Below are 562,933 nucleotides of genomic sequence, written 5' to 3' on the forward strand. Positions count from 1 at the left end.
CGTTGTTGAGTAGTTTCAACTGAGATTATATGACCTGCAAAGCCTAAGATATTTACCATCAGGCCCTGTCCAGGAAAAGTGTACCAACCTCTGTTCTCAACTCTTGAATTATAGCATTGAATGTTATTTATTTCCCCTTAAATAATTAATTTTTCTTATGACTCAGGAATATTTATTAGGCATTATTGCTGAATATTGCTTAAAATGACCTTAATTTTATATAGCATTTCAATGCAAGAGAATTCTAAAATCATCAACAAAATTATCTCTCAGTTGAGTTAAGAAACTGTAAATGTTCAGCAGCCAATGGTCACTGTGCATTCTGTTGTGGGCAAGAGATAGCCGAACTGTTAATCAAGGAGGGGAATGTTAACATTTGACCAATTGGTAATCTGGGGCAAGCACCGTGGCCTATGTGTGCTTCAGTTTCTTCATCTATGAAGTGATGCTAAATATTACATTCTCTCTAGCATCACTTCTAGCACTAGTGTTCTATTGCTCACATTCTACCCAAAGAGTAAGTGACCCTCCTTTTTCCACCACCAAAACCAAAAAATGTGAGCTCTTATAGGAATGGAGTTGGTTCCAGTTTTTAAACAACCCTTGAAGGGAGTTTTGAATTCTGGGCTCTTTTGACCTGATCTCAGAGGGATGAAGTCGCGATCATTCTCTGGAACGAAGAGAGCATCAAGTAGTCTCACACTAATTAGGTAAGCTGTGACTGTAAAAATGGGGACTTGTTCTCTTGGAGACAGGAGGAAGCAGATCTAGACACAGGACAAACAAGGTATTAACTTCACTCAAAGATTTTGAAGAGAGACAAATCATTGGTTAAGAGATTTACCTGATGATTTTAAACAGATAACGAAATTTAACTATAAATTAAAGCAAAGACAGCCATGTAAACGAACATGAACCAAAAAAAGCGATGCATTTTCTAAGTCAAATGTAACACTTCAAAGACATTTTGTTCATGAGCAAGGAGTTTTGCAGTTTGGAGCCAGGACACCTCTCTCATCTTATGCCCACGTATGTGCTGTTCACTAGTCTCGGTCCACAGGAGACATCCAGGAAAAGTTAGAGAGGCATTGCCTTGTGGGAAGTGAATTCTAGGGTTCTAATGTGAAAAATATCACTTGCACATTTGAGTCAGTGTACTGGAATTTATAGTTAGACATGGCGGTGTCTCAAAACTTCTTGCTAGCTCCGAGAAGTTTATTCCTCCGATGTGTGTGTAAGTGAATATTCAGAGTGGCCTAGATTTATGAATCCCCAGGAGTGTGTGTGTATCTTGTCCTGATGGTCAATAAATCACCATGGGCAGAATTCAAGCATCGTACATCAACCAAATTATCTCAAAGTTCCTGTCCAAGCAAGGGAGGCAGTAGGAGGAAGTGAAAGATGGACTGGGAAACAAACCAGGGGACTCTGCCGCTAGCTCTCAATGTGACCTGAGTTAAGTACAACAACATTAGACCGTGGTTTCTTTATCTGCGAATGAGAAGTTGGAACGAGAGGCAGCGCTACATGTGCCAAATGAGAGAAGATTCATTATAAGTGCTATGAAAATGTCTCTAGTATTAGCTTTTACTCACTATCCAATGTTTTGCACTTGTAAAATCTTTGTGCCTTCAATATTTCCTACATGGGAGCAAAAATTACATTATTTTATATTTAAAACTAATCTCTTCATTTACTAAAGAGAGTAATAAGCATTGTGAGCAGTGCAGGTATCAGAAAGCTAATTTTGAACACAGCAAGTGAAAAACAAATGAGAGATGAGTGTGCATCCAGCCAGAAGGGCTGCTGTAATGAGACTGAACAACAGCAGGGCTTGAGAAACAAAGATGGGACAGGTTTTGGCTTAGTGGTTAAGACACCAGTTCAGCACATTGGGAACTGGAGTTGGGAATCGAACCCACACACTCCGATGTGGGACATAAACATTGTAACCAGAATCTTAACTGCTAGGTCAGTCATCCACCCTCAAAAGACTTTGAAATTCATGCACACAAGGAGTCTTCAGAAACATCATGGAGAGAGTGGGCATTTAGCATAGCAGTTGAAACACCCATGACCCACGTCAGAATTCCTGGGTTTGATTCCTGGCTATGGCTCCTCGCTCCATTTTCGCACCAGTGCAGATGCTGTGAGGCAGTGGTAATAGCTCAAATAATGGAGTTCTGCCACTTGTATGCAACAATGGATTATAATCCCAGCCCCAGCTCTGTCCCTTCTGTCCCTGGCTCAGCCATTGCAGGCATTTTGGGGAGTCAACCAGTGGATAGGAGTGCTCTCTCTCTTTCTCGCTCTCTCTCTCTCTCTCTGTCTCTTCTTCTTCTCCCTCCACCCCCACCTCTCAAATAAAATAAAAACATTTTAAGTTCATGGAAATGTATATTATAAAAAAATTACACGTGGATTTCAAAAATTTCTGCATCAAAATAAACTTATCTTTTAATTCCATTTCCATGAACTTTTCCAAGTATCCTCATATATACATAGATTTCAATTATGGTAAAACTGATTTCATATACTCACCTCAGCCTTAACCAATCTAAGAATTTATATAATTAATGATCTCAAATCCTTTCCCTCCTTGAACAGAGGGAACCACACTCTCTTGAACTCAGTGTGTTTAAAACTTAACAATGTTTAAGTCAATAAGCAATATAAAGAGTTACTGTGTTTTCTTTAACTTTTTTTTTTTTTTTTTTTTTTTTGACAGGCAGAGTGGACAGTGAGAGAGAGAGACAGAGAGAAAGGTCTTCCTTTGCCGTTGGTTCTCCCTCCAATGACGGCCGCAGCTGGTGCGCTGCGGCCAGCGCACCGCGCTGATCCGAGGGCAGGAGCCAGGTACTTCTCCTGGTCTCCCATGGGGTGCAGGGCCCAAGCACTTGGGCCATCCTCCACTGCACTCCAGGGCCACAGCAGTTAGCTGGCCTGGAAGAGGGGCAACCGGGACAGAATCCGGCGCCCCGACTGGGACTAGAGAACCCTAGAACCCGGTGTGCCGGCGCTGCAAGGCAGAGGATTAGCCTAGTGAGCCACGGCGCCAGCTTTTCTTTAACTTTCTATAATGTGGTACCATACCATATTATAACAGAACTTCTTTTTTCCCTGTCCCAAATGTTTCCTCCAAAAAAGCAACTTACTTTTCTCCTCCAAATTGTATGCTTTAGATTTACCCATGTTGAGAATATAAACTCAATTTCTTCAATGATACTGCTTTATGATATTTGTATGAGTATGGATTTTTGCTGTGTTTTATTATTACAAATATTGCTGTAATGAGCATCCTTGTGCACATGGAAAAGCGTTTTGCTAGAATTGTATTGTTTAATAAAGTAACCCCTAGCTAAATATGACCACTTAAATTAAAGTTCATCAATGTCAGCTACAGTAATTAACTGAAATTAATAAAATTTCATTTTTAATTCCTCAATTACACTGGCTATATTTCAAGAGCTGGGTAGCCACATGTGGCACAGCCATCCTCACAGAAACTTTTGTTAGACAACGCTATTCTAAAGTATATATGCAGCTGAGATGGAGGATACACATATCCTTAATTTTAATAGAGATTGCCAAAGTGCTTTCTGCAGCAGCAAGACTCAATTATAAGCAACAAAAAGCCATTATGGTTCACTTAAATAAGAAAAATAAATTTTCTAAAGGATGTTTGATAGCTGACAGAATCTTAGGGAGGGCTTGAGAACAAACTTGAAGGCAAACCAGCAGTTACTGCACCATGGAGCCAACCTAATGAGGATAATGGTGCGCTGCTTGTTGGCACAGTTCCTGCAGCTTCTGTTTCTGAAACGGCATGTGCTGGGTGCTGGGACGGTGGTTATTGCTTCCTCCAGAAACTGTGTAGGGGCGTCACTGCTGCCACCTTCGCCGCAGGAGTCCTGCCTGGTTCTTACTTTTTAATACCATCTTCAAAGTTTGGAGCTGGTGCATCTGTTTGGCAGACTGGGTTACACACCTGCATGCCATCTTTACAGAAAGCTAGGAAGACAAATGTCTTGCAATTTTTCATTGCTGGGAGAAATGCAAATTTTCAGACTTACTACCTATTGCCAAAGTGGATATAAAAATTTTAAAATTCCTACCACAGCAAAACTGTTTGCATTTCTCTACGTAGTCTTTAGCACATGGTGATATCTAGCATTTTAATGTTTGCCAAACCACTCATTGTACAAAGATATTTCAGTGTGGTTTTAATTTGCATCCTCCTGATTAACAGTAAAGCTGAGCCCCTTTTATGTGCTTCATAATCACTAGGACATCTTGTGCTGTAAACTGCCTATTCCTGTCCTTTGTCCTATCTTTAATTTGGGTTCTTGGGCCTTTTTCTTATTTTTTTAAAGATTTATTTATTTTACTTGAAAGTTAGAGTTATAGAGAGAGGAGAGGCAGAGAGATAGAGAGAAAGAAAGGTCTTCCATCCTCTGGTTCACTCCCCAGTTGGCCGCAACAGCCAGAGCTGCGCCAATCCGAAGCTAGAAGCCAGGAGCTTCCTCTGGGTCCCCCATGTGGGTACAGGGGCCCAAGGACTTGGGACATCTTCTACTGCTTTCCCAGGCCATAGCAGAGAGCTGGACAGGAAGTGGAGCAGCCAGGTCTCGAACCGCCGCCCATATGGGATGCCGGCGCTTCAGGCCAGGGCGTTAACCTGCTGCACCACAACGCCGGCCCCGGGCCTTTTTCTTATTGATGAAAATCATTCTGTTAATTATAGGCATTAGATATATCTTTCCCTAGGAGGTAGATTGTCTTTTCACAAAAAAAAAAAAAAAAAAAAAAAAAAAAAAAACAACTTTTTATGACAGTCTTCCAGTGTATACAAAACTCAGGTGTACCCATTACCCAGCTGATAATGAATTTCCTGTGCACTGCCTCCCCATCTCCTCCACACTAGGTTACCCAGAGGAAATCCCCCAGATATCTATCACTTCCTGTGTAGCTATTTGAGGATTAAAACTCCTTGTAAAGGGCCGGCGCCACAGCTCACTAGGCTAATCCTCCACCTGCGGCGCCGGAACACCGGGTTCTACTCCCGGTCAGGGCGCCGGATTCTGTCCCAGTTGCCCCTCTTCCAGGCCAGCTCTCTGCTGTGGCCTGGGAGTGCAGTGGAGGATGGCCCAAGTGCTTGGGCCCTGCACCCGCATGGGAGACCAGGAGAAGCACCTGGCTCCTGGCTTTGGATCAACAAAGCACGCCGGCCGCAGTGGCCATTGGAGGGTGAACCAACCGAAAAAGGAAGACCTTTCTCTCTGTCTTTCTCACTGCCCACTCTGCCTGTCAAAAAAAAAAAAAAAAAAAAAAAACCTCCTTGTAAAACCAGAACCATAATGCCATCATCATTGTAATAATGTTTAAAAAAAAACGAAATCTTAGCAGCATCACATTACCCAGCCAAGGTTCAAATTTCCCCAATTACTTTTAAAAATATTTTTAGTGTTTGAGTCAATATCCAAATAATCAATCACCATCAATATCCAATAATCAACATCCAATAACCACTAAAATTGGTTATATGTCTTTTTTTAAAGATTTATTTATTTATTTGAAAGGCAGAGTTACAAAGGCAGAGGCAGAAAGAGAGAGAGAGAGAGAAAGAGACAGGTCTTCCATCTGCTGGTTCACTTCCCAAATGGCTGCAACAGCAGGAGCTGAGATGATCTGAAGCCAGGATCCAGGAGCTTCTTCCAGGTCTCCCACATGGGTGCAGGGGCCCAAGGTCTTGGGCCATCTTCCACTGCCTTCCCAGGCCATAGCAGAGAGCTGGATCAGAAGTGGAGCAGCCAGGACTTGAACTGGCATCCATATGGGATACCAGCACTGTAGAGGCGGCTTTACTGGCTACAGCACAGCACCAGCCCCCGTTATACATCTTTTAAGTACTGTTACCCCGTCTCTCTCCTGCTCCCTCTCCTATTTTTTGCGAAAATTTTTGTTATTATTAATAAAGCCAGGTTTATCTTGGTTTGTTAGGTTTGTCTTATAGAATTCCAGAATTTTGCTGTTTAAGTCAGCATGGAATAGCTTAGCAAGTTCCTATATCCCCTGTATTTTCTCCAAATTGGAAGATAAATTGAGACACTTGAATAAATTCAACTTCAACTTTGTTGGCAAGATTACTTCATGGATGGTGTCATGTCATTCTATCGAGGGGTATATAACTTCTAGCTCTCTCTGTTCTTGAGAAATGAGCAGCTATTGATAATCACTTCCTAGGTCAATTAACTGATACAGGGTTGCAAAATGGCAGTATTTTAATGTTATCAGTCTATCTTCACCTGTTAGATGGGACACACCTACCAAAAACAAAAAACACCTTGATGAGCTATTTAGTACCCTGAAATACGATTCATATAGGAAAGCCAAGATATGCTGGCATATTCCCTTTCACATTTTTGATATTGTAAATTGATTCCCTACAATATCACAAAGGGGAGTAGACTACGGGCTGCATATACTGTTTCCCAAAAACTAAGGATACCTGGAGAAATGGCCATCTCCTGATCTGGAACAGGAAATGTATACAATGAGTTGACAAGATCTTAAGTAAGAAAAAGTGAGTAAACTGTGAAGACCATGAGAATTGCCTCAACAATGCCCAAGAATTAACTTGGAGAGATTTCCACTGACCAAATACAGGACAAGTTGAACACATGGAAGAATGATAATTGAGATATTGAAACACAATTTAAATGCCTAAATTCATGAGTTCATAATGACACAAAATACTTCTTTAAATTTGTAATCATGTTTATTTTCCAGATTTTTTTCCCAAAGATTTGGTTATTTCCTTGAAAGGCAGAGTTATATAAAAAGAGGGAGAGACACAGAGGGAAAGAGAGAAGAAGAGGGAGAGGGAGAGGGAGAGGGAGAGAGGGAGAGAGGGGGAGAGGGAGAGAGGGAGAGAGGGAGAGAGAGAGAATGAGAATCTTCCATCCTGTGGATTACTCCAAATGGATGAATGGCCAGGACAGGATCAGAGCAAAGCCAGGAGCCTGGAACTCTATCCAGGTCTCCCAAGTGGCTGGCAGGGACCCAAATACTTGAGCATGTTCCAGGAGCAGTAGTAGGGAGCTGGATTGGAAGTGGAGCAGCCAGGATTCAAACCAGTGCTCATATGGGATGCTGATGTCACCCTATATTTGGTCAGTGTAAACCTCTCCAAGTATGTATGATTCCTATTACATGTGATATCAAGCATAGGCAATCTAAACAGAGACAAAGTAGATTAGTAGCTGCCTAGGGCTGTGGAGGTTAGGAAGAAATAAGTGGTTACTCGTGCTGTGGGACTCCAAATTCCATTAAGTTGGCAGGTACCAATGTCATCTTACTAGTTAAAGTGATCACTTTAAATTCATAACTGATCATAAAAATAGAATTAAATGCCAAAAGGATCACATAAATAAGACCAGTGTCTGCTAATAATAATTGATAGAATTAAAAAGGAGAGAATAACCCAAGATGGGAAGCAGATACACAGCAGACTCATAGAATGGCAAATACCCAAAACAGCATTCTCGCCTCAGAATCAGCCCTTAAGGCATTTGGATCTGGCTAAAAAGCCCATGAGAGTGTCTCAGGCATGGAAAGCCAAGACGCTGAGGCAAAAAATGACCTAACCTAAATGAAAGATATCTGTGAGTGAGATCCCAGCAGAAGGAACGGGTCATCAAAGAAGGAGGTACCTTTCTCTGAAGGGAGGAGAGAACTTCCACTTTGACTATGGCCTTGTCTAAATAAAGTCAGAGTTTGTGAACTCAAGAGGCTTCCATAGCCTTGGCAGTTCATGACAAGAGCCTGGGTGATTACTGATGTCATAAATAAGAGTGTCAATTGTTAAATCAACAACAGGGGTCACTGTGCACTTACTCCCCATGTAGGATCTCTGTCCTTAATGAGGTGTGCTATGAGAATTAATGGTAAAACTAGTATTCAAACAGTACTTTATACTTTGTGTGTCTGTGTGGGTGCAATCTGTTGAAATCTTTACTTGGTATATACTAAGTTGATCTTCTGTATATAAAGGTAATTAAAAATGAATCTTAATGAAGAATGGAATGGGAGAGGGAGTAGGAGATAGGACGGTTTGTGGGTGGGAGGGAGGTTATGGGGGGAAACCGCTATAATCCAAAAGATCTACTTTTGAAATTCATATTTATTAAATAAAAGTTTAAAGAAATCCAAAAGTTGTACTTACGAAATTTATATTTATTAAATAAAAGATTTCTACAAAAAAAGAAGTGGTTATTAATTGGCGTGAAGTTTCTTTTCTAGGGTGTGAAAATATTGGAAAATTGTAGTGATTGCACACCTAATTAATACACCTAAAACCATTGACTTGAACACTGGGAATGAGAAAATTATGTGGTGTGTGAATGCCATCCCAAAAAAGCTATTAAAAATAAATTAAACAGGGGCCAGCATTGTGGCATAGGGGGGTTAAGCCACCACTAGAGACACCAGCATCCCATAGGCACCATGTTCCGGCTGTTCCACTTCCAATCCAGCTCCCTGCTAATGGTCTGGGAAAAGCAGCAGAAGATGGCTCAAGTGTTTGGGCCGCTACCACCCATGTGGGAGACCCAAATAAAACTCCTGGCTCCCGGATTCAAGGTGGCCCAGCCCTGGCCATTGCAGCCATCTGGGGGACTGAACCAGCAGATGAAAGATCTCTCTGTGTCTCCCTGTCTCTCTACAACTCTGAATTCCAAAAATAAATAAATAAATCTTGAAAAAATTAGAGAAAATAAAGATAAAAGAGGTATAAATGAGGGGTGGCTGAAGCCATTGCCATCAAAGCTCTTTCTCAGCTGCCTCTTTTCTCTGTTTTGTTTTGGTTTGGTTTAGTTTTTTTCCACATGTCTGCTGCTGCTCTTTTTGAATGTAGAGGAGATCCATGGCTCATCATGGCTTCCAGACTCCCTGTCCACATAACTCCACAACTAGAAAGCAGTGGGGCTTCTGTTTCTAGAACCAGTTTGAAATATCCCAGCAGAAGCCTCTGTTTGGCCCTGATGAAGTACTATCCCCTATGGTGGCCAAAAGCATAAAGGATTCTGGCTGGTCAAGTTTGGGCAGGTAGAGTAGGATAGGGAAAAGGCTGTTGAAAAAAAGGAAAGTAGAGAACAAAAAGCTGGAGGAAGAGGGAGCTGGAGAGGCAGGGGGATTAAGAAGTTGCCTCCTTGAGGAAGAGCTTACCTATAGCCCCATCCTCCAGTAATTTGTTTTTAAATCACGGCTAAGGATCTTATTCAAAGTCTCCTAATCAAAACCATTTGAGGGACTGGCCTTGTGGTGCAGTGAGAGCCAGCTGGAGTCCAGCTGCTCCACTGCTGATCCAGCTCCCAGCTGGTGTACCTGGGAAGGCAGCAGAGCCTGGTCCAAGTACCCAGACCCCTGCCCCACTATGGGAGACCAGGTGATGCTCAGTGCTCCTGGCTTCACCCTGGACCAGCCCTGGGTGTTGCTGCCAGTAAATGAAAGGTGGCCTCTCTCTCTCTCTCTCTCTCTCTCTCCCTCTCTCCCTCTCTCCCTCTCTCCTTCTCCCTCTCCCTCTCTCTCTCTCCCACTGCCCCTATCACTCTGCCTTTCAAATACCTAAACAAATCTTAAGAAAAAAAACATGAACCTGAGCACTCTATAAATGCCCAACTTTCAATGAGTCTGGTCAGCTACCTCTTACAAGAACCTATTATAACCCTCGTGTCCAAAACGGCACTATTCCTGTTGAGTATTAAAGATACAAAAAGGTTACACATTGCATGATTTTGTCTAACTTCCTGATGACATTTATATGATTGCATCCTGGCAATGACCAAGGCCAGAGTCCATCTGATAAATTAATTTCCTTTTATATCAACCTTCATCATTCTTTCCAGAGGCTCATGTACTTTGGGAATTTATTTGTTTTAATTCGTCTCAATTTAAAAAGTCTTTTTTTTGCCATTAGCCTCACTTCTATTGTGCTTCTTAAAGTCAATTTTATCAGCAGAACTTCTGAAATTGCCAAAGTACAGGGATGAATGTCAGAATGTCAAGGGCTTTAAAATGAATTCTGACAAGACAGAAAAGGGCAAAGCAGATTTCTTCAACGTGTTCAAATGTGGTCCTGATTATCAAGATTTTTACAAGGAGTATTTAGGTTAATCCTCAAAGGACTACACGGTTCTGCGATACTTGATGGATTAAATTTTGACTGGAACGCTTTCCTCTCCAGGACCTCCCACCTTTTGTCTGGCTCATTCTTCCCCATTCTTCTGCTCTTGGTTTAGATGGCATCCCTTCCAAGAACTCCTTCCGGGTCTCCCAAGACAGAGCCAGGTGCTCCTTCTAAAATCATCTCTACAGTCAGTATCTGTTTACTTCAACTATAGCACATACTACCCTGCATTGTCATTAGCTGTTAATTTCCACGTCTCTGCTCCTCTCCACTCTAAGACCAAATTCCTGATGGCAGAGTGGACCTAGACAAGCACGCTAGAGCCTCACATAGGACCTACAAGGTGTATCTGACAGGCACTGGTTAACGTGAGCGACATTCTTCAAAACAATTGCCCTCTACTTCATAAAAGTGTCAAAGTCAAGAAAAACAGAAACTGCCAGACTGAAAGGTGGGAGGAAGTGAACAAGGCATGAGTCTGAGCCTGTGTAGGATTCTGAACCAGAACTGGCAAGCAGGGTTAGTAGATTAATGAATAATATCGTATAAATACTCATTTCCTATTTTGGTCCATGTTCTATGGCTTTCTAAGATGTTACTATTTGGGGAACTGGGTAAAGGACATAGGAGCATGATTTAATTTTTAAAATCTTTTTATGGATTGAAAATTATTTCAAAATGGAAAGTTAAAATTCAAATAGAAACAAATATGCATATGTTGACTGATGGATAAAAAAAGAGAAGAGGGAAGGAGAGAGGGAGGGAGAAATGCAAGCTGAAAGCTAGCTGAACTTTGGAAGGATAGTTAAGGCAGCGATAGAAGATCAATTTGAGAGCGTTCACAGACATGAGTGCCTCCAGCGCCATGCTACTTACTACCGGTGTAATCAGAAAATGATGCTCACGACCACAACCTTATGTAATCCTTTCTGTGCTGTTTACTCTTGAGCTGGGTTCCATTTGTTTTCTAATTATTCCATTCAACACGTACTTACTGAGTGCTTGCCCTGTGCCAGGCACGCTGGCCATGGCGTACCCCAAGGACAGCTGAAAGCTTGCGAGATGTGAGCCTCGTCTTCTGGAGGCACACAAGCAGCAGGGGAGACGGAAGCTGAACACAGCCAGAGTGTCGATGCCGTGAGAAACATGCGACCGTTCATACAACTACCAAATACAGAGGCCACACAGAAAAGTGTTGGCTTTCCTGGGAGGACAGAAGCTTCACAGAACGGGAACGTTCATTTCCCAAATAGCTGCAACAGCCAGGGCATGGCCAGGCCAAAGCAGGGAGCCTGGAGCTCCATCCAGGTCTCCCACGTGGGTAGCAGGGGCTCAAGAACTTGAGCCATTTTCTGCTGCCTTCCCAGGCACATTAGCAGGGAGCTGAATAGGAAGTAGAGCAGCCAGGACTCAAACTGGTGCTCATATAGGATGCCAGTGGTGGCTTAACCCTCTATGCCACATGCCAGCCCAACCCTTTGCTGTTTTTAGACTTGAAATAGTCATCTTTTTATTCTTGAGTTGTGAGAGTTCTTTATGTATTGTAAATCCTTAATGGATACGTGATTTGCAAGTATATTATCCGATTCTTGGAGTTGCCTCTTCACTTTTTGACAGTGCCTTTTGAAACACAAGTTTTGTTTTTTGTTTTTGTTTTTTTTGACAGGCAGAGTGGACAGTGAGAGAGAGACAGTGAGAAAGGTCTTTCTTTACTGTTGGTTCACCCTCCAATGGCCGCTGCGGCCAGCGCACCGCGCTGATCTGAAGCCAGGAGCCAGGTACTTCCTCCTGGTCTCCCATGCGGGTGCAGGGCCCAAGCACTTGGGCCATCCTCCACTGCACTCCCTGGCCACAGCAGAGAGCTGGCCTGGAAGAGGGGCAACTGGGACAGAATTCGGCGCCCCGGCCGGGACTAGAACCCGGTGTGCCGGTGCCACAGGTGGAGGATTAGCCTATTGAGCCATGGCATCAGCCCAAAACACAAGTTTTTAATGTTTATGAAGTCTAATTTATTTTTGTTTTGTTATTTATGCTTTTGATGTCATATCTAAGGAACTGTTGACTAATCCAAGGTCACAAAGATGTACATCTATGTTTTCTTCTAAGAATTGTATAGTTTTATCCATTAACTTTAGGTCTTTGATCTATTTTGAGTTAAATTTTCTATATGGTATGAAATAGAGAGCTGAATTCATTCTTTCTCGTTCGTATGAACAGTCAGTTTCCTAACACCATTTGTTGGAAATAATATTCGTCCCCCACTGGTTTGCCACCCTTGCAAAAAAGTGACCAAAAAGGTAAAGATTTCTATTCTACTGATTTGTATGTTTATCCTTATGTTTGTACTCTACTGTCTTGTTTACTTTAGCTTTCAAATCAGGAAATGTGAAAATTCCAGCTTTACTCCTGTTTTGTTAAATTACTTGAGCTATTCTGAGTCTCTTATGTTTTCATATGCATTTTAGAATCAGATGATCAATTTCTGAAGAAAGTCAACTGGCATTTTTACAGGAATTGTACTGAGTTTAAGATCAACTGGGGAATTATTGCCATATTAACAGTACAAAGTCTTCCAATCCATGTACATGGATGTTTTTCTATACATCTACAATGTCTTTAATTTCTTTTAGCAATATTTTAGGGTTTTCAAATGCACAAGTCAGATACTTCTTTTGTTAAATTAATTTTGAGTATTTTCAGATTGTTTATTATTAATGTGCAAGTATAAAAATACATCAATTTCTGTTTATTGAACTTGTATCTTGCAACTTTCTACCTTCAATTATTATTTCTAATATATTTTAGTGCATTCCTTAGTATTTTGTATATACAAGATTAAGTCACGTACAAATTGAGATACATTTACTTCTTTCCAATCAGGAAGACTTTTATTTCTTAACTAATTGCCTTAGGTAGAACCTCAAGTACTATGCAAAATAGATATGGTGAGAGTAGCTGTCTTTGTCTTGTTCCTGATCATACAGGGAAAGTTTTCAGTCTTTTGCCACTAAGTATGTCATGAGTTGAGTTTTTCATAGATGCTCTTTCAAGCTGGAGAACTGCTTTGTTGTGTGTTTCTGTCATGAAAGGTTGATGGATTTTGTTTAATTTTATTCCTGTGTCTATTGTGATGATCATGTGGTTTTTGTTCTTTATTCTATTAATTCAGTATAATATACTGATTTTTTATGTTAAACCAACCTTGCATTTCTGGGATGAATCTCATATGGTCATGTTATATGATTCTCTTTATTATATTGTTGGATTGAATTTCTAGTTTATTGTTGAGGATTTCTATACCTATATTAATAAAGGAAATTGGTCAGTAGTTTTCTTCTGATGTCTTTTCCTAATTTGGTATGTTGATAATACAGACCCTAAGGAGTGAGTTGGGAAGTGTTCCTTCCTCTTCCATTTCTTTAGTATTTGTGAATGATTGGTGTTAGCTCTTCTTGAAGTGTTTGATAGAATGTATCAGTGAAGTCATCTAGCCCTGGACTATTCTTTATTGGAAGGTTTTGGTTACTGATTTGTTCTCTTTGCTTGTTATAGGTCTATTCAGTTTTTCTATTTCTTCTTGAATCCATTTGTATTATTTTGCCTTCTTAGGAATTTGCCTACTTTAAATAATAATAATTTGGATCAATTTCATTCATAGTATTTCCTTATAATCCTTTCAGTATTTTTTAAATCAGTGGTGATATTTCCTCTTTCATCCCTCATTTTGTTATTTACTTATTTATTTTTATTTGTTTTAAAGGCAGAGAGAGAGAAGTCTCCCATCCGCTGGTTTACTCACCAAATGCTCTCAACAGCTAGGGCTGGAACCAGGAGCCTGGAACACAATCCAGGTGTCTCACATGGATGGCAGGGACACAACTACTTGAGCCATTACCTACTGTCTCCTGGGCATTAGCAGGAAGCTGGAATCAGGAGCAGAGCTGGAATGAGAACCCCAGTCCTATAATATGGGAGATGAGCATCCCAAGCAACATCTTAATTACAACACAAATACCAGCCTGTGATCCTTGATTTTAGTAATCTGAGTCTCTCTCCTCCCTCTCTGTCTCTCCCTCTCTCCCTCTGTTATTTAAGCTAGAGTATAAATTTTGCGTATCATTTCAAATAACTTTCTTTTAAGTGTTTTTTTTTTCCTTTTCTATTCTCTATTCCATTTATTTCTTCTCTGATCTTTATTATTTCTTTCTAATAGCTTTAGGTTTAGCTATTGATTTGAGACCTTCCTTCTTTTTTAGTATAGGCATTTAGAGCTATATATTTCCCACTACGGATTGCTTAGCAGTATCCTATATATACATATATATATATATACACACACACACATATATATATATATGTTATTTGTACTATCATTTCCATTCATGTCAATATTTTCTAATTTTCCATGTAATTTATTGTTTAACTCATTGATTATTTAGGAGTAAGTAATTTAATCCCCACGTATTTGAATTTCCCAAGTTTCCTTCTGTTGCGGATTTTAATTTAATTTCTTTGGAGCTGGAGAACCTGTTTTATATGACTTCCATCATTTTAGATGTATTGGTGGAGAAGCACAGACTTTAAATCCCAGAGGTCATGACGAACTTTTGAAGGACTTTAAGAGGCTGATATATAGGTTATAGAAAGATCACTCTGGGAGAAATGCAAGGAGTGGATGAGATAGCATCCATACAAAAAGGAAGACCAGTTAGGGGTCTATTGAGAACTATTCAAGCAAAAATGATAGGTTCCTGAACTAAGGTTATGGCACAGAGAGGCGTTAGCAGGCCAAAAATATACTCAGGAAGGACTATCACCGGATGGGATTTTGGCTACTTTAGGGGAACTTTAGAACAACTCCTATATTTCGTACTTGCATCACTGAATGAATGCATGCTGGGACCATTGGTTGAGACAAGAAAAATGATAAGAAAAATGTTTTGTATGGGGTGGGTTGTAATAATGGCTCAGTTATGGCCGGCGCAGCGGCTCACTAGGTTAATCCTCCGCCTTGCGGGGCCGGCACACCGGGTTCTAGTCCCGGTCGGGGCACTGGATTCTGTCCCGGTTGCCCCTCTTCCAGTCCAGTTCTCTGCTGTGGCCAGGGAGTGCAGTGGAGGATGGCCCAAGTGCTTGGGCCCTGCACCCCATGGGAGACCAGGAGAAGTACCTGGCTCCTGCCATTGGATCAGCGCAGTGCGCCGGCTGCAGCGCGCCAGCCACAGCGGCCATTGGAGGGTGAACCAACGGCAAAGGAAGACCTTTCTCTCTGTCTCTCTCTCTCTCACTGTCCACTCTGCCTTTCAAAAAATAAAAAAATAATGGCTCAGTTATTAAATCGCATATAGTTCACCAGCTGAGCAAAGAGGTTTGTGCTAAATTGTCTCATTAATATATTGGCATACAAAGGACCAGAGAAGCTGGGTATGGGACTGGGACTCTTGAGAGGGGTGAGTAGAGTGAAAGAGGATAGGGCCACGGAGGGGAAGCAGGGAACATGGATATTAAAACAGAGGACAGGGAGCCAGAGGAGGGCCCTGAGGAAGGGAAGTGGTAGCAGGACCAACCCAGGCCTGTTGTGCAGAAATTCCATTTCAAGAAGGAAGGAGAAGCCAACACCCGAATGCCGAAAAGAAGTCAAATTACCGTACTCCTTGAGGATAACACACAAATGGCTTTCTTCAATCATTTTCTGACAAAGGTTTGATTGGATCAATAAGTTGCAGCTGAGCACCTCTTTAATGTTTCCTGGTAGCTGTAATTGGCAACTAGTATTTATACCTGTCAAACTCCTCACCGACATTCTTTTGAGAACCATAGTTCTGGTGAAACTGTCAAGCACAGTGAGCCCACCCACACCTGCTAATGAGAGAAGGGCAGAGCCTGGGACGCTGATCGGGTCATTGAGTGTCTTGCTTCTTAGAATTTGAATTTGGAGCACTGAAATCCACGGTAGTGAGAGCTGACCCAAGCTTTTGCCGTATTTCACAGAGAATGCACATCGTGTTCTCCTAGTTAGAATCCAGCACTGCCCCAGGTTCTATTCAGCAAAGCCTGGCCCACAGCGAGGGTGGGAGAATCGGGCAAATGGCACTCATCTGGGGAGCAAAATTTAAGGGGCCTACAAAAACTCAGCAATCAGGTTAATATTTTAATGCAATATTCTTAAAAACTTAAATTGTGTAAAAATCCCTAGTGAACAAAATATCAGAGCTCTAAAACAACATCATTGTTACTGATTTTCCCTTTTACCTCAGGCTCTGGAATGGTTTGAAATTGCACTGTAGAGTACTGGTTGTTCATATTTTCCTTTGTTTCCAAGAATCAGTTCCTATCCTTCCAAGAAAGTCATCCGTTCCATAAGTTAATCAGAAAATGTTTCCTTCACTTGCAATCCAATGGAAGTCAGACACTACAAAGTGGTTGCCTGTGCTTCCTCGGCTGCCACGGGTTCCAACTTACAATTCTAACTGAACAGCATTCTACTTGGAGAAATCCCTAAGTTGTCCTCATGCAAACCCAAAATCCACCTCATCTGAAGACTACTTGAAATCAGATAAAAAGTAACCAGTGGAGGATGAATGTTGAAATAATTAAGCTGAATGCAAGAGTTCAGACCTAATGAGTACAATGTATACTGTAGGACCCCATTTATAAAAAATTCAAGAAAATACAAACTATAATGACAGAAAACACATCAATTAGGTGTTGGTAGGGGCTGAGGTATGGAGGTAATCACAAAGGTACATGAGAAAACTTTTGGTGGTGATGGATATATTTACCTTCTAGATCGTGGTGGTGGATTCAGGTGTACATAGGACAAACTGATTAGATCACATACTAAGTATGTGCAATTTTGTGTGTGTTGGTTTTTCCCATCAGTAAAGCCGAGGATTTGGGGTTTTGTTGTTAATTTCTATTTTACTTGAGAGATTTTTCCATCTATTGGTTTGCTTCCCAAATACCCACAGCAATCAGAGCTGAACAAGGCCAAAGCCAGGAACCTGGAACTCCATTCAGGTCCCCCAACAATGGCTGTAGGGTCCCAAGTTCCCCATCCATCACCCACTACCTCTCAGAATGTGCACCATGAGCAAACTGGATCAGAAGTGGGATAGACAGGACTCAATCCAGGCACTCAAATATGGTATGAAGGCAGCCCACGCAGTGACTGCATCATTGCGCCAAATGCCCACCCCTGCTTCCGGGGAGCCACTCATTCACCTTTTGACTTGGCAACTTCAACAACTAATTTCCACCTATTGAAACTTCAGAAGTTTTATTTGAATTACACATTAAATGTTTTAAGTCAATGTTTTACGTGTATAATGTATTTGGCTTTTTCCATTTTTTCCCCTTCTCTAAATGGGGGTAGATGTACTCATATACAGCTGTCCCTCAGTATAGATGAGGAATTGGTTTCCAGTCCCCTCCTCCTCCTGCTCAAGTCCCTTACAGAAAATGGCATAATGTTTGCATATAAGCTATGTGTATCCTTGTACACACATTTTAAAGATTATATTTACTTGAGAGGTAGAGTTACAGAGAGAGAGGGGAGAGACAGAGAAAAAGATCTTCCATCTGCTGGTTCACTCTCCAAATGACTACAATGGCTGTAGGTGGGTCAATCCAAAGCCAGGAGCCAGGAACAACTTCTGGGTCTCCCATGCGGGTGCAGGGGCCCAAGCACTTGGGCCATCTTCCACTGTCTTCATAGGCCATAGAAAAGAGCTGGATCAGCCCCTGGAACAACAGGGACTCAAACCAGCACCCATATGGAATACCAGCACTACAGGCAGAGGCTTAACCCAATATGCCACAGCACCAGCACCACCACCCCCCCATATATTTTAAAAATATCTTTAGGTTGCTTATAATAGCTAATATGATCTAATTGCAGTGTTAAGTAGTTTCTTCTCTGGGAATAATACATAGGGAATAATGACAAGGAGGTTAGGCCTTCCTCTGCAGAGCTGGCATCCCACATGGGTGCTGGTTCAAGACCCAGTAGCTCCACTTCCAATCCAGATCCCTACTGGTGTGCCTGGAAAGGCAGCAGAGAATGGCCCATGTACTTAGGCCCCTGAACCTATGTGGGAGACTCAGAGGAGCCTCCTGACTCTTGGCTTCAGCTCTAGCCATTGCAACAATTTGGGGAGTGAACCAGTGGATGGAAGATTTCTTTTTGTCTGTGTCTCTGCCTCTCTCTGTGTGTAACTTTGCCTTTCAAATAAAATGAATAAATCTTTTAATAAAAAGGAAGAAAGAACCTGTTCCAAGAGAATGTTTCCCTGAGTTGCAATGGAATAATTCAGCCTATGACCTGCATAACATCCCAACTGAGAAGTGTGTGAAAAGTGTACCTAAAGTGCTATTCTTTGTATCTAGTTTCCTACTCATGGAGTCCTTGTAAACAAGTGGTTCTCAATTTTTAAAGAAATTGTCTTCCCAAGATATGCCCATGTCTAGACCGTATGCTCTACTCTTGGGTCATAGTTTCCCCATGGAACAATGTTGTACATGCTAGATGAGCCCTTAGGTGAATTCCCTAAGTCCTGTTTTGTATAGACACAAATCCAACCTTGAAAATAAAAAGGAATAAAAGGCATTCTTGAAAAAAATCACTATTTCTAGTAAAAAAATTTAATTACAAAAAAAAGTATTTAAAATTTAACTGCAAAACTTGCTGTGAGAAATTATTTATATAGAGAAGTTGGAGAGATGTCAATGGAAACATCTGTGGAAATTCTGAAGGAAACTTCTAGATACTGTCAAGGGCTTTGAAAGCTGAAAGTGAATCTTAGCTGATTCTCATTTCCTTTTTTTTTTTTTTTTTTACCTATTTAAAGTATATAAACTTCACCCATTTCATAAACACAAATTTAGGAACATAGTGATTCTTCCACCCTCCCTACCCTCCCACTCACACTCCCACCCTTGTTCCTCCTCCCTCTCCTATTCGCATTCTTATTTTTTACTAAGATCTATTTTTAAATAATTTTATACACATAAAAATTATCCTATACTAAGTAAAGAGTTTATCAAATAGTATGAAAAAAAAGGTTTCTCAACAGTCAAGACCAGGGCTGTTCAAAGTCATCGTATCTCAAAGTGTCAATTTCATTTCTATAGATTACCTTTTAGGTACTCTATTAGTTACCACAGATCACAGAGAAAATATGGTACTTGTGCTTTTGGGACTGCCTTATTTCACTAAGTATAATTTTTTCCAGAGTCATCCATTTTGTTGCAAACAACAGGATTTCAATTTTTTTTTACCACTGTGTAGTAATTCATGGTATACACAACCCGTAATTTCTTTATCCAGTCTTCAATTGACAGACATTTGGGTTGATTCTGTATCTTAGCTATTGTGAATTGGGCTGCAATAAACATTGGGGAACAGATAAATCTTTCACATGCTGATTTCATTTCCTTTGGGTAAATTCCCAGGAGTAGGATGGCTGGGTCATATGGTAGGTCTATATTCAGATTTCTGAGGTATCTCCTTACTATCTTCCACAGTGCCTGCATCAGTTTGCATTCCCACCAACAATGGACCAGGTACTTTTTTCCCACATCCTCTCCAGCATTTGTTGACTGTTGATGTCTGCATGAAAGCCATTCTAAATGAAGTAAAGTGAAATTTTATTGTGGTTTTGATTTGCCTTTCCCTGATGACTAGTGATCCTGAGCATTTTCTCATATGTGTGTTGGCCATTTGGATTTGCTCTTTTAAAAAATGTCTGTTTAAGTCCTTTGCCCATTTCTTAACTGGGTTCTTTTGTTGTTGTTGAGTTTCTTGATAATTTCATATATTCTAGTTATTAACCCTGTATCAGTTGCACAGTATACAAATAATTTCTCCCATTCCGTCAGTTGCCTCTTCACTTTCCTGAGTGTTTCTTTTGCAGTGCAGAAGCTTCTCAATTTGATGTAATCCCATTTATGCTTCTGGGGTCTTTTACAAGAAGCCTTTGCCTATGCCAGTGTCTTGCATGGTTTCTCCAATGTTCTCTAATAATTTGATGGCATCAGGTCATAGATTAGGGTCTTTAATACATTTTGAGTGGATTTTCGTGTATGGTGTGAGGTAGGGGTCTTGCTACACACATCTGCATGCAGAGACCCAATTTTCCCAGCACCATTTGTTGAAGAGACTATCTTTGCTCCAGGGACTATTCATTTTAGCTCCTCTGTCAAAGATAAGTTGGTTGTAGATACATGGATTGATTTCTGGCATTTCTATTCTGTTCCATTGGTCTATCTGTCTGTTTTTGTGCCAGTACCAGGATGTTTTGATTGTAACTGCCCTGTAGTATGTCTTAAAATTAGGTATCGTGGTGCCTCTGGCTTTGTTTTTGTTGTGTAAGATTGCTTTAGCTACTCATAGTCTCCTGTGTTTCCATATGAATTTCAACATTGTTTTTTCTAGATCTGAGAAGGATATCCTTGGCATTTTGATTGGTATTGCTTTGAATCTGTAAATTACTTCCAGTAGTATGGACATTTTGATTATATTGGTTCTTCCAATCCAAGAATATGGAAGATTTCTCCATTTTTTGTATCTTCTATTTCTTTCTTTAATGTTTTGTAATTTTCATCGTAGAGGTTTTTTAAGTCCTTGGTTAAATTTACTCCAGATATTTAATTTTTCTGTACCTATTGTAAATGGGATTGCTCTTGGAAGTTCTTTCTCAGCCGTGGCATTGTCTGTGTATACAAAGGCTATTGATTTGGGTGTTAATGTTATATCCTGCCACTCGACCAAACTCTTTTATGAGTTCCAATAGTCTCTTAGTGGAGTCTTTTGGATCCCCTATATATAGAATCATGTCATCTGCATATAAGGATAGTTTAATTTCCTCCTTTCCAATTTGTATCCCTTTGATTTCTTTTTCTTGTCTAATGGCTCTGGCTAAAACTTCCAGGACTATATTGAATAGCAATGGTGAGAGAGGACATCCTTGTCTGTTTGCAAATCTTGTTGGGAATGCCTCCAACATTTCCCCCATTCAATAGGATGCTGGCTATGCGTTTGTCATAAATTACCTTGATTGTGTTGAGGAATGTTCCTTCTACACCCAATTTGCTTAAAGTTTTCATCATGAAAGTATGTTGTACTTTAGCAAAAGCTTTCTCTGCATCTATTAAGATAATCATATGATTTTTGTTTCAGTTTGTTAATGTGATGTATCACATTGTTTTATTTTTGAATGTTGAACTATCCCTGTATACAGGAGATGAATCTCACTTGGTCTGGGTGAACAATCTTCCTAATATGTTGGATTCGATTGGCTAGAATTTTGCTGAGGATTTCTGCATCTATATTCATCAGGGAAAATTGGTCTGTAGTTCTCTTTCTCTATTGTATCTTTTTCTGGTTTAGGAATTAAGGTGATGCTGGCTTCATAGAAGGAGTTTGGGAAGATTCCCTCCCTTTCAATTGTTTTGAATAACTTGAGAAGAATTGAAGTTAATGCTTCTTTAAATGCCTGGTAGAATTCAGCAGTGAAGCCATGCAGTCCTGGGATTTTTTTGGGGGGAGAGAGAGGGAGGGTCTTTATTACTGATTCCATTTCCATCTTGGTTATTGGTCTGTTTAGGTTTTCTGTGTCTTCATTGGTTTATTTAGGTGGGTTGTATGTGTCCAGGAATCTATCCATTTCTTCTAGGTTTCTCAGTTTGTTGGCATACAGCTCTTGTATTTTTGATGAGCCTTTTTATTTCTGTCTTATCTGTTACAGTTCTTTTTCATCTCTAATTTTATTGATTTGGAGTGTTTGACTACAATGTGTTGTGGTGAAGATCTTTTCTGGATGTGTCTTTTAGGAGTTCTATGTGTACCTGGACATCCCGTTCTTTTTCCAAACTAGGGAAGTTTTCTGTAATTATTTCACTAAAATGGCCTTCTAATCCATTCCCTCTTTCAACTCCTTCAGGAAATCCTAAGATCCATTTGTTTGGTCATTTGGTAGTATCCCGTAAATCTCTAACACTAGTTTTTAGTTTTCTAATTTCTTCTTCTTGTTTTTGGTCTGACTGTAAAATTTCTGGAGATTTGTCTTCTAACTTGCATATTCTTTCTTCTGCCTCACCAAGTCTGTTGTTCAGGCTTTCCACTGCATTTTTTATTTCATTTATTGAATTCATCATTTTCAATATTTCATTTTGATTTCTCTTTAAAATCTCAATTTCATGGAAAAATTTTCTTTCATGTCATGTATGGATTTCATTAGTTCATGAATTTGTTTCTAATTCTTCTAAGTAATCCTATGATCAATTTTTTAAATTCCATTTCTGGCATTTCTTCAATGTCTTCATCTTCACATTCTAGTATTTTTTAATAATGCTTTTCTTTAAGATTTATTTATTTGAAAGGTGGAGTTACAGACCAGAGGCAGGGAGAGAGAGGACTTGTATCCATAGGTTCACTCCCCAAATGGCCACAATGGACAGAACTGGGCCAATCCAAATCCAAGAGCCAGGAGCTCCTTTCAGTTCTCCCATGCAGGTGCAGGGGCCCAAGGAATTGGGCCATCTTCCACTGCTTTCCCATAGCAGAGAGATAGATCAGAAGTGGAGCAGCTGGGATTTGAACTGGTGCCCAAATGGGATGCTGGCAGTGTAGGCGGTGGCTTTACCCACTATGCTACAGCACTAGCCCCCACATTCTAGTATTAAAATGTTGTTGTGTTCATGTGGGGACATCATGTTCATATCCTTGTTTTTTGAATTGCTGCATTTATTTTTAGGCATTTGTAGAGATACTTGTTGGCTGTTTTTTGTTTTTTGTTTTTTGTTTTTCCCCTCTGTGATGGCTTTTATCTTTGGACTTATACCTCTGTGGCTTAGTGAAGTGTCTGCTCTTTCAGTGAATACCCAGAGGCATGTGCTGGGTGTGGCCAAGGAGCTCTGTTCAGTGTTCCAGGTTAAAGGGAGTATCCAAGGTGACACCCAAGTTGGGTGTGGTAAGTCTCCTTTTTTTTTTTTTAATTTTAATCAGAGTGGAGATTTGATCAGCTCTGTTGGCTTAGTCTCATGTCAATTCCTCTTTTCTAAGGAGACTGATGCCAGGGCACTAGCTCCCAGGCATACAATACAATATTATCTGTGATGCCACAAGAACTACAACAAAGGATCCGTGAGTCCTTGGTATGAGCACGGATCCCACAGCAATGACCCTCACCAGGGAAGCAGGGAGCCCCAAGCATGTATAATTGCCCACAGTGACTGCCCAAAGACCCAGCCAGACCCTGTGCCCTCCCACACAGCCACAATGTCTTCACACAAGGCTCCTACAGTCATGAGCACCCAGGCCCCCATCAATTCTCTCAGCTAGACTCAGGCCTCTCCTCTCAGCTAGTTGCTGGGTGCACAGACATAATTATGTTCAAAATGGTGCCCACCCTCTCTCGCTAGTTCCAGGACATTAGTGCTGAGTGGTATACCTCCATTTTACCTCTAGGTTGGCAGGTGCACTGTCCCCCACAGGGCTCCAAGCCAGACTCACACCAGGCTCTTCCCACAGCTTTATCAACAGTGGTTTGAGCTGCTGCATTCTGGTCTCACCTCACTCCCCAAAGCTGGTGCTGAGGTTCTTGGTTGCTGGAGTTCTATGTTGTGTCCATGTTTGTGCTACACATCCACATCCTCCACAGTGTCCCTCTAACTTGCATGGAGTTTCCTCTACAGTTTTTTCCTTAACTTTTCCCTGAGATTGCACTCTCTCCTCTTTTTTAACTTTCTTCCCCTAGACTAGAGCAGTAAGATCCCTCCCTATTCCACCATCTTGGAATCTCTCAATTATCATTTCTAAATCCACTTTTAAGTGTGACTATTCATGCCAATCCAAATGGGAATAATTGATTACAAATAATGTTCATTGGTCACAGTTTATGTTCAGCTTTTTTAGGTGTTACATCCCGGGATCCTTTCTCTGGAATCTAACATACATGATATTTCAAACCTTCAACTTTGCTTTTAATCCTACCAAATTCTATATAGGAGCAGGCATTTGGCACAGAGATTAACACACCACTTAGGATGCCTGTATCCCATATTGGAGTTTGGATCTTGGTTTTGCTTCTGATCCAGTTTGTTGCTGATGCACTCCTCAGGAGGCAGCAGGTGATGGCTCAAGTGCTTGAGTCCCTGCCACCCATAAAGGAGACCTAGATTGAGATCTGGGTTCCTGGCTTCAGCCTGGCCCAGTCCTGGCTGTTGACAGCATTTGGTGAGTAAACCAGCAGATGAAAGATAGCCTGTCTCTCTCTCTCTCTCTCTCTTTCTAATAAATAAATAAAAATAAACTTTAAAAACATTTTTAAAGAATCTAATATGAAATCCAACCAGTTAAGGAAGAGGGCTAGCTCTTCTGGTTTCTCTTTTTGGATTCATTCTTCCTGACCTTATTCATCATGTACAATCCCAGCCTAATCAGTATTCTTTCTTAGAAGAAAAAAATTTTTGCAAGTCTTATAAATCAGTGGGTTTCTTACTTATAAAACGGGGGATTTTTTTGGTGTGTCTTATTTTATTTTAAAGAGCTTAAATAATTTTCAATATAACAATGTTTTAATATTTTTAAGATTTATTTATTCATTTGAAAGTCAGAGTTATACAAAGAGAGAAGGAGAGGCAGAGAGAGAGAGGTCCTCCACCTGCTGGTTCACTCCCCAGCTGGCCGCAATGGCCGGAGCTGGGCATATTCTAAGTCAGGAGCCTAGAGCTTCTCCAGATCTCCCACGCAGGTCCAGGGGTCCAAGGACCTGGGCCATGCTCCACTGCTTTCCCAGGCCATAGCAGAGAGCTGGATCAGAAGGGGAGCAGCTGGTACTCCAACTGGCATCCATATGGGATGTCAGCAAGGCAGGCTGTGGCTTTAACCTGCTACACCACAGTGACAGCCCCTGTTTTAATCTTGAAAAGTACAGGCCCCTGCACCCACGTGGGAGAACCAGAAGAAACTTATGGCTCCTGGCTTAGGATTGGCACAGCTCTAGCTATTGCGGCCATTTGCAGAGTGAACAAGTGGATGGAAGACATCTCTCTCTCTCTCTCTCTCTCTCTCTCTCTCTAACTCTGCCTTTCAAATAAATAAATGAATCTTTAAAAAAAAGGAAAAGAAATAAAAGTACAAGGATCTCCTCATATCCCAAGCTTGATAATGGGCAAAATAAAATTTTATATATATACTTTGATCTATAAGCAAAGTAATTCATTCATAATGTAATTGGAATTCTGTAACATAAATCTCTTCCCCACCAATCTAACTTTATAACAGTATTCTTCTGTATTCTAAAAGTCAAATCAGACTGGTTTCTGATCCAGCATGTGAGAAGCTTGAAAGCTGTCATTATGACAATGAAATGAATGATGTTCCACTCTCTAGATAGCCGCATGAAAAGATGTACCAAATCATATGTCATCAGAAATGCAAATTACGGTAACTGGAATGGCCAAAATCCAGAACACTGAAAACACCAAATACTGACGAGGTTGTGGAGCAACAGGAACTCTAATCTGTTTCTTCTGGGGATGCAAAATGGTACAGCCACGTTGGAAGACAGTTTGAGGATTTCTTAGAAAACTAAACATACTACACACTCCAGGCATCATGCTCCTTGATATTTAACCAGAGAAGTTGAAAGCATTTGTCCATACAAAAACTTGCACATGATGTTTCTGGCAGCTTTATTCACAACTGCCAAAACATGGAAGCAACCAAGATGTCCTTCAGCAGGTAAATGAATAACTGTGGTGCATCCAGACAATTGAGTATCATTTAAGAGCAAAAAAGAAATGAGCGGCCAGCGCTGTGGCTCACTAGGCTAATCCTCCACCTGCAGCGCCGGCACCCCGGGTTCTAGTCCCAGTCGGGGTGCCAGATTCTGTCCCGGTTGCCCCTCTTCCAGTCCAGCTCTCTGCTGTGGCCCGGGAGTGCAGTGGAGGATGGCCTAGGTCCTTGGGCCCTGTACCTGCATGGGAGACCAGGAGAAGCACCTGGCTCCTGTCTTCGGATCAGCGCGGTGTGCCAGCTGCAGTGAGCCAGCCGCGCCGGCAGCAGCGGCCATTGGAGGGTGAACCAACGGTAAAGGAAGACCTTTCTCTCTGTCTCTCTCTCTCAATGTCCACTCTGCCTGTCAAAAAAAAAAAAAAAGAAAAAAGAAATGAGCTATCAAGCCATAAAATATATATGGAAGAAACTTACATGCATACTACTAAAAGAAGTCTGTCTGTAAGGCTATATGTTTCTAACTATATGATATTAGGGAAGAAGCAAAGTTAGGAAGACAGTAAAAATATCAGTGGTTACCAAGGAGTAGAGGGGAGGGAGGGATGAACAGGCAGAACCTGGAGGATTTCTAGGGCAGTGAAAATATTCTGTATGGTACCATAATGGTGGGTGCATGTCATTGTACACTTTCCAAACCCATAGAGATATGTAACACCATAAGTGAACCACAGTCAACTATGGACTTTAAATGATAATGATATGCTGATGTAGATCCACTGATTATAACAAATGTGCCACTCTGGTGGGATGTGAGAAGGGGGAAGGCTATGCATGTGTGGGGGAAGGGACATGTGGGAAATTTCTGTACCTTCTGCTCAGTTTTGCTGAGAGCCTAATACTGCACTTAAAAATGAAATCTATTAAGATATATATATAACCAATTTTTATAAAACTCAATTCAGAGATGAGTTAAAAAGGGGGTGGGGGGAAGATTAGCTAATAAACAGTGAAAGCCTAAATAAAAAAATAAAGCAAAAATGATATCCTCAAAGGAACAAGTGCAGTTTATCCAAATCTTGTAGTTTTAAAGCATTGCATATGTGTAGTCCTTTAGAATGGCTTCCAACTCACTAAAGAGGGAGCCCTTCTCTACATGCCAAATTACAATGCGCAGGCAGATTGAGGCAGAAATATCATCAACCATTTGTTGATTATTTATTTTTTTAATCATGTCCTCGAGCATCTACAGATGTAAGGAGGCATGTGGCCTCAGCCTGGAGCTGTTTGCAGGCAGCAGGATTGCCTGGCCCAGGAAATGGCACTTGCTGTGTGATGAAAGCCATCCCTTGAAAGCTGTGTTTGGTTAGCACCTATGTCCTGCTGCAACTGGCATAGCACATTCTCCGTGGGCATGCTGCCAGCCTAACAGATGGGCCTCGGTGCATCCCTGCCAGAGAATCAGTGTGTGCAATAAGTTCACAACTGTGGCTGGAGTCTTTTCCAAGGATGTTGCAGCGACGTAGGTTGCCCAGCAAAAGTGTGTGACTTTCATGTCTTTAAGGGGCATAAACACATAAACAGTTCTCCAAATCACTGGTTCTTCAAATGTGTTCCCTGAGCATCACCTTGGTGGCTGCCAGAAATGCAGATTCTCAGGTACCACCTCCAATCTACTGAATCAGAAACTCTGGGGCATTGGAGCCTGGCAAATCGTGGCTTAACAAAGCCACCAGGTGATTCTACTACCGCTAACATTGGAGACCACTGTTCTAAACCACATGTTCCCATGCACTTGGGAATCTTTTTAGAATCCAAGTATTGATAGCTGTCTCTGCTCCAGAGATTCTGATTTAATATATGCTCAGGGTATAGCCTGAGCATCAGTTTTCAAATCTCCCCAGGTGGTCCTAATGTGCAGCAAAGTTTGAGAAGCATTGTGTAACTATTCCAAACGCCTAGCATAAGCTTCCAAAAGAAAGGCTTCAGACCTTCGTAACTACAAATCAGTCTCTACTCAAAGATCATACATACAGATCTTCATTTAAGTAATTATTTCCTGGTGGATGACTTGATTGGAAGCCGTTAGGTAAGATAACATTTATTGTAATTTCTGTCTTTTATCCAAGTCCTGTGTTCTCTGTGGATCTCTTACCCTCAAGCTCACCCTTCCTCATGGCACCATGTTTAACTTTGCCTCTGATTTCAGTGGGCTGCTTTCAGCTTAATGAACTGGATACTTTCTGATGTAATATCCCAAACCCCTATTCTACTGGTGTCTAGTCCCTTCCGTGTCTCTCAAACAGACTCTCACCTTCTTCCTAGCCAAGGAGAGATCTGATTAACAACAACAACAACAAAAAAAAAAAACTTATACTCCAAAGTACCCAAACTGAAGTAATAAAAAGCTAAAGAGAGGTTCATTGAGCCACACAGTTTCCCAGCATATTTAGCATTCACAAGTATTTGACTAAGAAGGCAGGAGCAGGAAAACCTGAAATATCAATTCACTTGCTGAACTTTCCCAACCCATTTCACATGCAAGCACACCTAGACATAGCATGTGCACATCTCACTGGAGTGAACAGAAGAGCTGCTGGCCACCTGGCCACGTTGAAGACAAGAGATGGAAAGCTAGCATGTCAAACTCACTGTTGGCAAGGTCTGAACTGATGAAAATTCAGATGCACAGATGAAATCTTAATATAGCAGTATGAAAGATGAAATCTGACAAGTTAATGTTTGTTTCCTTTCAGCTTTTCAGCCACAAATCTATTATGACAATGATGGCCTTTTGTACTGCTATTGACACTCCTGTGATTCAACTTAACACTGATGAGAAATGATGTGAGGTGAAACATGAAGTGGCTTTAGCTTCCTGTAGTGGGAGCCACTATACCACCTACCAGCTATGTAACCTTGGGTAAGTAACTTGATCATGGTGTGCCTCTGTTTCTCTATCTGTAAAGTGGAGAAATGATTGCACCTTTCTCATAGATTTGATGTTGATGTGAATGAGTTAATGCATAAAGGCATGTGGTGAGCCAGAGTTAAGTGGCTCCTATATATAGTGTGTTACATTTCATGATGGTGTTGGGTGGACCACAGCCATGATCCCCTTGTCTCCATCTCCCCTGACCCTCTGACAGATGGATCCACTGCAGGAATAGACATTTAGCAACTCTAGTAGATATGCGGAACAGGGAACTTGGAAGTCGTGGGAAGCTATGAAGCATCCTTCACACTCAACCAGCAAGGCTTTGGTTAGGTTCAGCACCAAGTCCCCAGGCAAAAGGAGGGGTGCCAAGCCAGTGCTTTTTAACTGAAAGTGGCACTGTAGGCTATAGCATGTTTGGGGCCATTTCTGGCAGTACATGGTTACAAAATGCTAGCTGTTACTAACTCTCCTAGAACACACAAGATGACACTAATCTAAATTGCAGAAGCATGTCTATTGAGAATGATGTCAAAACAAGGCCAGGCTCCGTGGTCATGACTGGGGCATAAGGTGGGTCAGCAGAACAGGCACTTGAGAATAAGAACTAGGAATGAGCATCAAACAATAAATTGGCATCAGAGTATGAACTTAGTCCCATGATGGGGACAGTTAATAATGAGTAGACTTGATACAAGCACCTGTGGAAAGAAGGGGACAGAAGGAGGACTGAGCAGAGGGAGCATTCAGGTGGCCTCAGCTGGCCCCATAGGAAGAACTGCAACTAGAATGGCCCATCAAAGTTATCTCAATTTGGCTAGAGACAGCACGGTCTTTATCATTAATCAATCATTAATCCATCATTGCCTATCAGTTGCCCTAGGAGGATCTGACCTCAGGTGAGGCCATTCTCTTCTGATGGAGCTGACAGGCAGAGGCTCTCCACCAACAGCACTCCTGTCAACTGGGTTAGCAAATCCTTCATTAAAGGAGGATCTGGGCTTTGCATCACAGGGAAGTAGAATACCATGAAACCCCAGTAGTCAGCCCTACAACCCTGTCTCCCAGATCAGCCATCAGTGCCCATGCCCGGATCAGAACACAAAAATTCCATGTCCAGAGCATGGCTGTTGTCTCTGATGTAGAGAAAGAAGTTCCATGTTCTCACAGTAAAGCCCACCTAACCTTACTTAGAATCGTCTGAAAAGAGGGATTGGTAAATAAAGCCATGGAAATTTCTCATAACCTACATCAAGATTCTGGTTGCCCCAGTATTTGTTCCCACCTGCCAGAATAGTAGCTCTGTCCCAGCTCTATCCCACCCAACAGATAGGCTAAAAGAAAAACAAACGAACGAACAAGTATGGCTATGTTTTAGGTTCTGCTTCTCTTTCCTTTCATCAACCTGCACAGATTTCAAAACCTTTTTAGGCAAAATATACTTAATTTCATTTTTCCACACACTGAAGTACTCACATAGATTCCATGATACTCCAAAGATTCTTGGAAGGATGTGTACAAAACACAGCTTTCAGGAGTCAAGTCGTTCCAGTAACTCCATTGCAGTCACATAGAGATAATAGAAGGAAACCCATGATTTCCTGGGCTTTCTTTCTTCCCAGGTTCCAGTCTTTTCCCCACTGCTTAGAATCATTCTACTTTGTACATCAAGGAATTGTTTCTTCGGAACACACCAACCCCTCTTCCAGAACATAACAAAAGACTATAGACTTGTGTGGAAAACAAATGAGCATAGACTTGTTGGGGGAAAAAAAGGGCTATAGACCAAAATCCAATTCCCTTGGGACCTCCCATTCAAATCTGCTTTCCTATCTGATGCATATGCCTTCTGCAGCTGACTGTACACAACAAATAGTCGATAGTTTCTAGGCTATGTGGAATAACTCCAGCACCTCCCAAACTCTGAGCAATAACTTTGTCACTTACAGGCTTGCTGTATAAATAAATCTGAACCGTTTAATGTCAATGCTATTCATTCAATACATACTCTTCACAAATTCATATAGCTCAAAACTAGAATAATGATTACCAGGGGCTGGAAGCAAGGAGTTACTTTTGAATAGGAATGAAATTTCAGTATGGAAAGATGAAAAAGTCTGGATGGTGCTAAAGGTTGCACAGCAATGTGAATGCACTCAGGGCCATTGAACTGTAAACTTAGAAATAAAGTGCTTAATTTTGTGGTATGTATAGTTGGCCAGAATTTTTTAATAAAAGATGGCTACGAACAGGAAGCAATACTATTATTCTTTTATGTTAGTCCTATTCTAGTTGTTTCCTTGGGTTGGAAGAGGTAGATAATTCACTCGAGTTTCCAAAAGTAATGGCTGTGTATTATGAGACTTAGGGTGGAAGCTGGAATCTCATGGCAGTCAGTGAGCAGGGCTCAGAGCTGGGACAGAAACTGGGACTGTACCCAAGAAACCACCAGAGCAAGAGCTGTGGATCTTTCTCAAGTGCTCCAGAAGAAGGAGGGCTCGGCCTCTCCCTGTCTCCACTCTTCAGTGTCTTCTTGAGACACCTTCCATTAACGCCTGCATTATTCCTCTCTACCATTTCTCTTTCTCATCATGTCTGCTTATTTGCTGGCTCACGTTCTTCAAAGCTTAGCTTCCTCACAAGCTGGCTTTGCTCTTGGCCTCTGTTTGATACTATACCCCTGTTACACCTCTCTTTGTATCAGTTCCTACTATTACTCACCTCATATTCTGTTTCCTGAATCAAATTCCCTTTTTCTAAATTGAGAAGCAGACACTCACATGCGCGCGCACACGCACACACACACACACACACTCACGGACAGAGCGCTCTCTATCCACTGATTCCTTCCCCAAACGCTCACAACAGCCAGGGCTGAACTGGGCTAAAGCCACAAGTTGGGAACTCAGTCCAGGTCTCCTATTGTTAGGTAGGAAGCTAGACATTAGCCTATGTGTGTGAGAGGGACTGAAGAACAAAAAGGAGAATTTCTTCTGACCCAAAGAGGGAAGAAACAAAGAAGCAAACCTCGGAAACAGACTAGCATTTGCATATCAAAAGTATTGCCCAAATCTGATAACCTTGTTAGGTGGGTCCCAGCCCCTACCCCTGAGAGATGCTATTAGGTCCGGTAACACTATGCTGATAAAACACCTGGGAGGAATGTCACGAATTCCATGCCCAGAAAGCCCTCCAACTAGCAACATCCCAGAAGAGAGAGATGGGAGGAGAAAAAATGGGTTCGTATTCATAAAAACGCCATCCTGAATGTAGACTGGATCCAGGGTCTATGCTGAGATGCCCACTTGGCCTGCCCGGTGTACTCTCTGCATTAAACTTTGCTACCTTGAGTACTGCTCCTCTCTGTTTCATGTCTGAAATTCTTTTCTTGTACCAAGACAAGCACTTCTGATTCAGTTGTCTCCAGCAAACACTATGCAGACGGCAGGGACCCAACCAGTTGAGCTACCATCACTGCTTTCCCATAGTCTATGTTAGCAGGAAAGTTAGCAGGAAGCTGGAGAGTTGAACCCAGGAATCAACCCCAGGCATTCCATTATGGGATGTGGTATCATAACTGCTAGTCTAAATACCCACCTCTCCAATCAGATTTTCATCAGTGAACAAATGATTGGTTCAGCTTGTCCCTCTTTGAGCCTGACCATTCCGTAAACTGCTTTGTAGCCTGCATTTTGGCTCCCTCTAGTCCAATCAGTCATATGAGGGGGAATTTATATGGTACAAAATGTGGCCACCTCTGGCTACATCTGGGTCAGTGGCATTTTGCATGTCAGTATGTTTCAGGAGGTTCTTTACTAGGAGATGGAGCTGAATGGCCAAATGACTGACCTGGAGGTGATGTCAGCAGCCACATTGGCAGAAGCCTTCCTTACTCAACGATCACCAACCCATATCACAGAGCATGCTTCAGGTAAGGGCACAACGCAAGGCCAATGTAAAACACTTAGCTTGATTCTGTAGTACTTATTTTACTCCTACTGGATAATTGCAAGCTTTATGTTACTAATTTTGGCATAGCATAAATCCAAACAATCCTCTGGACAAATGTATCATTTTTAATCAGCAAATTATTTTTAGTTCTTAGTCATTAAATCCTAACAATATATCTAGAACATTTGGCCTATAGCAAATGTACTAATTATTAATGTTTTATACTGCACATAATAGTTTATTGTGTGGGCAACGAACTAAGATATTCCCCAGACTCGGAGATTTGGGGAAGCTATTTCTTGAGACATCAGATCTGGCTGTCTGAGTCCTACAGAGCAGACTGAACTCCGCTGGCTCAACTCCAGCTCTGCAGGGCTTGAAGCTCTGGACAGAACAGGCAGAAAAGCTGCATTGTGGGTGCCCCCAAGTGGGTACATTTTGATGTGCATGCTGAGGATTTTACATTCAGTTCCTCTGGCATTAGCTGCTGTCTGTGGAGCGCTTTTAAAGAGGAGGAAAAGCTAAAAAGTGTGGATGCTCTTCAGCAAACATCTTTTGGCATAATATGATGCCAACTGAAATAATACTTAACGTTTTAGATTATCACAGATCATTAATTTTCTAGCAAATATCTTAACAGGCAACTTTCAGGTTATGTTGCCATATAAAAGCCTACAGTAGAAAAAGGATGGGTTTTGTGTCAGAGAAACTTGACTTTGAAAATTAACTCACTCACTTATTAGTCCACTTAACCTCCCTAATCCAGAGTTGTCTAATTTTAAAAAAAAAATGAATTTAGGAGATGCTGAAAAAGAATTTATCTCATGGAATTATGTATTAGATAAAATAATATATGTAATGTAATAACAATAGTGTCCAGCATATTATAAGTGCTCAATAAATATAATTTGTAATTACTGTTTCTAAATAATACTATTAGATATATATTTTCTTAGATACGCTGACCTAATAAAGTTCTAGGAGCTCCCCTATTTAATAATTTCCTCCTACTTAAATTAGCAGAGGCAATTTCTATTTTTCACAACTGAAACTGAGCAACGTACAGGATTACAGCAGTGAAAAAGAATGAGGTTGGCCTATATTCTTCAAAAATGTCAATGTTGTAAGAAGTAAAGAAAAGCAAAGGGGGCCAGCACCATGGCTCACTTGGCTAATCCTCCTCCTGTGGCACCGGCATCCCATATGGGCACCGGGTTCTGGTCCCGGCTGCTCCTCTTCTAGTCTAGCTCTCTGTTGTGGCCCAAAAGGGCAGTGGAGAATGGCCCAATTCCTTGGGCCCCTGCACCCACATTGGTGACCAGGAAGAAGCACCTGGCTCCTGGCTCCAGATCAGCACAACGTTGGCCATAGCAGCCATTTGGGGGGTGAACCAACGGAAGGAAGACTTTTCTCTCTGTCTCTCTCTCTCACTACCTATATCTCTACCTGTCAAATAAATTAAAAAATTAAAAAAAAAAAAAGAAAAGGAAAGGAAAGGTTCTAAATATCACTTACTAAAGAGACACAAAAACTAAATGTAATATTTGATTTCAGACTGAATCCTGTATTAGTAGAAAAAAAATAAAATCTCCAAAAACCGTATTAGGACAATTGATGAAATTTGAATATGGACTGTAGATAGGGTAAGTTTTACATCAATGTTAAATTTCCTGAATTTGATAAATGTCTGGTGGCTATCCAAGAGAATCTTTTTGTTCTTATGAAACAAGCACAGAAATGTTAAGGGGAGTGATGCATGAAACCTATTTTCAAATGGCTTGAAAAAAATTTTAATATTTAGCCGGCGCCGCGGCTCACTAGGCTAATCCTCCACCTAGCGGCGCTGGCACACCGGGTTCTAGTCCCAGTTGGGGCGCCGGATTCTGTCCCGGTTGCCCCTCTTCCAGGCCAGCCCTCTGCTGTGGCCAGGGAGTGCAGTGGAGGATGGCCCAGGTGCTTGGGCCCTGCACCCCATGGGAGACCAGGAAAAGCACCTGGCTCCTGGCTCCTGCCATCGGATCAACGCGGTGCGCCGGCCGCGGCGGCCATTGGAGGGTGAACCAATGGCAAAGGAAGACCTTTCTCTCTGTCTCTCTCTCTCACTGTCCACTCTGCCTGTCAAAAAAAAAATTTAATATTTATATCTGTGTATATGTGTATAGATGATAGACACATACTCCTAGATGTCCATGTATGTAGACATTACCATATATGTGTGTGCATGTCTGTGTGTGTGTGAGTGTACACAGTGAGAGAGATACTAAAAATTACAAAAAATGGTAAAGACTAGTGAATCAACGTAATGGGTGAATAGGAGTTTTGTGTACTCTTTCAGCTTTGCATTATTTAAAATTTAAAGTTTAAAACTCTTGTGGTTTTCTAATCTAAGTTTAAAAATTTTATATAAAATATTTTAGAAGATATTGCATTAATTCCTGAAAAAATATTGGCATCCAGAACCTTTAGATAAACTTAGAAAATTGTTGCAAATTCTTCAGCAAACAAAGAACATTAAAGGAATAGCTACTGTATAAAGAACATTGAGAATATAAACTAATTCTGTTTGAAAGTTGATATTTAAAGCATACATGTTTCTCATGAGCAACAAAAATTATGGACTGTTGAAAGTTCTTAAGAGATCGAGGTTGCAAATTCTCATCGTAGAGCTCACCCAGTCCAGTTTTCCTTCAAAGACAGAAAATCACCCAGATTCCTTTAAGGATATATTGCTTGCTTTTTACTCTATGAGATAAATCACTCTGTACTCATTTCCTGATGGTTTAAGACTATATAGGACTATGGGGCCAGTGCTGTGGCACAGTGGGTTAAAGCCCCAGCATCTCATATGGGCACCAGTTTGGGTCCCAGCTGCTCCACTTCCAATCCAGCTCTCTGCTATGGCCTCTGAAAGCAGTAGAAGATGGTCAAATTCCTTGGGCCCCTTCCCCTACGTGGGAGACCTAGAAGAAGCTCCTGGTTCCTGGCTTCAGATCAGCTCACCTTTGGCTGTTACAGTCATTTGGGGCGTGAACCATTGGATGGAAGACCTCTCTCTCTGGCTCTACCTCTCTCTGTAACTCTGTCTTTCAAATAAATAAAATAAATCTAAAGAAAAAAAAGTATATTAGGACTTGGCAAGGGAGATTAAGATGGCAGAATAGGAAGGGAGCTTACTGCTCTAGTCTAGGAGAAGATAGTTTTTAAAAAGTGGAGAGGGGGGCCAGCACTGTAGCATAGCATAGCGTAGCAGGTAAAGCCACCGCCTGCAGCGCCGGCATCCCATATGGGCACCAGTTCAAGTCCCAGCTGCTCCACTTCTGACCCAGCTCTCTGCTATGGCCTGGGAAAGCAGTGGAGTGAGTCCTTGGGCCTCTGCACCCCTGTGGGAGACCCAGAGGAAGCTCCTGGCTCCTAGCTTTGGATTGGCACAGCTCTGGCCATTGTGGCCAGTGGGGGAGTGAACCAGCGGATGGAAGACTTCTCTCTCTCTCTCTCTCTCTCTCTCTCTCTCTTTCTCTGCCTCTCCTCTCTCTGTGTAACTCTGACATTCAAATAAATAAATCTTAAAAAAAAAAAAAAAGTGGAGAGGGGCCAGCTCTGTGGCACAGCAGGTTAAAGTCCTGGCCTGAAACACCAGCATCCCATACGGGTGCTGGTTCTAGTCCCAGCTGCACCACTTCCAATCCAGCTCTCTACTATGGCCTGGGAAAGCAGTAGAAAATGGCCCAAGCCCTTGGGCCCCTGCACCCACATGGGAGACCCAGAAGAAGCTCCTGGCTCCTGGCTCCTGGCTTAGGATAGGCACAGCTCCGGCCATTGTGGTCATCTGGGGAGTGAACCAGCGGATAGAAGACCTCACTCTCTGTCTCTACCTCTCTCTATAACTCTGTCTTTCAAATAAATAAAATAAATCTTAAAAAAAAATAAAAAGTGGAGAGAGTGCAGTCTCAAGGGAGAGATAGGGAGAAAATGGCAGAGGAAACGATGCAAATTAGAGGGACACAGTGGACCTACATGGAGGGTGTGGATGCCCACAACTCAGGACCCCAGCAGCTGAGAGCCTCTGCACCACCATTGGAGAATGAGGTGAGACCAGACTACAGAAGCCCAAGCTACTGATGATAAAGCTGCAGGAAGAGCCTAGAGGGAACCCAGCTGAGAGCCCCATGAGGGATAGTGTACCTGCCAAACTAAAAGGGAAAAAAAGGGGGAGGGACACATTTCTCTCTTCCCCGATCACCCTGCAATGGTATCCTAAAACAAGCCAATAGAAAGCGGGTGCCATTTTAGACATAGAAAACAACTGCACCAGCTCATGTCCATGCCCAGCAACAGCCCAGTGGGGGCTCCTGAGTCTTCTAGGGAGAAATGACAGGGGGCTGGTACTTGTGACTATCTGAGGCTTATGTGCTGGGACTGTGAAAAAACAGGCTGAGAGGGCTCACAGTGTGGCTGGGACTTTGGGCAGTCATGGTAGGAGGCTCCATATGCTCAGAGCTCCCTGGTTACCTGGTGAGGGACATTGCTAGGGAATCTGAGCTTACATTGAGAGCTTCACAGATCCTTTGTGTGGTCCTTGGGGCACAGCAGATGAATGTTATACTCACTGGTCTCAGACACTGGTCTGTTTCAGGAGAAGAGCTCAGCTGAGTAGAATAAACCTCCCCTTGGATAAAAAAAAGGATATTTACCATGCCAAAATTGGGTGTGTCACCTTAGACATGCCCTTCACCCTGGAGAACTGAACAGAGCTCCCTGGCCACACTTTACCACATGCTTCTAGGTATTCACTGAGAGCAGACACTCCACCAATCTACAGAGTGTTTGTACAAAGATAAAAGCCACCACAATGAAGAAATGAAGAAGGAACCAACAAGTATCTCCACAAATGCCGAATAACAAACACACCAATTCAAGAAACAAGAATAAAGAAGACAACATGATGCTCCCAAAAGAACACAACACTTCAGTACTAGATTGTGAATATGATGAGACTGAAGAAATGCCAGAAATGGAATTCAAAAAATTGATCATAAGATGACATAGAAGTAATCAGAAGCAAATGCATGAACTAATGAAATCTATACATGACATGAAAGAAAATTTCTCCCATGAAATTGATATCTTAAAGAGAAATCAAAATGAAATCTGGAAATGAAGAATTCAATAGAACAAATAAAAAATGCAATGGAAAGCCTTAACAGAATCAGTGAAGCAGACTTAGAAGACAAAGCACAGGAAATTACACAGTCAGATCAAACACAAGAAGAAGAAATTAGAAAACTAAAAAATACTGTTGGTAATCTACAGGATATTATCAAATGACCCAACATACGGGTTCTAGGAGTTCCTAGAGGTGTGGAAAGAGAGAAAAGATTAGAAGGTCTTTTTAGTGAAATAACAGAAAACTTCCTTAATTTGTAGAAAGAAAGGGACATCCAAGTACAGGAAACATATAAAACTCCTAATAGACATGAACAGAAAAGTTCTTCACCATGACACATTGTAATCAAACTCTCCACAGTAAAACATAAAGAAAAATTCTAAGGCCAGTGCCATGGCTCACTAGGCTAATCCTCCACCTGCGGCACCGGCACCCCAGTTGGAGTGCCAGATTCTGTCCCAGTTGCTCCTCTTCCAGTCCAGCTCTCTGCTGTGGCCTGGGAAGGCAGTGGAGGATGGCCCAAGTGCTTGGGCCTTGCACCCACATGGGAGACCGGGAGGAAGCACCTGGCTCCTGGCTTTGGATCAGCACAGTGTGCCTGCTGTGGTGGCCATTTGTGGGTGAACCAATGGAAGGAAGACCTTTCTCTCTGTCTCTCTCTGCCTGTCAAATAAAAAAAAAGAAAAGAAAAGATTCTATATCAAAAATAACGTTAAGAGGAAAGTTTATAGCAATTGGTGCCTACATCAAGAAAAGGGAAAGGCACCAAATAAATGAGCTATCAATGTATCTCAAGAATCTAGAAAAACAACAGTAAACCAAACCCAAAACTAGTTGGAGAAAGGGAATAATTACAATTAGAGAAGAAATCAACAAAATTGAAACAAACAAACAAAAAAAATACAAAAGATCAGTGAAATGAAGAGCTGGTTTTTTGAAAAAATAAACAAAATTGACACACCATTTGCCCAACTAACCAAAAAAAGGAGGGAGAAGACCCAAATCAATAAAATCAGAGATAAAAAAGGAAATGTAACAAAAGACATCACAGAAATAAAAAAGAATAACCAGAAATTACTACAAAGAGCTGTATGCCAACAAACTGGGAAACTAGAAGAAATGGATAGATTCCTGGATACATACAACCTACCAAAATTGAGCCATGATGACACAGAAAACCTAAATGTACCCATAACCAAGATGGAAAATTAATCAGTAATAAAGACCCTCCCAACAAGAAAAGCCCAGGACTGGATGGCTTTACTGCTTAATTCTACCAGACATTTAAAGAACTAACTCCAATTTTTCTCAAGCTATTCAAAACAACTGAAAGGGAGGGAATCAGAAACAGTTAGGAAAGTGAAGAAGCAACCAACAGAATGAGAGAAATTATTTGCAAACTATGCAACTGATAAAAGACTAATAACCAGAATATATAAAAAGATCAAGAAATTCCACAACAACAAAACAAAGAACCCAGTTAAGAAATGGGCAAAGGAGTTAAACAGACATTTTTCAGAAGAGGAAATCCAAATGGCCAACTAACACATGAAAAAATGTTCAGGATCACTATTAGTCAGGAAAATGCAAATCAAAACAACAATGAGGTTTCACCTCACCCCAGTTAGAAGGGCTTTCGTACAGATCAACAAGCAACTAATGCTGGCAAGGATGTGGGGAAAAATGTACCCTAATATACTGTTCGTGGAAATGCAAACTGGTAAGACAGTATGGAGATACCCCAGAAATTTGAATATAGTCCTACCATATGACCCAGCCATCCCACTCCTGGGAATTTAACCAAGGGAAATTAGATCAGCAAATAAAAGTGTTATCTGTGCCCCCCTGTTTATTGCAGCTCAATTCACAATAGCTAAGACGTGGAGTTAACCTAAATGCTCATCACCCAAAGACTGGATAAAGAAATTATGGGATATGTATACTATGGAATACTACACAGTGGTAAAAAAAAAAATGAAATGTGGTCATTTGCAACAAAATGGATGAATCTGGAAAACATCATACTTAGTGAAATAAGCCAGTCCCAAAGGGACAAATACCATATGGTCTCCGTGATCTGTGATAATAGAGCATCTAAGACGAAATCTGTAGAAGTGAAATTGAGAAGCAATGACTTGAACAGTCCTTGTTTGACTGTAGAAGAACAGGGTTTTTTTTTTTTTTTTTTTTTTTTTTTTTTATTTTTTGACAGGCAGAGTGGACAGTGAGAGAGAGAGACAGAGAGAAAGGTCTTCCTTTGCCGTTGGTTCACCCTCCAATGGCCGCCACGGCCGGCGCGCTGCGGCCGGCGCACCGCGCTGATCCGATGGCAGGAGCCAGGAGCCAGGTGCTTTTCCTGGTCTCCCATGGGGTGCAGGGCCCAAGCACCTGGGCCATCCTCCACTGCACTCCCGGGCCACAGCAGAGGGCTGGCCTGGAAGAGGGGCAACCGGGACAGAATCCGGCGCCCCGACCGGGACTAGAACCCGGTGTGCCGGCGCCGCTAGGCGGAGGATTAGCCTACTGAGCCGCGGCGCTGGCAGGTTTTTTTTTTTCTGTATAGTATTTGTTGAACTCTTAACATAGAGTTAATCTTATGTGTATAAAGTCAATTGAAAATAGATTTCAGTGAAAAATAAGAGTGGGAATAAGAGAGGGAGGAGGAAGTTTGTAACTGTAAAGCTGTATAGTTCTGCATACATTGCTATGGACTTACTTCTAAGGGTACAGTTTAAAAATTTGCCAAGGGAACCCAAATTCCATTAAGCTGGATGGTAAAAATGCCATCTTAAGTATTAAAGTGATCATATAAATAAGATCAAGTGTTTGGTAATAATAATAAATAGAATTAAAAAGGAGAGAATGTTCCAACATGGGAAGCATATCACACAGCAGACTCTTAGAATGACAATCGCTTTAAGTAGCCTTCTGACCTCAGAATCAGTCCTTAAGGCATTCTTATCTGGCTGAAAAGCCCATCAGAGCATTTCAGGCACGGAAAGCCAAGACACTGTGGCAAAAAATTTTCTATGCAAAAGATCTCTGTGAGTGAGACTCCAGTGGAAAGAAGTGGCTAATAAAGAAAGATGTACTTTTCTCTGAAGGGAGAAGAGAACTTTCACTTTGCTCATGGCCTTGTCTAGACACTTACAGAATTTGCGGATTCAAAAGGCTTCCTTAGCCTAGGCAGCTCATGTCAAGAGCCTCAGGTGGTCACTGACATCATATATAAGAGTGTTAATTGGTAAATTAACAACAGGAGTCACTGTGAAATAACTTCCCATACAGGACCTCTGTCCTCAATGAGTTGTATTATGAGAGATAACTGTAAAATTTATTCTCAGTTGTGTGTGTGTGTGTGCAAATTGTTAAAATCTTTACTAGGTATAGAATTGGTTTTCTGTGTATAAAGTTAATTGAAAATGAATCTCAATGGAGTATGGGACTGTCAATGGAAGAGGGAGGAGGAGGAGGGGTGGGAGTATGGGTGGGAGGGCAGGTATGGTGGGAAGAATCACTATATGCCTAAAGTTGTATTTACCAAGTTGCATTCCTTAAATAAAAGGTTTCTTTGGGGAAGAAAAAAAGTATATAGGACTCACTATTCTGAAAACTGCTAAATGAAAGGATCAATTTTTCCTGCTTTTTCTGTACAAGTTAACAAAGATAGTTAATTAGGGAATTTTTGTAGTAAAATAATTCCAGCCAACAAATAAAGAGGAAATAATGGGAAAACAATATGGTTAATTTTCAATTTCAATGAAATAATGAGTCTAAGCAATAATCATCAATATCCATGAAAATTACTAAGTGCAAAGTTTATGGGGAACTTTATAATGAAGAAATTGAGCTGACCTTACTGATGATTTTAACATCATGAAAATGACAGCCAGATGTTACATGCCTCCTGAATCGTGCACATAGGAAGTACCTATGACCACCTGTAACATCTATTTTAAGAAAGTGAAAACCCAAATCTCATGAAATCTATAGACCTAATTAACAATTTTCAAGAAATAAAGGGGGCCGGCGCCGCGGCTCACTAGGCTAATCCTCCGCCTAGCGGCGCCGGCACACCGGGTTCTAGTCCCGGTTGGGGCGCCGGATTCTGTCCCGGTTGCCCCTCTTCCAGGCCAGCCCTCTGCTGTGGCCAGGGAGTGCAGTGGAGGATGGCCCAGGTGCTTGGGCCCTGCACCCCATGGGAGACCAGGAAAAGCACCTGGATCCTGGCTCCTGCCATCGGATCAGCGCGGTACGCCGGCCGCAGCGCGCCGGCCGCGGCGGCCATTGGAGGGTGAACCAACGGCAAAGGAAGACCTTTCTCTCTGTCTCTCTCTCTCACTGTCCACTCTGCCTGTCAAAAAAAAAAAAAAAAGAAAAAGAAATAAAGGGACATGGTAAATGACATCATGAGGATAAAATTAGCAAAATCTAGAATGGGGGAAACTATATGACAGATAATCCTATTTCTTCAGCTAATACATTTGAAAGAAGAGAGAGAATCTATAAATTAAAAGAGACTTAAAAACTTATATTGGATTATAACATGCAGATATGTTCAGATCCTTAATTTCAGCAAACCAACTATTTAAAAAATTATGAGACAATCAGTGATATTTGATGCTACTAAGGAATTATTAGATATTTTTTATGTGATGGTGGTATTGTGGTTATATTTCAGAAAAGAGTTCTTATGAAATCATACTTACACATTTATCATTTAAATATCATGATTTTGAAATTTGTTTCAGAATAATGTGTGGTAGTAAAGAACAGTAATAGATGAGAGGGAGAATAGGTGACACAAGATTGGGGCCAGAGTTGTGATGTAGCAGGTAAAGCCACTATCTGTGACACTGGCATCCCATATGGACGCCAGTTCAAAATGCAGCTGTTCCACTTCTGATCCAGCTCTCTGCTAATGTGCCTGGGAAAGCAGCAGATGGCCCAAGTGCTTGGGCCCCTGCACTCCCCTTCTACTGGGGAGACCCAGTAGAAACTACTGGCTCCTAGCTGCAGCCTGACCTAATCCTGGCCATTGCGGCCATTTGGGGAGTAAACCAGTGTATGGAAAAATCCTTCTCTTACTCTCTTTCTCTCTTTCTCCCCCTGTCTCTTTCCCCCTCTCCCCATAACTCTGCCTTTCAATAAATAAAATAAATAGTTTAAAAAAATACATGATGCAAGATCAATCATGTGTTGATAACAGTTGACACTGTAGGATATGTGGGAATTTGTTATACTATTCACTATGCTTAATATGTTTTAAATTTCTATCATAGAATTATAACATTATTTAAAAGGTTCAGGATGAGTTTACTGAAATTAAAATAGCACTAATACATATTAGTTGAAGGCTGGTGCCGTGGCTCACTTGTCTAATCCTCCACCTGCAGCGCCGGCACTCTGGGTTCTAGTCCCAGTCGGGGCGCCAGATTCTGTCCCGGTTGCCCCTCTTCCAGTCCAGCTCTCTGCTGTGGCCCAGGAAGGCAGTGGAGGATGGCCCAGGTCCTTGGGTTCTGCACCCGCATAGGAGACCAGGAGAAGCACCTGGCTCCTAGCTTCGGATCAGTGCAGTGCGCAGGCCGTGGTGGCCACTGGAGGGTGACCCAACGGTAAAGGAAGACCTTTCTCTCTGTCTCTCTCTCTCTCACTGTCCACTCTGCCTGTCCAAAAATAAAAAATAAAAATACATATTAGTTGAAAACTCATGATATAATTTTTATTTTTTTTTAAGATTTATTTATTTTAAAGGCACAGGTAAAGAGAGAGAAAGAGAGAGATGGATCTTCCAAGACAGGAACCAGGAGCCAGGAGCTTCTTCTAGGTCTCCCATGTTGATGCAGGGGCTCAAGCACTTGGACTATCTTCCACTGCTGTCCCAGGCCATAGCAGAGAACTTGATGGGAAGTGGAGTTGCCAGGACTCAAATGGGCACCCATACGGGATGCAGCCGCCACAGGTCGAGGTTCAACTTATACCACAGCACCAGCCCTGATGTTTTTATTTTTAACAAATATTTATTCGTATGAGAGGCAGAGAGACAGAGTTCCCATGCCCTGGTTCACTTTCCAAATGCCTGTTACAGTGGGGGCTGGGGCTAGGTGAAGGGTGGAGCCAAAACCAGGAGCTGGAAACTTCATCCAGCTCTCCCCTGTGAGTGGCAGGAACCAAATCACTTGAACCATCACTATTGTCTCTCAGAGCCTGCATTAGCAGAAAGCCAGAGTCAGGATACAGGCCAAGGAATTGCATCCAGGTACTCTGATGTAGGAAGCAGATGTTTTTTTTTTTTTTTTTTATTTAATGAATATAAATTTCCAAAGTACGAATAATGGATTACAATGGCTTCCCCCCCATACCGTCCCTCCCACCCACAACCCTCCCCTTTCCCACTCCCTCTCCCCTTCCATTCACATCAAGATTCATTTTCGATTATCTTAATATACAGAAGATCAGCTTAGTATACATTAAGTAAGGATTTCAACAGTTTGCTCCCACACAGAAACATAAAGTGAAAAATAATAGATGATTTTTTTTAATGATGAGGAAATCAGATCAGACCTATTGTCATGTTTAATCCCAGTGAGAGTCAAGTTGGGAGTTGATAGTTTCTTTTCTTTTTTTTTTTTTTTTTACAGAGGATCAGTTTAGTATGCATTAAGTAAAGATTTCAACAGTTTGCACCCCCATAGAAACACAAAGTGAAATATATTGTTTGAGTACTCGTTATAGCATTAAATCTCAATGCACAGCACATTAAGGACAGAGATCCTACATGAGGAGTAAGTGCACAGTGACTCCTGTTGTTGACTTTACCAATTGACACTCCTGTCTATGGCATCAGTAATCTCCCTATGCTCCAGTCATGAGTTTCCAAGGCTATGGAAGCCCTCTGAGTTCTCCGATTCTTATCTTGTTTAGACAAGGTCATAGTCAAAGTGGAGGTTCTCTCCTCCCTTCAGAGAAAGGTACCTCCTTCTTTGAAGACCTGTTCTTTCCACTGAGATCTCACTCACAGAGATCTTTTGCCAGAGTGTCTTGGCTTTCCATGCCTGAAATACTCTCATGGGCTTTTCAGCCAGATCTGAATGCCTTTAGGGCTGATTCTGAGGCCAGAGTGCTATTTAGGACATCTGCCATTCTAGGAGTCTGCTGAGTATCTCACTTCTCATGTTGGATCACTCTCCCCTTTATTTATTCTATCGGTTAGTGTTAGCAGGTACTAGACTTGGAAGCAGATGTTTTAACAGGCATCTCAAATACTAGGCCAAACACTTGCCCCAAGGTATAATTTTTATTATGGAAAACATACAAAACAAAATGTACCATGGAAGCCTTTCTTAAGTGTATGGTTCAGTGGCATTAAATGTATTCATATGTTGTACAACCATTAGCACTATACATTTCCAGAACTTTTACATCATCCCAAACAGAAGCTCTATACCCATTAAACAATAACTCACATTTCTCCATTCTTTCCCAGACCCCAATAACCTCTGTTTTACTTTCTCTATGAATTTCCCTATTCTAAATACATAGTGTAAGTAGAATCACATACTATTTATCCTCTTGTGTCTGGCTTATTTTAATTAGCTTATGTTCAAGGTTCATCCATGCTGTAGCATGCATCAGAATTTTACTCTTTTTTAAGGCTGAATATTATCTTACACGTATAAGCCACATTCTGCTTATCAACTCATCTGTTGATGGATATTTGGGTTGTTTCCACTTTTGGCTATTGTGAATAATGCTTTTATGAACATCGATGTACAAGTATCTGAGTCTCTATTTTCAATTTTTTTTTTGACCTAATGCCTTGAAGTAGAATTGCTGATCAACTGGTAATTCTCTTTGACATTCTGAGGAACCACTATATTATTTCTGAAAGTGGCTATACCATTTTATGTTCCCACCAACAATAAATAAGAGTTCCAATTTCTTCTTATCCTCACCAATACTTATTTTTCATTTTTCTGAAAAGAGCTATCCTAATAGTTATGAGGTGGTACTTCACTGTGGTTTTGATTTGCTCTTCCCTAATGACTAGTGACGTGTGTCTTTTCATGTTCTTTTTGACTATTTGCTTAGCATATTTGAAGTTCTTTACTCATTTTTAAATTTGATTATTCGATTTTTTTGGTTGTTAAGTTGTAGAAATTCTTTACATATACTAGATATTAGTCTGTCTTTAAAAATATAAATATTTCCCCCATTCTGTGGACTTTTTAGTCTCTTGATAGTGTTCTTCGATGACAGAAGTTTTAATTATGCTGAAATCTATTTGTTGTTGCTGCTGTTGCTTGTATTTTTGGTGTTATATCCAAGAAATCAACACCAAATCCAATAGCATGAAAAATTTCCCCTTTGTATTCTTCTGTTTAATAGTTTAGGCCTTACATTTCGGTCTTTCATCCATTTTGAATCAATTACAAATATAAAGTAACATCATTATTGTGCATATGGACATCCAGTTTTCCATAGCACCATTTGTTGAAAAGAAAGTATAAGTTTTTATTTATGAAAATTAAAAACTGAATTCACGGAGGTGGAATGTTAAGCCACCAATTGGGACATCCATATGCCAGATTAGAGTGCGAGTTTGAGTCCCAGCTTCTCTGCTTCTGATCCAGCTTCCTGTTAATGCATCCTGGGAGGTAGTAGATGATAACTCAAGTATCTGAGTCCCTGCCAGCACATGGGAGATGGATTGAGTTCCTGGCTCCTGGCTTCAACAGGCATTTATGAAGTAAATCAGCAGATGGAAATGCTCTCTCTCTCTCTCTCTTTCTCTCTCTCTCTCCCTCTGCATTTCAAATAAATAAACATTTTTAAAACGAAATTCATACATTTCCATATTAAAACACAGTGTAATATCTGGAAAGATACCCCTGCACACTAAACTATGTCATAATTATTTCTGGAAGGAAAACAGTATTGGGGAGTAAGGTGTTCAGGAGCTGGTATTTGCTTTCCATAATTTCATATTATCTATATACTTTACAAACCTATATTCATATATTACTTATATAATTTTTAAAAGTTTGTTTTGCTTTATTTTTAGGAAAAAGTTGGCCAGATGTCACATCACCAGATGAGTAGGTCAAGAGTCAATGTTTTGGGCACTCCTGCCTCAGAATCAACCCTTGGGACATTCGGATCTGACTAAAAGGTCCATGAGAGTCTCGCAGGCATGGAAAGCCATGACACGGTGGCAAAAAACAATCTAAATGAAGGATCCTGGTGAACAACACTCCAGCAGAAGGATCAGGCCATCAAGGAGAGAGGCGCCTTTCTCTGAAGGGAGGAAGGAACCTCCACTGTGATATGGCCTTGGCTAAACAAATTCAGAGTTGGTGAACTCAAGGGGCTTCCATAGCCTAGACAGCTCATAGCAAGAGTCTCGGGTGATTGCTGACGTCATAAATAAGAGTGCCAATTGTTAAATCAACAACAGGAGTCACTGGGTTCATGCTCCCCTCGCAGGATCTCTGTCCTTAATATGTTTATCTATGAAACTCAAAAACAACACTACTAGTCGAACAATACCCTATACCTGGTTCGGTTGTGTGAGCGCAACCTGTTGAAATCCCTGCTTAGTATATACTAAATTGATCTTCGGCATATGAAGGTAACCGAAAATGAAACGTGATGAAGGGGGGAGAGGAAGTGGGTGAGGGGAGGGCCACGGGAGGGAGGGGGAAGCCACAACAATGCAAAAGATGCATTTTATATTCTACTTAAAACTATTGGTTGAGCTCTGTAATTAATACATAATTACTCTTAGGTGTTTAATTAATGCTATAACTAGTACTCAAATAGTATTTTACACTTTATGTTTCTGTGTGGGAGCAAAATGTGGTAATCTTTACTTAACATACGCTAAATTGATCTTCTGTATATAAAGATAATTGAAAATTAATTGTGATGTGAAGGGGAAGGGGAGAGGGAGTGGGAGAGGGGAGCGTTGTGGATGGGAGGGAAGACACGGGGGTGGGGGGAGGAGGCTATTGTGGTCCATAAGCTGTACTTTGGAAATTTATGCTCATTAAATAAATTAAAAAAAAAAAAGAAAAAAAAGAGTCAATGTTTTGGAAGGTTACAGATATAGATTAAATAAAAATTCTGAGGTAAGAGAGTTATAGTCTAACAAGAAATTAACAGATCTCTAGGGTAATGCTATTTGTCTAGATAATCTGGCAACTGTGGTAGCAACTAGAGACCATAAAGAAGACTTTCTGAACTCTTCACCGTCCCCTTACCACCGCCCCTCACCTAGTTTATTTTCTTTTTAATCGTCAGCTTTATTGGAGTAGCATATGTTTTGCTGATACACAGAGTAAGTAACCAAAGACTCTGAGGTTCCTGTGAACTTTACTAGAGCAAAGCAACCAGAGTTGCAATGGTGGCTTGGAGGGTGGGAAGTAGACTGTTTTGGCCAGATCATAGGGTTTTTTTTTTTTAAGATTTATTTATTTTTTACTTGAGAGTCAGAGTTACACAGAGAGAGGAGAGGCAGAGAGAGAGAGAGAGAGAGAGAGAGAGAGAGAGGTCTTCCATCCGATGGTTTACTCCCCAATTGGCCACAACGGCCAGAACTGCACCAATCCGAAGCCAGGAGCCAGGAGCTTCTTCCGGGTCTCCCACGTGAGTGCAGGGGCCCAAGGACTTGGACCATCTTCTATTGCTTTCCCAGGCCACAGCAGAGAGCTGGATTGGAAATGGAGCAGCCGGGACTAGAATCAGTGCCCATATGGGATGCCAGCACTTCAGGCCAGGGCGTTAACCCACTGCGCCACAGTACCGGCCCCAGATCATAGGGTTTTAATAAGAGTCATGGTGGGAGAGAAGAGAGGGAGCAGGCAGAAATAAAAGGAAGTCTTTTAAGTTCGCATTAATTATTACACATTTTATTCTAGGGTTTTCATCAACTATCTTGAGAATGCAATCTAGCAATTTAATATAATAAATGAACAAAATTCTTGTTGAATGACTGAATAAATGACATGTGAATCTAAAGAGGAGATGAAAACGGCCGGCGCCGCAGCTCACTAGGCTAATCCTCCGCCTGTGGCGCCAGCACCCCAGGTTCTAGTCCCGGTCGGGGCGCCAGATTCTGTCCCGGTTGCTCCTCTTCCAGTCCAGCTCTCTGCTGTGGCCAGGGAGTGCAGTGGAGGATGGCCCAAGTGCTTGGGCCCTGCACCCCATGGGAGACCAGGAGAAGCACCTGGCTCCTGGCTTTGGATCAGTGGGGTGTGCTGGCCACAGCGGCCATTGAGGGGTGAACCAACGGCAAAGGAAGACTTTTCTGTCTGTCTCTCTCTCTCACTGTCCACTTTGCCTATCAAAAAAAAAAAATTAAAAAATAAAAAAAGAGGAGATGAAAACAAGTTTATTAAATGAGACAAACACCAGTAAGATAAAGAATGATTCCAGAGAATGAAGGATTGTGTCCAGACCTATATCCCAGTGTCACCTGGAGAAGACCCCTCAATGGTCAAGATGTGGGAATCGGGAAGTCTGTAACTCACACCCTCTAGTAAGTTATCAGTGTAACTGGCCCATCTTAGAGTTGACAGAGCCTCATGTCTCCTGCCCTCTCTCTACTTCCTTTCTAACCAACACTCTATTATTGACTGTCTTCCAGCTGTCTTCCCCCTGCAGAGCTTTCTGCCCCCACAGCAACTTGGAGCCTTGCTGTTAACAGTCAGTGTGGTCCTGAAAGTGTTGTATTTGGGGTTGGGTGTTTGGAACAGCAGCTAAGACACCGCTTTGGGATGCCCACACATCATATTGGAGTGCCTGGGTTCAAGTTCTGGCTCCATTTCCCATTTTGGCTTCCTGTTAATGTGCACCCTGGGAGGTGGCAAGTGATAACTCAAGTGTTTGGATCCCTGCCCACTACATGGGAGACACAGATGGAGCTCCAGGCTCCTGGCTTTGGCCTGGCTCAGCCCTAGCTGTTGTGGGCATTTTGAGAGTGAATCAATCCCCACCCCCACCTCCTCCCTCTGCTTTTCAAATAAGTTAAAATAACTAAAAAAAATGTAAAACGTAAAATAAAATAGAAAGGAATGTTTCTTTATGCACAAAGGCATTTCAACAGCACTACTATATATTGGCTTCCTATCTCTTCCTGCCTGGAAATATCAGCCTTGTCTTCTAGCACACTTTTGCGTGCTGTTTGTTTTCCTAACCTCCCAAATCTTGATTACACAGTAAGAGCCTGGTCCTACAACCCAGCCTGCTGGTTTGTATTCCTGCTGTACTCTTGGAGAACATTCTATCATTTGTTAACTATGCCTCTATTGCTCATATCCCCGGCCCTCTATGAAGCTAAGATTCAAAATGAATGTGTCTCCTGCATAACATGGGGTACTTCAGCCACCTGAATTCCACAATTAAGGCCCCATTCTATGACCTTGATTTGTATTCACAGATTAATGTCTAATGCCTAGAAGCAGGTAAGAGTTTACCTCCCATATTAGTTTCCAACAGCTGCTGTAATAAAGTACCACAATCCTGGTGACCTAACATAAATTGATTAGTTTACCGTGGTGTTTTTTTTTTTGTTTTTTTTTTTTGTTTGTTTGTTTGTTTTTTTGACAGACAGAGTGGACAGTGAGAGAGAGAGACAGAGAGAAAGGTCTTCCTTTGCCGTTGGTTCACCCTCCAATGGCCACCGTGGCCCGTGCGCTGCAGCCAGCGCACTGCGCTGATCCGAAGGCAGGAGCCAGGTGCTTCTCCTGGTCTCCCATGGGGTGCAGGGCCCAAGCACTTGGGCCATCCTCCACTGCACTCCCTGGCCACAGCAGAGAGCCGGCCTGGAAGAGGAGCAACCGGGACAGAATCTGGCGCCCCGACCGGGACTAGAACCCCGTGTGCCGACGCCGCAAGGCGGAGGATTAGCCTAGTGAGCCGCGGCGCTGGCGGTTTACTGTTCTAAAGTCAGAAGTCTCAAATGAGTCTGAGGGAGCTAAACTCAAGGTGTTGGCAGCACTCTGTTCCTTTTGGGGATTTTAAGAGCTAGTCTGTTACCTTTCTTTCCAGATTCTAGAAGCTGCTCACATACCTCGACAGGGGGTCTGCTTCCATACTTTGGAAGTCTGCAGGGGCTAACATTGTCTGCCTCATGCTCCATCACGCCGCCTCTGCCTCCAGCATCACAGCTCCTTCACGGATTCTGCCCTTCCAGCCCCCTTCTTTCACTCATGAGGACCCCTGTGATTACCTGCGGCCCATCCAGATTATACGGGATGGTCTTATCTCCAAGGCCTTACCTTGATTACATCTGCAATCTCTCTTTGGCCATAGGAGGTGCCACATTCACAAGTACTGGGGATTAGTACATGGGAATCTTTGGGAGGGCAAGTACCTTTCTGCCTACCAAAAGTACCCGCCAAAGAATTTACCTGAACAAGCCATAATCTTTCTGTAGATGAAGAAGCTATCATTTCTGTGCTGTATGATCAGATGAGGTTAACAGATGCTGATCAGGTATAAGAATGTGGTATAAAAAACATGAATTAGATGTTTTGAATCTTCCAAGGAAGGCAGTGAGGAAATGGGGGTTGATTTAAAGTTAACTATTGAGAAGTTAAAATCACTAGGATCTTAAGAAAAAGATTTGTATACAATTTAGCCATAGTCCAGTAAGTTTTCAGAAAAGTGGAGTGTCCACCTCTATCTGTATTGTTGTGTATTATGTACACTTGATTAGGCAGAGACCACAGGATGAGCAAATCAGGCAGTTAGCACTGTGGTGCAGCAGGTTAGCTGCTGCTTCAGATGCTGCCATCCATATCAGAATGCAGGCTCCATTCCCAGCTGCTCCACTTCCAATCCGGCTCTCTGCTAGTATACCTGGGAGGGCAGTGAAAGATGTCCCAAACCTGGACCCATACCACCCATGGGGGACCTGGTATGAAGTCTTTTCTGTCTTTCAAGTCTTCAATGAGGCAATTTCTTTTCTTTCTTTCTTTCTTTCTTTCTTTCTTTCTTTCTTTCTTTTCTTTTTTTTTTTTTTTTTTGACAGGCAGAGTGGACAGTGAGAGACAGAGAGAAAGGTCTTCCTTTACCGTTGGTTCACCCCTCAATGGCCACTGCGGCAGGCGCACTGCGGCCAGCACACCGCGCTGATCCGAAGGCAGGAGCCAGGTGCTTCTCCTGGTTTCCCATGCAGGTGCAGGGCCCAAGCACTTGGGCCATCCTCCACTGCACTTCCGGGCCACAGCAGAGAGCTGGACTGGAAGAGGAGCAACCGGGACAGAATCTGGCGCCCCGACCGGGACTAGAACTTGGTGTGCCAGCGCCGCAGGTGGAGGATTAGCCTAGTGAGCCGCGGCGCCAGCCAAAGAGGCAATTTCTGACTAAAATCTCTTAGCTATTTCCATTAGCATACACAAAACTTAGTCCTGGAACACTTACTAGCTTTTTCTCTTATTTTTAAATATACTTCAGTCCAATTTTTTATATACCCCAACTATATTTTAAACTCTTTTTTTTTTTTTTTTTTTTTTTTTTGCTGCACTCTCACTATCTCAAAGAGGGGATGTAGTATTTATTTGGAGCTCACCTCGGTTGAATGATCACATAAAATTAGTGCAAGTTTAGTGATTTAAAAATTTATATATTATTTATTTTAGAGGCAGAGAGATGAGAAAGAGTGCTCCCAACCGTGCTCCCATCCCCCCGGTTCACTATCTAAATGCATACATTGTCTCCACTGGGAACTCAATCCAGGTCTTCCATGTGGGCAGCAGGAACCCAATTACTTCAGTCATCACCTCTGCCTCCCAGAGTGTGCATTAGCAGGAAGCTGGAGCCAGAAGCTGGAGCCAGTATGAACCCAGGTACTCAATTGCCTTCCCCACCCAAGGCTTTATTTTTTTTAAAGATTCTATTTATTTCTTTGAGAAGTAGAGTTAGAGAGAGAGAGGGAGAAAAAGGTCCTCTATCGGCTCTTTCACTTCCCAAATGACTGGAACAACCAGAGCAGGGCTGATGTGAAAACATGAGCCAGGAGCTTCTTCCAGGTCTCCCACAGAGGTGCAGGGACCCAAGCAAATTGGGCCACCTTCTACTGCTTTCCCAGGCTTTAACAGAAAGCTGGATTGGAAGAGGAGCTACTGGGACATGAACCAGTGCCCGACCAGCACCTGTATGGGATGTCAGTGCCACAGGCAGAGCCTCAGCCTACTGAGCTACAGCACTGCCCCAGGGGCTCTTTATTTTTTTAAAGAGAAGTTGATACCAAAATTGAAGTCAATAACATGAAACAAAACTTGTATAAGAAAAAATGAAATGTTATAACAGAGTAAATAACATTTTCAACTTCTATTTCTGACTTCCATTTATCACATGGATGTTTGAAGGATGGTGAAAATGTTTCAGACTATAACAATGAAAATGTTGGGGTCAGGCACAGCATGTGATGCCCACATCCCCTGTCAGAGTCCCTGGTTTGAGTCCCTGCTCTGCCACTTTGGATCCAGCTTCTGGATAATGCACACCCTGGGAGGCAGAAAGTAATGTTTCAAGTACTTGAGACAACCAGACGGAATTCCAGACTCCTGGCTTTGGCATGGCCTGGCCCTGGCTATTTGCAGGCTTTTGGAAAGTGAACTGGCAGATGGAAGATCTTGCTGCTTTTCAAATAAAATGAAAATAAATTTAAAATTTTTTTAAATAAAAACTTTCAAAGGTTTAAAAATCTTCCTGGTAACTAGATTAGAATTACCTTACAAAAGTTCAGCCCAACAACTTTACTCTACCATGGTACTTGAAGGAAAGGGAGTCAGGGAGACACAGGCTTCTATCTGCTTTACTATGGGCTACACTTGGAACTCCAAATTGAAATTCCCAATGTAAAGATACTGCTATCTCCACGTTTCCTGTTTTAGTTTTGTGTTCATAACAATATCACAAAACTTAATAGCTCATCAGTGCCGCAGCTCATTAGGCTAATCCTCCACCTGTGGCGCCGGTACCCCAGGTTCTAGTCCCGGTTGGGGCGCCGGATTCTGTCCCGGTTGCCCCTCTTCCAGTCTAGTTCTCTGCTGTGGCCCGGGAAGGCAGAGGAGGATGGCCCACGTCCTTGGGCCCTGCACCTGCATGGGAGACCAGGAGAAGCACCTGGCTCCTAGCTTCGGATTGGCACAGCGCGCCGGCCGTAGCGGCCATTTGAGGGGTGAACCAACGGAAGGAAGACCTTTCTCTCTCTCTCTCTCTCTCTTTCTCTCTCTCTCTCACTAACTCTGCCTGTCCAAAACAAAAACAAAAACAACAACAAAAAAAACTTAACAGCTCAACAAACCCTTCATTGTTCTTCACTCTGAATCAGGAATTTGGGCCAAGCTCATTGGTGATGGCTCATTTGTATTCCCTGGGCTGCTGAGTGGGAAGCTTTGACTAGAACCAGAGAATGTAGCATGCCTTGGGGGCCTCAGTTATCTTCCATATGCCCTTTTTTCTATCCATATGATTTCTTATCAGTTAGCCATCTGACTCATATTTCTAGAATGGTGACTGGCTTCCACAAACAAAGCTGCAAAATCTCTTAAGATTGGGGCCTCCATCTACAGTGTCGGCATCCCATACGGACACCAGTTCAAGTCCTGACTGCTCCACTTCCAATCCAGCTCCCTGCTAATGTGCTTGGGAAAGCAGTGGAAGATGGTCCAAGTGCTTGGACCCCCATACCCACGTGGGAGACGCAGAAGAAGCTCCTGGCTCCTGGCTTTGATCTGGCTCAGCCCCAGCCATTATGGCAATTTGGGGAATGAACCAGCAGTTGGAAGATTCTCTCTCTCTCTCTCTCCATCTCTTTCTCTATCTCTGCCTTTCAAATAAATATATAAATCAATCTTAAAAAAAAAAAAAACTCTTAAGATCTAGGCCCAGAAATCACACTGTTTCACTTTCACTTTCAAAGCACTCTCTTGGTCAGAGCAAGCAGACTCTCTGGCTTGATGAAAGGGCATACAGGATAAGAGAAATTGATGGGACTACATTTGGTAGTGCGCTTACTTACCTTCACTACCCCATTCCTTCTTCCCCATGCTATCATCACGCAGGCTTGCCATTTATTATTAAATCATGATGTTTCATAACTTACCAGACTGTCCCCCAGGGGCCATGAATACACAGAGATGATTAAATACTTCTTAGGGGGCTCTTGTTAATCTTTCTGACCTTACTTTAGTCATCTTAGAAAGTACCTATTTTTTTTTTTAAGTTCTCTCCATGCAAATATCCACCTCAAAACAATATGGGTCAGTGTCACTCAAAGATCCACTCCCCAGGGCTGGCATTGTAGTGCAGTGGGTGAAGCCACCGTCTGCAACATCAGCATCCCACTTCAGCACCAGTTTGAGTCCGGGATGTTCCACTTCCAATCCAGCTTCCTGCTAACGTGCCTAGGAAAGCAGCAGAAGATGGCACCCATGTGTTAGACCCGGATAGACTTCCAGGCTCCTGGCTTCAGCCTGGCCCAGCCCTGGCAGTTGTGGCCATTTGGGGAATGAACCAGCTGATGGAGGATCTCTTTCTCTCTCTGTAACTCTGCCTTTCAAATAAATAAGTCTTTTTTAAAAAATCCACTCTAACAAAAGCCTTAGGGTACAAAAACAGGCAAAGTCTGAGCAAATGTATTTAGAATAGTACAATGGCATCATGGCCATGGTCAAGGCCCTCAACACAACAGGACAGGCTTGACTTCAGGTCAGACAGGGCTTGACAATCCTGTAACTTCCTTACCATAGGCAACTAGTCTGTATGCCACCTGCAAACAGCCCTGTTAGGGATCCCAGCTTCTCTGTTGCTTCCTCTTCCACAGTTACTGCCACTGATTCAGTGCTGAATAAAGAGGACAGTCACTCAATCTCTGCACACAAACCCACTTGGAATAATTTTTTCCCTAAAAAAATCTAGTGTTGAAGTATAGGGCCTTATTGTTTATTCCACTTAGACACCACAGGACACCACATAACTGCAGTTAGAACTTAGAACTTGAGCTCTCTTATTGAGCTGTTCATGTGAATTTTCTATTTTGTGGGCCAAGGATTGAGCTTGAAATGTTTAGGATTCATGATTTTGAACCATTTGCATTTGAGGTTGGTTGGGTAACAAGGTTTATTCATTTTTAAATTTTTAGTCCTAAGAGCATCTTCCCCAGAGTTGCTGTTAGATCCTTCACCTTTGTGGTAACCAGTCAAGGTTGATCCTCTAGACTGATGTCTCATGCTAGGGCTCTAGGCAGTGTGGGCTGGAGTTTAGTCTCCAGCCATCTCCTAATTGCTTAATCTTTTATGCTGACATATGTTACTGGAAGTAGTAGCCATTTGTCAGAACTACAAAATTAAATTTGTATAATTCAAGGAACTAAGAAGACAAGAAGTTCGTAACAGCCATTTTCTGAGACATTTTAAGAAAATGATCTGTCCAGAATTGCAAAAATAAGTGTTAACATCGAGTAGGTTCTTCTCCGGCATCCTTTTTTGGGCCAAATCTTGTGATGTGTCACGGAAAAACAAATATACAGAAAATTTAAAATCCAAAATTAAAAAGCTGGTTTTGAAAATACTGCAACATGTATTTTAGTTCCAAACTCCACATGAAATACATTACAATCCCTTAATTCTTTTTTTCTTTCTTTCTTTCTTTCTTTCTTTCTTTCTTTTTTTTTTTTTTTTTTACAAATCCTTAATTCTAACAGCCATGGAGCTTGAAGAAAAAATTGAGCACTCTCACTTTACCCAGAAACAATTTTGTGTTCAAAGTCACAAAGCTCTTAGACCCACTGAACTTGTTCATCGCCTCTGACCCAGTACTTCTAGGGCAGGCCATGTCCGCCTGCAGGATTAGCACTTCTGGGACCCTACTGCGGGTTCCTTGATAGAAAACGTCTCTAGGCTCGGGACCCCCTAGCCTCACCCCTACCCCACCCGCCAGTTCTATTTCACAGAGGAAGAGGAGAACCGGGAAGGGGTCCCCTATTCTAAAGAGAAGCAGCAGCTGATTAAAAAGGCCAAGTTTCACAGGTTGTCAAAGTAAGTCAAACGCTTTAGTCTCCCCGTTCAGCGCAGCTCAAAAGCGAAAGGGCTTGCTCAGAATCCTCTCCGCCAGCGCTGGTCTTCAATTTCTTTTCGTCTCCCCCCGCCCCCCCCCCCCGTCCCCCGCCCACCAGCCAACCCAATACCGGACGGCCGTCCTTGTCCTTCCGGGCCGTTTACCAATAAAGTTATTACAAAGTGACCTTGAGCGTCTTCCCCAGTGCACCTCCATACCCCGCCTTCTGCATCCGGGTGCTGGGCCGCGAATAAGAGCCGGTCCGCGCCTGCGCGCCCAGCCCCACTCCTTCGACCTCTGCCGCCGCTGCCGCCGCCGCCGCCTCCACCCGGGAAGGTAAGCGGAGGGCGCGGGAACCCGAGCTGGCCGGGGCCTGGCAGCGCTCAGTAGGGACCCATTCATTCCGCTGGCGCCTTCTGGGCACGGGGCCCAAGGTGACGGCGTGCACGGGAACCCCTGGGGCCTGGGTGGGAAGGACAGGCCCCTGGAGGACACTTGACCTTAAGCCTCTTTGCTTCCGCAGAGGGGAAGCGGGAGAGGATCCCACGTCGCCTGTCACCTAGATCCTCCAGCCGCGCCGCCCCGAAGAGTGTAAGATGTTCGCCTGCGCCAAGCTCGCCTGCACCCCTGCTCTGGTGCGTAGCCCAGGCTGGGCCGGGGGAACCGAGGGCCTGGCCTCCTGCCCGGAGTGTCCACATGTTGAATGGGGCAGCCTGTTGGCGGGCATCTCGCCGTTTCGGGTCCCGCGGTGCCCTAGCCCCTTAACCTGATGCCTTTTCCCTCTTTCCTCCAGATTCTGGGTCGTCTCGGACCGCTCCTGCCCTCCACTAGGGCGGTGCGGAGCAGCCGGGGCCTAGCTAGCTGTCAGGCCTGGCTGGTGTAGGTCAAATCCTCCCGGCCCCTCGCCCGGGGGCGGCTCCTTCGCCCGCCTCCTGCGTCTGCCGTCGGGTTAGGGTCGACGCGAGGGTTGGGGGCTGCCGGGGCTGCCGGGGTCCGGTGAGGCCTAGTTCACTGCAGCTGCGCGCTCCAGTGCCTATCTGTAGGTCAAACTCGCTGCTGCAGGAGGGAGGGCCTTTGCCTCGCCATGTGTGGGCGGAGGAATTGGGGGGAGGGGGAGCCGAAAGTCTGGCTTCCCAGCCGTGGGGTATTTTTTTTTTTCATAACTATTTTGCAGGCTTTCTGATTCTGGAGGATTTGTCTTAGAGAATCGGGTCTTGGTTCAGAGGGAGTTTTCTGTGACCTTACTTCAGTGGACATTCAAGGGCAGAGAAGCCAGATTGGAATATGTCCTTATGGCCAAAGTATTTCTCCGGTTATTCTTAAACTGATGTACAATTGCTTAAACTCCTTTTTTAATTTTATGCTTAATGGATATATATAGGAGTAGCTTGGAAGTGGTGGGAACTCATACTAACTGCCGGGCTATTTTAAATGACAACTGTTATAGTGACACTCTCAGTAATACTTCATTGGTCCTCTTAAGCCTACCAAAGAATTTGGAGTGTTTATTGCCTTTTTTTTTTTTACCTGAATTATAGCAGTACAATAATTGAAATGTTAAAGACAACACTATTTTTTAAGAACTAATTTTGTTCTTAGGATTTTTGTTTGGAGTATTACAAATAAATTATGTAGCAAGCTTTCCAACTTTATTAGCATGCGACTTTATTAGAATTACTTCATGTATTGAAAAATGACCAACAGCCAAGGTAAGAGTCAATACAGAATAGTCTCTGATCCATCTTTGATGCTTGCTGTTTTTGGAACTCATGGGTGGTTCAAGAAAAGTCATGCAATTCTTATCTGTATTTTTAAACTTGGAACCATCTTTTCATTACTAGATCCGAGCTGGATCCAGAGTCGCATACAGACCAATCTCTGCATCAGTGTTGTCCCGACCAGAGGCCAGGACTGGAGAGGTGAGTAGTAACAACAGAAATGAGACCTTGTTACCAGGTCAGCCTATGGTTTTCATGAAATAGTCAGGATTTGTATTTCCATCTATAGTTTGAGTTGTGTATATTTAACATTATAATAGCCATAGTTATTGAAAAACCTCCATTGAAAAGCATATTCATATATACTGTTTGTTAATTTTCAACAACTTTAAAAGGTGTAGTGTTTATACCACAAGATTGGAATTATTGAAAGCTCTTGATTCTTTTTTCTGTTGTACAATTCCACTACCTGTTCACACTCAGCTACAAATAGAAAAATAGTTATCATTTTGACAATACAGTGATTAAATGATTACTGATTGGACCTTTGCCTCTATTTCCTGTTCTCTAGGGCTCTACGGTATTTAATGGGGCCCAGAATGGTGTGTCTCAACTTATCCGAAGGGAGTTTCAGACCAGTGCGATCAGCAGAGACATTGATACTGCTGCCAAATTTATTGGTGCAGGTGCTGCAACAGTAGGAGTGGCTGGTTCTGGTGCTGGTATTGGAACAGTTTTTGGCAGCCTCATCATTGGTTATGCCAGGTAATCATTTCTATCCCTGGATAAGTTAATTTAACAGCATGCTTGAAATAGTTGGAAAAAGCTAGTGAAATAGTAATAGCTACTTTGTAGTAAGTGCTGCTCTGTCTTGCATTACATCTTGCGGGCTTTGTATGCCTTATCTTACTTAATATGAACAACTCCTCCTACCTATGAAGGACCAGAGTTGGAAGGGTTACACTACCTGCCTAGAGTCAAAGCTGGTAAGTGGCAGGAAATGAATTTTAATGGTCCGACTTCAGAATCTGCAATCCTTCATTGTATATTGGGAATGTGATTAATAGAATAAATTCTTTAAAAATACTAATTCCATCTTACCATTTAAGATTTCTAAATAGTCTTAAAAGATATAGAACATACTTTCATAGCAATAAGACTGTCAGAATCCCTCAAAATGAATACACACTAATCATTTATAATGACACGTGGATGCAGTTCCATTCTTTTCTGTCCACTGGGGCAAGAGGAGTGGCAACAGCAGCAGCAAAAGGGATCCAGGCAGATACTCTTCCCGTAGACTTGCCAGTTGACAAAGATCCCCTCGGAAGTCGCCTGATTTTCTAACACTGACCAAACATGTTAAAAGCACTGTGTTTCAGAGTAACAGTCCTGTGTTGTGTCTCTTCTAGAAACCCTTCGCTGAAGCAGCAGCTGTTCTCATATGCTATCCTGGGATTTGCCTTGTCTGAAGCTATGGGTCTCTTTTGTTTGATGGTTGCTTTCTTGATTTTGTTTGCCATGTAACAGAAATTACTGCTTGAAATGTTGGCATTCATATTAATTACGGATGTAATTCTGTGTATCTTAATGTGACTCCGAAAACTGTAGTGTTGGTGTCATGGAAATGTACGTTATTTCCAGAGTCATTTCATTAAAGATGAAAACTTTAATTTTTGCTGTGATTTGTACTTATCTGAATTTAGATCATCACGAAGAACATGCATCCAGGCAGAGGAAGCTATAATAGTTGCCCCCACCAATGAGAAAGACCCTGCAGTAATTTTTATGGGAATTCTTTTATATAGTGTTATTCACATTGTAATTTATAGGGCTTTTGTTTATTCGTGTAAAGGAGAAATAAACTGAATGCTTCAAGTTTCTGTTAAATATGATTAAACCAAGAGAGTTAATTATTCAAGATGATTTTTTTGTTTTTAAGGGCCAAATGAATAAAATACTTGGAAGCTGAATCACTTTCTAAGATTGACTTGGGTGCTCTTAAAAAGCTAGTTCTAGAAATAAATCATTTTGGCTTTTTAGACTCCCCCCAAATCTAAGACTTTTAAGTCCTGTAGCCTTAGACTTGAGTGTGTGGGGGGAGTGTTTCTCAGTAAATCAGGTTAAACAAGTATGTATAATTAATCTTAACTGTGTTCAAAGAAGGGACTCAATTTAGATAGCAGCCAGTTTCATACCTGGACAAGATTCTTACTTACCTGCTATGCCACAGCACTGGCCCCAACAAGATTCTTATCTTAAAAAGAGGAAACTGAATTGGCAGCATTTTTTAAAAGTCAACAGATACCAAAGCAGTACTTAACCATTGATACTTAACATGTACTTAATATGTTTATGGTGGGAGTCTTATCCTATTGAAACAGAAAAAAAAGGTGCTACTATAGAAAGAATTTTTCCTCTAGCAAATATACTCTACCATGATATTATTTGTCCTCTTTAAGTTTCAGGATTTGTTTGAAGGTTAGATCTACAGTTTAGTCCTTTAGTGCCCTCTAATTTGATTTCGACTGGGAAAGAGTTGGTTGTTAGCAGAATTTAAGTGAGGTGGGGAGACACTTAGAATCAGCCAGGGTGCTTGTTTAAACACAAATCCTCAGCATCCGGATCTACTGAGTTAGAATCTTTGGGCATTGGGTTTAGCAGTCTGCATTTTTAAAAAGGCTCCCTAGGTAATTTTTGTGCATTCTCTTTGAAAAAAATCGCTAACTTACATATAACCATGCTACATTTTATAAAGAAATAAGGCTCCCAGAATCTAAAGAGCTAGAACTACTGCCACCTTTTAGTTGCTTAATCTAGTCTAAATTCCTGGAACCAAGACTGTTTTCTTGAACTGTACTACTGTGTGTTTGAATTTAATAATAAAAAGTAGTACTGAATTAGTGACTCAGTAATTCCAGGCCTGCGTATATACCAAAAAGAATTGGAAACAAGTATTTGCAAAAACTTGGATGCAAATATAGCAGCACTATCAATAATAGCCAAAAGGTGAAAACAGCCTAATGCCCATCAACTGATGAGTGGATCAACAATATTTCCATATGGTGGAGTATTATTCAACCATAAAAAGGAATGAAAAAATTTGATAAATGCTAACCACGGGTGAACCTTGGAGTGAACTCTAGGTCAAAGTAGCCAAATACAAATGGCCGTGTATTGTATGTTCCAGTTACATGGATTATTCAAAGTAGGCAAATTTGTAGAAACAACCAAATGGTTACCAGCAACTAATGGAAGGGGAGAATGGCAAGTGACTGTTTAATAGGTATGATGTTTCATTTTGGGGTGATATTTTGAAACTGGATAGTAGTGATTGTACAGTATTGTAAATACAATAATTATCACTGAGTTGTATACTTTAATGTGGTTCAAATGGGAAATTTTACTACAGTTTAAAAGTACCATACTGTATTACAGTACATAGTATAAAATCTCAGCAAATTTTTAAAATAGCCCAGGAATACTTAGGTTAACTAGTCCTCTATTCTAAGTTCATTTTAAGTAAAATCACCTTTGGTAAAGACCTATTTCTGGTGCTGGTTCTGTGGTTGAGAGGCCTGAAACGTTGATTCTGGACCAGGTTTCTTGCAGGAAATACCCAGCAAAGGGAATTCCTGAGAATGAAAAGAAAATACTTAACACTTGAGCCTGTGGTTGCATGGCCTTCAGGTTACTGAGCAAAAAAATAAATAAATAAATAAATCTAGAAAATGGGATAATTCAGAAGTATAACTGTTATAACTGCAAGCTATTTTATCTAGAAGGGGAAAGGAAATAACAGCGTCAGAGGTTCACTACCCTGGAATATATCCTTCTACTATTTTTATTTCTAGTAACAGTTTCTGACTTTGAAAGTACATCACTGGAATACATCAACTCAACAGGAATGTTTATTGTGTACCATTTTTTTAGGAAGTACCATCTCCACTTACGGGCTTTGAAAACAAATTTTGGTGGGAAATGCTTATACTAACTTCTTAATTTCTGCAGGGACTGATAAAAGATGTTACTGACTTATTTAAAAAAATTCTGGCAGACAAGAACACCCTAGAGTGGTGAAGTGCCAGTTAAACCAAATTTGCACAGATGTGGTTCCAAAAGATATCTCAGATTTTCAGGTGCCCTTTTTATTTGGTGATATAGTGTTCCCTTTCCTTAATGCAGGACTGTGTTTTTTGTTGTTTTTATTTAATGCCTTTTGGGACTAACTCAAAATACAGGTTTTAGTATGAAATTAGTCTTTGAACTAAAGAGAAGCTTGTCCTCTAGCCACAAACACTAGACATGTTTGCAAATAAAATTGAAGGTGAAATGATGAATTCCACAAGAGTTGTAAGTGCTGAGATGTTCAGAGCAGGTAGAGACAATTTTCCAGTGAAAAAAGGTAAACCTCGAGGAGCTGGGGTAAGGAGGGCAGGCCAGATGAAGAGGGCTTCTTGCCTCAGGAACAGCATGAGAAGCACGGCAACACAGTGTGAGATAAGGAAGCAGAGGTCGGCTGGGGCCAAATTGGGTAAACTGGGATTTAAGAACAGGAGCTTTATACTTAGGACCACAGGCAGCCATTGAAACTAGAGCTGTTTCAATTAGATTAAAATGAGATCACTGTGGGGGATGGACTTGAGTTTAGCAACGACCAGTGGGTTGCTGCAGTAGCTTTGTTAAAAGTCAAGGATGGTGCAATGCATATATTTATTTTTTTAAATATTTGGGAGGCAGAAAGACAAACAGAAACAGACCAACAGAGAGCTCCCATCTGTCAGTTCATTCACAAATATCTACAATGGATGGGGCAGAAGCTGAGAGCCAGAAATGGCATCACATGGGCAGTGCCCAAATACTTGACCGTCACTACTGTCTTCTAGGGTCTGCATTAGCAGGAAGCTAAAGCCAGGAATTGGAGCCAGAAATCAAACCCAGGCACTTCCCTACTGTAAAGCTAAATACCTGCTCCCTGGCAATGAGTATTTTAAGAAGAGCCTGCAAAACTTACAGCAGTAGAACGTGATTCCTAGATCTTGGGAACCAGTTAGAAGAGAGATGGTGCAATAGCTTTTCTCTGTGCTCCCTGTTTTATAAACAAGAGTACTTTTAAAAAGTTTGTGGTGGGGTTGGCATTGTGGTGTAGCTGGTAAAGCTGCCACCTGCAAGGCCAGCATCCCCTATGGGCTCTGGTTCGTGTCCCTGCTACTCTACTTCTGATCCAGCTTTCTGCTAATGGTCAGGAAAAACAGTAGAAGATGGCCCAAGTTCATCGGCCCCTGTTACCTACATGGGAGACGAAAGCAGTTCCTGGTTCCTGGTTTTGGCTTGGCCCAGCACTGGCCTTTGAGATCATCTAGGGAGTGAACCAGTGGATGGAAGATCTCTAAATCTTTCAAATAAATAAGTTTAAAAAAAAGTGGAAAGAGCATACATTTACCTTGGGGTCAAGATTCGCACCTGGGTTCAATTCCAGACTGCAGCTTCCTGCCGGTGAGTAGCAGCAATAATGACTCAGGTAACTAGGTTGCACCCACCCATGTGGGAAACCTGGATTGCATTCCCAGCTCCTGGTTCAGGCCAGGCACAGGCCATTGTGGACATCCGGGAAGAGAACCAGCAGATGGGAGCATCTGTCTCCCCTCTCTGCCTCTCATAGGATCAGTAGACTAATCCCATGAAAGCCAAACTTAGCTTTTCTCCAAGATTTTGAACTCTGAAATTCTTTAAATTTCTTGTCTCTTGGCTCTTACAAAAATCTATGTTCAATCTGATTGAGAACCCTGGGCCCTTGAGTCTTCTCTTTTATTCCAGTTTCTTGCCCCTATTACCTTCACCTGTTCCTTATCCTGTTTGGTCTACAGTTTAAAATTCCTAGGAAAATGGAATTGAATAATTTTAGGTATAAAATTCTGAAACCCATGCATAGTTTTTTTTCATAAGTCATATTTTCCATAGACTTTGTGAAGACCCTTCATATACAGCCATTTAACCCTTATCATGATCCTGCAAAATTGGGATTTTTTTTTCATTTTCAATATGCAAAGAAAAATAGGCTCGAGAAGAGTTAACTCCCAGAGTCACATGGATACTAAGTGGCCAAGTCATGATTCAAAGCCAGACCTTCTTTTATTCTAAAACCTTTGCTTTGGTTTTTTTATGTGACTGTTGTAGGGATGACAAGGAAAAGGCTAGTTGGGTGAAATGGTGAATTTTTAAAAAAATAGAGGAGGTATAATTTTACATATGGATTCTGGGCTTGGGAAGAGGAAAGGTATGGTGTGTGGTATGGAGATGTGAATAAATGCACTGCAGAGGACCAGTAAGGACCCAACTCCAGGTAGATAATGTGAATTTGTAGTGAAACTCATTGACCTACTTTGTGACTCTCCAGCAGTGTTGGGAAGCTTGTTAATGTGAACTGAGGTGCACAGTGATAGAAATTATTCGGGCTGGGAATTGGCCAGAAGAAATGGAGGAAGGCCGAAGCGGCATACAGGCACCGTGTTCAACAGACTGACCTATGAACTCCAAACAGGATAAGGAACAGGTGAAGGTAATAGGGGTAAGAAATTGGAATAAAAGAGAAGACTCGAGGGCCCAGGGTTCTCAATCAGGTTGAACACCCATTTTTGTAAGAGCCAAGAGACAAGAAATTTAAAGAATTTCAGAGTTCAAAATCTTGGAGAGAAGCTAAGTTTAGCTTTCATGGTATTAGTCTACTGATCTTATGATGTACTTAGGACTCAAACACATGGTCCACCATTAAGGACAACTTTTTTTTTGAGGGGGGGCGCATTTAATACCATCCTCTGCCTCAGCACATATGATAGTTGCATTCTGTCTCTGCCAACAGCAACATGATACCTTGACTTGCTTTGATAGTTTACAGAGGCAAAAACTTATCATGGGTACAGAATTTATTTTTTTAAATACCTTTGTTTTTATAGATTACTTAAAAAGCAGATGGCATGAATTTATTTATACTCCTCTTCCCCCTACCCATATCCATGTCCCTCCCACCCTTATCACTCTAGGTCACATACTTTCAGCCATCAATCTGTTTATAATCTCTAAAAACTGGTCCTGGTTCCCAGCAAGAATTTGTACTTTCTCCTGAATGACGTAAGTAATGTATCTCTGGAATGTTTAGTAACTTAGGTCTTCTTTCTCAAGGGAGCTCAAATATTGAAGAAAGGACTTGGCCTAAGAGGGACTCATAATTGGCCTAAGTCCCAGCAGAGACTCATAAATCCTAGGGCTTTGGTTGTCCCTCCTATTAGCAAGAGCCAGCATCCCACAGCTGATCTTCATAGGGACTGAGGATCAATGGTTGTTGGCAGTGGCTGCTTTTCTACAATAGCTTTTAGTCAGCACTTCCCAGCCACGGGGATTCCAGGATCTCCTGTTATAGTTGAGTCCCAGGGTTTGCCTCCTCAAATAGCTACATAGGTTGACCGAGTCTCAGATGCTGGAAACAGCAGTATTTTCTGGGAACAGCTCACAGAACTGCCCCCCTCACTAGACCTCTCTACAGTATCTGTTACTCTCAAGTTCTCTTTTTGTCAAACAACATAGCTTTCAGTACTCCCTGTTATCATACCCTATTTTCTCCGTGGTACTTAACCACTATTAAATTATCTTTTTGTTGATGTATGTCATGTGCCTCCTCATCCCTCCTCACGCCACAAAGTCTCCTTAAGGGACTTCATCTTATTTATAGTGGCAGCCTCACAGCCAGGAACAGTGCATGGCATGTTCATGCCAATATATACAGATGCTTTATGAGCACAGACACTGAGAAGTCAGTTGACAGTTGACCTAAGAGGCTGTATGCAAGGGAAGAAGGTAATTGGAAAGAACAGGGTGTTAGTTCCAAGGACCCAGGAGGAACCACAGGACCAGACAGACCTGTCTTGGTTTCTGGCATAAGGAATCCATGGCTTTGTCATTATGTAGGCCTCAACTTGACAAATAGACTGGTTACTGGGAGCCACAAAGGGTAGATACTCGGATGCTACACAACTCTACACTAGGGAGGGTTTCACCCACTTTTACTGATACCTTGGAAGTGTGGGGAGAGCAGAATATAATGAAGGTGATCCCTCTTTCTATAGAGTCAGATGAGAGCTAAAGAAAAAGCCATCTTAAATTCTGTTCTCCCTCTCTGGGCTGGTTGCACTGAAGCTGGCATAGCTCATGGGTATGATTTGAAGGTGAGTACAGCTCTCTAATTTTTTTCCCACAGTGACACAATTGACTATACATTTTTCTGATAACCCAAGGATTTGGATTGGACATCTCTGCACTTGAAATGTCCTAAGTAGAAATTTCTAAGTGGACATGTGCTGAGGAGGTAACTTTAACATGGGCCATGTCAGGAATGTTCAGGAAAACCCTGGGCTGTCAAGAGTGGGTCAAGAAAGATCTGCCATGAGATGAAAGCTACGAAACAAATCAACTAAACTGTCTAGGTCCATGCTGCCTCATCTCATCTCAGATTCAGGGGGTTATTTATGCCTTGCTTCCCCCTGCTATTTCACTACACACACACACACACACACACACACACACACCTCTAACTCCCTACCTCTTGATCCCACTAGTAAAATCCCAATTAATCCCTTGTATTAGGCTACATCTTCAGGATACCATGAAAATCCAGAGGTTCTCTCCCTCAGCCACAGATTAGTTAGGCAAGACATAGGAGTTATGCAGACATAGGAGATACCCTAGTGTATAGTATTCTGGGTTATATTTAGCTACAGACAAGCAGGAACTGCTTGCTTTTTAAATTTTTCATTATTTATTTGATAGACTGGTTCACTGCTCAGATGCCTGCAATGCCTGGGGCTGGGCCAGGACCACAGGAAGAGCTGGGAACCCAATCCAGGTCTCCCATGTGCGCTCAGGAACCTGATTTTAAGCCATCACTGTTGTCACTAAGGGTCCATTAGCAGGAAGCAAACCACGTACTCCAATGTGGTATGTAGTTGTCTTATTACTTATGTAAGAGGCAGAGAAACAAAGAAGGGTGCTATTTCCATGTCATACTCTAATTTGGTGTTTTTTGGTCCTCTAGGAAACGTTAATAGGGGGTTGTTGCAGTTTTAAAGGGCTAAAGTCAGCTCTATTAAAATTGATATATTTTTATCTGTAAAAGGAAAAATAATAAAATAGAATACACTTAATATGGAGGCTTTGCTCTTAGAAACAAGTCGTTGCTTAGTTTTTAAATGATGGTGATATACTGGAAATACAGTGTATTTTGGTAAATTACTTCAAACAAAATTACATGCTAATATCCTACACTGTACTAGGTGCTGGGAAAAAGAACTCCGAAAACCCAGTTCCAGTTATAGCTTAGTAAATTCAAAGAAAACTCATCCAAGGTAAAGGCTTTTTCTTTTCGTTTCAGAACCCACTTCTCTTGCTTGATTATCGGCAAACTCCGCCTCTCCCAAATCTCAGCCGAACCGAAGCTCCCCCTCCCAGTCTTCCGGGTAGCTGGGAGGTGGGCTAGAGGCTCCCCTCCCCTCGATTTTCCCACCTCCCTACCGGGGCCAGGAAGTGACAGCAACGGAAATAGGGTGAGATCTCAGAGCTGGGCTCGGAGAACGCGTCCTGCTTTCTTTCCAGCCACTCGCCGTGTCTCACAAGCCAAGCCCGACACCCTCCCGCGCCCTACACAGCCACCTGCTCCGGCGCCCCAGCACCCGCGCCCGCCTCCAGCTGGCTGCCAATCACAGCCTTCCGCAGCTCCAGGGTTACCGAGACGACGCTCCTTGGGTTCTCTGATCCCGCCCCTTCCAGAACTGCTTCCCGCCCTTCAGGCTCCTTCTCCAATCATCTGCGCCCGGGTGTTCTTTTGTTCCCGCCCCCTCCGTCCCCGCCCTCCTGAGGGCCCGCCCATTTCCTTAAGCTTGACGGAATCACCTGACCCGGAGGCGCTCCCTCAGAAGGAAGGCAAGAAGGGGCGTGTGCGTGGCGGGCCGGGACGCGAGAAGAAAGGGGGGATGCTGGGAGTGGGGCGGAGAGAAGGGTTGTCAGTCTGATCTCGCGAGAGAGGACGGAAGCCTGTGGGAGCCCGTGGCCTTTAAAGTGCGGTTCAGCCCTTTCCTCCGGGGTAGTTTGTAAACACGGCTGTCCTCGGGCTCCTGGGCGACCGAAAGGATCATGAGCCAGTGACCTGCAAAGGTGAGTAGTGATGGGGAGAGGGCCGCAGGGCTGGCGACCGTAGGGAAAGAGAAAGAAGGCGCTAACATGGCGACGTCGCTCACCATAGTCCCCATCCCCCGCCTCATCACCCCTGGCGCTCCTGCCGTGGTCCCTAGCCCTGGGGGCGAGCGAGGCTGTGCTGCCATCTCAGCGGCGCGCGCGGCTTCCGCGTCGGGAGCCTGACCGGCCGGGCCGGACCGTTAGGTAACTGGCGTTCGTTGTTCCGGCCCCTCCCTCTCGCGCGCTTTCCTAACGAAGAGGAAAAAGGGATAACGGCTCCCCTTAGACCCCTCCCTCCGATCTTGCCTCCCTTTCCCTGGTCGGTTCCGGGGCCCCCGGGGCGTCGGGCCCGCCGAGTGCGCGGGGCGGGGGGAGACACCCCCGTCTCAGCCCTTGGATTGGGCAGGAGCAGGGCCCACTATGGTCTCTCTCCACGCAGGACTCTTGCGGTTGAGGACCGTGGGTTTGTGATGGTGGCGGGGAGGAGGATCGCGAGGCGAGGCTGAAAATAGGGTCAGGGTCCCTGCCTTCGGCGGAACCTGACGAAATGAATGGTGGCGAGAGCCTGGGAGCCTGGAGTCGCGGCCCTTTCTGTCCTTTCTGCCACCCTCACATTCCCGCCACCCCCCAGTTTTTCCAGGTGGGGCGGGGCCAAGGTGTGGGTGCAGACTGATTCTGGTATTTTCCCTCTTCGTTTGCTTCCCTGGGTGGACTACAGATCTTCTATGGGGATTTTTTTTTTTTTTTAAATCGGTACCCTAGGGTCTAGGACTGAGAGAGGACGAGGTGTATATGTGTGTGTGTGTGTGTGTATGTGTGTGTGTTGTATGCTGGTTCCTAGATCAGAAGCTAGGAGGAGGACTGAGGAGGAGGGGCAGGGGACGACTTGTACTCCCAGGTAGTATAAAATTACCTCGAATACGGTGGAGCAAAATAAATTACCCCTGATGGACCTCAGGGCTATTGACTAATCCTAAATTATAATGTGAAAGTTATGAATTATGGAGGCAGTCACCATGTATATACTTAATGCATATATTTGAAATCAGAACAAAAACTGCTTCTCTGAGCACACTTCTTACTTGAAGAAATTCGTAACCACTGGCATTGCCAGTGTCAGTAATAACCATATTAGGCATAATGTTCAATAGCCAAGTAGCCCAGATCTGTTGTACCGAAATTATGAAGGTAAGACTTTGTTTATAAAGCCTTGTCAAAAGAACTCTGAACTAGAAACACAGTTTGTTTCATTGGTTTAAAGAATCGACTGTAAACACTTTTATCAAAATGATGGGAACTTTCTGTAAAGTATGTTAAAAAAAATACACTACACCCTTCTGCAAGTCAAAAAGACTTAACAAAGCTCATGGATCTTTAAGGTCAATAGTTGAGAATGCTGGTCTTTGTAAAATAATTTGCAAGAATCTTCCACATCTACAGTGATATTTATGCTGCCTTCCTAAGACATGTTTAATCTTGACTTGAGAGGATGTTGCTGCTGTTTTTTTTTTTTAAATTGAAATGTATATGTGTAGTTTAGAACTTAAGTTTTTAAAATTTTAATTGTCTGGAGTTTTCAGGGACTTTTTTTTTTCTGTGTGTTTAAGGTACGTAATGCCTATGTAGATCTGGTAGAATTTCATGTAAACTCTTTTTCAAATACCTTATTAGAATGTTGGTTTTGTATTTGGGGCACTGTACTATCAAAAACATTGCAGAAATTCCTTCATTAACTTTTTTATGTGGGATTTTGGTTTCTTTCATTAAATTTGTTTTGAAGTTTGTTAGAGAGACAGAACTCCCACCTGCTTGTTGTCTCCTCAAATGCCTACAACCTCTGGGACTGGGCCAGGCAGAAGCCAAGAGACAGGAACTCAGTCCAAGTATTCCATGTGGGTAGCAGGGACCCAACTACTTGAGCCATCACTTCTGATTTCTGGGGTTTACATCAATTGGAAACAGAAGCTGGAGCCAGTTATCAAACCTGGGTACTGGGAACCCCTGTATATGGGACAATGGCATCTTAACCAGTAGGTTAGATCTTTATTTTTTATTAATGTTTTAAAAATATCTATTTATTTATTTGACAGAGTTACTCAGAGAAAGGAAGAGACAGAGAGGGAGAGAGATCTTCTATCCACTGGTTCACTCCCCAAATGGCCATAACAGCTCAGTGCTGGGCAAGGCTGAAACCAGGATTCAGGAGCTTCTTCCAAGTCACCCATGTGGGTGCAAGGGCCCAAGCACTTGAGCCATTATTGCATACTTTCCCAGGCATGTTAGCAGGGAGCTGGATTGAAATTAAGCAGCCAGCTCTTGAACCAGCACCCACGTGGGATGTCAGCATTGCAGGCGGCAGCTTGACCCATTATACTGCTGCGCTGGCCCCCATCTTTATTTTTTAACTAAACTGTAGAAATAGTTATTACTGCAACTCCTTCACAAAAAATTGAGGGAGTACTTTTCATTGGTATTCAGGATTTGGAAGTTAAATGAGTATTTTTTTAAAATGATATGCTAGATTGGGCATTTGGCCTGGCAGTTAAGATACCGGTTAGGATGTCCATATCTCACATCACACTACTTGGGTTCCATTGCCTGCTCCAGCTCCAGCTCCATGTTATAGCTTTGTGCAGATGTGGACCTTAGGAGACAGCAGTGAAGGATGAAGTTGTTGGGTCCTGTCACCCAAATGGGAGACCTGTATTGAGTTCCTGGATCCTGGTGTTATTCCTTCCTGACCCTCCCTACCACTGGCCACTGTGGGCATTTGGAGAGTGAACCAGTGGATGGGAGTGTTTTCTGTCTCTTTGACTGTCAAATAAGTAAAAAATTGAAGAGATGTGTTGTCCATCAAACATCTACTATCTTTAATTAGCATTAACTAGAAGAAGTCATCTACGCTTCTACTTAAATTTTTTATTTTGGAGATGGGCATTTAGCCTAGTGTTAAGACACTGCTTAGGACACCCATATCACATATCAGACTGCCTAAGTTCAAGTCCCACTCCACTCCCAACTCCAGCTTTCTGCTAATGAACACCTAGGATAACAATGGATTATTACAAATAGTTGAATTCTGCCACCCATGAGGGAAGACAAGATTCAGATTGAGTTTCTAGCTCCCAACTTTCAGTATGGCCAAGTCCCGGCTATTGCAGGCATTCAGAGAGTGAACCAGAAGATGAGAGCTCTCTTTATGTCTCTGCCTCTCTAAATTTTTGCATTTTGGAAAACTTGATTTTTTTTTAAAGGTATATTTATTTATTTGAAAGTCAGAGTTACACAAGGAGAGGAGAGGCAGAGAGGGAGGTCTTCCATCCGCTGGTTTACTCCCCAATTGGCTGCAACGGCTGGCTGCACTGATCTAGAGCCAGGAGCCAGGAGCTTCTTCCAGGTCTCCCATGTTGGTGCAGGGGTCCAAGGACTAGGGCCATCCCCTACTGCTTTCCCAAGCTGTAGCAGAGAGCTGGAACAGAAGTGGAGCAGCTGGGACTCAAACCAGCACCCATATGGGATGCTGGTGCTTCAGGTCAGGGCGTTAACCTGCTGCGCCACAGCGCCGGCCCTGAAAAACTTCATTTCTAATTATTTATTCTCTGCTGATAAGTTGTGATATCAAACAATTCCACCATACTTGCTAAAGTATTCCACTCATTTTTTCTTTTTTCTTCTTTTTTTTTTTTTTTTTTTTTTGACAGGCAGAGTGGATAGTGAGAGAGAGAGACAGAGAGAAAGGTCTTCTTTTTGCCGTTGGTTCACCCTCCAATGGCCGCCGCGGCCGGCGCACTGCGCTGATCCAATGGCAGGAGCCAGGTACTTCTCCTGGTCTCCCATGGGGTGCAGGGCCCAAGGACTTGGGTCATCCTCCACTGCACTCCCTGGCCACAGCAGAGAGCTGGCCTGGAAGAGGGGCAACCGGGACAGAATCCGGCGTCCCAACCAGGACTAGAATTTGGTGCGCCAGCGCCACAAGGTGGAGGATTAGCCTAGTGAGCTGCGGCGCCGGCCAAAATTAGTATCATTTCATAGAATATCCAGAATTGTTAAAGTCATCAATAATTATGAGTATTTTTCATATTAAATATAAAATATAATTATAAATCTGTATATTTATTTTAGATCTCTTCATTTTTGTTGACCACCTTGAAACTAGTGTATTCATTTTTTAAAAATCTTAGTGATAATTTTTTTCGTCTTAGCATTTTGGCCATGGTAGTATATTGATTTAAACATTTTTACAGTAAGAGGGAATGCAAATAAAATGCTGTGAGATCTTGGCCTATTCACCCATGTCTGTGTTAACATACCTTAAGTCAGATAGTGGGCCTCAAACTTTTTTTTTTTTTTTTTTTTTTTTTTTTTGCCTTAACAACCAAGGAATAGGATATACTATCAATAGTAGTGGTGGCTTATTATCACAGAGATTCTGAACAAGATTGGCAGTGAAAGATAGGGTGGGAATAATTGTATAATTGGCAAAAGACCAAATGGACTTTTGTTATTTTGGTAGTATGTGACCACTTTCATCTATAATCTTAACCTTAAAATTTTTTTTTTATTTGAAAGGTCAGTTTACATAGAGATAGATCTTCTGTCCTCTGGTCCACTTCCCAAATGGCCACAACAGCTGAGGCTGGGCCAGGTCAGAGTCAGGAACCAGGAGCCTCATCTGGGTCTCCCACCTAGGTGCAGAGACCCAAGGACTTGGGCCATCCTTTGTTGCTTTCCCAAACCATTAGCAGAGGCTCAAACTGGCACTCATATGGGTTGCTGGCAATGCAGGCAGCAGCTTCACCAACCATGCCACAATGCAGGCCCCTTTAAATTTATAAATATGTTCCCTAAATTTTTTTTAAAGAATATTGTGTTGTTTTAAAAGACAGAGCTACAGGGAGGGAGAGACAGAGAAACAGAGAGAAATATCTTCCATCTGCTGGTTCACTCCCCAAATGGCTACAACAACCTGGGATGGGCCAATCCAAAGCCAGGAGCCAGGAGCTTCTTCCAGGTCTCCCATGTGGGTGCAGGGGCCCAAGGACTTGGGCCATCTTCTGCTGCTTTCCCAGGCCATAGCAGAGAGCTGGATCTAAAGAGGAACAGCTGGGATTCGAACCGGTGCCTATATGGGATGCCAGCTCTGTAGGCTGGGGCTTTAACCCGCTATGCCACAGCACCGGCCCCCCATTTTTTTTATTTTTATTTTTTTAAGATTTATTTATTTGAAAGAGGAAAAGACAAAGAGATCTTTACTGGTTCACTCCCCAAATGGCTGCAATGGCCTAGGCAGGGTTGATCTAAAGCAAGGAGCCAGTAGCTTCTGGGTCTCTCACAAGCACTTGGGCCATCTTCTACTGCTTTCCCAGCACATTAGCAGGGAACTGGATTGGAACCAGTGCAGCTGTAACTCGAACCTATACCCGTATGGGATGCTGGTGCAGCAGATCTCAACAGCAGCTTTACCTGCTGAGCCACAGTGCTGGCCTTGGTCTTCAAATTTTAAAGCTTTGCTTTTCTTAATTATAGTTTGAGCTAACATGTTTTCTTGTATTGGTTGAATACTTTTTAGAACAGCGTTATTGGAAACTCATTTTGCCATACTAATAAATGACTATTTTTGCATCCTTCTGTTGTACATGTACTGTAGTTGTTACCGAATATATCATAGAAAAGTTTTTACTTTTGTAACATTGTATTTTCCCATGTTCTCTAAGCTTTATAATTGATAGATATATATTAAACTATACTTGATAGTTATATGATAGTTAACAAAATCACTATCAAAGTGCGCTCAGTTTTACATGCCCAACAGGGACATAATTTTGAGGTTTTTGACTACTTGAATATTGATTTGGATGTTTCTGTGCATGTGTCTTTTTCTTTCTTGTTTCCATAGAATACTAATCTCAAGTGGGATTACTGGCCAAGGATTTAAAACTGTTTCTCCAGTTGCCAAATTGCCAACTCTTCAGAGTTGATGAAATTTACACTGTTGACAGGTTATTAATGCACTAGCTTTGTTATAATTTTGCCAACTTTAGAGTTGGCAGTTATTAGTAAGATGTGATTTCTTAACTGGGAATTATTAAGTTGTATTATTTAGCAATTTTATTTTTTAAAACTTTTTATTTATTTGAAAGGCAGAATGACAGGGAGAGGCAGAGAGAGTTCTTTGACCTACTGGTTTATTCCCCAAATGGCTATAATGGCCAAGGCCTAAGCCAGAAGCTTGGAACTCTGTCCAGGTCCCATGTGGGTGGCAGGGTCCAAGTACTTGAGCCATCTTCCACTGTTTTCCCATGCACATTTACAGGGAAGTAAATAGGAAGCAGAGCAGCCAGGACACTAATTGTTGCCTGATTTGTGATGCTGATGTAGGCAGTGGCTTAACCTGCTGTGCCACAATGTTGACCCCCATTTAGCAATTTTTAAATTATTTAGTTAACTATATCATTCTGAAGTTAGTTATCTACAACTGATCTTTTGAAACAAATATTGAGTATTTTGTATTTTCTGTAAATTCACTGACCTTATTTCTCCTAAGCTTTACTGAAACTTTAGACAGCCTAATAACAATAATCCTTAAATTTTGTGCAATTTTACACAGTTTGCACATTGAATGTCTATGCTGGTTGTTTGTTTTAATTTAAATGCTACTTTCTGAAATGTAGATTTGATAGGATTTCTGTATTTGTCATTATGTGTTATTAAGACTTAAAGTGACAAACTATAATTTCCATATCAGTAACCCTTTAAATGAAGAATGTCTATGTTGTAGCCAAATTGGGCTTTTGTTTCCTCAGTACCTTCTTCTGGCACATGGTGAATATGTAATCAATGCTTTAGAGTAGTTATTAGGGGCCAGATTGTCATGAGACCACCACTTAATTATTAGCTCTGTTAAGTAAATTATATAATGTTTCCATGCTTCAGTTTCTTTATCTTTAAGGAGAATAATACTTAGCTTTGTTGTGAACATTCAAATAATGTATATACAGTGCTTTCAGAGTCAGAAACTCAGTGAGTATCCGGTGTAAGGTATACTGATGATTATTGTTGAAATTCATTCAGATATAGTACCAATCATTAGGGCAGCCTGTCCAGGCATGCTGTGTGTGATATGGCTTGAAGGCAGTCCAGCAACCATCTGTTTGGTAGCTTTGGCAACAAAGTTGACTTTTCCCTAAGGATTTTTAATTTGTGGAATTATAAGGTATAAGGAGTTTACCACCTTAACATTTTCATAAATCCATGTGAGAGAATATCTCATGTTTTTTGTTCTATATGCACCTCATTTCCCCAAGTCAGGTTTTTCTGTTCAAATTTATGATGTATAGCATTATCTGTATTTTGTTTTAAATTATTGGCATGATTTCCATAAAGTCCAGTTATTTTTCTTCCATGTCATTCCCACTATAAACATTCTAGGAAGACTTTTGTTTCTTTTTCCCCATAGTGGAAGAGGGTATAGATATTAAAATAATACCTCCATTTTTTAAAAAAAGATTTACATATGTATTTAAAAGGGAGAGGCAGAGAGCTAGACAGACAGACAGAGAGTGCTCCATCCACTGGTTCACTTCCCCAAATGGCCGCAACAGCTAGAGCTGGGCTGATCAGGAGCCAGGAGCTTCTTCTGGTTCTCCCACATGGGTGCAGAGAGGCCCAAGGGCTTGGGCCGTCTTCTGTTGCTTTCCCAGGCTATAGAAGAGAGCTGGATCAGAAGTGGAGCAGTTGGAACTCTAACCAGCACCCATATGAGATGCTGGCACTGCAGGCAGTGGCTTTACCCACTATGCCACAGTACCAGCCCCAGAACACCAGTATTCTAGAGTGGGCGTTGAGCCTAGTGGTTGAAGTGCCCAACTTCCACATCAGCAAGCCTTTGTTCAGTTCCTGGTTCCTGACTTCAGCTTCCTACCAATGCAGACCGTGGAAGGCAGTGGTGATGGCTCAGGGAATTGGGTTCCTGCCACCCATTTAGAAGACCTGGGTTGTATTCCTGGCTCCCAACTTTGGCCTTGGCCCAGTCCCAGCAATCATAGGCATTTGGGGTATGAGCCCACGAATGCGAGCTGATTCTCTATCTTCCTTCCCTTCTCTCTGCCCCATACCCTCCCTCCCCTGTCTCTGCCTTTGAAGTAAATAGAAAGTTGTTTTGTTTTGTTTGTTTGTTTGTTTGTTTGTTTTTTTGACAGGCAGAGTGGACAGTGAAAGAGAGAGACAGAGAGAAAGGTCTTCCTTTTGCTGTTGGTTCACCCTCCAATGGCCGCCGCGGCCGGCGCGCTGCGACCGGCGCACCGCGCTGATCCGATGGCAGGAGCCAGGAGCCAGGTGCTTTTCCTGGTCTCCCATGGGGTGCAGGGCCCAAGCACCTGGGCCATCCTCCACTGCACTCCCTGGCCACAGCAGAGGGCTGGCCTGGAAGAGGGGCAACCGGGACAGAATCCGGCGCCCCGACCGGGACTAGAACCCGGTGTGCCGGTGCTGCTAGGCGGAGGATTAGCCTAGTGAGCCGCGGCGCCGGCCAGTTTTTCTAAAAAAAAAAAAACCCACAATCTAAAGTTTGTTCTTTTGAAGTTTTTACTAATTATTCAACTACTATGACTGCATCAGTTCTCTGTTGAGGGTTATTCCTTTAATTCCTTAAATTTTGAGATACATTGAGGAGAGAAAGAGGTGAATACTAGTGTTGTAATATCTCCTTTTTGTGCCCGCTTTAGAATGTCCTCTTGAAAGTTGTGATAACTATGAATTATTGTAATTCTTGGTGAGCTGTGAATTTCTTTTTACTTTTACAAAAAATAACATTTTAGTGAGGAGGGAAAGCAGTGATGAGTATATTTTGTACATCTACCTTGAACAAAAATAATATGGCTATTATATCACATAATTGATCCAATGCCAAATTTAAAATTATATCATCAGTAAAACTTGCACTAGTACTTCAAATATTCATAGCTATTTATCTGTAAGTTTTTTGTGTTTATGTATTTCTAATGTTATTCTATTGTAACTTCAAACTATAAAACAAGAACTTGCCTATGTTATGTTACTGAAATTACAGATAAGGGAATAAAGACTCACTTTAAAAATAAAGGTTAACTTAAATACCAGACCACCGTTTTTTTAGATTGATTGATTGATTTGAAAGGCAGAGTTATATGGAAGCAGAAGCAAAGGCAGAGAGAGGTCTTTCATCCTCTGGTTCACTCCTCAAATGGCTCTAAGGTCCAGAGCTGGGCTAATCCAAAGCCAGGAGCTTCTTCCGGGTTTCCGACGTGGATGTAGGGGCCCAAGGACTTGGGCCATCTTCTACTGCTTTCCCAGGCACATTAGCAGGTAGCTGGATCGGAAGTGGAGCAGCAGGACTCAATCAACCCAGCACCCCCGTGAGATGCTGCCACTGTAGGTGGAAGCCTTGCCTCCCTGTGCCACAGCACCGGCCCCAGTACTGTTATTTTTATTAAGGGATGTTTTTGAGATACTGACTGATTTCACTGTTCACATAATCACGATGAAGTGCTCAACAGTCTGTGATGCTCTTTATGTTTCCTATCAGCTTTGAGGGATTTTATCGAAACCTTAGCACAGTTTGAAGGAATTGTGATGTGTGAAGGACACCTGTCATGTATATTTTGAGTGAGAGAAAAGCTGCTGCTTTCTTCTTCAAAGATGGGCTTATTTTTTTCTTGTTTATAAGGAGCTTGATTTCCCCACATTGATGGAACTAAATGTTAAGTATTAAATTTGTGGATAACATCAAATCTGTAGATTAAAGATGAATGAAAAAACTTCTAAAAGTTAAACTAAATTTATAGGTCTCAGTCCAGCCTTAAAAATAAAAAAGATAGTAAGGTTAGGTTATTAAGCACTAAAACACTTAAAGTAAAATGCAGTAAAACTTACTATAAACTTAACACTATTTGAGAGCCATCCACTTTACTATGTATTTTACATATGTTCATTTTAACAACCCAGAAATGCATATTGTTTTTTACTTTGTTTCACCATGTAAAACTTTCAATTTTTCGTAATATAGGAACTCAAAGATATTTAACCTTGAAAGGGGAATGAAGTCCTACTAATGCATTGCTACAGATTTTCAAATTTGTGGATTTAGGTTTATCCTGACCATACTGCTGTTTCCATAGGGAGCTTTAAGATCACTTCTTGAACTTTGTGAAACTTGCCCAAAAAATAAGGAAATTAGTGCACAGACAGAATATCAGGTGCTGCTGCTGTTGAGGTCCATCCTAGTACTGTAAAAGTATTTTGCTCACTGTGTTTTCTATTCCTGCCTCACAAATTACCACATGCGTAACATCTAAAAACAACACAAATTTATTATCTCACAGTTTTTATAGGTCAGAAGTGCAGGTGTGCTCAGCAAGTCATCTGCTTCAGGTTTTACAAAGCCACAATCAAGTGTGTTAGTTGAGCTGTGTTCCTTCTTCACATCTCTGGGAAAGAATCCACTTCCAAGTTCATTCAGGTTGTTGGCTAAATTGAGTTCCTTGCATTTCTGGATTCTTCCCTTTCATTTTAGCTTCCTCCAGCCTTGTTACCAGTCCAGGGCTGGTCTTTGTTCCAGGTGAACCACTCTAGTAATGATAGCTTAGTCCCTCTCATGCTTCTAACTTGATTTTTCTTTCTAGCTCAGTCTGACTCTAGATGGGAGAAGTTCTCTCTGCTCTTGAAAGCTCATTTGGTTAGATTAGGTCCACCCAGTTAGCTCAGGACAGTGTCTGTGGTTCTGGATCTTAAATCCTTTCATGTTGGCACATTCCCTTTTCCCATGTAATTTAACCACTGCACAGATTCCAGGATTTAGGGCATTTCGGAATTTTTAGGGGACCATTCTGCCTGACACCCTCATATTCTCCTAAAAAGAAATTTGATAAATTGTGTGCCCTTGCAGATTTCTTTTTTTTTCCTTTTTTTTTTTTTTTTTTTAAGATTTTTTTTTATTTGAAAGGCAGAGTTACAGAGAGGCAGAGAGAGAGAGAAAGAGAGAGGTCTTCCATCTGCTGGTTCACTCCCTGGATGACTGCAACTGTTGGAGCTGCGCCGATCTGAAGCCAGGAGCCAGGAGCTTCTTCCAGATCTCTCACACGGGTACAGGGGCCCAAGGCCTTGGGCCATCTTCTACTGCTTTCCCGGACCATAGCAGAGATCTGGATCGGAAGTGGAGCAGCCGGGACTTTACCAGCACCCATATGGGATGCTGGTACTGTAGGCGGCGGCTTTACCCGTTATGCCACAGCACCGGCCCCACCCTTGTAGATTTCAAACTTTATTCCCAATATTTTTCATCATAAGGTTAAATAGTTGAAAAAAAAATTTTGGCTTTTCTAGATACATCAGTTTTCTAAGTATCATTTTAAAGAAATGATGGTTGTGATTTTTTTTTTTTTATTTGAAAGGTAGAATTAGAGAGAGGCAGAGACAAATATTCCATCTGCTGATTCACTTCCCAAATGGCCTCAACATCAGGAGCTGGACTCATCCAAAGCCAGGAGTCAGGAGATTCTTCTGGGTCTCCCACAAGGGTACAGGGGACCAAGCTCTTGGGCCATCTTCCACTGCCCTCCCAGGCCATAATCAGAGAACTGGGTTGGAAGAGGAGCAAGCAGGACACAAACTAGCACCCATAAAGGATACTGGCTCCACATGCGAAGGCTTAGCCTTCTACAACACAGTGCCGGTCCCAAGAACACCATTCTTTTTTTTAAATGATTTTTTTAAATTTATTTTTAAGATATATTTATTTATTTGAAAGGTAGCATTACAGAGAGACAGAGGCAGAGAGAGAGAGAGATCTTCTGTCCACTGGTTCACTTCCCAAATGGTCACAATACCTGGAGCTGAGCTGATCGGGAGCCAGGAGCTTCTTCCGGGTCTTCCACATGGGTGCAGGGTGCTTTCCCATGCGCAGTAGCAGGGGCCTGGATCAGAAGTGGAGTAGCCAGGACCCGAACCCGCACCCCTAAGGAATGCTGGCGCTATAGGTCGCGACTTTACCTGCTACACCACAGCTATTTACCACTGGGAAAGACAAGCCAGAGGGTTAATGGTGCCTTGATTGCTGTAGGCTTCAAAGACACTCCTATTTTAAATTATTCATTTGTTTAGTTCCATGGAAGTTTTAACAACATAGGGCAATGCATTCTAACATGGTTTGGGAATGGATGTGAGGGATGGGCTTCCTCTCCGGAAAAATAGTCAAATCATTTCTAGGTAAAGAAAAGCAAGTTGAAGATGTGGATGCTCTAATATTCTGTGGAAATCCTTTGTGTACCTTCAGTGATGCATACCCCAGTTTGAACTTTGCCACCTGGAAAGACTATCCCCCTTCTGTCAGCACCTCTCCCACAAGAACAGAAGTCAGCTTATTTCTACCACCCAGGATTGCCCTTGGATGTGTTAAACTTTGAGTTCATGCGCAAGAGATAATTCCTTTCTCATACTGATGCCTACCTTTTGGAGGCGCAGTATTTGGCTCTTACCCGGGTATTTGCAATTAGCAGTTTTTGCACTGCTATATTTGTACCTTTCTGTAGAGATCTCGTACTCTTTAAGTTAATTATATCCAAATTTAAGAAATACATGTACAGTAGGGATAGCTGTGGTATAAAAGATAGGTTCCTTAAATCTGTGCCTTTCAAAGACAAAAAATAACTTAAATATTTTTCAGTGTGGATGATTATCTTAACATTGTATGTGTAAGACATAAGCTATGCAGGCCAGGTGCAAGCTTAATATTGTTCCCTTTTGCTTGAAGTAATAATAATACAAGATACCTGTCTTGCTGTGTTTTAGGGTTATAGTTCCTAATCTTGTGTGAGCAACTGCTAAAATTAAAAAATATGTCACAAATGTCAATATACAAAAAGGAAAACCTAAAGCCATACTTTAAAAAGAAAACATTTCTCTGAAAGAAACAATTTGAGGAAATTTCTCTCTGCCCTGGAAGATGTGAACATTTACATTATCTCAGTCATTTGTCCTTTGAATTGCTTTTCCATTTATAGTCCCTATTTTACATTTGTATAGCTAAATATCCTACTCAAGTTCTTTTCTCTGTAAGGAACAGTCTGTAGTTAAAACAGAATTTTGTTGCCAGCTTTGAAATGAGAGTCTTTCTGGTGTTTACATCAGTTTTAAACATATTAAGGATGTTTCAGCCAACCTTATTGAAGGCAAAGTATAACGAACCCTTCTTTCCGACAGTCTGTGCAATAGGGAACTTAAGTTCATACATGGCTTGATAGTGGGATCTCAGCCCTGAGATAATGGCAAAGCATTCTGCTTTCCCTTTGAACATCATGCTCCCAGTATCATTGTCTTTGCTAATGCAGTGTGTAACCGAGGTTTTCAGTTCTTCAGACTCACCTTGAGCACTCCATTACTTACATAATGATAATGGCTCTATATAATCAGTTCTGAGTTTTGTGGACTGAGTTTATTCTCCCAAACAGTGATTTAGGCTGTTTCTTTGCTCTCATTGTTATTCTCATTTTTAGATTTTTTTTTTTCTTCATCATCTACAGACTGGCATTGCATGTTTAGAGTTCTTACGAAGATTGGTCTTGCTCCATGATTGGCAAGATCTGCTTTTGAAAGCTCCCTTCAGTATACAGCCAAGGCATGTCTATGAGGAATCCAGCCATTTTATACTTTAGAATGAAATGAGTATGATGATAGAGATAATTAATTCTCCATCAATATTCTTTCTCTCTCTCTTTTTTTTCTTCTTATCATTGGACACTGCAGTTCATAGTTAAGCCTGGGGTAAAATGAAGAATTTATTTTCCAGCCTCCCTGTTGGCCTTGGACATGTGACTAAGCTCTGGCCTATGAAATGAAAAGTGAGATTTCTGAAGTGTCCTCAAAGGGATGCTATTTGCTCATTTTCCCTCTGTTCTTGCTGTCTCATCAGCAGATGTGGCAAAAACGTGTTTTGTTTTTAAGATTTTGTTTATTTCTTTGAGAGGTAGAGTTACAGGCAGTGAGAGGTAGAGACAGAGAGGTCTTCCATCCACTGGTTCACTCCCTAATGGGCCGCAACAGCCGGAGCTGCGCTGATCCGAAGCCAGGAGCCAAGAGCTTCCCCTGGGTCTCCCACACAGGTGCAGGAGCCCAAGCACTTGGGCCATCCTCCACTGCTTTCCCAGGCCACAGAAGAGAGCTGGATTGGAAGAGGAGCAACCAGGACTAGAACTGGCGCTCATATTGGATGCCGGTGCCGCAGGTGGAGGATTAACCTACTGCGCCACAGGGTGTTGAGGGTGGTGGAGCATCTGGATCCCAACATTTATTTTTATATTTAAAAAATACAGAGGGGCCAGTGCCGTGGCTCACTTGGTTAATCCTGTGCCTGTGGCGCCGGCATCCCATATGGGCACTGGGTTCTAGTCCCGGTTTCTCTTCTTCCAGTCCAGCTCTCTGCTTTGGCCCGGGAGAGCAGTGGAGGATGGCCGCATGGGAGACCAGGAGAAGCACCTGGCTCCTGGCTTCGGATCGGCACAGCGCTAGCTGTAGTGGCCATTTGGGGAGTGAACCAACGGAAGGAAGACCTTTCTCTCTGTCTCTCTCTCTTTCTCCCTCTCACTGTCTATAACTCTACCTGTCAAATAAAAACAACAACAACAACAAAAATACAGAATGAGGGGCACCTACATGGTGGCAGAGCAGCTAAAGCCATGACACCAGCATTCCATATGGGCGCTAGTTCAAATCTCAGCTGTTCCACTTCTGATGCAGCTCTCTGCTAATGTGCCTGGGAAGCAGCAGAAGATAGGCCAAGTACTTGGGCCACTGCACCCACTTGAGAGAACCAGATGAAGCTCCTGGCTTCATCCTGGCTCAGTTTTGGTCATTGAGGTCATCTGGGGAGTGAATCAGCAGGTGGAAGCTCAGTCTCTCCAACTTTCAAATAAATAAATCTTAAACAAAACAAAACCAGAATGAAGGACAGTTCTGTCACTCATGATGCCAGTTAGAATGTACCTGGATCCAATACCTGACTTCAGCTCCTGATTCCAACTTTTATGCTTATACCGACCTTGGGAAGCAGCGGTGATGGCTCAAGTAATTAGGCTCCTGACTTCCATCTTCAGGCCAGCCCAGTACCAGCCATTGCAGGCATTTGAAGAGTAAACCAGCAGATCAGGAGCACTTGTTAGCTTTCATAATTCTCTTTGTGCCTCTATCAATAAATAATAAAAAAATTTTTTAATGTAGAATGAAAGCAAATTTCACATGCATTTTAAAAATAAAGGAAGCATTTAAAAAATTTCCTTGTGCAAACTGTATGAGGCTATTTCTTTATATCCTGCAGGGTGATGAGTTCTCTCTCTCTGCTTATTGTTTTCCTTAGGAATACTAGATGGAAACCTGAAAAGCACTGCTTACTTGATAAGAGCTGAGAGATTCCTGGCAGCAGAGTGAATAAAGCTCATGGCCCACCAGCTAGAGAGGTAAGAGATTTTTATAATACCTTTTAATATAAAATATTCTTTGTATTTTGTGAGTGTCTGAAACATTTCTGAATTCACCAGATGTTTCCAGACTGTAATTCTCAGCTGCTGACAGCCAGCAAATGTGTAAATGTCCTTTTGGAGGTAGAATGCATATCAGCATATAAAAGCACACTGAACTCTTAGGTTAAAGTGTTTAATTTGGTTTAACTTAGAGGTTTCTAAACTAAAGGGAACTTTCTTTAACAAAGGATTCCCACATAATTGTCCTAATTCTCTTAGGATTTTATAGGAATAGCTACAGGAGTTAATCTGTGAGGTATTTTCCAGATTTCAAAAATATTTTGAGCAAAACGTTTTCCCAGTCCAAGACTGCCAAGCTAACCAAAATGTCAGATTTATTTTCTTTCTAATTGAATTATATCAACTAAGTTTATTACCACGATCATCTCATGCTGATCAGAGACATTAATTGAATGTTTTATAGTTACCTAGCACATTTATGTTCTAACCATATTGTAGTAATGTTAGAAATGGAAAGTACAATGGTCTCAAGCCATTTATAGTTTGAGGATATACCTTCTAAAATTGGAAGGAATATGTCAATTTAATGTGGTCTGGCATTAAAATCTATGAAAATACGGTGTTCTTATTACAGACTTCATTAGCTATATCAAGATGCGCAAGCAGTTTGGGCTCTGCTGTGGCGTCCCATATGGGTACTGGTTCAAGTCCTGACTGCTCTGTTTCTAGTCCAGCCCCCTTCTAATGTGCCTGGGAAATCAGTGGAAGATGGCCTAAGTGCTTGGGCCCCTGTACCCATGTGGAGGACCCAGAGGAAGCTCCTGGCTTCAGAGCTGCCCAGCTCCAGCCATTGTGACCATTTAGGGAGTGAACCAGCAGATAGAAGATCGTTCTCTATTTCTCTCTCTCTCTCTCTCTCTGAATTCTGCCTTTCAAATAAATAAATCTTTTTTTTTTTTTACAAAAATGCACAAGCAAATTGGCATTTGCTGTTGTACCTGAAGATCCAAATCAAAAGAGAAACTATGTATGCATGCACAATTACTCTAATTTTTCTTAAAAATTGGAAAATAATTAAAAGGTTTATATGTTTGAAAGTTAAACTTTTATCTATTTCTTATTTTTAAATTTGAGATTAACATGTAATACCTGCATATTTTTGTACCAGTACATTTAAATCCATAGACACAACATAGACCAACTAAACCAAGAAACAAGCCTTTACATTTCCTTATCTTCTCCTTGTGTTTGGAACCTGCCAGGTCCTGTGTTCCAGTTCTTTGTACCAAATATAATAAATCATCACGAGCTAAAGTTACTCCACTGTACTGCAAAACACCGGAGCCCCTTACCGTCGTCATCTGACCAATTTGGTGCCCATTACCCAGCCTTCCCCATTCCTCTCCCGCACCCTTCAAGGCCTCTAGTAATCACCATTTTAAATTTAGATGATGTATGTCACACACAAATAAGTGAGAACATGTGGGCAGTATTTGTCATGCTTTGTCTGGCTTTGACTTACTATAATGATCACCAGTTTCACCTATTTTGCTGCAATTATCAGCATTTCATTCTTTTTTATGGCAGAATATTATTCCATTGTGTACATGTACATTTTCTTCATCCAGTCATCTATGAATAGACATCTAGGTTGATTGTGTATCTTGGCTTTTTTGAGAAATGTTGCAGTGAACTGGGAGTTCATATCTCTTTGATATGTTTCTTTCATTTTCTTAGGATATATACCCAGAAAAGGGAATGCTGGGTCATATGGTAGATCTGTTCTTAGGTTTTTTGAGGAGCCTCCATACTGTTCTCTAAATGGATGTACTAATTTGCATTCCGACCAATATTGTGTAAAGGTTTCCTTTGTCCACATCCTTGCCAGCATTTGTTTTTGTTGCCCTTTTGTTAATAGCCATTCTGATTGGAGTGAGATGATACCTCATTGTGGTTTTGATTTGCATTTCCCTGACATTTTTTCATGTATTGGCTGGCCTTTTATATTTCTTTTTCTGAGAAAGTTCTATTCACGTTCTTTGCCCATTTCTTGATCGGATTGGTTGTTGTTTTGTTGTTGAATTTTTCAGTTCCTCAGTTATTCTGGGTATTAATCCTTTGACAAATGAATAATTTGCAAATATTTACTCCCATCTTGTTTGTAGAGTTCATTCTTTTGAATGTTTCTTTTGCTATGTAGAAGCAACTTAGTTTGATATAATTCTGTTTATCTATTTTTGCCATTTTTCCTTTGCTTTTGGGTTCTAACCCAAAAAGTTGTTGCCTATACCAATGTCTTGATGTGTTTTCCACTATGTTTTCTTCTGGTTATTTTCATAGTATCAAGTCTTACATTTAGATCTTTGATCCATTTTGAGTTGGTTTTTGTATAGAGGGAGAGGTATGGGTGTGGGAGGGCCTTATTTCAGTCTTTTGTATATGGCTATGTAGTTTTTCCAGCATGAAGAGATTGTCTCTTCTCCAGAATAAGTTTTTAGGCCCTTGTCAAAGACATTGGCTGTAGATGTAAGGATTCACTTTGGAGTTGTCTATCCTGTTCCGTTGACCCATTTGTCTGTTGTTATGCCAGTATCCTGCTATTTTAGTTACAAAAGCTCTATGGTATGTTTTGCTATCTGGTGCCATGATGCCTCCAGGTTTTTGCTTTTGTTTTTAACATTTCATTGGGTTGGATATTTTCTTGTTTTTATTTGAGAGACAGAAATACAAGAGATTTCTGGTTCGCTCCCCAAATGCCCACAATAGCCAGAGTTGGGCCAGGCCAAAACCAAGAGTTGGGACTCAATCCAGGTTTCCCACATGGGTGGCAAGGACCCAATTACTGAAACCAGCACCTGTTGTCTCCAAGTATTGTGGGAAAGTACATAGTTAATGAGAGGAGCCACATTGGAATTTTGCCAGCTAAGGGTAGAGTGAAGGTCTGACAACCCCTTGCCAACTGGCCCAACTGTCAGTGACTGACTGATAAGTACTGCAGAGTTTGACAGCCACACCTGAACTGTGCAATGGTGAGGGTCCATAATTGACACCACAGACCATTGTTGGATGGCTCATCCCACATATGGGAGGTCCTTCATTGACAGCTGCTGTCAGTCATGTTTTCAAAGGCCACAGTCTGCCTGCCCTGACCCCTGTGACATCCTGACTGGGCCCACATGATGGGTCTCCTTCTGTGTACATCCAGGCTCTCTTTCCCTGCTGTGCACAGGCAGGCTTCCCTGTGTGTACACCATGTAGGCCCAGCTCCCATGCACCAGCAAGCCCTGCCCCTCTCCCAGTAGCAGAAACCAAAAGTTCACAATATTGTGAACTTGCCAGCTCCTCAGTGACCTTTAAGTCATAATAAAGCTACCATAAGGGCCACTCCCATTCTCATCATACACCTGACACCATGACACTTCCACTATTTCCTAAAATTGAGAAATGGGCACTGCTGCAGCCCACTGCCCCCTTTTGAATATTAAATTTTAACCCAGGACATCACCCCCAATGCTTCGCGAGGGTCGGAAGGGTAGGCCTAAGCTCGTTGATGGGGTTTTCTTCTTCCTCCCTGCCAAATAATCAAGGCTTTTTCTTTTGTGGGCTTTTTAGCTTTGTCATGTCTTTTTTCTTTCATGGATACTTCTTCATTGTTGGAAGTTTTTCTTTAGAGAAGGGTTTTTCTTTGTTTGGAAGCTTTTGCTTTTTTGTCTGTTTTGTTCATAAATGACTTGGTTCTTGGCTTACACTTTTGCTCCAAATAAATCCTTGTTTCCTGTTCATCTCTGTGCCTTCACCTGGGAATTCTTTTCATTCGTGGAAGGAACGACCTGCAGTAAGCTTAGCCAGGATTCCCCAAGTCCCGCCACACCAGGGTGTCCATCAGCCGGAAGCTGGAATACAAGATAGAGCTGAGACTCAAATCCAGGCACTGTGATAGAGGATGCAAGCATCCCACATTGTATCTTAATCACTATAAAGAGCCTGCCCTGCTTTGTTCTTTTTAAGATTGCTTTGACCGTTCAGATTTTTTGGTGTTTCCTAGGAAATTTTTTTTTTTTTGACAGGCATAGTGGACAGTGAGAGAGAGAGACAGAGAGAAAGGTCTTCCTTTTTTTTGCCGTTGGTTCACCCTCCAATGGCCACCACAGCCGGCGCACCACGCTGATCCGATGGCAGGAACCAGGTGTTTCTCCTGGTCTCCCATGCGGGTGCAGGGCCCAAGCACTTGGGCCATCCTCCACTGCACTCCTTGGCCATAGCAGAGAGCTGGCCTGGAAGAGGGGCAACCGGGACAGAATCCAGCGCCCTGACCGGGACTAGAACCCGGTGTGCCGGCGCCACAAGCGGAGGATTAGCCTATTGAGCCATGGCGCAAGCCCGTTTCCTAGGAATTTTTAAGATTGCTTTCCTGGTTCCGTGAAGAATGTTGTTGGTATTCTGATGGGACTTGCCTTGAATCTCTAAGTCACTCTGAGTGATGTGGACGTTTTAACAATGTTCTAATATGTGAACATGGAAGGCCTTTCCAATTTTTGTGTGTTTTGTTCAATTTCTTTCATAAATGTTTGTAATTTTCCCTGTAGTGATCTCTTACATCTAGTTAAATTTATTCCAAGGTTTTTTTTTGTTTGGTTTTGCTTTTTGGTGGCCATGATAAATGGGATTTTTTGCTTGTTTTTTAAAGATTTTTTTATTTATTTGAAAATCAGGGTAACAGAGACAGAGAAACCGGTATCTTCCATCTGTTGATTCTCTCACCAAATGGCTACTACATCCCAGACTTGGCCAGGCCAAAGCCAGGTGCCAGGAACTCCATATAGGTCTCCCTGTGGATGCAGGGGCCCAAGGACTTGTGCCACCTGCTGCTGCTTTTCCAGGTGCATTAGCTGGAAGCTGGTTTAGAAGCAGAGCAGCCAAGACCTGAACCATACTCTCATAAGGCATTGCAAGCAGTGGCTTAACCTACTGCACCACAAAGCCAGCCACAAATGGGATTGCTTTTATAATTTTGGCAGCTAGTTTGTTTTGGTATATAAAAATATACTGATTTTTGAGAATTTATATTCTGTGACTTTAATGAGTTTGTTAATCTGTTTTATAGTGTTCTCCTTTTGAGATCTTTTGCTTTCTGTTTAAGTAGAATCAAGTCATCTATCAATAGCAATAGTTTGACTTCGTCCTTTCCTATTTATATGCCTTTTATTTCATTCTCATTCCTAATATGGCTAAGACTTGCAGTACTGTTTTGAATAAGAGCAATGAGAATCTTTGTTGAGTTCCAGATCTTAGAGGTAATACTTTCTGTTTTTTCCCATTCAATATGATGTTGTCTGTGGGTTTGTCATATATAGCCTTTATTTTGTTGAGGTACTTTCCATCTATACAGATTTGCTCAAGGTTTTTATTATGAGTAAGTGTTGAATTTTATTGAATGCTTTTTGTGAATCTCTTGGGATGATTACATAATTTTTATTTTTCATTTGGTTGATGTGATGTACTATGTACTGTGTTTGTCAGGTTTCTTGTTCTAGAGTTTCTTTTCCTTGTTGAGTCCTTGTCTGGTTTTGGAATCAAGGTAATGGTGACTTTATAGAATGAGTTTGGAAGGGCTCCCTTCCTTTTGATTTTTTTTTTTAATAGTTTGAGAAGAGTTTGTATTAATTAAAAGTTTGATACAGTTGGAAAGTGAAGTAAGTCATATAATTCTAGGCTTTTCTTTTTGGGAGATTTTGAATACTGACTCAGTTTCATTAGTTGTTACTGATCTGTCCAGATTTTTTGTGTCTTCATGGCTCAGTTTTGGTAGGTTATATATATTGAGAAATTTATCCATCCATTTCTTACAGGTTTTCCAATTTATTAACATACAGTTGTTCCTAATAGTTCCTAATCATCCTTTGTATTTCTCTGGTATTGGTTATAATGTCCTTTTTCATCCCTCAATTTTATTTACTTAAGTCTTCTCTTTTTTCTTACTCTGACTACAAATTTATTTAATTCATCTTCAAGAAATCTACTTTTTATTTCATTTTTTTTTTTCTATTGTTTTCTTAGTTTCTATTTCATTTAGTTTTGCTCTGATTATTTCTTTACTTCTACTGACTTTGAGTATAACTTCTTGTTTATGGTCCATTCTTATTTTTCTAGGTCCTTGGGTATATTGTTAGGTTGTTTGTTCTTAGTTTTTGTTTTGTTTTTATGTGAAAGCTTAGAGCTTATTGCTGTTAACTTTTCCCCTTAGTACTGTTTTTGCTGTATCTCGTAAATTTTGGTTTGTTGTTTCCATTTTCATTAGTTTCAAGGAATTTCTAATCTTACGAGTTTTCTTTAACAACTCATTGTTCACTCAGAAGCATGTTATTCACTCTCCATGAATTTGTCTCATTTCTGGAGTTCCTTGTGTTTGATTTCTGATTTTACTCCATGTGGTCAGGAAAAATACATATTATAATTCAGTTCTTTTGAATCTGATGAGACTTGTTCTGTGGCCTAACATGTGGTCTAGCCTAGAGAATGTCCCATGTGTTGATGAAAAGGACATACATTCTGCAACTATAATTACCTCTTAGTTTTTAGTCTGTAGTACAGTTTGTGGTATTTTTTTTCTTTCTTTTTTTTTTTTTTTAATTTGAAAGGCAGCGTTACAGTGAGAGAGATCATCGCTGGTTCACTTCCCAAGTGGCAGCAAAAGCTAGAGCTGGGCCAAGCCAAAGCCAGGAGGTGGGAGCTTCCTCCAGGTGTCCCATGTGGATGCAGTTTGCCCAAGCACTTGAGCCATGTTCCACTGCTTTCCCAGGTGCGTTAACAGGGAACTGGATCAGAAGTGAAGAGGCAGGGACTCAAACTGACACCCATATGGGATGCCAGCATTACAGGTAGAGGCCTAACCTGCTACACCATAATGCTGCCTCCTGGATCTTATTTTTTAAATCTTTTGAGCCACTTTGTGGCTTTTTAAAACAAATTTATTTATTTATTGAAAGAGTGTGTGTGTGGTGGTTGAGGGGAGAGATATCTTCCATCTGCTGGTTCTCTGTCTAAATGCCTGCAATAGCCAGAAGCCAGGAAGTTCATCCAGGTGTTCCATATGGTAGCAAGAAGCCAGGTACCTCTGCTATCATCTGCTGCCTCCAGGCAGGAAGCTGAGTTACAAGCAGAGACTGTACTTAAACCAGGCACTCTAATATGAGATATGGGCATCCCCAAGTGGCTATTTTACCCTTTGTGCCACAATACCAGAGTTCATTCTGGGTCTTCTATAGGGATGACAAAAGCCTAACTACTTAGATCATCACTTTGTGCCTCCCAGGTTATGTATCAGCCAGAAACTAGTATCAGGAACAGAGCCAGGACTTGAACCAAGTACTTCAGAATGGGATGTGGGCATCCCAAACAGGATCTTAACCACTAGGCCAAAAGCCCACCCATGTTGCTTCTTAAGGAATGGCTTTCCTGGATTGAAGACTTATTATTATGAAGATGTGTCTTCTGGTGTTAGCATGGTGGACTACTATGGTGTTAGTTCCAGTTAGACAGCATAGCATAGTCTCCCTCGCTGTAGCAGCACCTTCACTGTAAGCAGACTGGGTATACGCACAGTCCTGAGCATCATCCCAAAAGCATATACAGTACTGAGAAGTGGTGGGGAGGTTGACCATCTGGGATTACAGAAAACATAACAGATCCTGGTGTGCATAGGTCCCAGTGCCAGTAAGCAATGCTGTGGGTGGGAGTGGGGTAGGGAATTGGAGGTGATGGCACTGTAGTAGTGCTGCATGGGCTAGGATACTAGACTCACCATTGCTCACTAGATCTAATTGGATTCATGAAGCCACAGTTGTTTGTTTTTTTGTTTGTTTGTTTCTTAAGATTTATTTATTTATTTGAAAGGCAGGGTTAGAGAGGCAGAGAGAGAGAGGTCTTCTGTCTGCTGGTTCATTTTCCAAATGGCTGCAATGGCTGGAGCTGGGCCAATCCGAAGCCAGGGGCCAAGAGCTTCTTCCGCGCGAGATCGGACCACCTGCAGGGATAGGTCCGATTTATTTCCGAACACGTGGACAGTGCATGATCCCTATACCTCGCTTCCCCTGCACTGGGGAGTCCCCCAAGCCATTGGGCTAGCGTCTGTATCTCCATTGCTGGTTGGCTTTGCTTCTTTTTCTATGCTGGAATCCCTCCTTAACCTGCTATGTTCCCTTTATTCCCCTACTGAGCTCCTGTCTTTTTCCTCAGGCACTTACCCTGAGATGCAGCTATTGATTTGTTGCTTTGATTCTCTGGAGGAACAGGCAAATAAATGCTGGTCATCTATTCAACCATCTTAGAACTCCCCTGAACAGTAAAAAAATTTGAAATCAAGAATATGAATGAAAGGGTGGTAACACTGTTAAATTTTTTCTTAAACATTGATATACTAAATGATTTTAACTAACTTGACTTTATCTAGCTGTTTAAGTTTACTGATTTGGTAAGATGTGTTCTCCAGACAGTATAAGGACCATGAAGACAGGGACTGTGTCCTGTCATTGTACTTGGCATCTAGCACAGTTCCTTTTCATTACTGGCATTGGCTTAGTAATGTTTAATGAGTGAATGAGTGAATGAGTAAATGAAAGAGAGAGCTGGGTTTCAAGGGGTGGGAATAGTGGATACAAGATCAGAAGTGAGTGGTGTTAACTGGTAAAAGGGGTAGATGAGTAGGATTTGAGAGCATTCTGTGCTGAGGGAAGGAGCTGATTAAAAGCCTGTCGTATACCTGGGGCCAGAGATTAAGAGGTAGCGTAATACTGGGGTGGGAGGCAGCTATTAGTCCGTGCAGGGATCTGTAAAGTGTTAAAGATTTGAGACTTTATTCTAAGAGCATTTTTCTTCTTAACTAGTACTTTTCCCTCATTTTGAGGAGATACTGCTTGAGTTCAGACCATCATTCTCCTGAATTAGCAGGGTCTTGTGCTGTTTTTTTTGATGCATTGTATCACCTTCTTTAATCTATCCTCCACACTTGTGTTAGTGATCTTGCAAAATGCTCATCTGATTATCTAGTTCGCTTACCTAAAATCTTTCAATTTCTTCTAGCAGGATCTGGCAGACTTTTTCTATAAATGGAACCTGATTGTAAATATGAATATTTTAGGATTTGTGAGGACCACATATGGTCTCTGTTGGATTTTTTCTTTGCCTTTCATCCTCACCAGTAATTTTTTAAAACCATGAGAAACTTTCTTAGCTTAGCAGTTTGCCCAGAACCACAGTTTATAATCCTGAGGCTGAGGGAAGAGAGGGTTGGGTGGTGGGAGAGTGAGAGTGGAATCTGGGCCGGCGCCACAGCTCACTAGGCTAATCCTCCGCCTTGCGGTGCCGGCACACCGGGATCTAGTCCCAGTCCGGGTGCCGGATTCTGTCCCGGTTGCCCTTCTTCCAGGCCAGCTCTCTGCTATGGCCAGGGAGTGCAGTGGAGGATGGCCCAAGTGCTTGGGCCCTGCACCCCATGGGAGACCAGGATAAGTACCTGGCTCCTGCCATCGGATCAGCGTGGTGCGCCGGCCGCGGCGGCCATTGGAGGGTGAACCAACGGCAAAAGGAAGACCTTTCTCTCTGTCACTCTCTCTGTCCACTCTGCCTGTCCAAAAAAAAAAAAAAAGAGAGAGAGAGAGTGGAATCTAAACTTTTTGCCCTGGTATGTATGTATGTATTTATTTTGACAGGCAGAGTGGATAGAGAGAGAGAGACAGAGAGAAAGGTCTTCCTTTTGCCGTTGGTTCACCCTCCAATGGCCGCCACAGCCAGCGTGCTGCGGCCGGTGCACCGCGCTGATCCGATGGCAGGAGCCAGGTGCTTCTCCTGGTCTCCCATGGGGTGCAGGGCCCAAGGACTTGGGCCATCCTCCACTGCACTCCCAGGCCACAGCAGAGAGCTGGCCTGGAAGAGGGGCAGCTGGGAAAGTATCCGGCGCCCCGACCGGGACTAGGACTTGGTGTGCCGGCGCTGCTAGGTGGAGGATTAGCCTATTGAACCGCGGTGCCGGCCTGCCCTGGTATTAAAGCCCCTTCAAAATTTGTTTCTCTCTCTTCCCTTATATCCCATGCATCAACCTTCAGAAATTCTTAGGGATCACTCAGTGTACTCTGCTTAATTGTGCCTCACTAGTGGTATCTTCTCTTCCTGAAATGTTATCCTGGAGTGGCAGATTGCTCTTTCTTTGAGAAGAGGTAGCTCAGGCACTATTTCTTCAGTCTCCTTCCCAAGGCCCTCTCCAGGTATTTGGTACTTAGGAAATAACAGCTCATTCAGATAAATTCACGTTTACTTTTTTCTTTTTTTTAAGAGGACCTCATGTAACAATATTGGAGATGTCAGGGGACCCAGTCACAGGGAATATAAATCAAAACCTTCAAATATGCCTTCACTTTCATGGAGCAGTTTCACTTCTAGAAATTCATCCTGTCCCAGTTTTTATAGATACTGCAAGAAGATTGTCCCAGAGATAGTAATTAATAATAAAAGTCTATTAATAAGAGAACTGGTTAAATAAATATCTCATTTCCATATGATAGAATACTAGATAACCAATCAAAAATACTCCCTAGAGACAAGGGTTTGGCATAGCAGTTAAGATACTACTTGGAGCCGGCGCCGTGGCTCAATAGGCTAATCCTCCACCTTGCGGCGCCGGCACACCGGGTTCTAGTCCCGGTTGGGGCGCCGGATTCTGTCCCGGTTGCCCCTCTTCCAGGCCAGCTCTCTGCTATGGCCAGGGAGTGCAGTGGAGGATGGCCCAGGTGCTTGGGCCCTGCACCCCATGGGAGACCAGGAAAAGCACCTGGCTCCTGGCTCCTGCCAGGATCAGCGCGGTGCGCCGGCTGCAGCGGCGGCCATTGGAGGGTGAACCAACGGCAAAGGAAGACCTTTCTCTCTCTGTCTCTCTCTCACTGTCCACTCTGCCTGTCAAAAAAAAAAAAAAAAAAAAGATACTACTTGGGATGTCTGCATCCCACATCACAGTGCCTTTATTAGAGTGGCTTTGGAATCTTTCCCTCCAATTCCTCATATTCTTGTCCCTAGGCAACCCCTGGTTGCCTTTCTATACATTAGCTTTTATTTTCTAGAATTTTGGATAAATGGAATCATATAGTATTTTTTGATTGTCTTCTGATTTTTTGTTTTGCTCACACACCAATAAAGCACTTTAACTTTAGCTTTCCTTGTGGACATTTTGTGTAAATCTTCATTTTACTTTAAATGATTAAATTCAGCAATTTAGCTTAGTGGTAGTATTGGTTAATATCGCACAGTACTAGCTCTGAAGTAAGATTGTCATACTTTAGCTATCCTTATTACAATTTCTCCATCAGTAAATTGGGAATAATAAAGCACACTTCATAGAGCTCTTAAGAGACCAAATATAGATACATAAATCACTTAGAAAAATGTTAATAATGTGTATTCAATATAGAATGATTATTACCTGTAATTGCTATGAAATCTTTTTATTTGAAATTATGTTGTTATAATATTTTCAATACCTAAATTTGGATAAATAACTGTCTTTCTGAATTAGTACTACTCTGGGAAATAAACGCTGCTTAAATATCAGTAATGATTGATCAGTAGCTTGATCAATTTTCCTTGATCATCTAAGCCATCTCTAGTACATATTATTTATGTTTAATTTAATAGAGTTTGTATTTCTATAAGTAAATATGGTATGCTGGTGCTGTGGCATAGTGTGTAGAGCTGCCGCCTGCAGTACCTGCATCCCCTGTGAGCGCCAGTTCAAGTCCCAGCTGCTCCACTTCCGATCCGGCTCTCTGTTATAGCCTGGGAAAGCAGTAGAAGAAGGCCCAAGTCTTAGACCCTTGCACCCGTGTGGGAGACCTGGAAGAAGCTCCTGTCTCCTGGCTTTGGATTGGTGCAGCTCCGGCCGTTGTGGCCAATTGGGGAGTGAACCAGCAGATGGAAGACCTCTCTCTCTGTTTCTCTTTCCCTCTCCTCTCTCTGTGTAATCCTGACTTTCAAACAAATGAAAAAAAAATTTTTTTTTAAAAGAAGTAAATATTGGGGCCAGCATTGTGGCGTAGTGGATAAAGCCATTGCCTATGATGCTGTCATCCTATTTGGGTGCTGATTCAAGTCCCGGCTGCTCCACTTCCAATCCAGCTCCCTACTAATGGCCTAGGAAAAGCAGCGGAGGATGGCCTTAGTGCTAGGGACCCTGCCTCTCATGTGGGAGACCTGGAAAAAGCTCATGACTCCTGGCTTCAGCCTGGCACAGACTTGACTGTTGCAGCCATCTGGGGAGTAAACCAGCAGGTGGAAGATCAATCTCTCTCTCTCTCTCTCTCTCTCTCTCCCTCCCTCCCTCCTTCCCTCTCTCCCTCCCTCCCCCTTCTCTCTGTAACTCTGACTTTGAAACAAATAAAATTTTTTTTTTTTTAGAAAGTAAATATTAGCAGTTGCAGTTCCTTGTCAGTTAATCCAATATTTACTTTGTGCTTGCTCTTAGCAGTAAGATACTTGGAGATATAAGGATGAATAGAATAGCCTTATAATGTTATTGTGCCGAGCAGTCTGCTAGGACTTTACATATACTATTTTTTAAATAATTATCTGTCTCGAAAATTTTTTGATGTATTTTTAAATTTTATTGGAAAGACAGAGACAGATGATGATATCTTCTGCCTACTGATTAATTCCTCAAATGTCTGCAACAGCTGAGTCTAGGGCACGCTAGAGCCAGGAGCCTGGAACTGTATCCCTGCCTTCTATGAGCATGACAGAGACCCAGTACTTGAGCTCTCATCTCCTGCCTTTCAGGCATACATTAACAGGAAGCTGAAATTAAAGCAGAGCTAGGACTCAAACCAAGTACTCAGATGCAAGAATACCAAGTGGGTTCTTTTTTTTTTTTTTTTTTAAGATTTATTTTATTTTATTTGAGATGCAGAGTTACAGAGAGAGAGGGAGAGACAGAGACTAAGAGAGAAATCTTCCATCTACTGGTTCACTCCTCAAATGGCTGCAATGGCCAGGGCTGTGTGGGGAGCAACCCGGACTAGACTGAGTTACTGGAATTAAGACTTATTCTATGCATCTGCTCTCCCACAATATGGCGCTGGGAGAGAAGAAAACAGCTTCTACACAGGTGCCTCCAGTTCAGCCAATAAACTGTAGGACTCGCTCCTGATTGGAGGAGAGCAGCGTACTCGGCGTGTGGGCAGCCGAGTTGGGATTGGCGGAGGACTATAAAGGAGGAGAGAGACGGCACGCACCAGGAACATCTAAGGGGAACATCTGTGCAGCCCCCGAGAGAGCCGGCCGGCGGAGTGCCGCTCCCCTGCGGAAGTGGGGAATGTGGCCAGGGGGAACTGCCCTTCCACGGAGGTGGAAGGGATAGTAGCCAACCCGGGAAGAACCAGCAGCAAACCCGGGGAGGGCCGAGCAGACGAAAGAACAGCGCAGGGTCCTGTGTCGTTCCTCCACAAAGAGGGGGAGCGACATAATGGTGCCGTGACTCGGATATGAAGCCTAGGCAGGGTTTAGTGTCGTTCCCCCATGAAGACGGGGAGCGACAGGGCTGGACTAGACCAAAGTCAGGAGCCATGAGCTTCTTCTGGTCTCCCACTCTCCCACATGGTGGCAGGGACCCAAATACTTGGAGCATCTTCCTGTGCTTCCCCAGGTGCATTAGCAGGGAGCTGGATGGGAAGTGGAGCAGCTGGTACTTGAACTGGCATCTATATGGGATACTGGCTCTGCAGTCAGCGGTTTAACCTGCTGTACCACACACAGCATTGGCCCCACCAAGCAGCTTTTTAAACATGGTGCCAGATACTTGCCCCACACATATACTGCTTTTATTGCTTACAACAACTTTGTGAGGCAGGTGATATTACCCCTATTTTATTGTAGAGGAAACTGAAGCTCAAAGACATTTAGAAACTTGCACAAGACTGCTTATGAGTGTCACAACCAGGCTTCAAGCTAGTTCTGACCCAGAAGCTCATATTCCTCTTGTTGTGTTGTGATTCTTTAAGGAATGGTAGGCAGCATGCTGGGGTGGGAGAAGCACACAGATTATGTAATAGATTGCATTTTTGAAAATAGTAAGAGAACTGTTTGCAAAACATAACACAGAAAGCTTATAGAAGAAATTTTCATTTTGGATTATGAGGAAAGTATCACACAGGAAATGTCATTTGAATTGGGCTGTAACAATATGATATCAGTGAAGACAGCCTCTCATTTGGAAGGTAAATTTCAGACAATGTGAAGAGAATATGCAAATTGAAGGTCATTTTCCGAGAATGATATTGTTAAATGGAGGTAGAACCCAGAAGAAGGCAAGGTTCAAAAGAAAGGGTAATTCAGATTTTTATCTCTTAAGTATGGATATAACCCCTAAAAAGGTTGAATCTGATAAAATTTACTAAATAAATTACCAGATTTGTCCTTCAAGCATTTAGAGATAATTTTATACTTAATTTGGGGTTTTATTCTTAATTTATTACAGGTTAAAGACATCAGAGTTGTATGTTTGACAAGTATAAGCCTATCACTGTTCTGGAAGTCCTGTGAAGGCAGGTATCTGTTTTAATTCATCACTACATCCCCAGCATCAAGCAAAGTGCCAAGCATGGAGTAGATACTCCAGTGTTTGTTGATGGAAGAGAAGGAGGAACTTTGATGGCACCACATCATGAGAGCAAGGAGAGTGAAAGCTGACTCCTTTTAAACTTTACTTAGAACATACCAGAATACTCTTCATGAAAGTGAGTTTTCTACGAGTACAGATTGTTGATGCTTACTAGAACAGTGGTATGAAATGAGAGGGTTTCAAAAAGTTCATAGAAAATAAAATTAAAAGATATTATGAACTTGTCATGAAAATTTTAATGAAATCTCAACAGTTCTTTCTCTGTAATCATTGACTTCCTCAACAATTTATCGTTTAACAAGAAACTCCCTTGCAGGATTCCAATATAAGCATATTTCAAACTTTGCTGTAAAAGGGAGATAAGTCTAGATTGAGAGCTTGAGATTGAATTAGATTGACAGAGATAACATTTAAGCTTCCCAGAGGGATTGGCTTTCACTTACGTCACAGGGTGGTGAAAAGTTAGTAATTACAGTCACCTCAGCTAGATATTAAAATATCAGGCTGATGCTGTGGCGTAGTTGGCTAAGCCTCCACTTGTGGCACTGGAATCCCATTTGGGCACTGGTTTCTAGTCCCAGTTGCTCTTCTTCTGATCCAGCTCTCTGCTATGGCCTGGGAAAGCAGTAGAAGATGACCCAAGTGCTTGGGCCCCTAACCCTACATGGGAGACCCAGAAGAAGCTCCTGGCTCCTGACTTCAGATCACCTCAGCTCCAGCCATTGTGGCCATTTGTAGAGTAAACCAGCAGATGGAAGGCCTTTCTCTCTATCTTTTCCATCTCTCTGTAACTCTGCCTCTCTCTCTGTAACTATACCTATATATATAGGGAAATGGGTACTTCTATTGATTAGCTAGGAAGTAAGCTTTGTGAGAGTAAGGAACTTGTTTTGTTGGGGAGAGGGACAGTTGTAGTAATGATGGTAGAAAAGAAAGATAGATACCAAAGGTTGACTCCCTCAGGAAGCTTTCCTGGAACAATCAGATTGGTCCTTGCACCGCTTTAATACTCCTGATGCTTATATTTCTATATTCTTGCAACATTAATTGAGATCGTATTTCTATATTCTCCTCCTTTGGCTAGACTGAAGATTTCTTGACTGAAGGTACTGTTTATTAGTGTTTCAGGGTTCCTTTCCATCTTTGTTTCTAATATGTTTCTTGAGGGGTGGGTATGGTGGCTCAGCAGGTTAAGCCATCACTGAGAAGCCCACATTCCATATCAGAGTGCCTGAGATCAAGTCCTGCCTCCACTTCTGGATCAGAAGTGGAACAACCAGTACTCGAAGCGGCACTCAAATGGCACTTCAGGTGGAGGCCTAACCTGCTATACCAGAGCACAGGCCTGATATAGTTTTTTAAAAATGGATTATTGGCCTATGTAGTTTTAGTATGCTGTATGCAGATTTATCTTTAAGTTAAATAAGCAAGCTGTAAATTTATGGAAGTGAGAGCTGCCTGTATAGTTCAGCTACATTATGAGAGAAGCACATTTCTGATAAATTAGGCTGAGAACCTGACTGCTGAAGAGAATATTTTTAAAATTTAAAAGCTTTCTGAATGTAAATTATGAAATACTAGAACTCATCTTGCTCATCAGGCTTCAGAAGGATTTTTACTTGTTGAATGACTGTCCTTCAACCAGAACCTTAAAGGTTGAATTAAATGTTTTTTTCTTAAACCTCTTTTGTGGAATTGGATGTATTAGTAACTATACTTCAGGCTCTTCTTTGGGTGTTTATGTTGCAGAAGCAGTACTCACTCTGTAAAAATTCTTAGGGGCTGGTGTTGTGGCATAGTGGATTAAGCTACTGACTGTGATACTGGCATCCATATGAGCACCAGTTTGAGTCCTGGCTGCTCCACTTCCTGTCCAGCTCTCTGCTAATGCACCTGGGAAAGCAACCAAAGCTGGCCCAAGGAGTTGGGGCCCTGCCACGCATGTGGGAAACCCATTGGCGTTCTTGGCTCCTTGGCTTTGGTTTGGCCTAGCTCCAGTCATTAGGGCCATCTTGGAAGTGAACCAGATGGATGATCTCTTTCTGTGTCTCTCCCTCTCTCTCTCTGTAGCTCTGTCTTTCAAATAAATAAATCTTTTTTTTTTTTTTAAGTTCTTCATAGTGACTAGATTTTTGGATGACAGTAATATTACAGAAAATAATTTGAATGTTTTACTTTCTATTGTTTCAAAAAGTGTTTCAAAACTGTTTTTAACAATGTGAAACCACTTCATTTTTCAGTATCCTTGCCATGAAAAACAGGACGTGATAAGCTGCTTAACTTATGAAATTCAAATTACATGTGAATTCTGCCAGGTATGTGTACAATATTTGGTATTAGCAATTTTTCACATTTTCAAAGGTTGTTTCTATTAGATACATATTTCAGTACTTTTTCCCCACAAATAAGAAACCATTTATATGGTAAATAGCTTAGTTTGTACTTCTGTTGCGTTTTTAAATCATCAGATTAAGATAATCAAACTACACTTAACTATGGCAAACATAAATACATTTTAGTTAATTTTTCAAAATTAGTTCTAAATAACACTAATCCCATGAGATGTCCTGTACAAAAGTGTTCAAATAGCAAAAATAACTGTGGCCAAAATGCTGTTTTGGATGCTCTTCTGTTCATTTCACTTGAGAATATTAATATTCTGAAAAGTCCTACATAAAAAGTGTACTTCAACATTTCCCAAATTTATTTGGCTGTGTAACATTTTTCTAATCCCTGCTGAAATATTTTAGGAAACATTGCTGTAAGCTAGTGTTGAAAAAGGAACAATGTTATAGAGCTATTAGTTGAGGCAAATACAGTTTCTATATGTAATCTGCAGAAAAAGCAAACAAAAAAATGAGACCCTATAAGAAAGTTCACAGAAGGAATCATTGGGAACGTTTAAGTCAAAATTAAAATACAGGAAGGTAATCTTGATTCCAAAACGTCTTTCTGTAGTTGTTTTGTTCAAATCAGAATCCACAGATATCCTTATAACATTTGGTATCCTGTTTATTAAAGTTCTTTTCAATTTAAAACAGTTCCCCTCTTTCTCTGCTCTTCCTTTTCCTTCCCATGGCATTTGTTTGTTGAAGAGACCAAGTAATTTGTCGTGTAGATGTTCCTATGTATTGAGTTTTGCTGATTGCTTCCTGGTGATACTGTGATGTTTTTCTATCTCCTGTACTAATATTTTCTTGTAGTTGGAGCTAGAGAGGCTTCATTAGATGCATGTTTCACAGACACACCTAAAAGTAATTCATTGCTTTCTCTTGCATGTCAGAAAGCACCTATGTCCCATGTCCCATGTTTAGTGTTGTTAATTTAACACTGACCTGTAAGTTCAGATACTGTTAGCCTGATCCACCCATCACCTTTTCTCTTAATGGTTTCAAAAAATCAGTTACTGCAAGAAGACTAAGCGTCAGCTGACTAAGATACTGTAATGATCCTCTTCCCCCACAGAGGCAATTGAACAACTGTTCATGCATTATGTCACCCTCAGAACAGGTGAAGAAACCAGGTGAGCAACTTCAGTGCCTGGTTTTAGCATAATAAGAAAAAACACATTGAAGAAAGCAGGAAGGAAAGAATTGCCCATGTCACACCTTCACATCCAACCCCTGGTAAGCAGGGCAGTTTTAGAAACTTTGATGTGTATCACCACACTGTTGGTTAGGCCTGGTATCCATCTCCCTTTCCTCCCAAGACTGCACAGGGTTAAAGATAAAGAGGTTTTTCAAAGCTATGAGAGAAAAGAAACAACCCTATAACAGTGGCCCAACTTGCCTGACTAGACTTCTCAGCAGAAACCTTACAAGTTAGGGGACAGTGGGATGTGACTTTCACAGTAGTGAAGGAAAAAATAAAACTGTCAACTGGAATACTCTTTCCAGGAAAGCTATCCATCAGATATGAAGGAGAGAGAAACATTCCTAGGCAAACATAAGCTAAGAGACTTTATCACTATCAGACTTATAAGATAGGCTAAAAGGAATTCTTCAGATTGAAAGAATGAAATGCTAACAAGTGAACATAGAAAACTCATTGGCCGGCGCCGCGGCTCAATAGGCTAATCCTCCACCTAGCGGTGCCGGCACACCAGGTTCTAGTCCCGGTTGCCCCTCTTCCAGGCCAGCTCTCTGCTGTGGCCCGGGAGTGCAGTGGAGGATGGCCCAAGTGCTTGGGCCCTGCACCCCATGGGAGACCAGGAGAAGCACCTGGCTCCTGGCTTCAGATCAGCGCGGTGCACCGGCTGCAGCACGCCAGCTGTGGCGGCCATTGGAGGGTGAACCAACGGCAAAAGGAAAACCTTTCTCTCTGTCTCTCTCTCTCGCTATCCAACTCTGCCTGTCAAAAAAAAGAAAAAAGAAAAGAAAAAACTCATTGAGGGGTCAGCACTGTGGCATAGTGGGTGGGGCTGCCACCTGCAGTGCCGGCATCCCATATGGGCACTGGTTCTACTCCCGGTTGCTCCACTTCCAATCCAGTTCTCTGCTATGACCTGGGAAGGCAGTGGAGAATGGCCCAAGTCCTTGGGCCCTGCACCCACATGGGAGACCAGGAGGACGCACCTGGCTCCTGGCTTTGGATCAACGCAGTGCGCAGGCCATGGCAGCCATTTGGAGGGTGAACCAACGGAGGGAAGACCTTTCTCTCTGTCTGTCTCTCTCACTGTCTATCTCTATCTGTCCAAAAAAAAAAAAAAAAAAATCACATGAATATATCCCATAAGTGTACCTTTTTACATGTTAGTCAAAAAGCCCAAGAATTATTTTTTAAAAAATAAGTTATTGAGGGGCCAGTGCTGTGGCACAATGGGTCAAGCATCCACTGGTGGTGCTGGAATCTCATTTGGGTACTAGTTCAAGTCCTGGCTGCTTGACTCTGATCCAGCTCCCTGCTAATGGCCTGGGAAAGCAGTGGAGGATGGCCCAAGTGCTTGGGCCCCTGCACCCATGTGGGAGACCCAGAGGAAGCTCCTGGCTCCTGACTTTAGCTCAGCACTGGCCATTGCCACCATTTGGGGGTAAACCAGCAGATGGAGGACCTCTCTTTCTGTCTCTCTCTGTGTAATTCTGTCTCTCAAGTAAATAAAGAAATCTTTAAAAATACATAGATAAACCAGTGGTGACAACCAATAGTTTCTTATAAAAAAGTCATTGATAGTTGCCCAGATCCATTGTTTCCTTGAGATTTAAAGTTGTGATTTTTCTGATTATTTCGTTCTTTCTGCATTTGCTAGTTGAAATGCTATGAAGAACTTTTCCTTTATCAGTTATTCAATTACCTGAAATACAGTTTATGCAGGAAAAGCAGAATAAGTGTTGATCTTTTGCCCTTTCTTTACCAGTTTTCAGTGAAAGCAGAGTTTATTAACTGCTGCATGACATGATGTGCTTGTTTGTTTCCAAAGTAGTCATTTCTGATTGTATGCCATGTTTGCTTTTCTTCCTTCTTTCCTTCCTTTTCTTATTTCTTCCCTTCTTCCCTCCCTCCCTTCATTATCTTTCTTTTGAAAATAATTTATTTTTGAAATTTTGAAATTTTATTTTTGTTGTTGTTGTTTTGGTCTCATAAGAGCCCTGTGTGGGGCAATCATTATATAAAAATGAATAGATTCTTTCATTTTTTTTTCCTGTCTTGTGTAGTATCTGCCTTTCTCAAATCAGAAAGCTTTTTTTTTAAAAAAAAATCCTAGAACAAATTGTATCTGAGTAAAAATCATCTATATAATTTTTGTCTTATTTGTTAGTTTTTGGTTAGATATGCTATTTTGTTTTTACTTTTTTGCTTTTTAATGAGGTATAATTTATACCTCATTAATGCACTACATAGAGTAAAATCTGTTCTGTCTTTTCTTTGGGAAATTACCTGCTGTATCCTGTTTAAGAAACCTTTTCCTACTGCAAAATGATGACGATTGTTTTCTAGATTTTCTGCTGGAAACTTTGCCTTTGCCTTTGACATTTACATATGTGGTCCACTATGACAATTTTATGTATGATATGAGATTGAAGTTGGGTCATTTTCTGAACTTAATTGGATACTTACTTGATGTGCATTAAAGGCTCTGAAAAAGTCCTGCAAAATTAAGCTCATATATTTACTGCTTTCCAAATGTGTTTGGCTCCATAGAACTTTTTCTATAATAGATTCTTACATACTTGTAGAATATGCATTGACAAACTGATATAGAAAGATTGATAAGCCATTGTTGTAAAGGGAATATTAAACAATTATTAATTTAGTAAAATACTATTTCTTTATAAAATTTCTTGAACTAACTATTGAAAGAATCATCCTTTCTCCCACTAACTGCAGTCAAACCTTATTATAAACCAGGTGGCCCTAAAGTTCATTTCAGGATCCCATTCTGTTCCATTGCTTTATCAGTTATCATTAAAGTGATAGCACAGTATCTTAATGTAGTTTTATAGATAAGTCTTTGATAAGTCCTTTAGCTTATAAGTGTTCCTTTTTTTTTTTTTTTTTTTTTTTTTTTTTTTTTTTTTTGACAGGCAGAGTGGACAGTGAGAGAGAGAGACAGAGAAAGGTCTTCCTTTGCTGTTGGTTCACCCTCCAATGGCCGCCGCGGCCGGCGCACCGCGCTGATCCAAAGGCAGGAGCCAGGTGCTTCTCCTGGTCTCCCATGGGGTGCAGGGCCCAAGCACTTGGGCCATCCTCCACTGCACTCCCTGGCCATAGCAGAGAGAGAGCTGGCCTGGAAGAGGGGCAACCGGGACAGAATCCGGTGCCCCGACCAGGACTAGAACCCGGTGTGCCGGTGCCGCTAGGTGGAGGATTTAGCCTATTGAGCCACGGCGCCGGCAGCTTATATCTGTTCTTAAAGATTGCCTTGCTTAATCTGAGTTTTGCATTACCTTAAAATTTGAGAGTCAGTCTATTTTTGTTTAAAAAAGGTTTATTTATTTAATTGAAAGGCAGAATTACAGAGAGGCAGAGGCAGGAGAGAGAGAGAGAGGTCTTCTGTCTGCTGGTTCTCTCCCAAATGGCCACAGTGGCCAGAGCTGCACTCATCCGAAGTCAGGAGCCAGGAACTTCTTCTGAGTCTCCCATGTGGGTGCAGGGGTCCATCTTCTGCTTTCCCAGGACTTGGCAGAGAGCTGGATCAGAAGTGGAGCAGCTGGGACTAGAACTGGCAGTCATGTGGGATGCTGGGACTGCAGGCAGCAGCTTTACCTGCTATGCCACAGCGCCAGCCCCAGACAGTCAGTTTTGTGCATGTAGAAAACCTGCTGGGATTTTGTTTGGGATTGTACTTTATCTCTAATAGATGTATTTGGACAGAATTAGCACATTAATATCTAGTCTTTCCAGTCTGTGAACATATTGCATCTTCTGTTTGTTTAGCCATGTTTAATTACATTATACAAATATTTTGTATAATGTTGAGTTTTTTTAATGTGTGACATACGTTTTTCATTAGATTTATTCCTAGTTATTTGGTTTTGCTGTTTTAAATGGAATTGGGCAACTAGAAAGCAAAAGTACTGTGGAATACATGAGCAGAGAAAAGAAATTTTAAAGCAATAAGATGAGTAATTCCATAGTTAAGACTGATTAAGAAAAATAATTAGCAATACTAGGGATTCTTTTTTTTTTTAAGATATTATTTTTTTGAGAGGTAGAGTTACAGACTGTGAGAGGGAGAGACAGAGAGAAAGGTCTTCCTTCTGTTGGTTTGCTCCCCAAATGGCTGCAACGCCGGAGCTGCACTGATCCAAAGCCAGGAGCCAGGAGCTTCTTCCAGATCTCCCACACGGGTGCAGGGGCCCAAGGACTTGAGCCATCTACTGCTTTCCCAGGCCACAGCAGAGAGCTGGATTGTAAGAGGAGCAGCCAGGACTAGAACTGGCGCCCATATGGGATGCTGGTGCTGCAGGCGGAGGATTAACCTACTGCACCACAGTGCCAGCCCCAGAGATTCTTTTTTTAAAGATTTATTTTATTTATTTGAAAGAGAGTTACAGAGAGAGATCAAGCCAGAGAGAGAGAGAGAGAGATGTCTTCCATCTGCTAGCACACTCCACTGATGACCATAATAGCCAGAGCTGAGCTGATCAGAAACTAGGAGCCAGGAATTTCTTACAGGTCTCCCATGAGGATGCAGGGACCCAAGGACTTGGGCCATCTTCCACTGCTTTCCCAGGCCATAGCAGAGAGTCGAATCGGAAGTAGAGTAACCATGACTTGAACAGATGCCCATATGGGATGCCAGCGCTACAAGTTGGGGCTTTAACCCAGTGTGCCACAGTGCCGGCCCCAATACCAGCGATTTAAAAGGGGACATCATCACAGATCTGGAAGATGAAGGATATGAAAGTGTAAATATAATGAATTTGTGGAGGAAAAAAATGGATACAAGAATTTTAACATCCTTTTTTAAAAAAAAAAAAGATACTGAACTCATAACTTAAAAACCTCTTCACAAAGAAAACTGTATCTCAGCTTCCCTAGAAAATTCTTCCAGCATATAAGATTCTTGCAGAGAATCAAAAGGAATGAATAGGGGCTGGCACTGTGGCATAGTGGGTAAAGCCACCACCTGCAGTGCCGGCAGCCCATATAGGCGCCGGTTCTAAGCAGTAGAAGATAGTCCAAGTCTTTGGGCCCCTGCACCCATGTGGGAGAATAAAAGGAAGCTCCTGGCTCCCGGCTTTGGATTGGCACAGCTCTGGCCATTATGGCCATCTGATGAGGGAACCAGTGGATGTAAGACATCTCTCTCTCTCTCTGCTTCTGCCTCTGCCTCTGCCTCTGCCTCTGCCTTTGCCTTCCTGTAACTCTGCCTTTCAAATAAATAAATAAATCTTTTTAAATAAAAAAAAAGAGTGAACATGTTTCAACTCTTTTTTTATTAGGTCATCATAAACTTGATACCTGGCAAGGTTGTTTCTATGAACATAGATGTGAAAATCCTAAGCAAAATATTAGTGAATACGATTTGGAGAAATATATATTCATATCCAAGGGAATTTGTTCCAGTAATTCTGGTTGGCTTACCAGTTGAAAAGTATTGCGTGTGTGGAAGAGGAAACACTTCAAGATGTTGGTGTAGGCAATGACTTCTTGGATAACACTTCCAAAGTACAGGCAACAAAAACAAAAGTAGACAAATGGGACTATATCAAACTCAGAAACTTGTGTACATAAACGAAACAATCAATAGAGTGAAGAGACAACTGGTAGAATGGTCAAACAATATTTGCAAGCCACTTACCTGAGAAAGGATAAATATCCAGAATATATCAGCAATTCAAAAAACTGAACAATTAAAAAAAATCTAGTGTAAAAATGGGCAAAGGACTTCAATAGACAATTCTCCAAAGAAGAAATACAAATGGTTAAGAAATATAGGAAAAATGCTCAATATCACTAACCATCAAGAAAATGAAAATCAAAACCACAGTGAGGGCCGGCGCCGCGGCTCACTAGGCTAATCCTCCACCTAGCGGTGCCGGCACATCGGGTTCTAATCCCGGTCGGGGCACCAGATTCTTTCCCAGTTGCCCCTCTTCCAGGCCAGCTCTCTGCTGTGACCTGGGAGTGCAGTGGAGGATGGCCCAAGTGCTTGGGCCCTGCACCCCATGGGAGACCAGGAGAAGCACCTGGCTCCTGGCTTCGGATCAGTGCGGTGTGCCGGCCGCAGCGTGCCAGCTGTGGCGGCCATTGGAGGGTGAACCAATGGCAAAAGGAAGACCTTTCTCTCTCTCTCTCTCACTGTCCACTCTGCCTGTCAAAAAAAAAACAAAAAACAAAAAAAAAAAAACAGTGAGATACCACATCATCCCTGTCAGATGGCTATTATCCAAAAGACAGAGAAGGAAATGTTGATGAGAATGTGGAGTAAGAAGAACACTTTTACACTGCTCTTGGGAATGTAAATTAGTACAACCACTGTGGAAAACAGTATGGAGAGTTCGTAAAAAAAAACTACACTTGCCATATAATCCAGCAGTCCCACTCCTGGATATATTCCCAAAAGACATGAACACATTTTATCAAGGAAATACCAACACCACCATGTTTATAGCTACATTGTTCACAATAGCCAAAATATGGAATCAACCAAGGTGTTCTTCATAAGATGAAGGGTTAAAGAAAATATCGTATATATGTATGCAAAGTAATATTATTCAACTATAAAAAAAGAATGGAATCCTACCATTTGAATTAAAATGGATCCAACTGGAACACATTAAGTTGAGTAAAATAAACCAGACACAGAAAGGCAAATACCACATGTTCTTCCTTATATGTAGGAGCTGAAATTTAAAAAGAAAAACAATTTTAAAAAATTATCAGTATTGCTGCAAACATAGTTTTGTCAAATTTGGTTTTATATCTTCGTCAAACAAATGATTATACTATTATAGTTTTTTTTTTTTTTTTTTTTTTTTTTTTTTATTTATTTGAGAGGTAGAGTTACAGACAGATGAGAGAGAGAGAAAGGTCTTCCATCTGCTGGTTCATTCCCCAGATAGCCGCCAACGGCCGGAGCTGAGTCGATCCAAAGCCAGAAGTCTGGAACTTCTTCCTGGTCTCCCATGTGGGTGCAAGGGCCCAAGCACTGGGGCCATCTTCAACTGCTTTCCCAGGCCATAGCGCAGAGCTGGATCTGAAGACGAGCAGCCGGGACTTGAACCAATGCCCCTATGGGATTCTGGCACCACAGGCAGAGACAGCCTACTACGCCACAGTACCAGTCCCAGCTGCTATAGTTTTAATGATCTGTGATGATTTAATATGAGTGAAATTAACATCTTTTCATTTGATCGTTGCTTGTAACTCTTGCCTATATTCCTGTTGAACTGTAATCTTTTTAGTTGAACTCTATTTGGTGGAGCATTAAGCCTCTGATTATAATGTAAGTTTAAAATGTGTTATCTCAAAAATTCAGAAAGAGAAAAAGAGGAAGGAAGCATCATTAGATTCTTGGAATTGTATCTATGAGCTACATTAAATCTGTTTTCTTTATATTAATATCCCAAAAAAATCATTGTGACAACATAATGAAAGAAAAAAATAGTTAATAGATGCAGAAAAAGCATGTGGAAAAGTTTATTTATGATTAAAACTCTCAGTACACTAGAAATAGAAGAAAACTTTGTTAATCTTACAAGAGGTATCTGAAAAACTACAGCACCTGCTTTCCTCCTGAGATTTAGGCTATACCAGCAATTGTCATAATGTAATCCAATGACTCTAAGAGTTCCAGATATCTTTCAGGGGTATGTAAAGTCACAACCATTTTAGTAATAGTACAAAGCTGTTATTTGCCTTTTTTTACTCTTTTTTTTTTTTCTCATGAGCGTACAGTGGACTCATCCAAAGGCTACATGACAGCTGTAGCACAACACATTGAATACAGGAGGCAACTGTGGAAATCCAACTATCTCATTTTATTAAGCCAGAAAGTAACAGAATTGGCATTAGGAAGCAGTGTTGGAAGCATTGTAACTGGGACTCAGTCTTGCACTGCAGTAGAGGATATGAGCTTCTCAAGTGGTAGCTGGACCAGCCGTACCACAATGCCTGCTCATCTCTACTTTTTGATGTGTGGGCCCTCAGATAGGAAAAGTTGAATGTCTGGTCATATCATGATATCTGGATTCTGAAATAGAGTGTCCTTGGAGGTAGATGGCGAGGCAGAGGCTTTGAGACTTCTGACCCTCCCTTGTATCATTTCCACCCTGTTGGTTGAAGTAACTATGCATTCCCAAATTCAAAGCAAGGAGACTGACTCGTCCTCTCAGTGGGGGGAGTTTCAAAGATTCACCAAGATGTTTTTACAGCCATCAGAAGATTGGCACTCTTACCTCATTGAAGTTATACAGAATAATTAAGAATTGTTTACCACTTAAAGCCATAATTGTTGAACAGTCTCAGTTTGATCTGTCAAGATTTCACTTATAATAATCCTTTTATTACTAAAGGGAAAATCTTTTTTGTACTAAGGGAAAAATTAATGACAGTGCTTTACCACCCCCATTTCAAGCCATCTTTGGGGATTTAAAGGTCATAAATATCAGTTACATCATGTGTTTTAGGGTTAGTTCTCCAGAGTGCAAACCTTACAGATTCATGAAGCATTGTTCATTAGAGTCATTTTATATAGCTATTTTTTTCTAAGATGAGTTCTATTATAAATTCTCACAGGTGAATTTTTATTTTGTGAGCAAAAGATACTTACAGAAATACCTCTTAGACCAGTGTTGCTGCTTTTTTTGTTTTTTAATGGCTTGAGGATTTTTTTTGTCTTTGATTTTTCTTCAGTTTGAAAATGATAGATTTAGGTACGGGTTTTATGTGTTTATTCTTTTTGTTTTCTGAGCTTCTAAGATCTATGGTGTGGTATCTTTATTAATTTTGAAACAGTCTTTACTACTTAAAATATTTCTTTGTTCCCTTTCTTTTTTTCTCCTTCTCTCCCATTATACATGTTAAATCTTTTATCACTGTCCTGCAATTCTTAGACATTTTTGTTTGATTTTTCAGTCCTTTTTGTTTGCATTTTAGTTTTAGAAGCTTACTTTGACCTTGGTTCTTTACTCCATTGTAGCCAATATGCTGATCAGTGTACCAGAGGCATTCATTTCTATGACAGTTCTTATTTCTAACATTTTCTTTTTATTCTTCCTGAGAATTTCCTTCTCTTCTTACATCATTCATGTTATCTGCTTTTTCCATTATGATCCATAGCATATTATTCATAGTTACTTTAAATTTCCAGCCCATTAAGTCCCAAATCCCTGCGCTATTTGAATCTAATTCTGTAGCTTTTTATTTTTACTTACCTTTTTTTTTTTTTTTGTCTCTAAACTATGTTTTGCCTTCTTAGTATGCCTTGTAATTTTTTGTTGAAACTGGAGTTAGGCTGTGTTTATTATTTCTTGTAGCTGTGGCTGTCTAAAATACCCTCCAGTAGCCTTGTTTTTATTCCCTGTATTGTCTTTGTGTTTCCCTAGGGAGGTACCTTCTTAAATAAGGTCTGATACAAGCAATCTGACTGATGGGGAGCCTGGGGATAAGGTGTGGGGAGAAAGGAAGCATTCTGTAGTCATTACTTTCAGCTGTTGAGGTGAGCAGGGTTGAGGGGATATTGGAGTTGGTTATTTTTTCCCCAGCTCAGTTAGGCTGTTGTAAAATAATTTGGAGGAATAGTGGTTTGTTAAGGAGAACAGAAATGCTGTATGCTATTTCAAAATGTTTATGTTTTAGCTCCTTTTGCTGGAAGCAAGATTTTTTTTCTCCTGTCTTCATCCTGAGATACTAGTGGCCTGCCTTCTGGGACTGGGCCCCAAGAGTTGTTGTTTTTCTCAAACTAGTCATTACTGAGGCTCTCTCAGTTGGTCTGAATTCAAGTTTAAGTATTCATATTGGTAATGGCTCCGTTGGTAGGCTCCTGCTACTGGTAAATTGTGATTCACAGTGTTTGCCTCTGTTTCCACTTTCTATGACCTCAGTTCTCTGGTGGATCTAAGAAGAGTTGATGTTTTCAATTTGTTTTTTGTTGTTGTTCTGAGATAGGAATCGTAATTTATAGCTCTTATGAATATATAAAGTGTTAATTGTGACTTCCTGGAAACCTTTTGTGTTCTCTTTGATGACTGTGTATTTGTTCAAAACACAAAGCAGTAACTACTATGAACCAGCATAGGTTTCCTAGAAATATCAAAACTCTGACAAAACTTTCAGTATGGTAGGAGGAAACAGTGTAAAAATATTGGCAAAAACTTTGAACTTTGACTCAGAAGATTGGTTTTAATTTTAGCTAGACCACCAACAAAGATTTGGGATTTTAGGATTTAGAAAAAGATTATAGAATTAGAGATTGTGTTAATACAGTCAGGTTTCTGTATCTGTGGGATCCATATCTGGATCCACTCAATTCACATTGAAAACACACTTTAAAAAATGCCATCTGTGCTGAACATGCACAAACTTTTTCTTACTGTTTCTTAGACTATAGGATATAATGTCTATCTACCTGTATGTATAGCATTTATATTTTATTAGTTATTATAAGTAATCTAGAGACAATTTAAAGAACACAAGAGGATTGCATAAGTTATGTTTAGTTACTGTGCCTTTTTTTTTTTTTTTTTTTTTTTTTTTTTTTAGATTTTTATTTGTTTATTTGAAAGGTAGAGCTACAGAGAGAGGGAGAGAAGAGAAGTCTTCCATTTGCTGGTTCACTCCCCAAATGGCCGCAATGGCCAGAGCTGGGCCTATTAGAAGTCAAGAGCCAGGAGCTTCTTCCGTGTCTCCAATGCAGGTGTAGGGGCCGAAGCATTTGGGCCATCTTCCATTGCTTTCCCGGGGCCATAAGCAGAGAGCTGGATCGGAAGAGGAGCAGCCGGGACATGAGCTGGCACCCATATGGGATGCCGGTGTCACAGGCAGAGACTTAGTTTGCCATGCCACAGTGCTGGCCCCTACTGTGTTATTTTGTATAAGAGATTGGACAGCTTTGGATTTGGGTATCCATAAGAGGTCTTGGAACCAATCTTGTAGACTGAGAAGAAAGATCCTCTGAGGCTGGGATCTGTTTCTCTCATTTTTGTTTTCCCTTTGAGTCCTCTACAGTGCCTCAAACATAGGAAAAGGAGTGAAATTAAGAAAGGATGTAAGAATTTATTTTCAGACATGTGACTATTAATGATTTGGTGGGGTATTTAATGGAAATATGTAGCCAATAAGTGAAAATCTTTTACTAGCACTTAAGACAGCATAGAAATTTTGTCTAAGATTTCCTTAATTATACAATATGATCCTTAAAAGATTACATGGGGGCCGGCGCCGCGGGGCTAATCCTCTGCCTGCGGCGCCGGCACACCGAGTTCTAGTCCCGGTCGGGGCGCCAGATTCTGTCCCGGTTGCCCCTCTTCCAGGCCAGCTCTCTGCTATGGCCCGAGAAGGCAGTGGAGGATGGCCCAAGTGCTTGGGCCCTGCACCCCATGGGAGACCAGGAGAAGCACCTGGCTCCTGGCTTCAGATCAGTGCAATGCACTGGCCGCAGCGCACCAGCCACAGCGGCCATTGGAGGGTGAACCAACGGCAAAAGGAAGACCTTTCTCTCTGTCTCTCTCTCTCTCTGTCCACTCTGCCTGTCAAAAAAAAAAAAAAAAAAAAAATTACATGGTGTCTATTCATTTAATTTTTTGAATGAATGAAATTTATTCATTTTACCATGAGTACTTTCACATCATGAATACTTTTTTCACCATAACTATTTTATACTTATACCCTCAGTACTTTTAAGAAGCTGGATAGAGCAGTGTTCATAATCTCATGTACAAAACCTACATGTTACACCTATTTGTCAGTTCACAATAAGAAATTGTAAGATATGGTTAAAATATAATCGATATAAGCAGAAGTACTTTCTCTCATATTCAAATACAAAAATTAATAAACTTAATGAAAATCAAGTCTTGATTTGTATTTAAAAGTATTCTTTGCGGCCGGCGCCGCGGCTCACTAGGCTAATCCTCCGCCTAGCGGCGCCGGCACACCGGGTTCTAGTCCCGGTCGGGGCGCCGGATTCTGTCCCGGTTGCCCCTCTTCCAGGCCAGCCCTCTGCTGTGGCCCGGGAGTGCAGTGGAGGATGGCCCAGGTGCTTGGGCCCTGCACCCCATGGGAGACCAGGAAAAGCACCTGGCTCCTGGCTCCTGCCATCGGATCAGCGCGGTGCGCCGGCCGCAGCGCGCCGGCCGCGGCAGCCATTGGAGGGTGAACCAACGGCAAAGGAAGACCTTTCTCTCTGTCTCTCTCTCTCACTGTCCACTCTGCCTGTAAAAAAAAAAAAAAATAAAATAAAATAAAAAAAATAAAAGTATTCTTTGCTTAAAAATATGTACTGTAACACAAGTATGTAGCCATATATGTTTGTTTTATTATAGGCAATACAAGGACCTGTGGAATATGAGTGATGACAAACCCTTTCTATGCACTGCCCCTGGATGTGGCCAGGTAATATATAAATTACTTTAAATCATGATGTATATTTCCATTTATTGAAATACTATAGTGTTTTCTTTAGTAATAGAATATAGTATCATTATTTTCTTACAATATTTTGTAAAATTTTAGTGGTAGAATGAAAAAAATCTAAAAAATTTTTGAGGAGAAATTCTTCTTTTTCCCCATTAGCACATCTGAGTTTTAGAAAATAGTCTAATATGGGGAGCCAGAGATATTATATCTTGTCATGGAAAGGTGAAGACACTGGATAAAACTCCAGGATGAATACTGACTGAACTCTTTTTTTTTTTTTTTTTTTTTTAAGATTTATTTATTTATTTGAAGGGCAGAGTTACAGAGAGGCAGAAGTAGAGAGAGAAGTCATCCATGTGCTCATCCACTCCTTAAGTGGCTGCAATGGCCCGAACTGCACTGATCTGATGCTATAAACCAGGTGCTTCTTCTGGGTCCCCCATGCAGGTACAAGGGCCCAAGCACTTGGGCCATCTTCCACTGCTTTCCCAGGCCATAGCAGAGAGTTGGTTTGGAAGTGGAACAGCCGGGACTCAACCAGCACCCGTATGGGATGCTAACACAGCAGGCAGCAGTTTTTCTCACTGTGCCACAGCGCCGGCCCCTACTGACTGAACTCTTAAGAAATGAGCTAATATTTGACAGTATCACTAATGTATTCACATTCTTAAATCTAACATATTTAATACAAATGTATGGAAGCAGTTTCAGAAAGCCATATTTCAGTTTTAAGACAGGCCATTAAATTATTAATCTGCCATTATAATTCTATAAAATAGTTAAAATGTCTATAAAATAACTAGACACTAAGGAAGAGTGAAAGAATTTAACATGTAGTGAAATCACTAAGTATTGGTAAGGCAATGAATCATAAGTAAGCATTAAAGTGCTTTGTTGGTTCTTGTTTATTGGTATTTTAATGAAAATATAATTGATTGAGGCCAGTGCTTTGGCATAGTGGGTTGAACCTCCACCTGAGGCTCCAGCATCCCATATGGGTGTGGGTTCGAGTCCTGGCTGCTCTTCTTTCAATCCAGCTCCCTTCTAGTGGCCTGGGAAGACAGCAGAGGATGACCCAGTTGCTTGAGCCCATGTACCCAGGTAAGAGACCTGGAAGAAGCTCCTGACTCCTGGCTTCAGTTAGGTCCAGCTCTGGCCATTGCAGCCATTTCAGGAGTGAACCAGAGGATGGAAGATTCTGTCTCTCACTCTCTTTGTCTGTAACTCTGACTCTCAAACAAATAAATCTTTTTTTTAAAAGATATAATGATATATAATAGACTGCTTATACTTATGGTATACAATTTAATAAGTTTTAATATATGTGTGTGTGTACTCATAAAACCATCACCACAGTCAAGATAGTGAACACATGCATCATCCCAAAAGTTTCCTCATTTTCATTTGTAATTCCTCTTATCCCTTCTACTCCTGGAAATCACTGATCTGCCTTCTGTCGCTGTATATTTCTTTTTGTATTCCAGAATTTTATCTAAGTAGAGTCATACAGTATGTACATATGTGTGTCTTCTTTCATACCATACAATTTCAGATCCCTCCAAGTTATATGATCAGTAGTTAATTCTCCTTGTTGGAGAATAGTATTTCAATTTTCCACATTTGTGTATCCATTCATGTGTTGGTGGACATTTGACTTAGTTCCAGTTTTTGTCAAAGCTGCTGTGAATGTTCATGTACCAGTCTTTGTATGGATGCATGCTTTCATTTCTCTTAGATTAATTCCTAGGAGTATAATGATGGGATTATATACTGGCTATATGTTTAACCTTTTAGGAAGTTATCAAACTGCTTTCCAAAATGGATATACCACTTTACTTTCTACCAACAACTTATGAGAGGTCTTATGCCCATCCTTGTCAGGATTTTTGGCCCTGTCAGCCTGTTAAATTTTAGCCATTTTCATGTGTGTAGACTGGTATTTCATTGTGGTTTTAATTGTGTTTCTTTGATGGTTAATGAAAAGGTAGGTACTTTTTTAATGTGCTAATTGGCCATTTGGTACTTTAATTTTTGTGAGATATTTTTTCAAATATTTGGCCCATTTTTTAAAAATTGAGTTGTCTTTTGAGTTGTAGGAGTTCTTTTATAGCCTGGATACTAGACCATTCTCAAATATTTTTTAAATCTGTGGTTTACATCTTAATTCTCATAAAAATATTTTTGATGAATAGATATTTCTAATTTTAAGAAGTCTAACATTAATTTTTTCCCTTTTTATGATTGCTGCTTTCTGTGACTTAAATTTTTGTCTACCCTTAGGCCACAAAGATATTTCCCTTTAGTTTTCCTAAAAGCTTGCTTTTTCATTAGGTCTCTGTTTCAGTTTGAATTAATTTTTGTTTATAGTATGAGGGAAGGGTTAAAACTGATTTTTTTTCAATATGTTTTTTCAGATTTTCCAACATGCTTTGTTGAAAAGAATTTACTTTCTTCATTAAATTGCTTTGGCAATTTTAATAAATTGCTTTGCAGTTTTCAAATCTGAGACCTATTCATTCACAAATGTTTATTGATTGTCTCCAGTGACAAAGCTACATTTTGAGGTTCTCTAGTACATAAAATGAGTTTTCCTTTTAGATACTTCTAGTGTGGGATAAAAGATTTGTATATTGAGAACTGTAATACAAAATAAAAAGGCAGTAAATAGTATCACTTAACTGGGCAGGTATGTTCATTCTTGAGTTTTGTATTCAGCAGTTTGTCGAAAGCACCACTACTTACTCCTAAATTTTGGAGGATTCACAATGATAAAAGTGATAGGAAAGTAGCACCTGAGTCGGGGAAGGGATTGGATTGTGGTCTGTGGTGCTCAGTAAATGAGAATGAATGAATGAAGAAGTAAGGGGATAGAACAGTCTCCTTTATTGGTAATACAGATGGGTTCTGAAGAAGGATAGTGATGGTCTTTTTTTGGTATGTGAACTAATATAAAGACCTAGTGATAAAAGATAGCCAATGTAAATCAAAGCTTAACTGACCTTACAGAACAGATTGGAGTGGATTCTGTCATCCCCACCGACTCATCTTTAAGAGTCAACCTTTGCCTTTTATGAAGCTCACTCTTTCAGTCAGCATTTATTGAGTATTTAGTGTATGCTAAATTTGGAGGAACACAGTAGGAGCTGGCCTGCTTGAAAGGATAGGCATGAAAATATCAGTAATACTGTGATGGGTGCTGTAACTAAGGTCTTACACAGAGTGTAATAGAGTACAAAAGAGGGAGTTTTAACTTTATAGACTGGAGGTTAGAGTAAAAAAATACTGCATTCTTTTACATTGTTTAAGGTTTCCTAAAAATTATTGTTAATTGCATGAAAGGATGTGGAATAGGAGTCACAAGAGAAGAAACAAATGTTGATAGTTTTGGTGAACAAAGTTCACATATATACATTTTTAATCTTCCCATTGGTAAGATTATAAACTAAAGAATGAGTTTAGATCTCTTAATTTATCATTTTTAAATTATTGCTTTAAGATAAATAAGCACTCTCTATTTTCATTTATAAATATTGCTTAACAAGGAACATCTTCATAAAGGTTGATGTCCAGACATGGGAGATAACAGTTTATGTGTGTTGTAATCATAGATGCCACCTTTGGCATGCAGGACTTACCCAAATTACAGGTAGAAAGAAAACATGTTAGAGGCTGGTGCTGTGGTATACTGGGTTAAGCTGACTTCTGCAACACCAGTTTGAGTCCTTGCTGTTCCACTTCTTAGCCAGCTCCCTGCTAAAGCACTTGGGAGAGCAGTGGAAGATGACCCAAGTGCTTGGGCCCCTTACACCCATATGTAAGAGACCTGAAAGAAGCTCCTGGCTCCTGGCTATTGCAGCCATTTAGAAAATGAACCAGCACTGGAAGATCTACCTCTGTCTCTCCCTCTCTTTCTATAAACCTGCCTTTCAAATAAATAAATAAATCTTCTTTTTTAAAAAAAGGTTAGATAACTTTAAAAATAATTTTACTGACTGAGCTTCTGCCCCTGCCCCTGGCATCCTGTATGAGTGATAGTTCTGGTCCCTGCTACTCCGCTTCCTATTTAGCTTCCTTTAATGCACCTGGGAGGGTAGGAGAAGATGGATGGCCCAAGTGCTTGAGTCCCTGGCTTCTATGTAGGAGACTGGGATAGTGTTCCTGACTCCTGGTTTCAGCCTGTCTCAGTCCTGGATGGTGTGGCCATTTGGGGAATGAACCAGCAAATGGAAGATCATTCCCTGTCTCTCCCTGTCACTCTACCTTGCAAATAAATAAATCTTTTAAAAATAATAGTTTTATTTTCTTAGAACTGTGATAGAAAAGGCACTCAGACTTTAAGTTAAACATTTTATTTTAAAGTGGACTGCTTTATTTTTGGTTGCTATTCCTTTATTGGATTATAACAGAAATTTTAAGAAATTTTTCATTTAGTAATATGGTAAGTAAGCTTAAGTCTAGGTAAATAGAGTACTTAAAATCATTGTACCATGGAGTATCTATTTCTACTATTATATGACAAAAACTTAATAGTGGTCTGTTTTTAATTTTAATTTTAATTTTTTTCATTTTTAACAGGTTCAATATAATTCAGAAATACAATTCTAAGAATATAATGATATTCTTTCTCTCTCCCTCCTCTCACTCCTTTTCCCTTTCTCTCCTTTTCTCTTCACTTTTGAGATAATGTATATTTAATTTACATTACAATCAAGGGCTTAATGCTAGTGGTGTGTTTTTAGTATCCAAATTAAATTTACATAGTTTCTTTGCCTAAGATTTTATTTTTAAATCAGTTATGTGACCTAATCATATTGTGTATTCTTGGGTAATGGGTTTCTCTATGATTATTTGAAGTCTGGTATGTTTATACTAACAATAATAAATTCTTTTATAGTTTAAAAACTGCTATTTCACTGTTAATGGTGGTTTTACATGTTGTGGAAATGAATTTCCTTATCATTTTAATTATTTGATCAAATTGAAAATCTTAACTGTATCTTAAAATTTTTGCCACAGCGTTTTACCAACGAGGATCATTTGGCTGTCCATAAACATAAACATGAGATGACACTGAAATTTGGTCCAGCACGTAATGACAGTGTCATTGTGGCTGGTTAGTATATGCTTTTATTAATAGCTTATATACATATTTCACCTGGAATGTGCACAATTTTTGTGTATTCTCTGTAAATAATATAATCTGGTGATATTCCAATGACTTCATTTACAATAAATGTTGGCAACATGTATTTTACCCATTACATTTCCATGTTTCCTTCTGACCATTCATTTCACATTTTGTGTGATTTTCAAGTAGAGATTTCAATGTCAGTTTCATGGAAGTTAATTAGAACTCTGGGAACATCATTCATACCATTTACAAAATTTACGTTTTTCTTACAATTGAACTAATATATTTAGTCAACGTTTCTTTTAGCTGTCTTGGCACCTGATTTACAAGGCTGTGTGAAGACAGAAAAGGATGAAGCTCCTCCTGTTGGAGAGCAAGACCTAGCAAATTTCCGGATTAGAATTTTTTTTTTTTCCAAACAAAACATTTGTCTTAGTAAAATACTCGTAAGGGGTCCTGAATTCATTAGGTGCTTTTTTTCGTGTGTGTTGACCCTACATACATACAGTATTATGTAAGCAATTATTTTTCATATTATGTGAAAAGAGAAACCCAATTCATGCATTGATTTATTCATTTCATGCTATATTAGCTAGTTATTTCAGTATATATACACACACACATCTGTGTATATACAAAATATGAATAATTTTACTATATGTATTTTATAAGGATTATGATATAAAACATTTAATATAAATTTTAGACACTTTTCTATCACAGTCACATAAATTTGCATTTCAGATACTCAAATTAACTCTAGATTCTTCTTTCTTGCACACCTTAGGTTATACTATTTGTAAGTCTGGAATTATGTCCGAAAACTTAGTAATATTAGTACTTTTAAACAACTAGTATATACATCAAATTATCATATGCAATGTTTTGCATAGGTAACACAGCAAATATTGGTTGATTTTCCTGTACTTTCAGTATCAAAAGGTTGTAATGAAATGGGGAATAACAAAAAGTAGTCAATCTATCAGAGATAATTTATGTAGGAAAGATATAGGGAATTTCAGTAGGTCTTCAGTTCCATAAATGAAAGGAAGTGTAGAAGAATGAATAATGCATTTCTTTAGTCTTCTGTGCATCAGATAATAAGACCTAGAACAACAAAAAAAAAAAATAAAAACAAGCTGAAAAGTTCACTTTCCTAGGCATGAAGATCTTTGTTTCTGTGAAACTTAATGTCTTAAAGCAATCTCTCTAATATTTTAACTCAAAAAGTGTTTTGAAGTTGGTTTCTAGAAATTATTTTCCTGTTTGTATTTAATGGAATAGAAAAATACAACACGTTCAAACACAGCATTTGACCATTTTTTTACTGACATGTTGAACAGTTTATATTGCTTTGTAACACATGATGTGTGTGGTATATATCTGATGATCAGTAGCCATATGCAATCTGCATGTTACACAGTTGTGTCTATGTTGGCTTTACTTAAGTCTAACAGTCCCAGTAGTCATTAATGAAAGTGATCTATGCTTATGCATTTCAAGACTTTTCTCTCCCTGAGTTGTGAGCTTTCTAAAGAGCTTAGATAGGCAAACCTTTTGGGTATGAGAAGAGTTAAATTTATGTTTGACTTATTAATTCAGTCATGAGGGACTTAAGCTGATACATGTACATGAAGCCTTCAATGTAGCATGATTTTGGAGATAAGAGTAGGGTATAGGTTAAAGATTATACTGATAGGCAGTAATTTGATATGATTAATAGTGACCAAGATAGGCCTGCAGTATGTCTAATGTGTATGACAAATGGGTTATTTTGATGTTGAATATATTTATGTGTAGAAAAAATATTAATACACTTTGTGTATGTTAGGGGGAAAGGTAAAATAGTAATTACCATTGTGAAACACAATAGTTAATAAATATTTGAATTTAATTTCATAAAAGAGCTCTTAATAGATTACTTTTATTTAGCTTAGGTGAAATCCTTAAAATAACTTATAAAATTCATGCCCTAAAGTAGATAAAATACTAACAAAGTTTGAATATGCTACCAATTATAATCAACATAAATAAACAGCATTGGGGACAATACAACTAAATGAGCAAAATTTACTATCTTTCATTCAACCTAGACTTTAACTGACATTTGTTCTGTAGATATATATATATATATATATGTAAACAACATAAGCTGCAAATTTAAGTATAGCTAAAATATTTGAAGTTGTAAAAAAAGTAGTTATTTTATTTGCCTAGAAATTAAGCTAGAACGTTAAGACCAAGCTTATAAAATATGCTAAAGTTGAACAATCAGCTTTAGTAGATAGTAATAAGGAGTTTGTTTTGTTTTCAGGACTTTTCACTTTCTTTTTCTTCTTTGTGGTATTTTAATCTACCTACTAAAGATACTGTTTTAATTTAAGCTTGCTTTCAAAATACATTATGAACAGCTAGTGGAAGTGCCAAGTTAAAATAAATATACATGCTCTTATCCTAGTTTTACCCAAAATGCATGTATTGAGATTATAATAATTTTTAGTAATGTAAGTTTTTTTTAAAAGTTCTTATCACTGTGTTAGATAATGATAATAGTTTATCTCTTGCGTAGAAGATGTTCATGCCACTCAAGGGAGAGTGAAGGGGTGGACAAAGGAGCAAAAGACTTCTTTCATCCTTTATGGTTCCCAAAGTTGGAGGAAATACCTGGAAGTGCAACAGAAACTTAACCAGATTTTGTTTGCTTTAAAGGAAGAGGTCTTTCCAAAGAGAGAATTAACAACTGTGACTGAACCAGTCCTTCTAATTTGTTAACTTATTGCTATATTTTAGAATCTTAATATGGTATACAATATTTAAGTCTGTGTGATTACTTCTTGACTTTATTTCAGATCAGACCCCAACTCCAACAAGATTCTTGAAAAACTGTGAAGAAGTGGGTTTGTTTAATGAGTTGGCAAGTCCATTTGAGAATGAATTCAAGAAAGCTTCAGAAGACGACATTAAAAAAGTACGTTGTTAATCGTAAAATTAAGAGAAGAGTACTTTTGATAGAAAAAATATTGCTAGCTTATACTTCATACTTTCTAATGGCCTACATTTGAACTTGTGACATTTTCTTTATTTATTGTTTACATTTTAGATGCCTCTAGATTTATCCCCTCTTGCAACACCCATCATAAGAAGTAAAATTGAGGAGCCTTCTGTTGTAGAAACAACTCACCAGGATAGTCCTTTACCTCACCCAGAGTCTACTACCAGTGATGAAAAGGTTAGAATGTTATATTTGTGATAGCATATAAGCTAAGGAGGAAAAAGTTGGTACCCCAAGTAAAGTTTAATTTTTAATGTGTAAAAGCCTCTGACTAGCCAAATATTTCAGGGAAAGAAGATTCCTTCTTTATTCAGGGCTGGGGAGCATTTTTTTCTGCCAAGGTCCATTTGGCTATTATAACATCATTTGTGGGCCATATAAAATTATCAACTTAAAAATCAGCCTGCTGTAGATTTATTGAATTTTGAGTACCACCTGTGGTTGCCTTGGCAGGGCCAGACCAAATGATTTCACAGGTCTTGTATGGCCCACAGACTGTATGTTTCCCACCCCATTAATACATAATCAACTTAAACACAGAGAAATTATAGGGGAGAATAAGAGTCATTTTAGATAAAACTTACTTTAAGAGGGAAATGTAAATTTACCATTTAATGTGGTTTTTCTGTATTTTGTTGGTTAGTTACCTTTAGATGAGGGCACTTCAGTAAGTTTATGGAAAAAAGTTTATTTTGGTGAAAAAGAACTTTCAAATCCATGCATAGTTTTTTCATAGCATACATTTTCATGAATTTTTTTCTGGTATCCATGGTATCCCAAGAATTTCAGATCAGCAGCTTAATTAAGAAATCTGTACAACTAGTAACTTGTATGAGCAATGATTATTTAGGCTTTCAAAGGATAAAGAACTAGTTATTCTCAGCAGTGGATCTTGGTTAGCAGCAACCATGATGATGATAGCATCTGGAATACCCTGGTAATAACTTGGACCCCCCTGGCCTATGCTTGTGCTACTACTTGATTACTTGTTTGTTCATAAGCACATAGAATGAACACTTACTTATTTGGGAGCACCATGTGGTGCACAGAGGAAGAGATGATGTGACATAAAAAAGAGAATGGCAATATTCTCTTTTACATTATGTTATTCGAAAACTGTAATTTATTGGACCTTACCTACTATATCAGAAGTTACCAATTAGGAAATATAGTCATATGTCAGAGAACAAAATGGACATGTTTTGAGAAATGCATCAGTTGGTAACTTTGTTAGTGTGTGAATATCACAGAGTATACCTGCAGAAGCCTACACGTATAGGCTATGTGGTGGTTTAGCCTACACATATAAGGTATGTAGTACAGCCTGTTGCTTCTAGGATAAAACCCAGATGTATTATAACTAATAGTATAGGCGGTTGTAACACAATGGCAAGTTTTTGTGTATCTAAACATGGAAATGGTACAGTAAAATATGATATAAAAGATTTTTGAAGTGGTACACCTGTTTAGGACACTTACTGTGAGTGGAGTTTGTGGGACTGGAAGTTGCCCTGGTGAGTCAGTGAGTGGTGAGTGAATGTGAAAGCATAGGACATTGCTGTACACTACTGTGTATACTTATGCTACACTAAACTTACAGTTTAAAATCATTTTTGGGGGCCAGCATTGTGGCATAGCAGGTAAAGCTGCTGCCTACAACGCTGGCATCACAAATGGGCACTAGTTCGAGCAGCACTAGGGCTGCTCCACTTCTGATCCAGCTCCCTGCTAATGCACCTGGTAAAACAACAGAACATACCCTAAGACTTGGGCCCCTGCCACCCACGTGGGAGACCAGATACAGCTCCTGTATCCTGGCTTTGGTCTGGCCCCTCCCTGGCCATTGTGGCCAAATTGGTACATGAACCCTGGGGATGGAAGATCTATCTCTCCCCATCTCTTTTCCTTTCTCTGTAACTCTACCTTTCAAATAAAATGAAATTTTTTTTTTCTTTAGTAAATGAACCTTGGCCTACTGTAGTTTTCTACTTTATGAACTTCTTGATTTTTTTTAACTTTTTTACTCTTTTCTAATAACAGCATGAAATACACAGTATATAATTAAATATTTTTATATCCTTATTCTATAAGCTTTATTTTATTATTGTTGTTGTCATGATTACTTTACTTGCTCAACTTTTTTGTTAGAACACACATACATTAGCCTAGGCCTCCACTATATCAGAATCATTAATATCACTCTCTTCCACCTCCACATCTTATCCCTTTAGGCACAGTAACAGAGTTGTCATCTCCTATGATGATAACAGTGTCTTCTGTCTGAAGTAACTTTTCATCTAGGAACAAATGCTTTGATCTTAGTTTTTTTTTTTTTTTCCAGTTCTTTTCATTTTCCTTTTCTGATTTTGAAATTATATCCTCATAAAAACTTGAGGAATGCAGAAAAATGAGCTGGCAGGTTTTGTGACATATCAGGTTAAGCCAGCACTTGGGACTACATTACATATTGGAGAACCTGTTTTGAGTACCAGCTATTCTGCTTCCAAACCATCTTCCTGCTAAAGCATCTACAAGGCAGCAGATGATGACTTAACTATTTGAGTCCCTGCAACCCACATGGAAAACCCAAATGGAGTTTCAAGCCACTAGCATCTGCCTGGACCAACCTCAGCTGTTGCAGGCATTTTTCATAGTTGTACTTTATCTCATCAGTATCTTAATGTATTTCATTATTTTGTTTATTTTGGATATTAAGTTTTTTTCCACATTATTACAGTTATTAAAAATGTTAAATCTTGGAGATCTTCTTAGAAAACATTCCAGTCCCCTCACACTTAGCAATTTCTCACTGTTCATGGCTGCTTCAGCATCTTTTAGATGTATTCCTACTTCCTACATTCTTTAGTCATTGACTCCCTTTGGGTAGGTCATAGCTATACCAAGTTGTAAAAAAAATCAGTTCTTACCCTTCTTGCCCAACCAGACCCAAAACTTAAATACATCTCTATACTGATAACTCTCAAATTTATACCAATTCCATCTTGATGTTTCTATATTTAATAGACTTCTTAAACTTTATACATCTGTGTCAAAGCCCGTGATTCATCCTCAGTTTTCCCCATCTCAGTAGATTTTCTTTACCAATCTAGTTGCTCAAACCAAGAATTTAGGGATCGTCCTAATTCTTCTTTTTTTTTTTCCACACTGAAAACAACAGCAGATCTTACTGGACCTACTTCCAGAATATATCTTAGATTTTGTTTTCTTCTATTTGTGTTCAGTGTCACCATTTTAAGCATCATCTTTTACTTCCTGCTTCCATCGCCTTTGCCATTTTAAAGATAATTCACATGCTTTAGCATCTGCCCTCTTTGATCTGTATTATCTGCCCACACATTCTCACTTCATGCCACTCTGTTGAGTTTTTTTGTTTGTTTGTTTGTTTTGACAGGCAGAGTGGACAGTGAGAGAGAGAAACAGAGAGAAAGGTCTTCCTTTTTCCGTTGGTTCACCCCCTAATGGCCACTGCGGCTGGCGCACCACGCTGAGCCGAAGGCAGGAGCCAGGTGCTTCTCCCGGTCTCCCATGCGGGTGCAGGGCCCAAGGACCTGGGCCATCCTCCACTGCACTCCCGGGCCACAGCAGAGAGCTGGACTGGAAGAGGTACAACCGGGACAGAATCTGGTGCCCCGACCAGGACTAGAACCCGGGGTGCTGGCGCCGCAGGCGGAGGATTAGCCTAGTGAGCTGTGGCGCTGGCCAGCCACTCTGTTGAGTTTATCAAATACTACTATATTTTTCCTGCCTCAAGACATCATATGTAGTATTTTCTTCAGCTTGGAATATGTTACTCCTTATCCTTTTAGTATTGATTTAAATGCCATTTGTGCAAAGAGATGCTCACCTTCCCTCACTGTTTCATCTAATATCGCCAACTCTACCTAATCCTCAGTAATCTTTCACTGTTTTACTGTATTACATTTATTATTCTGTGATACTTAATACTTGTTATAATCTGATATATTCTTGTTTATTTCTTGTTCATTGTCTCTATCTTCCTGAAGCTTGTCCTTCAGGATATAAGTTCTCAAACTTGTTGAATAAATGAAGTCATTAAAGGACTAATTTATCCTTCTGGTATAGCTTAATAAAATTCTAAAATAAGTGACAGCATAAAGGCCAATTCAAAAAGAACACAGTAGGACCCATTTTTTATAGTAACTGGTTAAGGAGTTCTGTATAAGGCACTTAATCTCTATGTTTCCTAACCTGTTAAGCTGAAGTGAGATGGGAAAGATCATCTTTACAGTCCTGGCTGCATCATAAGTTCCAGCTCCCTTTGATTTGGAAAGTTCACTCCAGTAATTATTTTGTATTCAAGGTATCAGTATTACTTGGCCTTTTGTTATTGAAGTTTTTGATATAGGAAAGATGGCCTAAGATTAGTTAATAGTTTAACATTTCCATTGTTGAATTTGTATTAATCATAGCGAAATTTCTCTGGACCTGTTTTCTTTTTGTACAGTAAAATGAGGAAGTAGACTTAGGTGTTCCCTTATAGATTTTAAAGTTTTCTAATTCTTGAGAGTGGATCGTGTTTTTACTTTTTTACTAAAATTCTCTTGGAATTATAGCCAAATTGTCCAACCTGACTTACTTCTGAATTGACATGAAAATAAGTTTTACTGAAAAAAACGCTGAGGTTTTTAAAAATTAATTGAACATTGCCTGTGAACCTTTACAACTACTTCTAAAATTTCTTTTTAGTTCACTTGAGATACTAATTTGAGAGGTTAAGCATTACCCTATGAATGTGTTTGCAAGTGTGTTATGTTCTGTTCACTAAGGTACATGCATTAATTGCATTTTAAATTCTACGCTTTTTGTTATGTCTTTATTAAATAGGAGGTACCATTGGCACAAACTGCACAGCCCACATCAGCTATTGTTCGTCCAGCATCATTACAGGTTCCCAATGTGCTGCTTACAAGTTCTGATTCAAGTGTAATTATTCAGCAGGCAGTACCTTCACCAACCTCAAGTACTGTAATCACCCAGGCACCATCCTCCAATAGGCCAATTGTGTAAGTGATTAAGCCCAGTCATTGAACTGTGTATGAATTAAGTTTTTCTTGTTACGATTTTTCCTAAGATAGCTGATTTAAGATGATTTTTTATATTTTCATGCTCTTTAAGGCAAAACATATAAAATTATTCTATTACCAGATGACACTTCTTTCAGTTCTTAAATGCAGCTAGTTCTCAGGGCCCACCAGCATTGTGATATAGCAGGTTAAACTGCCACTTAGGATGCCAGCATCCCGTATTACAGTTTGAGTCCCAAATACTCCACTTCCCATCCAGCTTTGTTGCCTAGGAAGGCAACAAAAGATGGCCCAAGTGCTTGGGCCCCTGCCACCCATGTGGGAGTATCTGGATGGCATTCCTGACTCCGGCTTTGGCCTAGCCCAGCCCTGGCTGCTGTGGCCATTTGGAGAGTTAGCCGATGGATAATGGTCTGGGGACTGGCATTGTACCCTCGCAGATAAAGCTGCTGCCTGTAGCACCAGCATCCCATATAGGTGCCAGTTAAAGTTCTGGCTGCTTCACTTCCAGTCTAGCTCCCTGCTAATGGCCTGAGAAAGCAGTGGGAAGATGGCCCAAATCCTTGGACCCCTGCACCCATGTGAGAGACCTGGAGGAAGCTTCTGGCTCCTGGATTTGGTCTTGCCCAGCTATGGCTGTTGTGGCCATCTGGGTGGAGAGTAGGCCAGCAGATGGAAAATCTCTGTCTCTCCCTGACTCTCTGCGTAACTCTTTCAAATAAAATAAATCTTTAAAAAACATATTTAAAGATAATTTTATTTCTGAAGTTTACAGTGCTTAAGAAATTTATTAATATTGTAATAATAGAAGTAAAAATACTATTGTATTTTTAAGTGATGGTTTCTTTGAATCTGTTTAATTTCATTTCTTTTGTTCTTCATAGTCCTGTGCCAGGCCCATTTCCTCTTCTATTGCATCTTCCGAATGGACAAACCATGCCTGTTGCTATTCCTGCATCAATTACAAGTTCTAATGTACATGTTCCAGCTGCAGTCCCAGTAAGTTACAAATTTAGACTATAGTAGATCTGGTCTGTATAAAGTAATCAGAAAATAGAGTTGAAGCTGCTGGACTGACTTATGAAAACTGAATTTAAGAAAGTACATAATAGTGGTAAGTAGTGTTTATTCATTGATATTTATGGTAATAACATCTACCATTCAGTGCAAACATAATTAAATAAACTATTTTCCTCTCCCAACAATCTTGTTTTCCTTACTTTTTACACTATGAACTTTATTCCTTATTTACCCCATTTCTATTTGACTGAATTTGTAAAATTCAAATAGTACTAGAACACTTGTCAGGTAACTTTGGTATTTCAGTTAATTTAGAAATTCTTTATAAAAACACAATCTTTGATCTTTGATGGTCAAGTTCAGTTAACAGATTTACTTTGATGGCCCATGCATTCTTAAGAACATTCTGAACATTTGCGGTACAGACGTTTGCAGTGGTTAAGATGCCAGAATGAATGTATTCAGGCCCCACTCCATTTCTAATAGCTTTCTGTTAATGTTCACTCTGAGAGGCAGCAGATGATGGCTCAAGTACTTGGGTCCCTGTCACCCATGTGGAAGACCCAAATAGAGTACTTAGGCTCCTGGCTTTGGTCTGGCCCAGAGCTGGCTGTTGTGTGCATTTGGTGATGAACCATCAAGATGAAAGATCTGTTTCTGTTTTTCTGTCACTCTGCCTTTAAAATAAATAAAACAAATAAATTTTAGCATTCTAAAGTAATAAGTCTCCCATTTTCTTAATGAGAAGATCCAAAAGAAAAGTTTTGTAAGGGCAAGTCAAATATATATAAAATTTGAAAGACATAGACAATTAAATATCTAGTTATTGTATTTTTTTGTTTTTAGATTTTATTTTTTTATTTGAGAGGTAGAGTTACAGTGAGAAGGAGAGACAGAAAGGTCTTTCTTGTGCCAGTTCACTCCCTAAATGGCATCAATGGCCGGAGCTGCATCGATCCGAAGCCAGGAGCCAGGAGCTTCTTCTGAATCTCCCACATGGGTGCAAGGGCCCAAGGATTTGGACCATCTTCCACTGCTATCCCAGGCCATAGCAGAAAACTGGATTGAAAGAGGAACAGCCGGGACTAGAACCAGCACTCATATGGGATGCCTGTGCTGCAGGCAGAAGATTAACCTACTGTGCCACAGTGCCAACCCCTAGTTATAGTACTTAGTAGATTATAAAATATTTAAAAACACATTGTTTAGGACAGGCATTTGGCTTAGTAGTTAAGGTACCACTTGAGATGCCTACATACAGAATCAGAGTAACTAGGTTCAAGTCCCAGCTCTGCTGCCAATTCCAGCTTCCTGATGATGCACATTCTGGGAGGCAGCAGGTGATGGTTCAACTAGTTGGGTCCCTGCAACCCATATGGGAGCCCAGTGGAGTTCCTGGCTCCTGACTTTAGCCTGGCCCAATCTTGGTTATGGCAGGCATTTGAAGAGTGAACCAGAGGATGACAGATCTCTCTGTCTCCTTCCCTCTCTCTCTGACTTCTGCCTTTCAAATAAATAAATAAATAACATTGGTTAGAATAATAAAAATGAGAAATATGCCTTTTTTCCCAACTTTCACATGTGAATTCATGAAAACAGTTTTATTCAAACTTTTCAAAGGTGTCTTTCAGCATTTCAGATTTTCATCTGAGAACCGCTTTTTGACCCATCTAGCACAGTTTTCCAGAACACAGTTTACTTCTTCATCTAAATTATTTATGACATGACAGCTTTTAATCTTTGTATTATTCTCTTCCTGGAAATCTTACTCTAAGCCTTAGGTATTTATTTATGTATGTATGTATTTATTTTAAATATTTATTTTTAATTATTTGAAAGACAGAGTTACAGAGAGATAGATACAGAGAGAGAGGATTTCCATCCGCTGGTTCACTCCCCAGATGGCTGCAATGGCCAGAATTGTGCCAATCCAAATCCAAAGCCAGGAGCCAAGAGCTTCTTCTGTGTCTCCCATGTGGATGCAGGGGCCCAAGGACTTGGACCATCTTCTCCTGCTTTCCCAGGCCAGCTGGATTAGAAGTGGAGCAGCTGGGACTTGAACCAGCATCCATATGGGATGCCAGCGCTTCAGGCCCGGGCTTTAACCCGCTGTGCCACGGTGCTGGCCCCAGCCTTAGATATTTAGATAATACAAAAGTAACTTTTTTTCTTCTTGATACATATCATTGACCAGTGTATGATAATCACCTGTAGTTTTTTGAGATTATTTTTAAAAATCTACTTTAACACTTTTGGTTAGATTTTTGCCCCCAACAATATTTCTAAGAACAAGTGTTCACTTTTTTTTTTTTTTTTTTTTTTTTTTTTGACAGGCAGAGTGGACAGTGAGAGAGACAGAGAGAAAGGTCTTCCTTTACCGTTGGTTCACCCCCCAATGGCCGCTGCGGCCGGCGCGCTGCACTGTCCGAAGCCAGGAGCCAGGTACTTCTCCTGGTCTCCCATGGGGTGCAGGGCTCAAGCACTTGGGTCATCCTCCACTGCACTCCCTGGCCACAGCAGAGAGCTGGCCTGGAAGAGGGGCAACCGGGACAGAATCCGGCACCCCGACTGGGACTAGAACCCGGCCAGCGCTGCAGGCAGAGGATTAGCCTAGTGAGCCGTGGCGCCGGCCAGTGTTCACTTTTTTAAATTTACTAATTCTTCTAAGTGATCTAAATATCCAAAATTAACATTGATTGGGGTAATTTTAGATAATGTACCCTTTTCACATAGAACTTTGTTGTACAAAATACACTATTTCAAAGATTTTTTTAAAGACTTAAAGGGTGTCTGCTGCTTAATTTTTGAGGGAGAGAATGTTATTACCATGTATTTGAGATTGTTTGGTTATCCTTAAGTGCACCTGTGATGAAAGCAACTTGACCTGATATAATTTACTTATAATAACTGTTCTCTCAGTATAAAAAAGGCAAAAACAAAAGTGGCAAATTATTAGACTTTATCTGTGTTCAGTATATTAATATATCAAAGAACTTTATATATTTTACAAAATTTATTTTTGAAAAAGCAGAATTGTGTAATTTTATATATCATTGACACAACTTTTAACATTCTTTCAAATTGCCAGCGCTGTGGCTCACTAGACTAATCCTCCGCCTTGCGGCACCGGCACACCGGGTTCTAGTCCCGGTTGGGGCACCAGATTCTGTCCCGGTTGCCCCTCTTCCAGGCCAGCTTTCTGCTGTGGCCAGGGAGTGCAGTGGAGGATGGCCCAAGTGCTTGGGCCCTGCACCCCATGGGAGACCAGGAGAAGCACCTGGCTCCTGCCTTCGGATCAGCACGGTGCACCGGCCGCAGCGCACCAGCCGTGGCGGCCATTGGAGGGTGAACCAACGGCAAAGGAAGACCTTTCTCTCCGTCTCTCTCTCTCACTATCCACTCTGCCTGTCAAACAAAACAAAACAAAACAAAACAAACATTCTTTCAAATTCAAAATAGAAGTGTGACAAATCTGAGAAATTTCACATTGATCTTTTTGACTATTATGATATTCTAAAAAGGACTATTGAGAAGCAAAATTATGAGAATGAAAGATCGGTTCAGTACATGTCTCAGAGAAATTAACAGCTTTTGAAGGATAAATCAGGATGTAAAGTCAGTAAAAGTGTGACGTAGATATATAATCAGGCAGAAATAAATTTATAATGTTCTGTTATAAAGTCTTCAGTTATTATAACAACCATTGAACAAATGAAGTACAAATCTTATTTTGAAAATATTCTCCAGCAATTCTCTTTTAATTTCCTTTGCATAGCTTGTTCGACCAGTCACCATGGTGCCTAGTGTTCCAGGAATCCCAGGTCCTTCTTCCCCTCAACCAGTGCAGTCAGAAGCAAAAATGGTAAGCAGGATTTTGTTTGTTCTGTTTTGAATGTTTTTTTTTTCATGAACAGCTGCTTAAAACACAGTTTACATTGCATTTTATAAAGTTATGAACTCTTACTATTCTTATTATGCTGTAGAAGAAAGACAAAAATTGGCAAAGGAAAGCTTCCAGTTAGCATAGTTAGTAAGTACCACTTGTTAATGGTTCTTAAATAAATAGGGTGGATTGGGAGTAAAGTTTGCATTCTTGTGGCTTGTGATTTACCTGGTTCGTTACTGTAGCTTTTTACACAAGCTCTTTCTCCTCCTGGTGGAAGCTAGGAGTATTACAGCTGAAGCTAGATTTCATCTTCTGAAAGTAGTACTGAAATAAGTGATTGTATAGTTTTTTTAAAACTTGGAAATAGGACACAAGTTAGCAGGCGTTGTACATGGTACATAAAATGAAAACTATATATTTCTGTTCTTCTTCAAAAACATTAAGAAGTTAGTGTTGCTTGAAGAAATGAGCTATAGTAGGAATGGAGAGACATTTACTTTTTTTTTAAGATTTATTTTTTTATATGAAAGATGGAATTACAGAGAGGCAGAGACAGCAAGAGAGATCTGTCCGCAGGTTCACTACCCAAATGGCCGCAACAGCCAGAGCTGGTCCAATCTAAAGCCAGGAGCTTCTTTTGGGTCTCCCACACAGGTGCAGGGGCCTAAGGACTTAGGTCATCTTCCACTGCTTTCCCAGGCTATAGCAGAGAGCTGGATCAGAAGTGGAGCAACCAAGTCTCAAACCAGCGCCCACATAGGATGCTGGCACTGCAGGCAGTGGCTTTTACCTGGTATGCCACAGCACTAACCCAGACAAGTACTATATGGGTGCAGGTTCCTGTCCCAGCTACTCCTCTTCTGATCTAGCTCTCTGTTATGGCCTGGGAAAGCATTGGAAGATGGCCCAAGTCCTTGGGTCCCTGTACCTGCGTGGGAGATCCGGAAGAAGCTCCTGGCTACTGGCTTTGGATTGGCCCAGCTCGGGCTATTGGAGCCATTTGGGAGTGGACCAGCAGATGGAAGACCTTTCTCTCTGTCTCCCCCTCTCTCTATCTATAACTCTACCTCCGAGATGAAATAAAATCTTAAAAAAAAAAAAAAAAAAGTAGAACAGCTGGGACTCAAACCAGTGCACATATGGGGTGACAGCACTCTAGGCAGCAGCTTCATGCACTACACCACAGCACTAGCCCCAATTTTTGTTTTTTAAGTTTTATTTATTAATGTGAAAATCAGAGTTGCAGAAAGAGAGTAAGAGATGGAGAGAGAGGTCTCCCATTCGTTGGTTCACTACCCAGATGGCACAACAGCCAGGGCAAAGCCAGGAGCCAGGAATTTCTTCAGGTCTCCCACATTGTTTCAGGGAACTAACCACTTGGGCCATCTTCTGCTCCCTTTCCCAAGTGCTTTAGCAGGGAATTGGATCAGAAGAGGAGCAGCCAGGTCTCAAACTGCACCCGTATGAGATGCCAGCATCGCAGGCAGTGGCTTTACCCACTACAGCACAATGTCAGCCCCCGATTGTTGATTATGGTCAGAGAAGGACATTAAAACCCAAGGGGGTAGAGGTGGGCTTCAGGCATTTGGCCTAGCATTTAGGATGCCCACATCCTATATCTGATTGCCTGAGTTCAACATCCAGCTCCGTTTGGCTCCTTACTACAGTGTCCTTTTAATGCGTACTCTGGGAGGTAATGGTGATAACTCAAATGACTTGGTTCCTACCACTCACATGAGAGACCTGAACAGAATTCCTGGCTCCAGTTCTGTCCCAGCCCAAGCCACAGTAAGTATTTGAAGATGAGAGCTCTTCCTCTCGGTCTTTCTCAAATAAATAAATACAGTTTTAAACATTTACTTATTTATTTTCATCTACTTGAAAGGCAGAGTGATAGAATAAGAATTTTAAGAGGATGGGCAGATACAGAGATTGCAGTGCCCTTGGAACATCTGCATCCCATATTAAGAGTGCCTGCCTTCAAGTCCTGGCTTCACTTCCAATTCTAGCTTCCTGCTATTGCACACCCTAGGAGGCAACAGGTGGTGCCTCAAGTGCTTGAGTCCCTGCCACCCACGTGGGAGACTCAAATTGAGTTCCAGGCTCCTGGCTTCAGCTTGGCCCAGCCCCAGTTGTTGTGGGTAGATGAGAAGTGAGCCAACAAATGGAAGATCTGTGTTTCTTTCTCTGTGATTTTATCTCTCTGCCTTTCATATAAGCATATAGATAGAGGTGACAATACAATAAAAAGAAGAAAAAAAGGCCCAGGGGGGAAACTTTTCATATCATTGCACTTTGGGTCAGAGCTTTAGAAAAAATAAGGTGAATCTTCTTTATCTGAAAGCAGACAAACTTTATTGCATTTTTTATTACTTTCTATTAAAACATACTGATTAATGAAAAACGCAATCTGCCATAAAGTGAGAATGGAATAAGCAGAAATATAAAAAGATCCTCTTTTTACATAGTCAGTGGACTTCTTAAAAATTAATTCAAAAGAAACAAATCCAATTTAGGTAATACTTTGGGCTCCAAGAGTAGACTGTACTTCTATAAACCATTAAACTTAACACTAACCAGAATAATTTTTAGGCTACCAGGAAATTCAGTTAAAAAGAATAAGCATGATAGAATATTTGCATATTTAAAATAGTAAAGCAGTAATTTTCATAAGTTTATATATGAAAAACAATCATTGGTTAAAGACCCACAAATAGCATGGAGAGTCACAGATTGCCCCACTTAAATTTAACAATCCAATTACATTTCTTATTAGAATTTTGCCAGTATAAAATAGCTGTATTAAGTGATTGCCTATTTTAATTCATATAATAAATAAGAATGTCCAGTTCTGATTAAATAAAAACTGAAAGTATGCTACCTTTTTTTAAACTTTTCATCACGAAAATTTTCATATATGAAGTAAACAGGATAATAACTCCCATGTACCCATTATCTGGCTACAATTTTTGGCAGTAAACTGGTATCCTTGTTTTATCTATTCAGTCCACTCCCAAACCCTAATTAAGTTATTTTCATAGAACTTTCCTTGTGAAAATTTATATATATTGAAATTAACCACTTATAACTGTGCAGTTTTTAAAAACAACTGAATTCCTATAACATCTACTGCTATTACCTGTAATATTAACATCTACCCAGAAGTTTTCTCTGTCCTTCTCTCCAACCTGCTCTGATATTTGTCTCCACAGATTATTCTAGGGTTTCATATAAATGGGCTCAGAATGTAGTCTTTTGTGTCCAGCTCTGAGATTTACTCATATTGTTAGGTGTATAATAGTTTGCTGCTTTTAATGAGGAGTGGTATTTCATTGTGTGACTATACCACAGTTTATTTATTCTCCTACTGATGAACACTTGAGTGCTTTCCAGTGTTTAGCTGTTGTGAATAAAGCCAGTGTGTACATTCTTCTGCAACTTTGTACATATGCTTTCATTTTGTTGGATAAATACCTAAAGGGTAAGATTGCGGAATCAAGGGGGTGAACAGACGTTTCTTGGCTACTAAAAAAATCCAACAGGATTGATCTTAAATTTTGAGATTTTCTTGTGAATGTTTCTTAGATTCATCAGGGGAATCAGAAAAGAATCTTCTAAGAAGGCCATTGTTGATTGTTTTTCAACACGTACTACAATTAAGATTGTATCATGAGGTGTTTGGTTTCTGGGTTTTTTTTTATAATTCTGTTAATGGTCACTTGTCCACAAAAATAATATTAAAGTTACAAATTCAAGAACTTAGTTCTTCCCTAATTTCTCAGAGCAATTTACAATAATTATATAATGATTACTTTTAAAGTTTAAATTATAGTTAATCTTAAACTTGCTAAGCTATATTTATAAACAATATAGGGGCCAGCGCTGTGGTGTGGCTGGGTAAAGCCCCAGCCTGGAATGCTGGCATCCCATATGGACGCCAGTTCAAGTCCCGGCTGTTCCTCTTCCGATCCAATTCTCTGCTATGGTCTGGGAAAGCAGTAGAAGATGGCCCAAGTCTTTGGGCCCCTGCACCTGCATGGGAGACCTGGAGGAAGCTCCTGGCTCCTGGCTTCAGATCGGCTCAGCTCTGGCTGTTGCGGTCATTTAGGGAGTGAACCAGCGGAATGGAAGGCCTCTCTCTCACTCTCTGCATCTCCTTCTCTGTGTAACTCTGACTTTCAAATAAATTTTTTAAAAAATTTAATATGTATCAGGCCGGCGCCGCGGCTCACTAGGCTAATCCTCCGCCTAGCGGCGCCGGCACACCGGGTTCTAGTCCCGGTCGGGGCGCCGGATTCTGTCCCGGTTGCCCCTCTTCCAGGCCAGCCCTCTGCTGTGGCCAGGGAGTGCAGTGGAGGATGGCCCAGGTGCTTGGGCCCTGCACCCCATGGGAGACCAGGAAAAGCACCTGGCTCCTGGCTCCTGCCATCGGATCAGCGCGGTGCGCCGGCCGCAGCGCGCCGGCCGCGGCGGTCATTGGAGGGTGAACCAACGGCAAAAGGAAGACCTTTCTCTCTGTCTCTCTCTCTCACTGTCCACTCTGCCTGTCAAAAAAAAAAAAAAAAAAAAAATTTAATATGTATCTTATTTTATTATCTATCACTACAGCAGTTATCTAACAGAGTTTCCCAAGTAAATTAATAATTTTTAAAACTTATATAGTAAGGGCCAGCGCCGCGGCCTACTAGACTAATCTTCCGCCTGCAGCGCCAGCACCCCAGGTTCTAGTCCTGGTTGGGGCGCAGGATTCTGTCCGGTTGCTCCTCTTCCAGTCTAGCTCTCTGCTGTGGCCTGGGAGTGCAGTGGAGGATGGCCCAAGTCCTTGGGCCCTGCACCCGCATGGGAGACCAGGAGAAGCACCTGGCTCCTGCCTTCGGATCAGCGTGGTGCACCGGCTGCAGCACACCAACTGCAGTGGCCATTGAGGAGTGAACCAACGGAAAAGGAAGACCTTTCTCTCTGTCTCTCTCTCTCTCACTATCCACTCTGCCTGTCCAAAAAAAAAAAAAAATATATATATATATATATATATATGTATAGTAAGGCTTGATTTTCTTAAATGTTCATGTATTATTTAGAAGCTTAGTTATCTTAGGGCTTACAACTAAAAATTATAAGACTAAAGCGATCTGTTAATTGAATATTTTAAATTGAAACCCAAGGGCAATCCATTACTTAGTGTGGCAAATTATTTTAGGTACTTTTTTTTTTTAAAGATTTTATTTATTTGAGAGGTAGACTAACAGTGAGAGGGGGAGACAGAGAGAAAAGTCTTCTATCAGCTGATTCAGTACCCAAATGGCCCCAATGGCTGGAGCTGTGCCAGTCAGGAGCCAGGAGCATCCTCCGGGTCTCCTACGTGTGTGCAGGGTCCCAAGGACTTGGGCCATCTTCTACTGCTTTCCCAGGCCATAACAGAGCTGGATCAGAAGAAGAGCAGCTGTGACTTGAACCGGCACCCATATGGGATGCTGATGCTGCAAGTGGAGGCTTAGCCCACTATGCCACAGCACAGGCTCCTTAGATACTTTTAGAACAAAAAAGTACCAAATAGGTCAGTTTATTTGTAAGTTTTAAATGAAAATGTCACTGTCATCAATTTATTAAGTTTCAGGGGCCTCAATAGACTTAACAAATGAACAGTTCCATTATCCCAATTGAAGAAAGCCAAGTTTGGTTTATATCCCATGCACAGAGGTTTCTTAATGACCAGGAAAATGATCACAGAATTTGATTATTTCCTCCATCAGAGATAGAATTTCACATCGAAGCTCTCCAAATATGTGCTTCCCAGCTCACATCTTCTATCAGAGGTGGAGAACCCTTTTTCTACCAAGGGCCATTTGAATATTTATAACATCATTCATTGCCCATCAGAAAGTATCAGCCTGGTATAGATTTATTAAATTTCGTGTCCAGCTTGCAGTTGCCTTGGCAGGGCCAGACTAGGTGAATCTACAGACTTTCTACCACCAATGGGCTGGACATTTCCCACCCCTGTCTAGATTCCTGTTAAACATTAAGCAGTTCTGCCTGTTCACCATCTGCAGCTCCCCCACCCCAAGTCTATCATTGCACTTTTACTGTTTCAGTTGGATTTTGCATTGGTGATGGTGGTGGTTTTCAAGTCTTTGAAAATATTTAGCCAGCGCCGTGGCTCACTAGGCTAATCCTCCGCCTTGTGGCGCTGGCACACCGGGTTCTAGTCCCGGTCGGGGTGCCAGATTCTGTCCCGGTTGCCCCTCTTCCAGGCCAGCTCTCTGCTGTGGCAAGGGAGTGCAGTGGAGGATGGCCTAAGTACTTGGGCCCTGAACCCCATGGGAGACCAGGATAAGTACCTGGCTGCTGCCATCGGATCAGCGCAGTGCGCCAGCCACAGCGGCCATTGGAGGGTAAACCAATGGCAAAGGAAGACCTTTCTCTCTGTCTCTCTCTCTCTCACTGTCCACTCTGCCTGTCAAAAAAAAAAAAAAAAAAAATGAATATCATGCTTTTTGAGTTCTTCATCTTTCTCCAGGAACTTATTTAACCTTTGTGGTCACATTCTGTTAATGACGTACTGTGTAGTATAGCTGTGGTGAGTATGCTAAAATGACTTGTGGTTAAAAGATAATGAAGGAGAAATGCCAGGATTAGAATAGCTGAAGAGAAACTTACTTCATATCCTGAGATAACCAGAGGTGCTTTTGGTATTCCTTGATTTTTAGATGCCCAGTGCCTACAGGAAAATATCACATATGCACTGTTGTTTTGGCTACTGTAAATACTGAAATATAAATCCTTTTTCTTTCTACTAAAAAACTTCTTCAGGGTAAGCTTTTTTAAAAATAACACTCTTTTTAATATAGGTCTTTGGAAAAATAAGAATATGATAAATGGGAGTAAGGATCCACAAATGTAAGATTATGCAGTACTTTTTAATACTACAGAACAATCCTATGACCTGCTGTTTTCTACAGAATTGCATCATATCTTGCCCAATTGTTTTAGGGGTTTTGTTTATCACTAAACACATAAACTGTAGATATTTGGTATCTATACTACTCTTCTAATAAGGTTATTCTCTTATATTTGTAATAAAAATAGCTCTTCTGGATGTTAATCATCTAGGAGTTTTGTTTAAGAAAATTTAGTAAAGTAAGAAGTATCCTTCCAGAATCATTCCTGTAAGGCTTATGTGACAGAACAGAAATATCTTCGCACACAGTGGGTAGCCAGTAGGTTTTCTGCAGGGGTACTGAGAGCTGACAGAGGGCATCTTGGCAAATGTTCAGAAACCTACATTAACTTGGTTGGGGCCCTGCATGGAACCTCATGTTCAGCAGAATTCTTCTGACCTGCCTCTGCATGCCAAGCTAATCAGCAAACACCTAATGAGCCCACTCCAAAGAAACAGACCCTCTCCCAACCTACTTCATTTTCATATGTTCTCTGGGGGTAGGGAGACAAGACTTCATGAGGACTGATGATGCTGCAAAGACCACAATAATGATAATTAACTTGCTGAATTTAGAAGATTATGCTGTTAATTAGTTGCAAAATAAAGATAAGTAATAGAGTAGCAGATGGTAGGATAACACCCAGGAGAAGGAGGGTTATTATTCTGATGAGCTTTTGTGGCACATATGAAATATGAATCTGACTTTTTCATAAATTGTTTTTAGAAAAAAAATTTTCTTTGAACTATGATGGAGTAGTTTGTTCTTCCCAAGTTTTGACAGATGTGAAAGAATTTATTTTCAAGGGTACAACATAGAACTTGAATGACAATTTTTAGGAGATCACCTGTTAACATAAATATATCAGATTGGTCACCATAACAACTATTTATCCTTTAATGACTGATACAGTTTATATCTCTAGGAAAGAAAAGTTTTCAATATAGTAATTGATCTTTACATCACTAAACATTAACTGTTAATATTAAAGCAGTAGTCTACATCTTAGAAATGTAATAATACATTTTAGTTTTCTTTAAAACATTGTGTGCCTTTATACATGTTAGAGAGTTTAAACCTTTTAAATCTTATTTATCTATGAACTTACATGAAATTTCTCTATTGAGGAAAAATGTATTAATTTTTTTAGATATCGTTGTTTGGCCTTCTTTAAAATACCCCTAACAGATATACAAGGGTAGTTACTAGGTATCCTTATGTTGTAAGAATATACTATAAAATAATTATATATATTTATAATTATAAAACATGTGAATGATAGTTACTGCTTTTTTCACCTAAATTCATTCTAAAAAATTTTAGCTTACATATATTTTTGTTGTAATTTTAAAAATGATACTTTAGCGCTCTGTTAATTAACCCTTAAAATCCTTTTCTTACATTTAAACCCAGTGGCACACTTTCAGAGTCAGACCTATTGTAATCATTGTAACAGCGTGGAGCAAACATTAGCGCTCCCTCACCGGATGAGTGCTGTATACCCTAGGGCAGTCAGAGGAGGATAATAAATGAAGACTGATGCTGCTTTTAAGTGCTCTGTAAGGTAGTAACTTGCCCTACTAAAGATTATTCAAGAGAGTGATGTTTATGTACTTCAGACTCCCCTATGTGCAGTTACTGTATTTCACTAATTCTAAGAGTTAAGCTCTTCACTGTAAAACTTTAAATGCTCTTCAGTTCTGTGCTTTCTACCTAAGGACTTAAGAATGTTTTACCAACACTTAACTTAGAAAGCCTCACATCTCACCTTCTAATTGTATTTATGAACATTGTTTAGACACAAATGAAAGCTCCATCTTAGGGCTATAGATTGGGTATGATTTAGTGTATTTTGATCTCTGATATTCTGTTTATAAAAGATGTAAATATGCAGACTGACCACTTCCCTGGATGCTCCTCCTTTATTCTGTTTATAAGACCCACACCTGCCAACTCCTGTCTCTGTTTTCAGTTCTTCTTGATCATCTTCCTAAGTATTCTTATCTGATGCTGGTGAGCTAATTCTTTAGGAACTCCTGTAATTGAAGTTTCCATTCATCAACTTCCATAATGTCTAATCAGTTATTGGTGTTCTAATTTCCTGTGTCATAGCTACTAATATAAAGTCTTTAAAAAAGTCCATGGAAAATATGTATTATGAAAATCCTATGACTGAATTTCATTTTTTATACCAAAGTAAACTTACCTTTTAGTTCCATTGTCCACAAACTTCTTGTAGTACCTTTGAATGTTTAAAAAAGAAAGAAGAAAGGAAGGAACTAGGGATCTTGTCTATATTCTGAAAAATACAGTACATGATGTGGTCTTTAACGTATTTTACATACTAAATACATCTACCGCCCAACCAGTACTTAAGATGACCCCATTACATTTTGAAAATACTCAAGTGTAGGAACTCTCCTAATTTCTTGGACATTCCTGCATACACATATGCAAAGAAAATGCAGGCTGGGACTGGCGCTGTGTTGTAGGAGGTTAAGCTGCCACCTGCAGCACCAGCATCCCAAATGGGCACTGGTTCACATCCTAGCTGCTCTACTTCCAATCCAGCCCCCTGCTAATGTGCCTGGGAAAGCAGTGGAAGATGGAACAAGTCCTTGTGCCCCTGCACCTGTGTGGGAGACCCAAAAGAAGGTCCTGGCTTCAGAATGGCCCAGCTCTGGCTGTTGCAGCCATCTGGGGAGTGAACCAGCAAATGGAAGCTCGCTCTCTGTCTCCCTCTCCCCAAACCGCCCAGCTCTACCTTTCAAATAAATAAATCTTTTTTTTTTTTAAAGAGAGAAATAATAACCTGCAAGCAAGTTATTATTACTCTCAGTTTTAATCAGTAAATATACTAAAACTTTAAATTTATGGTAACTTTTGTAATTCCTAAGGAAATAATCTGTCACAAAAGAGGGCCAAAGTGTGCCTGACCAGGTTGCTAAGTGTTGATATGACTTAGCAGTTGCAGTACCAGGCTTGGTATTCTCTCTCTCTCTCTCTCTCTTTTTTTTTTTTTTTTTTTTTAATTTATTTGACAGGTAGAGTTTACAGACTGAGAGAGAGAGAGACAGAGAGAAAGGTCTTCCTTCCGTTGGTTCACTCTCCAAATGGCCACAACAGCTGGAGCTATGCCGATCCAAAGCCAGGAGCCAGGAGTCTCTTCCTGGTCTCCCATGTGGGTGCAGGGGCCCAAGCACTTGGGCCATCCTCCACTGCTATCCCAGGCCACAGCAGAGAGCTGGACTGGAAGAGGAGCAACCCGAACTAGAACCCAGCACCCATATGGGATGCTGGCGCTGCAGGCAGAGGACCAACCAAGTGAGCCACAATGCTGGCCACAGGCTTGGCATTCTTAATTCTTGGTGATTGCCTTCTTTTTTTTAATTAATTAATTAATTTATTTATTTGGACAGTGAGAGAGAGAGAGAGAAAGGTCTTCCTTTGTTGTTGGTTCACCCTCCAATGGTCGCTGCAGCTGGTGCGCTGTGGCTGGCGCACCGCGCTGATCCAATGGCAGGAGCCAGGTACTTATCCTGGTGCAGGGCCCAAGGGCAGGGCATGGGGTGCAGGGCCCAAGGACTTGGGCCATCCTCCACTGCACTCCCTGGCCACAGCAGAGAGCTGGACTGGAAGAGGGGTAACTGGGACAGAATCTGGCGCCCCGACCGGGACTGGAACCCAGTGTGCCTGCGCTGCAAGGCCGAGGATTAGCCTAGTGAGCTGTGGCGCCGGCTAGATGGCCTTCTTTTTTTTAAAAGATTTATTTATTTATTTGAAAGTTATAGTTACAGAGAGAGAGAAGGATAGGCAGAGAGAGAGAGAGAGAGGTCTTCCATCTGCTAGTTCACTCCCCACATGACTGCTACAGCCGGAGCTGAGCTGATCTGAAGCCAGGAGCCAGGAGCTTCTTCCGGGTCTCCCATGTGGGTGCAGGGGCCCAAGGACTTGGGCCATCTTCCACTGCTTTCCCAGACCATAGCAGAGAGCTGGATTGTAAGAGGAGCAGCCAGGACTAGAACTGTCACCCATATGGGATGCTGACGCTGCAGGCGGAGGCTCCACCCGCTCTGCCACAGCACCAGCCCCTGATTAAATAATTCTTTTTAAAAAATAAATAAATCAACAGTAAAACTTCCTTAAATTGTATATGTTTCCATTTTCCTCAAAACCTACTAAAGTCAGTTAGCAAATTTGTATACCTAGATAGCAAATCAACATACCAGCTGCTAACAAGGACCCATAAATATACAGAACAGCTTCTGTTCTTAAACATTTTAGTATCTGATTGAAAGATAAGGTAGTCACATATGACAGATTTTTGCTGATAAAATAAGAAGTTTCATTCTAATTGTACAGTCTGGCGAGCAGCCTCATGACCTAAAGGTGTAACATCGGGTAATTGTCCAAGGAAGTACTACTGGCTCCCAAAAAATCTGGACAAGAAGAGGTTTAGGGGCTGGCACTGTGGCGTAGCAGTTAAAGCCACTGCCTGCAATGCCAACATCCCATGTGGGTGATGGTTCGAGTCCTAGCTGCTCCACTTCAAATCCAGCTTGCTGCTAATGTACCTGAGAAAGCAGCGAAAGATGGCCCAAGTCCTTGGGCCCCTGCACCCATGTAGGAGACCTGGAAGAAGCTCCAGGCTCCTGGGTTTGGATCATCCTAGCTCTGGCCATTGTGGCCATTTGGGGAGTGAAACAACGAATGGAAGACCTCGCTCTCTGTCTCTGCCTCTGCCTCTGCCTTTCTGTAACTGTACCTTTCAAATAAATGAATAAACCTTTTTTTTAAAAAATGGAGGCCGGCGCCGCGCCTCACTAGGCTAATCCTCCACCTAGCAGCACCAGCACACTGGGTTCTAGTCCCGGTCGAAGTGCCGGATTCTGTCCCGGTTGCCCCTCTTCCAGGCCAGCTCTCTGCTGTGGCCAGGGAGTGCAGTGGAGGATGGCCCAAGTACTTGGGCTGTGTACCCCGTGGGAGACCAGAAGAAGCACCTGGCTCTTGCCATCGGATCAGCGCGGTGCGCCAGCCGCAGCGCGCCAGCCCCAGCGGCCATTGGAGGGTGAACCAATGGCAAAGGAAGACCTTTCTCTCTGTCTCTCTCTCTCTCACTGTCCACTCTGCCTGTTAAAAAAAATTTTTTTAATTAAAAAATAAATTAAATAAATAAATAAATAAATAATGGAGAGGTTTAGGTCTTAGAATGTAGACAGAGCATGAGTTCTGGATGTGAGATACAGGAATGGAGTGCAAGAGAAGAGGTGAAAGTAAGCTAATGATTAGCTTGTTGCTTTAGTTCAACAAAGGTAATTATTTTCCATTAACGGTGTTTTTATGTTTTTACTGTTAAAGCTGATTACAAATAGAAAGTAGAAGATTCCTCTGGCAGTACTAGGCATAGTTAACCCAAGACTATGTAGAGAGTTGGATTTGGGTGTGAAGTAAGGAACTTTTTTTTTTTAATGTTTGCATTTCAGAGATTAAAGGCGGCTTTGACCCAGCAGCATCCTCCAGTTACCAATGGTGATACTGTCAAAGGTCATGGTAGCGGATTGGTTAGGACTCAGTCAGAGGAATCTCGACCACAGTCGTTGCAACAGCCAGCCACATCTACAACAGAAACTCCGGTATGTATATTATTTTTTATCACTAAGTACTCTGTCATCCAACTTACATGTCTTCTTTATATACTTTGAAAAAAATTATTTCTGAGACATACTACTCCCAAAGTGTCTCAGGGTCCTAAGGAACGATAGTTAGTAGTTCAGTGTCCAAGTATAGATACAAAAATAAATAATAATAAAAGAGCAATTGTTACTATCCAAGACACCCTGTAAATGTTTCTTTGAGTGTCTGTACATGTTGGTCTGACTTGACACAATATTTTTAAATAAAACAATTTTTTCTGCTAATAATAGAACAGTGAAACTGAATACAACTTTGAGAAACTTACTTAATTCTCCATTTCTTGATTGAGGAAATTTAGATTTGACTTTTCTCTATGGAATGTTTTCTATAACTAGAAAAATCTTTTATTGTCAAAATCTACATACTTTTAATAAAAATAAACTAAACCATTAGCTCTGGATATTTTCCTTGATATAGTTAGTACAAATGGATTTGATTTGAACTGTGCTCCTGTGTAAACAGAGTGTTCAAGCTATAGGAAAATTTAGTGGATTAAGTCCTGTCAATTTGGGGCTAACACTGTAGTGAAGTAGGCAAAGTCTCTGCCTGCGGTACTGGTATCCCATATGGGTACCAGTTTGAGTCCTGGCTGCTCCTTTTCCGATCCGACTCCATGCTAATGTGCCTGGGAAAGCATTGGAAGATGGTCCAAGTCCTTGGACCCTTAGACCCACATGGGAGACCTGGAGGAAACTTCTGCCTCCTGGCTTCAGATTGGCCCAGCTCTTGGCCATTGTGGCCATTTGGGGAGTAAATCAGTGAATGAAAGATCTCACTCTCTGTCTCTCCCTCTGTCTGTAACTGCCTCTCAAATAAATAATCTTTAAAAAAAAAAGTTCTGTAAATGTTATAGACAGTAATAGTTTCTTTCATATTGTTGAGGAATGCAGTATTCTGCAGGAATATATGTCATTTATTTTTCCGGTAACAAAACAGATTTCTAAAGAATCTTTTTGGATCTATATTTTTCAATTATTGATTTGCCTGATTCCTGAAATGCTGTATGTTCATGATTACCTGGCGTATCATATTCTAGTATTTGAAGGACCATTAAATTGTGTAGAGCTATTAACTAATGTTTCACATGTCTGAAAGAAGCAGACCTTTTTCCTTTAGTATATTTGAAAGGCAGAGTTAGAGAGGCAGAGGCAATGAGAGAGAGGCCTTCCATCTGCTGGATCACTCCCCAGATGGCCACAACAGTCAGAGCTGCGCTGATCTGAAGCCAAGAGCCAGGGGCTTCCCCTGTGTCTCCCATGTGGGTGCAGGGGCCCAGGGACTTGAGCCATCTTCTGCTGCTTTCCCAGGCCATGGCAGAGAGCTGGATCAGAAGTGGAGCAGCCAGGACTCGAACTGGCGCCCGTATGGGATGCTGGCACTTGTCAGCGGCAGCTTTACCCACTATGCCACAGCACCAGCCACTTATATAAGTACTCTTACCTTACTTACTTCTAGGTAATAAGAAATCGTTTAGAGAAATGTATTTAGATTCATACACAAGTGCATACATCTGTATGTTGCATTACATAACTGACATAAGTCAAGTGGTGAATTAAAACCTGTGAACCATCACCAACTGAGCAGAGAGACTTTTTATGGCAACTGTGTTACTAGAGACCCTAGTCACGTATCTCTAGTTTGTGACTGCCTAATAGATGCTTTATGTATCTTCAGTATATTTCTAGAGTCAAAGGTTGCCATATTTCTGTTAAATGTTTCAGAACTCTGTGTAGACCTTCTGTGTTCTGTGCTTAAAGAGTATTAGCGTTGGCATTAAAAGACCAAAACTTTGCAATTAATGAAACACCTGTAAACAGTAATTTTTTAAATTGCTGTCTAAGCATAGTTATTTAACCATATTTCATCTTTACTGAACTTAAGATAAAATGGAATGTGATTGTGGTTATCAACTTGACTTAGAGGGAAAGTGAGTGAGAGAGAGAGAGAATGTGTGTGTGTGTGTGTGTGTGTGTGTGTGTTTGTTTTGTTGTAATTCAGGGGAGAGCAAAATGTGGTTCAGAAGCTAAGTGTAGCCCATGGCTGATTCTGTATGGTCTGCAAGCTAAGTATGATTTTTTCATTTTAAATAATTTTTTTATTAGACAGGCAGAGTTAGACAGTGAGAGAGAGAGAGAAAGATCTTCCTTCCGTTGGTTCACCCCCCAAATGGTCACTGCGGCCGGCACGCTGCGCTGATCTGAAGCCAGGAGCCAGGTGTTTTTCCTGGTCTCCCATGCGGGTGCAGGGGCCCAAGCACTTGGGCCATCCTCCACTGCCTTCCCGGGCCACAGCAGAGAGCTGGACTGGAAGAGGAGCAACTGGGACTAGAACCCAACGCCCATATGGGATGCCGGCGCCGCAGGCGGAGGATTAACCAAGTGAGCCATGGCGCCGGCCCCTTAAATAATATTTTTTAAAGATTTATTTATTTGAAAGGCGGGATGACAGACAAGCAGCCAAGGGAAAAAAGAGATATTCCGTCCACTGGTTCACTCCCCAAATGACTGCAATAGCCAGGGCTGGGCCACACTAAAGCTAGCACCCCGGAACACAATTCCAGTCTCCCACATGTATGGCATGGTCCCAAATACTTGAACCATCTTCTGCTGCTTTCCTAGGTGCATTAGCAGGTGAACTGGATTGGAAGCAGAGCAGCCAGGACACCAACCAGTGCTTCAGTAGAGATGCCAGCATCATAGGTGGCTGTTTAACCCTCTCTGCTACATCGGTCCCAGGACTATTTTTTTTTCAACTTTGATTTAATAAATACAAATTTCCAAAGTACAAATTTTGAATTATAGCACCTTTACCCCCATAACCTCCCTCCGACCTGTAACCCTCCCATGTCCCACTCCTTCTCCCATCCCATTTTTCATCAAGATTCATTTTCATTTATCTTTATATTCAGACGATCAATTTAGTATATACTAAGTAAAGATTTCAACAGATTGCACCCACACAAACACACAAAGTATAGAGTACTGTTTGAGTAGTAGTTTTACCCTTAATTTGCATAGTACAACACATTAAGGACAGAGGTCCTACATGGGGAGCTGGTGCACAGTGACTCCAGTTGTTGATTTAACAATTGACACTCTTATTTATGACGTCAGTAATCACCCGAGGCTCTTGTCATGAACTGCCATGGCTATGGAAGCCTCTTGAGTTCACCAACTCCGATCTTACTTATTCAAAGTGGAAGTTCTCTCCTCCCTTCAGAGAAAGGTACCTCCTCCTTTGATGGCCTGGTCTTCCCACTGGGATCTCATTCACAGAGATCGTTGATTTAGGTGTTTTTTGGTGTGTGGGGTTTGTTGTTGTTGTTGTTGTTGTTGTTGTTGTTACAATGTTTTGGCTTTCCATGCCTTTGAAACTCTAATGGGCTTTTTAGCCAGATCGGAATGCCTTAAGGGCTGATTCTGAGGCCAGAGTGCTGTTTAGGGCATTTGCCATTCTATGAGTCTGCTGTGTATCCTGCTTCCCATGTGGGATCATTCTCTCCTTTTTAATTCTATCAATTATTATTAGCAGACACTGGTCTTATTTATATAATCCCTTTGACACTTAATCCTATCTTTTTGATTAATTGTGAACTTAAACTGATCACTTTAACAAGTAAGATGGTATTGGTACATGCCTCCTTGATGAGATTGAATTGAAATTCCCTGGCACGTTTCTATCTCTACCATTAGGGGTAAGTCCCGAGTGAGCATGTGCAGAACTGTATTCTCCTCCCTTTCTTATTCCCACTCTTATATTTAGCAGGAATCACTTTTCAGTTCATTTTAAAGGCCTAAGAATAATTGTATGTTAATTAAAGAGTTCAACCAATGGTATTAAGTAGAACAAAAAAATACTAAAAGGAATCAAATAGTAGGCTGTTCCTTGACAGTCAGGACAAGGGCTGATCAAGACATTGTTTTTCATAGTGTCCATTTCACTTCAACAGGTTTCCTTTTAGGTGCTCATATAGTTGTCACCGATCAGGGAGAACATATGATATTTGTCCCTTTGGGACTGGCTTATTTCACTCAGCATGGTGTTTTCCAGATTCCTCCATTTTGTTGCAAATGACCAGATTTCTTTCTTTCTTTTTTTTTTTTTTTTACTGCTGTATAGTATTCTATAGAGTACATATCCCATAATTTCTTTATCCAGTCTTCTATTGATGGGCATTTAGGTTGATTCCATGTCTTAGTTATTGTGAATTGAGCTGCAATAAACATTAAGGTACAGACAGCTCTTTTATTTGCCAATTTAATATCCTTTGGGTAAATTCCAAGGAATGGGATGGCTGGGTTGTACGGTAGGGCAATATTCAGTTTTCTGAGGAATCTCGAAACTGACTTCCATAATGGCTTTACCAGTTCGCATTCCCACCAACAGTGGATTAGGGTACCTTTTTCCCCACATCCTCACCAGCATTTGTTTTGGTTAATTTCTGTATGAAAGCCTTTCTAACTGGGGTGAAGTGAAACCTCATTGTGGTTTTGATTTGCATTTCCCTAACAGCAAGTGAACCTGAACATTTTTTCATGTGTCTGTTGGCCATTTGGATTTCCTCTTTTGATAAATGTCTGTTTAAATCCTTTGCCCAACTTTTAACTGGGTTGTTTGTTTTGGTGTTGTGGAGTTATCTAGATCTCTTTGTAGATTCTGGTTATTAATCTTTTATCAGTTTAGTAGTTTGCAAATATTTCTCCCATTCTGTTGGTTGCCTCTTCACTTTCTTGACTGTTTCTTTTGCAGTACAGAAGCTTCTCAGTTTGGCCGGCACCGCGGCTCACTAGGCTAATCCTCCGCCTTGTGGAGCCGGCACACCAGGACCTAGTCCTGATTGGGGCACCAGATTCTGTCCCTGTTGCCCCTCTTCCAGGCCAGCTCTCTGCTGTGGCCAGGGAGTGCAGTGGAGGATGGCCCAAGTCCTTGGGCCCTGCACCCGCATGGGAGACCAGGAGAAGTACCTGGCTCCTGCCATTGGATCAGCGCGGTGGGCCAGCCGCAGTGTGCCGGCCGCGGCGGTCATTGGAAGGTGAACCAACGGCAAAGGAAGACCTTTCTCTCTGTCTCTCTCACTGTCTACTCTGCCTGTCAAAAAAAAAAAAAAGCTTCTCAGTTTGAAGCAATCCTAATTGTGAATTTTTGCTTTGACTGCCTGTGCCTCTGGGATCTTTTCCAGGGATATTTTGCCTGTGCCTATATCTTGCAGGGTTTTCCCGATGTTCTCAATTAATTTGATGGTGTCAGGTCATAGATTTATATCCTTAATCCATGTTGAGTGTATTTTTGTGCAAGGTGTAGGGTAGGGGTCTTGCTTCATACTTCTGCATGTGGGAATCCAGTTATCCCAGCACCATTTGTTGAAGAGACTGCCTTTGCTCCAGGTATTGGTTTTAGCTCCTTGGTCAAATATAAATTGGTTGTAGATGTTTGGATTGATTTCTGGGGTTTCTATTCTGTTCCATTGGTCTATCTATCTATTTTTATACCTGTACCAGGTATATGCTTTGATTATAACTTCCTTGTAGTATGTCTTGAAATCTGGTATTGTGATGCCTCCAGCTTTGTTTTTGTTTTATAAGATTGCTTTAGGTATTCAAGGTCTCTTGTGCCTCCATATGAATTTCTGCATCATTTTTTTCCATTTCTGAGAAAAATGTCTTTGGTATTTTTATTAGTATCACATTTAATCTATAAATTGCTTATGGACTAATGGACATTTTTATGAACATGGAAGATTTTTCCATTTTTTTTTTGTATCTGCTTCGAGTTCTTCCTTTAATATTTTATAATTTTCATCATAGAGATCTTTGACATCCTTGGTTAAATTTATCCCAAGGTATTTGATTTTTTTTTTCTTTTTGTAGCTATTGTGAATGGGATTAATCTTAAATGTTTTTCTCAGCCATGGCATTGTCTGTGTATACAAAGGCTGTTGATTTTTGTTTATTGACTTTATATCCTGCTACTTTCCCAAACTCTTATATGAGTTCCAGTAGTCTCTTAGTGGAGTCTTTTGAATCTCCTATATATAGAATCATGTCATCTGCAAATAAGGATAATTTGACTTCCTCCTTCCCAATTTGTATCCCTTTGATTTCTTTTTCTTGCCTAATGGCTCTGGCTAAAACTTTCAGGACTATATTGAATAGCAATGGTGAGAGTGGGCATCCCTGTCTGGTACCGGATCTTGCTGGGAATGCTTCCAACTTTTCCCAATTCAGTATGATACTGGCCATGGGTTTGTCATAAATTGCCTTGATTGTATTGAGGATTGTTCCTTCTAAACCCAATTTGCTTACAGTTTTCATCAGGAAACAGTGTTGTATTTTGTCAGAAGCTTTCTCTGCACCTATTTATAATCACATGGTTTTTGTTCTTCAATTTGTTAATGTGATGTATCACATTGATTTCTGAATGTTGAACAATCCCTGCATACCCGGGATATTTCCCACATGGTCTGGGTGAATGATCTGATGTGTAGTTGGATTTGATTGGCCAGAATTTTATTGAGGATTTTTGCATCTATGTTCATCAGGGCAATTGGTCTGTATTTCTCTTTCCCTGTTGCATATTTTCCGGGTTTCGGAATTAAGGTGATGCTGGCTTCCTAGAAAGAATTTGGGGGGATTCCCTCCTTTTCTGTTGTTTTGAATATTGAGAATTGAAGTTTGTTATTCTTTAAATGTCTGGTAGAATTTAGCAGTGTGTCCATCTGGTCCTGGGCTTTTCTTTGTTGGGAGGGCCTTTATTACTGATTCAATTTCTGTCTTGGTTATGGGTCTGTTTAGGTTTTCTATGTCTTCACTGTCTTTTTAGGTGGTTTGTATGTGTCCAGGAATCTATCCATTTCTTCTAGGTTTCCCAGTATTGGCATACAGCTCTTTGTAGTGGTTTCTGATGATTTTTTTTGTTTGTTTCTGTGATGTCTGTTGTTAACATTTTCTTTTTCAACTCTAGTTTTATTGATTTAGGTCTTCTCTCTTTTTTGGTTATTTGGACCAATGGTGTGTCAGTTTTTTTGTTGTTTTGTTTTGTTTTTGTTTTTTTTTTTTTTTTCAGTAAACCTTCCTCTTAGCATTGCTTTTGCTGTATCCCACAAATTTTGGTATGTTGTATTGTCGTCTTCATTTGTTTCCAGAAATTTTTTAATTTCTCTTTTGATTTCTTCTATGACCCACTCTTCATTCAGAAACATGTTGTTCATTCTCCATGTGTTTGCGTATGATATAAAGATTCTTATTTGTTGATTTCTAGCTTCATTGCATTGTGATCTGAGAAGATGCATGGTATGATTTCAGTTTTTTTTAATTTGCTGAGACTTACTTTATGGCCTAGCATATGGTCAATCCTAGAGAAAGTTGCATGCACTGGAGAAAAAAATGTGAACTCTGTGGCTGTAGGCTCTACATATCTGCTGGGTCTATTTGGTTTATAGTGTCAGTTAACTCTGTTGTTTCCTTGTTGATTCTGTCTGGTGATCTGTCCATTGCTGAAAGGGGTTATTGAAGTCCCCCATTACAATTGATTTTGAGTCTGTATTTCCCTTTAATTCCCTTAACAATTCTTTTAAATAGCCAAGTGCCCTGTAATTAGGTGCATATACATTTATAATAGTCACATCTTCCTGTTGAATTGAACCTTTAAATCATTATATAGTGTCCTTCTTTGTCTCTTTTAATAGTTTTTGTGTTAGTCTATTTTGCTGATATTAGGATGGCTACACCACCTCTTTTTTGGTTTCTGGTAGCATGGATTATCTTTTTCTATCCTTTTTGATCAGTTGAGCCAATAATGTATCAATTTTGGTTTTTTGGTTTTTTGTTTTTTGTTTTTTTTTTAAAAAAACAGCTCTTAATTTCACTGATCTATTGTATTTTTTGTTTCAATTTTGTTTTTTTCTTCTCTAATTTTAATTATTTCTTTGCTCCTAATAATTTTGGATTTGGTTTGTTGTTTTTCTAGGTCTCAAGATTACAACTCTTGAAATCAGCCTTTGAAATATCTTTCTAATACTTTGTAAATAAAATAACCCCCTTAATTTTAATTCTAGTTATTTGGGCAAATGAATTAGGTAACTTTTTATGTACTTTGGGGGGTTTGTAGAATGAAAAATAGTTTGATAGTTTACCTACAGAACTTATCTTTGGCTTATATGTAAAATTTTTACATATTATTTGGATTGGGAGAAAAATTTTATTCATATTATTTTAAAATATAATTAATTATAGGTAAAATATTGTTTTCAAGCTTCTTCTTTGGATCATGTGCCTATACCCACAAAGTGGTGTTACCTCTATGTCATTTCTAAGAGATTATTTCCAGTTCCATATTCAAATGTTTTGGATACAGTTTGGGGGTTTATCAGAGGTTTGGAGATGCTCACTGTTCTATAGTGCTGTGCACTGAACAATATAACTTATGACTGAAGATTTATGACTGACTAATCTGAGATAACCAGGCTCATCTATTGGGAGACAGGGCACCAATTAAAATGAAAATTGAGGCTCCTATAAGATTGCACCTACAAGGAAAATGATCAGTAGTAATTACAAGAAACTTTAGAAAAACACTGATCCTAAATTACAAATGCTAAAGTAAAAGCTAAGTTCAGCAAAGTATATACAGACATTCATTCTTTAATTTTAGAGAAACCACTTTTTGAATAAAATTGAGATTTAATATAAGCTATATTTTATTTCAAATATAGCATAGAAAACTTGGTTTCCTGTCGTGAGTTTAAATAGGAAAATAAAATTTTAAATGTATCAGTTTATAATCAATTTTCAGAGGATTGAATGATACGCTAAAGTCAGTTAGCACATAAGCATTGAGGCCAATTTTTACCTAGCCATTAAGACACATGCATCCCACACCAGAGTGCCTGGGTTCAAAATCTAGCACCAGATCCTTATTCCAGCTTTCCACCAGTACAGACTCCAGGAGGCAACAGTGATAGTTCAAGTGCCAGCCATGTGGGAGACTTACATTGTGGTTCTGGCTCTTGGCCCATCACAGACAATTGGAGAGAGAACCATCAGATGCCAGGTTGCTGTCAGTCTGTCGCTCTGCCTTCAAGTAGATTTCTTTAAAAATTTTTAATACACTTGGAAAAATGATAAATGTATACATAATCATTTGTATTATATTTTCCTTTTTTATGTAAATGAAAATGTTATGCATTTATAAATATATTCACTGTGACATTGTGTCAGTGAGAATTTCATTACAGCATGGTTTATTTATTTCAAGGGAGGAGTTAAACCACAGTGTGATTTTCATGTTGCCCCAGAATACTGATATTCAACAAGACTTAGAAAATAAAGATTTTATCTGTCCCCCTTTAACACTCTTTACTGCTTGTGTTAATTTGCTCACTCAATGCAGATACAAGTATAACAAGCTTCCATCTGTGTTTGTTATAGGCCTCTCCAGCTCATACAACTCCACAGACCCAAAATACAAGCGGTCGTCGAAGAAGAGCAGCTAACGAAGATCCTGATGAGAAAAGGAGAAAGTTTCTAGAGCGAAATAGAGCAGCAGCTTCAAGATGCCGACAAAAAAGGAAAGTCTGGGTTCAGTCTTTAGAGAAGAAAGCGGAAGACTTGAGTTCATTAAATGGTCAGCTGCAGGTATAGTGCATATATGAGAATTTTATTTGTATTTATTTTTTCTTAGTTGTAAACATAGCCTTTTCCCTGTTTTTTCTAATCAGTCGTTCAGGCAATTTAGGATATAACACTGCATATGTATAGAATCTGTAGTAAGTCATAGTTTCATAAGCCTGTTGAAATGCTGAAATGTAATATAAAATTTTCAGCATTGGTATGGTGAAAAAATTTAAAATATTAATTGTTTACCTGTTTGGAACAAAAATACATAAATTTTTTGGCTTGAACTTTATTAAGTTGTGATATAAAATCCAAACAAAGAATTTTAAAATTAAAACACAGCACTGGTGCTTCACTTTTCTTGATATTTTTTGCTTTATATCACGACTGTAAAGTTGCTTCAGCAAGTTTTATTTTTAAGTTTTTTCATTCTTTAAATTATAAATTTTGTTTTGTTTTGTTTTATTCAAAGTGAATATAGTGCCTGTGAAAGGTGCCAGATTGACAGCTTTGGAAACTGAAGGACTCTAATTATCCACAGACCAGGTACAATATGGCCAGTGGCAGTACAATCGTTTCATACTGCCCTGCCAGTGTACCTCAGATACATTTCTTAGAACCTCATGTAGCAGAAAGATTTCAAGGCACCCTCCCTCTCCAGCCTTTGGTTACATTTCCAGTGACAGTATTAGCACCAAATAGATTTCCTTCTTTTCTTCCTTCCTTCCTTTTCTATTATTTTGTGTGTGTGTGTGTGTTTTAACATTGTGAATGTTTTTCAATAAAATCTGTTAAAGGGCTGGTCAATGAACAGCTAGAAAAATTGATGTTAATGAATTGTATTGTTAATATAGGTCAATATTCTGAAGTATTTCTCAATTAAAAATGAGTCTGTATAATCATAATTGATGGTAAGATACCTGCTGTCTTCTTAACTGTATCTGTAAAGATGTCATCAATGTAATTATCTGTTTAAGTGCTTAGGGAGAAGTTTTTCACATCAGTCAGGCAAACTAAGTTTTTCACATCATTTAAACAAACATATATCTTATAATTTAAAATTTTTCTTACAAGAGGCAGATATCCTTTAAAGTCTTTGATAGGCCTTCATATTGCTATGGCAGCATTAAAAGAAAAGATTGCCTTGCAAAACTTTTAATTTAAAAATTAAATGTGACTTAGCATATCACATACACTTCATATATGTACTTGTATACAAGGGTTTTTTTTTTTTGTATTTTTTTTGGTTTTTGTAGTAAGAACACTTAACGTTAAGATCTACCCTCTCAACAAATTTTCAAGTGTATAGTACATTATTGTTAATGACAGGTATGATATTGTATAGCATTTAACTCAAATTTATTTATCTTGCTTAACTGAAAGTTTATAGTCATTAATTAGCAACTCCCATTTTCCCTTCTCCTCAGCTTCTGACAGCTACTATTCCACTCTTTGATTCTGGAAATTAAACTATAATAGATACCTCATACAAGTGGAGTCATACAGTGCTATCTGTCTGTGATAGGCTTACTGCACTTAGCATAATGTCCTCAAGATTTTAATATAGCAAAATTTCTTCTTTTTAAGGCTGAAATTAACATTGTATTTATTTATTACTTTTCCTTTACCCATTTGTCTATTCATGGAGTTTTTCCTTTTCCTTTTTACATTTTTATAAACAATAAGTGAGATATATATGGGCTACAGTGTGATATTTTAATACATTTATATCATGTATACTGATCAAAATAGGGTAATCAGAATTTCCCCTTCTTTGACATTGCTTTGAGATTGGAGTTTGGAGCTTCTTTCTCTGATGTATTCATACAATACAAGCTAAGTGATTATGAACTATAATCTCCTCCACTATGCTAGGTAACACTAGAAACTTTCTCCTTTGGTCTAACTCTGATTTGGTAGCTGTTGTTCCAGATTCCTTCTATCTACCTTCCAGTGTCTAGAAATCATCATTCTGTGTTCAGATTAAGGGGTGTTTTGTTTAGCTCCCCATATGAGGGAGGACATGTTTGTATTTGTCTGTGTCTGGCTTGTTGTACTTAACATGATGTCCTCCAGTTACATCCATGCAAATGACACACTTCCATTCTTTTTTATGGATGGATAACCATTGTGTATGTATTCATCTGATGCTGGGTTCCTTGGTTGATTCCGTATTTTGGCTATTGCGAACAGGACTGCTGTAAACATGGTAGAGCAGATATCTCTGATACAATGAGTTCATGTCTTTTGGATATATAGCCAGTAATGAGATTGCTAGACCCTAAAACAGTTCTATTTCTAGCTCTTTTAAGAAATCTCTCCATTGTTTTTTATGGTAGTGATGCTAATTTATATTCTAACCAACCAGCGTATAAGAGTGCCTCTCTCTCTACATCCTTATCAACATTTGTTACATAGCTGTTCTAACAGGGGTGAGGTATATCTTACTGTGGTTTTCATTTGTATTTCTTTGATAGACAGTGATAATTTGAGCATTTTTTCAACTAATACTCTTTACAGAAATAGGAAAAAGAATCCTAAAATTCACATGGAACCACAAAAGACACAGAATAGCCAAAGCAATCCTGAGCCAAAAACAAATCAAGCCAGAGGTGTCACACGACCTGATTTCAAAGCATACTGCAAAGCTATAGTAATTAAAACAGCATGATACTAGCATAAACACTGACACATAGATTAGTGGAATAGAATAAAGAACACAAATTAATCTACATACACACAACTGATATTTAAAAGTATTTATTTATTTGAAAGGTAAAATGACAGATACACAGATATTTCCATCCACTGGTTCATTCCCCAAATGGCCACAACAGCCAGTGTGGGGCCAGGCTGAAGCCAGGATCCAGGAACTCCATCCAGGACTCCCACATGGGTGGCAGGAGCTCAAGTATTTGGGCCATCATCCTGCTGTCTTCCCAGATACATTAGCAGGAGGCTGGACTGGAAGTGGAGCAGCTGGAACTTGAACTGGTACTCTGCTACAGAATACCAGTGTCAAAAGCGATGGCTTAATCTGCTGCACCACCACACCAGGCCCCAGCCAGCTGATTTTTGATGAATGTATCAAGAATGTACTTTGGAGAAAGGATAGTCATCAATAAATAGTGCTTTAAAAAGCTGGATATACATGTATAAAAGAATAAAATTAGATCCCTACCTTTTACAATATAAAAAACAATCAAATCAAGGTGGATCGAAGGCCTAAATGAAACTATGAAATTGCTAGAGGAAAATATAGGGGACACACTTTAAAACATTGGTGTGTTGGGGCTGGCATTGTGGTACAGCAGGTTAAGCCATGGCCTGCGACACTGGCATCCCATATGCACACCTGGGCCATTCCCTTTCCAGTCCAGCTCTATGCTAGTGCCTGGGAAAGCAAAGGAAGATGGCCCAAGTACTCGGACCCCTCACTCATCTGGTAGACCTGGATGGGAGTCCCAGGCTCCTGAGTACAGCCTGGCCCAGCCCCAGCTGTTGTGGCCGTTTGTGGAGTGAACCAGCAAATGGAAGATGGATCATGCATGTGCTCTCTCTCTCTTATCCTGCCCCATCTTTCCCTCTTTCCTCTCTCTCTATAACTCTGACTTTCAAATAAATAAATCAGTCTTTAAAAAGACAATAGTGTAGGCAGTGATTTTTTTGGATGAGACTCAAAAAACACAGGTAACAAAAGCAAAACTAGACAAGGGATTTTATCAAATTCAGAAACCTCAGCAGAGCAAAAGAAATAATTTATTGGGGTGAAGAGACAGCGGACAGAATGGGAGAAAATATTTACAAAGTAGTTACCTGACAAAGGATTAATATCTAGAATATATCAAGAGCACAAAATAACCACAAATATACTAGGGTTTATTAAGAAATATATATATATAAACATTAGCACCTGATAAATTCTTATTCAGTAACTAGTCTCAAGATTTTTTAGGGGCCAGCATTGTGGCATAGTAGGTAAAGCTGCCACATGCATGTTGGCATCCGGCATAGGTGGTAGTTCCAGTCTCAGCTGCTCCACATCCAATCCTGCTCCCTGCTAATGGCCTGAGAAAAGCAGCAGAGGATGGCTCAAGTACTTGGGCCATTGCTACCCACGTGGGAGACCCAGAAAGAAGCTCCTGGCTTCTGTATAGCCCTGCCCTGGCCATTGCAGCCGTCTGGGGAGTGAACCAGTGGATGGAAGATCTCTCCCACTGTCTTTCCTTTGTAATTTTGAAATTCAAATAAATAAATAACTCTTTTTTTATAAAGATTTTTTAAAGTTTTTCCCTTTTGAAAAAATGAAAGAAATTGTAGGTACTAATTTACTCATACACTACAAATGTAGCTATTCTTTACTAAGTCTATTATATCTTTACTAAGTGTATTATTATGTAAATTTTAAATATTAATATTACAGTAATGAAGTTAGGTATATCTAATTTTTAAATTTTCTGTTCTTAACTAGCAAAATCTTTTAAATAATTTGGCTATTTTATAGCTGTATGACGTGAAACAGTCAATGTCTGTTAGCCTCACTTGTCCGCCCTTTACAATAAAGATAATAATACCTCCTGGTCCTACTCTTCAGGTTTCTGCATAAATAAGTCCCATTAAAATGATTACAAGCATTTTAATACAGAAAAGTTTAATTAGTAAGACAAATTTATCAATCCTTCCCTTTATAATTTGGCTTATTGTGCCTTGTTTAAGAAGTGAAAGCAGGGCCGGCACTGTGTGCAGCTGGTTAAAGCCCTGGTCTGCAGTGCTGGCAGCCCTGATGGGCACTGGGTTGAGTCCCGGCTGCTCCACTTCCAATCCATTTCTCCGCTGTGGCCTGGGAAAGCAGTAGAAGATGGCCCAAGTGCTTGGACCCCTCACCCGCTTGGAAGATCAGGAAGAAGCTCCTTGCTCCTGGCTTCGCATCAGCTGGTGCAGGGCCCCAAGCACTTGGGCCATCCCTCACTGCTTTCCCAGGCCATAGCAGGGAGCTGGGTTGGAAGAGGAACAGCTGGGACTAGAACCAACACTCATATGGGATGCCGACACCGCAGGTGGAGGCTTTACCCACTGCACCACAGCGCTGGGCCCCATATTAATTCTTTTTATTAACAAAATGTTTGCAGCTAGACGGATAAATATATGAGTATGTGAGTCAGTATAGAAATGACTCCCTTGGGGTAGGTGTTGTGGCATAGTAGATTAAACTGCTGCTTAGGACACCTGAATCCCATATTGGAATGCCAGTTCAAGTCCCAGGTGTTCTGCTCCCATCCACCTCCCTAATGCTCCTGGGAAGCAGGTTGGTAACTAAAGTGCTTGATTCCCTGCCAGCCACATTAGAAAACCCAGATTGAGTTTTTAGCTCCTGGCTTTGACCTGGCCCTGTTCTGGCCATTGTAACCTTTTGGGGAATGAACCACTGGGTGGAAGATATCTCTTTCTCTCTCTCTCTCTCTGCCTTTCAAATAAATAAATAAATATTTTTAAAACAAGAATTGACTCCCTTGAGTATAGGTAAAATTTTTGAGTGACTTGTACCAAGGTATAAACAATAGTGAGGAGGGATTGAGAAGCATGGACAGTTTGGGAGAAAGTGTTTTTCAGTGATGACTTCCTATTATTGCTTCAAGTGGAATATATTTTTACTTTTTGTTGTTTTTTTTTGTTATTTGTTAAAATTGACTTTTTAAGAAGTAACATTTTTCAGACTTCAAAGAGTTAACATGCTTATAGTAAATTCAGGGAGCAAAAATTTCTTTCAGTTTGCCAGCAGCAGTTAACTAAAGAACAGAATGACTTGTAAAGAAAATTGCATGTCAAAGATATAATTATACTGTACTTTATGTGAAAACATTCATCAATTCTGTATTTCCTTAATAACCCTTCATGTGACATACAGGCTTAGCTGATCAGTAGTAGTGGGCATGATTACTTAAATGTATAATATAATATAATATAATAACCCATGGTTACTTATATATAATAAAAGGCTTAACACATATTGATATGTGATTATTCATATTACTGAATACATATTCTATAAAGAAAATACTAATTATTCAACCTTATTGGCCCATTCACTGAATTTAATCATGTTTTAACTTTGTAAAATAATTGCTAAATTATTTCATCAAATTATATTGAAATTATTTATGATAATCTAGACCAATAATTGAATTTGTGGTTATAAATTTTATTGGTATATATTTTTTAAAGATTTATTTTATTTATTTTTGAAAGACAGTTACAGAGACAGGTAAAGACAGAGAAAGAGAGAGAGAGAGAGGTCTTCCATCTACTGATTTTACTCCCCAAATGGCTGCAATGACTAGAGCTGAGCTGATCCGAAGCCAGGAGCCAGGAGCTTCCTCCAGGTCTCCCACACGGGTGCAGGGGCCCAAGGATTTGGGCCATCCTCCACTGCTTTCCCAGGTGCATTAGCAAGGGAGCTGGATTGGAGGTGGAGCAGCTGGGACTTGAACCGGTACCCATATTGGATGCGGGCACTGTAGTTCAGGGCTTAAACCTCACTGTTCCACATCACCAGTCCCTATAAATTATTTTTAAAATACTATCTTCTGTTAATTTTGTTTTGTTTTCTTGAAATAACTAATCTGGAGCTGGCGTTGTGGTATAGCAGGTAAACCTATATCATGGACATCCCATATGGGCACCAGTTCTAGTCCCTGCTGCTTCACTTCTGATCCAGCTCCTACTAGTGGACCTAGGAAAGCAGCAGATGGCCCAAGTCCTTGGACCCTTGCACCTACATGGAAGACCTGGATGAAGCTCCTGCCTCCTGGCTTCACTCTGGCCCAGCCCTGGCCATTGCAGCCATTTTAGGAATGAACCAGGCAGGGGATGGAAGATATCCCTTTATCTGTCTCTCCAACTCTCTCTTTCTGTAACTCTGCCTTTCAAATAAATAAAATACATCTTTTTTTAAAAAAAAAACTTACTTAAAAAATGTTTGCAATTTCAGTATATCTCCTTTGTGAACAAAAAGACAAACTCTTTACTAACAGTAGCTGCTTGACCATTATTTTTTGAGTAAATCTTAAGAAAATCGATGTAGAATTTACTTTTGAAATTTACACTACAAAATGTGAACAAAAGCATACTTTTATAGCTACGTCCATGAAAATTTTCGCCTATAAGCTAACTTAATGGTTTGGAAAATACTTTGTTTATGGCTCCATTGACTTACAGGAAATAAAATCAAATCTTTTATTCCTGGTATATAAATAGTATTTCAATATTTATTGCTTGAAATAGGAAGGAATAGCAACAATTGGAAGATGCTATGCAATAACCTGTTTGAATTCCTGAAACAGATATTCTATAACTGTCTTTCCTTTTTATGCCTGAGTTTTTAATTATATTCTAGAAATGGGAGAGGAGTTAATAGTGACTACCGCTACCTCATGAATTTTATCCTGGATTTGAAATCTAGTACTTATTTTTACTCGTCTCTCTCTCTTTTTTTTTTTTTTTTTTTTTTTTTTTTAAGGTTTGTTTATTTGAAAGAGAGTTACAGAGAGAGAGACAGAGACAGAGAGTGAGTGAGATCTTCCATCTGCTGGTTCACTTCCCAGATGGCTACAACAGCCAGAGCTGGACCTATCTGAAGCCAAACAATTTTCCCGCATAGATGCAGGGGTGTAAAGACTTGGAACAACTTCAACTTCCACTGCTTTCCCAGGCACATTGGCAGGGAGCTGGATCAGAAATGGAGCAGCCAGGACTTTAACTGGCACTCATATGGGATGCCAGCACTGCAGGCAGTGGCTTTAACCACAAAACACAGCCCTGACCCCTACTAGTCTACTAAAAATCTTTCTAGGCCTTCTCCATCTGTTGCAATAACAGAATCACTACTACTGTTATAAAAGATCAAATAAGACAGGGTATAGAAAAGTGTGTTGTAACCATACTATACTTGCAAATGCTAGTTATATATTATTCATTCTGTCATTATGCACCCATCTATTATGTGCAAGGCAGATTGTTATGCATATGGGATGTAACAATGAAAAAGACATTGTCTCTTTGCTTGTAGAACTTGTGGACTAACAGAGGAAACAGACCTGAAACAAGTAATTAAAGAATGAGAACAGGAGAGGGGTCATTCTCATTCATTTTGCAAAGTATTTCCAAAATATTTCATAGCTCTAGTTAGATAAAAATTAAAGAGCTAGTTTGTTGTCAAGTATATTTTGCATCCACAGTAACTTTGGAGAACTCTGTGTTGAAACTCTTGATAATCAAATCACTAATTTTTGTAAAGATTAAAAAGTCTTATCTGTAATAACAGGAGGTTCCCCAAAAGAAGAAACTATCCAATATTATTTAATTTGGGGGGTGGTTGCTGAAATAGGAAGTCAAAGATCATAAATTTATGGACATTTTGTTCTCAATCCATGACCAGATGCCAATCTAAAAGTTATGATTGATTAATCGGTTTTCTGTTCTGTCATGATTTCATCAGGCTGATCTGCTTCAGATGAACAATGTAAAAATATTATTTGTTTACTAGTATGTAATTAACTTATGAGTATCCATATTATTAAAGTAGAGCAATGGTACAGATAATGCCAAAATCATTTAACATTAGAGTTCAGACTGTGATAATGATTTTTTTTCAGTATGTGCTCTGCTTTCCCAAATATGTTTTATTTTGACAAAATAATTGCTTACATTTGAGTGGAAGTTTTGCATTTTCAAAATGCTTCTGTGTCACTTGTTTCATTATCAGAATGACCCAGGAAGATAATTAACATTCTGCAAGTATACTAAATCATGAGTAGTCGGTAGTACAACCCAAAGGAATTTGGAAAATTTAATCCAATTAAAGTCTATTCTAAAATAACCCACAAAGGGGCCAGCATGGTAGCATAATGGGTAAAGCCTCAGCCTATAACACCAACATCCAATGTGGCACCATTTGTGTCCCTGCTGCTCCACTTCCAATCAAGCTTCCTGCTAATGGGAAAAGCAACAGATGATGACTCAAATGCTTGGGCCTCTGCCATTATGTAGGAGACCCAGAAGAAGCACCTGGCTTCCGATCTACCCAGCTCCAGCCATTACTGGCATTTGGAGAGTGAACCAGCAGATGGAAGATCTCTCCCTCTCTTTCTCTCTGTAACTCCTTCAAATAAATAAATCTTTTTTAAAAAATAAGATGGCCCACATAATAGGAGAGGTGTAAGTATTTCTTTTTTTAATTTAGTATTATATCTATGTATGGCTTAACATTCCCTTCAGATTTACTTCACCTTAAGCAAACTAGTTTGTGTGTGTGTATGCATGTATGTAAATAACCTCTTTTTTTACATTTTAAGGTCTTTGTATAGAATCTTTTTTTTTTCTTTTTGAAGATTTTATCTGTTTATTTGAGAGGTAGAGTTATAGACAGTGAGAGGGAGAGACAGAGAGAAAGATCTTCCATCCGCTCGTTCACTCCCCAAATGGCCACAACAACTGGAGCTGGGCCGATCTGGAGTTAGGAGCCAGGAGCTTCTTCCAGGTCTCCCTTGTGGGTCTGGGATCCAAGCACTTAGGCCATCTTCTTCTGCTTTCCCAGGCCACAGCAGAGAGCTGGATCAGAAGAAGAGCAGCTGGGACTAAAACCGGCACCCATGTGAGATGCTGGTGCCACAGGCAGAGGATTAACCTACTGCACCACAGTGCTGGCCCCTGTAGAGAATCTTGTAACAGCCCTTATTCTTTCTACTTGCCTTCTGATCTTTCTTCACAGAAAATTTTCAGAATTAACAGTCATGACTTGTGCAACTACTTTAAATATTAATATAGTCATGCCTATTTTCATTTTTAAGAATACTTTTTTATACATACCCAATTCTTGAATGTGTGAGTTTTTTGAATTTTATTATTTTTATCATAAATGACTTAGAAACCACCCAGTTTTGGCCTATTCTAATTCAGTTAAGTAAACTTTACCTGTGTGAGCATCCTGTTTTCAACCTCTGCTTGACCTGGTCTTGACAACTCGTATGTGGAAATTGCTATCCCGTTCATTGGCTTCAAGGCTGCCTATTTAGAGAGAGAATTTGGGTGTATATAATTTTATTTCGAATACATAGGACTATCTTTTTAAAGATATATTTATTTGAAATTCAGAGTGACAGAGAGAGAGCTTCTATTCCCTGGTTCACGTCCCTAAATGGCCAAGATGGCTGGGAGTGGTCTACACAAAAGCCAGGAGCCCGGACCTCCAACTGGTTCTCCTACCTAGTTGGCAGGGACTCAAATTACTTGAGCCATCCTCTGCTGCCTTCCCAGGGAGCTGGATGAGAAGCAGAGCAGCAGGGACCCCAACTGGTGCTCCAGTACTACTGCCAGCATTGCAAGCAGCAGCTTAGCTCACTGCCACGACACCGACCCCAATAAATATTTTAATTTTTACTTCTCAAAATTGTTTAAAGCAGCTATTTTGTATGACTAGATAACAGACTCATAACTGCTTTCAGGTATTTTATCACATGAGCATTTTGTTTCTTGATATGATTTATGGTGAATGTATATTGAAATGAGAGGTAGTTGTGAGTTTTAAAATTCTATAATTGTGTTTCTGTAAAGTATGCCAGTTTCTGTTTCATAACAGAAAATAATGTAACTATGTTGGTCAGGTTATTGTGTAAATAAATTAGATCAAATCAGTTTCATATTGTTTCACTTTCTTTACTAACTGGACGTAGAATTTACCCTGGTCCTCCTTAAAATATGGCTATCACTCAGTCCATGCATGTGGTATACCGTGGAATACCAAGAGAAAAATGATGTCTACCCTCAAGAAGTTTCCAGTGTAATAGAGGTAGCAAACAACTGCACTAGAAGTTAAAATGCAATGTGATGAGTACTGTGTAGATATCCATGTCTAGTGGTAGACACAGTGGGTTAAGCCACTGCTTGGGACACCCAAATCCCATTTCAAAGTGCAAGCTTGAGTCCCAACTCCTCTGCTTCTGATTTATCTTTCTGCTAAGTGCACCTAGGAAGGCATCAGATAATGTCTTAAGTGCTTGGATCCCTGCCACCTATGTGGGATAGTCAGATGGAGTTCTGGGATCCTGACTTCAGCCTGGCCCAGCCCTGGCTCTGGCGGGCTGTTGTGAAGAATGAGCCAGTGGATGGAAAATCTCTGTTTCCTCTGTTTCTTCATGTCTGTCACTCTGTTTTTCAAGAAAGTAAATCTCTTTTTAAGCATATATGTCTTAGATATACACATATGTATGTGACTATGACCCTGGAAACATTCTTTTCTTATGTGTTTTATACTATCCTGAGTTGACTTGACTTTTAAAGGTGAGTGAAATAGTTAGAAAGCTGAAAAAAGAAAAGAAAGGTTTTCTAGATAGAGAGAGCAGTATGTTGTTAGCCATTCAAAACTGCTATTTTTATGGGTCAAGACAGTTAAATATTATTTCATGTAGCTCAAGTTAATGTTAAGATAGCAAGAATATGACAACTTTGAGGCATTACTAGTGTCTTGGTATGATTAAAGGATATAATACATTGGAAGGGCAATGAAAGCTGCAAATCATATGGTCACAATTGCTAGATTATAAAGGATTATATGTTCTTGTCTAAAAGTAAAGGAACAGCCCCATTTCATCCTAGAAAAATTAAAGAGAAATACTAATAGATATCAGTGTTGAAATTAAGCTGATGGGGTTGAGGTATCCTGGATAATATATTTATCATCAATGGTGTGATTAATAATGAACTATAATTAGTAATATGGACACCAGTGGTTGCATTATTCCATAGAAATGAGTTTATCTTTTTTTTAATTAAAGATTTTACTTTTTTGAAAGTCAGAGTTACACACAGAGAGAAGGAGAGGCAGAGAGAGAGAGAGAGGTCTTCCAGCCGCTTGTTCACTCCCCAGTTGGCCACAACACCTGGAGCTGCGCCGATCCAAAGCCAGGAGCCAGGAGCTGCTTCTTCCGGGTCTCCCGTGTGGGTGTAGGGGCCCCAGGACTCAGGCCATCTTCTACTGCTTTCTCAGGCCATAGCAGAGAGCTGGATCGGAAGTGGAGCAGCCAGGATTTGAACCAGTGCCCATATGGGATGCCAGCACTGCAGGCGGCAGCTTTACCTGCTATGCCACATCGCCAGCCCCCATGTTATCTTTTAAAGCAGAATTGTACCTTTAATACTTGAATCATTAACCATACCTATTCTTATCTCAAACATAGTGTTTTAAGCATAATTTAACCTTTTCATTTATGAGTTAGAGTTTTATGAGCATCATGCTTTTAATACAGCTTTGCAGTTCATTGTTACTGAAGTGTGATTTGACCTAACAGACTTGCCTTTAGATTGCTTAGCTTTTGTTTTTACTTTTACTTTTCTGTCAGTGATCACTGTAGGAGGCTTAAGGAGCCTACTCTGCTAAATTATTTTACATTCAGCTTTTTGATTAAGACAGTGTAGAAAATTATGGTATGCCTGAGGTTTTATGTACACCTGTTTGCTAAATTTTCTCACTTACTTTTGGGTTCATGGGTGAAATTTCAATAGATATTATAAGTCCAGATTACTAAAGATGTTAGTAAATTAACTTTCTTATGTTACAAATTTACTAAATTCATATTGTCTAACTTTTGAGTGTTGGTAATGATAATTAATTAATTCATGTATTTTTAGTATTTGAGGATGACTCAAAGGAATTAATGGGATCATTCAATTTGAAACTTTGACATAGAATTTACCAGATTAATTCATCCAAAATGTGGAAGTACTCATTCACCAGTAACTTAGCAGATTTAAATTTAGATGAGTACAATTTGCCTGTGTTTCCAATGTCCAACACGGTGCTTTACAATGAATTTTAGGAATCCATGACTCTTTGATGATTGTGGTTTCTCCTTTAGAGGTTTTCTTGGTTTGTAGGAAACTGGAAAGTTACTTAATTGTGTTTCCTGGAAGGATTTTTTTTTTGTTTTCAAGTAATTAGAATTATTGAAAAGTCATCCTGACCACCTTGATGTTTTCTAGGTAATCAAAAATCATGTCACATATATAAAATAAAGATACCTTCAGGCATTTAAAACATATGAGGTATGTTTACTTCAGGTAAACTAAAACATATGAGGAGTCCCAAGACAAATGGTAATGTAATAGCTTTAAAATAGGAATGAACATTTAGCCTAATGTTTAAGATGCCCATATCCCATATCAGAGTAAGTTCAATACCTGGCCCTGCACCTAACTACAGTTTCCTGCCAACACAGACCCTAGGAGGCAACAGTGATGGATCAAGTAGTTGAGTCCCTGCTACACACAGAGCCTGGATTGAGTTCCTGGCTCCTGGCTTCGATCTGGTCCACTCTCAGCTCTTGTGGGCATTTGAGGTTTGAACCAGTGGATGAGAGCTTCCTCTCTCTCTCCAGTCTGTCTTTGTCTCTCTGTTTCTCTCTCTGACGCACACACACACACACATACACTGCTCTCAAACAAAAAATAATAAAAAAGAAAAGATTTTAAAACTGAAATATACTATCCAGTTGTACTGATATCTTTTTAAAAAATTTATGTAAGTTTTTGCATAAAATCTAAAATATAAAAAGGTACTAATTAGATATATTTAAGTAGCTTGTTTTCTTTATTCCTTACTGTTTAGCCAGATATCCAGTTTTCATATCTTAATCTTGCTTGTTTTAAACAGTAAAAAATATCTTTAGTGAAATGCTGGTAAGGTACATAAGTTGTTTCTTCTCCAGAGTGAAGTCACCCTGCTGAGAAATGAAGTGGCACAGCTGAAACAGCTTCTTCTGGCTCATAAAGATTGCCCTGTAACCGCCATGCAGAAGAAATCTGGCTATCATAGTGAGTAATGTTCCATTACCCATGGCCTTAGGCTACATCAGTGAATTACTGCCAGAGTGACTGAGCTACCATTAAAAAAAAATGTAGACTGCAGTTGCAATATTTCAGATGAAATATCAGAATTTCTGCAAGGTTATTAGGGAATGGGGTGGCAGGTATACTTTGAGAATCTAGAGAATTTTTGTTTTCTATCTTGTTTTTTTTGTAGGTGTTATGGTAGATTAACAGAATGAATTAACAAATTTAAAATATGCTGTAAGTAACTGATGGTATTTTATCTTCTAGGGTAATAGTGTCTTAGATTGACAAGGCAAAACACTCCTTCCTTTCTAGCCTACATTTAGTAATGATGAGACTTGGTTTTAATAAGCTGTCTTCACTTAACCATATGTAGTATACGTTTAGTATCAGATCCCATTGTTCCTTTTTGGTTGTCAGCATCATGCGATGTTTTTATTGTTGTGAATCTTTATATTGAGCCTTGTAGTTAGTCGTAAAATACTAAAACAGAACAGTATTTACATTATCTGCTTATAAGCATTCTCCTAAATGCTTTCCCAAAAAATGAGATTCTTCTGTTTTCAGCATTTTAGAGGTTAATTGTGCTTTTTCCTTTTTGTAATGTCCTTCTTTTTTGATAAGATGCACAGTGTTGGAACCAGCTGTTACTCTGGAATAAATGGCCAATTTTGTCCATCGTGCACAAATTTGTAACAAATAACAGAGTTGGAAATGCATTAGGCAACATTCATAATATATAACCCACAGCTTTCGTTTTTATGATTTAGTGATATTTCAGGATATTTGTAAATGTGAAGATTGTTTCAGCCATATGTATCCACTTCATTTTAATTTGCCAGTGTCAGTAATTCAAAAGAAAGAAACGTTTTGCATTGGTTGCAAACAGTTCCTCAGGTGCTCACGATAAAACTTAATGGCCACCATCTTTACTTGTAGTCATTGTAAGCAGTTTCATCAAAATGGGCAATATTTTTTAATTTAAAAGATTCAGTAGATTTAGCAACTCTTGATTGCCATATATATTTAGAACACTGATTTTTGTCAGTTTTGCACATATAAATCTCAGTTATTTGATGTCTAGTCATTTTGACAGGAAGGTGAAACACATTGTGGAGTAAATTGGAACCATATAGAAATATGTTTGGGATTTATATTAACAATGATTGCTGCAGGGATGAGGCCATTATGGTTCCCATCTGACTTAACAGAATTTCCCGCAGAAGCTACTGAGTTCAGTATTATGCATACATGATTTTCTTAAACAAGAAAGCTCTCTTGAATTTCAGTAGTTTAAAAGGAAATATACAAATGATTTCATAAAATTAGAAGGAAAGTAACTCTTTAGTTGCACTCAGTTCAAAATCATCTACCATTTTTAATCTTTAATAATGTATTATTAGATATTCCCAAAAGTTTTAACTCTATTAGCCAGCAAATGTCAACTATTCATTTTAATTATTTATGAATATAGTTTTAGGTGTATAAATGCAGAGGTTTTTATACCATATACTTAAAAAATGAAAATCTAGTTTAACCAATTTTTAATGAATATATATTATAATAGGTTGTAAGAATGTAAGAAATGAATGATTCATTTCTGTTGTCTGGAAATATTCCTATCTTTGTTGCTGTCTAGTCATTTGGGTAATCAGATTAACTGAAGTAAAGAAAATTCCATCATAAACGTCTTCAGCTCCTGGGAGGTAATTGTTAACTTGTAGAAATTTTTATTTTTTATTTGAAAGGCAGAGTCACGAGAGAGAGGAGAGGAAGAAAGACGTCTTCCATCCGCCTATTCACTCCCCAAATGGCCGCAATGGCTAGGTCTGGGCAGGCCAAAGCCAGAATCCAGGAACTTCATCCTGGTCTCCCATGTGGGTGCAGGGACCCAGAGACTCGAGCCGTCCTTCGCTACTTTCCCAGGCACATTAGCAGGGAGCTGGATAAGAAATGGAGCTTCCGGGACTCAAAGCGGTGCCCAAGTAGGATGCTGGCACTGCAAATCGCAGCTTAACCCCGCTACACAACACCGGCCCCACTTTAGAAATTTTAAAGTCATTTCTATTTATGAGCTTGAAATCTTTTAAATAAATGTGACTTCTCTTAAGTATTAAAAGTAAATGTAGAGTTGGATTGAATACGTGAATATTTGTATTGTAAAGAAATTCAGAAATTCATGCTCTTCATCATGTTATAGCACACAGAAACTGTTAATGGTGGTGAGCTGTGATTCTAACTAAATCTTTGAAAACATCTGTGAGGGGCCGGCAGGACATAGTGGGTAAAGCCCCCACCTGCAATGCCAGCATCCTATTTGGGTGCCAGTTCGAGTCCCAGCTGCTGCACTTCCGATCCAGCTCTCTGCTATGCCCTGGGAAAGCAGTAGAAGATGGCCCAAGTCCTTGGGTCCCTACATCCATGTGGGAGACCCGGAAGAAGCTTCTGGCTCCTGGCTTTGGATCAGTGCATCAGCACAGCCCCAGTCATTGCAGCCATTTGGGGAGTGGTCCAGTGGATAGAAGACTTCTCTCTCTCTCTCTGCCTCTGCCTCTCTGTAACTCTGCCTTTCAAATAAATAAATAAATGTTTTTAAAAAAGTGTGAAAGAAAACTAAGATTCAGTGGAAATTAAGGAATATTACAAAATCTTGTAGGTAAAACTAACAGTACTAAGTCCCAGTTACACAATCTCAGTTTTAGCACTGCCCCACTTAGTTTTAACTCTAAAAGACCTGTGCCATATCCGATTCACAGACATAAAAACTACATATTTATGAGGTATACATTCTCAACATATGATTTAAAAATATAAATTCTAAACACTCAGTAAGAATTATTTAAATGCTAAGTGATAAAAACAAGGTGTGAAAGAATATATCTAGTACGTGGTACTGTTTTTAGGATGATTAAAAATAAGCAAAGTTGAGGCCAGAGCTATGGCACAGCAGGTTAAGCCACCGCCTGCAGTGCTAGCATCTTGTATGGGCACCAGTTTGAGTCCCAGCTACTCCACTTGCGATCCATCTCCCTGCTAATGTAGCTGGAAAGAGTGGAGGATGGCCCAAGTCCTGAGGCCCCTGCATCCACATGGGAGACCCAGAAGACTCTCCCAGCTCCTGGCTTTGGTCTGGCCCAGCCTTGGTCTTTGCAGCCATCTGGGTAGTGAACCAGTGGAAGGAAGATTTTCTCTGTGTAACTCTGCCTTCCAAATAAATAAATAATTTGTTTAAAAAAGAAATACAACTATATTGTTGGGGGGGAATAGGCAAAGTTAAATGATATTGCTTAGGAATGTAAGTACATGCCTGTATGATAAATCTACAAAGCAAAAACAAGGGAAAAGTCAGTAATGGTCATCAGCTCTGGCGAGTAGAGGAGCCTCCAGGGAAGCAGCCCTGTTACTGACAATGTTTATTCCGAAGTTGGGGGCTGGGTGCACAGGTGTTCGTGTCAACATTGTGCCTCCAAACTTATTTATGTAATAAATATTTAAGTGTGTTTTACATACTGAATGTTTCACTAAATGAAATTATCAGAATCTGTTCTGTTAAAGTAAGAAAACATAGAAGTGATTTGTTGTTCAGGACTAAATTTTGGTAGATTTATTTTCATAAATACTTAAACTGCCCTTTTCTGAGTATCTTTTCAGTTGCATAGTCTAGAGTTTTATATAGAATTTTATTTGAATCCCAATTAATTCATGCATCTGTAACAGCTGGTGGCATTTAGACTCTAAATATTGCTTATTCTCATGTGTATGCATCATTAGAATCAGGTGTTATAATCATCCAGTAGATGGAAAGTCAGCCAGAGTAAATATGGTTCTGGAGAATGTAGAGGGAATAATTTGAAAATATAATTTGTGGTTAAGAATCTGTTTTGTTTATGGATGTAGTTATAAATTCTTTTTTAATCTTTCAATAAGAATGGCATGTAGACAAACTGTTTTTATGAAATGATTTTGCACTTTAATTGTATCTGTCTCCAAATTCCTATGTATTTTCATCCTTAACACTATTTAGTAAATATTTCCTCAGCCCTGTTCTGTGAGGCACTGGGCACCCAGATGTGTCCTTGGGCTTGTGGCTGGGCCTGCATTCAATCTGTTACAGATAAAGGTGTCCTTTTCAGTTTCTCAGTTCCAGTCAGACCCAATTGTCTCAGTAACCAACTTTGTAAACCCGGTAATGCATTTTTACAGATATTTTAAGAAAATGAATCCTTTTTCTTGTTTCCACTCAGCTGCTGATAAAGACGATAGTTCAGAAGACCTTTCAGTGCCGAGCAGTCCACATACAGAAGCAATACAGCATAGTTCTGTCAGCACATCCAATGGGGTCAGTTCCACCTCCAAAGCAGACGTGGGAGCCACTTCAGTCCTCACCCCGATGGCGGACCAGAGCACGGAGCCTGCGCTGTCGCAGATTGTCATGGCTCCTTCCTCCCAGTCACAGCCCTCAGGAAGTTGATTAAAAACCTGCAGTACAACAGTTTTAGATACTCATTAGTGACTTCAAAGGGAAATCAAGGAAAGACCAGTTTCCGTTTATGCGAAATCTGTGGTTGTAAATTTTTTTTTTTACTTGAAATTAAATTTGGCTCTAAAATTGGTATAGCAGCAGTGGATGATCAGACTGAACAACGGCTTTCAGTCTCTGGAAGAAGACTGACTGATTTTGCTTTTTTATAAATATTGTTAGATTTATTAATTTTTCTGTGCTCAACGTGTAAATTGTATTATAATTCATTGTGGTTTCTTTCCCTTTTAATTTAGTGGTGTTTTAATAAATGGGGGTGTTACTGAATCTTTCTTCCCACTTCCATTTCTTTTGACCACTGTTTAGCCCTCAACTGTGATGGTAGCATTGTCATCGTTTATACCAAAGGTCTGCATAGTCCCCGTTGGCTTTGTGACGTTAACAAAGTCAACAAGAACTAGGCAAGAGAAAGAATTTGCTTTTCATCTTTTTGCCTTTTATTTTGCACATTATGCAAAAGGAAAAACATTAGAGAACACTTTTTTTAAGTGAGTGAAAACATGGTGAAAGACATACAGTGCTTTCATGCACATTCTTAAACTAAATCAAGGTCATTAATTAATAAGAGTACATTTTCTTTTTTAAAGATTTTTAAGTAGACATAAATTTTGGAATCTTCAGCATTTCAAAAATGACTTTATTTTTCAAGTCTTAAATTCAGTATTTTAAACCTATGTTTTGAGGCTAAAATATGAAATTATATAATGTACAATACAGGGTTATCAGATATCTAGTAATTTTTTAAATTAGCTCTTGTTTTCAGGCTTTTTTGTTTGTTTTTACAGATTTCAGGTTACAAACTGAGGAGTTTATGCATAAATCAAGTATGGTATGGGTGCCAGAGAAGCCTAAAATTACTACGTAGAAAATTGAAGACTGTTTACCCCCATTGTCTTGTAATTGCGAGCTAACTTGTACTTATTCTTGTGAAAGCACTGTCATCTTTTAGTAGCAAATTTTGATAACGTTTCTTGTGGAAAAAAAATCAGTATCTATCTTTAGAACAATGTAATTATAATGTGGGGAGTATGAGTGTGTGTGAGAGAAAGGGTGTGCTTGTCGTGTGTATGTGTGTCTTTCAGTAGTTTATGCCAGCAATCTTTGCTTGAATGTTTAACGATGCCTTCAGTGTGATGCTGGCCAATAGATGATTGCAGTTTAAAATGTCATTACTGTGCAGGCTTGGATAACTAACATTCCATGATGTAGCTTGTTTCTTGATGAGATGATTGTAGGTACACTTTTCTCATTATCCAATCATCTGTGGGATACTGAGTTTTCTAATGTGCCATTATCTATTTTTATTCTGCAGTTATGTTCAAAATACAGTACAATATTTTAAATAGACAAAATTGTTAAACATAAAAATAAAAAAGTAGATGTGCGTAAGAAACCTTTGTAAAATAGTTATGAGTCCTACCCAGTAGCAACTTCTGGCATTCAAGCAGGATTCCATTATGTAAATATCTGTAATGCATTTATAATAAGTTGTGTAGTTTGTTCTGCATCCATACTACACCATTTGCTAAAGTCTCAGTGCCATCTCCTAATGAGACTGACATTTAAAAAGCCTAGATGGAATATCCTTGATAATTCAGGGAAATATCCCACTTGCCTAAGTTCCAAACTGGGAAACATTCAAATTATTCAAATGACATTTCAGGACTTTTAAGTATGAAGATAATAGGAATTTTATTGTTTGACTTATTAAAAATGAGAGCGTTTTTAGTTGATAATTCTTGTAAAAAATTTTTTTATTTTCAACCGACTTCATAATTTTAAAGTAATCAATTTCTCATGATGATTTTGTTGTAGTTATGCTAAGGAGTTGATCTCAAAGGCACAAAATATGAATTCTGCAAGAAGGCTATTTTTATCGTAGTTTGGATGGGTTAGGAAAAGCCTCAATTTTTCACTCTCCTAAATCCTTCAGTGCATTTCTTCCATCTTATTATTTATGCAAGTTAAAGTTCTTTGGTAACAGAATTCTTGCAACTGTAAAATAAATCCACATAGATGTAAGAAGTTATGTAAACAGTTAATGAGCTTACCAAGGTTAGCAAAACTTTCATTGTAAATCAATCTGTACTCAGCAAGTAAAAATCATTATTAGTTGTATAAACAGAAATTCCAGTTTGACTTTCAGGATGTCACACTACTTCTGTACCTAGCATTTTGAGTCCTTATATTTGCAATGTTACACAAACTGTACTATTTTCTTTTATGTGCAGTTTGCATGAGTAAACCATCAGAGAATAAATTCTATCTTTAAATTATGTTTATAATTTGCTTGTTTTTACCTCTTTCACAGTTTGCTTGATTTTTTCCCCCCTTAGGGTATTTGTTACCTGAGAAGAACCTGAGATGCTTTGTATTTCCATGATGAAATATGCTTTATGTTTCTGTGTTAAAATTCATTCTCTCTTGAAGACCTTTCAACTGCAGGGTGCTTGAACCTTGTTCCCTTCTCTGCATTCCCTTTAAGCCCCATCCTGTACAGTGAACCTTTAATTTATGTCCCCCACCTGAAACACTCCCTGACTTTAACCACAGACCCACTTGCCCTTGGCATCTCAGTGACCTCCTAGCAAAACATCTTAAAGGTAACATAACATATCTGACACTGAACTAATCTCCCCTCACCCTGCCCTGAAACACACTCCACCCTTCCCCCCAACACCCACACAGTCTTTCATAAATCAATTGATGACAACACAGTTCTTCCAGTTGCTTAAACCAGAACAAGCTTGTCATTGCCCTTGATTCTTCTTTCTCACGGCTCACATCCAGCCCATCAGGAAACTGTTTGCTTTACCTTAACTGTATTCAGAAGGCAACTACTTCTCAGCTTTTCCACTCACCCAGATTACGTATCGCATGGCTTTCTGTCACTTCCCCTACAGCCCACTCCAGCAAGCAGAGTGACGCTTTTAATACCTGTGTCAGGTTACAGCAGCCTGCCTGCCTGCATGTATCACTCAGGAGGGGCTTGAGTCCTGCAAGGCCCTCGCCAGTGTACTCTCCGTTCTGTCCCGCGACGTCTCTCACCTCGTCTCCCACCACAGTGGACGTCTGAGTGCCAGGACGGGCCAGATGTTGTTCCAGGCACTCGAAATGCCCCAGTGGCCCAAACCAAAACTCCCTGCCTTTGTGGAACTTACGTTCTAATGAGAGTAAAGGAAGTGTTGGGAGACGGAATCAATAAATCAGTTGTGTATTAGAAGTGGTAAGTGCTAAATGAAGATAGAGACTTAACACCGGTTTTGCTGGCGAGCACGTACGCTGACGTTTCAGTCATGTTTAAGATGGCACCAATCTGAAGAAATGGAAAGAATTTGATAGCTGTTTTTCAGTGTACACATTCTCCTGATTATGTGATGATAGATAAAAAGGTTTGTGAAGCCTCACTGATATTTTTGTAACAAATAAGGTTCAACAAATGGGTATATGAAAAAATCAAACTCATTTCTATTTGACCTGTTTCAGAGGACAGGAAAGAAAACCTGCTGCCTCTGATGTATACTTCCTACTCAATGTATTTTCACTGATTCCACATCTATGAGACTATATGCCTGAATTCTTTTTTTGAGAATCCCATTTATTCCTAGGCCTTCATCTTAGATAAATATACACATGCACAAGCATGCTCACAAAATACCCAGCAAACAAAGTTATCAAAACAAGTAGTCTTGAAATAAGTCTCTGGGGGCATAATTCTTAAACCTGACATTTTTCGAGATTATCTTAACCACAGAATAATTTTGAGGCAAGTGAAATTTTACCATCTTGTTTGAGCCCAGTATATGTACAAGTGAACTTTTTCCATAACTCTCTTAACATGGTTTAAAAAAACATAAATCCAGGGGCTGGTGCCGTGGTTCACTTGGCTAATCCTTCGCCTGCAGCGCCGGCATCCCATATGGGCGCCAGGTTCTAGTCCTGGTTTCTCCTCTTCCAGTTCAGCTCTCTGCTGTGGCCCGGGAGGGCAGTGGAGGATAGCCCAAGTGCTTGGGTTCCTGCACCTACATCGGAAACCGGAAGGAAGCACCTGGCTCCTGTCTTTGTATCGGCGCAGCTCCAGCCATGGTGGCCATTTTGGGGGGTGAACCAACGGAAGGAAGACCTTTCTCTGTCTCTCTCTCTCACTGTCTGTAACTCTACCTGTCAAATAAAAAAATAAAGTGAACTTTTAAAAAGTAAGTCCAGATTATCAGTAACTGTAGATTAAGACATGGGTTTTCATGAAGGCAAAATATTAAGATCCTAGAGAGCTAGCACCCTATGTAGGGGGAAAAATGTAGAATAAAGTTCTCTCTGAAGAAATAAATAGTTCTACCACTTAAATGCTATGCTGTAAGTTACATACATTGCCACAGAAAAAGTGCAATCGTGGAAAATGTTTCCAGAATTAAAGGGCTGAACCAGAAATAGGAAAGGCCATGTAACTTTTGGAAACTATAATGAAAAACACAGCATAGTTTTATTCTAGTAAAGCAGTCCAAAGCACCAAATCAAAGGTTAATTGTAAAATAACCCAGTATGTCAAGCTAAAAGGGTTCTGCTAATAGCCAATAGCATGGGTCTTTTTCCTTCAGTTCACATGCAGGTTCTTCCAGCAGCTTTCTGGGAAGAGAAGATATTTGACTTTATTATGGCCACCAAACCCTTCCCTTTCCTCTTTATTTTGCATTAGATTTTACATTGAAGACATCATTCCTTGAGATAGAATTTTTTGTAGCAAAACATTTGCTGTGGCTTTTTCACACACGCATTACCTGTTATTTGACAAAGTATTTCTGATGCTAACTTTCCTATATTTATAAGAATTGACTTACTTTATTCACTTAATTTTGCGATAAGTTTTGCTTTTCTGTGGAGGTAGACAAAAGAAGAGACTGCTGCCCCCAAAAGAGCTCTTTTTAAGTTATTTTTACTTAATTTTTTCAAAAGGCAAGTGAATTAAGTAGAGATGCAGTTTTTCTTAGCCTGACAAAAAATGAAGCAAAAAATATTTAATACAATTTATGTAGCAGAATTTAAGATGATAACATAATCTGTTATTTGTTTCTCCTAATTGGAGACAAATACATCACATATTGTTATGAGAAAATGAGAAAACTTATCAAAAATAAACTGCATTATACATTAATTCCTCAATATCCTGTTTTTCTTTCACGAGTCATTTTTTTATCTCTAAACAGTTCATTTTTAGGAGATGTGCTTGTTTAAATTCATTGGCATAGGATCTAATTAATTTCAGCTCAAATGAAAAGGAAATATAACTATCTTTTTGTAATTTGAGCACTTAAAAATTATTCAACACATAATTATTGACTTCCCCAAATGGCTAAATCCATAGTAAAACACCTCCTGTGTTATCTCTTAATTTATTCAATGCAACTAGTGATTTCTGCGGTGACTTCCAGCACCATGAGGCAATCTGCTGAATCAGAGGTAACCATGTCAGTAGCCTGTTAACTTACTGCAAACAAAGCTCTTCGGATCTTCTCCCTGACGCTGATGTCCAATTCAAATAAGGCTGCAATTCTTTATGGACTAGAGTAGATTTGTTGCAAGGTAACATTAGATACCATTTTGAAAATAAGAACGTATGCTTGCATCAGCAGCACATACACTGAGAAGGATATTAGCATGGCGCCGTGCAGGGATGACAAAAAGGAAAATGATATGCTTCCATTGTCATTTCCATTACCAGGTGTGTTCTCTGTTATAGTTTGTATGCCACCAAAGGCCCATGTGTTGGCTTGGTCCTGGAGATCTTAGAGATTTTTTTGCTTGTTTTTTAAAGATTGGTTGGTTGGTTGATTTGAAAGGCAGAGTCACAGACAGAGGGAGAGCCATCTACTGATTCACTCTTCTAATGTCCACAACAGCCACGGCTGGGCCAGGCAGAAGCCAGGAGCCCAGAATTTCACCCAATTCGCTCACGTCAGTGACAGGGGCCCAAGTGTTTGGGCCATCTTCCTCTGGTTTTCCTGGCTCATTAGCTGGATCAGAAGCAGAGTAGCCAGGACTTGAATCGGTAGTAGGGGCCCAGGTACTTGGGCTATCTCCCGCTGCTTTTCCAGGTACATTAGCTGGTAATTGGATCAGAAGTGGAGCAGCTGGGACTCTCAAACCATTGCTTATTTAAGATGCTGGTGTCACAGGTGGCAACTTAACCCAGTGTGCCACAACACCACCCCCCTGAAGTCTTGCATTAACAGCTAATAGATTAAAGTTACTGGTTAATGCGTGCGGTGGCGGGGCGGGGGGGTGGGGTAGCAGTTCCTCAGAGGGTTGATTGTAAAGGCCAAATTGAGCCTCCCTGTCTGCTTCCTGGCTCGCCATGTGACCCTCCCTCTGCATGTGTTCTGCCATCGTCCTCCAGCCTCACCAAGGGCCTGAACTGGTGAGACCTACCTGATCTTGGACTGTGATAAGTGAAAAAACCTCTTCCTCCCCAAGGAGCTCTTCTCAGGTATTCTAGTTGAAGGAACAGAAAGCTGACTGATAGAGAAAACTGTACCAGAGAAGAGAGGTTGTCTATTGACTGCACCTGGAAATGGGGAGGAGCCTTTGGAATTGGTTTACCAGACACAGTTGGAAGAGTCTGGAAGGAGCAGATTAGAGAAAGGCCAGAATGCTGCAAGCAGAGCATTATGGGTGATTGTGCTGAGGGCTTACCAGAATGCTGGTAGTGATGTGGACGCTAAAGGCTCTGTTGATGGAGTCTTCGATGGAAATCAGCCTTCTAGTGGGAATGCGGACATGGTTGCAAAGAATTTGGCTTTTTTGTAGCTGTGTCCTGAGACTGGGAGGCAAAGAAGACTGCAAGTCAGCCAGTAGTATGGGTGTTATTGACAGCTGTTAGTTTTAGCTGTTAGTTTTACAGTGAGAGGAGCGAAAAGGAGCAGAGCAGAAAGACAGGGGAAATTCGCAGCCTGGCAGGGGAAGGAGAGAAGAAGCAGCGTGTTCAGGACAGGAGAGTGAGGCAGAGAAACCTCTTGCTAAAGAGATTAGCACAAGTAAAAGCCGTATGTAACTGGACAATGAGAGAAAGGTCCCAAAGGCATGTCCGGTCTCGTAGACAGCCCAGAACCCCAGAAGTGCCATTTGTTTCAAAGATCATCCAACAGTGCCAGTTCAAGTCCTGGGTACTCCACTTCTGATGCAACTCCCTGCTGCTGCACCTGGGAAGGCAGCAGCAGATGGCCCAAGTGCTCAGGTCCCTGGCACTCCTGTGGGAGACCGAGATGGAGTTCTGGGCTCCTTTCAGGACTGAGCTCCAGGGCACCCTGCTCCCTCAGCACCAGCTCTGGATTCTGGTTTATAAGCGAAGTGCCCTGAGGCTGCTGTAGGCAGAGTAGTGCTTACCCCTGCTGGTGGCAAACCTTCGTGTCATCTGTGTGATGGTAGTTTTGCAGGTCTACAGAATGCAAAAAATGGCAGCTCTCCCCAAGATTTCAAAAGGAAGCCAGACAGAGCCGTGCTGCAGGGTTGGACCCTCCGCATGGAACAACATGTAGTGAAGCTGTGGGAGTGGAGCTGCTGACATGAACCCCAAAAATGCAGAGGTGCCAGCCACCTGAGACACTTACTGAGGAAAGCTGCAAGCCATGTGCTAGGCCAGCCTGCAAAAGCTGCAACAGCGTGTGGCCGCAGTGGGCAGGAACCAACAGAGCTGCGGCCGCCTCCTCCCAGGTTTTAAAGGATGTTTCAGACAAAATAGGGACCCAGAGAGACACAAGCCATAGGGCAGAGTCATTGCGAAAAAGCCTCTGCCACAGCAATGCCAAGTGGAAACGTAAGGTCAAGAGTGATCACACAGGGTCCCCACCACACAACACCCAGTGGAGCTGGGGAGATGAGACTGACCTAGGGGAATGGTAGCTGGGCTGCCACTAGCAAAGCAGTAGGGACAGGGCTTCCCACGCTGTTGGGAGGACAGCCCAGCCCCCAACACAGTGTGCCCAGGAGGCTGTATGTGGAGCTTTAGGATTTAACGTTTGCCCTGTGGGATTTCAGGCTGGTTTTGTCAGAACTAGCCCTTGCTATTTCCATATTTCCCCTTTTTTGGAATGGAAATATATACCTGGTACCTGTCCCACCAGTTTATCTTGGAAGTATGTGACTTTGTTTTGGATTGTGCAGGAATTCACAGCTAGAAGGGTTTGACTGGAGCTTCGAATGAGAGTTTGACTTTTTAAAGCAATGTTGGATATCCCCTAAAGGCCATATGTTGCAGTCCTAATGGATTAAGGACGGAACTATGGTATCTGAAGGTAGGGCCCTGGAAAGTGATGAGAGTGAATTAGGTTGTTGGGGTGGGGCACCCGTGAGCAAACCATGGTGGCTGTATAAAGAGAGCCACACTGCCAGGAAGGCAGAGCGTGCTGCTTGTGTCTCTGCTTCCTGGCTCACCCTGTGCTCGTCCTCCCATGTGTTCCACCATCGCCAGCCTCCACCCTCAGATGCCAGACTAATTATGAACCTCCGAACTGTGAGCTGAAACACACCCTCCTTCCTAAGTAGCTTCTCCTGGGCATCTCGGTGCAAGTAACAGGAAACTGACCCATACAGTGTTTGTCTGAAGAAGCTTTATAAGTGCCTCAAAAAGGAGGAAGCTATTTTTGAAAATGACATTGATCAATAATTTAAGAACTTACATAAAATAGATTTGTATGCCTGTTGTAACTATCTAGAAGGGCACAGGCATGTATAATTAAAAATCATTTATAATTTAAAGATTTTAGCCTCATGCTTAAAATTTTCCTCCAGTAAATCTTTGACCAGCATTCTTAACCCATAAAAAATAAATTAATTTCAGTTGCCCAATTCTCTTACTGATGAAGGTACTTATGAAGTATTGATCCACTAAAAGGCCATGAAGATGAAGAATTTGGTCAGTAAATATCTACTTCAGCACCTACTGTGTGCTGAGGTGTCACAGTAGGGACTATGGTGAGAATAAAGACCAAGTAGGAGCTACTTGGATAGATAGCATATTTGTTAGCACTTCTGGCAGGAAAAAAAAATTACAGCCTAACAAGTTATGACATAGGTCTTCTAAGTTCAGGAAAGTAGGAAATAAGCCATATTATATATTTTTTTATTTTTTTTTATTTTTTGACAGGCAGAGTGGACAGTGAGAGAGAGAGACAGAGAGAAAGGTCTTCCTTTTGCCGTTGGTTCACCCTCCAATGGCCGCTGCCGCCAGCGCACTGCGCTGATCCGATGGCAGGAGCCAGGTACTTATCCTGGTCTCCCATGGGGAGTAGGGCCCAAGCACTTGGGCCATCCTCCACTGTACTCCCTGGCCACAGCAGAGAGCTGGCCTGGAAGAGGGGCAACCAGGACAGAATCCGGCGCCCCGACCGGGACTAGAACCTGGTGTGCCGGCGCCGCAAGGCGGGCCATATTATATTTGAGCTTCACCTTAAATTATGAATGGATTTGGGGTCGAAAGAAAACAAAGAGAAGAGTTAGAGTTTGGATAACTGAATATATTCTGCTCATATGACAGTGGGGAGACAGGAGGAAGCATGTTAGGAGTAAGAAATGAGATTGCATAGCTAGAATACGGCTAGACTGTGGAGGGCCTTAAACGCCAGTTCAGACTAGAAAGCAGTAACTATTGACTGCTTCAGAAAAGAGACCCGAGGAGAGGGGTGCTTCACAGAAGTAGGAAGACTGGCTAGCGAGCATTGCAGTAACCAGTGAGTTGCAACCTAGATGTCTTAGACAAAAATACCATGGATCAGGGCCGGCACAGTGGGTTAATCCTCCACCTGTGGCACCGGCATCCCATGCGGGCACCAGTTCTAGTTCTGGCTGCTCCTCTTCCAGTCCAGCTCTCTGCTGTGGCCTGGAAAAGCAGTAGAAGATGGCCCAAGTCCTTGGGTCCCTGCACCCACGTGGGAGACCCAGAAGAAGCACCTGGCTTCCTGGCTTCAGATTGGCACAGCGCCAGCCGTTGCAGCCATTTGGAGAGTAAACCAACGGATGGAAGACCTTTCTCTCTGTCTTTCTCTCTCACTGTAACTCTACATCTAAAAAAAAAAAAAAACACGGAGCAGGTGGCTTAAACAACAGGAATTTACTCCTTACAGTTCTGGAGGCGAGGAAGTCTTGAGGTCAGGCTGCCAGAATGCTTGGGTTCAGGTGAGGGCCCCACCTTCTTGCAGTGTGTTCACGTCAGGGAGGCAGGGAGACTCCCCCTCGTGACCTGCTTACTTGCCGGTCTTTGATGAGAGGTGGTCGTGTTCACCACTGTCCACCCTCTAGCCACCACATATTGCAGCTTCTTCCCCCACCGAGCATGCCCCAGAGCCTCATCAGCAAGTTACTGCATCTAGCTGGAAGTCCAGGACCGAAGCACTGACTCCCCCGTGTGCGGCTCTCGGTGACCTGCTGACATGGGCACTCACAGCAGTCGTCTTCCCTGACCCCTGCCCACAGCGCGCCCAGGGTGCCATTGCGTATCACCATCAGGATAGCTCCAAAAGGAGCTTCCCTCAGAAGACGGACTGACGGAGGACACGCGGCCGTCGCCGGCTAGTGGCAAGTAGGAAGGCTGGTGGAACAGGCATTGTGAGGACCTCTTTCTGGCAGTTGGGGAGTTTCATGCGTTGCTGACATTCCTGTACCTTTGAGGCCCCGGGCACCTTTCCTGTGACTCTTCCAGGTTCATTACCATTCTTGGCCCCCATATATGGTGGGCACTGGAAATCATGCTCTCTTTGCATCCCCGGGTTCACAGCCTCCTTCCTACCCAGGCAAGTTCGGTGGCCAGGGTTTGCTTCATTCTGCTGAAGGCCTTTTAGTGTTGGCTTATGGTTTCCAAGACAGTTTCATGAGCCAATAAGCACACCCGATATTTGTCCCTAAACATGTCTTTCCATTAAGTCCCTAAACATATCTTTCCATATCTATTAAGTCTGGATCACTGCATTAGTGTCTCTTACCCGGGCCTATTTCTTTTTTTTTTTTTTTTTTTTTTTTTTTTTTTTTTTTGACAGGCAGAGTGGACAGTGAGAGAGAGAGACAGAGAGAAAGGTCTTCCTTTGCCATTGGTTCACCCTCCAATGGCTACCGCGGCCTGCGCGCTGCAGCCGGCGCACTACGCTGATCCGATGGCAGGAGCCAGGAACCAGGTGCTTTTCCTGGTCTCCCATGGGGTGCAGGGCCCAAGCACTTGGGCCATCCTCCACTGCACTCCCTGGCCACAGCAGAGGGCTGGCCTGGAAGAGGGGCAACCGGGACAGAATCCGGCGCCCCAACCGGGACTAGAACCCGGTGTGCCGGCGCCGCTAGGCAGAGGATTAGCCTAGTGAGCCGCGGCGCCGGCACCCGGGCCTATTTCTAATCAAGGGCAGCTTGAAGCCATGAAACTTAAGACTGTTCTGTACTACGTGATTCAGTCCGTATACTTCATCACACAAAGGTTTTTGGGCTTTGTCACCACCAATATCAGAGATAAATTCTAGTTTGTAGTATAGAAAAGATTTGAGTGGTAGAAGGAGGAGGGTCTGAATAATGATTGATTCGGTACTATGGGCTTAAGTGGAACTGTTCAAAGAATGCTTAAAATGTGAAAGGCATGAAGTCCAAAAATTGATGTGGGACAGAAGTTCAAGGTGATTTCAGCAAACCTGGAACAGTGTGGTGTGTGTATGGGGAGAATGACATCATACTGGCGTTTTCTCTCGGTTCTGATTACTGGTAGCTGTCCCCAGTATCCATTCTCCCCTGCCATATAGCAGTAGAATTCTTAGCGGCACTTGGCCACCCAGCCACAGACTGATTACCATTCATGCAGAGGAACAGAAACCATAGCAGGTATTTAAATAAAGAAATTAATACAGGTAATTCGGTTAGCAGATGTTCGAAGACTGAAAAATTGAAGCGGGCACATTGAAGTAGAACAGGGGTACCAACTGCAGGAAGTAGCGACAGTTCCTGGAGCTGGGGAACAAAGAGAAGAGACTGACGTTGGAGAACCTAGAGGCCCAGAGCCAGGGTCCCACAGAGCAGACTGCGGAAATGAGGGAGGAGAGGCTAGTGCGGGCAGTGCCAAGGAAAGCCGAAGACAGGAATAAATGATGCTTCTGGGGTGCAGGCCCGTGGCTGGGGCCTTGTGAAAGGTACAGCCAGAAAATGTGGGAGAAGCAACCGACACCCTTGTTCCTTGCCGTTTGTAGAGCCCCAGCTCCATCATCAAAAGTGGAAATGGATGTAAGAGGCAACCGCTGAATGACTGGCACGGGTGCATTGTCCAGCCTCCACTGGGTCAGGCAAGTCACGGAATTCTGGTTCATTGCGTGGAAACCATGAGCTCACAGTAGCAGAGGTAGGTTCAAGTCCAGGTTGAACACAGAGGGAAAGGAAGGCTTTGGATTAATACATGAAATCTTACTTTGTATCTTAATGAGAGGAAAATGGATTTATTTAAATAGTTGTTAGATCAACTGAGGGTGCTTTCAAAAGTGATCCAAATTAGGTCATTTGGGGTTTTTTCAAGTTTTTATTTATTTATTTATTTATGTGAAAGTGACAGAGAGAGCTGCAGGTTTACTCCCCCAACAGCCAGGTCCAGGCCAGGCCAAATCCAGGAACCAGGAACTCCATATGCGTCTCCCAAGAGGGTGGAAAGCCCAGGATGAGAACTAAAGGCACTGCTGCCTCCCGGATAGGAAGAGGAGATGGGACTGGGTCCCAGGCACTCTGGTGTGGGATGCGGGCATCCTAGACAGTAGCTTACCCCGCTGCACCACAACACCTGCCTCCAATTTTATTTTTTAACAAAAGGATTTTATTAAATGAACTTGCAGAAGACTTGATGTATCTAGCATAGGAATAGTAGGAACTGTTAAATAAGGAGATATAAAAGGTAAGTAAGTACTATAGGTTGAACAAGACTGGCCTCCTGAACTCATATAGACACCCCACCCCCAAGGACATCTGAGTTGGTTGTGCTGAGAAGGTGGAGGCTTGATGTAACTGGTGTCTAGGAGGGAGCCCCAGTGAGAGGTCCTCAGGTCATCGGGTGTGCCGAGAGGTCCTCCCGAGAGGGTGTGGCCCCCCTCTCTCCCTGTTCCTGGCTCACCATATGATCCTCCACGCGCACAGCGACTGAACCAATGGCGCACATGACCTTGGACTCTGAGCCTCCAACACTGTGCAATTAGACGAACCTCTTTCTTAAATAAGTAACTTGGCTTAAAAATGTAATCATAGTCACAAAATGCCAACTAATGCAGTCAGCAGCTTTAGTTTTTAAAATATTTTGATTTGTCAAGCATGACATTTTCATGTTAAGAGAGCAGTGCAAGAATTACAAATAAATTATGTCTTGGGCAGGCAAACATTCATACTGCTTTGTTATGTAAGACTTGCCTCTTGCTCATTCTAATCTCCTGACTTTCTAAAGGGAAAAAAAGAAATACGTACACATTTCCATCTCACTTAAAGACAAAAAGAACAAGGTAGAACACTTGAGAAATGCACTTTTCATTTATCCTGCAGCTCGGCTGGAAAATTGGACTTAGAAAGTAAATATTAAGACTGAAGTGCAGCAGGCCGCCTGTTTACTTTCCATGTATTTCCTTCTGACGCAGGAAACAAAATTAGATTAAATGAACAAAACACCACCTAGTGGAGGTTAACAATACTTCCAAAGTGAAGAAGACAGTCTTGAAGAGTTTCTGGGGTTGGTCCACTGTCGGTTTATTTAACCAGATCACCGCAAGTTTAGTAGCAAAATGTTAAAGAGGGCTCAGAGTTTTGGTTTGTTGGCTTGACTTCGCCCTGGTTCTGGTGAAACTGTGACTAGCGGCGCAGACACGATCCTGTCGCTGTTTCCTTCTTCACAGCCAGCCTTCTTTCGCAAGCTGTCTGCGCCGCACCCGCCCTGCGCTCCTTCAGACGTGGAGTGCAGACTCCTCTCCAAGGCCCCTGTGCAGCAACTGCTCCGCGTGGGGGCTCCTCTCCTGCTGCGGTGACTTGTACCAGATCACACTGCTGATCACCACCTTGCCTCCTGTGAAGGCTCCTCTTACTCTGCTTGCCCACTACACACTGGCATGCCTTGGAGATGACCTCTGACCCCAGGACACTCTCCCTGCAGTGGTTTTTGTTGTTTTGTGTTATTTGTTTGTTTGTTTTTGAGAGACAGAAACAGACAGCTTTCACATGCTGGGTCACTCCCCAACTACCCACAGTGGCATAGGGCTGGGCTGGACCAAAACCAGGAGACAGGAACTCAGTCCAGGTCTCCCATGTGGACAGCAGGGACTCACCCACCCGCTCCCCTCAGAGTCCCATTAGGAGGAAGCTGGAACCCTAGCTAGGGCTAGGACTCAACCATTCAGTCTGATGTGGGACATGGCTAGCTTAACCACTTAGTCAAATACTTACCCCTTCCTGGCTATGTCATCGACTTCCGTGGCGTAATGAGATGAGAGGTTGGGGGTGTCTACAAGCCATCTGTGCTTGCCACACACACAACCACCTCTTTGTTGTTCAGAGTATTTACTGTGTTCTTTATTGTTCGTTTATACTCCTCCACCTTGCGGCAGAATGCATTGGGGATGCAACTGTGCCTCAGCCGTGTGCCACGTGTTGTACTGCACACTCTACACGAATGATCTCATCTCCTCCCCTCAACAAACTCCCAAAGCAGGTCGCATTATCTCCTCTGTTTTGTACATGGAAACACTGAGGCACTGAGCCAATGAAAATAATTCTCAGGGCTGGCGCTGTGGTGCAGCGGGTTAACGCCCTGGCCTGAAGCGCCGTCATCCCATATGGGCGCCAGTTCTAGTCCCGGCTGCTCCACTTCCAATCCTGCTCTCTGCTATGGCCTGAGAAAGCAGTAGGGGATGGCCCAAGTGCTTGAGCCCCTGCATCCACGTGGGAGACCCGGAGGGGGCTCCTGGCTCCTGGCTTTGGATTGGTGCAGTTCCGGCTGTTGCGGCCATCTGGGGAAGATCTCTCTCTCTCTCTCTCTCTCTCTCTCTCTCTCTCTCTCTACCTCTCCTCTCTCTGTGTAATTCTGACTTTCAAATAACTAAATAAATCTTTAAAAAAATAATTCTCCCAGGGTCGCCCAGAGCTAGGCTTGCGTGCCGGCAGCTTGTTTTCATGGTACCTTATGCAATTTCCGTTCTTTCCCTCTGCCCCTCGCCCACAACCAACAAGCAGGAACCGTTTTCCAGGTGTGGGACCTACAGAGGCCTGACGGGGAGAGTCCACATCGAAGAAGTTGCTGCTCAGTTTTGGCTTGCAAAACAGACACTTGAAAGCCCGTGGTAGAGAGAGTAGCAATGACAAGGCAGCTTCTACTGTAAGAACCAAGCCCTCGAATGAGCCCAGGGTGTTGGCTACACCTCCAAACGCTGAGCATTAAACTTGGAAAATGAACCGTAGAGTGTTAACCATGAGCCACTGAGGAAAGAACTTGCAAAACGGGCCATACGGGTCACAATTCCTGGTTGGGGGCGGGATTTGCAGAGATGTGAGAGGTGCATTGTCGCCCCCTTCTGAGCTCTCATTTGAGAGGGCCCTTTCTCCAGGAAGTCCTCCCTGACCAAGCTCCACGCGTGGCTGCACAGATCCTGCACTGCATCTCTCTAAGGGCTGCTTGTCACTAAGATTGTGTGCAGTGCTCAACCTGCAGAACCATGCGTGGCAGCTGTGACCTACAGCCATTTGGAAAGCCTCTCTGCGTGTCCCCATAGCACCCGCAACATCTGTCCCACCTTCACACTACTTTACCTGCCTGTTTTCCAAAGCCAGGCATGGGTTACACCTAGTAATTCCACAATTTTTTATTGACTCCCCATATTCTCTAGACCAGACACAACACATGTTCAGTGACTATTGAATGGAGTAATTGCAGCTAATCAGAATGTAAATTCACCATTTAAAAACTTGGCTGCCTGGGCCGACATTGCGGCACAATGGGTTAAACTGCTGCCTGCAATGCCAGCATCCCATATGAGCACTGGTTCAAGTTCTGGCAGCTCCTCTTCCAATCCAGCTCCCTGCTAATGTGCCTGGGAAAGCCGCAGAAGATGATCCAAGTACTTGCACTCCTGCCACCTACGTGGGAGACCTGGATGAAGTTCCAAGCTCTTGGTTTCTGCCTGGTCCAGCCCCTGCCAATTGTGGCCATTTGAGAGTGAATCAGTTGATGGATGATTCCTCTCTCTGCCTCTCCCTCTCTCTCTGCCTTTCAAATAAGTAAATAAACCTTAAAAAGAGGGAATGGCTCCCTTGCAACTCAGTAATACGTGATTCTATCTAGTTCTACACAGTGATGATAAACACGCATCTCTACAAGTTGAACTACTGGTTTCCAGAACTGGTGGGAGTTTGGAGGAACTTTGTGGGGGAGGGGCTCTTTCTGCTGGGAACAACTCATTCCCGCCAAGATAGCCCTTGCTGTGAACCAGAGCCTGGGCGATGGCTCCCCAGCTACCCCCTGCTCACCGTGTTTCAGCACAGTGCATGCATCAGGAGACAACGGTTTCCTTCTTATGTCCCCTGCCACCCTCTCTCTGCCCAGAAACCAAGTAGGAAGAAGGCTCCATTCCAGCAACCCTGCACGAACAAAGAAGCCTCCCCCCCTTCCCCAGCTGGGCCCTGTGCTAATAGTGATGCCTTAGCTCCTTAGGAAAACAACCATCATTGATTTTTCTCTTCAGAGTGAAAATAAACCTTCAATGGAACGCCTCTCCTTGTATCCTAAAAATTTACTACCAGCTACACAGCATGCAATTCCAGGCGGAGACAAAGGGGAAATGACAGTGGCCGTGATTATCAAACTTCAGATTGCGACCAGGTGTTTGGCCCATGGTTGAGACGCCAGTTGGGACATTCACATTCCATACGGTGGGGCGGGGGGGGGGGGGCTCGGTTTGAGTCCCAGCTCCGCTCCTGATCCCAGCTTCCTGTGAATGTGCAACCCCAGGAAGCAGCAGGTGATGGCTCAAGTAGTTGAGTCCCTACCACCTACATGGGAGACCCAGGTTGAGTTCCAAACTCCTGGCTTTGGTCTGGCCCAGCCCCAGCTGTAGTTAGAGAAGTGAACCAGCAGATGGGAGATCTCTTTCTCTCTCCATCTGCCTTTCAAATAATTAACATTTTAAGATGAATAAAAGACTTATAGCACTCCATACTATTCCAATGCTTCACATCGGGAGCATTTCTGAAAACAAAGTCCCAAAGTCCTTGCACTTACTGACACTTGATAGACACACTTCTACTATCCACCTCCATGCCTGGCCTGTGTGTCTGAAGACAGAGGAGTGCAGGGTTAGAACCAGATCTAGTCTACACTGAGAGGCAAGCCTAGAAACTGGGACACCGAACTAAGGAGCAGTATTAGCACGCAGGATCTTTCTGGGAAGCTCCAAAAGCTGTCATCCAAAGAGACTGACAGCTGGGGAGCTGCCGCGAGTTTTCCCATCCCCGGACTTTCACTCCTCCATCATCAGACCTTGCGCTGTTATCCCTGTGAGTAAGTTCTCCGTGGTGCCTGCATCCCCGCCTGATTGCTGAGGAGCTCAAGTCACAGGTGGCAGCCTCTGGTGGGCCGAGCCCAGGTCCCATGCTCCCCATGCTCCCTCCCCGGGTGGGGGGGAGAAAGGGGCTTTCTGGTTGCTGCAGGTTCTGCAGTGGGGGGAGGGGGGTAGGCTTGCCCACCAGGGCTGCAGTGGAAGTCACCCAACATAGCAGTGAGGTTCAGACGCTCGGTATAGCCGAGGGAACGTGCAAGCATCCGCCACACAGAACCTGGTGAGGTGGCAGCAGCAGAAGCAGAACCGGCCAGGAGCCGGGGCCAGCCGCCCTTTGCTCCCCAGCCTGAAGCAGAACTGCTACTGATTCACAGAGGGGCGATTTCAAATCTCAGCTGGGCAGGCTGGGCCTGGAAAATGTGTCGTGGGGAAGAAAGGCAGAGACCCCCCTCACTCTGAGGCTTTGGGGGCTGCCGGGCCGCTGTGCGCCCGAGTGCCAAGGGCTGGGACTCCGCGTCCACCTGTTGGTGCGGGTCTCCTCCCAGTTCCCCTTCACTGAGCATGCGCCACGCAGGGCGCGCATTTCCCAGCAGGTGGCAAACAGCAGAATGGGCACACGGGTGATGTCTGCGGAGCCGGTGCGGGGTGAGCGTGGAGGAGCGGGGAGTTCAACACAAAGGCAGATCTTGGAGCGTCCGGAGGGGACCCTCGTAGACCGGTGAGTGCTGTTTTGTTGATTAAGGTCGTGCGAAGAACCTCTGTGCCGTGCCGTGGTTTTGAGACTGCACGCACAGCCAACACCGTGGCTCTCAGGTGTTGGCCAAAGCAGCGGACACAGGGCTGCTCGGCCCTTGGCCCGTGTGGCCTCCCTCCCTCCTGCTCACCAGCCTGCTCCGTGGACCTGTGAGCAGGGGAGAGGGTGCTGGTTGGTCTGCGCTGGTTGTTGTTGTCCCTAATGGCTTGGCCGCGTCGCCTCTTTCGCGTGCTCCCGATCAGCTGAATGTAATTTCTGCAGCCTTTATTTCTCATGCTTGCCTTCTCCAGCTTGAAGCACCAGGGCCTCTTGCTACCTGCCCCTTTTGGTGTCACCTTAGGGCTTCCTGTTGGCTTTGCAGGCTCAGATAAGCCAGGCTTGATGCCCAGGAGCGGAGGGTGTGGCTTGGGGACTGACTCTTACTGAGCAGTAAGGGTGAATCCTTTGGTCCTTGCCCCGGGCTGGTTGCCTTGCTGAGCAGTGGGTGGGAATAGCCCTTCCCGGCAGGTTCACGATAGAACCAGCTGGCTAGACAACAGCGCTGCTGTGGCCGCAGCCCCTGCGTCTGGCCACCTCCATTCAAAAGGACAAGCTGAGCCCTAAACAACTTTCTCAGTTCGGCTGTGTGTGTGTGCACGTGCACACTTTAGCCTAGATTAAGTACAGTAAAATGCACAGACCTCAAGGGTAGAGCTTGGACGATTTTTATAACTGCCAGCCGGATCCAGATACACTCCGTGTTGGAGTCTGTGACAGCCGCTTGCCGCGTTCAGGGGAAAAGCCCCAGGCGGTGATCCGCACAGGTTCAGTGGCTTATTAAACACTAGCGGAACCCCTGGGCTCAGGGTTGCCGGCAAGTGTGCGGTAAGCAGCCCATTAGTAGAACAACTCTAATTCTGATGAATGAGCCACAGGTTGGACTGACAGTCTTGATATTCAGGCCCTCTGGGATATCACCCAGAATCCTTTAACCCCGCAGTGAAGTAGTACCAGTAAACATGGACCCGGTCGGCTTTCCAGGGAGCTGATTAGGGCTGTGGCCGGCCTGAGAGGCTGTGTGTGCAGGCAGGCCCGGGAAGACTCGCCACACTCGTTCTGCGGTCAGAGAATTGCCACGAGCCTCACAGGGAGATATACCAGCCAACACTTACTATCCGGGAACCTCATACATTTATTTATTTATTTATTTATTTTAAGATTGATTTATTTGAGAGGCAGAGCAACAGAAAGTCAAAGGGAGAGGGAGAGAGAGAGCAAGATCTTCCATCTGCTGGTTTACTCCCTAAATGGTCACAATGGCCAAGGCTGGGCCAGGCCAAATCCAGGAGCCCAGAACTCCATCCAGCAGGAACCCAAAGACTTGGGCCATCACCTGCTGCCTCCCGGGTGCATCGCCAGGGAGCTTGATGGGAGCAGAACAGCCAGGACTTGAGCTGGCTTTCATATGGGTTGCGGGTGTCACAGGCAGTGGCTTAGCCCAGTGTGCCAGGTCAGCCTCTGATACATGTTGTAAGGTAACATGTCATAGGGACCGGCATTATACTGCAGTGGGTTAAGCTGCCATTTGTGACTCTGTCATCCCTCACTGCAGTGTCAGTTCAAGTCCTGCTGCTCTGTTTCCATTCCAGCTCCCTGCTGAGGTACCTGGGGCTGCAGAGGAAGATGGCCCAAGTCTCTGGTCACTGCTGCCCACGTGGGAGACCAAGGCAAAGTTGTTGGCCCCTGACTCAGTTTGGCCCTGATCTGGCTGTTGTCGCCATTTGAGGAAGATCCATCTGTCTGTCTTTCCCTCTCTCTGATACTATGCCTTTTCAAAAAATAATAGCATTTCATAATTATAAAACTAGCCACCTGGTGGCCGGTGTTGTGGCATAGTGGGTAAAGCCACTGCCTGCAGTGCCAGCATTTCCATCTGGACGCCTGTTGGAGACCTGCTGCTGCACTTCTGATCCAGCTCCCTGCTAATGTACCTGGGAAAGCGGTGAAAGATGGCCCAAATGCTTGGGCCCCTGCATCCAGGTGCATGGGAAACCTGGAAGAAGCTCCTGGTTCCTGGCTTCGAATCAGCCCAGCTCCATCTGTTTCAGTCATCTGAGGAGTGAACCAGCAGATAGAACCCCCACCCCTGCTGCCGCCGTGTATCTCTGTCTTTCAAATTGAGACAGAGAGATCATACATTGTCTTTTAACCATTTTTGCTAAATGACTTTCACTTGCCGTTATTTATTTATTTATTTAGCTTCATTTTATTTGAAAAGCAGAGAGAATTTCTATATGCCTCATAGCCAAGGCTATGTCAGGCTGAAGCCAGGAGCTTGAAATTTTTTTAAAAGATTTATTTATGTACTGAAAGTCAGAGTTACAGGGAGAGGGAGAAGGAGGGGGAGGGGGAGGGGGGAGAGGGAGGTCTTCTCTCCACTGGTTCACTCCTCAACTGGCTGCAACAGTCAGAGCTGCGCTGATCCAAAGCCAGGAGCCAGGAGCTTCTTCCAGTCTTCCACAAAGGTGCAGGGGCCCAAGGAGGACTTGGGCCATCTTCCACTGCTTTCCCAGACCATAGCAGAGAGCCAGATCAGAAGTGGCACAGCCGGGAATCGAACCAGTGCCCATATGGGATGCCAGCACTACAGGCAGCAACTTTACCCGCTACGCCACAGTACCGGCCCCCAGGAGCTTGGAATTTAATCCAGGTTTCCCATGTGACAGGGACCCAAGTACTTAAACCATCATCTGCTGCCTCCTAGGGTTCACACTAGCAGGAAGCTGGATTGGAAGTGGAATTTTCTGGGACTTGAACTTGACATTCTGATATGGGATGCAGATGTCCTAACCAGTGACTTTAACCACTATGGCATATCACTTTTTGCTTTCTTGGTTTTATTTATTTATTTGAGAAGCAGAGTTACAGACAGAAGGAGAGATGGAGTGAGAGGTCTTCCATCTGCTGGTTCACTTCCCAAATGGCCACAATGACTGGAGCTGGGCTGATCCAAAGCCAGGAGCCAAGAGCTTCTTTCAGTCTCCCACTTGTGTGCAGGGATCCAAGCACTGGGACCATCTTCCGCTGCTTTCCCAGGCCATAGCAGAGAGCTGGATCAGTAGTGGAGCAGCTGGGACTAGAACCTGGCATCCATATGGGATGCCAGTGCCGCAGGTGGAGGCTTAGCCTACTACGCCATAGTGCCGTACCTCCCATATCTATTTCTTGTACATTGCAGATTCAAATAATGAGACATAGCCCACACTGAAATATCTGTATATATATATATATATGTATATATATATGTATGTATATCTGTATATATCTGTATATATATATGTAGGGTAAAAGAAATATCTTGTATAGAAATTCTCAGTTAAGTGCCGCTTGTTTAATCAAACAGAGGCCCAAGGAGGGCTCAGCCATGCTGGAGAATTTTTGCTTTGGTGTTAGTTTTTCTGATGATAAAAAGCAATAAAGGGAAAGAAGGAAAACTGTGAGGCTTTCTGGGTTCACAGAATGAATATAAAAATGACGAATGTACGTTAGGAGTGGGCACCACAGTGGTTGGATTGCTGCTTTGGGTACCCACAGCTCATATCAGGGTGCCTCATCTGAATCCCAGCTTCTCTGCCTCTGATGCAGCTCCCTGCTCATGTGCACTGTGTGAGCCAGCCATGGCCCACGTTCCTGGGTTCCTGACATTCACGTGGGAGACCTGGTTTGAGTTCCAGGCTCCTGGTTTTGACCTGGCCCAACCCTGGCTGTTGGGAGCATTTGAGGAGTCTACCAGCAGATGGAAGATCTACCCCACCTCCACAATGACATGTAAATAAATACAAATTAAGAAGCAGTCTGTGTATTGAAAATGAATCTTGATGTGAATGGGATGGGGTGGTTGTGGGTGGGTGGGAGGGAGGTTATGGGGGGAAAAAGCTGCTATAATCCAAAAGTTGTACTTTGGAAATTTATATTTATTAAATAAAAGTTAAAAAAAAAAAAAAGAAGAAGTGTGTGAGGATGAAGTTTTTGGTTTAGTTTAAGAAAAAGTAAGGGGCTGGCACTGTGGCTCACTTGGTTAATCCTCCTCCTGCGGCGCCGGCATCCCATATGGGCACCGGGTTCTAATCCCGGTTGCCCCTCTTCCAGGCCAGCTCTCTGCTGTGGCCCGGGGGTGCAGTGGAGGATGGCCCAAGTGCTTGGGCCCTGCACCCCATGGGAGACCAGAAGGAGGCACTTGGCTCCTGGCTTCGGATCAGCTCAGCGTCAGCGCTGGCTGTAGCAGCCATTTGGAGAGTGAACCAACGGAAGGAAGACCTTTCTCTCTCTCTCTCTCTCTCTCTCTCTCTCTCTCTCTCTCTGTAATGCTACCTGTCTAAAAATAAAAATAAAAATAAATAGAAAAAGTAAGCCACTTTCAGTGTGGAGTAACTAAGCAGAGGAGCTCTCATCCTGGATTCATTTTTGCTCCTTTGGGCCTGCTTAGCCTGAGCCTGGCTGGAGAGCAGCACTTCTGTGGGCAAGGCCAGGACTTCATTTAGGAAGACACCACTTGCAGAGGGGACAGAGGGGACATGTGTCAGCAGGGCCGAGGGGAGGGGACTGCAAGGAAAAACTACAACCAAATGGATTTCGCAAGGCTTCTTGGGTCTCTGTTACATGAACTTCTGGTAAACCATCTCATGTCCATTTATTTGAGCCAGAGTATGGGTATTTGCCTGGTTAAATAGTAAAAAACAAATTCTCAGGGAAAGTGGGCAATTAACCTTAGTAAGTGGGTTAATGACGGGGTTAGTGTATCAGTTCTTGAAAGCGATTAGGGTCTTTCTCAATCTCAACTGTACCCAACAAAATTATTAGCGGGGGCTGTCTTTTCCACCTCAGGGTACCTGAATCCCCTTTAAAAATTGCAGGTTCGATTCCTGGCTATGCTTGTGATCCCACCTCCTGCAAATGCACCCCAAGAGGCAGCAATAATGGCGTGAGTACCTGGGTCCCTGCCACCCACATGGGAGACCTGGATTGAATTCTGGACTCTTGGCTTTGGCCTGGCCGAGCCCTGGCTGTTGCAGACACTTGGGAAATGAATTAGCAGATGGAAGATTTCTCTCTTTCTCTTTCTCTCTCTCTCTGTCTCTCTCTCTCCCCTATTCTCAAATAAAATTTAAACATATAAATGGTTAAGTTAGTATGGCTATAGAATGGAATACCACTCAGCTGTGAATATTGATGCACAGAATTGCATGGATAATATCAAAATTGTGCTAAGTGAATTAAGTCAGACAGAAACATTAAGGTATGATTCAATTTATATAAAATTCTTAAAAAGGCAAACTAACCTAATTATCAGATTATTAAACTAATCAATTGTTAAACTAGCATATAGTGATGGAGAGATCAGTGGTTTTCTAAGCTCTGGCAGCAGCTGGAGACAGAAATTACAAATGAACACAAAACTTTCCAAATGGCAGGCATGTTTATCGTCTTGACCGTGATCATATTTCACTGGTGTGGACCTATGTCTAATATATCAAATTGTGCTGTTTATGTACCACTAATCATGAATGAATTGCACCTCTTAAAAAACTGCTAAAAATGTTCTCTGCAAGTTCTCCACTAAAGAACTGGAAAAGAGATCATAACCTCCCTCCTCTGCCAGCCACTACCCTATATTCCGTTCTTTCTTGGAAATTGCATCACAGGTATGGCGAGCTTTCTTATATATACTACATGGTTTACATCACACAGAAAGTTTTGCTTATCTATTGAGGGAATTATTAAGTATTGCTAATTTTTTTTTATTTTATCTATTTTGTCTGAAAGACAGAGTTGTTGTTTTTGTTTGTTTGTTTGTTTGTTTGTTTTGGACAGGTAGAGTTAGACACTGAGAGAGAGACAGAAAGAAAGGTCTTCCTTCTGTTGGTTGACCCCCCACCCCCGGCGCCGCACCAATCCAAAGCCAGGAGCCAGGTGCTTCCTCCAGGTCTCCTATGCGGGTACAGGGGCCCAAGCACTTGGGCCATCCTCCACTGCACTCCCGGGCCACAGCAGAGAGCTGGCCTGGAAGAGGAGCAACCTGGACAGAACGCAGCTCCCTAACCGGTACTAGAACTTGGGGTGCCGGCGCCGCAGGTGGAGGATTAGCCTAGTGAGCCGTGGTGCGAGCCACAGCACCAGCCATGAAAGACAGAGATTTTCCATCTGCTGGTTCACTCCCCAAATGCCCACAACAGCTAGAGTTGAAGCCAGGAGCTGGGAACTCCGTCTGGGTCTTCATGTGGGTGTCAGGAACCCGACTACTTGAGCCATCACCTGCTGCCTCCCCCACTGTGCGTTCACATGGAGCTGGATCAGGAGTGGAACCAGGACTCAAGCCCAGGTGCTCCGGTACAGGATGTGAGCACCCAGGGGGCAGCTTAACCCCTCGATCCATGAGTTGAGGTTTGTACATGGTGAAAGACAGGGGTCTGGTTCTATTTGTCTGCATGTGGACAGCCAATTTTCCAAGCACCATTTATTGAAAAGACCACCTTTTCTCCAACGTGTGTTCTTAGCACATTTGCTAAGATCAGTGGACTATAGGTGCTTGGGATTATTTCTAGGCTATTGGGTGAGTTTTCTACCTTCTCTTATGTTCTTTCTGCTAGGCTGTGTGTCCTTCAGTTTGAAGAACTTCCTTTCACATGTCTTGTAGGACAGGTCTGGTGTTGGTAAGTTTTCTAAATTGTGTTTGTCTGGAAATGTCCCTATCTCTTGCTCAAATCTGAAGGACCGCTTTGCTGGCCTTCTCGGTTGGCAGGTTTTTTTTTTTTTTTTTTTTCTTTCATACAGTATTGTGGAAATTCCGTCCCATGCTTTCCTACCTGGAAAACTTTCTGCTGAGCTGTCTGCATCAGGGAGCTGGGGCACCCGCCTGTATCCTTTGCTTCTTTTCTCTTGCAGCTTTGAGAATCCTCTCTGTCTTCCACCTTACGGATCTCCATTCTGTGTCTCCGGGTGGACTTGGCTGAGTGGACTCTGCCCGGTCGCTCTGATCTCCCTGCATCTGGATATCTGAGTCTTGTTCCAGGCATGGGAAGTGTTTGGTTATGATCTCTCCTAATACACGCTCTACCCCTTCACCTTCTCCACTCCCCCTGAGCCCGGACAACTCAGATATCTGCTCCTGTAATGTTGTTCTAAACCTCCCTGGAGCTTTTTCATTCCTCTTTATTCTTTCATCTCCTCTGACTGTATTTTCAAGCTGTCTTCAAGCTTACTAATTATTTCTTCTGTTTGAACTCTCCTGTTTTTGGTGGCTTCCATCATATTTTTCAATTTTACTGAATGTACTTTTCAGCTCTAGGATTTCTATATGCTATTTTTAAAATACTTCCATCTCTGTTAAGTCTCTGTGTTGAGAGTAAGGAATTATTTCTCTGAAACTCACTGGCACTTTACTTTGTTCACTAGGTGAGCTCATGGTTTCCTGAAAGCTCCTGATGCTTGTCGGCATGTGATGTCATGTGAGCACTGAAGAACTGGCAACTTTTTCCAGTCTTTGTAATATTGCTGTATTTGTGCTTGCCTCCCAGAAATTCTAAGCCGTCCTCTTGTTTCCATGGCGTTTGTGGACACTTCCACCATGCTGCCACTAGATGGAGCACTAAGTAGAGGTTTGCTGCAAGTTGGCTGTTGGTGCGTTGTCCCTATTTCAGCACTAGAGGGTGCCCGTATCCCAGGCTAGTCCCAGATCCGCAGTTATATTGAGAATAAACTGCTAGAGGCTCTACCTAAGAGCCCTGACCTGAATGAAGTCGGAGGCCTTGGAGCTTTATCTAGCGCTAGTTCTTACTAGAGGCTCAGCCTTGAGCTCCAAGGCAAAGTCCTGTGCTGCCTTTCCTATCCTGCTGTCCAGTGGCTGGAGTCTCGCTCCTCTGCCAGAGGTTGGGGGAGCAGTGAATGTTATCCTTGGCCACTTGAAGAGACAGGAGCCGTGGGGCCCTGTCTGTCATTAGGTTTTGCAGTAGCGCCTGGCACAGGGTTTCAGGCCTGAAGTCAGTTCCCTCTCCCCCTACCACGTGGACAGCATGAAGTGGTGCTTGGAGCTGGGGGAGGGGTGACGCAACAGCTCTTTCCTTCCCGCCTTCCCCAGGGTGCCTTTCTGAACCAGGCACTGCGGTCTGTCATCTGGCTTCCTGGTGAGAGGGGGCCTGGCGCCTGAGAAGCCAATCAAAGCGATGTCCCTGCGGGAAGGGGATCACTGGTGTGTCGTCCTCAACTGGTCTTGCTCCGCCTCCCTGGGGGATTTTCTTTAAGTGTTTATTTGACAGAGAAACATGTTTATGGTCAAGGGTACAGCATGATGACTTGGTACAGGTACATTGTGCAGTGATGACCACGATCAGACACCTCAGAAGCCCAAGACTTGTTCAGCCTAAGACTGAGCTCGGCTTCTTCACCATGTCTGGATGAGGGTTTCAGGAACACGGCGGCCTTGCCGTGACGCCCATCCCCCTTGCACTGATAAATTCTGTTTTTCTGATTCTATCCTTTAGCTTTTTGTCTTTTTGATCCTTTTCTTAACAACAAAAGGGAGGAACAACAACAGAACATAAGACCGAGAGACATCTCCAACAATCAGATCAGCATTATTTGAATAGCAATGGTTGTCCAACTATTTTAAACAATCCAAGTGTAAGACATCTGGATTATTTCAATAGCAATTTGGGCATAAGTTCAATATTTTTTTCTATTAAATTTTTGGGACAACTGCGTACTTTTGTGATAAAATATAATTTAGGGGTCAGCACTGTGGTGTAGCAGTTAAAGCCACTTGCCTTCAGTTCCGGCATCCCATATGGGCAGTGATTCAAGTCCCGGCTGCTCCTCTTCTGATCCAGCTTCTGCTATGGCCTGGGAACGCAGTAGAAGATGGCCCAAGGCCTTGGGCCCCTGCACCTGCACGGGAGACCCAGAAGAGGCTCCTGGCTCCTGGCTTCAGATCAGCCCAGCTCTGGCTGTAGTGGCCATTTGCGGAGTGAACCAGTGGATGGAAGACTTCTCATTCTGTCTCTCATTCTGTCTGTAACTCTGCCTCTCAAATAAATAAATCTTAAAAAATATAACAAAGTGAGTTTTTCAAGTATACCTTACTTGATTTCAGGTGTATGGAAAGTGTAAAACCAGAACAATCCTAGAAGAAAACAAATGCATGTGGATTGTGTTCCTCATCAGTCATGCTCAGCGTGAGCCCCCACCTGCTCTGAGCACAGCCCCTGGTGTCCTGTGATTCCCACAAGAGCACACACATGCGGCGGGGAGGGACAGCAGGCACTGGACTGGCCAAGGTACCAGATGGCCTGCAGGCATCAGCTGCTCTTCCCACAAAGTGTACTTGGGGCACAGAGGTGCTAGTCCACCTGGCAGTGGTGGCAGAACTGGGTGGCCACACTGGAGCCATGTGTAGGAATAAACCACTTACCGGGTGACGAGAGAAGAATGAAGTGCACCTGGCGTAGAGAAGCAGTGAAGGAAGCGCAGGTGCACCCGGGGAGTGGGAGCAGAAGATGCTCTGATTCCAGGCCAGGTTTCAGGTCCTAGTTCCAGTCTCTCGTGTGGCCTGGTTCAACCTGCTATGTCAGGGATCCGCTTCTAAGTCCCATATATTTAATGAATTTCTCTGAAATTAAGCCAACTTCTTTTCTTGCAGATGAAAAAGCCTAGACTGAAGTAATCATCTGGCAAAATAATTTCTGTAAGTACATCACAGAATCCCTGAAGATGAGGGGTTTTTTAATTACAAAAATTCTCATAGTGATTAAATTTTTATTTATCTTAAAATATAACAAACATGCAAAACTAAAAGGACAACTGGGGATAGAGAACTACACCCGTATGATAGACAAAAACCACTACTTTCTTAATATCATTGAAAATCCATAAGGAGAGGTAGGGAACTCAGCAACAATAGGTCCTTCCCAATAGAAGAAATAGAAGCAGCCAATTTATATGTAAAATATTCAAATGCAAAACAAACAAAAAGGAAATACTATTTTAGGCCTAGTGGATGGGCAAAGTCAGCCATTAGGATTTCCAACTTCCAACTTCACTTTCACTATGTAGCCTTTTCTTAACTCAGCCACCAGGGGGCACCTTTTCTTTTTCTTTTCTTTCTCCCTCCCCATCCACACCACCCCCGCCCCACCGTGCAGAGACACAATCAGGCAGAGATCTCTCATCCTCTGATTCACTCCCCAAATGCCCACAACGGTTGGTACTGGCCTGGGCAGAAGCCGGGAGTCAGGAACTCAATCCAGGCCCCCGTGTGGGTGGCAGGAACCCCAGTATTTGAGCCATGACCTGCTGCTTCCCAGGGTGCGCATCAGCAGGAAGCTGGAATGGGGAGTGGGCTCCAGGAACTTCGATCTGGAACGTGAACCTTACCGCCAGGCCAAACACCCACAGGGGCACCACAGATAGCACATCACTCCTCTCCTCAGGTCCCTCCAAGGCTCTGCATCTCACCTGGGGAAAGCCGCAGGCCGCAGGAGCACCGCCTACCCCCCTTGCTCGCCCCCTCCACCCCTGCCTCATTGCTGAACACAAGAGGCATGCTCCAGCCTCCAGGACCTGGTCCTTGCTGTTCCCTGTGCCGAAATGCACTTCCCTCCAGATATTTTCATGCCTCGCCCTTTTCCTGCCTTCCAGGCTCTGTTGAACAGCCCCCTTCCCAGTGAGGGCACCCCTTGCCCCTGCACCGCCTGCCTCTCCCCACCCCAGGAGTCATCCGTCTTCCCAGCACTCACTCCCTTCTGGTGTGCAAGCCAGTTTCCTCTCTTCCCTTTGTACTGTCTCCCTTCACCTCTTTGCTCTGGGAAGGCAGGAATTTATCTCTGGCTTTGTCCCCAGCCAGGCACACAGCAGGCACTCAATGTATGTAAAAAGGGATAACACCGATGTTGGGCAGAGCCTGGCTGTCTTATTCGATTTTCTGTTGCTATAACAGAATACCTGAGACCGGGTAATTTATAAGGAGCTTTATTTTGGCTCCCAGTTCTGGAAGTACGAGGAGAAGCGTGTGTGAGAGAAAATGCGAGGAGGCACCTGGCTCACTTTCTAACCCCACAGTCTTGGGGCCAGCGCTGTGTTGTAGTGACTTAAAGCCCCAGCCTGCAGTGCCGCATCCCATATGGGCGCCAGACCTGGCTGCTCCACTTCCTATCTAGCTCTGCTATGTCCTGGGAAAGCAGTGGGGGGTGGCCCAAGTCTTTGGACCCCTGCACCTGCACGGGAGACCCAGAAGAAGCTCCTGGCTCTTGGCTTCCAATCAGCGCAGCTCCAGCCATTGCAGCCACTTGGGGAGTGAACCAGCAGATAGACACTCTCTCTCTCCCCCTCCCCCTCTCTCCCCCTCCCTCTCCCTCCCTCCCTCTCTCTCTCTCTCTCTCTCTCTCTCTGTGTAACTCTGCCTTTCAAATAAATAAATCCTCCTTTAAACAACAATATCAACAACAGTGCATCCTCATGAGAACCACGCCATTCCCTCAAGAGTGAGAGCCACAGGGATGGCTGTTGCCAGGCTAAGCACGTTTTTGTGGCCTGAGCACCCCTGCACACTGCAGCGCTGGGTGCCAGGCCTCAGCATGGTGTTGGTGGGGACAAACCGCATTCAAACATCGCACTGGAAGACAGTCGCTTTCCTGTACTGCGGATGAGAAAGTACATCAGGGCAGCATTTCTGAAGCGTGAAGTGGCAGTAGGGATCCAAACTGCAAAATGTGTATCTCTTGGGTCACATCCATGTTACTGCAAGAAATGTGTCATAAGTAAATAACTTATTAGTTAGACTACTTCCAACTGCAAGTAAGAAGAGGCCTCTTGGCTAGCTTGAGTAATGGTGGTGGAGTGATTTATTGCGATACATTACAAGGCATGTTACAGAGGAAGAAAGGCGGAATGCAGTATTTGCAGCAGCTGGACAGCTCCGCCCCACCCACCTGACGCTGGGCTCCCCAGAACTGGATGGAGGCGGGGCTTTGCACTCACAGGCAGCGCTCTAGGAATCAGCACCTGTAGGGCTGTGAGGAGCAGGGCTGCAGTTGTACCTGATGCTGCAGTCAATCCCGCCGCAGCGCTGGAGTTCACTGTGGAGACGAGGGGCGCAGCCTTTACACGGCGTGTCAGCCAGTCATTGGATGTAGGCTGTCCCCAAAACGTGTGTGATGGTGGTCTCCGCCGCTCAGTCCAAGGGCAGTTCCTGGGCAGTGACTCAGCTGTGAGCCATCAGCCACAGATATGGTTGGTATCTAGGGGCTGGGTGCGTTCAATATGACAGGGAGGAGCTGGCGGCGTCAGCTCCACCGCCAGGACCTGAAGGAAGCTCAGGCTCCCCCAGGTCTCAGGATCAGGGAAACCAGATGCTTGGATGCTGCAGGGCTCGCTCTCATCTATTTTTTTTTTTTTTAAGATTTATTTATTTATTTCAAAGTCAAAGTTACAGAGAGGTAGAGACAGAGAGACAGACAGAGAGAGAGGTCTTCCATCCATTGGTTCATTCTCCAAACGTCCACAACGGCCAAGGCTGGGCTGATCTGAAGCCAGGAACCAGGAGCTTCTTCCAGGTCTCCCATGCAGGTGCAGGGGCCCAAGGACTTGAGCCATCTTCTACTGCTTTCCCAGGCCATAGCAGAGAGCTGGATCGGAAATGCAGCAGCTGGAACTTGAACCGACGCCCTTATGAGATACCGGCACTGCAGGCAACAGCTCTACCTGCTGCGCCAGCCTCTCATCCATTTCTTACATGTATCACCCTCACTCTGGCCCGTTTTCTCAGTTCTTAGTCCATGAGGTCAAAGGTTGTTTCCAGCAATGTCTAACTTACACATTACAGCCTCCTCCTCAGAAGGTAACTCTGAATGGTCCAACACAGGTCGCCGCCCAGCCTGTGCCCTGCCAGGCAGCTCCAGTAGAGGGTGAGGTTATGTGGGCATGAACGTGGCGGCACCTGTTGTAGTCTGGATTGCAGAAGGGAGAGAAAGGTGCAAATCCAGCACTTGCATGTGCCACATCCATAGATCAGAGAAGATATTTCAGGCTTTTAAAAAGATTATTTATTTTTTTTATTTGAGAGCGAGAGAGAGGTCTTCCATCTGCTGGTTCACTCCCCGAATGGCTGCAATAGCCAGTACTGGGCCAGGCCAAAGCCAAGAGCCAGGAGCTTCCTCCAGGTCTCCCACGCAGGTGCAAGGGCCCAAGGACTTGGGCCATCTTCTGCTGCTTTCCCAGACCATTAGCAGGGAGCTGGATGGGAAGTAGAGCAGCCAGGACTTGAACCAGAGCCCATTTGGGATGCTGGCCTCACAGGTGGCAGTTTAACTTGCCATGCCACAGCATCAGCCCCCAGAGGAGAAATTTTTTGGAAGTAAAATGAACAATAGTTTTCTCTTCACAAGCATATCTGTACATGTTCCATGTAGAATAATATTTTAGTAATTGCAAGTAGCTTTTAAAAAGAAAAAATAGGTATTTGTTTTTGACCTTCTGCATAAAAGGGTGGTTAGTTACAGGTTATAGAAAGATCATTTTCAAAAAAAAAATTATTTATTTATTTGAAAGGCAGAGTTACAGAGAGGCAGAGAAAGAAAGGTCTTCTATCTTCTGGTTCACTCCCCAAATGGCCGCAACGGCCCCAGCTGGGCCAATCTGAAGCCAGGAGCTTCTGGGTCGCCCATGTGGGTGCCAGGGCCCAAGCACTTGGGCCATCTTCTGCTTTCAGGCCACAGCAGAGAGCTGGATCAGAAGAGGAGCAGCCGGGACTCAAACCAGCGCCTCTATGGAAGAATGCCAGCACAGCAGACAGCAGCCTTACTCGCTACACCACAGCAATGGTCCCCAGAAGGGCATTTGTATTAAGCAAGACTTCCTGGGAACTAGTGTGAAAAAGAATCTGTCTAAAAAAAAAAAAAAAAAAAAAAAAAGAGAGAGACTCTAGGCTGGTGCCGTGGCTCAATAGGCTAATCCTCCACCTGCGGCGCCAGCACACCGGGTTCTAGTCCCGGTCGGGGCACCAGATTCTGTCCCAGTTGCCCCTCTTCCAGGCCAGCTCTCTGCTGTGGCCTGGGAGTACAGTGGAGGATGGCCCAAGTGCTTGGGCCCTGCACCCCATGGGAGACCAGGAGAAGCACCTGGCTTCTGGCTTCAGATCAGCACAGTGCACCGGCCGCAGCACACCAGCCACGGCGGCCATTGGAGGGTGAACCAACGGCAAAGGAAAGGAAGACCTTTCTCTCTGTCTCTCTCACTGTCCACTCTGCCTGTCAAAAAAAAAAAAACAAAAAAACAAAAAAACAAAAAACAAAACAAAAAAAACCCTGTCTTGACTTTGTAAAGCTTATTCCACTGAACGCAAGCAAAGTGAATAGGGAAAAGCCAAATACTCAGCAGTTGTAATTAACCTTCTTACATCCTGGTGTGCCTTAATCCTCTATCATGCGCCCCGCGCTAAGCACAGACTTTGAACAGAACTCTCTTCTGCGTTGGCCGGAATGCTGGCTGGAGCAGGGCATGAGTGCTCTCAGTGTCATGGTCACGGTAACATTCATCCATTTATTCAGCTGGCATTTGCTGAGTGCCCATGTGTGGGAAACATAAAAACACAGCAGAGCACCACTCTTACTTAGCTAAGGATCTTGTAGGCAGAAAAATGGGATGTGTGTGTCTGCATAAAATAAGGATTTGCTCTAATACTCACACAATTCCAATAAAACGCACTAAGATCCAGACGTGAACAGTTCTCTCGGGGTTAGAAGAATGAGGTGCCTCTGTGTGGTGATGTCATGGGGGAGTATCAGGTAAAAGGATTTTTTCAAGATTTCAGCTAAATCCTATCATGATTTTGTTTCCTTTCCTTTTGTTTTGTTTAAGTCATGTCCCGTATACTGGCATGGGCTGCACAGGCTTGGAAAGGAAAAGGGACCCTAAAGAACTGGTATTGAATATTTTCTGTTAAGTCATACGCGAACTCACGATGTGGGGGGAGGAACAGAGCCCTGGGCTCTCCCCGCAGGACACAGAGCTCTGCAACAAGTAGGCGGGGCAGCAAAGCAGCCATTCCATGAGGTAGCCGGACGCTCATGAGTGTTGAGCGGTGGAGAGCCTCCTGTCGGCTGTCACAGTTAGGAAAACCCAGAGAAGGGCTTTGGGGACTGATGGAGACTCAGCTTCAGTGGGATTGGCCAGAGCGCCTCTCCTGTCGGGGCTGGGGAGGGGGCAGGAGGTCGCAGAGCCAGGCTCTGCAGACGGAAGACAGCAAGTGAGCAGCTCTTCTCATTCCTTTGATTGCTTTATTTCCCCTGGCCCCAGAGGTCATCTTTCTCCAGATGCATTGTTCCTCAGAAGAAACGCAGGAAACACAGGAAGACGGTCCCTAAGACAGCTGGCTTCCCTTCACAGTGTGGCCATGCCAGGCCCTTAAGATTCCCTTGAGGAATCAGATGGACTCAAACCAGGCAGGCAAAGGTTATGAATGAAGTCATTCCTGGGGACAGTGCACAGGCACAGGGAGTTTGTTTATTCTACCTTGGGTTTTACAATCTGACTTCTCAGTGAAATGCATTGCATCCTGTCGCTCAGAGCCTGATTCCTGGGGAGGGCGTCCGGGTGTTCTGTGGCGCTGATGACAGGCAGGTTGGTGGGGCCCCTCTCCCTTCTTCCTCTCCTCTGCACTGCATGGCCAGCTGCCTCCCACCAGTCACCATTTTCCAGAGAGAGTCCAGGCTAAGGGCAGCTGCAGGTCAACCTTCCCCCAGCATTTAAAAAAATATTTTCAATGTGTTTGAGAGGCAGAGAAACCGAGATGGACAGATACACAGAGCTCCCATCTGCTGGTTCCTTCCCCAGATGCTTGCAGTGATGGGCTGGGCTGGACAGGAGCTGGGAGCCAGGGTTGCGGTCCACAGCTCCCACGTGCAAGGGTCCCAGGGACCCGAGTACTTCAGCCATCGCCTGCTGCCTCCCAAGTCTGCACTGGCAGGAAGCTGGAGTCAGGGGCCAGAGCCAGAAATCAAATCCAGGTATTCCAATATGGGATGTGAATGTAGTAACTGCTAGGCTAAACACTCCCCAGCATGTTTTTGAATTTAGTCTTACTCAATTGTAGGTTTTTTTCAATTGGCCTGTCTAAAACATACGTAAAAACCTTCAGACAAAGCACTGCAAAATACTAAGTTCATAATTAATATGTTTTGTAAATAAAAGTTGGTTTGCTTTGTTACTTGAATTTCATCTTTTGGTATTACGTGAACTTATCGTATACTGCCATCAGTATCTTATCAGATGAATAGATTTTTAAAAAAGATTTATTTATTTGAAAGGTAGAGTTACAGACAGTGAGAGGGAGAAGAGACAGAGAGAAAGGTCTTCCATCCACAGGTTCACTCCCCAAATGGCTGCAGCTGCTGGAGCTATGCCAATCCGAAGCCAGGAGCCAGGTGCTTCTTCCCAGTCTCCCACGAGGGTGCAGGGGCCCAAGGACTTGGTCTACCTTCTACTACCTTCCCAGACCATAAGAGAGAGCTGGATTGGAAGAGGAGCAGCCAGGACTAGAACCAGCACCCATATGGGATGCCAGCGCCGCAAGCAGAGGATTAACCTGCTGTGCCACAGCACTGGCCACATGAATCAATGTTTTATTTCTAAATTGGATTCCAATTGACATATCAACTCTAAACTCAATTTTTTACAGCAAAACATTGGTTTACAACATTGGGCTTACTTTTACAGTATCAGATATACAGTGAGGACACTATCCCAATGTGCATGAATCTGCCAATGGCAAAAACTTAACTAGGCTAACCCAAACTTACCTGAGGCTAACCCTTTCCATATATAAAGGTGATGGGCTGTAGTTTACCAAGCAGTGAGGTTCTGAGGGAGGAGTCCTGGATCCCAATAGCTCCCCTATAAGGTTGCTGTGGGATTCAAATGAAAAAATACACGTAAAGCATTTCCTGGTACTCACTTTTAGCTGGGGACAAAATTTAATGGAATTTTGTCTGAATTATCTTTCTTACTGTTGCATCCTCTAATTTTAACACAGAGTGAGGCTAGTGGGTGGAGAGAGAGTGGAACTGAGAGGCAGGAAGAGGGCAGGGAGGAAGGTCCTTTCCTCCCAGGCCCGTTAGGGAGTAGTGAAAGGTTAAGAGGAAACAGCAGAAAGATCCAGCTCACTAATAAACAGGAATGGGAGAGTGGCAGGAAAGTGACAGTGGCTGAAGTGTGAGAATTTGGGGGTTTGAGGGTGCTGTGCTCCAGGAGAGCTGTGGGGTGTGGCAAAAAAGGAAGAAGTGGGTTACAAGAGTTCCTGTGAGGCGTAACTTGAGTACCTATTGCCGGAGACCAGCTCCAGCCAATCCAGGGGCCCCAAGGTGTGAGAGGTGTTGGTGCTCCAAGAAATGAGAGACACACTCACAGCAAGGCTGATGGCATGGCTCTGGCTCTGAGCACCAGACTTTATTTTTATATCATAAGCCACATAGTGATTCTTTTTTCTCACAGTAACAAATCTATTGTCCTTTTTTTTCTAATTATAATTTTTTATTTATTTTCAAGGGCATATTTAGAGCATGGGTAACAATCACAGACAGGTGCGAGAACAGGTGCCCACACAAGCCAAGGCCTGGAGTGCTGTTGAGCTATGCAGAAATTGGCTACACAAGCTAGAATAGTACCTTCCTAATCTAATCTTTACTAGAAGCCCCAAGGTCAAAGCAGGTGCTTTATAAATGTATCCCCTCTTTGCAGTTCTTTCTGTGATTCTTAATTTCTTTATTGTACTTATTTAAAGGTTCACTTCGATCTGCTCTACAGTTTGACATCCTACCCATTGTAGTATCTGTAGCATATATTGAATTAAAGCTTTAATAACATGTGTCTTTATTTAGTGGGAAGTATATACCAAGGAGCCTGTTGCCTTTTAATTCTTTTCCACAAAAAGCTCAACCTTGCATAAAACCTTTCTCCTACACTAACATTCTGCTTGATTAAAATTCTACAAAGCAATGGACATGTTGGGGATTATGAGACTAAGCATTTTTTCCCTAAAATACAGCAATCACTAGCAGGACCACCAGGAAGCTCCGGCTTTCTTATGCAGAGTGCAGTTCCCAACAAACCTAAAACCACCAAGAGGACCGCAGCTGTTCTTCTCATGCCTTGCTGACACAGACCTTCTGCTGTGACCTTGTCAGCCAGCCGAGTTGCCTTGGCCTCGCCACCTTATAGTAATCCTTGTAAAACACAAGTAAAAGCTATAATTTTTTTTAAATATTTATTTATTTGAAAGAGTTACAGAGCGAGAAAGAGCTTCCATTTGATGATTCATTCCCCAAATGTTCACAACAGCGGTGGCTGTGCCAGGCTGAAGCGAGGAGTCAGGAGCTTCACCCAAGTCTCCCATGTGGCTGCAGAGACCCAAGTACTTGGGCCATCTTCTGCTGCTTTCCCAGACACATTAGCAGGGAGCTGGATCAGAAGTGTAGCAGTCGGGTCTCAAACTGGCACCCATATGGGCTGCTGGCCTCATAGGTGGCAGCATTACCTGCTGCACCACAATGCTGGCCCTTATAATTCCTTTTCAATTACTTGTGTCAGTTGGACTCTTGCTCACCATGCAATTCTATGGGGAGATTAGGCCATTTGGGGGCCAAGAGTATATTCATTTCATGGTCACTTCTGTATGTTTTGACCAATTTTCAGCATAATTAATAATTACCCTCCCCTGTATATCAGCTTATGGTAGTAGGCTCCTATAAAGCCTACCAGTTCATCAAATACAACTAGACTTGAAATCCAAGTTGGGTCTCAAAGGAAATCCTACACTTGATCTTAGCCAAAAGGCTGGGAAGTGATCAAAGGAAATCCTAAAACATGTAGCAAATTATTTTCCTGCTGTTGAATTAGATTTTTGAAAGACATTTTAATTATTTTGACATTGAAAAATATGATCAAACAAATGACTGGCTTAATGAAAAAAATCCAACTGGTTGGTTTTGTATAGTAGAAACACACTTTGCAAAACAAGTTATTACAATTTTGGTTTTGGACAGGCTGTGTTGGTAGGTGATGCCATCATAACTGTAGATAGCTTGGGGAGCAAATATCTATGAGGTTAAAAGAGGAAGGCAAGGTTGTGGCATTGAGAAGAATTTGCTTCTTAAGGGGATGACTTGTCACAGTACTTGGGTTTCTGTTTTCAGAGAAAAATTGTTTTTTATTGAATATCGAGACAGCTAATCCACATGGAAGAGGAAAGCAAAACATTTTTTAAAATTTATTTACTTGAAAGGCAAAGCAACAGAATGAGAGAGAGAGAGAGAGATTTTTCATCCACTGGTTCATTTCCCAAGTGGCTACAGCAGCCAGGTCTGCACCAGGATGAAACCCGGAGGCAGGAATTCCATGCAGGTCTCCCACGTAGGTGGCAGGAACCCGAGTACTCTAGCCATCACCTTCTGCCTCCTATGAGCATCAGCAGGGAACTGGGTCTGAAGTGTAGAAAGCGGGGATGAAGCAGCCACTCCGGTATGGGATGTGGGCATCCCAAGTGGTGGCTTGCCCTGCTGGCTCACAACACTGCCCCATATTTGTTGTGCTTTATTGAATCCTCAAAACAGCCCTTAAAGGCAGATGTGAGCTGGTTAGCTACTTGTTCAGTCCCTTCTCCTACCCCAAATCATTCATTAGCTTTCTATGGGGGAGTTCATTTCAGCCCTGAGGTTTGAGAGGATTAATCCGCTCAGGCTCAGGGTAGCTGGGGTTGGCTCACACTCACCCCACACTCTGGCCTCAGTGATGGTTCTTGGGTGGTCGCATAGCCCAGGTCAGGCCAGTGAAAGAGAGGGGTGGAGGAGACTGATTCCAGGACTCACAGGACTCTTCCCTTGGACAAAGAGATGGGACTATGCGATGTGTACAAGTTCTGAAGTTCTTGTGTTCCCACAAGGGGACAGCTGCAGAAGCCAGGAGCTGGGGAGCCCCTGGTATATGAAAATAGTGACTGGAGAAATTATGTCCATGGGGACATGCTGGATTAGCCTGGGCTTTTCCATTACAAAGCAAATAAAGTCCCTTTGTTTGAGTTAACTTTTCTATCAATTGCAACCAAGAGATCGCAAATTGGGAGTACCTCCTTTTTACACAAGAGAAAACTGAAGTCCAGAACAGTTTAAACCTGTTCCAAATCATGTAGGTAGTGAGAGCTGAAGTCAGTTTTTGAATCCAGGTCTTTTCAAGATGTACTGTGGCATTCTAGAAGACCTAAGGAGGTGGTAAATAATGAGGAACCTTCTTGTACAGGTTTATTGTGCCTTAAGTTATCAGCTGACAACAACAGCACAGGTGTGTGAGTATGTATGTGTATATTCAAACATTTTCTAATAATTCAAAAATTTATTACTGGAAAGTAGAACAATTAAAAAAGTTGAGACCAGAGTTTTACATGATGAATCCACATTCTAAGTCGCCTCCAGTACTTGTAGAAAGCAGGCAGGGTTCACACAACGTAAGCACCACATTAACAGCTTGATCTATATCAGTGCCCAAGTTGCTTGTCTATACATTACACAATATACAAACAAGTGACTTTCATAACCTGTTCAACAATTGTTTTTTGGTGGAAAGGAACAAAACCCTTGAAACAAAGGTTATATTGCATTTTTGACAGTATGTTTTTGGTTTTACACAACATGGCTTGTTTTGATGTTGTCATCATTCTTGCCATATGAGAATAATGTGGCTTTTCATGTCAAATCTGTTATCATCGTGGACAGTAGTGGGTCTGGGAATATTAAAGCTTTTTTCCTCCTGATCTTTTCTTATTTCCTCATTTTAGGCATGCCGAGCAGTTGTCTCTTTGGAAATGCAACGAATTTATGAGATCTTTCTCATCTTTGTTCACAAATTTGTGATGAACCCATGCATTTATGATGCACATATCAACAAGTATCATTTTCACCTTTAATAGAAGTAGGATATTTGGAAACCAGCTAGTCATGTTTTCCTGTGCTGTTACTGACATTGTTAGAGGTGCCCATACTGTTTCTGGAGGCACATTGGCTCTATTCTTTATTTCTTTTTTCTGTCGTTGAATTTGGCCAAGTGGTGCCATGGTATTGTTCCAACAAGGTCTGTTCCAACAAAGACATATTTATGGTCATACCATTTTACAGTGAGAGCATCATTATTCATATTGAATCTGTAATGATATGACCATCTTCTTTTTTCATCAACATAGTCGATTTCAAAGGACATTTTTTGGTTTTTTAAAGATTTATTTATTTGAAAGTCAGAGAAAGGGAAGAAGAGACAGAGAGGTCTTCCACTTGCTGATTCACTCCCCAAATGGCTGCAATAGCCGGAGTTGGGCTGATCTGAAGCCAGGAGCCTGGAGCTTCTTCTGGATCTCCTACATGGGTGCAGGAGCCTAAGCACTGGGGCCATCTTCTACTGCTTCCCCAGGCCATAACAGAGAGCTGGATCAGAGCAGCAGGGGCCAGCACAGTGGGTTAAAGCCCCAGCCCAAAGCACTGGCATCCCATATGGGCACTGGTTCTAGTCCTGGCAGCTTCTCTTCCAGTCCAGCTCCTGCTATGGCCTGGGAAAGCAATAGAAGATGGCCCAAGTCCTTGGGCCCCTGCACCCATGTGGGAGACTCAGAAGAAGCTCCTGGCTCCTGACTTTGGGTTGGCTCAGTTCCAGCCATTGTGGCCATTTGGGGAGTGAACCAACAGATGGAAGACCTCTTTCTCTCTCTATCTCTACCTCTCTCTGTAACTCTGCCTTTCAAATAAATAAAAATACATCTTAAAAAAAAATAGAAGAGGAGCAGCCAGGATGTGAACTGGTAGCCATATAGGATGCTGACATTGTAGGCAATGTCTTAACCAACTGCTGGCCTCAAGAGGACAGGTGTTTAGTCTGTGTGTTTCCCTCATGGGGCCTGTAGGTTGGAATCCAACATTTTGAAGGAGTATCAACAAGTCATAACCAGTGAATAGATTATTCAAAAAACACAAACACAGAAACCCAGAGTGTGAGTGCGGATTCTCTACCACTTCAAGAATGGTAGATCTACCTTACTGGGGGCGTGCAAGTCATGGTCACAGTTGTCAACAGTAACCACGAGTGGCAACACATTGGAGTTTGTCAGGCAGCAGTGCAGTGCGCCCACATTATCATGCAGTATGCTTTCTCCCACTGTACTATTTATAGGATAACTATTTTTGAACATTGATAATACAGGCATTGATTGAAATAAAATGACAACCCAGTCCTAGAAAATATGCTCATTTCTTATATTACATATCAGTTATGTATATAACCTTTTATTTAGCTGAACACTTGGTAAAAGTAATTTTGCAGTCATATTTATGCCATTTTTGCAATGAACTTAAAAATATTTTCAAATGCTCTCATCATTTACATATTACTTTTATCAAAAAGCACAGTGGGTTAAGCTGCTGCCTACAGTCCTGGCATCCCATATGGGCACCAATTTGAGTCCCGGCTGCTCCACCCCATTTCTGATCTAGCTCTCTGCTAATGCACCTGGAAAAGCAGCAGAAGATGGTCCAAGTCCTAGGGCCCCTACATCCACATGGGAAATCTAGGTGAAGCTCCTGGTTCCTGGTTTCAACCTGGCCCAGCCCTGGCCGATGTGGCCATTTGGAGAGTGTGCCAGGGGATCGAAGATCTCTCTCTCTTTCTCTCTTCCTCTGTAACTCTGACTTCAAATAAATAAATACATCTTAAAAGAATGGAATTCTATTTATGTATTTATTTCAAAGTTACCATAAGCAGTACATTTATTGCTCAGTTTTTTTTTCAGGTGTCTTATATATCAGACAATGGAACATAATGGATTAATCTCTACTCATGTTGTAGCCCTTGTCATTGTCCTGTTTTGCAAGTCTTATCTATCCCTAGGGACTGCAAAATTTTTAGGTCACAATGCATTTTTTAAAATTAATTTCATTTTATTGAAAAGTTAGAAAGAGGTATTTCCACCTACTGGTTCACTCCCCAAATGCCTACAACAACTGAGGCTGGGCCAGGCCAAAGCCACCAGACAGGGACTCAGTCTGCGTCTTCCACGTAGGTGCAAGAGACCCAAGTGCTTGAGCCATCATCTGCTGCCTCCCAAGGTGTGCACTAGCAAGAAGCTGGACAGGAAGCAGAGAAGGACAAGCCAAGTACTCTGATGTATGATGAGGGCGTCCCAAGCAGCTTCTTAATCGTTAAACCAAATGCCTGCCCCAGGATTCATGTTTAATTCATCTTTGGCTCTTTACCTGGTGATTCACCAATACTCAGTAAAAAATTTGTTGAATGGTTGAAGGATGAATGAATGAATTCAAATTTGTGCATTGTCTCAAATGTCTGATACAAGTTTGATTTTACAATAGGATACAAAAGAGTTTTAGGAAAACACCATCATGATGGATGGTTTGAGCCCAGACTGTGATACATATATTTTTTTTTAAGATTTATTTACTTATTTGAAAGAGTTAGAGAGAGGGATCTTGCATGCCCTGGTTTACTCCCCAGATGGCCGCAATGGGCCAGGCCAAAGCCAGGAGCCAGGAGCTTCTTCTGGGTCTCCCATGTGGGTGCAGGGGCCCAAACACTTGGGCCATCTTCTGCTGCTTTCCCAGGCAGGGAACTGGATTTGGATTTGAAGTAGAGCATCTAGGACAGGAACTGGCACCCATATTGGGTAGCATCTTTTTTTTTTTTTTTTTAAGGTTTATTTATTCATTTGAAAACTGCAATAAAAGCCCATGAGTGAAGGGGCCCAACAAACTTGGGTCATCCACCACTGCTTTCCCAGGCTGGGAGATGAATTGGAAGTGGAGCAGCAGGCCCCATTTAGGATGCCAGTTTTGCAGGCCATGGCTGAACAAGCTGTGCCACAATGGTGTCCCTGCAGGAGGTGGCTTTATCTGCTATGCCACAGACTGATGTTAATCAGGGAAATCCACTTCTCCTCCTGTCTGTTATTTAGTTAGAGATTGTATAATTCTCACTCGGAGATCACCACTGTTTTGCCGATTTTTAACTAACAATGTGATCAACCTGAATGAACAACCCTTATTGTGGAGACTGACATTAACCAGGAAAACCATGCTATAATAGGGAGATTTGATTTGTAGCCAAATCCCTTTATCTCCTCTTGAAAACAAAACCTGGCAGAAATCCAACTGCTCAAGTTAAATAGGCTTTTAGCCACACTGTGCATTAGATATGCCTAATGACCTCAGAAAAACATGCTCAAATGGACGTCCTAGGTTAAGGCACTGTAATGTGACCATACCTCAGAACAAAAACTTTTATTTCAGAGCACCCATAGTCATTGCACCTCTATCTAGTGTGTGTTTGAAAGCATACTTGATTTTAAGCCTTTTTCAAGAAAATCTGAAAGATTTATACTATTTATCAGGAACAGTATTCTTTAAAAATATATATTCAAAACAAATTAAAAAGAGACCTTTGTCACCCCTCTCCTCACCCCTTTTATTGGCCACTCCAAACCAATGGTCCTTTTGACACTATGTCAAAATAAATTTTACCACAAATTTTAAAAAATCAGTCTTGTGTCTTTTAGTAGATTCTAACCAAGGATGCATAGTAATATCTGTGATTCTATCACCTATGGAAATATGATTTCCTTTCTTTTTTTTTAGAAATAGTTTCTGTATTTGTTCAGAAGCATGAAGCTTGCTTGTTTTTTGTTGTTGTTGTTTAAGATTTATTTATTTGAAAGTGTGAGTTACACAGAGAGAAAAGCAGAGAGAGAGAGAGAGAGAGAGGTCTTCCATTCCCAATTGGCCGCAACAGCCAGAACTGCGCCAATCCAAAGCCAGGAGCCAGGAGCTTCTTCTGGGTCTCCCATGCAGGTGCAGAGGCCCATGGAGTTGGGCCATCTTCCACTGCTTTCCCAGGCCATGGCAGAGAGCTGTATCGGAAGTGGAGCATCCAGGACTTGAACCTTGAACCAGCATCCATATGGGATGCCAGTGCTTCAGGCCAGGGCGTTAACCCACTGTGCCATAGCACCGGCCCCATGATTTCCTTTCTGTACTAAGCATTTAACAAGAAATAATTATCCTACGTCAAAGATAGATTTTTGCATTCTGTTGTTCAGTTCCAATTTCTACTCTTTTCATACCTACACGTAACCACACACACATAGCTTCTATAAAGTTTCTTTTCACCTTGGAAGTCAAATAATAAGAGCTGAGAGTGTTTCCTCAGTAATATGCAGTTCCACGTTTGTGTCTAACCACCTAACAGACACCTTCTCTTTGAGATTAATTTTGGTGGGAGTATCTTCTGCTGCTATAGCAAGGGCAGCCCTCCATTGGTGTCCACGAGGGTGTCTGTGGATACTAAACTCTGCAGATGCCCAAGTCCCTTAAATAAAAAAGCAAGCTACGTATATTTGCAAATGACCTACCCGCATCCTCACATTGAATCACCTTTCATTTTGGAGTTGATTTACTCTTTTCCTAGTTCCTTGAGGTTCAGCAATAAGTTGCTTAAGATCATTCTCTTTTATTGATATAGGTATTGATTGCTATGAATTTCTCTCTTTGTGCTGCTTTTGCGAAGTCCCATAGGTTTTTATATTTTGTGTTTCCATTTTCATTCATTTCAAGAAATTTTAAAATTTCTTCCTGACACTTTGTTCAGGAGTCAGTTGTTTAATTTCCATGCATTTGTGTAGTTTCCAAATTGGTCAGAAAAGATCCTTGATATGATTTCTATCCTTTTAAATATGTTGAGACTTTCTTTGTGATCTACTAAACCCAAAATTGGTAGAAGAAAAGCAATAATAAAACTCAGAGCACAAATACATGATATAGAGACTTTTAAAATACACACACAGGGGCTGGTGCTGTGGCATAACCGGTAAAGCTACCACCTGCCGTGCCAGCATCCCATATGGTCATCAGTTCAAGTCCTGGCTGTTCCACTTCAATCCAGCTCTCTGCTATGGCGTGGGAAAACAGTAGAAGATGGCCCATGTCCTTGGGCCCCTGCACCACGTGGCAGACCCAGAAGGCTCTTGGCTCCTGGCTTCAGATCAGCTCAGCTCCAGGCATTGCGACCATGTGGAGAGTGAACCATTGGATTGAAGATCTCTCTCTCTGCCTCTGCCTCTCTGTAGCTCTGCCTTTCAAATAAATAAATAAATCTTTTAAAAAATATGCACACACACACAAAAAAAAAAATCAATGAAATTAGGAGCGTGTTCTTTGAAAAGATTGACAAGTCTTTAGCTAGTCTAAGAAGAAAAGAGAGACTTGTTTTGTTTTAGTGTTTTAAGTGGAGTATAATCGGGGATAATATCTAGAATATATAAGGAACTCAAACATCTCCATAGCAAAAAAACTAATCCAATTTTAAAATGGGCAGTAGTAGGTCTAAATAGACATTTCCCTTAGAAGTAGATGTGAATGGCCAACAGGTACATCACTAATCATCAGGGAAATGCAAATCAAATCACAGTGAAACATCACCCCACTCCAGTAAGATTGGCTAATATCAAAAGACAAAAGCTGGCCAAGTGTTGACAAGGATGTGGAGAGAAAGGAGCCCCTGTACAAAGTTGGTGGAAATGTAAATTAGTGTAGTCATTGTGGAAAAAAGTATGGAAGGTCCTCAAAAAACTAAAAAAACTGTATGATCCAGCAGTTCCACCTCTGGTTGTATTCCCAAGGAAAATGAAATCCATCTGTCAAAGCCACATCTGCACTCCCATGTTTACTGCAGCACTGTTCCTAAGAGTGCAGAAATGAAACAATGTAAATGCTCATCCATTACTGAATGAATGAAGAAAATGTGGTGCCTGTACACAGTGGAATATTACTCAGCCATAAAAGGATGAAATCGTGTTATTTGAGACAGTATGGATGGAAGTAGAGGTCATTATATTAAGTGAAATAAGGCAAGCATAGAAAGACAAATACCACATGATTTCACTCATACATGTAGCCTTAGGAAAAGATGGTGCCACGGCTCAGTAGTCTAATCCTCCGCCTGCGGCGCCAGCACACTTGGTTCTAGTCCCGGTCGGGGCGCCGGATTCTGTCCCGGTTGCCCCTCTTCCAGGCCAGCTCTCTGCTGTGGCCCAGGAGTGAAGTGGAGGATGGCCCAAGTGCTTGGGCCCTGCACCCCATGGGAGACCGGGATAAGTACCTGGCTCCTGGCTTCGGATCAGTGCGGTGTGCTAGCTGCAGCGGCCATTGGAGGGTGAACCAACGGTAAAGGAAGACCTTTCTCTCTCTCTCTCTCTCTCTCTCTCTCTCTCTCTCTCTCACTGTCCACTCTGCCTGTCAAAAAAAAAAAAAAGGAAAAGGTGATCTCATGAAGTTAAACATACAATGGAGGTTACCTGAGGTGGGTATGGGGGTGAAATGGGGAGGGAGGGATTGGGAAATGTTTACTGATGTGTACTAGTTTATAGCTAGCTAGGACTAAGTAGTTCTGGGGTTTATTGCACAGTAGGGTAACTATAGAAAATGTCTGTGCCCTATATATTTCTCTATTTAAAAAAAATAGAATTTTGGATATTTTCACTATAAAGAAATGTTAAGTGTTTGAAAGAATATATTTATCCTGATAAATGTACCTTGTGTGCTTCCAATGAAATATTACATAGTACCCCATCAATATGCACATTTCTGTATGTCATTTAACAAATTTTTTACAAGACATGAAAAAAACAAGTGCAAAGTGATGGATAAATAATCATCTCTAAATTATAGAATGTCTAATATAACAAAAATACTATGTAAATAGTTGTTATGTTGAATTGTTTAGGGAATAATGACAAAAGTGTCTGTATGTATTCACTACAAATGCAATTTTTTTCTTGAATATTTTTGAGCTGCCATTGATCGAATCCACAGATACAGAACTGGTGGATATGAGGGTCAATACTTCAGGTATCTTTTATATTTTTCAAAGTGAGTTTTAAGGCCTAGTGTTACTTCTATCGATATAATTTAGGTATTCTCTGGTGGTCAATAAAACACAATTCTCCTACACAATAACTTGAGTTATTTATGCTTAAAGGCTAATTTTATAGTTTATGACATAATTGTTTTTCCTAAAAAATGTTATGGTCTAAAAACGTAAGGTTCAAGGCAAATGTTGTTTTAGTTACTTGCACGCATGTGGCTTTGTCCTGTAAAAGTGCTACTTATAAAGCATAAAATGCCTTCCAAGTATCTCTAGGCATTAATTCAGACAGTCTGAGATACAGGAAGGGAGAAAAAAAGCTCATCTGGACTAAATGTTGAAAGAAAACATTGTTAAAAACAGACTGAATTCACTTTACACAAATTCACACAAGAAAAACATACTTGCACTGATAAATATGGGATAAAAGAATGTCACATATAGTGAATAAATTAAGGATGTTAACTTTCTAAATCTGTGAAAAGGAGGAATAGAATGATTCTATAACATTAGCAAAAATATACTGTGTAATTTTTTCTTCAACAGCAAACTTCTGTACTATTTTGGGAATTGTGCTAATAGCACTGGTATTGCTAGTGTTTAAAGCTGTGTTGACATGATAAAGTGCCATAATTTTAACTTGTTATTGTGAGGCAAGAAGCCGCCTCATTAATTTCTGCTTCATTCAAAACTGAGGAACAAATCAATGTTTACCAATGGGAATGAAGCTAAATGAGCAACAAAAAGGAAATCCAAAACACTGTGGTAAGTCATTAAACTGTAGAAAAACAATTTTAAAGGGTTGTCTAAGTTCTGTTTAGTTAACAAAACTCAAATAAAAATGAGAAAATGTTTTAGTAAATTTGAACTAGATTATTCGCTGCATACTTTTAATTTCAACTCCATTAAACCTGAAAAAGGTTGTTCTCTATATAATACATACGTATGATACTGTTAGTATAATATGCTGCAGATGAAGTAGCTTTAATAAGATATGACTTGTTTATTGCCGGCGCCGCGGCTCACTAGGCTAATCCTCCGCCTAGCGGCGCCGGCACACCGGGTTCTAGTCCCCGTCAGGGCGCCGGATTCTGTCCCGGTTGCCCCTCTTCCAGGCCAGCCCTCTGCTGTGGCCAGGGAGTGCAGTGGAGGATGGCCCAGGTGCTTGGGCCCTGCACCCCATGGGAGACCAGGAAAAGCACCTGGCTCCTGGCTCCTGCCATCGGATCAGCGCTGTGCACCAGCCGCAGCGCACCGGCCGCGGCGGCCATTGGAGGGTGAACCAACGGCAAAGGAAGACCTTTCTCTCTGTCTCTCTCTCCCACTGTCCACTCTGCCTGTCAAAAAAAAAAAAAAAAAAAAAAGATATGACTTGTTTATTACATTGGGTATTTACAAACTTCAAATACAATAGCATTTGAAATATATTTAAGATGAAAACAAAAATGTCTTCCCTTTTATCCACAGTACAGCTAATGTAATGATTTAAAAATACCACAGAATGACAGGTAAACCTAAAAAGGACTTTAGAGATAACCTTTCATTTGCCAAATGAGGAAGACAAGACCCAGAAAGAGAGACAGGTTTGTTTAAAAACTGAACAACTAATTAGTAACAGAGCAAACAAATCCGGCTCTTCAAAGCCCTTGTGTATGAAGCACAAAATTAAAGCTCTCAATGAAAATGAATGCTTTGGAAAGTGAATTCATGCTTTGCCCTTTTTTCTATAAACAACCGAAGTCACCACCCATAATAATCACCTCCAAGTAGTTACCGCCCTTCCTTCCATTGAATCTGTAGCTGGAAGGTTATTGCTTTATTTCCAGCTGAGTACAGAAGCACTATTCTGTAGGATAATGCAATATTCTAAAAACCAATACTATTGTCAAGACAATACTCTTTTCGTCTAGACGTCATTTTGTTGGAGCATCTGACTACTTGTAAGTCCATCAAAAGGAATCACCTGTGGACAGGTAGATGTTTTAAAGGAAAACATGGCAACATTCACACTGCTAAGTTCCAAATACTTCCTTCCCTAAGCATGGCTGTGTGTGTCCTTTGGGTTAGGGAGTACCTAGGACCTGTGTGGAAAAGAAGGGAAGGGAGAAAGGTCCCCAACTGACTCTAAGCCAGGTTTGTCACTAGGATCAGCTCAGTGTGGCCACATCGAGGGAATGGAAAGCTGCTCCGGAAACCAAAGCCTCACTGTACAATGGGAGAGTGAGCCTGAGCTCAGGGGCACTAATTCCCTCTGACTCACTCCCAGGACATGGCCCCATCGGACAGAAAAAATGAGCAGCCTGCTGAATTGTAGCAAGGAAGCCCTGATGCTCTGATACCTCTCAAACAGAGCTTCACAAAAACAGGAGAAAAACACGTTTGCTCTCAGCCTGATGGGACACATAGTTTCCCGCAGAAGAGCATGTGAATAAAGACTTTTGGGGACAAATGCAACTTGCTAAACGCTAAGACGACCTAAACATACAAAATGGCTTGAGGACAAAATACTGTGCTTCTAATACCAAACAGATTTTTCTCTTTAAATTCAAACCATGCAAGCTTTAAATTGGTGGGAGATGGAGGGTGGGGGAGGTGGCCTGGGAGAACACCAGAAGCCTGAGATTGCCCTACTGGATCCACCACTGAATAGGAAATCTTTTAACCACTGGGCCCTTTGCTTTAAATGTGTACCTTGAGGGAATTTGGTCCCTTCCGCTTGAAAATTCCAAGGTTCTACGTGAAAGGGAATTTTAAAAAAATGATAAAAGCAAAAGCTTTCTGAGGTTATAATAGCCGTCTTGGGTATCTTTTGTAATTATGACAGGTTTCCTATGAAATTGTGGGAAACATTTCTGGTAAGTGTGTGTACAGACATACACTTCTCTAGGAGGAGGGCTACTGTTTTCATTAGAGTCTCAAGGGCAGGCAGGGGCCCCCCCCGAAAGGTTGAAGCCCACTGATTGAAACAATACATGGAGTCTTTACTTTGGGGTTATTTGCTGAGCAGATCAGCAGCAATCTCCACACGGTTATAAAATCTGTCCACAAAGGCTGCCTGGGATTCTTTAATTACCTTTACGAACTGTGTGTGTGTGTGTGTGTGTGTGTGTGATTTTTTTCATGGGCAAAAAGGCTGTTCAAGAGTCCTTTTTCATGAGAAATTAAAAATTCTGGGGATTTCAGGATTTGTTCTGATGAGTGGCTGAAGGAAAGCCATTTTATATGGGGAATTTGCAAGCATATCGCATCTTGAGTATTTGCCCATTGTATTGAATTACTTTCACGTGTCTTCCTTTTAGAGTTAACTGATTTGAAACAAAAGGCTTGGCTCCTCCTTCCCAGCCGGCTTCTCTTCTGATGCTTGAGTCTGCTGGGAAATGATGATGAATTAACCGTGGTTCCGCCTGAATTCTCATTTTTTCTAATAATCTGATCCCTAAAGTACATCAAAGAGAAGATATTCGTACAATACCCTTAAAAGAATTAGTTGAAAATGATACAACCAGGGAACCTGAGAACTAAAAGATGAAAGATGGATGTAGGCAGAAATGACAACCAAAGAGAAAAACCTACATATTTCAGACCCCAAAATAGTATCAGTGCCCTGAGCAGAGAAAGAACAGAGGAGGGATTTCTTCACGGCAACTGGAGAATCCTGACTTTCTGAAGACAGTAAGCGAAAACCACGCTTTTCAAGAACACCTTTTGGGCTGACGTCACACGACTCCTGGCTAACTGAGGGTGAGGCAGGGTGGAGGGGGGAACCGTGCGGACAGACAGACGTGGCCAGCAATTCTCAGACACACACAAAAAGCTCAGGGGGAACGAGCTTTTGTTGGCAAAGGGGAAGCGCCCGTCAGTGAGTAGCGCTGGGTTTTCCTGAGGGAGGCTCAAACAGGTTCAATGGCAAGGAGAGAAAATGAGGGTGTAGGGAATCCCAGATGCTTTATGAGCGACTCCTGTTTCCTCACACAGGGCAATCTGAAGGGAACTACTCCCAGAGGCTCCGAGTCCAAAAGCAAAAGACGGCACCGTTCTGTGCCTCTGTTCCGCCCGGGGTCCCGCAGCTTCAGGTCCCCGGCTCGCCCGTTAACCCCGAAGGCGCCAGCAGCAGGAATTTATCCTCAGACGAACCCGGTCCCCGCACGACCCCGCCGGGAGCTCGCATCCACCCAGCATCCTTCTGCGGCTCTTCCGCTCTCGAGTAACAGCTCCGTTTTTCTCCTCTCTACGCCCCCGCAAATCCCATTCAATAGAGAGCCTGGGGTTGCAGCTGAAACACATCGCCCCGCCCCAGGCCGGCTCCCGGTGGCCGCCCAAAGCGGGTCGCAGGAGGTTCCGCGCCGCCGGGGGAAGGAGGGCGCGCCCCCGCGCCCCTGCGCGCGCCCGTTGCCATGGGAACGCACCAGGCCCGGCCGCCCTGAGGGGGAGGCGGGAGGAGGCGTAGCGGCCGCGCTCGTGGGAGACGCTATCGCAAGATGGCGTCGGCGAGGCCGCGGGATGCGGAGTGAGCGCGCCCCGCCGGGGGCTCTGCGAGGCTGCTGCGCTCCCCCACGCCGCCGCCACCGCCGCCGCCGCCGCCAGCGCGGCGCCGCCTCCCTGCCTGCCATTGCGCCGCGGCCAAGCCTCCCCGCCTCGCAGGTACCGCCGCCCGCGCGCACGCTCCCGCGTAGTCGGCAGATGGCAGCGACAAGTGCCGGCTCGCCGAGGGCGAGCGGGGCTGCCCTGGCCCAGGTGCGCGCGACAATAACGCGTGAATAACTTTTTCTTGCAGCGGCTCCCTGCGTCCCGGCCTGCAGCCTCTCCGGGCGCCGGCTCCGCCGCCACGCCCCTCAGGCACCGCACTCGGTGCGAGGTGTGAGTGCGTCGGGCCGATGCGGTGATCTCCGGCCCGCCTGGGAGCAGCGCGTGGATTGGCGGGCGGCGGCGAGCGCCTTTACAATGGCCCTGACCCTGTTTGGTAAGTGCAGCCCCCTCCCCGCGCCGCCGCAGGTGGGCCGCGCCCCGGGGCTCGGGGCGGGGGGCGGGCGCGGGCTGGGGCGGCGGAGTTGGGGCGCCTGGAGCGCCGGGCTCGCTCCCTTGCGCCTCTCCCATTGTTTCCTCTCCAGGCAGGGCCGATGGGCGTGTGCTCCCCTGGCCAATTCTGGGCTGGCAGACTCTGGGCTCCCGCGTGTTTCGTAAACGCACGACCGTTTTCTAAGATGCCAACTTGGGAGCGAACTTAGCTGGTTGTTTCCGAGCCTGCCTTTCCCAAGTTGGTAAATAAAGGTCCCGGAAAGTTTATTTATTTTGGTCAAGATGTCTGTGCATCCCCGACATATGACGCCCCCTCCCTGAAATTGACAAACGGCTTGTGTGGCTTCCTGTTAGATATTGTTGGGGGATTTTTTTTGGGTGGGTGGTGGGACTTGGTATATTCCATTGGAACGGGAACATTTTAAAACTTAATGTTAGTTAAAATGGAAAATATTTGCTCAAGCAAATGAGAGCAAACCCAAGAAAGTTGGCCCCTGCGGAAAACCATAATCTGAGGTGAATGTTTTTTGGGAATTCATTAGGAGAGTGTGGTTTTTGAGATGTAATTGCTGCAACACCATTGTTTCAGGGGTTGGCTCCAGGTGTTTTCCCTCTGACTGCGAGGGCCGAGGGCCGTGGGTTGGGAAGGGCTCTTCTCGTCAGCTTGTGGGCCACAGGTACCTGTCTCACTTCAGGAAAACTCAGTCTGGGAAAACGTAGATGTCCAGAGGATTTGCTTTGCAAAGAAGCAAAGTCCACTGATAAGGAGCTGATATGCACAGATACAGTATCAGGTTTCCCGTTAGGTGTTAGTTCCCTCATTAATCAAGCACATTAGAGTGGTTACATACCTGAAAATGCTTTTGGATGTAAGTACCTCAAGGTGTTGAATTAAGGTAATGGAACCAAAGAGTTACTTGTATTTAACCATCTTATTTTAGAAGTTAAAGTCAGACCAGAGAAGTTCTTTCCCAAGGGTCTTTCACAGGACCCTTTTGTGACAAAACTTCAGTCTGGGGCTGTGTTTGCTATGCAAAATACTTTATTAGAAGTGACATTTCTTACTTGGTAGCAGTTCCCCACAGGTACTTAAAAGCAAATTTCTTCCTTGAAAAATAATAAAAATCTCCTGGTTGTTTTCCAGTAAATTGTATGTAATCTGTATTATTTAGTGGAAGCATTTTCCTTAAATGTGATCTTTTTTGTACAAAAGTTACATGATATTCATAGTTGATAATTTCTTTTTTTTAAATTTTATTTATTTATTTGAGAGGTAGAGTTACAGACAGGGAGAGACAGAGAGGTCTTCCATCCACTAGTTCACTCCCCAGATGGCTGCAACAGCTGGAGCTGAGCCAGGAGCCTCTTCTGGGTTTCCCATGCTGGTGCAGGGGCCCGAGGACTTGGGCCATCCTCCACTGCTTTCCCAGGTCATAGCAGAGAGCTGGATCAGAAGAGGAGCAGCCGGGACTTGAACTGGCACCAGTATGGGATACTGACACTGCAGGCGGAGACTTAACCCGGTGAGCCGCAGTGCTGGTCCCTGATAATTTCCTTTGAGGAAGCTGCTATGGCTAACATATTCATAATAAGATTTTCAGAAGTAGAATTCTCTTTCAAACTATTTCTGACCAAATTAATTTTGTTTCCTAAAGTGCTATTTTGCATTTTTAAGATTTGTTTTCCACAGTAATATTTATAAGTCATCCTCTTTGAGTGTACTGACATTTCTGATGAATAAAACAAAATTGGTGAGTAATGTCCTTATTTTTTTTTAAAGATTTATTTTTTTATTTGCAAGTCAGAGTTACACAGTGAGAGAGATCTTCCATCTGCTGGCTCACTCTCCAAATGGTTGCAATGGCTTAGCTGGGCCGATCTGAAGCTGGGAGCCAAAGCTGCTTCTGAGTCTGCCACGTGGGTGCAGGGGCCCAAAGACTTGGCCCATCTTCTACTGCTTTCCCAGTAGATCCAGAGAGCTGGATCGGAAGTGGAGCAGACGGGACTTGAACTAGCATCTATAAGGGATGCCAACACTGTCTTTTTAAAAGGATTTCTCACTGAGGAATGTTTAACTGTGGAGGTGGAGATAAGGAAAAGTCCTTGGAATACAGATCTACAAGAAAGTACGCACAAGAAGCAATCCCCACCCTCTGGAATTCATTAAAATCTTTAAAACTTTAGAGTTAACTGTGGGGATGTAGAGTTTAGTTTTTGGAATTCATTTTGGTCAAAGCAAAGTACACTTGTGTAGAGGCTACTTTGTAAGTAGTGATATCGCAGCAGCTGTTTTTGTAAGAGTATGCTTGTAGACCATTCAGTTACCTAAATGTAGACCATTTAGTTACCTGAAACTACCATTAAAAATGTTTCCTTTACTCCAAGACCTGGGGCAAGGTGATTTTTAAAAATTATTTAATTAATTAATTTAATATTTATTTATTTGAGAGACAGAAAAAGAGAAAGCTCCCATCCTGTGGTTCATTCCCCGAATGCCTGGGACAGTTGAGGCCAGGGTTGGGAGAGGGAACACGATCCAAGTCTCTCACGTGGGTGGTGGGGACTTGACTGCTTGAGGATTACCTGCTGCTTGGAGGCTTGAAATGTGTTTTTATATCTTAGGAATTATTCACTCATCTATTTGATGAATGTTTTTAAGTTTTTTTTTTTACTTATTTTCATTTATTTAGAAGGCCAAGAAACAGAGACAGAGTGAAATCCAATAGCCAGGAGAGAGTCAGGACAAAGCGAGGATCCTGGAATTCAATCCAGGGACACAACTACCTGCTGCCTCCCAGGATCTGAGTTGGCAGGAAGCTGGGTCAGGAGCTGGAACTGGGGATCTAGTGTGTCAGAGTAGTGTGGGCCATGGGCTTCTTAACCACTAGGCTAAACACCTGCCCCTAAAGTGATATTTTTAATCCACATTCGTTTTCTTTGAATGGAAGAACCAGACCCCTATCTTTGTCTTTCAGGGTTTTGTAATCTCTCTTTAGAGTTGAAAATGTGTATCTTTACATGTTCAAGAATTTGTAACCATTTTTCTTTAATTTTCAAATGAACCCACATTTTAGTGTCAGCCATGACATAAGTCATTTTTAAATTGCCAACCTCAAAAATTATTCCAGTGTAGTTCAGACTCTGCTCACTTGCCTTGCTCATTTGTTCTTCAAGCTTCTCTTGCAGTGTGTGCGGGAGACATGGTGGTTGCTGGCTTCTTAGTGCTTTCATTCCAGTGGCAGTCCATTGTCTTCTTCCAGATCTACAGCAAATGCATTTAATTCACTCCCGGCTTCATTCCACATAGGCTTTTTTAGAACTTCCCCTGTAGAGGAGTGCATGTTCCCTACTAATTCCTGGGGTAAAAGAAAGGGCTCAGATCACCTGGTGTAGGACTTCTTAGCCATGTACATGACAGAATATCCTGACTGACCACACCACTAGAACCCCAACTGGCAGAGCTGGGTGAATAAGCAGTCTGCCAGAGCATCCATGGCATGATTTTCTGTCATTAAATACAGCTGAATGGGGCTGTAGTGTAGAGCCCAGGCCAAAGCTTGAGAGTCCAGTTGAGCTGGCTAAATCTTGAGTAATGCTCTTGTCTCTTTGTATAGAGTTGGCTCTGGCATTGACCAAACCCCACTTTTTTTTCTCTTTCCTCTTGCTATCTAGTCAGCATTATACTGCCACAGATCATTTGTTGTTGTTGTTGTTGTTAAGATTTTATTTATGTATATGAAAGAGATTGAGAGAGAAAGAGATAGATACCATCCATCCCCTGATTCACTCCCCAAATGGCTGCAATAGCTAGGGCTGGGTTAGGCCAAAGCCAAGAGCCAGGAACTCATCCTGATCTCTTACATGGATGTCAGGGACCAAGATACTTGGGCTGCTGCTTCTGCCTTCCCAGGCACGTTAAGCAAGGTGTTAGAATTAAGCCGAGCAGCTGGTCTTTGAACCAGCTCTCTGATATGGGATGTTGGCATTGCAAGTGACAGCTTAACCCGCTGCAGCACAGCGCCTGCCCCAGATCATTTCTAATACTTAGCAGTGAATTTCACTGTAATTTCTTATTTTTCTTTAGAGATTCTGCCACAGAAAGCTTTTCATTATTTTATTTGACTAAAAACTAGTTTTAAAGGAAACTCTTTGACTACATTCTCTGTTGACATTTTTATTCTTCAGTTGGTCTAAATCTGAGATGATGGCCCAGTGGTAAGAATCCATCTGCCTTTCTCAGAATGTTCTTTAGCTGTTTGTAAGATGACCATCGTTACATACTTGTCTATATACGTTCTTTTCTTTTTGTTAAAAACTTAGTATTTAGCGTTCAGATTTGTCTGGCAGTGCTGAAGCAAGATGAAAGAATGGTAGTTCTTCTAGCTCTGATAGTAATCATTTGTGTAGAGTATGTAAAGGAATGTTGGTGATGCAATCTTTTTTTTTTAAGTTTTTATTTTATTTATTTGAAAGTGTTACAGAGAGAGCTGGAGACAGATAAAGAGGCCTTCCATCCAGTGGTTCATTCTCCAAATGGCTGCAGCACCCGAAGCTGAGCCTTTCTGAAGCCAGGAGCTTCTTCTGGGTCTCTCACGTGAGTGCAGGGGCTCAAGACTTGGACCATCTCTCTGCTGCTTTCCCAGGAGCATTAGTAGGGAGCTGGATCAGAAATGGAGCAGCTGAGACTCAGTGCCCATAACAGATGCCGGCACTGCAGGGTTGGGCTTTAACCCTCTACGCCACAGTGCTGGGCCCATTGGTGATGCAGTCTTTTGAGTCACATCTATCTCTGTAGGTAGCTATCCTATGATTAACCTATATTTTGAAGACAGATAATGGTGGATGTGCTAACTTGAAAAGTATGACATGCCAAGAAAAGAGTTTTATTATTATTTTTTTTTTGTTACTTATTTCAGACAGATGCTGGCTTAGGCTAAAGGGAGGGCTGGGGCCAGAACCAGAGTTAGAGCCAGAATGGGGAGCTGGGGACCTATTGCAGCTCTTCACCTGGGTGGCAGGAATCCAGTCCACGGGCCATCACTGCTGCCTCCCAGGTTCTGTATTGGCAGGAAATGAGTCAGGAGCTGACCTGGGCCTTGAGCCCTAGCATTCTCGTATGGGCTGCAGGCTCCCAGCTGTCCTCTTAACTGCTGGGTCAAACACCTGCCCCTCAGTTTATTTAAGATGGGTTTTGTCTCATATTTTTTAAAAAAAGTCACCCTCCCAAAAACTTCTAGACATTTTTCCTCCTCATTGTTCTAAGATTTAATGCCAGAGATATATGATATGATATATATTTGTGGACTGTATAGACTAAAAAAGTTCATGGAAAAAATAGAATTAAAAGGTAAATTGCTGAACTTTTCAAAAAAGATTTCAAAAATCTGAGTAGTTTTTTCATAGTATATCTTTTCCATTTACTTCTTGAAGACCTCTGTATGTCTGCTTCATGCTTAAAGACTCCCTAAAACCATCCTATTGAGAATATATCTTTTAGGCTATAGCAGTGACAAGTGAAAATGCTGCTGGGTTCTGCTTTCATGTATCATAGTAGTTCAGTAAATTAAGTTTATTAGACTCATTTAATCTAGGAATTAACCATTTACTGTCATTTTGAATAGTCAATAACAGGAGTGTTGCTGGGAGGATGTAGCTTTTCTCAAAGGCCTCCTGCAACAATAATGTCTTGATATAGCTAATTGATATTTTCTAAATTTTATATGATGTATCAACAGTAATACTTTTAAGAAACTGTATTTTTAGGGGCTGGTGCTGTGGCTCAGCAGGTTAACGCCCTGGCCTGAAGCGCTGGCATCCCATATGGGCACCGGTTTGAGGCCCAGCTGCTCCAATTCCAATCCAGCTCTCTGCTATGGCCTGGGATAACAGTGGAAGATGGCTCAGGTCCTTGGGCCCCTGCACCCGCAAAGGAGACCCAGAAGAAGCTCCTGGCTCCTGGCTTCAGATCGGTGCAGCTCTGGCTGTTGCAGCCATCTGAGGAGTGAACCAGTGGATGGAAGACCTCTCTCTCTCTCTCTCTGTGCCTCTCTTCTCTCTGTGTAACTCTTTCAAATAAGTAAAAAAAAAAAAAAAAAAAAAGCCCAAGAAACTGTATTTTTATTTCTCTGCAATTTTAAACTGAACTTCCTGTGCAAATCCAATTCAAAGCAAGTCCTTAAACCTGGTTGTCCAACCAGATAACCAACCACAACCACACCAACCAGACAACCAACCATTTACAGAGAAATGACTTGCATAAACTTCAATTTTACCACTTAATATAGTTTTTAGGTTGTTTTTTTTTTTTTTTTTTGGCAGGCAGAGTTAGAGAGAAAGGTCTTCCTTCCGTTGGTTCACCCCTAAATGACTGCTACAGCCGGTGCACTGTGCCGATCTGAAGCCAGGAGCCAGGCACCTCCTTCTGGTCTCCCACGCAGGTGCAGGGCCCAAGCACTTGGGCTGTCCTCCACTGCCTTCCCGGGCCACAGCAGAGAGCTGGACTGGAAGAGGAGCAACCGGGACAGAATCCGGCGCCCCGACTGGGACTAGAACCTAGGGTGCCAGCGCCACAGGCGGATGATTAGCCTAATGAACTGCGGCGCCGGCCCACTTAATATAGTTTTACTGTCCTTAAAAAAAAAAAAAGGTAGGAAGAAACTAGGTGCTCTGATGTAGGATAGAGATCTCTGAGACGACATTTTAACCACCAAGCCGAATGCCCAGGCTTGTGGTCACAAAAGTCCATTCAGATAGAGATGTTTCTTATATTACATTCTTTTTCTGTTTGCTTTATGCTATGGAATATATGTAGTCCAGTGAAACTGAAAGATAAAAAGTTGGAATGAAAAGAGAAAGGAACAACTTCCGGTGCAGCTGCTAGAAACAGTGCGGTGGCCTGATGCCATAACAAGGAGCTGGTCCCGGGCCTGGTAACCATCTTCCCTTTGTCCACACAGCACTCAGTTGTTGGCATTAGCTCTGTCCAAGGAAGTGCTAATTTCTAATTTTGAAGCATTGGTTCGAAACAGGTGGGAACATTTTTACCTATCAAATTTTAATTTTGTTCTTTAATCTTTGAAGAACAGTTAAGAAAGTAACTTTCCTTTTTTTTTTTTTTAAGATTTATTTTATTTATTTGAAAGATAGAGTTACAGAGAGAGGTAGAGATAGAGAGAGAGGTCTTCCATCCACTGACTCACTCCCCAGATGGCCGCAACGGCCGGAGCTGCACTGATCCAAAGCCAGGAGCCAGGACCTTCTTCTAGGTCTTCTACGTGGGTGTAGGGGCCCAAGGACTTGGGCTATCTTCTACTGCTTTCTCAGGCCATAGCAGGGAGCTGGATCAGAAGTAGAGCAGCTGGCACTCGAACCAGCACCCACATGGGATGTTAGCACTGCAGGCAGCGACTTTACCTGCTATGCCACAGTGCCGGCCCCAAAGGCCCACATTTTGATGGGGAGTTACCGCATGAAAGAAAGTAGCAGATGTTTTGTTTAGTGGGTGGGATATAACTGAGAAGAGCTTATAGAGGTGATGTAAAATGCAAAACAGCAATAAAAAGCACATGTTAGGGGTGGCATTGTGGCACAGCAGGTTTAGCTGCCACTGGTGGTGCCAGCATCCCATATTGGAGCACCAGTTGAGTCCTGACTTCTCTGCTTCTGATCCAGCTGTCTGTCAATGTGCCTGGAAAAGCAACAGAAGATGGCCCAAGTGCTTAGGCCCCTGACACCCATGTGGGGGACCAGGATGGAGTTCCTGGCACCTGCCTGTTGCATCCATTTGAAGAGTGAACCAGTGGATAGATTTGTCTTCCCTTCTGTTGTTGCTCTGCCTTTCAATAAATAAATAAAAACACAGTACTGTCACCAAGTAGCAGCTGAGGTGCTTGGAGTGTGTTTTCCTACTTTGGGATTTGTTTACTCATCTGTTTTTTAAGAAAAGCATTCATTTTCACTTACTTGAAAGGCAGAGAGACAGAGATCTTCCATAGCCAAGGCTACAAGCCTGGGCCAGGTGAAAATCAAGAGTCAGGAACTCTATCCAGGTGACCCATGGGGGTGACAGGGACTCAAGAACTTGAGCCATTGCCTGCTGCCTCCAAGGGTGTGCATCAGCAGGAAGCTGGAATCAGGAGTAGAGCCAGGACTCAAACCTAGGTCCTCTGATATGGGATGTCGCCATCCTAAGAGGAGTCTTAGTGGCCATGCCAACTGGCCACCCCGATGAGTATTGAGTGCCTAATATGTGTCAGGTATTAGTTCTTGTCTTCAAGATATTTATGTTTGCAGTGTAGGGAGATGGACAATTAAAAAAGCTGAACAAGGATGCTTAAAAAAGTGTCTGAAAGGGGCTGGTGCTGTGGCGTTACTAGGCTAAGCAGCTCCTGGCTCCTGGCTCCAGGTCGTCTCAGCTCCAGCCATTGTGGCCTTTTCGGGAGTGAACCAGTGGATGGAAGATCTCCTTTTTCTTTCAGTCTCTACCTCTCTCTGTAACTCCATCTTTCAAATAAATAAATATTTAAAAAAAGAAAAAAAGTTTGTGGAAAAAGGGAATTAAAAGATTGCTTAGGTATAAGCAGCTTTGAAATCTGTGCATAGAGTTGTGGTTTTTTTTTTTTTTTTTTTTTTTTTTTTTTTTTTTTTGACAGGCAGAGTGGACAGTGAGAGAGAGACAGAGAGAAAGCTCTTCCTTTTGCCGTTGGTTCACCCCCAATGGCCGCCGCGGCTGGCGCGCTGTGGCGCACCGCACTGATCTCCTGGTCTCCCATGGGGTGCAGGGCCCAAGCACTTGGGCCATCCTCCACTGCACTCCCTGGCCATAGCAGAGAGCTGGCCTGGAAGAGGGGCAACCGGGACAGAATCCGGTGCTCCGACTGGGACTAGGACCCAGTTTGCTGGCGCCGCGAGGCGGAGGATTAGCCTAGTGAGCCACGGCGCCGGCCTGTGCATAGAGTTTTATCATAATGTTATTTTCTGAACTTTTATTTGTTAAAGATTTATTTATTTGAAAGAGTTACGGAGAGAGGTAGAGAAAGACAAGAGATCTTCCATCTGCTGGTTTACTCCCCAAGTGGCTACAACTGCTAGAGCTGAGCCAGGCTGAAGCCAGGAGCCAGGAGATTCTTCCAGGTCTCCCACATGGGTACAGGGACCCAAGGATTTGGACCATCTGCTGCTGCTTTTCCCAGGCCGTTAACAGGGAGTTGGATTGGAAGTGGAGCAGCCAGGACATGAACCAGCACCTCTCTGAGATCCCAGCACTGCAAGCAGTGGCTTTACCTATAACGGCACAGTTCCGTCTCCTCATGAACTTCTTGAAGATTTTTTGTATACACAGATTTCATTTTTTGTGTGTGTGCCAAAATAGACTTAACTTTTTTCTTAAAAAATGTATTGAAAACTTACTGGTTTAGTCTTCAGATATCTGCAATAGCCAGGGCTGGACCAGGCCAAAAGTAGGAACCAGGAACCCAATCCAGGTCTTCCTATGGGTGTCATGGACTAAACTACTTGAGCCATCACCTGCTGCCTTCTAGGGTCTGTATCAACAGGAAGCTGGAGTCAGGAGCCAGAGCTAGGAATTAAACCCAGACACTCCAGTGTGGCGTATGAGCGAATATGACACATTCCAAATGCTCATACTTATCTTTTAATTCCGCATTTTATGAACTTTTTTTGAAGTACCTTCAATACATGCCAGGTGACAAGTGCTATGCAGGGAGTGGGGTATGGGGCTACTTATGTCAGAAAACTCAGGGAAAGTCCCTAGATAAGGTTAGTTTTGAGCAGACTTGAAGGAAGTGAGGAATGAGTTACAGGAAATGGAGGAATTGCCTTAAGGTGGCAGGCTTTGAGGCAGGACATGCTGGGTGATTCCAGGAGCAGAAAGAGGAGCTAATGTGGCTGTGGTAGAGCAGGCAAGAGAACACGGTAGATGAGGACAGAGAGGTAGCTGAGGGAGAGAGGAGAATTGGGCCATGGGTTATCTAAGGCCCTGTGAACTGCAGGAAGATCTTTAGATTTTACTCAGGTACTTCTGTGTCATGTAGCACAGTGGAAGGGGCTTGGATTATGAAGTAAGAACAATATTTAATCCTTTCTCTGCTAAGTGTCAGCTATGTATTTTAGTCTCAGTTTCCTCATATGTAAACAGGGCTATGAATTCCCTTCTTCCATTTGGGCAGAAATAAATGAGATTTGTATGTAAGGTTCTTAGCACAGTGATTGAAGATATGTAGTAGCTAATATTGTCACCAGTATTAATGTGATTATAGATATTAATAAAGATCCAAGATACCAGTGGAGTTTTCTCTCTCTCTTTTTTTTTTTTTTCCCCAAAGATTTATTTATCTGAAAGAGTTATAGAGAGGCAGAGGCAGAGAGAGAGATTTATCTTTCATCTGCTGGTTCACTGCCCAAATGGCTACAACAGCCAGGACTGGGCCAGACTGAAGCTAGGAGCCAGGAACTTCTTCCAAGTCTCCCACATGGGTCTCTCTTTCTCTGCGTTTTAAATAATTAAATATTAAAAAAAGTGGTTCTGCAATATGTCTGCTTATGTGTGTGCCATTGTTGACTTTCAGAATGTTCTGTTGGAGAGCTGGTTCAGGGGACTTAGAGTGAAGATCAGATAGACTTCTGTGATAGTGCTGGCAACGGTGATACTTCCCATTGCACTCAGAACATGTGAAAACAGGTGATTATCCTATCTCCTTTGGGAGATAATCCAGAATATTATGAGCCTTTGCCCTCATGACATGAAAATCTGTCATGGAATGTAAGCTTAATGGATGGTACACGATAGGTGCTCCACCAAGTTTGTTGAGTGACTAAATGAAAGAAGAATAAACATAACTATGTCTGTAACACATGATCACTCTATTTTATAACCAGTAAATAACCTTGAATCAATTTAAAGATTTGCTTTCATTGATCTTTTTTCCTCCTTTGTTATGTTATTCTTACTTGTTACATTAGTGTCTAGAATTAAAAACTTAAATTTATCTCTTAGAAATTGGTTAGTTTGGGGTGGGTATTTGGTATAGCAATAAAGATGCTGCTTGGGATCCCATTTTCCATATCAGAGTGCCTGGATTTGGGTCCCAGTTCTACTCCCAATTCCAGCTTTCTGTTAATGCAGATTTTGGGAGGTGGCAGGTGATGGCTCAAATTGATAGGTCCCCTGCCACCCACGTGGTAAATCTAGATTGTTTCTGTCTCCTGGCTTTGGCCTGGCCCCAAGTAGTATAGGCATTTGGGGATTGAATCAGCAGATGGGATCCCTCTCTGTCTCTGTCTCTTTCTCACTCACTCTCACACACTCACACTCATTCTCCCCTCCTTCCAGCTCTTATCCCTTCCATCTCTCTCTCTCTCTCTGGCTTTCAAATAAAATTAAAAAAAATTAAATAAATTATTTAGTTTAACAATTCACTTCCATGCTTAAAATCCTCTAGTAGTTCCCAGTTACCATTAAACCCAAATTCCCTAGAATGCATGTAAGACTTTCAAGATAGAACCCCTGTCAACCTGGCTCTCATCTCTCGTATCCACCTCTGAGGCTGTGCTTCAGCCATACTAAACTAGCGTTCCCAGAAAGAATTCACTCGGAAAACCTAGCCTTTCTTTGCCCTTATTTGACTACACACCCTGCAAAACAACTTGCATAGTCGCCTCTTCTTTGTAGCCTTCCTTTTTGGGTTATCCTTTTTCTGTATCCATAGTGCCCTTGACACATCTCTGCCCTAGCACTTGTCATGTGGTGATAATTTAATGGGTAGCTTATATCCTCCTGCCTCCCCCTTAGGTGAAGTTCTCTAATGGAAAAACTGTTGGTTTCTTCTCTGTATCCTTTACAGCTGCCACAGTGTCTCATGCATACCAGCCACTCAGCAGGTATTCAGAGGAATGTTGGATGTTAGAGTCTGCTGTATTTCTTAAGGCATTAATTATGAGATCTAAATCTATATGATACACACTTTTTATTTTCCTTTCATCATTTTTCTCATTTTTTAAAAAATCAGTGATTGTGTCATTCTGTCATCCTTTGTTTCACACTCTTAACATGGAATTCCCAAATGCAAGTTCACAATGGCTTGAATAAAACAGGACTCTCACTGGGAGCAGATTTTTTCAGGTTTGACTGTACTATTACTTGCCACTAGCAGATGTTTCTAAATTATTTGGCATAATTAGATAACAAATTCCAGTTCATTAAACTATTGTTCATTTCATTTCAATAGTAGAAAGGAATCGTACATAAATTAGCTTGGTTTGTTCATATTTTACCTTCCCAGTAGGGAACATAATCAAATTGAATGGCAATTTAGTTTGAAAATGGCTAACTTAACCTTTTAGAGGCCTGAAAATGAAAACAGTATACTTTTTCATGATAATTTGTGTGCTACATGGACATTCTTGCTAATTTTCATACTTATTAGAAGAACAGATACTCATATAACAATAGTGTATATATTAGTTTGCTTTTTGTTATCTTTAGCTAAAATACCTAAGAGGAGATTCTTAGGGAAAGAAAAAGTTTTCTTTCAGCTTACAGTTGGCATTTGTAGGATCAGTAGCCCCACAGTCAGGTGGCTGTTGGAGAACAGTCATGGCAGGTGCAGAGGCAGGTTTACATGGTTGGGCAAGAAGGAGGAGATAGCCTGAGCAGAACTGGAGCTCAAATAATCAAACTTCTTCTTCTTCCTTTTTTTTTTTTTGACAGGCAGAGTGGACAGTGAAAGAGACAGACAGAGAGAAAGGTCTTCCTTTGCCATTGGTTCACCCTCCAAAGGCCGCCGCGGCCGGCGCACTGCGGCCGGTGCACCGCGCTGATCCGATGGCAGGAGCCAGGTACTTCTCCTGGTCTCCCATGCGGGTGCAGGGCTCAAGCACTTGGGCCATCCTCCACTGCACTCCCTGGCCACAGCAGAGAGCTGGCTTGGAAGAGGGGCAACTGGGACAGAATCCAGCGCCCTGACCAGGACTAGAACCCGGTGTGCTGGCGCCACAAGGCGGAGGATTAGCCTAGTGAGCCACGGCGCCGGCCTCAAATAATCAAACTTCTTACAAGAACTACCCTCTGAGGGCACACCCCCAATAACCCAAAGACCTCCCATGGGCTCCACCTCTCAGACACCACCCCAACCCATCAGCCATTAACAGTAAGAAATCAGAGTTTAAATATCTGCATGAGGTGGTTTTTTTTTTTTTTTTTTTTTTTTTTTTTTTTTTTTTGACAGGCAGAGTGGACAGTGAGAGAGAGAGAGAGAGCAGAGAGAAAGGTCTTCCTTTACCATTGGTTCACCCTCCAATGGCTACTGCAGCTGGTGCACCGCGCTGATCCAAAGCCAGGAGCCAGGAGTTTCTCCTGGTCTCCCATGGGGTGCAGGGCCCAAGGACTTGGGCCATCCTCCACTGCCTTCCTGGGCCACAGCAGAGAGCTGGACTGGAAGAGGGGCAACTGGGACAGAATCCAGCACCCTGACCGGGACTAGAACCCGGTGTGCTGGCGCCGCAGGCAGAGGATTAGCCTATTGAGCCGCGGTGCTGGCTGCATGAGTTTTGAGGAGACAAATTCTACACATAAGAAACAGTTTAAATACATCTTCAAGTGGATAAAAGAAAACTTTCATTTTGGTATTTATTAATGCCTGTCATTCTTCCAGAAAGAATTTGAGGTAATTTTTTACAAAAAGATACAATGCAAAAAGATTGAAACCAATAAACTTGGGACGGAGTTTTTCTGTCTTGTATCATGTTTATACTTCTCCCTGGATCATTTCCTTCATTATGACCACACTTTGCTATTCCATGTGATAAAGCCTTCCCTTGACTTTGGTCCCGTCTCAGGAGCCATCATTAGCTATTAATGGTCCTCCCATTACCTGCAGTTTATGGAAAGAGCAGTCTGTGCACTCCACTGTTGCTTTCTACAAGCCTATTTTTTTTTTTTTTTTTTTTACTTCAGCCTACTTCCTATTCCTCCCAACTGCAGAGTCACAGAGCAATGTCCTATCCTAAGTTATGAGATGTTTGTGAATGTCATTTGTTTCTAATGAAAAGAGAGAGTAGTAGCTATTAAAGCAAAAACTCTTACTTGCTAAAACAGCAAGGAAAATTTGATGATGATTATGAAGATGTGAACCTATTGCAATAGGGGGAGGGATTGGGCTCAAGTCTGAATAAACAAGTGGGAATTTATAACCAGGCAGCAGATTTTGGGATTTGGTGGAGGAAAAGTTACTAGGAGGAGACGTCACAGGTACTGGGGAGTTCTTGCTCAGCTGATGTAATAAAATTCTATCTGTGGCAGGCTAGGGTGATCAAATATCAAGGATTCAGGATGGATTTGATTAGCTATCAAGAGTGATCAGAGGCCGGCGCTGGGGCTCACTAGGCTAATCCTCTGCCTTGCAGCGCCGGCACACCGGGTTCTAGTCCTGGTCAGGGCGCCGGATTCTGTCCCGGTTGCCCCTCTTCCAGGCCAGCTCTCTGCTGTGGCCAGGGAGTGCAGTGGAGGATGGCCCAAGTGCTTGGGCCCTGCACCCCATGGGCGACCAGGAGAAGCACGTGGCTCCTGCCATCGGATCAGCGCGGTGTGCCAGCCGCAGCGGCCATTGGAGGGTGAACCAACAGCAAAAGGAAGACCTTTCTCTCTGTTTTTCTCTCTCACTGTCCACTCTGCTTATCAAAAAAAAAAAAAAAAAAAAAAAAAAAAAAGTGATCAGATATCAAAGGTGGAGTGATTCTCTCTAAATTGACTTGACAGCTCGGCCACAACTGAGCTCTGCAGGTCTGGTGAGGATCAGGTTCACAGTCAAAGCCTAGTTGAAGAGAGGGCTTAGGAGGAGCCTGGACAAAGTTTGGTCAAGGGAGAGCATCTCATGTTGTGCTTCTGTTTGACTGGTTATGCTCTGTCAGTTAACAGCCAACATCCAGTGGCTTTTTCTCAGTACTCATGTTTGAGTTTTGCTTGCTGTTTAATATTTTTGGTTATCTCTTCCTTCTTGATACTGTTTTCTCTTGTTTTTCAATACCTGTCCAGTGCTACTCCTTTTCTCCCTTTTCCCTATTCCTCAGTTTCCTCCTGTAAATGTGGGTGCTTTCCAAGAACTGGCTGGCTGTTGTCCCTTGGAAGTACTTGGGCTTCTAGAGTGTGGATGTGTGGTCTCTGTCTCTGTCCTTCATAGGCCACAGATCTCCACCAGGACTTCCTGCAGGTGCTTCAGACTCTGCATGTTGCAGCTGCTCCCCACCCTTGGTGTTCCTTCTTTGCTCCTCACCTTCCTTGTTTCCAGTGCCCGGCTGCTAACTAATGCAGATGGTCTTTGCAGTGACTTTCATTGGAACTCTTCTCTCTGTATTTCCATTTCTATTGCGTTTCCTTTCCTCAAAGTACCGCAATCCTCCTCCACCACACACATGAACACATCAAAAGGAATCCTTTCATCTTCCAAATTCTTTATCATTTTACCTATAAATCTCCATCCCTTTCATAATAGTTATGTATCTCTGTCGTATCTTTTCTAGCCTGACGATTTCTCTATGGTAAGATTAATTTACTCAGTTCTGTGTTTTTTGTTTGTTTGTTTTTTTTTTTTTTACAGTGCTTAAACTTACCAAAGTGCTTTATACATAGTAATTGCTCAAGGAGTATTTTTTGAATGAATAGCTCTTAAACCATGATACTTCTATAGTTTAATAATTTCTAGGGTAGAAATAAAAGCATTTTTTTCAATTTTTGTATTACTTTAAAAGGCTTTTCCCAAGTTAGCAGTAGTTAACATCTCAGAATCTCTCATACTATTTTTGTTGCCTAATAATGTACTTCCAGCCTTTAAAGGAAGAAATGCATACATTCCTGCAGTATTGTTGCATGTCAAGGGCAGATGGATCGTTACTTTGGGATTGATTGCTTTTGTTAACATAACTTGCTTCAAAAGTTGCTGGTGAAGTTAAGGTGGGATTTATACTCCTTTATCATCCTGTAATAACCTCATCCTCCTTTTCACTTTAAAAACAGAGGAGAAGGGACACTAACCAGTATCTGCAGGTAAGGCTTGTAAATAAAAGTTAATTTGCTGGCTGTTAGTGTTGCTGTGTGTCCAATCTTCAACTAAAAGTGGAAACCTGGAGAGAGCTAGCTAACAATAAGAAACATGCTGGGTGCTATCAGTTTGTTGGGTTAGCCAAACTCAGGGATCTCTGCTGATTGGTTCACTGTGGCCTGTATTTTTAAAGCAGCTCAGTAGAAGTCACTTGGCAGTAGAACAAAAAGCACACACTAATCATTGTTTTTCAGAATGTGCTAGTATATGTTAAACTGTGACCCTTAAAGAAAGATGAAGCAAATGAAAAAAGCAAAAACAAAAAAAGGTGAAATCAATGGTTTATAGGATATTTCACTTATTGTCTATATTTCCCTTATTTGTGAATTACATACTGGTAAAATTGAATTTGCTTTTCCTAGAATTATTTTTATAATGCCATTTAAGTCTTTCCATTGGATGTAATTTGTTAATATTCTCAGATTGGATCTTGAACTTTGATGTTATAAAGATGCTCTCCATATATGTGTACAGAATATATAGTTAAAGATGATAGAAACACAATTCCATGTTTTTTTCCTTCATTGTAATGTTTAAAAGTTAATCAGAATCTTTAAAGCTATATTGTTTGAGAAATTATTTTCTGGGCTTTCAGTTCATTGTTTTAGTTGAAGTTAAAAGGATAGCTTATTTCAAAAGGACAAGAGAAAGGAGCAAGATGAATTCATATGACAGTAATAAAAAGGGAGAAGGTAACAAATGTTGCTGTACAGTAGAGGGACTCACGGAATACTTAGAAGCCTGTCACTTGGAATTTTCCAGACAGATGGCTCTGCACATCTGTGGAGAGCCACTAACCTCCTTGTGCCACATCCCCAGCTGCTGTTCCTAGGTCTCTCCAGAGAGAGGAGCTCCTGCTCTCTCTCTCTTTCTCTCTGTGTTCTCTACCTGTCTCCTTTTCCCCTTCTGCCTCACACCCACTGTGCCAGCCTCAGGGGGGGTGGGAGGGACAGCCCCCTGATTGCACACAAGGGTCCCAGGATGTATTCCTTTGGGCTGAGACCTTATTCAGCTTTCAATGCCTCCTGATTTCACTCTTGCAATCAAAACTTCTTTCTTTCATCTGGGTTTTCAAGTATAATAATTGACCTTTGGGAAAACAGAAGCATTTGACAAATTTTATACATTTTGTAAAAGATTTTTAGTTAATTAAAAGTTGCTAAATGTCTTCACAGAAAATGTCTAGTGTTTCCAGGTCTTCCGATGTTGTTTTCCAATGTCAGGGTAAGAAGGACATTTGCTGTATGTAAAGTGTACTAATACTACATTATTTTTAAAAGTTCTGCCCCAAAGTAGGTTTTTTTCATTAGTAAGGGTACATTCAAAATAAATATGCAATTATAGTATGTTTCTTACTGTGTATTTTTGCTGTAATAATTAGATGGCAAGGTACAGTTTTTTAAAGTTGACATTTATTTTTCATTTCAGAATTTAAACAGGTATTTGGTAATACAGTTAAACTACATTTAGTTGATAATCTCTAGGTTGAGAGACCAGAACTTTATAGTAGGCATATTTCATCTATTAGATAATACAGGTGATTTTCATAAATATCACTGAACAGTAGTTTTCTAACTTACGTTATCACTTTTAAGGATGACTTAGAAATGGTAACATAGGTTTGGGTGTTGTAGCACAGTGGGTCAAGCTGCTGTTTAGGATGCCTACATTCCAAATCAGAGTGCTAGGTTCAAATCCTGGCTATTCCACTTCCTATCCATCTTCTTGCTAATGTGCACCCTGGAACAGAGCAGGTGATAGCTCAGTACTTGAGTCCTTGCCACCCACATGAGAAACCTGATTGGAGTTCCAGGCTTCTACCTTTGGCCTTGCCCAACACTGGCTGTTGTGGGCATTTAGGGAATGATCTAGAGGATGGAATCTCTCTCTCTCTCTCTCTCTCTCACTCTCACTCTCTCACTCTCTCACTCTCTCACTTTCGCGCGCGCTCTCTCTCTTTCAGACAAATAAATTAGTATTAACAAAAAATTGAAAATCAAAAATAGTACTGTAAACTGAAATGAAGTCTACCATTTTAAATGCTTATATTCTGTATTTCAGATCTACTTCTCTAAATTATAGCTATTTGAAACTTTTTCCTAATTGCAAAAGTAATGCATTGTTAATGCTGATACCTTGGTTGAACTAATATATTTAATGCTATATTTATTATCACTCTTCATTCTTTCTCTTTTCTAAAGAGCTCAAATCAATGATAATTTTTAATAGGCTTTGCATTTTTATTTTCCAGTGCCTTACTCTAAAAAGATTCATAGGCCAAAAAAAAAAAAAAAAATAGGCCTGAGTAAGCTGCTATAAACATATCTGTCATATTATCACAAGGCAGCTTAATTTATTATGTTAGTGGGTTATAAATAATCACTTATCAAGTGCTAAGAAAAAAATTATTAGTGATACTTGCAAAATGGTATGCTCTGTGCTAATTGAATTAGAACAGATGTGGGAAGTTGTAAACAAGTAAAGTTGCGATAGCAATCTTAAACTAACTTATACTAGGCCAAAATAATATTTATCCTTCATTTTCCTCCAAATATTTGCCCCCCCCCCCCCCCCCCCCCCGGAAAATGTCAAACTATAGCAGATCTTAGCTCTTCAGCCAGAGCTAACTAAGCAAAGCAGAAAGCTCTCTCAAAGTCTGGCATTTTAAAATGCAGATCAGGCGCCTTGTGTTGTAGCCCAGCAGGTTAAGCCAGGGCCTGCATCCCATATGAGTCAGCATACCATGTGAGTGCCTGAGACCTGGTTGCCCCCACTTCTAATCCGGCTCCCTGCTAATATGCTTGAGGAAGCAGTGGTGGATGCCCCAGTGCTTGGGCCTCTGCCACCCATGTAGGAGATCTGTATCGAATTCCAGGCTCCTGGCTTCAGCTTGGCTCAGCCTAGCTTTTGCAGCCATTTAGAGAATGAACCAGCAGATAGAAGATCTCTTCCTCTCTGTAACTCTGCCTTTCAAATCAATCTTAAAATAAACAAACAAACAAAAATCCCCCCCAAAATAAGAAATGCAGATTAAAGAAAATGAACTATGTACATCTCTATGATTGCTGCATCATCAGTCAGTAGCAGAAACGGATTAAGCACACTAAGAGCAGCAGGCAAAAATCCTCAAGCAATTGCCATTGCTTCATACATCATCAGGTGTGGTCTTGGAAGCCCCAGTGTGATTTACCTTCTCTTTCCTCCGGATAAAGAACCTTGAAAAAATTAGGGAAGTTAGGAAGAAAAAAATACAAGCCAGGGATGTTTAACAATAGGGAATATTGAGGAATTTCTTGATTGTGAATGTTGGTAATTTGGGCCTTTTAAAAAGCACTGTGTGGGCCAAAGAAAACACACCTTTGGGCTGGAAGTTAGGCATCTGCAAGCCCAACTCAAGTTTCCTCTTGTAAACTTGGTGTTGTGGAAGTGGAAAGCCTGGCTGACCTGGTACCATTTGGTAATGATGCTGGGGGATAGGATTATCCTCAGGATGACACTTGAGTGGGACTGAAGAGCAGAGAAATGGGCATGCCAAGGAGGCAAAGGGCTCTGTAGCAGACTCTCTTAGTGTCTGGAGAAGGTAGGTGACAGTGTGTGATCCTCTGCTTTCTCCCATGACTAGTTGGATCTTTTGAGTAGCACACATTCTCCTCACTCAAGGAGACACTTCTCTACACAGCAGGCCTTTCATCTCAGTTTTCATAGCCCAGTTTAACTTGCACTGGAAAGTATCATCATGTGTTGGCATAATCTCTTTATTGTGTGTTAATTCTGGAGAATTTCTTTGGTGTTCAGTTTAACCCAGCATCACCATAATTAGCCTTTGTTCATCTGTCTCCCTCATCCTGGTTAAGATAAAATTGTCCATAACTGGTTCTAGGAAGATGAAATATCCATATGAAACTGCTACCCCCTCTAAATACTTGTCTTTGTAAAACTATGACAAATTGTCTGTATGATTCTTCAACCTAAAGCAGGAGGTGAGAGCAGCTTCCCTTTGCTGTACTGTGAAACACAGTAGTATGTACAAGGCATAGTACTGTAATCTTAGCCCTATATATATGACAATGCCCTATAAATACAGAAAATACAGAATGCCACTCTTTCCTCTTTAATGTTCTGTGAAAGAATAAAGCCATACTTTTCTAAAGAGAATTAGATTTCTCTCCTGTTATTAGTCTCTTGGTTTTTCATCTTTGAGAACTATGTACCTTGCCTCTTCTTTTTTTTTTTTTTTTTTTTTTTTAAGATTTATTTATTTGAAAGAGAGATCGAAAGATCAAGAGAGATCGAGATCTTCCATCTACTGGTTCACTCCCCAAATGGCTACCACTGTTAGAGCTGGGCTGATAGAAACCAGGAGCCCGGAACTTCTTCCCCGTCTCCTACATGGGTACAGGGGCCCAAGGATTTGGACCATCGTCCGCTGCTTTCCCACGCACATCAGCAGGGAGCTGGATTGGAAGTAGAGCAGCCAGCACTTGAACCAACACTGGCATTACCTGCTACACTACGGTGCTGACCACATGCCTTAACACTCTCTCTCTCTCTCTCTCTCTCTCTCTCGCTCTCTCTTTTTTTTTTTTTTTTTTTTTTTTTTTTTTTTTTTTTTTTTAGATTTATTTATTTATTTGAAAGAGTTACATAGAGAAGGAGAGGCCGGGCCCGGGGGGGGGGGGGGTCCTCCATCTGCTGTTTCACTCCCCAGCCGGCCACAACGGCCAGAGCTGTGCCGATCTGAAGCCAGGAGCCTCTTCCGGGTCTCCCATTCGGGTACAGGGCCCAAGGACCTGGGCCATCCTCCACTGCCTTCCCAGGCCACAGCAGAGAGCTGGACCAGAAGTGGAGCAGCCAGGACTCAAACTGGCACCTATATGGGATGCTGGCACTGCAGGCAGCTCTATGTGCTATGCCACAGCACTGGCCCCACCTTGTCTCTTGATCTGTTAGTTTTTGCTCAGTAGGCATGCACAAACACAGCAGCTCTCTGGATGTTTCTATTCATTAGTTCCACTATATTTTAAAATCCTTGATAATTGTTTTGATTTAGTTTTTATGAAAACTAAAGCGCCTCTTTTTTTTTTTTTTTTTTAAGGTAACTGTCCTACAGCCTTGATGCTGTACTCCACAATTAAGAGAATTATTTTAACTTCTCCATTGTCTAGATGCTTTTTAAATTCCCTTGATATATTGGACTTTCAAGCACCATTGCTTAATACATCCCTCTGGCCTCACTCCTGAGAATCTTGTGAGGATCACAGAGATGGTTTGGACATAAACATTTCAAGTGCTTTAGAAAGACCCTAACTCAGATCCACAAATGCAGTTCATTTTTGATCATTGGACCTGAGAAAGTTAACCTTTTATTTAAAATTAAGTAAAATTTTTTTGATTATTGGAACTATTTTTATAATAATTTGCTTCTGGAACTGTACTGATAGAGTGAAAACATTTTCTACGGAGTCCACAAGATGGCACTTGCCAACCTATTTCTTCTGTTTTTCCTTAGCTTAAGGAAATTCGGCAATGTTTAAGAAGGAGCATTTAAATATTTCTGCTTGAAATGCCAAAGTTTAGATTTCCAGAAGCTTGAGTCAGGACTCTTTAAAATTGTTGAGGTTCAAGTTAACATTTAAAAAAGTGTTCCTTTCCAGGATAGGAGCAAAGATCCTTTGTTTCATGAAGTTCCGGAGATTGTTTTGAAGACACACTGGAATCTTTGTGATACAAAGGACTGCCTCCCTTCACCCCATTTCCCTTTTAAACACTGCCTGTTTGAAGAACGTATAGAATTCTTCATGTAATCTCTACACATAGATTATAGACATCTTAAGGTATTGACGTTTATAAGGACACTGGCCATTAATAATTGTTCTTAGGTAGTTGTGTTATTTTCTGTTGAAAAGCAAGAAGGTATCCTTTGAATGTGGTTTGAAATTTCTAGTTCTAATAATTATGAATTCATAATTCTAACCTTGACTCAGACTTAAGGCGTGGTACAGTAAGGAAGGACAAGAGGAAACTATTCAGTGTAAGATGAGTTACATTGGGTGTCCTAAACTCTGTATATTAAACGTTTACGTTACCATCAGGGGAGGTAATAGTGTTGAAGTTATTATGCTGGGGTTGGATTGCATTGTAAAATTCTGTCAGTAATTCCAGTGAGAAGAAATGTATTTCATAGAAAATTAAGACAGGAAAGTAAACTTAATAAGATTTAGAGGCAAATTAGGTTTAGGTCTGTAGCATTCAGATTTCTCTCAGCCTTAATCATAAAAGTGAGCAAGCAATAGAATCAAAGACATATCATGAAGCAAGAACAGTAGAAGGAAGTTTCTGTTGAAAACTGAGTCAGGCTTGTAAAACTCTAACTTTAAGCTTATAATGAACTATTTTACAGAGTTGTGAAATACTAATTTTTCCCCCACCATTCTTATACCGGTTGGTGAAGAAAGAATCTGTTGTAAGTGAGGAAAGACTCGTAAAGATTTCTTTCTTCAAACAATAATTGTGTGTGCTGGTGGCTAAGCTTGCATAGTAAATCTGTTCTGCAGGCAGGCTGCACATTGAACAGCTGCTTTGTTAGCTTGCCCTTTGCTGTGTCAAGGGGTTAGGGTTTGCTTTCAGTTACCATCATTGGCATCATACTGTTTTGCACAGGATCTCCTTTTAAAAGCTTGTGAACGAAACCTTTTTAAAGTTCAGTGATTTCCATTGAACTTATATATAAACCTTCAGTTTAAGCTAAACTAACTTCTCATCTGAGGATGTTCTTGAGAATGTCGGTTGGAGAAATGAAAGGCAGGCACAGATGCAAGGGCGTTGGATACGCAGCACACAGATCTGAGTCATCCACTGCGTCTGTGAATACTGAGATCTGAGAATCATGTTTTTAAAGTGCTTTATTTTTCTGTTGATAAAATGAAGATTGGGCTTCCAGATGTGCCCATTTCCAGTTATTTTTTTCCAGAATTAAATTTTAAGAAACTTCTGAAAATGAAACTGCCAAAAAATCTTTTGGCCTCAAGCAATAGAAAGTCCTCTTTTCTCTGTGTTGAGATTTATAGTCCACAGTTGAGACCAAGTGAAAGTCAAATAGTTTAAACTGAAATTTGTTCCTATTTGTTCCTGTAGATCTTTTTTTTTTTACAGGCAGAGTGGACAGCGAGAGAGAGAAAGGAAGGTCTTCCTTTACTGTTGGTTCACCCTCCAATGGCTGCTATGGCCAGCGCACTGCGGCCGGCACACCACGCTGATCCAAAGTCAGGAGCCAGGTGCTTCTCCTGGTCTCCCATGGGGTGCAGGGCCCAAGGACTTGGGCCATCCTCCACTGCACTCCCTGGCCACAGCAGAGAGCTGGACAGGAAGAGGGGCAACCGGGACAGAATCCGGTGCCCCGACCGAGACTAGAACCCGGTGTGCCGGTGCCGCAGGCGGAGGGTTAGCCTAGTGAGCCATGGCTCTGGCCTTCCTGTAGATCTTTTCCATTGTTTGTGAAAATGTACGCATGTTTAGTCATTGAGAAATGATTTGTCTTTTTGGTTGCCTAATTGATCTGTTTTTTTCTGAATGCATGAGTTTGATTCTACACTCAGGTACATTTTGTTTATTGTTTTCTTCTATCCTCTACCAGTTGTCATGTTAACATTTGTACAGAGGATTTTCTAGTTGTTTTGGCCCATGGCAAACACTGTTTGAGTTAATCATTGCATCCTGACCACTTGTGGTCCAGAACTGCTGACTTATACTAATAGCAGTGAAACTGTAAAGTGATGTAGTCATCAAGCATTTGAAAAGAATTTTAACATCAACGTGTGACATATATAAAAGAATACAGAGTGTATATTAAAGTAAAATATACAAATAAGTAAATCATATAGGTGAAATATAGAAATCATTAGTTGAATGAATTATTTAAAAATGACCTGTAAGCACTACTCAAGATACAGAACATTAGCAGCATCCCAGATGGTCCCCAGGTAACCCTTCCAGTCAGTATCCACTTCTGCCAGTCTCAAGTTTATCATTATTCTAATATCCAATATTACACATTGGTTTTACACTGTGGTTTTCTTTTTAAGCATCTTTTTTAATATTAGGGTCTTTATTCAAATCCAGTTTAGCAAAGCAAAATGCTTCTAAATTTCATTGAGAGGTATATGTAAAGAACATTGCATTTTAAAAATATATTTAAAATTTTAAGTTAAAAAATGACCACAGTATTTCCTGGAATATAGCTGTATGTTAAACTACTGAGAGATATTAGTATCAGGTACAGGTATGTGCTGTTGCTTCCAGGGAAGGTGACCTGCAGGAACCTGACCTACATTTTTTACACTTGTCACCAAAGGCAGAGGAGAAATGGATGGGATTAGGGTCTGCCAGGAAGCATTTCTGGGTTGCAACATTATGTAACCATAAGTGTGGCGTTTGTAAATGTTGTAGATGAGAAATTAGTCTGAATTTGATACTTTATTCCACAATTTGTCCATTTTAAATGTATTATTTCGTATCAGGAAAATATAGTCTGTACTGCTATCCTAAATTAATGGACAAAATACTGATGAATTAAGCTGTCACTTAGGGAAAGCTGCAATGAGTTTAAAGACTCATATTGGTTCACACAAACAAGAAGGACTTTTCCATTGCTTTGTGAGCTGTGTTCAGGTAGTCAGCAGGAGGGTTGCTGAGCAGCTTGCACAGTTTTCCTGGATCACCTAGAGAAATTTCAGTAGCTTTGTCATTTTGCTAAGTTAAATTGCTTCGTGATAGGGAAAATTGAAAGTACTTATTCTCAGCCGGTGCAGCAGCTCACTAGGCTAATCCTCCCCCTAAGGCGCCGGCACCCCGGGTTCTAGTCCTGGTTGGGGTGCTAGATTCTGTCCCGGTTGCCCCTCTTCCAGGCCAGCTCTCTGCTGTGGCCCAGGAAGGCAGTGGAGGATGGCCCAAGTGCTTGGGCCCTGCACCCGCATGGGAGACCAGGAGGAAGCACCTGGCTCCTGGATTCGGGTTGGTGCAGCGTGCCGGCCGTAGAGGCCATTTGGGGGGGTGAACCAACGGAAGGAAGACCTTTCTCTGTCTCTCTCTTTCTCACTGTCTAATTCTGCCTGTCAAAAAAAAAAGTTATGTGAAACTTAGACTTGAAATTGGCTTTCCTTCTGGTAGCATATTAGCCATTCTATTCTAGCATTTCCCACACTGCACTGCGATAATTTAATCTTTTTCTTTAACCCAAACATGGAATTCTCAAGTATAAACTGTTACCTTACAGATTTTTCTGTGCGGTTTAATTGTAGATCTCATCTATAGTTGGTATTTAATATGTTTGGTAGGTAAGTGAATTAATGCAATTTTATGTGATTGGTGTTAATCTAGATTTTTTTTTTTCTCTTGAGTCATTGAAACTTTGGCTATCATTTTGATTTTTTAGGGCATTTTGAGAACACTTTACTACTGGTTTGGTCAGACTGGAAGGATAAAGAATAGTGTGCTAAAAACAAAATGACTGTGCATTACTTGTTGCCTTTCACACTGTGAACATATTTGAATGTATTTGAAATCTGAAAGCTTGTATTTTGACAAATGCAAAAATGCCAAAAGTAAGATTAAATGAGAACTGATAAGATACTTTTGAAAACTAGAAATATTGTTTGCAAAAATGGATATATCAGTTTATGTGAAGCAGTAAGACATATGAATTATCATCTGTGTAGCAGACTTGTAGAAAAATTTAACCTGAATCGGGGATGGATTCCTGGGTGTGTGGCCTGTGCAGTTCTCAAAGCTCTATACTAAGAAGGCCCTCATTCAGTTTTGTCTCTTCTCTTCTCTTCTCTTCTCTCTTCTCTCTCTCTCTCTTCTCTCTCTCTCTTCTCTCTTCTCTCTTCTCTCTTCTCTCTTCTCTCTCTCTCTCTCCTCTCTCCTCTCTCCTCTCTCCTCTCTCCTCTCTCCTCTCTTCTCCTCTCTTCTCTCTTCTCTCTTCTCTCTTCTCTCTTCTCTCTTCTCTCTTCTCTCTTCTCTCTTCTCTCTTCTCTCTTCTCTCTTCTCTCTTCTCTCTTCTCTCTTCTCTCTTCTCTTCTCTTCTCTTCTCTTCTCTTCTCTTCTTTTTTTAAGACTTATTTATGTATTTGAAAATCAGAGCTAGAGAGAGATCTTCCATCGGCTGGTTCACTCCCCAGATGGCCACAACAGCCAGGGCTGGGCCAGGCTGAAGCCAGGACTCAGGAGCTTCAACTGGTTCTCCCATTTGTGTGCAGGGGCCCAAGTCCTCAAGTACTTGGGTGGGCCATCTTCTGCTCTTTCTCCAGAGCATTAGCGTTGAGCTAGATTCAAAGTGCAGCAGCCAGGACTTGAACCAACACGCACATGGGATGGTGGTGTTGCAGGCCACTGCTTTATACACAAGGCCACAACACTGCAAATGAAAGGATCAGTAGATGTTCTAAGTTTAAAAACACTATGGAGGCCGGCGCCACGGCTCACTAGGCTAATCCTCCGCCTTGCGGCACCGGCACACCGGGTTCTAGTCCCGGTCGGAGCACCGGATTCTGTCCCGGTTGCCCCTCTTCCAGGCCAGCTCTCTGCTGTGGCCAGGGAGTGCAGTGGAGGATGGCCCAGGACCTTGGGCCCTGCACCCCATGGGAGACCAGGATAAGTACCTGGCTCCTGCCATTGGATCAGCGTGGTGCGCCGGCCGCAGCGCACCAGCCGCAGCGCGCTGGCCGTGGCGGCCATTGGAGGGTGAACCAACAGCGAAGGAAGACCTTTCTCTCTGTCTCTCTCGCTGTCCACTCTGCCTGTCAAAAAATAAAATTAGAAAACAAACAAAAAACGCTATGGAGGTGGGGCTGGCGCTGTGGCATAGTGAGTAAAGCCACTGCTTGCAGTGCCGGCATCCCATATGGGCACTGGTTCAGTCCTGGCTGCTCCACTTCTGATCCAGCTCTCTGCTGTGGCCTGGGAAGGCAGTGGAAGATGACCCAGGTCCTTGGCCCCCTGCACTCTCATGGGAGACCCGGAAGAAGCTCCTGGTTCCTGGCTTTGAATCGGCACAGCTCTGGCCGTTGTGGCCATCTGGGGGAGTGAACCAGCAGATGGAAGACCTCTCTCTCTGCTTCTGCCTCTGCCTCTGCCTCTCTGTAACTCTGCCTTTCAAATATATAAATAAATCTTTAAAAAGAAAACAAAACACTATGGAGAAAGCCAAAAGCAATGATCTTGATGAGATCCTGGATCAAAAACAAAACAGAAGAACATTTTTCACATAAGTGAGAGTATTTAATGGTGTGTTTAAACCTTAACTTTAGAATTTCATTTTTGAGCAATTCTAACTATTTGTAGGGATTGGTATTTCATTACTTTTATTTCTTAGAGGTCTTTCAAAGAATAGAGGAAAAATATACTTTTTAGAAAAATATTTTATTTGAAAGGCAGAGTGACAGAGGAGAGACTGAGAGAGAAAAGGATCTTCCATCTTCTGGTTCACTCCCCAGATGGCCACAACAGCTGAGAGTAGGCCAGGAGCCCAGAACTCATCTGGGTCTCCCACATGTGTGGCAGGGGTTCAAGTACTTGGACCATGTTTTGCTGCTTTCCCAGGCACATTAGCAGGGAGCTGGGTTAAAAGTGGAGCAGCCAGGGACTTGAACTAGTACTCCAGTGTGGGGTGCCAGTATCACAGGAGGTGACTTAACTTACTGGACCACAATCCCTGCCCTACTTTTCTTTTATTTAAATAAAATAAAAGTGATTATATCTTGGTGTGACTACACAAGTCCTTTTATAAAGCCAAGTTACATTAAGGAATTTTAGTGATCTTATTTTTCCTATATCTTGAAACATTTTGCTACACATCATCCTAGGAGTTATCTGATCATTGTCAGTTATACCTAATTATGATAAAAGAAAAACTAAGATAATAATAAAACAACAGAATGCTGCAGTTGTGAAATATGTGATTTCTGTTGGACCATCCTTCAGTTTCCTTGTTGCGATGCTTAAAGTATTACATCATCTTCAAGAAGCCTGGAGAGGATGTTATTTTGTTTCCATTGAACATTCTTTGAAGATAATTGGAAAATTATTTTTTAAAGATTTATTTATTTACTTGAGAGGCAGAGTTTATAGACAAAGAGAAAGGTCCTCCATTTGCTGGTTTTACTTCCCAAATGGCTGCAATGGCCGGAGCCAGGCCAATTTGAAGCCAGGAGCCAGGAGCCAAGAGCTTCCTCTGGGTCTCTCACGTGGATGCAGGGTCCCAAGCACTTGGGCCATCTGCTACTTCTTTCCTAGGCCATCAACAGGGAACTGAATCAGAAGTGGAGCAGCCTGATCTTGAACCAGCGCCCATATGGGGTGCTGGTGCTGCAGGCGGATGCTTAACCTACTGTGCCACAGTGTCGGCCCCCCATAATTGGAAGTTTATAGTTGTTTATTTTCAGTCCATAATGGCAAAAAGAAATACTTTGACAGAGGAAAAGTTTTCGTAATTGTTAGGTAAGACAGAAGATGAACTGGCAAGAGCAATCTAGAGAGCTCAGCATAAAGTATTATAATACCCTAGGTCCAGAATTGGCAGGCCAGCCAAAAGTTTTACTGGAAAAAGCCATGCTTACTCATTTGTACATCTGTGATTGCTCTTCTGCTGCAGAGTTAAGTTATTGAGACAGATGGTCTGGTTTGCCAAGCCTATCACTATCTGATATTTTGTAGACAAATTTTGCCAACTTACTATCTTAGGTGAATTTTATCAAACTCAAGAATTGACAGTGAATAATATGTGTCTAAAAGCAAAAAAGAATTATGAAACTCAAATCCAGTTAGTCAACAGGCAAGATTTCATTGCCTTACATTTTGTGGCAAGAATCTGGACCCTCGTGGTTTGCTAATAGGACAACTGACAGTTTTTTTCATCTTTCATTATGTTTGTGCACTGAAATATACTTAGTATGGTTCTTTGTGTGTGTGTGTGTGTGTTTTTTTTTTTTTTGGACAGGCAGAGTTAGACAGTGAGAGAGAGAGAGACAGAAAGGTCTTCCTTCCGTTGGTTCACCCCCAAATGGCCGCTATAGCCGGCGCTCTGTGCCGATCCGAGGCCAGGAGCCAGGCACTTCCTCCTGGTCTCCCATGTGGGTGCAGGGCCCAAGCACTTGGGCCATCCTCCACTGCCTTCCTGGGCCACAGCAGAGAGCTGGCCTGGAAGAGGAGCGACCGGGACAGAACTGGCGCCCCAACCGGGACAAGAACCCAGAGTACCGGTGCCACAGGGGGAGGATTAGCCTAGTGAGCCGCGGTGCCGGCCCTTAGTACGGTTCTTTAGTGTAGAACGCCAAACACAAATGTGTATACAAAAGTGAAAAGCAATAATGTAGAAATGAACAAATTTATTAGATTCCAATTGGCTTTTATAAATCTAAAAATGACAATAGTTTGCAATTATAGAACAAACAAGATGGCTCACCTTCAGCAAAATTATGAGTTGTCTGAGTTTTCAGAAGTATTTTGTTTTGAAGGTAGAAGTGCAAGAAGAAAAGTCGGAAATTATGATAACCTATAAGTTAATGCAGATGCTTTTGAAATTTGGAATCTTGGGGCCGGTGCTGTGGCGCAGCAGGTGAAACTGCTGCCTGCAGTGCCAGCATCCCATATGGGCACCAGTTGAAGAGCTGGCTGCTCCACTTCTGATCCAGCTCTCTGCTATGGCCTAGGAAGGCAGTGGAAGATGGCCCAAGTCCTTGGTCTCCTGTACCCATGTGAGAGACCTGGAAGAAGCTCCTGGCTCAGATCGGCACAGCTCCGGCCATTGCAGCCATCTGGGGAGTGAACCAGTAGATGGAAGGCTTCTCTCACTCTCTCTGCCTCTGTAACTCCACCTTTCAAATAAAAAATGGAATCGATTCATTTTTGGCAATACCAGTTCAAAAAGAAGAATCAGAAGCAATGAAAATCTAGAATCTATTCACTGTCTGCTCGATGTATTTGAGACCTGCAGTCAGTTTTTTTTTTTTTTTTTTTTTTTTTTTGGACAGGCAGAGTTAGAGAGACAGAGAGAAAGGTCTTCACCTTCTCTTCACCCCCCAAATGGCCACCACGGCCGTTGCGCTGTGCTGATCTGAAGCCAGGAGCCAGGTGTTTCCTCCTGGTCTCCCACGCAGGCGCAGTCAGTATTAAGATAGGATGTCCCAGGCTCATGTGTGACAGTTGATAGGCAGGGAGCTGATGAGCATTTAGAAAATGCTGCCTGTTTGGGGATATTTATCTTCTTCTTCTTCTTCTTTTTTTTTTTTTTAAAGATTTATTTATTTGAAAGTCAGAATTACACAGAGAGGAGAGGCAGAGAGAGAGAGGGAAAGGTCCTCCATCTGCTGGTTCACTCCCCAATTGGCCACAATGGCCAGAGCTGCACCGATCCAAAGCCAGGAGCCAGAAGCTTCTTCCCATGCGGGTGCAGGGGCCCAAGGACTTGGGCCATCCCCCACTGCTTTCCCTGCACATAGCAGAGAGCCAGATGGAAGTGGAGCAGCCAGGTCTTGAACCGGCACCCATATGGGATGCCAGCACCTCAGGCCAGGGCATTAACCCACTGCGCCACAGCGCCGGCCCCTGGGGTATTTATCTTTAAAAGGTATTGACTAAGAATTTGGGCTTTCATGAATACATTCAATTAAAATGTCTGTTGTATGGTTTTCTACTATAGTTTTATTCTTGGTCTATCAGTTGTTCATGCAGTGACTTAAAAAGAGTTCCTAGACCCACATATTAATGGTGATGATTGTTATTTCTTGGTTGTGATTTTCTTTTTTTGTGATTACATAGAATTTTTTTTAGCAGGTTCATGCTGAACTATTTATAAGTGAAGTATTATTACATGGTTCAACTTTGTAATAGTTGGGAGTAGGGTAATGTAGAGAGAGGAAGGAAGAAGTGGTAAGAAATGGGACAAGATATTAACAGTGGATTTAGATGAGCCATACTAAGAGTCTTATGCTCCTCTTTAAACTTTTTATAGGTTTGAACATTTTCAAAATAAATTGAGAAAAAAATCGCAGAAATGCAATTATACCCTCAAACAGATGAAAAGAACCATTTTCCCCACCCCTAAGTGCACATTGATTTTAGAGAGAATACTTGCATTTATACTATAAATCTATATTTTTAAATTATTTAACTTCTGATTGGACTACCCTTTCACTGCTGAGCAGTAGAGGAATAAAATGGTGAAGTTAATAGGACTATTTGTTTGCCAACAGGGGATTTCTTTGAATTTCTTGTGCTTTCAGAAAATACTACATTTAATTGTGTAGCACATAAATTATTTTTCTTGTTTGTTAGGCAGCATTACTGGAACAGTTAACTTCAGTAGGCAATCTAGCTGGTGTCAATGTAGTCTGTGTTGTTTTTTCTTCTAATGGCCTGTTCCTGTACAAAATCTAAAATGGTAGCACATATACTGAGAATTCAGATTTTCTGAAATTATTTGTTTCTTACTTGTTGTATATGCTTGAAAGAAGCTAGCCTCATTTATATGTGTGTTAATGTATGCATTAAATTATATCACTGTTTTTGAGTATTTTATTGTTGCTAGGAAGACATTGACTACTAGCACATTTGTATAAACTTTGAAAAGTATGCCAAATATTTAAAAATTTACGAGAAAACAATTGTGAATTGTAAAACTCAGTTTTGCTGTGTTACAGTAATTTTGTCTTATTCGAGATATATCATTCTCTGATGTGGTCTGATAGAAGCGGATGAAAATGTTTTTCCATGGCTGTCATTTGTCTGTGTTGGATGTTGGTTTGAATCAGATAACAAGTTTTTCCATTTTCCAGTGCCCATGACCTTTTGTTTTCCAGTCTTTAGTCTTCAGCATCCTGGAGGGCAGGCTAACAATGTCAGTGTAGTGAAGCATGCAGACAGTATTTTAAACAAAGTACTTGTTCACAGCTGCATGACATAAGTCACTCAGACTGCTTTTTGAATAATGAATAATAATACTTATTAGAAAGCTTTCCAATTCAAGTTTGGAGTTAAAAGACTATTTTTAGATATTTAAAAATAAACTGATTATCACCCTTTTCATTTTGGTGAACCTTTTGGACTATAATATATCATATGTGAAATGTTTGGCATTGGCACAATATTTTGAATCTTTAACTGGAAATGGGAAAAATGTATTGTTAAAATAGGGACATTCTGAAAAGTCCTGTAAAGCATTATATCTTGAGACTTCCAGGTATTTTATTTGTACATTAGTCCCTACTTCCCATTAGCTAGCAGGAGTTTATTGAATTTTAGTTATGTTCACACAAGAGACTCCTTGTACTACTTTGACTCTCTCATGTCTTTTATTTACTTATATTTATTAAATAAAAGCTTTCTATTATAAATTTTGTAAGTACAACTTCTGGATTATAGTGGTTCTTCCCCTTATACCCACCCTCCGACCCCCAAACCATCCCACCTCCTACTCCCTCTCCAATCCCCATTCTTCATTAAGCTTCATTTTTATAGAAAGCTTTTATTTAATAAATATAAATTTCAGTAGTACAACTTTTAGATTATAGCTGGTTCTTACCCATAACCACCCTCCCACCCCCAAACCATCCCATCTCCTCCCTCTCCCATCCCATTCTTCATTAAAATTCATTTTTAATTATCTTTATATACAAATAATCAGATCTATGCAAGTACAGATTTCAACAGTTTGCACCCACATAGACACACAAAATATAAAGTACTGTTTGAAGACTAGTTTTACTGTTAATTCTCATAGTACAACACATTAAGGAGAGGTCCCACATGGGGAGCAAGTGCACAGTGACTCTCATTGTTGATTTAACAATTGACACTCTTATTTATGATGCCAATAATCACCCAAGGCTCTTGTGATGAGCTGCCAAGGCTATGGAAGCCTCTTGAGTCCACAAACGCTGACATTATTTAGACAAGACCATAATCAAAGTGGAAATTCTCTCCTCCCTTCAGAGAAAGGTACCTCCTTCTTTGATGGCTCGTTCTCGTTCTTTCTGCTGGGATCTCCCTCACAGAGATCTTTCATGTAAGTGTGTTTTTTTTTTTTTTTCCCCACAGTGTCTTGGCTTTCCATGCCTGAGATACTCTCATGGGCTTTTTAGCCAGATCTGAGTGCCTTAAGGGCTGATTCTGAGGCCAGAGTGCTGTTTAGGGCATTTGTCGTTCTATGAGTCTGCTGTGTGCCCGCTTCCCAAGTTGGATCATTTTCTCCTTTTTAATTCTATCAATTATTATTAGCAGACACTTGGTCTTATTTATGTGATCCCTTTGACACTTTTTTTTTTTTTAAAAAAGGTTTGTTTATTTATTTGAAAGTCAGAGTTACACAGAGGAGAGGCAGAGAGAGAAAGAGAGGTCTTCCATCTGGTGGTTCACTCCCTAATTTGCATCAAGGGCCGGAGCTGTGCCAGTCTGAAGCCAGGAGCCAGGAGCTTCCTCCGGATCTCTCACATGGTTGCAGGGGCCCAAGAACCCGGGCCATCCTCCACTGCTTTCCCAGGCCATAGCAGGGAGCTGGATCGGAAGTGGAGCAGCTGGGCTCGAAACAGCGCCCGTATGGGATGCTGGCGCTTCAGGCCAGGACATTAACCTGCTGTGCCACAGCGCCAGCTCCCCTTTGACACTTAATCCTTTATTATGATCTGTTATGAACTTAAACTGATCACTTAGCTAGTAAGATGGCATTGGTACCTGCTTCTTTCATATCTTGATATGGCTTTAACGAGTGCCTGTTTTTCTACTGTGTCCCACTCTTGACTATACATATCTTATGGACATAGAGGTGAAAATCATGTCAAGTAAATATTGACTGGAATCAAATTAGTCAACTTTGTAGATCCGATAATCATTTTTGTTAAGCTTTTTGGCTTTAATTAACCATCCCACAAAAAATAGTAGCTTAGGAAATGCTCATTAGAGAATGAAAAAGGAATATTACTCTATAATAGCTTAGATTATGGTATCACAAATGTTCTAAAGATTATCTATGAAAATACTTCTAGCGACATCTGTGTTTCTTTATAAATTTCCTTAATTTCGGTATCTTGGGAATCTAGTTGTTTTTTTTTTTTTTTTTTTTTTAACTGCAGTAAAAACAGCTACCATTCATTGACTTGGCCAAGGGCAAACTCACAATTAGTAAGTGCTAGCTAATACAGGCAGCTTTCCAAAAACCCAGGACTCCCACATTTTAGAAAAAGTAATTCATTTGAATAGTGGAGGGATTGGGAGAGGCAGAAAGAGAGCTTCCATCTGATGGTTCCTTCCTCCCAAAGGCCTGCAATGGTCCATGCTTGAGCCAGGCTAAAGTCAAGAGCTGGGAACTTATTCCAGGTCTCCTACGTGGATGACAGGAACCTGATTACTTGAGCTATCATCACTGCCTCTTGGGCATCTGCATTGGCAGGAAGATAGGATTAGGAGCCAGAGTAGAGAATCGTACCCAGGGTCTCTGATGCAGGATGTGACCTGAGTGCACCAGCAGATGGAATATCTCTCTCTCCCTCTCTCTCTTCCCCTCTCTCCCCTTCTTTCTCTACCTCTGCTTCTCTCTCTGTAACTCTGCCTTTCAGATAAATAAAATAAATCTTTTTTTTAAAATCCTGCTCTTTACAGCTCTGCTTCTAACCACTGCCATGCTTTGCCATGCTGGCTGTGGAGAGTGAGTGAGGCAGATCCTCCTTGCCAATCCTAATACATTAGCCAGGCAGAAAAAGTATAGAGTAACACTCTTTTTCTTGAGCACACAGAAGGGAAGTGTCCAGGCATATTTGTCTTGTGGATTCATAGAGAAATATCACAGAACTTTCAGTGATTGTTTTCCCTAACCTTGATGTATATTTTGTCAGGTTTTCCTTCAAGTTTCTGTTTCTCCTAAAGAAAATTTGTTTTGTGACTGGACTTCCAGCAATCTGACTTAGACACTTAGTAACTGTGTCTCACATGTGTGTTGTCTGTTGTATTATACAGCAGAATGTTGAATTATTATAGTTGTGCATACCACGTGTCAAAGCATGGGCTGTGGTAGGAAAGTGGAATAGAGATTGGATGGCAGCCTACCCAGTTGTGGAAAGAACTAGTGAGCTTAGTTGTCATCCACCATTCTCTTTGTAACCTTAAGACTTTTTTTTAAAGGTTTGTTTATTTTAAAGGCAGAATTGCAGAGAGAGAGAAGGAGAGACACAGATCTTCCATCTGCTGGTTCCCTTCACAAATGGCCATAACGAGTGGGATTGGGCTAGTTGGAAGCCAGGAGCTTCTCCTATGTCTCCCACATGGATATAGGGCCCAAGCACTTGGGCCATCCTCCACTGCCTTCCCAGATCATCACCAGGGAGCTGGATTGGAAGTGGAGCAGCTGGGCCCTGAACCAGTGCCCATATGGGATGCCGGTGCTGTAGTCCATGGTTTAACCAACCTTAAGACTTCTATGTTGAACTTATGGCTCAGGATCTGAAGATTCAAGGCTAAAATAGTTTTAGGGTGACCCTGAGTAAAGCTTTAAGAGCCTTCATTAGTTTTCTTTTATCAGCTGTTATAAAATGAAGATAAAACACTAAGAAATGAGAGTATTAATACCATTTGGTAACCTTTTTGTATTCAGATTTTTTAGGCTCACCTTCATCTCAAATTTTGACACTGTGTTGTAATTTCATTTTTTTCAATTGTTGCATATATTATGCATATTAAGAAGTTATGTTTTTCTGTTTCTGTTCTTCCGTGTATGTAGTTGACTCAATTTTTTCAGATTTCCTGATAGGGTTATATAGTTTTATTTCCTCACATGATAGCATGTTCCACCTCAACACAGAACACAGAATGCTAGTTCATTTCCCAAATGTTGACAATGGCAGGGCTGGGCCAAACCGAAGCCAGGAGGCAGGAGCTTCTTCCAGGTCTCCCAGATGGGTACAGGGGCCCAAAGACTTGGACCATCTTCTGCTGCTTTTCCAGGTGTGTTAACAGGGAGCTGGATCAGAAGTGGAGCAGCTGGAACTAGAACTGGTGCCCACATGGGATGCCGACATTGCAGATGGCAGCTTCACCCACTACATCACAATGCCAGTCCCAGTAATCTGACTTTCATAAGGCCTCCCTCCTTGTAGAGTAAGGAGGGGATCCCACTTTACTTTCTTTGCTTCTACTTCCATTGTTTATCTGAATGCTGCATGGCTGAAACATTGACTACTGCTCTGCCACCCATATCACCTTCTTTTTGTCATCTTAACCCTAGATCACTCTTTTTAAAATCATCTTCAACAAAGTGATTTATAGGGGCCGGCTCCTGCAGAACAGCATCCCATGTGGTGCTTCCGGTCCAGTTCCCTGCTGGAAGGGGAGAGCAGTGGAAGATGGCTCAGTTGTTTGGGCCCCTGCCACCCATGTGAGAGACACATATGGAGCCCCTGGCCCAGCCCTGGGCCATCTCAAGGGTGGATCTGCGGATGGAATCTGTCTCTCCCTCTCTCTATGTGGCTCTGATTTTCAAATAAATGATTAAATATCTTTAAGGTAGTTGATAATTTATTGCGGAAGTGGATTTCAAGATTATAGAAAGTGGCGGCACGCTGGCCGCGGCGGCCATTAGAGGGTGAACCAACGGCAAAGGAAGACCTTTCTCTCTGTCTCTCTCTCTCACTGTCCACTCTGCCTGTCAAAAAAACAAAACAAAACAAAAGATTATAGAAAGTATATCTGCATATTCTAGCAGGAAATTTTAGTTTAGGCGATTTTGAAGCTGAAAATGGAGTATTGTTCTTCCTAAAATGCAGACAATTAGGGGGATAGGCATTTGGTGCAGGGGTTACTGTGTTGCTCTGGACACCTGCCTCATGTGTTGCAGTGCCTGGCTTCAAGTCCTGACTCTGCTTCCAGTTTTAGTTTTCTACTCATTTGTGCCTTAGGAGACAACAGGTGATGACTCAATTAGTTAGGTTTGTGCCACTAACATAGAAGATCTGTATGAGTTCCCAGTCTTGGCTTTAGCCTGACTCAGCCCTGGCTGTTGCAAGCATTTTGGAGGTAAACCACTGGATGGGATATCTTTGTTTCTCTGTCTCATTGCTTTTAAAATAAATCAAATAAAACAATTTAACAAAGGCAAACAGTAAGTACCCTTCATGTCACTGAGTCACTCAGAATCATGAAGCTTCTGGGGATTATCCTGTGCAGGCCTGAGAGGAGGCACTTCTTGGGCTTGATAGGTTTAGTGAGATAGCAGATCTCTGAACAAGGGAACAGGGAGCAGCCTAAAATTTCACTGAAGGTTGCACTGAAGTGGGAACTTCAAGGAAACCAAAAGCAGCAAGAATACTTGAGTAGCAACATGAATGAACCCGATCATAAGATAAATCATCTTGTCTACACTGTCCTAAACTGATCTTAAAGCTGGACATCTCAGCTTATTGTCCATTCTTAAGCCTAGTGATGGATGTTGGGCCCTTGTGGACTGCACTTGAAATATTTCCTCATGCATCAGCATCTACCTCTGAAAAGCCGGCATGGCCTTTCTCTGCTCACATGAACTTCCTTTGGTTATCTCCCTTCAATACCTGGCTCATCTGACTCTGTGTTTTGGCTGCTTATTGTCTTGATATTTCTACATGTAGTTACCTGGCTTTGCACTATTTGCCTTGTTTCTAACCTGTGCCTTTATTTTATGAGTAGTAGGAGCACCAGATCTGGAGTCATGTGGTCTTAGTTGTAGTTCTGGTACTGCTACTCATGACTTTAAACTTTGTTTTATGCCTTGATCTCAAGTACTGGCTTTCTCTACAATGATAATGGTAATAATGCCTACTTTATAAGGTTGTTTTGAGGCATAAATAAATAAGTATAAAAATGTTTAATAAGAACCTGGACACTTCCAAGTATTTAATGCAACAAAACCTACTGCCATGTTCTAGTTAATTGTTTTAGGCTAACATTTATCAAACATTTTAATCTCAGAGCACATCTTTTTTTTTTTTTAAGATTTATTTATTTATTTTAGAAGGCAGATTTTATATAGAGAGGGAGAGACACAGAAAGATCTTCCATCTAGTGATTCATTCCCCAGATGGCCACAATGTTCAGAGATGACCCATTCTAGGAGCCAAGAACTTCTTCCAGGGCTCCCACATGGGTGGCAGAGCCCCAAGCACCTGGGCCATCCTCTGTTGCCTTTCCCAGGCCATTAGCAGGGAGCTGGATCTGAAGTGGAGCATCTGGTACTTGAACTGGCATCCATATGAAATGCTGGTGTTGCTGGCGGTGGCTTTACCTGATATATGACAGTGCTGTCCCCCACATTTACATTCATTTTTTACATTTTTTATAAAGATTTATTTATTTGAAAGACAGAGCTACAGAGAGGCAGAGGCAGAGAGAAGTCTTCCATCTGCTGGTTCACTCCCCAAACGACTGCAACGGCTGGAGCTGGTCTCCTAGATGGGTGCAGCGGCCCAAGAGCTTGGGCCATCTTCCACTGCTTTCCCAGGCCATAGCAGAGAACTGGATCGAAAGTGGAGCAGCCGGGACTAGAACTGGCACCCACATTGGCATGCCAGTGCTGCAGGTGGAGACCTAACCGACTATGCCATGGTGCCAGCCCCTACATTCTTAAATTTATGATCCTATGGAGTATTTGCTTATTGGGTTAGATGCTATGTCTTACATTTGTAATTAAAGTTGATAAATTTGAAAATTAATTAAAAAATAATAAGTGTTACATATTAGGACAAATAACATTTTGTGAAAAATATGCTTTTAAAAGTGGTGAGAAAACTGATATTCTTTCACATTTTTTTAAAAAAGATTTATTTATTTGAGAAGCAGAGCTACAGTAGACAGAGTGAGGGAGAGACAGGTCCTCCATTGCTGGTTCACTCCCCAAATGGCTGCAACAGCCAAAGCTGGGCTGATCCAAAGCCAGGAGCCAGGAGCTTCTTCCAGGTCTCCCACATGGGCACAGAGGCCCAAGCACTTGAGCCATCTTCCACTGACCTCCCAGCCTCTAAGCAGAGAGCTGGATCAGAAGAGGAGCAGCCGGGACACGAACTGGGGCTGGCACCCATATGGGATGCCAGTAATGCAGGCGGAGGCTTAACCTATTATGCCACTGCTCTTGGCCCTTTTCCACATTTTTACAAACTGTTTCCTATCTGACTTAAGAGAATTAACTCTCTTGTTGGCCATCATCTTTTTGCAATATGATGTTTTTATTCAGTTTTATGAAGTAAATCTGACCTCATACAATTAAGTAGATGGGAAAGGGGAGTATTTTAATTCTTTTCTAATAGTTGTGGATATTCTTCTTTGATACTACACTAAAACTTGACAAGTAATTCTTCAATATTAATTGCAGTGTAAACTGAAACCACACTGGTGAACATTTTATACTCTTACGTTAAAATCCATTTGGCTTGTCTCATAGAGTAATTGACTGGATGTTTTGCCCATATATGGTACTGTACTATCATGTATTTGTCAGTTGAAAAATATTAACTCTTTGAGTTATGCAGACCTTCTGAATGTTAACACATTTCTTCCTTCCTTCCTTTTCAAGATTTATTTATTTAAAAGGCAGAGTTACATAGAGAGGCAGAGAGAGAGAGAGAGAGAGAGGTTCTCTATCTGCTGGTCCACTCCCCAGATGGCCACAATGGCTGGAGCTGCACCACTCTGAAGCCAGGAGCTTCCTCCGGCTCTCCCACGTGGGTGCAGTGGCCCAAAGACTTGGGCCATCTTCTACTGGTTTTCCAGGCCAAAGCAGAGAGCTGGATCGGAAGATGAGCAGCCAGGACTAGAACCTGTGCTCATATGGGATATCGGCACTGCAGGCGGTGGCCTTACCAACTACACCACAGCGCCGGTCCCAGCACATTTTATTACATAATATCTTTAAAAATTGTGATCTTGAGTATCACCTACAATATCATCAGAAAAATATTTAAATATTAACAAACTGTCAAGCTCATGGTGGTGAATAAAAGTTTGCCAAATTCTAATTTTCATTCGAAAGCTTGAATATTATGACTGGCAATAAATACTGTCAGGTATTTTCATGGAAGTGACAAGTTCACTTTGTTCATTTTTGAGAAAATATCTATCAAATACCCACGTCTCCTTAGTCATAGTTTGTCAGTCCTGCTTTCAAGGGAGATGGTGTTTATAAAAATGGCAGCTAGTTCAGCTCACAGCACTAATGATTTCACATGTACTTTTCTTCAGTACCACACTCAGAACGCTGCACTGTATGGAATATTAACAGGCTTCATTCTTCACAGTCAAGATTTAATAAAGTTAACTGCTTCATCAGGGACATTTCTGGGTAAACTGGATTTGTTTTGTTCTTTGCTATGAGTGTGTATTAGTAAAGAGAACGGTGGCAGCTGACACACTTTGCTTTGTGCTGAAGCACCAGTAGTTTCCCCTTCCGTAGCTTTTGTACCACCAGTTCAAATGCCAATGTAATGAGGGAAGTCAGTAGCTTCTTGGTCTTACTATGAAAGCAGTTTTGTGGTTGCGGATGCTCCTGAAAGGGTCTCAGAGTCCTGCAAGAGTCCACAGACCACCCTAAGAATTGCTGTTCTAGGCACTCAGGATATAGCAATGTGAAAAACAGAATAATTTCTGCTCTCACCAGCCTTCCATTCTAGTGGAGGGAGTGAAACAAAAACCAACCTAAAGTGGCTCAAGTGTATTGTATTTTAGCTAGTGACAAGTACTAAGGAGGAAAAAGGAGAGAATGAAGTGTTAGTGGATTTTGAACTTCTTAGAGTGGTAGGGAAGCCTCACTGAGTAAAAAAATGAAGCAAGTGAGAGAACAAACCATTGAAAGACAGGGGAGGAGAGGGTTGGGAAAATACTCCAGACCATGGAAACAGCTAGGTGGAAGTGGGCCTCATATGTCTGGGTGAGTGATAAGGAAACCAAAGAGTCTGAAGAAAAGTGAGTAGTGGGGAGAGAAGGCAGTGTCTCAGTGAGGTATGGAGGACAGATCATCTAGGATCTAGTAGGCCAGTGCATCAGAAAAATCAGTGTGTGTGCACACATCATTCGGGCTTGTGAAAATGCCAATTCTGACTCACAGATGGGAGCTGAGTCCTGTATTTTGTAGTTGTAAAACGTTACCAGGTGATGTCAATAGTGCAGTCCTTTTTGAATAGCAGTTGTAGTGTTTTGAGTGTCCACGGAAGCCTTTGAGAAGACCCACATGTTCTGGTGTATGTTCTAATATGGTCAGTCATAAATAAAGACTAGCAACAGTAGTAGATCTGAAATCCCTGTCCTAAATCCTGGAGACCAGATGTGTTGGAATTCAGAATTTTTTAGATTTAGAAAGGTATCATGTTTCATATACGTGAGGGTACTTCAGAGAGTTCATGGAAAATGGATTTAAAAAATGTTCCTTTTGGTGTAGAATTTTTTTGAAATCCATGCATTCTTTTATATAGTATATTTCTTAACACCTGCATCAGTGTCTGAGATATTCTTTATAATCACACATTAGTATTTCTGCAACAAAATGAATAAATCATCACACTCAGATAAAGTAAGACTAAATTTTCTCACATCCATTCAGGTGAGGTGTTTGCTACCAAGTGAGAAAGAGAGTTATATAAATACTTGCAGGTTCAGGTCAATCCAGGGTTTGTTGCCAAAAGACTTAGAAAATACTTTTACTTTTTAAAGCATTTGGGCTCTATAATTGAGAAAACATGGACTTTTGTTGCTATTTACTTAGTTGTTTATGTCTCCACATTGCAGGGACTTTTTTTTTTCCTAAGATTATTTATTTGAAAGGCAGAGTTACAGAGAGGCTGAAGCGGGGTGGGGGGGTGCAGGGGGGCTGGCACTGTAGCATAGGAGGTAGAGCCGCCGCTTGCAGTGCCAGCGTCCCATGTGGGTGCTGGTTTGAGTCCCAGCTGCTCCACTTTGATCCAGCTCTCTGCTATGTCCTGGGAAAGCAGAAGAAGATGGCCCAAGTCCTTGGGTCCCTGCACCTGTGTGGGAGACCTGGAAGAAGCCTCTAGCTCCTGGCTTTAGATCGACCCAGCTCTGACCGTTGCAGCCAGTTGAGGAGTGAACCAGCAGAGGGAAGACCTCTCTCTCTATTTCTCTCTCTGCCTCTCCTTTCTCTGTGTAACTCTGACTTTGAAATAAATAAATCTAAAAGAAAGAAAGAATACAAAGCATTATTAAAAGAGAGAGAGATCTTCCATCCACTGGTTCACTCCCCAAATGGCCACAACAGTGGGAGCTGTGCTGATCCGAAGCTAGGACCCAGAATCTTCTGTGCTTCCCATGCTGGTGCAGGGGCCCAAGGATTTGTACCATCTTCTCTTGCTTTCTCAGGGCAAGGCGGAGAGCTGGATCAGAAGTAGAGCAGCCAGTGCCCATATGGAATGCTGTACCGCAGGCAGTGGCTTTACACACTATGCCACAGTGCCAGTCCCTGCAGGGACTTCTTAAAGACATATTCATTTTAGGCCTTGCTGGGTACACGTGTTGGCAAGAGACTCTATAACCCCAGATCTTTGATACCTTGGTTCTGCTCTCAAAGGAAGAAAAACAGGTACTTTGGAACACAAGTTCTCATTTCTAAAGAATTTTTGTATCTTGGAAGCCTATGCTGTCATGTGTGCGGTCAAAGCATAGTTAATTAAAACATGCCGAGCACTTTATTATACTTTGGGACAGTTAGCATGTGCTTTGAATTACCTAACTCTGCTCATTTGTGGTTGACTCACTGTTACTTCCATATCTGACTTTGGTTTCTTTCTTACAGCTGTGAGCTGCCTTATTCCACATTAGACTTTGCAGCTTGTAATCTGAAGTAAACTTCTCTGTGTCTGTCAGAATCCATTTGTGTTTTTTTTTTGTTTGTTTGTTTTTGTTTATTTGTTTAAGCTACTGGTTTTCCCAGGGAGGTCCAATTTAAAAGAAATTTGAAAGTTATCCTAAGATGAAAAGATGAATAATGTTGTGGTCTCTGCATCTTATTTACCTGTGATGTCAAAGTATTAGTAATTGGAGCTCTGTCTCTTCTCCATAGTTCCATGTAAGAGTTGGTGTAGGGGCCAGCGCTGTGGGGCAGCAGGTTAAAGCCCTGGCCTGCAGCTCTGGCATCCCATATGGGTGCCAGTTTGAGTCCCGGCTGCTCCACTTCTGAACCAGCTCTTTGCAATGGCCTGGGAAAGTAGAAGATGTCCCAAGTTCTTGGGCCCGTGCACCCTTGTGGGTGACCCGGAAGAAGCTCCTGGCTTCAGATCATTGCAGCTCTAGCTGTTGCTGCCAACTGGGGAATGAACCAGCAGATGGAAGACCTCTTTCTCTCTCTGGCTCTACCTCTCTCTGTAACACTGCCTTTCAAATAAATGAAGTAAATCTTTAAAAAAAAAAAAAAAAGAATTGGTGTAGCCTGTTTGCTGAGTACCTGTTCTCTCTCTCTCTCTCTCTCTCTCTCTCTCTCTCTCTCTCACACACACACACACACACACACATTTTATTTAGTTGAAAGGCAGAATTTCAGAGAGAGGGAGAGACAGAAAGCTTTTCTATTTGCTGGTTCACTCCACACAAATGGCTGCAATGGCCAGTACTGGACCAGGCAAGAGCCAGGAGGTTCACGTGGGTCTCCCACATGGGTATAGGAGCCCAAGTACTTGGGCCTTCCTCCGCTGCTTTCCCACATGCATCAGCAGGGATATGTATCGGAAGTGGAGCAGCCTGGACTCAAAACTGACACCAATGCAGGTGTTGCAGGTGGCGACTTTACCTGATACACCACAGCACTGGCTCCCAGTAGCTGTTCCTTTGATAAGAGTTGAAAACATGGATATGGAGAAGACATGACTTTGAAAGGTTTCTGTTTTAATGCTTTGGTAAAGACCTAAGCAAATAGAAAAATGACATACTGATTCTCATTACTGGGAATCCTAACTATGAGGCTGTGTCAAAGAGTAGTGCACATTATGATAAGCTTCTGTACTGCGTGCTCCCAGACCAGAGAATGTGATGATACAAGGACAAGAATTCAAGTGGGTCATTGCTGCTAAGCCACATTGGAGTGTGGGAAAAGCTTGGGTTAGGAATAATTTGTTCCAAAGGATGAATAAGAACAAGGAGAAAAATGGTGTTTACAATTTTTTTCCTTAAGAAAAGAACAAACAATAAATATAGACTGTGCCTACCGAAGGAGGTGGGGACACTAGAGACAACTGAATTATTCTTAGGTGACTCACTTGGGATATCTCTCCTAAAAGTATGGCATCTGCTGGTTATTTTCCAGAACTTGCATTAATAAAAAGTAGAAATTCTGTAAATAGTGTTCTTCAGGATACTTTTTTTAAATGTCTAGATGTTCAGGTGCTATAGATAGCTAAAAGTCTAAATTGTTGTGCTTAGAAAAAGTGATCATCAGGCATATATGTGCATATATATATATATTTTAAGGATTTATTTATTTGAAAGGCAGAGTTACAGGGAGGCAAAGGCAGAGGCAGTGAGAGCAAGAGAGGTCTTCCATCCACTGGTTCACTCCCCAGCTGGCCACAATGGCTGGACCTGGGCCGATCCAAAGCCAGGAGCTTTTTCTGGGTGCAGGGGCTCAAGGACTTGGGCCATCTTCTGATGCTTTCACAGGCCATAAAAGAGAGCTATATCAGGAAGTGGGGCAACTGGGGCTTGAATCGGTGCCCATATGAGATGCTGGCACTGCACCATCTACATTGCCTGCTACACCACAGCACCAGCCCCAGGCACATATATTTTTATCATGGTAAAACATACTTAACATGATATATTTAAGGATGAATTCCAGGACTTCATAAAAATTAATTTATTGCATTTGAATTCTAAACATAAGGAGGTTCAGGGAAGTAGGAAGATACTCTTTTTTACTATTGTTGAGTTTTGCATATTTAATTATTTTCTGGGGCATACCACTAAAGGTGATTTTAACTTAATCAGTGAAATCCAAATGGGAGTCAGTTGAAAAAACTGAGATTTTATTGAGAGGCTTGGCAAGAGCTAAATCTCATCTTGAAACCTGTGTCTGAGTAGGTCTGTCTGAGGACTTTTTGTAACTGTGCCAACATAATTGAAATTACCAAATCCTTCAAGGAAGAGACCTCAGAAGTATGACATTGTTGAGAAGAAGAAAATAGATTGGAAAATGATATCCTTCACCTTTGGATGAGTTGAGTGACCCAGTTCCTGTGTAAAGCTTTTTGTTTTCAAGAGTTTAGTGAGAAGTTTTTAGTAAGCACAAGGACTTTGTTTGTTGTAGTTTGTTTTGCTAGGTCTGCCAAGATGGTCAGAGGAAGCTTTGCTTAGGTCTTTAATAAAAGGCCAAGCTTGAATTTTACACAGAAGGGGTTTCCAAATTTGGTTCACATTTCATTGAGGAGGTTTTGTTTGCTCAGGCTGTGGGTTCATGGTGAAGAGTTGGGCACTGCATTTGCAAAATACTTGTTTCTGGAGTCTTTGATGACATTACTGAGTGCCTAAAGTTGCACAGTCTCAGGAGGTTCTCCCCTGTATATTAACAGTTCTAGGTCACTATTCTCTGAAGAATTCAAAATAATTATCTTTGGTTTTAAAAATATGTCTATCTGAGTTGAATCATGACACATCACTTTTCAACTTGGAGTAGTTTTCAATGACTTTGTTGCTTCTAAGGGTGAATTTAACTGACCTGATTTAGCCATGACTTTGCAGGGTGAATTTTAATTATCTTAGTTGAAATGACTTTTTTCCACATTTTGAAGCATTTTCTAGAAAACTTTAGTCAGATGTGAAGTCCCTAGAACTTTAGCAAAGCTCATTTTTGTTTCCTCATTAGTTTAGAGTTATGTCTGTTACTGTGAGACTTTTAACTTTTACTGTGAATATTTGTTTTCCAAGAAACTTAACTTCTTTTAAAGTAAGAAAGTTGATTATTTTCTTTGCCACTCTTTCAAATATTGCAAATTGTGCTTGTGTAGTTTCAGTGTTGGCTGCCCTTGTTCTGTTTAAAGATCACTTTAATAAGCATGTCTTTACTCTGGTGTGGCCAGATTTGTACAGAAACATTAGCAGCAGCTGGTAGGAATTAATCATTAATGTCTTACGTTTTGGGATTAAAAGCAATACAAGGAATCTCCTGTCAGTTGATTGAAAAGTGAATCTTCATTTGAAGGGAATGCTCTTTTTATTGTCAGTAAATGTTATTCTTTTTAGAGAAATCGATTGTTTATTTTCAAACCTAATCTGAAATGAATATTCTTTAAAATATTAATCAGTTTTTCTGTTTTTGTTTTGGTTTGAGAAGCAGAGAGATAGAAAGCAGTCCTGCTCTTTGGTTCACTTCTCTAATGCTGTGGTGGCTGGGAGGTTGGAACCTAGGAGCCAGGAACTCCTTGCAGGCCTTCCACATGGGTGACAAGAACCCGATAACTTGAACCATCACTGCAGCCTCCCAGAGTCCACATTAGCAGGTAGCTGGAATCAGGATTTGAAGCTTGGACTTGAACCCAAAAACTCCCATATGGAACTTGGGCATCTGGCCTGCTTATTATTATTGTTCTTAATGAATTAATTTATTTGAAAGGCAGAGAGAGAATCTTCCTTCACTGGTTCACTCCCTAAATGGCTTCAATAGCTGAAACCAAGAGCCTAGAACTCCATCCAGGTATCCCGTGTGGTACAAGGGCCGTCTTCCACTCTTTTCCCAGGTGGATTGTCAGGGATTGAGCAGGATTCGAACCTGCACCCACGTGGGATGCTGGCGTTGCAGGTGGCAGCTTAGCCTGCCACTATGGCCTGGTCTGCATCTTTTTTTTTTTTTTTTTTTTTAAGCTTTATTTATTTATTTGAAGCAGTTACATAAAAAGAGAGGAGAGAGAGCTTCCATCTGTTGTTTCACTCCCCAGATGGTTCATAATGACCAGGGCTGGGCCAGACCAAAGCTGGGAGCTTCTCCCAGGTCTCCCACAAGGATGCAGGGGCCCAAGCACTTGGACTATCCTTGCTGCTTTCCCAGGTGCATTAGCAAGGAGCTGGACCCAGAAGGGCAGCAGCCAGGACTGAAACCAGTGCTCTAGGCGTTGCTTAACTCTCTGTGCCACAGTGCGGGCCCCACCTAGGCAACATTTTAACTGCTAGGCCAAATGCCAACTTCTAGTCCTTGAATGTTGGTAAGTCATTAATTTAAATTTCCTCTAAAATATGACATAATCAGAGCTGACAGAGCCATTGCCTATGACACCAGTGCCTCATATGGGCTCTGGATAATGTCCCATCTGCTCTACTTCTGATCCAGTTCCCTGCTAATGGCCTGGGAAAAAGCCGCAGAAGATGGTCCAAGTACATGGATCCCTGCCACCCATGTGTGAGACCCAGGTGAAGCTCCTGGTTCCTGGCTTCAGCCTGGCCTAGCCTCTGCTATTGGGGCCATCTGGGGAGTGAACCTGTGGGTGGAAGATCTCTTTCTCTGTATCTTCCTCTGTCTCTGTAACTCTGACTTTCAAATAAATAAATAAATCTTTTAAAAAATAATCCTTTTTGAGAAAACCTGTCCGTTTGTTTAAAAGTCTTTGGTTTGAACCTAAACCAACAAATAAATTTAACATCCTAGGCTTTTGTAGAATGTACCAATTATCTTTTAAAGTAAAAAGTTAAGCTGGTTTAAACTTCACCAGAAGAATCTTTTTTTAAACCACGAAATGCGTAAGACATAAATATACTCATATAATGATACATACAACTGTGTAATAAAAAGTTGTTTTTGGTTTTCATAGGTGAGTCATGTTTAACAACATCTGTGGATGTATGAGAGTAAACAAGATCTAATTTGATAAAGCAAAGATTTATTCATTCAGAATCTAAGAAAAATCAGGGTATTAAGATGCAATCCTGTCAGTAAATAAGCATGTTTAGTACCTCCTAAATAGCCCTAATGTTGTAAATTATAAGATATTGAAGATATTATTCCACGTATGTTTTACTAGGGTTTTTATCATTGCTTGAAGATACAGGTAAATATCTTGGAATTTTTAATATTTATAGAAAAAAAATGGATGTCGTAAAAATATTAATATTCAAAGAGAAGGAGCAGCACAAAAGATTATTTTGAACAATGAGTTTAACACTAAATATTTCTTAAAATCTATACATTTGAGATTTTAAAAAAGTCAGAGAAATTCAAATTATTTTTCATAAACATGATAAAAAATGTAAAAATGTTTAGATTTTCTTAACTCAAGATTCTAGAAATTAACCAAAAGTGAAAGCACATTTAATTAATAAAGTGTTCTCATTTCCATAATGAATGCTTAACTTTGAGCTAACCTCCAGAGAGAGAATGTAGACTTGAGAAGACAATGGTGCTTTGTTTTGTTTAAGTTTGCTGCAAAACTACCAATGATTTCTAAGCATCTCAGACTAGGAATGTGGTTCCTCTGGTCCTGGGTCCTCTTCAAGAGCTCAAACAACTAGCTCTTCCTGTGGAGTTTGTTAAATGAGACTTTTCTCTGACTGTTTTCTAGCTTTTCTTATCTTACAAATAGTTACACTATTAGATTTTAAGTTATTTCCTATCAGTACAATATACTATATTGTTACTAAAATATAAGCATATAGATTTATTAAAAGAGTAAATATCATCTGGGGAAGCCTTTCTCTTCCTGATTCTGGGGGAGAATGACGCCCCGAGGCCAGAGCGGATACCTGTCTCCTTTGAGTCTAGGAAGAGTTCTTTACCCTGCATGGGAGAACTGAAAACAGTCACTCAGCATTTTCTGTGCTCTCTGGTTGAGATAATAAACCTAGGTGAGGAAGGCTGATCAGAGGTCACTGCTATTACATTTTAGTAGGTATCTTAGCCTTCTGCGGACACATGCATGTTCATATATGTAAGGCCACCACAAAACACACCAAACATCGGAGTTAAGGGAAAGGGTTTATTGGTGGGGAAATCCGACAGGCTGGAGGGAAGGGGTGAAGAAGAAAGAGGGGTCCAGAAAGAGAGATCAAGAGAGAGAGGGTGAAGAAGAAAGAGATCTGCTCAGAGGGCACATGCGCAGGAAGCAAGTCCTATTATACCTTTGCAGGGGATAGGAAAGTAAGAGCAGCAAATCCCATTAAGGTGAGGGTGGACCTGACACCTATGGTTGGGCCATTTGGTCACCTGGCTTCTAACAATGACAGGAGGGGGCTAGAGCCAAGGAAGGTGTCAGGAGGTAGATTGTGCCACAGAGAATACTGTCCTGTTTTACTAACAATATGTGCACACCTTTTTTTTTTTTTTTTCATGTATAAGTAGAAAATTCATTCATGAGAGTATACCATACATACTAATTTGGTCTTTATTTTTCATATGGTTTACTAATGTAATGTTTTTAGTTCATTCTCCTTAATTTGCAAGTATTTGTTTAAATTGTTACACTGAGTGGCAGAGGAAAACATCTCAGTCTCTCTTCTTCCTTTCCCACTTGTGCAGATGTGAAGCTGAGCCTTCACCTTCCCCTTGATCTTGAGTCTGTTTCTATCTCTGGTGAGTCTGTGCCGGCACTTGTTTGTTGGATCTTCTGCCTTAGGTCTGTCTCTATTCTGTCTGGATGGTTTTCTCTGACCCTTGAGAAGTGACTTGGGCTTGACTGCAGTATTAGTCTCTGTCCTCATGTATCTCAACATTTAACTGGAAGTATGTGCAAGGTAGAGGAAAAACACATAGTTTGTTATTTACGAATGCTTCCTGAACCCCTCAACCCAGCTGCCCTCCAGTGCCTGAACCTCCAGCTTTCCTAGGCATGTCTTTTATTTCAGCTACTCTGCTTTATTTGCACTTCCTCAAACACTTACTGAAGTTGCTTGTTTCTGTTCCCTTATTCGCTGTGTTCTGATCTTATTTCTGTGTTATATTCCCAACCCTTTACTTTAAAAATCTTCCCTCTTTCAATGGCCTTGTCAGATAATATCATCTTCTCTGGTTTGTACTTGTTTATTTCCTTTTTCTAATTTTATTTATTTATTTGAGAGGCAGAGTGGCAGAGCTGCCATCCGCTGGTTCACTCTCCAGATGTTTCAACAGCTGAGCCTGGCCTGGGGCCAATGATAGGAGCCAGCAACTCAATTCAGGACCCAGCTACTGTAGCTATCACTGCTGCCTCGTCTCAACACTGATCAAAAGTGATTTCTTCTTTCCCTTCTTGGCAATTTAGCAGATAGTTGTTGGAGATCTATTTTTGCCAGGTATTTAACAAAATTGGTGGTTTCTCAAACTTGCATTATTATTATATTGCCTTGTTTGCAAATAATATCCATCTTATTTCCCTTATTGCCATTGAAGGCACAAACTATATCTATGTCCAGCTTGTAACTAACACCTTTACCCATATAAGGTGTTTATATTTTAAAGTTTGTTTTTATTTACTTGAAAGGCAGAGTGACTAAGAGAGAGAAAGATCTTCAGGTCCCCTGGTTCAACTCCCCTGATGTCTACAATGGCCGGGGCTAGGGCAGGGTGAAGCCAGCAAATCCAGCTGGGTCTTCCATTCGAGTGGCACGGGGACCCAAGTGCTGGAGCTGCCATCTGCTGCCTCCAAGGTGCATGTTAGCAGGAAGCTGGATTGGAAGCAGGGATGGAACTTGATCCCAGGCACTACAATATAGGATTTTGGCATCCTGGCTTAACCAGCTGTCTCAGAGTAGCCACTCTCTGTTCATAGTTTTGAAACATCTTTAATGGATTGTTTTGTAATAAGTTCCTAGAAGCAGAACTGCTGCATCAAAAGATATGCAGAAAAACTGATACTACCTGTTCTATAAGTCCCCTATTTTTTTCTGTTAATGCCCCATTTAGCAGTAAGTTCATTAACTTCCTCTTTAGACAGAGGAATACCAGAATGCCAGAAAGAGAACTTCAGTGTGGTAGTACACTTTTGGGTCCTGCATTGTGGTGTAGTGGGTAAAGCCACAGCCTGTGATGCCGCATTCCATATGGGCTCTGATTCATGTCTGGCTCTTCTGCTTCAATCCAGCTCTCTAATGGCCTGGAAAAAGCAGTGGAAGATGACTGAGGACAAGCCAGCATCGCTGCACTTCACCCTTATGGGAGACCTGGATAAAATTCCTGACTCCTTGCTCCTGGCTTTGACCTGGTTCAATCCCGGCCGTTGCAACCACTGGGAAGTGAACCAGTGTGTGGAAGATCTCTCTCTCTCTCTTTCTCTCTCTCTCTCGCTTTCGCTTTCGCTTTCTCTCTGTAAATCTGACTTTCAAATCAATAAATAAGTCAATAGCACATTATTTCTCTTCCTTCCCATTGTCATTGTCAGTGTTGAATATCAATTCTATACTATTTATTGATATTTGCTTGTCTCTGCTGCTAGGATGCTGTTCTGATAGGACCATGGCCCAGCTCACAGAGCTGATCCCAGTTAAGGGTCAAGATTGTGGTTTCTCATTGTTCACTCAGTGATTTACTGTGCCAGGAAGGCAGACGTCACAGATGCTTCCAATATCCACCTTAGGCTGAGCCAGCATCGCTGCACTTCAGTAAATCCAGAAGCCCATTGTGTGACCCTAGCTAATCTGTTCCAGTTCATCCTCCTTCAAGGACGTTTTATTTCAGGAGTGTGTCTGCTTTTTCTTGGCAGTGGGATTTGGTTTGGGTGATGAATATCTTCTGTGACAGAAGTCTGTGATTTTGAATATCAGGAATCGAAGATGGGGATATCATTTCTTCTTTTCCAGAAAGAGTTAGGGTCCTGGAAAATTGGTCTCCATGGCATTGGCAACTGATTGTGCATGTCAAGAAGTTAAAGCACACAGTCAACTTTCCTCTCTCGATACTCATCCCTGGGTCTTGGGGCCGGTGGTGCCTAACTAAGGGAACGTTTGGGCAGCTTGATTCTCAACAGAAAGATCTGTGCCAAGATGATCTAAGGTCTCTACACCTAAACATAAGAAAGACTGTCTTAATTTCTAAGTTCTCTTTCGAAGAGCATCTCACTTAGCAAGATACCTGTTCTACACTTTAAAAGTCTAATGATACACGTCACCAATAGCGAATGAGCTAGTCAACACTCCAGCAAAAAATAAATTATTAGGGGCCGGCATCACGGCTCAATAGGCTAATCCTCCGCCTGTGGCACCAGCACACCGGGTTCTAGTCCCGGTCAAGGCACCGGATTCTGTCCCGGTTGCCCCTCTTCCAGGCCAGCTCTCTGCTGTGGCCCGGGAGTGCAGTGGAGGATGGCCCAAGTGCTTGGGCCCTGCACCCCATGGGAGACCAGGAGAAGCACCTGGCTCCTGGCTTCGGATCAGCGTGGTGCGCCGGCTGCAGCACGCTGGCCACAGCGGCCATTGGAGGGTGAACCAACAATAAAGGAAGACCTTCCCCTCTGTCTCTCTCTCTCTCTCTCTCACTGTCCACTCTGCCTGTCAAAAATAAATAAATAAATAAAAATAAATTGATAGGAAAGGACTTTCTTTCTTCTTTTTTTTTTTAAGCCACCATCTTCAACTCTAGTATCCCCTCTGGGCACTGGTTTGAGTTCTGGCTGCTCCACTTCTTATCTAACTCCCTGTTAATGTGCCTGAGAAGGCAGCAGAAGAAACCCCAAGTTCTTGGGCCCCTGCCACCCACATGGGAGACCTGGATGGAGTTCTAGGCTTCTGCCTCTAGCCTAGCCCAGTCCTGGCTGTTGTCATTTGGGGAGTGAACAAGTGTATAGACGGTATCTCCCTCTCTCCTACCCTCTTCCTCCCCTCCCCCTTTTTGTAACTCTGCCTTTCAAATAAATAAATAAATCTTAAAAATAGGTGTACAGGGAAGAATAAAATAATAGGAAGTATAAAATAATAGGGAAAATTAAAGAATACATGGCTGAAATAGTTAACAAAAAAGCTTGAGGCTAATATGGTAATACTGTGTTTTCATTTTTAAATTTGTATTTATTTTCATTTTGTTTGGAAGGCAGAGAGACAGACTGAGAGATGTTTCATCCACTGGTTCATTCCAAATGGTTGGGCCATGCCGAAGCCAAGAACCTGGAATTCAGTTCAGATTTCCCATGTGAGTGTCAGGGACTCAAGTGCTTGGGCCATCCTCTGCCTCCCAGAATGCACATTATTAGGAGGCTGTATCTGAAGTGGATTAACTGGGAGTTCAACCAGACAGTCCAGTATGGGAGTGTGCCATCCAAGATGGCAGTTTAGCTGCTGTGCCACCTGCCTACCCCAGTATTGTGTTCTTAAACTCATTTTTGCTGAGAGTATAAAAGGGTGCTTGTAATTAAGAAAGATCTCCTAAAACTCAAGGTGCTTTGTATTGTATAATACATAATTTAATTCTTATAACAAACATGTTGTTGTTGTTGTTGTTTTTTTTTTTTTTTTTTTTTTTTTTTTTTTTTTTTGACAGGCAGAGTGGACAGTGAGAGAGAGAGACAGAGAGAAAGGTCTTCCTTTTTGCCGTTGGTTCACCCTCCAATGGCCGCCGCGGCCGGCGTGCTGCGGCCGGCGCACTGCGCTGATCCGATGGCAGGAGCCAGGTGCTTCTCCTGGTCTCCCATGGGGTGCAGGGCCCAAGGACTTGGGCCATCCTCCACTGCACTCCCGGGCCACAGCAGAGAGCTGGCCTGGAAGAGGGGCAACTGGACAGAATCTGGCACCCCGACCGGGACTAGAACCCGGTGTGCCGGCGCCGCTAGGTGGAGGATTAGCCTAGTGAGCCGCGGCGCTGGCCAACAAACATGTTTTACTATTTGCATGTTAGGTGATAATTTTGTTCCACAAAGAAATTAAGATTTGGGTGTGGCTTTTGTTCTGGTTAAGCCACCAGTTAGGATGCCTGTGTCCCATATGGATTTGATATCAAACTTGGGCTCTGACTCTACCTTTCTGTTAATGCAGACCCTGGAAGGCAGTGATTTTTACTCAAGTAATTGGGTTCCAGCCAGCCCAGTACGTGACTTGGATTGAGTTCCTGACTCCTGGCTTCTGCCTAACACATGCCTGTTTCTTTGGGCATTTGGGGAGTGAACCAGTGGGTGGAAGCCTGCATTCTCTAACTTTGATACTGTCTCTCAAGTCAGTAAAAACAAAGTTAAGATTCAGAGAGAGTAAAATTTGTAAAATCATACAATCAGGCTGGCGCTGCGGCTCACTAGGCTAATCCTCCGCCTGCGGCGTTGGCACCCCAGGTTCTAGTCCCGGTCGGGGCGCCGGAGTCTGTCCCGGTTGCTCCTCTTCCAGTCCAGCTCTCTGCTGTGGCCCGGAATGGCAGTGGAGGATGGCCCAAGTGCTTGCGCCCTGCACCCGCATGGGAGACCAGGAGGAAGCACCTGGCTCCTGGCTTCGGATCGGCACAGTGTGCCAGCCGTAGCAGCTAATTGGAGGGGTGAACCAACGGAATGAAGACCTGTCTCTCTCTCTCTCTCTCAGTCTAACTCTCCCTGTTAAAAAAAAAAAAAAAATCATATGATCAATAAAGGTTGACATTCACCTGAGACAGCCCTGTCTAGCTCTAGGTTCATAGCTCCCAGAGTCAGGACTTTTGTGTATTAGCCTGTCACCTTCTCCAGAGTTAAAGCTGCTGCAGGAGTCCCTTATTGCTCCTAACTACAGACTGACTCACAGGGTCTGTGAGGAGTTGGGAGTAACTACGAACTTGGAGGTCACAGTGCCCAAGACTCCCCTTACTTCCTTTTCCTTTTTTAAAAATATTTATTCATTTATTTGAAAAGGATAGATAGACAGAAAAGAGAGAGAGAGGAAAGTAGTCAGGGAGGGAGGATGATATCTTCCAGCCTCTGGTTCACAACTCAAATGCTCATGGCAGCCTGTGCTGGGCCAGGCCATAGTCAGGAGCCGGGAACTCCATCTGGGTCTCCCATGTGGATGGCAGGGGCCTGAAGTGCTTGAGCCATCATCTGCTGCCTTCTAGGATGCATTAGCAAGAAGCTGGATTGGAGTGGAGGAGCTGGGACTTAAACTGGCACTCTCACATGGGGAATGCAACTATCCCAAGAGGTAGATTAACTAATATGCCACAACACCTACTCCTCCCCTCATTTCTGACACCAACTGCAAGTTACAGGATAGTTCCCCAAATCACTCTGAGGAGCCACACTTCATTGGAAGAATTTATCAGAACTCAATAAACAGTGTTATGCCCACAGTCATGGTTTATTACAGGGAAAGGATGCAGATTAAAATCTACCTAGAAAAAGAAGCACCTAGGGCTGGGTCCAAGAGAAATAGAAGATTTGGAGCTTCTTTTGTCCTTTCTATGCAGAGTCAGGATGTGTGCTCTCCCTGCACCCATATACAGAGTTATTTCAAGCAGGAAGTGCTTTTACTGGGACTTTATAACATAGGCTTTGTTGATTGATTGACCTTATGGTTGATCAGCTAATAGTCCTGACCTGAAGCCCCACCCTCACCCCATTTGAAATTATTTGTTAATCTGGGGCTAGCTCCAGGCCCCCTGGCAAACTAAGATTACCTTCTACGAGCTGTGGGCAAAGGCTAGACCTTCTCTGGGCAAAATGGAATGTCTTAGTGGGAAGTCAATACCTACTCCCTCTTGGCTCCACCTTTGTGGATTACTGCAGCCTATAGTTGGGAGCCTGGCTAGGAGGCTGAGACACAAAGAATATAAATGAACATCCAGAGAGTAAAATCTGCCCTCTTTTGCTGTAACCCCTGAACTGTGTTTCCTACTTCTTATGATTTGAATGACAGTGTAGCAGCATTCATGTATCATCAGTAAAATAATTAAATTCCTTTAATGCTCACAGGCAACAGTTTTCCTAGTATTGAAAAAATACTGATGAATTAATTATTATTTCTTACTCAGACAAGCTTCCATATAATTAACTGCCCCCCCCAACAGACTCACACACCTGGCAGTAGAAATGTGTATATATGTCTATATCACTGAATTAAGGTCATGTTTGGTCCTAACTTGTTACCCTAAGTCAAGTTCACCTGATGTGCTGTCTGTTTTCCTAAGTTGTTTATTACTTACAGTCAATTTTCATTATTGATGGGTTATATATTTATAAATGTACTTGCTTGTTAGCATTTATTTGTAATCCTAAAATAAAGATTTGTGGCACTTGAAGAGTTATTTGTAAATATTCAAAGAGCAGTAAAAAAATTGGAGTCATGTAACCTGCACGTTTCCAGCTGTGGTCAAACAAGGCAACATTCTGCCCTATTTTAGCTCTTACACTATAAACAATTATCCTTTTCATGGACTATTTAATGCCACATTTTTTACATTTTTGTGGGTTTTGTTTTTGTTGTAATTGGGATTTTGCTGTTTCAAATGCCCCCCAAGCATAGTGGAGAAGTGCTGACTGGTTTTCCGAAGCTCAAGAAGCCTGTAACGTATTGTATGGAGAAAATATTTGTATTAACTAAACTTCATACAGGTATAAGTTATTGGGCCACTGACTCTTAGTTCAGTGTTATTGAAGCAAATACAACAAGGTTATGTATTGTCTGGTGAAAATGTGACCAGAGGCACATGAGAACCTAACCCCATGTTTCCCCTGACAACAGTGGTCTGGTATTCTCTCCTGAATTCAGCGTTTCAGGTAACCTTATGACTACTGTCAATAATGAGAATCAGCTGTGCTGCATCACTTCATTTATTCATCTATTTGTATAATCCTGTATACATTCTTTAAGCAAACATACTTGAACACTTTTTCTGGGTGCCAAGCAATGTCCACATGACTTAGAATTTCCCTTTTATGTTCTTATTCCTGTTAATATGTTCTTAGGCCATAGCCCTCTGACTCAGCATATTTGTGAGGTTATGATGACACATCATGAACAAAGCGTGAGGCTGAGTTTTAAAGGTTGGAGAACTGGGGGCAGATTGTATTGAATCTCTGACCATTTTACTTGAGCTACATATTCCGCCTTTTCAATAAATGTTCCAGGAATTTTCTTGTCTACTTGGTGAGCAAGATATTTAGGACCAGATTCCCTACAGGTTTCCCGTTGGGTGCCAACAGAGCCACTTGATTAGGCACAGCTTTCCCTACCAGAATTATGTGTCTGTTAGTTTGGCTGTGTAGTCTTAGAGGAAGAGTTTTTGGCTGCTTAAAGTATTCCTCAGCTCTTTGCCGATGAGAAGCCAGGCCACATTGGCCCTTCTCTTTTCTTCCATTCCTCCATTCCCCCATGCATTTGCATTTCCATCCTTTCCCACAGCCTCTGCACACCATCTCCCACATTGACACTCAAGCAGAGCGCGGGGAAAGGGCTGGGAAAGAGATGGTCACTTCGGGTTCTGCGTGTGCTTCCTTAGGCATGCTGTCTCCTTAATTGAGGTGTTTCTCATTTCCAGTGGAGATTTTCCAGGATGTGAGAGAGTTGCCCTGGGACTCTGCCTTGCTGTTCGTCTCCCTGTTTCCCTAACACTGCTTCTACCCCAAACTCCCAGTGTGGTAGGGGAAAATAGAAGAATACCTAGTATTTCTGAGGAATCAAATTGTTCTCTGGTCAATTTGCCCAAAAAGAAAAATTCCTATGATTTCAGGGGTTGTTCAGAGAAATAATCATTAAGCCCAAAGAAACAAAAACTTACATTGACTCTTACCTCAGTGAATATAAGAAATGAGTGCTAGCAGTAAAAGTGAACCTTGATATTTTCAGTTAAGTACAATGTCTTTCTTTGAATATTCTTATAAAACTGTACTCCCAAAAAAGTAAGGACCAAGTCCAAAAAACCTTTGAATGCCGTTTAGTGCCTACCACAATACCTGAGGCAAATAGGCCTCAACAAATATATGTTAAATGAATTAATGATTAAACTATCTTATTTTAAAAATATATATATTTAGTACTCTTAATTTGATGTTTATTCTTTCAGATACAGATGAATATAGACCTCCTGTTTGGAAATCTTACTGTGAGTATCCAAAGTAATTATATAGTAATTATAATGCTGTATAGTTAATATATAAACAATGGGATTGTCAGATATAAAGATTCACTCTATTTTGTATCCATTATGGGAAAATTAATTTACAACAAGGTTTGACAATAGTAGAGAAGAAGTAATTGTGGCTAAATGTTTGCACAAAAATCTGTGACTGGCTTGCGTGTCTGGAGTGCATCTCATCCCTCTGAGCTTGCATGAATTCCATGATGTAGAACTGGAGATCACTTGTTAGAAATGGCAAATAAAATTAATGCAAGGAGAGTATAAAAAAAAAGTCTAATTATTTGGATCTTGATTCTTTATCAGAAACAAGGAAAATGTAAACGGTAAGTGAGGAGGCTGTCTTAATAGAAAGAATGGGTTAGAAAGAGGCAAAAGAAAAGTGGTCTGTAATAATTGCTTTCCCAAAACATAAAAAAGGAATCTTTGATTTCTATAGTGCTCTTGAAAATTTGCTTTAGGATAAACATTTCCTTAAAACAGTCTAACTTCTTAGTCCTTAATTTTTCTGTTCCTTATATACTAGACAACATTATTTTATCGAGCAGAAGATACCACAGAGTTGTTAAGAGTAGAAATAAGGTCAATATAATCAAAGTAGTTTTTAAAAAAACTACAAATGTACTGGTACAGAAACAGTCCTGGAAGTTTTTGTCTAGAGTCAGGCATGCAGTCTAAGAAAGCTGTATTTTAAGTATAGATCATTGGCGTCTATAAATGTTGAGAGTTACTCTAAATTTTGATGTTTGGAAGTTGCTGAAATTTACTGACTTAAAGAGCAGTCAGTAATTCAGATTCTCATTGATTTTATGTCCCTAGAACAATAGACAGCTATTATTTTAGTAGATTACCACTTTGGAGTAATTATAACAAGTGAAAATGAATGGTCTCTGAAAATATTCCCACTGATGCTTTCCCTCCCTTTCTGGAATCCCCACCTATCCCAACCTGGGGAATGCAGTTATAAAAGAATTTGTAAAAATGATACAATCTGCATGGCGCCGCGGCTCAATAGGCTAATCCTCCACCTAGCGGCGCCGGCACACTGGGTTCTAGTCCCGGTCGGGGCACTGGATTCTGTCCCGGTTGCCCCTCTTCCAGGCCAGCTCTCTGCTGTGGCCAGGGAGTGCAGTGGGGGATGGCCCAAGTGCTTGTGCCCTGCACCCCATGGGAGACCAGGAGAAGCACCTGGCTCCTGCCTTCAGATTAGCGCGGTGCGCCGGCCGCAGCGCTCCAGCCGTGGCGGCCATTGGTGGGTGAACCAATGGCAAAAGGAAGACCTTTCTCTCTGTCTCTCTTTCTATCTACTCTGCCTGTCAAAAAACAAAACAAAACAAAACAAAAAAACGTCCTTTACCTCTTAAAGCTTTTGTCTCATAGACTCATTAACTGGAGGAATGTTTAAAATTCTCTGCATTTTGTTGTTTTCAGTTTTTCTTTGTCCCCTTTTGCTCTGTCTTGTCCCGGTACTTTTTTTTTTTTTTTTTTTTTTTTTTTTTTTTTTTTTTTATTTGAAAGGCGGAGTTACAGAGAGATGGAGGCAGAAAGAGAGTCTTCAATCTGATGGTTCACTCCCCAAATGGCACAACAGCCAGAGCTGAGCCAAGCCGAGCCAAAGCCAAGAGCTTCTTCCAAGTCTCCCATGCAGGTGCAGGGTCCCAAACACTTGGGTCATCCTCTACTGCTTTCCCAGGCCATAGCAGAGAGCTGGATTGGAAGTGGAGCAGCCAGGACTCAAACGGGCCCCCATATGGGATGCCGGCACTGCAGGCTGCTGCTTTACCTATGCCATAGTTCTGGCCCTGCCCAGTGTATATTTAATGTAAGCATTTAGGAAGCCTCTGATTGTTATTGTTATTACCCCCTTGGAGAATATTGATTAGTAAATATAGTATATACAATTTTTATTTTCTGTGTCATCATGTCTTACAGTAACTATCATTTGTCTTAAATAGGTGTTTTGTTTTTTTTGGTGACAATTCTGTACTGAGTTTTATAGTTGGCAACAGTTTTTTAAGTACAATTCTGTCACTGAATTTTATAGCTTTTCCTAATGGTTTCAATTCTCATTCTCCCCATTATCATTTTAATGATAGGAAACTAGAAAAATGAAAAATGAAATGAAAAAACTTCCAATTCAGGGAAGTTTTATGATTAGGCTCTGTTAAAAGCCAGGTGCAAATATCCTTTTAAAAAATGGCCATATGAAATTTTCTTATAAAAACATTATGTTAATATTTCAATAGATACATACACAAATTTTAATTAATGAGCAAACATACAAAGATTTCCTTCTCACAGTGAATTGCTACATTGATTATATGGATTGTTAAATGTGTCTCAAAATTCTGATCCAAAAAAAATTGTGATTAGGTTGAATCTTTTTGTTTGCCTTTATATGTATTATCTGTGCTACTCTCGGACACTTTAAAAGTTTTACAGCTAGTTGTAAGTAACCTAGTAAAATATTTATTAATAATCCTGAATGAGTTTATCTTACATCCTTATTTCATCAATAGAGACTAGAATTCTCAATAACTGAAGCAGTGCCTGTCTGGTACTCTTAATCACTGAGCCAAAAACATTTTGTTTACTTCTGAGGCCAGACCCATATCTCTGTCAGTTAGAGTTAAGAATCGATGTTTCCACTGACAGTCTTTGTGACTGATAAACTATAATGCATCCAGCATCTTCCTTGTGATTTTTTTTCTTTTTTTTTTTAACTTTTATTTAATGAATATAAATTTCCAAAGTACAGCTTATGGATTACATTGGTCCCCCCCGCCCATAACTTCCCTCCCACCCGCAACCCTCCCCTTTCCCACTCCCTCTCCCCTTCCATTCACATCAAGATTCATTTTCGATTCTCTTTATATATAGAAGATCAGTTTAGCATACATTAACTTGTGATTTTTTTTTAAACTCAGGTGTATTTTGTCCTTGTATGGGTGTACCAGCAGAATGAAAGCTGCTTAAGATGCTCTGGTTGCCTGCACTGATTTTGTAGATCTTGTACTAAACCTCATGGTAGGGTTCCCCACCCCACCCCATATTTGCTATTGTGCGGTCTAAACTGAGTTTCACCATGTGATTCTATAAGAAACTTTATCCTGATATTATGTCTTAGTGTTGAGCTCAAGATGCATACTGGTACTCAAATATTGATATAGAGAATTTTCTGTCTTAAATTTCAATCACCTACATAATAATAGTCCACCCATCTTTAAGTACTTTTACTGTGTGCCAGAGATTGTTTTAGGTCATTAAAAAATAATAAGTTATTTTATCCTTTCAATGAACTATGAAGTAGAAATTATTACCCCCATTTTACAAATGAGGAAAACTAAGGCACAATATACGGTAATATTGTGGGGTTGCAGTATTTAGACCCTGTGTGGTTTGATTCAAGAGATCAAATTCTTCACTGCAGTGCTATATCTGCTTTGTATGGCAACACAGAGCACTGAAGTAAGTCTCAATATGTTTTCAGGATTCATTTTGTATATGTATACATACATATATACATACCCAGTATGATTACATATGTGTGTATATATAATATATGTTCTAATTATACATATTTGTACATGTCCCTATGATTTATTTGAATGACTATGGTCTGAGGGTGGAGTCTGTATAATGATATCCATTTGAAATCTGAATCGTTCATTATCTGACGGTTACAGATGTCTGGGTAGTTTGAAATGACAAAATGTCTTAAATGTTTAACAATAGGATTAACTTAAATTTGATTATATGTAGCTATATATGTAGAAATAGAAAAAAATCTCTTCTAGAGATAAACTTAAGACATGCATAAACACTTTTCTCTGACAGTGACACATGCTGTTCATTCTTTCTTCATTTGAAATAAGCCTGAAATTAGAAGGAGGTTGTAGTATAATTTCCATTGATCCATTTTAATATACCCTAGAAATTATCTACTCTTTTGGCGTATTATTTCAGTATCTAAATTCTTTCACTGCATTTGTCCTAGCTGAGAAGCAGTAACTTTGGCTCACGAATTTTGTTTTTATTAGAGATTATCTTTGAAGATAGATATTTGCCAAATAGGGGAGAAAAACAATGTGTTTTACTGGTAGCCTACAAATCCTAATTTTACTTTCAAGTGTGGCACTTAATAATGTGCGTTAAAATATATATAACTATTATTGCTTTGTATCAGAGATAGGCAATAAATTTATGAAAATAAATGGCCAGGTAATAGAGAACAGTGCTAAGTATCCAGCCTTGATTTGTTGTAAGGTAAAGGACACTCGTGTGGATTATGCTCTTTCTGTTTGTGCTCACCCCTTGGCTTTCACTGACTCAGATTGGATTTACTTGCTTTGTTTTGTTCATGACAAATAGTTCTGTACCAGTGTTCTTATGAACATACAAAGCAACCAGTTTGTTATTCTGAAAGCATTCGTAAATTCTATATAAGGGAAACTAACTTTTTTTTCTGACTTCTCACAGTGTACCAGCTGCAACAGGAAGCCCCTCATCCTCGAAGAATTACCTGTACATGTGAGGTGGGTGTAGTGTAACCATTACATTGAAAGGCCTCTCAAGCATCTGTTTCTCAGATTTTACCTTCCTCAGTGACTTGGTTATTTGTGGGATTAACCATTTATGCTAGTTAGCATCAGAAAATTGTAACCTTAATGCAGTTTTCTTAACATTCTTCTCATTTGACATAGCTGCCACTTTTTAATGGTCCATTTGGAACATAGTATACGATATGACAGTATAGTTTTACCTGATGTATTCTTTTCTGTTAATTTGTGCATTGCTTTTCAGTTTTTGTTTTATTGCTTATTTTTTAAGTTTAAAAATCTCACTGTGAATTACTGAATTATTTTTTCCATTAAAAGGAAGATTTATGTCATGATTTTAGAAAATGAATAAGACATGGATAATTTACCAGAAAAAGAGATGACATGTGACAGTATATGAAAAATGTTGTTTCTTTGATAATAAAAGAAATTAAAATTAAAACATGCAGAGATAGCATTTGCACCTTGCAGATTGGCAAAAGACTTTGTAAGAGTTCGTAATACCTAATTAAAGTATACTTGAATTTACCCTTTGACCTGCCAGCCTAAATTCCAGGGATTTACTCTGATGAATTACCTTTACAAATAACAGAATGATATATGCTCTAAGATTTTCATGTTAGGATTATTAGTATTAGCAGAAGTTTGAAAAAAAAAAACCCTAAAAATCTGTCCATAGGAGATAATTGAGTAGAATAGGCTATGAAAAAGAATAAGGAATATTTCTGTGAACTGATAAGGAATTATTTCCAGATACAAAATGTATATATAAAAGTGTCGTCCTTTTCTTCTAAGAAAGAACAGAAAAATAAGACAAAATGTAGCTTATTTTTGAAAAAGAAAAACAGGAAAGATGAAACCAGAGACCAGTGAAATAGTTATTGTAGGTTACGAGTGAGGAGCACTGGAGGATGGGATGTCTCTGAGGAGATACTTTTGTATTTGTAGCTGTGACTTCTGAACTATGTGTTTTCATATATTCAAACAACACAATTAAAATGATAAAGCAGACCTTAAAATTGAAAATAGTTAGAAAAAAAGGAACTTAACAAATTCATAATCACCCAAACAACTAACTTAAAGAGCTTGTAACATTATTCTGATAGTATAGACTTTTTAAAAAAAAATATTGATTTATTTATTTTTAAAAGAGTTACAGACAGAGAGGGAAACCGAGAGAGAGCGAGCTTCCATCTGCTGGACTGCTCTCTAAATGGCTGTGAAGGCTGGAGCTGAGCCATTCTGATGGCAGGAGCCTGGAACTCCATCCAGGTCTTCCATGTGGCTGGCAGGATCCAAGCACTTTGGTCATCTTCTACGGCTTTTGCAGGCACATTAGCAGGGAGCTTGATCAGAAGAGAAGTGAGGTCTGAAATTGGTGATCATTTAGGCTGCTGATGTTGCATGTGGTGGCCTAGCCACAACCTTAGACCCTGATTAAACAAACCTGAAGAGAAATATTTTAAGGACAAAAACTTCAAAAGGGACAGGCATTGTGGCAGTGAGTTAAACTGCTTCCTGTGACTGTCATCTCATAATGGAATGCAAAATCAAGGTTTACCTTCTCAGCTTCTAATCCAGCTACCTGCGGATGTGCCTGGGAAGACAATGAATGATGGCCCAAGTATTTGGGCCCCTGCCACTTGCGTTGAGAGACACTGATGGAGTTCCTGGCTCTTGGCTTTGGCCTAGCTTAGCCTTGGCTGTTGCAGCCATTTGAGGGGTGAACCAGGAGATGTGAGATTGATATGTTATATCTCTCTCTGTTCCTCCCTTTCTATAGCTCTGTCCTTAAAATAAATAAATAAATCTAAAAAACTTGAAAGGATCTTTAGCTATACTTAGTAGATTTGTTGTTGGTAGTAGTTCTTGTACAGTAATCTTGAAGTTATTTTTATGTAATATAGAGCAAATGAGTAATTACACTGGAGTTTAGAGAGCCACAGTTCTTAGGAGACATAATTATGGAGTGGGAAAAACTAGGAAGTACATTATGGTATTGAAGGTAAATTGGTGGTGTTGATCTGAACTCATAGGTTTTTAAGATATTTTTCTATCTCAGTCCATGGAGAGGGCTTGGAAGCAGTGGTGCCCCAGCCAGAATGAATATGCCTGGTATCCAGATTTAGATTTCTAAGTACTGCTTGGTACAAAGAGGAGCGATTTCTCCTGAGAGAAACTCGTGATTCTAATTTTTATTTTATTTTATTTTTTGACAGAGTGGACAGTGAGAGAGAGAGACAGAGAGAAAGGTCTTCCTTTTCCGTTGGTTCACCCCCGAATGGCCGCTGTGGCCGGCACACCGCGGCCGGCACACCGCGGCTGGCGCACCGCGCTGAGCCGAAGGTAGGAGCCAGGTGCTTCTCCTGGTCTCCCATGCGGGTGCAGGGCCCAGTGATTTGGGCCATCCTCCTGGAAGAGGAGCAACCAGGACAGAATCCAGTGCCCTGAACAGGATTAGAACCCGGGGTGCCGGCGCCGCAGGTGGAGGATTAGCCTATTGAGCCGCAGCACCGGCCCACTCGTGATTCTAGAACAATCAGCAGGGAAATCCTGGAACATCCTGTTTTATCAGGAAGGCAAAAAAGTCTTCAAAATCTAGTTGGGGAGCATGTCACAAAGATACAAGAGCCTACTTGAAGGAGTTTAAGGCAAAATTTGGGACAGTTTGAATATAAAAAAGTAATAGATAGTTAACAACTTGAAGGAGGAGTTTATGAGATCATAATGATTCTTAAAAAAAAATAAAAACAGCCCAATACAAAGAGAGAAAAAGGGAAATGTGAAATTTTTGTTTGTGAAAGACTGGCAGTTCAAATATAAAAAAAGATAAAGTTCTAATATTGCTATTTTGAACTACTGGTTGATTCAGCAAGGATCATCATTGGATGTTAAAGAATTTGAATGAAAGGCTATGGGTAGACAAGATATTCACATGATCTTAAAGTTTCATCCTGCCCATTATTTATTAATTGTAAAGGGAAAAATACACATCTGTCATGGGGAGATCTAGCAGTCATACCTTTAACCAAGAGATCAAATGCTGTATTACCTGGAATGATAGAGCAGAATACACAAATGTCACCTGTGTAGTATTTCTCCCAAAAATGTTGAAATCTGATTATAAAATGAGTAAGACATGTCCAGAATGTGAGAAGGATAAAATACAGTGGTTAGACCATCCAAAATTAAAGGAAACTGAAGAGACTGCAGTCAAATTCAGTGTCTATATCTGGATTGGATCCTGAACTTAAATATCCTGTGTGTGTGTGTTAAGGCTAGAAATTTTGAGTTCAGTTAGAGAAATCTGAATATGAAACTATATATTAGATAATATGAAGTCATTTTTACTCTTTTAAAATTTTTTTTTAAAAATTTCATTTAAGGTATATAAATTTCATATATACAGATTTAGGAACATGGTGATACTTCCTACCCTACCCTCCTTCCTGCCCAGAATACCATCCTTCCTTCTGCTTCCTCTCTTATTCCCTCTCTTAAAGTAAATTGAAAGTAGATGATTGTAAAGATTAACCCTGCACTAAGTACAGAGTTCAACAAATACTCAACAGTAGAGACTAGGACTGTAAATAGGCATTGAATCTCAAATGTTAATTTTACTCCTGTACATTACATTTTTGGTACTCTATTAGTTACGACAGATCAGGGAAAACATATGGTATTTGTCTTTTTGAGACTGGCTTATCTCACTAAGTATAATGGTTTCCGGTTGCATTCATTTTGTTACCTAAGACAGGATTTCATTCTTTTTTTACAGCTGAGTAGTATTCCAGAGTGTACATGTACCACAATTTCTTTATCCAGTCATCAGTTGGTAGACATCTGGGTTGATTCCATATCTTAGCTATTGCAAATTGATCTGCAATAAATGTGGGAGTACAGATAACTCATATGCTGATTTCATTTGCCTTGGGTGAATTCCCAGGAGTGAGATGGCTGGGTCATATGGTTGTTCTATTTTCACCTTTCTGAGGAATTACTGTCTTCCACAATGGCTGTACTAGTTTATAATCCCACCAGCAGTGGATTAGTGTATCTTTCCCTCAACATTCTCACCAGCATTTATTTGTTGATTTCTGTGTGTGAGCCATTCTCATTGTGTTGAGGTAAAACCTAATGGGGTTTTGATTTACATTTCCCTGGTGATCCTGAACATTTTTTTAATGTGTCTGTTGGCCATTTGAATTTCCTCTTTTGAAAAAATGCCTGTTTAAGTCTTTTGCCCATCTCTTAACTGGATTGTTTGTTTTGGTGTTGTGTTTCTTGAGCTCTTATAGATTCTGGATATTAATCTTTCATCACTTTCATATTTTGCAAATATTTTCTCCAGTTCTTTTGGCTGCCTCATCACTTTGCTGAGTGTTTCCTTTGTGGTGCAGAAGCATCTCGGCTTAATGTAGCCCCATTAGTCTATTTGTGCTTTTATTGCATGTGCTTCTGGGGTCTTTTCCAAGAAGTCTTTGACTACGCCAATATCTTACAGAGTTTCCCCAGTGTTCTCTTATAGTAATTTGATGGTATCAGGTCATAGATTTATATCCTTGATCCAGTTAGTGTTGATTTTTGTATAAGGTGTAAGGTATGGATCTTGTTTCATACTTCTGCACAAGTTGATCCAGTTTTCTAGGCATTATTTATTGAAGAGACTGTCTCTTCCTCAGGGATTGATTTTAGCTCCTTTGTCAAAAATTCATTGGTTATATATGTGTGGATTGATTTCTGGGGTTTCCATTTTGTTCCAAGGGTCTATGTGTCTGTTTTTGGTCCAACACCAGGATGTTTTGATTATTACTGCCCTGTTATGTGACTTGAAATCTGGTATTGTGATGCCTCTGGGTTTGTTTTTGTTGTGTAAGATTGCTGTAGCTATTTGTGGTCTCTTATGTTTCTATATGAATTTTAGCAGTGTTTTTTTTAAATCTGAGAAGAATGTCCTTGGTATTTTGATTAGGATATCATTGAATCTGTAAATCTCTTTTGGTTTAATGGACATTTTGATATTAATTCTTCCAATCCATGAACATAGAAGATTTTTTTCCAATATTTTGTGTTTTCTACTATTTCTTTCTTTAATGTTTGAGAATTTTCATTATAGAGATCTTTCATCTCCTTGGTTAAATTTATTCAAAGGTATTTAATTGTTTTTGTATGTTTTGGGAATAGGATTGATCTTAGAAGTTCTTTCTTAGCTGCAGCATTATCTGTGTATATAAAGGCTATTGATATTTGTGTGTTGATTATATATCCTGCCACTTTACCAAACTGTTTTATGAGTTCCAGTAGTCTCTTAGTGGTCTTTTGGGTCCCCTATATATAGAATTATGCCATCTGCAAATAGAGGTAATTTGACCTCCTCCTCTCCAATTTGTATCTTTGAGTGAGTTCTTTTTCTTGCCTGATGGTTCTGGCTGAAACTTCTAGGACTATATTGAATAGCAGTGGTAAAAGTGGATATCCTTGTCTGGATCCACATCTTAGTGGAAATGCTTCTAAATTTTCTCCATTCAATAAGATGCTGGCTGTGGGTTTATCATACATTGTCATGATTGTGTTGAGGATTGTTCATTCTATATCAAATTTGCTTAAGGTTTTTATGAAAGGATATTGTATTTTATCAAATGCTTTCTTTGCATCTGTTGAGATTGTCGCTCCTCCTCTTCGTGGAGGAACGACACAAGACCCTGCGCTGTTCTTTCGTCTGCTCGGCCCTCCCCGGGTTTGCTGCTGGTTCTTCCCGGGTTGGCTACTATCCCTTCCACCTCCGTGGAAGGGCAGTTCCCCCTGGCCACATTCCCCACTTCCGCAGGGGAGCGGCACACCGCCGGCCGGCTTTCTCGGGGGCTGCACAGGTGTTCCCTCAGCTAGATGTTCCCCTTAGATGTTCCCCATAGATGTTCCTGGTGAATGCCGTCTCTCTCCTCCTTTATAGTCCTCCTCCGCCAATCCCAACTCGGCTGCCCACACGCCGAGTACGCTGCTCTCCTCCAATCAGGAGCAAGTCCTACAGTTTATTAGTTGAACTGGAGGCAGCTGTGCGGAAGCTGTTTACTTCTCTCCCAGCGCCATATTGTGGGAGAGCAGATGCATAGAATAAGTCTTAATTCCAGTAACTCAGTCCAGTCCGGATTGCTCCCCACAGAGATAATCATATGGTTTTTATTCTTCAGTTTGTTAATTGATTTGTGAATGTTGACCCATTCTTGCACACCAGGGATAAAAAAATCACCTTGTCTGGGTGAATGATCTTTCTAATGTGTTGTTGGATTTGATTAGGTAGCATTTTGTTGAAGATTCTTTTTTTTTTTTTTTTTTTTTGACAGGCAGAGTGGACAGTGAGAGAGAGAGACAGAGAGAGAAAGGTCTTCCTTTTGCCGTTGGTTCACCCTCTAATGGCCACCGCTGCAGCCGGCGCACCGCGCTGATCCGATGGCAGGAGCCAGGAGCCAGGTGCTTTTCCTGGTCTCCCATGGGGTGCAGGGCCCAAGCACCTGGGCCATCCTCCACTGCACTCCCTGGCCATAGCAGAGAGCTGGCCTGGAAGAGGGGCAACTGGGACAGAATCCGGCGCCCCGACCAGGACTAGAACCCGGTGTGCCGGCGCCGCAAGGTGGAGGATTAGCCTATTGAGCCACGGCGCCGGCCTTTTGTTGAGGATTCTTACATCTACATTCATCAAGAATATTGGTTTGTAGTTACCTTTCTCTGTTTTATCTTTTTCTGGTTTAGGAGTTAAGGTGATGCTGGCCTCATAGGAGAATCCCTCCCTTTCAATTGTTCTAAATAGTTTGAGAAGAATTAGAATTAGTTCTTCTTTAAAAATTCAGTAGAATTCAGCAGTGAAGCCATCTGGTCCTGGCCTTTTCTTTTTTGGGCGACTCTTTACTACTGATTCACTTTCTGTATTGGTTATTGGTCTGTTTAGGTTTTCCATGTTTTCATAACTCAATTTTGGTAGATTATATGTGTCCAGAATCTATCCATTTCTTCCAGATTTTCTGAATTGTTGGCATATAGCTCTTTGTATTAATTCTTGGTGATTCTTTTTATTTCTGTGGTATTTGTTGCTACATTTCCTTTTTCATCTCTGCTTTTAGTAATTTGGGTTTCTCTCCCACCTTTTTGTTTGTTAATTGGGCCAATGGTGTATCAATTTAGTTTATTTTTTCAAAAAACCAGCTCTTCATTTCACTGATCATTTGTAATTTTTTTTTTGTTTCAATCCTGCTTATTTCTGCTCTAGTTATTTCTTTCTTCCTATTCATTTCAGGTTTGGTTTGTTGCTGTTTTTCTAGGCCCTTGAGATGCATTGATAGCTCATTTATTTGATGCAGTCAGTTTCTTGATGTAGGTGCTAATTGCTATAAACTTCCCTTTTAACACTGCTTTTGCTGCATCTCATAAGTTTTAATATGTTGAGTTATCTTCAGTCATTGTCAGAAATTTTTTTATTTCTCTTTTGATTTTTTTCTATGACCTACTGCTAAATCCAGAGCATGTTGTTCAGTCTCCATGTGTTTGCATATGTTCTGGAGATTCTTAGGTTGTTAATTTCCAGCTTCATTCCATTATAGTCAGAAAAGATGCATGATATGATTGTGGTTTTTACAAATTTACTGAGACTTGCATTATGGCTTAGCACTGGTCTGTCCTAGAAGTTCCATGCACTGATGAAAAGAATGTGGGGGATGAAAGGTTCTGTAGATATAAGTTAGGTCCATTTGGTTCATAGTATAAGTTAGCTCTGTTGCTTTTGTTGTTGGTTTTCAGTCTAGTTGATCTATCCATTAGTGAAGGTGGGGTGTTGAAATTCTCCATTACTATTTTATTGGAGTCTGTGTCTCCCTTTGGATCCAGTAATATTTCTTTTAAATAGCCAGGTGGCCTGGCATTGGGTACATACACATTTATTATAGTCACATCTTCCTGTTGAATTGATCCCTTAATCATAACATAATGCCCGTCTTTATCTCTTTTAACAGTTTTTGTGTTAAAGTATGTTTTGTCTGATGCTGGAGTAATCACAGCTCCTTATTTTTGCTTTCTTTTAGTAAGGAATATATTTTTCCCTTTGGTAAAATCCGTGGATCACATGCATGCGTAAGTGTCACCAGGCCACTACTCAAGTCAAAATGGCGCCTTCTCCCCACCAGTAACCATATGTGCACAAAAACTGCTGTAGCCGCTACTGGTGTCAAAATCACATGTTCTCTGTGGCTGTTGCAGGGTGTGTGTACATGAGTCACCCCAGCTTCTGCTGGTATTGAGATGGCATCCTCTCCCAGCTGGTTGCTGGGCACTGTTGTGGGGAAAGGGACAGCTACCTTTTTTTTAACTAGGTTAGGTGGGTACCCTGTACCCTTATGGCTCTGGGCTGGACTCAAATACATTGTGATCTGCCAGGCCATCCCTCTTGCAATATCACCAGTGGCCTGGGCTGCTGTAGCCTGCTCTTATCTCACTCTCTAAGGCTGGCTCTTCATCTGGTCCTCAGCGGTGGGTATCGTGTGTTATGTCCACCCTCATTGCTGTGCATACACACCTCCATGCTTATCCACAATGTCACCTTTTCATTCTGTAAAATTTCTACTGCAGATTTCACTCCAACTCTCCTCTAAGATGTATTTCCTCTACTTTTTTACTAGTTTCCCTTAGCTGCTTATGTCCTAACTTGTGTCTCAGCTGGTATACCAAATACCAGTCCAAACATTTTAAGCAGAGAAAAAGCATGCAAACAGAGAAAAGAATGTCAAATTGCATTGTGGAACATGGACCGGGAAGGGGGATGGATATTTCAGAGACAAAAAGACTGCCTTAGGAAGCTATTGCCAGCAACCCTAATGATAAATGAAAAGGGCCTTTGAAACACTGGTTCTGAGAATAGCAACAGGAAATGTGTCAAAGAGTAGAATATGCAGGACTTAGGGACTGGGTAGTAATGGAGGGAGAAATCTAGTTGATCTTGGGACACCAGCCGGTTCCTCTGATGATTTCTACTGTCATACGTGCTTGACCGAACCTCAATCATGTTTAAATCTCTACCCACACTGAATATACAATCAGGGGACTGAATATGGCTAGAGAAAAAACAAAATGCTCCCTGGTAGCCCATTTCACCCTTTTTCTCTTTTCTCAACCCTTCAATTCCTTACCGTGTCTCCTAGTTATTAGCTTATAATCGTGTATCCTAGTTTACTCCTGAATAAAGCAGAAGGGAATTTACACAAACTTCAGCACCACATCTACCCAGCCCTCGGCTTTTAGATCCATGTATTGTGTTTTTGCCTTATTTCACTCTTCTCTCATTTATTTAAGGATCAAATCCAGGCCTTTCTGCCTTGTCCTCCATCCACACTTTTTTCCTTTTTTTAAAAAGATTTTATTTATTTATTTGAGAGAGTTACAAAGAGAGGTAGAGACAGAAAGTTCTTCCACCTCCTGGTTTGTTTCCCAAATGGTTGCAACAGTCGGAGCTGGGCCAATCTGAAGCCCAGCTACTCCAGGTCTCCCACGCGGTGCAGGGGCTCAAGGACTTGAGCCATCTTCTGCTTTCCCAGGCCATAGCAGAGAGTTGGATCTGAAAAGCAACAGCTGGGACTTGAACCAGTACCCATTTGGGATGCCAGTGCTCTAGGTGGAGGCTTAGCCCACTACGCCATAGCACCAGCCCCCAGTTTTTTCCTTTCTATGTGATGGTTTCTTTTTTTTTAATTTTTAAAAATTTTTATTTTTTAAATAACTTTCTTTTTTAACTTTTATTTAGTAAATATAAATTTCCAAAGTACAGTTTATGGATTACAATGGCTCCCACCCCCCATAACTTCCCTCCCACCCGCAACCCTCCCATCAATCACTCCCTCTCCCATTCCATTCACATCAAGATTCATTTGCAATTATCTTTATATACAGAAGATCAATTTAGTATATATTAAGTAAAGCTTTCATCAGTTTGCACCCACACAGAACATAAAGTGTAAAATACTGTTTCAGTACTAGTTATAGCATTAATTCACATTGAACAACACGTTAAGGACAGAGATCCTACATGGGGAGTAAGTGCACAGTGACTCCTGTTGTTGACTTAACAAATTGACACTCTTGTTTATGGCGTCAGTAATCTCCCTAGGCTCTAGTCATGAGTTGCCAAGGCTATGGAAGCCTTTTGAGTTTGCTGACTTCGATCTTAATTAGACAAGGTGATAGTCAAAGTGGAAGTTCTCTCCTCTCTTCAGAGAAAGGTACCTCCTCCTTTGGTGGCCCTTTCTTTCTACTGGGATCTCACTCGCAGAGATCTTTCATTTAGGTCTTTTTTTGTTTGTTTGTTTGTTTGCCAGAGTGTCTTGGCTTTCCATGCCTAAAATACTCTCATGGGCTTTGTGATGGTTTCATTCAGCACACAAACGTCTTGTTGTTCTCCCCATCTTCAAGATTTTCTTGGCCCTGCTTTCTCTGTATGCTCTGTACAGGTTGTTTGCTTCCCTTTGTGTTATAAAAAAGGAAACTGTTTCCTGTACTGACTGTCTCCAGTCCTACATTTCCTGCTTTTCTCTTAATCCTACTCCTGTCAGGCTTTTACAGAACTACCACTCTAGCAAGCTTACTAGTGACTTCCACAAACAAATCTGGTAGCCTGCTATTCACTCAGTCTTCCTGTCAGAAGCATTTAATACACATGATAACTTACTTGTCTCCTTTTTTGTTAAAGACTTATTTATTTTAAACAGTTACAGAGAGATCTTCCATCTCTGCTTCACTCCCCAAATGGCTGCAACAGCCAGGGCTGAGCCAGGCTGAAGAAAGGAGCCAGGAGCTTCATCCAGGTCATTCTTTAGGTGTTTCCAGTTCACTTCTGTGGTTCCTTTTCTTCCTGATGTCTTGACTTTGAGGTTCTGCAAAGCTCAGTCATTGAACTTTTTTTTCCTTTTTTTTTTTTTTTAAAGATTTATTTGAAAGTCAGTTACACAGAGAGAAGAGAGGCAGAGAGAGATCTTCCATCTGATGGTTCACTCCCCAGATGGCCGCAACGGCCAGAGCTGTGTTGATCCAAAGCCAGGAGCTTCTTCTGGGTCTCCCATGCAGGTGCAGGGGCCCAAGGACTTGGGCCATCCCCTACTGCTTTCCCAGGCCATAGCAGAGAGCTGGATTGGAAGTGGAGCAGCTGGGTCTCGAACTGGCGCCCATATGGGATGCCGGCGCTTCAGGCCAGGGCTTTAATCCGCTGTGCCACAGCACCTGCCCCGAACCTTTCTTTTCTACCTGTAATTACTCTGTGGTGATTTTACCAGTTTCAGTTCTTAATATTTTTTTTTAAATTTTATTTATTTATCTGAAACACAGGAGAGAGAGAGAGATTGAGATCTTCCATCCGCTGGTTTCCTCCCTGCATGGCTGCAACAGCCAGTGCTGGGTCACCAGGAGTCAGGAGCTTCCTCCAGGTCTCCCACATGGGTGCAGGGGCCCAAGGACTTGGGCCATCTTATGCTGCTTTTCCCAGGCATTTTAGCAGGGAGCTGGATCAAAAGTGCAGCAACCGAGAATCAAACTAGGACCTGTATGGGATGCCAGTACCACAGGTGGCAGCTTTACCCACTATGCCACAGCGCTGGCCCCCAGTTTCAAGTTTTAATGTACCTTAAATTTCCAGTTCAGTTGTCTCAACCCAATCCTAGTCTGTCCAGCGGTATATTGTGCATCCTCTTTCAGGTGTCTAGTAAATATCTCACATGGGAGATATTTACACATACCTATTTACACATAGGAGGGTAATCCAGAGAGTTCATGGATAATGGAATTAAAACACGTTTATTTTGGTCCATAAGGATGAAGCCCTGCTAGCTTGGAATATGTTGCTTTGAGGACCATTGAACGCCTATTCCTGGGATCATATAGACATAGACTCATGCCTATCATAAAATGCATTTCTTCATGAATGTTTTCAAGTGCCCTTGTAGCATGTTCAAATGCGACTGGCTTTTACCCTTCTCTCCAACCCACTGTTGGAACAGCCTTCCAAATCTCAGTTAACCTCTAGTTGCTGAGATAAAAAGTCAAACATTATTTTTCACTTCTTTCAAAGATTACCCATCAGGAAATCATACTGTGTTTATCTTCAGAATACAGCCAGAACCCTTCACTTCTTAACTGTCTCCCTGGCTGCCATTCAGGGCTGAATGTTGGAAAATGCTCAGAATCCATCAAAAGTCGTTATTCTGTTCTCTGGAAACCTGACTAGACTAACATGCACCAGGTTCTATTATGTGGTTATGTCTGTGTGGCAGTTTTCTCTAGTGGAACAGAAATTAACTTTTATGCTAGATCCATTAAAACTTTGTATCACTTAAATGCTTCTGTATCATTTTCACTTCTGTTTGAATTCAAATTAAAACAAGGTCTTCTTAAAGAGGTATAGTAGAACTGTAAGATAGAAGGTTTGTAGATGTAAGTTGCCTTGCTAACCTGTGTATCTAAGAATGCTGTATTAGCAAGAAATAAACTCCTGCTGAGATTAGTTGTTAGGTTATCTAAGGCGACTTGTCTTAGTAAGTTTATTCCACCTTGCCAGTCACTCAGTGGTGTCACTGAGTGAGTTAACTGATCTTTTCCTTTGACTAATCTCTTCCCTCTTTGTTCTTAACACAGACTGATCCTTTAAAACTACTGTCAGCTCATGTCAGTCTTCTGTTCAAAACCTTGTATTGGCTTCTGCTTTGACTTGGAGAAAGCCTGATCCTTCCAGTGGCTCACCACTGAAGCTGTCAGTTCCCTCTGTGTGGCCTACCACCCACTGTGTAGCATTGCACTCATCTCCTGCTTCCCTGCACCTCCTTCCCTGCCCTCATTCTGCTTCAGCCTTCTTGTTCCTTAGACACTTCAGGCACGCTTCTCTCTGAGCTTTTGCACTGACTCCTCTTCTCTCCAATATGGATGTGGCTAGTTTGTTTATATTTAGCAAACCTTTCATTCTCAGTGAAGCCCATTGTAACCACCATGTTGAAAATTATATTTTATCACTTCCTAACAGTCCCACTCTTTACCTATGCTACTTTATCCTGTATTCATAATGCTTTTCCTTTCCTAGCATACTATAAATGCATTATGTTTGTTATGTCTTGCTCTATTTCCCTACTAGAATGTAAGCTCTAGAAGGATTGATTTCTTTTCTTTTTAAAAAAGGTTTATTGATTTATTTAAAAGGCAGAGTGACAGATCTTCCATCTGTTGGTTCACTCTCCAAATGACTCCAAAGCCAGACTAAAGTCAGGAGCCAGGAACTCCATCTAGGTCTCCCATGTGAGTGGCAGTTGCCTTAGTACTTGCAACATCTTCCGCTTAATGCATCTTCCCAGGTGCATTAGCAGGGAGCTAGATTGGAAGCAGAGCAGCTGACACTTGAACCAACACTCTGATATGAGATGCTGGTGTCACAAACAGCACTTTTACCTGCTGTACCACAACACTAGCCCCTGTGACGTAGATTTCTTGGTCCATTTTATCAGTGCTTCCCAGGTCCCTTGAACAGTGCTTAACGTATAGTAAGTGCTTAATAAAGTCTTGTTGAATGAGTGAATGGGAGGTACAAAGTGTTTGTATTACAACTCCCATTTTAGAGGACATGAAGGGATACTTCACAGGTTTGTGGAAAAATGGGAGCTGTACTTCTGGTGTGAGAGTCCAACTTAAATTCAAAATGAATGAGTAACATGAAATTATGAAAATTCACTACAACTAAATTTTAAACAGAAATAAAAGATGACCGTTTCAGAAGTAAAATGTGTTAGAATAGGCTTTGGAGTTACAGGTTGATCTTAAAGTACATTGTTTCAGTAATTCAAAACTCAGCATTCATAAAAAATGCTTTCCATCTGCTAGACACATTACAAGTGTTAAATAACAGATTATCACAGCACTCAAGAGATCGATGAGCATGATAGTGTTTATTTTATGGAGCCAGAAATTGAGCTGTGGATTGTGTCAGCACACAGGGACAATCAGTGGCAAAACTACAATTAAAGTGCTTTCCTCCCATTCCAGCACTGATCCCTATGGCTCTTGCTTACCAGAATACAGAGAACTTCAAAATGTTTGTAGAAAGTGATTATTTTGATGCAGAAATGTTTTTGAAATCCATGTATAAGAGGTTATTCAAAAGGTTCATGGAAAATGCATATTATGAAAAACCATGCATAGATTGCAAAAATTCGGTTCACAGGTCCCCATCTCTCTCTTTGCCCCTCACTGTCCACCTGCTGGTTGAGCATGCATTTCCCAGACTGCTCCCCCTTTCCGGTTGGCCCTCTGAAGGGTACTGCCCTCTGCTCTCTGGGATCTGTAAGTAATGCACTGCTTCTGGTATTTCACATGTGTTTTTGTGCTACCTTTTCTGTGTTTCACTTCACTGACAGACCTAAATCTCACTGACCTTGTGGTTAGACTGTCTTGGCTGCAGTAACAAAACGCAGGTCAGATGTGTGCCACAAGGGTATTGATCAGTAGAAACATGTTTCCTGTGGGAGCAGATTGGACACTTAGGCACTAGGCTGTCTGCCAGAGTAAAGGAGTGTCCCATGGAAGGCACAGATACATCCACAATTATCTCCCCTGGAATTCTGTCAGGGCTGGGTTGGAGTATGTAACTTCTCCCCAGAAAGAGACTTCAAGACTCAAGAAAAAAATAACAATTTTCACAAACAGTTGGGTATAAGATATACTTTGGAGTGCAATCTGTAATATCTTGATGTAGATGGATGTTGGTAGAACTGAAGATGACAACTGTAATTCCCAGAACTCCTTTAGCAATTAACTGTTACACACACAAACTGGCAGTTTCTATCCCTTAACCTCTACTGCCTAGATGTTACTTAAATTTGTGGTAGGAAAATACTGAATGTAAAGAAAGTTGTTTCATAAAACTAACCTATTATCCATTTCCAATGCAGCCTGCTGATTAAAAATAAACCCAAAATAGGGGCCGGCTCTGTGGCGCAGTAGGTTAGTCTTCCACTTGCGGCGCCGGCATCCCATATGGGTGCCGGTTCTAGTCCCGGCTGCCCCTCTTCCAATCCAGCTCTCTGCTGTGGCCTGGGAGAGCAGTAGAAGATGGCCCAAGTCCTTGGGCCCCTGCACGCATGTGGGAGACAGGAAGGAGCACCAGCCTCCTGGCTTTGGCTTGGTGCAGCTCCGGCCATTGCAGCCATCTGGGGAGTGAACCAATGGAAAGAAGACTTTCTTTCTGTCTCTCCCTCTCACTGTAACTCTGCCTCTCAAATAAATAAATAAAATCTTTTTAAAAAAACCCCAAAACAAAAAAAAGACTAATCTTGTTAAGTTGAATAACTGGCTTTCTGCAAGTCTTTAAGTAATATTTGCAGAGCGTTAAAAATATTCCTTATTCAGCAAGTAAAATTTGACAGTAGATAGAGAACTACACCTGGCATACTGTGAGGGTTGGTGCTTTTTTTCAGAGGATGTCTAAAACACAATGTAAAGCCACCCATATTCTTAGTACTTTTTTCTAAGCACCGTGAAGAATGCTACAGAAATAAGGAGGAAGGCTCATTCCTGAAAGTTGAACTAATTGTTGGTGGATGATTAACAGTTAATCTATGTAAGTCTCATAGTATTTCTGAGGCTCATTTTCTTCCTCATTTCTCTACAACTCATGCCTGGCTCTATGTAGGTCTTTGGTAAGTATTCCTCCACTGTGCAAGCAGGCAGTTTTTCCTTTAATTTTCAAAAGTTTTATCTTCATTGGTTTTTTGAAGCTTAGCTTTATCCACACAGATGTTCTCTGTGGTGTAAAATTGAATGAGAAACCTAAAATTACTGAAAATATGTGCCTTGACGCAAATCTATGCATTGGGGCCAGCACTTTGAGTATCAGGTAAAGTCACTGCCTGCCATGCTGGCATCCTATATGGATGCCACTTCCAAGTCCCAACTGCTCCCCTTCCAAGTCATCTCCCTGCTGAGAGAGGGAGGGTGCCATTTTGGACATATGTAACAGCTGTGCCAGCTTGTGTCCCTGTGCCTAACAACCAGCTGAGTGGAGACACTTGAGTCTGGGAGAACTGACAGAGGGCTGAGTGCTTGTGACCATGGGAGGCTTGTGTGCCAGAACTGTGAAAACACTGGCTGCATGGGAGGGCGCAGATTGTGACGGGATTTGGGGCAGCTCCACATGGTCGGGGCTCCCTGTCCTTTCTGAAGGTCATTGCTGTGGGATCTGTGCTCATTTCAAGGACTGCACAGACCCTTTTTGTGATTCCTGGGGTAGCATGGACAAATATTGTACCCACTGGGGCTAGTACCTAGGCACTGGTCTCCTTTGAGAAAAGGAAGTAAGCATGAGACTATACCAACATAGCAGAACACACCACCCCATGATAAAAAAGGGGGGGGGTCACCTTGGACACCCCCTTCATCCTGGAGCACTGAACAGAGTTCCCTGTCCACACCCACCACATGCCTCTGGGTAGTCACTGCAAAAGCAGACACTTCATTAAGCTACAGAGGCATAGGCCAAAGATAAAAGCCATCACAGGGAAAGAACAAAGAAACCAATAACCGTCTCTACAAATGCTGAATAATAAATGCAGCAATTCAAGAAACAAGAATAAGGAAGACAACATGACACTCCCAAAAGAACATAACACTTCAATACTAGAATGTGAAGATGAAAAGAATGAAGAAATGCCAGAAATTGAATTCAAAAAATTGATTGTAGGATTACTTAGTAGTAATCAGAAGCAAATCCATGAACTAATGAAATTCGTACACGACATGAAAGAAAATTTCTTCCATGAAATTGAGATTTTAATGAGAAATCAAAATGAAGTCTTGGAAATGAAGAATTCTGTAGAACAAATGAAAAATGCAATGGAAAGCCTCCTCAATGAAGCATAAGAAAGAATATGCAAGTTAGAAGACAAATCTCTGGAAATTTTATAGTCAGACCAAAAACAAGAAGAAGAAATTAGAAAACTAAAAAACAGTGTTGGAGGTGTATGGGATACTATCAAACCACCAATATAAGGCTCTTAGGAGTTCCTAAAGGTGTTGAAAGAGAGGATGGATTAGAAGGACTTTCTAGTGAAATTATCACAGAAAACTTCACTAATTTGGAGAAAGAAGGGATATCCAAGTATAGGAAGTACATAAAACTCTTAATAGACATGACCGGAAAAGATCTTCTCCATTGTAGTCAATCTCCCCACTGTAAAATACAAAGAAAATATTATAAAATATGCATGAGAGAAACACCAGTTTACTTTCAGAGGATCTCCAGTTAGACTAACAACAGACTTCTCATTAGAAGCCCTACAGGCTAGAAAAGAATGGCGAGATATATTCCAAGTCTTAAGAGAAAAAAACTGTCAGCCCAGAATACTCTTCCCTGCAAAACTCTCATTTATGAATGAAGGTCAAATAGACCTTCCATAACAAACAGAAATTGAAAGAATTAGTCACCACTTGTCCAACCTTACAAAAGATGCTTAAGGATGTGCTACGCACAGAAACACAGAAACATGACCATCACTATGAAAGAACGTGAAGGTAGGAAATCTGTCAGTAAAAGTACAAAGGAAATCCATAGTAAACAATGGGAATATTTATAGAAAAATTTGGAAAAATGGCAGGGGCAAGTCATTACTTACCAATAGTCATTTTGTGAATGGCCTCAGCACTTCAGTCAAAAGACTCAAACTGGCTGAATGGATTAAATAACAAAACCCATCTATTTGCTGCTTACAAGAAACACATCTCACAAACAAAGATGCACACAGACTGAAAGTGAAAAGATGGAAAAAGATAGTTGATACTAACAGAAACCAAAAAGGAGCTGTTGTAGCTATCCTAATATCAGACAAAATACTTTAACACAAAAACTATTAAAAGAGACAAGGGCACTATGTAATGATTAAGGGGTCAGTTCAGCAGGAAGATGTGACTATTATAAACATATATGCACCTAGTTACAGGGCACCTGGCTATTTAAAAGAAATGTTAATGGATCTAAAGGGAGACAGATTCCAATACAATAGTAATGGGGGACTTCAGTACCCCACTTTGAGTGATGGACAAATCAACCAGACAGAAAATCAGCAAGGAAACAGCAGAGTTAATCAATACTATTGAACAAATGGACATAGGAGATATCTACAGAACTTTCCATCCTACAGTCACAGAATACACATTCTTCTCACCAGTATATGGAACTTTCTTTATATTGTCCACATACTAGGCCATAAAGCAAGTCCTACAAAATTCAAAAAAATCAAAATGATACTATTCATCTTCTCTGACCACAATGGAATGAAGCTGGAAATCAACAACTCGGGAATCCCTAGAACATATATAAACATGTGGAGATTGAACAGCATGCTCCTGAATGAACAGTGGCTCATTGTGAAATCAAAAGAGAAAGTTTCTGGAAGCTGATGAAGATAACAATAAAACATCAAAACTTTTGGGATGCAGCAAAAGTAGTGTTAAGAGGAAAGTTTTAGCAGTTAGTGCCTATATCAAGAATTGGAAATGCACCAAATAAATGAGTTATCAATGCTTCTCAAGGAACTAGAAAAACAGCAAACAAAACCCAAAACTAGTAGGAGAAAGGAAGTAATACAGAAATCAACAAATAACAAATGCTGGCAAGGATGTGAGGAAAAAGGTACCCTAATCCACTGTTGATGGGAATGTAAACTGGTAAAACCACTATGGAGGACAGTTGGAGATACCTCAGAAATCTGAATATAAACTTACCATATGACCCAGCCATCCCATTCCTGGGAATTTACCCAAGGGAAATGAAATCAGTATATGAAGGAATTATCTGTACCCTCACGTTTATTGTAGCTCAGTTCACGATAGCTGAGACATGGAATCAGCCTAAATTCCTGTCAGCTGAAGACCGGGTTAAGCATGGAATACTACACAGCTGAGTAAAAAAAGTGCAATCTGGTCGTTTGCAACTAAATGGATGAAACTGGAAAATTTCATACTTGGTGAAATAAGACAGTTCTAAAAGGACTAATACCATGTGTTCTCCCTGACCTGTGATAACTAATAGGGCACCTGAAAGGTAATCTATAGAGATGAAATTGACACTTTGAGAATCAACTACTTTGAACAGCCCTTTTCCCGACTGTTGAGGAACAAGGTTTTTTCACCCCATACTATTGGTTGAATTTTTTATTTAACATAGAGTTAATCATATGTGTATAAAGTTAATTGAAAATGGTTCTTCATAAAAAATGAGAATGAATAGGAGAGGGTGGGTACCGTGGGAAGAGTCGCCACATTCCTAGAGTTGTAATTATGAAATGTATGAAGTTTGTATTCCTTAAATAAAAGGTTTCTGGGGGAGAAAAAGAATAAGTATCTTAATATAATGATAAATAATTCATAATGTGAGACTTGTAAGATGTGTTTATTTTAAAAGATTTACTTATTTATTTATTTGAGAGGCAGTATTACAGCGGGAAGGAGAGACAGAACGGTCCTTCCATCGCTGGTTTACTCCTCAAATGGCTGCAACAGTTGGAGCTGGGCTGAGCCAAAGCCAGGAGCCAAGAACTTCTTCCAGCTCTCCCACATGGGTGTAGGGGCCCTCCCACTTGTGCTTTCCCCAGTTGTTAGCAGAGAGCTAGATTGGAAGAGGAGCAGCCAGCCAGGAGCCAGCCCATAAGCGTCTATTTCTGATAAGATCTATTTTTATTCCTTTGATATGCAGAATCACAGAGAGAAAGGGAGGGAGGGAGAGACAGAGAGACCAACTGACCTTACATCCAGTGGTTAACTCCTCAGAAGGTTGTAATAATCAGGGCTGGGTCATACAGAAACCAGCAGCTTCTTCTGATTTTCCCACATGGGTGGCGGGTGCCCAAGGACTTGGGCTGTCTTTTGCTGCTTTCCCAAGAGCATTAGCAGGGAGCTGGACAGTAAGTACAGAAACTGGTACTTGAACAAGTGCTCGCATGGGTTGCCGGTGATGTCCGGTGGCAGTTTAGCCGCAATGCTGGCCCCCGTTTCTAATTTTAATTTAAAGTATGAGAGTAATGTGTGTGTGTATGTGTATGTGTATTAATGACTTTTTTCAGGTCATGAGATGGTAGCAGCAGTCTCTGTCTTTTCCTTCTTCCCCACCTGCCTCCTTCCTTACTTTAATAATACAGGAAATTAAAATAGACCCAAAGCTAGAGTTGAGTGTTAATTGATTCAGTTGCCTTTAATTCAGAATCACCATGATAGGAAACAAGTACCAAATGTGTGGTTCCCCACCCTGACAATCTCTGTAGACAACTGAGCAGTATTGAAAACACACCACAGAAAAAAAACTTGACACTTGACAGTGTTTTTTGTTTGTTTTGTATATTGCCTTTATATTTCTCTAGAATTTTACCTAAAAAGATAAAAAGAGTTGACTCAGGTAATTGTACTGTTTCTTAAGAGTTTCATGTATATAACATGCCTCCTTTTAAGAAGCATCCTACAAATTTCCAGCAAACAATTAGAATGCTAATGTGCCTGCCTGCCTACATCTATCATTTTTCACTGTATGAACAAAGGAGATAATGATTTCTTGTGACTTCTGACCAGGTAACTGCCACTGTCAGAAATGAGCAGCAGTAAGCAATTTGAAATTTTTATGAATGTTCTAGTTTATTGATCTAGTGACCTCACCTCCAGAGGTACTTTTTTCTTAAATTACTTATTTGCTTGTTTGTTTATATTTGAGAAGCAGAAACAGAGCTCACATCTGCCAGTTTATTCCCAGATGCCCTCATCAGCCATGGCCAGGGCTAGCCCGGGCAAGACCAGTAGCCAGGAACTCAGTCCAGATCTCCCACATGGGTGGCAGGGATCCCTATTTGAGATACCATTGTGGCCTCCAAGGGTGCTCCATAGCGGGAAGCTGGAATCAGGAGCAGAGCTGGGACTCCAATATAGAATGCAGGCCTCTCAACTGGAATTTTTTTTTTAAGATTTATTTATTTATTTGAGACACAGAGAGTTACAAAGAACAAGCTCTTCCATCCACTGGTTCACTCCCCCAGTGGCCGCAACTGCTGGAGCTGGCCTGATCGGGAGCCAGGATCTTCTTCAGGATCTCTGACATGGGTGCAGGGGCCCAAGCACTTGCTTTCCTAGGCCATTAGCAGAGTTGGATTGGAAGAGAAGCAGCTGGGACACGAACTGGCACCCACAGGGGATGCTGCCATGGCAGGCAGAGGCTTATCCTACTAAGCCACGGTGCTGGCCCCCTCAACTAGTATCTTTTTTTTTTTTTTTTTTTTTTTTTTTTTAAGATTTATTTATTTGAAAGTCAGAGTTACACAATGAGAGAGGTCTTGCATCCGAAGGTTCACTCCCTAGTTAGCCACAATGTCTGGAGCTGCGCCAATCTGAAACCAGGAGCCAGGAGCCTCCTCCCGGTCTCCCACGCGGGTGGGGCCCAAGGACTTGGACCATCTTCTAATGATTTCTCAGGCCACAGCAGAGAGCTGGATTGGAACCCGAACCGTTGCCTATATGGGATGCTGGCGCCTCAGGCCGGGGTGTTAACCTGCTGCACTACAGCACCGGCCCTAACTAGTATCTTAATTAGGAGACCAAACACTTGTTCCAGAGGTACTTTTTGAATGTGGAATAACTTTTTTAAACGACTCTTGAATTATAGCCATATAGTAGAGTTCCATCACTAAGAAATAGAAGGGTAGTACTTTTATTTATTTGTAATGCCTTTATATTTTCTGTGGAGAGTAAAATGCTTCTGTGTTAAATAAACTTTTCTTGTTTTTGTGAAAAATAAAAGATTAGAGTTTTCTTTGAGGATGTGGTTTGAATTTGATGAAAATGTTTTAGCTATGATCATTGTTTACAAACTGCAGGTTCATTGACATTTAATATATTGATAAATGAACATTCATTTATTTATTGAATTCCTATATTATATTTACATTGTGTCATGTTAAATAATGTTGGATTAAGTTTTCTTTCTCCAGTGGCATGGTATCTTTATAAGTGTCTTTCATTTTTCATTACATGTCTTTTGGTTGTCCTTGTTCCCCATTTTTCCTACCCATAACACAATAAATAAGTATAAAGTGTTGGAGAAAGCAAAGCATAGAATTCAACATAAGTACTCATTTTAACCTTTCTTAGTCATATTAATTTAAACCAGTTTTATTCTATAAAAAGTCCCTTGACTATTGTCAATTTATAAAACATAAATGCAAACATAAATATTTGTATAAACATAAATATATTTTGCTATTGCATGTAACATTTAATTTCTACTTTGGCGTATTTGTAAGTAAACTTATTTGGAATCATTAATAATCATTTTCATGATATTAGATTTAATATTGAATTATTGAATCTGATTAGAGTAGTTTGATTTTGATATCTGTGAGTTTTAAAAGACTGTTCCAAATCATTTCTTAAATGATAATATCTTAGATATTAGCAAAATATCTAAATGCTATGGTAGAAGAAGAAAAACTTTCTTATCCTTAGATTTAGTAGCTAGGGACTGCAGATTAAACTAACAAAATACAGATTAATGGGAGAGAAGTTTTATTTCATATACACACAAGGTGGGGTGCTCACAGAAAAGAAGTGAAAACCCCAAAGAGGCAGCTGGCTTATATATCAGTCTAACAAAAGATGATACAGAGGGACAAGGGAATAAAGGAAAATGGATTTGGGCTTTGGGATGGGTGAGTTGTAGAAAGGAAATATATAGTAAATAAGGATTATTTGGTTAGTTTTGTTACTCATTTACTCTCAGGTGATAAGAGCTGGCTCTGGAGTTGGTATCTTCCTCAGATGGGAGAGGGGTACATCTTTAACACATGGAAATTTATTTCATAAATGTAAATTCACAAAAGGAAAATTTCTGCTCACTTTTAAGCAGAAAAGTTATTTTTCTTAATTGCCTTTACTTCAGAATAAGCTTTATGCCAAAGAGGCATGTTTTGGGGTAGTATAATCTGATCTCTACTATCTCAACAAGAGAAAGAAAACCTTTATGTCTTTTTACATTTCTGCTATAAAAATATAGAGAAGAATGAGTTGGTGTGTAGATTTTATTTTGGACATATTGCCTGTTATAACAGTATTATACTAAGCATCAGTGTTTACCTAATTTCTTATAAAGCAAAACAATTATTTAACATTATAAGTCCCAGTTCAATTATGTTGTGAAGATAGTTCTTTAGGCAGTTAATGGAAGCATGTTATGGATTTAATGTAAGACTGTACCAATATTTGTCTTGAATTGGAAAAGTATAGTAGAATACCACATCGCTTGTAACCACCAATCCCTCTACTATGACTATTTCTTTGTACAGTTGTACAGGATTTTCATCAGGGAGCAGAATGTATTAAAGCACTCTTCTTTCCTTTTACCTCAGTGCCATAGGCCTGACAAGGTACTTTACCTTCAACCAGCTGCAACAATGAGGAAAAAGATGCGGTCTCCTCAAAATGTTGGGTGACATTTTAGTGTGCTTCAGGCTGTAATATATGATTACACAAAAATTAACTTGATTTGTATTTGTAAATGTTGATTTTTAGATGTGTAACTAATACATGAATACATTCTTCATGTCTCTCCCATGACCTTCTCCTGGTGGTTCTCCCTCTATGTTCCTAGATGTGACTCTTCAGAATTTGGTGTGTGTACTTTCAGATCACTTTCTGAGATATAAATATAGAACAGCATCGTGTGTCTGTGTGCTTGTTCCTAAGGACTGTCATGCTTTATATTCCACAGCTTATATTTGTATCCTACTGTGGTTTGAGTATTTGTCCTGAACTGATGCAGGAATGCAGTCTCCAAAGTCTTATGTTAATAATACTAAGAGGGTGGGAACTTAATACAGGGATGGTGTCTTTTGAAGTGATTAGACTGAATTAGGTTGTTAGGATAGAGCCTCTATGATTGATTCCTGGTGGCTTCGTAAGGAAACAGGGATAACATAGATAGAGAAATATATATGTCCCCACCAGATGTGATACAGCCAGTGGAACCCTTTCCAAAGACTGCACCGTATCTTTGGACCGTGGACCTCCAGAACAGTGAACTAATAGGCCTCTTTTCTTTGTAAAGTACTCTGCCTCACATATTTTATTATAGTAACGAAAAGCTGACATACCTAATACTTTCTATGGTTTTCATAATGATTTGGTTCCTGCAGATCTACATCATTCCTTCAAATCATGCACATTATTTGTATCATAAAGCTGATTCTAAAAATTTATTGATTTACTTGAGGTAGAGTTACAGACAGATGGAGAGACAGAGAAAGGGAGAGACAGAAAGGTCTTCATCCACTGTTTCACTCTCCAAGTGGCCACAACAGCTGGAGCCGGGCCAACCGGAAGCCAAGAGCTTTTTCTTGGTCTCCCATGCGGGTGCAGGGGCCCAAGCACTTGGGCCATCCTCCACTGCTTTTCCAGGCTGTAGCCAAGATCTGAATCAGAAGAACAGAAGCTGGGACTAGAACCAGCACCCATATGGGATGCCTGCTGGTGGAGGCTTAGACCACTTCGCCACAGCACTGGCCCCTATAAAGTTGATTTTTGAAAAAGATTATTTATTTATTTGAGAGTCAGAGTTACATAGAAAAGGAGAGGCAGAGAAAAAGAGAGTCTTCCATCCACTGATACACTCCCCAACTGGCCACAATGGCTAGAGCAGTGCTGATCTGAAGCCAAGAGCCAGGAGCTTCTTCTGGGTCTCCCACGTCGGTGCAAGGGCCCAAGGACTGGGGCCATCTTCGGCTTTCCCAGGCCATAGCAGAGAGCTGGATTGAAGTGGAGCAGCCGGGACTCAAACTGGTGTCCATGTGGCAAGCTGGCACTGCAGGGGGCAGCTTTACCTGCTTTGCTACAGCACTGACCCCAAAGCTGGTTTTTAAATCCCCTAGTGGCATGTATTTATTTCCATTTTTGAAATGACTACAAACGGTGCTCAAGTGAAAATTGTTAGGGTGTATGTGTAAGTGTTCCTGTTTAGTACAAAATTAAGCCTTTGCACATTTTTAGTCTGAATGGCACTGCTAAATTGTTCTTCTGAATAACATTTTTTTTCATATAATACTACAGAAACTTAAATTAGTTCTTTAAGACCCAAACATTGAATTTTTAATCTCAAAAGCAAAGTTTGCTATCCCAGGAGGTCCATGACCCCACTGTGTAAGCCCTGGACCTAAAAATAGTCTAGCCATCATCTATAGCTGTAGGGATCCTGCCAGCCAGTTGACTTACTTTTAATGTGTGTGGTTTTTTTTTTTGTTTTTTTTTTGTTTGTTTTTTTTTTTTGTTTGTTTGTTTTTTTTTTTGACAGGCAGAGTGGACAAGTGAGAGAGAGAGAGAAAGGTCTTCCTTTGCCGTTGGTTCACCCTCCAATGGCCGCTGCTGCCAGTACGCTGTGGCCAGTACGCTGTGGCCGGCGCTGATCCGAAGCCAGGAGCCAGGCGCTTCTCCTGGTCTCCCATGGGGTGCAGGGCACAAGCACTTGGGCCATCCTCCACTGCACTCCCTGGCCACAGCAGAGAGCTGGCCTGGAAGAGGGGCAACTGGGACAGAATCCGGCGCCTCGACCGGGACTAGAACCCGGTATGCCGGCGCCGCAAGGCGGAGGATTAGCCTATTGAGCCACGGTGCCGGCCAGTTGACTTTTAAAACAGTTTCATGAGCAGAGATTTTGGAACAAGACCAAGTCAGGTGGAACACACTTTGGGAAGATAATATATGATCTGAGTACAACATTAACTGACAACAGAATATTCCTGAAGGGTAAATTATTCAAGTCTAGATTTAGGAAAAGTTAAAATCCTGACTCTAGTAAACACAGGAAAATGAGCATATATTCAAATTCTATTTTACTCATAAGATGTGAGAACCAGGCTGATGTTATATTGACTGAAAAGAAAATGCAGAACAACACAAGTTTATATGAATTGAAGGAATTGAGAAGAATTGCACATGGAACCAAAGCTAGTTTTGCCATTGGGAGGGAGGAATAAATAAACCACTACTACTAGGGAAGAAATTTATTTTTCTGTACCCTGAATGAATATCTATAAAGTTTCCTGGAAACTACCTCATGTGGCTGAATTGGCAGCCAGGCTATATGTAGAACTGAAGGAGAGAGATGATCATTGAAAAGGCAGGCTTTGAGTTGGTGTGGGAACTGCCATATTAATCCTGGCTTATATGAGTCAGTATCATTTAGGGCCCAGAGAGTTTGGGCCCTTTTTGCTATTCCTGAGTATGAACTACAAAGAGCTCTTACCAGTTGAACAAATACGCTTGAAAGGGTTATCCAACCTCTCAGATACTGTTTCTTCACTGCCATATGAAGCAGCAATCTCACTGTTGGATATGTATCTACGAGAATTGAAATCAGTATGTTGGAAAGAGATCTGCACTCCAGTGTCCATGGCTGCACTATTCCAATAGCCAGGATACGGTATCACTGGAGTGTGACCCATCGGTGAATGAATGGATAAAGAAAATGTTCTGTTTATATACAGTGGAATATTGTCTGAGGGGTCCTCAAAAAACTTATAAAAGGTGTGCATTGAAAAAACTACATGGGCTGGCGCCACGGTTCACTAGGCTAATCCTCCGCCTGCAGCGCCGGCACCCTGGGTTTCTAGTCCTGGTTGGGCTGCCAGATTCTGTCCTGGCTGCTCCTCTTCCAGTCCAGCTCTCTGCTGTGGCCCGGGAAGGCAGTGGGAGATGGCCCAAGTGCTTGGGCCCTGCACCCACATGGAAGACCAGGAAGAAGCACCTGGTTCCTGGCTTCAGATCAGCGCAACACTCCAACTGTAGCAGCCATTTGGGGGATGAACCAACGGAAGGAAGACCTTTCTCTCTGTCTCTCTCTCTCACTGTCCACTCTGCCTGTCAAAAAAAAAAAAAAAAAAAAAAAACAAAACAAAACAAAAAAAAAACCAAAAAACTACATGGACTTCAAAATGTTTTTGGACTGACAGAATAAATTCTACTTTTCCACAACCATTTTTGAAGTACTCTAGTGTATAGTCCATTCCAGTATACAGTGGAATGCTTTAAATTCCAAATTGGATCCAGCCTTGAAAAAGAAGAAAATCGTCATTTGTAGCAACAAAGATGAACTTGAAGGACAATTGTGTATTAAGTGGAATAAGCCAGGCACAGAAAGATAAACACTGCATGATCTCAGATGTGGAACCAAAAAGCTTTGAACTCACAGAAGCTGAGAATAGAAGGTACTTTATCAGGGTCTGGGAGTGAGATGAGATTTGGGGAGATAGTGGTTAAAGAATACGAAGTTTCTTTGCTGTTTTCGGGGTTTTGTTTTTTTACCTTTTTTTTTTTTAATGGAGTGTGCTAGATGTCTCTATAATTTTGTTCAAATGACTGCAGAACCTGGAAAAGCTGTTGCTGCTATTGATACATAACATACTGCTATTACTGGTCTTTTTATATAAATATATATATATACACATATATATAATTGAATTTTTGGAAACTTTAGCTGTGCTGTCAACTTTGAGAAAAGTATCCCAGTTTACCGTGTTGAGTTGGCATTGTACAGAAATTAACAGCCATATTGGTCTAGAAACGTTAAACTTAATTTTTTTTTCCATTTGTACAGGGGTAACGCACTGTATTAAATATGTAAGGTCTTATCTACGTGGGTTTGATTACAGAACTAATAAAGTATTCTCTAAATAATGAAAAAAAAAGAATACAAAGTTTCATTTAAATGGGAGTAGTAAATTCAACAGATCTGTGATATAGCATGGTGACTGTAGTTGATAATGTGTGCTAGAAAATCGCCAAGAGTAGCTTTTAAACGTTCTGATCACAAAAACCAAAAAGAAGATGAGATAATATAATAGGTATTATAGCTTTTTGAAACAATTCCACAATGTAGTCATATAGCAAAAGATCATGCTATAATTCATAATATATATGCACATATTATACTGTTAGATAACCATTGTAAACTTAGGTGTTATTAGTGTCATGATTTGAACATACTTAACAATTATTTCAAGACTTAAATTGAGAGAGTGGGCCATTCATATGAGGAAAAACAATGACATAATTGTATAATACTAATATGTGTATTACATAGTTTGTTACATATATGTGTATATGTACACACAATTTTTCTGTTTTTTTTTTAAAGATTTATTTACTTGAAAGACAGAGTTACAGAGGGGGAAAGAGAGAGAGAGAGAGAGGTCTTCTATGTGCTGGTTCACTCCCCAAATAGCTGCAACTGCTGGAGCTAGGCCAATCCGAAGCCAGGAACCAAAAGCTCCCCCTCAGGTGCAGAGGTCTCCCATGCAGGTGCAGAGGTCCAAGGACTTGGGCCATCTTCTACTGCTTTCTCAAGCTACCACAGAGAGCTGGATCAGAAGTGGAGCAGCTGGGACTAGAGCTGGTGCCCATATGGGATGCCGGCCTATAGTGCTGTTCTGCTGGGGCTTTAACCCACTGCACCATAGCACCAGCCCCATAATTTATTTTTAAGAGATTTATTTATTTGAAAGACAGGGTTACAGAGAGAGCAAGAGAGACATATAGAGAGATCCTCCACCTGCTCGTTCAGTCCTCAAATGGACATGATGGCTAGGACTGGGCCAGACGAAAGGCAGTAGCCGGGAGCTTCATCCAGGTTTCTCATGTGGGTCCAAGGGTCCACGTACTGGGCCATTTTCTGCTGCTTTCCCAGGCTGTTAGCAGGGAGCTGGATTGGAAGTGGGGCAGCTGGGACTCAAATCAGCACCCATAAGGGATACCAGCATCATAGACAGTGTCTTAACCCTCTGTGCCTCAATGCCAACCCCAATATATATGTACAAATTTTGTCAATTTAAAATAAACATAAATGGAAACTTGGCCATAAAAATAAGTAAAATGACAGTGATAATCTTATCAGCATGAAGTAGAATAATCCTATCTTATGATGATTAAATGACCTTTAAATGTAACTAAAATATATAGCAAATAGCAAGAACTTGATAGATGGAGTCCATATCACCAAAGTACCTTCTAGAGAAACATTTTTTGATCCTCTGATTTTTCAGTTAGAGTTGATGTCTAAATAGCATCTTCTCAGAGATCCTTTCCTGACTACCTAACTTAAATATATCATAAGTCCTCCCTTTCTACCCATTCATATTTGCATTAAAGCACCTAACCACCACTTCTTTTCTCGTAGTGTTCTTTTACAAATGTATTTTCTGTCTTTTCACCATTGCAATGTGAATTCCAAAAGAATTGTGACAACTTTGGTCTTATTCAGTGATGTGTCCTCACAGGTAGAAAAATATCTACCACAGCTTTAGCATTTTGTAGATGTTTTTTTGATTGAGTGAGCCAAATGCCTTCTATCTTTCTGTCTACCTTGGTAAAAATTCTTCATAATCTGTTCTGCTGGAGCTTTTCTTACCTACATCCAGGACATATCCTATGAAAATCTAGGAGGAGATAAACTGGGGTAAGAGAAGAGCTGATGGGAGAAGAGGGCAAGATTATATTGAGATGGTAAGAGAATGGAAAGTACTGAAGAACAGAAAGGAAGAACAGTAGAGGACGGGAGAAAAGCCACAATCTGCTGTGACACACTAGTGACATTGTTTTTGGATGTTTTATAATACTTGAGAACATTTTTTCTTATTAAATTTGAGAACTGAAAGCACGAGAACATTTTTTCTTATTAAATTTGAGAACTGAAAGGTGATCTAATCAAACCTTTTTGGTAAGTATGGAATTTTTTTGTGCTTGAAGTATTTTTTTTTTTTTGAATACAGTTTATTTTCCAAGGATGAAGGCCTATACATAGAATTGCAAGGTCAGAAAGTAGGGCACTTTTAAGATCTTAATGTGTGTTATCAATTGCTGTTGAAACAAATCAACTGATAATGCAGAAGTACCACAAATGTGTTTTTGCATGATGAATTATTTTTTCTATACTCTTTTTAAATATTTTTATTTATACAAGATAAAAAAATTTCATGTATTACATATATAAATATTTAGGAGCAGAGTGATACTTCCCACCCTACCCTCCCTACCCACACCCCCTCACCCTGACCTCCCTCCTCCTTCCTTTTTCTTTCTTTTAATTTTTATAATGATCTACTTTCAGTTTATTTTATAGTCATAAGCTTAACCCTCCACTAAGTAAATAATTCAGCAAATGGTAAGAAGAAAAAAATGTACCTCAACAATAGAGACAAGGGCTGTAAGCAGTAATCAAATCTCAAAATGTCAGTTTTGCTCATGCACACTGCTTTTTTTTTTTTTTGTACTCTATTACCACAGATCAGGGAAAACATGGTATTTGTCTTTTTGTTACTGGCTTATTTCACTGAGTGTAGTGGTTTCCAGTTGCGTTAATTTTGTTGCAAAAGACAGGATTTTATTCCTTCTTATGGCTAAGTAGCATTCTATAGTATATATATACCACCTTTTCTTTATCCAGTCATTGGTTGATGAACATATGGTTTGATTCCATCTTAGCTATTATGAATTAAGCTGCAATAAACATGAGGATACAGATCACTCTTTCATATGCTGATTTCATTTCCCTTGGGTAAATTCCCAGGAGTGGGATGGCTGGGTCATATGGCAGTTCTGTTTTTACCTTTCAGAGGAATCTCCCTATTGTCTTCCACATGGCTGTTCTAGTTTGCATTCCCACCAACAGTATGTTAAGGTACCTTTTCCCCAGATCCTTGCCAGCATTTGTTGTTTGTTGATTGTTGTATGAAAGCCATTCTAACTCATTGTTGTTTTGATTTGCATTTCCCTAATGACTAGTGATTCTGATAATTTTTTCAAGTGTCTGTTGGATGTTGAAATTTCTTCTTTTGAAAAATACCTGTTCGAGTCCTTAGTCCATTTCTTAACTGGATTGTTTGCTTTGTATTGTGTTTCTTGAGCTCTTTATAGATTTTGAATATTAATCCTTTATCAGCCTCAGAGTTTGCAGATATTTTCTCCCGTTTTGTTGGTTGCCTCTTCACTTCGTTGAGGGTTTCCTTTGTACTGCAGAAGTTTCTTGGCTTGATGTAATCCCATTTGTCTATTTTTGCTTTTGTTGAGTGTGCTTCTGGGGTCTTTTCTAAGAAGTCTTTGCCTATGCCAGTGTCTTGGAGAGTTTCCCAGATGTTCTCTAATACTTTGATGGTGTCAGGTCATAGATTTAGATCCTTGAACCATTTAGAGTTGATTTTTGTATATAGTGTAGGTAGGGGCCTTGTTTCATAATTTTGCATATGGAGATCCAGTTTTCTCAGCAACATTTATTGAAGAGACTGTCCTTTCTTTAGGGATTGATTTTTGCTCTTTTGTCAAAGATCGGTTGGTTGTAGCTTTGTAAGTTGATTTCTGGGGTTTCCATTTTGTTCCATTGGTCTACATGTCTGGTTTTGTGCTAGTACCAGGCTGTCTTGATTATAACTGCCCTGTAGTATGTCTTGAAAAAGGTATTGTGATGCCTCTGGCTTTGATTTTCTTGTATAAGATTGCTTTAGCTATTCAGGGTCTCTTGTGTTTCCATATGAATTTTAGCTTTTTTGTTTGTTTTCTAGATCTGAGAAGGATGTCCTGGGTATTGTGATTGGGATCACGTTGTATCCATAAATTGCTTTCAAGTATGGCCATTTTGATGATATTAATTCTCCCAATCCATAAACATGGAAGATATTCCATTATTTTGTGTCTTCTATTTCTTTAATGTTTTGTAATTTTCTCTTTTTTAAAAAAATTTATTTATTTATTTGAGAGTTGGAGTTACAGACAGTGAGAGGGAGAGACAGAGATAAAGGTCTTCTTTCCGTTGGTTCACTCCCCAGATGGCCACAACGGCCGGAGCTGCGCCAATCCAAAGCCAGGAGCCAGGTGCTTCTTCCTGGTCTCCCATGTGGGTTCAGGGGCCCAAGGACTTGGGCCATCTTCCACTGCTTTCTCAGGCCACAACAGAGAGCTGGATTGGAAGAGGAGCAGCTGGGACTAGAATCAGCACCCACTCATATAGGATGCCAGCGCCACAGGCGGAGAATTAACCTACTGTGCCACAGTGCCGGCCCATGTTTTGTAATTTTCAACAAAGAAATCTTTGACCTTTTTGGTTAAATTTACTCTTAATTGTCCAAAATTTTGTAGCTTTTATGAATGGGACTGATCTTAAAAGTTCTTTCTCAGCTTTGGCATTTTCTGTGTATACAAAGGCTATTGATTTTTTTTGTTAATTTTAGATCCTGCCATCTTACAAAGCTCTTTTATGAGTTCCAGTATCCTCTTAGTGGTCTTTTGGTTCCCTTGTATATTGAATCATGTCATCTGCAAACAGGGATAATTTGACTTCCTCCTTTCCAATTTGTATTCATTTGATTTCTTTTTCGTGCCTAATGGCTCTGGCCAAAACTTCCAAAAACTATATTGAATAGCAGTGGTGAAAGTGAGCATCCTTTCCTCATTCTGGATATTAGAGGAAATACTGCCAACTTTTACCCATTCAGTAAGATACTGGATGTGGGTTGGTTGTATATTGCCTTGATCCTGTTAATATATGTTCATTCTATACCCAGTTTGCTTAAGGTTTTTATCATAAAAGGATGTACTTTATCTAATGTTCTCTGCATCTGTTGAGCTAATCATACGATTTTTATTCTTGCATTTGTTAATGTAAATCATATTTATTGATTTGTGTATGTTGAATAATCTTTGCATACCAAGGTTAAATCTCACATGATCTGGGTGAATGATCTTTCTGATGTATTATTGGATTAAATTAGCTAATGTTTTGTTGAGGATTTTTGCATCCATGTTCATTAGTGATGTTGGTCTATAGTTCTCTCTCTCTCTTTTTTTTTTTTTTTTGTATCTCTTTCTGATTTGAAAATTAAGGTGATGCTGGCCTCATAGAAGAATTTTGGCAAGATTCCCTCCCTTTCTGTTGTTTTGAATAGTTTGAGAAGAATTGGAATTAGTTCTTTTTAGTCTAGTCAAATTCAGCAGTGAAGCCATCGCGTCCTGGGCTTTTCTTTGTTGGGAGAGACTTTGTTACTGATTCAGTCTCTACCTTGATTATTGGTCTGTTTAAGTTTTCTGTGTCTTCATGACTCAATTTTGGTAGATTCTGTGTGTCTAGGAATCTATTCATTTCCTCTGAATTTTCCAATTTGTTGGCAAATTGCTGTTTGTAGTAATTCCTGATGATTCTTTTTTATTTTAGTTGTATCTGTTGTTACATCTCTTTTTTCATCTCTGATTTTATTGATTTGGGTCTTCTCCCTCTTTTTTTTTTTTTCAATGATATATCAGTTTTGTTTATTTTTTCAAAACACCAGCTCTTCATTTCACTGATCTTTTGTATTATTTTTTGTTTCAATTTTGTTTATTCTCTAACTTTAGTTACTACTTTCCTCCTAGTAATTTTGAGTTTACTTTGTTAATTTTCTAGGTCCTTGAGATGAATTAATAGATCATTGATTTGATGCCTTTCCAATTTCTTGATGTAGGCACTAATTGCTAAGAACTTCCCTCTTAACACTGCTTCTGCTCTATCCCATAAGTTTTGATATGTTTTATTGTCATCTTCATTTGGTTCCGAGTATTTTTTTATTTTCCTTTTGATTTCTTCTTTAACCCACTGTTCTTTCAGGAACATGTTAAATCTCTATGTGTTTGGATATGTTTTAGAGATTCTTAAATTATACATTTCCAGCTTCATTCTATTGTAGTCAGAAAAGATACATGATATGATTTCAATTTTTTTAAATTGCTGAGATTTGCTGTGTGGACTGGCATATTGGTCTATCCTATAGAATGTTTCCTGCACTGATGAAAAGAATGTATTCTTCCAATTCTGGGATGATATGCTGTAGATATCAGTTAACTCCATTTGGTCCATAGCTCTGTTATTTCTTTGTTAATTTTCTGTCTAGTTGATCTATCCATTGATGAAAGTGGGTTGTTGAGGTCTCCTATTACTATTGTATTGGAGTTTATGGCTCCCTTTAGATCCATTAATATTTCTTTTAAATAGCCAGATGCCATGGCATTGGGTGCATGTGTATTTATTATAGTCATGTCTTCCAATTGAACTTATCCCTTCATCATTGCATAATACCTCTCTTTGTCTCTTTTAACAGTTTTTGTGTTAAGGTCTGTGTTTTCTGATATTGGGATGGCTATACTTACTTGTTTTTTCTTTCTGTTAGCATGGAGTATCTCTTTCCATTCTTTTACTTTTACTCTTTATATCTTTGTTGGTGAGGTGTGTTTCTTGTAGGCAGCAAAATGATGGATTTTATTTTTCAGTCCATTCAGCCAATCTGTATCTTTTAATTGAAGAATTTAGGCCATTTATATTCAAAGTTATTATGGATAAGTACCAATTTTGTTCTACTGTTTTTCCATAAATAATCCTATAGCTTGCTTTGAATTTCCTTTGTACTTTTAATAGGAGGTTTTTCCACCTTCACATTCTCTCATAATTGTAACTGTCATTCTCTGAGTCATTTTTAAGGCTGGATATGCAGTGACAAATTCTTTCAATTCTGTCTGTTGTGGAAGGTGTTTATTTCACCTTTATTTATAAATGAGAGTTTTGCTGGGTACAGTATTCTGGGTTGACAGTTGACAGTTTCTTTGTTTTAGGACTTGGACTATGTCTCTCCATTCTCTCCTAGCCTGTAAGGGTTTCTGATGAAAAATCAGCTGTTAGTCTAATTGGGGATTCTCTGAAGGTAATCTGGCATTTCTCTTGTGTTCATTTTAGAATCCTTTGGGTTTTTTTTTATGTTTTACTGTTAAAAATTGACTGTAATATGTCACAGTGAAGATATTTTCTGATTGTGTCTATTAGGAGTTCTGTGTGCTTCCTATACTTGGATATTCCTTTCTTTCTCCAAATTAGGTATGTTTTCTGTTATTATTTCACTCAATAGGTGTTCTAATATATTCTCTCTTTCCATGCCTTCAGGAACTCCTAACAAACATATGTTTGGTCATTTGATAGTATCCTATAAATCTTTTTTCAGTTTTTCTAATTTTTTCTTTTTCTGAGTTATTTACAAGGATTTGTTTTCTAGTGTGGGCATTCTTTCTTCTTTTTCACCAAGTCTGTTGTCTGGGCTTTCCACTGCATTTTCTATTTGACATACTGAATTCTTCATTTCTTTTTTTTTTTTAAAGATTTATTTATTTGAAAGTCAGAGTTACACAGAAAGAGGAGAGGCAGAGAGAGAGAGAGAGGCATAAAGGGAGGGAGGGAGGGAGGGAGAGAGAGAGAGAGGCAGAGAGGGGGAGAGAGAGAGAGAGAGCGAGAGAGAGAGCATCCAATGGTTCACTCCCCAGATGGCTGCAGTGGCCGGAGCTGTGCCGATCCGAAGCCATGAGCCAGGAGCTTCTTCCGGTTCTCCCATGTGGGTGCAGGGGCCCAAGGACTTGGGCCATCCTCTACTGCTTTCCTGGACCATAGAAGAGAGCTGGACAGGAAGTGGAGCAGCTGGGTCTCAAACCGGCGCCCATATGGGATGCTGGTGCTTCAGGCCAGGGCGTTAACCCACTGTGCTGCAGCACCGGTCCCCCTGAATTCTTCATTTCTAATATTTCAGTTTGATTTCTCCTCACGGTTTCAATCTCTTGGCAGAATTTTTCATCCATATTGTATATGGATTTCTTTATCTTATATGTTTGTTTTCTGATTAATTTTATGAGCATTATTTTTTATTCATTTTAGACATCTCATCAATCTTTTAATCTTCACATTCTAATTTTGAAGTGTTGTGTTCCTTTTGGGAAGTTAAATTGTCTTCCTTGTTTCTTGTATTTGTGCATTAATTTTTAGGCAGTTGTGGAAACACTTGAATTTCTCCTCTGATGGATTTTGCCTTTGAACTGTGCTTCTGTGTCTTAGTAGATATCCACATGTGTGCGAGGTAGGGCCAGGGAGCTCTGTTTAGTGCTCAAGGGTCAGGCAAAAATACAGGGTGACACCTAGGATTAGCATGGTAGCTCTCTATTGTCAGCAGTGTGGAGGATATGACCACCCTGTTGGAGTATTCGCAACCTCACCACCTCCTCTCTTCCAAGGTGATTAATGCCCAGGGTTAGCCTACAGTGGGTACAGTCCTCGACCAATGCAGGCACATGAACCACACAAAGGATCTGTGTGGTCCTCAGTGTGAGCACGGAACCCTCTGTGATGACCCACCCCGGGCAGTCAGGGAGATCTGAGCCTCTGAAGCCAGACGTAGTGATTGCCTAAGGACCCAGCCACACCTCTCAGCCTGTGTGCAGTCACAGAATTCTCACCGTCACAGCACACAAGGCTCCCACAGTCACGGGGAGCAGAGGATCCACTTTCAGTCTCATTAGCCTGCCCCAGCCACGGAGGGAGGAGAGGCATTCCCAGAGCCTACTGCCTGTGGGTACTCCATCTTGGCAGTTTGAGCCCTGAAGCCTGTGATAGGTTGAGAAGATAGGAGCACCTCACAATCCTAAGTGGATGTCCAGCCCCCTGCCAACCCTCCATGCCTGTCTCTATGTCAGTGGGGAATGTGGATTTTTCCTTCTGGTAAAATCTCCTGGTTGTGCATGGGCAAAGCTGCCGGCCGCAGGGTCTTCTGGCATCAGGTTGGCACCTTCTCCCTGCCAGTCACAGGGCACCCTCAGTGAGGGACAGGGAGAAAGAAGTGAGATTTTTCTTCGCTTTATTAGGTGTGAACCCTGCCCTGGGCTAGGGCTTCAGACTAGAGTCCAAGTCAGTGTCGGTCAGGTTCTCCCTCAGGCAGTGTCACCAGTGGCATGGGCTACCACAGTTTTCTCTCACCTTGTTCTCACAAGCTGGCTCCTCCATTCTTAGACTGCTGGAGTTGTGGGTGGTGTCCCTGCTCGTCGTTTTGTGTCCTTTCCATGTTGCTCCACAATGTCCCTCTTTGTTTTGTAGAATTTCCACTGCAGATTTCTCTCCAACTCTCCCCTGGGAATGCACTTCTTCCACTTTTTGTTTGCTATCTTCCCCTGGTGAAAATCAGTTTTCCCTGTTTCTCATCTAGAGTCTCTCTCAGTATACATAGTATTTTATAGAAAATAAACAGGTCAGCAGGGCAAACTTTCGATGTAGTGGTTAAGATGCCCACATTCCATGTTGGAATACCTGCTCCTAATACAGCTTCCTGCTGATATGCACCTTGTGAGGCAGCAGATGATGGCTCAGGTACTCAGGTGCCTACCACCCACATGAGAGACCTGGATAGAGTTCCAGACTCCTGGCTTTGATCTGGCCCAACCCTGGCTGTTGTGGCCATTTGGGGAGGGAATCAGCATATGAATATTTTCTTTTTCCCTCTCCATCTCCTTCTCTCCCTCCCTCCCCTCTTTGCTCCCTTTGCCTCCCTCTCATTTTATCTCTCTGCCTTCCAAATAAAGTAAAAAGAAAAGGAACAGGTCTAGAGAGATAAAAGATATCATCCAAATGGTATGCTTAATATACTAGTAGGACTAGAAAATCTAATCCAATTCCAATCCTTTTTCTTTTAAAAAATGCTTTCATTTGCCACATATATAAAATGTTACGTTCTGCACATTTGCATTTTTACAGATATACTTTTCTTTTTCTTTCCAATAGGTAGAAAACAGACCAAAGTATTATGGAAGAGAGTAAGTATGGGTTATCAGAAACTGTTTTATAGATTGGCATATGTAACAGACAGGTAAATTGATTCTTTTAACAAAAATATAAGTGAAGTAAAGGGGGTATTCAAATTTGGTGGGATTAAGTTTTTCTTTCTGAAAACAAATGTAATGTTCGAATTGGTGAAAACATAGAAAATAAACACAAATATAAAGATAAAAATAGCATAGGACAATGTACATGAATAATGTTAAAGATGCAAACCATTTGAGTAAATAAATAATCCTGGATGTATTTGAGGAAATTGTATATGTACTCACGTATGTATGTGTTTTCTACCTGTAAGTATGTGAGGGGGTCTTGAAAAGTTTGTGGAAATGCAAATTAGGAAAACTCAGTGTAGATTTCAGGATTTTTTGCACCAAAATAACTTATCTTTTAATTTCATCTTCTTAACAAATTTTTTAAGCATCCTCATACACATATATATGAGGGTGTCTTCAAAATGTTCATGAAAAATATACATTATCTTTTTTTAAAGATTTATTTATTCATGAAGTAAAGTGACACACAGAGAGAGGGAGAGACAGAGGTCTTCACCTGCTGGTTCACTCCCCGAATGGCCACAACGGCCAAAGCTGCTCCAATCCGGAGTCAAGAGCCAGGAGTTTCTTCCGAGTCTCCCATGCAGGTGGGGGGGCCCAACATTTGGGCTATCCTCCCCTGTTTTCCCAGGCCATAGCAGAGAGCTGGATCGGAAGAGAAGCAACTGGAACATGAACTGGTGCCATATGGGATTCTTGCGCTACAAGCAGAGGCTTAGCCCACTATGCCACAGCTCTACCCCAGTGCTTTATCTTTTAATTCTATCTTTACGTGAGCTTTTTTCTTTTTTTTTTTTTAATTTCTTTATTTATTTGGTAGACAGTGTTACAGAAAGTGGAGAGAGAGAGGAGAGAGAGGGAGAGAGTGGAGAGAATGAAGAGAGAGAGAGAGAAAGAAATCTTCCATCTGCTGGTTCACTCCCCAGATGGCCACAATGGCTGGAACTGGGTGGATCCAAAGTCAGGAACCAGGAACTTCTTCCAGGTCTCCAACATGGGTGCACGGGCCCATGGACTTGGGCCACCTTTTGCTTTCTTCCTAGGTGCATCAGCAGGGAGCTGGATCAGAAGTGGAACAGCTGGGACTTGAACCTATGCCTGTATGGGATGACCGCATTACAGGTGGCAGCTTTACTGGATACATCACAGTGCCAGCCCCTCATGAGTTATTTGAAGGCTTCAACTGAGGTAGACTAAGCTATTGCTGTGAGGAAGAACTCCAGAAAGTTGCGGCTTGTCCCTAGCAAGGTTGCTAAATTATTAAGATGCTATTTCAAGACCTTTTAAATATGTCATTTCAGGGTAGGCTATGTTGAAACACTTGAAAAATGCTCATTATCAGTATTAAGTGAAAAAAGTCAATCTATAAAATTACATGTAGGAGCAAGTGTTCAGCTTAGCATTTAAGGTACCCATAACTCACATTAGAATACCTAGATTTGATTCCGAATTCCAGCTCCTGACTCAAATAAGTACTTGGGTTCCTGGCACCCTCATGGGAGACCTGAATTGAGTTTTTGCTTCCTCACTTTAGCCCAGTCACTGCAGGTATTTGAGAAGTGAATGAGCAATGGAAACTCTGTCTCGGTCTCTCTCTGCCTCTCAGATGAATAAATAAAAATTTAAGAAATATATATGTGCAGGGGCCAGTGCTGTGGCATATCAGGGCAAGCTGCCCTCTGCAGCACCGTCATCCCATATGGGAGCCGTTTCAAGTCTCAACTGCTCTGCTTCTGTTCTTCCTGCTAATGTACCTGGAAAGGCAGTGGAAAATGGCCAAGTGGTTGGGCCTCTGCCAACATGTGGAAGACCTGAAAGAAGCTTCTGGCTTTGGCTTGGCCCAGCCCCAGCCATTGCGGCTGTTTGGGGAGTGAACCAATGGATGGAAGATCTGTCCCTCTCTGTCTCTGTCTCTGTCTCTGTCTCTCTCTCTCTCTCTGCCTTTACCTCTCTACCTGTAATTCTGACTTTCAAATAAATAAATAAATGTTTAAAAATATATATTTTACAAGATAAATGTATTATTCCAAATTCATGACTATTGTTTCATTCATACAAGAAGCTGCCATTTCTTTTGAGCAATGAGTCAATGTAATTACTGTAGTGGAGGAAAGAATTTCCATGTACTAACCTAGATTTGAAAGCTAGGACTGTGAAATAAATTAACAATGAGCAGATTAACAGGACACAGAGTATACAAGCTCATTGATTTTTAATATCATTCACACAGGGACATCACTGGAAAAATAAAGAGAATACCTAAAACTAGTGCGAATTAAGGGCTTAGTAAATTTTAATAGAAGAGAGCAAGGTGAGATACAAGTCGATTAGGGAAGAGTAAATGATTTTAGCAAAGATGAATGGACTCTTAGAAGAACAGAGAGGAGATATGCTAGTTTATGACAAGCTTTTATTGACTTCATTTCCTTTCCTATAATACAGTCGGTCTTTGCAGTTGTTGAAACTCCTGGGGAGAGGGTGGGTGACAGGTGAGTTGCTTTTTAGAGGATCTATGTTCAGGAAGATTAGAAGATTTCAGAGAAAGCCTGTCCCTACATTTGTGTTTTTCAAGTACTTTCAGCTCAAAATTATGAATACACCAAAGTAGTGTATTTTGGGATGACATAGTGTTACTACCTTTTTTCCCCAAGTTTTTATGTCAAATTGTAAAAGTTGAATCTGCTGTGCCTATGTAAATAATATGTCATTTATGTTACTATGTTTATTTTTCCTGCTTTTTGCTTTGTTAATCAAAGATTTTAGCAGAGAGTGAAAGCAAAGTATTAACGGTTTGCTTTTGGCTTGAGAATTCAGTAATGCAGATTATGAACATTATTGGGCAATGGTGACGATTAAGGACAACCTAGGGTCCTGGAAAACTGCCAGCATAGACTCCAAGCCAAATTTTGGATCGGTGCCACGAGTGAGAAGGAAGGAAATGGGACATAGTTATATATGTTTTTTATAACAGGTCCATATGATCAAATGGGTTGATCTTCCCTGAAATGGATGTGAATTTTGATTCTGTAGTTGTTAACTGGATTGGATAGCTACTTTGGTGCTGTTCTTATCATCACAGAGAAGTTGGCCAGGGTCCAGGTGCAGAGAAACATAAGCACAGTTAAACCTAAGTGCTTCTCTTGGACTGTGGGCACTAGTTTGTCTAGAAAGCAGCGGGAGAAGGGGGAGGTGCTGTTTTGTCCTGCTTTATTGAGAAATGTGGAAAGCATATAGTTTCTAAGTTTTCCCTGTTTCTTAGATTCCATGGCATGATTTCCAGAGAAGCAGCTGACCAGCTCTTGAGCGTGGCCGAGGGGAGTTACCTCATTCGGGAGAGCCAGCGGCAGCCAGGAACCTACACTTTGGCTTTAAGGTTAGTCTTGGACCTGTAATTAAAACTGTGCTGTATTTGAAACCCTCTTAATAGAGGGCTTTAAATTTTAAAAACATCCAGCATGTAATTGAATTGGTTCTTGTTTTCTTGGGGCCTAATTACCATTTTAATAGCTTTGCGACCTTTTAAAAATTCCTCATGAATGGTAGTACTCAGTAATTAAGAATTGAAAAACTTTTAAAGCATTTTTATTATAGCTGCTTCTTTCCATCCCATTCTACTCCTTTTCTTTCTTATCTGTCTTACTGTTTTGGCTTCCATCTATGTCTTAAATAAGGCAAGAAACTAAAAGAAAAAAAAACTTACAAAGCTAAACCCCATGTCATTTCTCTTAGGTTGGCTTTTTGTTGAAGCAGCTTTTCTTGGGAGCTCTGGGCTTTTCCCTATCAACTGGACTGTGACTAGTGTTTTAGCTGTTCTTAACTTACCCTGCAGTGGCCAGAAGCAAGTATTTCCACTGACCCAGCACTAATCACCCAATAACAAGAAAAAGAGTGCAATAGCCTGGTTATCTATTGTACTTACCTCATGCCAGGCCTCCAACCTCATTTATTCCCCACAGACAACTCTTTGTGCTATTGTTATCTCTACAGGTGAGGAAATAGAGGACCTGGAGGTTGAATAATTTAGTCAAGATCATACATTTAATAAATTGTGCACCTGGCATTTGAACCCTGACATTCTGGCTTCATAATCTGTGTTTTTAATTGATTGACTTTGCTACCATTCCAAAGGCTTAGACTCATTGTCCATTGTCTTTGTTTATGCATTCATTTGTTTGTTCCTACATACATTCATCAGTTCTTTGGAAATGACTAAAATGTGGTAATTTCCCAAGAAAGAGGTTAAAGAAATGACATTTCTTTTGGTAGCTACAATGGAGGACAGAAAGATAATGTTACTGGTTGGGACTAACAAATCTAACTCCTTCTCCAAGATCACTTAGGCCTGCTCTCATTTCTGTCCACAAGATTTAGTGTCAGTCTTTCTGATAAAAGAATGATGTGGGATAAGTACCTGGCTCCTGCCATCGGATCAGTGCAGTGCGCCGGCCGCAACGTGCCAGCCGCGGCGGCCATTGGAGGGTGAACCAACGGCAAAGGAAGACCTTTCTCTCTCTCTCACTGTCCACTCTGCCTGTCAAAAAAAAAAAAAAAAAAAAAAAAAAAAAGAATGATGTGATCCAGTCTTATTTCATACTGAATTCCGAATCAATTCCATACTTAACACAGTACAATTTGTTACAGGAGTTCATGGAAGTTTTCTTTTTATGACAAATTATAAAATATAACTTCCCTTTCCATGTCTTAAAAATTATATTGTTTTTTAGGTTTAGATTATTATATTCAAGAGAAATAAAATCTAGTCTAGCTATTCAGATATCTATTCGTGTTGTCACAATTGAGCTCAAAGATGGGGCAAACTACAGAATTTTTGATGTTAGTTTTAGCATCTTTCTATTCTGACATTTTATAATCCTATTCTAAAATTCTGCTCCACTGCGTTTCCACATAGCCTGATCATCTGATTGCCTGAAGTAAAAAGCCTTGATGTAAAGGCTTAGTTTTGTGTCATTGCAATGTTGAAGTAGTTTCCATTACATTATGTTGGCTGTCATCTTAGAAGGCAGACATCGTGCTGTTTTTCCTGACTGACACTAAATATTCCAAGCTCTTCTCATTCCCAGCTTCTTACCCTCCTAAACTCTACTCACAGCTTTTAAGTTTATAATCACTTCCCATCCACTCTGGCCTAGTAAATCTTGGAATAGGAATTAGAGAATAGATGAGCATTAAATTGATAGGAATGTTTTTACTTCATAGGTCTAGGGTAATATACACCCTTCCTTTTGTTATTGAAAATTACCCTAAAATCATTACTTGGAAAAGAAATAGTAATGAGTAAAAGATGCTGAAGTGATGCTAGGGAGAGAAATTTGTAAATATGCATTTTGAATAATTTACATTCTAAAATATGATTGACATTTTCTTTGATTTAAAGTAGATGTAGGGTAGGGAAATGTTAAGCAGAAAATGAAATTTTGTATTGATAAATGTATTGTTCTCTCCAGACACTCTGACTTCAACTGATGATTCTTCCAATTCACATCAGTTTGTTTTGTTTTTCACATAATGTGTGATCCATGTGGGCTTAGCCAGTTTTCCTAGTTTATAGCCATCCATCTCACCAGAAGGTCATCATGTTGTTTCCCCAACACGTGTCCAGAGTCCCATCTCCTCCAATGTTTATTATGCATTGATGGTACTGACCAAGGGCTCTAAAATTAGCAGTAAAATCTAAAATTAGCAGTAAATCCTTAAGTTCTTCAATAGGTCCCTCAACTTCAGTATATCCAAAAGTGAACTCTTCACTTTTACCCCCAGATATATTTTAATATTTCTGTTCTCTTTATTAACTGGTAAACACTATTATTCAGTCAGTTCACACAAGATAAAAACCAAGAAATTATTTTCTTTTTTCTCTTAGATCTCTTTTAAGATGTTTTTAGCATCAGACTCATAGAAATGACGATCACTTTAAGTAACACTCTGATCTCAGAATCAGCCCTTAAGGCTTCCTGGTCTGGCTGAAAAGCCCATGAGAGCATTTCAGGCATGGTAAGCCACAACAGTGTGGCAAAAAATGTTCTACATGTAGGATCTCTGTGAGTGAGACCCCAGTGGAAAGAAGTGGCCATCAAAGAAGGATGTACTTTTCTGTGAAGGAAGGAGAGAACTTCTACTTTGCTTATAGTCTTGTCCAAATACTGATGGAGTTTGTGGACTCAAAAGGCTTCCATAGTTTAGGCAGCTCATTTCAAGAGACTCGGGTGGTCACTGACGTCATACATAAGAGTGTTAATTGGTAAATTAACAACAGGACTCACTGTGCGCCAACTCCCCATGCAGGACCTCTGTCCTTAGTGAGTTGTATTGAGAATTAACTGTAAAACCAGTTCTCAAACTGTGTGTGTGTGTGTATGTGTATGTGTATGTGCATGTGCGTGCAAATTATTGAAATCTTTACTTAGTATAGAGTTGGTCTTATGTCTACAAAGTTAATTGAAAATTAATTTTAATGGAGAATGGGTCTGGCAAGGGGAGAGGGAGGAGGAGGAGGGGTGTGAGTGTGGGTGGGAGGGCTGATAGGGTGGGAAGAGTAACTATATTTCTGAAGTTGTACTTATGAAATTTGTATTCCTTAAAAAAATTAAAAAAGATGTGTGTAGGTCCTAGCATCATTATTTAGTGGCTCCTACAAACTGTATCCAACATCAAATATATATTTTTATATTAAAATTGTCCAAGTTTTTTTTTTTTTTTAAGATTTACTTATTTATTTGAAAGGCAGAGTTAGAGAAAGGAGAGAGAGACACACACACAGAGAACTTCCATCTGCTGGCTCACTACCCAAATGGCTGCAACAGGTGGAACTGGGCTAATCCAGAGCCAGGAACCCTGAGCCAGGAGCTAGGATCTTCTTCTAGGTCTCCCATGTGGGTCTAGGGGCCCAAGTATATGGGCCATGTTCTGCTGCTTTTCCAGGCAGATTAGCAGGGAGCTGGATTGGAAGTAGAGCATTTGAGACTCCAGCCTGCACCCATTTGGGATATTGGCACCACAGGTGGTGGCTTCACCCACTATGCCATAGCACTGACCCCATATAATAGTTTTTTTAAATGAAAAATGTAAACTGCTTTTGAAATTTATTTTTGTAGTTTTCCTTTTTTGTTTTGAGCCATGCTTTTCATTTTACTTTTCATAGGCATTGAAAGTTCCAGGTATTGTACATTTATTATCTAATGGTTAAGAGAATTATTTCTTATTTACTCATCTTACATAGCCAAACCCAGTAATTTTATTTCTTAAGTGTTTCTCAGAATTTCCCTTCCTTTTCAACTGTGAGAAAAGGCAGCTTCCTGGACTAGTTCAGTAACTACCTAAGAAATCCCCCTCAGTTCAGTCTTGTCCTTTCTAATGCATCCTCTACAGGCTCATTAGAGACCTACCTTAAAATCTCAGCGGCTAAAAGGTTGTAGGGTTGAGCAGAGCTCAACATTTCCAAGGACACACCTCCCTCTCACGCTAGCATTTACCTTGTGCTTGTAGGGTCTTGCTCCCTCACTTATGAGCTTTGTGTGCACTGGGAGGTGTTATTTAAGGAGTGTGTATTGTACTTACGCTGTGCCAGTGCTGGCTTTCTGTGGTCAGCCATGAGGGCATGGATGATGCGGCTTCTGTGGGTAAGGTCTTCTTTTCCTCTTTGGCTATCTTTTCTCCCACTCCCCATGTCTGCCCGAAGTTCACCCAGGCTTACCTGGCTTTTCTGTTGATCTTTGATTCAGGAACGATTGTTACTCAGTGTTTATAGTGCAAGTGGAACATAGTGTATAGGTGAAGAGAAGGTACCATCCCAGGCACTGCATTATGATTCATGAAGTATGTTAGAGGAGCTTTAGGGTTTTCTGTATATTGATTTTGACAGCATTTGCATGAGCGATAGGTTAATGTGATATCATAGCAAATATTAATTATAAGTAACCTAAAACAGTTTTAATACTTTTGGATTGAGGCGTCTGTGTTATGGTGCAGTGGATTAAACCACCACCTATGACGCTGCCATCCCATTTGAATGTCTGTTCAAGGCTCAGCTGCTCTACTTCCTCTAACTCCCTGCTAATGTATCTGAGAAGGCAGCAGAAGATGGCCTAAGTGCTTGGGCTGCGGCCATCACTGTGGAGTTCCTGGATTCTGGCTTAAGCCTGGCCTAGCCCTGGCCATTGAGGCCATTTGGAGAGTAAACCAGTGGATGGAAGATCTCTCTCTATGTAACTCTGCCTTTCAACTAAGGAAATAAATAATTTTAAAAAGAATTTGGCTGAAAATGTTTTCTGCATGATTTTCGTAGTTTGGGAACTAATCTTGAAAAAATGTATTTTATAAAGTAATACAATTTTTCTCATAAGAAGGAAAGTGTTATGTTCAGTTTGGACATTTTTTTTGGTAAAGATTTATTTATTTTATTTGAAAGGTGGGGTTATAGAGAGAGAGAGGGAGAGACAGATCTTCCAGCTGGTTCATTCCCCAAATGAATGAGCTGTTCACTCCACAATAGCTGGAGCTAGGCTGATCAGAAGCCAGGAACCAGGAGCTTCTTCTGGGTCTCCAATGCAGGTTCAGGGGCCCAAGCACTTGGGCCATTTTCCACTACTTTTCCAGGTCATCAGCAGAGAGCTAGATTGGAAGAGGAACAGCCGGGAATTGAAGCAGTACCCATATGGGATGCCAGTGCTGCAGGTGGGGCCTTAACCCACTCTACCTCAGCACTTGCGCCAGTTTGGGTATTTTCAATTGGCCTGTCTTCAAGTTCTCTTTTTCTGTCTTCTGCTATTACTAATCTGCTGTTTAATAGCACATCCAGTGAGTTCTGAATTTCATGTAGTATGCTGTTATTTTCCACAGTTTTCATTTGCTTCTTGGAAATGATGAAAAAAAAAGAAGAAAAGACTAATGGAAAGCTAATAAGAGTGATCATATGAACTGATCATGCCATCTGTTTTCTCATCATCTGCACTGTACCTGATAAAAATCTCAGTATTTCTGACTATAAGTAGGCCCCAAGCATTCAGAGCTAGTGTGCCACATTTTATCTGAAATTTTCATGTTGCTTATTTAATGGAATTGGTGTGAATGCAGTAAGGCCTTTACCGACTTAGGAAAAAAAATAAAAGACATTTCATCCTAATGATTTCTTGCCTTAACCAGAATGTATAAATAGGTGATTCATAACTGAGCATTAGAATCTATCATTCCTCCTAAGACATCCATTTAATATTAGGTACATTTGCATGAGTTTTGTCCAAGAATTTTCTTGGAAGTATTTTATACCATCTCTTTATGGTTGTGTTGCACATTTGCTAGGCCATAGGACTAAAGTTACACGTCACTTTGACATATTACTGGGCTTTCTGTCAACACTGATTTTTAATATATGCTATCTTTTTTACATATTGGGTTGAGTTTCTGAATTTGTTCATTTTTAAAAATGAGAAGTTGAACACTCATAAAATCTTAAGTATTTATTTTACTAAAACCAGAAAAGAAGGGCCGGTGCTGTGGCATGGCGAGTAAAGCCGCTGCCTGCAGTGCCCACATCCTATATGGACGCTGGTTTGAGTACCAGCTGCTCCACTTCTGATCGAGCTCTCTGCTGTGGCCTTGGGAAAGCAGTGGAAGATGGCCCAGGTCCTTGGGCCCCTGCACCCACGTGGAAAACCCAGAAGAAGCTCCTGGCTCCTAGCTTCGGATCGATGCAGCTCCAGCTGTTGTGGGCATTTGGAGAGTGAACCAGCAGATGGAAGACTGATTGACCCCTCTCTCCCTCCCTCTCCCCCCACCCTCAACTCTTAATTTCAAATAAATAACTAAATATTTAAAAGAAAAAGAAAACTGAAGAAGAAACATTTAAAATACTAGCCACTTAAACAGGAATTCTTTCAGTACAGTCTATAAATTAGAAGAGAAGAGGAAGATCAGAATAAGCAATTGAGACTTTTACAGTTCTATCACAAAATAATTGCAATTATCTCTTCTCTCACCATTGGAACTTTGGAAATGGAATTGTAGTATAGATTTTATAATCTAACAAACTTGAGTTGTGGTTGCCTGACCTTAGTTTATATATTTAGCCTTTTCAAGCCTTAGTTTCTAATTTGTAAAATGGGAATGATAATCCTAGTGCCTCTTGACGGAGACCTTGTTATAGTCTGTTACTAGAGCATCCCATTGTCAGGAATCATATTCTGCATCAATTGAGAGGCTTCTGGCTGCAAGTATTCTGATACTCAAAATAAGCAAATTCTGTTGTTTTAGATATAAATTTTTAAAGGAAACATTTCATGTAGTAAAGACTTGAGAAATGTAATAATAGGATGGCTGGTTGTGAAGGCCTTGTAATCATGCTGTTTCAGTTTATGGGCACTCAGTTCATCAGCGTTAGTCTGAGGCTGATTTTCCTTGTAGTCTAAAGGAGGCTGCCGCAGCAATGAGAGTTGTATGCTTTCTAACTTAGGCCCAGCAAGACAGTCGGAGGAACTCCACCCCTGTCATGCAGTATGCATCCTTCCTTTTAGTGTAACAGGGCTGTTGGGAGTCCCCCTTTCTGACCTCTGCTTGTATGGTGAAATGAATGTACTAATTACTTACCTAACTAGCATCTGCTTGTAGAGCTGGGAAATAGGGTTAGCTACTTTTGGAATATGAGGCTTTGAGAGAAGAACTTAGTGACCAAACAGTCTGGCAGCAGGGAGGGAGGGAGGGGACACAGATACCACCAATTAGGCAGTCACCCGTGGACAGTACAACATTGTAGGCTGTAGTCTTTAAGATAGTTTCCTTATTAGGCGAAGAGCATCATCTCATGGTATCATTTAAAAGTTTTAGTCATAGTCAACTTCATATTAATTTATCCAATTTTACCTTTAGTAAATAGTAACAAAAGTCAAGTGTGTGACCCACCAAAGTTTTGTAAATTGTGTTTTGGTTATGTTCTTTTGCCTGTAAGTAGTAACTGAAAAACTTGCTTAAAATAAAACTGACTTTTAAATAATTCAATGTTTTAAAAGTGATATAGTAAACTTAATTAGGTTAATATTTTGAGCACACTGAACTTCATAATTATTTTTGACTGGTATATAAGAATGGTTCAAAAAGTCAATGAAATCAAAAGTTTATTTTGGTGCAAAAATCTGAAATTTTGTGAAGGGAAGGGCCTCCAAAAAGTTAAAAGGTATATTATGAAAAAATCATGTGTGGATTTCTAACGTTTTAATAGAAGACCTTAATAGTTATATTTGCAATTTAGAAAGGTCATCGTTGGAGCAATAAGAATTATGGATAGAAAGGGTGGTGGCAGCTAACTTTACTGGAATTATTTAGATAATTAATTTAGTAAAGTTTTCCTTTGGCTATGACTAAGTGATCTTTAAAAGAGATTCTAGATATGTTATAGATTTTGAAGGACTCACTTTGAGAAGAAGTGTCAACTCCGTATTTGGCAACTCCAGAGAAATTTCTGTTAATCTGACTCATTTTAGCTTTTCCAAATTGGGAGAAGAACAAGGTGACATATGTGCAAGAATCTTGAATAATCCCCAAATCCTATATCTGGATATTCAGGACAGATTTGGACATATTTCACAGAATACCTTATAACCAAAGTCCTCAGGACTTTGCTGTAGATTCTGTGGTGAACATCAAAATAAGAATTATTTGGGAAATTTTTAAATAATGGAGAAGTATGAGAGTATTAAAATGTGAAAAGCATTTATGAGTAAATTATGAATTTTTAAATGTCATATTTGATAAATTCTGAAATAATATAATCTGTATTCTGAAAAGTAAAATCATACAAAACAGTTTGTGTAGTATCATACAGTTTATGTAAAGTTATATATAAGTAGAGGGGTGTCTAAAAGAAGAGTCATCAAATGTTTAGTGTTTATTTCTGAGTGATATAAATTTTACTTCTGTGTATCTTTTGAGTTGCTTGGCTTCTTTTCAAAAATAATTCTTAAATATATCATTTGTAATCAAAGAAAAAACCAGTGGGGCTATTTTTATTTTACTTGAGAAGAAATGAAAACATTAGTAGCAACCTTGGATCAACATGGACGACAATGCATCCTAAATCTCTGAAGATGTGACTGTAAACAGAGTGGGTCAACTTGCTTAAATAATCTGTCACAAGAAGGATTTCGACTGGGGCAATAGAAAGAGAGGTCACAGGTGAAGGGCCATCCCGGGACTGCAGGAGGGGAGTGTGGACCTATGCTGGCAGTGCTGTTTCAAGTGTGGAGATGAATGCACGGAGTCTTCTGAGTCTTGCTACCATTACATGCAGTCTCTTTCCAGCAGTACTTCTCAGAACCTGGGAGTTTTGTCAATATGACTGTGTTGCATTTCCCAAACAGTTTAGAGTTATAATTAACTTACCAACTTACCTATGGAAAGTATGCAATTCAGTGGTTTTTTAATACATTCACAAAGTTACGCAACATAATCAATTTTGGAACATTTCATCACCCTAAAAAGAAAGGAAACTGCATCTGCACTCACTTCTCATTTCTCCCGAGCTCTCCCAGCCTTAGCCAACCACTAACCTACTTTTGTCTTTATAGATTTATATATTCCAGATATTTCACGTAAATGATACAATATGTGATCTTTTATGATGAACTTATTTCTCAGATCATGATGTTTTCAAAGTTCATCTGTGTTGAAACATCTTTATTATGAAAGCAACACATAGATGTGATAAGAAGTTTCTAAATAAGCAAAAAGTATGTATGCTAATAAACTGTTGTGCTGTCCTACCACTTCCTTTCACTTCTACTCCCTAGAAGTAATGCCATTCACAATTGTCTGAACTTCCAGAAATTAGTCATGCATAAACACACAATAATTTTTATGTCATATACATATATTATATTTTATTTTAAGTGGTACTTGTTAGGGATGGCTGCCCGTAACAGCAGAGATGATCTTTAGTCTTTGCAGAAGTTTGCTTTATTGTCTGCCTAGATGCACAGTTGTGTAATAAACAGTAAATTCCCGACAAAAGCCATCATTACCTTGTTAATTCAGTTTTAGCTGAACGATGAGTAGTTTAAGAACATCTTGAGCCAGATTCTGTGAGTATAGCTGCAAAACCTGTGATGGGGGTTTCTGTGGACACAATGGTAAAATAGAGCTGCTTTGAGTTCTGTAAACATAGTTGTGATTTAATTTAGTGTTGCTTTGAGCTCAGAATGCTGATGAGATTCTATTAAGCATGGGATCCTGTGAGAATATTATTTCATCTTTATAGTGTTAAAGAGTTAATATGAAGATGTTGCTACAGCATTAGAAAATGATGAAATATATACATTCAAATTAAAAATGAAAATTTCCTACTGTTTGAAAACAACTGGTAATTCCTCATTGAGTCTCAGAACATTAGGTTCACTTTTAAGGTAAACTTGGCCTAAGAGTTCTTGAGTAAAGCCAGAGACTCATAGTGCATTTGGTAAAGGGCTTTATACTTTGTAAAATATAAAAATGTGCTGATAGCTTTTTTTGTTTAAGAACAAGGATCAAACAGAACTGGGAAAGGATTATGCTGCTGGTAGGCGTTGACGTGTAATGTACTATGTGTTCTTTCTATCTGATAGCTCATGATAGGTTTAGCTGGTTACCATGGTTTCATTTCATTTCCTGCAAACCTTCTTGTTGTGCTATTTGGAATAAGTGGAAAATAACGTTCTACAGAATAATTTTTCAGGAATGTTTTTCTGCTCTTAAGATTATGGAACACTTTATGGGAAATTTTCCAGCTATAAGAACAGGTGATAACACACGTGATGACAGTAGAATTTAGTAGTCTTGAAATATCAGAAATTGATATGATAAAAAGGATAGCATAATTCACTTAAAAATATCAAGCCACATTATTAGTGCCACAGTCTTTTAAAATATTATTGATACAGGTTGACTGTCTCTTATCTGAAATGCTTTAGACCAGAAGTGTTTCAGATTTATAATATTTTCAGATTTTGGAACATATGCATTTACAAAGTGAGCTATATCTTGGGAATAAGACCAGAGTTTAAATCTGAAATTCATTTGTTCCATATCTACCTTAAACATGTAGCCTAAAGGTAGTTTTATCCAGTATTTTTGGTGTACCTGCATTTTGACTAAAACCTGTCACATGAGGTCAGATGTGGAGTTTTTACTTATGGTCCAAAGCTTCACATTGGTGCATTTCTGATATTTTTGGATGAGGAATGCTCAGTGTGTATAATATTTCCACTTGATATGAAGCACCCTCTGGTTAGATGTGCTTTAATAGAACAAACTACATAAAGTAATTGATATGACACAGTAGGAAGTGGGTAGCTTAAAATAAAGCATCCTTCATACTTGAAAATGTATTCCTGAAAAATATGCTGCAAATTGAACCATATTATAAATGCATAAGATGAGATAGCTGTTTGAACAGATTAGAATTTTTTTCTAACATATATACAATAGAGAAAATACTAAAAGTATAGGAAAGCACAGAGAAAAGAAAAATCATCTCTCATCCCACTACCCAGAGATAATTTCTGTTATAAATGTGGTTTATGAAATTCAAGCACTTTCTTGAGTTTTACAGAAATGATTTCATGTTTGTTTTTTTCTGCTAGTTACATATCATGAATTTTTTCTGTGTCACAATGCTATTTGAATTAATTCTTCATAAGGTCAAATTTCACCTTCAGTTTTTTTAAACTCTGATTTTCACATATTAAACATTTAAATTATATATATCCATAAACTTAGTTTTTGTTAACATGTGTACTCTAGAATATATAAAATGCAGAAAGGTAGAAAAAGGAAGATATTACCTACAGTCTTACTGTTCACAAAGAAAAATACTATTTTTGCTGTTCGTGTATTTTTAGAAAATCATAATGATATTCTTCTGAGTGCTGGGGATACAAGGATAAGCCAAACAAGATCATCCCTGGCCTTATGGAGCATAACGGCTTATCAGCTAGACAAAAGATTGGGATTTAATGAAACTGCCCTACAAATACTAAAGCTAAAACCTGAGGCAAGTACACTGAAGGGAAAGCACAAGGAGCTGTGACCACTCAGATAAAGTGGGGGAGGTGACCTCAGCCCAATCTCAATCTTAGTGATGGAACAGGGGAGGCTGTTCTGAGACAGAAAGCTGTGATTTGAGATCTGAAGGTTGTGCAGAAGTGAACTAAGGGAAAAAGATGAGGGCCAGGGCAGAGCAGAGAAGCTGACCGGTGAGTCTGTGCCACCACGTAGGAGTCAGCCATGCATACTTCTAAACTGGAAGAGAGCTGTGGCTGGGGGCAGAGGGAATTGGAGAGTAAAGGAATGAGACCTGGCCATCTGCTTCCTGAAGGCCTTGGCAAGAATGGTGCTCTGTTATCCTAAGAGCTGCTTTATCAAAACATGATTAAACTTGAATTTCTTGTCAGCAGGAAAAACAGCAAAAGGGATCAATAGTGGTTGCACTCAGAAAGGTGCTTGATATAGTTTCTTAGTAACCTGTCCAATGCCATTGGCCTATACATTTTGAAAATATTTTGGATGCAATCATTTATTACCTTTGAAGTGCTTATTTTCTTTATTTTTCTCCATTTTTTGACATAAAATTTTTTAATTTTGCAGTATAAACCAGTGAATGAGAGCTCTCTTTGTCTTTCAAATAAGTACAATTAGATTTATAAAGAAAAAAGGTCATGATCCATACAAAACAAAAAAAGGTTAAGTTTATTTTAGTTCAAAAAATTTTGAGTCTTGAGTGAGGTGTTTGGCACAGTGGTTAATATTGCCACGTGGGTACCTGCACCCCGTATTGAAGTACCTTGTTTTAGTCCTGGCTTTTCTGCTTCTGATTCATCTTCCTGCTGACGTGCACCCTGGGAGGCAGCAAGAAATGGCTCAGGTACTTAGATCCCTTCCACCCACGTTCGACACTCACATTGCTTTCTTGGCTCCTGGCTTCCTCCTGGCCCAGCCCCAGCTGTTGTGGGCATTTGGGGAGTGAGCCAGTAGATGGAAGATCTCTCTCTATCAGTCTTTGTCTCTGCTTTTTTAAATAAATGAAAATAAATAAATTTTTAAAAGCAAAAAAATTTTTTGAAGTCTTTGGAAAATGTATATTATGAAAAATTATGCATGGATTTCACTCTGGTTTTAAACTTTTAATTCCATTTTCTGCAACCTTTTTGAAATACCCTTGTATATGTGTGTTTGTTCCATTGTACTGCAGGACTTCTCAGGAGCCTTTAAAAATGTTTCCAGGACAAGAATATAGAATGCGTCAGTCCACAAATTTAGTTTACCTTACTTCTGTGACTTCAGTGAATGTCTTGAAGAAAGTATTGGTGGATATGTTTAGGAAACACGTACTTTATCAGAATTAGTGGTGGTTTTAAAAGTTAAATGTATAAAATCTAGAAGAAAATCAGTGTAACAGTCATGTCAGATGGCATTGGGGCACAACTGGTTAAGCCGCTACCTAAAACACTGTCATCCCATTTGAGCATTGGTTCAAGTCTGACTGCTTACTTTCTGATCCATCTTGCTGCCAATGTGCCTGAGAAAGCAGTGGAAGATGTCCCAAGTACTTGGACCCCTGCCAGCCGTGTGGGAGACCTGCCTGGAGTTCTGGGCTCCTGGCTTAGGCCTGGCCCAGACCTGGCTGTTTCAGCCATTTGGGAAGTGAACCACAGATGTGAGATTCTCTCTCTCTCTCTCTCTCTCTCTCTCTCTCTCTCTTTCTCTCTTTCTTTCTCTCTTTCTCTCTTCCAACTGTACCTTTTAAATTCAAATCTTAAAAAGCACTCCCATCTCTTGTGGGGTTGGTGCTTTCTGTGCTAAAGAAGGATATCATAAATCACTTAGAAAAAGATTGAAAACTTATAATGCCATTTTTAACTAACTATACACAAAAGCTGATAGTTTATATAATAAGTGTTTTCCTCACTTTTTGACCTCAGTAGCACTTCTTTACACCTTGCAAAATACCATACAGCATAATTGTAAGTACATTGAGTTGTTTGTTAATGGCTAGTCAGTAGTTCAACTTTAGTCTGGGTAGTCCTTTTTTTTCCAGTTACTGGAAATTATTCTTACTGTCTTACTGTGGTTGACTATACTGTGGAATTTGACAAACTCCTCAAAAGTGAAGATATATTTATTTTTGTTTTCTTGATGCTAGTCAAAATGACAAGTTGAGGGAGAGGACATTTAGCCTAATAGTTAAGATATTTGTGTCCCATAGTCAAATACAGTACTGGTAACAGCAGACTGCATCTCAGGCCATATCTAGTCCACTCCCAATTCTGTTCAAATAACAAAGCTAAACACTGGGTTTCAAATGTTTAAATGGTTAAATTTAAAATGGCTATATAAGAATCTATATAACCGGGCCGGCGCCGCGGCTCACTAGGCTAATCCTCCGCCTAGCGGCGCCGGCACACCGGGTTCTAGTCCCGGTCGGGGCGCCGGATTCTGTCCCGGTTGCCCCTCTTCCAGGCCAGCCCTCTGCTGTGGCCCGGGAGTGCAGTGGAGGATGGCCCAGGTGCTTGGGCCCTGCACCCCATGGGAGACCAGGAAAAGCACCTGGCTCTTGGCTCCTGCCATCGGATCAGCGCGGTGCGCCAGCCGCAGCGCGCCGGCCGCGGCGGCCATTGGAGGGTGAACCAACGGCAAAAGGAAGACCTTTCTCTCTGTCTCTCTCTCACTGTCCACTCTGCCTGTCAAAAAAAAAAAAAAAAAAAAAAAAAAAAGAATCTATATAACCTAACATTTCTCAATTAGCTTGCAAAGCCTGAAGTATGTACTGTTGGATTTTTTCCAGGAAAATTTTGCCAATACCTGATAGATGTGATTGACTTTTTTTTTTTTTTTTTGAAAAGAAAAGAAACAGAACTGGTTCATCTCCCAAATGCCCGTGACAAGACAGCTGGAACTGGAAGCCAGGAACTTAATCCAGGTGTCCCACATGGGTGCCCAAAGCACAACTACTTGAGCCATCACCAATGCCTCCCAGGGTGTGCACTAGCAGGTTGCTGGAGTCAACAGCAAGAACCAGAAATCACACTCATGTAGTTTGCTGTTACCAGTGCTGTATTTGACAAATCTTCGACCTCTTTACACATTCTAGAATTCATATGTGTGTGTGTGTGTGTGTGTGTGTGTGTGTGTGTATGAATATGTATATATGTATATATATATACACACGTAACACACACACTTGTGATGGACACAGGAACAAGAAGATATTTACAGTGTTAATAGTTTTATTTTCTTGTTGCTTATATTTAAATATTTTAATCTGTTCTTTTTATGCACTGTGACTTTAATTTGATTGTATCATGTTTGTCTCCTTTTGAGAGTTCTACCTCTCAGTTATCAAAATGTTTCTATTTGGAAACCTCTCTAGTGATTTCCTTTGCTTGTTGTTTTAATAAGATTTTATTTGTTTATTTATTTATTTGAGAGGCAGAGTTACAGAGAGGGAAAGACAGAGAGAAAGGTCTTCCGTCAGCTGGTTGACTTCCCAGATGGCCTCAACAGCTGAAGCTGAGCTGATCTGAAGCCATGAGCTTCTTCCAGGTCTCCCATGCAGGTGCAGGGACCCAAGCACTTGGGCCATCTTCTACCTTCCCAGGCCACCGCAGAGAACTGGATGGGAAGAGGAGCAGCTAGACATGAACCAGCACATATGGGATGCTGGCGCTGCTGGTGGAGGCTTAGCCTGCTATACCACAGCGCTGACCCCTCTGGTGCTTTTATTACTCAAAAAGATTCTGCTGCCTACAATGTACATTTAAAAGGAAACGAAGAAAGTTGTGAGATGATGTGGGGGCTTAGAAAACAAAAAAGCCCGTCCCATTGGCAGACCACAAAGTGTTTAAGCTCTGTGACTTCCCTGGGATTTTCTGGGAATTTTCCCAGCAGACACAGCCCCCATAAAAGTAACTAAAATTATGCTCTTGCTTTTTCTTGTATCATTTTAACAGACAAAAGGGGAGGTAATATTCAAGTAATGGAAATATTTTAGGGACTTGCTGTTTACCCATATTTTAAGCTGGTTTATTCTTAAGGTAGAACTCTTAGACAAGGCTAGCTGATGTCAGCTGTTGGGGAGAAAATTGTCATAATATCAGTTTTTAAAAATTTGTATTGTACTCATAAAGGCATGATCTTGTTGAAGAAAATCTCAGTATAACAAACAAAAGCAAACTGTCCTTCCAGTTGTTGTACCTGAGCGAGTACAAACAGGAGCACCACACACTGATAAAATTTGATGGTCCTTTATTGCAGGAAGTGGAGAGTGGGCTCATACCCTAAAGAACTCGTGACCCTGAAGCCCAAAGCAACGGGCTTTATAAAACGGGAGGGGGAATACATGGTTATTGGGATCAAATTAACCTAAAGCCTATGTAAAACTAATATTGTTATAATCTTAACAATACCCGTTACAATCTTAACAATTTTAATTTTAATCTTGACATTAATCCAGCTATTGGCCTAAATCATATGTGGAACATAGACAAATTACACTCTTATCATTAACCCAGGTGCAGCCTCTCTGTTTTCAAGCTTGAGTGATCATGCTAGGGGGTTTCTATGCTTTGCCAAGTGTGATGTAGTATACTGCTATTGTCTGAGTGTTTCAGACCAGAGTCTCATGGTGTGTGTTTGGGGTAGGGGGGCACTTTTTTCAAGATGGAGTCTTGAGCACTCTATAATTAGAGTCCCTACTGTCATGGTGTTACTTCACAAAGTAGGTAATGAGAATTGGGATTAGATTTGACTCAATAACTGAAAAAGAAATCATAATTCCTTGTAAGAAGTAGGTGTATAGTATAGTGCACACCCTGGGAGGCTGTGGTGATGGCTCAGGTAGTTGTGCTTTTTCTCTCATGTGTAAGAAATTGGAGGTATTTTCATGTTTTTATGTCTTTCCCTGAGGTGAGAGACTCAGATAATTTCATTTTGTTGGTTTCTTTTTTGTGGCTCTCCTGTACCAGAGTTCCTGTTTACAACCCATCCCATAGGAAGGCAGAGGGGCAAAGATTCAAATCCATACCACTTTTCAGTACTCTCACTGGCCACCCCTGCTACCAAGGCAGGGCAAGCTGGATTAATGTAGTCTTGAGTCTTGGGAGCCAGGTACAAACTTGATTCTGTCATTGAGAAGGAAAAGGGGATGGGTATCAGGAGGCTCAGCAGTCCCTATTGTGGACACAAATGGGAGTTTCCATCAGATTTTGCCTTATGTGGAGGCAGACCATTCATGTAAGAAAATACATAAAGTTGGGGGCCAGCGCCGCAGCTCACTTGGTTAATCCTCTGCCTGTGGCGCTGGCATACCATATGGGCGCCAGGTTTTAGTCCCAGTTGCTCCTCTTCCAGTCCAGCTCTCTGCTGTGGCCCGGGAAGGCAGTGGAGGATGGCCCAAGTGCTTGGGCCCCTGCACCCGCGTGGGAGACCAGGAGGAAGCATCTGGCTCCTGGCTTTGGATCGGCATAGCTCCGGCCATGGGGGCCATTTTGGGGAGTGAACCAACAGAAGGAAGACCTTTCTCTCTGTCTCTCTCTCTCACTGTCTAAACTCTGTCAAATAAATAATAATAATAAAAGGAAATACATAAAGTTGATTCTTTCCCTCCCCCTTCTCCTGTTGTCATTACACAACTCTTGATTGATAGTTCCAGAAGAGAACAGATTGTGTTTTAGTTCAAAGGGCTGTTCTCTCTAGTTTGTCAGAATTATCTTATTTAGTCAGCTTTCAATTCCATTTCAGTTACTTTTGTGTTTTCTGTAAAGTTAGGGATTTGTTTCTAAGATGAAAGTATGTACATACAATTAGTCACTAGATGGGTGGGTGAAACTTTACATTGCTTTGATGAACTAGTATAGGAGAGTGGGGATGCTTTATTCCATGGAGCTCAACTTTGGAGTGTTTAAGTGTATTACTCTGCTGATAGAACTAACCTTTCTTAGAAATGTCTGAAAAATGCATTTCTATATAAATGTACATGTCTATGTAAAACACAAACACACAGGGATTTATTTTCTCTAAGAATTCTGCCATGATATTAAGGCAGATATTCATCTTCCCTTATTTATGCTACCAACAGTTCGAGAATAGGCTTCTGTTCTAACAGACCACAGAAGCATGGAAGCATTTTCTCTTAGATTGTAACATGGAAATTAACAAAAGTTCAGCAAGTGTACACAGTAATTAAGACACTGCTTATTTCAGGAGTAGTCCTCTATTCTTTAAAATTAGTGAACTTTGGGAAGTAGGACATCCATTTTGAATACAAAAGGATTCAGGATTCCAAATGATTATCCAAACTTTTGCGTGCAGATTTTGCCAGAACACATAGGTTTCAGAGCATGTCAATTTTAGAATTTTCCGGAGTATATCAGTTTAGGGGTAAATCCCTAAAACCTAAAAGAAGGGAAATCCCTCTTTTTGCTTCCTTCCCTCTGCTTTTTTATGTTTATTTACAAGCTGTTTCACTAAAGTTTCGTATGTACATATATGTTTATAGGATTTGAACATTAATATGGTATTTACAGGTAGATAAAAATTAGAGGATGAGTATATACTATGTATATGTTTGGTAATGCACATTAAAAATTAACTAGTTGATTCTGACATTTGACCAACAAATAGAAATTTTGTGATAAGTAGAATTAAGTACACTGATATTGGAAACAGGAAAACTAGAAGCATCAACACCAATGACCATTGAGGGTTATATAAATGTTTAATGTAGTTACCATCTATTAACCTATGCCACAGTGCTGGCACCCAGTAAGAACATTTTAGTAATAAATAAATTTGTCCTGAAAATTACGATAGATCAGTCCAACTCACAGTTAAACTATACTTTTACACAATTTTGAGAAAAACATGCAGACATTATTACACAGAATCCCATATATAGTCATAGCTTTCTAAATATAATGTATATAAAATGTGACGTAGAAGGTAAAGCCCCCACCTGCAGTGCTAGCATCCATATGGGCCCTGGCTCGAGTCCCAGCTACTCCGCTTCTGATCCAACTGCTTGCTAATGCGCCTGGAAAAACAGCAAAAGACAGCTGAGTGCTTGGGCCCCTGTACCCACACTGGTGACCAGGATGAAGCTCCTGGCTTCTGGCTTCTGCCTGGCCCAGCCCTGACTGTTGGGGCCATCTGGGGAGTGAACCAGTGGATGGAAGATACTCTCTTTTTCTCTCTTCTTTCTTTGTCTCTGCCTTTCAAATAAATAAATCTTTTAAAAAATGCTTTTATTGAGAGACACATTGAATTCATATACCTGTCTATTTAAACTGCCCTCCCTGTACCACCAAAATGTCACCATATGCATTTTTAGGAAACTGATTTAATTGTTTTTGTTTTAAAAAAATTAACAGAGATTAGGAAGAGGTGACAGATAACATTATGCCTTGAAAATAAATGAAATCGATAATGGACTTATGATTAGAAAGAGGAGAATACAGGTGATGTGAAAAAAGAGGCTTGTGGTTTTCTCTTGCAAACTTAATCTTTGACATGCCTGATATATAAACTACTGAGTTATGTAGCAGTATCCAGTTCTGTCTCAGGAATACAAACCAGACTCTTCGTATTCGACTGGGATTTATCATGAATTTGTGTAGATCACATATGTAAAGGAGTATTTTTTGTTTTTTAGTTTTAGATTTAGCCTTTGTGACTTTTCATTTTCTAACATTTATAAATAAAATATTGAAGCCAAAATTTAGATAATAACCTTGTAAATATCATGTAAGCATCCATGAATGTGGCTTTAGAGTCTAGTATAGGTGTATTTGTTTTATTTTCCATTTGTTTTTAATTAATTGTTCTGAAGTCACTCTTTGTACCTGAAATGTTTAAGTATGTATAATCACATTGCTTTCCATCCTTTACTGACTGAAACTACTCACAGATACTCAGCTCTATGTCATTAAAAGTAAATAATTTCCTGTGAGTTGATCTCAGGAGAAAATAGAAAGTTTGTATGTATGTTATTAATACTTAGAGTAGAATCTTTCCGATTTCAGAAATTTGCTTTGCAAAATAGGGATAATTTCTTTATATTTTAAAATTTGGTTTAAGTTATACAAGTTTCATGTATGTCATATATACAGATTTGGGAACATGCTGATACTGCCCCCCTCCCCCCCCCGCAATGCTCTAACCCTTCTTCTTCATCCCTCTCACATTCCCATTCTTAATTTTTAGAAAGATCTGTTTTCGGCAGCCCCTGCGGCTTACTTGGCTAATCCTCTGCCTGCGGCACCAGCACCCTGGGTTCTAGTCCCGGTTGGGGTGCCGGATTCTGTCCCGGATGCTCCTCTTCCAGTCCAGCTCTCTGCCGTGGCCTGGGAAGGCAGTGGAGGATGGCCCAAGTGCTTGGGCCCTGCACCTGCATGGGAGACCAGGAGGAAGCACCTGGCTCCTGGCTTCAGATTGGCACAGTGCGCCAGTCATGGCGGCCATTTCGGGGGTGAACCAACGGAAGGAAGACCTTTCTGTCTGTCTGTCTCTCTCACTGTCTAACTCTGCCTGTCCAAAAATAAATAAATAAATACATAAAAAAGAAAAATACCTGTTCTATTCCTTTGCCCGTTTCTTAACTGGATTGTTTGTTTTGTTGTTGTTGTGTTTCTTGAAGTCTTTATAGATTGTTAACCCTTTATCGGTTGTGTAGTCTGCAAATATTTTCTCCCATTCTGTCAGTCATCTCTTCACTTTGCTGTTTCTTTTGCAGTGCAGAACTTTCTCAGCTTATGTAATCCTGTAATCAATTTAGGCTTTGATCACCTGTGCTACTGTGGTCTTTTCCAAGAAGTCTTTCCCTATTCCAATATCTTGAAGAGTTTTCCCAATTTTCTCTAGTAATTTGATGTTATTGGGTCATAGATTTAAGTCTTTGATCTATTTTGAGTGGATTTTTGTGTAAGGTGTAAGGTAGAATTCTAGTTTCATACTTTGAATGCAGAGATCCAGTTTTCCCAGCACCATTTGTTGAAGAGCTATCTTTCTCCAGGGGTTATTTTTAGCTCCTTTGTCCAGGATAAGTTTATTATAGATGTGTGGATTGATTTCTGGAGTTTCTATTCTGTTCCACTGGTCTACACACCTGTGTTTTGTGCCAGTACTAAGCTGTTTTGATTATAATTCTTCTGTAGTATGTCTTAAAGTCAGGTATTGTTATGCATTCGGCTTTCTTTTTGTTGTATAAGATTTCTTTAGCTATTTGGTGTCTCCTGTGTTTCCATGAGAATTTTAGCATCATTTTTAAAAAATTTTTTTATTATTTATTTGACAGGTAGAATTTTAGACAGAGAGAAAGGTCTTCCTTCCGTTGGTTCACTCCCCAAATGGCTGCTACAGACAGCGTTGAGCCAATCTGAAGCCAGGAGCCAGGTGCTTCCTCCTGGTCTCCCATGCGGGTGCAGGGGCCCAAACACTTGGGCCATCCTCCACTGCCCTCCCAGGCCACAACAGAGAGCTGGACTGGAAGAGAAGCAACCGGGAGTAGAACCTGGCACCCATATGGGAGGCTGGCGCCGCAGGCAGAGGATTAACCAAGTGAGCCACAGCCCCGGCCTTGCATCATTTTTTTTTTAGATCTGTGAAGAATGTTCTTGGTATTTTGATTGGGATCACATTGAATCTGTAAGTTGCTTTTGGTAGTATGGACATTTTGATGTTGATTCTTCCAATCCATGAACACAGAATATTTTTCCCATTTTTTGATATCTGCTTTTTTTTCTCTAGTGTTTTGTAATTTTCATTGTAGAGATCTTTGATATCCTTGGTTAATTTATTCTAAGGTATTTAATTCTTTTTGTAGGTATTTAGAATGGGACAGATCTTAAACATGGCATTGTCTGTGTATACAAAGGCTTTTGGTTTTTCTTTTTCTTTTTTTTTTTTTCTTTTTTTTTTAACTTGTATTTAATATAAATTTTGAAAGTACAACTTTTGGATTATAGCAGCTTTTTTCCCCCATAACCATCCACCCACCTGGAACCATCCCATCTCCCACTCCCTCTCCCATCCCATTCTTCATCAAGATTCATTTTCAATTATCTTTATACACAGAAGATCAATTTAATATATACTAAGTAAAGATTTCAACAGTTTACACCCACACAGACACACAAAGTATAAAGTACTGTTTAGTACTAGTTATACCGTTAATTCACACATTAAGGACAGAGATCCTACATGGGGAGTAAGTGCACAGTGACTCCCGTTGTTGATTTAACAATTGACACACTTATTTATGAGGTCAGTAATCACCCCAGGCTCTTGTCATGAGCTGCCAAGGCTATGGAAGCCCCCTGAGTTCACTGACTCTGATCATATTTAGACAAGGCCATAATCAAAGTGGAAGTTCTCAGTTCTCTGCTCCCTTCAGAGAAAGGTACCTCCTTCTTTGATGACTTGTTCTTTCCACTGGGGTCTCACTCGAGGAGATCTTTCATTCAGGCTTTTTTTTTTTTTTTTTTGGCCAGAGTGTCTTGGCTTTCCATGCCTGAAATACTTTCATGGGCTTTTCAGGCAGATCCAAATGCCTTAAGGGCTGATTCTGAGGCCAGAGTGCTGTTTAGGACATCTGCCATTCTGGGAATCTGCTGTGTATCCCACTTCCCATGTTGGATCGTTCTCTCCCTTTTTTATTCTATCGGTTAGTATTTTCAGACACTAGTCTTGTTTATGTGATACCTTTGACTCTTAGTCCTATCATTATGATCAATTATGAACAGAAATTGATCACTTGGACTAGTGAGATGGCATTGATACATGCCACCTTGATGGGATTGAATTGGAATCCCCTGGTATGTTTCTAACTCTACCATTTGGGGCAAGTCCGATTAAGCATGTCCCAAATTGTACATCTCCTCCCTCTCTTATTCCCACTCTTATATTTAACAGGGATCACTTTTCATTTAAGTTTCAACACTTAAGAATAATTGAGTAACACAGGTCTTTCATTTAGGTTTCTTTTTTTTTTTTTTTTTTTTTTTTTTTTTTTTTTTTGCCACAGTGTCTTGGTTGTGTATCCCGCTTCCCATGTTCCCATGTTGGATTGTTCTCTCCTTTTTAATTCTATCAGTTAGTATTAGCAGACACTAGTCTTGTTTATGTGATACCTTTGTTTCGACACTTAATCCTATCATTATGGTCAATTGTGAACTGAAATTGATCACTTGGACTAGTGAGATGGCATTGGTATATGCCACCTTGATGGGATTGAATTTGAATTCCCAGGAACCTTTCTAACTATACCATTAGGGATAAGTCCAAGTGAGCATGTGCTGAAATGTACATCTCCTCCCTCTCTTATTCCGACTCATATTAGCAGGGATCAATCTCAGTTAAATTTAAACACCTAAGAATAATTGTGTGTTAATTAAAGAGTTCAACCAATGGTATTAAGTAGAACAAAAAAAAAATACTAAAAGGAATAAAATAGTAAGTTGTTCCTCGACAGTCAGGACAAGGGCTGATCAAGTCATTGTTTTTCATAATGTCCATTTCACTTCAACAGGTTTCCTTTTTGGTGTACAGTTAGTTGTTACAAATCAGGGAGAATGTCTGATATTTGTCTCTTTGGGACTGGCTTATTTCACTCAGCATGATGTTTTCCAGATTCCTCCATTTTGTTGCAAATGACCGGATTTCATTTTTTTAACTCTGTGTAGTTTTCCATAGAGTTCATATCCCATACCAGTTTGCATTCCCACCAATAATGGGTTAGTGTCCCTTTTTCCCCACATCCTCTCCAGCATCTATTGTTGGTAGATTTCTGTATGTGAGCCATTCTGACCGGGGTGAGGTGAAACCTCATTGTGGTTTTGATTTGCATTTCCCTGATTGCTAGTGATCCTGAACATTTTTTCATGTGTCTGTTGGCCATTTGAATTTCCTCTTTTGAAAAATGTCTATTGAGGTCCTGTCTCTTAAGTGGGTTGTTTCTTTTGTTGTTGTGGAGTTTCTTGATCTCTTTGTAGATTCTGGTTATTAATCCTTTATCAGTTTCATAGTTCGCAAATATTTTTTCCCATTCTGTCGGTTGTCTCTTCACTTTCCTGACTGTTTCTTTTGCCGTACAGAAACTTCTCAATTTGATGCAATCCTAAATGTTAATTTTCGCTTTGACTACCTGTGCCTCCGGTTTCTTTTCCAAGAAGTCTTTGCCTGTGCCTATACCTTGCAGGGTTTCTCTGATGTTCTCTAATAATTTGATGGTGTCAGGTAGTAGATTTGGATCTTTAATCCATGTTGAGTGGATTTTTGTGTAAAGTATGCATGTGGAAATCCAGTTATCCCAGCACCATTTGTTGAATAGACTGTTCTTGCTCCAGGAATTGGTTTTAGTTCTTTGATCAAATATAAGCTGGCTATAGATGTTTGGGTTGATTTCTGGTGTTTCTATTCTGTTCCATTGGTCTATCCATCTGTTTCTATACCAGTATCATGCTATTTTGATAATAACTGTCCTGTAGTATGTTCTGAAATCTGGTATTGTGATGCCTCCGGCTTTGTTTTTGTTGTACAGGATTGCTTTAGCTATTCGAGGTCTCCTGTGCCTCCATATGAATTTCAGCATCATTTTTTCCAGATCTGAGAAGAATGTCTTCTTCTATTTCTTTCTTTAAGATTTTGTAATTCTCATCGTAGAGATCGTTAACGTCCTTGGTTAAGTTTATTTCAAGGTATTTGATTGTTTTTTGTAGCTATTGTGAATGGGATTGATTTTAGAAGTTCTTCCTCAGCCGTGGCATTGCCTCTGTACATAAAGGCTGTTGATTTTGTGCATTGATTTTATATCCTGCTACTTTTCCAAACTCTTCTATGAGCTCCAATAGTCTCTTAGTAGAGTTCTTTGGATCCTCTAAATAAAGAATCATATCATCTGCAAAGGGAGGTAGTTGGACTTCTTCCTTCCCAATTTGTATCCCTTTAATTTCTTTTTCTTGCCTAATGGCTCTGGCTATAATTTCCAGTACTATATTGAATAGCATGGTTAGAATGGGCATCCTTGTCTAGTACCAGATCTCCATGGAAATGCTTCCAACTTTTCCCCATTGGACAGGATGCTGGCCGTGGGTTTTTCATAAATTGCTTTGATGGTATTGAGGAATGTTCCTTCTATACCCAACTTGCTTGGAGTTTTCATCATGAAAAGGTGTTGTATTTTATCGGATGCTTTCTTAGCATGTATTGAAATACTCATATGGTTTTTCTTCTGCAGTTTGTTAATGTGGTGTAAGAGATTGATTTGCGAACATTGCGCCATCCCTGCATACCAGGGATAAATCCCACTTGGTCTGGATGGGTGATCTTTCTGATGTGTTGTTGCATTCTATTGGCCAGAATTTTATTGAGGATTTTTGCATCTATGTTCATCAGGGATATTGGTCTGTAATTCTCTTTCTATGCTGTATCTTTTTCAGGTTTAGGAATTAGGGTGATGCTGCCTTCATAGAAAGAATTTTGGAGGATTCCCTCTCTTTTGATTGTTCTGAATAGTTTGAGAAGAATTGGAGTTAGTTCTTCTTTAAATATCTGGTAGAATTCAGCAGTGAATCCATCTGGTCCTGGGCTTTTCTTTGTTAGGAGGGCCTTTATTACTGATTCAATTTCAGTCTCAGTTATGGGTCTGTTTAGGTTTTCTATATCTTCATGGTTCAATTTAGGTAGGTTGTATGTGTCCAGGAATCTATCCATTTCTGATAGATTTCCCTGTTTGCTGGCATACAACTCTTTGTAGTGATTTCTGATGCCTCTTTTTATTTCTGTGGTGTCTGTTGTTACATTCCCTTTTTCATCTCTGATTTTATTGATTTGGGTCTTTTCTTTTTGTAGTTAGTTGGACCAGTAGTGTGTTGTGTTTTTTTTTTTTTCTTTCTTTCAAAAAACCAGCTCCTCATTTGGCTGACCTTTTGTAATGTTTTTTTTTTTTTTGGATTGAATTATTTTGAATTCTTCTCTGATTTTAATTATTTCTCTTCTCCTACTAGTTTTGGGTCTGGTTTGCTGCAGTTTTTCTAGATCCTTGAGATGCATTGAAAGCTCATATATTTGTTGCCTTTCTAATTTCTTGATATAGGCACCTATTGCTATAAACTTTCCTCTTAACACTGCTTTGGCTGTATCCCATAAATTTGATATGTTGTTTTATCTTCATTTGCTTCCAGAAAGTTTTTGATTTCTCTTTTGATTTCTTCTATGATCCACTGTTCATTCAGGAGCATGTTGTTTCGTCTTCATGTGTTTGCATATGCTCTACGGATTCCTGAGTTGCTAATTTCCAACTTCATTCCACTATGGTCTGAGAAGCTGCATGGTATGATTCTAATTCTTTTGAATTTGCTGAGACTAGCTTTATGGCCTAGTATGTGGTCAATCCTAGAGTAGGTTCCATGTACTGCTGAGAAGAATGTGTATTCTTTAAGTATAGGATGAGAAGTTCTGTAGATATCTGTTAGATCCATTTGGTCTGTAGTGTCAATTAAGTCTGCTGTTTCCTTGTTAATTTTTTTTTTCTGGTTGATCTGTCTATTTCTGAAAGTGGAGTATTGAAGTCCCTCAATACTATTGTATTAGAGTCTAAGTCTCCCTTTAAGCCCCTTAACCTATCTTTTAAATAAATGGGTGCCCTGTAATTAGGTGCATATACATTCATAATAGTAACATCTTCCTTTTGAATTGATCCCTTAATCATTACATAGTGCCCCTCTTTCTCTCTCTTAACGGTTTTTGTGTCAACGTTTATTTTGTCTGATATTAAAATGGCTACGCCAGCTCTTTTTTTGTTTCTGGTGGCATGGAATATCTTTTTCTGAACTTTCACTTTCAGTCTGTATGCATCTTTGTTGGAAAGATGTGTTTCTTGTAAGCAGCATATAGATGGGTTTTGTTTTTAATCCATTCAGCCAGTCTGTGCCTTTTAACTGGACAATGGAGGCCATTTACATTCAGTGTGACTATTGATAAGTAGTGACTTTGCCCTGCCATTTTTCCAAAGATATTTCTTTTTTTATTTCGACAGTCAGAGTTAGACAATGAGAGAAAGAAAGACAGAGAGAAAGGTCTTCCTTTTTCCGTTGGTTCACACCCACCAAATGGCCACCCCGGCCAGCACGCTGTGGCTGGTAGACTGCACCAATCCGAAGCCAGGAGCCAGGTGCTTCCTCCTGGTCTCCCATGCGGGTGCAGGGCCCAAGCACTTGAGCCATCCTCCACTGCCTTCCCAGGCCACAACAGAGAGCTGGACAGGAAGAGGAACAGCTGGGACAGAATCCGGTGCCCCAGCGGGGACTAGAACCCCGGGGTGCTGGTGCCGCAGGTAGAGGATTAGCCAAGTGAGCCACAGTGCCGGCCTCCAAAGATATTTCTAATATATACTTTGAACTTTCTGTGATCTTTTACTGGGAGAATTTCTTCCTTTACTTCCTTTCATATTGATGGTTGTGTTTCTGTGTGTTTCTTTAAGCACCTTTTGCAGGGCTGAACGAGTGGTGACAAATTCTTTCAATTTCTGTTTGCTATGAAAGGTCTTTATTTCACCTTCATTCACAAATGAGAGCTTTGCAGGATATAATATTCTGGGCCAGCAGTTTTTTTCGCTTAGTACCTGGCCTATATCTCACCTTTCCCTCCTAGCCTGTAGGGTTTCTGATGAGAAGTCAGCTGTGTGTCTAATTGGAGAGCCTCTGAGAGTAATCTGACGTTTCTCTCTTGCACATTTTAGAATCTTTATGTTTCACTGTGGTGAATTTGATTACAATGTGTTGTGGTGAGGATCTCTTTTGGTCAGTTTGTTGGGGGATATATGTGCTTCCTGTACTTGAAGGTCTCTTTCCTTCTCCAAACCCAGGAAGTTTTCTGCTAGTATCTCACTAAAAGGGCCTTCTAATCCTTTCTCTTTCTCCATGCCTTTAGGAACTCCTAGGACCCAAATGTTGAGTTTTTTAATAGCATCCTGTAGATTCCCAATAGTATTTTTGTATGTCTAATTTCTTCTCCTTTTCTTTGGGTTGACTGTATACTTTCCTGTGTTCTGTCTTCTAAGTCAGATATTCTCTCTTCTGCTTCACTGATTCTGTTTTTAAGGCTCTCAATATGTTTGTAATTTGTTCTATTGAATTCTTCATTTCATTTTGATTCCTCTTTAAGATTTCATTTTCACGAGAGAGATTTTCTGTCCTGTCCTGTATGGATTTTTGTAGTTCAAGATTTTGTTTTTGATAACTTCTAAATGTTCTTATAAATTTTTTGAATTCCATATCTGGGATTTCTTCTGTCTCATCATCTTCATAATCTGGTATTGGAGTGTCATGTTCATTTGGAAGCGTCATGATGTCTTCCTCATGATGTCTTCCTTGTTCTTGTTTCCTCAGTTTCTGCATTTGTTGTTTGCTATTGTGGAGATATTCTTTGGTTTCTTCTTCTTCTTCAACTACTTCTTCTTCTTCTTCAACTACTACTACTACTACTACTACTTCTTCTTCTTCTTCTTCTTCTTCTTCTTTTTTTTTTTTTTTTTTTTTTTTTTTTTTTTTTTTGCTGTGCTGGCTTTTCTCATTATACTCTAGATTAAGTGGACTGCTTTTGGTGAATCTCTAGAGGCCTGTGGTGGGTGTGGCCAGAGAGTTCCATTCAGTTCTTCAGGGTCAAGGGTGTGCCAAAGGTGACACACCCAGGTTTGGCGTGGTAAATCTCTCCCTCTTTTTTTTTTTTTTTTTCCAGAAGTGAGGTACTTCCGCTCAGCTGAGCTCTCCTCCTTGATGGCAGTCAGTGCCTGAGCGCTAGCCCCAGTGGGTATAGTTTTCATCTGCTCTGTCCCAGTGACCACACAAAGGATCTGTGCAGTCCTCAGTGTAAGCTCAGATTCCCCTGCAGTGTCTACCGCCTGGTAGCCAAGGCTACCGAGTTTGTGGCATCTCACACCGAGACTGCTCAAGTCTCAGCCACGTCATGAGTTCTCCCACACACCCACGTTGGTTTGTTTGTTTGTTTGTTTGTTTTTCCCACAGTCCCAGTCCATAAGCTCCACACATTCACTAGGCCTTAGTCTCCTGGTATTACTCCCAACCAGAATCAAGTTTTTCTGTTTGGCTGAAGGCAGGCACAGCCTTGAGCTGGCGCAGATGTTACGTATGTCCAAAATGACACCTGCTCTATTGACTCTAATGCCTTTGTAAGGTGTGTGGAGCAAGAGAATCATGTCCGTACCATCCCTTTTGTATTTTTCTCTTCTCTGGTTAGGCTGGTGTACTTTCCTCCATGGGGCTTCAAGCCTTGTTTCTTCTAGGCTCTTCCTGCTGCTTTGCTGCCAGTGTCTCGGGCTACTGCCATTTCACCTCACCTCTATTTCCAGTGCTGGTGTGGAGGAAAAGATTCTCAGCAGCTGGGCTTCCGAGCCATGGCGCCTGTGTCCTCCATGTAGATTCATTGTGTCCCTCTAATTCCGGAAGGGTTCCCTCTGCAGTTTTTTTCCCCTAACTCTTCCCTGAGACTTCACTATCTCCACTTTTATTAAACTATCCTTTCCTGGACTATCAGTGAGCTCCCTCCCTATTCTGCCATCTTGGAGCCACCACTTTTTTTTTTTTTTTTTTTTTTTTTTTTTTTTTTTTTTTTTTTTTTAGAGGAAAGGTATTGATTTTTCTGTGTTGATTTTGTATCCTGCCACTTTCCCAAACTCACATTTTGTGAGTTCCAATAGTATCTCAGTGGAGTCTTTTGGATTCCGTATATATTTATAGGACCATGTCATTTGCAAATAGAAATAGTTTGATTTCTTTATTTCCAATTTGTATCCCTTTGATTTCTTTTTCTTGCCTAATGGCTCTGGCTAAAACTTCAAGGACTGTATTAAATAGCAATGGTGAGAGTGGGCATCCTTGTCTGGCTCTTAGGGGAAATGCTTCTAGCTTTTCCCATTCAATAGGATGTTGATCCTGGGTTTGTCATAAATTTCCTTGATTGTGTTGAGGAATGTTCCTTGTATCTCCAATTTGCTTAAGGTTTTCATCATGAAAGGGTGTTGTATTTTATTAAATGCTTTCTCTGCATGTATTGAGGTAATCATATGGTGTTTGTTCAGCAGTTTGTTAATGTGATGTATCACATTGATTCATTGCAAGTGTTTGAACCATCCCTGCATACCAGGGATAAGTCCCACTTGATCTGGGTGAATGATCTTTGTGATGTGTTTTTGAATTCAGTTAGCTAATATTTTATGGAGCATTTTTGTGTCTATGTTCATCAGAGATATTGGTCTATAGTTTTCTTTTTCTGTTGTATCTTTTTCTGGTTTAGGAATTAAGCTGATGCAGGCTTCATAGAAGAAGTTTGGGTGGATTCTCTTCCTTTCAATTGCTTTGAATAGCTTGAGAAGAACTAGAATTAGTTATTCTTTAAAAATCTGGTAGAATTTAGTAGTGAAGCCATCCGGTCCTGGGCTTTTCTTTGTTGGGAAGATGTTTATTACTGATTCAGTTTCCATCTTGGTTATTGGTCTGTTTAGATCTTCTGTGTCTTCATGACTCAATTTTGGTAGATTGTATCTATCTAGGAATCTACCCATTTCTTCTAGGATTCCCAATTTGTGGGCATATCTCTTTATAATAATTTCAGATGATTCTCTTTATTTCTGTGGTATCTGTTGTTACATTTCTGCTTTTATCTCTGATTATATTGATTTGGGTCTTATCTCTCTCTCTCTCTCTCTTTTTTTTTTTTTTTTTTAGTTTGGCCAGTGGTGTATCAATTTTCTTCCTTTTTTATTCTGACAGGCAGAGTTAGAGAGAGAGAGAGAGAGAGAGAGAGAGAGAGAAAGGTCTTCCTTCCGTTGGTTCATCCCCCAAATGGCTGCTATGGTTGGTGTGCTGTGGCCGGTGCGCCGTGCTGATCCGAAGCCAGGAGCCAGATACTTCCTCCTGGTCTCCCATGCAGGTGCAGGGCCCAAACACTTGGGCCATCCTCCACTGCATTTCCGGTCTACAGCAGAGAGCTGGACTGGAAGAGGAGCTACCAGGACAGAATCCAACGCCCGGGCCAGGACTAGAACCCTGGGGTGCCAGCGCCACAACCAGAGGATTAGCCTAGTGAGCCACGGCGCTGGGCTTTTTTTTTTTTTTTTTTTTTTTTTTTTTAAGATTTATTTTATTTATTTGAAAGACAGTTACAGAGAGAGGTAGAGACGGAGAGGTCTTCCATCCTCGGGTTTACTCCCCAGATAGCTGCAATGTTTGGAGCTGTGCCAATCCGAAGCCAGGAGCCAGGAGCTTCTTTCAGGTCTCCCACGCAGGTGCAGGGGCCCAAGGACTTGGGCCATCTTCCACTGCTTTCCCAGGCCATAGCAGGGATCTGGATCACTAGAAGAACAGCCGGGACTAGAACCAGCACTCATATGGGATGCCGGTGCGTCAGGCCATGGTGTTAACCTACTGTGCCACAGCGCCGACCCCTCAATTTTATTTTTTCCAAAAAAACAGCTCTTAATTTCACTGATCTTTTATAATTTATTTCAATTTTGTTTATTTCTTTCTTTCTACTAGTTTGTCTTTTGTTGTTGTTTTTTTTTTAATATTTAAGTTATTTATTTGAAAGGTAGAGTTACAGAGAGAGAGAGAGGGAGAGACACAGAGAGAGATCTTCCCTCTACTGGTTCACTCCTCAAATGGACACCAGCTTCTGGGGCTCGGCAGGTGAAACCACGAAGCAGAAGTTTCATTTGGATCTCCCCATGTAGGTGCAGGGGCCCAGGCACTTGAGCCATCCTCTGCTGCTTGCCCAGGTGCATTAGCAGAGAGCTGGATTGGAAGTAGAGCAGCTGGGGCTTGAACTGTTGCCCACATGGGATGCTGGCATTGCAGGCAGCAGCTTTTCTTGCTATGCCACAGTTCTAGTCCCAGGATTTATTTTTTAATATTTACGTGTTCAGCCTGCAAATTAAGGATAATTATGTTGTCTTACATGAAGAGATGTGTTTGGATTTACTGTGGGAAGTGTGATTATTTATTTATCTCAGTTGATTGTCCTTTCCATTCTCTTATTCTATATCTCAGTTTCTCTAAATCACTTTTACTTACTATTTTTTAAAGAAACAACTTATTTATTTGAGTATAAAGAGGCAGAGTTCATATCCACTGGTTCACTCCCCATATGCCCACAGAAGCCAAGGCTGGATCATAGGCCAAAACCAAGAGTTAGAAAATCCTATCTAGATCTCCCACGTGGGTGGCAGGAACTCAAGTACTTGCACCATCATCTGCTGCCTTCTCCGATGCACTGGTTAACAGCAAGCTGGATCAGAAGCATGGAGTAAACAGAGCAAGAACCCAGCAGCCTGATATGGTATGTGGGCATCCCAAGCAACGGCTGAAGCCACTGTGCCATGGTACCCACTTCTCATAAAGCTTCAGCTCTTAATATTTTTTTTAATAAATTTCTACAGCACCAGCAGCAATGTAGGCTGTGAAGGATTTTTTTTTAAGATTTATTTATTTGAAAGGCAGAGTTACAGAAAGGCAGAAGCAGAGAGAGAGGTCAGTCTTCATCCACCGGTTCACTCCCTAGATGGCCACAATGGCTGGAGCTGCATTGATCTGAAGCCAGGAGCCAGGAGATTTTACCAGGTCTCCCAAGTGGGTGCTAGGGACCACAAACCTGGGCCTTCTTCTACTGCTTTTCCAGGCCATAGCAGAGAGCTGGATCAGAAGTAGAGCAGCCTGGATTCGAACTGGTGACCATATGGGATGCTGGCACTGCAGGCGGCAGCTTTACCGGCTACGCCACAGTGCCAGCCTCCCCTCTTAATAATTGTAAGTATAATCACAGCAGTGTGAGCTCTCTGCATGCACATCATTGTTCAGCAGATCTCTAGAACATTCTCATCTTGTCTCACTAAAGCTTTGAGTATATTCATTCACTATTTTTCCTTCACTTGTAGCCCCTAGCAACCACCATTCTACCTTGTATTGCTATAATTTTGACTACTCTAGATGTCTCATGTGAGTGGAGTCATGTAGTATTTGTCTTGTTGTGACTGGCTTATTTCACTTAACATAATGTATTCAAGGGTCATCTGTGCTGTAGCACATGACAGGGTTTCCTTCTTTTTAGAAACTGAATAATATTCTATTGTTCGTGTACTTGTATACCACATTTTCTCCTTTTTTTTTTTTTTTACCCACTCATCCACTAGTGGACATTTAGGTTGCTTTCACTTCTTGGCTATTGTGAAAAATGCTGCAGTGAGCATGATTTTGTGTAAGTATCTCTTCAAGATACTCTTTTGGATGTATAAACAGATGGCAGATTGCTGGGTAACGTAGTGATTCTGCTTTTAATTTTTTAAGTAACCTCCATATTATTTTCCATAATGGCTACAGATGCTGCTTAAAAATCTCACGAACAATGCCCAAAAATTCCATTTTCTGTATTTTTAGTTGTGGCCACCCTAACACGTGTCAAGTTATCTAATTGTGGTTTTCATTTGCATTTCTCTGATTATTAATTTTGCTTAGCATCTTTTTTTTTTACCTGTCTTGACCATTTACATATTTTTGGAGAAATATCTATTCTTTCTGTATTTTTAAAAATCAAGTTGTTTCGTTTTTTGTTATTGAGTTGTAGGAGTTCTTGTGTGTATTCTAAATATTAACCCCTTATCCAGTATATGGTTTGCAAATATTTTCTTCCATGATTTGTTTCCTTTACTGCACAGATGTTTTTAAGTTTCATGTAGTGACATTTATCTATTTTTTGCATTTGTTTCTTGTGTTTGTGGTGTCATATCCAGGAAACTCTTGCCCATTCCAATGTCAGGAAGCTTTTTCCATTTTCTTCTAGGAGATTTAGAGTTTTGCATCTTATATTTAAGTTTTTAGTCCATTTTGAGTTGGTTTTGTGTGTGCTGTAAGATGGCTTTCAGCTCTGTGTTTAGTTCCATATATCATTGTATTTTTTGTTTATTTGAAAAGGCAGAACAAGATAGAGAGGGGTGAGGGGATGTTCTACCCACTGGCTTATTCCCTAAATGGCTACAATATGTTGGGCTGGGCCAGGCTGAAGCGGGACCCAAGATCGCCGTCCAGTCTCCTATGTGGGTAGCAGGGGGCCAAGTACTTGGGCCATTATCTACTGCTTTCCCAGGTGCATTAGCAGGGAGCTAGATTGGAAGCAGTACAGCTGAGACAGGAACTGGCTCTCTCCCACATGGGGTACTGGAGTGGCAAGCAGCAGAGTAACCCACTGTACAATGTCTGCCTTGAAGTAATCTCCAAATTCAGTGCCACCATTTATATAAGTATTACAGCTGGAAGTCTGCAGCCTTGTAACCTAGGCAAGATTATTCTGTGATGGTTTGGATTTGGCTTTGGCTTTGTCAAAACTTATCTGATAGCCAGCAAGCAACCTTCAAAATCCAACAGTCAGTCATAGATGGTTGGTTCAGAAAAGTCATTACCAACATTACTCCCAACACTGAAGCAATCCTGCTTATAGGAGATCTTCAGTTTCCTACTCTTCTTCCTTGTGTTCAATGCAAATATAGTATCAAGAGTCAATTTCAACCCTTCTGCCAACTTACTCTCCAAAGAGATTCTGTCCCAGGAATATTATCCATATTCCATTTATGGGTGAATGTAAGTCCATAGTTACAGTATCTAAGTTGCCTGGTACTTTCCCTGTATCACTGTAAACATTACCAGAAATAAAAATTCCACTCTACTACAAGATTTGGTTCTCAGATCTATTTTTTAAAAAAGATTTATTTTATTTATTTGAAATTCAGGGTTACAGAGAGAGAGGGAAAGACAGAGATCTTCCATCTACTGGTTCACCTGCCAAATAGCCACAATAGCCAGTGCTGGGCCAGGCTGAAGCCAGGAACCAGGAGTTTTGTCTGGGATTCTCATGTGTGTGCACTTAAGTGCACCCAAGCACTTAAGCCATCTTCCACTGCATTCCCAGGTGTGTTAGTAGGGAGCTGGATTGGAGCAGCTTGGTCTTGACCAGTATCCAGGTGGGAAGCCAGCATTGCATGCAGCAGCTTAGCCCGTTATGCCACAATACTGGCCCCTCTCAGATCTATTTTGACCATTCCAAACCCATATCATTTGTTGAAAACATATTTGGCACCTCTTCCTAGGTCCTAGTAAGCCATTGTGTTAGACATATCTCCAACCCAAGATCTGTCTCTGCTCTACCAGAGCAACTATGAAGGTCTTCTTCTAGGATAAACATTTTAGCAGTGTTAAGTCTTCTAATCTGTACATTGCTTGGGATAATATGGATATTTTAAGTTTTCTAATATGTGAAAATTAAATGTCTTCCCATTTATTTGTGTCAGCTTCAATTTCTTTCAAAACTGTTTTGTGATTTTTCAGTGTTTTGCCTCAAGTTTATTCCTAAGTATTTTTTTAATATTATTGGAGATGGAATTCTTATTTACCTCTTCAAATTGTTCATTGTTAGTGTGGAGAAATGCAGCATGTTTTTTGAGTGTTTATTTTGTACCCTGCAGCTTTACTGAATTCATTTATTGTTTATAGTAGTTTTTTGGTGGGGTCTTCAGGGTTTTCTACATACATTTAAGATCATGTCATCTGTCAATAAAGTTAATTTAGTTAGTGTCTTTCTTTCCAGTTTAAATGCTTTTTATGTCTTTTGTCTAATTGCTGTGTCCAGGACTTCTAGTGTTATGTTGAACAGAGGCACTAAGAGTAGCCATCCTTTCCTTGTCCCTGGTCTTACAGGAACAGCTTTCAGTTTTTCACCATTGTATATGATGTTAGCTATGGACTTTTCATCCATGACATTTATTATGTTAACCTAATTTTCATTTTCTTCTGTTAGGTTGTTGAATGTTTTCATAATGAAAGGGCATTCAGTCTGCCAAATACTTTTCTACGCTGATTGAGATGCGATTTTTGTGATTGTTCTTATTCTATCAATGTAATATATGTAATGATTTTTGTATGTATCTGGCTTAGGATTTTTGTACCAGTATTTGTCAGAAATATTGGTCTGTAGTTTTCCTTTCTTGTAGTATCATTGTCTTGGTTTGGTATCAGAGTAATGCTAGCTGCCTTCATCTGTGTACTGCTATAACAAAATACCACAAATTTGTTAATTTGTAAAGAATAGAAATTTATTTCTCACAATTCCTGTGGCTGGCAGGTCCAACACCTAGGCACTAACAGATATGGTATCTAGTGCTTCCAAGAAGGCATCTCAAACACTGTTGTCTTTACATGGGAGAAGGGCAGGGGGACAAAAAAGCCCAAACCCCGTGTGAAGCCTTCTTTGTAAATGCCTTAATCCCATTCACAAGGTGGGAGCCCTCAGCATTCCCTGAAGGATCCACCTCTCAGTACTGTTGCCTTGGAGAACAAATTTTACTACAAAGTTTGGAGGAGGCACATTCACTCCTCTTCATGTTTTTGGAAGAGTTTAAGAAAGATTGACATTAATTCTTATCTAACTGTTTGATAGGATTCTCCAAAGAATCCATCTGGTCCTGCGTTTCTCTATATTGGAGATTGTTCATTCTCCTTACTAGTTATAGATCTGTTCAGATTTTCTGTTACTTCATCATTCAGTCTTGGTAGGTTGTATTTTAAGAGTTTACCCATTTATTCTAGGTTATCCAATTTGTTGGCATGTAATTGAACATAGTAATTTCTTAAAATCCTCTCTTTGTGTGGCATCAGTTATTATATCTCTTCTTTCAAAAACAGTACAACAGAGAGAGAGAGAGATTGTCCTTTTTTTTATAGAACACTTTAATAAATATAAATTTCAGTAGTACAACTTTTGGATTATAGTAGCTTTTCCCCCATAACCATCCACCCACCTGCAAACCATCCCATCTCCTACTCCCTCTCCCATCCCATTCTTTATCACGATTCATTTTCAATTATCTTTATACACAGAAGATTAACTTTATACTAAGTAGAGATTTCAACAGTTTGTACCCACACAGACACACAAAGTATAAAGTACTGTTTGAAGACTAGTTTTACTGTTAATCCTCATAGTACAACACACTAAGGACAGAGGTCCTACATGGGAGCAGGTGCACAGTGACTCCCGTTGTTGATTTAACAATTGACACTCTTATTTATGATGTCAGTAATCACCTGAGGCTCTTGTCATGAGCTGCCAAGGCTATGGAAGCCTCTTGAGTTCACAAACGCCAACATTATTTAGATAAGGCCATAATCAAAGTGGAAGTTCTCAGTTCTCCCTTCAGAGAAAGGTACCTCCTTCTTTGATGACTTATTCTTTCTGCTAGGATCTCACTTGTAGAGATCTTTCATTTAGGTCATTTTTTGCCTTAGAGTCTTGGCTTTCCATGCCTGAAATATTCTCATGGGCTTTTTAGCCAGATCTGAATGCCTTAAGGGCTGATTCTGAGGCCAGAGTGCTGTTTAGGGCATTTGTCATTCTATGAGTCTGCAGTGTATCCTGCTTCTCATGTTGGATAGTTCTCTGCTTTTTATTTCTATCAATTATTATTAGCAGACACTGGTCTTATTTATGTGATCCCTTTGACACTTCATCCTATCTTTATGATCAGTAATGAACTTAAACTGATAATTTTAACTAGTAAGATGGCATTGGTACCTGCCAACTTAATGGGATTTGTAGTCCGTTGGCAACTTTTTAGCTTTGCCTTTAGGGGAAAGTCTGAGGGAGTGTAAGCCAAACTATGCATCCCTTCTCTCTCTTATCCCCACTCTTATTTTTAATAGGGATCAATTTCCAGTTGGATTTAAACACCAAAGAATAATTCTGTGTTAAGTAAAGAGCTCAACCAATGATATTAAGTAGAAAAAATACTAAAAAGAATAAAATAGTAAGCTGTTCCTCGATAGTCAGGACAAGGGCTGAACAAGTCATTGTTTCTCATAGTGTCAGTTTAACTTCTACACATTTCCTTTTAGGTGCTCAGTTAGTTGTCAGAAATCAGGGAGAACATATATTTGTCCCTTTGGGCATGGCTTATTTCACCTAGCATGATGTTTTCCAGATTTCTCCATTTTGTTGCAAATGACTGGATTCGGTTTTTTTAATCTCTGTGTAGTATTCCATAGAGTATATATATATATATATATCCCATAATTTCTTTATCCATTCTTCTGTTGACAGGCATTTAGGTTGATTCCATGTCTTAGCTATTGTGAATTGAACTGCAGTAAACATGGAGGTGCAGATAGCTCTTTTGTTTACCAATTTCATTTCCCTTAGGTAAATTCCGAGGAGTGGAATGGCTGGGTCATGTGGTAGGTCTATACTCAAGATTTTTGAGGTAGAAGATTGTCTTCTGTCTGCTGGTTCATTTCTCATATGCCTACACAATAGCCACGGCTGTGCCAGGCTGAAGCCAGGAACCCAGAACTCCATCCAGGTCTGGGTGGGTGGCAGGAACCCAGGTATCTGAACCATCTTCTGATGCCTCCTAGATGTGCATTAGTAGGAAGCTGGAAGCAAAGTGGAGTGGGTCTTGATCCCAGGCACTCCAGTATGGAATTTCAGCATCCCAAACAGTGGCTTAACTCAACAGCACCATAATGCCAACTCCTCTTCTTTCATATCTGATTTTAGTTATTTGAATCTTGCCTCTTTTTTCTTATTTACTCTAGCTAAAGGCATGTCAATTTTGTTGTTAGATGTTGTTTTTTTTTTATTCCCAAAATCCCAACTATTTCATGGATTTTTTTCCTGTTTTTTTTTTTCGTTTTCTGTTTCAGTTCATGCTCTAATCTTTTTTTTTTTTTTTTTTTTTTTTTTTAAGATTTATCTTACTTATTTGTAAGGCACAATTACAGGTGGTGGGGTGGAGATAGAGATCTTCCATCCTCTGATTCACTCCCCAAGGAGCTGCAACATCTGGGGCTGGGAATGGCCAAAGACAAGAGCCCAGAGCTGCTTCCTGGTCTCCCACATGGGTGAAGGGGTCCAAACACTTGAGCCATCCTCCACTGCCCTCCCAGGTGCATTAGCAGGGAGCTGGATTGAAAGTGGAGCAGCCAGGTTTCAAATCAGCACCCATATGGCATGCTGACATTTCAGGAAGGAGCCTAACCCATTATGCCACAACTCTGGCCTCTCATGCACTATTTTGGGAGTTTTGTTCATTTTTCCTAGTTCCTTGAGATGTAAAGTTAGTTTTTGAATTGATTTTCATTTTTAACATAGGCATAAACTGCTGCAAAATTCTTAGTACTTGCTTCATTTAATAAGTGTGTTGTTTCCTTTTTTTTTTTTTTTTTTTGTTTTCCTTTTGTGATTTGCTCTTTAACCCATTCATTGTTCAATAGTGTATTAATTGGGGCCGGTGCTGTGGTGCAGCGGGTTAATGCCCTGGCCTGAAGCGCCAGCATCCCACATGGTTACCGGTTTGAAACCTGGCTGCTCCACTTCCGATCCAGCTCTCTGCTGTAGCCTGGGAAAGCAGTAGAAGATGGCCCAAGTCCTTGGGCCTCTGCACCTGCAAGGGAGACCTGGAAGAAGTTCCTGGCTCCTAGCTTTGGATCGGCACAGCTCTAGCCGTTGTGGACAGTTGGGGAGTGAACCATCAGATGGAAAGCCTGCCTCCCTCTCCGCCTCTCCGCCTCTCCGCCTCTCCGCCTCTCCGCCTCTCCGCCTCTCCGCCTCTCCTCTCTCTGTCTGTAACTCTGACTTTCAAATAAATAAATCTTTAAAAAAAAAAAGTTTAATTTTTAATTTCCACATACTTCTGAGTTTTTCTCCTGCTTTTGATGTCTTTCGATTTCAGACTTATTAAGACTTGTTTCGGGCCAGTGCAGCGATTCACTTGGCTGATCCTCCGCCTGCGGCACCGGCACCCCAGGTTCTAGTCCCGGTTGGGCGCCGGATTCTCTCCTGGTTGCTCCTCTTCCAGTCCAGCTCTCTGCTGTGGCCCGGGAAGGCAGTGGAGGATGGCCCAGGGGCTTGGGCCCTGTACCCGCATGGTAGACCAGGAGGAAGCACCTGGCTCATGGCTTCGGATCAGCGCAGCGCACCAGCCGTAGCGGCCATTTGAGGGGTGAACCAACGGAAAAGGAAAACCTTTCTCTCTGTCTGTCTGTCTCTCTCTCAGTCTAACTCTGCCTGTCAGGGGAAAAAAAAAAAAAAGACTTGTTTTGGGTGATTTGCCCTGGAGAATATTCTGTGTGTACAGGAGAAGGATGTGTAATCTATTGCTGTTGAATGGAATCTATCAGTCTATATGGTGTTGTTTCCTCTGTTGCTACTGATCTTGTATCTGACTGTTATGAAAGTAGGGTGTTGAAGTCTCCTCTTATTATCATTATCATATTACTATCTGTTTCTCCTTTCACTTATCATTTTGCTTCTGTATTTGTGTACTGTCATATTCCAATGTTCATATAGAATGTCATCATGGCAGGCAACAGCTTAATTCGCTGTGCTACAATGTTGACCAGTCTGTATGTGTTTTTACATCGGAGGTCAATCTTTTGTAGGCAGCTTATAGTTGCAGTTTGCTTTTTCATAGGTTCAGTCACTCTGTCTTTTTCCTCTGGAAAGTTTAATCCATTTACATTTAAACTAATTACCTGTAGGGAAGGACTTGCTGTTAATATACTGTTCATTGTTTTCCATCTGTCCTGTAGCTCTTTGTCCCTATTTTCTTCCCTTGTTGCTTTTTGTTTCACTGAAGTTTTTTTTCTTTCTGTATTCACATGCTTTGATTCCTGCCTTATTTTCCTTTACATATTTTTCTAGATTTTTTTCTTTCTAGTTAGCAGAGAGCTTATGTAAAAACATTATAGTTATTATAATTTATTTTAAGCTGATAATTTAACTTAAGTTTTATACAAAACTATTTTTTATATCTCTTCAGTTCTGCCTATGTTACTGGTGGCACAGAAATTATATTTTTACACATTGTGTATCCATTAAGACAGCTGTGTATCTCTAGTTATTTTTAAATTTTATCATAAAATTAAAAGTGCCCATAATTTCAGTATTTTAGAATTCTGTACCTGTATTTGTATATTTAAGTTTACCAGAGAATTTTATATTTCTGTATGTTTTCTTGTTGTTTCGCATCTCTGTTTCAGCTCTCAGGACTCCTTTTAATATTTCTTGTGAGGAAGATTAGTGTTGTTGAATTCCTTCATCATTTGTTTAGCTGGGAGAATCTTTATTTCTCCATTTTGAATGACAGTTTTGCTAGATATTGTACTCTTGGTTGTCAGTTTTTTCTGCTAACACTTTGTCATCCCATTCTCTTCTGACCTGTAGGATTTCTGCCATGAAATATGTAGATGATTTAGTTGGAGCTTTCTTGAGCTTATTTTCTTTCAATCTCTCTTTTTTTAAAGATTTATTTATTTATTTGAAAGAATTACACAGAGAGAAGGAGAAGCAGAGAGAGAGAGGTCTTCTGTCCGCTGGTTCACTGCCCAGTTGGTCATACCAGCCAGAGCTGTGCCTATCGGAAGCCGGAAGCCAGAAGCCAGGGGCTTCGTCCCGTTCTCCCAAGCAGGTGCAGGGTCCCTAGGACATGGGCCATCCTCCACTACTATCCCAGGCCATAGCAGAGAGCTGGATCGGAATGGAGCAACTAGGACTCAAGCCAGTGCCCACATGGGATGCCTGCATTGCATGCGGCTGCTTTAGCCACTACGCCATAATGCCAGGTCCTCAATTTTTTTTATTTGCTCTTATCTCTTCCTTAAATCTCCTCTATATAAATACGTAGTACCCAACATTTTTCTCACTGAATTCCCATTTCCAAAGACAGAAATCCCTTGTGTAGAGCTGTCTTCTGTATTTCTGCTTTCAAGATTCTCTAGACTTTGACTTTGGGCAGTTTGATTATAACATGTCTCAGTGTGGGCTTCTTTGACCGGATTGGAGTTATTTGAGCTTCTTGAATTTTGATGTCCATTTCCTTCTTCAGGCATGGGAAGCATTTAGCCATTATTTCATCAAATCGGCTCTCTGTCCCTTTTTTTATTGCTTCTCCTTCTGGAACTCCATCATGTATATATGGTATCCCTGATGGTGTCCCTTAGGTTCCTTAGGGTTTCTTCACTTTTCCTCATTCATTTTTCACTTTGCTCCTTTGATTTGACAGTTTCAAATGATCTGTCTGCAGGTTATCTGATTCTTTCTTCTGATTTATTAAGTCTTCTGTTGAACCCCTCTAGTGAATTTTTCCATACAGTTAAGTATTCTTCATCTATAGAATTTATTTTTTATTATTTCTGTCTCTTTATTGATAGGATTTTCTCATGCATCTTTTTCTTGATTTTTAAATTTTTATCATGTTGTCTTATAAATTACTGAGTTTCTTTAAGACATTTATTTTGAATTTTTGTCAGGCTGTTCAAGGATGTTTATGTCTTTGGGTTGGTTTTGAGAGATTGACTTTGTTCCATTCATGGGGTTATGTTTCCTTGTGTTTTCATGTGCTTTGTAAATTTTTTGTTTTGTTTTGCTTTTTTTCTTGTATTTGATACATTTGATAAAACAGCTGCCTCTCCATCCTTATGGGCTAGTTTGGAACATAGAAGGACCTTTACCAATCAGTTTATGTAAAGGCTGTGGACCTAAAGCCTGTTGAGGGGGGGTATGCTATTTCTCTGGCTTGTTAATATAATTTCCCAATTAGAGAAATCTGCCTGTTTCTTTGTCAGGAACTCTTAATTTCTTCCTCTTGTGGTGTCTGTCTGTGGTACTGCAGGTCCTGTGGACTTCAGGTACAAGCTGCCTCATTCTCTCCTGCTTTCAGCTGCCTGTGGCCGTAGAGTCATCACTTCATGTCTGTGGGTTTCCCATCTGCAGATTCAACCAACTGGATCTGATTTTTCTAGTGAACATGTACAGGCTTTTATTCTTGTCATTATTCCCTAAATGATACATATATATATATGTATGTATATATGTGTGTGTATATATATATATAAAACTACTGTTTACATAGCATTTATATTAGGTATCATTAAGTAATCTACAGGCTATTTAAGGTATACAGGAGAATGTGTGTAAGTTACACACAAATACTATGCCATTTTATATAAGAGACTTGAGCATCTGCTGATTTTGGTATCCAGCGAATGAACCTGGAACCAGTCAGTCACACGTGAAAAATGAGAGACGACTTATGTGACTCCGCATCCATTCCCTGAATCAGGTGCTTCAGGGTCTGATTCCTTAGCGTCCTGCTGAAAAGCCAGGACACTGAATGCACGCTCCATCCTTCTTCCCTTCTGAGAGAAGCCAGCGGTTGGTTGCCTTCTGAAGGCTGCAGAGCTTTGCCATTTCTTTGTGGCCCTGCAGGCCCTCTGTTGCTGCAAGCAGCTTTCCTCACTTTGTGTTGCTGTCAGGCACCCCAAGCATCCAAACATTTCTGGTTTCTTTAGCACTCTGAGGCAGGGAGAGAAAAAACCATCCCTCAGGAAACCCTCCAAAAGCTGAAAGCACTGGATGCCTGTTCTGTTCTTCAGCACCCCTCACCACCACCACCAGAAGCCATGAGCAGAGCTGAACCATGCTAGTTTGGGGGCAGGGTATTGCAGATAAAGTGAAATGGCTCTTAGATTTTCACTGTGTTCCTCCGGTTTTGCACTTTTGGGAGTGCGGTAATTTGTTAACTGGTTTCTGAGGTTCTCATCAAGCTATTTTGGTCCGTATTTTGATACATTTTCCCTATCTTCTTAAATACTGCCTTCTCTTTCATTTCTTCTCCTTCCCACCTCCTTAAATCATCCTGTTGTCCCTGAGTATAGTAGAACAGATCTCCTGTGAATGTCTCCTGTTATCCCAGGCTAAATTAACTGCCCTATGGTTCCTGTCATCCTTTTGAGTGAATGTTCCTACCTCCTCCTGCTTTCCATCTGCTCTTGTCTCAGACAATCGCCTTAGCTTTTGGCTCTGTTTCTGCTCTCAGTTGTGGTCATTCTCCAAGCTACAGAATGGCCCCTTCTGCTGGAGTTTTCAAAATTTTTGCTTAGAGATCAAATAGCTGTTTGCTGCCAGGTTTTTGGATTCATTTAGCAATCTATTCATGACTCAGGTGTTTTGATTTTTAGGAATGAAGCCTAATGTGCAGAGTTACATTTGAGTCTCTATTGAATATGTTGTACCTTTGATCATATAGCTATAATTTACTTTCTGAAAAGATCTTCACATGTTGCTTTAGTAACCTATGCACAAGGTGCCACCTATAGAAAAAAAGTCTGTGGATGCAATTATCTTTAAAAATGAACTTGGTCCTCCATGGCAGCAGTGAAGTCTTTCTTATTCTTTGAGCCTTGTGCAGTGCTTGGCATATACTGGGCTTATTCAGTAAATTGCATTAGATAATAAATTATCAAACTTGGAACACTCCCTGTGGTGAAGTTCTTTGTATAAGTAAGAAAATGCAGCCGGCGCCGCGGCTCACTAGGCTAATCCTCTGCCTAGCGGCACCGGCACACCAGGTTCTAGTCCCGGTTGGGGCGCCGGATTCTGTCCCGGTTGCCCTTTTTCCAGGCCAGCTCTCTGCTGTGGCCAGGGAGTGCAGTGGAGGATGGCCCAGGTGCTTGGGCCCTGCACCCCATGGGAGACCAGGAAAAGCACCTGGCTCCTGGCTCCTGCCATCAGATGAGCCTGGTGCGCCAGCCACAGCGCGCCGGCCGCGGCGGCCATTGGAGGGTGAACCAACGGCAAAGGAAGACCTTTCTCTCTGTCTCTCTCTCTCTCACTGTCCACTCTGCCTGTAAAAAAAAAAAAAAAAAAAATGCAGAAAGCCATTTTTCATTCTTTACTATTTTATCTGAGAATCTCTTGAATGGACAAATACCCATTATTTCTTTGCTATGTTACGCTACAAGATACATAGGCTAATTATGAAGAGTGTTGATGGCCTTTTTGGTCCTGTGGTTTTAAATTAATATAGTTAGTCAATAACTCAGAACACGACTTTGCAATCAGACAGTCCTAGGTTTAAACTCTGGTTCTTGCATTCTCTGTGTAACTTTTGGGGATTTTTTGACTCCAAAATAAATTTTCTTTTTTGAAAAAAAAAATTATTTATTTACTTGAAAGAGTTACAACAGAGAGAGAAGGAGAAGCAGAGAGAGAGGTCTTCCGTCCACTGGTTCACTCCCCAATTGGCCGCAACAGCCAGAGCTGTGCCAATCTGAAGCCAGGAGCCAGGACAGGTCTCCCATGTGGGTACAGGAGCCCAAGGACTTGGGCCATCTTCTTCTGCTTTCCCAGACCATAGCAGAGAGCCAGATTGGAAGTGGAGCAGTTGGGACTTGAACCTGCACCCATATATTTCTTGGCTAAATTCTATTCAAGAATAGGAATATGAAGCATCCCATTTTTTTAGCATATTGTTAATTTTTTTTTTTAAATTTCCATCTCTGCATGATTCATTTGCTCCTGCATAGTTTGACTCCTGTTAGTTTTTTGTAGTCTTATCTTTCATGAGAGTAAGTCCTCAGATATCAGGGCATTGCCTGCTCCTATGTAAGTGTATTTGGCACTCAAAAGCTGACTGGTACTTCTGGGATATGAGGAAGCCTGACAGCTAGGTGCTGATGGTCTTAATTCTTAAGTCTTTCTAGTTGGGTTGATCAGATTTCCCAGAAAATAATTTTCCAGTTTCCAGGAAACATATTAACCTTTTGAGAACTTAGGCTGAAGAGAAATGGAAATCTGTCTTCGTGTTTGAAACAGTCATGTAGCTTTCAGGAGGCTGCCTCCGCCTTCAGCTCTGCCTGGTGCTCTTAGTTCACAGTCACACTGGCTTGTGCTTTTTAAAGCACAGAACTGAAGCCTGCTGTGGTGTGGAAGGTGTGATTATCTGGGGACAGGATGGGCACATTGGGGGATGTCTAACTGCTGCCTTTTTTTTTTTTTTAAGATTTATTTATTTATTTGAAAGTCACAGACAAACAGAGAAGGAGAGGCAAGAGAGAGAGAGGTCTTTTGTCTGTTGGCTCACTCCCCAATTGGCCGCAACAGCTGGAGCTGCGCCGATCTGAAGCCAGGAGTCCAGAGCTGCTTCTGGGTCTCCCACGCAGGTGCAGGGGCCCAAGTACTTGGGCCATCCTCCACTGCTTTCCCAGGCCACAGCAGAGAGCTAGATCAGTAGTGGAGCAGCAAGGACTCACAGGCACCCATATGGGATTCCAGCACTGCAGGTGGCTTCTTTACCAACTATGCCGCAGCACCAGCCCCCTAATTGCTTCTTAAACTGACTTTATGTTAATCCTTCAACTAATTCTTCTACTGCAATTCTGCACTCCAGAGCTATCTTCATGGAAAGTTTAGTGGGTTTGCTACTTCAGTGAAAATTATCTATTCTGCCAAGGAAATATCATCATGAATTGACATATTTTAATATTTTATTCCATTTTCCCATCCTGCATTATACAACAAAACACACAGAAGTCATATCCTAATGAAGTTTTGGTCGGATAAAGTGTTTTGAATTTTCTTGTATAGCTACACCCTCTTTTCTTTAGCTTTCCTCTTGGTTCATAGACTCCATTTTATTGGTATTTAGTTGATTTCAAATTATTGTATCCGTTTTAACCTTTCTTCTTGGAATATATTCATGATGGATGAATTTATGAGATGTTTATATTTCATCATTAGTTTAGCTTCTTTATCTCTGGCAAGCAATACACAAATACCTATTTATGATAAATAAAACTTTTTATATGTTGGTTTTTAGAAATACTTCCAGCAATTTATTGCTAGCTTAGAAAAGTGTGTTGTATGTGTTTTGTTTTCTATTTGCTAACAGAAAACATCTGTTAGTTTGGAGCATTCTTTAAAGAGATACTTCCAAATCACTTTGGCCTCAAGTCAAAACTAATTCTTGGGTTTAGACAAAATAAAGTTACAAAGAGAATGCCTTATACATATTTTCATTATTTTTTTAAGTATAATTCATTTGCTGAAAATGGAAAGGGTGATATTAAGGATTTTGTTGATTTTATAAAGCTAGATGTTAGAATTATATATTCTGAAATTCAATGGAGTGCAACTGGGCACAGCATTAAATAGCGTTTTAAAATATGAAAGCCAAAACCTGGAATCACTGAGGAAAAAGATATTTTTTCTGGAAAGTAGTAATTACGTACAAGAGTAGTAGTTCCATGCATATTATCCCCATCTTTTTCTTCTTTTGTTAACTCTAGTACACTTTAGAGATTATGATGATCTTTTTCCTTTCTTTCTCTTTTTTTTTTTTTGAGAGAGAGACAAAGCATACCTCCCCTCCCTGCCCCAGATGCCCATTGTGACACACAGTGCCTGAACCGGGATAAATCTAGGTAGGACTGCTGAAGCCAGAAGTTCAGGTCTTTAACGTGAGTGTCAGAAGCCCAGTTACTCAGACAGTCACTTCAGCCTCCCAGGATCTTCATTAGCAGCAAGTTGGAGTCCGGATCAAAAGCCAGGAATCAAACCCAGGTGCTTTGAGGAGAGACAGGGACATCTTAACTGCTGGGCTAATCACTTCCCCTGAAAAAGTGTATTTTCATTTTGTTGAATTCTAAGTGAGAGTTCTGCCTCTACAGTTTCAAAAGCATGCTCACCAAGGAACAAACAGCTATTAAGCAAGGACCCTGGCAGAAATAAATACATGAAAAGTAAATTTTCCTACATTGAGAGGAAATAGCTTAGCTTTAGTGGTTTTTATAAATCAGTAATGTGCAACAGTCTAGATTCCAGTAGTTGTCATTAAATCCATCCAATATGTCTTGCCTTCAATGTGGGTATATTTACTGACTCTTCACTGTTAAATTCAGAGACTTTATTCACAGAGCACAGTGGATAGGACCTCACCATCACCACTTTGCGCTCTGTTCTAGGCCCACTCTATTTAAACAAGAAATAAACTAACTCAGGGATATCCAAAAGAATTATTCTGACAGCTCCTACTTGACTTGTTGACTATAAAATAAACCAGTACAGAGATGACCCTGTACAGCCAGTGTGCTACTTATTTATTCAGATGTCTTCAATTCGTATTTACTGAACATCAATTCTGTTTTGTTTTAATGTATGGTAACTCATTCTGTTGTTCTTTGCAGGGCCTAAGTACCAAAGAAGACGGGAAACCACCACTCATTGAGCCCACTATATATTTAGCTTTGACTGAAATACTCTAATGTAATCCTTACAACCATGTGGGCTTGGGTGATATTACTCCTATTTTTTAGATGCAAAATCTGAAGAATGATGTTCCCCAAATCATCCAGCTTAGGCAATGGTAGATCCAGCATCCCACACATTTCAAACCTGTATGCTCTTGGCTAAACCCTGCTTCACGAGTGCAAGGATGATTTTGTCTTTGGACAGAGCAGTAGCCCTAAGGTCTCATAAGCATCACTGTTTCCCTGAGAGCCTACGAAGCCTTCAGTTTCCTGGGTTTTGTAGTAAGAGAGAGATACTGGTTATGCTTGGTTTCATGAACCATTTTGCAGAAATGTAACTTTCCTACATAAGAGCAAGATTATACACATTTTTGTAGTCATTTTTTAAAAAGTCAATCTAAGGGTGACCTTTTTAGAATTTAAAATTTTATATCTTTGAATTGACCTGTTTTTATGTTTGGTCCCTATTGGAGTTGCCAAGGGAACAGGAATTTTATTATGAACCATTTACTACCTAACAGAGTGCCTGGATATTTTCTTAAATATTTGTAGAAGAGTGACAGTTTGGAAGCCATAGACTTGTATAGGAAACTGTCCTGCTTTGCTGTTGTTTGGCATCACCCCTGTCTGCATCTTCTTAGAATAGAATCCATTCCTGGTCTTTTTCAAAGATTTTCAGTCCTCGCTCTACTTCTCAGCCCAAGTGTATGTCTTTTAGTTCAGATCCAGAAAGTGGAGAAGTCTCTGAGAGTTTGTGCTGTGATGCTGTTCTTTATGAAACTTACGAATAAAAGACAGTACAGTTCAGAATAGCAATGAAATTTTTCAGTTCTCTTAGTAAAAATAACGCAGTTTCCATCCTCCTCCTCTCTCGCTCTCTCACTCTCACTCTGTCTTAATTCCAAAATGGAAATTCTCCTTCTGTCCTTTGAGGCTATGTTTTAATCAAACCAAATTTTGAGTTGTTTTAGCTATCTGATAAGCTCCCTTATTAAGGCTGCAGTTTTGATTGGATCTGAAGGCTGGAGCAGACATGCAGCCTGAAGAGGAGTTGCAAATCATGGAGGGAATCCCTTAAAATAACTGAGTTGAGAAAGAAAAATGGACAAGCAATCCATGCCCACGTTGTATGGCCCTCGTTGTATATGCCCTCGTTGGATGGATTAGGAATAACCCCTTGGAAAGCAGTAGGAAGTCTAGCTGTAGATTTCTACTTTTTCAGTCAGAACATTTGCAGCCCAGGCGAGACCAGTTCAAAGGACTGATACCACTATCCACTACGTGGGTAGTCTTGAAGTACCATCTCCACTCTGAAGTCATAAGTCCTGACAAGAGTAAAACAGTCTGAGCCCTTACTGAAATGCCTGTGACAGAGATGACTTATAAAGGGACTTCCTGATAAGCCCTGTTGTTCTTATTGTTGTCACAGGCCTTATGAAAATTACAAAGTAGCTTTCCATATTTGCTTGTTAATAGCAGATAAAGTGTGTTATCTAGAAGGAAAATGATAAAAGTTTTGTATTGAATGGGAAATCTTCATATTTAACTTTGTTGTAGACATTTTACCTTCCTCGTTTTAAGACTTACATTATAAAGAAAATTTATTTGGGAAGAATGTTTGTTTTTAACATAGCAAGAAAATGGAGAACAGAAAAGTATAATTATATATGGTTAAGTAACTTGAGTGTAAACAAAAACTTGATTGCTTTTAAAGAACTAAGAGATAGTTATTAGATGTTAGAATGGTCAGTGTGGATAGTACACTGGGTTCTAGATGAAATAATTAGTAAACTCTAATTTGAATCACAGAAACAGACTTGCCTATGAGCTTATAAAAAGTGTTTTGTTTTTTAAGGACACATTAAGAGTTTTTAACTCCTATCCATTTGGCATATATGCTATCCCAGAATCATGTTGTTACATAACAAGTTGGCAATCCCATTTAACAGTTTACTTCAACAGTAGTTATTTTAGTTCATCTCTGATCTGTGTTTAATAATGAAACACATCCTTGCCAATATGTTTCATTTTTAATTAGGATCCTGTAGGATTACCTTCAGGAGACAACAGTGCCTTTTGGCATCAGCTTTCATTGAAGTTAGTGTGTTTTGTTGCCTGTATCTTCTTAGAGGGATGCTGATACCAGTCTTGACAACTCAGATCTGTTTCTGAAATTTGTTGCAGGAAGTGAAACAAAGTACTGAAATCATCATAAAAGGAAACCACTATTCTCCAGTCTTTAAAGCATGTCATCAAAACATGACTCAGAACTGCAAATTGAATTTCTGTAGTCGAGAGTTTATCACTTACATGTCCTATATATTATAAATATTTCTTGCTCACACTTAACCAGCAGACACAGAAGGACTGTGTAGAAGGCAAGAACTCATCCTTGACTGAGGCCAGAAATAGCAAAAGTATGTTTCTGTGCCCTCTTGCCCTGCGTGGCCCAGGTTCTAGAGTCAGCTCTACTTCACATGGTTGCTGGCATCATTTAGTGAGCCCTGAAAAGAACTTTACCATTAAGTGACATGAATGCTGGGGTCTAAAGTACATTAACTATTTTTATTGGTCAATTTGAAGAAAAAATGTTAATATGGAAATTTCACGTTAAGAAACTGACCAGTTGAATATTGAATGTGTTTTAATAAGATATAAAGTTTCTTTTCCTCCATTATTCTTACAGGCATAATGAAATGGCTTAAAAAGATAAAATTTTCTCTCTAGGGTAGGCATGCTTTTGACTTGTTATCCCTAGTTTATTGCAAGTTCATTCTTTGTGTTCAAAAGTTTAATTTTATATATTCTAGACAGGTCTCAGAGATTAGCCACAGTTTATTTAAATGAAGAAGACACACACAAACAATGCAATAGTTTTTTTTCCCCCCCAGAAAGAATTCACTTACTTACTTTTCTTAAAAACATCTTTCCCATTTCATTGAGGCAGATTTGGAAGTCAAACCAGAAACTTCAGGCTCTACTACGATGGAAAGCACTTTGTTGGGGAGAAACGCTTTGAGTCCATCCACGATCTGGTGACTGATGGCTTGATTACTCTCTATATTGAAACCAAGGCAGCAGAATACATTGCCAAGATGACGATAAACCCAATTTATGAGCACATAGGATACACAACCTTAAACAGAGAGCCAGCATACAAAAAACATATGGCAGTCCTGAAAGAGACACAGGATGAGAAAGATTCTACAGGCCAGGATGGGGTATCAGAGAAAAGGGTAAGCGACCATGAAACCACACTTTATCTTTTTCTGTTTGGGTCCTCTTAAGAAAACCATTATTTCCAGAATACATTGATTTCTCCACAATGCTTTAAATGGTACATGCATTTTCTTTTCTTTCTTTGTTTCTTTCTTTTTAATGTCTAGTTTCTGTGGTGTTAAACTGCTTGTTTAGTTAAAATATGTCAGATATATTTACTTCTGTGCTCCTGATTGTTTCTTATTTTATCAGTTTCATAGTTGTAAAAATATGTTGGAAAAAAGGTACTTAGAAAAAAAAGTTCAGAAGATTTGGTCAGAAGCTTAAACTTATGATTAAGAAAAGAGCTATTTCTTTATATGGAATTAAGGGGGTCATACTATATCAAAACTTTTTTTGTTTGTCATGAAGTTAATGTGCTTTATAAATGGTTCTGCTCTTCATTGAGATTTATTTATTTTCTACTGCATGTGATTCAATTCAGTCAATTACTGACCATTAGATAGTGTTAGTAATCAGACAGTCTTGAGTTGGGGAAGCTTCATCCCTTTATGGACTGTTGACAAGTTACTGAGTCAGGAAGATCTACTTCTCCTTATTTATAAAAGAAAATTTAAATGTTTCAGTTGTCATATTTTCATTGTGATGGATTTTAAGTTAACATAAAAAGATATAATTCTTTGACATTAACATGATTTAATTTTTGAAAACTGTCCCCACCATTCCCTTCACCAAGATGATGTGAGAAAATTTTCTGATATTGTGTGGAATTTCATTGGAGGAATTTTAGGTATTCCAATTGGAACTTCATTCATTAGTTTTTATATTTTGAGAACCTTTAATTGCTAGTTCAAAGAAGCCTAGTAGGTTTGGAACTTGAATTCCATTCCAAGATTTGTGTGCAAGTTACTTAATTTCTCTGTACTTAGATTACCTGATTTGTAAAATTGTAATAAATTGTGAGGATTGAACGAGATAGTATGTGTAAACTCAGACAGTGCTTGGCATATGGAAAGCATTCAATATGAGTTTTATGGCAGTGTTTTTGAAATAACTATGTTACTTCAAAGTAGCACCCTATAAAACTTCCATTTATTTTGGAATATTTAGATATAAATTGGAAATTTAGATGTTTATTATCCAGGGAAAGTTTTAGCTTATGGCATATCTTTCTTGGATTGTTAATCTGTGGCTATAGAGAAACCAGTGTTTTAAGTGATAAGCTGTAAGACATTTGTAAATAATGAGTTTTCATATATTCATATTTGTTAGGAACCATGAACCTTGTATAGAAGTAGTCAGAATTTGAAATTCTAAATATATACTTATTTTGTTCTTCCATTGTCTAATTCCTGTTTTTACACGTTGGTTGATTTTCTATCCATGACATTTTAAAATAATGCTTGCACTTAAATATTTAATACTGACATTATATTCTATACAGATGTACTAGAATATTCTAAGTCAGCATTTGTGAAGTGTTTTAAATGTGTACATATCAGTCTTTCAAAAGTTGATCAGGCTAATAATAACCTTTGCTAATGTGTTCTGTACATACTTTTCCCCACCCAGGGACTTGAGCTGCAGACACTTAGCTATTTAACATTAGGCTGCATTTAACTTCACAGGGCCTTGGTTGTCCCTCCTGCAAAGTGGAAATGATATTCACAGAGGCAGCGGACCAAGGCAGATACTGCCTGGTGCACACCTTTAGCACGAGGAGGCATGATTCCCAGTGAGTTCTGGCAAAATTGCATGTCAGTTCCTGGATTATCTTGTACTGGTAGCCAGTGATAGCTATTTAGAGGAAAAGCTGGCATTGGGAAGTATCTCCAGCAGTACATAATTAAGACATTACATATTAAGAATAATTTAAACTTAAAATATCATTTTAAAAATTACTCTTTGCTTCAGATTGCATGCATCTTAAATCTAGTTGGCTTGGCTTAAAATCTACTCACTCAAAAATAGATTTATTTTATTTACAGGTGTCATCCAACAGGACAGGGATGATGACCTGTTCAACAGCTTGAAACGTTGATTCCCTGTCACAGTGGATGACATTTGTAAGTAAAAACAATCATATTTCATTGACTAAAAAAAAAAAAACTATTGACACAAGTGTGGTTTAATAAATATTTTAATGGGTCTTTAATACTTAAAACACTTACTGTCCATGACTCCTTCATTTCAGAGGCAAAGAGTGTTGGTGTTGCAGGAATTAATATCCTGTTGTAGAAAGGGTACTAGTGTTGGAATTAAGAGCTAGGTTCTAGTTCTACTATAGCAGTGGATTTTACATGTCATTTTGGGTAAACTGCTTCACTTCTCTGACTACATATCTCCCCACCTTTTACAGGAGAGATTGAGACTAGATGAACTATAAGATGGCTTCTTATAGTCTGTGATCCTTCGTGGAGTATAGGTATTGAAAGAGAGGTAGTACAGTACTAAAAATAGCACCCTAGTGGGGTCTGGAAAGGCAAGATCTGTTTTGTTTGTCCACCAATTAATCTATGAACTTGGAACAGTTACCCAGCCTGTCTGCACTTGAATTTCTTCATATGAGATAAGGAAACATTAGTTTCATAGGATTTTAGTAAATACTGCAAAACGGGTTCTGCATGCATTTAGGTGTGATAAAAATTACATTTTAAAAATTCTTTTCATATACACCTTTTCAGCTTTGCTAATGACCTCATATGGTTATAACTCTCCAATAGTGTTACCAAATTTTTTTGAATCACCTCCCTTTATTAAGAATACTTTTTGGGGGCTGGAGCTGTGGCATAGAGGGTAAAGCCGCTGCCTGCAGTGCTGGCATCCCATTTGGGAGCCAGCTCAAGTCCCAGCTGCTCCATTTCTGATCCAGTTCCCTGCTAATGTGTCTGGGAAAGCAGTAGAATATGGCCCAAGTGCTTGGACCCCTCCACCCATGTGGGAGACCTGGAAGAAGTTCCTGACTCCTAGCTTCAGATTGGCCCAGCTCTAGGCATAGCAGCCATTTGGGGAGTAAACTAGCAAATGGAAGACCTCTCTCTCTCTCTGTCTCTGCCTCTCTGTCTTTCAAATAAATAAATAAATCATTTTTTAAGAATACTTTTGGAAAATAACGTTTCATGAAGTCCACTTTGAAAATTTTTGAACCAAATAATATTTTAATGTCTTTTTTTGTTTTAAAATTCAAAGTTGAGAATTCCAGGTATTTTTGTTTATGCAGTTCTTAAGGGATTAAGTTGTGTGTCTGAGCTTTTGTGAAAGGTTGAAAGAATTAACTTTATGGCCATGAAGTTTTGTTTTTTTTTCTTTGTCACAGGAAGTAAACCCAATGAATTACTAGTCCCAAGAAAATCTGGTGGTCCATTGTGAGGGAAAAACATTTTTTCCAAGTAATAGCTGTTCCATTTTTCTCATTAGTACTTAAGTTGTTTCCTTGGCTTGAAATAGCCATTAAAAACTTTATTTTTAAGGTTTGTTTTATTTATTTGAAAAGAAGAGTTAGAGAGAGAGAGAGAGAGAGAGATCTTCCATCCTCCCCAAATGGCCACAACAGCCAGGACTGGGACAGGCCGAAGCCAGGAGCTTCATCTAGGTCTCAGGGGCCCAAGGACTTAGGCCTTCTGCTGCTGCTTTCCCAGACATATTAGCAGGGAGCTAGATTGGAAGTGAAGCAGCCAGGGCTTGAACCAGCACCCCTATAAGATGCCAGCATTTCAGGTGGTGGCTTAACCTATTTCACCACATCGCAGACCTCCCATTGGAAACTTGAAAAATTTTTAACATTATAGTACATTTAATCATAAAATTGTAGCACACTGAGAAGTCAGATTTCATTCTCTTCTAAAATGACTTAATTCACCACTCCAGAGTAGCCGTGAGCCCAACCTTATTTACTTCTTAAAATTTAGCTTGTAACTAGATTTGAATGGTTTCTTGTTCCAGGTAGTAAATATAATATGTTTGCCTCAGCAGAGAGTACGGCTGAATTCTGTAGCCTTTGTGATAATTTTATACTTACTAATAATGTAATTTTAAATCCCCCAAACCCATCCTTTAGGAAAACATCTCATATAATATAAACTACCAAATAAAGTCTGTAATTTACATTTCAGAAACTATACTAAGAACCAAAGTTCTGAATCTAGGCAGAATGTCTTTACTGCTTGATTGAGTGATCTAAATTCCCAACCTGTCCCACAAAAAAAGATGTTTATGTTGGCAAAAGTATGCAAAATGAAGTGTTTGATTCTGTAGAACTTTGACAACTGTGTGTGTGTGTGTGTAACTTTTCTTACTTTGTAAGTTTGGAGTGCATGTAGTGCTTTACATATTAATGTATTATTAAGGAATCTCTTATATTTAAATTCCATTTTCTGGAACCACCATTTTGCACAGTGGTTAAGCCACTGCTTAGGTGCCTGTATCTCATATCAGAGTCCCTGGGGTTGAGTCCCAACTCTGTTTCCAGTCCAGCTTTTTTCTGCTGATACATACACTGGGAAGCAGCAGATGACAGCTCAAAGTGCTTGAGTCCCTGTCACCCAGATAGGAACCAGCACATGGAAGATCAATCAATCTCTCTCTCTCTGCCTTTCAAATAAAATAAATCGATACATTTTTAGTTTCATTTTTCAAAGACTTTCTTGGGATTACCAGACTACATACCTGTAGGACAACCTCATGAAATTTGAAGCTGAGGCCAGCGCCGCTGCTCAGTAGGCTAATCCTCCGCCTTGCAGTGCCGGCACCCCAGGTTTTAGTCCCGGTCAGGGCGCCGGATTCTGTGCCGGTTGCCCAGCTCTGCTGTGGCCCCGGAAGGCAATGGAGGATGGCCCAAGTGCTTGGGCCCTGCACCCGCATGGGAGACCGGGAGGAAGCACCTGGCTCCTGGCTTTGGATCAGCGCGGTGCGCCGGCCACGGCGGCCACTGGAGGGTGAACCAACAGTAAAGGAAGACCTTTCTCTCTGTCTCTCTCTCTCACTGTCCACTCTGCCTGTCAAAAAAAAAAAAAAAAAAAGAAAAAGGAAATTTGAAGCTGAAATGTGATTAGGGCACTGCCATTACTACTGGCATTCTTTACCTCCCTTATATCCTTAGTCTTGTCTCCTAGAATAGCAGAAGGGATGTGAGCAGTCTGTGTATGCTAATTGGCTTAGTCTCTTATGAAGCAACTCCCATAGATGTTTTTACTTTCTTTAAAAAAATACATGCATGACACATTATCTGAGCCATGTAATTAATCTTTAAGGTGAAGTCAGCAGGAAAGCCATACTCATCGACTTAATCCAGAGGAGTGGGTGGCATGAAGCAATCTACACGACACTGTGGTGATTTCTTGGTCTTGTACCTTCTCAGTCTTTGAGACCTTTTCCTGTTATTCCTTGCTCCTTCTCAAGCTATGCTCCCCTTCTTGTTCTTCTACTTTGCTTTTATCTACCTTACTCCCTCTCCCCTGGTCAAATTTCACTGTGGCTTTTTCAAGGTTAGGGTCAGTTGTTCCAGGGGAAACTAGTCCCTTGGAGAGCTGCCTAGTGGGTGCAGATCACTGATTTGCATTAAAAGACTACAGCTTCTGCATAGAACTTCTGGTAACTGGTTGAGCCTCCATAAACATCCTCTTTAAGGTAAAAAGGCCTACAGTGTTCAGTGTGTATTCATGTGTTCTTCTCATTATTTTTTAAAATTTTTTATGATATTTATTTGTAAGTTTTAGAGAGAATTGCTCTTCCATCTGCAGGTTCACTCTATAGATGGTCGCAACTTCCAGGACTAGGCCAGGCTGAAGCCAAGAGATGCCAGGAGCTTCTTCCAGGTTTCCCACATCAGTGGCAAGGGCCCAAACACATGCCAACTTCCGCTGCTTTCTCCAGGCCATTGGCAGAGAGCTGGATACAACCAGAACACAAACCAGCATCCATATAGGATGCCAGCGTGGCAGGCAGAATCTTTACTCTCGACACCAGAACACCGACCCCTGTCTGTATGTTCTTGAGCAAGCCACTTCCCTTCCTAAGTCTCAGTTTGTCCCAGTCTCTGAAATAGGGGTTATGGATGCCATTGAGCCAGCAGTTGGGAAAATTGATGAGTTTTTGTTATAAGACCTTCCTTGTAAATACAGTGTAGTACTTGAAGCATTGTTGCTTTCTGGGATCAGAGCATCCACCAACCAGATGCCCTTAACAAGGTCTTAGTATATCTCACCAGCCTTTGCTAGAAATAGCATGTTCAGGTTTCTCTTGAAGATCCATCTTTTTAGCACTTGAACTGCCTTTGAAGTTCAAAAGATAATGTCCAAAAGTTCCTAATTGCATCAAGAAAGTGCTATCTTATAATAATAAGGTGCTACCTCTACTCAGATCGGAAAGCAAGTCTTTGTACCCACTGATGTTCTAAGGACTGGTAAAGCTAACAGTGGTATTTAACACTAACATACTAACAGTGGTTAGTATCGACTAGGGTTCTAACCCCGCTTTCCTGAGTGTAAGACAAGGAGAGCCTCCTGCTCCTGAGCCTGCCTGCCTGCCTGCCTGTGAACTTCTACTGAGCCTGCCCTCCATAATGAGCCCATTAGTATCTTTCCAAGTTCCCTTAAGCCCACCTGTTTATTGACTCCAGATAAGTAACTGCTCTCCTTCCTATGCCTTTAATACCTTCATACTTTAGTCTATCATGAGCCATCCATATAAACTATTGCTTCTTGTTCAAACGTCTTGGAATTTAAGCTGTTTAGAGCAAGGCAGAAATATTGTCATTTCTTCTGTAGTTTACCTGAATTAACTTATCTCCTTTCAAAATTAATTGCATTTATTGTATGTCTCTCATTTGCAAGGAAATAGGTGGGAAAAATACATGTATGTAAGGTAGAAATCCACCTCAAAACTCACATTTTAATATTTAATTATTTCTACCTGCTTAATTAACAGGCATCTTTTTTTTTATTTAAGCAGGCATCTTGAGAATTTCTTACATCATCTAACTAGTATTGCAGGAGGTCAACACATGCTAAATTGAACTCACTTCTGTTTGAGTTTGCTGATAAAATAGCCTAGCAGGTCATAGAAAATACCTTTGTAGGCAGGAAACCTGATTTTTCAGAATCATGGGTCAGAAATTAATATGACATGCTGGCATTCCACTCCAGTTTCAAAGCTTTCATCCCTCAGTATTATTTCACTTCTCATTTACCACCTTGAATTTTATGTAAACAGTAGTCAACTGAGTAAATGTATAAACAAATAAATGTAACTTATTAATTCAGCCAAATCCAAGGCCCTAATAGAAATTAGTACCAAGACTGAGAAAGTGCAATAATTCAGTTTGACTTGATATCGTATATTTTTCCCTTTAAGAACTCAGAATCCTTAGAATCCCATGGGGGATGGGGAGGGCCATTCCTCATTCCACAGATAAAGTAGGAGAAAACTCTTTGTGACATGAGGCAATTTGTGAGGATGGTGGCTGAATGTACCTCGTTGGGATGTGTTCCCAGAAGCCAGCCTGTCAGGGGTACTTCCCCAGGCTCTTGGCTGTCAGTCATGTGGGACTGTCTAGACCCTTACCGCACCCCGGAGGATCCCAGGCTATGATGATTCAAAAAAAGTTAAATACGGCCCCGGAAGTTACATGTGTGAATCTCCTCTGTCCTTCCATCTTATCACCCATAGAAATAATTAGTAATTGGGAGCCATTAGGGAGAACCAGATGGAAAGAGGAAGATGGAAGATAAACATCAGTTCCTCTGCTCCAGTAAACCAGGCCAACAGAAGGCCAAATTGCAGTTTTCTGAGCCAGCTACAGTTTTTGGGGAAGTTTCTGTGTCTGTGCCAATTGAAGAAATAAACTAATCAAATTATTGATTTGAGGGTTGGAAAAGGAAGCTACTAAGAATTCTTTCACCATTGCTGTTTGAGAGTCTTTACCATTCTGGTGGGGAAATAATAATTAGTGGCAAAAATTTCCATGGATTTACAAGCACCAACTCTGGTAATTTTAGGGTAATACCATTTTGGGGGTACAAAACAAGAAGAGACTATCAAGCAGTAGGCTGACCTTACCATATTGCTTGCAAACTAATTGTGAGCAATTGCAAATTGTTACCTTAGATCTCATGCTCAGTGGTTTGGAACTGTACTTTTCATCTTATACTTTTTGATCCATGGTGTTTCCCTCTATTTGGAGTTATTTCTTTTTCTGCTGATCTGTGGACTTCTCCAAGATTGGGCAGTCATAGCCATGTCCCTGAGCCTTTATTTACTAAGCTTTAAGAACTTTATTGTTTTTACATGGACACACACATTAGTCCACCACCCTTTTGTGACCTCTTCAGGTTAATAGAACTGGTCAAAAATGCTCAAGCCTAAACATTCTATTAGATTCTTTCAACAGGAAATTACCAACAACTATAATGGCTGCTAATCTGGCATTTGTTAGTGTGTCTCCCTTTAAGTATACAGTAGACCCTCCATATGTGCAGGTTCCACATTTGTGGTTTCAACAACTAGATCCAATATATCCCCTCCCCCAAAAGACTTTTGAACATGTACAGACCTTTCTTAATATTCCTTAAATAAGCCGGCGCCGTGGCTCAATAGGCTAATCCTCCACCTTGCGGCGCCGGCACACCGGGTTCTAGTCCCGGTTGGGGCGCCGGATTCTGTCCCGGTTGCCCCTCTTCCAGGCCAGCTCTCTGCTATGGCCAGGGAGTGCAGTGGAGGATGGCCCAGGTGCTTGGGCCCTGCACCCCATGGGAGACCAGGAAAAGCACCTGGCTCCTGGCTCCTGCCAGGATCAGCGCGGTGCGCCGGCTGCAGCGGCGGCCATTGGAGGGTGAACCAACGGCAAAAGGAAGACCTTTCTCTCTGTCTCTCTCTCTCACTGTCCACTCTGCCTGTCAAAAAAAAAAAAAAAAAAAAAAAAAAAAAAAAATATTCCTTAAATAATACAGTATGACAACTATTTACATGATATTTGTACTGTATTAGGTAATCCATGTAATCTAGAGTGATTTAAAAGAGATGGGAAGATGTTTCTAGGTTATGTATAAATACTACACCATTTTATGTAAGGAAATTGAGCACCCCTGGACTTTCATATCCTGGGTGAGGGTGATACAAAGGGACAACAGTACTGCTACATTATTTCTACTGTGACTGCTCAGTAACTTGAACAGATCAAAGAAAGTTTCCTGTATATATATATTTTTTTAAGATTTATGCCTTTATTTGAAAGGCAGAATTACAGGGGGAGGGGGGCAAGAGAGCACACTTTGTCTGCTGATGCACTCCCCAAATGACTGCAATGTCTGAAGCTGGACTAATCTGAAGACAGGATCCAGGAACTTCTGGATTTCCCACATGGATACAGGGGCCCAAGCAGTTGGACTATCCTCCGCTGCTTTCCCAGGTGCACCAGTAGGGAGCTGGATCAGAAGTGGAGCAGCTGGGATTCCAGCCGGCACCCATATGAGATACTGGCACCGCAGGCCACAGCTTTAGCTGCCACACCACAGCGCCTGCCCCACCCCCACCCCTATTTCTTTAGCTTCTAAAACTAGTCAGTAAAAATTCACTAAGTGCTAAAAGTTTGCTAATGACCTAATTCACATTAAATTTTACATCTCATCCAACTTAAACATTTTTCTTGATAAATTCTAAGTTTTTGCAGCTTTTACCTAATTTAACAGCAGTGTTTGGTAAAAGGTCACCTTTACTGTAAAATTTCCTTCCAAAGTAGAGGCTTTTACTCAGGTTTCAAATTGCTTAGTACCTTAAGAAATTTACAGCTTCCTTCCACCCACTCAGCTGGAAGGGAGGATCCCTTTTCTGGGTGTCCTTGGCTTATTAACTTCAGAATGCCTTTGAGCCAAGTTCTTAGTGAGGGACAAAACTGAAATCCTAGCCCTTGAGAAAATTCTGTTTTTGCCTTTTAATGGGGAAATTCTAAAAACAAATCCATATCTCTGTGTTTCCAAGAAATTTTTTTCGAATAAATTTTTGAAAGTCAACTTTATTGAAGTATAATCTAGATATAGTAAAATGCAAACGATTTCATGTTCAGTTTTTGAGTTTTCTTTTTTAAGATCTATTTGTTTATTTGAAAGTCGTAGTTAGAGGGAGAGACAGAGAGAGAAAGAGCTTCCATCCACTGGTTTACTCCCTGGATGGCTGCAACAGCTGGAGCTTGGCTGGTCAGGAGCCAAGAGCCTCCTTCAAATCTATAACTTGGGCCGACACCGTGGCTTACTAGGCTAATCTTCCACCTTGCTGCGCCGGCACACCGGGTTCTAGTCCCGGTCGGGGCGCCGGATTCTGTCCAGGTTGCCCCTCTTCCAGGCCAGCTCTCTGCTGTGGCCAGGGAGTGCAGTGGAGGATGGCCCAAGTGCTTGGGCCCTGCACCCCATGGGAGACCAGGATAAGTACCTGGCTCCTGCCATTGGATCAGTGCGGTGCACCGGCCGCAGCGCGCCGGCCGCAGCGCGCCGGCCGCGGCAGCCATTGGAGAGTGAACCAGTGGCAAAAGGAAGACCTTTCTCTCTGTCTCTCTCTCTCACTGTCCACTCTGCCTGTCAAAAAAAAAAAAAAATCTGTAACTTGGATAGTAGGGGCCCAAGGATATGGGTCATCTTCCTCTGCTTTCCCCAGGCCATTAGCAGGAAGCTGGATGGGAAGTGGAGCAGCAGACACAAACTGGTGCCCACAGTGGATGACAGCCCTGCAGGTGCCGGCTTTTACTCTTTATGCCATAGCACCAGCCCCCAATATATGACTGTGAAACCACCACTGCAAGCAAAATATAAAACATTCCATTACTCCTGAAAGTTCCCTCATTCCCTTTTATAGAAAATACCATACCTATCACCGGCCCCGCAGGAACCATTAATTCTATTGGAACAAGAAGTTTTTTAAATTGTTACTATGACAAGTGGCATGCTGTTTAATATTTTAGTTCTCACATTTGTAGTATTACTTTCCTTCATCTTTACTTACAAAACATGATCTGCGGTCAATGTTGTGGCACAGAGGGTTAAGCCACCACCTGCAATGCCAGCATCCCATATGAACATCAGTTCCAGTATAGGCTGCTCCACTTCCGATCCAGCTCCATGCTAATGTGCCTGAGAAAGCAGCAGAGGATGGTGTGAGTGATTGGGCCTCTGCTCCCCATGTGGGAGACCCAGTTCTAGACTCATGGCTTTGGCCTGGCCCAGCTTTGGCTATTTTGGGAGTGAACCAGTGAATGGAAAATCAGTCTTTCTCTCTCTCTCCCTCTCTCAACTCTGCCTTTCCAATAAATAAATAAATCGTTTATTTAAAAAACCAAAAACATGATTTCTAAATATCTTCCTTTTCTCTGATTCTAGATTGTAAAATTTCTCAGGTCCTAATTCTTAGGGAAATATGAGCAGCAAGGCAGTTATACATGAGGAATAGTGATTGTAAGGCACCGTAACTTGTTGAAGGATTCATCCCTGTCATTAGAGACTTGTCACCTTTTAATCTGTAATAAAGACTTCAGTAAATTTGTACTCAATGAGGGAGGCTTGCTCAGTACGGGGAGGAAGAGTCTCTGCTCTTCTGAGATCTTGGACATGAGCCAGAAGCACTCAGCCAGCCAAAAAGCAGCTGGCCCTCCTTTAATAACAGGCTATCTGCTTGTTGTTCCTCTCTGGCTTGGAATTGATCTCAGAGCAGGTGTTACTCGTGATCACCGTTGATGGGAAAGTGGAGTGTCCCCTACTCTCTGAATGTGAACTGCACCATATTTTAGCAGGTATCACACTGTGAAAAACAACCATTTCTGCCTCCTTCCAGTATATCTCAATTGAGAGAATTATGACAGTGATATGATTCCAAAATTCCACATGGAGCACCACCACAGCCTTTAAGTCACTCTCCCTATAGTCTTTGAAACCTGTAGTTGCATAGCACTCCAGAGTTCTGTAGACGAGGTTTCTTCTCCACCCAGTTCCCGGGAAGAATGGTGGTATTTTATGTCACAAATTCCCTTTCTACCTGTCTTCCTCAGGAAAACCTGTTAGAATATAAGTGAACTTGAATGTTAGTATAGGCAGAAACTTGACTCCATTCTACTTCCTTTTTTAAAAAATTTTTATTTATTTCATTGAGAAATAGAGTTACAGAGAGAGGGAGAGACAGAAAAGTCTTCCATATGCAGATGTCCGCAATGGTTGGAGCTGTGCCAATCCAAAGCCAGGAGCTTTTTCTCAGTCTCACACATGGGTAGGTACAGGGGCCCAAGGATTTGGGTTATCTTCTACATTCCCAGGCCATAGCAGAAAGATGGATCAGAAGAGGAACAGCCAGGACTCAAACTGGTGCCTATATGAGATACTGGTGCCGCAGGCAGAGGCTAAGCCTTCTTCACCACAGCACCAGCCCCCACTCTACTTTCTTAAAAATAGATTGAATCATTTGCTTATTAACTTTACTGATGCCAGTGCATTTTGCTTAGACTAGACCCTCCAAGTGATCTGGAGCTGCTCTGTCAGCATGCATGCCTCTGTAGCCTCCAAAGTCTTTTTCCTCTTTTGGAACTCTACGTAGTTTATGGGCCATATTCTGTAGATACATTGCTTCTTAGGACTGCGAAGGCTGGCATGCTGGGGGAGAAAGAAGAGTGTCAGTGTCAAAGTAGTTGAGATTGTGGAAATGTTCTGTCTGAACTAATTCACCATGTTATACCAACATATACAAGATATTTATGGACAAGCGCACTGAAGCTACCTAAAACTGTTCTTAAATAAAAAGAAGGCTTTGATATATTTAATCAATGATTTTTTTTAATTTTACTTTTTTTTTTAAATATATATTTATTTATCTGAAAGTCAGAGTTACACAGAGAAAGGACACTCCCCAGACAGCTGCAGCAGCCGGAGCTGTGCCGATCCGAAGCTAGGAGCCAGGAGCTTCTTCCTGGTCTCCCACGTGGGTGCAGGGGCCCAAGGACTTGGGCCATCTTCTACTGCTTTTCCAGGCCATAGCAGAGAGCTGGATGGGAAGAGGAGCAGCCGGAACTAGAACCGGCGCCCATATGGGACGCCAGCGCATCAGGCCGGGGCATTAACCCGCTGCGCCACAGTGCCGGCCTCTAAATTTTACTTTTATTTACTTGAGGGTGGGGTGTGAGAGAGATAGATCTTGTATCTCTTGGTTCACTCCCCAAATGCTTACATCAGCCAGGGCTGGCCAAGGCTGAAGTCAGACACCAGGAACTCCATCTGAGTCTCCCAGATGAGTGGCACGGACCCAAGTACTTGAGCCATCACCTGCTGCCTCCCATGGTGTACATCAGCAGGAAACTGGATTGGAAGTAAAGGCAGGACTCAATTCCAGGCATTCTGATATGGAATATGCGCATCCTAAGTGCACATATTATACTTAACCTACTGTATCACAATTCCTTCTCCTAATCAATAAATTTGCGAATGCTTTTCTGGCCAGCACTGTGGCGTAGCAGGTAAAGGCACTGCCTGCAGTGCCAGTATCCCGTATAGGCAACAATTCAAGTCCTGGATGCTTCACTTCTGATCCAGCTCTCTATGGCCTGGGAAAGCAGTAGAAGATGGCCCAAGACCTTGGGCTCCTGCACCCACATGGGAGACCTGAAAGAAGCTCCTGGCCCTTGGCTTCAGATCGGCATAGTTCCAGCAGTTGCAGCCATCTGGGGAGTGAACCAGTGGATGGAAGAGCTCACTCTCTCTCTCTGCCTCCTGTAACTCTGCCTTTCAAATAAAATAATTAAATCTTTTTTTAAAAAAAACATGCTTTTTCTTTTATTAAATATATGTTATTTCCAATTTTGAAAAATATGAGGGAAAAAAGAAAGGGAATTACTCATAATTATACCATTCAAAGAACTATGTTAGCATGTTGATGGATTCTTTCTAATTTCCCTATGTACAGATTACGTTATATTTTCATACCTTCATTATACAAGTAATCTTTGTTCATTGCTTCCAGAAATAATAAAACACTGGAAAACAGTAAGAATGTAAAAATCACACTGTTAACAAATAACATAATATTCTGCTGTTTTAGCATTCCAGATTGTGTATGTCTATGTATGGAAGAGGAGAGGGAGAGGGAAGATTTTTTTTCTCTATAACCTTCTTGGTAATTCAGTTACCTGTTAGATTATGAGCAATCTTCCCATGTGGATGAATATATTTCTACTTTGTCATTTTAAATGTCTATAAAATACTCAAAGTATTTATGTTTTAAACATCTATTTATTTATTTATTTGAAAGTCTTGAGTTACAGAGAGGGAAAGAGAGATCTTCCATCCACTGGTTCACACCCCAGATGGCCACAACAGCCAGGGTTGGGCCAGGCCAAAGCCAAGAGCCTGGAGCTTCATCCAGGTCTCCCACATGGGTGCAAGGGCCAGAGCACTTGGACCACTTTATGCTGCTTTCCCAGGCTATTAGCAGGGAGCTGTATTGGAAGTGGAACAGCTGGGACACGAACCAGCACCCATATGGGATGCTGGAACCTCAGGCAGCAGCTTTACCCACTATTCCACAACACTGGCCCATCCATGATGTTTATGGTGTTCATGTACAGAATTCTTTAATATACTTTTAAATTCCTTCCTTCTGTAAATAGTTCTTAAGTTGTTGATTTGGGCTGTGGTGCCTGGTACTAAATAAGAGAAACCCTAGACAGTCTCACAAAGCTAGCTTTGCATCTTGCATACCCAAAATATAAAAAAGAAAGTTAAAGATTATCATCATCAATTTAAAAGATGAAGAAACTGAGGTATAGAGAAGGAAACTTTTTGGTGGAACATCTTGTTCTTTAGTGACTGATAACCAGTGCTCTGTTTTACTGCACATTATACTTTAATAAGAAGTCATCCTTAAATGAGCTTTTTAAAAAAAACATTAAGTAGGGGCTGGCGCTGTGGCACAGGTCCCTGCTAATATACCTGGAGAAGCAGCAGACGTTGGCCCAAGTGCTCAGGCCTCTGCACCCATGACCCTCAGAAGGAGCTCCTGGCTTCAGATGGGCTCAGCTGTGGCCATTGTGGCCATCTGGGGAGTGACTCAGCGGATAGAAGAGTCTCTTTCTCTCTCTCTGTAACTTTTTTTTTTTTTTGGACAGGCAGAGTGGACAGTGAGAGAGAGAAGGGTCTTCCTTTTTCTGTTGGTTCACCCCCCAGTGGCCGCTGTGGCTGGCGTCCTGCGGCCGGTGTACCACGCTGATACAAAGCCAGGAGCCAGGTACTTCTCCTGGTCTCCCATGTGGGCGCAGGGCCCAAGCACTTGGGCCATCCTCCACTGCACTCCCAGGCCATAGCAGAGAGCTGGACTGGAAGAGAAGCAACTGGGACAGAATCCGGCGCCCCGACCGGGACCAACGGCGGAGGATTAGCCTATTGAGCTGTGGCGCCAGCCTCTCTGTAACACTTACAAATAAATTTTAAAAATCTTTTTTAAAAAACTAAAATCATTAAGTAAATATCTATCTATGTGTATATATTTATATCTATCCTATCTATCTATCTATATATATATCTTTAGCTTAGTTCCTGTTAAGTTTAGACAGGTATCATTTTATTATACTTTATAAATTCAGAATTTTGTTTATTGCAGAATGACTTTTTTCATTCAGATAATTTGTTTCCAGAATATTTAATGCTCTAAATAAAATCAGTATTTCTTTTGGAATGGGATAACTGATACAAAAATGAAAATGTAAGTGTGTAAATTAATAGGAATTTTTTAAGTGTTTCTTTTCATCCAGTTGAATGGCCAAGACAGATTTTCAGTACACTGGTTTATTCCAGAAATGCCTGCAACAGCCAAGGCTAGGTAAGGCCAAACCCAGAGGCTGAGAATTCCCTCTAAGTATCCCACATGGGTGACAGGGACTCAAGCATTTGGGCTGTCATCTGCTGCCTTCCAGGGTGTGTGTCAAAAGGACACTGGATCCAAAGCAGAGTAGCTAGGACTGGAACCTGCACTCTGATATGGTATGCTGGTGTCCCAAGCAGACTGAAGCCAGAGCCAGGAACAACTTCTAGGTCTCCCTCATGGATGCAGGAGCTCAAGCACTTGAGCCACCTTCTGCTGCTTTTCCCAGGCCAATAGTAAGGAGCTGGATCAGAAGTGGAGCAGCCAGGACTTGAACCAGCATCCATATGGGATGCTGGCGTTGCAGGCAGTGGCTTTACCCACGATGCCACAATGCTGGCCCCTATTTTTGTTTTAAGATTTATTTATTGGGGCCTGCTGTGGCGTCATGGGTGAAGCCACCACCTGCAATGCCAGCATCCCATGGGGTGCCAGTTGGTGTCTCAGCTACTCCACTTCCAGTCCAGCTCCCTATTGGTGGCCTGTGAGAAGCAGCAGAAGATGGCCAAGTGCTTGGGCCCCTGTCACCCATGTGGGAGTTATGGAGTCCTGACTTTGTCCTGGCCCAGTGCCAGCTGTTGGCAGGCATTTGGGGAGTAAACCAGAGAATGGGAGGTCTCTCTAGCTCTGCCTTTCAAATAAATAATTAAATATTTTTATGAAAAAGAATTACACTGGAGCAGGCATTGTGTCCCTGCAGATTAGGCCCCAACTGGGACACCTACATCCTGTTTCAGAGTGCTGGTTTGAGTCCTGTCCCCTCTGCTTCCAGTCTTGCTTCCTAATGCATCCTGAGAGGTAGAAGATGATGGTTCAAGTCCTTGGGCCCCCTGCCACTCATGTGGGAGACTTAGATGGAGTTTTTGGCCCATCTCTGGCTGTTGCAGGTATTTGGGGAGTAAACCAGCAGATGGCAGATTTCTCTCTTTTTCCCTCTCCTTTCCCTTCCCTTTCCCTCTCTCTTTCAGGTAGATTAAAAATAAATAAATGTGTTTTAAAATGTACAGAGTTAACAATATTCATCTGTTTTTTAAAGTTTTTTTTTTTTTTAATTTTTGAAAGAGCTACAGAGAGGGGGAGAGAATTATTGCATTTGCTTGTTCACTCCCCAAATTGCAACAATGACCAGTGCTGAGCCAGGCCAAAGCCAGGAGCCTAGAACTCCATTCAGGTCCTCTGCTTGGGTGGCAGGAGTCCAAGTGTTTGAGTCATCTTCCTCTGCTTTCTCACGCACATTAGCACAGAGCTGGATCGGAAGTAAAACAACCAAGACCCCAATGGGCATTCATATGGGATGCCAGCATCACAGTTGGCAACTTAACCTGCTGAGCCACAACACTGGCCCCAAAAATAAATAAATATTTTTAAAAATTATTTTAAGAGGTAGAACAAGCTGAAAACATGTAGATTTCAGAATAGACTTGCCTCTGCAACTGACAAGGATTAAATGTTGTTGAGCCAGTCAGATGATTTCCTTTGGCCTCAGGAAATTGAAGGTCTCTTCTAACTCCCCAATATATGTTTCTAAGGTTTGTAAAATTAAGAATAACAACAGAAACCAGATTGTCTCCTTTAATCTTTATGAGAATATTTTAGGGATGGGTATTAAAGATAATAACATAGGACTCTTGGAGAAGACAGGTTATAGTGAGTTACCAAGGAATTCTAGGGGTGAGTTTTAATAACTCAACCTTTATTTTTGAGAGTGAAATCACACAGAACAGGACAGTAGTCTTCTACCAAATGCTCCCCTAAGAATCATTGTAGAACCTTTACATTGGACTGTGTTAGTATTTAGTCACTGTCTTTTGAGTAATTGGATTTTACTCAGAAAGGGAAAAGTTAGAACCTCTCAGAACTGTACAGAAGAAGTTGAAGCATGGGTCCGATGGGCCTTGACGCTTTCAGACATGTCACTGTAGAACTTCAACTGTTATGTTCAGTTTTTGAAATAAAATGTACAATTTGGGACATGCTCAATCGGACTTGCCCCAAATGGTGGAGTTAGAAATGTGCCAGGGGATTCCAGTACAATCCCATCAAGGTTTCATGTACCAATGCCATCTCACTAGTCCAAGTGATCAATTTCAGTTCACAATTGATCATACTGATAGGTCTAAGAGTCAAAGGGATCACATAAACAAGACTAGTGTCTGCTAATACTAACTGATAGAATAAAAAAGGGAGAAAACGATCCAACATGGGAAGCGGGATACACAGCAGACTCATCGAATGGCAGATGTCCTAAACAGCATTCTGGCCTCAGAATCAGCCCTTAAAGCATTCGGATCTGGCTGAAGAGCCCATGAGAGTATTTTAGGCATGGAAAGCCAAGACACTCTGGCAAACAAACAAAAAAAAGAGGACCTAAATGAAAGATCTCTGCGAGTGAGATCCCAGTAGAAAGAACGGGCCATCAAAGAAGGAGGTACCTTTCTCTGAAGGGAGGAGAGAACTTCCACTTTGACTATGACCCCTTGTCTAAATAAGATCGAAGTCGGCGAACTCAAAAGGCTTCCAGGAAGCCTTGGCAACTCCTGACTAGAGGCTAGGGTGATTACTGATGCCATAAACAAGAGTGTCAAATTGTTAAGTCAACAACAGGAGTCACTGTGTACTTACTCCTCATGTGGGATCTCTGTCCTTAATGTGTTGTTCAATGTGAATTAATGCTATAACTAGTACTGAAACAGTATTTTACACTTTGTGTTTCTGTGTGGGTGCAAACTGATGAAATCTTTACTTAATATATACTAAATTGATCTTCTGTATATAAAGATAATTGCAAATGAATCTTGATGTGAATGGAATGGGAGAGGGAATGGGTGATGGGAGGGTTGCGGGTGGGAGGGAAGTTATGGGGGGAGGGGGGGAGCCATTGTAATCCATAAACTGTACTTTGGAAATTTATATTTACTAAATAAAATTTAAAAAAAAATAAAAATGGGAATAGGAGAGGGAGGAGGAAGAAGGGTTAGAGTGTGGGTGGGAAGGAGAGTTGGGTGGGAAGAATCACTATGTTCCTAAATTTGTGTTTATGAAATGCATAAAGTCTGTATAACTTAAATGAAAGGTTTCGGGGGGGGGGATCTTAATAAAAGTTGAATAAAAATATTCCAATTTAGAATTTAAAAACCTATATATAGAAAAATTAACATCTTTTTCTGTAGTATATCTTAGTTTTTTAATGATTATGCCAAATGCTGCCATCTCTTTTTTAAATATCATAGAAGGAAAAAATTCAATTAATCTTCTTCCCTTTCATAGGATCAGTAATAAATAAATGAGTAAAAGAGAGGATTTATACTTAGGTGATAGTGTTAATTTACAGATAAATCTATAAAGCTGACAGCAATTCAACATGTGAATTTTAAATAGCAATATATTTAGTAGAATGAGATATCATAAATTTCATTAAATTGTTTATGATTGAACACTTAAGTAATAAACATGTATCTTCATATTAGTGAAATCTATTATAGCTAAGGTTTGTAATAAAGAATATTGCATTTATTATTTTTAACATCAGCATATTTTTACATTTTCAACAGTTGACTTGAATTTAGGTTGACAGCTTCAGGTTTTCATCATTTCAGCCTTCAAAGTGCTCATTAGCATTTCATTGTCAAAGTTGAAGCTTACTTAGCTCTTTGAAACTGACAAAAGACCTCTGAGTTGACAGCCACTTACTAAATAAACAAGATTTTTAAGGCAATTGAAGTGCTATTCAAATCATTACTCTAGAGACTATATGTAAAAGTTACTGTATAGAGTTTATTATAATTTGGAAGAAGAAAAAGAAAAACCAGCAGCAAACAAAACCATCTTGAATCTTCAACAAAATTTGACAGTTCATCATTTTCCCTAGTACTTCCCAGAAGTGGGGAAATCAATAACAATGAATAAGGACTAGCATTTCATAACTATTAAATCAAATTAAAGATGTTATTACTAATGATAGGACTTTTAAGAAGTAAAATGAAGAAAATAAAATTTTAATACAAAATAAATTTTAAGGGGAAATCTGAGTGGTAGTTTTGAGTGAAGAGTTAAATCCAATCAATATTCTTACCATTGAAGTTCTGTATAAATTAGAGAGGGCTGAGAAATTCTGACTCACTAGAATCAACATGAGCCCAACATCTATATTAATATATTTATCTTTCTATATACATGTTTGAGAGATTCCGTTGCACAGTAAATGTAAAAACTGTTAGATTAGACCTGTGGTTCTCAGACTTTTGGAACTCAGGAACTACTTACACTTGTAAAATTTGAAGACCTCAAAGAGCTTTTATTTATATCTATTGATATTTACTACTGTAAATTAAAACATTTTAAAATAAAAAACAATAGGAATTACATGTTAGCATAATAATATCAAGATTATATTTTATGACACACATTTTTTTAAAGAGTAGTGTCGTTTTACATTTCTGTAAGTCTCTTTTTTTGTATGATTTAAAATATTAAGAAAACGAACCTTGAGGCCAGCGCTGTGGCGTAGTGGGTAAAGCCGCTGCCTGCACTGCCAGTATCCTATATGGATGCCAGTTCAAGTCTGTACTGTTCCACTTCCAATCCAGCTCTCTGCTATGGCTTGGGAAAGTGGTGGAAGATTGCCTGAGTCCTGGCCTGGGTCCCTGCACCTGCGTAGGAGACCTGCAAGCAGCTCAGGCTCCTGGCTTCAGATCAGCACAGCTTTGGCCTTGGCCGTTGTGGCCATCTGGGGAGTGAACCAGCAGATGGAAGACCTCTTTTTCTCTATGCCTCAGCCTCAGCTTCTCTGTAACTCTGCCTTTCAAATAAAATTTAAAAATCGTTTAAAAAAATGAATTTTCTAAGTGCTTCTGTATTCAATCTATACTGTTATGTTGTTGAAGTAATAGGAAGAAAATCTGGTTTTTCATGTAAATATGCAATTGGAAAAGAAAGGAGTATTTTTAATGACTATCAGATACTGTAAATATTCTTTTGATACCATACAAAAACTAAACTGGAGAAATGATGATTTCTTAGAGGTTTTTTGCAATGTGAAATCTGAAACCCTGTCCCTGATCATTTCTGATCCTGTTATACTGAAATCCATTGATGTGTCTTGAACTTTGAGTGGCTCTTTCAACTGTGCATGATTTTGTCACCAGCTTGCATTGGTCATATGCAAAATACTGGTTCTCTGAGTTAGGTAGTTCTTCTAAACATCAGCACATTTTATATAACAAAAAAATAAATGTTTGTTAATACCATAGAAAAGTCACTTAAGTAGTAGAAAGCTGTCAAATTCAGGATACAAGATAAAGATTTTCCAAAATTTGAATTTTTTCTTGAAAGTTTGAAATTTTTTATTGACTGTTACTTTCCTGGAGGTGGCAGTCTCACTTCATTGATTTTTGAGTTAATGTCAAACATGAAAGTTTGAATAACAATATTTTATGTTAATCACTCTTTTCAAGTAAAAAGTGGTATTTCATGGAAAAAAAGCAGCAAGCTTAGCTTGCAACTCAAGTAATACTTTTCCTTAAGATAACAATTCATAAAGGGATTCCAGATACCTTTTACATCATCTTGTATGAGGCTCATCCGTTCTTTTTTTTTTTTTTAACTTATTTATTATTTGACAGGCAGAGAGAAAGAGAAAGAGGTCTTTTATCTGCTGGTTCACTCCCCAAATGGCCAGAGCTGGGCAGATCCGAAGTCAGGATCCAGTGGCTTCTTCTGAGTCTCCCACGTGGGTGCAGGGGCCCAAGGACTTGGACCATCCTCTACTGCTTTCCCAGGCCATAGCAGAGAGCTGAATAGGAAGTGGAGCAGCCGGGACCAGTGCCCCTGTGGGATGCCAGCACTGCAGGGAGCAGCTTTACCTGCTGTGCCACAACTCCAGCCCCAACCATTCTCTTTTGAAGAGTTTTTTGAATGAGGAGAAAATTTACTTAAATATGCACTTGAAAATAAAAAGAAATTTTCATCTTGCAATTTTATAGCACATATGGGTTTGAGTTTATAGAAGGAAAAATGAGCAAACTTTGAAGTAGGCTTCCTAATGGTAGATACTGCCCAGGTTCTTTTTCCTTCCCACATTTTCTTGGTGCTGATTATTGCAGAGGGTTTTTATTCATCCAGAAATTTTCTTGATACTTTGCAGACTGTTTTGATACCACAGATTAATTTAAACCACAATGGCTCCACAATCTTTATAAATGAAGACTAGAGTTATGAATCCCAAGCATACTTCTTGCTTCATGTGGCACTTGTTCTCATGATACAGCAACTGTTTTTAAGTGTCTCCTTTAGTTAGCTGTGTTGCTAAAATGCCTATGTTATCCCAAATTTTCTCTGTTCATATTTTGCACATATTTTGGCTGTAAAATGAGGAAACAATATTTAAGATGCCTTTCTTTATTGTACCTCTGGGTACCTATTGCTTTTCTAATAAGGTAGTTATAAGACAAAAGATATACGTCTTCTATGTACTGAATCTGTTCTTAACAATATAGGGCCAGAAGCTGAAACCATTCAGGTAAGCACTCACCTATCAGTCTGAAGAATTCAGTGAAGCTTAGGAATATGCCATGAAATTTTCCTGTTTATTCTTTTAACATTTATTTAGCACCTACTTTACAAGTATGAGGGGGTCTTCAAAAACTTCATGGAAATTCCACGTTATAAAATAAAAACCATGTATGGAATTCAGGGGTTTTTTGTATCAGAATAAACTTACCTTTCAATTAATGTTCCATAACTTTTTAGAGCACACTCATATTTTGTTAGGTGGTAAAACCAACATTCAGGCCAGAGTTGTCATAGCTACTTAAGCTGCTGCCTACAACACCAGCATCCCATATGGATGTCACCAGTTGGAGTCCTGGCTGCTCCACGTCCAATCCAGCTCCCTACTAATGCACCTGGGAAAAGCATGGAAGATGGCTTGAGTCCTTGGGCCCCTGAACCTACATGGGAGACCCAGATGAAGTTCCTGGCTCTTGGCTTCAGCCTGGCCCAGCCCTGGCTGTTGCAACCATTTGGGGGATGAACCAATGCATGGAAGACCCTTTCTCTTTCCTTCTTTACCTGTAACTCTGCCTTTCAAAGCAATAAATAAATCTTTGGGGGGGAAAAAAGGGAGGTGAGGGCAGCATTGTGGCGTAGTAGGTTAAGCCTCTGCCTGTGATGCTGGCATCCCATATGGGTGCCAGTTCAAAACCCAGCTGGTCTACTTAACTATCCAGTCCCCTGCTAATGTGCTTGGTAAAGCAGTGGAAGATGGCGCAAGTCTTGGGGCCCTGTACCCACGTGGGAGACCCTGAAGAAGCTCTGGGCTCCTGGCTTCAGCCCAGCCCAGTCCAGGCTTTTGGAGCCATTTGGGCAATGACCCAGAGGATGGAAGCTCGCTCGCTTGCTCTGTGTGTGTGTGTGTAAAACTCTCTTACTAATAAATAAAAAATATTTGGCGGGGAGACCAGTACTCTTGATGATAACAGTATCTATATCAGCACTACCAACTCATCTTTGAGAGCATTGAGACCTGTCTATATGGTACTGAAAATGTGTCCTGTACATGTATCCTGCACACATTATCTGATCTTCCCCAAACCCATGTGAAGTATTAAGTATTATCATTCCAATTTTACATATTAAAAACAGACTTAGGCCGGCGCCACGGCTCACTAGGCTAATCCTCCGCCTGCGGCACTGGCACCCCAGGTTCTAGTCCCAGTCGGGGCGCGGGATTCTGTCCCGGTTGCCCCTCTTCCTGCACAGCTCTCTGCTGTGGCCCGGGAGCACAGTGGAGGATGGCCCAAGTGCTTGGGCCCTGCACCCGCATGGGAGACCAGGAAGAAGAACCTGGCTCCTGGCTTCGGATCGGTGCGGTATACCGGCCGCAGCATACTGGCCACAGCGGCCATTGGAGAGTGAACCAATGGTAAAGGAAGACCTTTCTCTCTGTGTCTCTCTCTCTCTCTCTCTCTCTCTCTCTCTCTCTCTCACTGTCCACTCTGCCTGTCAAAAACAAAAACAAAAACAAAAAAACAAAAACAAAAAAAATGGACTTACCTGATGCTGTTGTTTGAAGTACATGGCTCCTGAGCTTAAGTAGATGGTTAAGTCCTAAAGTCATGGATTGATGAACTAAGAGGGTGGGACTTGATCCAGTTGTGCTGTCAAGGAGATAGGTATAGTGGGAGGTCCTTAGATCGTTTGAGTTGTGCCCTTGGAAGTCAGTCTTGGGAGAGGGGTGGTTATAAATACCCAAGTCAGGTCTGTCCATTCCTCCGTCTGCTTCCAGGCTTACCATGTGATCCTTTCTCTGTACGTGTTCTGCCATTGCCGTCCTCTAGCCTCACTGATAGCCAACCAGTAGAGCTTTCCACTCTTGGACTGCGTACCTCCAAAAGCATGAGCCAAAAGAAACATCCTTCCTTCATAATTAGCTTGTCTTAGGTACCTCATTGTAGTAATGAAAAACTGACTAATACCCCTAAGGTCCCATAACTAGTCATTGGACCTGAAATTGTTCTGCTGGTAATCTTGACTTGAGCTATACTTTTAACCATTATGAATAATACCGAACTTTAGTTTTAAAAAACTTTTGTCAATTGTTTGAACTCTGTGAAGGAGTGTTTAGGCAGACTCGGGGAGTATTTATAAACTGCAGTTCCTCATCTGCATTGTTTGTGATAAATAAAAGACACTGTGAAGTGAACGTGAACCACCTTATGTCATGTGCCTTACAGGGCTATTGAAAGTATGTCCACATTGAATAGAGAGAGGGAGAGAAAGGAGAGAGAGAGATGTGTAGAAGTCACCTGTCAGAGTCTCAGAAAGCCCATTAGAGGAGGGAGCAGCTTAAAAGGAAAGTGTGGTCATAGATTTCATGGATAAATTCAGTCTTCGTTAGAAAATTGATTATTAGAACTAAAACAGGATGAAAAAAATCCATTATCCACAGAGTACATACATGAATTGTAATTTACTAATTTTTACTTTTGACTGACATTTAAATATATTTATAGAAAATACAATGTGATGTTTGATAACGTGTATACATTGTGTAATGATTAGAGTAATTAGCATATTACCTCAAATACTAAACATTTCTTTGTGGTGAAAACATTAAAAATTGTCTCCTAGCTATTTTGAAATATATAATGCATTATTGTTAACTAGCCACCCTGTTTGGCAATAGAATATCAGAACTTAGTCCTCCTAGCTAAGTACAACATTTACCCAGAGTGGTGGCAGGCATTTGGTACAGTGGTTAAGGTGCCTGCATTGCATACTGGAGAACCAGCATTTGAGTCCTGGCTGTGCTTCTGATTCTGGCTTCCTGTGATACACAGCCTAGGAGACAGCAGAGGATGGCTCAAGTACTTGGGTCACTGCCAGCCATGTGCGAGATCCGGACTGAGTTCTTGAATACTAGTTTCAGCCTGCCACAGCCCCAGCTGTTACCGGTCTTTGGGAAGTGAACCAGCAGATGGGAAAGATAACTTTCTTGCTCACTCTTATTCTCTCTGTGTCTCTTTGCCATTCAAGTAAATTAAAAAAAATTTTTAAAGCCCAGAAATACTGTACCCATTGACTAAACTCTCCCCATCAACCTCTTTACCTTCTGATAAACACTGTTGTCAACTTTTATGAGGCAAACTGTTTCTAGAGTACATAAATGAGTGGGACCATGTGATATTTGTCTTTCTGTGTCTGGCTCTTTTTTTTTTTTAATGCAATACCCAGGTTCCTCCATGTTGTCATAAATGACAAGGTATCAACCTTTTATGGCTGAGTAGTATTTCATTTTATATATATAGATAGATAGACATTTACTACATTTTTATTCATTTGTTGGTGAACACTTAGGTTGATTTCTTGTCTATTTACTATTGTAAATAGTACTGCACTAAACTTAAGAGTGCAGATGTCTCTCTGAAAGATTGATTTCATTTCCTTAGAGTATTTACCAGTAGTGGGATTGCTGGTCGGTGGTTAGCTCTAGCTTTAAAAGTTTTGAAGGATGTCAAACAACTCTATGCCAACAGTTTTGGCAACTTACATGAAATGTGCATATTTCTTCAAAAACACAAATTCAAAAAACAGACATGGAATAAAAATATTTTTGAGTAGCCCAAAATGTACTTAACAAATTATTACTTTTTTAAAGATTTATTTTATTTATTTCAAAGAGTTACAAAGAGAGGCAGAGAGAGAGAGAGAGAGAGGTCTTCCATCCACTGGCTCACTCCTCAGATGGCCACAATGGCCAGAGCTGCACAGATCCAAAGCCAAGAACCAGGAGCTTCTTCTGGGTCTCCCACGTGGGTGCAGGGTCCAAGGACTTGGGCCATCTTCTACAGCTGTCCCAGGCCACAGCAGAGAGCTGGATCAGAAGAGAAGCAGTCAGGACTAGAATCGGCGCTCATATGGGATGCCGGTGCTTCAGGCCAGGGCTTTAACCCACTGCACCACAGCACTGCCCCTTAACAAATTTTTTTTTTTTTTTTTTTTTTTTTTTTTTTTTTTGACAGGCAGAGTGGACAGTGAGAGAGAGAGACAGAGAGAGAAAGGTCTTCCTTTTGCCGTTGGTTCACCCTCCAATGGCCGCCGCTGCAGCCGACGCACCGCACTGATCCGATGGCAGGAGCCAGGATCCAGGTGCTTTTTCCTGGTCTCCCATGGGGTGCAGGGCCCAAGCACTTGGGCCATCCTCCACTGCACTCCCTGGCCATAGCAGAGAGCTGGCCTGGAAGAGGGGCAACCGGGACAGAATCCGGCGCCCCAACCGGGACTAGAACCCGGTGTGCCGGCGCCGCAAGGTGGAGGATTAGCCTATTGAGCCACGGCGCCGGCTCTTAACAAATTATTTTTAAAATCTTCCCCCAGAGACAAAAGCCTGAAATAGTTTCATAGTTTCATTGGTGACTTTACCATTATATTTAAAGAAGAACTAGTAGCACAATAGTATGTCGTCTCAGAAAACAGAGAAGAATCAAACATTCGCCAATTCAATTTAAGAAACCAACACAGCCTTGATATCAAAATCTAAGAAAAAAATTACAGAACTGTAGTTTTAATCAATACAAGAAAATGAATCCTTAACTGGCCGACGCCGCGGCTCACTAGGCTAATCCTCCATCTGCAGTGCCGGCTGTCCGGGTTCTCGTCCCGGTTGGGGCACCGGTTCTGTCCTGGTTGCTCCTCTTCCAGTCCAGCTCTCTGCTGTGGCCCGGGAAGGCAGTGGAGGATGGCCCAAGTGCTTGGGCCCTGCACCCGCATGGGAGACCAGGAGGAAGCACCTGGCTCCTGGCTCCGGATTGGTGCGGTATGCCGGCTGTAGAAGCCATTTGGGGAGTGAACCAACGGGAAGGCAGACCTTTCTCTCTGTCTCTCTCTCTCACTGTCCACTCTGCCTGTCAAAGAAAAGAAGAAAAGAAGAAAAAAGGGGAGGGGAGGGGAGGGGAGGGAGGAGGAGAGGAGAGATCCTTAACTAAATACATAGCAAATCAAATCCAGAAAATGTAAAATAAAATATGAATAAGATTTTTCTTTTTTTCTTGTGTATCTGCTCTACTGTTGTTGAGTTTTATACTTGAGTATGTTTGCATGATCATAGTTATCATTTCAGTTGTAATTAAGAACTCTCTTAAGCATTTCTTGTAAGACTGGTCTGGTCTTACTAACTTTTTCAGTTTTTTGTTGTCATGGAAAGTCTTCATTTTTCCTTCAGTTCTGAGTGGTAGGATTATTGCGTATATTATTCTGGGCTGTAATATTTTTTCTTAGAAATTCAAATATATCATCTAGTTCTTTGAGCTTATGAGGTCTCAGCATAATAGTGTGTCATTAATCTAATAATTGAGTTGATACTTTGCTGTTTCTAGAATTCTTTATCTTTTTTCTGGACAATTGGTTTTATTATGCCTTAGAGAAGATCTGTTTTGGCAAAACTATTGGGTCTTTTGGGCTTCTGGACCTGGATTTCCCTGTCTTTCCCAGAATTTGGAAAATTTTTAGCGATTATTTTGTTGACTAGATTTTCTAGGTCTTTCCCCTTCTATTCTGTTTCTGGAATACCCATAATGCAAATGTTTACTCACCCAGTGGTGTCCCAAAAGTCTCAAAAGCTTTTTTTGATCTTTTAGTTTTTTATAGTCTGATTGGGTTATTTCAAAACATTTGTTTTCAAGCTCAGATACTCTTTCTTCAGTTCTGCTGTTGAGCTTTCAATTGTATTTCTAATTTCATTTAATGAGTTCTTGAGCTTCACAATGTCTGATTTTTTATGATCGCCATCTCTGTTAAATTTCTCAGTCGTTCCATGAATTGTCTTCCTTGTGTCATTGAATTGTCTGTATTCTCTTTTATCTCATTAAGTTTCCCTAAAATTATCCTTTTGAATTACTTGTCAGGGAATTCATCCATGTCCATTTCTTTATGGGCTGTTGCTACAGAATTATTGTGTTCCTGTGATGATATCATGTTAGTTTTCATGCTTTTTGTGCCCCTATGTTGCTTTTTGTGAATCCGGTGAGTCAGTTGCTTTTATCAGTTTTATTGAGTGGCTTTCATAGTAGAAGACTTGACTGGCAGTGTGTTCCAGGTTGTTGGCTGAATATGCTCTATTGGCTTTGGTTCCAGATGAGTGCTTTAGCATAGTATCTGTGTAGTTTCTTCAGCTATAATTAGCATTGGTAATGTCTGAGAATGTCTGTGACCTAGCCTGAAGAAGTGGGATCGCATCACCAGCTAAGATGGAGCTTTCTTGGGTGGGGCAGGTTTGCTGGCAGCTTGGTGCTTGGTACACCCAGCTATAGGTATGGGACTCCCATAATTCTCTATGTGTCATATGAATGCAGGGCTATTCCTATGGGCCCAGAAGTATGCAGTACAGCATACCCAGAAGTAAGGTGTCTCTCAGTGTCTAAGAACTACACAGGAGCCGGGCCACCCCATTGTGCTCAGGCAGAGCGCCTGTCAGTACCTGAGGCCTGTAGAGATAACATCATGGGGCTTTGGGAGGTCAACCTACTCACGGAGGTCTGCCCCACTGCTTCCTGGGGCCAAGGGTGGATGAGCAGGACCCAGGGTTTGCTCAGGGCCTCAGTGGGCTACTCCTCGGAGAATGGGCTGCTCAGCTGCTTCTTAGGGCCACAGGAGGATGTGCAAGGTCACCCAGTTTCCTTCCAGGGGCCTCAGCAAGCCACCTGCTCTCGGGAGTCTTTTGTGGGTAGGCAGGGCCATTTCATCTTCTTCCCTTTGCTTTTGTGGGCCCCAGGCACACAGGGCTGGTTTCTTCCCAAGGCCGAGGGTACATGGGTGGGAAAGCTTCTGGAGCAGCAGGAAGTTGAGCAAACCTCCTGACACTGCTTTCTGAGGGCTTCTCAGGCCAAGCCACTCAGGATGTGCCACAGATGCTTCCCAGAACCACAGGGGTGCTTAGGTGGCCTCAAGACTCCTTAAGAGCTGGATCCGTGGAATTACTGGGAGCTGCCATTGCAGGTCCCAAAGAGGATGAGTTCTTACAGTTCCATGAAGCAGGAACCTGGGTGTGGGTGAGGAAAATGTGAACTGGTCTTCTTCTGTGGGACAGTGTAGCAGTCTGGGAACCTGGCACACCCAGGCTGGGCTCTCAGCCTGTGAGGGCCACAGGGTTCTCAGGTGGTAAACACCTCAGGTGCCTCTGGTGTGAGTGGGGACAGCCAGGGCCTCCTGTTTGCCCTTTTCCCACCAAGCAAAGTTCTTCTTGGTTCAGGTTTGATCTCAAGAGATGCAATAGCAGATCCTGTGTGCTTGTTTGCCTTCAAGTGGCTGTGGCGTAGCTCCATGTTCTGTAGTATCTAGTTCTGTGCTCACTTTCCTGCCCCGCTTTCAAGTGAGTCTCCTTCCAACCTAGGCTGTCCAAGTTTGAGGAAGACGTGGTGAAGGTAGCCCCTTGGCCACCTGGCTAACGTGGCTCCAGAGCCTCATTCACGTATACTGACTTGGCAGCAGGGACCATGGGACTTTGCCTGGCACTAGATTTCACTGTGGTAGACTTGGTACTAAGGACTGGACTTGCCTCCCACTGAGACAGAAGGGATTATCTTTTCTCCTTGCTGTGCTGCTTGGAAATCAGGAAAGAGTGACACAGGCAACTCTTCCCTGCCTTGTTCAGTGTGTCATGATTACAGTAAAATCAGGCACTGTGGTTTCTCAACTGGTATGTTAATAGTTGTTCAGATTGGTGTTCCTCTGGGGAGATGATTGATGGATAATCTTACTCAGCTGTCATATTGCTGCACCTCCTTCTGTAATTTACACATTAAATGTATATTTAGAATTGGGATTGGTACTTGACCTAGTGGTTAAGACTCTAGTTAAGGGGCCCAGCGTATGGCACAGCAGGTTAGGCCTCCAGAGTAATACCAGTAAATCAGTAACTATCAAAACACTGGTTTTAGTTCCAACTACTCTACTTCCCACCAAGCTCCCTGCTATTGCACCTGGGAGGCAGCAGACGATGGCCATAGTATTTGTGGGAGACCAGGATGGAGTACATGGCTCCTGCATTTGGCTTGGTCCAGACCTGGCTGTTGCAGCCATTTGGGGAGTGAACCAGTGAATGGAAGATCTCTATCTGTATCCCTCTCTGTTGCCCTGCCTTTCAAATAAATAAGTAAATAAATAAATTGTCTATATCTATCTTTAGAAAAAAGGACTTAAGATACCTATGTTCCATATTGGAGTACCTGGATTTGATATCCATTTCTGATTCCTGACTCCAGTTTCCTAATGCAAATCCTGGAAAGCAACAATGATAGCTTAAGTGATCGGGTTCCTTCTACCCATGTGGGAGATATGTTGAGTTTCTGACTCCTAGCTTCAGTTTGGCCATTTCCTGGACATTTTGGACATTTAAGAAGTGAGCCAACAAATGAGAGCCCTCTCTCTCTGTCTTTTTCCTTCTCTCTCTCTCTCTCTCAAGTAAATACATATTTTAAAATATGTACATTTTATATCTGGTCCTTATGAAAAATAACACAGGGCTCTATTCTGTTGTATTCACAATTTCATTAGTGCCTAGCACATAGTAGTAATACTCAATAAAAATTTTGTTGAATGAAACTATGAGAACTTAGTATTATGCAAAAAATACTTCGAGCATTTCAGTATTGTCATCTAATGAATTTATGGAATATATAAAGTATTCACACTTTCTCAGGTCACATGTCCATTATCCCAAGTCCCTATCTTTTTAATGTTGATTCTTTTAAAGATAAAATACATCCTAATTCTATAATTACTCATTTCATTGGCCAGTCTGGAATCTTGTTATCAACATGACTTCGTTAATTGTCTACCCATGAGATTGGAATGGCTTTCTACTTTGTAAATTATGTATGGATGTCTGTAGATTTTAATGGAAAGCTTAATTATCTATTGCTAAAGACAGCTTAATTAGTTGCTCAAGAGACTACTCTGTTGAGTCATTGGTTTGGAGTTCTGTTGATTTGTTTTTATTTGAGAAACAGGAAAAGCCAATGCAAAACAAAAACAAAAAGGCAAACTGCTCAGTTAACTCTTCGTGAAGCTCTGATAGATATCTAACTAAAGACTGCCTATAGCTAAGTAAAATCAACATGTCACTTTACCCACTACCCTCAGAATAATGCAAAAGACTTTGTAAATACAGAAGTTAATCTGTACATTGTATAATCCAGCCATCAGGCTTAGGACTGAACTGAGGGGAGCATTTTCACATGTGAACATTTCTGCTTGCTGATGGTGCTGGATCTTTTAGACACCTGAGCCTTCTTTAGGGTTAATAGTCTCATCAGTGTTAAGCGGTCATATCCCCAGATCTCAGAGCAGGATAGCAGAGTAGACAGAGGGATAGGGTGCATCTGCAGGAGGCCTGGGTTTCACAGGAAAGTGAGGTTGTAGAACTCTGTATAAATGCTGCTAATCTGGGGTCAGTATAAAATCTGAGCCTGGATTTTTTTTTAAACCATGTGGCAGATAAATGTAGTAGCTGAAGCTATTGTAAAGTAAGACTAGAACAAGATTGTTAAGCCATTTATATCACAGATTGCTTAATGTTACACAGCATGGTTATAGAGTAGGGCCTAGGGATGGAAGAGATTTTTCTAAGGTTTCCTTCAGACACCCAGGCCTGTTCTTCTGAAACTAGATTATGCATTTCCCTGCTACTTGGCAGAGGTATACTAAGCCTGAAGAGAAATATAGCAGAGCCTCCTGGAGCACCAGCTTCACTCAGTAATAACTAAGAACATTTTTATATTAAACAAGTGTGACACTCCCCCCCCCGCCCCCGGCCCTGCCCATCCCTATACACTGTTTCTTGCTGTTAGCATTTCAGTGAAAAAGATGGTCAAGCACTAGTCTCAATGGGATAAACTTAAATAGCATTTGAACTTATCAACCTGAGATCTTCAATAGCCAAATTATTTCCTTTTTCCCTGTCCTTTGTGGAGGAGGAGATCATTGGGTGGAGTCTTATCAACACTTTGAAGTGCCACTAAACTAAAAGATAGTTGCTAAGTCATCCTTTAATCCTTTTCTTCTTACTCAAAAAGTGCCCATTGTTGCAGTCTTTGTCTCATTTTCTAGTGCACTGCTCACTTGTGGACTTTGTACCTCTGCCTCAAGTCCCTCCTTTTTTGTTAAGATTATTTGAAAGGCAGAATTACAGAGAGAGAGAGACAGCTCTTTCATTTTCTGATTCACTCCCAAATGGCTGCAACAGCAGAGCTGAGCCAGGCCAAAGCCAGTAGCCTGGAACTACATCCAGGTCTCCCACATGGGTGGCAGGGGCCCAAGCATATGGGCCATCTTCTGGTGCTTTCTCAGGCACCTTAGTAGGGAGCTGGATTGGAAGTGGAGTAGCCGGGGCTTGAACTGGCATCCCTGGGATGTTGACATCATAGGCAGTTGTTTAAGCCACTGAGCCACACAGTACCAGCTTTTCAAGTCACTCTGAAGATGAGTTCCATGTAGGACACACACAGTATACTCATAAGTATTTTTTTAAAGATTTTATTTATTTGCGAGGCAGAGTTAAAGACAGTGAGAGGGAGAGACAGAGAGAAAGGTCTTCCTGCCATTGGTTCACTCCCCAAATGGCCGCAATGGCCAGAGCTGCTCCGATCCGCAGCCAGGAGCCAGGAGCCAGAAGCTTCTTCCAGGTCTCCCATGTGGGTGTAGGGACCCAAGCACTTGGGCCATTTTCTACTGCTTTCCCAGGCCACAGCAGAGAGCTGGATTGGAAGAGGAGCAGCCAGGACTAGAACCAGTGCCCAGATGGGATGCCGGCGCCGAAGGCAGAGGATTAACCTACTCTGCCACAGCACCGGCCCCTCATATATTTTTTAAAAAAGGAATCTAATGATTTTTTATATGAATGAAAGCATCCACATTTGGGATTGTTAACCTTCTTTCTCAGTTTCATTAGGATATGACATAAAGAGTTTTTGAAATTGCCCCAGAGCAAGCACTTTTGCTTTTTTAACATCATTTTCTTGATGAATAACATGCAGTGTAGCAGTGTCAGTATAAAGAAAAGACAATTTGGGGCTGATATTGTGGCATAGCAGGTTAAACTGCTGCCAGTGATGCCTGCATCATGTGTATTGGTTCATGCCCTAACTGCTGAACTTCTGTCCAGCTCCTTGCTAATGGGGGGAGAAAAGCAGCAGAACATGGCCCAAATACTTGGCCCTTGCTACCCACAAGGGAGACCCGAATGGAGCTCCTGGCTTTGGGCTGACTCAGTTCTGGCCATTGCAGCCATTTGGAGAGTGAACCAGCAAATGGAGGATCTTTTTTTTTTTTTTTTTTTTTTTAAGATTTACTTATTTATTTGAAAGTCCAAGTTACACAGAGAGAGAAGAGGGAGAGGGGAGGGAGGGAGAGAGAGAGAGAAAGTATTCTATCCACTGGTTCACTCCCCAGTTGGCTTCAATGACCAGAGCTGTGCCAATCCGAAGCCAAGAGCCAGGAGCTTCCTCCTGGTCTCCCACGTGGGTGCAGGGGCCCAAGTTCTTGGGCCATCTTCTACTCCTTCCCACGCCATAGCAGAGAGCTGGATTGGAAGTGGAGCAGCCGGGACTCGAACCAGCGGCCATATGGGATGTCAATGCTTCACGCCAGGGCATTAACCTGCTGCGCCACAGCGCTGGCCCTAGAGGATTTTTTTCTAATTCTGCCTTTAAAAATAAATAAATAAATCTTATTAAAAAAAAAAAAAGATAAGTTAACATCTGGCAGTGAGGTAGACAAATAATACACCTGTGATTCTTGCTCATGCTTATACTTCCTGCCCCCAAATTGTGAAAGTCAAATCTTTCGCTTTCAGTTCACTGTTGCCATTTCCAAATAATAAAACCAGGTTTTCAAAAGTAGAGTTGAACTTCACAAATGTATTTCACATCATAAATCAACATTTATCTTTAATAAATTTTTAATTATGGTTGGACTATTCAAATCAAATTTTGGCTATATATAGGAAATTAGCTTTTTATCACTGAAGTTTAAATAACTCTGTAATCAGTCTTTTTTTTAAATAACCAAATCATGCAGGCTTCCCTCTAACCTAGTCAACAGAAGTCACTGGAGGGATGAGAAAACTAAAAATATAATGCTTAGCTTTTGTTCTGACACACTGGATTGCCTCTGTTAAATTGGTGAGTGCAAAATGTTCACTGAGGTGCAATAACTTGAAATAATCTAATCTGACAGTTTAAAATCTGAAAATATTCCTCTTGTGTCGATCTGAGTCTGCTTTTTAGTTGTATTTTTTCATACATACATTACAGCTATAAGTCTTTTTTGAAAAAGTAGAAATGCTTGTGATTCAAGAGTTTTGCTGTGGATTTAAAAGTCCTTGTTGGCCGGCGCCGCGGCTCACTAGGCTAATCCTCCGCCTTGCGGCGCTAGCACACCAGGTTCTAGTCCCGGTCGGGGCACCGGATTCTGTTCCAGTTGCCCCTCTTCCAGGCCAGCTCTCTGCTGTGGCCCGGGAGTGCAGTGGAGGATGGCCCAAGTGCTTGGGCCCTGCACCCCATGGGAGACCAGGATAAGTACCTGGCTCCTGCCATCAGATCAGCGCGGGTGAACCAACGGCAAAGGAAGACCTTTCTCTCTGTCTCTCTCTCTCTCTCACTGTCCACTCTGCCTGTCAAAAAAAAAAAAAAAAAAAAAAAAAGTCCTTGTAGCCTAAGTGTTGGGAGTTTTTCTGATTTCACCTTCTGTGTTTTTTTTTTTTTTTTAACTTTTATTTAATGCATATAATTTTCCAAAGTACGACTTATGGATTACAATGGCTTCCCCCCCATACCGTCCCTCCCACCCACAACCCTCCCCTTTCCCACTCCCTCTCCCCTTCCATTCACATCAAGATTCATTTTCGATTATCTTAATATACAGAAGATCAGCTTAGTATACATTAAGTATGGATTTCAACAGTTTGCTCCCACACAGAAACATAAAGTGAAAAATAATAGATGATTTTTTTTAAATGATGATGAAATCAGAGCAGACCTATTGTCATGTTTAATCCCAGTGAGAGTCAAGTTGGGAATTGATAATTTCTTTTTTTTTTTTTTTTTTTTTTTTTACAGAGGATCAGTTTAGTATGCATTAAGTAAGGATTTCAACAGTTTGCACCCCCATAGAAACACAAAGTGAAATATATTGTTTGAGTACTCGTTATAGCATTAAATCTCAATGTACAGCACATTAAGGATAGAGATCCTACATGAGGAGTAAGTGCACAGTGACTCCTGTTGTTGACTTTACCAATTGACACTCCTGTTTATGGCATCAGTAATCTCCCTATGCTCCAGTCATGAGTTTCCAAGGCTATGGAAGCCCTCTGAGTTCTCCGACTCTTATCTTGTTTAGACAAGGTCATAGTCAAAGTGGAGGTTCTCTCCTCCCTTCAGAGAAAGGTACCTCCTTCTTTGATGACCTGTTCTTTCCACTGGGATCTCACTCACAGAGATCTTTTGCCAGAGTGTCTTGGCTTTCCATGCCTGAAATACTCTCATGGGATTTTCAGCCAGCTCCGAATGCCTTTAGGGCTGATTCTGAGGCCAGAGTGCTATTTAGGACGTCTGCCATTCTATGAGTCTGCTGAGTATCTCACTTCCCATGTTGGATCACTCTCCCCTTTATTTACTCCATCAGTTAGCGTTAGCAGGTACTAGACTTGTCTATGTGCTCCCTTTGACTCCCAGTCCCTTCACCATGACCAACTGTGAACTGAAACTGATCACCTGGAACAGTGAGATGGCATTGGTACATGCCACCTTGATGGGATTGAATTGGAATCCCCTGGTATGCTTCCAACTCCACCACTTGGGGCAAGTCAGCCTGAGCATGTCCCAAATTATACATCTCTTCCCTCTCCCATTCCCACCACCATGTTCAACAGGGATCACATTTCAGTTAATTTTCAACACTTAAGAATAACTGTGCATCAATTACAGATCTAAACCAGTCATATTAAGTAGAACAGATAAAAAAAACTACTAAGAGGGATAATGTATTAAGTTGTTCATTAACAGTCAGGGCTATGCTGATCAAGCCACCATTTCCCATAGTGTCCACCTCACTCCAACAGGTTTCCCTCTTGGTGTTCAGTCAGTCGTCACCGATCAGGGAGAACATATGGTATTTGTCCCTTTGGGACTGGCTTATTTCACTCAGCATGATGTGTTCCAGATTCCTCCATTTTGTTGCAAATGACTGGATTTCGTTGTTTCTTACTGCGGTATAGTATTCTAAAGAGTACATATCCCATAATTTCTTTATCCAGTCTATCGTTGATGGGCATTTAGGTTGGTTCCAGGTCTTAGCTATTGTGAATTGAGCTGCAATAAACATTAGGGTGCAGACCTCTTTTTTGTTTGCCAATTTAATTTCCTTTGGGTAAATTCCAAGGAGTGGGATGGCTGGGTCGAACGGTAGGGTTATCTTCAGGTTTCTGAGGAATCTCCAGACTGACTTCCATAGTGGCTTGACCAGCTTGCATTCCCACCAACAGTGGGTTAGTGTCCCTTTTTCCCCACATCCTCGCCAGCATCTGTTGTTGGTAGATTTCTGCATGTGAGCCATTCTAACCGGGGTGAGGTGAAACCTCATTGTGGTTTTGATTTGCATTTCCCTGATTGCTAATGACCTTGAACATTTTTTCATGTGCCTGTTGGCCATTTGGATTTCCTCTTTTGAAAAATGTCTATTGAGGTCCTTGGCCCATCTCTTAAGTGGGTTGTTGGTTTTGTTTTTGTGGAGTTTCTTGATCTCTTTGTAGATTCTGGTTATTAACCCTTTATCTGTTGCATAGTTTGCAAATATTTTTTCCCATTCTGTCGGTTGTCTCTTCACTCTCCTGACTGTTTCTTTTGCAGTACAGAAACTTCTCAATTTGATGCAATCCCAATAGTTGATTTTGGCTTTGACTGTCTGTGCCTCCCGGGTCTTTTCCAGAAATTCTTTGCCTGTGCCAATATCTTGAAGGGTTTCTCCAATGTTCTCTAGTAACTTGATGGTGTCAGGTCGTAGATTTAGGTCTTTAATCCATGTTGAGTGGATTTTTGTGTAAGGTGTAAGGTAGGGGTCTTGCTTCATGATTCTGCACGTGGAAATCCAGTTTTCCCAGCACCATTTATTGAATAGACTGTCCTTGCTCCAGGAATTTCACCTTCTGTGTTATTTGAGAGCAGTAGTAGCGTTTCTTTAAGTTTTGCAAGTATTAGATATCAAAAAGTTTTGCTAGAGCAAAAGCCTAAATGTTATGACATATTTTCCCAAGTGGCCTCCTAGGTTCATTTGGAGGAGTAGGGAAAATGGAGAGGAAGTTCCCATGGAGGTCAATTTCAACTTCTCATTAGGAAGAATGCTGCTGTGATCATAACCATGCAGCCATCACTGCCAGTGGCCCAGAATGTACTGGGGAGTCCTAGACTAGAGTGTTTCACCCTGTGTGATACTGTATGGATTAACATATGGCTACAAAATTCAGGGTAAGGACAACATCTTTCTCCATCTTCTTTGCAAAACACTTTATTTATATAAATTATTAACACATCAGGGCTACCACCTTCTGAACTTATATGTGAAAAAAAGAAACTTAGTAGAGATATGGAAAATCCTAAATACATACTGAAAAGATGAACGAGGAAGATGTTGCTTATGCCCATTTAAGCACTCACCTAGAGAGAGGCAGCCCTCACTGAATTGATGCTGAGCATTCTAGTCCATGAGCAAAGCCATCCTAATTGCAAAGAAGTCAACAGATATCTTAGCTCTGTCATTAAATACTCAATTCATTAACCTACTCAACTTGTTCTAATTCTGTGCTTACCAACTTCCTAGTTTTTTTGTTTGTTTGTTTGTTTTTGGTTTCCAACATGGGTGTGTTATCAAAAGAGTGTGTTGGTCACCCATTTGATGATAGTATCTTATAAACTAGCCAACTCTCATTCTGATTTTACTTATCAGTTATTTGAGTTTGATCTTATGTATCAATCTCCCTTTAGAAATAGATACAGCCTCTGTGTGCTGACAAATTCAATTTCTGAGACTGCAAAATTGGGTAACAGATAAAAACCCTTTTTAAATTTGCCAGCACTACCTTGGGAAGACCCACATTAACTCATGTCTTTTAGGACTTCCCTGTGAACTGAATGAGTATGAGGCTTTCATTTTCCTTTTGAATTTCTATTAAAAATTTATAGAAGACTATAGAGTTCATTTAGTCCAGCTGTGATTTGGATACATGAAGTGATGATGTTGTCAATTTCAATAAGAACCAAGCTTGAAAACTAGACTGGGTACCGCTATATCCCCTCTTCTCAGGCATGGTGCTCACTTAGAGTGAAAAAGCTCCCTCGAAACTGTCTCTCAAAAGAATTTATCATATTTCTGTTGTTTCTTGAAAAGAAATGCTAGAGGTGTACTTTATTGTTTGCATTGTATTTTTAAATGTCTTATGTTTAAATATTACTGCATGTGACTCTGTCAGGGAGCAGGTTATACTATATGATATTTGGTAGTAACAGTGTTAACATAGTGTAATTTAAATTTATTATACGCTGAAATGAATGCATTGATGGGTGTTATTGTTACTCATTTAGATGGAAATTATGTTAATGCTAGAGGAGCTGTATAGTGAAGACTGAGTTAGGAATTATGATGTGACTATTGCCAGTAGCATAAAAATTTAGAGCTGTAGCAGAATGTAAGAATTTCCTGTGCAACATAAAAATTTATTTATCCCAATATAAACTAAGGAATTTGAGTTCTGATATAGAAGTCTCTAATGTTTGGTTTAAAATGCATTTGGAAATCTTGACTAAGTGTTGAATCTGATAGATACTATAAATTCAGATATAGCAGTACTAAAATGCCTAATGATCTCAGAGGCACAGGAATATAAATGATCCAGAAATTTATTCAAATGGTAAGTTTTAAAGTTGTATGTAAACAATAGGTAATATGAGAAACAGGGTAGTCTAGAGGAAAGGCAGAATTTGAAGTCTTGTAGTCCTGTTTTTCACCACGTGCTAGTTTGGTGACCTTTGCCCAAGTACTTCCTCTCTGAGCTTCTGTTTCTTCATCTATAAACCATGAATTGTAGTATCTACCTTATTGGTTGTCTTGACACTCAACTGCATCTTACCTGTAAAGCACTGACTAGTGCAGTGCCATCCAGTTTAGCTGACCTGTTGTTAAGTACATTGGAATATATTCTACTCTTTGCTCTAATGGAGAAAACTTGGGTTACAAATTACTCTTCTTCATTCTCTGAATTATAATCTGTGTACTTGAGAGTGTGTTGAACTTGCTTGAATTCACAAATCTTCATGTTATAACTCAATATTGGAAGTTTCAGAAAAGCTATGTTTTCCCTCAATTCTAATATTTTATAGAAATTTCAGGATTTTGCTAAACCCAAACTAGAAACCCTAACTACCCAACAGTTAATTCAGGTGCTTATCACCTCCCCAAGCCTTAGGTCAGCTAGAACATTGCTCTGTGGTGCTTTTTGGATGGAAAGTGGGCTTAGCTTAGCTAACTGGAATATCATGCTGCCCTCATGTTACAAAAGAGGACACTGTTTGGGTTGTAGGAAGTCGTCCAGTTTCTTACTGAAGAACACTTAGTACAAATAAGCTCGGACATTCAGTGGTTAGAGATTTATTCCTTTGGTTTAAGTTTGATCTTGTATGAAAAACCAGATGCTGTTGAAAAGGAGTTGTCCTTATTGGGAATAAATTGATTGTAAATAGGGTTTAATGCGATTACTCATGGTTTCAGTGTAGGTGTTCTCTCAACTATAAAATTGCCAACAGTAGTGCTTATGTAGTATCCCTAAACATTAGTTATAGTTTTGCCTGAAGCTCACATTACATAGGACAGTGGCCTTGGTCCTAAATCAGTATAATAGTTGCATACAATACTAACTCTGATCTTGGAAATTTAAGTCCTTGGATGCAAAATAACCATGATTTTGAAAGTCATTTATTAATGATTTTCTGTGTCAGAAATAAGGCAGAACATTTCCCATCTATTAATTCAATGATTCTATGGAAACAAAGGCCAAAATAAATTAGTGACTTGACCAAGGACATGCCACAGCTAATGACAGGGTTAAAGTTAACACTTTTGTCCGACCCTGGAGTCCATGAGTTTCCTATTACATTATTTTTGGGAAAAATGAGAAGATACCTCAGCACAAAAGCAGGATTATTACAGAACACACAGAGTAGTCAGGTCGCCAGAAATTTCCTTATTTAAAAGACAGGGAGTGTGTTTCTTTAAAGTCAGTGAGGGATGGGTGGGATCAGGTGTGAAGACAGGCAAGGATTCCCAGTCAAAATATATAGCTAAGGGCAGGTGTTCGATCTAATTGTTAAGACACATTACAGGGGACCTGAGCAATGGTGTAGCGGGTAAAGCTGTCACTTGTGGTGCCAGCATCCCACAAGGGCACCAGTTTAATCCCAGCTGCCCCACTTCTGATCCAGCTCCCTGCTAATGCACCTGGGAAAGCAGTGAAGGATTGTCCAAGTCCTTGGCCCCGTGCACCCACGTGGGATAGTCAGATGAAGCTTCTGGTTTGTCTCCCCCAGTTGTGGCCATTGCAGCCATTTGAGGAGTGAACCAGTGGATGGAAAATTTTATCACTCTGCCTTTTAAATAAATGAAAGAGAGAGATGCTTGAGAGTACCTGAGTTCAGTAGCCAGCCAGCTTCAGCTCTGACTCCAGGTTCCTGCTATTGCGGATTCTGGAAGGTATCGTCTATGGCTCAAGTAATAAAGTCCCTGTCACCCATGTTGGTGACCTGGATTGAGTTCCTGGCTCCTGACTTCACTCTGGTTAATCCCTTATCAATTACAGGCATTTGGGGAATGAACCAACAGACGGAAGCATTCTTTGTATCTCTCTGCTTCTCAGATAAATTTCTTAAAAACTCTTTTAAAAAATAGCAGGCCAGCGCCGCAGCTCAATAGGCTAATCCTCTGCCTGCGGTGCCGGCACACCGGGTTCTAGTCCCGGTCGGGGCGCCGGATTCTGTCCCGGTTGCCCCTCTTCCAGGCCAGCTCTCTGCTGTGGCCCGGGAGTGCAGTGGAGGATGGCCTAAGTGCTTGGGCCCTGCACCCCATGGGAGACCAGGAGAAGCACCTGGCTCCTGCCTTCAGATCAGCGTGGTACGCTGGCCGCGGCGGCCATTGGAGGTGAACCAACAGCAAAGGAAGACCTTTCTCTCTGTCTCTCTCTGTCTACTCTGCCTGTCAAAAAATAAAAATAAAAATAAAAATAAAAGCTAAATTCTGTGTTTCCAGAAGAATGATCTTGTAGGGTGTGTACCCTATCAGTTTAGACCCTACTAAGTGTAGCCATTTTCTTCTGTTTATAGAGCCAGGATGTGAAGGGTGCTGTATCTAATACTATATGTGTATTTGCTAGTCTCCTTAGAAGTTAGCAGAAAGTAAAAAATGTGAATCCAGATCTCAGACTTTCCACATCCTGATTGTGTGAGCTTGTTTCTTCACAAAGTGGCCATCAAGTCACATGCCTCTTGGCTTTTGTGACCAATAACTAGGACTGTGTGAAGCATCAAGTGACATAGCTGCCTAACACTTACTGATAATCTTTTTCACAGCTCTGCTGCCTCAACTAACATATGTCATTATACTTCTTTCAAGAGAGAAGGTTCAAGTTCAAATGTGGGAAATTGGGTAGGGGCCAAGCAACAGAAGTATGGGCAGTGTAGACCAAAAGCAGGTTACAGGCTCCTTGAAGGCAGAGACTTGGGTTTCATACCGACACAGCTAACCCTCCCCCCACCCCCCACCGACATTCTGATTTGAGCACTGCCTTGTCGTTTACATGTCCTCTTCTTTGAACATCCCAGTAAGCTTTCAGGTAGACAGAATTATCCACATAGTGTAGATGAGGTAACCAAGGCACCAAGAAAATCGCCCAGGATCAAAATTCAAGTCTCATCTCTGTTACAACACACTACCCCACGATAAAAATAGCTACTTTCATTTATTTTTGACCCAATTCTGCATACATATACATATAACTGAAACAGGAGGTAGACTGTGATGTGTCTAGTAATTAATGGAAAGTGGAGAACTCAGATTCACAGGTGAGTCAAATTATGCCTAACTGGTACAGGTAACCAAAGGCTTCATGAAGGAGGGGACTTTTAATTGAGCCTTGAGGTAACATTTCTTACCACATGGACTGCATGCTAAACTTAAGATCTTAGGATCTGAATTATTACTACTTTTTCCTAACATACATTGTTATTCATTGCTGCAGTTTCACCATCTATTTCTCCTCTTTGAAATTGAATGGAGAGGGTCCATTGCATTGGCATAGATGGCTGCAGTGCCAGCATCTCATATGGGCATCCGTTTGAGTCCCAGCTGCTCCACTTCCAATCCAGCTCTCTGCTATGGCCTGGGAAAGTAGTAGAGGATGGCCCAAGTGCTTGGGCCCCTGCACCCGTATTGGAGACCAGGAAAAAGCTCCTGGTTCCTGGCTTTGGATCAACCTAGCTCCGGCCATTGTGGCCACTTGAGTGAAACCAGCAGATGAAAGACACACTTCTCTGCTTCTGCCTCCCTATAACTCTTTCAAATAAATAAATTAAAAAAAAAAATTGAATGGAAGAGATAGGCATTATAGCCCAGGTTAAATTGCCACTTGGAATGCCACATCCTTTATTGGGGTGCCAGTTTGAGTACTGTTAATCTTCTGATGGTTCCTGGGAGGCAGTAGATGATGACTCAATAATGTTGGCCCCTGCCACCCATGTGGGAGTCCTGGCAATTGTGGGCATTTGAGGGGGTGAGTGAGCAAATAGAAAATATTTCTCTCCCGCCACCCATTTCTTTCAAGTAGATTAAATATTTTTCACATTTGTAAAAGACTTATTTATTTTGAAAGAGAGAGGAGAAACAGATCCTCCATCCACTGGCCCACTCCCCAGATGGCCACATCAGCCGGAGCTGGGCCTGTCCAAAGGCAGGAGCTTCCTCTGCATCTCCCACGTGGGTGCAGGGCCTCGAGCACTTGAACCGTCCTCCACTGCTTTCCCAGGCATATGAGCAGGGAGCTAGATCAGAAGTGGAGCAGCCAGGACTCAAACCAGCACCCATATGGGATGCCAGCATGGTAGACAGAGGCTTAACCCACTGCACCATAGCGCTGGCCGCCATAAACATTTTTAAAAACAAATTGAATGGGGAAATGACTCAGAATAGAATTGGAGAGAAGAAAATGACCACTCTCAGACTTCCAGACTTTTCTCACTTGGGCGGATATATAAGCATACATAGTGTTGAAGAGTGCAGTTCCACACCTGCTCCTAGCTGTGCAGTGTGACAAGGTTAATTCAGTGGGCCTTGGTTTGCTATCAAATGAAGAAAATATATGCCTTATAGGGTTTATCTATATGTAAAGTGCTTATCTGGGTGCCTGGTACTCAATGAAGAATGATAGCTATGATTAACAGATTCTGTAATTGTCTAAGTAGATAGATCTGGTTAGATAAATGTAAACACGAATGGAATATAATTGTCTGGAACATCAGAACACTGGTATTATGAATTTTAAGGATTTACTTATTTTGGGTCTGGCGCTGTGGGTAAAGCTGCTGCCTGCAGTGTTGGCATCCCATATGTTTGCCAGTTCAAGTCCCAGCTGCTCCATTTCTGATCCAGCTTTCTGCTATAGGCTGGGAAAGCAGAATATGGCCCAAGTCCTTGGGCCCCTGCATCCACTTGGGAGACCCAGAAGCAGCTCCTGGCTTCAGATTGGCCCAGCTCTAGCCACTTAGGGAGTGAACCAGCAGATGGAAGACCTCTCTCGCCTTTCAAATAAATATTTTTTTAAAAAAGGTTTACGTATTTGAAAGGCAGAGTTAGAGAATGGAGGAGAGAGAGGTCTTCCATCTGCTGGTTCACTCCCACAACAACCAAGGCTGGGCCAGACTGAAGTCAGGAGCCTTTTCGAGATCTCCCACATGGGTACAGGGAGCCAAGGACTTGGGCCATCTTCCTCTGCTTTCCCAAGGGCATCATCAGGGAACTAGATCAGAGTGGAGCAGCTGGGACTTGAACCAGAGCCAGTATGGGGTGCTGGCATCACAGGCTGCGGTTTTACCCGCTATGCCAGCCCCTCATTCTTAATTTTAGAGTAATGAAGACCTTTTTCCTCCTAAGCTCATGTTTTCTATCTCTTCCCTGCCCTCGGTAGTTGCCTAAATTACAATTAATCCAGTATTTCTTGATTAAGTTGAAGAATTACTCAGGGAACTACAACTCTGTAGATTGTACAGATTTTACCTCTCAATGACAAAATGTTCACTTTTACCCGACCATACATTTTCTGGATTGCTCTACTAGAAATATATTCTTAAAGATTTTCTTACTTGAAAGGCAGATACCTTCTATTTCCTGGTTGAGTCCCCAAATGTCAACAGCTAGGGCTGGACCAGACTGACTCAGGAACCCAGAACTCCATCCAAGTCTCCCATGTGGGTGGCAGGGCCAGGCACATTTTTAGGGATCTGGATAGGAAGTGAAGTGGAATAGCCATGACTTGGTGTTCTGATATGGATTGCTGGCAGTTGAAAGCAGTGGCTTTAATCCACTGTGTCACAGTGCTAGTCTAAGAGGAATGTTTGTTGTGGTTGACTTTTAATAAACTTTAAGATTTATTTATTTGAAAGGCAGAAGTTACAGAGCGAGGGAGAGACAGAAATCAATTTTCCGTCTGCTGGTTCACTCCCCAAATGGCCACAATGGCTGAAGCTGGGCCAATCTGAAGGCAGGAGCCAGAAGCTTCTTCTGTGTCTCCCACGTGGTGCAGGGGCCTAAGGACTTGGGCCATCTTCCACTGCTTTCCCAGGCACATTAGCAGGGAGCAAGATCAGAAGCAGAGCAGCCAGGGTGTGAACTGGTATCCAAGCAGGCAGCAGCTTTACCTGCTTTGCCACAACACTGGCCCCAGTTGGATGACTTACAGTTAACCCCTAGGCCTTCAGCTACAGTTATCTGAAATATGGGACCTTGATCAGACATACTCAGAAAAAAAATTGCTACTTGGGTTACAGGTATGATTTATTTTCTTTAGTAAGTTGATGTTAAATGTTATTAAGGAAAAAAAAACTGTCTTTTAAGTTTCCTTTGGAATTTTTTCTGGTATTTACTGAGAATTGGATGACCTTTATAATTTTAGTCTTCACATGAAAAACTAGGTCTAAAATGAAGAGTAAGGTTAGCCAAGTAAACATTTTTCCATTACATTTCCTGTTGGAATGGGGCACTTTATACTTCATGTTAATCATTCTGAGTATATAAATTTGTGAAACTAGAACGTCTATAGGTGTAAAATACTAACTCCTGACTCTTAAAAGGAAATCATAATTTAAGAACTACTTCATGTCCTAATTAAACTAGAATATGCATTGGGCACATAATCCTACAGATTATGAAATGAGAAATTATTTGCTTTAGCAAATGGACTAAATTTGTTTAAAAATAGTTTTAGAGTCTAACTACAGTGTAGCAGAATCATAGTGGATTAAACTTAATTACTATAGCATAAGGAAACAAGCAATGGAAGACATAGTCTCTCATTGCACCTTGGTGAAAAGGGTAGGTATTGCTCTTAAGTCAAGCTGAGTTTGAGGCTCCCATCCCTGTTCTACATCAGTAAACAAAACAAATACACAACCATCCAAGGATCCCATGGGATAATCCCTGGGATTATTTCCAGGGGGCTCCCATTTGGCCTCAAATTCTCTGAATAAAAATGTTGCAAATAGAGAATTAAAATATTTCACCTTTTAAGTGTAGACCCACAACAGAACTACTCATAGTAATGACAGACTGACCATTCCAAGGTGTTAACATGGCTCTATGTGTCTTCCTTGGCCACTGTGAAAACAGTTGGACAACTAGTTTAACTTTTCAGCAAAATACTTATCAGTTTTTGCTTATCTTTAATAACATTGGATTTAAAAAAAAATTTTTTTTTATTTATTTGAAAGGCAGAGTTACAGAGAGAGGAAGAGAGACAGATCCTCCAATCACCGGTTCACTCTCCAAATAGTTGCAATGACTGGGACTGGGCCAGGCCGAATCCAAGAGCCCAGAACTGCTTCTGGGTCTCCCACGAGGGTGCTTTCCCATGTGCGTTAGCAGGGAGCAGCCAGGTCTCAAACAGGCATTCATATGGAATGCTGGTACAACAGGCAAAGGCTTAACCTACTACACCCCAATGCTGGTCCCAACAACATTGTATTTTAATTAACTAACCTCAGTCCATATACAACAAGAAAAATATAGATCAGCCTTTTATAATTTACCTGACAGTCTTTTTAAAAACTGATGCTGTATGTAAATTTTCTTCTGCTTTTAATAGGTTTTTTTAAAATTCCATTTTGTATAATGCATGACTCATTCATTGCTCATTATCTTCCCACTGATTTTCTTTTTTTCCTTTTTGCCTTGAGCCAGCAAGAAAATCTTACATGAGAGGAGGGAGAAACAGTGAGTTGAGGAACAGCACTTAAATACTGCTGCCTGACTGTCATTGGTTATCTCCTTTCCTGCCGCGGCCAGTCTAATCCAGCCTCCCTGCCATCCCTCCCCGCCCCCACACTCCCTGCCAGGCCTCGAGGGGTAGCGGTTGCAAGAAACTGATTGCAGGCAGAATGTAGGCATCTTCCGCTCCGAATGGACAGTAACACACTGAATAGAGAAGGAAGCTTTTAGAAATGCATCGTTTGTCAGAATTGCCTGGCTTTTTAAAAGGGATAGAGAGATGCTGAACGTTTTGTATGTTAGCACCGACTCTTTTTATTTCTGTTCAGACTCTTAAGTTTTCAGAAGCTTAAATATAGAGCCCTTTAAAAAAAAAAAAAAAAAAAGAAGAAAGAAGAATTTGTCTGGTTAGTCGACCTCTTTCTGAGAAGTGCTTCATCACCCTCCTCCACTTCCCCGTGGTGTCTCTGCAGCTCTCTGTAGGTTAGGTCTGTGCCGCTTGGCAGAATGCTCATGTGGTAGCAGAATAGAGTTCACTGACAGACACAGATCAATTTAGGGTTTCTTTCTTTCCTGTGAATTCCAAAATGCCATCCAAAGAGTCTTGGTCGGGGAGGAAAACTAATAGAGCCGCAGTTCACAAATCAAAACAAGAGGGCCGTCAGCAAGATTTATTGATAGCTGCCTTGGGGATGAAACTGGGTTCTCAAAAGTCGTCTGTGACAATCTGGCAACCTCTGAAACTCTTTGCTTATTCGCAGTTGACATCACTTGTTAGAAGAGCAACTCTGAAAGAAAATGAACAAATTCCAAAATATGAAAAGGTTCACAATTTCAAGGTAAGAACATTTATTTTTAGCCTGTTCTTATAAGAAGTGCTCATCGCTTAAAATATACAGTATTAAAGGAATGTCTTCTGAAGTCTTTAAAATGAGGATGACTTGACAAAAGTGTTCTTGGTATTTAATAATGATGTTTTAAGTCTGATTTAAATAGCTGAATGAAGCTAATAGAAATCTAACCCTGTTTTCTGTAAGGCTGTTTTAAAATTCTTTAATCAATTTGTACTCACTAGTAAAGTCTTGACTAATTGTAATGAGGCCTCATTTAATAATGATTTTGGCATTATTTTTATTTGTGATACAAATATGTCTAAATACCTTTGTCAACTATTTTATGGGAGAATTAGATCTTACCTCTGTTCCTTTCTGGTAAAAAGCTTTGGAAACGAGGCATGTGCCATTGCATCTGGATTGAGCAGATGGTCTGCATTTCCCATAGTTTTGTCTTTTCTCCTGTTAATGAATTGACCATGATGAAAGGAGGATGGCTACCGTGGGACTGTTGTTGCTGCTGACAGTAGCAACTTCTCTTAACTTATGAGTATTTGCTTTCACCTTGTGTCTGTGTGGTTTTAGATTCTTGCAGTAATGTGTTTTATCAACTATACTTGAATCTTCTTTCAGGCTGATGTGTGTGTAAACCTTGCCTGTATTTATAAAATGATATTAAGGCCTTGAAGTTCTATCCTTTGCAGCCCAAGACAGAGGCTATACAATGTGAAGTCATGCATAGGAAACCCAGTTACACTTAATACATAGATGCGCTGGCATTTGTATAGTAACTTTCCAGTAGTTAGACAACTTAGATACATTTTTTGAGACATGAATAATTTTAGATAAAATTTCTTTGCTGTTAGTTTCAAAAGGTGATAAAACTGATTTTCTGTTGCTTGTTTTTCAACATTTATTCAGTACATAGAATGTACCAGGCTCTGTACTAGGGGATTTCATTCCAAATTTGCAATTCATCCTGATTTTTAACACCAGCATTTATTTTACTCAAATGCTAAATACCAAGCCTCCAATATGCTCCAAATTTTCCAGTGTGAGAAATAGACCCTTTTGATCTCCAGATCATTTTAGGATAAAGACAAGTTGCTTAATTAAAAAAAAAGTTTCTGAAAGGTATGGGCTATGCAAAGACTGCTAATATTTCAAGATAAATAGCCTTTTCTCCTTCCTCTTTAAACATAGTAAGGATCATTAAGGATCTTACTTTTCAACCAATATTCCTGATTTAAAGTAAAAAATAAGATAATTCAGTGGATGAAGTACCTGATAGAAAGCAAAAGTTGTGTGTGTGTGTGTGTGTGTGTGTGTGTGTATATATATATATATATATATATATATCCAGTCTTAAACCACTTAATTCAGGTATAAATTAAATAACACATGCAGGTTACCAGGCCTCAGGTTTTTTTTTTTTCCTTATATGAAATACAACCTGGTCTTATAGGATTTTTATCAGGAAAATGACCCCAAGTCAGTCCTTTTGCCAATTTAAAGTTATAAAATAGCCATTTAGATTCCTAAGAAATTATGTACACTTGTTCAAATCTATCTCCAAAGATGTCTCCTCTCATTTGTTCAGCAAAAACATACTCAGAATGCCATTTTAACGCCAAGTCCATTGAACATACCTCTTCTTATTGATTAACAGGCTTGTTTAAGGACTTGCATAACAAGGCATATTGTTTTCTTGGTTGAATCTTCCAGTTATTTCTCAATTTTAATTTAGCACATTGCTTTAATGAACAGACTCTATAGAGCCAAGAAGTGCTATAGGACCTATTGTGACTCTTACTTTGGTACTCAAGACTGCTTTAAAGATACTGTTTTTTGAAAGGCACATAAAAAACAAAAGGCTTCTTCCTTCTTTGGAGCTAAATAATTAAAACTAGCTAGAGCTTGCTGTTTTAAAAAGTTCTTATGGTCAGGAAGGAGCTCATGTTGAAGAGTTGCATTACTTTTTTTAATAGTTGCTAATAAGATCAGCAGTTTATTTTTTTTTTAAAAAGTTTCTGTGTGATGGCATTATTAAAAATGAGAAAAGAAAGTCGGGGGGTTGGGGTGGGGAGTCATTCTTGACTTCTGAGAACATCCCAGGAAGAATTCAATCTGTGGCAGGAGCAATTTCTCCCACACCAATGCTAGAAGGGCACTGCCTGCGATATGTAAGTATGTGCTGTTCAGAGATTCATTGTGGGAAAACCTGGAGCATTTGTATGATGATCATCATTCACGTGGCCTTACCAGTGACTGTTTTCTTTGTTGGTAAAAGTGTGTTCCGTCTTACCACCAACCAGCCTACTCACCGAAGCCACATTGCAATATGGGTTTCTTTTTTGCTTCTTGAACTGCCTCGTTACATAAGACTGCTCGGCAGTGTTGAACAGCTGTCAAATCTTACTTCAGGGGCTAAAGCCCAAGGGTGTCCTTAGACCTTCGGTGAAAGCATTCACCAGGATGAAAGCCAAACAGATCAACTGGACCTGACTCCAGAAGCTGTTTGTGTTTTGGGCTTTTTGTTGCTTCTGTTGTTTTTAAGTAGGAAAGAAAAAAAAAAAAAAAAGGAAGGCTTCTAATTTTGCTGTTATGTAATGAGATCTCTTGAATGAAAGATGATCATAATTATATCTTGTAGGGAGGTTATAATCCTAGGGATAAATGCACATTTTTTTTTTCTTTTTGACAGGCAGAGTGGACAGTGAGAGAGAGACAGAGAGAAAGGTCTTCCTTTGCCGTTGGTTAACCCTCCAATGGCCGCTGCGGCCGGCGCGCTGCAGCCAGCGCACCACGCCTATCCAAAGGCAGGAGCCAGGTGCTTCTCCTGGTCTCCCATGGGGTGCAGGGCCCAAGCACTTGGGCCATCCTCCACTGCACTCCCTGGCCACAGCAGAGAGCTGGCCTGGAAGAGGGGCAACCGGGACAGAATCTGGTGCGCCGACCGGGACTAGAACCCGGTGTGCTGGCACCGCAAGGCGGAGGATTAGCCTACTGAGCCACGGCGCCGGCCCACAATATTGTTTTAAAACTATTACTCTATAAGGTGTCGATATAAATTAGAGTGAAAATAATTTTAACTGTGCCTTGGATCAACCTCTCATTTTAAGAAGCATCCCAAGAGAGAATAAAACAAAACTTTCTGGTGTTCAGAGTAAAACACAGCCCCACCACCACTGTCCTGCACCATCTGGGACCTGTGTGCTGAGGCTTTCCTCATGGGTTAAGACCTAGCCTTTGCCCTCAGGAGTCAGCTTATTGTTTGTACAACTCAGATTGCTTCTCTTGAAACTTGTTTCTGCACATTCAAAATTCAGTTCCTGGTCCATGGACATACTTGGTAGCCACTATTTTGTTACTGCAAACTACCCTTAAGTGCTTTTTTTTCCCCCTGAGTCCATACCAAAAATTTATTTTGAAATCCTGTTTTTCTTGCTTCATTGCAGAGGTCATGGTGCGATTGAGAACCTTAGTGTGGTTGTGGGGGCTGAAGAAAGCTCTCACTTCTTTCCTAGCTCCCAGGCAGTTAGGTATTATGTAAGAGTGGTGGCATTTTTCATGCTCCACAGAATACAGTGAAATCCTTTTTTTATTCCTTCCAAACTCAACTATGAATGTTTCATTTCGTCTATTGCTTTATTTGGAAAGCTCTATAACAAAATTGAGGTTAAAAGTAATAATAGAAGCCTGGCTATTTAGGCTAATTAAATACTTCATGTCATTTTCTTTTAAGAATTAAGGAGAATAGATGCTTTAAAATATGACTTTTGTTCTTTTTTGAGGTGGTCTTGAAGTGATATTTGGTTTTAGTTTCAGGTACTTGCATTCTGTATTGCAATGAAAGATATAAAATATTATCTTAGTAGATTTAGTGTTGCCAAGATAGTATGCAAGCAATAACTCCTGAAATTTGAATTGATACTGTCGCTCCCCCTCTTCGTGGAGGAACGACACTAAACCCTGCCTAGGCTTCATATCCGAGTCACGGCACCATTATGTCGCTCCCCGTCTTCGTGGGGGAACGACACAGGACCCTGCGCTGTTCTTTTGTCTGCTCGGCCCTCCCCGGGTTTGCTGCTGGTTCTTCCCGGGTTGGCTACTATCCCTTCCACCTCCGTGGAAGGGCAGTTCCCCCTGGCCGCATTCCCCACTTCCGCAGGGGAGCGGCACACCGCCGGCCGGCTCTTCTCGGGGGCTGCACAGGTGTTCCCTCAGATGTTCCCCTTAGATGTTCCTGGTGCATGCCGTCTCTCTCCTCCTTTATAGTCCTCCTCCGCCAATCCCAACTCGGCTGCCCACACGCCGAGTACGCTGCTCTCCTCCAATCAGGAGTAGGTCCTACAGTTTATTGGTTGAACTGGAGGCAGCTGCGTAGAAGCTGTTTTCTCCTCTCCCAGCGCCATATTGTGGGAGAGCAGATGCACAGAATAAGTCTTAATTCCAGTAACTCAGTCTAGTCCGGATTGCTCCCCACAGATACTATAATTAAAGTAACACTACAGCATGAATCTGTGGTGTTTAGAAAAATTACTGATTTGGGAAAGCAGAACAGGCAACCCTGTCCAGTGGACCAGAGGCCCTGCTGTTGGAAAAACTACATGGTGTCCACAAGATGCACACAAAGCCAGGCCCTCTGCTCTTTAACCTGATTCATGTTTGAGAATAAGTAGGAAATAAACCAACAAATAAAAAGTGTTAATGTGAGCTATAAACTGTATGATTTGTAAGTTCTGTTATACTTCTAAAATTCTCTGAATTATATTGAGAGACATTAGATTATAATTATCCCATTTTTCATAATCAAAGTTTTATTTAAGTCCATATGGGGACAAATTTTCATTATGTTGATTTGAAAATGAATTAAAATAAATGATATTTGAAAGAATGTTTTAAAACTGTTTTAACAGCAGTGCATTGGCATATTCAGGGACTGTGCCTACTGCCTTCCTCATGTTATTTCTACCAGTCATCACAATACTACCTTCCCTCCCTTCTTCATTCCACTTTCCCCCGTAACTAGATCAAGGTAATCCGTAAGGTGTTTTGTTTTGTTTTGTTTTGTTTTGTTTTGTTTTTGAGGCAGAGGGAGAGAGAGCCCAGATGCCTGCAGTGGCCAGGGCTGGGCTGTGCTGAAGCTGGGAGCTCAATTTAGGTCTCCCGTGTATATGGTAGTAACCCAGTTACTCAGGCCATCAGAAGTTCCTCCCAGGGTCTGCATTAACAGGAAGTTGGAATTAGGAGCCAGAAATCAAACCCCAGGTACTCTGATATAAGGCAGGGGCATCTTAACTGCTAGAGTAAGCACCCAACCTTGTCTGAACATTTTAAATGCTTAGGAATTTGAATATTGTTTTGAATTAGTAATAATGTAAAAGAAAGTAAATGCAATTTGACAAAATGGAAAGACAACCTGGAACATCTCATGAAGATTGTGTAATTATGTCACTCTTCATTGCTTCTCCCATATGAACATGGAGTGTTCAATATAAATATTTTAAAAGAATAACGTTTTTCTAAGAATTATATATTTCTGTTATAAACATAGATGTGCGCATGAGCACACACAAATGCTGCTCAGTTCTGATTGTAGGCCATTAGCAAGAAAAGACAAAAATAGTAAAGATCAGTGTATAGCATGAGTTCTGTCAGACTAGGGCATTCGGACCTGGAGAAAGCTGTTGAAGAATGAAGAGGGACTAGTACATTAGGCAAGATCAGTTGTTGGGTTCCTTATAAGCAGTTTCTGTTGCTAGCTAGTATAGTACTTACTACATACTGCAAAGCCAAAAATGAGACACTACTCATTTTTTACCTCTGTCTATGCTGTTGGAAATGAGGACCACAAAGATTCATATAATGCCTTTCTATTCAGGACTCCACACTGTTCCTAGCATTGTGGCCCTCTCAACCTGTCTGTCTTCTTACAAACCATTGGAGAGCATACAAAAACTGGCTGGGGGACTGATTGTGACACTTTAAGTGCAATTTTAGATCATTAAGGCAATTAGGATTCTTGTTTGTACATATGCAAGGACTTTAAAAGGTTGTGGAAAATCAAACAATAAAAATTAAAAATCTGAACTCTTTCTCAACACTTGCTCTATCAAGCTCAAGGCACTTTTGCAAGTGGTGATACCAGCCATTTAGTCTGAGCCCAAAGAGATTTCAGTGCAGTCTTTTCTATATTACTAACCGAAGAAAAATGGATGCCCTTAAAAAAGTTCAAAGAAGCAATTCAGAACCATGAGATGGAGGACTTTCACAGAATTGCCCTTGTTTGATAGAGGAATAAGCAGAACCTTGGTCATGGGGAAAGGACTTTCTGGTGAAGCTTGCCTGGGTGTTTTTCCAACAAGCTTTGGGCTTTCTCAAAGCACTCTCACAGTAGGCAGATGTTACCATTATTTGGCCCTCTAGAAAGTCAACTGCCACATCCTAGTAGCCTTTGTTTTGATTGTTCTTTGTCTTTGGGATTGTACTGGGAAAGCTGTGTTTCATCGTTGGCAGTTCTTGGAAGAAATGCTTCAGGATCTTGATCCCACTTATTTCAAAATTGAAAGCTTTCTTCTTGTATTTAGTTGATCTGGACACAACAACAGTTTTGGTACCCATCAAGCAGAAAATTTGTTCCATTTTAATTTTTCAATCAGTCTATAGTGTTGGCTGGTGGTGTTATACTACTAGTAAGGTTAAGTTTTTCCTACCTTGATATGGATGGTTTGCTGCTACAGGCTCTAACTTCAATAAAATTTCTTTGGGGTACTGCCTCTGTGAACTTTTTGTAAAACATAAGTTTCACCCTTCTTTCTACTCTAGCTTTACCATCAGTATGTTGTTTGCTTTTACTTCAGTTTTAGCAGAATGATATTGCCCTGATAGGGGTTCTTTTCAACCTGATGTTTCATCCTTCTTGGTGTGCCTCAAGTTATATCTTTTTTTTTTTTTTTACCAAGTTTTCACCATTTTCCATGAACTTTTCCAAGCACCCTTATAGTTTTACAAATGGTGACTTGGATGGGCAAGGCATTATAATAAAAGAAAATTGTCATCCATGAGGAAGAAAGATTAAACAAAAATAAAAAGTTGTGGTCTGTAAAAGTTGAGCTAAATACAGCAATTTAAATTCTCTAGCCTCATAAAATGGCGATGAAGAATATTGCAACTCTGAGGGGTCTTTAAAAGGTGCATGACAGGCCGGCACCACGGCTCACTAGACTAATCCTCTGCCTGCGGTGCTGGCACTCCGGGTTCTAGTCCCGCTTGCTCCTCTTCCAGTCCAGCTCTCTGCTGTAGCCCAGGAAGGCAGTGGAGGATGGCCTAAGTGCTTGGGCCCTGCACCCGCGTAGGAGATCAGGAGGAAGCGCCTGACTCCTGGCTTCAGATCGGTGCAACGCAGCCATGGTGGCCATTTGGGGGGTGAACCAACAGAAGGAAGACCTCTCTCTAACTCTGCCTGTCCAAAAAAAAAAAAAAATGGCAAAAATGTATGAATATATGTATCGATTTCAGTTTTTCTAAGTTTATTTATTCAATTTGAAAGATCGTCAGTCTACTAGTTCACATTACCCAAATAAATGCCCACAATAGTCACAGCTGGGCAGAATGAAGCCAAGAGCCTGAAATTCAATCCAGGTCTCCCATGTGGGTGGCAGGGACCCAAGTTCTTGAGCCATTACCCACTGTCTCCCAGGGTGAGCTGGGATTTGAATCTAGGCACTCCAGTTTGAGATGCAGGCATCCCCAGTGGTGTATTAACCAAACACCTGGCCTTCAAATTTTTTTTAGAACCACAATAAACGTTTTTCCATGAACTTTTAAAGTACTCTCATTTTTTTGGAGGAACACCACTGTTTTCCATGGCAGCTGTAAGAGTTTACATTCCCACCGTGTTCAAGGACTCCACTTTCTCCACATCTTTGTCAGTATGCCATGTTTTGCTTTTCAGTAATGACCATTCTGACAGGTTTAATGTGATAACCCATTGTAGTTTTGATTTGCATGTTCTTGACAATTAGAGATGTTGAACATTCTTTTTACATACCTGTTGGCCATTTGTGTTATCTTTGGAGAAATATTTACTCAATTTTTCTGTCTGTTTTTAAATAGGGATATTTGTATTTTTGCTTTTGAGATGAAGGATTTCCTGTTATACTTTAATAGTAACCTCATCACATATAAATTTGCAAATATTTTCTCACATTCTGTAGGTGGTATTCTTACTCTGTTGATTTTCTCCTTTTTATTTTGGTATAGACCCACATATTGCTTTGTACATTTGTCTTTTTTACCAAGAGACTGTTAGTGGAATTTACTAGGTATGTTTCTTTTATAGAATTACAAGCAAACAAACACTTTAGGAAAACAAACACCACAAAACCTCAGGGCTGCCTTTGAAAACAAGCTGTATGGCATCACTTAACTTTAAGAGAGGCCCTGGTGCTTTCTTATACCCCATCCAGTCCTGATTCTTATTTCCAGAACCTTAATTTGAGATCCTCTGGCACACAGCTATATCTCATGCAGTAGCAATTATTTCCAGCTTCTGTGTCCATCTCTGACTTGGTATTTTAGAAAATTAGTGTTTCCAAAATGTATCCTAAAGTAGGGAGCTGACCTGGCATGTAATTTCTTACACAATGACCAATCAAGGATGTAAACCCATAGGAGGAACATAAAATTTAAAAAGTTACCCCCTATAGCGAATAGCAATGTATTCTAGAAAACCTCTTAGTGATTGCGTTTTCACTATAAAAATGGAGTGCCGTAAATGCATGTTGAATAGCTTAATTATCTATTCTACAATGTTTTTGTTTCAAAATAGTGTTGTAAATGATATATTCAATTTTTTTCAATTAAAATTTTTTTAAGTCACCTCTTCTAAGGGCCAAAGAAGGACGAACTTTTCTCTGAAGGGAGGAGAGAACTTCCACTTTGCTTATACTTGTCTAAATACTGACGGAGTCTGTGATCACAAAAGGCTTCCATAGCCCTGGTAGCTCATGGCAAGAGCCTTGGGTGATCACTGAGGTCATAAGTGAAAGTGTTAATTGTTAAATTAACAACGGAAGTCAATGTGCACTTACTCCCCATATAGGACCTCTGTCCATAATGAGTTGTACTATGAGAATTAACTGCAAAACTTTTCTCAATACTTTTTATATTTTGTGTGTACAAACTTTTGAAATCCTTACTTAGTATAGAGTTGGTCTTTTGTATATAAAGTTAATTAAAAATGAATCTTGAATGGGATGGGAGAGGGAGTAGGAGAGTGGGTATGGGGAGGAAAAAAATCCACTATAATCCTAAAGTTGCACCTATGAAAATTGTTTCATTAAATAAAAGTTTTTTAAAAAAAAAAAGTCACCTCTTCTAAAGTTCTGTTCTTAGTTTAGTTTGTGTGTCCATACGATAACCTTCAAGCTTTGCTTTGAGGCATGTTGATTGTCTAAAGGCCACTTTTTAACATAGTGCTTTGTATCATACAAGTATAATTCATTCTTCTTTCCTGATTTAACTGAGGATTATGTCTTAGTTCTGCTTTGCCTATTTTGCAATAAGAGACATATAAATGTAGTATTTCACATGCCTGTTTTTCAAACCTTATTTAATTCTCAAATTATACCGTCATGCTTTCTCTTCTTGTGACCTACTATGTAAGGACAATTTTAGGAGTGGGGCCTACCTACCATAACTTGAATGAGATAGTCAAGGCACACATATCTGAAGAATAGGTACATATCATGGCACCTAAACCTCAAGTACTGTCTGTATTGTCAAGTTCCCTATACCTCAGTGAATTTAGTATCATTAATCAGCACTCATCATTCATTACATAATAATAGTACATAATACAAAAATATCATTGCCTACATCAAAGAGCCTAAAAGGCAAAGAGAATAGACACACACACACATATATACCAAAGGATGTGGAATATAGGTTCCAAAATAAGAGAATAGATGCAAAATACTGTTGGTGGTGGTGTTAAATATTTTACCACAGAAGAACTAAGATCGGAGAAACCTTTTAAATTACTTTTCTGTTATACACCATGTTTTTTCAGGTTTTCTAATCCCTCTTCTGAAGGTTCTTCTGCTGGAAAAATAGGAAAGCTATGTAACACAGGGGCACCAGCCCAGCCTTATTACATTTCGTCATCAGTTGCTTATTTCCTGTTCCGATATTCTTTAAGGAACAAAAATACGTCCTCCATAGTGTATAATGTAAGGCATAATCTACACAAAACAGTGAAAAATTAAAATATACTTATTTTTGGTCATGGGAATGTCATGGTCATTCTTTCTTAGAACTACCTTTTATTATGCTCCACTTCATTTATATGACATAACCGTGATCTTTGCTTGTGGGTCTACCTAGTACACATGCCCTTGTCCATAAAGAAAGTCCATCTCTCAGAGACATGCTGATTTGATAGTTGCTCTGACAGCTCATCCCCCAACCAGTTGTATGATACTGCTTCAAGTGTTTCTTTTTTTATTTTTAATTAAAATCCATATTGAACCCATGAGTGATACTTACAATATTTCCTGGAACACTTGAGGGACTTTCCATTACAAGTGTCTGAAAGCCAGCCTGTGCTGGCTGAGGCAAAGAGAGTATTATGCCACACAGTAGGAAAGTCTAACATTAACTGAAGGGTATCTCCTTTGACCCACAGGCTTAAAATGCCACCAGCACCCTATCTCCCAACTGTCTTCACCTTTAAGCTCCCTGTGGTGACAAGAAAGCTAGCAAAAGCCCCAGTTTTATGTTCTCCCAGTTTCTAGTCAGCCACGAAGAGACTTGTTTGAACAGAGGTTCTAGGCCTGGCAGTCATTTGCCCAATTTGATTTTATGTCCAGCAGCTCCAGTCAGGAGAAAGGAATGTGCTGATTAGGTCTAGGTCATATCCTGGAGCTGAGGATGAGGTCAGCTCACTACAATTCCCTTGAATTGAGGGCTGTTATCCAAATCCAAAACTAAGAAATTTATTCTATGGAGCTTTAAATAAGGGGGGGGGGGGGGTGCTATGCTGTGGCTAAGTGGGTTAAAGCCCCAACCTGCAGTGCGGGCATCCCATATGGGTGCCAGTTCGAATCCTGGATGCTCCACTTCTGATCCAGCTCTCTGCTATGGCCTGGGAAAGCAGAAGATGGCTCAAGTCCTTGGGCCCCTGCACCCACATGGGAGACCTGGAAGAAGCTGTTGGCTCCTGGCTTAAGATCAGCTCAGCTCTGGTAGTTGTGGTCATCTGGGGAGTGAACCAGCAGATGGAAGACCTCTCTCTGGCTCCACCTCTCTAACTCTTTCAAATGAACAAAAAAAAACAAACAAAACAGGAATACCCTATGCAACATTAAATGACAAAAGAAATCACCAATGGCAAGATCTTAATGTACTTCCTACTGACTACTATGATGTTAAACACTTTACTAGTTGAGATGTACAGATGGAACATGGTACACAACCTGGAGTAGCTCAGCCTGTATAAAAGGCATTGAGAATTGCTAACTTAGTTGCTCTCATTTTGTATGTATAGGAATTGAAGCCTAGAGAAGTCACACTCTTTCAAGGTCAATGAGAGATCAGTTTTAGAATCAAGAATATAATCTGGATTTCTACTTTTGACCATGGTTAAGGAATTAATTTAGTTTTTCCATATGAAACAATTAGCCAACTAGAAACAGTATATAAGACAGTCAAACATTGACCCAGGACCTTGGTGACTGCAAGGTACCAACAAAATGGTACTTAAGCTTGTTCTTGCTGGGGCCAGCACTGCGGTGTAGTGGATAAAGCCACTGCCTGTGGTGCTGGCATCCCATGTGGGTGTCAGTTGGAGACCGGCTGCTCCACTCTGATCCAGCTCTCTGGTATAGCCTGAGAAAGCAGTGGAAGATGGCCCAAGTGCTTGGGCTGCTGTACCCGCGTGGGAGACCTGGAAGAAGCTGCAGGCTTTGGATTGGCTCAGCTTCAGCTGTTGCAACCATTTGGGGAGTAAACCAGTGACTGGAAGATCTCTGTCTCTGCAACTCTGCCTTTCAAATAAAATAATAAATAAATCTTAAGATTGTTCTTGCTTATAGCCTGGAGGCAGTTTCCAGACCATGACCCCATGGATGGGGGAATCCATAGAGTTCAGTGGTCTAGCCACATTGAAGAGCCAGAGATTAGAGTTTGGAGAGACAAGACAAAACACCTCGACAGAGTGGGACAGAATACTTTGAGGGGCAGAGCTGCACACAGATAGTGCTCTGGAGACCTGTGGAAGAATCTTACGGAGTCCAGCTGACTACTATCTGCAAATGCTTAAAAAGAAGCTTATCAGGAAATTACCAGAAAGCCATAGGCAAACCATTGCTGAAATCCATGGAGGGCTTTGAATCATTTTGCCCACCAGTAGCTATAGAAAGATAATATAAGGGATATGGTTTGCTAGTCCTCCTGGGGAACAGGCATTGTGGCACAGTAGGTTAATCCACCTCTGGAGAAGACCACGTCCTGTCTCAGAATCCAGGATTGAGCCCTGCCTCTGCTTCTGATCCAGCTTCCTTCCTGCTAATGCATCTAGGAGGCAGCAGATGATGGTCCAAGTGCTTGAGTCCCTGCCACCCACAAAGACCCGGATGGAGTTCTAGCCTCCTGACTTCAGTGTGACCTAGTCTGAGCTATTGCATGCATTTAGGAAGTGAACCAGCAGATGGAAGAGAGATCTGTCTATTACCCTACCTTTCAAATAATTATTAACGGAATAAAAATTTTTAAAGTGTCTTCCAGGTGGTGTGACCAAACTCAACAGTAGACTAAAGGCCCTGAAGGGAAAAAGTAGAAGCTATTTAAAATAATCCAAATCAGATCTCTATATGTTATATATATAGATTATATATATAATCTGAAATGGAAATACCCTGAGTTTTATTATAGCATAGTAGATACCACAGAAGAAAACATTGGTAAGCCAGGAGTGCAATAGAAAATATCCAAAATGAAAGAAAGAGAATTTAAAAAAGAAATTAGATGCAATATCAGTGGGGCAGTATCAATGTAACTTCAGTGTAATTGGAGTCACTAAAGGAGCAGAAAATAGAAAAAATTATTTGAAGCTATAATGACTAAAAATTTTGTAAATTTGATGAGAGCCCATAGATCTAAAAAGTGTGATGTATAATAAATAAGGAAAAAATGGAAAATATACCACAAGGTACATTGTAATCAAATAGTTAAAACCTAGTGATTAAGAGAAAATTAAAAAAGTATCCCAATAGAGAGCCAAATTGGGGAAACAACAGGTTTTTTTTTTTTTTAAGATTTTTTTATTATTTGAGCAGTAGAGTTATAGACAGAGGGAGAGAAACAGAGAAAGGTCTTCCTTCTGCTGGTTCACGCCCCAATGGCCACTATAGCTGGAGCTGCATTGATCCGAAGCCAGGAGCTTCTTCTGGGTCTCACACACTGGTGCAGGTGCCCAAGGACCTGGGTCATCTTCTTACTGCTTTCCCAGGCCACAGCAGAGAGCTGGATGGGAAGAAGAGCAGCCAGGACCAGAACTGGTGCCCATATGGGATGCCGCAGGCAGAGGACTAACCTACTGTGCCACAGCACTGGCCCAAAGAACTTGAGTGGCCCAAAGTTCTTGACTTAAAGTGGTGCTTTGCCTCAGCCTAAGAGCTGAAGCTATTCATCCATCCCTCGTATATGTTAACAAAATGAATGGAGGGCATCTCTAGGATCTTGAAATTAACCTATTAATTTTTCACATTCCAGCTTCATGTTATGTTTTATAGTTCTTTAGGACCTTATGTGTCCACATACAGAGGAATATAATGTAGTTTTTAAAAATATACAATTATTTTTATACTGTTTTCATATGTCTGAAGATTATTTCAGTATAGGACAAATATGTCAACTTAGAAAAAATAAGTAAATTTTCCTTTTTCACGAATACTTTTACATATCTTACAGTGTTTTTTAAAAGAGGTGGAGGTGGGGCCAGCACCATGGCATAGCAGGTAAAGCTGTCACCTGCAGTGCCAGCATCCCATGTGGGCGCCAGTTCGAGTCTGGGATGCTCCACTTCCAATCCAGCTCTCTGCTATGGCCTGGGAAAGCAGATGATGATGACCCAAGCGCTTGGGCCCGTGCACCTACATGGGAGACCCAGAGGAAGCTGCTGCCTCCTGGCTTCAGATTGGCACAGCTCTGGCCATTGTGGCCATCAGGAAAGTAAACCAGCAGATGGAAGATCGATTGATCAGTCTCTCCCTCTGCCTCTCTGTAACTCTGCCTTTCAAATAAATCTTTCTGAAAAAAAAAAAAAAAGTTTGGGGGTATAGATATTACATGCATATGTATAAAGAATGGCCTCAATATTATTGTCAGAAATTATGCAAGACACTGGAGTAAAACCTTCAGAGAACTGATAAAAAATTTATTAAATTGGGATTCTATATCCAGCAAAAGTATCTTTCAGAGTTGAAGATAAAATAAAGATTTGTTCAGACAAACAAAAGCTGAGTGAATTCGTCACCACATTGAAGAATTTTCAAGGAGATTCTTTACTCAGTAGGAAATAGATACCAGATGGAAATTTAGACATTGACACAAAAGGATAAAGAACACCAGAATCAGTAAACATTGGATAAATGTAAAAGATGCCTTTCCATCATTTTAGAGTCTTAAAAAGGTAGTTTACTGTTTTAACACAAAAATATGTAGTCTATACAAGTAGAACAAGGGTAGCTTAGAAAACACAATGGGGGAGTGAAGTATGCTGTTGTAAGAGTCTTAAGCTACACATGAAGCGGAGAACAGTAAAGCTGGACATTATGTTCGGGCACACTCTAAATAGGTATAATAGTGAGCTAATAGTATAATAGTATAGGTAGAATAGTAAGCTAATAGTGGAGACAAAATGGAATCATAAAAAAAGTTAATACAGAAGTGTGCAAAAGAAAAAAAACAAATGGAATATGTAAAGAATAGCAAGATAACATGTTTAAACCCAACCATTTTGACCTTACATTAAATGAAGTAGCCTAAAAATTCCACCAAAGTTTCCCAGATTGGACCAGAAAGTGAGATCTAGCTTTGTGCTTTCCACAAAAAAACTCACTTTAAAAATACAGGGGGCCGGCGCCGCGGCTCAATAGGCTAATCCTGTGCCTGCTGCTCCGGCACACCAGGTTCTAGTCCTGGTCGGGGCGCTGGATTCTGTCCTGGTTGCCCCTCTTCCAGGCCAGCTCTCTGCTGTGGCCCGGGAGTGCAGTGGAGGATGGCCCAAGTGCTTGGGCCCTGCACCCGCATGGGAGACCAGGAGAGGCACCTGGCTCCTGCCTTCAGATCAGCACGGTGTGCCTGCTGCAGCGCACCTGCCGCAGCGCACCAGCCGTGGCAGCCATTGGAGGGTGAACCAATGGCAAAAGGAAGACCTTTCTCTCTGTCTCTCTCACTGTCCACTCTGCCTGTCCAAAAAAAAAAAAAAAAAAAAAATACAGAGATAGGTGTTCAACCAAGTGGTTAAGTCCTTTCTTGGAACTCCCACATCCCATATCAGAGTGCCTCATTCAGATCCTAGCTACTCCTCTTCCAGTCCAGCTTCCTGTTAATGTGCACGCTGCGAGGCAGATGTTGAACTCAAGTACTTGGGTCCATGCTACCCACAAGGGAGACCCAGATTGAGTGTCAGGCTCTTGGATTTGGCCTGGCACAGCCCTGGCTGTTGGAGGTATTTGAAGAGTAAACCAGCAGATGGAAGATCTTTCTCCATCTGTTTCTCTGCCTTTCAAATAAAATGAACAAGTGAAAAAGATCATATACACAATTTCAAAGAAGTTTCAGTGGCTATATTTATATAAAACACAGTTTTCAGAACAAGGAATATTACTAGGAGTAGAGAAAACTCATCAAGAGGACATAATTTAAAATTTTGTGTACCTAGTAACAGATTCAAAGTACATAAAACAACAACCAAACTGAAAATGAACTAGATAAATCCACAGTTAAGGTCAGAGGTTTCAGCATTTCTTGCTCAGTGATAAAAGGAATACAAAATTAATAAGGATATAAAAGACTTGAACAATAATATTTAACCAATTGACTTAATTGAATACTCATAGTTTTCAAGTGAACATGGTAGATCATTTTGGGCCATAAAGCAAGCATCAATAAATGTAAAAAGGCCAAAATCATACAAAGCATACCCTCTTACCACAACAGAAATTTGAAATCAGTAATTTGAAAGCTTTTCCACACTTAAAAATAAAACATAACACTAACTAATGGATTTCAGAAATCACAAATGACATTATGAAATATTTTGAACTAGTTGAAAAGAAAAATAAAACACTAAAGTAGTGGCTAAAGTAGTGCTTACTGGGAAATTTATACTAATAAATGCTTGTATCCGAAATAGTAAAAGGTTTCAAATCAGTGAGCTAAGGTTCCACCTTAAGAGACTAGAAAAATAATTAGACCAAGTAGTAGAAGGAAGGAACTATTCAAGATTAGAGCAGCAATGAGTAAAAGAAAACCAGTAGATGCCATAGCTCAACAGGCTAATCCTCCGCCTACTGGCACCGGCACACCAGGTTCTAGTCCCGGTCGGGGCACCGGATTCTGTCCCGGTTGCCCCTCTTCCAGGCCAGCTCTCTGCTGTGGCCAGGGAGTGCAGTGGAGGATGGCCCAAGTGCTTGGGCCCTGCACCCCATGGGAGACCAGGAGAAGCACCTGGCTCCTGCCATCGGATCAGCACGGTACGCCGGCCACAGTGCGCCAGCCACAGTGGCCATTGGAGGGTGAACCAACGGCAAAAAGGAAGACCTTTCTCTCTGTCTCTCTTTCACTGTCCACTCTGCCTGTCAAAAAAAAAAAAAAAAAAGAAAAAAATTAGGACCACTTTTACCAGGGCTCTGAAAGGGGTTTTAGCCACATAGTTTAATAATTTCCCATGCATGTTTCTCAAGACTTCTTCCTGTGTCTTGGAAGAACACTTCAGTTCCTACTGTAGTGTTTGTTAATAGTACTTCTTCAGATGACAGTTTTACAATGAATCCAGAGAGAAACTGAAACCTAGTTTGTAGAGGTAAATTAATGTTAGACTTAGCTTTGGGTAACTGTGGCTACCAAGATAATGCTGACTGACCTGAAGCTTTTTGTGTGTGTTCATTATGCATCTATAATGTGGGTAGAAGGATTTTCTGTCACTCAGCTATAGATTGAAAAGTTGCTTTAAATTGTACAACCAAGTTTTTTTTTTAATATTTATTTGAAAGTTACAGAGAAAAAGGGAAAGAGTAAGTTTCCATCCACTGGTTCACTCCCCAGCTGGCCCCTGGACCTGGGCCAGTCTGAAGCTAGGAGCTTCTTCCAGGTCTTCCACGTGGGTACAAGTGCCCAAGCAGTTGGGCCATCTTCCACTACTTTCCCAGGCATATTAGCAGAAAGCTAGATTGGAAGTGGAGCAGCCATGACTCAAACCAGTGCCGTAAAAGGCAGCTTTAGCCACTATGCCACAGCACCTACCCTGGTTTATTTTTTTTTAATTATGACTATGTAATATAACTTTTTTAAAAGATTTATTATTTATTTGAAAGTCAGAGTTACACAGAGAGATGAGAGGCAGAGAGAGAGAGGTCTTCCAACGGCTGGTTCATTCCCCAGATGGCCACAATGGCCAGAGCTACGCAGATCCAAAGCCAGGAACCAGGAGCTTCTTCTGGGTTTCCCATGAGGATGCAGGAGCCCAAGGACTTGAACCATCTTCTTCTGCTTTCCCAGGCCACAGCAGAGAGCTGGATCAGAAGTGGGGTAGCCAGGTCTCGAGCCAGCCCCTATGTAATATAACTTTAAGAGATTGGTATTTTGAAGTATTTATTCACGGTGTTGATTTTTAATTACTTGAATACCCTCTTTCATCCAAGTAATAAAGCTAATTTTCAAAATAGAAGTGGTTTAGATTATTGCATTTGGCATTTTTAAGCCTTGGCCATGATTCAGTTTGAGGTGAAGCTGTCAGAGAAGGGCAGGTGTTGTGGTGCAGTTAAGCCACCACTTAGGATGCCGACCTCCCATATCATATCAGACTACTGGTTTGACTCCCAGCTACTCCACTTCCCATCTAGCTGCCTGCCAATGCTCCTGGAAAGCAGCAAATAGTGGCTCAAGTATTTGAGTCTCCGACACCCCCATGGGAGACCAGGATGGAGTTCCTGGCTCTAGTCTTCAGCCTGGCCTAGCCCTATCATTGCCATTTGGAGAATAAACCTACAGAAGATCTCTGTGTCCCTCTTCCTTTCAAATAAATAAGTCTTGAAAGAAAAACAAAATAGGCTTCAATAATTGGTGCTTGAAATCGGAAACAGAAGCCCTTTACAAAAAAAAAAAAAACAATTTTAAAAGTAAGCTATTGGGGCCACCGCCTGCAGAGATGCTGGTTCAAATCCCGGCTGCTCCACTTCCGATCCAGCTCTCTGCTATGGCCTGAGAGAGCAATAGAAGATGTCCCATGTCCTTGGGTCCCTGCAGCCACTTGGGAGACCTGGAAAGAGCTCCTGGCTTCTGATTTCAGACAGACACAGCTCCAGCCATTGCAGCCATTTGGGGAGTGAACCAGTAGATGGAAGATCGATCGATCAGTCTCTCCCTCTGCCTCTCTGTAACTATGCCTTTCAAATAAATAAGTAAATCTTTAAAAAAAAAAAGCTATCAGAAAAAGCTTAAGAAATTTGCTTTGGATTTGCTAAAATTTGCTTTAAAAAATCCCTAACTTTTGAAATTATAGGTTTTATAACACTTCAAAGAACCCTATTTTGAAATAAAAAATGTTTTCGTTACTGATTATTATTTTTATTTTTTGACAGGCAGAGTGGACAGTGAGAGAGAGAGAGAGAGAGAAAGGTCTTCCTTTGCCGTTGGTTCACCCTCCAATGGCCGCCGCGGTCGGCGCACTGCGGCCGGCACACCGTGCTGATCCGATGGCAGGAGCCAGGAGCCAGGTGCTTTTCCTGGTCTCCCATGGGGTACAGGGCCCAAGCACCTGGGCCATCCTCCACTGCACTCCCTGGCCACAGCAGAGAGCTGGCCTGGAAGAGGGGCAACCGGGACAGAATCCGGCGCCCCAACCGGGACTAGAACCCGGTGTGCCGGCGCCACTAGGCGGAGGATTAGCCTAGTGAGCCACAGCGCCGGCCACTGATTATTATTTTCGTGTTATTCTATAATCTATACCTGATATCATGCTTAAAAAAAAGTGCATTTTCCATGTTCTGATTCCAGGTTTCAAATGGATGCTTCTACATAAAGAACCACTCTTCCAGCTTAGAACAGAACACTGAACACAACTGTGTGTGTGTGTTCTAGCATTAATATGGTTATATATGGTCCTAAGTACATTCACTTTTTGGACTGTATTGATTCAGCTATAATTCTAGAGATATTTTTCCCTCACAACTGTAGTCATGGGGTAGGGAGGGCTGAGCAGATTATAAATGGATTAGTAAAAAGTTTAAACTTTCAATAAGCAGCCTTATATTGAATTACGGTATGTATACTATTATGAATAGAAAATAATTTATCATTTTCATATTTTTATAAATCAATTAATACCTTTCTAATAATCATCATGTGAGAGCAGAACTAAATTACAGTAAGACTAGTGTTGTTACAGTCTGACCGTATTGTATTAGCTGCTTCTTGTAGTCACTTCCCATGTTTAAAAGGACATCATTTGTGGTCTGGCCAGTCAATGTCTAATAGGCTTTTAGAGTGCTCCCCTTATTTTTGAAGTTTTCTCCCTCTTGAAACATTAGGGTGCCAGTTTTCTGTCATTGTCATCCACTTCAAAATGATACTTCAGACCATATAAAGTCCTTGGAGGTTAATGTGTGCCTCACACAGACTGCCAGCTCTCCCTGCCAACATCAGCGTAGTATAGCCGGGTGCCTTCACCAGCTCTTTGCCTCCCTCACCTCTGCTGCTGCCCGATGGCTGTGTCCGCCTGCTCTCCTGGCTGCTCACCTGCTGTGAGCACTGCTGAGAGCTGTGTCAGCGAGTGCCGGGTGCATTCCTTCTGCCTTTCCTACATATCCATTCCGTCAGGACAACAGGACTAGACACAGCCAGTGTAATGTCCGTGCCAGTAGCTTAACTGTACCCAAACCTCACTGTTAATGACTTTTCCTCAATAGTTTTAAGGCAACTAGCAGTTTTGACTAGATTTAAAAACAAGAAGGTATTGCCCCCCCCCCTTTTTTTTGACAGAGTTATAGACAGTGAGAGAGAGAGAAAGGTCTTCCTTCCGTTGGTTCACTCCCCAAATGGCCGCCACGGCCCGCACTGCACCGATCCGAAGCCAGGAGCCAGGTGTCTCCTCCTGGTCTCCCATGGGGTGCAGGGCCCAAGCACTTGGGCCATCCTCCACTGCCCTCCCAGGCCACAGCAGAGACCTGGACTGGAAGAGGAGCAACCGGGACTAGAACCCGGTGCCCATATGGGATGCCGGTGCCACAGGCGGAGGATTAACCAAGTGAGCCACGGCACCGGCCCAAGAATGTATTGCCTTAACACAAGAGCTACCCCTATTTTAAGTTGCCCTCCCTGCCTTTTGAACTCCTCTGTGGTTTAATGTATTTACTGCAAATGATGCACAGCCAGTGCTGTACATTCTCTTTTCATGCTATAATACCTTGAATCAAAATACTGAAGGGGCCAGGGTTGTGGTGCAGTGTGTGAAGCCAGGCCTTGTGACACCGTATACCATATAGGAGTACCAGTTTGAGTCCCAGCTTCTGATTCGGATCCAGCTTCCTACTAATGTGCCTGGGAAGACAGCAGAGGATAGCCCCAGGCCTTGAGAGGATAGCCCCAGTCCAAGCTGTTGTGACCATTTGGGGAGTAAAACAGTGGATGGAAGGTAACTCTGTGTGTGTGTGTCTTTCAAATAAATCAATCTTTTAAAAAATACTTTTAACTGAAATGGTAAAACTACAGCTAAAATTCTATGTCATATGAACCAGAGTGCTTAAAACTATCTTGGTAAGACTAACATTGGCCACTTAAAAGAGTACATTCTGGTTGCCCTAAAGATAAAACAGCATGTGGGGAGCTGGGCTGGGGGGTGTTCTTGCCCAGCTGTCTGCCTACCTACATTGCTTTTGTTTTGATTGTGATCATCTGTTCTCTCCATCACCCAGTACCATGCTGGAAAGCTGACTCAGAGCCTCCCAAATGAAAAATTGCCACTGAAATGTCACTGTCACCTTCCCAAGCAAAAATTTCCTCTAATGTTCTTATTGCCTCCAACATGGCCTCCATTTGAAGCAGGCTTTGCAGGCATGCTCCTTAGCTGTTGGCATTCAAGCTTGTTTCCAAAGGTTGTATGTTTTGGCTTGGAGGGATAATGAAGATAATGCTGAATTTTTCTTTATCTTCCCATAACATGTATTTCTCTTTAGTTGCTTGTTATTGGCATTCAAGCTAGAGATGTGAATGCTTAAAACATGATGAGAAGTGGGGGTGTTAATTTTTTTTAAAGATTTTATTCTATTTGAGAGTTATAGACAGTGAGAGGGAGAGACAGAGAGAGGTCTTCCTTCCATTAGTTCACTCCCCAAATGGCCACGACAGCCAGAACTGCGCCGATCCAAATCCAGGAGCCAGGCATTTTCTCCCAGTCTCCCACGTGGGTGCAGGGGCCCAAGGACTTGGGCCATCTTCTACTGCCTTCCCAGGCCACAGCAGAGAGCTGGACTGGAAGTGGAGCAGCCGGGACTCAAACTGGCGCCGCAGATAGAAGATCAACCTACTGCGCCATGGCGCCAGCCCCAAGGGGGTGTTAATTTTCTTATGTAAGCCAGGATTTTAATCATGTAACAGCAAGCCCAAACTGCCTTCAGTTTTTACCTAGGTCAGTGCCAGGAGATACTTGACACACAGCCTATGCCACATGGGTCCCTCAGTAGCCCAGTGGCCTCCAAACCAACTTTTTCATCCTAGTTTTAACCAGTACCTTCACTGACAAGATTCTTGGGGTCCATCAGATAATCCAGTCTTTCATCTCTTTCAACAAAGTGATTAACTTTGAAAGAATTGTTCACACGTGAAAAGCAGCACCAGATGCCATGGTAATAAAGTTGTCTTTTTCCAGTTGCCAAAGAGGCCTTTAAAATTTGTTGACTATGCCCCTTGTTCATTAAGGCGCGATTCATGCCATGTACTGTGTCACTTTGTCAAGACAGACCAAAAGCTTAGGAGGTGGCATAGAATAAATGTCTGTGGCCCTCCTATAAGGTTGCTTTTCTTGGGACATCCTTGACTTTACTAATAATGTTCTAGGCTAAAAACCGATGGCTCCTTTGAATGGTCTTACCACAACACACTCCCCAAAAGAATCCTTTTTTGTAAACTGATCAAATGGTGTGTTTGAATAGCTTTCAGGGGAAAATGGTGCTTCTTATAAAGGAATTGGTCACTCTCCCACTTTACAAACCTAGTGCATGTCTTTGAGGTCATGGAGTGAATATGAACAGCAGAAGGCCGCTTCAGCTTATAAGAAGCAGTAACTAACAACAGAATGCATGTAATAAAGATGCTCCTAGCATCTCATTTATCACAAGCCCACTGCCCACCAGCCTCAATGATGAGAAACACAGATTAGAAGACAGAGTTGTTTCATTTTCAAAAAAGGCCTTCTAGAGTTAGATGACAAACACATTTTCTTGCCATATATTTGGTGCTGGCAAAAATCTGTCATCCTATTTCACAGTTCACATGGGGCAGGCGCTTAACCTAATGGTTAAGGTACCCACCTTCCATATCGGAGTGCCTGCATTTGATACCTGGCTCTGGCCCCAGATTCCAGCTTCCTGCCAGTGCAGACCATGGGAGGCAGCAGTGATGGCTCAAGCAATGTACCTCTGGCACCCACATGGGAGACTCAGCCTCCTGGCCCAACCCAGTCCTGACCTTTGTGGCTTCTGGAGAGTCAACTAGCACCTGGGACTCACCCTCTCTGCCTCTTAAGTAAGTTAATTTCTTTAATTAGTGATTAGAAAATGGAGAAACGAGTGAGGAAGCAAGAGAAAGAGGTGACAGAATAAGAGAAAAACAAAACAAACTTAAGAACACATAAAAATTCAGGGTTAGAATAAAAATCACATTTTTTTAAATGACACATGAAAGTTTCACATGATGAGTGTGTTAGCTGTGTTTGTTGTAAATGACACCAGTAGTTCTATTTCCCTGAATGCTGGCCAGTTGAAGATTTTTAGTGTCCACTGTGTATTTCAGGACACTATTGCATTTCAGGCAAAAGCGACTCTCAGATGTGGGCCCAAGCCCCTGTACCTCTGGTGAACCCTTCCAAACCCACTTTCTCCCATACCCTACCTACTTCTTTCTTAGCATCCATAAGCAGAAAGACTCCCCAAGCTGCAACTTTTGATCTTTCAGTTATTATATTTTGAATGCCCATTTCTTTCATTAAATGTTTCTAACTGAATCATTTTCAAGATAGATAATTCAAAAATAACCATATCTGACAACAAAAGTTTCAGCAGACATCAGTGCCCATAGAGTTGTCTGCAGGAAGTTCGTAACCACCTTTATGCCTTTGACTTCTGTGAGATCAACATTTAGGTTCCACGTATGCATGAGATCGCATAGTACTTGTCTTTCTTTGCATGGCTGATTACTCACACATCTACAGTCTGGTCATTGACAGCGGTGCTAAGAACACTCATTGGAGGAAGGACAGTTTTCAGGAAGTGGTGCTACAGAGCTAAAGGAAGAAATAGAAGTAAAAAAGAAACAACTCCAAAATTTAGAAGATGCTTGTGATGACATCATGCTTGCAGAGGATGACTGCTCGATGATTCCTTATCAGATTGGTGACATTTTCATCAGCCACTCGCAAGAAGAAACACAGGAAATATTAGAAGAGGCAAAGAAAAATTTGCAAGAAGAAATTGACGCCTTAGAATCCAGAGTGGAATCAATTCAACGAGTGTTAGCAGATTTGAAAGTTCAGTTATATGCAAAATTTGGGAGCAACATAAACCTTGAAGCTGATGAAAGTTAAACATTTTATAAAATTTTTAAATTTGTTTAATAAACTTGAATATTGTTTAAAAAAATAAGTGGTGCTGGAAAAAATAGATAGCCACATAGAATGAAACTAGACCCTTATCTCTCACCATGTACAAAAGTCAACTCAAAATGTTACTTAAATGTAAGACCTGAAACTTTGAAGCTAGAAGAAAACTTAAGGGAAGTGTTTCAGGACATTGAAATGGGCAACAATTTTTGAGATCAGACCCCAAAAGCATAGCGAACAAAAGTAAAAGTAGACAATTGTGATTTCATCAAATTAAGAGCTACTGTACAGCAAAGAAAACAAGCAACAGAATGAAAAGATAACCTACTGAATGAGAGAAAATATTTGTAAGCAGTGCATCTGACAAGGGATTAATAACCAGAATATAAACAAAACTCAACTAAATAGCTACAAACAAAAATCCAGTTAAAAAGTAGACAGTGAATCTACGCGGACATTTCTCAAAGGAAGACATAAAAGTGACCAACAGGTGCATAAAAATGCTCAGTGTCACTAATCAACAGGGAAATGCAAATCAAAACCACAAGGACATACCGCCTCAGTCCAGTTAGATTAGCTGTTAACAAAAAGGCAAAAGAGAAGTACTTGGCAAGGCTGTGGAGAAAAGGGAACTCTCGTACACTTTTGGTGGGAATGTTAGCTCAGCCATTTTGAGAACCAATATGGCGGTTTCTCACAGAACTAAACACACAGCTATCTTGTGACCCAGCAACCCCACTATTAGGTATCTATCCAAGGGAAATGAAATCAGCATGTCAGAGACACATCTGCACTTCCGTGTTTATTGCAGTATTATTCACAATACCCAGGAAATGGAAACAACCACAGGGTCTGTCTAGTTAGGAATAGATGAGGAAACTGTGGGACATATATACAGAATACTACTCAGCCATAAGGGGGAGGGAATTTTTTCTACCATGGCTGGAATTGGAGGTCATTATGTTAAGTGAACTCCCTTAGCTTTCCCACCTCCAGACGCTGACCTGCAGTGATTCTTTTGGATGTCCCACCATTCCTGCACAGCCATCCTCTCTGCCCCGACTCCAGGAGAGTAAAAGTGAAAGTCTTTCAGAGCCAGTCACTGTGCCCTGGGTCCCATCTCCATTCAACCCCTCAGGAGTCAAGTTCCATTGGTGGCCCATTTTTCCCTGATTTTTCAACCAGCTCTCCCCAGCTCACCTTCAAACCAGTGCCTCTGCTTTTATACTTTCAAGGGCACCCTCCACAGTCACCAGGCCCCGAGGAACCCCAACATCCCTGGCTTCTTCCCCTAGGATTCAGTTAAGTTCCGAGCCCTGTTGATTGTGGGTCCTAAGTAACTATAGTCTGTCTCTTTCATCACCACCACCTAAGTTCAGATCCACATTTCCCTCCTTCCTGGATGGCTGCCACAGCATCCAGCCTACCTGTTTCATTTGGCTCTAGCCTTGCCCCTTGAAATGGGTCACTCTCCCTAAAACTCTGGAGTAGCCCTGCATTGTTCATGGGCAAGGTATCAATCAGCAGGCATGGAACAGGCCCTGGCTGCCTCGCTAGTCTCCTGCCATACAGTCGTTTCTTCCGCTGGTGAAACAGAACTTTCCTGCAGTTCTGCAAGTACACACCATTCCTCTCATGCCTTGTGCCTTTGATTTTCCTAAACGCACCCTGCGCCAGTGTGCACCTGCACACACACACACTCCCTTTCTCTCTCCCTCTCTGCCTCACAGGCCTGATCCGCTGAGCTGGCTAAAACCTCCTCAGCACACTGGTTCCATCTTAGGCCTGAGCAGTGCCCTGTCCCCACCTCCACTTCCCTCACCCTTTGCACACTTTCATCAGATCATTTTTCTTGCTGTGCTTGTAGGAGAAACTGCATGAATTTTTTGAGTTATATCTTTGTATCATCACTAATAAATGTGAATGAATAAAAATGATTGAATAAAGTCACAATGTTTTGATGCCTTCTAGGGGAATAAGACAGACAAAAGGCCTACAGTAAGCAACATTTTACAAATACAGCACAGAATCATGAAGCCAAAGCTCATAGAACCAAGGGAACTTAAGTATGATTTTTAGATGCAAAAATTCTAAAAGGAATCCAGGTAAACCTTGTTTCAAATATGGAATTTTATAGTAAGCTTCTAGTGCTGCAAAGCCTTTTTCTAGAAGTTTCCAGGAAAGCTACATAGTACACTACCTTCTAAATGATTTTAAAATTTATTTGAAAGAGTTAGGTGGAGAGAGAGGGAGAGAGATGGAGGGATGGAAGGAGTATTCCCTCTGTTGGTTTACCCCCCAAATGGCTGCAACCGCCAGAGCTGGGCCAATCCAAAGCCAAGAGCTTCTTTGGGTCTCCCACATTGGTGCAGGGGCTCAAGGACTTGGGCCATCCTCCACCACTTTCCCAGGCCATAGCAGAGAGCTGGATTGGAAGTGGAGCAGCTGGGACTAAAACAGGTGCCCATATGGGATGCCAACACTGCAGGCTGCATGCCAGGGCTTTAGCCTACTGTACCACAGTGCCGGCCCTCTAAGTGATTTTTAAGATTCATTTATTTGAAAGGCAGAGTTAAAGAGAGAAGAAGAGACAGAGATCTTCCAGCCACCATTTTACTCCCCAGATGGCTGCAACAGCCAGAACTGGGCTAGGCCAAAGCCAGGAGGAGCTTCATGCTGGTCTCCCACATGGGCAGCAGTGGTCCAAGCACTTGGGCCATCTTTCACTGCTTTCCCAGGTGCATCAGCAGGGAACTGGATCAGAAGTGGAGCAGCTGGGACTCAAATCAGTACTCACATAGGATCCTGGCATCACAGGCAGCAGTTTAGCCTGCTGTACCACATGCCAGCACCTCTAGGGGCTGGTATTATGCACTGCAATACCGGTGAGTAATGAGCTCCTAGCCTGGGAAAGCAGAAGATGGCCAGAGTACTTGGGCTCCTGCCACCCATGTGGGAGATCTAGGTGGGATTTCAGGCTCCTGACTTCCACCTGGCCCCACCATGGCCATTAGGGAAGTGAACCAGTGGATGGAAGATCTCTGGGTCTGGCTCATTCTAACTCTGCCTCTCAAAAATAATCTTTAAAAATAAACAATAAAAATAAAACATCTCAGGATAGCTTAGGATGCCTTTAACTTTAAAAAGGTGCCCATGTAATTTCCTAACAGTTGTTTTCTGAGCTCCATGTATCTTTTAATTGTAACGTGGGACTTGCTCTGACAGTTAAAACCCTTTCTTCAGCGTCTGTCTTACTAGTAAACACCTTCGTCACTGTGGCTCTCAGGAAGGCGAGAGAGAGCATTAGTTCTCTGCTGACATCTAGAACTCAATACTTTGTCAAAAATCTTTCCGAGTTATAAACAAAACACCATCCACTCTGGTTTTGCTCTCCTAATGCAACTTTCAGACATTCCATCAGAAGATAATTGGCCATGCTATTTCACTAGTTCCCCTCAAAGTGAGATTGCTTGTTTTATCCATTTTTTTAAAAAAGATGTATTTGATAGGCAGAGTTAGAGAGAGGGAGAAGCAGAGAAAACCGTCTTCCATCGATTGGTTTATTCCCCAAATGGCTGTCTCTGAGGAACATTGACGGACACAGGGACATCACAGAGTATCTGGCTTGATCCTGGGCTCTGCCTGAGCAACTCCAGGAAACGCTTTCAGTTTACAGGCTGTGAACATCACTAACGATCCAGAAGCAGCTGTGTCTGCATTCCTGACCTTTTTCCGTGAAGGACATAGGTGGGATTATGGCTTCCTTTTCAAAAATGAATGTGAAGTTTACTCAGGCTCACTTGGCAGCAACAAGCCCCCCAGCGGATACCTACTGGGAATGAGCTCCGGGTCATCCATTCTAAGACTATTCCAGAATATCTTTAATTGGATATTTGGCCAATAGTATTTTTAATTCTGATATACCATGTATTTCAGTGACTCTAATGTGTACATTTTACCTTTTAATATCTCTGAAACTGGATTTTATCTTGGAATCAATGGCTTGTCTAAGTTGACATGATTGTTCAGAATGGAATAAGTAATGGTATGCCTTAAGTTTGGAGCATGTGTATCTTAAAATCATTTTTCTTTCAAAGGTTTAGTCAATACATTAATATAATGATTGTAAAAATGACAGTCTTAACTGACTTTCATTATTTGCATAGCAATTTTGGCAGATTTTTATGTTGGAATTAAATATTTTGTGATTTTTATTCTTACTGTTTTCTGCAGAAGGAAATGATATATGTGTGTGAAATTATCTTAAGTGGATCTAACTTGTTACAGATTAATTCCTTTTACCTCTCCTTTTTATTTCTCTAGTGCATTTTCATACAGATATATTCAGAGTTGTTCTGTTTTTAATGTTTGAGGTTTGGATTCATTTGCTTCTCTTGTCCCCAATTTTTTTTTATCCAAGTTAATCTAGAATGCCTTCTTTAAAAAAAAAAAAATCATTTATTTGAAGGGGAGAATGACAAAGAGTTCTTTCCATGGGTTCACTCCCTAAATGGCTACAACAACCAGGGCTGCGCCATGAAGCCAGGAACTCCATCCATGTCCCCATGGTTGGTGGGTACCCAAGTACTTTCTCAAGGACATTAGCAGGGAGTGGGATCAGAAGCAGAGTAGCCAAGACTCGAACTGGGGTTCTGATATGAGATGTCAGCATTGCAGGCAGCAGCTTCACTTGCTGCCCCGAAACTCTGGCTTCAGTATCTTCTCATTTTTATGCTTAAAGACCTATAGGTATCTTGGGGCCAGCATTATGGCACATTATGGGTTAAGTTGCCACTTACAATGCCAGCATCCCACATCAGAGTGCTAGTTCAAGTCCAATTCAGTTCCTGATAATGCTGCTGGGAAAAAAAGCAAATCAGACCCTGAAAAAACTTTAACTGCTTGTCAATTTCACTCAACTGGAGTTGATCTAAATGTTGCCATATTTCATTTTCATTACTAACTGGCTTATACAAGTATACTAGACCTTTGAGATGAAACGTCTTCATCCATTGGTTTCCCCTCTTCCTCACCTTGCCACCATTCTTTTTTTAGGTCCATACATTCCGAGGGCCACACTGGTGTGAATACTGTGCCAATTTCATGTGGGGTCTCATTGCTCAGGGAGTGAAATGTGCAGGTAAGAGCACTTTCTGCATCCGTTGATGGAGTCTGTTATAAAGTTAGGAGCAGGGTACACAGAGATTGGTTATGATGCACATATAATAGGCAGGATCCTAGTTTGGTCTTACGCACACACATTACACTGGATTGTCAGGCAGCTGCTTTGGAATATATTACCTGCCTATAACCTTCTTGCATTTGATGGGCAGCAAACTAGGGAACTGGTCTTTAGTCTACTAAAGAGAGAAATCAGCCTTTTGCAAAAAGTCTGATAAAGAGATATGAAAGTTAAGCAATTATATTCAATAGTTGCCTTTAATGTTGCAGTAACTAAATTTATAAGAATTTTTTTTTTACAAAAGCAGTTTACAGGGCCCTATGATTGTTGCCTAGGAAACTGAATTTTAAAGGCAACTTGTCAAACTGAATTGTTCTCACTAAATTTTTGTGGAATGAAATTGAAGCTTTAAAAATTCTGTGAGTTTATCTTCAAACATGGTTACCAACTTCCAAAAAAACACCTACTCACTAATATTTTCTTTGTGACATTTTGAAATCTTGACTATCAAATCCTTTCTGTAAAATGTAATCATGGTATTTTAGGCTTAAATTCAGAAATGTTAAGACTACACATAAGGAAATACCCAACTCAAGGACTTACTAAAATACTTTGTGAAATAAAGTAATTATTCATGTTGTTTGAAATTCGTTTCTGCATTGAATACTGGCCACTTACCAAGTGCTATAAATTCTGTCATAGCCTTAAAAATAATCATCTGAATTCTAAATGTATAGTTCATAAGTGTCTTTCTTGCTATTTAATTCATAAAGTGAAAAAAGTCATCTTCCCTGTCTTTAGCATGCAGCCTTAGACTAAAAAAAGTACACTAAGTATTTCAAAATGGTACCTGTGTTAACTGTCAGATTTATCACTGATAGACCCTCATTTCTCTTGTGGCATGATTTTTAAGTGGAATATTTGTTGTCTATTATGTGTAGCACTCTCTCCAGTCCGATTTGTCTTGTTTCTAATTTGCATTTTCTTGGAAGCTGCAATATGCATTACTTCCGAATGTTCCCAGTCTCTGCTCTCAGTTATTCCCTCAGCATCACTCAAGTGCGGTACGGTGCCAGGCGTGTGTCACCACCAGGCCATGCCACAGGGAGGAGTGGGGTGAGAACTCCACAAGCAGAGACTTGGAACTGTGCAGAGTTGTCATCTAGGAGAGTCTCAGCTCAGAGTCCAATCCAGCAGAACCTCGCTGAAGTAGGAACCCCTGGCTTTGCAAAGGCAAATAGAGAACGGTTTCCAAGGCACAGATCGCCTGCTCTTGGAATGAGGGTCTTGAATCAACTGGATTTGCCTTTCTGAGAAAGCCTGGGCCAGCTTCTTCCTCATTTTAGGACTGTCACGAACATAAGCTTTTCTTTTGCAAGAGTAGTGATGTGTATCATTTATGTTTTTAAAAAGTGAAGGCCATCTTAGTAAGAATTCTGAGTCAGCTATTAGCAGAGAATACTTGAGAATAATCTTTGGTAATATTACATGTGGCAATCCCAAATCACGTTTGAAGGAAATGTTTTGGGACATTTATTACCGTAATAGTGTGAGGGGAAAAAAGGAGAAAGGAAGTGATTCAGCCCCATCCTCACAGCTGCCCACATTAATAGCCTCTACCTCTTACTGAGAGTGAAGGTTGGGAATTGAAAGAAAAGCCTTGAGGAGATTTTCTTTGTGTATTTTAGCTTGTCCTTAAAAGCATTATGTTCTATGCGACTTGAACCAGATTAATGTATAATAAAAGCACAAGTTCAAATTAGTTCTGTTTTCTATGACAGCTAATTAAATTTGGGTTGACAGTGAGATTCTTAGGTGTAAAGGGACTCAGGCTCATGTGGCTTTTGAGCCATCTACTCTATCTAAAACAGAATGGACAGAATTAAGAATTTAAGGAAAGTACCTGTTCACTGTGGAGGGCTGAGTAGTGTCCCAAAGATACCCACTTGCCAGTCCCTGGAACCTGTGGACGTACTGCCTCTCACGATGCAAGGAACTTGGCAGGTATGATTAAATCAAGGATATTGAAACAAGGGAGGTGACCCTTGATGTTGGGGCGGACCATACGGTCACACTCACAAGGGAACTTGTAGGAGGAAGCCAGGAGGATGAAGGTCACAGAATGAGGCGGCAAGGACAGACAGAAGCAGGGGTCTGAGAGAAGATGCCATGCTGCTGGCTTTGCAGGTGGAGGAAGAGGCCACAAGCCAGGGACTGCAGGAAAGCCATTAGAAGCTGGAACAGGCAAGCGGATAAACAGATTCTCCCCCTACCCCTGACTTTGACTTCCTGCCCCCGGAACTGCAGGATCATACATGCATGTTGCGTACAGCACTGAGGTGGTCATTCCTTAGAGCAGCAGTGGGAAACCGACTCACTAGCCACTGACATCGAAGACATTTCCAAAGAAAAATGGCAGGATGACAAGAGCCTTGGGTGATTACTAACATCATAAATAAGAGTGTCAGTTGTTAAATCAACAACGGGAGTCACTGTGCACATGCTCCTCACGTAGGATCTCTGTCCTTAATGTGTTTTACTATGAGAGTTACCGATAACACTACTAGTCGAACAGTACTCTTCATCTTGTGCGGTTGGGTGGGTGCAGTCTGTTCAAATCTTTGCTTAGTATATACTAAGTTGATCTTCTGTATATAAACATAATTGAAAATGAAACCTGACGAAGAGTGGGATGGGAGAGGGAGTGGGAGATGGGAGGGCTGCGGGAGGGAGGGAGGTTGGGGGGGAAGCCACAACAATGCAAAAGTTGCACTTTGTAAATTCACATTTATTAAATTACAAAAAAAAACTTAAAGAAAAATGGCAGGCTCACTGCCTATCAGAAACAGATGGATTTACCTCATTTAGATCTCTAACACGGTTTGCTTAGCTCTGGCTTCTTTTTTGAAAAATTCACCAAGGCAGAAGAGAGCATCTCAGGAATTTTTTTAAGCAGTATTTGCTAAAAGCAGCAATTTTTTATCCCACCCACTCAGCCCCCCCTCCTTTTAAAAACATCTGTGAAAGTATTACATGGGCTCCCAACCACAAAGTTGGCAGAGTTGCTGTAGGACTCAGACTTGATAAAATAACAGATAAGCTGTCCGATGGGGCGTGCACAGCACAGACAACATGGACAGCTAAGAGGGTAGCAGGGACAGCCATGAGAACGAAGGGCTTTATCAAAGCTCAGCAAGAACAGGTGACAGAGGAGACGGTGAACAGTCTTGTCTACTGTGGTCTCCCCCCTTTCTCAAGCCCCTTTAAAGAGTGAAATAATGTTGCAACGGAGTAACTGCAGCCTGGGAGGGGTGCTCCTCTTGCTGAAACATTTATGACCCAAGTAGGCGGCCTGTACCAGTGAAGTTCAAAGGATGGCTGTTGTCCAGAGAGATGAGCTTCCCCAAACTTTTTCCTCTCTCTCTGAAATGTAAGCTTATAGGCTAAAGAAATATATTATGTCATCATTGAGGTTATCAAACATCCTTCTTCAAAGAAACATCATTCCATCAGCATTCCTGAATTACTTTCACTTTAGCTTTGTCGGAATATTCTAGGAAATTAAGGATAGTTACTGTTTTAAGTCAGACACTTCAACTTTTTTATTGGTTGTAAAGGTGCCTTCCTGTTTTCAGTGTTTCCTATCATTGCTGTCCCCAATCAGAATGGCAGATGTTAGTTCCCAAAATAGGGTATAATTGGCCGGCGCCGCGGCTCAATAGGCTAATCCTCCGCCTAGCGGCGCCGGCACACCGGGTTCTAGTCCCGGTTGGGGCGCCGGACTCTGTCCCGGTTGCCCCTCTTCCAGGCCAGCCCTCTGCTGTGGCCAGGGAGTACAGTGGAGGATGGCCCAGGTGCTTGGGCCCTGCACCCCATGGGAGACCAGGAAAAGCACCTGGCTCCTGGCTCCTGCCATCGGATCAGCGCGGTCAGCGCGCCGGCCGCGGCAGCCATTGGAGGGTGAACCAACGGCAAAGGAAGACCTTTCTCTCTGTCTCCCTCTCTCACTGTCCACTCTGCCTGTTAAAAAAAAAAAAAAAATAGGGTATAATTATTATTTCAAGTATACAAGTATTTAGCTTTCAGGTTGAAGAATAGAAGTAGGAGTGGTGTTTTGTTTTTGTTTTAAGATGTTAGTTATTTGAAAGAGAGAGTTACAAAGGGAGGTAGAGACAGAGAGAGAGGTCTTCCATCACTCCCTGATGGCCACACAGCTGGAGCTCAGCTGATCCACAGCCAGGAGCTTCTTCTGGGTCTCCTATGCGGGTACAGGGGCCTAAGGACTTGGGCCATCTACTGCTTTCCCAGGCCGTAGCAGAGAGCTGGATCAGAAGAGGAGCAGCCAGGACTAGAACCAGCACTTATATGGGATGCCGGCACTTCAGGCCAGGGCTTTAACCTGCTGTGCCACAGCGCCAGCCCCAATGTGTTTTGTTTTATTTACTGCCTTGATTTTACAAGTTGTAGTCATCTTTGGAAGTCAGTGAGAAACTGACGAGTTGCTTAGAAGTTCCAGGTAGCTCCTTTTAGTTGAAAGAAGTATTTTCACATACTCCAAACAAAATATTCTTAATTTTACTTAGGAAAGTAGTAACTTCTAATATGTTTTAGAACATTTGGGTGGGGGGGATGGCGCATAACTAAGAGATGTTTAAGAATATAAAACTTCTTGGGCCGGCGCCACGGCTCACTAGGCTAATCCTCCACCTAGCAGCACCGGCACAACGGGTTCTAGTCCCTGTCGGGGCGCCGGATTCTGTCCCGGTTGCCCCTCTTCCAGGCCAGCTCTCTGCTGTGGCCAGGGAGTGCAGTGGAGGATGGCCCAAGTCCTTGGGCCCTGCACCTGCATGGGAGACCAGGAGAGCACCTGGCTCCTGCCTTCAGATCAGCGCGGTGCGCCGGCTGCGGCAGCCATTGGAGGGTGAACCAATGGCAAAAGGAAGACCTTTCTCTCTCTCTCACTGTCCACTCTGCCTGTAAAAAAAAATATATAACTTCTTGGCCAGCGCTGCGGCTCACTAGGCTAATCCTCCACCTGCAGCACCGGCACCCAGGTTCTAGTCCCGGTCAGGGGACAGATTCTGTCCTGGTTGCTCCTCTTCCAGTCCAACTCTGCTGTGGCCCGGGAAGTCAGTGGAGGATAGCCCAAGTGCTTGGGCCCTGCACCTGGATGGGATACCAGGAGGAAGCACCTGGCTCCTGGCTTCGGATCGGCGCAGTGCACCGAACCAACGGAAAAGGAAGACCTTTCTCTCTGTCTCTAACTCTGCCTGTCAAAAAAAAAAAAAAAAAAGAATATAACTTCTTCTAGATAAAATATGAATACTCATAGAAAACTAATTGTCTGAAGGCCAGCATGTGACATAGTGGCACCATCTGTGATGCCAGCTCTCTGCTTATGTTACCCAGAAAAGCAGTAGATGGGCCTCTGCTACCAAGGTGAAGCTCCTGGCTTTGGCCTGGCCTGGCCCAGCCCTGGCTTTTGAGGCCATTTCTGGAGTGAACCAATACATGGAGGATCTCTTTAACTGCCTTTCAAATAAATACGTCTTTGAAAAAATAATTTGCCTTTCAAAACATATAACATAATTATGTCACCCCTTAATCCTGTCAATAGACTATAAATAATATCAGCTAATCACTTCAAAAAATACGTTTCTGTGCTTTCTAGATATATGGCATAGATGTGTTTTAGAGAAATTAAGGCCCAGAAAATGAGACTAGCCTGAAGTTAATAGTATAAGTGGAAGAATATGTTGAGAGCATAGACTAAATGTGATTTAAATTTTTCATTCTCTTTTCATATATTCTATGCTTATTAACTTGAGAAATTAGAAGGTAGGAAGTATGCTTTAATACTAACGTAAAGAGAGCCTACCAAAAGCAAGAGATGGAACAAGCGAAATCTTTTATGGACAACCCTCCCACCCCCCGCTTTACAGTGTAGAGCTTCTCTGGGAGAAACGCAGCTGTATAGGAATCATATGACTTTAATAAATAAGTACGAAAACCAAATAAAATCTCAGTGGCAAACTGAAACAGTGATACATTGCTAGTCCCTGAAGCAGCAATTTTTAGAGCACGCTCAGGGCTGGAGTACTGTACTGTGACCTTCCCAGAATAAAAATGAGGCTTTCCTGACTTTGCCCTTTGCCGTGGTCTTCTGAAGGGCTTCATGTGCACTCCTGCCAAAAATTTGACCTTTGAAATTTAGTGCTAAAACTGAGCAGATTTTTCCATAGTTCTGTCTTACTCAAATGTGAGAAAAATAATCAGTTTAGAAAATACTTCCTCTTGTAAATACCTAAACCCAGCCATGAGTTTATTTTCACCAACTCACAAGTAAATTGAGGATCCTACCATTATTTAAAATGGGAAATGACTCCAAACACTCAAAGGAAAGAAGTGATTATTAACACCATTAGAGCCATTCAGATGTTTACGCATTATATGGATGAATCAAAACATTTGTTTTGCTTTCTGTCGGATTTCCATTTAGAGTTCATACATAGGGAAAGAACATGACAAAACAATATAATGAGTAGGTTTGATTGCTGCTTTTTTAAAAACCCTACCAGATCAGTCATAGTTAGATAATGTGAGAGACTCATTTGGGTAAAATGCAACAGTGTTTTTAAAACTCAAGTGTATGTAAGTTATGAAAGTTATAATATACATTATTGAAAGACTGAAAAGAGAAAATTAATCTTCAATGACAAAAAAAGCCCTCAGGGTATACATTGTACCCCTGGTGAAAAGCAGGGTGTATGACTCAGGGAGCAGGCTGGGAATTAGCAATCCAGGATCCGGTCAGTCTCAGCCCTGCCACTTCCTGGCTAAAGAACTTGAAGGAATCATTTCACTGCTCTGTGCCACTGTGTGCATGTGTGAAATGATTGGTTGTTACCAAGAGGGCTTTCCAGCTGAGTCTGTGACCTGTGTGTACACATTTAAAGAAAGAGGCACATCATCACTGTTCCTAGATTATGAAGCTTGGCTAAATTACATACTTTTAAAACACTATGTAAGGAGTCTTCCAGTTCCAGACCAAATGTGTAAACATGCTTCACTTTATTCTTCCCGATAATTGTTAATAGAAGACCCTGGAAGAAAAACTTCAAAGTCAGAGAAGAGAAAAGCACACAGGGACCTCAGCACTAGAGGAACAGCCCAGCTGTGACATTCCTTCTGGGGTGTGTGTATGTGTGTGTTTACCTCCTGTATATCCCAGTCTGAGCACTATAGAAGGCTACAACTCCTAAAACCCAACAGGCAGACAAGAAATAATCCCCAAAAAGCCTGCTTTTCCTAGCTTAAGCCCTGAGGAAAGGGCAGCCAGCAGGATGGGAACTTTGAGCCATGCCTGCTGTGCTGCAGGTAAACACCATGAAAAAGGCCACATCCCTACCCCTTCTCAGCGGATGCTGCTAAAGCAGTCGGTGGGTGCAGCCTGTTTTTCACTCCCACCCTGCAATATCAAGCAAGGGTTTAACTCCTCTCCTGTGAATCTGTGGGCAGAGCCCATGGCTTCCAACCCTACCTTGCAGGAGAAAGTACCACCCCTCTTTGGCCAAGTCCATGGGTAGGATCCTTTTATCTCCACCCTGTGGTAGCAGCAGCACCCTCTCAGCCCAAGACTGTGAGCGGAGCCCTATTTTCATCCCTGATTTGCATTAATGAGGCAGCTGAAACTATAATCAGAACTGTTTTCCATGCTTCCCCTGCTGTTACATGCAAAACAGTGTTTCTCCCCAAGTTTGTGGACACAGCCCAGACTTCCAGCCTACCTGCAATATCTAGGCAGTAGCCATCTCCTTCCCACCCAGCACCCTGGAGAACGGGGCGAAGGGGCGGGGTTAGAGTCCTGCCATCTGGGTAATGTATGAGGCCAGCAAAATAGCACTGTGAGAGCAAAACAAAGGCTTTGTAAACTAGGTTGACATTTGAGCCACAGTCTACGAAAGTGAGCCAGGCCATGGTGTCCTAAATCTCAACAAGCTAAAATCCGAGATTTAAATAGGACCCGTAGTCTTAAAACACTCAAAATATCCAAGATACAGGTCAGAATTACTCATACCAAACCAGGAAAATCTCAAATGGAAAAAGGCAGCTGACAAACATCAAGATGATACAGATGTTGGAATTACCAGACGAGAAAAACAATACCATATAAAAATATTCCAGCAAGCTAATGTGAACACAATTGAACCAACAGAAAAAAATAGAAAATATGGTTTAAAAAAGAACCAAAGGGGAGTTTTAGAACTGAAAGGTATGCTAACCAAAGTGAGCACAGTGAATGGCAGGCTCCGTAGCAGACTGGAGACAACAGAGGAAGAAATGGATGAACTTACAGAGATCTGTAAAAGTTAGCCAATTTGGACAAGCAAGAGAAAATAATTTTTAAAAGTGAACTAAGCCTCAGAGAACTGTGAGACAATAGCAGAAGATTTAATACTTGCATTGCGGGGACCTCAGAAGGGGCTGGAGAGTATGAGAGTGAAAACCCCTCAAATGTCCTGAAAGCAGTCAGAGAGGAGTGGCATCTTCCTCGTGGTTGGGGATATTTGTTTATAAACTGAATGCATCAGGGACAGTGTAGATATGGAAGTCTCTGATGCTCTGTTTCTACAGGTCCTTTCCAGGGCCGCATTCACATCAGCCTCACACACAGAGTTCATAGACTCTGACCTGAAGCCGATTATGGCAATAGCGTATAACGAGCCCTGGCATACTCCATCAAAAAGGTCTCTCAGAACATTGTTTCATTCTTCTAAATAACAATAACATAGTCTTGGTAAACAGTTTACTGTGTGTGAGCATTTTACATATTTAACACTTAAGCTTCACGTGAACCCTGATAAACATTTCTGCTTTGCATAACTGTGGCACAGGAAACTAAAAATCACAGCTCAGAGATTCTAGGCTGAATCCTTCAGTTGTAGAAATTATCCAAGACATTAAAATCTCTTTGAAGTGAACATTTTGCCATTGATTTGCCTTGTGATTAGATTGGAAATCTTTACTACAGGTGTCAAGAGGAATTTGAGTTTTGTTTTGGACACAATATAGCCATCAAGAAATAGCATCAATAGCATCGGGCCATTTCCTCAGACAGCAGAGGTTGAGCTCTTGCCCTGGAAGCCTTTTTTGGTTCAAAGAAGTTGTTGTTCTTAAGTGGTGATGATGTTTGGACACTGTCAGCATGGATGAGGCCATCTCCAGTGTGTTCACTTGCACACTCATGTGCAAAGACAGCTCTTTCCTCTGTACTTGGGCTGTCTTTGCACATGGATGGTGCCAAGTACATAGGAATTTCTCCCTTAGAGTCACCACAGGCTTTACGTTCTAATTTCAGGTTGGCAGTATCTAGCCGCTGACCGAAGGAAAGATTCCACTTATATGCTGGCTAATTTTGCCTTTCTCTGTCTTGTTACTACCCTTTGTAACTAAATTGCAGCTAGTAAGTTTTACCAAAGGTCATAATTACGATGATGGATGGATGAGGGATGATGATCGCCAGCTTTTGTCTAGCAGTTTGCAACATGCAAATCCCCTGAATGCATCAGCTCATTCATTATCATAACAGTTCTGAGAGGTGGATAGGACGCCCTCCTTTCTGCCAGAACCACAAGGATAAACTGAAGCTTGCTCACAGATCCCTCGATAACCGTGTTACTGAGGATTTTCACTGGGATTTCATTAAGACCTGGCCTTATATAAATTGCACATTCCACTTGGACTGGATTTGCAAGAGGTCAACATCAGGGTTTCTTGAACTTAAAAACAAATAGGTTATATTTTGTTTGTTTTTAGATTTTATTTATTTGAGAGGGAGAGTTACAGATAGTGAGAGGAAGACAGAAAGGTCTTCCATCCACTGATTCACTCCCCAAATGGCCCAAAAGCCGGAGCTGAGCCAATCTGAAGCCAGGAACTTGTTCCAGGTCTCCCATGTGGGTGCAGGGGCCAAAGTTCTTGGGCCATCTTCCACTGCTTTACCAGGCCATGGCAGAGAGCTGGATCAGAAGAGGAGCATCTGGGACTAGAATAGGCTCCCATATGGGATGCTGGTGCTGCAGGCAGAGGATTAACCTATTATGCCACAGCACCAGCCCCAGGTTATGCTTTTAAAAACAAAGATTACATTTATTTTAGTAGAACTGTTTATTCAGTTATGATTTTTCTTTAGTCTCTAGTATAATTTAACAAAATATTTGTATTCTTTATTCCTTCCAAAATTTGTGGTGCTTCTTAATGGGGAAAATAGAGATTCAAAATAGTAATAACTAAAAGATGTTTGGGTTCTGGCTTCTTAAAATTTATAACCTAGCAAAACTACAAAGCAAATAAACTGAATAGAAGCAATATAGAATCGTCCCAATGCTTAAATCCCATCTCTGCTTTGTACATGGGGTAAAAGTATAGTTGGTACTCTGAGGTACCCGTTTCATAGAACTTTGTCAGTTTAAATGCAATAATAAATGTATAGCCCTTGAAAAGTGCCCAATACTAGTAAGCCCTTATTAAATGGGGATAGTAGGAAGAAACAATAATTTTGGGCTATTGGATGAATTATGTATTAGTTATATATAGAAAGGATTTTAAGTAGATCTAAATAGGAGCAGCAAAGCTTTAAAAAGGCCTTGGAGAGGCCGGCGCTGTGACATAGCGGGTAAAGCTGCCGCCTGCAGTGCCTGCATCCATGTGGGCACCAGTTCAAGTTCTGGCTGCTCCTCTTCCGATCCAGCTCTCTGCTATGGCCTGGGAAAGCAGTGGAAGATGGCCCAAGGCCTTGGGCCCCTGCACCTCGTGGGAGACCCAGAAGAAGCTCCTGGGTCCCAACTTTGGATCTACACAACTCCGGCCGTTGCAGCCAGTTGGGGAGGGAACCAGCAGATGCAAGACTTCTCTCTGCCTCTCTGTAACTCTGCCTTTAAATAGATCTTTAAAAAGCCCTTGAATACTCTTACTTTTGGAGGTCCAATTCTGCTACTTCATATCAAATATATTAATTCTCACATTAAATACAATTTCTATGTAACTTTAAGGAAACTGATTTTTAGTTAGCCATCTTAGTCTATTTTGTGCTGTTAGAACAAATTCCACGGACTGGGTAGTTTATAGGGAACATAGATGTATTCTTCACAGTCCTGGGGTCTGAGAAGTCCAGGATCAAGGTGGCAGTGTGTGGCGCGGCTTCCTGCCGCATCCTCCCGAGGCAGAGGAGAAGGGAGCCACTTCCGCGAGCCCTGTGTGTAGCGGCAGAGCTCTCGACACCTAAGCACCTCCCAGCACTGCTGTCTTGGGAATCAAGTTTCTAACACATGAATTTTGGAGAGGAAAAGCATATCAAACCATAGAACTGGCTATTTGGCATAATACTATGTTTTGTAAGCACTTTGAGGGGTGGTATTCTACTGAGGTCATCACACAGCAAGGAAAACGATGAATAAGCTAGAATTCTGGTCTCCTAGCTGATAACTGAAATTTTCCAAGAGAAAAAATGGGAATGTTGTCTCTCTACCCTGAAGGAACTACTGGAGGCTAATCTACTGAAAACCTAAGTTGAGCTGCAAAGTAAACACTCAGAATGCTCAAAACCCTGAAAGAAATGTTTCCTTTCTTCATTCTTTGCGTAGATTGTGGTTTGAATGTTCATAAGCAGTGTTCCAAGATGGTCCCCAATGACTGTAAGCCAGACTTGAAGCACGTGAAGAAAGTGTACAGCTGTGACCTGACAACGCTCGTGAAAGCACACATCACCACGCGGCCAATGGTGGTGGACATGTGCATCAGGGAGATCGAAGCCAGAGGTGAGGCCCTGCAGCGCAGCCGCGGCACCCTTACAAGTCCCGATGCCTCCCTGGGGGCCTCACTGCACTACACGCTTGACTCTTTTCTGCACTTTTGGGGAAAATGGCTTCAGATGTCAAATGATCTCAAGTCAAATGAATTAACACGTAAGCTGCTTGTTTTTGAGGCAGATTAAACCAGTTGCAGAAAATATGCTTAAAGATATATTTGTAGCTGGTGCTTCCAGTCTGCAGAAGCTGACATGTAGAGTTGAGTGCATTTCTCAGTTTTTCTGTTTTCCTTGGGTCCAGGAAGCTAGGATGAATGCTGTGAAAGCTCTCCAATGCCAGAGCCAGAGCTGTGCCTAATTATTCTTTCTCTCTTGGGAAAAACTGCTGCAACCTATTAATATAGCTTATCTTAGTCATCTGTTACGTAAAGAATTTATGGTGTAATTGGGGTGATGAGCTGTTTCCCGTAAGGCTTTACATATTTGATCTAATTAGACAGAATAAGCCAATTTATAAATATTCAGGTGACATTAGGTGAGAATTAAAGAACTGTGAGTGAAATGGTTTTATTTTAGGAAAAAGTGTGAAAAGGTAGAAGCATGCACATTTTCTCAATCTTTCTGACACATTACCTCTCAAGCCTGAAGTGTGGGAATAAGTTAAAATTTAAAGAAAAGGGATAATTCCAAAGAAACCAATTTGCTGCCATGCTCTGTTCTTCCAGGTCTTAATTCTGAAGGACTGTACCGAGTGTCAGGATTTAGTGACCTAATTGAAGATGTCAAGATGGCTTTTGACCGAGGTATATTCTTCCACATGTTGGTTAACTTAAGTCCGGGATGCTCTTTGCCAAAAAGTCTTACGTTATTTTTGCATTACTGATGATTATTATACCAAATAAAAAGACTTACAATTTCTTATTTTTGTGTTAAAGTATTAAGCTGTCAAGTTTAAGAATGAGGAAAAAAAGCATAAAATTTAACCATATTTGAGTATCCAAGTTTGGTTCCTTTGCCAAAAGACGTAAAGAGCAATGCCACTTACCAAAAATCATGGAGGAAAGGAGAGAGGGGGTGGACTCTGAACACTCCAGGTCTCGGGTTTCCCAGGCTGGAGTTCGCCAGCCCAGCTCTGCTGTCATGCTCCCAGGCAGCCTCGTCGCCATCTGCAGCTGTGCTGAGAACCAAGTCATGACTGAGATGACGGGGCCAGAAAGCCGAGAGATGCTGAGAACCCCCCAGCTCAGGACCTGTCCCACTGTGGAAGGAGAAAAGCTCAGTGGGCTTCCTTTTTTTTTTTTTTTAACATTTAAATTAGGATTTGTTTCCATGGTTCTCTACTGTCTTTAGGCTTTAAGTACAAGATTAAGGTGGTATCAAAGAAGAGCTATAGTTTTGACTACAGAAAGTGAGTTAGTAGTGATCCTCCTGTTTTCCAAGTCTGTATTTCTAGTTCCAGCACACTCCTCTCCCATTCACGAACCTCTTACAGGCAGAAGGCAAAAACATTTCACCAACCTGACCTAAGAAAAATCTAGGCCAGCCCAGGTATTTGATGGGAGCAAAGATATGGTGAACTAATAGTGTGCTAGGTCCAGATAAGTCTCAAGAAGAGCAGTTCTGAATCCATGCCAAACGGGATGTCAAGGAGGCATCTCTCTCTGGAAGGCAGGAACTGAACACATCGTTTCCCAGCCTCTGGCCATGATTCTCAATAGTAAGTCAACAATGTTAAGGAAAATGAATGCTCCCAGGGACCTCAGAAAGCAAATAAATGTCACAGTTTCCCTTCATTTAAAAAAAAAAAAAAGGCACAACACAACATTTTGGTGCCCTGAAAACACAGCTGAGACTTGAATTTCTTAAGAACTCCCCTTTGCTCCATGTCACCACGCTTTCTGGAACCAATCTTTGACATCCCACAGGGCTGTGTTCCAGCAGTCATCTGTAAGAATGATATAAAGAACATTAATAAGAGTGTGAAGGAAGCCAACGGCTCTGATCGTTTACATCACTTCTGCCCAAGTCCATGCATATTCAGATTATCAGATAAACAGAGCAAAGCAAATTTGAAGGAATTAAGAGTGATCATCTCTGGGAGCCATAACCTTCAATTAATGAAATCCAAGAAGGAAGACAGGATCCACGGAATGCTAGAATTCCAGTGTCAGGGTGAAAAGAGTAACTCTGGGGAATTCTTCTCTAGCTTAGAGGAGGTAGTCACTGAATGGAGAACTAACAAGCCCAACATCGGCAGATGCCATCATACCTTTGCCCAAGTATTTATGTGGTGGACATGGTGAAGGGTTCACGGTCAAAGCCAATGAAGGCCCTTGGAGCCTTATCCCAGGAGAGACTCAGTCAAGAGCTGAAAGAAGTAATCAGGAGGTTCCCCAAGAAGGCTGAAGAGCGGTGTCCAACATTCATCTCCTTTTCTATGGGAAAGAACCAGAATAACAGTAATTGCATCTCATGGGGAGTGCCCAAGGGAAAATGCTGGAACTCAGCATGGGCAGCACAGGAACGCCGATAGGCCAGAGAGACCTGGGATGCTCCCGGGACCTTAGAAGCTCGCCTCCAGATCTGGAGCTGTCTCTTGAGACCCCTTCAGAAAGGTGTGTATGGCTACCCTGGACATGGGCCTGGCCTCACAGAGGCTCTCAGAGTCCACCCTGACTTGGATGGACACACGCAGCTGCACAAACCTGCCCCACAACCACCGGGACCCACACACCGCTACTGAGACTGAGAAGAATACAAGCCTCTGCTCCCACTGCCACTGATGATAGTGGAAGAAGATATAGAGAAACTGCACCTCAACGTCCAACTAAAGCTAAAACCAAAGCAGCCTGCAATTCAAAAGCCAAGGATGCATCATCAGGAAAAAGCCTTCAATCTGCAAAAGCTGCCCTTCAAAAATGATAGAACTGATCTACCAAATGCCCACATATTAACATAGGGACACAAGAAGTATGAAAAAGCAAGGCACCGTGATACCTCAGAAGGAAAACATAATGCTTTAGTGTCGGACACCAAAGAAAAGGAGATTGGCATAATGCCTCATGTTCAAAGAGTGACTACAGGGGCTGGTGCTGTGGCGTAGCAGGTAAAGCTGCTGCCTACAGTACCAGCATCCCATATGGGTGCTGGTTTGAGTCCCAGCTGCTCCACTTCCCATCCAGCTCCCTGCTAATGTCTTGAGAAATCAGCAAAAGATGACCCAAGACCTTGGGCCCCCACACTCGCTTAGAAGACCCAAAAGAAGCTCTTGGCTCCTGGCTTTGAATCGGCACAGCTCTGACCATTGCAGCTATTTGAGGAGTGAAACAGATGGAAGACCTTTTCTCTCTCCACTTCTGCCTCTGCTGCTCTGTAACTCTGCCTTTCAAATAATTTTTTTAATTTAAATATATATATATATAGAATGACTATAAGGATACTCAAAGAGATACAAGAGAATACAAGTAATTAAATAAAGTTAGGAAATCATTGCATGATGTGAATCAGAAATTCAGCAGAGATGGAGATCTTCAAAAGGAACAGGCATCTTAGATATGAAAAACTCAACCTAGCAATGCATCTTGAGGACTTAGAAAAAACAAAAACCAAACCCAAATGTAGTAGAAGGGGAAAAAAAGTAAGGACCAGAGTAAAGGAAACAGAGACAAAAAAATACAAAGAAATCAGCGAAATGAGGCTTTTTTTAATAGACACACAAAAATCAGCTCAAAATAGAGGAAAGATTAAAAGGTAAGGCCTGAATCTAGGCAAGTACTAGAAGAAAAGATAGGGGGAATACTTAAAGACATTGACACAAGCAGTGATTTAATGGATAAGACCCCAAAAAACACAGACAGGAAAAGGAGAAACAAATAGGATGATATCAAACTAAAAACTTACACAGAAGAAAATGGCCAACAAAGTGAAGAGAAAACCAACAGAATTGAAGAAAATACTTGCAAAATATTCACTTGACAAAGGATTAATCCAGAATACATAAGGAACTCAAAAAACTCAAGAACAAAAGAACAATCCAGTTAAGAAATGGGCAAAGGATCTGGGTAGACATTTTTCAAAAGAAATATAAAGGACAAGCCGGCGCTGCAGCTCACTAGGCTAATCCTCCACCTTGCGGCGCCGGCACCCCAGGTTCTAGTCCCGGTTGGGGCACCGGATTCTGTCCCGGTTGCCCCTCTTCCGGGCCAGCTCTCTGCTGTGGCCAGGGAGTGCAGTGGAGGATGGCCCAAGTGCTTGGGCCCTGCACCCCATGGGAGACCAGGAAAAGCACCTGGCTCCTGGCTCCTGCCATCGGATCAGCGCGGTGCGCCGGCCGCAGCACGCCAGCCGTGGTGGCCATTGGAGGGTGAACCAACGGCAAAGGAAGACCTTTCTCTCTGTCTCTCTCACTGTCCACTCTGCCTGTCCAAAAAAAAAAAAAAATTAAAAAATAAAAAGAAATATAAAGGATAACAAATACATGAAAGAAGCGCTCACTGTATCCCCGCCCGTCAGGAAAATGCAGATCAAATGCACTCCAGTGAGAATGGCCATTAGCAAAAAGACAACAGCAGGGCACAGGGGTAAAGCTGCTGCCTACAATGCCAGCCCTTCCTACAGGCACCATGTTGTGTCCTGACTGCTCCACTTCTGATCAGCTCTCTGCTAATGGCCTGGGAAAAGCAGCAGAGGATGGCCCAAGTGCTTGCACCTCTACTACCCATGTGGGAGACCTGGAAGAAGCTCCTAACTCCTGGGTTCACCTGGCCTAACCCCAGCTATTGCAGCCATCTAGGGAGTGAAGCAGCACGTGGAGGACCTGTGTCTCTCCCTCTCTGTAACTCTTGACTTTCAAAGAAGGAAAGAAATCTTTTTTAAAAAATTATACACACACACACACAATGGCATGCTGGATATGGAGAAAAAGTACACTCTCGTTGGTGGGAATGCAAACTAATACAACTATAATGGAGAATAGTATGAAGCTTTCTCAGAAAACTAAAACTACATCAGTCATGTGACCTAGCTAAACCACTTCTGGGTATGTATCTTAAGGAAATGAAATCAGCATGTGAAAGGGATACCTCCACTTACATGTTGTAGTCACAATAGCCAAGACTTGAATCAACCTAGGTGTCCATCAGTAGATGAATGGATAAAACGTGGTGTGTGTACACACATACAGACACACCACGGTCAAATATTCTTTTGTCATGAAAGAGTGAAATTCTGACATTTTCAGCAAAATGAATGGAACCAGCATTAAAGTGAAATAAGCCAGACACAGAAAGGCAAATACCACATGTTCTCCCTCATACATGAAAATTTTAAAAAATTAATCTGAATCCCATCTGCTTTACTTCCAATCCAGCTCCCTGCTAATATACCTGGGAAATCAGTAGAAGATGGCCCAAGTACCTAGGCCCCTGCACCCACTTGGGAGACCCAGATGAAGCTCCTAACTTTGGCCTGGCCCACCCCCAGCCATTGCAGCCACTTTGGGGGAATGAGCCAGTGGGTAGATGATCCCTCTCTGCCTTTCAAATAAATAAAATAGATCATTAAAAAGTCAATCTGGGGGGCCGGCGCCGCGGCTCACTAGGCTAATCCTCCACCTTGCAGTGCCGGCACACCGGGTTCTAGTCCCGGTCGGGGTGCTGGATTCTGTCCCGGTTGCCCCTCTTGGGGCAACTCTTGGCCCCTCTTGGCCAGCTCTCTGCTGTGGCCCGGGAGTGCAGTGGAGGATGGCCCAAGTACTTGGGCCCTGCACCCCATGAGAGACCAGGAGAAGCACCTGGCTCCTGCCATAGGATCAGCGTGGTGTGCCGGCCGCAGCGCGCCAGCCGTGGCGGCCATTGGAGGGTGAACCAACGGCAAAGGAAGACCTTTCTCTCTCTCTCTGTCCACTCTGTCAAAAAAAAAAAAAAAAAAAAAAAAAAGTCAATCTGGGGGCCAGTGTTGCGATGCTGGCATATAAATCAACACCTGTTCAAGTCCCAGCTGTTCCACTTGCAATCCAGCTGCCTGCTGTTGTGCCTGGGAAAACAGCAGAGGATGGTCAAAGTCCTTAGGGCCCTGCATCCACGTGGGAGCCCTGGAAGATCTGGTTCTGCACTCGTGCTCTAACTCTGTCTTTCAAATAAATAAAATCTTTTTTTAAAGATTTGAAAGAAATAAAGAGGCAGAGAGAATGTTTTCCATCCGCTGTTTCACTCTCCAAATGGCTACAAAGGCCAGAGCTGGGCTGATCTGAAGCCAGGAGCCAGGAGCTTCTTCTGGGTTTCCCATGTGGGTGCAGGGGCCCAAGCACTTGGACCGTCTTTTACTGCTTTCCCAGGCCACAGCAGAGAGCTGGATCAGAAGTGGAGCAGCCAGGACTTCAACCGGTGTCCACAAGGGATGCTGGCACTGCAGGTAGCTGCTTTATGTGCTACACCACAATGCCGGCCCCGAGACTACTTTTTAATCCATAGAAATGTCTCCCAAGTGGAGTAAAAGAAACTCCCAAGCCAAGTAGAATAGAAGAAAACTAGCATGAGATCTAGCTCTGAGTAGACACTAAATCGTTAGATGAAAACTTGAGAGTGTGAACAAAGTGGAGTACTGAATGCAGGGGAGTGCCGAGGGAAACCTGACGGAGGCCGCCTGTGCTTGAGCGTCCTAGGGCCTGGCCCCTGCAGAGTTCTCCATTGTAGAATCTTTCCTCAACATTCTAGAGTCCTGTTTTATTTTGCTTTTTTACTTCTTTCTACCTCCCCTACCTCCTGGGCGTAAGCAGGATCCAAATGTGGAGAGAAAGAGCCTGGGGTAAAACACAGGGGACCCCCTGTGCCAGGGGGCTTTGCAAGTGAAAGTGCCTGTTATTTTTCCACAAACTTTTTAAAGAAGAATATGCAGTCCTGCATTAAATCCCCACCCCCACCCCAGGAACTCTAGTGGCTCTAGGAATTTGAAAGATATTTTCGTTGACTTCATCCTCCCCAGCCTCTCCCTTCCCTAAGTAGGCAGAAGGTAAGGAACTTCAGCATGGAAAATGCAAAACAAGACATTGCCATTTAACAGGAAATTAGCCACTTGTAGGTATCATGAAACCACTGAATTTGGTGTTAACAAATTGAAGCGTTGCTAATCTCTAAAGTCTGAATGTATACAAAAATGAACCAGCTATTAGAAACTGCTGTGAGTCCAGCTACTTACTTTTGTTTTTTAATATCCTTTAAAGATGGTGAGAAAGCAGATATTTCCGTGAACATGTATGAAGATATCAACATTATCACTGGCGCGCTGAAACTGTACTTCAGGGACTTACCAATTCCACTCATTACGTACGATGCCTACCCCAAGTTTATAGAGTCTGCCAGTGAGTATCAACGCACGGGTCCCCAGCAACCTGCCAGGCCCCTCCCCCAGGTCACCACTTTTCCTGCTGGGTCTTGAATGCGTTATGAAATTCACCCCCTCCCCTTTCTCCGTGGTTAGTCCTCTCACAAGCATTTCACACTCTTCTCTAGCAGTTTCCACACAACTTCTGCCATCTGAAGCTTCAGGGTGTGCTCACTCCGTTTCCAAAATAACCTGACACCTGCTCTTTAGATGTGGAGCACCACTTTTATAAAATGAAAGTGCATAACCAGAAAAATAAAGGCAAAGGCAAGGTACAGGATCAGCTTTTGTTACAATTTAACAAACTGTCAGGTTGCGGAGTTTCTGCGTTCCTGTCATCAGTTGCGGCCTGTGTATTGCGTGTGTCTAAGTTAATGCAGACCACTCGCCGTCCACACACTGGCGCTGGCCTGTGGCTCCGACTTTTAAGTAGCACTATTTTAGATCAAAATGTCATATTCCTCCTAGTTGAGATGAAAATGAGAAAAAGCAAGGGGTTATTTGCCAAATTTGATTTATGCAGCAAGAATTATACCTGTAATTCACACTTCATTTTTCAAAGAAGGGAATTCTTAAACAGATTTTAAGTGTTGGCATTATGTTTTTACTTTTCTCTTCAAAAAAAGATAGGCTATTTCTGTCATTTTGCTTTTCTGTCTTTAAAACCAAATGTTGTCTTGATCTTTAAATAATTACATCACTTCCTTAGTAACACTGCTTTTACTTTTTGACTTTGAAATTTCATGAAGTACAAATTCTTTGTTCCGACTTTCAGTTTTCTCTTTAGAGCTGTGGTTGAGAATTTTTGTGGTTAGTTCCATGGAGCCCTGATTTCTTGCAGGTCAGCTCAGGGTCTCATGGAGAGAACAGCTGGGAGAATTACACTGGTTTTTAGAAAATGCTGTGTGCACAAATGATTTAACAAGTTTGAGAGCCTGAAAGTCTAGGTCTCTCCCACAGGAGCATAACTCCTCTCATCTCACGACGGCCTCTGCAATCATAAAAGCTGGCCGAGAGCTTCCACGCCGTCGCCTTACAGGGCAGGTGTGGCCTCCCCAGACGGCATCAGTGTGACCGCCACTCACCTGGAAAGCGCTTGGCACACACTGCCTTTGCAAGGGGCTGCTGTGGTCACACTTTGCTCTGACCCCTTTAAAAAGATAACAGTGCAAGCCGGCGCCGTGGCTCACTAGGCTAATCCTCCGCCTTGCGGCGCCAGCGCACGGCGTTCTAGTCCCGGTCGGGGCGCCGGATTCTGTCCCGGTTGCCCCTCTTCCAGGCCAGCTCTCTGCTGTGGCCTGGGAGTGCAGTGGAGGATGGCCCAGGTGCTTGGGCCCTGCACCCCATGGGAGACCAGGAGAAGCACCTGGCTCCTGCCATCGGATCAGCGCGGTGCGCCAGCCGCAGCACACCAGCCGCGGCAGCCATTGGAGGGTGAACCAACGGCAAAGGAAGACCTTTCTCTCTTACTGTCCACTCTGCTTGTCAAAAAAATAAAAAAGATAACAGTGCAACTAGACAGTATATCTCAAAGTTTTAAAATCTGTTTTGAGAGCAGTATAGGAGAGAGGTCCTCCATCTGCTGGTTCATTCCCTAACTGGCCGCAATGGCTGGAGCTGCACCAATCTGAAGCCAGGAGCCACGCGGGTGCAGGCCCCAGTGTAACTATTTTGACGTGTGATTTGTGACCCAGAGGCCCCAACCGCTTAACCCTGACATTCACATGTGCTGTGTGTTTGGCATGATAGCATCGTTTGTGGTCCTTGTACGTAGTGTTTCCAGCAGTAGTCTTTTATACAGCCATCCGAAAGGACAGACAAGGAAGAGGAAAGTAGCTTATGTTTATGTACAAGGTGCTGCAAGCCACACCAGGCACTTTACAAGCATGCTGCCACTCAAAGATTGTGTAGAACATAGGTGAACTGAGCAGAGTCTTGTCCCTAGAGGAGGTGGCCCTGGCGTTCAAACCCACATCTGCCTAAGGTCAAATCCATTGCTCTCTCCACTCTGTCTCACGACCTAGCTCATGTGAGGGAGCAGGGAACAAAAGGCGTGCACAGGAGGGGACCCCTTCCCAATTCAGTTTTTAAGTTAGTTTTTTCTTTTGTCAGTTCCTAAAAAGTCTCTGGTACTTATTACCAGCCTTTGCCAATAAGAAGGCAGTTTGTGTTAAAGCTCCCTTTTGTAAGAGCTGCCAGAGCTCTGCTGTGGCGCCTCCCTTGGGGGCCCGAGGGGGTTCCAGTGTAGGAGAGGAGACCGGACTGTGAGGAGGCACCGGGAAGTTTGCGAGGTTGGAATTCCAGGAGAAGCTGCTTGTAGTGCAAAAACTTCTTAAAGCCCATGCATTTTTTTCTTTCATAATACACATTTTCCACAAACTTTTTGAGGACCCTGCATATGCCTGGGAAGCTGGAAGCTGGGTGGAAGTGGCTGTAAGAAATGAGAAAGGAACACAATGGGGAAGAGGCCAGGGAATCCCCCTTAAGGCCTGGGCCATCTTCCTAAGCCCTGCAGAAGCCCTGAGGAGCCCATCTTGAAGTCTGGGCGTGCCCAGCCCTTCTTCCTTGCACCCTCTCGCCACAGTTGAGACATTGCTGCCCAAAACACAGGGGCCAGAAGACAGCTTTCAGCCAGCCCTGCCCAGTCACCCAGCCATAGTGGGAACAGCTCTGCCACACAGAGCCCCTGGTGGGACCAAGCGTAGCAGATCTGCCCTGGCCAAGCAGCCTGCACAGTCTTCTTAGGAGACCTTAGAAAAGCCACAGGGCCCCATGAGTGCGCAACCTTGACAGAAGCAGATAAACGCATGTAAAACCTACGGTTCTGCGTTCCAAAAGTGTACTTTCTAGAAGAAAAGTCTGAGAAGGCGAGCTTGCCGATCTTTTCTTCACATCTGCCACTGAGTCACCCTTTGGCTTAGCTGAATTTTATTTTTCTTTTATTTAAGGTTCTCCCTAAAGAGGTAAACAAGGCCTACAGCAGAAAGAGCTTGTAATTAGGCCTGGATCCAGATCCTGGGTGCTCGTGTCCTGCTCCCACAGGATGCCCATGTCCCAGGCCCTCAGGGGCTGTCTGTCCTCCTCACCTCTGCACGTCTTCTCTCCCTCACACCAGGGGGTCGTACAAGGGTACTTCTACAAGTCTGTTGAAAAGAGAATGAAAAGTTTTCTTGGTGCCCCCCAAAAATTGAAATCCATACATTTGGATTCATGGAAAGTGCATGTTATGAAAAAACTACACATGGATTTCAAAAAATTTTGCACCAAACTAAATAACTCCATTTTCACAAACTTTTTGAAGTCCCCTCTTAGTCAGGTGTTGTCTTCCCTACCATGGAATTTCCTGCCAGGCCTGCTGAAGTTCTCGCCTGTGTCTGTTTTCTCCCAATGCCCAGGATAGTGTCTCACCTCTGTAACAGCACCCCGCCACATGCAGGCCTTGCACACCTGACAGCCAGCGATACCCCTTCACTTCCAAACACTTCCCCTGCAGTCTGCCTCCCTCTTCAGGTGCGCTTGGGACTGCTCATGTCTGGAGAATTGTACCTTCTAAAAAACTTGTGATGAGTACTAAAAGCACTTGTAGGAGGTAGAAGGCAGAGAGTAACAAATTCCAGGGAAGAATCTGTTAATTTGAGAACAGTGTATTTGATACATGTTATCATGCGGTCCAGATGTCTTTTTCAATGTCCTCTCCCTGAACACCAGACTGACCCAGGTTGGCTGGCTCGTTGGGAGCTCTTACACCTCAGATGGACACCCCTCCGAGCCCCCTCCACTGTGTTACCCATCACCCCGGGGACTGAGCCCAACACTTGGCTCATTCTTGATTCTTCTTCATCCACCCTCGGCAGTGAGTCCCGGGCACTCTCCAGAATATATCCAGAACGCAACAACTTCTCACCTTTCTTGCTACCACCGATCCATGCTACTGTCATTCCTCACTGGGTTTTTCTAGTCGTTACTGGATCTGTCCTGCTTTTATTCTTGGCCCTCTATAGTCTGTTTTCCACATGGCAGCCAGAGGAGAGGTAGCTATGAAAACGGAGTCAGTTTGGGACAGTTCTTTGTTCAGAAAACCCTCACAGGGTAGGGAGCCCATTACCTACCCCCACCCCCCAGTGCTTCTCCCTCTGCTACAGCCGTACTTAGCTGCCCACTTTTCCACAAGTGTAACAGGCAGACTCTCCCTGTAGGTTCTTCACATGGCTGTTGCTCTGCTGGGGCCATCTCTGCCCCCAGAGCTCCACGTGACTCATTCCCTCTCTCCTGGCTCCTCGTTCAGTTCTGTCCTGACCACCCCGTTGAAACTTGCAACCCCAGAACTTCTAGTGCCACTTACCTGGGTTTGTTCCGTAGCACTTGCCTCATTCTAGTATACCGTACAGTGAGGTGTCATCGTCAGTGCAGACCGTGCTCCCAGTAGAAAGCTAGCTTCTGTGAGCAGGGGAATCTTGTTTACTTGCCCACCAGCACTGTCCTTTGTTTCACCCCATCTCAAGGTTCTGCCTGCACAGGGTAGTTGTGAAAATTAAAAGGCAACTAAGTTGCTATTTTCAATTTCCAGAATTGTATAGTTTCAAATAATTAGTCTTATGGTAAAAACAAAATAATAGTTTTCCATAGTAAAGGAAGTTTCTTCCCTTAACTCTAGAAATTAAAGGCTTGAGCTTCAGCATCTGAGCTGGTACCCTGCCGTCGTCCGCGGGCACTCTTCAGAGGCCCCAAGGTTTAAAGCCCACATCGGGATTCATTACGGAAAAAGGCAGATAACGGGGTCCTCATTATAAAGAAGTGAGCCAGGAGCCGAGAAGCAGCTTTTCATAGAAAAGTGTAGAATCGGTTTCTTTGAAGTGAAAAGCTTCCGTCACTGTTCACATCCTGAAATTTAGCAAATCTCTCCTGCCTGCGCTGGAAACACGTCCCTTTCATCCGATGCCAGGTTCCGCCCGATCCAGAGCACTGCCATCCAGTTGGTTTGCTCTGTACCTTGGGGAAGACTAGGGCCTTTGTCTTGAGTGTTACATTCTGGCCAGATGGTACCTTCTCAACCTTACAGGGCTGCTCTCCCGGTTAGGGTTCAGCAGTATGGGGTCCCCCATGGCTGTCCCAAGACTCCCCCCATCTCCCAACATTTGGGTAGAAGTGCTCCTTAGAAAGCACAGAATTCCAAAGATGCCTGTTTGACTTTGAAGTGACAGGTAAGCCGAGCGTGGTCTGTGTCCTGAAGGTACATGCTGGGGTTAGTGGGTTGCTTTGTGGCTAACACAGCAGAACTTGAATATCTAAGTGAAGACAGCCCCCTTCAAAGCTTACACCTGCCCAAGTCAGCTGTCTCAGGGAGCCCGCTGCTACGCACAGTGCTCGGAATCACCCTCAAAGTCACAGCGTGTTCTTCTGAACATCCTCATAGAAAACGTGTGTGCCTTGAGGGTAAATCTCATTTTTATATGCAACACCAAGTGACTTAGGGCCGAGTCTCAAACATTGGATGATATTTCTTGGTCTAGAAAGATTATATATATGTATATATAAAACATTCTCTCCCTCTAACTTTGCCTTTCATATAAGTCTTCAAAAAAACTACATGAGTATCCATGAATAAGACTTAGGAGTCACAGGGCCACTGGCGGCTTGGCGTGCATGCCATCACTGGGAGGGGATTTTCTAGCACTTGAACACACACACGCCTGTGGCGTTCTGAAGAGAGCTTATTTGAATGTGCGAGTTCTCCGTGTCCACACATGCCCGGCTGTTTTCATAGTCACATCCTAAATACAAGCCCATGTCTGCTTTCCACGGGACAGCGAGACAAGCCTACTGTTGCTGCCTTGAGCCAGGAGCCTTTAGAAACCTGGGACTAGGCCCTTGGATATTTTCCTAAAGCTTGGGCAGAGATCTGTGAGGCAGCATTTAGGATCCACTTTAGGTCACCACAGAGCAGAGTTCGCTGGACCGTTGCGCCTGCTCTCTGTAAAAGTGTTCCACTTGCCCTTTCAGAAATCATGGATCCCGACGAGCAATTGGAAACCCTTCACGAAGCCCTGAAACTACTGCCGCCGGCTCACTGCGAAACCCTCCGCTACCTCATGGCGCACCTGAAGAGGCAAGTTACAGACTGGGTGCCTCACACGCCCGTTGCCTGTAGACCTTGAGGTGCAGGGAAGGCAAAGCCATCCATCGAGGGAATGGGTAAACGGCCGGCTGTACTGCCGTCTCGTGCGACCCTGCACTCGCCAGGAAGAACACTAGAAGTCACCTGTCCTGTGCTGCGAGTGCAGAGCCGACTCTGGCACAGACGTCATTGGCAGATATGTGAGGAGTACCAGTGTCGCGCCACGGCCGCGCGTTGATTTCTGTGCAAGAGGAAGGCTTGTGGCAGTACAGACACTCGCGTCAAAGCCAGAGCACGGCAGCTGGCAGGAGCGCTCACGTCTCCTCCTCCTGCTCACAGCAGCCCTCCAGGCTTGCTGAGGAGTTTTAGATTACGGAGTTAATGTTGCCAGCACCGAAAGCCGGCATAAAAAGTGGTGAAATAAGGGGTCGAGGGAGGACGGGCAGCGAGACACTGTAGTTTTGGTGTTTAAAGTGATGGATGGGGACAGAGCTTTATTTCCCTGCTCAGTCACCCTCAGTCTCTACCAAGTGAGGCACAGTTTGGGGAATTATGTGACCAAGTCTTACAGGTTTTTGGGTTTCGAAATAGAAAACCAATCAGAAACAAAGTTTGATACGCCCGAAGGCATGACTTACCAGAAACGTACTCGAGTCATTCACGGTTGTTTACATTTTCCCATGCTAAAAGCACCATGAGCACAGCCCTTGCTTAATATGCATCAGCCTCACTTGTAAGTTCAAGTTTGCTTCATATTTGCATGTCAGTGGTCCAACCAGAACAAATAACTCTCCAGTCGCATTCTCTGCTGTTGCTGCAGCAGTAGAAAGGACATGAACATTACTCCCCAATATTTTTTGTCACCACTGCTCTGTCCCTGGACGCTCAATAAATTGTTCAACAGGCACAGACAACCGCAGAGGAAGCGAGGCGGCCACGGGGTGGGGAGGGTGATGGGCTAACCCAGGCGCCCCGTCCCTTCCCTGGCCCTACAGCGCAGCCCAGGAACCCTGGCATCCTGGATATTCAGCGCTAAACAAAGTCAGGGCTTCGAACCTCTGGGGAGGTAGGGAGCAATGGCGGAGCAGAGAGGCGCTGCTCCGTGGGAAGCTGGCGCACCTGGGTTCCGTCTCGGTCTCGGGCACAGCGAGGACCCCCGTGGCTGACAGGAAGCCATGTGATGCTTTACTTGTATTTTTCAGAGTCACCCTGCACGAAAAGGAGAATCTCATGAATGCAGAGAACCTTGGAATCGTTTTTGGCCCAACCCTCATGAGGTCTCCCGAGCTGGACGCAATGGCCGCCTTGAATGATATCCGGTATCAGAGACTGGTGGTGGAGCTGCTGATCAAAAATGAAGACATTTTATTTTAAGCTTTTAATTTGAGGGGAAAAGAGATGCTTTACAGATGAAGGAATGTTTTACAGTAACTTAATTGGCTCCTGTAGCTGAATTGCTTCTTGGTTAGAGGTTGGGGCATATAACCAGATGGAAATGAAGGAACTTTCTGTTGTTTTCGTAGCACTGCTCAGCTGTCCTTGTAAAACAGTGAACACGCGCTTTCCAGTTCTAGTAAGCCTGGGTGTTTATCATGTCCAGAGAAACTCCAGCTATTGCATGATTAGCCCCCTGTCTGGCAGCGAAACCCCATGCCCAGGAAACAGCAAACCTGCACCTGCACGGCCTCTTCATCCCGGGTAGCCTGTGGTCGTAACCCCGCATGTTTCACACAGTAAGCCTATCGTGACTGCGTCGGGGTCTGTGTCCTGGGTGTGTGATGCTTGTACAAACATGCACACACGAGTGGAGAGAACAGCACCTCTGCCTGTTGCATTCCCGTAGACCATGGCACATGGCCTTTTCACAAAGGTTCATTTCTGGCTTCTCATAGTTCTCCTCTACATAGTACTAACTTAGTACTTTCTTTCTGGCAAAAGCAAAATGTGTTTCAGACTTGTTATCTTTAATAAGTTATCCCTACCAATAAAAGATGTACAACACAGAGCATTTTCTGTTAAATTATTACTGGTTTTCAGTTCTAATTTTGTATTTTTATCTGGCACATGTTTATTAATTTATTAAATTTGGCTTTTAGAAATCAAATATATTGATAGCTTATTTTTTTCCCCAGAACTGAAATGATTTGGGAAAAAAAATTTGGTCATTTAATATTAAGTGCTTCTTCTCACCTCTTGTTTATTGTTAAAAGTTTTGAGGCAGGCTTTTGGCCTGATAAGACTCCGGTTAGGATATCCATGTCCCCTATGGGAGTACCCGAGTTCAATACCCAACTCCAGCTCCTGATTGTATCCTTCTGCCAGCATACACAGACGCTGGGGAAGCCACAGGCGATGGTCCAAGTAGTTGGGTTCCTGCCATCCACGTGAGAGACGTGGGTTGAGCTTCCAGCTCCCTACTTTGGTCCAGTCCAGAACAACCCAGTCCCAGCCTTTGCAGGCGTTTAGGGTAGGAGCTAGCCCAGAGCCCTCTCACACACACACACACACACACACACACACACACACAGTTTCTCTCTGCCTCTCAAATAAAAATTGTTTAAAGTTTTGTGATGAACACCTAAAATCATCAAGTGCTGAGAAATAGTATACTTGGTGGACTTAGTTTTCTTCTGTCACTCTGGCAGAAACCTCAAGTATTTTGACTTTTGGGGGCCATGTTGACAGGAGTTCCTAGAGGCACCACAAGAAGGTTAATTAGAGAGTGACTCTTCCTAACCATTTCATTTGCTGGAACGTGTGGTGTTGCTGGGAGCAAATCCAGACAGCAGCCTGGTCACTGGAGGAGTGTGGTCTGCAGCAGAGTGCCAGCAACCCAGGTCTGGGGCCTGGCGCCTGGAACTTCACCACCCACCACATAGGGTTTTGCAGTAGTGGCCCTCCAGGGTCTGTGTCCTTGTTTGTCAAACCAGCACCCTTCTAGAGCTAAAGTCCTGTCCCGCTTTTCAAAGTGAAACAGCATTAAAGACATTTTCAAGCCTTCAAGACTGTCTCAAACATAAGGAAACAAAAATAGAGTTGTTCCCTGGTTTCAGCCCAAGGCTATAGTAGGAAGTTGGTAGAACTCTCTGCTCCCATCAGTGTCCTGTGGAGAAAATGTGGTCATTCAAGAGCTACTCCTCCACCGCTCACGTCAGTCTCCTGTGAAGCGTGTCATTGCACCAGGCACCACTCAACTCGGAGATTCATCAAGTGCAGACTTGATTGAGAACATGGCAGTTTTCTTTAAAGTGGTGGCCACTAAAAGGCACCAAACACAAATGCTCTTGACCCATGAGATACATTCACCAGAGAGCTGATCTAATGAGTGTGCCCCTGGGTTGGGTAAGCCTGGCTGGGCTCCGTCTTCTACACAGTCCACTGCTAATGGAGAAATCCAGTTGTAAAGGATCACGCTGTGCCCAAGAATACTCTCAGCCCGGTCTGAGGGCTGGGGTAGAGCAGGCACTTGGAGCTGGGCTGCACCTGGAGGAGCGCCTCCCACAGAGGTAGTGATCTCCGGAGCATCACACTCCGCGTCACACGGAGACCCTGCTTTTGGGCATGGCTCCAGGTGAGGTTGTGGATGACCAGCCCCGGGAAGAGTGCCTGTGGTGGCGGTGTTAGAGAGCCAGCCCTGTGGTTTGTGTCCTCAGGACGTGCAGACAAATCACAGCCAACTCAGCTGTGAACATCCTTGCGTGGTTGGTGACACTTCCTTCAAATGAAGGAATAATTCCCAGCCACTTGAGGTAGTTTCCTCAAGAAAGAGCCAGAATCCTTCCCATACCTTTCTTCAGCCAGTACGAGATTTCTTATGTCCTGGCCCTTTACGCTCAGGCAGAGGTTTCTATTCCCACCAGTAAGGAGGGGAGAGGAGGAACCGATAAACCACCCATTGCTGCCCCCAACAGGTGTGCTGCCCTCACCATCAAGGGTCCATGCCTTCTTGACTTTCTGTATAAAGGTTTAAAGCATTTACAGAGAAGGGGGCCTGCATACTGACAAGTGAGTAAAGCCGCCACCTGCGACACCAGCATCTCACGTGGGCACTGGTTCCTGTCCTGGCTGCTGCACTTCCCATCCAGCTCCCTGCTAATGCTCTTGGGAAGCACCAGGATGGTCCAGGTGCTTGGGCCCCTGCACCCACATGGGAGACCGGGAAGAAGCTCCTGGCTTTGGCCTGGCCATTGCAGCCATTTGGGGAGTCAACCAGCAATGGAAGATTCTCTTATTCTTCCTTTCAAATAAAATTTTTTTTTTAAATAGAGAATTCAAAGGTTTTCCCCTTTACCTTTTGGGTTTTTAATGCTCTTAGGCCAGCTGACCAAAGGAAGTACTTCTTCACTGAGCCAGACTTAAAATGTGCCTGTGAGCGGGAAAACAGGTATTTACCAAAATGTTTCTAGTTATTGAAGCTCAAGTTGACCTTTGAATAACTTCGGTTCAGGATTCTAGTCACTATTTTCCGTAACAAAATAGAGTTTATCACTCCAAAGCTGATTAATATGATTGGCACGTCTATTTATGAAGCAAAAAGTTTAAAACGCACATGGGGGGGGTACCCAAACCTCTTTCCAACTGCATTTTTTATTCATAAGTGAACTTCTCAGGGAATCTCTAGGTGTTTCTATAACTTGATGTGCCTGTAACATTCACGTCTGTTTCCTAACTACTAACAAAGGCATTCCCTTCCAGGAACAGAAGCAGTCATATGCTGTCCATGCCTACAGCTCACACTCGCACTGACACCTGGGTCGCTCTCACCAGCATTCACTGTGGCCAATAGGAGGCTCTGAGTACAGCAGTCAGGGGCCTGTCAGCCCAGTCCTTAGAGATCTGGTTCTCACGGTGGCATCTGCAAATGTAAGGGAGAAGACCTGCATCCCTTGACGTTTCCATGTTGCTCACTCCACATACATTTCCTGTGTGTTCCCTGTGTGCCAGGCACTGTGCTAGGATTGACTTACACCTCTAAGATTAGTTGCAGCTCTCAAGGAACTTGCTAATTTAGCCTCATTATTAGGCTTCTTCACATTGTGCATCTGGTCACCTGTGGGCCTCAGCACGAGTTGGCAACAGAAAGCTACAAGAAAGATGACAGCCTTCTCTTGGGAAATGAGAGCTCTCCAGTCTCTTGCAATTCCACTTGATACTTTAAAGATGATCTTAAATGTTTGACCAATAAGGGCCTTCCAGAAATAAAACGCCATCAGCCTGGACTATTCTTAAAACCAAAATCTTTTGATTTTCATTGTGTCAAGCTTAGAAGTGTTGGTTTCCCCTGATGTGTCTTCGGGTACAGCTTGTGCACAGTCCTAAGCTTGTCCAGGCAAAAACAGCAAGTCCTAGCATGAGTGGACACTTTCCCGAGTTTTTATTCTTACCAAAGAAATGTTTAGAATACAAATAATGTGTTCAAGGTTTTTAATTATATTGAAATTATGAGAAAGAGGACACAGGCATACAAAGGTTAAGTGCAGCCATCTTAGCATCAGTGTTTACTTCCCTGTAGTTCAGGGACAGAAGCTGTGACCAGCGCCAGGACAAAGCAGTGAACATAGCTGTCACGGGCAGGCTCCGTGCCCTCGCCCTCACTGGCCCACTTTGACCTCTCTGCCCCAATATTGGGCAAACTCCAGTATCTGTTGGCATCACCCAGAGAATTGATAGAGCAGTTTATGGCCCCACCTCATTTCCAGAATTTCTGAATTAGGAGATTTAGGGTAGGGATCAAGAATGTGTACATCTAACCAGCCCCCTGGTGATGCGGTCACTGCCGGTCCCTGGGTAACTCTTTCAGAGCACTGGTCCCGAGTGTCCTCCCATGGCTCTACATTAGAGCATTTGAGTCCCCTACCACAGAACAGTTAAATCGAACGTTCTATAGGAAAGACCTGGACAGATGGCTCCCCAGGAATTCAACTTTATTTCCTGTTGATAGTTAAAATGTACTCAGAGTACGGCAAGACAGAAGACAGAAATGATTGTCGTGAAGGTAGGAGTTTCTACTCAACAGACCCTAGAACCTAGAGGAACTGCACACAGGGCCAGATAGGGAAGGGCCAGGGTCAGTTTAGAGGCCGAAGGAAGGCAGAGGGTGGGCCACAGCCTTCGTTGGGGTTCAAGGGAATGATGAGCCAGGCGGGGAGGTACACTAAGAGCGTGTGACTGCTTTGAGCCATTGTGATGGTTTCTGGGCTGTAGGGGTGGTCCCTTGTCTGATGCCTACTCTGGGTGACTTACGGAAAAAGGGAATATTGGCTGCTAGTGGTTGGTTTGTATATTAAAAAGGCACACTCAAAGGGGGTCTTTTGCTATTTCTACGAAATAGGCAGCTCTGGGAGAGACAGTCTGCCCAGGATCAAGGCCCCAAGGGCCAGAATGTCGAGAACACAGAAATAAGATATCATCAATAGTTGGCTGTCCTCACTTCCTTTCTGGCCATCTCCCACTTTTACCACCTCGGTTTGACTCTGTCCTCAATACTTTCCTATTTCTTGTTCAAATTTTATACTAAATTGCATAGCTTAACCTAAATCAGATGTTAAGTCAGAAAAAGGAAATGGGAGTATCAAATTTTATAAAAATCACAAAGAGAATGGATCAGATGAACTGCTTAACAAGAAGACGGGCAGCTTCCCTGTGGACCACCAAGTCATTTTTATCCAACAGGCACTAAACTCAAAGACCTTGGTCCCCCAACAAGCAGCTGATGTCGGAGGTGTTGAATAACCTCAAGGATTCCGAAGTTCTCAGAATGCACTTGAGGGGCTAGTGCTTCAAGTATGAGAAATGTGAATTGTCCTGATCACCAGGACTTGGGGCTCAAAACAGTACCCCAGAGACTGGCACTTGGCCAGCCCCAGAGGCCCCAGTCAAGGTCCTTCTAACCTTACCTTGTTTCCACCACAAACACAAGGAGAGGCTCTCTGGAACACTCTCACCTGCCCCAAGACATGGACGAGGCACAGAACGCAATTGCCTTCCATCCCCGCGGGGCCTCACGCTCACGGGAAGCGAGACTGGAGTGACGCCTGCGTGGACACCGTCACAAGACGTTCTCGTCTCTGGCTCAGATTCCAGAGGGAATCATTCAAGTGTTCTCTATCTTCTGGATTCCAATAATCATTTACTATCTCTAAAATTGCGTACCGCATCCCCCACCCCCAACCCATTTCCTTCTTTCCCGTGAAGGGGCTGTGTAAGCACCAACAATCTGGTTGACGCGTTGAGTTTCACACGCATGTCCGACTCGGGGTTCCGCACACGTTAGGCACTCGTGGCAGCCTTTCTCCTGTGTATCATCACTTCATTTCAACGAACCTTCCGAGGGTGAGGGGAGAGCCTTACGAGGACAGCCCGACACAGCTACGAGGCCTAAGAACCGAGACCCCTCCTCAGTGTCACTTTGCCGTTTATTCCAGGAAACTTTGCCCGAGGAAGACAACACTGTGCACCAACACTGCACTCTGCCTCAGGAACTTCCTGGAGATGAACTTCCAAGGCAGCAAAGAGCCTGCCGACCGAATAGTTGCTTACCTATCACGCCTTCCCGCAAGGCCCTGCTACATTCCCTCATCTCAAGAGGATGCCTTGAAGACATTGCAACTAACTTGAACCCACCATCCGAGACTACAAAGCCCTCCTCGGACTTCACTTCCTGAGACACTGCTTACACGCTGTGGTTCTCTCCCTGTTACCACTCTAGTTCCAATTTAACTTAGTTTTGCTCTGTTAGCAGGCAGTCTGGGAACTCAGCAGGTATTTCAAGAGCAAAGGGCCCTGGAGTCAAAGCAGCTTGAGGAAGATGATGCATCAGCTCCACCTTATGAATAGGCATGTCGGCATCTTCGAGCTTCTTTAAAAGTAAATTTAAACAAGCTGGTAACTTGGGCATGGGAAGATTTTTTCCTGCAAACTTATGATCAAAGAAAAATTCTGACATGTTCTAAATTTAATTACAAGGGCTAGAGAATAGAAGGAGTAAGAGATAAGGGAAGTTGTTTTTTTAAGACTTGTTTATTTGAAAGGCAGAGTGACCAAGGAGAGGCCGAGAGATCTCCCATCTGCTGGTTCACTCTCCAAATGGCTACCACAGCAAGATCTGGGCCAGGTTAAAGCCAGAAGCTCCATCCGCATCTCCCACATAGGTAGAGGGGCCCAAGCACTTGAGCCATCATCCCCTGCCTTCCCAGGTGCACCAGCAGGCAGCTATATTGGAAGTGGAGGATCCGGGACTCAAACCACTGCTCCAATATGGGATGTTGGTGCCGCAAGCAGCGACTTAACCCATTTGCCACATGCTGGTCCCAAGATAAGTCAGTTAATGGCTGGAGGTGAAGCCAACAAAAAGTCTCACCCTTCTGAATGAAAAAGTGGACTTGAACCTCATCCTGTTGATGCAGGAACTGTCCAGACTCAGAACCCAACCTGCCCAGAGCTCCCCAGACTGTGCTCCTGTCCCTAGACTTTCCCTACCCGGAGTAATGTGGCCGCTCCTTACCCAAGCCAACAGATTCGTTGTAAGGAATTCCTTTCTTCCTCAAATTTTATTAAAATACTCCTAGCTCTAGGTCCAATGAACATTTTTCCAACTGCTATCTGGTCTTGCTGCTGGTATTTTCCAGAAACTTGCCCCAGGATCTGTTAGCCTGTCAAAAAAAAAAAAAAAAAAAGTTAGAGAGAAAGGTCTTCCTTTCATTGGTTCACCCCCCAAGTGGCTGCCACAGCCTGCACACTGCGCCTATCTGAAGCCAAGAACCAGGTGCCTCCTCCTGGTCTCCCATACGGGTGCAGGGCCCAAGCACTTGGGCCATCCTCCACTGCCCTCCCGGGCCACAGCAGAGAGCTGGACTGGAAGAGGAGCAACCTGGACAGAATCTGGCACCCCGACCGGGACTGGAACCCGGGGTGCCAGCGCTGCAGGTGGAGGATTAGCCTAGTGAGCCGCAGCGCTGGCCTGTTTCTTCCTTTCTAAGTATCTGTGAGGGCTCAATAAACCCTTTTATTTCAGATATCCCTCGGTCTCAAGAATTTTAGCTTAACCTTACTAACTTTTCTGGGACCATTTTTCACCTTAACAGGTTTGCAAACATTGATTTGAGTCAAGTCATTCATTGAGTCAAGTCATAATGACTTAGGAGAAATTAATGACCCTGACATCCTCCAGCCAATGGCGAGCGAGAAGGCACCAGGCTTCCCCACACTTCTGCTTCCCAAGGGCCTCTGTGCTGGGCCAGCACGCTGCCCCCAGGGGACAGTGACTTTCCTGGGCTCTCCAGTCTGTCTGCAGATGGCTGTTCACAGCAGCCCCAAGCCAGCCCCCCCCCCCCACACCACCCCCCCAACTTTGCCAGAGCAGGAAGAACCATGATGCCTTCTTGTCCCGGGTTCCCAAAGCCACTGGAGCACCTGCACAAGGCCCCACACAGGTTGCACTTAGAATGAGCACTTCATAAACACCCACTGGATAACCAGTCCTCCTCCTGACGGCAGGGCAGGAGGTGGGGGAATCTCCATCCAGCACCTCGGTAGCCGCTCAGCCAGGCAGCTGACTTCCCGTTGTTTGCATGCTGGAAAGTCCCTGGTCTCCTCCCAGGTCTGGGAGAAGAAAGTCATAGCTCAGAATTCTAGTATCCAACACCTCGTCTGTGAAGTGCATGGCCAAGCTAAGAGGACCGGCGTCACAAAGCCAAGATCACTCACACCACCAAAGAGCATCTTGCAAGTGTGTTCCTTGGCGTCTTCTCGCTAGGAATTAGTCACTGTGAATATTAACTGTAGTGACTAAAAGGAAACATCTGGGCACCGGCAATGTGTGAGGGGTTTAAGCTGCTGCTGGCGGTACCTGCATCCCAATCTGAGGGCCAGTCCGTGTTCCAGCTACTCTGCTCCCAATCCAGCTTCCTGCTCATGCTCCCGACAAGGCATCAGACTATGGCCTAGGTACTTGGGTCCCTGCCACCCATGGGGAGACCCAGATGGAGCTCCTGGCTTCAACCTGGCCCAGCCCTGTTTGTGGGCGGCCACCCGGGGCACGAATCAGAAGATGGAACATCTCTCGATCGCTCTCCCTCTGTTGCCCTAATCCCTCTGCTCCCACTCCCCCCTCAACACACACACAGTATCTTTCTCCATCACTCTGCCTTTCAAATAATCGATCTTGAGAAAATAAAAGGAAACATCTATGAAGACAGGCTGGAATGCTTACGCTCTAGCTGGGTGTAGCAAGAAAAAACAGAGCTGCCAAAGTGAAGCAGCTCATCACGCCACTTCGTGCAAGGGAGGGAGGGAGGGAGAAGCGATGGGCCATCCCCTGAAGCTGCTCAGATGAGGCCCCAGACCTAGGTCCCTGGTGCCACCGATTGTCTCCCCCTGTCCCCGCCACGCTAGCTCTCTACCCTGGCTGCTGCTTTCTCAGATCACAGAGCTGTCTGTTTACAGAGGCGGCCAGGGTGCTCACTCTGCAAAAATGCAGGCCATTGCAGGCCTACTGCACTGTATGTGGGCGATGGCAACGCTTTCTTCCTGCCTACACCCCATGGACCGCTGTTCTTTCTTCCGATTCCAACTTTATAATGGGGAGCAGAGGCTCTCACAAGCAATAAGTGCCCGCTGCTCCCCTCCTTGCCCTCCGGTTGGGTAACACGGAGCCTCCACATGGTCCAGGAGAGGACTGGCCCAGCCCAGCCTCAGCCAAGACACACAGAAACGGAGCCTGCTGTGAACTGCCTCCCCCTTGCCCTCAGACCTACTCAAATGCAAGCGAAAGCAAAGAACAAATCCCTGGGATGCATCAGCAACACGAGTAGTTCCTTTCTTCCACATACATTTTCTTTGTACCAAAAGCCTGGCCCAATCAAAGTGAATCCAAAGGCCAAAGTTAGTTCTCTGAGTGCCTAAGGCATTCTAGGATGTCATGGGAAAAGACCTCAGGCTTGGAATTCTAACACAAAGCTTGCTGATTATGAAAGGACATTGCAGAAGAGAACGCTGGCCAGAAGCTGGGTCACCTGCAACACCGAAATTCAGGGCGGAACTTTACACCCTCAACCTCTGCAAAGCTTTGCTTGTGGCTGGCAGGGAGGGTGACCACAGGGCTGATGGCTGGCCACTGCCACCAGAAGAGCCATCAGGAGGCCGAGCGGCAAAGGGCGGGTCATCCTACAGGCCCACCATTCCAAATGCTGTTGAAAATGGTCCTGAGGAAGTATTTGTTCTGAAAGATCAAAGGAGAGAGGACAGAAACTCTTCCAGGGGCTCCTGATGTCTGTCCAAGGCAAGGAAGCACCAAGGGCTTAATTAGCATGGGGAGGGTGGCGGGTGTGATTATCAAGGGGCTGGTTTCCTGGTGGGGCAGCACATCACAGGTGTGAACCCCACCCGTTCACCCTAGGACCCTGCACTCTTGAACAGGTCTCTTGCATAGCTCCCAGGTGATGATGGCTCAGCCGAGAGCTCCTGGCTCTGACGTTGCAAAGAGCTGGCCTTGCCACGGTTAGATGGGTCTCCAGGGATGTCCCCTAGAGACCACAGCAGAGCCTTCGAGCCTCCCCTGCTGCCGTGGGTGGTGTCATCTGGTCCCACATGTGGGCCAGGAGAGACTGGGAAGCGAGGCATTTTGCAAATGGGTGGGTGACCCACAGGGATGCGTGGTCATGGCAGGATCTGGTTGCCATGGGGACGAGAGGTTTTCTGCTTGAGGAGTAATTTTCCATTGTGTCCATACACACGTGGCAGATCAGTGGGCTTTGCAGATGGCCTCCAGGGGAGGTTTGTGAATTAAAGGAAACATTTTAAAAGTTGTTCCCAGGGTCTGGCTCTTTGGGGAGGGGTAGCTAGGTCAGCCTTTGCCGCGGGGTAGGGAGGGGAAAAGCAGGGAGGTCTCCCCAAGTCACTCAGGGCATCAGTGCAGTGCTGCTGGGTGCTGGATCAGGAGGAGAGAGAAGCATTAAGAATAAGCCAAAGACAGCATTTTCTCCTCCTCCTTCAGCAGGGAAATTTCCTACCTTTCCTGCTATTCAGCAAATGACTCCACCCCCCAGGCCTCTAGCTCAACATTTAGGAGCAGTATTTTGAGCCCTTATGGACTTTGGGGTGTGTGGTAAAATACACAAAGCATAACAATGACCATTTTAACCCCTTTCAAATGTACAATCTGGTGGCATGAAGTGCATTCACCACGGTGCAGCCATCACCTCCAACTTCAGAACTTCCCCATCATGACAGACAGAAACCGTACCCATTAAACCACGCTTTCCCATTCCTCTTTCCTCCTAACATCTGGTAACCACTACTCTGCCGTCTCTTGAATTTGCTTACTCCGCATACCTAATATAAATGGAATCATGTAATGTTGGTCCTTTTGTGTCTGGCTTACTTTGCTTAGCATAACATATTCAAAGTTCATTCATGTTGTAGTATGGATTGATACTTCATTCTTGGGGCCAGTGATTAAGATGCCACTTGGGGCCAGCGCCGCGGCTCACTAAGCTAATCCTCTGCCTGCGGCGCCGGCACACCTGGGTTCTAGTCCCGGCTGGGGCACCGGATTCTGTCCTGGTCGTTCCTCTCCCAGTCCAGCTCTCTGCTGTGGCCAGGGAGTGCAGTGGAGGATGGTCCAAGTGCTTGGGCCCTGCACCCCATGGGAGACCAGGAGAAGCACCTGGCTCCTGCCTTCGGATCAGCATGGTGCACCGGCCACAGCGGCCATTGAGGGGTGAACCAACGGAAAAGGAAGATCTTTCTCTCTCTCACTGTCCACTCTGCCTGTCGGAAAAAAAAAAGATGCCACTTGGGAAGCCTCTATCCCACGTCAGAGTGTCCGGGTGTGAGCCATGGTTCCACTCCTGCCCTCAGCTCCCTAATAATGCGCACCACGGGAGATAGCAGGCTATGGCTCAAGTGCATGGGCCCCGATACCTCCATGAGAGACCTGGACTGAGTTCTCAGTTTCCAGCTTTGGCCTGGCCATGTGGGCATTTGGGAATAAGGGGAGTAGACCAGTGGATGGGAGCTCTTTTTTAAAACAATTTTAAAATAAACTTTATTCTTTTTCCCCTCAAATTGACAGACAGGGCTCCCCAAATACCTATAACAGCCAGAACTGGACCAGGCTAAAGCTGGGAGCGAGGAACTCCACCCAGGTCTCCCGAGTGAGTGGCAGGAACCTAACCATTTGAGCCATCACCTGCTGCCTCCCAGGGTATACATTAGCAAGAGGTTGGAATCAGGAGCTAGAACAGAAAGAGAGGTAGACACACACTCCCCACCTCTTGCTTGAGTGAGGTCCTGTGTCACCTAGGGCCCTGCCCCCAGGAATACCATCACCAGAGACTGAACCAATATAGTCCATGCCCAATCTTAGACTGTGAACCTCCAGAACTGTTAGCCAAAATAAAAACTCTCTGCTTATCAGGTAGCCCGACTCAGGTATTTTTTCTAGTAGTAATGAAAACCTGAATACATCTTCTTAGTTTTCTTCTACTGACTGCTCAGGTGCACTGTACTTGGGAGCAGCACTCAGTGTACTGGTAATAAATTGATTGACTTAAGCAACAAGGTGGGAGGAGAGGGCAACCGTCCTGTCTTCCAAACCCTCCTGAGCCACCCTGAGTACCCAGCCATACATGGCTTCTACCACCCATTCACGAGGGCCTGCATCACAACCGCCTTCCCACCCCCCACCCTCCCCTCCTGCCTCCCACCAGTCCATGCTGGGGGCCCACAGCAGCTCGCCCACAGGCTGCCCTGTGCTCTTCTCCCCAGCACATTGTTGGCCCTGGCAGTCTCCACAGCCTGCCCGGTCCTCACTGTTCTTTGTGATGCTTTGTATTCTCGGGCAGCTCATGCCTTATCCCCTACCCCACACACACACACCTGCGGCATCTGGTGCTAGACTAAGCCCGCAGAACTCAGTAAACAAGAGCTGCTGATTCATGACCCTGGCCATAGCCAGACAAATGCTGCTTGAGCCCTCTGCAGTAACAAACGTATATACTTGCAAGAAGCCATTTCTAGAGATGGAGGCTGGGGGATCACTCAGCTCCATTTTGCTTTTGTTTCTTTCAATATTTTCATTGTGAAATACAACATATACTCAACATCCATGTAACTGAACAATGTAAAGCAGACATCCTTGTCACTGCCACCCAGAGCAAGGAGAACCTTGCCACACACCCCATGAGTCCCTGTCCACCTTACAAAACCCTGCCCACATCCCTTGGGGTAGCCCTATACCAAGTTGTCATGTTTATCCCTTTTTTTCATATTTTACTACTTTTATATCCAACCCTTAAAAATGTGGTTTAATCTTTGCTTGTTTTGGAAATTTACATGAATGAAATAATACTGTAAATATTATTTCTGGATTTGCTTCGTTCACTCAGCTTTAGGTTTGTGGTTATACCAAGCCATGGCAAGTTTCCATATTTAGGGCATATATCTGATACGTGCTGATGGACAGGGGGTGTTCCAAGTGTGGAGCTCTCAGGAAAAACTCCAACTCATCCCTAGACACAAGACGTGAGCCCAGGGCAGCACTACGAGGCCAGCTCTGCAGGCCTTCACCCCTACTAGGTAATGAGAGTGGACGGGGCTGTGTCATTCCCACTCCTGTCTCCGGCAAGAAGCTACCTGCTATGCCCCTGCTCTCCCACCCTAGAAAATGCCCTGGAACCCCACACACACAGGGAAGGTCGCCCACCCCTTCTACTGCCGCTAAAAATGTCTGACAGCCACATCATTAATCTTGACACCTCCTAATCCAGGGACCCCTGAGGAACCTTCCACAGCAGTCCCTGCCCCACTCTCTGGGGGTCCAGGCACATCAGAGAACATTGCTGTTATCCTGAAGCTGTGAACTGTAGAGCCCCAGCTGGCCACAGGCCTGGCCAGCAGGTCATAAAATGACCATCAAAGCTCAGGATGCCACTGTGATGTTAGATGGAGCCCAGGTGTCCCCTGCAAACTCCCTTTCTGCTCCCTGCTGAGCTGGGCCATCCCCTCCCAACCCCAGCTTGGCAGCCCCAGCCATGACCTGGGCTGGGATCGGAGTTACTGTAGCCTTGACATTGCCAGCTGGGAGCTCCGACTTCTGCCTGGTGACTAGACCTGCCTCAGGAACAGATCAGAGATGCTGTACAGACCACATCAGAATCAAGTGATCCAGCTCAAGTGTGGAAGTAAATAGAAAGTTCAGTCCATTCTCTTTGCTCAAAGACAAAAAAAATGCGCACTTTATTCCAAAGTTCGATTACTAGAGGTCAGTACAAAGAACACAAGTAAAATCTCTGAAAACCTCACCAATCCAGAAACAAGCATCACAAACCTTGGTCAATGTCATTCCAGTTCTCTCAGGGCCAAAATACAGAAGGACCGCAGATGGACAGATAGGCGGATGGATGGATAGAGGAGTAGAGAGTTATGGATATAACTTAGAAAAATTCTATACATTTTAGAATTAAATGGAAGGGAGGGGCTTTAAGATCCCTATATCCCATAACAGAGTGCCATGTCTCAGATCCTAGCTCTGCTCCCAACCCCAGTGTCCCATTAATGTGCACCCGGGGCAGCAGCAGGTGATGGCTCAAATAGGTAGGCCACCGCCACCCACATGGTAGACTGTCATTGAGTTCTGGGCTCCTGGAATTCAACCTGGCCCAGTCCTAGCTGTTGTAGGCATTTGGAGAGTGAACCAGCAGCTAGATCTGTCCCCCAGCCTTTCAAGTAAATAAAATAGAAAAAAACTAATAATTTTGTATTCCTCTATTTTTTGAGCGTTATTATATTTATTTGAAAGGCAGATTTACAGAGAGAAGAGACAGAGAAAGCAATCTACCACCCACCAACTCATTCCCCAGATGGCCTCAATTCCTTGGGCTGGGCCAGGCCAATACCAGGAACCTGGAACTCCATCTGGGTCTCCCACGTGGGTGGCAGGGGCCCAAGCACCTGGGCCATCTTCTCCTGCTTTCTCAGGCACATTGGCAGGGAGCTGGATCAGAAGTGGAGCAGTCAGAACTCAAACTGTTGCTCCTATGAGATGCCAGTGTTTCAGATGGTAACCTAACCCGCTGTGCCACAACACCAGCCCCATTGCTCTTTAAAAACTCACATTTGTTGGATTTTTCTCCTATCCAAGTATGACATTCCTAATGCAGAAAGAGATCACAGAACACAGAATTCATCCACTACCACTATCAGAAAATTAGTGCTAACATGTCTGCACACATGGGTATACACGTGATATGGCCTAAAATGTGCCCTGTCCAAGTTCACGTGTGTGTATCCAGGCCCCCACCCTTTGATGTAGATTTTATCCGTTCCTAGGCCTCCATTCATCGGTCTGCACATGGTGTTGATAAGTCAACTCCTTTCTAGGGATAAACCCACTGAATGAGGAGACTAGAACACAGTTAAGATTCTGGAATGCAGGCCTTGAAATCCTTTTCTTACCCCTATTGCTAATAATCTGCTGCTAGACTTGGAGATGTTTTTCAGGAACTCCAAACCTTGCTCAAAAACAAAGCAAAAACCAACTGCTCTGAAGGCCCCAGACTATTAGAGCCCACTTTGCCATCAAAACATCTTCAAAAGAACACTGGGGTCACCCATCGCTGACCAAAGGCAGGCCATGATACAGCAGGTTGAGCCACCACTTGCAACACCAGCATCCAGTATCAGACTGCCAGTTTGAGTCCCAGCTGCTCCACTCCTGGCCCAGCTTCCCGTTACTGTGCCTGGGAAGCAGCTGTCAAGGGCCCAAGTGCTTGGGCTCCTGCCACCCATTTGGGAGGCCTAGATGGAGTTCCTGGCTCCTGTCACTCCACCTTTCAAAATAAGGTAACTCTTAAAACAGCCACTACAGAGCAAGGCCATGAGTGCTGGGGACCAATCAGAGACCCACACACAAGCTGGTCGTGTAGTGGCCAACCCTCCACTTCCATCTGTCAATCACACTGCCCTTAACCTCTCAGGGAGTCTGGGAATTAAGCAACAGCGACCCAACTCCCTGCGTTGAGCGTTGCAATGAACACTGGCTTTCTTCCACCACTCCAGGTACTGGGGATTGGCTTTGTGCAACAGGGGAGTGGGAGCAGTTCTGGGGCTCTAGTAACTCCTCCAACTAACTTCGGCATTGTCCTATAGCACGTAGAAACCCTAACATCCGGTGTGACTACATTTGGATATAGGGCCACTAATGAGCTAATTAGGATTAAATGCCACATGGTAGGAGACAGAGCTTTGTGCCTCAGCTTGGCCACAAACTGAAGTGCACACGTGAAGAAAGCCAAACACAACCATTACGATGGCGGTAAACCATCTATAAACCTGCATTTCTAGAGACCGACGCTACAACTAGAATTCCATCACCCGGATATCAAACCACACCAGAAGTGCTGTTAGGCGGGGCCTTGCCGCTGCCAGCGGCAGCCCCTCACTCCCTCCCAGGCTCCCTGATGGCACAGCAGCCCCAGCCAGCTGGGCCCTGCTCTCCTTGTCAGAGTGCCCTTACTCCCCAGACACACAGGCCCTCTGTCCTGCAGACCCCACAGGCACAGAATCAACTAACCACAGATGGAAACATTTAAGACAGAAATCCAGAAAGTTCCAGAAAGCAAAACAGAATTGCCACATGCCAAGCAGGACGCTGAACCCACGCGGATGGAACGGTGCGTAGCGCCCCCTCACGAGCCCCGCGCCTCTGTGCAGCGCTCTGGAGCCGTGCACACCTTACAGCCGGGCGGTCACGGCTGCATCAGCTCTGAACCGGCACCGACTCTCTTCCCACCATCATTCCCGGACAACACCGTGTAGCAACTCTACACGCAGCATTTACATCGTATCGGTTATCCTAAGTATCCGGGAGGGTGTGCACAGGTTATGTGCAAATACAACACCATTTTCTGTAAGGGAGTTGAGCGTCCGTGAATTTTGGTATCTGTGGGGTGCTGCAGCCTCTCTCGCATGGATACCGAGGGGCGATGGCTCTTAGCAGAATACAGGAGGGAAACCTCCAGCCATGTCTAACCTGAGCCGGGCAGAGGCCAAGGGTGCACGGGGTCACAGAGGGAGGCCCCTTGAGGAGAAGGAAGAGCTCCTGGGAACAGAGTGAAGACATCCCCAGGATCACCCAGGGCCTGGATGGGACGTGCACCCTGGAAGGATGCTCGCCACTCACGGTCAAGGCTCACCTCCCCAGCAGACCCCAGACCCGTGGCTCAAAGTGCAGGTCAGGGCCTCCGAAGCAAGGCCTCATCTCCCAGGCCAGACGGGACAGCCTGCACGAGCTTCCCAAAACGCACCCGAGGAGCCAGGAGTTGCAGCCAAGTACTTCGTCTCCATAGCAACAGGGGCTTGAACCAAATTTTAAACAAACCATTTGGGAAATAGACACAATAAATAAAAAGGGGCTTAAGTCTGTCCCTAGAGCCAGCTCCAGGAGTCGCCTGTCCCTGGGGAGGGAGCTGCTCCAAGCTCCCGGCCCCTCCTCCAGCCCCAGCCCAGGGCCCCGCAGCAGACCAGGCTCCACGAAGACCCTGACCAGGGAGCTGGGAAACTGGGTCCGAAGTTCGTCATCCCAGCCCTCTGCCACTCCAGCCTCCCTGGCACTCCTTCTTACCCAAGACCCTCACAGCGTCCCTACCCCCAGGGCACCGCCCCTGCTCACCCTCCCACCCCCTCGCTCTCATCATTGACTGCTCTGCGAGAGAGGCCTATGCCAGCCACTTGCACTGCTCCAGGCACCAGGACTGCGTTTCAGCCAGGCGCTTCTGATAGCAGCACTGCCCCCCAAAACCACGCCTCCCCCACCCAGAGGCAGACATGGGGGCCTCTGCGTGGGGCACACAGGCTGGGGGCCTCCTAGGATCACACCGTGTGAGGGGCTACCTGCTCCCACCGTACCCCACACGGGCCAACCTGACTCCAGGGCAGGTGGGGGCAGGATGAAAAAGACTTAGGGTTCCTGCTCCGTGGGGGTGCAGAGCAAGCTCAACGGCTCAGCCCCACACAGCACCAGCTGGTGAGCGCACCAGAACTCTGTCTTCCCCCATGCCACCTCCTCCTCTCACCTAAAATGGGAGGAGAGAGGGGGAGGAAATGCTGCCTTTTCCTCCTGTGCTGAATTTATCCCAGCCGCATGCAGACCGGCTGCGGAAGCCTGGGAAAAGATAAACAAAGACGCCTTGCGATAATTTTTCCAAAATCTCCCCGTGTTCTGTAGCCCACTCGGTTTGCTTTCTACCTTGCTGGCGTTGGCTCTCCTCCCGGCTCCTCTCCATTCCGCATCTGAAGCCGACCTCCTGACTCTCAGAGGCACTTAATAGCCCACCCTGCACAAGCTGCAGACCCTGGCAGAACATTCGTTGCACCTGTGGGGACCATGAACCTCAACAGGTGCCTAGTGTTTTCTAACTGGCAACCTCCTTTGCCTCAGTCACTGTTTGGCCACGCTTCTTGGTCACTAGCTCTGCTCTGGCCCCCTCTACACTCTGCCCAGAGCAAGGACACATGGCCTCATCCCCTTCCTTGCTCCCTGGGGAGGATCTCGGGAGAGATGCAAATTGCTCCAAGCCTCAGTGAGAAAGAGAGCCTGCATATGTAGCGCCGGGATCACCTGGCTTGGACCACAGAGGCTGGCGGTGGGGGCAGAAGGGGAAAATCTCCAGGGGGCAGGATGCCGTCTGGTCTTCCTGAGGGCCAAGTGTTGATAAAAGAACTGCCAGCAGTGTCCCTTCTGGAAAGCGGGCCCTGCTTGTTCCGTGCAGCTGTGGCTCCTCATCAAGTTCAGGTGCCCCTAAGAGGCCACGCGCCACCATTTGCCAGGCGGCCAGCATGCAGCAGGCCAGGTTTGATGCTGACCGCATCTCCAGGCCCCGGCACCAGCAGCATCTGTGAGGACTGAGCTGCCCCATGGGACACAGAGACAGTGCCATAGGCCTGGGTGCAGCAGGAGCCCCTTGCCTCCGTTTTCCAGGCTCCTTCCCTCGGTCTCTGAGCCACTCAACACACACATTCTCCTGCCTACATCAGCCCAGTTAGTTCGAGCTGAGTACAACAGGGAACTGATTGCCCAGGCCCGGGCTTTCATTCCAGAAACTTCCACCCTACTTTCCAAATCCTGTCTGCTTGTCCAAGGCCAGAGTGAACTCACTACCCTGAGACAAGCATACCTCTGTCAAGTTAAAGGGACAAAAGCCTCAAAGTCTTGCACCAGCCCCTGCTGTCACCCCTCCCCCAGTACCTGGCTTCCTCCACCCCTGGGGCTCTTCCCACCGTGGATGAATTGCCCGAGCAGTGACTGTGTGGGGGCTGTTGAGGACATCTGAAACAAGGCCACTGGCCAAGATAAAGTTTCTCTTGGGAAGCCCCCTCTGGCCCCCTTTGTGGCCTTTAACGTGTTTGCTTCAAGCCCACCTATCCCAGTTACCTGGTTACTTGTAAGTGGAGCTCTGATACACAGAGCAGGTGCCCAGGGGTGGCCTGGGTGGCCCGCCCCAGCCTGCTGTGGTTAGCAGTCACCATAATCCCATCCTGACAAGTCAAAGACAGCAAGTGGTGCCTGCCCCGTGGCCTTGGCAGTGCTCTCCCTGCCCCGGCGTTTGGCACCTGCTGGCAGTGTCCGTTACTTCAGCTGAGGTAGATGTGGGCCTGAGCATCCCTCTGTGTCTGCTTTGTTCTCAGGGGAGCAGGAATACAGCCCGGACCCAGAAACAGTTTCTTAGCTCTCTTGGGTAGGGGAGGATCTGGGAGGGGCCAAGGGGCTCTCCGGAAAACAGGACCTGGGTGATTCTTTGCATCATCTCTGGCCCCAGACTAGAATTCCCACCCCTAGACTGAGGCCTTGAGCAGGCAGAAGCAGCGGGTCGCTGGTTGCTAATCCTCCTGACTGGTCACCCACAGGTGGGGGACTCTGAGAGCGCCCAGCCAGCACCTTGTCCCCGGAACCTCGCTTCCTGCCGACATGCAGGCGTGTCGTCATTCCCAGGGGTCTGAGTAGCTGTAGAACGTGCTATTTCCATGTTCCCCGGATTCATCTGAGCTAACTCTGCTGCTAATTGGGTTTGTATCTGGCAGTGGTGACATTTACTGAAAAAAAAAAAAAAAAGGTTCTGTTCTCCCGGAGCACACAGAAAAGGGGTTGGCCTCTCAGAGCGCCTGCTTCCCGTGAGCGGATCTGAATGTGCAGCCCCCAGGAAATGAGATGCACAGAGCACAGACGCAGTTCCTGCAGCCTAATGGCCACGCACTGCTTTAACCACACCGCAGCCCAGAAACGGCCACGCACAAAACCCAGATACGGCCCCCACCGCCTCCATAACCCCGCCACGTGGCACACACCTGGAGGGAGAGAGATGGGAGTCTTCCTGCCGGGTTTTATTTTTTTCTGGTCCAGAACAAATCATTCCCCAAATGTTTGAACATCCTGCGCGGGGGTGGAAGTGATACTTACGTCTCAGGGAAAAGATGGTGTGTTTAGAGAATCATCTAGCTGGCGCTGCCGGCAGCCAGGGCCGGGGTCGCTCAGGGCAAACCTCGAGGCCTGGGCATTTCTGTGTTTGGGGTCTTGGTGGGTTCATTTCACCACCCCCACCCCGTCCCCCTCCTTTGATGTTCAGTCCTGCAGTTTTGCAAGCCTCTGCCCAGGGACCCAGAGGCACTTCTTGTTCACAAGGCCACAGAACGACAGGGCAAGTCCACAGTCATGGTCCAGGGCCCGCAGTGGTTGGGGGGAAGCGGCCTTCCTCTGGGCAGTGGGAGGGAGCCAGGCTGTGGTCAGCGGGTAGTGAGCAGGGGTCCCCCGCCCAGGGGTGGGCAGTGCCAGCCCCGGCTGCGGTTGCCTGCAGGACCCCATGCCCTGCCTGTACTCGTGACGCAATGCGGTCCCGCCAAGCTCTGGGAACCCGAGCTGCACATTTCCTGCCTTTCATCTTCGGAGTGTCGGGGATGAATCTGTCCAAATCGGCAAACCACGTCGTCCATCACTGGGGCAGAGAGCAGGGCGGCGGCTCGGAGGGAGCGGTGCCAGGCGGCCGGCGGGGATCACAGAGAAGAGGCTGGGGGCTGGGGGTGGTACCAGGCACCGTGCCCACGCCAGGCCACGAGTCCTGCTCAGACGAGGGGCACGGCCTGCGCGTGTGTGCAGGCCTGCGGTGGTCGGAGCTGCGTCATGGCTTGTGGGCTCCAGCGGGGGGGCTGCGGGGAGAGCTGCACCGTGGGATTCACCGGGCCGCCCCTTGATCTCCTGCCAGGATGGAGTGCTGGAGAGGATGCAGGTTCAGAGAACCGAGGCGCGGACCGCCAACACACCAAACATGGCTTTCGGGCGATGAGATTGAGCTTGCAAAAATGAAACATGTCAGAATGTATGCCGCAAGCCAGGTTGTGCTTGTGTCCTGTCCTTGGGGGTGGCGGGGGTGGGGAGGAAAGGAAATGCGCCCCCCGGAGGATGGCTTCATTACCGCGGAGAAAGCTCAGGAACAGTACGGCTTGGGAGGACCCAGCTTTGCCTGGCTTCCTGGATTTGGCCCCTTAGTTTCAGGTTGCTTGCTTTCCCTGGCTCCCTTCCCCCCGACCCCCATCTCCACCCCGGCCCCTCACCCGCAGCCAGGTTCTGCCTTCACCTTCCCATTCTCCAAGGCACCAGGATCCATGCAGTGGTTCAGGCGGCGCTGGCCCCCAGGACTCCTTCTGCAGTGTCTCCCTTGGGTCTGCGCCTTCAACTGTCCTCTCTGAAAGCTGCTTCCTTTGAATAAACCCACCCTGACATCCCTGTTCTCGCCGTGTAGCCCTTCTGAGTCTGTCTTTGCCCTTCCTGAGCCATATGGGAGGGGGCAGGTGATCTGTCTGCATCTCAAGGGAGTTTCCATCTGCACAGTCCCAGTCTTCATGCATGTGGTGCAGGAGCGTGTGCTGGGTTAGGGTGGAAAGGGACGGACAGCGCCGCACACTGGCGGGGCAGGGTGCTCTCCCAGGGCCAGGCACTAGGGTTGTGTCCTTAAGGCAACCGATCTATTAAAAGACAAGATCTTCAAGATCCTCCCTAACCAGCATGCCAATCAGCCTTCAGAATAGAAATGAACACAGAAGCACAACCCTACAAATTGCCAAGCCTTTTCTCCTGCAATCATAAGCCAAAGATCAGCCTCTAGGCAATTTTTTATTTATACATATATTTTTAATATATAAAACACATTAGTCTAAATATACAAATAATATATAATAAATATATACATTTTATGTATGTTATTATATCTATACAAATATATAATTGCATGTTTATGTATTTGTATTTTAAAGCCAGAGAGAGAGAGAGAGAGAGATCACACATTCACTGGTTTACTCCCCAAATGCCCATGATAGCCAGGGCCGAGCCAGGCTGAATCCAGCAGCCAGGGACTCCATCCTGGTCTCCTGTGCGGGTAGCAGCACCCAAGTACTTGAGCCATCACCAGCTGCCTTCCAGGATACATATCAACAAGAAGCTGGAAAACAGGGACTCAAGCCAGGCACTCTGATGTGGGATGTGGGACATTCCAAATGATGCCTAAAACCACTTCACTAAATGCCCCCCCCCCCCCCCCCCCCCGCGCGCTGATTGTGTTTTTGAGAAGCAGTGTTTGAAGCGCTCTCTGGGAAGGGTCAGGTGCTACCATCTTAATCCAGAACAACTTGCAGTGAGTATAGAGCCAGCGTGGTGGGAACCAAAGGCAAGCCAACCTCACCTTAGCGACCCCTCGATGTGCATGAGCGCTCTGAAGAGCACTGTTTGCAATTTGGTGGGAGGTTGGCTTGGGACTGAATCCTTTCTCTGCACCCATGTCCCTCAAAGTTGTGCTTCTCAAACACGTCTGCTGGTGGCGCTGTGACCACAAAGGAGGACGAGTGCCTCCCCAAGGACCCCAGGTCTGCTCAAAGGGGCCACATACAGCACTCATCTCCTTTAAGCTCTTGTACCTTAAGCACTGGTGTGAATTCTTATTTTTAAGATTTATTATTTACTTATGTGAAAGGCAGAGTGACAGAGAAAGATTGGAGAAGGAAGAGAAAGATCCTCTATTTGCTGGTTCACTCCCAAAATGGCCATAACAGCCAGGGTTGTGCCAAGCCAAAGCCAGGAGCCAGGAGCTCCAGCCTGTTCCTTTTTGCCACCAACCTTTGCTCTCTTGGCCAGTGAGAGAAGACCTGGACAAGATTTGGGAGCAGGCTTCTGGCTGCCTCCCTGCAAGTCAGGTAGAGCCGTGGTCCATGGCTGCCCAAGATGAGGGTCAACTCCTTGTTCCCTCAGCACCACCAGTTGCTTCCTGACCAGCACTCTGACAGCTGGGCTGGCATCCTTCTTGGTTTACAAGCTGTTATTCTATTCCTGTAAGTATTAATCAACATTTGGGTTTTAGTCATAACACAGCTAATGCATAATTTCTGTTTGTTTCACAGCAAATTAAATAAAGAATTGGCAGCGCATTAAATAAATGGTTAAATTGATTATTTTTTTTCTTCAAGTCTTCAAGTAAAATCAAAGCTCCAGGAAAATGCCCTGTGTTTAGCCAGTGGCCCCAGGCCCCCTACTCCTTGGGAGAGCTGCCAGGGAGGACACAAAACCCAGCTGGTGCAATTAGCACATGGAATCAGGGCCTACAGAAGGGACTTGGGGAGGCTGACAACTGAGCGCAGCCATGTAATAGGACAACGTGCTAATGTACTTAAAATGAGTATGGCAGATGAAAATGGTGCTGAGGTAACATTCGGTCTTGCCTAGCCAGTCTTGACACCAAAGGAACCTACATGCACGTTTTGATTTCTTCTAAGTCCTCTATAACTAACACAAGGTACAGTGCCATAAATATTCAAGCACATCTGTACTCTCCCACTGCACTGCAGAGCACTAAATAATTCTGTCAGCTGTCCTGTCATGCACAAGGCCCATCCTCCTCAGCTGTAATCAGCTAGGCAGTCCCAAGACCAATGATGGCATGCCTAAGAAAACCAGAAAAATGGGTAGGTAAACAGTATCACAGTAGTTTGTGCTCTTGTCAAATTTACACTGCATATCACAGACTCTCTCTAAAGAAATCTGTTCATGCATTTTTTATCCTATAGATTTGGAGACTAAAAGAGAGATTGCTTAAATTTTCATCATGTGCAGAGTCCCCAGAACATAAGATGTCACTGTGTATCAAAATCCCTTAGTGAATTATTTTTGATCTTTGTCAGGTTTTTATTCAAAAGGATTCATCCTTTGGAAGAGACAAGGAAGGATTCTCCCCAAGATGATAAACTCTTTGATATTTGACCGTACTTTTGGCAAAGGGTGTGCAAGCCTTTTTTTTTTTCTAAGATTTATTTATTTATTTGAAATAGAGTTACACAGAGAAGGAGAAGCAGAGAGAGAGAGAGAGGTTCTCCATCCGCTGGTTCACTCCCCAGTTGGCTGCAACTGGCTGGAGCTGCGCTGATCTGAAGCCAACGTGGGTGCAGGGGCCCAAGCACTTGGGCCATCTTCTACTGCTTTCCCAGGCCTTAGCAGAGAGCTGGATCAAAAGAGGAGCAGCCGGGACTCGAACCAGTGCCCATATGGGATGCCAGGCTGCAGGCGGTGGCTTCACCCGCTATGCCACAGCACCAGCCCCTGTGAAAGTCTTCGTCAGACTCCTGGCCTCACAGTGAGTGCACAACTAACCATTGTCTTAAAGGATGGGAGGAGGAGCCGGGTGTGGTTCAACCAGGAACCTCCAGCAAAAGGGGCGGGCGCTGGGAGCAGCAGTTCCGTTGCTGCTTGGGTCGCCTGCATCCCTTATGGGAGTGCCTGGCTCGGCTTCTGATTCCAGCCTCCTGTGAATGCATACCCTCAGATGCATATGGTGATGGCTCAAGTCCAGCCACCCGCGTGGGAAAATGCAGATGGAGTCCTGGCTCCCTGCTTTGGCCTGACCCAGCTCTGTTGTTGGGACATTTGGGGAGTGAGACGACAGAAAGACATCTCTCTGCCTTTTAAATTAAAAACAGAAACCAAAAAACTTCTGACAATATTTTATAATTTCTTATATTGTCTGCTTTATGATATTCTGAGAGCCCCAACTTTTAGCTTTGACAGTTTTTAGAATTATTACTCATCATTTTTATTATGTAATGAATAGAGTAGTTCTCCAGCTAGACACAAGGTACTTCCTGCACCGAGGCAGTTAATTCTACTGGAAGATAATAAGAAAATTCCACTGCAAAAAAATGCATGAGAAGTGAAAAATGTTTCAGTAACCTCTTTACCAATGCCATTATTGCTTTATGGAGATAATTAAAAAGCAAAATTCAGAATTTTAAATTATCTGTTTCTGCTGAGATCAATACTATAAAATATTAGTACCAGTTTTTTCTGAAGTAAATTCTTCATTAATTTTATGTTTGATAATTCTTGTCATAGTGTCAAGAGTAGAACATTCTCAGTCCAAATTAAAACTAATTAAGTTATTTAGGGAACTCAAATGACTAACAATGTTTAACAGTTAGCACCTCTCAGAATAGAAACTCAAGCAGCTGACAAAATGGCAGTTGAAGAACATTCATGGCCTTGCCTATCCCAAATCACAGCGAAGACTGGCGTGTTGGTGTAGCAGGTGCAAACCCAGAATCCTCCAGGGCCCCGCCTCAGTACTGGCCCAGTCCTGCAGAAACGTAGCATTGGCATCAGATCTTTTCTGTCTCTTGAGAAAATGCCAAAGGTGGAAGTGTATTTCCAGTTTCCAACAGAGCTCCCAGAACAAGCCGGGCTCCCCTGGCAGTGGTCTCTCCCCTTTCCCTCTATTCCCTCTCACTCCCCATAGTCCGCTGGAGGACTTTCTCTCTCAACTCCCTTCATCTACTCTGCTTCAGTTCTTCCTGAGCCATTCAGCTTAAGCCCAGGCATCTAGTTTTCCTGCAGACTGCTTTGACTCTAACTCCATGTAACAGAATAAGTGCAAAACAGATTCTGTTCCAGGCAGGGGGCGGGAGTAAGACCTGTTAGATTCTGCGTCAGACACGTCTTTCTTGGTTTGCAGCCGTCAACAAGGGTATGAGAAGCCAGACACAGACGAATTTTGCCATCAAAGCATTTCCTGCATTGAGCAAGGGATCACACCCTGGGGCTACCGTGGCCATGGCCTGAGTTCAGTTCCTGTTAACCTGGTGTTGTCCCATAGCCACAGTACTCACTTGTGCCCACCAGGAGGCAGCAGCATCAGAATGTACCGGGGGGGGGCGGGGGGGTGGGGGGGGTGGGGAGTATTTGACCCAGAAATTAAGGCTCCTGCATCCCCTATTCCTGCATCTGGTTTGATTCCCGATTTCAGCGTCTGACTCCAGCTTCCTGCTACTGCAGACCCTGGGAGGCAGCTGGTGATGACTCAAGTGATTGGGTTTCTGCCACGCATGTGGGAGACCTGGATGGAGCTCCTGGCTCCCAGCTTCAGCTCTGGCCCAGCCCCAGCCATTGTAGGCATTTGAGAAGTGAACCTGTGGATGGGAAAGCTCTCTGGGCCTCTCTCTCTGGGCCTCTCAAATAAAAAATTACAAAAATGCCCCAGAGCCCTCTCTTTCTCTTTCTCTGCCTCTCTCTGTGACTCTGACTTGTCTTTCAAATAAACAAAAATTAAAAATCTTTTAAAAAAATGGGGGGAGGGTGGCGCTGTGTACAGCAGGTTAAAGCCCCCAGCCTGTAGCACTGGCATTCCATATGGGCGCTGATTCGAGTCCCGGCTGCTCCACTTCTGATCCAGTTCCCTGCTGGCTGATGTACCTGGGAAGGCAGCAGAGAATGGCCAAAGTGCTTGGGCCCCTGCACCCACATGGGAGACCCAGAGGAAGCTTCTGGCTCCTGGCTTCAGATCAGCTCAGCTGCAGCCGTTGTGGCCATCAGGGGAGTGGGCCAGCAGATGGAAGACCTCTCTCTCTCTCTCTCTCTCTCTCTCTCTCTCTACCTCTCTTTGTAACTCTGCCTTGTGTTTCAAAAAATAAAAATAAAAAATCTTTAAAAAAAAATACCCCAGAGATGATATATCTCATGAGAAGGGACATCTTGGATTTTTTCTCCTTCCAGAAGGAAAGATAAAGAGAAGGATTACACATAATGTATGCAAATATATGTTATACTTATATATATGATTTAATGCAATATACTGTTCTTAGTGTGGTTGTTCTAGATGAAGTGAGGGTAGAGAGCAAGAGTCAGCCCCCAGGCCACCTCTCGCCCTTCCACCTTCTTCCAACATCTCGCCTCCTGCCTTTTCTTGTAGCCACTTCAAAGGGGCTTCTTGGAGCACAATTGGAGCCTCGAGAGGGGTGGACCCAGCACCATCTGCAGACTCAGAAATATCAGATGAGATGCCCGTCCTGGCCAGCTCCGCTGTTTACCACCTACGTGAGCTTGGATACAGCACAGCGAACACCTGCCCAGCTGGGTTGCTGCAAGAAGGAAACGGGAGGCAGTGCAGACTCCACGAATGGTGGGTGATTCCCTTCCTCCCTTTTGTCCCCAGGGGAAAGGAGAGGGTGAGCTCAGTGGGCAGATCCACCCCTAATGCTGGAAACCACACCGTGGGGGGGAGGGGGCACGACCTCTCATGGAGGCGCCTGTGCAACCCTATGAGTGCCGATGCAGTGACCACTGTGAGACTCCACCTGAACCGTGAGACCCTGCGCTTGGCTGGGAGAAAAATCTAGGACAAAGAAAACCGGCCACTTCAGACAGACCGAGACAACAACAGAGGCAGGTTAGACTGGATAGAATCGCGCAGCCTCAAGTCTCGATTTGCAGTTGAACTTCCCTTTGCTCTTGGGAAGTGCAGCGGGGATGCCTGGGAACACAAACTCTGTCCAACAGCACAGCAGGGTGGCACTGTCGGGGGTGATGGTTGATCCCTCTCCCGACCCTTCCGAGGGGAGTTCGCTGCTCCAGGGGTTCCTGGGAAAGCTCCTGTGTGGGGTCTCTCCCAGGACAGCCCCTGGACTCTTTTGTGAGATGCTTCCAGGAGCCCAGGCTGCTGCTTTCACAGCCATCTGTTGCCACCTGCTGGCCGCTGGCCTGGCACTCAGCACAGGGAAGCTAGGCTCCTGGGAGCTGCACCTCCACTGTGGGTGTGGAGAAAGGATCTATAATTATCCCGGTTGTTAATCCACAGAAGAAGGTGGATTCTTACAGAGTGGCACCCTTCTCGCGTGCATCACTGAGCCCATCTCACACACGTGTGCAGCCAGGCAGCAGGTGCAGGCCCCACACGACACTGGTGATGGCCACTCATACCTCATCTGATCCTCCAACAAATGAGCCCAAGTGACCTCCTCTCTAGCTGCTCAGTGAATTCAGCTTCCCCTCCATTCATTCCAACATCAGCAGCATTTGACTGAATGTCCACTACGGGACAGGCTCTCTCAGCCACTGGCTGGGGACACAGCAGTGAGCAGAAACAGGGCCGACGCCACACTCCCCAGTTTGCAATCTACTGGGACAGTCAGATGTTAATGAGAGAATCAGGCAAACAGAACGCAATCAGGACAGGTGTCATGGAAAAGCAGCTATGGGAAGAGCAGGCCCAAAGGACCTTGGCCGATTCCAAATTGGAGATTGGGTTATTTGATGTGCAGTAAGATTATCCGAGTGTTTTTCATTTCTTGACCCAGTATTTCCACTATGAGGAGCTTAGCAGAAAGCAGCTACTAGAAAACGAGGCTGCTTTGTATGTATGAGGATACCCACTTCATGATTGCTTATAAAAGCAAAACCGAGAGAGGAAACTGGAGCAGGCATTTGTGGAGTGCTTAAGATGCCAGTTAAGGCCGGCGCCGCGGCTCACTAGGCTAATCCTCCGCCTAGCGGCGCCGGCACACCGGGTTCTAGTCCCGGTCGGGGCGCCGGATTCTGTCCCGGTTGCCCCTCTTCCAGGCCAGCTCTCTGCTGTGGCCAGGGAGTGCAGTGGAGGATGGCCCAGGTGCTTGGGCCCTGCACCCCATGGGAGACCAGGAAAAGCACCTGGCTCCTGGCTCCTGCCATCGGATCAGCGCGGTGCACCGGCCACAGCGCGCCAGCCGCGGCGGCCATTGGAGGGTGAACCAACGGCAAAGGAAGACCTTTCTCTCTGTCTCTCTCTCTCACTGTCCACTCTGCCTGTCAAAAAAAAAAAAAATGCCAGTTAAGGCACCCACACACACCGTATCTGGTGCCTGGGTTTGATACTCAGCCCTGGCTCCTCACTGCAACCTCTTGCTAATGGGGATGGCAGCAGTGATGGCTCAACACCTGCCACCCATGTGGGAGACCTGGGTCAAGTCCCCACCTCCTGGCTTTAACCTCTTCCAGCCCCAGCCCTTGTGTACATTTGGGGTGTGAACTAGTGGGTGGGAAAGCTCTCTCCTTCGCAAATAAAACCTGGGATTTTTCAAAAAGATTCATCTATTTATTTGAAAGTTAGAATTACAGAGAGGGAGAGAGAGAGAGAGAGAGAGAGAGAGAGAGCAAGATCTTCCAGCTGCTGGTTCATTCCCCAAATGGCCACAACTGCCAGTGCTGGGCCAGGCCCAAGCCAGGAGACGGGAGCTTTATCCAGGTCTGCCACATGGGTTTTGGGGGCCCAAGGACTTGGACCATCTCCTGCTGCTTTTCCCAGGCCATTAGCAGGGAGCTGGTTCAGAAATGGAGCAGCCAGGACTCGAACCTGTGTCCTTATTGGAAGCTGGTGTCACAGGCAACAGCTTTACTCATGACACAACACCGACTCCTTTAATATTTTCAAAAATAAAAAACAGAGACCATCCAAGTGTCCAAGGATAAGGAATTGATTTAAAACTTAAAAAGAGACCATTTTGCAGCCATTAGCGATGAAACTGTAGAGCTATTATTGGACTAGGAAGAAATTTACTATACATTTTGCAGGTTATAGAAAAATACAGTAAATCTCATTTTTCAAAACACCTTTATGAGTGTTTTCTGCCTACTCCCAAGGAGGCAAGTCTTTATTATTATGGTTGGATCATCATGATCACCATGCAAACATGCTGCTATTTCTTCCATCCCACACCAAAAGAAGGCACTAAACAAAGACGTCCCTTTGCATTTCCCCACCAGCTCACACCTCATTTCTTTGTTACCCTTTGCAGCAAGCACCTGCCAGTCCCATGTCTGAAACTGGCAGGTGCAGACAGGTTTAGTGTGCGTCCAGGTCACCAGGGCGGGCCTCCATATTCCTGGGCCCGTGGTCATCTCTGGCCTTGTCTCCTGGGCTCCATGAGCAGCAGGTCATCTGCTCCCCCTTGCCTGGCCTCTCTGGGCTCTCGCATGGCTCTCCTCCTCCCCACCGCTTCCTCTTCCTCTTTTTCACTGTATCCCCCTCTTCTTCTCCACTTCCCTGATGTGAGTTCTCACCTCCTCTTTGCCGACGCCCCTTCCTCCAACCGTATTCAGTCGTGGCTTTAAACACCATCTACTCCAGCCTACATCTCCTAAAGTCCTGACCCGTAGAGCCAGCTGCCTACTCCAATTTCCAGGAGACGTCCCGAACTCATCACGGCCCAAGCAGAACTTCCGGTTCTCCCCCTTTGGCCTGCTCCATCCACAGTCATCCTTAATCCACCAGTTGGCACTGACATCCTTCCTAAGGCTCAAGTCAAAACCTTTCAAATCATCTTTAACACATCTCTTTTTCTCCATTGCCAGATCTAATCCTTCAGGAAATCCTGTTAGCCCTCAAGTCAAAATGCATTTCCCAAATCCAATGACTTCTCACTTCCTTCACCGCAACCGGTCTGGTCCAATCCACACCATCTGCGGCCTGGATTTCTGCAGAGGCTCCTGTCCCTGCTCCCCTCTGGTCACCAGAGCTGCCAAGGCTGTCCTTTGCCAGCTTGTGACAGATCAGTCACTGCTCATCTCACAGTCCTGCCGAGGCTCTCCTCACAGAGAGCAAGTCTACGACGTGCGACAGGCGCGGTGTCCCCTCTTCCCTGGGCTGCTCCAGCCTCACTGGCTTCCTTCCTGTGCCCTGGGGACACCACGCCCACTCCCCTTAGGGACATCTGTGCTCTTCTCTCAGCAAGGAATGCTCATCCCACGCTCAAGTGCACCCCCCCCCCCCCCCCCCCGTCAAGTCTTTGCTCAAACGCCACACCTGCAGCAGAGCCCCGCCTCCTCACCGTGCAATCTTCCCAGATGATCCCCTACCCTGCTCTTCGCCCCTTTCCGCCTACGGCATTCGGCAGTGGACTTACTCACTATATATACATATATGTTTTTATTGTCCATCTTCTCCAAATTAGAATGCAATTTTCCTGAGGAATAGGAACCTTTGTTTTGGTCATTGATGTATCCCACAAATGTAGGTCAGTGCTTGGTACATAGCAAAACCCAATGAAACAATTTTTTTAATGAATGCATGGAAAGAATTTGAACAGATATAAGCCATTAACTATGGAGATATAGGGGCCGCCTCTGTGGCGCAGTAGGTTACTCTTCCACCTACGGCACTGGCATCCCATATGGGCACCGGTTCTAGTCCTGGCTGCCCCTCTTCCAATCCAGCTCTCTGCTGTGGTCTGGGAAAGCAGTAGAAGATGGCCCAAGTGCTTGGGCCCCGGCACCTGCGTGGGATGCCGGGAAGAAGGACCTGACTCCTGGTTTTGGATCGGCACAGCTCCAGCCATTGCAGCCATTTGGGGAGTGAACTAATGGAAGGAAGACCTTCCTCTCTGTCTCTCCCTCTCACTGTCTGTAACTTTACCTCTCAAATAAATAAATAAAATCTTAAAAAACCTATGGATATATGGGTAAAAATTTTCATTTTATTAAAGATTTATTTTACTTATTAGAAAGGCTGAGTTACACATGCATACACACACACACACACACACACACAGATTCCATCTGTCAGTTCACTCACCAAATGGTTTCTCCAGGCTGAAGCCAGGAGCCAGGAGGTTCATCTGGATCCCTCATGTGAGTGCTGGGACCCAAGTCCTCAGCTGCTTTCCCAGGCTCTTCAGCAGGGAGCTGGATAAGAAGTTGAGCACCTGGGACTCGAACCAGTGGCCATATGGGATGCTGGCACTGCAGGCAATGGCCCCAACATTTTTCTTTTTGATCATTTTTCCCCTAATTTTTCTATCATAAATTTGAATTATTTGAATAAACTTTCATAACAGTAGTTTCACTTCTGTGGATAATAGCGATTTTAGTAAAGTATTTTTTAATCTTCAGTTTCAGGCGTTCACCTCTAGATTTGGTGAGAGGTGGAAATGCGGGGGAGAGTACCCAGGAGCAGTGTTCTGAGCTCGCCTGCCAGGAAGTGGGAGAACTGTCTTGACTTGAGGCCCCCGGAAGCTGACCGTGTAAGGAGTTTACCTGAGATGCGGCAGAGTAGGGAGAGGAGACAGAGAAGGAGGCTAACAAGGGGAGGGCTACGAGCTGTTTCCACCAGGATCCACTGAGGACCCCTGAGAGGCAGTGGAGAGCGTGAGTGGGAGCTGCCCCGCCGGGAGGAGAGGAAGCTGGGGTGTTTGTCCTCTCCGGCTGGTTGAGGGCCATTCCTGGAGGCAGTAACACATCTGGACTTCAGTCTTGTCCCAGGCATTCCTACAGTGGTGGTGGTGGTGGGGATTCCCTGAGGCCGAGGGCTGCGGGTGTTGGCAGCCAGCTGTTTTCTCAGAGTAGACGTGAATGGCACGGGGACCTGGGCCGGCACTGAGAAGGTTAGGAACAGATTCTTTTTTTTTTTTTTTTTTTTTTTTTTGACCGGCAGAGTGGGCAGTGAGAGAGAGAGATACAGAGAGAAAGGTCTTCCTTTGCCGTTGGTTCACCCTCCAATGGCCGCCGCGGCCGGCGCGCTGTGGCCGGCGCACCGCGCTGATCCGATGGCAGGAGCCAGGTGCTTCTCCTGGTCTCCCATGGGGTGTGCAGGGCCCAAGCACTTGGGCCATCCTCCACTGTACTCCCTGGCCACAGCAGAGAGCTGGCCTGGAAGAGGGGCAACCGGGACAGAATCCGGCGCCCCGACCGGGACTAGAACCCGGTGTGCTGGCACTGCTAGGTGGAGGATTAGCCTAGAGAGCCGCGGCGCCGGCTTAGGAACAGATTTCTTTAATCCACACCCATGTCCACTGTTCTCTGTGGTCCCTGTCCACAGAGATGGTCTTCCATCCCTGGGATGGCCTTCCCTCATCATTACCCTCCACGGCCACATCTGAGGGGTGCAATGGGGACTGTGGAGAATTTGTAGGCTTCTATCTGCTAGTACATGTTTGGGCAAAGACCGATTTAAGCCTTCAACAACCATAGCTTTTTGTTGGTGTGGGTTCATGAACCCTGCAAGTGCATGTAATTGTGTGAAATATCTGCTTCTGGTCACTTCCACACACCAGGAGGCACACATAGGTTCCCTGCGAGTCATGTTTCTCTAGCTGATCTATTTCTTTGCCTCCTAATCCCTATTCCTCTCTCCTTCAATTTAATGGCCACCATCTTGAAGCCATCTGAAAGACAGACATAGGCTGGGAGTGAAGAAAGAACCCCTGCACTGATGTTTGCTGAGGAAGCCTCATGGGCTTTCCTTTCTCAAACCCCTTTGCTATGTTATCACTTGCTCATCGGGGTTCAAAGCGGAAGGCTGCACATTTCAGAGCTCATTCTATTCTTCTTTTAAAGAAAAGATTTATTTTATTTGTTTGAAAGGCAGAGTTACAAAGAGGCAGAGAGAGGTGTCTTCCATGTGCTGGTTCACTCCCCAGATGGCTGCGATGGCCAGAGCTGGGCAAATCCGAAGCCAGGAGCCAGGAGCTTCTTCCAGGTCTCCCACGTGGGTGAAGGGGCGCAAGGACTTGGGCCATCTTCCACTGCTTTCCTAAGCCACAGCAGAGAGCTGGATCGGAAGTGGAGCAGCCGGGAACTCGAACCAGTGCCCCTATGGGATGCTGGCACTGCAGGTGGCGGCTTTACCCACTGTGCCACAGCGCTAGCCCCTTGCCCAAGAATTTCAATGGCTTCACACAGTAAGTGCTTTGTCCTCTCTTGCAGTGGTGCTGAATTGGAGGCCAGGTCATAGGGTGTCCTCCTCCATGCGGTCATTCAAGAGTCCATAGTGTCCAAGGCAAAGTCATGTTCACTATGTGGTTTCCAAGGCTGCTCTGGGCCCTGTCCCTTCCAGCCAGGCAGCCGGCAAGGACAAGTGATCACTGGCTGGATCCGAGTCTGTAGGTCTGAGAAACTGTCTCTTCATGTCTCATTGACCAGAACTCATTACATGGCTCCACTTAGAAAAATGGGCTGGGGCTTGTATTTCCTATCGGGCCAGTCACGGGGCTAAGCTATGGAAGAGAGAGGCCCAGATCTAAGCAGTTAACCAATGATCTCCTGCAATTTGAACAGAAAAACATAGACATGTACCATGACCTTGTGGCTCTTTCTCTTCTGCCCTCCCAGTTCCTTCTCTAATTTTTGAATGGGACCCATTGGAATGAGGGATTTGGCAGGATGCCGTCCTCAGATTTGAAATGAGAGACCTGCCTCACTAGATCCAATCTGGGAAGGAGACACAGGAGGGTCAAGCTGGGGTCTTTAGCTGCTGCCTGCTGTGAATCCATTTCAAATCTTGTAAGAAAATCAGTTTTGGGGCCGGCACTGTGGCATAGCGGGTAAAGCCACCATCTACAGTGCCGGAATCCCATATGGGCGCCAGTTTGACTACTGGCTGCTCCACTTCTGATCTGGCTCTTGGCTATGGCCTGGGAAAGCAGTGGAAGATGGCCCAAGTCCCCGGGCCCCTGCATCCATATGGGAGACCCAGAATAAGTTCCTGGCTCCTGGCTTCAGATTGGCGCAGCTCCAGCCGATGAGGCCATCTGGGAGTGAGAGTGAACTAGCAGATAGAAGACCTCTCTCTGTTTCTCTCTTTCTCTCTCCCTCTGCCTCTCTGTAACTCTGCTTCAAATAAATAAATAAATCTTTGGAAAAAAAAAAGAAGAAGAAATTCAATTTGGGTAAAAATCCTTCTTCACTGAGTAATGACTAAATGCTGGTTGTTAGGACGTTTTTGAAGAAAGGAATTTAAAAAGCTGAGCCATTCTGCTCCTCACTCCCGAGAGTGAAAGTGGGCAGAGGAATGAATGGAAGGGAACAGGAATCGGGAACACCTGCTGGCGCAGTGGGATCCTCTACCCAGTTAGTATTTTTCACTTGAATAACAGAGGTGGTGGGCACTGGGCTCCAGCTCACAGCACGCGGGGGCCAGGCACTGCCTGATACAGAGCTCAGGGTTGAACAGCCACCCCACCCGAGCAGTAGGACCACTTGTATGGGAGACGCCATCTTTGTTGGAAGCCAAGCCCAGTCAAATACAAAACCCCCAGCAGTGGATTCAGCACCAACCACACACTTCCCAAACACATGCAGTCCCGAGAGCTGCAGGCACTCTCAACCAAACCCTGAATCTGAGGAAATAGACTTTCATGTTCGTGAAAGTGGGCTTTGTGATTTAGGATGATCAGCATCTAAACATAAATAGTTATCAATTCAGAACAAATGACCCTAATCAAATCAACCCACTCAGGAGAGGGAGAGGACTGCTCAGCATTCAGGTAAACGCTCTCCTACCCTGAGTGTTTTCTGAAGACTTAATGCATGGTGCAGTTAGACAAGGGTACTTCCAAAGTTAATCGTTGAAATCCACACATAGCCAGGATCGTGAAAAAAAAAAAAAAGCTCACAGAAATACATATGAAAAAACTGCATGGGGTTCAGAATCTTTTTGCACAAAAATAAACTTATCTTTTAATTCCATTTCCATGAACTTTTGAAGTAGCCCCACAACATAACCACACTCAGCTTGCCAAGGGCACGGCTGTCGCGTAGAATGAGGCACACGTGTGGCAGTGTGCACCGCCGAGCGACTTCCTGGGCTGCAGCGCTGAGGCAGCCCAGCTGTCGTGCCCACAGACAGGTGCTGTAAGACAATAGCTCACTTCCCCAAGCCTCTAGCGGCCAAGTGTCTGGCCAGCGAGAGCCAGTGAACAGCACTGGTCACCGTGCCGCTGCAGTCCAGGCCCGCGCCCGCCACCCATGGAGCCCCGGCCTCTCCTCCTGCTGCTCGGCCTCTGCTCAGGTGAGTGCTAGGGTTGGGGGAACAGAGGGGTGAGAGGGGGGAGCCCTATGGAGGCCAAAGTCTTGCCTCTGATGGGAACACAGAATAGCAGCGCCTCACCAGCCACAGGTGCCTCTGCCAGTGTCTTCCTGATGGCTGGACTGGATTTTTGGATACAGATTTTTAGTCTGTGTTCCTCAGTTAAAATAAGAGCGGTCTGGTGAGAAGCTCCAAGGTTGTCATCCTGGCCTGTGCCGCCACTGGGGCGCAGTATCCAACCCGGCTGCCTGGAGGCTCCGTGCCTCCAGTATCCGGGACACTTGTCGTGCACAGGGGCACCTGGAGCTGCCTTCCTAGCTGAGCGGCTGCTGGGCCCTCGAGCAGGGACAGAAAATCGTGGACAAGGCGGTTAGGTTCTTTCACTGCTCCCGGAGCACTCTGACAACCGAGGGTTGAGTGACAGCTGCGTGTGCTGCAGCGGGAACGGAACTCCCCATCGAGAGGAGATAGTTTTGTAATTTTTTTTAAACTTCTGATGTTAAAAACAAAAGTCTAAAGGAATGCATTCCTGCTGGCTTCTTCCTTTTTTTTTTTTTTTAATAAGTGCATGACTATATATAACTTTGGGTTGGAATTGAAACCATGAACCTTGCCAGCCCTTGACCCGCATTCTGCTCTGGAATGTGTCACAGCACAGCAGCTGAAACACTACCCTGAATCCCAAACTTCCGGTGAGGAAAACAGGACATGCTTGCTGGCTGCTTCTTAGAAGAGTTTACTGACAAAGAGGGGGGCCACAGCCTGTGGTCTCTCTCTTCCCTGAGATTCCTGACAAACACAGGCCTGGGCAAGAGGTAAAGGACTTTATTATTCATGTGTTTTCCAATAGCAGACTGGAGATCACCTAAACTCAGATAAATTATTATATCAGGGGGGATTTGGACTCGATGCAACAAAGCAAACCAACCCCCTCCCCCCACTACCACCACCACCAGTATTTCAGAATTCTGAAAGCTGTGCTTCCGTAGAAACATGAGTGATAGGGCTCACGGGACCCTGCCCCGGGTGCACGCTGTCGTGTGCATTGAGATGGAATCTAGAATTTGCTGGTTCTGATTCCTGTGAGTGACTCACAGAAATGTAAAGTTACATCAGGCAGTCCCACCTTCTTCATTTTTTTATTATAAGAAAACCGTGGCTAAAAAATCGTGAGCTGACCTGCCCAAGGTCGCCTCAGTCATGAATGCTGGAGACTCGGACTGCTGCACGCACGGTCACACAGCACAGCCTGAAGCGGCCACAGCATCCAGCTGAGAAGAGAATCACCCAAGGTCTCTGGGAACAATTCAAAGTCCCTTTTGTCCAATCCACCAGGGGGCTTATCCCTACACACACATACAGACAGAACCAGCACAGCACAAAAATAGGCTTTGAAATTGTGGCTGAGTTCCTCAAGGCTCCTAAAACCATGTGTGCACACAGCCAGTGCTCAACAAAAATGCCACGTTCCCATGGGCTCCAGTACAATGCTGCTAAAAAGGGAGACGTTGGTATCGCTTTGTCTGCTGAGTTATTTACCCTGCCTTCTTACCTGAGTTCATTTACTGCGACCCAGGGAATCTGGGCAGAAACTACTCCAACTCTCCACTTCCTATTGGAGTTGGGAAGGAACCGTAGAATTCTGACTTCACATTCTGTAGGTTTCCTGTAGCCCTACCCTGCCTAGGGGAGGGAAGAACAAAGAGAAGAATGCCAATGAGGCAAATCTAAGAAGCAGAGACTTCCTTGAGTATCCCTTAGAAATCCCTTCCAGAAGGAGCAAGGCCTCTGATATTGGCTAGGACGGGAGAGGAGGGGTGGACGTTGCTGGAATGTTGGCCATGCCCGCTTCGCTTCTCCTCGGTGCACTCTAGGGCTGGCCTGCAGACTTCTGCTATATAGTGCTGACCATTGGTTCTATCCATTGCTTTCTAGTATGTTCTTCCTGTCAAACTGGAATAAACAGTCATTTAAAAATAAACGGCCCAGCGCAGTGCCAAAGCAGTAGCCGAGGCACTCTGGCCACTCCAGGGCCCAGCCCCCAGGCCCCAGCCTCCACTGTGGAGCAGACAGGCCCAGGATGCACACAGCAATGGAGGACAGAGGGGCTGCCCTGTGCTGGGGGCTCACCAAGACAACTGTGAAAACCGTCTTTGAACAACCCGCTCCCCTGAGGGGTGGTCGGGTGCAGGCGGCAGCTTCGGTTTCAGGCCCTGCGAGAGCTCAGTATAGCCGGCACCTTGGCTGCCCTTGGAGCCTTCTGGGTTCAGAAAACTTGGGAAACTAGAAAGGAGGAGGGAGGCTGGGTAAGGAGCTCCCGACATGGGAGCCCATGAAGATAACAAGGAAGATATTTAAGCTACATTGAAATCTTCCAACCCCTGAATGGCAATGACACATTTACCTTCTGGGAGCAGGCACCTTGCCTCCGTAGATAACCCCACTTCTAAGGAGCAGGGGAGCCATGAACACCCCGCTAGCTCCAAACCTCGGTCTTCCCATTTCTAAAGAAGAGATGAAAACTTAGCCCCAGGGATCATTGTAGGGACTCACTAAGACGAGATCATTAAAATGCGCACACTTTTGGAGAGACACCAATGCATCACTTTGTTGCATAATGTCGATGATCCAAAGTCCTGGATGAGAAACGGTGGTTGAGAGCTTGGAGTCTGGCTTAGGAAGCCTGGGAGAGTCACTTCAGCTCTTTGTGCACCCGCTTGCTCCTCTGTAAGGTGGCCACCATCACAGTGCCCGCCTCACCCAGTGTGAGACGGGACGAGTTAGCAAGCCACAAGAGCGCCAGTACAGAACAAACCCAGAAGTTAGCGAATTCCTTTTATTGCTTAATAAAAAACACATAAACTAACTGATTTTCCTCAGTAACTATTTCCTTGACAAGCACTTCCAAACTTAGTACCCACAGAGAAAGACAGCAAAGCAAAATGACAACTCAGCAGCAGCCAGTTAACACCACTGGGCACAAAGGAAACCACCCATCCCGCTCCCTCGGTCTTCTCCGCCCAGGGAGAAGCTGGGCTGGCCCCAGCGGTGACCTGCGGTAAGGGGAGATCTTGTTACCGGGATCGGGACAAACGGATGGGCTCGTGTGTCCGCTTCCTTTCCCAAACCGGAACAGGCAGCCGCCGGCCCACAGGCTTGCGGCACACAGATCCTTCACAAGCCTCTGGCCGGGCTGTGGAACACATCCCCCTCCCCCTCCCGGAAACAGCGGTGCACGCAGCGCTCCTCCCATGAAGCATCAGTGCAGGAAACCGTGCAGAACGAGAGCATTGCAGCCGCGCTGTGTCCATCCAGCCACATGGCCTGGGACGAGTGCGGAGAATTTCTGCTGCTTGCCTCCCCTGAGGCTGGTCAGGGTCACAGAGCACACTGGACAGAACAGGCGGCCTTTGGTGATTCTGCTCTCTCTGCAATGGAAAATGAAGTAGAGTCCCTGGAGGCCGGCGCCGCGGCTCACTAAGCTAATCCTCCGCCTGTGACACCGGCACCCCGGTCCCGGTTGGGGCACCTGGTTCTAGTTCCGGTTGCTTCTCTTCCAGTCCAGCTCTCTGTTGTGGCTCGGGAGGGCAGTGGAGGATGGCCCAAGTGCTTGGGTCCTGCACCTGCATGAAAGACCCAAATAAGAGCCCCAAACCCAGCCAAGCACAGGGTTTTCACTCAGTTTTAAAAACTTAGCTGGGACATGTACCCACAAGTGGTCATTTTTTAAAAAAAATATATAGTAAAATATACATTACGTAAGGCTTTGAAGCATACAATGGAGAGGCAGTAAGCATGGTCTCAGTGTTAAATGGTCACCATCACTGTCTAGTTCCAGAAGTTTCTCATCACCCTAAAAGGAAACCTCACACCCCTGCCACAGTCATTCCCATTCTCCCCTCCCCTCAGCCCCTGGAAACCCCCAATCTGTGTTCTGTCTCCATGGATGATCTGTCCTGCCTGGTTCAAATGAATGAAATCCTACAACAAGTGCCCCCTTTGTGTCTGGCTTCTCTCACTTAGCGTAACACTTTCATGGTTCCTACATTTCATGTATCAGAGTACTTCATTCCCTTTTCAAGGCTGAGTAGTATTCCATCGTTCAGCTGTGGCAGATGTGTGCATCCCTTTATCTGCTGATGGGTGTTTGAGCGCCTTCCACTTCTCTGCCACTGCGAATGGTGCTGCTCTTCTCTAGGGTGTGTACCCAGGGGTGGACTGGCAGGTCCCGCAGTGACTGTGTTCAACTTGTCGGGGAGCTGCCACTTTGCATTCCCTCCAGCCACGCGTGAGGCTGCAATTTGTCCCGCTCACCAGCATGGGTTCTTTGGCATTCTCTTAACAATGGCCATCCTGCTGGGGCAAACCAGCACCAGTTTGTGAGTATTTGTGGCATCCTGGGATCTGAAGCCAGCTGGTCCAAGATTTCATTACACCATGACCAGACCTGAGACAGGAATCTCTGTGGTCTCTCTGGTTGTGTGTGTGTGTGTGTGTGTGTGTGTTCCTGGTAAACCTGGCTCGGCCAGGGGCTGTGTTAGGCAATGCCCCCCATCCAGGTGCAAGTGTGGAGATAATCTACCCTGCCTGCTGCCCCCCGGTGGAAACCACAGCAGCCAGGGTGCTGGGGAAGGGACGAAGGCAGCCCCCTTCCGCCCTGGCAGCAGCTCACTAACCGCCTCTCGATTTCTCATGCTGGTGCACACAGAGAGTGGGGTCAGAGTCTCACGGGCATGTGTCATTCACTCTCTCAGCTGGCCTCGTCCTGGGCTCCGAACACGAGACCCGCCTGGTGGCAAAGCTATTTGAAGACTACAGCAACGTGGTGCGGCCCGTGGCAGACCACCGCCAGGTCGTGGAGGTCACCGTGGGCCTGCAGCTCATCCAGCTCATCAATGTGGTGAGACGCACCGGGGCTCCCCGTGGCACCCTCCTCCCTCTCCCCGGGCACCTCCCGAGCCCCTAAACAGGGGGCCCCGCTCTCCTTTCAGGACGAAGTGAATCAGATCGTGACAACCAATGTTCGTCTCAAACAGGTAAGTCAGCCCCATCATTGCCCTGTTCATCCTCGCCTTGAAACTCCACCTGGGCCCAGAGGAAGTCAATTCAGGTAACAGAGACATCTTCCAAAATGCTGAAAGCAGGCATTTTGCGCCAGAAGGAATGTGGGGCCTGTGTGCGTGTGTGTGTGTGTGTGTGCTAGTCGGCTAAGGCTGCCGTATCAAGGGACTGCAAACTGGGTAGATTAAACACAGCAATTTCTCTTTCCATAGTCCAGGAGCTGGAAGCCCAAAGTCAGGGCATGGGCAGGCTGCTTCCTCCCGAGGGCTGGGAGGGAGGCATCTGTCCCAGGCTCCGCTGTTGGCTTGCAGAGTGCCATTTTTCTGCTCACGTGGCTTTCTTCTTGTGTGTGTGAGCTCTCTCTCTGCCTTGTGCTTTCTCTCTCTCTCTCTCTCTGTACCTTTCATACATGTCTTACATATATTTGTGTCTGAATTTCCCCTTCTAATGAAGACACCAGTCATCTTGGATTAGGACCTAGCATAACGGCCTTATTTGAACTTCATCTTCTCTGCAAAACTCCGGTCTCCAAATCAGGTCGCGCTCTGACTGCAGCGTAGGGATTCTCAGGGGGCGCGACCAATTGCATTCACACTTGCCGACCTGGACCTACATAAGTATTAGTTTTGTAATACAGGAAAGTCCATAAGACTATTTTTCTTTTTCTTTTTTTAAAGATTTATTTTATTTATTTGAAAGACACAGTTAGAGAGAGAGGTAGAGACAGAGAGAGAGGTCTTCCATCTGCTGGTTCACTACCCAGATGGCTGCAACGGCCAGAGCTGCACCGATCCGAAGCCAGGAGCCAGAAGCTTCTTCTGGGTCCCCCATGTGGGTGCAGGGGCCCAAGGACTTGGGCCATCCTGTACTGCTTTCCCAGGCCATAGCAGAGAGCTGGATCAAAAGAGGAGCAGCCAGGTCTCCAACCAGCACCCATATGGGATGCTGGTGCTTCAGGCCAGGGCATTAACCTGCTGCACCACAGCGCCGGCCCCCATAGGCTATTTTTTCAATGGTGGGTCCTTCTCCTTTCCTGGCATGGACAATGTAGCTTGGCAGACCGTCACCTCCCAGCCACATGACTTGGGGTAACTGTGTTTCCGCACATGTAAAATGGGTACAGGAATCATGCTTACAAGCTCATTGTGACCAAATGAGTTACCATCGGGAAAGCCCTTACCACAGTGTCTGCATGCAGTCGGTGCCCATGTTTGCTGTTATTATTTGTCTAAAGTCAAAGCTGAATTCTGAATCACACTTTCCCTACAAGGCACAATTGCTGTCAATATCTGAACGTCCAGGCCCAGCAGGGTGCTGGATAACCCCAGCTTTTTGTCTTTTGGCTTTTGGCTTTTGGCTGTGTAATGGGCTAACTGTCATCACTTCTAGCAATGGGTGGATTACAACCTCAAATGGAATCCAGAGGACTACGGCGGCGTGAAAAAAATCCACGTTCCCTCCGAAAAGATCTGGCGCCCGGACCTGGTTCTCTACAACAAGTAAGCGAAAGGGGACAGGGACAGGCCAGGGAGCGGGGCTCCAGGACAGACGGTGCCGGACGCCCTCGCGGGAGGGCTGCACACAGGGGCTGCGTCTCGGTCCTGCTAACACGAAGTGACCCTCCCAAAGGCAGAGGCACGCTCACGGGCTGAAGAAGCCCTAGGGCGCCTCATGTTACAAACAGAAACAATTCCTGGAGCCAGACTGAATCAGGGCTGTGGGTGGGGTCAGTTCATCCCCGGAGAGCTCCTGGAGGGTGCGTGGCAACCATCTGCAGCACCCCAGCTTCTGGGTCCCTGGGGGTCAGAGACGTCCTCTCCACCAAAAGGGCCGAGCCTTGCAGGACTGTCCCTCGTGTCACCTCCCGATCGCCCGGACGTCTGTGTCGCCATGACAGACTGCATGTTGTGAAATCATGACGCGATTAAAGACTCTGGTTTAACAACACGTTCATTATCATACACCCTTCATTTGTCAGGGAACATTCATGCCAACCTTCCTCCTTCCCAGGCAGGAGCGCGGCCGCGGCCGGGGATTTATGGTCTGACACTGTACAACACGCATGCGTGCCGGCCGGCGTGCCCTCACAGACTGCGCAGGCGGGCAGGCAGCGCTGGGGAAGGAAGCCAAGAGCCTGGTGGGAGAGCCCTCCCTTGCTCTGACTTTCTACCATCTTTGGTCCAATTGCATTTGGACTTGGAGCTTGAGTCAGATGATCCATTCACCTTTTGGGAAAATGCGCTGTGAGATCAGAGGATCTGGTGCTGAGTTTCCCTTTCAGCAGGAATCTGAGGGAAGTGGTTAGCGTCCTGTGGTCCTTTAGGGCAGGTGCCCTGAGGGTCAGCCTGATGGAGCTCTCTGTTAGACCCGCTTACAGGGAGAGACTCGGATGACCCCAGGGCCTCTGCTCTCTTGGGCTCTTTGGGCTCTTTCTGGGGGGCTCGTGTCAAAAGGTTTCTGAATCAAGACCCGCCCCCCCCCCTTCAATCCCAAGGGCATACCAGTGGGAGGAAAACCTCGTGATTGATGACAGGACAGATCAATACGCATTCCGTCCCCGCAGGCCCCTGCACTGCCCCCTGCCCGCCCCTGACCCAGGCTGCTTAGGGAAGAGCAAACTGCCCCTGAATAAGCCCCCAGGAACAGGTGCTTGTGATTTTCTTAGCACAGGCCATGGTTTTCTTTTTAATGCACAATTATTGCCAACCTTGAGGAATCAGGAAATATCACATGGAAATCTAGAAAAATCCAATAATCAAAAATCTGAAAATGTTTTATTACCAAAAAAAAAAAAAATCCAGATGTCTAGTTTCTGAGGAAGAATTGTAGTATCTGACAGCACACTGGGCCTTCCCTGTTGCTGTGCATGCCCTGGGCAGCTCCTCATGGGGCTTCTTCCTGAGAGGAGAGAGGGGCTCTGTTCACCTTTCACCTGCACTCCCTCCCCACCTGCTGGCCTGGAGGCATCTGAGTCTGCAACCCCATTCCACTGAGTTCTAAACAGTTTGCAAGACAGAGAGACAGGGAGATTTTCCACCTACTGGTTCACTCCTCAAATGCCTGCAAGTGTTGGGGCTGGGCCAGGCCAAAGCCAGGAGCCGGGAGCCAGGAGCCCTATTCTAATCTCCCACAGGGTTGGCAGAGGCCCAACTACTTGAGCCATCACCTGCTGCCTCCCAGGGTGTGCGTAAGCAGGAGGCTGGAACCAGGAACAGAACCAGGACTTGAACCCAGTCACTCCAACTGGGGGCACTGGGGTCCCAAGCGATGTCTTCACCACTTTGCCAAACGCCCACCCTCTTCCCTAGCCTGCTTGAGCCATCAGAAGTGTTTTTTTTTTTTTTAATTTCCTGATTTTCCCCAGTTAACTCTCAAAGTAATTGAAGGAGAGGGACAGGAGTAGGACATGTGGACAGATGGAGATTAATATTTCAAATACCACAGCAGACTAGGGGGGAAAAATAGCAGGACACGTCAGACCCAAGTTATGCGTTATTTCTTTAAAACTGTAGTCGCCTGTGTTCTTCCCCTGATATTGTGACCCAGGGCTCACCCTTAGCTGAGGCTCAGGAACTTATATTTTTAACAAGCACCCCAATGATTCTTAGTATCAGACAAGTGTTGCCATAGACACAAAAGACTGCCTAAAGCTTCTATAAATAGCACTGGAATACCTAACAGCTGTATCCTGTGACTGTCCCCAAGGCTCATCTGTCGCTTGGACACATTTCCCTCTCTTGCCCCACTGTAGTGCTGATGGTGACTTCGCCATTGTCAAGTTCACCAAAGTGCTCCTGGACTATACAGGCCACATCACCTGGACACCTCCAGCCATCTTTAAGAGCTACTGTGAGATCATTGTCACGCACTTTCCCTTTGATGAACAGAACTGCAGCATGAAGCTGGGCACCTGGACCTATGACGGCTCGGTGGTGGCCATCAACCCGGTAGGTGGTGGCCTCCCACGATGAGGCTTGGTGAAGATCAGTGTGACCAGTTTGCAACACTGCCCCGGATGATCCCAGGCCCCCAATACCACTCAGAACTTAGTCACTATCTAGCATGATGCTTCTTAGCTGGTTGGGAAGGTCCCTGAGGCATTGCGCGTGAGGGCTAACTGCACTTCCTCTGCCAGACTCATTCCTGAGAATTCTGATTTAACCCATCCTGGGTGGGGCCAGGGCACCTGAATGTCTGCAAACTCTCAGATTTGTTAAATGTGTAGAATCCCAATATTTAAGTTATCAGAAAGGAATCTGTGACCCGGATGCAGCTGTGGCCCACAGAGCTGGGGTCTGTTCCCTTGTCACTGCTGACTGCACAAGCCCGCACCTCCTCAGGGTGGCCTCATTCAGGTTCCCTAATCTGTTTCCTTTCTCAGGAAAGTGACCAGCCGGACCTGAGCAACTTCATGGAGAGCGGGGAGTGGGTGATCAAGGAGTCACGGGGCTGGAAGCACTGGGTGTTCTACTCCTGCTGCCCCAACACCCCCTACCTGGACATCACCTACCACTTTGTCATGCAGCGCCTGCCCCTCTACTTCATTGTCAACGTCATCATCCCCTGCCTGCTCTTCTCCTTCTTAACCAGCCTGGTGTTCTACCTGCCCACCGACTCAGGTGGGTGCAGTTGCCATGGTGGCTGCTTGGCACAAGGTCAGAAATAATCATGAGCTGACAAATGCAGGGAGACCCCAACCATCATCAGTGTGTGTGGTGGTGGTGGGGGGCACATTACAGAGTGGCCATGCGCAGTGGTGAAAGTCACTGTGGGTGGGGCTCCAGGACAGGCAGAGTTGAACGTGACCCTGGCGATGCACATCCACAGCTCAGTCCAGCTAAAGCAGATTAACCACCAACGCTCCCTGCTGACTACAACCACGTGCCCAGAAACGTGCTGAGTAAGCACGTGAGCACAGGTGCTCCACAGGCCACGCCCACCCTGAAGTTGCTTTCCATATGCGGGAACTTCGAAAGGCTCATGGACAAATGGAATTGAGAGATTATTTTTGGTACAAAGAACAATTGGACCCCATGCATAGGTCTTTATAACGTATCTTTCATGAACTCTGTAGACCCCTTGTTTGCATGCATTTCAAAATTGCTCTGTCCCCAAATCAACTTGTCCTTTAATTCCGTTTTCCATGGAGGTTTTAAAGTCCCCTATTCTGATCAGCCCAGGGGTTCCTCTGTGCCTCCACTTACCACTTGAAAAGAACACCTGGAGGGCTGTCTGCCAGGCAGTCACTTCATCACACACAGAACCGCCCTGCCCAAAGCGGCAATCCTCCCTAGCATTTCAGCCTACACCGCTTACCTGCTGCTGAGTTCTCACACCTGTGACGTGATTCCATTAGACCCCAACAGTCTACTGCAAAGGGACGAGGGACGCTCAGCCACCTGCCTGCAAGCCACCACTCACAAACAACTTGCATCAGACACACAGGGGGAAAGAGAGCACACAGCCCTCAGACCTGCGACAGGTCCCACTCGATCTACTAGGATTTGTTCTTACCTCAAAAGTTTAATTCCCAAAAAGCAAGGAAAAAAGGTTGTTTACTCATTCAGCAAACAATTGCTGAGCAGCTATTATGCAGCAGTATAGAGTAGGGCATAATGCTGTGTCTTCATTGAGTCTTAGCAGCTGGCATCCCATATGGATGCAAGTTCGAGTCCCAGCTGCTCCACTTCCAATCCAGTTCCCTGCTAATGTGCCTGGAAAAGCAGCAAAGGGTGGCCCAAGTGCTTGGGCCCCTGAACCCAGGCGAGAGACCTGGATGAAACTCCTGGCTCCTGGCTTCAGGCTGGCACAGCCTTGGCCATTGTATTCATTTGGGGAGTGAACCAGAGGATGGAAGATATATTCTCTTTCTCCCTCCCTCCCTCCCTCCACCCCACTCTGTGTGTGTGTGTGTGTGTGTGTGTGTGTATCTAACTCTGCCTTTCAAATAATTTTTTTTTTGACAGGCAGAGTGGACAGTGAGAGAGAGAGACAGAGAGAAAGGTCTTCCTTTGCTGTTGGTTCACCCTCCAATGGCCGCCGCGGCCGGCGCGCTGAGGCCGGCGCACTGCGCTGATCCAATGGCAGGAGCCAGGTACTTATCCTGGTCTCCCATGGGGTGCAGGGCCCAAGGACTTGGGCCATCCTCCACTGTACTCCCTGGCCACAGCAGAGAGCTGGCCTGGAAGAGGGGCAACCGGGACAGAATCCAGCGCCCTGACCGGGACTAGAACCCGGTGTGCCGGCGCTGCAAGGCGGAGGATTAGCCTAGTGAGCTGCGGTGCTGGCCCTCAAATAAATTTTAAAAATAAAAAAAATGTGCCTTTCCCCATAGATTGTGTGCTCTGATTATGTAGCCATTTTTAAACATTGATCACACAAATAGTTTTTCAACCTTTTAATCAGGGAAGTTGTTTTTTTTGACAGGCAAAGTGGACAGTGAGAGAGAGAGAGACAGAGAGAAAGGTCTTCCCTTGCTGTTGGTTCACCCTCCAATGGCCGCCACGGCTGGCGTGCTGCAGCCGGTGCACCGCGCTGATCCGATGGCAGGAGCCAGGTACTTATCCTGGTCTCCCATGGGGTGCAGGGCCCAAGCACTTGGGCCATCCTCCACTGCACTCCCGGGCCATAGCAGAGAGCTGGCCTGGAAGAGGGGCAACTGGGACAGAATCCGGCGCCCCGACCGGGACTAGAACCCGGTGTGCCGGTGCCGCAAGGCGGAGGATTAGCCTATTGAGCAGCGGCGCCAGCCAGAAGTTTTTTTTTTTTTTTTTTTAAGAACTATTTATTAATTTGAAGGGCAGAATGAGAGAGAGAGAGAGATCTTCCATCTGTTGGTCCACTCCCCAAATGGCCTCAACAGCCAGGTCTGATCCAGGCTGGAGCCAGGAGCCAGGGGCTTTCATCCGGGTCTCCCACATGGGTGGCAAGGGCTCAACTATGTGGGCCCTCCTCCCCTGACTTCCCAGGATGCATTAGCAGGGCGCTGGAGAGAAAGCAGGTTTCCCAGGACTCAGACTCGTGTTCCGATATGGCTGCCAATGTCACAACCCGTGCCTTAACCTGCTGTACCACAATGCCAGCCCCCAGAGAAACTTCTTAAAATGAATAGCAGAAATATTGCTGGTCAATTTGGAAACTAACCAGCATCTACAAATATTAAATGGCTTTTATTTGAAAAGCCAGGAGGACAATGATTAGATTGTGCTTGATAAATGTTAGCTCTGATGAACCAGGAACTGTTCTTTGTTTGATAAATGTTTTGTATTTGTAATTCTGTCCCCTTTGAAGGCTTTCCTACCCACCAGGTATGGTGGACAATATCTTGCTTGCAACTACTCCGAGTCCTATGTATACTACTGTCCCACAGGGATTGGTTCCAGCATCCCCCGGGGACGCCAAAACCCTTGAATGCTCTGGTCCCTTATGTAAATGGCAGTTGTACGTCATCAACAAATTTCCTCTGATCTAGTTTAAATCATATCTGGGTTACTTAGAAAGCCTAACACAATGTAAATAGCTGGTATATTGGATTGTTAAGGAAATGGCAAGAAAAAAGTCTATAGATGCACAATACAGATAAACTCTTGATCCAAGGTTGAATTTGAGGTCGGGGTTGGGGGCAGACATGAGGGCCAGCTGGACTTGTATTCTGGCATCTGGAAGCGCTCGGTGTGGAAAAAGCGCCTTGCTAGGAGGCAGAGCCACACGAGGAGTTGCCAGGAACTCTGCCAGCAGGACCAGCTCCTTCCAAAGGCTCCCTGCGCCAGCCAAGGTGGCAGTGGCTCCCCACACACCCGGCACCTGCCGCCACACTTGCCGGGGACGCCTGGGACTCCAGGGCCTGAGGAAAAGAGATAGGGCTGGGGGAATCCCAGCTCTCTCAAAATGAAAGAAAGAGAAAGAAAGAAAGAAAGAAAGAAAGAAAGAAAGAAAGAAAGAAAGAAAGAAAGAGAGAGAGAGAGAGAGAGAGAGAGAGAGAGAGAAAGGAAGGAAGGAAGGAAGGAAGGAAGGAAGGAAGGAAGGAAGGAAGGAAAGAAGGAAGGAAAGAAGGAAAGAAAGAAAGAGAAAGAAAGAGAGAGAGAAAGAAAGAAAGGAAGAGAGAGAGAAAGAAAGGAAGAGAGAGAGAAAGAAAGGAGGGAGGGGGGAGGGAGGGAAGTAAAATAAAAAGGCAGCCAGAAGTGTGAAGGTGAGCTTCCTCTCAGGTGAAGGTGAGGACGCGAGGGGTGTGAGTCGTTGGCCTAAGAAGCTCCCTCAGGATGCCAGCTCCTGGGACTTGCAAATTTCGTGCTTTCTTTCATTTCGGGCTGCAGCTTCCTCCCGCAATGACAGAAACCGACGTGGGTGACCAGTAGGCTGGCCCATACTTTCATCTGATGAGGTTGAATACGTTCTTCTGCAGAGAGAACTACCAGCCAGGGTCTAGCCCACCCACCTAGAGCCCTTTCAGTTCCTTGGGTTCCACCATGAAAGAGTGACCTGGCTACTCCCTGCTTGGCAGCCTCTATGGAATCACTGCCACCCGCCATGATCAAGTACCAAGGGCACATAGGAAATTCTGCAAACCCTCCCCAGAACAACGCTTCCTCGACGTGCCTGTCACATTCCTCTCCCCGTGGGTCTTGGTGTCCATCAGTTTGCTTGGGCTGCCATAACTGCAAACCACAAATTGGGTGGTTGAACAACAGAAATGCATGTTCTCACAGTGTTGGGGCTGGGGTAGTTTCTCTGGGGCCTCTCTCCTTGGCTTGCTGACAGCTGCCTTCTCCCCCATCCTCAAGTGGTCTTCCACTGGTGCATCTCCTAATCCATGCTAACCTCCTCTTATAGGGACACTAGTCACAGGACTAGACCTCTCCCCATAGGGCCACATTGCATTTTATTTTATTAAGAGATTCATTTTATTTAGTAGAAAGGTAGAGTTAGAACTAGAGCGAGAGAGCTTCAGTCTCCTGGTTTACTCCTCAAAGGGCCACAATGGCTGGGGCTGAGCCAGGCCAAAGCCAGGATCCTGGAACTCCATCCTGGTCTCCCATGTGGGTGGTGCACATCTTCTGCACGTAATCAGGGACTGGATGAGAACTGGAGTAGCCAGGACTCCAACTGGCGCCCATACGGGATGCTGGCATTGCAGGTGGCGGCTTAGCCCTCCATGCCACAACATCAGCCCATGTGACTACATTCTCACTAGATCAGAGGACCTGGGACAAACATACAAGTTGGGGGAGGGCCGGACGGCACAGTTGTGCCCGAGCAGGTGGGCCACTGTGCTTCCTCCCTCTGTCTCTCCAGGGGAGAAGATGACCTTGAGCATCTCTGTCCTCCTGTCCTTGACTGTGTTCCTTCTGGTCATCGTGGAGCTCATCCCTTCCACCTCCAGCGCCGTGCCCTTGATCGGGAAGTACATGTTGTTCACCATGGTCTTCGTGATCGCGTCCATCATCATCACCGTCATCGTCATCAACACGCACCACCGCTCACCCAGCACCCACGTCATGCCCGAGTGGGTGCGGAAGGTGAGTGGCCAAGACCCCCGCAGACCTCACGGGCCAGGCTCCCCCGGCCGACACTGCGCGGTTAGGCCCGGGAAGTCCTTTCTGCGCTGCAGGGGAGTTTTGGAAGGCGCTCTCTTTGACCTCTTTCTAGGGATAAATAACTCACGTAGCTTTCCCAGAGGGAGATGAAAAACAGAAGAGCCCACTCCAAATTCAGGCTCCAAGAATCTCTTTCAGGGAGATGAATAGCTCACTGTCTTCTCATCCAAATGCTGTGAAGTTCTTGAGATTTCTGTCTGTGTGTCTTCCAGTGTTTGAACAGACTGCCTTATTTTTGTTGGGCGGGGGTGGGTCTTGATGAGACAGGGCCAAAAATCAAATTTTCATGAGGAACTTGGTCTCTGGTACAGAATGCAGAAGAGGCCGGAGCTGTGGCTCAATAGGCTAATCCTCTGCCTGCGGCGCCAGCACTCTGGGTTCTAGTCCCAGTCAGGGAACCGGATTCTGTCCGGGTTGCCCCTCTTCCAGGCCAGCTCTCTGCTGTGGCCCGGGAGTGCAGTGGAGGATGGCCCAGGTCCTTGTGCCCTGCACCCCATGGGAGACCAGGAGAAGCACCTGGCTCCTGCCATCGGATCAGCGCGGTGCGCTGGCCACAGCACGCCAGCCGCGGCAGCCATTGGAGGGTGAACCAACGGTAAAGGAAGACCTTTCTCTCTGTCTCTCTCTCTCTCACTGTCCACTCTGCCTGTCAAAAAAAAAAAAAAAAAAAAAAAAAGAATGCAGAAGACTCACCAGGCATGGACGGAGACACTTCTCCCAGTGGTTTCTCTCTGCAGATTCGCAGTCACTGTTTTCAGAAACACTGTTAGCTGACGCCTGGCTACCTAAGCTGCATTTTCCTTAGGAACAAGAAACAGAAGAAATCAGTCTAGCTGTTTTTCTTTTTCAATCATCTGCTTATTTAAAAGGCAGAGAAAGACAAAAAGATGGAGAGATCTTCCATTCACTGGTTCACTCACCCAAATGCTCACAACAGCCAGGGCTGGGCCAGGCCAAATCCAGGAGCCTGGAACTCCACCTGGGTCTCCTAGGTGGAGAGAGGGATCCAGGCACTAGAGCCATCACCTGATGCCTGTCAGGGTGTATATGGGCAGGAAGCTGGAATCAGAACAGAGCCAGGACTTGAATGCAGGCACTCCGATGTGGGCTGCAGGTATCCCACGTGGCGTCTTAACCGCTGCACCAAATGCCTGCCCCGCCTAGATTTTTGTGGGACCAGGCGCCTGTGTATCTGTGTATCTTTAACCCTGTGGAGACAATCCTGGGACGCTGCTTACCAGGAGCCGGAAAGGTTTAGTGCCTTTGACGTTCTGCACACAGGCTCCCTCCAGTGGCTGGCTGCTCACATTACAGAATCATCACTGTGTTAGAGGATATACAAAGGTACTTCAAAAATTCATGGCAAGTAGAATTAAAAGATAAGTTTCAGTGCAAAAAAATTCTTGCAGCGCTATGGCATAGTGGGTAAAGCCACCACCTATAGTGCCGGTATCCCACATGGGTGCTGGTTCGAGTCCTGGCTGCACCACTTCCTATCCAGGTCTCTGCTGTGGCCTGGGAAAGCAGTAGAAGATGGCCCAAGTCTTTGGGCCCCTGCACCCACATGGGAGATCCAGAAGAAGCCCCTGGCTCCTGGCTTCAGATCGACACAGCTTTGGCCATTGCGGCCAACTGAAGAGTGAACCAGCGTATGAAAGACCTCTCTCTCTCTCTCTCTGTCTGCCACTGTCTTTCTGTAACTCTGCCTTTTGAGTAAAGATAAATAAATCTTTTAAAAAAAAATCATTGAAATCCATGCATATGAAGAATCTTCAAAAAGTACAAGATTCTAAGTAAAAAATATGCAAGGATTTCAATATTTTTTGCACCAAAATGAACATCTTAATTCCATTATCCATAAGCTTTTGTTAAAAAAAGATTTATTTATTTATTTGAAAAGTAAAGTTACAGGGCCGGTGCCGCGGCTCACTAGGCTAATCCTCCGCCTAGCGGCGCCGGCACACCGGGTTCTAGTCCCGGTCGGGGCGCCAGATTCTGTCCTGGTTGCCCCTCTTCCAGGCCAGCCCTCTGCTGTGGCCAGGGAGTGCAGTGGAGGATGGCCCAGGTGCTTGGGCCCTGCACCCCATGGGAGACCAGGAAAAGCACCTGGCTGCTGGCTCCTGCCATCGGATCAGCGCGGTGCGCCGGCCGCAGGGCGCCGACCGCGGCGGCCATTGGAGGGTGAACCAACGGCAAAGGAAGACCTTTCTCTCTGTCTCTCTCTCTCACTGTCCACTCTGCCTGTCAAAAAAAAAAAAAAAAAAAAAAGTAAAGTTACAGAGAGGCAGCAGCAGCAGCAGGAGAGGGAGGGAGGGTGGGAGGGAGAGAGAGAGAGAGGGAGAAAGAAAGAAAGAAAGAAAGAAAGAAAGAAAGAAAGAAAGAAAGAAAGAAAGAAAGAAAGAAAGAAAGAAAGAAAGAAAGATTGATTTTCCATTTGCTGGTTTACTCCCAAAATGGCGACATTGAATGGCTGGAGCTGGGCTTCTCTGAAACCAAGAGCCAGGCTCTTCTTCCAGTCTCCCACATGGGTGTAGGGCCCAAGGACTTGGACCATCTTCTGCTGTTTCCAAGGCACATTAGCAGGGAGCTGGATTGGAAGTGGAGCAGCTGGGACTTGAACCAGCATCGATATGGGATGCCAGCACTGCAGGCGGCGGCTTTACCTGCTATGCCACAGCACCAGCGTCTTCCATGAACTTCTTGAACCCTCATATACAAAGCTATCTTTATATATGTGTTCCTTGTATTAAGGCTGAGACAACTGAGGCCAAGAGGTGCTGATTTGTTCAAGTTCACATTGCTCAGAGACAAAGTTTGAAGGTCACCTGTTGACATGCACACTTATACATCTCTCTTGTTGTTAGGTTTTCATTGACACTGTTCCAAACATCATGTTTTTCTCCACAATGAAAAGACCATCCAGAGAGAAGCAAGAAAAGAAGATTTTCACAGAAGACATTGATATCTCTGACATTTCTGGGAAGCCAGGGCCTCCACCGCTGGGCTTCCACTCTCCCCTGATCAAACACCCTGAGGTGAAGAGTGCCATCGAGGGCATCAAGTACATCGCAGAGACCATGAAGTCAGACCAGGAGTCCAGTAACGTAAGCGTCCCGGCTTGGAAGCCCCTCTGTGTTTACATGGTCAAGGTCATGAGCGCAGACAGATGGGTTGACTTGACAGATAGGCTGGCATTCAAGATGCAGCTGCTGAGCAAAAATGTGCCTTGGGGACCCCCTCAGGGCCCCCTCAGCAAGTCGTCATGTTGTGAATAATCTACTCTGACACAAAGATCGTAATGCCTGGTGTGAGATGTGCGGAGCTTTGAGATCCCCCCATTGAAAGGCCCATAGATGGCATAGCATGAAGGATGTGAGACCACCCTAATACTCTCCTCTCCCCCAGGCATCCGAGGAGTGGAAGTATGTCGCCATGGTGATGGACCACATTCTCCTGGGGATCTTCATGCTGGTCTGTCTCATCGGCACCCTCGCCGTGTTTGCAGGTCGGCTTATTGAACTGAACCAGCAAGGATGAGCAGAAGCTGGGTCGAGCCTGGCTCTGCCCGGGACCACCAGAGCAGAGGAAGGTGGAAAAGAGGAAGAGTTGTCTGTTCGGATAACTCTCATTTATCAAACATGCAATTTTCTGTATTTATTATTAGTGATAATGATTTGCTTTGACGTAAGATTATAGCCCTGAAGTGTTTTCACATTGCATCTCCCCTCAATCCTGCTGTGCCTTCCTGGAGAGTGAGCCTGTGGCAGTAAATGCAACTGGATGGCTAACGGAAGTCTGCATTTCCGAATGGCAGTGGGGAGAGTCTCGCTCAGGATAACCGGGGTTCCCTACTGTGTTGTTGTTGCTGTAGTAATTTAAGCAAAGAGCATATCCTGTGCCTAAGAGCCAGTGTTATGCCTCTTAGGAAGGTCTTATCTACCAGCCCCCAAAAGATAAAGCATTTGATTTGGAGAGAGAGGAAGCAGCAGAAGAGGAGAGAGGTAAATTCCAGAATGGCCATCAGGACACAAGCTGCCCCCCAATCCTATGGTTTAAAGTAGATTTCCGGCTGGTGCCATGACTCATTTGGCTAATCATCCGCCTGCAGCACTGGCACCCCCGGTTCTAGTCCCAGTTGGGGCACCGGATTCTGTCCTGGTTGCTCCTCTTCCAGTCCAGCTCTCTGCTGTGGCCCGGGAAGGCAGTGGAGGATGGCCCAAGTGCTTGGGCCCTGCACCCCATGGGAGACCAGGAGAAGCACCTGGCTCCTGGCTTCGGATCGGCGCAGCGTGCCGGCAGTAGAGGCCATTTGGGGGGTGAACCAATGGAAAAAAAGGAAGACCTTTCCCTCTGTCTCTGTCTCTCTCTCTCTCACTGTCTAACTCTGCCTGTCAAAAAAAAAAAAAAAGTAGATTTCCAGAACTGGTAGATGAGGGACGGTGCCCCCGGGCAAACACAGCGATGGGGAGGGTGCCGGGTGTGAGCGCCAGACCCCACGGCAGTTGTCTCGCCTGTTTGCTTCGGCTGCTCGGGACTCAGCTTCCCTGAGTTCCCCTCAGGTCCCTCTGTTGTAGAATGAGAACACCAAATTGCAGGGAGACTAAGCTCTTTGCTCCAACTCGAGTGGAAGAACAGAGATTTGAGCCCAGACTTTCAGTTTATCTGTTCGCTCGTTCCCCTGGCCACACCTGGCTCCCCCTGGACCATTCGGTACCCCTGGCCTGTGTTTTTGTGAACTTCAGTCTTAGCATCAACCGTCTTTCTGTCTCCCCAATCAAACCTCTTTCCCTCCCTGCTCCCCCCAATCCTTCTTCCCATTGTTTTGGGTTCAAATCCTAGCAATGGAAGCAGAACTAGATGCACACATCATCACCGTTTCTAAAATGTTGAAGAAGTCATTAGGAGAGAAAGTCACGTGTTTTCTCCAGGGCATACTTCGGGCCACAGTATAGTGGACCCCAGCAATAGAAACCATGTGGCCCTGGGGCCAGTAGTGGCCTCAGATCACCAAAACACACCTGGCCCGTGGCAGCCCCTGGGCAAGCGGGGAGTTGCACAGCCAGGGGCCGAGGTGGTTTCCAGCTCCTTCTCCCTGGGGCTCCCTGTAGCACACCTACGGTGGGGCTACCGTGTCCCTTCATTTAAGCGGGAGCCATTCTGCGGCTGCTCAGACAAGTACACACTGAGTCACCATGGGACCCCAAAGGGATTGAAAGCAGGGACCTGAGCAGAGTTTTGTGCCCCAGTGTGCCCAGTAGGAGTTTTCACAACAGCCAGAAGAAGGAAACAACTCAAATGCCCATGGGTGGATGGATAGTAAGCAAGGTGTAGTAGACACCAGCAGTCTTCAGAGAGCTTGTGCAAAATGCACCACATGGGGGTGACACGGTGGCCTTGGGCCCCTGCACCCGCGTGGGAGACCCGGAAGAAGCTCCTGGATTTGGATCGGCGCAGCTCTGGCCATTGCAGCCATCTGGGGAGTGAACCAGCAGATGAAAGACCTCTCTCTCTGTCTCTGCGCCTCTCTGTAACTCTTTCAAATAAATAAAATAGATATTTAAAAGAAAAAAAAAGAAGATGCACCATATGAAAAAGGGATGAATGGACTTCCAAATTTTTAAACCAGAATAAACATACATTTTATTTTTAAATTTTGGATTAACATGAGGTACATGCATAAACTTATTTTTTAATTGCATTTTTCCATGAGCCTTTTAAGACTCCCTTGTATGGGAAATGGAATATTATTCAGCCTTAAAAAGGAACGAAATTCTGATCCTTACGAAAGCATGAATTATCCTCAGGCAGCTTGTGCTGAGTGAAATGAGCCAGAGGCAGAAGGAGAGATGTCACTGGATGCTGCCTGCAGGGAGCACCTTCTAGAGGCCACGTCATCATGACGGACAGAGAACAGAAGTCAGCCGGACCTCTGGGAGCAGGGGCTGGGGGTTATGTTTGGTAGGAGCCAAGTTTCAGTTTGGGAAAATGGAAAGTTCTAGAGACGGGGGCTGGCGATAGATGCACGACACTAAGTATACTTAACGTGTCTGTGCTGTCCACCCACAAATAGCTCCAGTGGTAACTCTTTTGCTCTGATGAAAAGAGCAAACTATTGGCCTCAATGCCTGCCTACTGTTCCCTTAGTCTGTCACAGCCTCCCAGGACAGACAAGACCCAGAGGAGGGGCCAAGAAGGCATTTCATCACTCCACTCACGAATGGACAAGGAGGCTAAGAGCAGTGGCCTCCCTGAGCTCACGGAGCTCGTCAATGACAATGCTCAGGGCCCCGAACCCCTGCTCTTTCCATTTCTCCCCCAAAACGGATGCCCTGCCTGCGTTCCCTGCTTGCCTCGATCCTGGAGGTCAATATCACATGAACTCCGCCAGCCCTCCCACCTGCTCCTGACTCTGCCACCAAGCCACGGATTTCCATCTTTGGGATCTCTCCCCTCGGTGATGGCCCGAGTTCCAGAAGAAATGGGAGGTGGGGCAGTGTGTGCTGTGATCATGGAGGGCCCTGCCCCAGCCACCCTGTGTGACCCTGCTGATGCGTTTGTCCAGACAGCAGGACGGCAGTCTCGGGAAACAAGGAGCACCCTGAGGAACTGGCACCCGGTCCCAGGCTGTGACACAGGTAGTGTTGCAGTCGGCAGGTGGAGGCGGGGTTAATCAGAGCTCAGGCCCTCAGTATTGTTTTGGGCCGAGGGTCTCAGTGAGGAGGAGGGCTCCTGGGGAAGCCAGGAGAAGCCCCATATGTCCGGCTTAGTAGCCACATGTTCTGCATCCACACATTCAGCCAGCCTCGCAGCAAAAGCATCCACAAGACAAACACGTACAGGCTCCATTTTCTCGTCATGATGCCCTAAACAACACAGCACAACTACTTACCTACCTTCTACATTGTACTAGGTCATTATATTAGGTATTATTTGTCTAAAATATTTATTTACTTATTTATTTGAAAGGCAGAGTTAGAGAGGGGGAGGGAGGGAGAGAGAGAGAGAGAGAGAGAGACCTTCCATCCACTTGTTCACTCCCCAAATGGCCACAAAAGCCAGAGCTGGGCCAGGCTGAAGCCAGGAGCTTCATCTGGGTCTCCCACGTGAATGCAGGGGCCCAAGCACTTGGGCCAACTTCTGCTGCTTTCCCAGGCATATTAACAGGGAGCTGGATAGGAAGCCAAGCAGCTGGAGCTGGAAACAGCCCAAATGGGATGTGGGCATCGCAGGTGGCAGCTTTACCTGAGATGCCACAGTGCCACCTCCTATATTCAGTATTATAACAGAAATGATCTAAAGTACACGGAGGGGCTGGTGCTGGGCGTAGCGGGTAAAGCTGCCACCTGCAGTTCTGATATCTCATATGCTCTGGTTGGAGTCCTGGCTGCTCCACTTCCAATCCAGCTCCCTGCTATGGCCTGGGAAAGCAGTAGAAGATGGCCCAAGTCCCTGGGCCCCTGGGCCCCCATGGTAGACCCAGAAGAAGTTCCTGGCTCCTGGCTTCAGATTGGTGCAGCTCCAACTGTTGTGGCCATCTGGAGAGTGAACCAGTGTATGGAAGACCTCTCTCTCTCTCTCTCTCTCTTTTTGCCTCTACCTTTCAAATAAAATAAATAAATCTTAAGAACATATATACAGGAGAATGTGCATGGGTTACATGTGAATTCTACACCATTTTATCCTAAAAGGGGCTCATGCCCCCTCCAATTTTGGTGTCCACAGGGTGTTCCAGAACCAACCCCACGAGGATTCTGAGAGCTGACTGTATCTGTTTTCGAAGGTCCTGAGGTGAAGTGTCACCAATTGGGTGCCTTAGACCAACAGGAACACATTCTCTCATGGCTCTGGGTGCCCGCTGTGAACTGAACCACCCCAAACACACATGGTAGACTCCTTCCTAGCCTGCAATGTGAGATCATGAGGCTTCGCCAAGGTCATGAGCACGGCCCCTGCAGGGGCACTGGTGCCTTTCTGAGCAGGGACACCAGGGAGCTCGCCTTCCCCTCTGTCTACCCAGGAGCACATGAGCAGGCAGCCATCTGCAGCCAGGAAGAGAGCCCTCACCAGAGCCCAGCCGGCTTGGGACCCTGGCCTGGGACTCCCAGCCCCCAGAACTGGGGGAAGCTCTGTTGCTTAGGCCCCCTGCCTATGGGAGCCTGAAATGACTGAGTAAGGCCAAGTCCAAAATCAAGATGTCAGCAGAGTTTGTTCTACCCATAGGCCATGTGGGCGAATCTGTTCCCTGCCACACTCCTAGCTTCCAGCGGTTGCTGGCAACTGAGGGGGTTCCTTTATTTGGGGCAGCAACACTACAATCTGCCTCCACCAGCAATGGCCTCAGCCTCTCTGTCTCTGCTGTCTCCTTTTCTTTCAGGACACTTAGCCATTGCATTTAGGGCCCACTCTAAATCCAAGACGCTCTCATCATCAGATCCATAATTATATCATAGATATCAATTCTATCCGAAAAGATGCTATTTCCAAATACTGTCACACTCTCTGGTGCCAGGAGTTGGGACTTGGGCACACCTTTCAGGGGCCATTGTTCAACCCACTGCAGGCAATGACCATGAAGCAGCATGGGGGAGAGTGCCTTGGGTGGGCAGAAAACCCTCCCAGGAAGCCCCGGGGGAAGGCAGGAGCGCCGAGGGCCTGATGGGCTAGGCTCTGCGATCCCCCTAGGGAGCTTCATCCTGTGCCCTCAACCCACCACCCTCCTCCGCAGCAGCCTGCAGAGAACACAAAAGCAGCTAAGCCCCTTCAAGGTTTGCTCCCCACCCTGGGGCCCAGTGGCTCTTCAAAAGGTCACTGCAAATGCCCAGGGAGAGGACTGAGCTGGGAGCCCCCTGCCCCTCTCCCCTCCAAAACCTGAGGCCACCTGCAAGCACTTGGGGAGATTTTCAAACCCGCAGGAAGCACCTGGAGGAGCCCAGCTGGAGGCCCAAGCCCCTGTCAGTCACAAGTGCCCCCTACTCCTGATCACCCATCTGCAGAACCTGGGCCACAGGAGCCCTCTGGCCGAGAGCAGGCCCAGGGAGAGCCTCAGACCAATGGCCTTGGGCAGCTGGGGTCAGCAGGAGGCAGGGGACCTGGGGCAGGGCCAGGGAGGAGGCCTCTGGACGTGCTAATAGTAATCCTTCATGAAGCGTTATGGCCCACTAACGTTTCCACTCATGGTTTCCCTTCCGTCCTCATCAGACCCCGTGAGGTGGAGGGTGTCGTTAGCATGGCGCCCACTGGACACGTGAGAAAACTGAGTGTCTCAACTGATAAGCAGAGCTGTCACTGCAGTGTCGTGTCCTCGACTGGGCTGGAGACAGGAAAGAGACGTGAGTGGAAATCCGGGTCCACAGTTTTATTGCAAAAATAAAAAGCCCATGAAAAAGCAGGGCTTGGGGAAGGAGAGGAGTAAAAGGAAACAGCCAGCGAAAGTACCCGACTCCAAGCTCAGCTCTCTGCACTCTCTGCAGGTGCTGCAGCCAGGCATGTGCTGTGCTGGCAGGAGCGGTTGCTATGGAAACGGCCCAGGTGGTCCCCGAGAGGCGGCACCTTCTCTTCTAAGCATGCACCCCAGGGGATCGGAAGCAGGGGCCTTGAACCTTCCACTGTGCACCAGCGTTGACCACCTCAGACTTATTCACAAGAGCCCACACAGGGGAGCAGACCGAGAGCCATGAGCAGGTGCACGGGTACACAGTGCAGCGCGTACACAGCCTTAGCACGACTCAGCCTTAAGAAGGAATGAGATTCTGACAACAGGATAGACCACAAATATTGTGTGACGCTACCTCCACCAGGCACCTAGAACAGGCAGAGTCATGGAACAGCAAATAGAATCGAGGCTACCAGGGCTCGGAGGGAGGGGTGAGTTGGTGCTTAATGGACAGGGGCAGTTTGGGAAGATGGGAAAGTTCCAGAACAGACAGTGGGGACGGATGCAAAACATTGTGTGTACCTAGTGCCATGGAGCTACACTCCTAAAAATGGCAAACTTTGTCACGTTTATTTTACCACTCCTCTTATCCTTGATGAGGGTCTTGGGTGAAGACTGGCTCAAGACGGAGCACTAAGTGAGAAACTGATCCCCCCCGCGGGTGAGCTGGCTCCTCTCCCTCTCTCTCTTTCTGGGCACCCTGCTGGGAGGCCAGCTTCGCTTTCCCTGGGGAAGTCAGCCTGAGGATGGAGCAGGGGAATTGTGCTCCAGATTTAAACCCAGGGAGCCAGTGGCAGAGTGAGGCGGCGCCTGGGGCCTCTTCCCCACATCTCTCTGCCCCTCTAGCAAACACGAAGGCCGTGCTAGGCCAGTCCAAGGTGTTCTGCACAAGCATTCTTTTTTTCAAAGCCAGGGAAATAAAGCCCTTGAATAACCTTTATGGGGGGATGGCCATGCCCGTCTTTCTCCTTCCCACAGCTCTTTGCTGGCTGTCACTCATCACCCGCAGGGCCTACGTCTCCCTCTGATCTCCAGTCCTGGCTTGGAAACTTCCCAAAGGATGAAGGGTGCAATTTATTCACAGTGCCACCCTTGGGTCTGGGTCAGGGCGGTGCCTAAACACCTGCCGAAGATACCAAGAGTGAGTGAGTAGGTGCTGCAGCAGCCCGGGCGGTCTTCAGATCGCCGTCATTCTCCCATGAACACCTGCCCTCGCTGTCATATGTCCGAACCAGTGCCTGTGGCCTCCCCCCTGTGCTGGTGAGAATCTCTGACGTGAGTGTGCACGTCACGTGAGTGTCAGCCACGTTTGTGAGCAGGACCACCGTGAGGCTCTCCAACCTGCACCACGCACGCTCCTGGGGAAAGCGGTCTGCGAGTTCTCCCTACCCCTCACCGCTGCCCCGCGCCCTGCCCCTGTCTGACCCGCACAGCTGCAGCCCACCCCTGGGCGAAGGCCCCGCGCAGAGCCTCTGGGGAACCCATCCAGCCCCGGCAGCCCAGAGTCTATTCTTTCGGCTCTTCCCCAGGGGTCTCCCGAGGCGCCCCCTTGTGGGGAGAATCCTCTGATCTGAATGAGACTGCTCCCACGTGGAGCCGGCAGGGGGAGCCCGCCCGCAGTCCCTGCTTCAACTTCCTGAAGAACCTTGGGAAAGAAATCCAACGCTCTGAGTCCCGCCAGGTCTGACCCTGTCCTCCGCAGGTGCTCCCCACACAGCACCTCCCGGAAGCCCTGACTCCTACACGGCCTGTGTCTCCCCCACTGAAGCCCGGAGTCACTTCAGTGCCTACTGTGTGGCCACAAATATTAGTTGAATGGAATCCTTCCCCATTGCTATCTTTACTGAGGTACAATTCACATGCCACAAAATTCACCAGTTAAAAGGTCAGCGACATCACTATGTTCCTAAAGTTGTGTTTATGAAATATATGAAGTTTTTACACCTTAAATAAAAGTTTTCTGTGAGGGGCTGGCCCCGTGGCTCACTTGGTTAATCCTCTGCCTGCCGCACCAGCATCCATATGGGCGCCGGATTCTGTCCCGGTTGCCCCTCTTCCAGTCCAGCTCTCTGCTGTGGCCCGGAAGGGCAGTGGAGGATGGCCCAAGTGCTTGGACCCTGTACCTGCATGGGAGACCAGGAGAAAGCACCTGGCTCCTGGCTTCAGATCGGTGTAGCGCCGGCTGTGGCGGCCATTTGGGGGGTGAACCAACGGAAGGAAGATCTTTCCCTCTGTCTCTCTCTCTCTCTCATTTTCTAACTCTGTCAAATTGAAAAAAAAAAGTTTTCTGGGAAACAAGCCAAAAAAAAAAAAAAAAAAGAGCAGGTGATAACATTCTTGGTCTCGCTCCATTGTTATCTGTGATGACTGCAGGGAAAGCTAGGGTTGAAGGGAGCTTTGGCAAATGGGAGGCTAAAATAGTTCATTTTTTCCAAGTTCAAATTCATTTTATTTGTTATTTTCCCAAAGAAACCTTTTATTCAAAGAGTACACATTTCCTAAGTGCAACTTTAGGAATATAGGGATTCTTCCCACCATACCTGCCCTCCTACCCACCCCCTCCCTCTCCCATTCCCAGTCCCATTCTCCACTAAGATTCATCTTCAATGAACTGAAATATATTTAAAATGCCCCACTGGAAAATTATGCTGACATCACCGCAAAACATAAATTGTTTATTCAGGAATCACAGCTGAGGGCCGGAGGCCTGGCATAGCAGGTTAAGACGCCACCGGCAATGCCAGCATCCTGCAGTAGAGCACGCTTCAAGTCCAGGCTGCTCCACTTCAGATCCAGCTCCCAGCTAATTCACCAGGGAGAGCAGCGGAGGAAGGCCCAAGTGCTTGGGTGCCTACCACCCACAGGGGAGACCCAGATGACATTCTGACCCAGACCCTGCTGTTGCAGCCATCTGGGGAGTGAAGATGAAAGTTCTCTCTCTCTCTCTCTCTCTCTCTCTCTTTCTCTCTCTCTTTGTGTGTGTATGTATGTTCCTCTCTGTCACTGCCTTTCAAATAAATAAATCTTTATTTAAAAAAATCACAACTGAACTTCTCCGGAAGTTCAGACACTTAGAAGACCCCCCTCCCCCTACTATTTTGTATTTCTGTAGTTTCCAAAGATCATAATAACACACTTACCTAAAATATGTTACTATGGTTTCATAAATTTAATAAATATTTATGGAATAAATAAACAAGGGTTAAATTTTTTAAATAGAGAGGAAAGAAATTTTCAATGATTCTTTTAAATTGGCATTCACTAAGAGAATAAAATATTTTAAATTATTGCTAATACTAGAGAGATAGGAAAGAGATATTACATATTTCTCCAAGCATTACATATTATAGAGGCCCCGGGAGCTAAGTCTTCCCCTCAGCATTGCCCCAGCCCCATGGGAGGCAGAGACGGCAGAAAGCTAAGAGCTGGCCTGCGCCCCACAGCTGCGAGCAGCTGAGCTGGGATTCACACCCAAGGCCCTGAGCCTCAGCGCCTCACTCCTCCCTAGTTGTTTACCAACCCACACAGAGAAAATTCGAAGCCTCTAGGCATGAAAGCCCCAGAGGCTCCCTCCGGGGCTGATGAGGACTTTCTCTGGCCCTGGGCAACATCCGGGCCCTGAGCAAGTGACTGCAGGAGAGGATGACCCCGGGGGCAGGAGGTGACCCCAACACAGACACTCAGCCTGCTCAGCCTGGGGCAGTCTGTCTGGCCAGGAGGAAGCGGGAACTGTGACTTGTGGTGGAGTCACGGAGAAGGGTTTGGCCTAGGGCTAAGATGCTGAGCTCCTGGCTTGGATTCCAGGCTCCAACCTTCGACTCCAGCTTCCTGCCAGTGTAATACAGAGTGAATCAACGGAAGGAAGACCTGTCTCTCAAACAATAACCAGAAGAAAGAAGAAGAAGAAATAGTAGTAGCAGTAATAGTTCAAGGAACCCAAGGAGATAATTTTATTTCTTTAAGATCACATTCAGATTTCTTTGTTTTATTTATTTATTTGAAAGGCGGAGTGACAGAGAGGGAAGGATATATACAGGGAGGGGATGTGGGGAGGAGGCCTTCCATCTCCTGGTTCACTCCCCCAATGGCTGCAACAGCTGAGGCTAGGCCGGGCTGAAGACAGGACCCAGGGGTCCCATGTGGATGACAAGCATCATCTGTGACTCCAATGCACATTCGCCGGAAGGCTGGATGGGAAATGGAGGCGGAGGCAGGCCTTCATCCCAGGTCCTCTGATATCAGATGCCAGCTATGGGTTAATCTGCTCTGCCACAATGCCCACCCTGTAATTCAAGTTTAAATACACACACACACACACACACACACACACGCAGTTCTAGGAAACTTGCTATTCTGAAGAGAATATGTTAGCAAAGAAAAAAAAATCCTTTAGAATTCTACAATTACTTGCTAACTTTTCCCCCTAAGTTCTGGTATAATATATACAAGATCACTATATAGGGGCCGGCACTGTGGCATAGTGGGTAAAACCACCACCTGCAGTGCCAGCATCCCATGTGGGCACAGGTTCAAGACCCAGCTGCTCCACTTCTGATACAGCTCTGCTATGGCCTGGGAAAGCAGTGGAAGATGACCTAAGTCTCTAGGCCCCCTGCACCCACATGGGAGACCTAGAAGAAGCTCCTGGCTTCAGATCAGTGCAGCTCCGGCCATTGCAGCCATCTGGGGGAATGAACCAGAGGATGGAAGACCTTTATTTCTCCGTGCCTCTGCCTCTCTGAACCTGTCTTTCAAATAAATAAATAAATAAATAAATAAATCTTTAAAAAAAAACAAACAAAAAAGATCACTACATACACAGGGAGGCATGGACAGAGAAATATCAGATGTTCTGGATTCCAGGCACAGCTACACTTTGAATTCACATTCGATGCTTTTGAGCTCTTTGCAAAAGTGATTGCACACCCCAAATGTGAGGCCTACACTTTGGCCATCACCTCAGCAAGACCTTGATCCTCAGAACGCTTGGGTTCTTGGCTGGGACTTCCTGTCCTCCTGTGAGTCCCTCTGATACGGATGCTCAGCCTAGCTTGCATCACTGGGAATCGCTGGGTTTACTGAAGGATCTCAGGAGTTTAACTGAAATCCTCTAGCGAGGCCTGGGCTTAAATAGACACTTAAAATACTATCTTTTTCCACTTGCTAATCATGTGGTTTAGGAGAAATTTATCAAGCTGATAAAAATTTTATTGAATAAGGATAGGATATTTTTGTTGTTCTATTTTGGGGAGAGTGGTTAAATGGCACAAGATACTACATATGCTGTAGTTTAAGAAGACGTGGCAAATCTGTAAAAATCTGTAATATTTTTGTTAAATAAACTAGGCAGCAGCGCCCTCTTGTGCTGAAATGTAAGTACTACAGTCGTTAAATTACAATGTAGGAGAGCAGCCCTTAAAGCAAAGAAAACCTACTTATTCGGCTTTTCCTAAACAGCTTTTTTAAAAAAAATTATTTATTTATTTGACAGGCAGGGTTACAGACAGAGAGGGAGAGACAGTTAGAAAGGTCTTCCATCTGCTAATTCACTCCCCAAATAGCCACAGCAGCTGGAGCTGCACCCATCTGAAGCCAGCAGCCAGGAGCTTCCTCCAGGTCTCCCACGAGGGTGCAGGGACCCAAGGACTTGGGCCATCTTCTGCTGCTTTCCCAGGCCACAGCAGAGAGCTGGATCGCAAGTGGAGCAGCTGGGACACAAACTGGCGATCATATGGGATGCCGGCGTGGCAGGCGGAGGCTTAGCCTACTACACCGTGCTGGCCCTGCAAGCAGCTTTAAGTGCAAGAAAAGCATAGTGTTCAGTAACTGTTTTAACCAGCATTTCCACTGCCATTTGTCTTTATTAATTCTTCCAACATTTACTTGACTCCAGGAGTTAGGAAGACATGGCTGCTGTCCCCAAACCGCTCAATCTGGTGCACATAATGTCCCATTAGCAGTGACCCCCCACAGGGAGACCACCTAATGCCTCTTCCCTGTCCTCCCTCCAACAGAGCCAGTGGTTAGTCTCTTCCTTGCCACCCTCTGGGGCTACAGTCCCATGGGCGCCACCCTTCTGCATCTGTCCAGTCAGCATCCAAATGCATATTTGTCCCGTTTAATTCAACCAAATCCAACAGCAGCACAGCCCTACAGCTTCGTGAGGGCAGGTGATAATGGAGGACCAAACTGCAGCTGCTTTGTGTGCATGGCTGTCAAAACTGGAGGACACAGCAATTGTCTTGTTGCATCTGTGCACTGAATTTTCCTCATCAGTTCCTGCAGCACAGTAAGGATGCCCATGGAAGGTCAGACATATCCTAGCACCCATGAGGTCACAGAACTGCCACCTGTCACGAGAGGATCCCAGATGTGTTTCCCTTGGGTGCCAGCCTGGGCATTGGAGTGCCAGTGTCAACCCTGGCAAGCAGCCTGTCCCAGCCAAGCCCTGTCTGGTGGCCAAGGGCGTCATCAGTGACTCAGACTTTGGAAGCTAAAGTAATTTTCCTCAAGGACTGACATGAGGTTGCCAGCATCTTCTTAGAGATGAACAGATTTTGAAGTCACCATTTATTGTGACTGTCATCTTACAAAAAAATAATAATGAAATTGTTTCTATTTATTTGAAAGATGACAGAGAGAGAGAGAGGGAGGGAGGGAGGACAGGTGCACCTGAGACAGGAATCTTCTGTCTGCTGGTTCACACCCCGAATGCCTGCAACCTGGAACTCAGCCCAGGTCTCAGTGACAGAGGTTGCATGGTCCCCTCACAGTCTGAGAGGCTTCCCACTGGGCGCCTGGTTTTACAGGGGAGAGCGTGGGCTCACACATATGGATGAGGGCACATCACTCACCTGTGCAGGTGAGCACCTGTCCTGAATCTCTCTACCATTCAAGAGGGGACCCACCCAACCCCAGCCAGAACCAAGGGCGGCAGCAGGGACATCTGGCCTCGCTGGGTTCAGGGCACAGGGATGGCCGCTCCACGCGTCGCATCGGGCTATCCTCTGCTGCCGTAACAGGAGAGCTGAGCCAGGGACTTTATTGAGGAAAGAAGCTTAGTTAGCTCACAGCCTTGGGGGCTGCAAGGCCCTGGTGTTTCAGCCTGCGGTGAGGGCTCCCTCATAGTGGCTACGGGCATGTGTGCCAGTGGGAGGGACCACAAGGGGGGACAGGACGCCAGCAGGTGCTGAGGGGCCGGTCTCGTTTCCCAAAACAACTGTCTTGTGAGGATCCACAGAAAGCCAGGCCAGCATTCACTCCCATGGAGGTCAGCCCCTCCGAGGCCTCACAGCTGTCCCCTGGGCGCCCCACCTCTAGACTTCACCATACCGGGCAGCAAGCGCCAGCACCCGAACCCAGAGGCACCCGAGCCAGATGCAAGCCACAGCCACAGGGACCAATCTCAGCAGCTGTGTCTGCTTCTAAGAGGGCAGGCCTTACTTTAGAAATGTTTTATTTGCTTTTTAAATGTGATCTGTATTAAGTTAGGAAAGACACTGGTTCCACCCTCTGGTTCTCTCCCTAAATGCCCACAACAGCCGAGGTTGGGCCAGACTGAAGTTAGGAGCTGGGAACTCCATCCTGGTCTCCCACGTGGGTGGCAGGGACCCAACCGCTTGAGCCGTCACCTGCTGCTTCCTGGGGTGTGCATTAACAGAGAGCTGGAATCGGAAGCCAGGCTGGGACTTGAACCTAGAACTCCCATATGGGATGCCGGCTTCCCAAATCATCCCCTAAAGGCTGCACCAAAGCGCCTGCCCCAGGAAGCCTTAGCTTTGTGGGAGAATTCTGTGTAGGGCCTGGCTGTGCAAAGCTGACAGATTTTAAGGTGCGAACCTCAGTTAGGGCAATGAGCAGGACACTAGGAAGCAAAACTGCTTGTAGATTAGCTGGGAAGTGCATACCTACAGGAGAGGGAACGCTCTGAAACCAGGCCCCGAGGCCTTTGGCATGGACTTTCTCAGCTGCCTGTCTCTCCTTGAGCTTGCGGTGCCTCTGGCTTCACCTTGACCCCTTAATAAATTAGGGGAGTGGCAAGGCTCCTGTGGTACTTTGGGTTGCAAGACTCAGAATCCAATGATCACCTCCATGGCTAACGCCCTACCGCTAGGCCCTTTTGTTGGGGCAGGTGCTATTGCCTATGTGGGCATCCCATGTGGGCTCCAGTTTGAGTCCCTGCTGCTCTGCTTCCAATCCAGCTCCCTGCTAATGCACCTGGAAAAGCAACAGAAGATGGTCCAAGTGCTTGGGCCCCTGCACCCACATGGGAGACCCGGATGAAGTTCCCAGCTCCGGATGAAGCTCCTGGCTCCTGGCTTCAGCTTGACCCAGCTCTGGCTGTTGGGATCATTTGGGAAGTGAAGCAGAAAATGGAAGTGCTTTCTCACACTTCTCTCTCTCTTTCTGTCCATCTCTGATGTTCTACAGGAACTTCAAGTCTTGATCAAACAAAATAATAACCATCCTCCCCCCCCAAACCCAGATGGGCCCACTTTGGTGTCACCACATCTGCCGAAGAATCCAGCAGCCTCCTGTCACCAATGCAAGAAAGGCCATGAGTGCTGTGGACCAACCAGAGGCCCACATGTGAGCTGATCATGCACTGCCAAGCCCCCACTTTTTTTTTTTAAAGATTTATTTATTTGAAAGTTACACAAAGAGAAGGAGAGGCAGAGAGAGAGAGAGAGAGAGAATGAATGAGAATCTTCCATCTGCTGGTTCACTCCCAAATTGGCCCCAATTGCCAGAGCTGCGTCCATCCAAAGCCATGAGCCTGGAGCTTCTTCCAGGTCTCCCATGTGGGCACAGGGGCCCAAGGACTTGGGCCATCTTCTACTGCCTTCCCAGGATATAGCAGAGAGCTGGATCGGGAGTGGAGCAGCCAGGACTCGAACTGGTGCCCATATGGGATACTGGCACTGCAGGTGGCAGCTTTACCTGCTATGCCACAGTGCCAGCCCCTGAGTCCCCACTTTTTAATATTTACTGCCCTTAACCCCCCGGGGAGCCTGGGGAGTGAGACTCCTCACTGTACCTTGCAAATAAACTCTGACTTTCTTCCACTGCCCCAGTGTCAGTGCCTATCATGCAATGCAGTGGGCAAGCAGACTCGGTTTAGGGGTTCGATAGCAATTCCTCCAACCAGCTTTGGGGGTGTTCTACAGCAGCTCTGGATCACCCCTGGGTGAGAAAAGCAGCAGGGATGGCAGAAGGCCTGTCCGTCTTGCCAGAGCACCTGCCCAGCAGCCTCTGCCCAGGCCGGGCACCCACTTGTGCTGTCAGGGTCAGGTTTGTGACGGCGAGCACCCCAGCCTAGTACCAGTCAGCAGTGACATCCTCCTGCTCAGGGCATGGAAAATGTGTAGCTCACCCCCTCCTCTCCATCTTTCCCCCAGAGAGCCTTCTTTCCCTGATCTTCCAGGCTGTAGAGGGTCTAAGGGGGTCTTCTGTCCTCAGCAGCCCTCTTCCTCCCTCGCCTCAGCTGGCCCCACCTCCCCTTCTCCCAAGGCCAGCTCCAAAATAACCCAGTGACTACTGTATGGGTAAGCAAACACACACACAAGGCAAAGCCACAGTTTGTTTCTGGAAGCCAATCCTTTTGGTAACGTTAGCTGTAACCAGATTTTACCTTTATAAACTGGCTTCTTGGGGTGGGTGTGTAACTCAACAGTTAGAGTCGCTGCTTGGGGTGCCTGCACCCTCTATCGGAGGACCTGTGTTAAGTCCCGACTCTGCTCCAGATGCTTCCTGCTAACGCCCAGCCTGGGAGGCAGCAGGTGATGGCTCAAATACTTGAGTCTCTGCCACCCACATGGGAGACCGAGACCTGGATGGAGGTCCAGGCTCCCAGTCCTCCTGCTGCAGGCATGTGAAGAGTGAACCATTGGTTGGAAGATCAGTCTCTCTCACTTCCTCTTTCAAATAAAATGGAAACAAATACAATAAAAAAATTGTTTTAAAGCATGCTTCTTGGGATAGTGGGCTCAGCAAGAAGAACCATGAAGATAGGGTGCTGGTGGCAACACGATGGGACCAGCATAGCGCCATCCTTGAAATCCTAACAGTGCAGCTGTAAAGACAGAGGGTGGGAAGGCTCTCCCCTCTGGTGATCATCTTCACAACCCCAGCATCCTTCTAACATTTATTTATGGTGCTCTCTGAATATTCACCTGCTGTGTGCCGAGCAAAATGTAGACACTGCACAAACTTGACTGGGACTGAGTCCCTCCTGGGACTTGGGCTGTCACGGGAAATCCAGGTGAATAAGCTGGGAGGAGGTCAGCTGGTCTCCTCCTCTCCTTCCTCTGCCTCAAAGGCGTTGGCTCCTGTCCTTCCTGGTTCTAGCCCCAGGGACTTCCTGCACCTGCTGTTGGGCTGCAGGAGGCTTGGCCCACACCTCACTCAGGGCTTCATCGTCCCCCAGAGCTAGGCACTGCACTGCCATTGTTCTAACTTTTGCATGTGGGAAACTGGGACCTGAGACAGTTAGTTGACAGCCTAGGTTGCGCAGCCACACCTTGCCCCAGGTGAGCAAGCCAGGGTGTGATGTTGGCCATCTGACTCCTACTGAATTATGGCCCCAGGGCGGCCGAGACCAGAGCTGGGGCACACAGACAGCAGACATGGGGTTACTTTTCATCCTCAGCACTTTGCATTTATGAGGGGGCTTCAAAAACTCATGGGAAAAATCGAATTAAAAGTTTAGGAGGGGCCAGGGTTGTGGCACAGTGCATTAAGCTGCCATCTGTGACGCTGTCATCCCATATAAGTTCAAGTCTTGGCTGCACCACTTCCAATCCAGCTCCGTGCTAATGCACCTAGGAAAGCAGTGGAAGATGGCCCAAATGTTTGGGCTCCTGCTGTCCATATGGGACACCTGGATGGCGTTCCAGGTTCCCAGCTTCAAACCTGTCCAGCCCTGGCTGTTGTGGCCATCTGGGGAGTGAACCAGTGGATAGAAGCACTCTCTCTAGTAAAATGAAAATAAATTTTCAATTTTTTAAAAAAGTTTATTTTGATGCAAAAAAGCTGAACCCCATGCAGTTTTTTTCCTAATCACATTTTCCGTGGACGTTTTGAAGACCCTTTGTGTGCAAACATTTCAAACATGTTTACACCAAAGTAGACTTTCAATCCTGCTGTCCCAAGAAATTTAAAACTGTTACTTATTTACTTGCTTATTTTCATTTCATTTAAAAGGCAGAGAGGCAGATAGAGATCTTCCATCCTCTGTTGACCTTCTAAATGCCCCCTAACGGCTGGGGGTAGGCCAGGAAGAAGGCAGGAGCTGGAACTCCATTCAGGTCTGCCGAGTGTGTGCAAGGGCCCATGTCCTGAGGCATCACCTGCCGTCTCCCAGGGTGCACGTGGGTGGTAGATACAGCAGGGTTTCTTTGTCAGCATTTTTTTTAAATTGACAGGTAAAAGTTGTATATATTTAGGCTATACAGCATGATGTCTTGATTATGCACACATTGTGGCATGACGAATGCATTACCTCACATCCTTGGCTATGTATGTGTGTGGGAGAGTGTACCTGTGTGTGAGGTGTACACTTCAAATCTACCCTGTCAGCCAATATACACTGTCACTAGTTCGGGTCACCATGATGGCCGAAAGCACTTGCTCCACTTCAGGATGCCTATCATCAGCTGGGGACCTTGTTGAGTTGCAGGCTCAGACTCAGAAGGCCTGGGGACTCTGCATTTCTTTTAATATTTGTTTATTGGAGCTGGTGCTGTGGTATAGCTGGTTAAGCTGCCGCTAGCATCCCATATGAGCACTGGTTTGAGTCTGGCTGCTCCATTTCAATTCAGCTCCAGTCCCAGATGCTGCACTTCCAATCCAGCTCCCTGCAAATGCACCTGGGAAAGCAGAAGATGGTTCAAGTATTTGGGCCCCTGCACCCATGTGGAAGAGCCTGGAAGAAGCTCCTGGCTCTTGGCTTCAGCCTGGCACAGCCCTCGCTGTTTCGGTCATTTGGGGAATGACCCAGCATATGGAAGATCTGTCTCTCCTTTCTCTCTCTCTCTCTCTCTCTAACTCTGACTTTCAAATAAATAAATAAATCTCTTTTTTAAAGATTTATTTATTTTACAGGAAGAGGGAAAGATTTTTCCATCTGCTGGTTCACTCCCCAGATGACTTTAGAGACCAGGGCTGGGCCAGGCCAAAGTCAGGGGCCTGGAGCTCCATGCAGGTCTCCCACACGGGTGCAGGGGCCCAAGCACTTGGGCCGTCTTCTGCTGCTTTCCCGAGCACATTAGCAGGGAGCTGGAACTTAGCAGAGCAGCCGGGACTTGGCTTTATCTTAGCCAAAAGGCCAAGTTGTGGTCACGGTGTGGATGCCCTGTGTGAGGAGCGAAGCGGCTGAGACTTGAATCAGAGCTCTGATAGGGGATGCCAGCGTCACAAGCGGGAGCTTCCCTGGCTGCACCCAAGATTGCATTTTTCATGAGCTCCCGCTGGTGCCCATCTGCTGGTCCAGGGGCAGCCTCTCAACCAGCAGGCTCGAGGCCGTCTTGCCTTTCGGGTGCTCAGCTGCCTTTTTATCTTCAATTAAGCTTTCCAGGGCCGGCACCGTGGCGTATGGGGTAAAGCCACCGCCTGCAGCGCCAGCATCCCGGATGGGCGCCTGTTTGAGTCCCAGCTACTCCACTTCCGATCCAGCTCTCTGCTATGGCCTGGGAAAGCAGAAGATGGCCCAGGTCCTTGGGCCCTTGCACCCACATGAGAGACCTGGAAGAAGCTCCTGGCTCCTGGCTCCTGATTGGCGCAGCTTTGGCTGTTGCAGCCAACTGGGGAGTAAACCAGCAGATGGAATACCTCTCTCTCTCTCTCTCTCTCTGCCTCTCCTTCTTTCTCTGTGTACTCTGACTTTCAAATAAATAAATCTTTAAAAAAAATTGCTAGGGTTTCAATTAAAAAAAAAAGTTTCCCCACTGGCTCATGGTACCAACAGCAATAATTTTAATTTTTATTGAGCATTTACTATCCATCAGGTGCTACATTACGAGCTCTACACGGATGTCCTCACTGGTGAAATGAGGCAGGATATAACTATTGCCCCCATTCTACGCAGGAGGAGACAGAGCCTTGGTGAATTTAAAGAACTTGCGCGAGATCACAAAGCCCGCAACAGGCAGGGCTGGTCCTTTGTTCTTGCCACAGCCGGTGGGACAGGGACACGGGTGCTGCAGCTGCTCAGTCTGAATGTGGAGAGATCATTCCGTGTTTTAGTGCAAGGCCTGGAATCCGTCTGGCTGTCCTATTACAAAACCTTTCCCAAATCTCCCCTCGAACCATGAGCACACGATTCCAGGAACAGATTCCCCCCAGGCTGGCAGTCCTTAACTAGCCCATCACCCCTACCCCGGGACTCACGCTACCTTTCTGAGGGCAGCCATCTCCCCCTCTAAAGTCCCTGGTTCTGGTTAGAGCCCTGGAGGCCACAGAATCACTGCAGAGTGCCCTGCTCCTGGAAGGCGCTCCTACCACTGCTTAGAGGGCCTCTCCCTGCAGTTACTGCTGAGTTAGTCAGTGGCAGTGGCATACGTTCAAGGCCAAGACTCCACTGGAACTCTCAGTAGCTCTGTGCAAGACTCCACAAGGGGGGCTGCTCTCGGTCCCTGGTTCTTTATATCTCAGCTCCTCTTGTTTCCCCACTCCTCTCGCTATTGTGCTTCTCCCTTTATTCTGCTCTTCTCTCTTCTTGTCTGGAACTTGCTTTCCATAAACCATCCCTTGTATGCACACAGACGACTGATAAGGCACACAGGGCAGCATCAGTGGAGCCAGGTGCTGCAAAGAGGGACGAACTCAGGGCTAACAAAGATTCCTGCCCCTGGGCTGGCGCCGTGGCGCAGTATGTTAAGCCGCTGCTTACCATGTGGGCATCCATGTGGGAAGTGCCAGTCTGAGTCCCAGCCACTCTGCTTCCAATCCAGCTCCTTGCTAGTGTGCCTGGGAAGACAGCAGGGGATGGTCCAAGTGCTTGGGCCCCTTCCACCCATATAGGAGACCTGGATGAAGCTCCTGACTTCAGCCTGGTTCAGCCCTGGCTGTCTTGGCCATTTGGGGAGAGAACCAGCAGATGGAAGATCTCTCCCATTCTCTGCCTTTCAAATTAAAAAAAAATCTTTTTTTACAGAAAGATACCTGCCCTTGTAGAGTTCATGTCTTAGGGGGTATAAGGGCTATGGGAGAAGTTCAGCAGAGAGGGGCAGCTTCCCAGAGGGGCATACAGAGGGCACTGTGGGAGCCAGAAGGTTTGGTGGAGTAGCTGTTGTCAAAGGGGAATTCTCTGGACTGGGTCACAGGCAGCCAATGGGACAGGCACTCCATGCAAGAGGAACAGCCTGAGCCAAGCACAGAGACAGGAGGCAGCCTTGCTGCTTTGGAAGCAGTTCTGTAGTTCTGGGTATAACATGTAAGGCCAGGGTGGCCAAGGACAGGATGGGGTGACATTGAGGAAGGAAGACCCCGGATGCCACATCAAAGGGCTTGGCTTGTTTCACCAGACAGTGGTCCTGTGACCTTGGCTCTGGCCCCACCCTGGCCAGCCAGGCCTGAGGTCATCTGAGCTCCACTCCCAGCCCTCCCTGCCCTGCCGAGGGCAGCTCTGCCTGTGTCTGTCTGTGATGCCCTGCGTGATATCCTGTGAAGCCAAAAGGGGTATGAAGCCACCACATCCCATGAAACCATTGCAACTTGGGGGGGTGAGGAGGGCTGTGACCTCAGGGACCTGGGAGAGGCCACCCTGGTGGGGGGCGCTGGGAGCACCCTCTCCACTGGGCTGGAAGTGGTCAGTTCACGTCCCAGCTCCATCCTGTGGTGAGTCAGAGGGCGGCGGCTGCTCCCTTCCTCCCAGCCCCGGCCCCAGTGGCCTGCCTGGCTCCTGCAGCTGCTCCCAGTCCTGTCTGGCCCTGGGGGCTTAGGGCTCTGGAGCCTGCAGGTACTGACAGACCCGACCTTGGGGAGGAAATCTGCCCCTGGGGAAGCGTGGCTGGGCCTCCTCATTTGCTGTGCCCACCATTCCTGCCATCATTGCTAACAGCCTCTTTCCATCGGCCTCTGCTTCCCCTGGACACCTGGTTGGAGTTCCTGGCTCCTGGCATTGGCCTTACCTAGCCCTGGCAGTTGTGGGTATTTGGGGAATGAACCAGTACATGGGAATTCTGTCCCTCTCTTGTGCTCTCTCGCGCTCTCTCTCTCTCTCTCTCATATATGTATGTGTTTGAGAGCAAGAGAGAGCTAGAGGAGCCAGCACTGTGCCACAGCAGGTTAAAGCCACAGCCTGTAGTGCCAGCAGCCCATAGGGGCACCAGTTCAAGTCCCAGCTGCTCCTCTTCTGATTGAGCTTCTCTGCTGGCAGCCTGAGAAAGCAGTGAAAGATGGCCCAAGTCCTTGAGCCCTTGTACTCACGTGGGAGACCTGGAAGAAACTCCTGGCTCTTGGCTTCGAATCAGCTCAGCTCCAGCCATTGCGGCCATTTGGGAAGTGAACCAGTGGATGGAAGACCTCTCTCTCTCTGTCTTTCCTTCCCTCTCTGCACTCTGCCTTTCAAATATAAATATATAAATATAAAAATATATATATACGTCTTCTCTCTCTGCCCTCTCAAAAACAACATTATATTTCTGGCTGGGGAAAAGACTGTGTCCCCTGGGATTAACCAATTCCCAGACAGAGCAGAGGGCTCAGCCAGGAGCAGGCCTTTGCTATCCGAACTAAAACTAACCAATCCGGAGCCAGGCCTCCTCCATCTGAACCACACACCCAGTGGGTAATACTCCTCTGCCTTTATCTCCCCAGGGCAAGGACCAGGCTCCAGGGACCACAGACCATGCTGAGAGCTTAGAGTCCTCCAGAACTGGTCAAACCAGCCAACCCCAACTGTTCCCCCTACCCAGCCTTGCTTCTCCATGTAACTCTCCCCTCCTCCTGCCAACTTTGCCTCCTGCCCTGCATTGGATCACACCCTCCCACGCCCTCCCACATGGTCCCATGGGCCACGCAGTCCCCTCTGTTTTGAGGGCCCATGAGTACAATCTACTTTGTTTTTGTGGGATTTCCATTTTTTCCATTTGTGGCCATGCCCAACTTATCACATCATAAAAGAACACGGAATGATCTTCTAGTGCTTTCCCTGAGCTGGAAATAAGTCCTGGGAATGAGAAGAGGAAAAAAAAAATCACACAAAGAAGAAGCAGGACAAGGGACATTCCACCCTGGGACTGTTGAGAGTCAGAACCAAAATAAACCACAGTGTTTACTAAGAGGTACCAGTCCTGTGTGTGCACTTACATTGCAACAGGTAGTGTGGAAGGGAGGGTTTTTCTGGTGTTTTTTTCATTTATGGATTTTAATTTTCTTTTGCCAGTGTTCACAATGGGGGATCTGTTAATACTTCAGTCATGGACCTGAGGATGAGGTCATCCGGGTCACTTGATTGACAGTCTTCCATTTACGTCACTTTTATACTCTTATATCACCCTGCCCCCTCGTTTCCTATTATTCCTAACTCTTAAAAATACTCTTCAGATATTTTAGCAAGTGCTTTTGTCACCTTTTAAATGGTTGTCTCCAGATCACTCATATTTGAATAGCATCTTCACAAAGCAGTTACAAAATCTATCAGCTATCATAATCAATAAATAAGTTAATAAGGCAACCTACCCTGACCCTTCTAGTGTCCTCCACCCCAGTAGGCTGGACACATGGAAAAACTCTACAGAAGCACTCAGATCCCCACGGGGCCTCCCTGTGGACACAGAGAGCAGGAGGGGAAAGGCCCACCCCGAGGCCTGTCTGTCTGGGATAGGCAGGCTGCTAGCCCAGGGTCTGCTGCGCTGGAATGCCTTCCAGTCACAAGCCTGAACTCTGTAATCCCACCCTGCTACTTGCCAATCAAAACACCCCTTTTCTAGGTATTCTTCTGTTTCATCCAGGACATGGGTGGAAGGTACCATGAAAATACATTAAGATCCATGGGGAACTTCTTGGAGGTATCATAAAACTCCCAGGTGGCCTCCTGTCTGTAGAGGCACCGCCCTCTGACTTCATAAGAGAGGCCAACAACTGGGGGAAGCTCTCTCTTCCACAGGAGACCACGAGTGGAGGAGGGGCTGGGGTGCTCCCCCTGCTTCCCCTCCCCCACCCCTTTCTCCTCCTGGGTCCACTGCCAACCCATGTGGGTACCTCTCTGTGTGGGGCAACCTATACTCGAGTGTGTGTGTGTGTGTGTGTGTGTTTGCTTTCTCATCTTTTGAATGAAATTCATCCTATTTATGTCAGCACTAAAAATTCTTATCTTTGTGTTTGGCAAGAACCTAGGATAACAGTTAACACCCCCTCCCCCTTTCACTATGAGCCTACCCATTTCTTGGTCATTGTACAGAAGTCCAATCTCCGAAGGCCCTCCTCAGCTGTGCTGCCCCCTCTCACCTAAAAAGGCCCCTGGGTGCTTGTGGGTGGAGGAGGGTGTTTGGAAACCGCCTGCCTGTGGCAGCCCCCGAGGGCCTTCAGGGCCCTGGTTCCCGACCAGTGAGTCATCAGTCAGAGACAGCTGGCTGGATCATCAGGGGTTGCGAGGACACGTGTCTTCCTTGTGATTACACCACTCCCCAGGTAAAACCTACAGCCTGCATGAGCTTCCTGGGACATTTCCAAAGATTCTTCAGAAAGCGCTTGGAAAAATGCAATTCGAAGATCACACACCTCTTCCGGGACCTGTCAGAAGACCCTCGTGCCCCGGACCAGGCTGCCGGCTCTGCAACAACATGGTTCGCCCTTGCTCAGCGGCCCTGGTGCAAATTCCTGCAGTGCACCGTAGACGCGTGATTGGATCAAACACCTCTGTAGCTGTGCTCTCTGGTACCACCCTCTCTGATCACTAGCCTGGAAACAGGATTAACTGCTTTTCAGTTCCTCTTTTAAAGGAAGGCACGGAGCATGGGTGTCATGAACCCAGGAAAGTTCCCAGTAGTGCTGGACAGGTTCCAATCACCCCCACCCCCACCCCTGTCCACGACCCTATTCTCCACCCCACTCCAGGCCAAGGAGGCTGGTCTGTAAAGACTGTGCCTGGGAACGACACTGTGGCATAATGGGTAATGCCACCGCCTGCAGTGCCGGCATCCCATATGGGTGCCGGTTCCAGTTCCGGCTGCTCCATTTCCATTCCAGTTGTCTGCTATGGCCTGAGAAAGAAGTAGAAGATGGCCCAAGTCCTTGGGCCCCTGCACCCATGTGGGAGACCCAGAAGAAGCTCCCGGCTCCTAGCTTTGGATTGGCACAGCTCCAGCCATCACAACCCATTGGGCCAGAGGATGGAAGACCTCTCTCTCTCTCTGCCCCTCCTTCTCTATGTAACTCCAACTTTCAAATAAATAAAATAAATCTTTAAAAGAGAGAGAGAGAGAGAGAGAGAGAGAGAGACATCCAGTCACAGGAAGCTCAAAGGACCCCAACCAGACTCAACCTAAACAGGCCTTCTCCAAGGCATACTGTAGTCAAATTGTCAGAAGTTAAGGACAAGGTAAGAATCCTAAAGAGAATAAAAGAAAAGTGTTAAGGTACACATAAAAGAAAAGCAGACTAACAGCAGAAACCGTACAGGCCAGAAGAGAGTGGGATGATATACTTAAGGTTTTATTTTAAAGATTTATATATTTTGAAAGATGGCATTACAAAGAAATAAGGAGAGGGAGAGAGGGAGAGAGGGGGAGAGAGGGGGAGAGAGAGAGAGAGAGAGAGATCTTCCATCTACTAGTTCATTACCCAAAAGTCCACAATGGCCTGACCCAGCAAAGCCAAAGCCAAGAGCTTCATCCAGTTCTCCCACATAGGTGGCAGGGGCCCAGGCACTTGGGTTATCCTCTGCTGCCATCCCAGGCCATTAGCAGAGAGCCGGATCAGAAGTGGAGTAGCCAGGACTCATGCAAGATGCTGGCTTTGCAGGTGGCAGCTTTACCCACTACATTACAACACCAGCCCTATACAAGGTTTTAAAAGGAAAAAAAACTTGCAATCAAAAATATTATATTCAATGAATCTGTCCTTCAGAAGTGACAGGGAAATAAGTATTTCCCAGATAAGCAAGACAGAGAATTTACCACCAGACCATCCTTACAAGAAATCCCGAAGGGAGCCCTACATTAGCAGTAAGCATCATGAAAACACATGACATCACCAGATTCACTAACAGAGCAGACACAATCAGCAACCCATCAACAAAATGACACGTGTTGGTTCTTATCTATCAATGGGAACACTGAAAATAAATGGATTACA

At 42.8% G+C, this 562,933-nt stretch overlaps 4 protein-coding genes and 1 long non-coding RNA gene across 34 annotated transcripts; 4 read left to right on the plus strand and 1 right to left on the minus strand.

The window, feature by feature from the left end:
• Positions 1 to 57,179: 57,179 nt before the first annotated feature.
• On the plus strand, positions 57,180 to 60,431 carry ATP5MC3 (ATP synthase membrane subunit c locus 3). The gene is made up of 5 exons (XM_002712300.5): positions 57,180 to 57,376; positions 57,564 to 57,675; positions 58,882 to 58,959; positions 59,330 to 59,523; positions 60,171 to 60,431. Exons 2-5 carry the CDS (start codon positions 57,637 to 57,639, stop codon positions 60,283 to 60,285), a joined length of 426 nt encoding a protein of 141 aa, XP_002712346.1. The 5' UTR covers positions 57,180 to 57,376; positions 57,564 to 57,636; the 3' UTR covers positions 60,286 to 60,431.
• Positions 60,432 to 68,676: 8,245 nt separating this feature from the next.
• Positions 68,677 to 176,259, plus strand: ATF2 (activating transcription factor 2). Of its 20 annotated transcripts, none has more exons than XM_070070663.1 (15): positions 68,684 to 68,727; positions 84,362 to 84,461; positions 98,998 to 99,064; positions 101,382 to 101,456; positions 115,071 to 115,140; positions 120,181 to 120,277; positions 123,145 to 123,263; positions 123,396 to 123,524; positions 128,214 to 128,392; positions 129,298 to 129,412; positions 133,209 to 133,295; positions 145,741 to 145,890; positions 155,377 to 155,583; positions 169,320 to 169,425; positions 173,688 to 176,259. In XM_070070663.1, exons 4-15 carry the CDS (start codon positions 101,425 to 101,427, stop codon positions 173,912 to 173,914), a joined length of 1,518 nt encoding a protein of 505 aa, XP_069926764.1. In that variant the 5' UTR covers positions 68,684 to 68,727; positions 84,362 to 84,461; positions 98,998 to 99,064; positions 101,382 to 101,424; the 3' UTR covers positions 173,915 to 176,259. The 20 variants fall into 20 exon arrangements, with proteins under 20 accessions (XP_069926762.1, XP_069926766.1, XP_069926764.1 ...); XM_051848480.2 differs by having other exon boundaries at positions 68,700 to 68,958; positions 98,998 to 99,068; XM_051848479.2 differs by having other exon boundaries at positions 68,708 to 68,958.
• Positions 176,260 to 224,689: 48,430 nt separating this feature from the next.
• CHN1 (chimerin 1) lies at positions 224,690 to 484,425 on the plus strand. 11 transcript variants are annotated; one of them, XM_051848493.2, is made up of 16 exons: positions 224,690 to 224,881; positions 225,015 to 225,200; positions 235,843 to 235,955; positions 283,262 to 283,300; positions 287,813 to 287,868; positions 290,112 to 290,238; positions 325,568 to 325,599; positions 328,937 to 329,050; positions 379,792 to 380,080; positions 427,766 to 427,843; positions 456,993 to 457,077; positions 468,762 to 468,935; positions 469,651 to 469,728; positions 476,145 to 476,282; positions 482,306 to 482,411; positions 483,623 to 484,425. In XM_051848493.2, exons 4-16 carry the CDS (start codon positions 283,268 to 283,270, stop codon positions 483,792 to 483,794), a joined length of 1,482 nt encoding a protein of 493 aa, XP_051704453.2. In that variant the 5' UTR covers positions 224,690 to 224,881; positions 225,015 to 225,200; positions 235,843 to 235,955; positions 283,262 to 283,267; the 3' UTR covers positions 483,795 to 484,425. The 11 variants fall into 11 exon arrangements, with proteins under 11 accessions (XP_051704453.2, XP_051704451.2, XP_008256992.1 ...); XM_051848491.2 differs by lacking the exon at positions 235,843 to 235,955; XM_070070668.1 differs by lacking the exon at positions 290,112 to 290,238 and having other exon boundaries at positions 224,697 to 224,881.
• On the minus strand, positions 469,544 to 483,288 carry LOC127491599 (uncharacterized). Its single transcript, XR_011387252.1, has 4 exons — positions 483,059 to 483,288; positions 480,648 to 480,814; positions 471,195 to 471,360; positions 469,544 to 470,870 (listed from the first exon to the last, which is right to left on the minus strand). It is a non-coding gene; the product is annotated as an uncharacterized lncRNA (long non-coding RNA).
• Positions 484,426 to 519,248: 34,823 nt separating the features above from the next.
• CHRNA1 (cholinergic receptor nicotinic alpha 1 subunit) lies at positions 519,249 to 537,992 on the plus strand. The gene is made up of 9 exons (XM_070070673.1): positions 519,249 to 519,532; positions 524,305 to 524,450; positions 524,542 to 524,586; positions 526,001 to 526,110; positions 528,363 to 528,558; positions 528,993 to 529,230; positions 533,903 to 534,126; positions 537,069 to 537,308; positions 537,610 to 537,992. Exons 1-9 carry the CDS (start codon positions 519,490 to 519,492, stop codon positions 537,739 to 537,741), a joined length of 1,374 nt encoding a protein of 457 aa, XP_069926774.1. The 5' UTR covers positions 519,249 to 519,489; the 3' UTR covers positions 537,742 to 537,992.
• The last annotated feature ends 24,941 nt before the right edge of the window (positions 537,993 to 562,933 follow it).

Source organism: Oryctolagus cuniculus, chromosome 3 (genome assembly GCF_964237555.1).
Source record: "Oryctolagus cuniculus chromosome 3, mOryCun1.1, whole genome shotgun sequence".
NCBI classification, from domain to species: domain Eukaryota; kingdom Metazoa; phylum Chordata; class Mammalia; order Lagomorpha; family Leporidae; genus Oryctolagus; species Oryctolagus cuniculus.

Excerpts from the sequence above, each read along its gene's own strand:
- ATP5MC3 (XM_002712300.5), top strand. The coding sequence starts at position 57,637 with ATGTTCGCCTGCGCCAAGCTCGCCTGCACCCCTGCTCTG. Across the intron at positions 57,676-58,881 it reads TCGCCTGCACCCCTGCTCTG|ATCCGAGCTGGATCCAGAGT; the intron begins GTGCGTAGCCCA and ends TTTCATTACTAG. Across the intron at positions 58,960-59,329 it reads CAGAGGCCAGGACTGGAGAG|GGCTCTACGGTATTTAATGG; the intron begins GTGAGTAGTAAC and ends CCTGTTCTCTAG.
- ATF2 (XM_070070661.1), top strand. The coding sequence starts at position 101,425 with ATGAAATTCAAATTACATGTGAATTCTGCCAG. Across the intron at positions 115,141-120,180 it reads CTGCCCCTGGATGTGGCCAG|CGTTTTACCAACGAGGATCA; the intron begins GTAATATATAAA and ends TTTTTGCCACAG. Across the intron at positions 129,413-133,208 it reads ATGTTCCAGCTGCAGTCCCA|CTTGTTCGACCAGTCACCAT; the intron begins GTAAGTTACAAA and ends TCCTTTGCATAG.
- CHN1 (XM_051848493.2), top strand. The coding sequence starts at position 283,268 with ATGAATATAGACCTCCTGTTTGGAAATCTTACT. Across the intron at positions 283,301-287,812 it reads TCCTGTTTGGAAATCTTACT|TGTACCAGCTGCAACAGGAA; the intron begins GTGAGTATCCAA and ends GACTTCTCACAG. Across the intron at positions 476,283-482,305 it reads CAAGTTTATAGAGTCTGCCA|AAATCATGGATCCCGACGAG; the intron begins GTGAGTATCAAC and ends TTGCCCTTTCAG.
- CHRNA1 (XM_070070673.1), top strand. The coding sequence starts at position 519,490 with ATGGAGCCCCGGCCTCTCCTCCTGCTGCTCGGCCTCTGCTCAG. Across the intron at positions 519,533-524,304 it reads GCTGCTCGGCCTCTGCTCAG|CTGGCCTCGTCCTGGGCTCC; the intron begins GTGAGTGCTAGG and ends TCACTCTCTCAG. Across the intron at positions 526,111-528,362 it reads GACCTGGTTCTCTACAACAA|TGCTGATGGTGACTTCGCCA; the intron begins GTAAGCGAAAGG and ends GCCCCACTGTAG.